Source organism: Macaca fascicularis, chromosome 6, assembly GCF_037993035.2.
Source record: "Macaca fascicularis isolate 582-1 chromosome 6, T2T-MFA8v1.1".
In the NCBI taxonomy this organism is placed as follows: Eukaryota; Metazoa; Chordata; class Mammalia; order Primates; family Cercopithecidae; genus Macaca; species Macaca fascicularis.
In genome coordinates this window covers 59,297,821-59,874,536 of record NC_088380.1, presented here as the reverse complement: position 1 = coordinate 59,874,536, position 576,716 = coordinate 59,297,821, and the positions used below count along the sequence as shown (strand labels likewise).

At 38.9% G+C, this 576,716-nt stretch overlaps 1 protein-coding gene, 1 long non-coding RNA gene, 1 other non-coding gene and 1 pseudogene across 12 annotated transcripts; 2 read left to right on the top strand and 2 right to left on the bottom strand.

Annotated features, from left to right (window-relative positions):
• Positions 1-10,638: 10,638 nt before the first annotated feature.
• Positions 10,639-24,468, bottom strand: LOC123573954 (uncharacterized). The gene is made up of 4 exons (XR_006698704.2): positions 24,251-24,468; positions 22,322-22,587; positions 17,567-17,633; positions 10,639-10,726 (listed from the first exon to the last, which is right to left on the bottom strand). It is a non-coding gene; the product is annotated as an uncharacterized lncRNA (long non-coding RNA).
• An 87,097-nt stretch (positions 24,469-111,565) lies between these two features.
• Positions 111,566-551,998, top strand: ARL15 (ARF like GTPase 15). 10 transcript variants are annotated; one of them, XM_045394756.2, is made up of 9 exons: positions 111,566-111,709; positions 137,158-137,175; positions 140,226-140,282; positions 222,266-222,334; positions 251,922-252,066; positions 269,022-269,081; positions 314,333-314,541; positions 518,308-518,368; positions 549,202-549,396. In XM_045394756.2, the coding sequence occupies exons 3-8, from the start codon at positions 140,229-140,231 to the stop codon at positions 518,332-518,334; spliced, it is 564 nt and encodes a 187-aa protein (XP_045250691.1). In that variant the 5' UTR covers positions 111,566-111,709; positions 137,158-137,175; positions 140,226-140,228; the 3' UTR covers positions 518,335-518,368; positions 549,202-549,396. The 10 variants fall into 10 exon arrangements, with proteins under 10 accessions (XP_045250691.1, XP_045250689.1, XP_073849545.1 ...); XM_045394754.2 differs by lacking the exon at positions 518,308-518,368 and having other exon boundaries at positions 549,202-551,998; XM_073993444.1 differs by lacking the exons at positions 518,308-518,368; positions 549,202-549,396 and adding an exon at positions 314,870-316,290.
• On the top strand, positions 522,903-523,006 carry LOC123574234 (U6 spliceosomal RNA). Its single transcript, XR_006699123.2, has one exon. It is a non-coding gene; the product is annotated as a U6 spliceosomal RNA (small nuclear RNA).
• Positions 551,999-575,557: 23,559 nt separating the features above from the next.
• LOC102137766 (argininosuccinate synthase pseudogene) lies at positions 575,558-576,612 on the bottom strand (annotated as a pseudogene).
• Between the last annotated feature and the right edge of the window lie 104 nt (positions 576,613-576,716).

Here is a 576,716-nt window from a genome sequence, read left to right as displayed (position 1 = left end):
GCTGTCTAGTTTGTCTTTAGCCCCGCTTTGCCAGATTATTGGCCCCCACCTACCCATAGGTGACTTGAGTCTTGAGCAAACCAAAGACCCCTTAGGCTCTGGCTCTCCCAGAAATAACCCTGGACATGCAGGGTGGTGGCAGGCAGGTTTTCTCTTGATGTTATCCTCTGCTCTTCCTGCTGATGTCTGCTGCTCCTAGCTCTTCAGCGAGGCTGCCCCCACTGCCTGAGCACTCCCGGGTTCCACAGCTGCAAATCCCTCCACATGCTAAAGGGGCCATGCAACTTCCGGCCTTATTTCTCCCCAAACACTATATACATGGCACACCACAGAAACAGAGAAAACAGCTCTCCAGCTGCCCAGGGGTCACATTTGGCCCTATAAAACTGGAGAAGGCACTGCTTTGTGCCCCAGAGTCTCCACAGCTCTTTCCACCGCTGCCTAACACCCCTACATCCAGAAACAAGACCTAGTTTCTGACGTTGAACCGGAAAATAGGGAAATGAAGAAGGCAGTGGTCTTACCACCATCTTTCCCCTCCAGAGAAATGTCTTCTTTCCCTTTCTCCATGCAAATCACCTATATAATTTGAAGCTATGGGGCCAGCAATAACACAACCAGAAGCATAGTGGAGGAATTATACCCCCGCCCACGTGGTTCAAAATCAATTTCTTCTCAATGGAAAGAAAAATAAATTTTTTTCTTTCTTTTTTTTTTTTTGAGATGGAGTCTAGCTCTATTGGCCAGGCTGGAGTGCAGTGGCATGACCTCAGCTCGCTGCAACCTCTACCTCCTGAGTTCAAGCCATTCTCCCATTCTCCTGCCTCAGCTTCTTGAGTAGCTGGGATTACAGGTGTGTGCCACCACGTCCACCTAATTTTTGTATTTTTAGTATAAACGGGGTTTCACCATGTTGGCCAGGCTGGTCTCCAACTCCTGACCTCAAGTGATCTGCCCACCTTGGCCTCCCAAAGTGCTGGTATTACAGGCATGAACCACCGTGTCTGGTCCCCAAGTTTTTTTTGCTTTTGAAGACTCAAAGAGGCTGCTTCGAATAGTTTTTGGAGAATGAGTGGCTTTTTTGTGGGCACATCGGCCTGATTTTTCTGTTGATGCCATCCTGCTGCAGTCTGTTGATTCAAAACATTGGAAATTCTGTGGCTGATGAGCCAAGTGCTCAGTGTGAAGGAGAAGATGATAAACTCATATACAGTGACAGCAACTCAGGATTCTCTTATCATAACTTCCCTTCCTATCAAATAAACCATGAGAAGTGGCTTATGGGAAAAGCGAGCAGTAAAAACACAATTTAATTTTCAAAGCTTCAAAAGATTAACATGCTACATGTTTTTAAAATCCACAACATTAGAAAAGGATACCTGCTTATGCTTATTGGAAAGAAGATAGTAACTAATGCTGACAGTGCCCAGCCTAGAAGTCAGCTGCAGGCAATTCTCTCAAACACTGACCGCTTCTCACTTCTCTCTGGGCATGGGAGCACCATAGGCTGGCGATATATAGCAGCTTATAAGAAAGGGGTGGTTTTGTTTTAGCTCATCCAATATATGGGCATGGATAGAAAATACCTGGGAAGAAAAGCATGATGGAAAAGAAATAGATACTAATAACTCATTAAATCCTTTCTAGTGGTATCTGAAGTGAGGGGAGGCCAAAAAGAGAAACATGACATAAGGGGAAGTCCCTTTGCTGAGCCTCTTTCCTAGGATTCTTAGGAAGAGAAGCTTATTAACAGTGTCAGATATCCCAGCTGTAGCTTCTAGACATGAGCGTCCTCCAACACTGAAAGGTTAAAGGTAAGCAGCCCAATCACTTGTTATCTTGCAATGTCTGTAAACAGAAGCTGATTTTTCTAAAACTTAATGCTAGTTTCTACCAAGAAGACAGGAAATATAACTGACCTTCCAAATCTGAAGCTTTCCATCTTGCCGTTTCTTACTATGTCTTGTATTATGGCTTCCTGTTTCTTTTACACTTCAGTTGGAACTCTGTGAGAGAATGATGTCTTCTGAGTGACTAAAAAGAATTTTGTAGAAATAATAACAGTAGCTAACTTCTAAGTGCTTAATGTGTTGCTAGCCATATACGAAACTCTTCAATTGCTGCTCTTAGGCTTTACGGCGACCCTGTGATATATGTACCAGGACCAAGCCTCTTTTCCAGATCAGAAAATGGAGGCACAGAAGGTTTAAATAGCTTGCTCGCAGGGAGGAAACATGCAGGGATAGGAAGAGTGAAGCCCTAGAGTCCATGCTCCTAACCACTGGGCTACACGGAGAAGTGGCTATTTACCCCCAATCCTCAACTACTCCATATAAGATTAGAGAACTCAGCTGGGCACAGTGGCTCACACCTGTAATCCCAGCATTTTGGGAGGCCAAGGCGGGTGGATCGCTTGAGGTCAGGAGTTCGAGACCAGTCTGGCCAACATGGTGAAACCCCATCTCTACTAAAAATACAAAAATTAGCAGGGCATGGTGGCGGGCACCTGTAATCTCAGCTACTCAGGAGGCTGAGGTGGGAGAACCGGTTGAATCTGGGAGGCAGAGGTTGCAGTGAGCCAAGATCACGCCACTGCACTCCAGGCTGGGTGACACAGCAAGACTCCATCTCAAAAAAAAAAAAAAAAAAAAGATTAGAAGACTATGCCTGGAAGTGCCATGAAAATGGAGGAAAATGCCAGGCAGTTGGCACATGCATTTCATGAAAATGTCTAGAAATAAAATAAGGGGGACTGTATGTTTAAAATACACACACAAAACCAATTTTCATATGGTAAGAGCTGGCTTGAAGTAATCAGTTCTGAGTGTGTATTTTAAACTCATATTCTACCCACGCCACCCATTTTATTTCCAGAAGTTCCCATGAAATGTGTGCGCCAACTGCACTATCACGGTACTTCTAGGCATAGTCCCCTACTCTTACATGGGGTGGGTGGGGACGTGGAAGCACAAACAGTGCATCAGGAAAAGCAAAGCCCACTGGAGCAAATGCCATCTAGAACTCGTTACTTCCATTTTAGATGTATTTGAATGTCATTACATATTTTTTGTCTTGAACAAAATATATTTATTACCTTATAGTCTAGGATGCAATATGGTCCATTAACCAAGTAATTAAAACCAGTTGTGATGAGTTAAGTAAATGGGAATCACTGAAAATGCTTAAGACTGTGGTATGACCAGAAGTGAGCTGTGAGGTATAGTGAACAAATTAAAAACTTATTTTTTTCTCCAATCCTCCTTTTTTGAATTTGAGGAAAAAAAATGCTAGAAGGAATAAGAAATGGACCATAGATAATTTGTGCAGGTGAAAATATAATTTACCTCAAATCATTATTATTAGGAGTAAACACTTCATTGGGGCAACAATATTGTTTTCTCAGAATTAAGTGCAAAATTGAAAATAGCTTTTTCTTCTAATTGTGGCAGAAGAGAGAAAGGGTGACTGCCAAGTGTGTTGATATTTCTGAAATTCAACCCTAACCTGTCATTTTCTTTCTTTAATTTCCTAGACTCAGTATTCCCCTCCACCCATCCCCTAATTCCCTTCCACCTTATATACTCTGTCTCTCCCTAAAGGGTGTGAAAATGGAATGAGTGCATTCTTCTTTCCATCTCATTCATATTAAATAATGAAGCAAGGAATTTTACAATAAATCATTTATAAAGAAGAAATAGAAACCATATTAATAGCATTTTTACCATAAATCTTAATCAGAATGTTAACACCCAGCAAATATAGATCGCATCTAAACTAGTAAGAAAAACCATATAAGTTTTCCTGATTATTTACATAGAAGCAACAAGAATATTACTTTATGATATGGGTCTTCTGAAGTTTACTTTTCTGGAAGTTACCATAGGGATCTCAGATGGAGTTTTAAAAGCCTTTGTTATTTGCTATTCCAAGGCTTCGGTTCTTAGCCAAGCTGAAGAATTTCTCTCTACCAGATTTTACCAGTAGCATCTATAATCAGCAAATTCCTCTGTCCTTGAGTTCCCTAAAATACCCTGCCCTTCCTGTCCTTCCCAGCATTGATCTTCCTTACTTACCTGTAGAGAGCCTACAAGCCAGGTACCACATCAGCTTCCCTGGGAGAATTTTCCAAGTGCTGGTTCTTTAGTTCCTCAAAATTGTCTGATCATATCTGATTAAATGAACATCTTTCCCAAATACGACATTCCAGGCAACGCCTTAATTACATAAACAATTTTTCCAATTATGGTCTGGTAAACAAAGGACAGATTCTTATTGAATATTTGCTAATCAGTATATTGCCATGAAAAGTAAGAATACTTGATAATAGTTTGTGAATTCAAGCGGTAGGTGGGAGGGGTCAGTGAGAAAAATATATCATTTAAAAATATTTTATTACTGTTTACAAAAGCAAATGGATATGGGGTTATGGGGTTACAGATAGCTTAAGAAAGAATTTCCTTATATATCTAGAAAAGACAGCATTAAAATAGTATCAACAATATTCCAAACACATAACTACAATCATCCCTCCATTCATTCACTGCTATGTAATTAATTCTTGTTCTGTGGTAGCTTGGGTTAGCAGTTTTATGAAGCCTTCTGTTTCTCCGTTAGAGTTCTGAAAATCCTGATTCAATCCTCAGGGACAGACTAAAAGTTGCTACACAGAAGCCTATACGAAAGAGTCTATTTTTAGAAGTGTCAATAGTTTAAAGTATGTGGTACAGTTCTTTTCCATCAGTTTCTGAGATAGCCATTATTTCAAGGCAGCAAGTCTGGAGGGTAGCTGATTGCAGAGCCTTCAGGAAAGCATTAGAAGAAAACACACCCTATCTGTAGATGATAAAGTCTTAAAACAACTGTGGTAAATTGATTACTGATTATTTTCAGAGTGAAAGGCCTGATGAGAGTTCATAGCAAGAATAATGCAACTGACAAGAAAGTTTGGTTGTTTCTGCGGTGTGCAAAATAAAAGTTTTAAACAAAATGTCTATAGGGACGATAGCCAATTTTCAATGTCTATAAAGACTATGATTAGCCAGTTTTCCATGTCAGTATGTGTTACATTTGATTAAAAAGAATGAACATAATTTTTACATGTAATAATCTTGAGATACAGTGTACCAAGAGTATGTTAAGACTATGCCAATATGAATATTTCAAGAATATCAAGTAAGGAGATTCAGCAAGTCTAGAGTGAGTCCCAAACATCTACAGTTTAGTAAAACTTCACAGCTAAGTCTAACATGCATCCCCAGTTAAAAACCACTGGCCAATAAGTTGCTAGTTTCGAATTAAATAAGTAATTTTGTGACCAAGTTTCACATAATAAAATGATGATTGATTACCCTATAGGGTTTTTTACTGACATCATCAGACAACTACAACTGATAAGTATAGGAAACTTCATCAGAATTATTTCATATTATTTCAGTGTTTTCCTTGAGGTTCAAACATATTAAAAATAAAGGCATCGGCAAATCTCTAGGGACTTTTCATGAAGCACAGAATTTCTAAAGCGTTATATTGAGAACATTTTACCTATGCAAATGTACAAGATTTAACCACCTAAAGCAAACAGCATGATCTTTTCCTGGTAGGTAATGAATGAATAATACAATTTTAAAGTTAATAATTACTCGTATTGCTTAGTAACAAAAACAAAATCCAATTTATGTTTTGTTAATATATTGAAAAATAAATACAAAGTTAATTAATGTTCAACACAAAAAAAGTGAGTTATGCATTAGATCTCTGCAGAGCTGCCACTAGAGGGCACTATAAACAGATTACAGAATAAAACCCCTGGACCTTGTCTTTTTTGGTACAGAGCTTGACTGTTGAATCTTAAACTGTTAGTAACAGCAAGAAGGTACGTATCTTTGAGACTTGGTGAATGTGTAACCTCATATCTGGTTGCCACACCAGCTCCATGGATATTATTTAGGGGATTTCTGCCAGGGATGGAGGTGCAGAAAGTCATATTGGAGGACTCCCTCTTGTGCAACGTTAAACTAGACCCTTCACCTCAGGATTCAATTACTTTAATAGGTTTTCAAATATTATACTATATGTATAATATAGTATATCATATCTATATCTATATCTCCTTATTAAACCTTAGGCTAAGTACCTAAATGTATGTTATTGTCTAATTTGTTTTTGCATCATATATGTATATTATATATGTATATATTATACACATATATGTGTATATTATACATGTATATGTATATATAATATATGTATATGTATATTATGTATAATACAATAGAAAATTAGAGAATAATATACTTATTCTCTAATTTATGTACTTACTTATTCTCTATTTATGTACTTATTCTCTAATTTATGTACTTACCCTAAGGTTTAATAAGGAGATATAGATATTTGCTTCAGATACAATCATGGGTTGCTTAACGACAGAAATTTATTCTGAGAAATGCATCATTAGATGATTTCCTCATTGTGTGAACATCATAGAGTATACTTATACAAACCAAGATGGTAGAGCCTACGACACACCTTAGGCTATATGGTGTAGCCCATTGCTCCTAGACTACAATCCAGCACAGCATGTTTCTGTGCTGAATACTGTAGGCAATTTAACAGTGGCATTTGTGTATGTAAATATATCTAAACATAGAAAAGGTACAGTAAAAAGACAGTACTATAATCTTATGGGACCATGTCATATGTGTAGTCCATTGGCCAAAATGTTATTATGTGGTACATAATTGTATTTTTAAGAAATAAAATACTTTACAGATACAACAAAAGGCTTTTGAACTCTCAGTTCTATTGCTTCCCTCCCTCTCTGTTTAACAATTTCAGATTAAACCACTATTTTGAAATTGATATGTGTACTTCTCACCCTATGTTTAATACCTACATTACATATAAGGAGATACTGTTCATATTATATCATGTTGTTATGTTCCAAGAGACATTGTTCTTTCCTTCCATTTCGATTGTTTTCTTGATGCTTGCTCCTGATTTGGAAATTTTGTTTTCTTTCTACTTGTTTAGTATGTATTTTTGGGCTAGTAAACACATTATATCATTTAATGACCTCAGAATCTTAAATATGGTCTTCCCTATTCCCATTCTTCATGTCATCTATCATTTGTTCTTTTGTTTTTTCATCATTGCTCATCACCTGTAAATATTTTTGCCTTACGTTTGAGTGTTGGTAGTGGGAGGACCATCTCTCTCCATCAGCTCAGTTCATTGGGTTGTTGGAATTCCACAAATAACCTTCTAATTGGTCTTCTCTCCAACCCACTGAACACCATCAGATTAATTTTTGTGAAGTACAGATTTTCTCATTATACCTCTTTACCACCTGTGAACATTATACTACTTTCCAGCTCAAGTGCTCATCTATTATGTTTGGAACCATATAATATGTCCCATCATATCCTTTCTAACTTGTCTCACTGTTTCCAACATGAATCCCCTAATCTAGATCATGATTCTTCCTCACTGGTCTACAGTACCCTCTGTGTTGATTGATTCACTTGTGCTTTTTATTGTGCCTATAGGCAATTCTTTCTCTTCTTTTTCTCTATCCCAATCCTATATTTCCTCCTAAATCAATTTAAGGTCCAGTTTGTGAGAGAGTCTTATTCTAGTTACTCCATATCTATCCATCTTTATCTCTTTTCTCATCTCTTAAGACTCTAAAAGAGGTCGGGCGCGGTGGCTCAAGCCTGTAATCCCAGCACTTTGGGAGGCCAAGACGGGCGGATCACGAGGTCAGGAGATCGAGAAGACCATCCTGGCTAACACGGTGAAACCCCATCTCTACTAAAAAATACAAAAAAAAAAACTAGCTGGGCGAGGTGGCGGGCGCCTGTAGTCCCAGCTACTCGGGAGGCTGAGGCAGGAGAATGGCGTGAACCCGGGAGGCGGAGCTTGCAGTGAGCTGAGATCCGGCCACTGCACTCCAGCCTGGGCGACAGAGCGAGACTCCCTCTCAAAAAAAAAAAAAAAAAAAAAAAAAAGACTCTAAAAGTCTATGATCCAGTTTTACATTGATCATGTCTTCCCTTAAACTATTTTTTTTTAAAGGATCAGTCCCTCTTGATTAGAAAACAGAGTTGGTTGTTTATTGGCTCTTTCGTTTAACTGACAGATGCAATAAGTATTTATTGATTTGAGTTCAATTTTAAAACACTTTAGCAATTAAATACAAAACACTTGTATTCTGTTTGTAGAAAGTTTACTAGGCTAGTTCTGTCAATGATTTCCAATTAAATCAGGGCTATCTCCCTTCCTTGTTAATTTACATCACTGTTACAGTCATTCAGATATCAAGTGAGAATGTATGCACAAGTCTCTGTGCTGTGAATCATGAGGAAAGGCAGAGACACTGGTCACAAAAGCCCACTTATCCACTAGATATCACACACAAGAGGTGGTAGAATTTGGACTCAGACTGTCTCAGTTCGAATCTCAGTTCAACCACTTCCTGGCTATATGACCTTAGCAAGTTCTTACTCTCCATGCCTTAGTTTGATGTATAGATAAGGACAAATGGCCAACCTCCTGGTGCAGCGTTCACTGGAAACCACTAATGGAGACAGGAAAATATAGTAGTGCCACCCCCCAATCTGAGTTTTCACTTGCCACGAACAACCAGAGTCCAAAAATATTACATACAATAGGATATTTTGAGACCGACAATGTTCACATAAATTTATTATAGTATGTTATAATTCTATTTTATTATTAGCAATTGTTATTAATCTCTGCCTAATCTATTATATAAATTAAATTTTATCATAGGTATTACATATATATATATATATATATATATATGAAAAAACATAGCATTTGTAAGGTTTGGTATTATTTATAGTTTCAGGCATCCACTGGGGGTCTTGGAATGTATCCCCCTCAGATAAGGGGGCACTAGTGTAGGTGTGTGCGTCTCCCAGTAAGTCAAAGACAGCACATAGCAATCTGGTCTTCCTGGATGTCAGACTTCAGGAGAGCGGACTCCCCCGCTTGCCTTGTGTTGCTTTTAAGCTGCATGATTAGGAAAGTCCAGGCCCTTCCTTGGTGTGACCAATACCAGGGTGGAATACACTAGCAACATGATGGGGTAGGATTTTGCCTCCAGTCCTATCCTTCCAGCTCAGCCCTGGCAGTTGAGGTTAGCACCAGGGAGCTGGTGTGCAAAGCAGTGGCAGGATCTACCACCTGAACCATCATGCTTGGGGAAGCCCCAGCCCCTGTCTGGCAGGAAAAGGACTCAGGCTGCCTGGATTCTATTTTCTGTTCAACCACGTACTGGCAAGACTTGTGGGCAAGCCTTGCTTTGGACTACAAGCTGGAGTTTAAGGCAATTCATTCTGACTGGTTTCCAGGGGATCCTGGGGTAAGTCACCTAATTTTTCTGGAAGGCCAGCTTGTAGGGGATCATGAGACCAATTAACTCCTACTTCTCACTTTCCTCATCTGTAACAGGGATAATAATAGTACCTACCCCCAGGGGGTTGGTGTGAGTTTAAATGGTTTAAACATATAGTATGCATAAGAGTGGGTAGTACCTGCTAAGTGCTCAATAAGCTTTATTTCTTATGTGTGCATTTAATTACAACACAAGTGCCTTTGAAGAGATACTATCCTATGTGAGTTCAGTGAATCACTAACTAGAATTACCAGAAATGTTTATCTACATCAGTCCGAAGTTGGTGTCTCCTCAAATCTGCTTATGCAGAATCGCATACCTTGTTGGGAGCCTCTCTGTCTGGATTCTACACTCTGCCTTTTCTATCTGTTTGCTTTGATCTCTAGAGCCTGAGGCCCATCCACATTCTCTGAACTTCACTTCTGCTGGCTTGTCTGAATGACTAAGCCTCACTGTTCCTCACAGACATCCCAGATCTCCTGGGGACCTTAGCTTCACCCAATGCTCTGCTACTGAGACTATTCTTTGCCTTAGTGACCCTAGAATCTTTTATTAACCCTAGACTGAACTTTACTGTGGATAAACATCATATATATATAAACATATATATATATATGTTTTTGTTTGTTTGTTTGTTTTTGTTTTGAGACAGGATCTCGTCACCAAGGCTAGAGTGCAGTGGAGCAATCATGGGTCACTGCAGCCTAACCAACTTCCTAGGCCTAACCAATCCTCCCACCTCTGCCTCCCAAGCAGCTGGGACTACAGGTGTGTATAACCACACCTGGCTAATTTTTGTTTTTGTTTTTGTCTTTTGGTAGAGATAGGGTTTCTCCATGTTGCCCAGGCTGGTCTTGAACTCCTAGGCTCAAGCAGTCCTTCTGCCTCAGGCTTTCAAAGTGTTGGTATTTTAGGCATGAGCCACCACACCCAGCTAAATCAGCTATTTAATCAAACTGTGTTTATCCTCTCTCTCTCTAAAGCCCTGCCCTTAACCTTCCCTTCTTTTATCTTTGACCCTTAAACCAAGCTCTACCACCTGATGTAACTTGTTTTTATGCTTTCTAGCCTCTCCATTTTTCACCTCTTATAGCATCGTTTTGTGAATAATAAAACCAAATCATAGCATATTTTATGAAACATTATAAGGTACACAGTAGTTGTTAAAGGATGAGTAAGACAGAATTCTTGCTATGTAGGAATTTACAACTTATAGGAGAACTCCTTTATTATCCTTTCAATATCCATGGGAACTCCAGTGATGCCTCTCCTCGTCTACTTCTGATATTAGTACAGTCAGCCTTCCATCTTCATGGGTTCCCCTTTCATAAAATCAACCAACCATGGATTAAAAGTATTTTTTGAAAAGCAAAAATAAAAATAGAATAAAATAATACAAATTTTTTAAAAGTACATTGTAACAATTATTTACATAGCATTTAAATTGTGTTAGGTATCAAAAGTAATCTAGAGATGATTTAAAGCAGGAGAGAAGATGTGTGTAGGCTATTTGTAAATACTGTGCCATTTTATGTAAGAGATTTGAGCATCCATAAATTTTGGTATCCATGGAGAGTCCTGGAACAATTCCCCAGGGTTTTCATGGGACAACTCTAATTTGCGTCTTCTCCTTTTTTCTTGGCCTAGAGAGTAACCAATTTGAATGATCTTTTAAAATAACTAGCTTTTGATTTTGTCTATTAATTTTCTACTTTCCATTTCCCTGATTTCTGCTCTAATTTTTCATTTTCTTTTCTTCTGCTTATTTGGCATTTGGTTTGCTCTTCTTTTTAAGTTTTCTAAAATAGAAGTTTAGATTATTATAGATCTTGGCCGGGCGCGGTGGCTCAAGCCTGTAATCCCAGCACTTTGGGAGGCCGAGACGGGCGGATCACAAGGTCAGGAGATCGAGACCATCCTGGCTAACACGGCGAAACCCCGTCTCTACTAAAAACACAAAAAATTAGCCGGGCGAGGTGGCGGCGCCTGTGGTCCCAGCTACTCGGGAGGCTGAGGCAGGAGAATGGCGTGAACCCGGGAGGCGGAGCTTGCAGTGAGCTGAGATCTGGCCACTGCACTCCAGCGTGGGCGACAGAGCGAGACTCCGTCTCAAAAAAAAAAAAAAAAAAAAAAAGATTATTATAGATCTTTCTTCCTTTCTAGTTTATGTATTCAATGCTATAGATTTCCTTCTAAGTACTGTTTTTGCTGCATTATGCAAATTTTAATGAGTTGTATTATCATTTTCATTTAGTTCGAAACATTTTTTACGTCCTCTTGAGATTATTTTTCTTATCCATATATTGTTTAGGAGAGTGTTTCTTAATCTCCAAGTATTTGGGATTTTCTAGCTATCCTTCTGTTATTATTTTTTCATAAGCAGGAGCTGAGGTCTCTATCTTTCTGTTATTGATTTGTAGTTTAATTACATCATGGTCTGAAAGCAGATGTATGATTTCTATTCTTTTAAATTGTTTAGGTGCATTTTATGGCCTGAAATGTGGTGTATTATGGTGAATGTTCCATGTGAGCTTGAGAAGAATGTGTAAGGTCCTGCTGTTGGATGAAGCAGTCTACAGATATCAATCATATCCAGTTGATTGGCACTGCTACTGAGTTCAGCTTTGTCCTCACTGATTTCCTGCCTGCTGGATCTGTCCATTTCTGATCAAAGAGTGTTGGAGTTTCCAGCTATGATACTGGATTTATCTATTTCTCCTTGCACTTTTATCTGTTTCTGCCTCATTTATTTTTATGCTCTTTTGTTAACCACATACACGCTAAGGATGATTAAGTCTTCTTGCACTGTTTACACCTTTATCATTAGTTAATCCCCCTCTTTCACCCTGATAATTTTTCTTGCGGTGAAAAAATATAACAATATGATAAATTTCTTTATAATAGAAGTGTTATGGGGCAGTCAAGAAGTATAATTTCCTCTGAAAAAGGGATGCACGGGTCAGAACTTATTTTTTATCATTTATCATGTGCCAGGTACTGGGTCTAAGAAACGGGGGCAAGGATTGTTTCTTTAGGCATGACGTGATTGGAGGCTGGATGCATGAAGTTGGTAGCAATAAATAAGAAAAAAAGCTTGTGTCTATATATGCTTTGTGTATCTAGTCTATCTACCTACTTATCTATCTGTCTATCTATCTTGCTGAATCAGTTCAGAATGAGACATTATGATATTTATTCCTTAATAGTTCAATGTACATCTAAAAATAACTGCTAAGAGCATTATCTGATCTCACAAGACAACTATTACATCTAACAATTAACAGTTCTACTCTGTACTAGTTGTGCTTTATTCTCCCTTTGCCTCCCACCTCCAGATGCATTCTCCACTTTTCTCAGTTTTGCTCTGACCTGTGAAAGGCTGATTTCTGCAGACTGCCATGGGTGGCCAGTTAGGGTCAGCCAACGGGAGGCACCTACAAGACATCAGAGGCCAATGGGGAGCACTGGCAAGAGATCGGAGGGTGGGAGAGAGGCTGGGATACTCTTTCTCTGCTCTTCCCTGCTGAGTTCCTGGTCTGGTATTGGCTGCAGCTGCCACTGTATCCCTTGTGAAGCCACACTCTGTTCAGCAGCTCCAGCTGTGACTGGACCCTCATAACTGCCCCCATGCCTGCTCCTTCAGGTCTACGAGTGCTTCCCTGCTGCATCCTGAGTGCCTCAGCACCCCCTGTTGATTCCATTAGCTCTGCCCACATCCCTCAATAGTCCCTTCTTTAACTGATTGATGATTAAGTTCTTTTGAGTTTGCCATTGGTTTCCTGCAAGGACCCTGCCTGATATTTGAATATTCCATATTCAAAATTCACCATTAACCCAAAGTGTTTTTAAAGCTTGTTTTAAAAACCAAAATCCACTCAAGAATCCCATGTTGAATTGGTTTTGCATGTTTAGTCCCTCAACCTAGCACCTCTTCCTTTTTTCCTTGTCATTAGCTTTTTTTTTTTTTTGAGACCATAACAGTTGTCTTATTCTGTCCCATATTCTGAATGTGTTCAAGTTTCCCTTAATTTGTTCTTCTCTGCTTTGTATTTCCTTTAACTTGAATCTAATCCAGCCTTTAGGTTCCATTTCCATTTTAAACATTATCTCTTAAACTTTATTGACAGGTGCTGTCATATAATTTATAAAGCATTATCTCAGAAGTCACACAGCGTCATTAATAGTGGGACAATCAGGTAGTAAGTTACCTAGTGATAATAGCCATATCTCTCCACGGTAAAGGGTACTTTTTCCTCCATTTGCTATTAACAAGTAATAGCAAATTACTTGTTATTTTAAGGGTGATACTTTGGTGCTTTTTGAATATCTAGTTCTCTGTTCACTGTTCAACTAACAGTTTTAGCATTCATTATTGATCCTTGTTTGGATTATTTCATAATGTCTTGCAAAAATATTTTCTATTTCCATGATTATTTCTACATTTATTATCTAGCATTCTTTTGTATACGAAAGCTTTAGTTTAATAACAGGAGCTATTTATTTTTCCTGACTACAGGTGTTATGTAAAAGCAGAATAATCCCTAATTTGTCCCCCTTTAATTCCTTACTCTGAAATTAGATAATCAATGTAATGCCATTACTAATATAAACTGTCTACATTGTGTTTCATTAACGAGGTCTCATAATTCTGTGCAATTAAGCTTGGTTATCAGGGAAATTGAATGTTGTATCTTCTCAAACACAATAAATTCAGCTTTGTCTGCATCTTCTTACCATTTATTATTGCTGCAGAGATGTCTGGACCAGCCCTCATCATCCATACATTACTAGCACTAATAGATACAGACCTCTGGTACTGTGGTAACACAAACCAGATGAACAAAACCCACTATCAATAGCTGATATTTACACCACAATTAGATTGTACATCTCATAAGAGTGCTCAGAAGGCATTCAAAAGGGCCATCATCTCTTTCCTGTGTAAGCTATTAGTGTCACAAATCTTTGATCAGGAGACCCTCAAAGTTTAGTTGTACTGTTACGTTGCTTTCTCATGCTGAAATCAGCCATTGTGCTTCCCTAAGTGCTTCTGTCTGAAAAAAATAATGGATTTTTTTCAAGCTCAGTGAGATTTCTGGGTTCTGTTGGATTTTCCTGAGTGATCATGTGGAGGCTGGCCATTTGTTATCCTCAAGCGCACTTTGGACTGTCTCCTTCACTCCCTATATGCAGTCACAGGTATCTGCTACATGTAATAATAGCCTTTTGCCAAGTTCTCTTTCAAATACTCAGTGCTGGTCAGAGTTCCTAGCCTCATCTGGGCTTTTCTCTGCAGCTGCCACCTCTTAGTAGCTGTTCCTCAATTGCGAACACCACAGCAGAAGGGAGAGAATCAGACAGAAAGAAAAGGCTCGCATGGCCATTAATCGATTAACAAAGTCTTTCTCCAATAAAACTAACAATAATGAGCCGAAATCCCTAACGTATCAGTGATCATCACAAATAAATCTCTCTACTCATTGAGCCAACAGAGAATGAGCTGTATATGCCAAAAACATCTAGGCTGAAGGACGTACAAAACAAAGTTGTGATAAGGTCTGTGTGGCCATTGGCTTATTTGCTCCCAGATCCATTCATTGTCTTTCCCCTGTCTGTTCCATGTTACAGGGGTTATCCTCTGCAAACTACAATTCCCAGTTTATTAATTTTCTATTACTCTATAACAAATTACTGCAAACTCTGCAGCTTAAAGTAACTCCCATTTACTATCTCATAGGTCTATACTTCAGAAATCGGGGTTAATTTGGCCGGTTCTCTGCTTAGAAAGCCCAAGTCAAGGTGTGAGCTGGACTCTTATTTTGAGACTCTGGGGAAGAATGCACTTTGTAGTGCATTCTGGTTGTTGGCAGAATGTCGTTCCTTACAGCTATAGGACTCAGGTTGCTTTTCCTTGCTGGCTGTTGGCAGGAGACTAGGCCTTGCTCCTGGGATCAAGTGATTGACTGGGAGAGGTGGGATGGATTTAGAGGAAGAGCAAGGTGGTTTGAGGAGTGGGCCATGATGAAACTAATTGCTGGGGGCTGTTAGATAATACTCCTCCTCTCAGCTGGGCAGTAAGTCCTTTCTGGTAGGAGTATCTAAGCCAGGGGTTGGTAACTGTATATAACCTGCTGCCTATTTTGGTACAGCTCCCCAACCTAAAAGTAGATTTTTACATCTTTAATGGTTACATTTTATTTTTATTTATTTATTTATTTTTTGAGATAGGGTCTTACTTTGTTGCCCAGACTGGAATACAATAGCATGATCATGGCTCACTGAAGCCTCAACCTCCTAGGCTGAAGTGATCCTCCTGCCTTAGCCTCCTGAGTAGCTGGTACTATAGGTACAAGCCACTATATCTATATCTATATCTATCTATATATATATATATATTTTTTTTTTAGAGAAAGAGACGGTGTTTCACTATGTTGCTCAGGCTAGTCTCAAACTCCTGAGCTCAAGAAATCCTCTGGCCTCAGCCTCCCAAAGTGCTGGGAATATAGGAGTGAGCTACCATACTCTTAGCACCTACATAATATCTTGATTTTGCTGCTTAGCTCTCACGGGTTGAAATATTTACTATCTGGCCCTTTACAGAGAATAATTCATGGGCCCCTGAATTTTATGCTGGGCATCTTTGTGTTTGCTCAACCCTGGCAGGTCAGAATAGAGGGCATGGTGAGGGGGACTCTGATACTGTAATTGAGGAAGGGAGAAAATGGGAGACACATCAAGTAGAAAAAAACCCAAAACCGAGAAATATGATAGCAGGGCATGCATAAAAAGTGAGACTGTCATTTAAAACTTCCTGGAATGGAGTATAATTTTTTAGGTCTTTGCTAATTTGTTGTAATAAAAATATTCTTGTTTTAATTTGCATATCATTTGGTTACTAATAAAGTTGGAATTGGATCTCTTTTCATATGTTAATTTAAAGGATTGCAAATGACAGCCACAAATAAAATGAACAGATTTCTGAACCAAGGATAGAAACAAAATAGTTAATATCCATATACCAAAAATAATCTACAAAATGGCAAACATTAAGTTTGCAACCAAAAAATGAACAAATGTTTATGCTTTTAAATTTGTTAATATTTGAAAACAGAAACAAATTTTGAAGCGTAGCTTCTGAGTCCAAAACCTCATATTTGAGCATTTTGAAATACCTAGGGTATTCCCTAGTACTTGCTACCAGTTCACTTCTCTAACTGATTTGGCTAAACTAAATAGTTTTATTTCTAAAGAATACTTATGTTATTAAAGAAGCAGAAAAAAAATTTTCCTAAGGAAAAATGGAGTCAAGAATACCAAGTTTTATATTTGTAATAACGATATTTTCTCTCAAAGAAATTGCAGGAAAAAAATTTATAACTATTAGTGCACAGCTAGAAAATTGAAATGGCACCAAGAAAAACCTATGTGATTGCAATCAGCTCTTGTTCAAGAGTAAAATCCCCTTTAGTGCTTGAATTGTGATTTTTAAATATCATTCTCCACTAAAAGAAATTCCTTTTGAGAAACAGTTGATTTTAGGTCCACATCAGGACATTTACAAGATGAGTAGACATATTTTCCTGCCAGAAAGCAAGGAAATAATCAAACTTTAAAGAGGTCATGTCAAAAGTACACAGGACCTAAACTGAAAAGGCTTCTGCTGGCAAAGTTGTGACAATTCGAGCCAAAAGGAACAATGTAAGTGCTTGAAACATAAATATATAAAATTCAGTAGTTCACGACAATACTCAGGGACCAACTCACTGGTCACCATCTGAGTTGGCTAGGGCACCAACTCTACTCTCAATTGTTTTTGTGTTTGTTTTGAGATGAAGTCTCCCTCTGTTGCACAGGTTAGAGTGCAGTAGTGTGATCTCAGCTCACTGCAACCTCTGCTTCCTAGGTTCAAGCGATTCTCCTGCCTCAGCCTCCTGAATAGCTGGGATTACAGGTGTGTGCCACCACGCCCAGCTAATTTTGTATTTTTGGTAGAGATGGGGTTTCACCATGTCGGCCAGTCTGGTCTCAAACTCCTGATCTCAAGTGATCCACCTGCCTCGGCCTCCCAAAGTGCTGGGATTACAGGTGGAAGCCACTGTTCCTGGCCTACTCTCAAAATTGATAAAAAAGAAAGAATCAAGATTTTACTTTTCTTTAATAAGCTGCATTTCCATTTATCCAAAGACTTGAGGTCATGTACTTCACAGAATTCTAGCTAACAAGTGCAGAAGAAATGATGGGCTTAGAAAATCATGATCTTTCAATTTCAGTGAGATACTATGGATCTAGGATAATCAATGGTTGACAAATATTATAATGGAGGGATCCAGCTGCCACTTCCTAATGCACTGATCAATTTTAGCATCACTCAAGTTAGATAGGCCTTGACACTGTATTTCAAGATACAATGCCATAGGAACTATAAAGCTCCGCTTACAAAGTATTCGTACTAATCAAATTGAACGTGTTTTGAGCTCTAACAATAAGTTTATAGGAAATATGAGGAATAGAGGAACTACTCTTTAAAACCATCATGAGACAGCAATCAGCCAAATTCAAATATGGAATACTCTGTGGTAGGAAGGTTGGGCTTCTCCAACAAATCAACTGTATTAAAAAACAGCAGAAGGGTATGGAATAAAATACATAGCAGATAGAATAATCAAATGCAATATTTAGGCCATATTTGGATCCTAATTTGAACAAACCAGCTGTAAAAAGCATTTGAGACTATCATAAAATCTTAATATAGTCTCAGGATTACATGAAATGAAAAAACTACTGTACATTTCACTGAGTAGCATCATGCCATGGCGGTTGCGTGGGGAGGAAAAATAGTCTTTATCAGTTAGCAAAGCTCCAGGCAGTCTAAACTTCCCTTAAGGCCAATGAGGACTCTTTAGAACACAAAAGAAATCACGTGGGCTCTAAAACAGGCTGGTTCTATCTGAAGCAGCATTTCTTTCCTTTCATGAAACAGTATCTCATAAGTGACAGGCAAACTGGGGAGTGAAGATCATGATGCAAAAGTTGTGGTGGTGAATATGCGATTTTTGCCAACACATCATTTGAGGTGATCAGGGTAAATTTTCTTACAGGGAGGGAGAAAGTCTAAGAAATACATGAGTACTTTAGGGAAAAACCTGTATATCCATACAGTGAAGACCTTCAATGAGGTAGTGATTCTTGAAGCCATTAAACCAGCCACTAAGTTTTCTGTTACATCTGGCGAAGCTATGAGTGCAGGTGAAGACGCTTTGAGGAGACATCCGTCTGTATTGAAACCCTAGATCAGAATTCTAATGTTGATGCCTATGTTCTCCATTGAGAGTTAATGCCCCAAGGACCTACAAGAAGCCTGAGTCCCAGGACATAAGGCTGCAAAGGGCTGTCTTTGATGCTAAAGGCAAATGTTTACAGAGATTCAGCCATGCTAGTATTTCTATTTGTATCACACTCTTGCGTTTTTTACTTCCTAATTCTAACACTAACCCCATTTTTCTCATAAGCCCTATTATTTTAAGTATAGTATATTGCTAACTGAAAAGTGTGACTTTTTTTTTTTTTTTTTAAGGAATGCATATGATGTCATAGCAAAGATAACTCTGTACCAAAGTTAAAATGTTGGTCACTTACTAGAAGCCTAACATTGAACAAACCACTAATCTTCTCTGGACTATCTAGCTTTCTAAAATTTGACAAATGGGAATATCATCTCTCTTAAAGGATTGCTAAAGTTGTATACAAAAAGCACCTAATATGTCATCTAGCACATGGGAGGACTGAATAAATAGTAGCTATTATTATCCAAGGGTAAGTGTTGGTCCTCGACCCGCTGCTGCTGAGCTAGGGAGCTCAACAGCAACCAAGGTGAGCAGTCTGCAGATATTTTGACATGAGCACTCAGTGATTTATCCTGCGCTCTCTTCACCTCCTCTGCCAGACCACATAAACATAACTAGTCTTTCATTGTTCCCTCCCTCTGGTCTGTAGGTTAAACCCCAAATGGAGCCACCCCTGAAACTTCAGCCTGGTTGTTACAGACAAACTGAGCCAAGCTCAGAAAACTGTAAGTTCCTGCTTCGCTCAGTGTTAATGCAGGTTAACACATGGTGTGTTGAGAAGCAGTCCCGGCAGCCGCCCAGAGGCTTTTCCAGACATCCCATTGCTGGTTTGATAAACCAGGGCCTAGCATATCACCTCAGAGGAACTCCTACTTCAGAGTACTGTGACCAGGGCCTCAGGGTCAGTCCTATCACCCCAGTGCCCTCCTCAGTGCTTCTGGCTGCAGAAGCTTGGTCAAAGGGAACCCCAGATGGAATCCTACCCATAGCAGACACTTCCGCTAGTGAAAAGAGATACAAAAGGAACCTGGTGAGAAACTCCTAGAGCCCTTTAGTTCCTCTCCAATGTGGCCACCCATATACATTTAGTCAGACATGAGGAGAGTTTAAAAACACAACACTGAAAGGAAAGTGGAGCCTTGGATCTAACTCTCCTCATGGGAGCTCTCCTGAGGCTCAAGGCAAACTGCTGGGACCCAGGGCTTGGGGCTTCCCTGGTGAGGCTCCTCAGATTCCTACCCTGTCTTTCCTCCCTGGTTGCCTGGGAACTGACCAGCCTGCTTATGGCCACTTTTCCTTTCCACTCACCCTCTTCTGACAAAGGGCACCCCCTAGACTGCATCCAGCATGAGATCCCAAGGAGATTCCTTTACGGCATCATGGCGTGATTCAGAAAAGGGAAATGGAGAAACAGAGAAGCAGGTGAAGAAAGTGCGAAAAAGAAAATAAAGGGAGGAATGAGGCTAAAGTCAAAAGAAAGGCCAAGAACTTATTCATGGCTGGGGTGTCACATGTGGTCATCACCATCATATATTTCCTGATTCAAAAATTATCTAAAAGGGCTGGGTGCAGTGGCTCACACCTGTAATCCCACTACTTTGGGAGGCCAAGGCAGGCAGATCACCTGAGTTCCAGAGTTCGAAACCAGCCTGGCCAACATGGTGAAAACCCGTCTCTACTAAAAATACAAAAATTAGGCAGGTGTGGTGGCACATGCCTGTAATTCCAGCTACTCGGGAAGCTGAGGCAGGAGAATCACTTGAACCCAGGAGGCGGAGGTTGCAGTGAGCTAAGATCCAAGATCGGGCCATTGCATTGCAGCCTGGGCAACAAGAGTGAAACTCCATCTCAAAAAAAAAAAAAAAAAAAAAAAAAAAATTATCTAAATGTACTCAGGAAAGAATTGAAGGATTATATCCTGAAAGGATTCACTGTTTTGTTGTGGAAATTTGGCCCTTAAGGGCTTTTGTTTCCTGTGAAAATACATGAGCTATAAGAGTGGAAAGTTGGCCGGGCGCGGTGGCTCAAGCCTGTAATCCCAGCACTTTGGGAGGCCGAGACGGGCGGATCACGAGGTCAGGAGATCGAGACCATCCTGGCTAACACGGTGAAACCCCGTCTCTACTAAAAAATACAAAAAACTAGCCGGGCGAGGTGGCGGGCGCCTGTAGTCCCAGCTACTAGGGAGGCTGAGGCAGGAGAATGGCGTAAACCCGGGAGGCGGAGCTTGCAGTGAGCTGAGATCCGGCCACTGCACTCCAGCCTGGGCGGCAGAGCGAGACTCCGTCTCAAAAAAAAAAAAAAAAAAAAAAAAAGTAGAAAGTTTACAGACCAAGTAAGAGATCTTCAGAGTTATTTAGGTTTTATTAAGCTTGCCTCACTCCGTATATATTTTTCCAAGGGCAGTCAGTTATCTAGACATGTAATGTTAATAAAATGAAGTGCCATTTGGTGCCATTTGTATTGTCTATGTAGAAGTGACTGTTGCCTACACAAAGCTTTCTTCCCAAACAGTGTAACATTCCCATGGAACGCACTAACAGGCAGACAGATCTTTTCATTGTTCTCAGAAAGTGCTTCCAGACTTGTAAACTCAGAGAGAGTGCCTTGCTTACAAGTAGTCTGAGAACAAGTTCTTACATGTTCTAGAAAGGAAGACTCTGAAAACATAGAAGCAGCCTGTTTTCAAAAAAGGGGGAAGAAAAACAGATGTCCAGTTGATTGGACAAATTAGTCCTAGGTAGAAAAAAGAATGTGAAATGCACAATAACTTGAGGAGTGAAAGGCAGTTGTGAGATGGAGAAGGTAACAATGAATGATGATTACTGTGTATTTACTTTGTGGAAGGAGAATGTAGGAAATGTTAGAGTTGAATCATTTAAAAATTCATTGGTTTTTCACCACTATTCTTGACAAAATAAAACGTCAAAATTCACACAATAGCACAGAAAAATAGATGAAACATAGGCAGAGAGAAGTTGTGAGTGACTCGTTCTATCTTGAATTTCTAGAGGCATCTGGGTGTTTTAAAGATACCTTTACAAAAAAGTAAAACTTAAAGGAACTAACTAGACTCCTTTTTTCAGAAAAAAATAAAGGGGATTGCGTAGAAGATTATTGCTTAGAGATTTGGAAGAATTCCAAGAACATTCATATTCCTAAAATAAAAGCCAGCCCAATTTAAAAGTTTTATGAAGAGCTTAACTGGGGTTGTTTCTAAATTAAATCCAAGAACACTCTCAAGTTGATTTTGTCTATTTAGAATTGCCTAAAATAAAGGAAAAGTGTGAAAAACATATATTAGGAACACTGCCAGACTTAAGTTTTTGCTTCTATCGAAAGGATTATACTGAAGGAAAGAGTCTCTGCTTCTTTATGCATGAAGAATATGTTCTGAAAATAAAGATATCGACTACCCAAGCAAGCTTTAAAATTGCTCTTTTGTGAGATCCCATGGTATGTGGTCTAAGTACAAATACATTAGAGGTGTGTATTAATTATTGATGGCTGCGTTAAAAAATTACCCCCAAATTTAAGAGCTTAAAACAACATTTATTACCTCACACCATTTTGAGGGTCAGTGTCAGGGTCAGGAATCCAGGAGTGGCTTAGTTGGGTGATTCTGCCTTATGAGATTATCATCAAGCTGTCACCTAGGGCTGAAGCCTTCTGAGGCTTGACTGGGGCTGGAGAATCTGCTCCCAAGCTTATTCACATGGTTGACAACAGGTCTCAGGTCCTCATCACCTGAGATTCTCATTGCATGATTGTTGGCTTCCCTTTGAGTGAGTGATGACAGATGGTAGCCACAATGTCTTTTATAACCTAATGTCGGAAGTGACATATCATTACTTCTGCCATATTCTGTCACACAGATAAATTCTAGTACGTTGTGGGAGGGGAATTTTACAAGGGTATGAATACCAGGAGGAGACAATCTTGGGGGCTGGCTACCCTAGTCTGCTTTCTAGGCTCAAATGAATCAAGTCCCTCCAACATACAAAACACATCCACTCCATCCCAACACTTCTAAAATTCTTGTCTCATTACAGCATCAACTCAAAGTCTATAGTCTTGTCATTTAAATCAGGACCAGGTACACAGAGGTTCATTAGGTATAATTTCTTAACTCTAGTTCCGTGGGTATAGTTCCTCTCAATCTGAAACTAACACGCACACACATAGAGACACACACACACACACACACACACACACACACCCCAAACACACAATGGTGGAACAGGAATAAACACTATGCATTAATATTCAAAAAGGGAAGGTACTGGACATACTACTATGTCCCCATAGCAGCTCTGAAATCCAGCCAGGCAAATGTTGGAAGCGCCTTAGGATTTAGTCCTATTTCTACGCATGAGTTATTCTCTGAGGCTCTTAGCTTCCCCTTCTGAGTCATCCTTTTTTTTAAAGAGACAGAGTCTTGCTATGTTGCCCAGGCTGATTCAAACTCCTGGGCTCAAGTGGTCTTCCCACCTTGTCCTCCCAAAGTGCTGGGGTTACAGGAGTGAGTCACCATGCTTGGCTATTCTTTCTTTTTCATGCAAGTTAGTACATGTATGCAGCTGAAATTTTTTCTTAACCTGCAATGAAACAGGGGCAAAGTGAGTACAAAAGCCTTTTTTCATTTTATACTGTCTCTGTCCCTTGAGTTCTAGTTGGCATGTTTCTACTAATATAATTCTTTTTAAAAATTTGTGAATCTTCTACGAATTTTTAGGGGTACATTCCATTAGACAAAAGTCACACCCAAAAATCTCTTTGAGATAATCCCTTTCCCACCTTGTGATTCTGCTGAAAAACTATGCTCTTAAGCTTCTTAGGAGCCCTGTTTTTGAAAGAATCTATGAGTCATAGCCTTAAAAACTTTAGAGGGCCTTTGTGTGACTAAACTTGTACTCTGAGGATCCACTTTTGATCTTCCTGAGGTCATAACAAAGGATTTATAGTCACACCTCAGCTTCATCTTTGGATTCTGTTTCCATGATGGTGCCCAGGATTTGACCTCTGTCCTTCAGCCATTTCTTAATTTTAGCATTTTTCACCTTCTGTAAAAGCTGAGAGTCTTTATGTCTTTATGAATAGCAAATTAGATCACCCAGTTTACCAGGTACATTTCCACCACATACATTACTGCAGACAACAATATTACTAAGATTTATGCCACTCCATAGTAAGGATTCCCTGTCCTGTTTTCAACAAGATTTTTCTCACTTTCTTTTAAACCTCCACCAGCAGCCTGGTCAAAGTCCAAATTTTTTCCAATGTTTTGTTCAAGACTCTTGAGACTTTTACTACTATGCTTCTTCAATTCTTTCCAGCTACCTTCACTGTCTAGTTTCCTAGCTGTGCCTACATTTTAGGTATTTATTATGGTAGCACCTTACTTCTAGGTATTAAAAAATATATTAGGATAACAAATTATCCCAAAACTTGGTAGCTAAAAAAAACAAACTTTTTTTTCATCTCATACAGTTTTTGAGGACCAGGAAGAGGTTAGCTGAGTTGTTCGAGCTGAGGGTCTCTCACGAGGTTGCTGTTAAGCTGTCAGCCAGGGCTGCAGTCTTCTAAAGGCTTGACTGGAGCTGCAGGTTTCACTTCCAGTGTCACTCACAAGGCTACTACTGTCACTTGGGCCTCTCCATAGGACTGCTCATTACATGCCAGTGGGCTGCCCCCAGAATGAGTGATCTATGAGAGACAGAGAGACCTAATGTCTAATGACATATTGCATTGATCACACAAACTAACTCTGGAACCACAAGGGAGGGTGGGAGTACCTGAATTGGGATTATTAGGGGGTAATTGTGGAGGCTATCACAGAGCATAATTTTTAAAAGAACTCCTTTTCTCTCCCTTGCCAGAACCAATTGAAAAGTAGATGCAATGCAAGGATCAAGCAAAGAGATGAAAGTATTAACTTTATTATTGATAGAAGCTAAATTGGAGGAGGTGGCTTAGACATGTGGCTACAATGAGCTTTAATACTTGGCCTCCAAATTAGACTTACCTACCCAGTTACAGAAAGAACAGGACTTCTCACTTATCAGATTAGCTTATAGAGCAAAACCAAAAGCACCTCTTGTGTGTTCTTTTTTCTGTATTTTTGTGGGGTCTTTTTGTGCACAGTTGCCTGCCTCTTGTGTAATACATCTAACAAAATCTGTCCTGTCTTCTTCATCAGATCCTAGAAAGTTCTCAAGCTTAGTATGCTGATTGCTGGGCCTGGAGAATGTCCATTCCTTTATAAATTCCCAGATAATCTTGATACAGCTGGTCTGAGAACAATACTTCGAGAACCACTGGCCAAGTACCTATGAGGCACTGATGCTTATGGGCGTCTCATTTTCATTCCCACTCTCATTAGTGTCCATAAAAATGTAAGATAGATTTCACTAACCCTTCCCCTGCACTTGACAGACAAGGAGAACAAGGCTCAGAAGTGAAGTCGGTGGGCCAAGCTTGCATCCTGCTAGGCATGCAAAGCCAATCTTCAAACCCAGGTCCAACTCCACAGCCTGTGGTCTTCCCTCTCCACCGGGTTGCGACTAGTTACTAAGGACTGAACATCAGTGCATAGTTTGAGTCTTAACAGTAATCTGCTAGAACTGTTTTCTATTAACTCTGCTTTGCATCTTGTTTTTTATTTCTATTTTGTAAAACTAGAACATTTAGTTGCATGATGAATTGTTGACGTTCTGAAGATAAACTGGATGCTGCAACAGTTGCCTTTTTGGGTTTAGGCGTTGTTCCTTCACAGAATTCATGCCTGAATCTGGGGTGTACAATTATTATTATTATTATTTTTGAGACAGAGTCTCGCTCTGTTGCACAGGCTGGAGTGCAGTGGCACAATCTCGGCTCATTGTAACCTCTGCTTCCAAGGTTCAAGCAATTCTCATGCCTCAGCCTCATGAGTGGCAGGGATTACAGGTGCGCACAATGACACCCAGCTAATTGTTTTGTATTTTTAGTACAGACTGGGTTTTACCGTATTGGCCAGGCTAGTCTCAAACTCCTGACCTCAGGTGATCCACCTGCCTCAGCCTCCCAAAGTGCTGGGATTATAGGCATAAGCCACTTTGCCCAGCCGCAGTGTACAATTTTTAAGTGCCTCATTTGACCAGTCCTGGTGGCATTTCCTCTTTCAGCCTTGGTACTCTAGTTATACTTTCTCTTGTGCTTGTCAGGGTGGCTGCATTTGACACAGATCAACCTCTGAAGTTGGTAGGCCTTAGCGCCACAGCGGCAGCATGTTTACTCCTTATTGCAATGATTTTCAAATGATGACTTTCTGTTCATCGCCCTGTGTCTGTGGCCAAGACAAGACACTTCTCATCTTCTTGACTTGTAGTCTCAAGCACAATTTGCTCCATTTTCATTTGTCAAACATAATTGTATACTATGCACAATACATTCAACTGGGTCATGTCCATGCATGTTAAAAGTAGGTAAATGTGTTTACCTTAAGGGGCAAGGTTAAGACTACCAATTCACAATGTGCTACCATTCCAGAAGTTCCATAAAAGAAGTTAGAAAACGTCCAGCACAGCAGATACTTGGCTGCTTTCCCTCCAGGTTCACTGTGCACCTTCTCCCCCACTGCCCAGGAGGTGGACCTCCATGACCTACATCAACAGTCTTCCTTGCCTTCTAGATTCCCATTGGCTTTCTCCTCTCCAATAGAACAGAGGGAGGAAGGAGAGTTCCCCAACTCCCTTCATGTAGGGTCACCTTGGACTAACTGCATTTTTCCATAAAGTACATGAGTCCTCTGAAGGCAGCTGCTCTGCTCTGAGTGATTTTTTTTTTTTTTTTTAAAGACAGAGTTTCACTTTGTCTCCCAGGTGGGAGTGCAGAGGTACGATCTAGGCTCACTGCAAGCTCCACCTCCGTGTTCAAGCGACTCTCGTGCCTCAGCCACCCAAGTAGCTGGGATTACAGGCGCACACCACCCTGCCCAGCTAATTTTTGTATTTTTAGTAGAGGCAGGGTTTCACCATGTTGGCCAGGCTGGTCTCAAACTCCTGACCTCAGGTGATCTGCCCATCTCAAACTCCCAAAGTGTTGGGATTATAGGCGTGAGCCACCGCACCCAGCCATGAGTGCTGTTTTTTTTTTTTTTTTAAAGAGGTTTCAGGAACTCCTCCCTCCCCTATCCCTTCAGGCTCAGGGGACAGTAATATCGCTGTGGTTTCCCTCACCCTAACCATAGCTTTCTAAACAACCCCCTTATTATTACCTCCTTGAATTATCCTAACTTGAGTGTGCTATTTCCCTTGGGGCCCTGAATGAATACCTATTTCAGTACAGTTTACAGTTTGGCAGTCTCAGAGCCAGCCCAGGTGCCTTAGCTTAAGGTCCATGTCATCTTCCTAGAAGTCAGTAACTTCCTGCTGCTGCCCAGATGGTCATTAGTTTAAAGGTATGAAAAACCGCCTTCTGGGCCTCACATGTGCTTTGTAGGTAAAACAAATGGCAAGAGGTGACTTGGAAGGTTCTGCAGGCAAAATTCTTATTATCAAAATTGCTGCTAAATTTTAGAATTCTATAATTTTCTACCTTATATTAGGCATTTATTCTAGCAAGAGGTAAATTATCCCTGGAAGAAAGAGATAAAGTTGTCAAAGACACTTGTGTTAAATGAGTTTCAGATGTTTCTATTTTGACTGCTAGCTGCAAGCCTGGTTTGAGAAAGAGGAAGATAAAATCCATCTAGATTCTAGAATAATAGTTCTCAAGGTGTGTGGGGAAGATGGTTTTCACTGTCTTCTGGAAGGCATTTTGGAAATTGTGGGGAGTCTTTGTGAGCCAAGGGCCAGAGATGCTAGTCTGCCTGTGGTGAAAGGGATGGTTCCACACAACGGAGAATGGCTCTATGGGAACTGTAATGTTCTAAGAGCATTCACGTTGCTGAGAAACCTGTTTATGATTACCCAGGCAAAGGGCTTATGTTTTCTTTTATGGAAAGAAAGAAGGGAAGAAGGGAAAGATGGAAGAGAGGAAGGAAGGAAGGAAGGAAGGAAGGAAGGAAGGAAGGAAGGAAGGAAGGAAGGAAGGAAGGAAGGAAAGAAGGAAGGAAGGAAGGAAGGGAGGGAGGGAGGGAGGGAGGAGGAAAGTAGGGAGGGAGGAAAAGAAGAAAAGGAAAGAAGGAAGAAGGGAAGGTAGAAGAGAAGGAAGGGAGGAAGAAGGAGAGAGAAAGAAAAGAAAAAGAGAAAAAGAAAGAAAAAAGGGAAAGAAAGAAAAGAAAAGACAAAAAGAAAAGAAAGAAAGAATTTGTGTATGACTTTAATACTTACTGAAATTTCCAGGACTGCAACTGCCATATAAATGGAGGGACTATCATACATTGTTTTGTTTGAATTTTACCAAGGTGGTTACAATGAGAGAAAACCACAACCGTCAGTCTGCATTTGTAGCTGTAGCATTCAAGGTGAGTCTACAAACATATTAAAGTTCTATAACTTCATTGTATCTTAATCTAGTGGGGTTTTATTCTACCACACATACTGACATTTATAAAGAAAATGTATAAAGAAAAATTAATGTAATACACCAATGGAAATCTAATAGATACATACAAAGAAAGTAGGTATAATTATTTCATTTCCAGATAGTAAAAGGTGTATATAGCAAAGTACCTACCACAGAAATGGGCATTGGATTTGATGAAATTTGGGATGCACAGATCTAAAGCGAGGTGTTCTGACGGCTGAAGGTACCACTGGGGAGGAGGTCCACTGTAGGGAAATCCCTCTTGGGAGAAAATTGCCACAAAAGAAGCTATGTGGAAAGAATGAGAAGGAAGTGATGACAATAATGCCTAGTGTGTATCGGAGGCCTTCTAGTATGTGTAAAGCCTCGGAGTGGGCCTTATTCCTTATTGATAACACAACTTTTTAAAAAATTACTGACTTCTTTCAAGACCCTGTGGCATTAGTTTCTCTCTCAGTATCATCTGGCATGGAGTGGATGTTCAATGAATGTCAAAGAAAATCATTCAACAAAACTCTCCTTGAATAAATTAAAGATACTACCACTCATTACTGGAAACATTGATCAAAAAAGCAACCATGATTTGTAACTTCTTTACAAAGATATCCTGTAATTTTTTTTTATCACATATGGTGACTTTGGTGGGTGTAATTTCCTATGTAACTTCAAATCTAAAATTTAGTGTTCACAGCCAGGTGAAAGGTTATTTGGCCAAACTGAAGGCCTCAAGGGCCCAAATAAATCAGGAGCTGACTTGTTTTGTTATGTTTATTATATTTCACTTCTTAACAAGTTAGGAAATGTCTTGGGTATTTTTAAATGTCCGGTGTGCAATGACAGAGATTAATAAATCATCTGGAAACAGAGCTTCTTTATTAAGAAAGAAAACTCAGTGAGCCCCACCCTCTTCACCTGACAGCTGCTCGTGCTTTAGGTCTCAAGCCCTTCCCTGAACCCCACGTCTGGGTTATGGGTCTTTCATCTGGCTTTCCCAGGATCCGATACACTGACACAGGAGCTACAAGGGTAACTGCTTGATTACTTACCTGTTTCTCCCAGTAGACTCTTGAGGTCCATCCATGTTTCTCTTGTATTTGGCACACAGGTTGTCAGTGATTAGTCAATCATTCAACAAATTATGCATTTGCGTATTGCAAATGGCAACATTGGCTTCAACACTGTTCTGCTGAGCAACCAAGGATAGGTGTGCCTTCACACATGGTTCCCACTGAACACCATCTAACACAACTTCTGTGCTTTCTGCATTTTCTCCTCCAGCCCCAAAGTTCCTCTGCTTTATCTATTAGCTTTTATCTCCAATCAAGTTGGGACTAGGAAGCATGAGAGGGCTGGGAGGTAGAAGAGATACTATTCCTATCTGTTTCTTTGACTGTTCAGTTTAATTTTAATGAAGATCAACTTCTTTTCCGTTTCAAGTCCCTCTTCAGGCTTCAGTCAGTTGTGAGAAAGAGAAAACTCTTTGGTTTGGTTTGAGAAAATGTTAGTTTGATTGTTCAGATGTTCCCAAATTTTAGAAGGCTGGGCCTCCAGGGTTTCTCATTAGGGAGGCCTGAGGTGGAGCCCAAGAATTTGCATTTCTAACAAGTCCCCAGGTGATGCTGGTGTTGTTGGTCTAGGGATCACACTTGGAAAATCACTGGCTGAGTGAGAATAAGTTTTAGCAAATGTTATCTCCTCACCAGGTACTTGTCTTTAAAGATATCTCCAATTGTGAATAACAAAAAAGAAATTAGTCTCCTGTCGTAAAAGATATGCAGATACCAAAAAGTAGATAGAATCTAAAGTACCAAGAGGGGCCTGAATATATGCCAAACTCCTTAAGACAAACCTGGTTCTATTCTTCAGGTTTGGCTGAGGAGGCAGAAGGGCACTTCTTACAAAGCAGCCAAGTTGGGACCTGGCAAGAAATAGAAGAACTTTCTAAGGCCCAGAGCCTCATTCATCCTCAAGTAGGTCTGCTCACAGCATTACCCACTTCTTAATCCTGTCTGAATGGGAAAACTATTCTGGCTGAATCTGAAGACCATCCAATGCATCTGCCTATTTTCCAGAACATTTGTTTTTGAGTTCACATTTAATAGTTACCATGTATTACCTGCTAGGAACAAAGTTTTGGAAAAGATAAGGAGTTGAAATGTAATATGTTTTAGCTATCTTGCATGTGTGCTTTTTCTTTTTTAAAAAAAAGTCAGCGCTTTTAAAAATTATTGATCTGCTAACTTTTGCTGTATTTTCCTAAGCAGCTACTTTTTTTCCCCCATATATCCTTTTTCTTTCTAAACTCCCTCATATGGCAGAGTCATATTTTTTAAATAGCAGCAAATGTGTACTACCCTACCTCTGCCCAGACAGTCAAGGCCAGGGCAGACATTCTCACAGAAGCATTTCTGCTCCCAAAGTATGGCTAGGAAAGAACATAGAGAGCCCTTCAAATGGTCAGGGCATGGCTTGTGACAACCAACAACAGAAAACCAGTCAGGCCGGCCAGGAGAGTAGAGCCAGAGGTGTTCACCAGGATAGGTCACACTTCAAACCAAACAGTTTCCTCTTTCTTACAACTGACTGAAGCCTGAATAGGGACTTGAAACAGGAAAGAGGTCGATCTTTATTATAAATAAAAATTATTTCCTGAAAGCAAAATCAGGAATGCAATCCCATTCATAATTGCCACAAAAATAATAAGATACCCAGGAATACAGCTAACCAGGGAGGTAAAAGATCTCTACAGTGAGAATTACAAAACACTGCTCAAAGAAATCAGACATGACACAAACAAATGGAAAAACATTCCGTACTCATGGATAGGAAGAATCAATATTGTTAAAATGGCCATACTGCCCAAAGCAATTTAAAGATTCAATGCTATTCCTATCAAACTACCAATGACATTCTTCACAGAACTAGAAAAAAACTATCCTAAAATTCATATGGAACCAAAAGAGAACTTAAATAGCCAAGGCAACCCTAAGCAAAAAGAACAAAGATGGAGGAATTATATTGCCTGACTTCAAACTGTACTTCAAGGCTACAGTAACCAAAACAGCATGTTGCTACAAAAACAGACACCAGACCAATGAAATAGATACAGAGCCCAGAAATAAAGCTACACACCTCTGACCTTTGACAAACTGATAAAAATAAGCAATGGGGAAAGGACTCCCTATTTAATAAATGGTCCTGGGATAACTGGCTAGTCACGTGCAGAAGATTGACACTGAACCCCTTCCTTACACCATATACAAAGATCAACTCAAGATGAATTAAAGACTTAAATGTAAAACCTGTAACTATAAAAACCTTGGAAGATAACCTAAGGGATACCATTTTGGACATAGGAGCTGGCAAAGATTTCACTACAAAAATGCCAAAAACAATTGCAACAAAAGCAAAAATTAACAAATGAGACCCAATTAAACTAAGGTGCTTCTGCACAGCAAAAGGAACTATCAATAGAGTAAACAGAAAATCTGCAGAATGGGAAAAAATATTTGTAAACAATGCATCTGACAAAGGTCTAATATCCAAAATCTATAAGGATCTTAAACAAACATACTAGCAAAAAACAATCCCATTAAAAAGTGGGCAAAGGACATAAACAGATACTTTCCAAAGGAAAACACATGCAGCCAATAAACATATGAAAAAATACTCAATATCACTAATCATTAGAGAAATAAAAATCAAAACCACAGTGAGACACCATCTCACACTAGTCAGAATGGCTATTGTTTAAAAGTAAAAAAATAACAGATGCTGGCAAGGTTGCAGAGAAAAAGGAATGCCTATACACTGCTGATGGGAGTGTAAATTAGTTCAATCATTGTGGAAAGCAGTGTGGCAATTCCTCAAAGAACTAAAAGCAGAACTACCATTCAACCCAGCATTCCCACTACTGGTTATATACCCAAAGAAATAGAAATCATTCTACCATAAAGACATATGCATGTGTATGTTTATTGCAGCACTATTCATAATAGCAAAGACATGGAATCAACCTAAATGCCCATCAAAGGTAGACTGGATAAATAAAATGTGGTACATCTATACCATGGAATACTATGCAGTCGTGAAAAAACAAAATCATGTCCTTTGCAAGAACATGGTTGGAGCTGGAGGCCTTTATCCTTAGCAAACTAACGGAGCAACAGAAAACAAAACACTGCATGGTCTCACTTATAAGTCGAGCTAAATAATGAGAACACATGGACAGAAGCAGGGGAACAACAGACACTGTGGCCTTCTTGAGGGAGGAGGCTGGGAAGAGGGAGAGTTTCTAGAAAAAAAACTGTTGGGTACTATGCTTAGCACCTGTGTAACAAAATAATCTGTACACCAAACTCCCGAGTCATGAGTTTACCTGTGTAACAAACCTGTACATTTACACTTAAACCTTAAATAAAAGTTAAAATATTTTTCTAAAAAAGAATTATTTCCTGCATACCTGAATTTTGGGCAGAAGTTCACATCTACTACACATATAAGCTCAATAACTATGTTGTGTTGTCTAGTATCGTACACTTTCTTAAGCTGTGAGTTTGTGGTGTTCTTTCCTTAATCACCAAAATCTTATCATTGATTATTCTTTGGGAGATGGTCTACCTGCAGCTATTTTTTATTTTTAGTTTTAGTTTTTTGGAGACAGACCCTTGCTCTATCACCCAGGCTGGAGTTCAGTGGCGTGATCTCGGCTCACTGCAACCTCTGCCTTCTGGGTTCAAGTGATTCTCATGCCTCAGCATTCCGAGTAGCTGGGCACCTGCCACCATGCCTGGCTCATTTTTCTATTTGTGGTAGAGATGGGGTTTCGCCATGTTGGCTTGGCTGGTCTTGAACTCCTGACTTTGGTTGATCCACCCACCTCGGCCTCCCAAAGTGCTGGGATTACAGGCATGAGCCACTGCACCCAGCCTGCTGTTTATTTTTTGGTGAAGCACTTTAACATTTAAGCTATATATAGTGAAGACCTGTGAACTTACCACGCCACTTGATTAAAAAAAAAAAAAAATTTTTAGAGGTATTTGAAACCCTCTGTGTTTTCCCCTAATCTCATCCCCTTTCCCCAAAGTGAATGCAACCATGAATGTTTTTATACTACATACATATCTAAGCCCTGTAAACAATAAATAGTATAATTTTGCTTGTTTTCAGGTTTATATAAATAGCATTTTGTTTGTCCTATAACTAGTTTTCACTCAACATTATGTTGAGACACATCCATATTGATACACACAGTTGTAATTCACTAATTTGTAGGATTATACCATATCTTGCTTAGCATTTTTCCAATTGATAGCAATTTTCCTTTCAATATTTTGCTTTTATAAGGAATAATTTAATGAGTAGTTACATAAATGTCACCTTGCACACAAGTGCAAAATTTTCTGCAGGATACATGCTACAAAAATATTGTTGGATTATAGCTATTACATACCTTCAACTTTTCCTGATATTGTTAAATTTCTAAAGTGGCTGTGCCAATTTCACTCCAAACAGCAGTGTTTCAGAGTTCCCATTATTCCACATCCTTACCAAGTCTTGATATTGTCAGTTTTTATTCTTGTTGCCAATCTGGTAAGTTTGAAATTATATATTATTTAAAAATTGAATTTACCTGGTTACTAAAGAGGTTGTACATCTTATTCACATTTACTGGCAAATATCATACCCTCTTGTGTGACTCAATTGACCATTTTTCTTTTGATCTTATTACTTTTTCTTTGCAAGAGCCTTCAATTTTTATCAACTATGGGTTGCAAGCATATTTTCCCAGTCTCTGTGTGTGTGTGTGTGTTTATTTTGTTTTTGCTACCTTACTGTATAGAAGTTTTAAGTTTTGTGTAGGCAAATTTCAGTCTTTTTCATTGATATTTTTGTCTTATCTGTATGACCTAAGAGTTGGAGAATAATTTACATCCACAATTTGCCTAAAGGTTTTGCTCTTCACATTTATATTCTTAATCTTCCTGGAATTGATTTATGTATTGGTGTGAGGTAGGAATCTAATTTTATTTTATTTCACTTTTTCTGTAGAGATAAGCATTTTCTCAGTGAGCTTTACCCAGTATTCCTTTCCCCCACTGATTTATAATAGCACACTTGTCATTCAGATGTGTAAACCCATATGGAGTCTGGTTCCAGATTCTGTTCTGTTACACTGGTCCATTCTCTGCTCTTTTATTGTAAAGTGATAGTAAATAAAGCAGTTTGTTAAAGCGTGTGTTAGTCCGTTTTCATGCTGCTGATAAAGACATACCTGACACTGGGAAGAAAAAGAGGTTTAATGAACTTACAGTTCCACATGGCTGGGAAGGCCTCACAATCAAGGAGGAAGTCAAGGAGGAGCAAGTCCCATCTCACATCGTTGCCAGCAAGCAAATTTGTGCAGGGAAATTCCCGTTTTTTAAAACCATCAGATCTTGTGAGACTCATTCACTATCACAAGAACAGCACAGGGAACACCCATCCCCATAATTAAATCACCCCCCACTGGGTTCCTCCCCATGACATGTAGGAATTGTGGGAATTACAGTTTAAGATAAGATTAGGGTGGGGACACAGCCAAACCAAAGTGATTCCCCCAACACCTAATCTCCAATATTTGCCCTATATGTAGTCCTCTATTCTCTCATAAAGAAATATTATATCAATTAGTCAAGGTCCATAGACAAAATAAAACAAAACAAAACAAAATCTTGTTATGAGTCAAACTAACTCTTAAAACCAAATAGTTTTTTGTTTTTGTTTTTGTTTTGTTTTGTTTTTAGAGAAAACTGAGTACTTGTACCTACTATTTCACTCATTATTTGAGGAGTTTATTAGCTAGAAGAAATATACATTTGTTTCAGGCCTTAAAAATCCTGGGAACGACTGTCCTGATACCTTCTGGAACCATTTGTATAGTAGCTTTGAGAGAATGACTTGCCAAAAACTTTATTTTTCTAATCCCAGGGAAGATACAAACTCAGCAGTTGCTGTGTGGTGCTCTAAATGATTAGCCCAAAGACCTCCTACTGAGATCTCCATAAACTGGCAGCTTGGATTACTCAGTGATGTCACCCCATGCAGGTTTATGGGCAGATGGCCAAACCTTGACACAAGGCTGCAGTCAGATCCCAAACAAGTACATACACATAGACTCTTCCTTGTCTATAGCCTAAGCCATGGTCTGAGAAAGTCAGAAAAAACCCCAAAGAGGAATAGACCGCAATAACATGGCTTATTGGTTTTCTATCATTAAATTTTAGAAATATTTTAGGAAAAACAGCCTTCATAAAAAGCCAGCATCTATATGTAGTTTTCTATTGCAACAGCTTTAGTAATAAGTGTCCTATTTGCCTTATAGAATTCTAAATTTAGTATAATTTGCAGCTAAATCTATAGAATTGTACTATAGAACTGAAAGAGAACCCAAAGGTAATCTAGTTCAGTGATGGTTCCCAACCTTAGTTGTACTTTAGAATTACCTGAGTGGCTTTAGAAAATCTCAATACCTAGACTCTGACTAACTAAACAATATTGGGCAGGTGATATGGTTTGGCTGTGTCCCCACCCAAATCTCATCTTGACTTGTAGCTCCCATAATTCCCACATGTTGCGTGAGGGACTCACACAACATGTGGGAGATAATTGAATCATGGGGGCAGTTTCCCCCATGCTGTTCTTGTGGTAGTGAATAAGTCTCACGAGATCTGATGATTTTATAAGGGGCTTTCCCTTCACTTTGCTCTCAGCCTCTCTTGTCTCTCACCATGTAAGACATGCCTTTTGCCTTCCACCATGATTGTGAGGCCTCCCCAGCCATGTGGAACTGTGAGTCCATTAAACCTCTTTTTCTTTATAAATTATCCAGTCTTGGGTATGTCTTTATCAGCAGCGTGAAAATAGTCTAATACAGCAGGAGGCCCAAGTATCAGTATTCTTTTAACGTTCTTTGAGTGATTTCATTGTACTGCCAAGATTGAGAGAACCATTGGCCTAATTCACACCTGTTGCATACTAAGAAAATGAGACTTAGAGAGGTTAGGTGACTTTTCATTATATTCTAAACTTACACTATCCAATATGGTAACCATTAGCCACATCTGGCTATTTAAATTCAAATGTATTACAATTAAATAAAATTACAAATTGAGTTCCTCAGTTATGCTACTTTCAAGTACTCGACACCCACATGTGGCTACTGGCTACCATATTATACAGCACAGGATAGACATTTTCATCATCACGGAAAGTTCTCTTAGACAAGTAATTTTACATATGTTTTTATAAGTCTTTTGGGTTTGATTTCTATCCTGGCATTTAGTAACTTCAGAAACATTTTAAACCCTTATTCCACAATGATTAATATAATAAAATATTTTTAAGCAAGAATAGCTTAATAGTAGCATGACATCTGTAAAGTTCCTAATACCATAATAAAAGCAACGGCTCCCTAGGGAAATGTAGATGTGACTCAAATTCACCCACACTCCACCCTTACCTCCAAAGCAATAGATAATAATCCAGAAGGCCGTTTCCCCCACTTGATTGGTAAGGATAGCACACTGGGGGAAGGCGAGGAGGAGCTACAATTTCCCAGTGACTGGTTCGTCACTTTAAGCGCCAACCCACAAGCATGGCCAAGCACAGTCTTGGCTCAAGAAAAGCGTAAAGGAAATTGGTAGAGGACAATCTCCTCCTTCTTATGGAAAAACAAGACACAGTACAAGAACCAAGTTGAAGTAGATTTTTCCATTCTCACAGGATGTATCACCACTGTTGTCTTTTTTAAAATTATAGGACAGAATTTATCATCTAAAGCTTCTCGACCTCTTAAAGAAAACATGCCATGGAACATATTTCATAAAGCAGGTGTTAGTGCTAGAGAGATTCAAATCTGTTGTGTTGGTTATATTTTTGTCACTGCAACCACCTAGAAAAATGTCAAGATTTTTAAACTTTGTTTTTTCAGTTGTGTTATGAAATTGAAACTTGATATAACTGTACCGGAATATATTGTTCCTTGTCACGTAGCTCAGCATTTCCATTCCCAAGTGCATTATATCAAGCCATGTGATAGCTATGCCTTACTTTAAACAAAAGAAAGCCAGAAAGCCAATAGTGCAACAATAAGCCAATTTCAGTGATTACAGAGTACTAGGCACTGTTCTAAGCATTTTACATGGATTACATCATTTAATTCTCACAACTTACAATGAGGTCAGTGCTATTATTATTTTCATTTTACAAATCAATAACCCAAGAGACCTACAGCTGAGTAATTTGCTTAAGGTCACACAGCTAGGAAGTGGTAGAATTGAACTTCCAACCCTGGCAGTCTAACTGCAGAAAATAGCATTTGAATTGCTCCACTCTGTTTTCCACATGTACATACTTCATCAAAAGGTCATCCATGACTTATTAAGGTCAAGATAAGAGACACTGGAATAGACTGGTCTATTTGAGCAGGAAAAGGGACCCCATGTGGCAGCAAGGTGTGGACGTGGATATATGCAGCCCTAACCCCAGGTTTCCCAAGATTGCTTTATTGGGGAGACGCCTCATTCTCACTTTGACTTTTATATCATCTACTCTCTGGCACAACACACACCCCTTGTTTTCAAGGGCCACAGTAGTAGTTGCAACAAAAATGGTTACCAGAGACTAGGAAAAAGCAGGGGAGCAAAACAAAACAGCAGTAGCTGCAGGAGCTGCTCAAGTGGTTACACAATATTCCCTAGTGTCTGGGCCCTGGATAGACATGGAGGAGTAAGGTTTCCTGGCTCAAGGCAGGGGGCTGAGATGGATAGATGTCTGCATTAATTAGATCATTATATAAAACATCACCTTTCTTAAGGCCATATTCTCTCATTCATAACCTTTACAAATCTCAGCATGTTTCCACATTTCATCCACAAATTTCATCCACAAGAAAGACAGTCTGTTCCAGTGTTACTGGTTTTCCAGCCTGAGCAAGCCAAATTATTTTCTCCCCCAGACAGCAAGCAGCCTGATGTTCTTATCAGCATCAGAGTGTTCTTTGGGTCTTTCATACCCACGGTTTCTTTGCTTATTGTGCTACAGACTAATACAACTTTTCCATGCAGCCTGGCTTTGAGCCCTTTGGACTTGTCCCCTTCTCTCCCAGCCCCAAGGATGTCCATTGTTTTAAAACAGACTTTTTTTTAAGTGGTTTTAAGTTCACAGCAAGCATGAGCAGAAGGTACAGAGAGTTTTCATATATGCCCCCCACCCCACAACACATACACAGCCTCCCCAACTATGAACATCTCATACCAGAATGGTGTATTTCTCATAGGTGATGAACCTACATTGACACATCATTATTCCTCAAAGTCTGTAGTTTACATTAGGGTTCACTCTTGGTGGTATAGATTCTTATGGATTTTGACAAATAATAATGACATGTATCGACCATTATAGTATCATTCCATTGTTTAAAGGGTATTGTCTTCGTTTTGTGCTGCTGTGACAGACTACCACAGATTGGGTAATTTATAAAGAACAGAAATTTACTTCTCATGGTTATGGAAGCTGGGAAGTTCAAGAGCAAGGTGCTGGCAGGTTCAGTCTGTGGTTCCAACATGGCAGCTTGTTGCTGCATCCTCTGGAGAGAAGGAACTCTGTGTTCTCACATGGCATGAGAGCAGAACAGAGAGCACACTCCCTCAAGCCCTTTTTATAGTGGCTTTAATTCATTCATGAACACTCTGTCCTCATGCCTTAAACACCTCCCCCAAGGCCCCACCATTTAACGCTGTTGCATTGGGGATTAAGTTTCTAACATGTGTGTTTTGAAAGGAACGAAAACATTCAAACCATAGCAGGTACCATGTGTATACTTTGTCCTGAGAGTCCTCACTTGCTTTTCAGAATTCAAAAATAGTCTAATTGTTTCTGTGAATTCACTACCAAGTCCTTTGCACTTGGTCTGACAGTGAGTGACAGCAGAGGCGTCTGAGGCTCTGAGATACTCCTCACACAGCCAGCTTAAGAGCCAGAACTCTGCAGTTGCCTTGGCAACAGCTGAAGTTTCCTGTCCCGGGCTAAAAAGCGTGATATCTCTTCATTTGTAAAAAGTCTATTTTATTCTCTCAATCTGCCTGGGGCATAAATATGCCAGGAATGGAACCCTCAGGGTTGGATTCCCTGTTCTTGATTTTGAAATAGAAGGTAAAATACTCATAGGACGAGGTAAAAAGCAGGCCTGCACTTGTTCCTGATAACAGACTCAAATATTCGAATATAGCCAGAATCTGAGCTGGTCAAAGTCTTAAACTTGCAGACAATTTGATTTTAGACCTAGCGTTTTTTTTTCAGTTCATCACAGAGAGAAATAATTCAATGGTCTTCATTTTGCAGAAATGAAGAAACTCCCTAACCCAGTTCTTGCATTTTAAAACTCTAATAGAATTTTGAAAGGGAAAAAAAAGTGAAACATCTTTAAATGACTACATATTTCATTATGCCTAATATAGCTTAAATATTACTAAAGAGCTCAGAATATTCTCCAAATGTGAGCTCATTCTAGCCTAAAACACTTAGGAAGCCCATCAGCCTTGAATTAGACAACAGAAATTCTCTCCATTTCAACTCTCTTCTCTAATTGAAGCTTCCGTTTAAGCCCAAAGGATTGCAATTTCCTTGATTGTCTCTCCCTCCAGGTTCTCCAGACCATTGCTTATCCCAAAGCCTACATTTCTGACTATCCGGGACACAGGTATATAAATAATATTTAATCTTTCTTCCCTCCCTTGAAGTGTTGACTGAAGGCTCAAATAAAAGGCATTATAACATTAAAAATTTTAAGTTAATTTCACCTTAGCCAAGTTTGAGGACAAATAGCCCCTGAAAACACTGACTTAGCACAACCTGAGAATGAGTCTCAGAGTGGGTTACATGAGGCATGGTATTTATGCGTTCCATTACATAGAAAATGAAGGAAAGGGGTAATGAAGCAAAGGTGACATTCTCACAATTCTGATCGGTGCTCAGAGACATTGTACCTAAGATAAAGCATACAATGGTTTATCTTACCATTGTATATATTCTTTACTGGTTAAAGTATATAGGGTAAAAGGTTAACAAGTGTGTGGGCGTCTTAGGGTCTGGAGAGGGATGATTGATTCTATTCCTGCCTTTGTGCTGTATCTGATAGGTAGGGTTGTGTTATAATTGGTACATGTCAGTGAAATATTTGACAGACTGCAGTCTTGCCGTTGAGGGTTCAGCTTTAATTCATAGGCCTAGTTTCTATTGTCTATGTCCAATATGCAGCCATCTTAGGCCACTTTTAAATATATTTTTCTTTCAGATTTTCCTTTTTCTGAAGAGTTAAGTACCTAGCTTCTAACAAACATCCACCAGATTTTATTTTAGAACTTGGAGAATAACTGAATTTCTTGAAGCAACATGATTCACATATTTCTACTGTCCTATGAGTTCATATCACTGGGGGTGGTTACCGCCCAGGTGGTTATATGCACCTAGGCTTAGCAGGAAGTCAGGCAAAAGAGAGCATTTGGCACTAAGTAAATCCAGCAGCCTCAACCCAATTGCAACATCCACATCAGGAGGTCAGACATGCTCCTGCCCATCCTTGAGGGAGGCAAAGTACAAAGACTAAAAAAAGTAAATTGCATGCTTTTTCATCTTTCCCCTAGCAGAGGACGGCGGGAGGTTCTGGCACGGTGGAGAATAACCTCAGAAGTGCACCAGTGGGCGGTAACAATGGCTGCACTGAAGCAAGTTAAGTACTTTGAGAAAAGTGATAACATCTAGAGCAGGCTCTGCTCCCTGGCCTCACACCTCCATCCTACTCTGAGATAAAGAAACTCCTCATCAGTTATCTTTTGGGGCTTTATACATAATAGATATTCAATAAATAATTCAATGACATGAAGGATCCCACATTGAGGAAAGAGCAGAGAAAACATGGCTGTAGTCTTTGTGAAATTAAATAATTCAAACTTCAAATAATTCAAACTTAAAGCTGTTAGAACTAAGTTATCCTGAGACTTGAGAGGAATGTGGCTATGCAGCTTAAGTCACGTGGCATGCAGCTGCAACTTCTGCCTTTTTTATTTTCTGTAAATAATTAAGAACAAAGTTCCCCAGAGATAAGACTCCCTCAGCTCACTGCTCTTCCTCTTTGAGTAATAAAGCAATCTTCCTTAGAATGTAGCAGTTTGTAACCAATCAAATCACTGTGACCACGTGTGTGTGCACTGGTCTTGTATGGAAAACGTTGCCATGCTCTGAAATTTAGCTTCTCCACTTTGGAATGCTTGTCGCATTCATTTGGAGTCAATGTTTCTGGGTGGCTATCCTCAGACTTTGCACTGGAATAAACTCTATACTTAGTTATATTTTTTGAATCTCATTATTTAAGGTTGACACCTTTAAGGAACTTCTAAGTTTGTTTCTGGCTTATTTCTCAACACATACAAACCATGGTTGGAGTACCGGCAAGGAGCTATTGGGAGGGAGGTTTGACTAATTCTAGGGAGTAGAAAGGACAGACTCAGTGAGAAAAGCTTCACAGAGGTGATGTGCAAATTGAGATTTCCGGGAGGAGTACAAAATGGTCAGGTTGGACAAATGAACAGGAGAGGCATTCTACCCAAAAGAAACTAACAAACCTGCACGTTGTGCACATGCACCCTAGAACTTAAAGTATAAAAAAAATCATCCACTGTCATATTAACAAAAAAGTCAATAAAATAGTTGATAAGGCAAAAAAAAAAAAAAAAAAAAAAGAAAGAAAGAAAAAAGAAAAAAAAAGAAACAGACCTAGTAAAGACACAGAGCCCTTGGGTTATTCCTCAAGGAATATCAACTATCAAGCTGGTAATAGGGAAGGACTTTAGGTATCGACAGGCCTAGAAAGAAAGATTCAGCTGGACTGGGAAAGCTTTGATTACCAAAAAGCCAAGATGAAGAACTCAAATGTCTCAGGAAACACAGCAGAAAACAAAGTGGTGCTGTTGCATAACATGTGGAGAACATTAGCACCTTGTTTAAGGACAATGAATTTAAATTAAGAATACCAAACTAGTCAGTCAAATACTTCTGCAGACCATACAGCTTGCTTTCCTTCTCCATTCATATAGGGGTGCAGGCCCAGGAGATCAGGGGACCCTGACTTCTAGGATACCGACGGGGCATCAAGAGATACCATATCCGGGCCAGGCACAGTGGCTTACACCTGTAATCCCAGCACTTTGGGAGGCTGAGGTGGGTGAAGCATTTGAGGTCAGGAGTTCAAGACCATCCTGGCCAACATGGTGAAACCTTGTCTCTACTAAAAATACAAAATTAGCCCAGGCGTAATGGTGCATGCCTATAATCCCAGCTACCCGGGAAGCTGAGGTGGGAGAATCAAACCCAGGAAGCGGAGGCTGCAGTGAGCTGAGATTTTGCCACCGAGTAACAGACTAAGTAACAGACTGAGTAACAGACTAAGACTCTGTCTCAAAATAAAAGAGATACCATATCAAAGTTAACAAAAATATATCTGAATAGGGAAAATCATTCAGGCACCAACACAACCTATGCTGAGACTGGCAGGCAACCAGCAGACTAAGGACCTCAGCAACTTTCAGATTCCATACACCAAGCAACTGTGAAATCTAACATTCCTTATTCTTGAAAATCATAGCACACCAGGTGTATCACAGGGTGATGACCCATGTTCCCAAATCAAACAGGAGGAGAGATTTAACCTGTCATTTTTTATCGTAAACTTCAGATCCTTCCCCATGATAGCTTTTTAAATTTTCTTTAAGATCAATGGTACAAGTTAAGAAAACTATTTGAGTTCTATTCCTTATTCCTTAAACTATATGCTATACACTTATATTTAGATATGGATAAATTAGGGTTTCTAAGAGATTTTTTCCAACTACCTACGTTGTCTGCAAGAAGTCTGTGAATGTGACAGTCACTTTCTGTCAGGCTGCCAGAGGCCCAGGATTCACACTTTGAGAAGCACAAGTCTTGGGTGAGATTTTAATCACTTGAATGTAAATCCTGTAGGCTTCTGTGGATGCACATGTGTTTTCAGAGGGCAGGAACTACGACTTGGACACTGTTGTGTCCTCCACAGTGTTTGACACCATACATGCCTCATACATTTGCTGGACTGAATACCAACCCTGTCCAGGGAACAGCATGCCAGGCCTAGCTGGACTTGAGCACCCTGACTGGCTTATTAAGTACATGCCTGTGTGGGTGGCTGCCCTGGGTTTTATGACTTGATTACAAACCCCTTAATCTCATCTAGGAAGAGGAAAAAGATGAAGAGCTTACTGCGAGCGGTACTAACTGTGCTAGATACTTTATGTACTGTATTACATGTATTGCTCATAATCTTACAATGTATTTTTTTTTTCTAGTTTACTGGGGAGGAAATTGAAGTTCAAGTAGCTTCTCTAAGATTAGAAGCTATTGTACCTTTGCATGTTTGACTCCAAAGCCCAGAATCCTAAGAGGAAAAAATCCCAACCCACTACCTATCAATAAGGAAATGTGTTAACACGGCCTACCTGATAGGTGCTGTTTGGTGGAAATTCTAAGGTGGACCCTTTATACAAATCAGGCTCTTTCGAGTTTGGCAAATAAACAAACCATGTTATGCACCTCTGATAAAATCAAGTTTCTAAACCTGCAAAATAAAGTGTGATGGAAAGAAATATTACCCTGCCCCCTGGTGACTCTGCCAGAGCACATCCTCCCTGGGAGGCTCAGCCCCAAACAGGTGGTCAATCTTACCTGTACAGCACACAAACAAACCAGAGAATGAAATTTCAGAAAAACCTCTTTGAAACCTCTTCTGCACCCACAGGAATGGTCCTGAATCCACTCCTCTCGAGCTCCATCTGCGTTCCCAGGGAGCCAGCCTGCTAGGATGCCTCTGTCCGCCAGGATAACCCTTATCACCGCAAGGAGGCTTCTCAAGGCTCTATTAGCATTTTTTACTTCTAACCCACAGATTGCACATCGGCAATACAAATGCGCCCATAGTGAGCCTACAAATGGTGTAAGGCTCTAAACAGCACTGAGTGACACTTTATTGGTAATAAAATCTCAAGCTAACTGGAGAGAAAGCATGAAAGCTTCTCAATCTGCTAGAGAAGGGGAAAAAACAAATCAAATGAGGGAAATTTTTCCTGTACCCCACTCCACTCATGTTTTTTTGAAGCTTGATTTTTGTAAAGAGAAAGGCTCTTAAATTCTACAATTAAAATCATGAAAGAGACAAAGGGAAAGAGTGAGACAAAGAAATAGAGACACAGAGAGACAGAGAGAGAAGAGATGCCCAAAAGAGATGTATCCTTTTTAAAGTTAAATACTATTCCATTATCTGTATATTCCACATTTTGTTTATCCATTCATCCATAGATGGACACTTGGTTGTTTCTAATTTTGGCCATTGTGAATAATGCTACTCAAACATGGGTGTACAAATATATCTTTGAGTTCCTGCTTTTAATTCTTTGGGGTATATACCTAGAAGTGGAATTACTGGTGCATGTAGTAATTCTGTTTAATTTTTGAGGAACTGTCATACTGTTTTTCACGACAGCTTCTATATTCATATTCTTTAACTATTTGTAAAGCACAGAAAAAGAGAGAACATTTTACATACAAAATGTTAACAGTAATTTCTGGGCTATGAAATTATGGGTTAATTTCCCCCTAAGTATTAGTTGTCTATTGATATATAACATATTGCCCCCAAATGTAGTAGCTTAAAGCTACAAACATTTATTATCTCATAGAGTTTCTGAGAAGCAATTAAGTTGATTGGCTCTGATTCAGGATCTCTAGTAAGGCTGTAGTTTAGGTGGCAGCTGAGGCTAGAGGATCCTCTTCAAAGTTTGGTCTTATGGCTGCTGGCAAGAGGCTTTAGTTCCTTACCACAGAAACCTCTCCATAAGGCTGCTGATGACATGGTTTCCTCCAGAGCCAGTGATCCAAGAGAGATAGATTGAGAGAAAGAGAGACCAAGACAGAAGCTGCAATGCCTCTCTTCTTCTTCTTCTTTTTTTTTTTTTTTTTGCTTTTTTGTTTGTTTGTTTTTGTAGTCAGGATCTTGCTGTGACACCCAGGCTGGAATCCAGTGGTACAATCATGGCTCATTGCAGCCTTGAACTCCTGGGCTCAAATAATCCTCCCACCTCAGCTTCCTGAGTAGCTAGGACTACTGGTACATGCCACCATGCCAAACTAATTTCTATTTTTTTTTTTTTTTTTTGTAGAGACAGGGTCCAGCTATGTTGCCTAGGCTGATCTCAAACTCCTGGCCTCAAGCGGATCTCTCACCTTGGCCTCCCTTAAAGTGCTGGAATTATAACTATGAGCCACCATTCCCAGCCTGCTGTATCTTTTATAACCTAGTTGCCAGCAGTAACACATTACTTTTCGATATTCCATTGTATATACAAGACAACTTAGGTATAATATAGTAAGAGACTGTCTAAGAGTATGAATATCTGGAGATGGGGGCCATCTTGGAGTCTGGCTACCATACCACATTGATCTATATTTTCAACTTTAACTAAAATGCATATCTTTAGTGACACAACACATATAAAAAGAGAGGATTCTGAGGAAGTGACAAAGTAGGAAGCACCAGGAATCTGTCACCCCACCTAGACAACAATTTTACTGGCAAAATATGTCTGATGTAGCTATTCTGAAGCTCTGGAGTCTATTTTGAAGGCTTGAAGCTCCAGAGGAAGCTTAGACAGTAAAGGATATTTAATTCTGATCAATTTTAGTTCTTAGCACAGTAGCAGCTACCCATCTCTCACCTTCAGCCCCATGGCAGGTAGTCATGCCTGTAACATTACACACATGTCCTTGAAGCAGCTTGCAGAAAACTTGCAGGAGCTAGGGTGAACATAAAGGGCTATGTCATCCAAACATCAGAGATTTCCATTCTAATCACTGATTGCTGCTTCTGATCACAGAGGTGCAGAAAAAGAGAGGGGCCACTGTTGTTCTACCTCCTACCCCACCACCATTGTTGCCAACCCCTCCATCTCTGGCTGAAGTAACTTCCAGGGAATTTAAAAGGCAATTGTCCTTTCTTCCCCTTCCTTTCATGTTTTTTCCCCCACTTTCAGGGGATAGACATTAAAGACTAGAACATTCAAAAGCAACTGCAAATACAAGGAAAATTAGAAAGAGACCACACATGCCCAGGGAAAGGTGCAGGCTCAGAAAAGACCTAAGAAGACCTTAATTTTATACCTCAGGCTGATCCTTGGCAGAGAGAACCTACAAATATTTAAAAAACTAAAACCAAAAAACAACAAAGGAAACAATAGCAAACCACAGGGAAAGAGGAGAATCTGATTACCAGAATTATTACATTATTAGATTCGAATGTCCGGTTAAAAATATTACAAGGTCAAACAAAGAAACAGGAAAGTGTGACCATTTCAAAGGAAAAAAAATAAATCAACAGAAACTTCCCTCCAAAAAAGACCTGATGGCAGATTTACTAAATGAAGACTTTAAAACAGCTGTCTTAAGGATGCTCAAAGGACTAATGGGAGATGTGGAGAAAGTCTAGAAGGCATGGCTGGGTGCAGTGGCTCACACCTGTAATCTCAGCAGTTTGGGAGGCCAAGGCAGGTGGATCACTTGAGCTTAGGAGTTTGAGAAAAGCCTGGGCAACATGGCAAAACCCCGTTTCTACAAAAAAAAAAAAAAAAAAAAAAAAAAAAAGCTGAGTGCAGTTGCCACACCTGTAGCTCCAGCTACTTGGGGGGCTGAGACAGGAGAATTGCTTGAGCCTGGGAGGCAGAAGTTGCAGTGGTCTGAGATCATGCCACTGTACTCCAGCCTGAGCGACAAAGTGAGCAGTCCCTGTATCAAACCAACCAACCAACCAAAAAAAGAAGTCAAGAAAGCAGAAGAAAGCAACATATGGACAAAATGAAAGTATCAAAAAGATATTAAAAACCTAAAAGGAAACCAAAAAGAAATTCTGGAGCCAAAATATATAACTAAAATTAAACATTTATTAGAGGGATTCAAAGTTAGATTTAAGCAAGCAAAAGAAAGAACCAGTGAACTTGAAGATAAGATGATAGAAAATATCAAGTCTGAGGAACAGAAAGAAAAAGATTGAAAAAAAAAGCAGTGTCTAAAGGACCTGTGGGACACCACCAAGTGGACCAACAAACATATTGTGGGAGTCCAAGAAGCAGAAGAGAGAGAGAAAGAGGCAGAGAGAATACGTGAAAAAATAATGGCTGAAAACTTTCCAAATTTGTTGAAAACCATGAATATAAACATTCAAGAAGATTAACAAACTACAAGTAAGATGAACTCAAAGAGAACGACACCAAGACACATTATAATTAAACTTTCAAAAGTCAAAGAGAATCTTGAGGGCAGCAAGAGACAAAGAACTCTTTAAATACAGTTGACCCTCAATTATATTGTCAGCAAATTCCAAATCAGAAACTTTGGAGGTAAGAAGGCAGTGGGCTAATACATTCAATGTGCTAAAAGAAAAAAAAACAACTGTGAACCAAGAATCCCATATCTGGCAAAACTGTCCTTCAAAAGTGAGGGAGAAATTAAGGTGTTCTCAAATACACAAAAGCTGAAGGAGTCTGTTACTAGTAGACCTGCCCTGTGAGAAATGCTCAAGGAATTCTACAGGGTGAAATTATGGCACAGCAGACAGTAACTCAAAGCTGTATAATGGAACAAAGATATCAATAAAGGTAAATACATGAGCAATGATAAAAGCTAATATATTGTAACAATGCTTTATAATTCCACTTTTTGTTTTCCACATGATTTAAGAGATTAATACATTTTAAAAAACAATTATTAGTCTAACAATTAGAATTATTGTAATGTTGGTTTGTAACTTCACACTATTTTCTACATAATTTAAGAGATTGGTGCATTTAGAAGAATTGTCAGTTTATGTTTTGGGGTACACAATGTACAAGGATGTAATTTTGTGACATCACTAAGGAGATAAAAGCAAAGCTGTAAAGGAGCAGACTTTATGTATGTTATTGAAGTTAAACTTTTATAAAATCAAATTAGAGTGTCATAACTTTAGGATGTTAAATGTAATCCCCATGGTAACCACAAAGAAAATAGCTATAGGATATACACAAAAGGAAATGAGAAAGGAATGTAAACATTTCACTATAAAAATAAACTAAACATAAAATAAGACAGTAATGCATAAAATAAAGATCAAAAAGCTATAAGGCAGATAATAAATAACATTATGACAGAAGTAAGTCCTTCCTCATCACTAACCACTTTAAGTACAAATGGCTTAAACTTTCTAGTGAAAAGACAGAGATTAGCAGAAGGGATTAAAAACACATGATCTAACTATTTGCTACCTACAAGAGACTCATTTTAGATCCAAAGACACAAATAGATTGAAAGTAAAAGAATGGAAAAAGATATTCCATGAAAATAGTAGCTGAAAGAGAGCAGAGGTGGTTATACTAACATCAGACAATAAGCTTACAAGAGTTAAAGGACATTATATATTAATAAAAGATTTAATACATCAAGAATACACAATCATTATAAACATTTATGCACCTAATGACAGACTATCAAAATCTATGAGCATAAACAGACAGAATTCAAGGGAGAAATAGTTCTACGATAATAGTTGAACACTTCAGTAGCCCACTCTCAATAATGAATAGGTCACCAGAGAAAAGAAAAGTAGGGAAATAGAAGACAAACATCACAATAAATGAATTAGAGCTAGCAGACATATACAGAACACTCTACCCAACAACAACAGCATGAACATTTCTCTCAAGGGCATGTGGGGCATTTTCCAAAATAGACTATATGTTAGGCCACAAATTAAGTCTCAATAGATTTAAAAGAATAACTATCAAAAAAAGTATTTTCTGACTGGGCGTGGTGGCTCACACCTGTAATCCTAGCACTTTGGAAGGCCGAGGCAGGCAGATCACAGGATCAGGAGATTAAGACCATCCTGGCTAACACGGTGAAACTCCATTTCTACTAAAAATACAAAAAACTAGCCAGGCGTCATAGCACGTGCCTGTAGTCCCAGCTACTCAGGAGGCTGAGGCAGGAGAATCGCTTGAACCCACTAGACAGAGGCTGCAGTGAGCCAAGATTGTGCCACTGCACTCCAGCCTTGGCAACAGAGTGAGATTCAGTCTGAAAACAAAAAAGTATTTTCTCTGACACAAGGAGATGACATTAGAAATTGATAAAGAAGTAAAACTGGAAAATTAAAAATTTGTGGAAACTAAAAAATGCATTATTAAACAACCAATGGAACAAAGAGGAAATCACAGGAACATTTGAAAATACTTAGATATAAATTTTAGAAAGACACCATTCCAAAAACTTAAGGGATGAAGGGAAAGTAATGCTAAGAAGTAAATTTATAGCTATAAATACTTACATTAAAAACAAGAAAGATCTCAAATCAAAAACCTAACTTTACAACTAAACCCAAAGCTAGTAGAAGAAAGAAAAAATAATACTAGAGCGGAGATAAATAGAAAATAGAAAACAATAAAGAAAATCAGTGAAACCAAAAGTTGGGTCTTTGAAAAGAGAAAAATTGAAATACTTTTAGCTTGATGGATTAAAAAAAAGAGAAAAGACTCAAATTACTAAAATTAAAAATAAAAGGAGAACTTACTACTGATTCAGTATTATCTTTTTAAGAAATTAAAATGATTATTAGAGAGTACTATGAACAATTGTACACCAACAAACTGAATAATCTAAATGAAATGAGGAAATTCTCAGAAACTCAAAAACTACCAGGTCTAAATCAGAAAGAAATAGAAAATCTGAATAGACCTATAACTAGTAAGGAGATTGAGTCAGTAATAAAAAAAACTTCCTAAACAAAGAAAAGGCCTGGACCTGATGGCCTCACTGGGGAATTCTAGCAAACAACTAAAGAAGAACTAATACCAGTATTTCTCAAATTTTCCCAAAAAACTGAAAAGTAGGGAACACTTTCTAACTAATTCAGTGAGGCCAGCATTACTCTGATACCAAAGCCAGACAAAGAGACAACAAAAACTACAGAGTAATATTCCTTAAGAACATTGATGCAAAAATTCTCAACAAAATACTAGCAAACCAAATTTAGCAGCATATTAAAAAGATTATGTACCAAGTGGGATTAATTTCTGGAATGCAAGGATGTTTCAACATATAATAATCAATCAAAGTAATATATCATGCTAAAATAATAAAGAAAAAATACCACAATTATCTCAACAAATGCAGAAAAAGCATTTGACAAAAATCAACCCTTTTCGTAATAAAAACATTCTAATGAACTAGGAATAGAAGGATATTCCTATTACCTATTACCCCAACATAATAAAAACCGTATATGAAAAATTTAAAACAAACGTCATACTCAATGGTAGAAGACAAAAACCTTTCCTCGAAGATCAGAAACAAGGCAAGGATGCCTACCTTCGCCATTTCTACTTAACATAGTACTGGACGTTCTAGCCTGAAACATTAGTCAAGAAAAAAAAAATAAAAATCATTCAAACTAAAAAGGAAGAATAAAATCATTTCTGTTCAAAGATAATATGATATGCAGAAAACCCTAAACATTTCACAAAAAGCTTTTAGAGCTAATAGAGGAATTCTTCACAGTAGTAGGATACAAAGTCAACATACAAACATCAGTTGGAAGTCTATATACTGACAATGAACAATCTGCAAAGCAAATTACAAAAACAATTCCATGTATGATAACATCAAAAATAATAAAATACTTAGGAAATAACCAAGGAGGTGAAAGACTTGTACAATGAAAACGACAAAATATTACTGAAAGAAATTAAAGACCTAAACAAGTTGAAACACATCCCATGTTCAAGGAATGGAGGATAATACTGTTAAGATGTCAATATAAATCCAGAGCAATCTACAGATTCAATGCAATCTCTATCAGTATACCAATGACTTTTCTTTTTTTGCAGAAATAGAAGAACCCATTCTAAAATTCATATGGAGTCTCAAGGGACCCCAAATAGCCAAACATTCTTGAAAAATTACAAACCCGGAGGACTCATGCTTCCTGATTTCAAAACTTACTGCTATGTTATTGGCATAAAGACAGACAAACAGACCAATGGAATAGAATACAGAGCACAAAAATAAACCCTCATATATATCATCAAATGATTTTTGACAAGGCTGCTAAGACCATTCAATGGGGAAAGAACAGTCATTTCAACAAATGATGCTAAGAAAACTGAATATCCATATGCAAAAGAATGGAGTTGAACGCTTACCCAATATCATATGAAAAAATTAACTCAAAATGGACCAAGGACCTAAATGTAAGAACTCAACTATAAAATTCTTAGAAGAAAACATAGGGCAAAAGTTCTGCAACATTGGTTTGGCAATGATTTCTTGAATATAATACCAAAGGCACAGGTGACAAAAGAAAAACACACAATTGGATTTTAAGAAAATTTTAAAATTTTATAAATCAAAAGACAATATCAACAGAGAAAAAAGGCAAAGCACAAATAGAAGAAAATATCTGCAAATCATATATCTGAAAAGGGATTAATGTCCAGAATATATAGAGAACTCTTAAAACTCAACAACAACAAAAAAACTAATTCAAAAATGGGCAAAGGACTTGAATAGACATTTCTCCAAAGAGAATAATCAAATGGCCAATAAGCACATGAAAAGATGCTCAACATCACTAATCATTAGAAAAATACAAATCTTAATTGTAATAAGATACCACTTTGCACTTGCTAGAAAGGCTACTGTCAAAAAACAGAAAATAAATGTTGGTGAGGATGCGGAGGAAGTGGAAAATTGGAACCCTTGAGCGCTGCTAGTGGGAATGTAAAGTGGTATAGCTACTGTTGAAAACAGTATGGCAGTTCATCAACAAATTAAAAACAGATAACCATACAATCCAGCAATTTCACTTCTTGGTATATGTCCAAATAATTGAAAACAAAGTCTCAAAGAGAAATCTATCACCCATGTTCAGAGCAGCACTATTCACAGTCGCTAAAACATGGAGCAGCCCGTGTCCATTCAACAGATGAATGGATAAGCAAATTGTGGTATATACATACAATGGAATATTATTCAGGCTGACAAAGGAAGGAAATTCTGACATATGCTATAACATGGATGAACTATGAGCATGCTATGCTAAGTGAAATAAACCATTCACAAAAAGAAATACTGCCTGATCTCATTTTTATGAGGTATTTAGAGTTGTCAGAATCATAGAAACATATAGACTGGTTGCCAGGGGCTGGGGAGTGGGAGAAATAAGGAGTTACTTTTCAATATGTGTAGAGTTTCAGCTTTATAAGATGAAAATCAGTTATGGAACCAGATGGTGGTGATTATTAAACATTATGAATACGTTTCATACCACTGAATTGTACAGTTAAAACTGGCCAAGATGGTAAATTTTACATTAGGTGTGTTTTAAGATGATTAAAAATATATAAAGAGTAACTGCTGTTAAGACCCACAGAAAAACGCCTATACTCAGTAAAACATTTCCAAGCATTGAAAAACAAACAAGTAAAAATATCAGGATTTAGTCAACTTTTGTCTGACTTCATAAAAGACAGATTGATCAGAAAAAGTTTTCATTGAGGAAGACTTTATTCCTATCACTCAGCTTGTTCTGGCCTCATCTTTAACCTTCAGCTTCAAACAGAAGCCCTGGATGTCTTATGATTCCAGGAGGACCCTGAGCAGTTCTACGGCAGTGCTAGCACAGAGTCCAGAAGGCTGCAGCAGAGGTAAACCTGCAAGGCGTCTCTGGGGTAGCTAGCCTGCTACCATGGTCCCTGCCTTTGGTTGATCTTTTGTTGAGGGCTGAAATGTGACAGCTTTACTGAAGGAATAAAGCTAACACTTTATCTACAAAATCTGACTATCCCTGGAAGAGGTAACACATCATAGCTTTATTGGTCACAATTTAAAGATACTTAAACACTTCTAACAAAATTTTAAATTATAAAATATATATCATAAGATGTATAGAAACAAAAGTATAAAGGACAAAATTCATCACCTAATTCTAGCGATAAACAGAGCGATTGGGTTTTGGAGTTGGGTAAGCTTGGATCCAAACCCTGGCTCTGACACTGAGTAGCTGTGCAATCTGGGGAGAGTCACGGACCTTCTTGGAGGCCACAGTTGCTTCATCTAAGAAATGGTATATATTTATAATATCCCCAAACTGTAAACAACTGAAATGTCCATCATCTGGTGAACGGATAGACAAAAGCTGGTATATTCACTATACTGGGAGATTTGCTCAGTAATAAAAAGGAATAAACTGCTGCTGTGCTATGAAATAGACAAAACTCAAAACCATTATACTAAGTGAAAGAAGCCAGGTGCAGAAGACCAAGGGACCACATAATGTATAATTCCATTTACATAAAATGTCCAGAAAAGGCAATATAGAGACAGAAATGAAATTAGTGGTTGTCTGGGGCTGGGAGTAGAAATGGGGATTAACTGTAAAGAGACACAAAGGAGCTTAGTAGGGAAATAAAAATGTTATAAAACTGGACTATGGCCGGGCGCGGTGGCTCAAGCCTGTAATCCCAGCACTTTGGGAGGCCGAGGCGGGCGGATCACAAGGTCAGGAGATCGAGACCACAGTGAAAACCCGTCTCTACTAAAAATACAAAAAATTAGCCGGGCGCGGTGGCGGGCGCCTGTAGTCCTAGCTACTCAGGAGGCTGAGGCAGGAGAATGGCGTGAACCCAGGAGGCGGAGCTTGCAGTGAGCCGAGATCGCGCCACTGCACTCCAGCCTGGGCAACAGCGTGAGACTCCGTCTCAAAAAAAAAAAAAAAAAAAAAAAAAACTGGACTATGGTGATGACTGCACTTCTTGGTAAGGTTACTAGAAATCACTGAATTGTATTGAAATAGATGAATTCTGTGATATGTAAAATATGCCACATTAAAGCTGTTTAAATAAAAAGGATGAAAACTGGTCATCCACTTACAATAGTCTGTGCTAAAAAAATAAAATTATTCATGGTAATGGTTTAAAAAAAGATATAATCTCATCCTATGGTTAATGTTTAAATAAGGATATCTGTAAAATACTAAATGCAGGGTCTTGCACATGTAAACACACAAGCCATTGACTGTTACAAGAATAGGGAAATATCAGCCACTGGGAACACAAAAGGAAACACAATAAAAGGAAACATAATAAAAGGAAATACAATACAAGGTATTTTTTCTAATGCATGCATATTTCCTGTAGGCCAGAGCATCTTGTATGATATTAGTCCTAGCTTGCCTTTATTCTATTTACCACAATTTCTGTATTATTACGTTTTTCTTTTCTTTTCTTTTTCCTTTTTTTTTCTGAGACAGAGTCTTACTCTGTCACCCAGGCTGGTGTGCAGTGGCGTGATCTCAGCTCACTGCAACCTCTGCCTCCCAGGTTCAAGTGATTCTCCTGCCTCAGCCTCCTGAGTAGCTGGGATTACAGGCATGCGCCACCACACCTGGCTAATTTTTGTATTTTTAGTAGAGGCGAGGTTTTGCCATATCGGCCAGGCTGGTCTCAAACACCTGACCTCGGGTGATCTGCCCACCATGGCCTCCCTAAGTGTTAGGATTACAGGCGTAAGCCACCATGCCTGGCCTATTATGTTTTTCTTAAGCACTCCATAATGACATAGAGCATGATAGGGCTAAGCATAATTTAAACATTTACTGGTGGGTACTTAGTTTTTACAATTTTGCTAGCTTTTATTTATTTATTTATTTTTATTTTTATTTAATTTATTATTTTTTAATTGTTGTTTTACTTTAAGTTCTGGGATACATGTGCAGAATGCGCAGATTTTTTACATAGGTATACACATGCTGTGGTGGTTTGCTGCACCCATCAACTCGTCATCTACATTAGGTATTTCTCCTAATGCTATCCCTCCCCTAGCCCCCCACCCTCTGACAGGCCCTGGTGTGTGATGTTCCCCTCCCTGTGTCCATGTGTTCTCATTGTTCACCTCCCACTTATGAGTGAGAACATGTGGTGTTTGGTTTTCTGTTCCTGTGCTAGTTTGCTGAGAATAATAGTTTCCAGCTTCATGCGTGATCCTGCAAAGGACATGAACTTATCCTTTTGTATGGCTGCACAGTATTCCACGGTGTCTATGTGCCACTTTTTCTTTATCTGGTCTGCCATTGATGGGCATGTGGGTTAGTTCCAAGTCTTTGCTATTGTCAACATTGCTGCAATAAACATATATGTGCATGTGTCTTTATAGTAGAAAGATTTATAATCCTTTGGGTATATACCTAGTAATGGGATTGCTGGGTCAAATGGTATTTCTGGTTCTAGATCCTTGAGGAATTGCTGCACTGTCTTCTACAATGGTTGAACTAATTTACACTCCCACCAACAGTGTAAAAGCATGCCTATTTCTCCACATCCGCTCCAGCGTCTGTTGTTTCCTGACTTTTTAAATGATCATTCTAACTGGTGTGAGATGGTATCTCATTATGGTTTTGATTTGCATTTCTCTAATGACCAGTGATGATGAGCTTTTTTCCAAATGCTTGTTGGCTGTATAAATGTCTTCTTTTGAGAAGTGTCTGTTCATATCCTTCACCCACTTTTTGATGTTTTTTTTTTTTTTTTCTTATAATTTTGTTTAAGTTCTTTGTAGATTCTGGATATTAGCCCTTTGTTAGATGGATAGATTGCAAAAATTTTCTCCCATTCTGTCGGTTGCCTGTTCACTCTGATGATAGTTTCTTTTGCTGTGCAGAAGCTCATTAGTTTAATTAGATCCCATTTGTCAATTTTGGCTTTTGTCGCCATTGCTTTTGGTATTTTAGTCATGAAGTCTTTGATCATGCCTATGTCCTGAATGGTATTGCCTAGGTTTTCTTCTAGGGTTTTTATGGTTTTAGGTCTTACCTTTAAGTCTTTAATCCATCTTGAGTTAATTTTTGTATAAGGTATAAGGAAGGGGTCCAATTTCAGTTTTCTGCATATGGCTAGCCAGTTTTCCCAACACCATTTATTAAATAGGGAATCCTTCCCCCATTGCTTGTTTTTGTCAGGTTTGTCAAAGATCAGATGGTTGTAGATGTGTGGTATTATTTCTGAGGCCTCTGTTCTGCTCCATTGGTCTATATATCTGTTTTGGTACCAGTACCATGCTGTTTTGGTTACTGCAGCCTGGTAGTATAGTTTGAAGTCAGATAGCATGATGCCTCCAGCTTTGGTCTTTTTGCTTAGGATTATCTTGGCTATAGGGGCTCTTTTTTGGGTCCATATGAAATTTAAAGTAGCTTTTTCTAATTCTGTGAAGAAAGTCAATGGTATCTTGATGAGCATAGCATTGAATCTATAAATTACTTTGGGCAGTATGACCATTTGTTACTCTGGATCAACCTACATGGGGAAGTGTTGGATAATCACTATGCCATTTGTCAAGTGGATATATCCAATAAGTGTAAACCCAGAGGGTTATCATCATTCGTTATGAAACATCCATACTTGCACTAATTCCTATTGTAGGTAAGAATTCTCTACTCTAGACTTTTGTTCTCTGAAAACTAAATTTTGAGAACCTCTTCCTAAAAATTATTTATCAACATGGAGGGAAAATGTTCATTTTTTAAAAATCGGTGTCAGTAAAAAGTAGATATATTTGAGAAAGTTCTTAAATATGCAATGTGTTAAGTTAAAATAATTGAAAAACTGATCTTCAAAGATGACACTAGTTGTGTAACTTTGGGAAAGTTATTTTACTTGAGTCTGTTTCCTCATCTCTAAAACAGAAAAAAAATTGCATCTTTACCCCAGACCTATGTGACAGCTATAAGAAATTGTAAGTCACCAAGCCCATCAAAAATACTCAGAGATTCTTTCATTCTTAGGACAAGGAAACTAAATGGTAGGTCAAGGGACTTAATTTTCTGTAGATTCTACTCAGGCAGGAAAATGTAAAAATAGTAAGTAATGAATAATATTATTTACTGTTTATTCCTCAAAAAAATTGTGCTAGGTCCTTTTATCTTATCAAACCTTCACAACACTGGTTGTTACTCCCATTTCAATGATGAGGAAATTGAGGTTTGAAGAAATTATCCTGCTTTTCACACAGCGAGTCAGATGCTTCCCCGTGACTCATTTCTGGTGTTTCTTCCATGCAACTAAATGCCCAATTTGTTAGCTTGTTATCCAACGACCTGCTTGACATGTCCACTTAGATGACTAATGGGCATCTCACACAAGATGAAAAGCAAGGTTCTGGCCTTACCTCCAAATCCTGATGTTCCTATAATCTTCCAGACTCCATCATTCTAGGTGCTTAAATCAAAAACCTTGGAGTCATCCTCAACTTCCTCAAACCCCACTATTATATTTAATAGATCCTGCCAACTCTGTCTTCAGCTATATCCAGATTCTGGACAACTTCTTACCTTTCCAAGCTACCACTCTGGCTGAAGCTGCCAATGACTCTCACCTATATTAAATATCCTCCTATGTGGTTCATTTCTGTCCTTGTGCCTCTTCAGCCTGCTGGCACAAAGCTGTTAGAAAGATCCTGCTAAGATGAAGATTTGTCCACATCTCTCTGCCCAAAACCTTCCCCTGGATTCCTGTGTGACTCAGAGTAAGAGCCACAGTGCTTTCGAGGGTTCGCACAACTGACATGGCTCTGAATACCACTAATCACAATTTCCACTCCTCCCTCATGGCTCACTCCATTCCAGCCACACCAGCCTCCTCACTGTCTCCTCTGAGACGGCTGCTCTGACTCCAGATTCCACCATGGCTCACTTCCTCACTTCCTTCAGGCTTTCTGCAAAAGCTGCCTTCTTCAGGAGGACATCCTTCACTACCCTACCTAAAATCTCAATGCCCTAATTCATTCACATCCCCATTTCTGCTTCATTGGTTTCTTTTGCACTTATCACCAATATACTGCATGTTGTACTTATTTCTCTTGTTTCACCTTGCTAGAATGTAACTACCATGGCACCCAGGAATTTTGGTCTGTTTTGTTCTCTGATATGTTTCCAGTGCCTAACACATGGGCACACCATAAATATATGTTGGATCAGTGCAAGAGTTTGTAACTGATTTGTGCTTTGCTCCACCCCTGCTGTCTTCCGTCTTACTTCATTGCACATTGAGAGTGTCCTTTGCAAACACTTAAACTTTTCTGCACATTACCACCTGTGACTTTCATCAGGTATAACAGGACTATCCTTAGAGTTTTCTACAACCCATTTCAGGCTTTCCTCCAGATTTTATTGAGGAGTCTGGGTCACGTGAAAATATCTAGTCCAACCACTGGCAAAAGGGCATGGGACTACCATAGCTGTAGTGGTTTAGTCATGATTTATTCCCTGCAGCTGGGCAGATTGCTGCAAGCAATTAGAAAGAAGAGGGTGAATTTTATGTAGGAAAATAAGCATCTGCCAAATCCACTGAATCATGATTTCCTGTCTGTAATCACATTTGAACTTCAATATCTTTATGTGGAAAGATAGACAGGAATTCTAACCATTTTACAGAGAAGGGAACAAAATTACAGAGAGATTCCCCAGCATGCCAAGGTCATGTTGTAAATCAGAGGAGGTCCAGTGTATTCTACCCAAGTTCCGGGTACCAGAGAAGAAGAGTAGAGCAGGAGTCAGAGACCCAGAGATTCTTTCTCAATCTGCACAGAAAAATTATATGACCCTAAAGGGGTTCTGACTGCTCACAGCCTCAGTTTCCCCATCTATAAAATGAAAATAAAGTCTCTTTCTTGCTCCAGAACCATGCTGGGGCTGATTAATCATTAAGAATCTTTTCTTATCTGTTGAATTTCAGCTCAGGCTGAAGTGTGTTGGTGGACTTCGCACTTTACAGAGCCAGAAGAGAAGAATTAGATTTATTTCTCCTTTCGTTCCGAAAGTAAATACAAAAGGATGGTCTTTTTAAACCTTTGTGTGTTTCTGAGGCTTTCCTCTGGGTTGTGTCTCTAAACCCTTCTAGATCCAGAGCATAGGTGTTCCTTGGCAGGTTGTCTGTTCCTCATTTAGAGATCAATTTCCTTTTGCCTCCACAGCTGGAAGCTTCCATTGCACAGCCCAGTTGTAGAGCCCACTGTAGTGTTCTTCATAGCTTGAGAGCTCACCTATCCTGAGGCCTTACTGGCCAGGGTCCCGGTACACACAGTTGCCAGGCTACATTCATTCTAAATTCTGCTGTTGCGTTTCTCACTCCTATGCACAGTTCCCAATATGTTGCCTAAGAGAGTCGAGTTTCTCTGTTGAAGGAGTGGCTTTATGGGGACAACGGGAAGAAAAAGGTTGTTTAATAATTTAGAGTACATTGCATTCTAAGTTCTATACCCATATGATGCATCTCCAACCTTCTAACCCCATAGATTCAGATCTTTCCCCCTTCTAAAATGTAAAAATTAATATTCAATAATCCTTCACTTCTGGATTATTTTGGATAGAAATTTAGGGCGCTTCACATACTCTTTCATGTGATTTTACAACTGAGAATAGATTAGGTAACTTGCACAAGGTCATTAAACTGGTAAACAACAAAATTGAGATTAGATCCCAGGGCTATCAGGCTGCCTCTGACGTGTTATACGAGGTACTATAATTTTCATGCATTCAAAATAGACATTTATTTGTACTTCAAGTTACCAACTGTTAGGATCTCAGGTTATATCCTTTCTGAAAAATCTGGAGAGGGAATTTTACTTGAAGAGAGCTGCTTACAAATTTTATTACTTAAACCAGGGGTTGCCAAACTTTTTCTGTTAAGGGCCAGGTAGTAAATATTTTAAGCTTTGTGGGCCAGATAATCTTTGTTGCAACTACTCAGCTCTGTAGTGGTAGTGAGAAAGCAGCCATAGACAATATGTAAACAGATGAGCATGGCTCTGTTTCAATAAAAGTTAACTTACAAAAACAAGCAGCAGGCTGGATTTGACTTATAGGCCATTGTTTGCCAACTCCTGAACTAGGCTGGGCTTCTATTAGAACCATGCACTCTTTTACACAATGCTTTCAAAGGTATTAGTGAAAATGTTTGTCTCTCATTCTCTTAGTCAAATGAGGAGGTAAATTTTGTTTCACAATATATCCACCCAGTACTTCAAAAAGATCTCTATACATTTTCCTTACCAATCAATATACTCCACAAACTTGACTGAAACAGGGAATGTTTCATATCCCTTATTAGTATACAAAAGATACTTGAGATCATCTAGTTTAAGCCTCTCATAAGATAAACAACTGGGGATGGGGAAACAAAGGAAGTTTTTCAACCTCCCATCCAAAAGAAGTACAAGGTACACTTTGGAAGACCAAGAAGTTATGAATGTTAAGCTTAATGTGTGATTGGAATCTTGATATTTCTTAGCTAAAGAATAAACTATAACATGTGAAATACATCCTGATAACTTTCTTTTTTAACTTAGTAATATTATAAAGAGTTTGTTTTTCCTAAAAGGTATTGTAAAGCCTTAACAAAAACCAGGCAGAAAGATAGGAAAAGCTGCTTTATTTTCCTAGACTTGAGCAAATCTCTTTTTAAAATGTTGCTCTCCTGTGTCCTTTAGTTACTGGCGGAGACACTAAGCCCTCTTGTTTTAATATAGCCTCCCACAAGATGCCAGGGGACCAACTCTCAGTCTGAGTCACAGTGGAATGCAGACAGCACCCTCAGATCAAGATTATTCACAGGGGAGGGCAGAGTGTTAGGGAATCACAAGGGATAGGGCATTCACCCAAGGAAGCTTTACCACTCCTAACATCTGAAAAGGGACATCTCAGGCCCAAAAGCATGAGCCGAGGCAAACCCCAGAACTTGCAGTGGTGAAAATGAGGCTTCCTTAAAGCAACGTGGCCCTCAGTCATGGTACACATTGCCCTATGCGAGACTGTTGTCAGCTTGATACCTCTGCTCCTGTCTGAGTCTGGAAAGTCAGTTTCCTGAATGCCCTTCCCAGTATAGTTCCAGGTTAGGGTTTGCCAAGGAGAAGAATTCACGTGAAATTTGGAAGGTGAACTTGAGGGAAAAACCATTACTTTTGGGAGGTCATGTTGGCCAGACACAGTGACAGAGAGATGCCATGTTCCTGGCAGGCCCCCCTCCACTGGCCCTCTCTCTTCTTGCTCTGAATATAGCATGTTTCTCTGAGGGTTGACACTGTTCACCCAATCAGCCTCAAGCCTACCCTACTTGGCGGCAGCTTCCACAGACTTCTTGACAACCTCCCCTTTCTGGGTCCCACTCAATAACCAAACATGCATTGCTTTGTAGACTCTTCTATGAGCTCTATTGTACTGGGAAGCCCTGATGCCAGCACACTGGCTAGAGTGACTATGATTATTTCTCTGACCCTCTGAATCTCTCATCCAGACCTTCTCATCCTAGTGCCCTCCATCTTTTGCCTAAACTCTTCTTTCTATATTAAATCCTTTCTTCCTGGCTTATTTGCAGTCATCCTCTTTTTCTGACACCTCTGGATGCTCAGCACCAGGTGACCTTGCAGGAGGGAACCAAGTGAGTAGACACTCTGACCCTGCTCCCCTCCCTCCTTGACTCTCTGGCCAAAACTCTCCATTAGCTGAACAGAACTAAAAGTCAAAGATGAGAGGCTTCTGATACAGACCACCCAAGTCAGTCTCCAGGGCAGAGAGACGGGTGTAGGGGAAGGAGACGGGTCTAGGGTGGGTGGAGGGGAGGAAGAACATCTGTGGCACAGGACACTCAATAGTTTTTGCTAGACCAAACTTACGATAAAACTTCAGAACATCTTACAATTTCAGCTCTACATATATATGAAACAGCAAGGTGAGTGGCCTTCTCTGTACTCTCCCTCCAAGTAAAAAAAAAAAAAAGAAAAAGAAAAAAAGTTGAAGACTTCAAGTTGAATGTCTATGAAAACCTAAGAAACTGAAAAGCAACATGTTTGTGGAATGGCTCCCTTTGTTTTAAGGAAACTGAATTTCATGTAACCACATTTTATAAAAAAGACTTTGCATAGAATAATGGTCTCTCTGAACCATCTGTGCTGTGCCTTTATGGAAGAGAGGAAAAAATGATACTGAATTTGTATAAAGAAATTTAAATCAGACACTAAGATAAAAGAAAAAAATCAATTTTTTCCAAGATCAATTAAAGTAAAAATTTATTCTAGAGAATTCCAGCAGAGTTTGGTAATTCTTCACCTCTTTCTAGTAAGAACCCTGTTAGGAATCAGAGGACTCTTTAGAGCAGGGTTGTTCAACAGCAATACAATGCAAGCTACAAATGCAAGCCACATATGTAATTAAAAATGTTCTAGAAACAACATTTTAAAAAGCAAAACTGGGTAAAATTACTTTTAATAATATATTTGTGTTTAACCCAAGATATCAAATATTATCATTTTAACATGTACTCAATATTTTAAAATCATTAGTGAACTATTTTATGGTTTTTTTTCATGCTAAGTCTTCAAAATCTGAGATTTGTTTTATACTTACCACACATCTCGATTGAGATTTGACACATTTCTAGTGTTTAGTAGCCACATGCGACTGATGGCTAGTGTATTGGACAGCATAGCTGTAGAGCATGTATTATTGTCCAATAAAAGTTTCCTTCTCGTACAAAAGAATGCAGCATAATGTAAAAGAACACGGGTTACTCTCGGCCTGTGTTTTTCGGGTGTTCACCAGTGTTTCCAGCTCTCCTTTGCTTTTCTTTTTTTGAGACCGAGTCTTGCTCTGTCACCCAGGCTGAAGTGCAATGGTGCAATCTCAGTTCACTGCAACCTCCACCTCCCAGGTTCAAGCAATTCTGCTGCCTCAGCCTCCTGAGTAGTTGGGATTACAGGCACTCATGCCCAGCTAATTTTTTGTTTTTAGTAGAGACGGAGTTTCACCATGTTGACCAGGCTGGTGTTGAACTCCTGACCTGAGGTGATCTGACCGATTTGGCCTCCCAAAGTGCTAGGATTACAGGCATGAGCCACAGCGCCTGGCCCTCTCCTTTGCTTTTGAGTAGATAAGAAGACTGTCTTCCCCACTCCCTTGAAGTTGGGTGGGCAATGTCAAATAATTTGCTTTGGCCAATGGAATGTGAGCAGAAGTGATGCACCACTTCCAATTAGCAGCATTTAAGAGCTGGCATGTTCTTATCCAGGCTCTTCTCCTGCCATGATGATTGTGGAAGTTTGTGTTGATATGGAGCTGTCCTGAGATTGAAGCTGCCTGAAAGGCTGAGCCAAAACATGGAGGACAGCTGTCCTACATGACCAGGATAATAACTTTTGTTCTATGAAATCACTGCTTCTCTTGGGTGGCCCTTTCAGGGTTCTGATAATACGTCCTCCCTCTTGCTCTTTCAACCCAGGCAGGCTGGTCACTCTCTGATGTTGCCAGCCTAGGCATTCGGTTTTTCTGGAGCTCTGCCCTCATCTTTGTAAACTGTCCCTTTATCAAACTCTCCTCAATTATCCTGTTGACTGTGCCATCTGTTTCCTGTTAGAATTCTGACTGATACAGTATGTTTGCCAAATATAAAATGAGCCTAAAGACAGAATAAGATGAGTACATTCAAGGAATAATTCCTTGAATGACTGTAAATCAATTTTCAAAGCAATTTCCAAGATAGTTCCCTCACCAACCACTCTTATTATACAAAAGATCCTCTTTATCCTCCTTCTATAAAAACGTGCAGTTATTGCTCACAGTGATTGGTGTTTATGTGTTTAAGGAAATCTCTTTCTTTCTTTTTCTTTTCTTTTTTTTTTTTTTTTTGAGATGGAGTCTCACTCTGTCACCCATGCTGGAATGCAGTGGCGCAATCTCGCTCACTGCAACCTCCGCCTCCTGGGTTCAAGAGATTCTCTCACCTCAGTCTCCCAAGTAGCTGGGATTACAGGCACCTGCCACCATGCCTGTCTAATTTTTGTATTTTTAGTAGAGACGGGGTTTCACCATGTTGGTCAGACTGGTCTCAAACTCCTAACCTCAAGTGATCTGCCTGCCTTGGTCTCCCAAATTGCTGGGATTACAGGCACAAACCACCATGCCCAGCTGGAAATCTGCTTCTTGAACCTGATTGGTCTTCATTTTTACTTTAAATACATGTTAAACATTTACTTACAAATTTGTGTTTGGCAAAATTAGCAACAAATAAAATAACTAGGAATTATGGTTAAAGATCAAACTCAAATGGGATTGTATATACAGGCTTGAGCTCCTATCAAGAAGCCTGGGGCTTGTAAGAGTTATTGCTGTATTATTTGTTTCTTGTAAAAAGATCAGAAAGTTACAAATAAGCACAAAGAAGGTACAGATAACTCATCTCACAAAGATAATCACTACTAGTGCATCCAATTTCACATTTTTAGAAATCAAAAATTATTGTTTGAATACAATCTTAATTTGTTAATTTTTGATTAAAGTTTGAACTTATTTCCATATAAAGAAACATTTTTATACAATTTTTTTTTAACTTAAGTTCAAGGGTAATGTGCAGGTTTGTTACATAGGTAAACGTGTGTCATAAGGGTTCATTGTACAGATTATTGCATCACTGAGGTATTAAGCCTAGTACCCATTAGTTGGTTTTCCTGACCCTCTCCCTTGTCTCACCCTCCACCCTGCAGTAGGTCCCGGTGTGTGTTGTTCCCCTCTATGTGTCCATGTGTTCTCATCATTTAGCTCCAACTTATAAGTGAGACTTGCAGTGTTTGGTTTTCTGTGCCTGTGTTAGTTTGCTAAGGATAATGGCCTCCAGCTCCATTCGTGTTCCTGCAAAGGACATGATCTCATTCCTTTTTATAGCTGCATAGTATTCCATGGTGTATACGTAACACATTTTCTATATCCAGTCTATAATTGGTGGGCATTTGAGTTGATTCCATGTCTTAGCTATTGTGAATAGTGCCACAATGAACATATGTGTGTATGTGTCTTTATAATAGAAAGTCTCAGAATACAAAATCAATATGTAAATATCATTATCATTCCTATACACCAACAACAATCAAGCTGAGCACCAAATCATGAATGAATTTCCATTCACAATTGCCACACAAAGAATAAAATACCTGGGGATACAGTTAACAAGGGAGGTGAAAGATCTCTAAAACGGGAACTACTAACCACTGTTCAAAGAAATCAGAGATGACACAAACAAATAGAAAAACATTCCATGCTCATGGATAGGAAGAATTGATATCATTAAAATGGCCATACTTCCCAAAGCAATTTACAGATTCAGTGCTACTCCTATTAAACTACCATTGAAATTTTTCACAGAACTAGAGAAAACTATCTTAAAATTCATATAAAACCAAAAAAAGAGACCTAAAGCCAAAGCAATACTAAGCAAAAAGAACAAAGCTGGAGGCATCACACTACCTGACTTCAAACTATACTACAGGGCTACAGTAACCAAAACAGCATGGTACTTGTACAAGAACAGACACATAGACCAATGGAACAGAATAGAAAACCCAGAAATAAGACTACACACCCACAACTATCTGATCTTTGACCAACCTGACAAAAACAAGCAATAGGGTAAGGACTTTCTGTTCAATAAATGGTGCTGGGATAACTGGCTGCGAATATGCAGAAAGCTGAAACTGAACCCTTTGCTTACACCACATACAAAATCAACTCAAGATGGATTGAAGACTTATATTAGTCTGTTCTCAAACTGCTAATAAAGATGTACCTGACACTGAGTAATTTAAAAAGAAATAGAAGTTTAATGGACTCAGTTCCACATGGCTGGAGAGGCCTCACAATCATGAAAGAAGGAGAAGGAGAAGCAAAGCCGTGACTTACATGGTGGCAGGCAAAGGGCATTTGCAGGGGAACTCCCCTTTATAAAACCATCAGATCTGGTGAGACTTATTCACTATCACGAGAATGGCATGGGAAAGACCCCCTCCATGATTCAATTGAGTCCCTTCCAGAAATATGGGAATTATGGGAGCTATGATTCAAGATGAGATTTGAGTGGGGACACAGGCACACCATATCATACCACACTTGACCCCTCCCAAATCTCATATCCTCACATTTCAAAACCAATTATGCCTTTCCAACAGTACCCTGAAGTCTTAACTCATTTCAACATTAACTCAAAAGTCCACCATCCAAAGTCTCATCTGAGATAAGGAAAGTCCTTTCTGTCTAGGAGCCTGTAAAATCAAAAGCAAGTTAGTTACTTCACACATACAATGGGGATACAGCAATTGGGTAAATATGCCTGTTCCAAATGGGAGAAATTGGCCAAAACAAAGAGGCTACAGGCCCCATGCAAGTCTGAAATCCAATAGAGCAGTCATTAAACTATAAAGTTCCAAAATGATTTCCTTTGACTCTATGCCTCACTTCCAGGTCACACTGATGTGTGAGAGCAAGAGGTAGGCTCTCACAGCCTTGAGCAACTCTACCCCTGTGGCTTTGCAGGGTACAGCCTACCTCCTGGCTGCTTTCATGGGCTGGCATTGAGTGTCTGCAGTTCTTCTAGAAGCATGGTGCAAGCTGTCAGTGGATCTACCATTGTGGGGTATGGAGGACAGTGGCCCCCTTCTCACTCCTTCACTAGACAGTGCCCCAGTGGGGACTCTGTGTGGGGGTTGCAACCCCACATTTCCCTTCTGCACTGCTCTAGCAGAGTTTTTCCATGAGGGCTCTACCACTGCAGCAAACTTCTGCCTGGACATCCAGGTGTTTCCGTACATCCTCTGAAATACAGATGGAGGTTCCCAAACCTCAATTCTTGACTTCTGTGCATGCACAGGCCCAACACCTCGTGTAAGCCACCAAGGCTTGGGGCTTGTACCTTCTGAAGCAATGGCCTGAGCTGTGTGTTGGCCCCTTTTAGCCATGGCTGGAGCTGAAGCAGCTGGGATTTAGGACACCATATCCCAGGCTGCATAGAGCAAGGGGACCCTGGGCCTAGCCCATGAAACCATTTTTCCCTTTTAGGCCTCCAGGCCTGTGATGGGAGGGGCTGCCATAAAAGTCTCTGACATGCCTTGGAGACATTTTTATTGTCTTGGTGATTAACATTTGGCTTCTGGTTACTTATGCAAATTTCTGCAGCCAGCTTGAATGTCTCACCAAAAACTGGGGTTTTCTTTTCTACTGCATTGTCAGGCTGCAGTTTTCCAAACTTTTCTGCTCTGCTTCTTTTTGAATGCTTTGCTGCTTAGAAATTTCTTCTGCCAAATACCCTAAATCATCCTTCTCAAGTTCAAAGTTCTACAGATCTCTAGGGCACAGGCAAAATGCCACCAGTCTCTTTGCATAGCAAGGGTGGCATTTACTCCAGTTCTCAACAAGTTCCTCATCTCCATCTGAGACCACCTCAGCCTGGATTTATTGTCCATATCACTGTCAGCATTTTGGTCAAAGCCATTCAACAAGTTTCTAGGAAGTTCCAAGCTTTCCAATATTTTCCTGTCTTTGAGCCCTCCAAACAGTTCCAACCTTTGCCTGTTACCCAGTTCCAAAGTTGCTTCCACATTTTCAGGTATCTTTACTGCAGCGCCCCACTACCCAGTACCAATTTACTGTATTAGTCTGTTCTCATGCTGCTAATAAAGACATACCTGAGACTGGGCAATTTATTAAGAAACAGAGGTTTAATGGACTCACAGTTCCATATGGCTGGGAAGGCCACACAATCATGGTGGAAGGTGAAGGAGGAGCAAAGTCACAACTTACATGGAAGCAGACAAACAGAACATTTGCAGGGTAACTCCCCTTTACAAAACCATCAGATCTCATGAGACTCATTCACTATCATGAGAACAGCGTGGGATTCAATGCTGAATTCCCATGATTCAATTACCATCCACCAAGTCCCTCCAGACATTTGGGAATTATGGGAGCTACAATTCAAGATGAGATTTGGGTGGGGACACAGCCAAACCATATGAAGACTTAAATGTAAAACACAAAGCTGTAGTATGTTCATTACAGCATTATTCACATTAGCAGTTATTGTTTATAGTAACTCTGGAAGATAACCTAGGCAATACCATTCAAGACATAGGAACAGGCAACGAATTCATGACGAAGCACCAAAAGCAATTGAAATAAAAGGAAAAATTGACAAACGGGTCTAATTAAACTAAAGAGCTTCTGCAAAGCAAAATAAACTATCAACAGAGTAAACAGAAAATCTACAGAATGGGAGAAAATTTTTGCAAACTATACATCTGACAAAGGTCTAATATCCAGCATCTATAAGGAATTTAAATTTACAAGAAAAAACAGCAACCCCATGAAAAAGTGGGCAAAGGACATGAACAGACACTTCCCAAAAGAAGACATACACATGGCCAACAATCATGAAAAAAAAAAGCACAATATCACTGATCTTTAGAGAAATGCAAATCAAACCCACAATGAGATACTATCTCACACCAGTCAGAATGACTATTATTAAAAAGTCATACAATAGCAGATACTGGCAGGGTTGTGGAGAAAAAGGAATGCTTATGTACTGTTGGTGGGAGTGTAAGTTAGTTCAGCTATCGTGGAAGATGGTGTGGTGATTCTTCAAAGACCTAAACACAGAAATACCATTCAACCCAGCAATCCCATTACTGGGTATACACCCAGAGGAATATAAATCATTCTATTATAAAGACATGCATGTGTATGTTCATTACAGCATTATTCCCATTAGCAATTATTGTTTATAGTAACTTCCTTGTCATCATTATGCCTTTCCATCTTGTTGGCTCTTTTGTTCAATGCCAATTTTTCAACACTCAAATAATACTATAAGCTTCTTTGTATCTTTAAGTATCCGGTCAAATTTTCCACAGATAAATTCTTGGAAGTGAGAATATCCAGGTTAGAAGGGTTTGCATGTTTTAAAAGGTTCAGATAGATTTCCAATTCACCCTCCAGAAAACAACTGATTAATTTATATCTTTCATAGGAATGTAGGAGATTGCTCTGTATTTCCACATGGACACCTTGGCAACACTGAGCATTATCTTTGATTTTGTATCTTTAACAGGAAATAAATGGTAACACATTTGAAGTTTGCAGTGAAAGAATAAACAGTTCTCTATTTTGGACAATTGTATGTCTTCACTTGTATAGTAGCAGTCTTTCTCATTTTCCCACTTTGCTATTAGTGAATATTTATGCTCATAATACTCTCTAAATGCAAACATTTGAGCGCTTTCGTTAGGCTATGTTTCTGACAGAAAACATTTTTTGTGATTTCTCTTACACCCCTATAGCATCTATACAATTTTTCTCATAAATGAGAAAACAAAAGCTTTAAAGAGTTAATTAACTTAATCAGGATGACTAAATTATTGTAGAAGATACTACTAGTACTATCCCTAAATCACCTAGTCCATCTAGCACTGCCATCCTCCAGGGTCTAAGATTGTTTGTGACTAACAACTCAATTTTCCATCCTTCTCTGGAAAATTATCCCCAAAGGGAGCTCAAATGCCAAGATGGCCAATAGCCAGTGACTGACTTGTGAAAAGGGACACCCCAACCCTGGTAAATTAAAAACTTCAGCTGAATTAAAGTTAAATGAATGTAATTGAACAATGAATGATTCCCAAATTGGGCAGCCCCCAGAATCACAGCAGATTCACAGAGACTCCAGTGCAGCCATGTGGTGGAAGAAGATTTACAGACAAAAAAAAGGGAGAAATGATGTACAGAAATGAGTAGCGAGGTACAGAAACAGCTGGATTGGTTACAGGTTGACGTTTGCCTTATTTGAACACAGTTTGAACACTTAGCGGTCTATGAGTGGTTGAAGCATGGCCACTGGGATTGGCCAAGACTCAGTTATGGTTACGGGTGCATACTCCTAAGTTTGGTTTTCCATCTTGTCTGACTGTTAAGGTAGGTTACAGTTCATCCACAAGGACTCAAATGTAGAAGTACAGACTCCTTCTCAGGCCGTATTTAGTTTGCGTTAACAGTTCCCCCTTTTTGGTCATTTTCTCAATTTTGAGAGATTGACGGAAACTTTAGTCATTGATGTTACTATCATTTCGTAAATGTACTTATACGGTCTTGAAACCCATTGGGGAACAGTAGAACAGTGGGTATTGCAAGGAGGGAACAGGGACTGAGTAGAGAGGGTACCTCCTTATATTGGAATGGCCTGTAGACAGGAAAAAAACAAAGTCTTGTCTGTTCTAGGATTTATGTGTTTCCTTAAAGTCTTGGATTATGCCACATTTAGCATGAGTGACTCCATTTTAGTTTGGTCTGTTGGGGCCTAGTCCATGAGCTCAGTCAAAAATAATGGCTGTCCATAATTTTGTGTTTTAAAAAAATGCCCCCTTTTTGGCCAGGTTCTTACTTAGGCAACAGTGTGACCAAAACTTAGGGCCTTAGTACCACTCTCAGCTATCACCATTTTGGGTTTCCAGGCTTGGCATGTCATTCACAGGTTACGTTGTCCTCATGGTCACACATTTCTTTCAACTTTTGTCATTCCAGTTGAAGACAGAGCATTTGACATTCTAGAGATTGCTGCATGCAAACATTTAAAACCTTTGAGAGAATACAGTGCACTGGGGAGACTATTATTATGACTGTGAGAAGGATAATATCAAGAGTTTGCAATATGCTCCTTACCCAGGGTCCCCATAAACCAAACCACCTAGAAGTAAATAGATTAAAGAATAAGCTAAAGAGTCTACTTACTTGACTAAGTGGTCTTTTCATTAATCCCCTACAACTGAAGTTTTATAATCTACATTTCTCCATAGGCCACAAGTGTCAGCAGCTGCACAGGTACTTTTCTGTTTAGCTAATCCTATTATTTAACACAACTTTCACAAGAGAGTTTAAAGTCTATTGTGTAATGATAGCCTTTAAAGTAGAAATTGCTATAGAGCCTATTAAGAGGGAGATATTTTAAATTATTGCCTCTTTTATTCTAAATCATGGAAAAAGGACCTAACAAATGATGTCCTTCTAGAAGAGTGAAGGACTCCTGGCAATATTCTCTTTAATCCATGATGTAGGTTAACATGAGTTTTGACTGATTATGAGGCAACATATGCACTATTAAAGTTTCTTACCTATATTGGGCCTTCATCTTTTATCTATTAAAGGTTATTCACATATAAGGCTGGCTGCAAAATCCTTCACAAAAAAAGGTACACCCTATAAGTGCATATAATAGACCCTCTTTTCACTTCTATTGTTCATAGAGGCATAAGAAATGAAAAAAAAAAATCAAGAGTTTCATGATAGTAGAGAAGTCTTGATCTGTGATTCTGGGAAAACTGTTCACATTAAGGATGCCATCTTCTTCTGGGAAGAAACTATCCTGGTTAGCTTTACCTTCAGGGTTACAATAAGTGTACAGTTCCAAGAGTGTGGAGGGACCCTTCTCAGTTGTGAGATTATGAACCCAAAGTTTAAGGTCCCAAAGTTTTGCTGTAGTGTGAATGGCAAGGACGGTCTTTTTCTGATGTTCTCTTTGGGTGTCCAAATCTTTGGGCATCTGATGTCCAATCTTTGGGTTCTAGATTGTGAAGAGGTTGTCCTCAGTGAACCATGAAAAGCTTTCTTTACTCAGTGAAAATACACTGTGGCTTAATAATCTACTGTTATAACATCAGCCCTCTTACATGGGAAAGCTTTTATATAACCAGAAAACATGCACTGAAAATGGCAATTGAATAAAATTCCTTTATAAATGTTTAAATGGCCCATCAAGTAGCCAAATGTACCTGAAACTTTGATTGTCTTCCCATGAATGTGGAACCAAACATTGGCTTTCAACTATTTCTGCAATTTATAAATCACCACATCAATATATTCAGTTTGGATCATTTTATCTTTTCCATGACAAGTCATGGAATGCAGAACCTTTAATAACAAAAGCTTTAAGGACTCAGGAAGGACAAGACAGCCATCCCGGTTCTTCATGAGTCCATGTTTAACACTGAATGAATACCAGTTGTTTCACCAATTTAGGTGCATAGCACTGATAACGAATGGATTATCATAGGTAATTTGACTTAGACTATGGAGTTCATTCAAATTGTATATCCAGTATTGGCTGATTTAGCATGATAATTGGGCTAAGTATTTTCTTGGTATTTACTTAATTTTTGTTCTACTTAAGTTGGCAGTTTTATAAATCAGTCAGTCTTTTTATTAAGGTTTCAGGAATTCTTATCCAGACCAATTCTTGGGGAATTCATGGGGAATTCTTACCCATGATATAATTTTAAAGTTATTAGAAACTTTTATTCAAGAGCGCTTTTCAGGGTTCTTTCCATCCTTTCATGAGCCTCTTACAAGACACCGTGTTCTACGATTTTGCATACTTATGAAGTTTAGAAACTGCATTAGCATTAAGCACTTAAGTGTGGAAATGAGTTTAAGTAATGACAGTTAAAAACACAATTGATAGGCCAGGCGCGGTGGCTCAAGCCTGTAATCCCAGCACTTTGGGAGGCCGAGACGGGTGGATCACGAGGTCAGGAGATCGAGACCATCCTGGCTAACACAGTGAAACCCCGTCTCTACTAAAAAATACAAAAAAACTAGCCGGGCGAGGTGGCGGGCGCCTGTAGTCCCAGCTACTCGGGAGGCTGAGGCAGGAGAATGGGCTGAACCCGGGAGGCGGAGCTTGCAGTGAGCTGAGATCTGGCCACTGCACTCCAGCAAGGGGGACAGAGTGAGACTCCGTCTCAAAAAAAAAAAAAAAAAAACAAAAAAAAACACACAATTGACAAGGAAATGTTGTTATCTCTGTAGTCTACAATAACTTAATATTATAACTTTAATTATGATTGATATCATATACTCAGACATAGAATTTTGGAAATCCCAAATATTTTGGAAAATACATTAAATATCATTCACTAAAATATAACCTGAAGATTAAACATTATTTTTATTTTGATAACGCTTCCCACGATTTTTATACCAAATAAGCCAAATGTCACTGTTGTATTAGTGCATTATTGATGTCAATCCCAAGTCTTAATAAAACTTTACAGACAAATGTATTCAATCTTAGTTTGACCATAAAGTAAGAATTTTATAAACCTTTTATAACCCTTTACTATTTTTGTTAAAGAACAGATTAGTACTCTAAGAAAAACCTGTTGTGCTTTTATTTTGATGTTCAATTTATGGAAAAACCGAATAATACCGCTTTAAATTTAGTCAGTATTTTCACACGTAGAGTTTTTTGCAAGGTTAATTTTTATAAACCTTCCGCAACTTGTTTAAACCTTTAGCTTTATTTAATTTTAAACAATCCTTTAACTATTTAATCTAGGCATAAAGTTCAAATTCCCATTACTTCTAATAATCTTTTACCAAAAGTATATTCTACTTTCCTTACACACCTTGCATGCAAACCGCTTTTTTCAATAGTCTCAAATACATGTTATACTGTTAACCCTTAGTGACTTTTACCTTTGCTGAAAAGCCTGGTTAGCAAGTGATTTTAATTATGTACCAACGTGGAACCTAGGACCCAGACAGAAATGCAGATAAGGTCTGACTCTTTCCAGCATCTAACTCCACGTGTCACAGGCTTTACATAGCTGTTAAGCAGGCAAGTTTTACAGTTAAGAGTCATAGCAGCATTTTATGAAGCATTTAGGAGGTCTAATCACCTTTAAGTTATACATTTCTTGGATAAATGCCTTTCATAAATTATTTCACAACCTATGCAGACAATCTTTGATATGCTTGGACTTTCTGACTTGTCCTAAACATCCCTCTTTTTAAACAACCAGTCATTTTACTTTAGGACAAGAATTTACCATACAAGATACTTTCTTATATAAAATCTCTTTTCTTTACAACCTACTTTGCATAGCTAGGGGTGCAAAGCTAATTCCACATGTCCTCAGGCCTTATCTAGAATCTATTATATCCAAGGTAAGTAAATTGAACAATTTTCAAAAGTCAAAAAGCTGATTATGACCTCAAAGCATTTAGTAAACTTAATATCTGACCTGCATAATTTGGACCAAATATTTTAATTTTGCCAATAATCTTTAAAGCTGTTTTCATTTCCCAAAGATTAGTAAAGTTATGTAAACTAAAAGACATTACAGTTTTTATTTTTCTTTCAAAATATTTGATTTAAGCACTTTTTTTTGTTTAAGCCAATTAATTAGAGCTCTTTAGATAACCATCACACACACAACACATATATAACTACACAGACAGAAGATTACTACAGTAGTTGTAAGAGTTTTCATTTGCCAGTTTTTAAGTTTCTTAATTGGTTATGGGCTTTATGGTGGAGTCCTTAGAAGAACAGGGCCAGAAAAGGGTTTCTAATGCCTCCTGTTTTTCCCAAGAAGTCCAGGCCATTAGAGCTTGAATACCACTTTTAATTAAGCTGACTTTTAACCATAATCATATCCTTTTAAAGTCCTTTTAAAATTTCTTAATACCTGACTTTAGCCAAGCCAAATGGCCAATATTTCTGGCTTTTGAACTTTACCAAAGTTAACCACCGAGGTGCTTCGAGAAATAAAAATTTAAGACAGTCCATAGAAGAGAAGAGAATCAACAAGTTCATGCAAATATCAAATCAGAAAGGACTCATTTCCTAAGCCAGGAATCAATCCCAGACGGCCACTGTGAAAGGACAAAACCTTAGCTACTGCGCTATAACACAGGGCAGTCTCCATTTCCCTTCCCAGAAGAAGTCGAGAGTAGTCATTTTGAGCTTGCAAAGACTTTTAACTACTCAAGATAGTTTTTAGAGCTAACTATGACATGAACCCTAAAATTCCTGTTCCCTGGAAAACAGAGGCCAAGAGAAAGTACTGCCACGTGGTTACAAGGTCAAGCTCCCAAGGGTATAAAACAAGATGGAGATCCCATCCAGTTTTTTGTTTGTTTCAGGGACCTGCAGCCAAGTTTGTTACTGACCAGCTTGCTGGACCATCTTGAACAGTGAGCTTATGGGGTCCTAAGCCCAGGTTTTATCCTGAGGTACCCCTCAACACAGAAAAATAAATTCATAGCACAAAATACACCAGATTCACTACAGCTTAAGACTAGCCTCAGAATTCTTTTTTGCATTAATCAAAACTTTACAGAGGAGAATAAACAGTGGTTTTTACCATTCATTCAACTGGTTTGCTCAGAGAGGGGGAAGACAGAAATCTGAATGGTAAGAATTTTTTTTTTTTTTTTTGCTAGTATGCTCGGCTGTAGCCCTGGGGGCCAGGTCACAACACAAAAGATCAGATCTGTTCCTGGACCCAGTCCTATTTCTGTCACGACTTCCAAACCCAGTTTGGATCAGAAATTTGCTGAAACAAATTCTGAGAGCTCAAAACACAAATCCATGGAGCTCCAAAATATGAGCGGGACCTTACCCATGATCCCCAGTCGCTCTGAGAGATCAATGGACACAAGTGGGTCCTGCAGGTACCTTGTGTGTTCACTCAGTGCTCCTGGGGGTCGCTAGAAGCTCTACTTTGGATCCCGCTTCTGATGCCGTCTGATAAAAGAAAAACTTCAGCTGAATTAATTTTAAAGGCATTTAATTGAGCAATGAACAATTCACGAAACCAGCAGCCCCCAGAATCACAGCAGATTCACAGAGACTCCAACACAACCACGTGGTGGAAGAAGATTTACAGGAGAAAACGGGAAATGATGTACACAAATCAGCAGTGAGGTACAAAACAAAACAGGTGGATTGGTTACAGGTTGGTGTTTGCCTTGTTGGAACACAGTTAGAACACTTAGCGGTCTATGAGTGGTTGAAGAATGGCAGCTGGGATAAGCCAAAACTCAGTTATTGTTACAGCCACATACTCCTAAGTTCGGTTTTCGATCTTGTCTGACTATTAAGCTAGGTTACAGTTCATCTACAAGACTCAAATATAGAAGTATGGAGTCCTTCTCAGGCCATATTTAGTTTGCTTTGACACCCCCAAAGTGGTACCATGTTTGCCCCTAATCTTTCATTAAGATTAGACTGGGGCTAGACTTCAGCTTGTGAAAATAAATTAAATTTGGCCTAAAGTTGCCTTTATATCTTGAGAGTCCCTAAATGGCAAACTGCAATCTAACTTACAAACTGTAACCTAGCTTAAGAGTATATTCTTGGAACAAATAGCTGTGTCTCAGCCAATCACCAGAGCTGAGCTTCAGCCAATCATAGGCTGCCAACTGATCAAACCATGTACATATAAGGCCTTATCACACCATGCTCAAATAAGGCAAACCCACAGCTGGCTGTAATCAATCAAGCTGTTTCTGTATGTCACTTTCTTTCTCTGTCTATAAATACTACCTGTCCAAGTTGCTGGGTGAAGCTCTCTGAACTTCTGATTCTGAGTGCTACCCAATTCATGAAGTAGTTTTTTGCTCAAATAAACTTGGCTAAATGTTTTTATTTTTTTTTGTTTTTTTGAGACAGGGTCTCTCTCTGTTGCCCAGGCTGGAGTGCAGTGGTGGGATTATGGCTCACTACAACCTCAAACTCCTGGACTCAAGCAATCCTCCCACCTCAGCCTCCAGAGTAGCTGGGACTACAGGCATGCACTACCACGGCTGGCTAATTTTTGTGTTTTTGTATTGATAAGGTTTTGCTATGTTGCCCAGGCCGGCTTCTGACTCCTGGGCCCAAACAATCCTACTGCTTTGCCTCCCAGAGTGCTGGGACTACAGGTATAAGTCACTGTGCCTGGCCCTTACATTTAACTTGTCTGAAGTTTGGTTTTATTTTTTCCTCACCTTTAACTTCTATAGGACTTGAAGTGTTTGTTTTTGTGGTTTTTTGTTTGTTTGTTTTGTTTTTGTAGCTAACTGAACCTTTACCTTTGCCTAGTTTATTCTCCTGTCCTGTCCTGCTTCCCTCACTTCTCTAGGTTTTACTAGAGAGGAATTTCTCAATAAGTCACTTGTATAAGAATCTTTCTCTCATCCAATGCTCCTAGGAAACCCAACCTAAGACAGCTGGTAAGTGGGAATTCATATTTAAACCCTTGCCATCTGACTCTATATGCAAGCAAAGGACTCTACCCTATCCCTATCAAAGACACCAGCTCAAACATCAAGATAACAAACACTTTCTCCTAGTTTACCATTTTTCTTTTAACTTTATGATATTTGTCATAAAGAAGTATTAAATGTATGTAGATAAATTTATTGATCTTTTCCATTGTGACTTCTGTTTTTGATGTCATGGCTATTCATCCTGAGTTTTAAACTGCATGTTATTCTAGTTCTTTTCTGGTTTTGTTTATTTACATTCATTTTTTAAATTCATGCGTTCAGTGGGATACTTATGTCAGTCATTCTAACACCATTTTAAAAATCCATTAACTCACTAATTTGAAATGCTGCATTTATCACACTTATATATGCACTCTAGAGCTTGATTTTAGGGTTATTATTCTTTTATGCTGATTTCCATAGTACAGTGCTAGTTAAAACATTGTAAAGTTCCTTTCTATTGAAATTTTATGGGATATTCCTCTCCATTTTTATTTCAGATAAACTTAAGAGCTGCACACTTAACATATATGTACTTTTTGTATGTATATTATACTTCAATAAACATTTTACAAAAAGTACCTTAGGCAATTTATATGGAATTTCACTGTTTCATTTCTAAACAGTGGCTTATAAAACAATTTAGAGAGAATTGTCATCTTACAATACTGAATCATTTCTTCATTTTATTTTATTTTATTTTTAGAGACAGGGTCTAGCTCTGTCATCCAGGCTGGAGTACAGTGGTACAATCATGGCTCACTGCAGCCTGGAACTTCTGGGCTCAAGCAATTCTCTCACCTTAGCCTCCCAAGTATCTGGGATTACAGGTAGGCACCACTACACTGGCTAATTTTTTTGTTTACTTGTAGAGACAGGGTCTCGCTATGTTGCCCAGGCTGATCTCAAACTCCTGGCCTCAAGCAATGCTCCCATCCTGGCCTCCTAAAGCACTGAGATTACAGGCATGAGCCAACAAACCTGGCCTTGAATAATTTCTTAAAAGCACATGCTATCTCTCCATTTATTCAAGTATTTTTATGATTCTCAGTAAAGTTGCAATTTGCATATGCTTCAAATACCTTAAATTTATTCTTAGATTTCATTATGATTTATATTATTGGAAATATTATTTTTAAATGTTTATTGCTAAAATTTAGAAGAGTTATTGACTTGTTTTTGTGAGACTTTATCTGAAATTTTCTGGTGTATACATTTGTTTTCTTGTTATCTGTAACAAATTTCAAGTAATAGAATACCCAGCTGAAAGTTACATAAATTTGAATTTATTATCTCACTTAATAAAAGTGTTCAGAAGTAGGTAGTTTCACAGCCAGTTAAGTAGTTCAACAATGTGATCAAGAACCTGGAATTAGGTCAGGAGCAGTGACTCATGCCTATAATCCCAGCACTTCGGGAGTTTGAGATCAGCCTGGAGAACAAAGTGAGACCCTGTCTCTACAAAAATAGAAAAAAATTAGCCAGGCATGGTGGTGTGCGCCTGTAGTCCCAGCTACTCTGGAGGTTGAGGTAGGAGGATACCTTAAGCCTGGGAGGTCAAGGCTGCAATAAGCTGTGATCACACTACTGCACTCCAGCCTGTGTGACAGAATAAGACCTTGTCCCAAATAATAATAATAATAATTTAAAAAGAAAAAGAAGAACCTAGAGTTAGGTCTTTTTGCTCTACCATCTTCAGATTGTTATCCGTGTGGTCTCTCATGATGTCAAGACAGCTGCAGAAGCTTATGCATGTCCCAAAGTGAATAGAAACTGTGGGAACTTGTGCATTTAAGGAAGAAAAAACTTTTCAAGAAGCCATCCTCATACTTTCACTGAAATTTCAACAGCCAGAATTTGATTGTATATCCAAACCTTAGATACAGGAGGGGCTGAGAAAGTATATGCAGTCGTCCTTCTGTATCTGTGGGGGATTGGTTCCAGGACTTCCTGTGGATCCTCAAATCCACAGATGCTCAAGTCCCTGATATTAAATGATATAGTATTTGCATATAACCTATGCAAATCCTCCTGTATACTTTAAGTCATCTCTGGATTACTTACAATACCTAATACAATATAAATGCTATGTGAATAGTTGTTATCCTTTATTGTCTAGGAAGTAATGACAAGAAAAAAGTCTGTGCATGTTCAGTACAGATGACTTTTTTTATTTTTTTGAGATGGAGTCACACCCTGTCACTCAGGCTGGAGGGCAATGGGGTGATCTCGGTTCACTGCAACCTCCGCTTCCCAGGTTCAAGTGATTCTCCTGCCTCAGCCTCCTGAGTAGCTGGGATTACAGGCACATGCCACCATGCCTGGCTAATTTTTTGCATCTTTAGTAGAGACGGAGTTTCACCATGTTGGCCAGGCTGGTCTTGAACTCCTGACCTCGTGATCCACCCGCCTTGGCCTCCTAAAGTGCTGGGACTACAGGCGTGAACCACCGTACCCGGCCCAGATGACTTTTTTCTGCATATTTTTTATTAGAGTTGGTTGAATCCTTAAATGTGGAACCCACAGATACAGAATCCATGGATACAGAGGGCCAATTGCATCTGGCACTTTCAGTCCCCATTCATTATGGAAATGACCTCTGACAGTTAGGTAGACACAGAGGGCCGCAGCTACTGTGAAGGTAAAAAGCAAAGGCTATTACATGACCTATCTCTGTGTATTTGTAGAATGAAAGTTTCCTAAGAGTGGGCACCTGGATGGCTGAAAGCCAGCCCATGGGGCACAGTGCCAGGGGCCTACAAGCCCATGCAAATAATTTTTACTTTAATTTATCTTAAAATTGGAGGAAAAATAATAATGAGAGTATGATAATAAGTCATGTTTGGCTTATATCTATTTTTATCCCAATGCAGTTGTAAAATGTAATTTTAAATATTTTTTTTGCGAGGAAGGGCCCCCCTCCAGGGTGTCTATGGACTCCTAAAGTTATAATGTAGCTCTGCTAACACAAATTTTGATTATATTATAAAATTATTGTATTAGGAAGTCAATAAAGGACACTTTGGAGGGAGAAGGGTATAAAGATATTTTGATAGTAGAAAGAAATATAAGGAAAGAGTCATGTGAGATGAGATGCTTTTTTCAGAAACACAGACCAAGCCAGAATATTCTAATGGGGAGATGTGAAAACCGAAGGACGAGCGAGATGATACGGGGAACCTAGAGGGTGGGAAATAATGGAAATGTAGGAAGATGAGCCAAAAAAGGAAGGGAAAAGAAGGGATGAAAATGAGAATGGGCAAAAACGATTAAATATAAATAATTTCTGTCTGTCAGCAATAACCTTGGTTGCAAGTTTGACAAGGACATTTTAGCTGGGGGCTATGACTGCTATTCTAGGATCCCAACATTTTTCCCACTTTTGAAAAAAGCTCTCAGGCCTGTGCTTTCAGAAATGAGTCTGCCACCAACATCTGGGTTAGATTGTTTTGTATTGTTAAGTCACTGTGTCCTGTGTCCTTATTAAAATGTCAGGGTCAACATGTGGTAAATTAAAGAAGAAAGAAAGAAAAAAAAGAAATCCCACCAGATTAGAGATTTCTACCCCTGCTTTTGTTATTCCCAGTAGCATCTGGTTACTCAAAATAAAGCAAAAGAAAAATGTCTTAAGACTTCACTCATTTTAATTTTAGAATGTGTGCGGCAGCTGTGGGAAGCACAGGACATTGGAAGAAGACCTGGACTGTGGCAGACCCAGCTTCCTCTGCTGCATCACCTTGAACAGGCTTCTTGATTCTGTAACTGGACATAGAGTTTGAATAGATAATCTCTAGGGTCCCTTCTAGCTACAAAATTTTACTAATTTGGGGGTGGGGCCATGCAGCAAAAGGGTAGTTTTGGAGGATTAAACCAAAACCAAGACAGTTGTAGCTCTGAAAATGCTAGAACCTCCGCAACGCACAGCAGTTCCTTTAGCATTGCCCTGTTGCAGGCTGCCCTCCATTGAGACCAGCCTATGAAATCAAGTGATACTGTGTCCACCAGCAGCACTGGAAAATGGCTGGATGTGGTGAGTATCTGGTGTCCTAGCCTTCCCATTCAGTACAAAAAGCAGCATGTGCAGCAGGTGAGGAGTTATTCTGCCCCAGCTGCGGCAATTGAGTCTTAGGAAAAACAAAGCTCCAGCATTAGGTTCTCTGCCCATGCATAGCTTATCAAAAGTTCTCTGCTGCATCAATCCATCCAAAAAGAGATATCAGACTTGAGCTCCTGTGTCCTAATTTTACTCTTTAAAAATCGATGATTCTTCTGGAAATGGATAGTGGTGATGGTTGTAGAACACTGAATATACTTAATGCCACTGACTTATACACTTAAAAATGATTATAGTAACAAAAAATCAATGACTTAAAAATCAATGATTCATTCTTTTTTTTTTTTTAAACTTTCTCAGTTCATTTACTATCAAAATATGTGGTGTTTTATTGCATGTTTTTCTAAGAAGCTGGGTTGACCGTATCTCCCAGGAGTATTAAAAAATGCAATGCAGGGGCCAGGTACGGTGGCTCACGCCTGTAATCCCAGCACTTTGGGAGGCTGAGGCAGGTGGATTGCTTGAGGCCAGGAGCTCGAGACCAGCCTGGTCAACATGGCTAAATCCCTTCTCTACTAAAATTACAAAAATTACCCAGACGTGGTGGTGTGCACCTATAATCCCAGCTACTTGGGAGGCTATGGCAGAAGACTTGCTGGAGCCCAGTGGGTGGAGGCTGCCTTGAACTGAGATCATGCCACTGCACTCCAGCTTGGGCAACAGAGCAAGACTATGTCTCAATAATAATAATAATAATAATAAAATTTAAAATTATTTAAAAATGCAATGTGGGTATATCTTTTGCCTTCATATTAGGCAATAATGCTTTTGACAATGACTACTCTGTGTGGCAGTGAGATACTGGCAAAGACTGCTCTCATAGCACTGATGTTACAGCAATCTCCATGTTTTAATCTGCAGGCATTTTAGAACATTCGTCCCCAGGCTTCTTTGCTCTATGTTACATGCACTGCCCACTGAGCCTGATAGTCTGCCCCAGTCTACAAAATACTTTTTTTTACTTTTCCCAGCCTTCAAAATGGAAACCAAATTTTAGTCTGCGTTACCTTTATTTCACTCTGTTGTTTGTTTACTTTGCTGTGAAAAAGACCTTTAGTTTAACATAGCCTCACGGGTCTATTTTTGCTTTGGTTGCTTGTGCTTTTGAGGTCTTAACACAAAAAATCTTTGACCAGAACACTGTTCTGGAGCATTTCTCAAATATTTTCTTCTTAAAGTTTCATAGTTTCAGGTCTTAGATTTGAGTCTTTAACCCACGTTGATTTGATTTTTTGTGTATGGTGAAAGATCAAAGTCTAGTTTCAGTCTTCTGCACATAATTATACAGTTTTCCCAGTGCCATTTATTGAAGAAACTGTCCTTTATCCATTGTATGTTCTTGGTACATTTGTTGAAATCAGTGGAGTGCAAATACATGGACTTATTTCTTGGTTCTTTAATCTGCTTTATTGATGTGTGTATCTATTTTCATATCAATACTGTGATGTTTTGGTTACTATAGCTCGGTGGCATATTCTGAAGTCAGGTTCTGTGATGCCTGCAGCTTTGTTCTTTTTGCCCAATATTGTTTTGGTTATTTTTGGCTCCATACTAATTTGGCTCGATCATTTTTGGCTCCATACTAATTTCAGGATTATTTTTTCTATTTCTGTGAAAACGGTTGTTAGTACTTTGGTAGGGATTGCACTGAATTTGTAAATTCCTTTGGGTAATATGGTCATTTTAACAGTATTAATACTCCAATCTATGAGCATTGGATGTCTTTCCATTTGTTTGTGTCCTCTTCAATTTATTTTATCAATGTTTTATAGTTTTTATTCCTTCCTCTTTTGCAATTTGGATGCCTTTTATTTCTTTATCTTACCTGATTGCTGTGGCTAGGACTTCCAGTATCATGTTGAATATGAGTGGTAAAAATAGTCATCCTTGTCTTATACTAGTTCTTAGAGGAAAGACTTTCGGCTTTTCCCCATTGAGTATGATGCTAGCTGTAAGTTTGTCATATATGGCCCTTATTATGCTGATTTATATTCCATCTATGCTTAATTTGTTGACAGTTTTCATAATGAAAGGATGTTAAATTTTATCAAGTGATTTTTCTGCACCTATTGATATGATCATATGGTTTTGTCCTTCATTCTGTTGATGTAATGTATCACATTTATAGATTTGCATATGTTGAACCACCCTTGCATCCCTGTAATAAATCGCTCTTAATCATTGTATAATATCTTTTTGATGTGTTGGTGTATTCAGTTTGCTAGAATTTATTAAGGATTTTTGCATCTATGTTCATCAGGAATATTGGCCTGCAATTTTCTTTTTATTGTTGTGTCTTTGTATAGTTTAGGTATTAGGATAATGCTAGCCTCATACAATGAGTTAAAAAAACTTTTCCTCTTCAATTTTTGGAATAGCTTGAGGAGAATTCATGTTAGTTATTTTTTATAAGTTTAATAGAATTCTTGAGTGAATCCATCTCATTCTGGGCTTTTCTTTTTTTGCAAGATTTTTTATTGCTAGTTCAATCTCATTACTCATTACTGATTTGTTTATATTTTCTACTTCCTCTGGTTCAATTTTGATAGGTTGCATGTGTCCAGAAATTTATCCATGTCCTGGTTTTACAATTTGTACAGAATAGTTGTTCATAATAGTCTCTCATGATCATTTGTATTTCTGTGGTATCAATTATAATGTATTCTTTATCATTTCTGATTGCATTTTTTTATCTTCTTTCTTTCTTCTTCGTTAGTCTAGCTAGCGGTTTATTGATTTTGCTCATTTTTAAAAAAACTTTTCATTTTGTAGATTCTCTGTGATGATTTTTTAGTCTCTATTTCATTTACTCTTGCTCTGATCTTTCTTATTTCCTTCTAGTAATTTAGAATTTGGTTTGTTGTTGCTTTTCTAGTTCTTGGGGTGTAGCATTACATTGTTTATTTTAAATCTTTCTGCTTTATTGATGTAGGCATTTATTGCTATAAACTTCTCTCCAGGGCTATTTTTGCTGCATTCTGTAGGTTTTGGTATGCTGTATTTCCATTTTCATTTCTTTCAAAAAATTTTTAAGTTTCTTTTTACTTTTCTCTTTAACCCAATAGATGTTCAGAAGCATGTTATTTAATTTCCATGTGTTTGTACAGTTTCCAAAGTTCTTCTTGTTATTAATTTCTAGTTCTAATCCATTATAGTCTTAAAAGATATTTGATATGATTTTGATTTTTAAAAATTTGTTAGGACTTGTTTTGTGTCCTAACATATGGTCTATACTGGAGAATGTTCCACGTGCTGATGAGAAGAATATGTATTCTGCAGCTGTTGGATGAAATGTCATGTAAATGTCTGCCAGGTCTATAGTGCAGAGTAACTCTGATGTGTCTTTGTAGATTTCCTGTCTAGATGATCTGTCCACTGCTGAAAGTGGGCTGTTGAAATCCCCAGGTTTTATTATATTGGGGTCTGTCTTTCTTTAGCTATGATAATATTTATTATCATATATATTTACAATTATATATCCTGTTGCTGAATTGATCTCTTTATCATTATATAATTACCTTTTTTTTTGTCACTTTTTGTTTTTTGACTTAAAGTCTAGTTTTTCTGATATAAATATAGCTAATCCTGCATGCATTTTGTTTGTGTGGTATATTTTTTCCAACCCTTCACTTTCAGTCTCTGTGTGTCTTTACAAATGAAGTGAATTTCCTGTAGGCAGCTATAGTTGGTTTAAAAAAAAAATTCAGCCAGTCTGTTTCTTTTAACTAGGAAATTTAAACTGTTTACATTCAAGGTTGTTATAGATAGGTGAGGACTTACTCCTGTTATTTTGTTAATTGTTTTCTGATTGTTTTGTATATCCTCCATTCTTTTCTTCTCATTTTATTGTTTTCCTTTATGATTTGGTAGTTTTTTGTCATGAGAGTATTTGACTCTTTTCTCTTTCTCATTTGTGTATCTGCAATACCAGTGATTTCTATACTTTGGTGGGTTTCTATGATGGTAGATGTCATCCTTTCACCTCCAGATGTAGAACTCCCTTAAGCATTTCTTGTAAGTCTGGCCTAGTGGCAATGAATTCCCTCGGTCTTTGCTTGCATGGGAAAGAATGTTTCACCTTCAGTTTTGAAAGATGGCTTTGTTGGGAATAGTATTCTTGCTTGACAGTAATTTTTCTTTTAGCACTTTGAATATATTATCTCATTCTCCTCTAGCCTATAAGGCTTCTACTGAGAAATCCACAGTTACTCTGATACAGATAGTCATATTTTTGATTTGATGCTTTTGTATTAATGTTTTTAAAGTTCTCTTTTTGTCTTTGCTTTTGACTATTTGACTATAATATGACTTGGGGAAGGCCTTTTGGGATTGAATCCATTTAGAGATTTTAGAGCTTCCAGTATCTGGATGTCTATATCTCTTGCAAGACTTGGGATGTTTTCAGCAATTGTTTCATCAAATAGATTTTCTATGCCTTTGCCCATCTCTTCTCCTTCTGGAACTACCAAAATTCAAATATTTAAATGCTTTATGGTATGTCAAAAGCTTTCCTCACTCTTATTCTTTTTTTTTCTTTTCTTCTTTCTTTTTTTTTTTTTTTGGCTGACTATGCTATTTCAAAAGACCTGCCTCCAAGTTCAGAAATTTCTTCTGCCTGAGCTAGCCTATTGTTGGGAGTTCTCAATTGTATTTTTTATTTTATTCATTGAATTCTTCAGTTTCAGAAATTCTTTTTGATTCTGTTTAATATCTGTCTTTTTGTTGAATTTCTCATTCAAATCATGAATTGTTTTTCTGATTTTGTTGTGTTGTTTATCTGTGTTTTCTTTTATCTCATTTAATTTCTTTAATATTATTATTTGAATTCTTTTCCAGGCATGTCATAGATTTTCTTTTTGCTGTTATCTGTTACTGGAGAATAATTGTGTTCCTTTGAAGGTGCCATGTTTGCTTGCTTTTTAACATCTCTTGGGTCTTTACATTAATATCTGCAACTTTGGTATAACAGTCACTTCTTCTGATTTTATGGATTGGCTTTTGTAGGGAATGACTTTTTCCTATAGATTTATCTACAGTGTTACTTGGGTAGGGTGGTTTGGATTTGATTCTGAATAGATGCAGTAGTGTATTCTCCACATGATTTCTTCAGCTGTAATCAGCATCAGCATGGTATCTGAGAGTTCCTCAGATACTGGCTTATCCAGTGGTTGTTAGTGGAGGCTGTGGCAAGGCTTTGCTGAGAATGGGGATGTCAGGTGGGCTGTGCAGACAGGTAGGTCTTCAGCCCCCTTGGTGGCATATGTGGTTCAGTGGTGTCAATAGCAGTGGCAGGCCAACCTTTGGGCCCCGGAACAGTGCACATGGATACCAGCAGTGGTAACAGTGGACTACATGGGCCCATCTCCAGGCCCCCAAGTTGTTTAGGCAGGTAGGTGCTGGCAGCAGCAGTGGCAGGCTAAGTGGCTGAGTCCAAGGACCCTGGGAGACATGTGTGGGCATCAGTGGCAGGTGGCATGGGTTCTTTCTTATGCCCTTAGATTGTTCATATGTGTGTTGGTAGCAGTGGGCATGGCAGGGGTATCCCCAGGCCCCTGGACACTGCACATTGGTGCAGGTAAGTGGGGGCGGGTTGATCCCCAGGCCTCTCGATAACATGCGTGGACACTGGCAGTGGTGGTGGTGGGTGCAGAAGAAATGTCCTTAGGCCCCTGGATGGTGAGTGTGGACAACAATGGGAGCAGGCAGTATGGATCGATCCCCAAGCCCCAAGACAATGTGTGCAGGCACTGGAAGCAGTGGCAGCGAGCAGGGCATGCCTGTCATCCGGTCCCCCCTAAAGTTGTGCATGGGTGCTGGCTGCTGTGGCCAGGGTGGATCAATTCCCAGGCCTCCAGACAGAGTGCATGCGTGCCAGTGGTGCAAAGGGTGCATGGGTGCAAGTAGGATAGGTCAGTCCTCAGGCCACTGACAACGTATGTGGGCACCGCTGGTGGAGGTTACAGGTAGAGCAGGTCTGTCCTCCGACTCCCAGTGGTGCTTGTGGGTACTGGTTGTGGTGGGTTAGGTAAGTCCTGTGTCTGTTACTGTGACACTTGTCACTCTGTACTTTATATGTCCATTGTGCAACTGTACACCCAAAAAGCACAGAAGTATTGAGAGGCCAGGATCTGGGTTTGATTTCACCTGTGAGTTCTCAGAAGGCATATTTCATAGAAAGTTTTAAATAAGTATTTTGTGTTAAGTCCCAATTCTATTATGCCATCCCTGACTACTCTGATTTATTCTTTTTTTTTTTTCTCCTGAAATTCCCTATCAGTCACTTGGTTTTTAATCATACACTTTCTCTTAACTCTTTTATTCTTTTAGATTGAATATATTTGAAATTTTAAATGCATAATCTTATTTTATAAGCAAGACAATATATATTTTCTCCAGAAATCTTGTACCTGTCCACAATATCAGACCCGGGACTTCAGGACATGCTCTATGTTTATGGAATTAATGGTTGGTGCTGTACTATGAGACCGTGACTCCATCAGCTAAAAGGACGTGGAACACTGCTACCATTCTATGTGATTTAAGCTAGGGGGCGTACTTTTTTTTTTTTTTTTTTTTTTCAAATTTCAGGGTTTAGCAGTGTGACCCTCTAGCCCCATCAGTCTGGGCAGTGGAAGTGTTATCATACTAATGATGTTCTTGAGGTGGGAGTGGAAGTTTTTTTCATTAGCAGAACTCAAAAGACTTTCAGCTCTAAGTAGAAAAAAGACATTATCAGAAGTTCTGGGTTTTCCTTTGTGTAGGAAGGTAGAATACATCTCACTTTTCAGGCTTATCATGATTCCTAGCACTGCCCTGACCAAAAGTCCCAGCAGCTTTTGGGTATCTGGGAGGCCATTAAAAAGTTGATCAGTCTGATGAGGCAGCTGGATGTCTGTTCCATCCAAGTGCTAGACTATTTATGCTAATTAAAAACAGAAACCTATAAACTGACCCCAGCTGTACTGCTTCTAACGACTTCAAGCTGGGCTCTCAAGTATTTTGCTATTTTTAAAGTCAGTTGTTTTTCCATGCCTGCATTTTGTTTTGCCATAACACATATGCAACAAGAATTTTTCCATAAGCTTTAAAAATAGAAGAAATATACCTTTAAGCTAGTTCTCGTAAAAAAAAAAAAAAGACTGTGGTGACAACTTCAGTCTATGAGATTTTTAGTTAGTCCCTCTCATTATGTCTCAAGTCTTTTTTTTCTGCTAAAAATTCTGGGGTTAGAGATATGGTCAAGATGTTTAATCAAAGTGAATGGAATTAGGAAGTAAGCCATCCCTGTTTTTCCTAGGATTGTATTATTTAGGCTTAGCTTGCTCTGCTTTTAAAGACACCTTGGTTCTAAAACATACAGGATATCAGAAACTAGAATTTAATATGGAAACAACCATCCTATGATAAAACAAACTAGGTTTGCTATACACCAATCAAGGGCTTGGGGAGAAATCAGAACTTCGAGTGGGTGGAAGCAATGAATATGGAGTACCATTTCCTAGTCCAACTCAAGAAAACTAGGCCACGAGTGTTTGATGCCAAGAAGCTGATTGTTACTTAAACCCTACCTTCCTGGAGAACTTAGAAAAGTAGTATGTTTTAATTGCAGACAATTTGGAAGATACTAACAAGCTTAAATTTTTTTAAATTAAGAATCACACCCAAATATAACCATCATGTTTATGTTGTCAGTTCGAAGTACCAGTCCCTTTTAAAGGTTTTTCACAGAAAACTGTGCAATAGAGATGGAGACTATCTTAGCAGATCTAAGCAGAATGGAGATTGGGCAGGAAGGTTTCAGGGTCCATGAACTATGTGATAGTGACTCTTCTACAATCCATGGACTCTTTGGAGCAGGTCCTGATAGTGACCCAATGGTGGGGCCATCTCACATGCAGACCTGCCTCAATAGCCTTGTGCTCTAATTCCATACCTTGCAAATCTGGGGCCCTGCATTTTGGCATCTTATGGCAGACAAATGATGCTAGTAGGAGATAGTAGAAATCCCAGCTCTTCCTTGTCTCTACCTTCTCCAGACCAGGCAATACTTTGGCAGTGAGTCCTACCAAACTCAGTATAAGCATCTAAGATGCCAAAGAAAAACAGCACCGACTTTCCATTCAGTGGTCATTCACTGTCCATTCAGCCAACACCCCAGCCATTGGCCAGACCCAAGGGCCTCCTACAGGCCTGATGCATGTAAAGCTGAGATAGAATCTACAGCAGACAGAAGAAATCGTGATTCCACATGAGGTATGTTGGGAAGGGCAAATGACGGTGTTACTACATCTGAAGGACAAACTAACACTAAGAGATGTCACCATGATGTGGCCCCAACCTCCCTTAGGAAGGAGAAAGGGAGCAGAGCATGTCAGAATCTATACAGTTACAGAATGAGACCACTGGAGCGCCTCACCCACAATACCTTTACTCTGACAAAGAGTGACTGAGAAGTTCTTCCACTAGTTGCTCCAGTAGAATTCTACTCCCAATGACTGAGGCATAGGTGGGGAGAAGTGAAAAGTAGGCAGAGTTACGTTGGTGGTGGGGTGTGTGTGTGGTGGGGGGGAGGCTCTAAATGATAGCAGGGCTTTAGAAGTAGGGTAGAGCAGTGGCTAACACATTCCTTGCCCCTTCTAGGAGGCAAGTAGCTAGAAATGGTAACCTTAGAAATTCAGCCTAAAGACTCCTGACATTCCCCAGGTGTCCCCATTCCCTAGCTCAAGACAAGACTCCTTAGTCATCAGTGATGCTGAAGACACAAGTAAGTTGCATGAACAAGTAGCTCAGATGTCTATGACTGCAGCATAGCCTCCTTCCTCTTAACCTGCATCTAAAGCTTCCTGAGGATTGTCTATGGCTAGTTGACCAAAGAAGAAAAAAAATTAGAAAATTCTGCATGATTTGCCACCAACACCCAAAAGTAGTGGACTGCAGCACTACAGCCCTATCCCAGGGTGGCTCTGAAAGATAGTATTTAAAGAAAATCTTCCTCCCAGTGGGCAGAAGTTTGAGCAGTATGTCTGGTTGCCCATTTCATCCAGAAAAAGGGATGGCTAGAGGTCCACATTCATCATGAGCAATAACTAATGGTTTAGGTGCATAGTCAGGGACTGAAAAGGAACACAATTAGAAAATTTCTGACAAAAGAGGTCTGGGAGGGTAGTATGTGACTAAACAGCATTCACACAGAGTGTGAAGATATTTCTGTCTCATGTCAATGCTCCCTGAAAAGCAAGCTCAGAAAAAGAGTATTTTAATAATCAGGTGGACAAGCTGACCTGTTCTGTGGGTGTCAGTCAGTCTTTTCCATCAGCCATTCTTTGCCTTGCCCAGTGAGTGCTGACTCATGATAGGAATGAAGTTTCTGTATGGGCTCATAACATGACTTTTCTTCTACCAAGGCTGATCCAGCTATAGCTGCTGTTGAATGCTCAATCTCCCAATGGCAAAGTCCAACAGTGAACCCCTGATATGGCACCATTCCTAGGCCAGGTGTGGAGATGGAGAGAACCAGCTAGCCACCTGGTGGCAGATTGATTACACTGGACCACTTCCATTATAGAAGTGGCAGCTATTTGTTCCCAGTGGAATAGATACTCACCCTGGATAGGGATTTGCCTTCCCTGCCTACAATGCTTTTATCAAAACTGCCATCTGTAGACTTATGAAATGCCTTACTCACCTTCATGGTATTCAACACGGCATTGCTTCTGACCAAGAAATTTGTTTTATAGCACATAATGTATGCTAATATGCTCATGGTCTTGGAATTCATTGGTCTTATCATGTTTCCCATCATCCTGAAGCAAGTGGCCTGAAAGAATGATTGAATGGCCACTGAAGACTCGGTTATGGCACTAGCTGCATGGCAGCACCTTGTAGCGCTGCAGGAATATCCTCCAGGATGCAGTATGTAGTCTAGACCAGATTGTGCTATTTCTTCCTTAGCCAGAACTTGTGGAATCAAGGGTTGGAAATAGGAATGGCTCATCTTATCTTTGGTGATTCACTGGCAAAAATTTGCTTCCTGACTTCATAACTTTATACTATGCTAATCTAGGGTTCTTAATTCCCAAGGGGGGATGTTTCTACCAAGAACACAGAAAATGTTCCATTAAATTAGAAGTTGTGACTACAGCTTGGTGACTTTGTATTCCTCATGCCAGTTAATCATCAGGCAAAAGAGGAGTTTTTTTTTACTGACTAGGATGATTGATCCTGACTATCCGGTGGAATTAAGTCATTCACAACTACAGAATGGAGAGAGGGAAGAGTATGTCAGAAATGCAGATTTCCTGTAGCATATTTTGGTATTCCATATTGTTATGGTTGAACTATTTTTTTTCCAAAGAGATACATTGAAGTCCTAACCCCTGGTACCTGTGCATGTAACCTTATATGGAAATAGGGTCTTTGCTGATATAAGCAAGATGAGGTCATACTTAATGAGGGTGAGACCTAATCCAATATGACTGATGTCTTTATAAGAAGAGAAGAAATCAGGCGCAGTGGCTCCAGCCTGTAATCCCAGCACATTGGGAGGCTGAGGCAGGCGGATCACTTGAGGCCAGGAGTTTGAGACCAGCCTGGTGATTATGATGAAACCCTGTCTGTACTAAAAATACAAAAATCAGCCAGATATGGTGGTGTGCACTGTGGTCCCAGCTACTTGAGAGGCTGAGGCATGGGAATCGCTTGAACTCAGGAGGTGGAAGTTGCAGTGAGCTGAGATTGTTCCACTGCACTCCAGCCTGGGTGACAGAATGAGACTCTGTCTCAAAATAAAAAAATAAGAAAAAAGAAGAGAAGAGATGAAGAGACACAGAAGGAAGACAGAAGATGTCCATGTGACAGCAGAGGCAGAGTGGAGTTTTGCTACCACAAGCCAAGGAATGCTGAGCATTCTCGGCATCCACTAGAAACCAGGAGAGAGGGAGAACAGATTTTTTTCCCTTTTGAGCCCCCAGGAAAGAACCAACCCTACTGACATTTTTATTTCAAACATATATCCTCCTAAACCGTGAAAGAATAAATTTCTGTTGCATTAAGCCACCCAGTTTGTGGTAATTTGTGTGGCACCCCAAGGAAAGTAATAGATATATCCTGAGATTAATATTCATAGGAAATTCCAAAACCCAATCTAGCTAGGGCAGCAAGTGGCTCAGACCCTTCAGGAATGTGAAGGGATTGGGTCACCCCAATAGGCAAAGATCTAGGACAAGATTAAACGTTGTCAAGGGAAAAGAGAATATAGAGTAGATATAGTCAAAAAACAAAACCACATAATGGCTGCAGAAACAAGGACAATAATAGTTACGAGTATTTCTACCTAATTTTGGTATGAATGTGTCTATATATGTAGTACATTTTTCTTCCCTTCTCCCATTCCCCTACTTCTGATATAATAGTCATTACTTTTATATCTCAGCATAAGTTACAGGATATCAATGGGGAGTATGACTCAGCTAAAAGAAGAATGAACAAATTTGCTGTCCTAGAAAAATAGGAAATTCCAGAATTCCCATATCTTTATGCTTCTGAGTTAGCACTGACCATAGGATAAATTTGTGGAAGGTTTATAATGCAGAAGGGAGGCTGCAGCCCTATTGTTTTATACTGTGAAAGTCAATGTAGGAGGCCAGGCGCGGTGGCTCACGCCTGTAATCCAGCACTTTGGGAGGCTGAGGTGTGCGGATCACCTGAGGTCAGGAGTTCAAGACCAGCCTGGCCAACATGGTGAAACCTCCATCTCTACAAAAATACAAAAATTAGCCGGGCATGATGGCGGGTGCCTGTAATCCCAGTTACTCAGGAGGCTGAGGCGGGAGAATCGCTTGAACCCGGGAGGTGGGGTTGCGGTGAGCCAAGATTGCACCATTGCACTCCAGCCTGGGCAACTGAGTGAGACTCTGTCTCAAAAAAGAAAAAGAAAGCCAATGGAGGGTGCCAGGCATCCTGTACACACTGTGGTGACAAGCTGCTCACCTTGTCTACCTAAGGCAGCACTTGGGCCCATACTTCTGGTACCAGAATTCCTTCAGCTTCACAAATCCTAGGCCAAAAGCATGTGTTATTCTATGGCAAAAGGTGCCAACTTCTTCTGCAAGTGACCTGCAGCATCAAAGGTAGAGACAGTCTGAGACTGATGTGGATTCCAGTTCATCCTCACAGTTCCAGCTCATTCTCAGGAGTTTTCAGTTCATCTTTACTTTTCTTCCCACCTGTTCTGGCTGACTTAGAGCAACTTCAGTCTCAACACCAGATGCAGAGAGAGCAGCCTTGCATAGACCCTTCCACCGGTTCCCCCAACTATGTAAGGTCTTAGCCCTATAATAAATCCCTTTTTCTATGTACTTGTAACAATGTTTAGCCTGTTTAGGAATGTTTGATACACTTATTCAAGTCTGTAATTTGCAAATTCTTAAAATAAAAATGAATTTGACTTATGGTTTCCCTTTAAAAACTAAGTTGTTTTATGATGTCTCACACCATTTTAAAATATCCCTTCTTAACAAAAGTTTCAGGCATAAAGTTACATACCTAAACCCTTAGGAAAAAAATGTACCCAGGTAAAATAAAGCTCCGTGATATTACATGTTCATGTGGGACATCTGATTATATCAGCTTGCTTTCATCACTGTACACTCCTCAAAGAATGGGTTTTGGTAGGAAAGAGAAGACCATTTAGCTGGGGTTTTGGAAGAGAATTTAATAAAGGGACTATTTACATTGGTGTGAACAGGGGTCAGGGAATCAACAACCAAGAACTAGTTCCAGAGGGAGCCCTTACCACTTCCATGCATGAAGACACGAAGGACAGAAACAATGTTATCACAGTCTACTGAGAGCTAGAGCCATGAAAGGGGCCGCCAACAAGGGCTGTGGATGTAGAGGGATGCGGCTATTGCCACACTATGCCATAGCAGGACAGGCGTGCCAGGAGTGAATACTCCAGCCCCTCTTCAACTCCCGCCTCCTTGTCTCCAGCTGATGTTTCCCACTGACAAGAGAGCCTGGGGAATGCAGCTAGTAGGGTGGGTCAGAAAATGGAGAAACGGGGTGTGGAAGAGAGCGAACTGAGGATGTCAGCTACATGTGGGACAAAAGGCATTTAGGGCTCATTGGGAACAAGGGACCTAGAGCAATTCCTACTGTGCCGTGGGAATCAGAGGGAGAACATGGGAGAGTAAATCATTTTTTTAGCCTATACCTAGCTGGAGCAGTTCATTTGCAGAACCAATAACAAGAATCCCTTCAGAGGCTCTCCCCAGCCAAGGAAGACAAGGTGCTGAAAATTCCACATTGGTAAAACATCCAACTCTCACGTCTTTTAATAAACTGGAACCCAGATCAGTTAAGCAGGTTAGTGGGAAGAGAATTTAGGTTGCTTAGTCTGGGCTTTGCCTAGTCTATGAGGATCTTTCTAGAATTGAGGAGAATAGGCAGTACTTCTAAATACTTTCAAAGTACTTGAACATTGAATTACCTTTTGTGAAATATATAACATGATACTCAATCCAATCATTAAGGTAAAATAGGCAGCAAAGTCCACACTAATGAAAGAGCTGTTAAATGACTTCAACTTTTTTTATTCTGACCCCAGAAGGCTTATTTGCAGCTCTTGTTCTGCCTTAGTATCAGCCCTTGTGAGCTGTTAATCCTTCAGGTGGTTCTAATCACAAACAGCTGTGCTGAGTGGAGCTCTGCTGCCCAGGAAATGTTCTTGTAATACTTACGAGTCTTGACCCTTTCTTTCTCATTCTCACTTTCACAAATGATGATTTATAACCTTCAAATACAAAGGGTGAGGCCAGCTCCTAAAGTCCCTTCGCTTTCGACCGTCTACCAACTACTACCTTATCTCATTTAAGTAAAATATTAGCCAGTAGAGGCATCCTCAAGATCCTAGAGACATTTTTGCTTTCTCTCTGCTTTGATCCAAATATCTAATTATTTCAAGGCTTCCTATTTTTTCTTTTCTTTTTTTTTTTTTTTTTTTTTGAGACAGAGTCTCGCTCTGCCGCCCAGGCTGGAGTGCAGTGGCCGGATCTCAGCTCACTGCAAGCTCCGCCTCCCGGGTTCAGGCCATTCTCCTGCCTCAGCCTCCCGAGTAGCTGGGACTACAGGCGCCCGCCACCTCGCCCGGCTAGTTTTTTGTATTTTTTAGTAGAGACGGGGTTTCACCGGGTTAGCCAGGATGGTCTCGATCTCCTGACCTTGTGATCCGCCCGTCTCGGCCTCCCAAAGTGCTGGGATTACAGGCTTGAGCCACCGCGCCCGGCTCCTATTTTTTCTTCAGCAGTTGCTTTCCTCCTCCAGTTATGCTTATCACACTGGTCCAGAACCTCACCCTGGGCATTATTAGATAAGCCTTTTAACTGAAATATCTGCTTCTAGACTCTTCCCCTACATTCTACCATGTTTTCTAGGAGTTAGTACTATTTTTAGAACATTACCTGAAGAGACTACAGTGGGTTCCTGTCAGAGCCTGATCTCTTCAACCATAACATTCAAGCCCTCCATCAACTGGACACATCTCACAACCTGATTTTGCCACTCCAGTCAGGCTGTTTAATAAAAGGTCATGCTTAATTCTGCCTTTTTCAGTCCCTTAGAATTTGCCATCCCCTCCCCTAAATAAACCAAGTTCTTTAGCTCATGTCCTTCTATATCCTACCTCTTTCCCAGGGTTTGAATTATAGGCCCCAGTAGTACTTTATTTTTATTGCACAATCTAGCCCTTAATTTCCCTTCTGCGAGGATCCAGGTAATCCTTAACAATTATGGGTAAGAAAAAAAAATTACTTTGATGGCTTACTATATGCCAGGTGCCATTCTAAGTGGTTTACAGCTTTGCATGTATTAAATAGTTTAATCCAAACAATTTGTGTGGAGGTGGGTTCTGTTATCAGCACTTTCCAGGTAAGAAAATTCAGGCATCAAAAAGTTAAATAACTTTCCCAAATAAAAGGTGGAATGTGAGTTGGAAATTGCATGGAATTCATCTCCAGAATTCACATTGTTAATTGCCATGTAATTCTGCATCCCACTAGGAACAGAGGGCAGGATTTTTGTGACCCTTTTGCATTGCACGACACCTATTACACAGGACAGCTTCATAGTTAACGGTCGTTTTCTCCCAATTAGTTGATGCTATGAATCTGATGCAAATTTATGCACAAAGTGTTAAACTACCCTATTTGATGAGGCATGCGATTGAAAACTGTTACAAATGCACATAAATTTCACACCTATGGTTCTTTCAATAGAAGCCTTTTCTGAGCAGAAGTCTATTCAGGTAGCATAAGCAGTTCGCCCACTGGAGGGACTACCCCAGCTTTCAGTCATCTGATGGGTTGCCTACACAGCCTTTTTTCTTTGGAGCTGATTTAACTTGTTTAATTTTGAACTTGTCAAGCACAATGAACATGATGAATCCCTCCTAGGTACCAATTTATTAAAAACATCTATTAATTTTTAAAATGTGCCACAGCTTGAATTATTTTCACAAAATGACCTTTGATATCCTAAGAACAAAGTATTTTACTATTGATTTGTTTTGTGAAATGCCCTATGAACAATACCACTCATAACTGTGATATTCCTGTATCTACACAGTAATTGTAGCCTTTTCCTGAGAAGTTTGAGCAAATAGAGCTCCACTGCTTCCCTGACCGGGCATAATAACCACACCTCTAATGACTGTTAATAACTTCTCATAAGAATGTTGAGGCTGAGATAATCAATGCAATAGCGAGTTTCTTAATTTTGAATAGGAGCTGCACATGGTCTTAATATTGCTGTAATTTCCTTTTCTTAGCATAAATAGTTAACTTATTGAAGTGTCCCTTTGTGGTAAAAACTAATTGTTTATTCTCTGACAAAACAAAATTGTTAATCCTGCTATGACATGACTGAGTTATCTGAGCTTCTGGCCTTCATACTGAAGAGTTTGACATCTGAGATGTAATACTTTTTAAAGGGTGTAAACTGAATTCCCACTTAATATTAGTAAATAACATTCTGTACTAGTATGGACCAGGCAACATTTTTTTTTTCTTTTTGTTTCTTCTAAATATATCCTAAAAGTTGAGGACCGGTGAGGATTATTGGCATGAGACAAAGCTGATATTTTTCCTTGGTAATTCAAAGCATCACTTTCATCTGGATACTTTGTGTGTGGTGTGAAACTTTTAGTCTAGTCGTCTAGACATTATCAAAGTAATATGTTGAATGGAAAACATTTATGAAAATAAGTGACTGGGAGTTTGAGATTCAAAGTATTTCTTCCAACACAGCTATTTTATATAATAATTTATCTGTTATTTTACTTAAAAGTACCGAGAGCTCTACCTATTTGTATGATCCCTACAGATATTTCTGCTACCAAAGAGAAGTGCAGTGACTCTCCATTTATGTGCACTGCCATCTGTCACATAGCGACATAGTGTTGTGTCCACAACGTAACATACAACTAAAGCTTGTACATTACATACCTACCATACAACCAGGCTGGAGGGCAGGCATGGTTTATATCAATGGAAGTGGGCAAATGAACCAAGCAGCCTGTTGAAACGTTTGAGAAATTTAATGATTGATCACTCACTTTAGCTGCAGCAGAGGTCTCCTATGGATGCATCTTATGGCTTCCATATAGGTAACACAAAATATAGAGCTTAGTGGCACACAAAGCCAGCTTACTATTCCTGACTTGCCCATCTTACCATTTATTTTGATTCTGAATTACGCTGCAAAGAAGAATCAACAAAGCCATCATCTCTCTATTGCTCTTTATTTTTCCCTTTTGCTTACTTTCCTTTATTTCATCAACATTTTGAAGATGATACTGTAACTCCAAAGTGGAGTAATTTTCCTGAGATCCTTAAAAGTCCATGGCAGAAGCAGGATTCTTCTACTTCTCCAGACTAAGTCAAAAGCACTGTCTATAAAAACATAATTCCTCCAACAAGGCTTTCAGTACAGAGGATAGCCAGCACTTCAGTGTTCAGTATATTTGTTTTCGTTTTATTATTTTTTAAAAAATTATTTAGTTAATTTATTTTTTTGAGATGGAGTCTAGCTCTGTCACCCAGGCTGGAGTACAGTGGTGCAATCTTGGTTCACTGCAACCTCTGCCTCCCAGGTTCAAGCGATTCTCCTGCCTCAGCCTCCCCAGTAACTGGGATTACAAGTGAGCCACCATGCCCAGCGAATTTTGTATTTTTAGTAGAGATGGGGTTTCACCATGTTGGCCAGGCTGGTCTGGAACTCCTGACCTCAAGTGATCCACCCACCTCGGCCTCCCAGAGTGTTGGGATTACAGGCATGAGCCACCTCACCCGGCCATATTTGTTTTTAATCCTTACAACCTTGAAGAAATTACCTATACTGTTGTTAATTTCCATTTTAAAGATGAGATAACTGAGTTTCAGGGGTTAAGTATCCTTCTCAAGGTCACACAGCTAATAAAGCACCTGGGATTGAAATCTAGATCTGTCTTCTGCCAAAGCTTGATCCTAACCATTGAGCTAACTGGATCAGAATTATATGAAATAGCTGTGCCACCACATGTGATTATGGTGTGGTAAGTTAGCCATTACTCTTTAGTCACATGCCTTGGCCCATTGCTTCTTTCAGTTCCTATTAAAAAAACTAGCCAAACCTCTTAGTCTGTAATATTATGATGCCCTTTATAATGCCAGAATGATTTCTACCAATTCCAAATTGCTTCTGTTCTCTGAACTATTCCCCTGGAGGCAGCCTGAGAAGTAGAAAGATATGGTATAATATCTAGCATGCTGTTCTTCCTTGATGTCTTCCAGCAGGTCTAATAGTACCACGGGCACACCATCATTCAGCCATAACGTGTACCAGAACATACATTTGCACAAAGGGAATAAAGAGAAGCCTCGGAGGAATAAGCACGTCCAGAACACATCCATTGACTGAGTGTTTATAAAGAGTGATTCACTGATGTACGTTGGCTGCAAGCATACAGTACTGTCTTCTCTAGCTCTCATTCGCCCAGAGAATTCAACACCACTTAGGTACATGAAAAACCACAATTATGTTAGAGACTCCTGTTTGAAGAAAAGCTTCTCAAGGACAAAGCATTATAATGAATCAGTCTGTATGGCATGGCATTAAACACAAGATGCAGGCAAAGACTTCAAGGTCATGGCAAGGAGACAGGGAAAGCACTGGAAAAGCTTGGCTCTCATGAATGTGTTAGTATCTTTCATGAACCCATTAGTTAATTAATTATTAAGATACTTAATAGTTAATTCTTATGTATTTTTTTTTTCTTAATCCTCTTTCTTCTAAGAAGAGATAACGTCAGGTTTAAGCAATTGATATAAAAGTAAACTGTCTCTGGGCCAGGACCGGTGGCTCATGCCTATAATTTCAGCACTTTGGGAAGCTGAGGCAGGAGGATCGCTTGGGGCCAAGAGTTCCAGACTAGCCTAGGCAACATAGCGAGATCCTGTATTAACAAAAAAGTTAAACATTACGTGGTTCCAGCTACTTATGAGGCTGAAGTGCGAGGCCCAGGAGATCAAGGTTAAGTGAGCCGTGATCACACCACTGCACTCCAGCCTGGGTGACAAAGTGAGACCCTGTGTCAAAAATAAATAAATAAAATAAATAAATAAATAAGTAAAACTGCTTCTGGAGTATTAAACTTTAAAATAATTTATTTTGAAAGCAAAATTAAACCACAAGGATTTCCTCCTTTGTTTAATTATAGGCCTTGCAGACTAGTACTGAATGGAAAGGCACATTTGAAGGGAAGAGCAGAAAGGAGACCAGTAGTATGCCATGATCAATGCATTCAGGAAGGAACGTATTTACTGGTGTGGGTGTGCACAGACTCCCCTAGTCTCCTGCCAAAGAGAACCCTGAACTTAGAATCTCAGTGCTCTGCCTTTCGCTTCCAAAAATGCTTTCTTGCAGTATTGAGAATGAAGCCAATATACATAAAAGGAATTGTGGTAAGGTTCGAGAGAAAAGAAAAAAACAGAGTGATGTGTTCTGTATTGTCACAGAATAAACAGATCAATAAAACACAGGAGAGCTCAGAGGTAGAGTCATGTATGGAAGGCATTTTATGTAGGTTAAGGGTTGGCATCACCTCACTGGAGAAAAGAATGAATTGTTTAGCAGATGGTTTTGGAAACCTGGTTAAACAGATGGACATAATCTCAATTTAACCCCACATACAAAAAATAGACTAAAAATGGATCAAAGACCCAAACGTGAAAGGGAATGCTATAAAGTTTACTGAAGCTGTGGCCTCTTGATTTTGTGGTAGGAAAGGACTTTTTAAACTTCAGCAGCATCAGCCATTAAGTTCAAAGTTGGTGAAGAGATTACATCAAATGGATTTTGTTCAACTATGGACATCATGGACAATGTTGACAGGTAACAAAGTAGGAAAAGCACATCAGGCATATTGGGATGATTTCCTGTTAGAGGAAGGAAAAGGAAGTAGTTAAGAGGGATTAAAAGAAATAATTAAAGAGAGAGAGGAACCCTGTAGTGGACCAATAATGATAATACAGGGTACTGTGAGCTGAGGTGTCAGGTCCATTCAAGCCTTCGTACCTTGAGTACCATGATAATATGTTGGGAGAATCTCAGGCATTTGGTGAAAAAAAGCTTCTAAACAGCTAAGAAGTGAAGGACAAATAATTATACGGGTACTTTTACAAGTGCTATGGGTCATGCTTTGGACATTTAATATTCAAAATAAGTAGAAAATGGACTCCCTTTTCAAATACTTTATGCCACTGAATAAGGCTTCTTTAAATATGACACTTCAGGACAGTGGCTCATCCCCAGCCCCCACTGCCAATGTATGTTATGTAACAGGCACTGAAGTAGGCTCCAAAGGGGCACAATCCAATGAGACACTGTTTCCTTCCTTCAAGGAACTCCAACTAGTGGGAGAGAGAACAAAAACAGCAGCAGCAGCAGCAGCAGCAGCCAACACTTACATAATGCTTACTATGTGCCCAGCACTGTTCTAATGTACGACATTAACTACTAATCTCAATAATCCAGTAGGTTGATGATGTAGCTATTTGTTTCCTTACCTATAAAATGGGGTAAATAAGTTACAGAGATATTAAGTAGCATGCCTGAGGTCACAGAACTAGAAAGAGGGAAAGCCAAGAGTCAAGCCCAGGCAGACTGGCATCTGTGCTCTTAACCACTATACACAAAACAGTATGGTAAATGCCAACAGAAATATGCAGAAGACTGGCACTTCACTCACAAAAAGGAGGGCACTCCCCTCAAATTAAGAACAGTTAAGAAATGTTTCTATACAGTGTGCTCCATGATTTCAAACATTATTGTTTTAAATCTATAAGTTAAGTTGGGGAGAATTCACATCTCTACAAACAGTCTTTCCATCCATGAACAGCATATCTCTGTATTTTTCTAGGTTTTTAACTTCTCTCAAAATCTTAAAGTTATAACAATTATTCTTAGGTGCTTTTAAAGTTTCTACTTTAAAAGTCATTAAGAAAACATATTTAAAAACACATTTCCTAACTTTGTTGCTATGTAACTAGAAATATAATTCATTTTATATTGATTTTTAAGAAGTAACAGATTTAATTTTAACTTTAATAATTGATTTGTGTTTTACATACACAACCACAATCTTCTGATGAATTGTCTCTTTCTTTCCATTCTTTATTGTTTATATTTCTTCTCTGGTTATGCTGTCTGGGTTCTCCAGCATAATGTAGAATAGAAGCTGTGATAGCTGACACCCTTGTCTTGTTTCTGACCTTAAAGCACATTTAAAGTTTCACAACTGAATATGTTTGCTTTAAGTGTTTTTGTAGATATCCTTCATCAATTTGAATAAATTCCCTTTTACTCTTAGATTGCCAACCATAAATGGTGTTATGAACTGAATTATGTCTCTCCCAAATTTATATGTTGAAGCCCTAACATCCAGTACCTTAGAATGTGGCCAAATTTGGAGATAGATCCTTTAAAGAGGTAGTTAAAATGAGGCTGTTAGAGTAGGCCCTAATCCAATATGGCTAGTGTCCTAAGAAGAGGCAATTTGGACATACAGAGAGACACCAGGGGTACATGACTACAGAGAAAAGACACAGCAAGGAGGCGCCCATCTGCAAGCCAAGGAGAGAGAGGCTTCAGGAGAAACCAAACCTGCTGAAACCTTGATCGCGGACTTCTAGCCTCCAGAACTGTGAGAAAATAAACGTCTGTTGTTTGAACTACCCAGTGGATGGTATTTTGTTACGGCAGCTCTAAAAAACAAATACCAATGGATATTTCATTTCTAATGGTTTCTTTTTTGTATGTGTTGAGGTGATTCTGATTTTTCTTCCTTAATCTGATAATGTGGAGAGTTAGCTGATTTTCTAATGTTAAGAACATCTGGCATTCCTAGGATAAGCCTGGCTTAGTCACAATGTGTTTTTTTTTTTTTTTTCTACTTTTCTTGGATGTTTTACAATATTTTTCTATCTGTGTTTGTGAGTGAGACTGATATATAATTGTTGATGTCCTTGATCAGGTATCAAGATTAGTCCAGTTGTTTGAGATTACCTGGCAAGCACTCCCTCCTTCTCTACCCTGGAATAGTTTCAAGTTGGAACATTTTGTTTAGGGAATGTTTGGTAGAACTTGATGATAAACTTGTCTGGCACAGTGCTTCCACATGATGGCTTTTAAATAGTTGTATATTTAATGGTAATGGAACTTTTATTTTTTTCATTTATTGTTCTGAGCGCTTGTGTGTCTTTTCACTCTAGAAATGCATGGTCTTCAGTTCTGGAATGTTTACTAGAATTTTTGGTAGCTTCCTCCCATCAATGCCTTTGTTTTTGTTTGCTTTTCTTAAAACATCTAATTGGGTATCAAACCTTCCAATTGATATTTTAATTTTCTTTGCTTCACTGTTCCATATTTTTGGGAGAGCGATTCCCTTAGCTTTCTTCCAACTTTACGAAGTTTCTCTTTGCCTTTAAGTTTTATCCGGTGTTTCCGAGTTCAAGCCCTCTCCAGTTTAACCTCAGGAGTAAATTTTCACTCTGGTCTGCATTGGGGCGGTGACCTGGGTTCACGGAGAGAGGCAGATCAGTGGCTCAACTACTCCTTTTAAAGGTTCACAAGCTGTTTTGTGTTTTCAGTCTTTCCCCCCTCAGAGACCCAGGTGGTGCTTATTATTGAACTGATGAGAGTTCTGCAGCAGGAATCAGCTTGTTTCTGGCTGGCTTCCCCTGCCTCTTGAACTTAGCCTTCAGCTTTCTCTGTTCTGCTGCATCAGTTGCTACTTCTCTACCCACTTTCTGTTTTCCTAAGTGGTTGACCTCTTATATGCTGGTGTCTCGTCTTTAATTCTCTGTCTTGGTAGGTCTCTTTTTATTCCTTTACTGGCCTGTCGGGGTGAGGGTGGGGGAGATAAGCAAGTATATTTAATATGTCATGTTTAAGTGGAAGACCTCCATTCATATTTTTACTGCACACCTTCATTGTTCAATACAGTATCCACTACCTGCATTTCTAGTTCTCAATAGCTATGTATAGCTAATGGCTACCATACTGGGCAGTACAAGCATAGATCATTTCCATCATTACAGAAAGTTCTATTGGACTGTATCACTTAGCACAACCCAGAGATGCCATCCATGACTATCTGTCTAGAGTATGCTTCCCTGTTACTCACCAGCACATCTCTTTAATTCCATATAGCACTTATCACTAGTTGATATCTTTACTGTCTCCAATCACTAGAGACTTAGCTTTATGTGAACAGGGATAATATTTCTCTAGCATCCCCAATATATAGTAGGTGTTAAATAGGTATGTAGAGTGAATGAATCCATATTAGCCTGTGCAGAGTACATACATGCCTGTCTTTCTCAATTTAAACAACATAGATTCAGAATCACAGTCCTGGATGAGATAGGAAGCATTATTATCTAGATGGTACATGATAGCCACTTTTTTCATTGGCCTTATTTTATAGTTTCTTGTTTCTGAGTTTCTCATTTCCTTGCAAGCTGCTTTGAATCAAGTGCCAGCTTGGATTAAGGCTTCCTTATATGTAAGCCTTAAAAGAAGAGATCAAAATTATAAATCAGGAACATTCAAGACATTTCCAACTGTCAGTGGAATACCTACAAGAAAGCAATTTGAACAGTTTCTATATTATCCCAATGGCTGATGATCTCATAAGAAGCAGGCAAGAAGCCGGGCGCGGTGGCTCACGCCTGTAATCCCAGCACTTTGGGAGGCCGAGGTGGGCGGATCGCGAGGTCAGGAGACCGAGACCATCCTGGCTAACACGGTGAAACCCCATCTCTACTAAAAATACAAAAACTTAGCCAGGCACGGTGGCAGGCGTCTGTAGTCCCAGCTACTTGGGAGGCTGAGGCAGGAGAATGGTTTGAACCCGGGAGGCAGAGCTTGCAGTGAGCCGAGATCGAGCCACGGCACTCCAACCTGGGCGACAGAATGAGACTGTCTGAAAGAAAAAAAAAAAAAAAAAAAGCAGGCAAGAAAGCAAGTGCCCAAACACTTTTTTGGGATTTGCTTCCCTCTGTAGTTGGCACATCTTTATGCTAGTCTTAGGGACCAGAATGAGGGAGCAATTACACTGGATGGAGCTGCAAATCAACTTCTACCAACACCACATGGTGAGTTGGGAGGCAATAATCTGCAGAGAAGCTCCTAGGTGAACCCTGACTTGCACCAGTTAGACTTCTCCAAATTAAACCATCTATACCTCCTATACCTTGAGCTCAAACACTCATCTTCTTTTAAGTAAATAATGCCTTGTCCCTAATTTGTGACTATTGATTTTTATATGCTGTTTTCCCATCTGGAAAGTTCCCCTCACAAATCCTCCAAGAGAAATTTTTTCTTTCTTGGAGAGTTCTATTAGAATTCCAGAAACTTTGGCAAACCCTCACTGAGTTTTCATCCCTTAAACACTTTAGTAACTCCTCTGGCACCAGGTTGACTGTGTGCACATTTGTATCGGGAAGGCCTTTGTCTATTCGCCTTTCTTTGTCCTGTTATTTCTAATAATTGGAAGTTTCTCCATGGTAGACTCTAGGCCTGCTTTACTTTCTTGTCACATTGATCCCAAGATCTTGTCACTTCCACAGTAGTATAGGTGAAAAATAGATATTCCAGGGTTATGGAAGGAAAATCCTTAACTCTTGTTACTTAGTGTGTGATCTTGGGAAGCTTATTTTATCTGTGATTTTTGCTGTGAGATTTCAGTATGGTGATCACGAGGCCTAATGGATTTGTTGATTTTTCTCCCTCACTTGGAGCTGACCGTGTCAGGAAGTATTAACAAGTATGCTCAGGCAGTGACACATTGACACAATGAGGTTGGCTGTAAATAGTGAGGTCTATGCTCTAAGCAACCAATCAGTCTTTAATGGTGCCAGGGCTACATGCAAGGTGTCAAGCCAGGCTGTCGAGGGAGATTCAGACACACGTGTGTGGCAGAAAAGGAGATTCACCATTCAAGAAAGGACCTGCTGCCCAATTGCAATGAGTGTGATTCACTAATGGCCTCTATCTATCTATTAACTCTTTTAGCCCTTCTAACCCCTTTATTTTAGTCCCATAAGGCTCATAACTGGCTTGCAGAATAGGATATTAATACAATCAGCAATGTGGAAATGTATCTACGAGATTAAATGAACTCGCTGGGGTTGGTATTGAGAGGGATTTACATAGCTTCTTGATACTTGGTGCTTGAATGGTGGTTGCTTGTGAGGTCTAGTTACATTTCCCTTGTATGATTATTTACCATTTTCAGTGGATGTCTTATCTTGCTTTAAAACCCCAAGACCCAGCAAAGCCTTTTTGGAAAAGTTGAGTGATCCTTAATCATGGTAGTAATTAGTTGAACTGTATCCCCTGGCTGAGTAAACAGGAGCCTGGAAGGAACAGGTGACCTGCCCAAGTTCATCTAATTAAGTAGTAACAAATCTTCATCATGACTGCCAGAACTGATCTTTGAAAAATAGACATATAAGATCTACTTGCATGAGAGAAAACAAGTTTAAACTGACATGGAGATATTTTAGGTTAAAAACTTCAGAGTTAGCCATTTCACTGAGGGTTTTCCTCTAGTTTGAGTTGCAAGTAGGTCACCATGCTAACAGAAGAAAACCCTATTCTAATTCCAACCTCTGACCTCATTCAATAATCATTGGCTTGATTCCACTTATGAATCAAGTTCTGTTAGCAGCTTCATGTGGGGACACCCTGTACTGATGAAGATCATCTTCTGGGACACAGTGATACTTCGTTTAGGTTTAGGAAGCAGAGAAGAGGACTGGGGTAAATCAGAGGTGGGTGTCAAGACATCCACTGGAGAGAAAGGGAAAAAGGACTCAGGAGAAAATTTTAAAGTCACAGGAGTTATTGGATATGGTAAGTGATAAAAAGTGCCTGATGACCTCTGCAGATCTGACCACTTTTTCTGAAAAAGAAGTGTCCATGATTTAAGAGTCATTATAATGAAAGATACCATCTTTCGGCTATTGAGGAATAATATTAAGGCAAAGATGAGACAAGATAATCATTCCCTACTTTGGCGTTGTGGGGTAGAAGGAAGAAGACTATATAAACTAGGTCAAAACTGAGTATTAAAAGTGCTCGGCTGCCTGTAATCCCAGCACTTTGGGAGGCTGAGGCAGGCAGATCACGAAGTCAGGATACGGAGACCATCCTGGCTAACACGGTGAAACCCCATCTCTACTGAAAATACAAAAAATTAGCCGGGCACAGTGGCGGGTGCCTGTAGTCCCAGCTACTTGGGAGGCTGAGGCAGCAGAATGGCGTGAACCCAGGAGGCGGAGCTTGCAGTAAGCCGAGATCGCACCACTGCACTCCAGCCGGGTCGACAGAGCAAGACTCCATCTCAGAAAAGAAAAAAGAAAAAAGAAAAAAAAGTGCTCAGCTGGGCGTGGTAGCTCACGCCTGTAATCCCAGCAGTTTGGGAGGTTGAGGCGGGCAGATCACGAGGTCAGGAGATCAAGACCATCCTGGCCAACATGGAGAAACCCCATCTCTACTAAAAAAATATATAAAATTAGCTGGGTGTGGTCATGCGTGCCTGCAGTCCCAGCTACTTGGGAGGCTGAGGCAGGGGAATCACTTGAACCCGGAAGGCAGAAGTTGCAGTGAGCCAAGATTGTGCCACTGCACTCCAGCCTGGCAACAGAGCGAGACTCCGTCTCAAAAAATAAAAATAAAAAAATAAATTAAAAAAAAAAGTGCTCATACTCTTTGTACTAGTAAGTCTATTACTAGAAATTATTCTTAGGATAGTAAGATGTGGACAGTTTTACAAGCAAACGTTCACTGTAATATTTATAATAGTAGTAACTAATAAAGGATTTGTTAACACAGTAGTACATTTTTACAATAGTTTTATGTATCCTTTAAACATTTATGAAAAGTTTCAGTGAGATAGTGTATGCGTGATACAAAATTAGTGAAGGCAGTATTCTCCTTGGAAACAACAAAAGAATAGCTGGAAATAACAACTAATATGTTGAATTTTCTGGAAAGTTGGGGACCAAGTTGCAAAAATGCATTTCTGTTTTCATTTCTTGCAAGTTGACAGTTTAACAAAAAAATTTCATCCAAATTTGGCTAGCCAGCAGCCTTTATGGAATTTTAGAGTATGGACTGTCAAAATAATTTCTCTTTGCTTTTGACAAGCAACAGTGATGGCCTCTGTATTAGTCTGTTTTCATGCTGTTGATAAAGACATACCTGAGACTGGGCAACTTAGAAAAGAAAGAGGTTTAACGGACTTACAGTTCCACATGACTGGGGATGCCTCACGATCATGGCAGAAGGTGAAGCAGTAGCAGAGACATGTCTTACATGGCGACAGGCAAGACAGAATGAGAGCTCATGCTGGGAAATTCCTCCTTATAAAACCATCAGATCTCATGAGACTTACCACTATTATAAGCACAGCACAGGAAAGACTCGCCCCCATGACGCAACTTCCTCCCACCGGTCCCTCCCACAATACGTGGGAATTCAAGATGAGATTTGGGTGGGGTCACAGTCAAACCATATCAGCCTCTTTCCTCAAAACCTATGCAGTAAGGCAATTGCCTCATGAGTTTACATGTTTCTTATGCATCTGGAAGAGGGTGATTCTTTTTACTGACAGCAAGGGCAGAACTAGGTTAATGAGATCATGTCTTGTTCTGGATGGCAGTCTTATTTGGCATACAGTATGGTAGGTTGATTAAATGCATTCTAACTTCTCTACACTCTTTCAAAAAGCAGGTATTGAGGCGATTGCTTCTGTTGCTACCAACCCTATCAGCTATGACTGCAGCTTCATGTAGTGGGTAGTGTATTATCTGTTCATACCAATTCAGTCAAGTTAGCCTCTTTCCTCTGTAGAGGCAGACTCATTGACACCTCAGAAAACATATAATTGGAAAAATGTGCTCCGTATGGAGTTCAAAATCTACAGGTTGTCGTTGTTGTTGCTGTTATTTTATAAGGACTCTTTCCTAAAATGCAATATGTGATTTTTTAATACATTACATTGACTACAAGGTTTTCATTGATGCCAGTCATAATGAATGTGCAAATTGTGTGAAATAAAGTGAATATTATGGTGCAGTCTTTGGAACTTTTCCTTGAACATATTCTTTCATCTCCCTGCTTTGGCGCCATATACTAATTCTTAGAGGCAGCAAGAACCACATTGACCCTAATGACCTGTTCAGGACTATCTTTCCCTAAGCTTAACTTTTAAAGGAAAGGCAGAAGTCACCTGCTCCTGAGTGGCTATCCTCCTCCGCAGGGAGACTGACAGGCCTCTCAAAAGCCTGATTGGGCTGTAGCCAACACACCATTTATCACTAAGACAATGGACCAAAAGGTGTCTCTTTGCTAACTCAAGCCCTTTATCTTAAAGTGTCCTTATTCACCAGGAAAAGCAAAACAAAGCAAAACAAACAAAAAATGTTCCATGACTATTTCTGCTCATTGAGAGGTTTTGTTTTCCAAATTTGTTTCAAACAAATTGTGCTGAAGAGTATAGGTTTATGGACGTCCATCTCCTCCAAAATCTAGGTGAAAATCTCTTCTAAACCTATATGTGTTTGAATTAAGAGAATACCAGGGAAAATCAAAATTGGAACTAATGGCACTTTGGGAGACCGAGGCGGGCGGATTGCTTGAGTCCAGGAGTTAGAAACAGGCCTGGGCAACATAGTGAGACCTCGTCTCTACCCCCAAAATACAACAAATTAGACCAGCGTAATGGTGGACACCTGTGGTCCCAGCGACTCTGCGGGCTGAGGTGGGAGGATGCTTGAGCCGGGGAGGCGGAGGTTGCAGTGAGCGGAGATCGCACCACTGCACTCCAGCCTGGGCAACAGAGAGAGTCCCTGTCTCAAAAAAACAAAAACAACCTCCCCAACCCTTCCCGCCCCCCGCCCAAACACTCACAACTCTCTGGTGGTAGGAATTCTCGTTTTGCAGCTGAGCAAACAGGTTAGGAAATTAGACAGCATACGTAAAATCACTTGGCTCACCAACCTACAGCTCCCTCTAGGGGGCTGCTTCGCTCTTATTGGTTATATACACATTTAGGGTTAATGCCACGGTTATCTAACAGAACTGTTTTGGTAGTCTCAGGTAAACTTACGGTACGGAAATTTGTTTCTTGAGGATACAAAAAAAGAAAAGTGTCAAGTTAGGGGGAAAGTAAAAATTCAACTCCTAAAACATGTGTACAGTCAGGCAGTCACTTCATAAAGAGTCCAGTTGATGAAGTTTCACTCTTGAAATTTCACTGTATATATGCAAACCCTAACTATTAATACAGGTGAGAGCATCCACCTTATCTTCCATTCTCCCTAAGCCCTGAGGGTGGGAATGGGGGGGCACTCCAATCACCTGAGCCTAAGTACATAGCTGTGTCTGGCATGGTCTAGTTATTTATAGCCTCAAAAAAACAAAAAAAAGAAAAGAAAAGAAAAAAAAAAAAACCCCAGTTTCTTGTCCGATTCAGGCTTTCCCTGCCTAACCCCACTAGCTTAATGCGATGTTGACATTACCAGGAAATGCACAAGTCCCAAATGCATCTTACAGATGTTTTTACCTCTTGAAATAATATCGGGTCACAAATATTGTTACTTGTGTGTTTTTTTTTTTTTTTTTTTTTGCAGAGATTCTATTGCTCATTTGACTCGGGGGCGTTGGATTTGTGCTGAGTGTAATTTCACTCCAAGCATGCAAACTGATCACTTCTTCCCGTGTGTTTGGGGAGTACAAGTGACTACTGCGAGTCCTCACATGTTTTTCTTTTCCTTTTCACGTGGAGGAAAGCGAATTCTCCTAGGACTGTTTGGCATTCTACGCAGGGGTTCGAAGATGGGTTCCTCAGTCAACTCTGGCTGCGCGGGGGGGCCTGTGTGTACTCAGGGACACCAGGCTGGAATCGTCCGCCTTAGTTTCAAATGATAAAAGTGCGGAGGGTCTTTCTGCCCCTAAGTCGCGTACAGGACTGCCTGTTTACGGGGTACACTTCCACACACTTCTTTCCCGGTGGTGCCGTCTCGTGGCGGCAAAGCCTTTAGGAAGGCTCTCTGGGGAGAGAGATGATCAGTGGCGACCACGCCTCCCACGTTACAGCGCTCGCTTCCTACTGGGGGTAGGCGGGGACACCAAGGCTCTCCAGCCCGGGAACACGGAGTTCAGCTTCGCTGTACCCAACTGGGAAGCTGTAGAAACACAAAACTCGGGCGGCGACAGCACCAGTCGCTTTTCCGCTCTCTTGGCTCTTTCTTCCGCTTGCACCACCCCCACCCCAGCCGCACCGCCCCAACCCCGGCTCCTCCGCTCACCGCACACAAACCCACACCCCCCGCCGCTCCCGCGTTTCTCTCTTACCACCGACTGGGGCCTGCCTTTTATAGGCGCCGCAGCCAATGAGCGCGCCTCTTTCCTTCTGCCCTCCCGCCTGGCCAATCGCCGCGCCCCTTGTGTAATCTCCGGCTAGTCGGCTGCTTTCGGCTATTTTCGCTGTTGCTGGCTTTTTCAGCAGCTGCTTGTTCGCACCCAGAGACGCTGCTTTTTTTTCCGGGTTCGGAGCCGTTCCGGATGCTTTAGGCTGCCGGATGTCTGATCTCCGGATAACTGAGGCGTTTCTGTACATGGATTATCTGGTAGGTGCATGGCAGGGGTGGCATGTCGCCTCTCGGATCTCGGCGTGCCCGATGGCCCCCTGCCTTGAGGAGCAGCCTTTTTGCTTTCTTTCTTTGGGATAGGATGCCTCTGGGGTTCTTTCTCCCGCAGCCGGCTCGGAAGCCGTGCCCTGGACTCGGAGGGGCAGCCTCCAGGGCGGCGGGTGGTGGAGCTGACAGGTAAAGGTGCGGCCTGGGCCAGCACGGCTGCGGGGCGAGGGTCGCGCTGGGGCTGCTTGAGAGATGGGGCGGCCGCGGCGGCGCGTCCCCTGCCCGCGATCGGTTTCCTGGCTTCCCTCTGCGCTCTCCGCAGAGGACTTTCTTTCCGGGGGAGCGGGAGTTTTCCGCTCTCCCTGGAGCAGAACTCCAGGTGCTATTAAAGAGCCATAACCAGAATGGCTCACTAAGTGCCCAGCAGCCCTGGTCATTTGATTGTTATTAAATCTCTAAAGCTATGACCTCGGTCGTGGCGGGGTTTTAAAAGCACATTACCATAAAGCAGACGGGTCTAAACTACCTCGCAGGCTGGTCCGAACAGGACTGAGTAGGGACAGGTATTGCCCCACCATTCCGGTCTTGGGTGCGTGCTGCTGTTCCACTGTGCACGGACTGGAACCCGGCTGTTTAGGCCAGGCTTGTGCTGAGAAGTTTAGGTGGGAAAAGTGTCAGCACAGTGCTGGGACCGAACATCATTTTAAAAATGGACTTCTGTGTGTGTCTTAGTGGAATTATGCGAGCGGAAATTATGTTTCCCCAGAGCTGCTTGTTTGCGTTTAAGGGAATCCTCATTTACAGGGACTGTGTTCGATCCTATATGATTACTTTGTTTACCATGTTGGGCAGAACCGCTATTGCCATGCAGAGTTGAAGTAGACGGTTAGAAACATTGACCCTCCTGTCATCTTGTTGAGCACATGCACTCGGTTTTCGACTGCAGAGTCTCTGCCTGGCAGAGATTTGCCAGTGCCTTCTAGGAATTACACTTAAGGCTGTACAGAGAAAGTCTGTGCATGCTTTGATGGCCAAGAAACGCCGGACCGGCTTTGTACTGTCATCTGTGTATTGGGCTTATTTTAGTGTCCATAAAGAAAATGTTTCTCCTAATGCTTCAGAGCTTGATGGTCTTGGTGGGAAAGGATGGTGATTGCAGTTAATGCATGGCCTTGTGAATGGAGCTGAATCTAAAATTCTGAGTTCAAGTTCTGTTTTGTTGTTCATTTGTTGATGGCAGTAACTTCCTTTATCTTTGTGATAAAGGGATATTATTCACTCAGTACTGTTGCTGGTTAAGGGGGTTGTCTGATTATGAACACTCTTCACAATACAAGGTGCCCTGTAAGTTAAGAGAGCTGCCAAAGTGTCCAGAAGATTGTTTTCTAAGTTAAATAACAGATTTAATTTGTAACTTATCTTATATATTACAATACATGGTTTTTGTCTTGCAGTCTGCGTAAATTAAAGCCAAACTTTGTTGGGATAATTACCAAGTAGGAAAGGGTGACATTCTGTACTACTAAAAGCTAATTTTGAATACTTAAATAGTTCTTAAAAAAGAAAATCAGGTGGTTCTGACATTTTATTATTTTCTTTATTTACTGGATGTGTTTTAAATTTATAAATTGCATCACAAAGCCGTCTTTGAGGTATCAAACCTATCAAAATGATTAGTGAAAACAAAATTGATAACTCTGGTTAATTACTCAGGCTAACCTCTAGATAGGCATAGTCTTAAGGTGAGTGGATGAATGTTTGTGGCCTCAAGGTTACCTTAAAAGCAGATTAATTTATTTGCCAATTTACTAACAGCTTTGTGTCAAATCAACAGGTCACAACTTTGACTTGGCTTTTTTATTTTCCCTGGGCTCAAGGTTACCCTAAAAGCAGATTCATTTCTTTGCCAATTTACTAACAGCTTTGTGTCAAAATCAGCAGGCCCCAAATTTGACTTGGCTTTTTAGAAAGTTTTACCTGCCATACATCTTAGTTTTACTTTTATATTTTAAAAAAATCATTATTTTGCCACTTTATCCGTCTAAAATTCACAAGTGCAGTGACCAACCCCATAAAAGCCACTGGCTACTCTTTGGAGGTGAGAAAAGAAATCTTAAAGGAAACAGTTTAGTTTTTGTGAGTGTGCTAAGTGTCCCCTGTGAAAAGATTTAAGAAAATTCTTTAGCATTAAACTGGATGGAAACAAACAGAAAAACCATCTCAAAACAAAAAATTAGCCCTCCCGAGATGGCCTTTTTGTGTTCACTTTTGCTTATCGACTTTGAGAGAAAATGATGTGCCACACATTATTCTTCTCTTCCTGTCTTTCGGGTTGATTTGCTTGCTTATGCATACTCTGTGTGGTGTTTATTAAAAGCCTTATTTCTGAGGAATAATAATTTATTTGCATCTGGTATCTTATTAAAAAAAATTCCTGAGTTCTTTTACTTACCTTGCAGGAAAAAAAAAAAAAATGCATCTTTCATTCCAAGTTTGACTCCAGACTTTGCTGAATGGATTAGAGTAAGTTCCCTTTCCATGCACTTGACAAGAATAATGGTTTTTTCAGCAGTATTTGACAGTCTTGTGTTGTTCCTGTTGGAAACTGGAAGAGAGAGCTCTGTGTGTGTATGTATTGTTCATTGTTCTTTGGGCTGGATGTCATCACTTAACCTTTTTATTTGGAGGAGAGTGGAAAGGAAGAGGGGAGAGAAAGGTGGAGGTGCTATTTTTTTTTTTTAACAGGATTAATCTTTTTAATAGGATTGAGTTATTAAAACAGATGAAGAAGCTCTACTGATCTTCGAGGTCGCTGTTCATTTCTTAAAACAAATGTTCCCAGAAGTGACAGTCAAGGTGAGGGACAGGGTTAGTACTTTAATATTTAAGACAGGGTTTTATTGATTTCAGTCCAGGGAAAGAATAGAAATTTGCTAATCCTAATCAATTAGATGTATCACCTGGTGCGGTGCCTGACTTGGTTGTTGGCTTGTATTAATAGTTAGGGCCCGATATTTTATTTGTTGAATCAGATGCATATGAAATGGAAAGGGAAATTCTGCTTTTTTCCACCAGTTTTTAAACAGAGACAAGATAAAATCTGTTTGGATTAGGTGTTTTGTTCTGGGGAATGCAGGATGTATCCTTTACTCTTAACTTGAAGATGATCAAGATATAATCCGTTTAGCCGGGGTGACAATTTAAACATAAAAATCTGTTTTCCGGTTGATGAGTGATTCTTCCTTGAAGGGCACACAACTTTTCCCCTTTCATGATGGGGTTTAAAGGCCTTGTTTACATCTGCCAGGTTTTTTGGGTAAACATTTAGCTGCTGTCCCAACAGGCAGTATCAGCATCTTACTCTTTCTTCTCATAGGTATAACTAGTAACACAATGTGCAAAGGTTTTTGAATAAGGTAGGAGAAAATAGTCAGGTTAAAATGAAAGAGCAAAACACATTTCTCGAGTTTTCCTGGGAGGTTGGACAAGATCAACTTCTAGATTCCATTCAGTTCAGAATTTTCTGTCTTGACTCATGTGATGGTTGATGTGGAATTAACCTTTTTCCCTTTGTGCCATCAAAACAACAGTGGTAGAATTGGTTGTACTCTGTGTAATACCTGTGATGATTAAATGAGATAGTGGAGGGAAAGCCATTTGTAAACAGTATGTTGCTTTTCAAATATAAAATGTTAATAATTGTGTGACTGGGCAAGGTGGCTCATGCCTGTAATCCCAGCACTTTGCGGGGGCGAGACAGGTGGATCACTTGAGGTCAGGAGTTCAAGACCAGCCTGGCTAACATGGAGAAACCTCATCTCTACTTAAAATACAAAAATTAGCTGGGCGTGGTGGCGCATGCCTGTAATCACAGCAACTTGGGAGGCTGAGGCAGGAGAATTGCTTGAACCCGGGAGGCAGAGGTTGCAGTGAGCCGAGATCACACCACTGCACTCCAACCTGGGCGACAGAGTGAGATTTGGTCTCAAGACATACAAAAAAAGACGTTAATGTATTGTGATTATGTTGCTGATGTTACTTTTATACGTCCTGTAGAATGACTGTTACTGCTTAGTGGTATTGACATACCTTTTAAACTAGTCTCAATTTATGGAAATACTGGGAGTTGTAAGCAACAGTCAGGAAGTCACAAGACTCTTTTAAGATTCTTTTAAAAGCTATGAAAATAAAACCCATTTGAATAATTTATCTATTCAACAAATATTTATGGAGCCCCAACTTTGTGCATGGCCCTGAAAGTCATGGAGGATGAGCCCTCAGCTATAATATCCTCCTTGGCTGCAGGACTGGCAGGTGTTTGGCTCTAGAGGAACCTGTGGCAGGACAGGTTAAGTAAGGCACATAGGGGAGGGGTAGCTTCTGATGTGCTTCTTTGCTTTTTGTACATTTCTCTCATTTTATGTGTTTTATTGTGAACTAAAATATAAACTTAGACTTGAAAATGTGACAAGTAAAAATGGTTGATAAGTCTTGGATGCTAATTGTCAATTAATATTCATTGCATTTGTATATAGTAGCCCCCACCCTCCTATCCAGTTTTACTTTTCAAAATTTCAGCTAACCATGGTCCACCGAGGTCTCAAAATAGGTGAGTACAGTACAATAATATATTTTAAGAGAGAGAGAGAGATCACATTCACACAACTTTTATTATAGTATATTGTTATAATTGTTCACTTTTATTATTAGTTATTAATCACTTACTGTTCCTAATTTACACATTAAACTTCATCATAGGTGTGTGTGTATAGGAAAAAATATAGTGTGCTATTTGCTATGTTAGTTAGTTCTATGACAGCTCAGTACTATCTGTGGTTTTAGGTATCCACTGGGACTTGGAATATATCCCCCATGGATGAGGGGAAACTACTGTACCATGTTGGGGATTTTTTTTTTTTTTTTTTTGAGACAGAGTTTATCTCTTGTCACCCAGGGTGGAGTGCAGTGGGGTGATTTCGGCTCATTGCAACCTCTGCCTCCTGGGTTCAAGCAATTCTCCTGTCTCAGCCTCCTAAGTAACTGGGATTACAGATACTCACTACCATGCCCAGCTAATTTTTATATGTTTAGTAGAGATGGGGTTTCACCATGTTGGCCAGGCTGGTCTCAAACTCCTGACTTCAGGTGATCTACCTGCCTCGGCCTCCCAAAGTGCTGGGATTACAGGCATGAGCCACCGCGCCTGGCCAGTGTTTGGCATTTAATAAGATTAGATTTGATAAGGTTAGTTTAATAAGATTTCTTTGTAAAGACTGGTAGACCTGACCTATTTAGTTTCTTGGTTATAGGCTGTATCTGCCATCATAAAAATTTATGTGTCAGTGGGGAAGATGTTGCAGAGAATCGGGTCGATTCAACAAATCTCTCATCATTTGCAGATAAAAACCAGCTAACTAACCAACAATAGAAACCCATAATGTACTACAAAGGGCAGAGCCCACAGGCACTATGAAATTGTCAAGGATCCTCCTTGAAAAGAGGAGTGAAGGTACATTTGTGATTTCATATTATGTTCAGTTATCTGTGAACTGAACTTCTTTATTGATAAAAAAGTACATTGTTTTAAACTCTGAATATCTATGAACATTGTAAGTTGTATTTATTTTGACTAACTGTAAAGTGATAATGTAGGTCAAACACTTTTTAGTCTAAATGTCGACTGGATTAGGCAGTCACATTAAATATTCCTTTCTTAATAATTTATAAGATAAAAATTATCTGAGCACAATAAACAGATCTACCATATATGGAGTTCACATAGCAAAAATGTTTTGAGCAAATCCATACCATTAGGTAGGAACTTTTCTCCAAAGGTGTTAGGTCTGGTTCCCAGACTTCTGTGGCTCTAGTCTAACAGCATGAGCCCTTGGAGAGGACACATAGAGACCTTGATTCATGCCCTCCAGGGACTTGCATTCTGAAAGATGTCAAAGCCACATGCTTGTTGGCATGTGGGCAGTGCTGGGGTGGGGGGTGAGAGGAGATAAGCATATGAGTTATAATTAGGAGGGCAAAATCTGTTAACATTTGTTGAACACTTACTCTGTGTCAGTGTTCTAAGTGCTTTGCATGTGTCTTAGCATTAAACTGAGACTCAGGGAGGTTGTGTCATTTCCTCAAGTTCACACAGCTAGCAAGTAGTTGAACTGCGCTTGTGGCCCCAGGGCCCTCCCTCTTCATTGCCTTCTACCTACAAGTAGTTCCTTTGTGTTGGGCAGAGGCTCAGGCAGCTTGGTGTTAAAGCAGTTGGGATGCACTCAAAATTTTTAGTATATTGCTTCTTAAGTAAACAGGTACAGAAAAGTGGTACTTGACCACTGCTATGTTAAAGAAAGCAGTGGCCATGAGCAGGCTGGCTGATGCGCCCTTGTTCCCAAGGACTGTGGCAGGTGATTGTTACAGAGAAGGCTGGCCAGGAAGAGAACTATGTTGTGTGCTGGGAACTCCTGCCTTACAGTCTCCTTACCCTGGTCCGTCACTGAGGTGATCTTCAGTATCTAATGTTCCATCAGGTGACCACATATAGATTTTCAGGCAACCTCCTTACTCAGCCCCCTAGTGTCACTTTCAGGGCACATTCCTACCTGCCCCAAGCCCCAGTTTTGTTTCGTTTCGTTTTTCTCCCCTCCCCACCACCCTCTCCTCCCCTCCTCTCCCCTCTCCTCCTCATTCTTCTTTTTTTCCTCTCCTCTTCTTCTTTTTTTTTTTTTTGACAGGGTCTCACTCTGTCATCCAGGCTGGAGTGCAGTGGTGCAATCTCCTTACTCAGTCCCCTAGTGTCACTTTCAGGGGTACATTCCTACCTGCCCCAAGCCCCAGTTTGTTTGTTTGTTTCTTGCTTGCTTGGTTTCTCTTGCTTTCTTGCTTGGTTGCTTGCTTGCTTGACAGGGTCTCACTCTGTCATCCAGGCTAGAGTTCTGTGGCTTGATCTCAGCTCATTACAACCTCTGCCTCCCAGGTTCAAGCAATTATCCCACCTAAGCCTCCTGAGTAGCTGGGACTATAGGCATGTGGTTAATTTTTGTATGTTTTGGTAGAGACGGGGTTTCACCATGTTGCCCAGGCTGGTCTCGATCTCCTGACCTCAAGCGATCCACCTATCTCAGCTTCCCAAAGTGCTGGGATCACAGGTGTGAGCCGTCGTGCTCAGCCCCGTTTCTTTTGAAGGGGTACTGAGACTGCTATGTTCCTTTGCCACGTGCTGCCTGGGAAGTCAGCTGTTCCCAGCAGACACTAGGCCATAAGCAGCCTGTTGCTTTTGGACTTCAGCCGGGCAAAATCTCCTGATGGTATTAACTTGATAAAGGATTTATTTCTAAGGTAGACTAAAGAGAAGGAAAGCTTGTTAGGGAAGGTCTTGTAACTGTTGTAGGTGACAAGAAATGGGAATATCCTCTGATACCTCCCACAAATTAAATTATTGAGGGGCTTTTATTTTGGATCCTGCAGCCCCCTGTGTTATGACGTGGCTCTCCCCTGTTGTCTCTCCGAATGCCCCAGGTGTTTGGATGAGTCTAAGAAGCCCAGTTCTGGTTGACCCTCATTTTCTGAGTGTCTGTAAAGTACCTAGGCACATCTACTTTTAGCAGGGCTGGCTTCCCAGCCGTGCAACCACTGGGTTCAGAAGAGCCCCGTGCTTGGTTTACTGCTCTTTGGTCACTATCCTGAAAAAAAAAAATCTTAATTTTAGAACAGGGCTTTGCGTTTTCATTTTGCACTGGGCCCCACAATTTATAAGGCCAGTTCAGATTTCTAGCACTAAATACATAACTGGCATCTTTGTCTGTAACCTGCATCATTGCTGGTTCCCTGACCATCTGAATCACCATTTTATCACTGGAATCTAGTCTGGTGTCTGGTAAATACAGGACTGTGTACCATTTACAGTGCAGAGTGTTTTACTTGGATCACCAAATTTAATCCTCCCAATAGTCCTGTTAACCAGGTATTGCTGACTTACAAAGACATGGCAACTTAGAAAAGAGGAAACTTGAGACTCTGAAAGGTTGAGTGTTGCCCAGAATTGCATAACCAGGGGAGGATCAGGGTCAGGGTGTGGGCTTGTCTGATTCTAAGCCCATGGCCGTGAGCATTCTTTGGTGCTGCTTACCTATTATAATTAATAATTATTGGAAGGATGAGTGAGAGAGACTGTGCGAACCATAGATAACAATTCTGGAAACTGAGGCATCACTCGATTGTTTCTGTCACCTGGTTGCCTGTGAGAGGCCCTCTGGGAACTCAGTGACAGTGCAGCTCCCACTGGGAAAGTTGTGTGGGTTTGTGTTTGAGGTGGGAGTCTGCTCACTGATTTTATTTTCACTGATTACCCACTCTCTGCTTCACTGTGCATAAAGGTAGGTGTTCTGCCCTGTGGCTCATAGAGCCAAACACTCCTACATGATTTTGATAGTAACTCACCATCTGAAAAGTTGCATTTGCAAGCCACTCTCATTTATCAAGTTCCTCTGTACCTAGAGTTGCAAGCCACTCTCATTTATCAAGTTCCTCTGTACCTAGACCTCTGGACTGCTGCTTTCAGAGTTGAGGACTTATCCCACTAATTGTATCCATGTCTCTCCGAAAGGGATTCCCCTGCGTTCTTTTTTCAACAGGAGAGCTGCTGCTCTGACCTCTTTCTCGGGGAAGGGAATGACAATCTGGAGGCACTCCAGGACCGTTGATTGAGGCATTGGAGGTCTATACCCGTTCCTAATCAGTGTAGACATGGAGTCAGGAGCTAAACAGAGATACAATTCTTTCAGAGTTTTATTTCTAATTATGAATTATTTTAAGCACTCAGAAAAGTACAGAAAATAATACAACAGACTTCTGTGTACCTGCCTTCCTGATTGAACAGGTGTTAACATTTTGCCATTTTGATTTCAAAACTCTGGTGATCTTTAAATGAAACTAAAGACTCCTGTTCCCTGCATGCTTCCTCCTCCACCCTTCTCAGTGGTGACCACTATCCCGAGGTTAGTAACAGTCTCATGCATGTTTTTGGCTTTTTATCATATATGCATGTGGGTGTAAACCATATATAGTATCTTTTTGTGTGCTTTAAGAATTTTATCAAAATTGGAACATAATGTCCTGTCTTTTTAAATTTGCTTTTTTCCCTTTAAAAAATAGTTGAGTGAATAAGACGTTGGTCTGCCCTCAAGGTGCTTATGCTCCTGTAGGATGAAAAATAAACAGTTACATTTTGGGGTAGCATAGTCTATCTGGAGGGAAATAAAGACGACTAGGGTAGCACATGAAAGGGAACCTAACCTAGATTCCAGGGCCGAAGAGAACTTCCCAGGGGAGTCTTTTAACGTCTGCAACATTGAAGCTGAGTAAAGTTGGCCCAGTGACAGGCAGGTCCAGAGCCAGGCAAAAGGAATAGCTGTGCGGAGATTTGGGGGTGAGTAACCCCATGACTTCAAGGAACTCCAGGGGTTCTGTGTTTTTGGAGCAGGGTTTGGAGCAGTGCTAGACATGAAGCTGCAGAGCCCAGCTAGGGTCATGTAAACCCTAAATGTTTGCCTGCAATGATATGGTCAGATCTGTCTGCAGTGCAGAGAAGGATTGGAAAGGGAGGGCAGACTGGAGCAAGACTAGTTAGGAAGATGTCCTGATCCAGAAATGAGATGATGGTGTTCACAACCAGGAAGGGGCAGGAGGGATGCAGAAATGTAGATGGATTCAGGCAACATTTAAGAATCGCCAGAATTTTGTAATTGGATGTGGAAGATGACAACAGAATAGATCTCAGGGATAATTCTTAGGTTTTTGGTTTGAGCATTGTTCTGGTTATCTAATACTGAGTAATGAACCACCTTAAAACAGTAGTTTAACACAATAACAATGTATTTTACTCGTGAATCGGGGGTTGACTGGGTTCAACTAGGCAGTTCTTGTCCAGGATCCCTCATGAAGTTGTAAACAGATGGAGGGTGGGGTCACCTCAAGGCTTCATACACATGCCTGGCATCTGGGCTAAGTACATTTCAACAGCTGGGTGCTGGACAAGGGTGGCCCCCGGGGCATCTCTCTTCATGTGGTCTTTCTGTGTGATGGCCTCAAGATAGCTGGACTTTTCATATTGAGGCTGAAGGCTCACAGAGCAAATGTACCAAGAGAAACTGGCAGAAACTGCCTGGTCTTTTCTACCCAATCCTCAACAGTGATGCAGTGTCACTTTTACTGTGTTCTTTTCATCAAGATAGTCAGAAAGGCATTGCTAGGGTCAAGGGCAGAAGAGAGATATCTCTTAGTGGGAGGAAGGTTGAAGAATTTTTGGACATGTTTTAAAACCACTGTAGGTATTGAGGTGGGTAATGGGGTCATGCACTGTGATCTGTAATTCCGAAGAAATAGCAGGTTGGGTGGGAAGGAGAAGTTTGATTTCAGAGTGCCTGAGTTTGAACTGCTTGTGCAGTAATTCAACTTGAGATTTCACGTAGGTAAATGGAAACTCAGAGGTGAGATTTGGAGATGTAGTTAAAACTAATACCTAGGGCCGGGTGCGGTGGCTCATGCCTGTAATCCCAGCACTTTGGGAGGCCGAGGCGTGTGGATCATGAGGTCAGGAAATCGAGACCATCCTGGCCAACATGGTGAAACCCCGTCTCTACTAAAATACAAAAAATTAGCCAGGCGTGGTGGTGCGCGCCTTTAGTTCCAGCTACTCGGGAGGCTGAGGCAGGAGAATTGCTTGAACCCAGGAGGCAAAGATTGCAGTGAGCTGAGATCGCGCTACTGCACTCTAGCCTGGCGACAGAGCGAGACTCCGTCTCAAAAAAACAAAACAAAAAAAAGCTAATAGCTAACATTTATTGTTACATACTCTAACTATATTATTAATATTTTATGGGAGGCACAGTGCTCAGTGTTATTTATATGATATACATTTACTATTATCATTTTAGAGATTAGAAAACTGAAGCTTAGAGAAATTCAGTGTTGTGCCTAAGATGTGGTGGAGCCAGAATTTGAACCTAGGTCTGGTTAACGTCTGAGCTTACGTTTGCAACCACTTAGATGGTAGCTGAAGCCGTAGCCGTGCATGAGGGCTCAGTTGTGTGGGAAGGGAAAAGACTTGAGGATGCATATGGCCTCAGCCACTGCTGGCATGTAGTACACATGCAGCTTTTATGGGATCACCAAAAGAAAAGGAACCAAAGAGGAGCTTGGCAGCCAGGCATGGTGGCTTGTGTCTGTAATCTCAGCACTTTTGGAGGCCAAGGTGGGAGGATCACTTGGGACCAGGTGTTTGAGACTATACTGGACAACATAGTGAGACCCCTGTCTCTACAAAAAAATAAGATAGCCAGTCATGGTGGCATTCACCTGTGGCCCCAGCTACCTGGGAGGCTGAGGCAGGAGGATCACCTGAGTCTGGGATGTTGAGGCTTCAGTGAGCCACGATCATGCCATGGCACTCCAGCCTGGGTGACAGAACAAGACCCCATCTCGAAACAAAAAATGAAAAGAAAGAAAGAAAAAAAAATACCAACAACAACCAGAAAGAGGAGCCTGGGAGAAAGAGAACTGAGAGGCTGGAAGGAAACCTGGAGAGTGTAATGTCAAGCAGGCTGAGGATAGAGACTTTCCAAAAGGAGAAAGTGGCCAATTTTGGTAAACGTTGACCAGAGATCATGGAAGATAATGACTGGAAAATGACCACTGAATTCATGTCAGTGGTGACCTTGGCCAGAGGGCTGTCATCGGCCTTCTCGGGGTGCCGATTAGTGGAGGAGTGGGAAATGAGGAAATGATGCTGCTCCAATGAATGTTTTGTGAGACATTCACCAGGAAAGAGAAGAGAAAGGGCTGGAACCGGAGGGGCAGGAAGGTTGGGGGGTGGCTTTCCTTCAATGGGACTAGAGATGGTGCAGTGCTGGTGAAGTAGCATGTGAGGTCACTTTGCCAAGAGTGACTGAAATGTGGTCAGGTAGGGGCTTTAGCTGAGGAGGATTGAAGACTACTGAGGGCCGAGGATGGCCAGGGACACAGAGGGTTGGTAGTTGTGTGGTGCTGAAGTCACAGACCATGACTTGGTACACATTTAGATGGTTGTGTGATTTCTTTTTTCTTTCCTTGTAGCCTTTGTAGCTGTCTAGATGTAGTTTTAAGAAGGTGGGCAATTAGATTGGTAAGGGTTAGGGTTTTTCCTAATCTAAGGTGAATCCATAGGTAGACAATGGGGTGCGGAAACTTAGTACACTGGTAAGAGAATGTTTGAAATGATAGACTGAGATCTGAGTTATTGGAAAGGAAGGAAGGAACAGCAAATAGAAAGTAGAAGATGGAAGGGACTTGTTATCTTGATAAGGCTGAACCATAAATGTTGTAAGGAGTAACAAGTCAGAAAACTGGAGGGAAAGAAAGTTCAATGTGGTTAGATAATAGGGGTGTGAACTGAAGACTGCAGAGGTAGACTCTCCAAGGGGAGGCCCCAGGGTGCGGCTATGGCTGGCAGCAGGTAAAAGATGGGGAGATCATGAGGCAGCAGAGGAAATACAGCCAAAGTGTCAGATGGATCATCCTCATGGAAGAAGTCACCAGGACCATAGCAGGGCTTGTGTTCGAGTGAAAGACTGAGCCAGATATCAGAAATCCTTAGTGAATGAGGCAGGGTTGGTTGACATCATTAACAAGTAGCAGTAGAGGACACTGGATAGAGTGTATTGTCCTGAGTCTTGAAAGGAGTGGGACGGTTGTGGCCCAAGAGTGGGGGAGGGTGGTTTCAAGGGATTGAGTTAGGCCACAAGATAGAGGGTACATTTAACAGAGCTTTTGTGGATGTAGAGGAGTTTGTTTCATGGTTGAGTGCTGCAGGCTTTGGGTTGAACTCCTTGGCTTCACCAACTATTCTGTGTAACTTTGGCAAGTTAGTTGCCTTTTCAGTGCCTCACTTTTCTCATTAGTAGAGTGAGGACAGTAAGAGGAACCTCCTCTTGGATTTGCTGTGAAGAGTAACTGAAATAATACACATACTCTTAGGTTACTGCTTGTTACTTCCTCCTTTCCTGCCTCTTCTTGTTCTTCATAATAGCAAAAAAGCAATCACAGTATTTATATTGGTAGATACTTTCTAGGGGCTTTACTTATTGAATCCTTAAACCAACTCTGTGAGGTAGGTGCTAGCAGTATCATCTCAATTTTTCCGATGTCAAAACTGAGATGTAGAAAGAATAAGGACCTTGATTAAGGAAATACAGCAAGTTAAGAGGCAGAGCTGGGACTTAAACCCAAGAAGTCTGGCTCCAAAGCCCTCCTTCCTAACGAGTACTGCAGAGTTAATGCACCACCAGCACTGTGGCAGAGGGTTCTATGGAAAGGCTGGGGAGGGCGGGTACTAGTGTGAGATGGGCTTATTGGAAGGGAGGCACAGAGTAGTGTACAGTAAGGATGACCTTAACATGAAAGATGTTATTTCATCTAGCAGTTCCCTGGTTTAGGGAGCTGGGAGAAGATTAGGCCCAGGTTAATTGTGCTACAGAGGGTCCTCGTTCAGATTACCAAACCCACAGCTCAATTACTGGATTCTTAAGACTCTCGGCCTATTTTTTTCTACTAAGAGGGGTTGCACTTCCGGGGGAGTTCTGGTTCCTGGTGAATGGGCAGACTGGATCCCCTCAGGGGACTCAGTTGCTGTCTGGATCTATCACAGGGCTGGATTTCTTTGGAGGGGTCCCTGGGTTTGAGTCCTGCCAGTTTCAGGTTCCCAAGGCAGAGAACTCACAGTTTGAAGTGCTGAGTCCAGAAGCTAATGAAGATGGCCCAGGCCAAGTCCTTTCCAACAGGACTGAAATCTGGTCGCAGGCAGTTGTTGGAGCCTGGAGTTTGTTTTTTTGTGGGCAGCCTGCTTAGGGCTGTTTTGTTAGGGCAGTTTGTGAGGTTAGCCCTCATATGTTATGTCTGGAACAATTGTATAGTAATCTGGATGCATTGTTAGTAAAGCTAAAATGGGCTCTGTGATCCTGACTTCTACCTAATTAAAATGATCAGAAGCATAGTATTGTGGAAATCATTTTTAGTTTTCTCTCCTCCCATTATTTAAACTTCTCTTCTCCCAACCTTTCACTACCAAAACAGAATTCAGGGTCCTTCCAGGGCCACTGCAGGGCTGCCTTAGACAGTGAGGCCTATTAGATGCTGCACAGAAGTGCCTGGCCAAGGGGGCAAGTGGGGCTGAAATCCAGCCCCTGCTTGGCTTGCCCAGATACCCATTGTGAACTGGCACAGAGGTGCCTAATGTGCTAGCCATGACGCTGCCTCGGGCCTTTGGTGCTGTCTGTGTTATAGGACAGAGCACATTGTGGCATAGTGCAGGGCTGGGTTGCAGGCCTCTTAATATGCGCAGAACCTAGCACAAGTACACATGACAGGTGCCAAGTAAATATTTGTTTGGACTGAGATGCTGCACATAATAATGGTTAGGGGCACAGCCAGACTGCCTGCCTTTGCATTACAGCCTTGTGACTTACCTGCTCTGCAGCCTCTGTGCCTGTTTCCTTCTATGCAAAGTGGGTGTAATGATAGTATTAAATACCTACCTCACAGAACTGAGTTAATGTATATATAAAGCATTTAAAAGAGAGCCTAATTCTGTAAGTACTAGAAAAGTGTTTGTTTGTATGTAAAACAAAGACTTATGGTACTGTTGTCACCAAAAAGATTTAACTCCATTTTGATTCATTTTCTCCATACCAGCCTTTCAAAAATCTCCCTGCCTCTGCTTAATAAGCATAGTGTAGGGTAACTGGGTTAAAGACACTGCAGCTGCTTGCTGGTGTTTTAAGTGGTGGCTATTTCTGATTCACAGGGTGAAAGGCCCTGGCAGGGAAGAGGGTGGCCCACATCTCTCCTCAGGCCAGTTCTGCTTACAGCTGTTATCTGTGTTTGGCCACACGAGCCGACTCACTTTGAACTGACTAGACGAGTTTTCTGAGGTGCTACTCTGGAATTCTGTTACTGTTTGGAGCCTTCAGTTCCTATTTCGTTGGAGTCCAACAATTTGAAAGTCAAGTTTCTGCTTTTGAGAAGCAGAGCATGTGATTTATTGGCCAGCTCTTTTATCCCTTCTTCCTGTATGAATGTTTCCTGAGAGGCAGGGTATGGTAGAGGAAGGAGCATTGAGACGATTTATTGGGTAATGTTGCTGTTCTTGGTCATTTTGAATGTTTCCTGAATGAGACTGGTTCTTTTTTCAAGTTACTGGGCTAAAGTAGAAAACCTCTTGGGATTATTGGATTCCTCTCTTTGTTTCATTTTGTATAGAAATGTATATTTTATATTGTTCACCAGTAATTTTTTTCAGTGTAACATACTTTTTGCTATGATTTCTTGGGATTTCTATGTGTATTTTAAAGGTTGGGTCATTTAGATGGGATCACTCAATTGCTCCTAGGTTTCCTTTGCACTTCCAGACTCTCAGGGTCCCTACTGACCTGGCCGTGGGCTGTGGGTAGCATTACTTTTTGAGCCTGGAGTGCAGCCCCTCCTTACTATTTCTGTGGATGCAGGCTGCAATTTTTGTACATTCTGAGATTCCTGTGCTAGTGATGTTTTAGTTTAATTATGTCATTATTTGGGCAGAATACCTAACTAACCTTGGGATCTTTGTTAATACCCTTAGGTGAATATTTTCCATTTCATGTCTTCTGAGTTCTTCCGGTTTTATCATAAATAATTAATTATGTGAGCTTAACATTCACTTGGAATAGTTTCATAAAATGGACTCAGTAAAAATTTTGATTCTATGTTGAGAAAGATCTTGCGTTGCTAATTCTTACTTCACATCAGATTCTTTGTAAGAGAACACAAGTATAATGAAACAAGTTGCTTAAAAAGTTGAAATTATAAAAGCTATGCAAGATGTGATGCATATTTTAATACTTTCTACAAAGGTTGTCTTGAATAAACCATCGTAAAAATGAGTGATTATTAAAACATGAAGGAGATGAAGAATCAAGAGTTATAGTAAGCTCACTGATGATTCAGTCTTTTCCTCATCTGTCTTAAAGCAGTTCTTTTCTGTTTCCCCAAATCCAGAGTGCATAAGAGTTCATCTGAGGGAAAGATTATTTATCCCAATTGCTTTATATAATTGCAGTGAGTGATATTAAGACAATAAGCAGTAGCAACAATAACAAATACATATGCTTCTAACACTGAGTGTGAGTAGTATTTTCCCGTGCATTCAAAATTAACCAGGACTTTTGTTTTATTAAATGATATTTTAATCAGTGTTTAGTTGCCTGAAATGAAACATAGTCACTTTAGGTCCTCGATTTTAATTCTGCTGTGTAGCACTGTGTTAAAAGATGTTGCAGCAAGACAGGGATCTGTCAGGTTTTAAAGTATTCTATAAGGCTGGATTTCAGTTAGTTTTGGGAGAAGAAAAGCCCTACCTTCCCTTCTTCCTAACCATCCTCTTTCCTTTTCTGACTTTCCTTACTCAGCAAATACTTCTTGGGAGCTTAATGGTTGGCAGGCATTTGGGCATCCTAAATAATGCAGGGATGACCCTTGTAACTACTGAGACTGTAGCCTATAACACTGAACGTAAAATACATACATCTTTCTTTCAACTACTGAACTCTGACTTAGTAGTTTGAAAGCAGCTGTAGATAATAGACAGGCAGATGGATGTGGTTGTGTTTCAACAAAACTTTGTTGCCAAAACCAGGCAGTGGACTGGATTTTCCCACAGATTGTAATTTGCCAGCCACTGGGTTATTGCATGATATTTTTCATTGGCATTGGAGTTTTGGCTTTTGGACTTGGGGAGAACCTTTAAAGAAGAGCAAGACAGTTTGGGAGGCCGAGGCAGGAGTTCAAGAACAGCCTGGCCAACATGGTGAAACTAAAATACAAAAATTACCTGGGTATGGGTGACACTCGCCTGTAGTCCCAGCTACTTGGGAAGCTGAGGCAGAATTGCTTGAACCCAGGAGGTGGAGGTTGCAGTGAGCTGAGATCGTGCCACTACATTCCAGCCTGGTGACAGAGTGAGACTTCATCTCAAAAAATAATAATAATAATAATAATTTTAAAAGGATGATCTAATCAGTGGCTTTAGTTGTTTGAAGGGTATAATGTCTTCTATGAGTCTGAGCAGGTCAAGATCACAGGAAGGCCAGGTATTGGTTCAGGTAAAGAAGAATTCTCTTAAGATTTGTTCATCTTCCTTGAGTAGGAAATGACAGAACCGAAGCTGGCTCCCTGCTTGTTAGGGACATCATAGAAAGGAGTTCATGTACTGAGTGAGAGGTTCAAGTAGATGCAAAGTTCCTTTCAACTTTTTCCTTCTAGGTTGGTCCTAATGTATCAGCCAATCTCTCTTCACTTTAGTATGAGTTATTTAAGAAAACATTGTGGTATAGGGGAGGAACTAACATGTTTCTTTTCATTTAGGCAGTGGAGTTTTTTCCAATTAATTTTATGCAGAACTATTAAACAAGTGATATTTTAATGTATTTGACTTTTTACAAGCCTATGTTTATGATATTTACTTACATGTTTATTATTATATATTATCAGTGAGGACAATGAAGCTGTTTTGATGAACACAAAAACTGCATTTAGACATGGTTGAGAACTGAAGGCTTATCAAATAGTTTATTTGGTTCTGCATTTTGTTCTCTTTTTGGTGTAGCATCAAGGAAGAACAGGATTCCAACAGAATCATAGTTGCAAATGTTACAGATTGGAAAGTAGCTCACTGTGCAATGCTGAGCTGATCTTCAGTCAGAACGCAGAACATAGGTTTTATCACGAGGCTTGATGTCTCCCCCCCACTCCAAGTTACTCTGGCGGCATGAATTATGCGTGGGTGGTTTCCAGTGTGTTAAAATTTTATATACAGTACGTTTGAATATGTTGTTTCTCATTTCAGTCTCTGATTAAAATTCGATTTCTACTTAAAAGTATTTCTTGAATATCCAACTGTCTCTTTGCAACACCGTGTGGGGTTGCAGAGTTGGAAAAGGACTGGCTTAGAATTAGACCTAGGCAGTAGTCTACATTCTGCCACTTACTAGCCTCAGGCTAGTATCCTTTAGTTTTTTTTCATGTGACAGACAGGTCTGGAAATACCTACATTGCTCTAATTGTGAACGCTGAGTGAGATGACAGTATAAAAATACCTAGTGCGTAGTAGAACCTTAGTAAATGCCTTTTTTTGCTTCTCTTGTGACTTGTAAGATAAGGCTGTCCTTTTAAATTGAATTGTGTGTGATTCTACTCAATTTCTATAGGTATAGTTACTAGACATTATTCACCATGTTAATGAAATGCTTGAATAGAAACTCTGCCCTCAGAAATGCAAACTGCTCATCTGAAAGGAGTGGACTTACGAGGGGCTATAGCTCACCTGGTTCATGGGTTGTGATTCAACCTTCTGGTTTGAGAGTGAAGGGAGGGCTTTGGAGAGATCCGCTTGCTGATAACAGGTGGAGGGCAGGTGTTTCAGTGGCTTGTTTATCCACACGTCACGTCAGAAACATAGGCAATGACTATACTGCCTTTAGTTGTTAGATTTTTATATCACCCTCCACATATCTGTTCCTTTTAGTCCTTAGCACTAAAACCCATTCATAAAGAAGGGCCATGTGCACACCTTTGGAGAAGCAAGAACATAACAGCAAGGAAGGGAGGGAGGGCTTGTGCCACTTGGCAGCCAGGCTTTAGGGATAGCGGTAAGGAGAAAATCTACAAGACTTAGGAAAAAGTGGAATCCCTTGAAAAACAAAAGGGAAATAGGGTGGGTCCCTGGGGACAAAAGTAGGTAGATACTACCACCTGAGTTGGGCACAGGGATCCCTGGGACTTACAGAAAATGCCGGGTAGTTCCCTGAGCGTATTGACTGGGGCTATTTGCCTTCAGCAAGTATGAGACAGTGGTATAGCTGCTCATAGGAATCTCAGAGGTTGGGGTATCAGATACTAAGAGGGCTCAATGAAATTGGCTCTGAACCCAAGCCCCAGGGGAGCCCAGTTAAGATCCGTAGGGCCTGGCGGTTGTGACTGGGAGTTGGGTTTCTGTTAAGATTGCTCTTAAACTATGAGATTAAGCAGGAGGTGATAACACCAGATTTACATGTTGAAAACTTGCTCTGGCTGTTGAGTGGAAGATGGATTATACAGGGATCGGATGGGAACTAGTGGGGCCTGTTCAGGAGACTCATCCACATTCCAGTAGTAGATGTGGGTGGCTTGGCTTTGGATTCACTAGGTGTGAGAAATTATCTTCCCTCTGCTAAGCACCTGATGCTTGCTTATTTAATTCAATAGAGTTAGCAGCTTTAGTATTATTATAGTGAACCCTCTGTATCTGCAGGTTCTAGATCTGCAGATTCAATGAACTGCAAATTGTAAATATTTGAACAAAAAAATGTAAAAAATAATACAAAGTAAAAAATACAGTCTAATAATTACACAACTTTGTCATTGTATTAGGATATGTGTAGGTTATATGCAAATATTACAGCATTTTATATAGGAACTTGAGCATCCACAGATTTTAGTATCTGCAGAGGGTCCTGGAGCCAATCCCCCATGGAAACCAAGGACTATCTGTCCTTGGATGGATGAGTTTTCTAAAGTGACTTCTTGAATGGTTCAAACTCAGGTTTGTCTAACCTCAAAGCTTACCTTTCTTTTCCCTCCACAGTCAGAAAAACAAGAGGAAAAGTTGAGATTGTCTAATTAATAAGCAAATAGAAATCTTTTGGAACCTTTAAATGGTTGTTTAAATGAGTACACATTCTCCTGTAGTCAGCCTTTTCTTGGCAGTACAATAATTTTTGTGAGTTAATATAGATGTACTGATTCAGTAAAAGGACTTGGCCATTTGAATATTTTGAGGACTTTAAATATAGATTTGACAATGTAGGTATCATGGCCAAAGATGTGACTTAAAAAGATAAATCAATGGAAGAATTCTTAAACAATGATTTCTAAGGTTTTAGTAGAAGGACAGTGCTGAAAAGTTGTGTTCATTTAATTATATTAAAAAGGAATGGGACATAGGGAATGGAAGATGAATTCATACTCGATAATTGAATAAATGTAATTTTCCTTATGATTCTAATTAATTTTGCTCCTAAGTGCCTAATGGACAATGCATGGCAAAGTAGATACCTATCATTATAATAGCATTAAAAATATTAAATATTATTGAATATTAAAATGTTGAGTGAGGCCGGACACAGTGGCTCATGCCTGTAATCCCAGCACTTTGGGAGGCCAAGGAGGGCGGATCATGAGATCAGGATATTGAGACCATTCTGGCCAACATGGTGAAACCCCATCTCTACTAAAAATAGAAAAATTAGCTGGATGTGGTGGTACTCACCTGTAATCCCAGCTACTCGGGAGGCTGAGGCAGGAGAATCGCTTGAACCCAGGAGGTGGGCGGAGGTTGCAATGAGCCGAGATCACGCCACTGCACTCCAGCCTCGTGACAGAGCAAGACTCTATCTCAAAAAAAAAAAAAAAAAAAAAAATGTTGAGTGGTAGTTAATATAATTTTATATAATGTAGACTAAAACTTTGTCAGTTTAAACATCGTGCATTGCCAATCTGGACAATATTGTGAGGCCTGGCTAAAAATGGATGTTGTTTATTGTTTTGCTTCAGTTGCTGGCTCTGTTGAGACAGAGTGGTAAGAGAGAAACTTGGATTTGTAATGTTTACTCCTTTAAGGAATCTCAGAGTTACCATTCTGGGTTACAGTATTTGCAGTAAGAAGTTGCAGGAGTTAGTCCTGGTAATGCAGGTGACAGCAGGTGGAGACACCAAGAGTACAGACAAGGCCTGAATGCAAGGCATCTGTAGAAGCTCATGGCAGAGTGCAGCCCCTGGGGCTTCCTGGTGTCTGGAGCCCCTTTATGCGAATGCTTAGAGGAAGTTGTGTGCCTGGAACATAGTAGATATTCAATTAAAATATATATTATGTGTCAATTACAAAGTACATAAAACAAAATACAAATCTGGAGCTCACTGTGTTTCCTTTTATAACTCATTGAATCCTCTTAGTACCCAATGAAATAGGTACTACTGTGATCCTTACTTTACAAATGACAAATTAAGATACACAGAGGTTAAGCAACTTGCCCAAGCTCCTACAAATAGTAAGTTGTATGGATGGGATTTGATTCCAGAGAGTCTAACACCCAAAGCTGTTAGATTTGCTCTTAATGTCTCCCAGAACTGCTTCTCAATAAATATTTGTGGATTATTGAATTGAGTGTCTAATGCTGTGACTTTTTATGGTAGAATACTGTGTTTGCCTACGCAAGGGGTTTGGGAAGCAAAGCTGTTGAAAGCTTTTTTGGCATCTCTTTTATTGTCTATAATATTGTTAGAATGACCACATCTGCTCTTAAAAATAGCAGTGCCTGAAATCCACCCTCTCCTGCACATTCTCTTATTATTATTATTTTTTTCTTCATAGAACTTGTCACCATCTAAGTTGATTTTATTTGTTGTTTTGTGTGCTACTACCACTGGAGTGTAGGCTCCATAAGAGCAGGGACTTTGCTCACTGTTCAGTCCCCAGGATAGGACATGGCTGGGCACAAAGTAGGCGGTCAATGCAAATATGAAATTGTTTAATTAATGAAGAGAATTAATACCAAGTTCATTGGTGCTTCATCTTGGGCATCTAAAATCCTTGAGCCTTTCAAAGGAATTGCCGATCTATGCTACACTTGCCACACTGGGGCATCAGTGGTTTAGGGAGTTACAATGCCCAGGCTGAGTTCTTCTAGTTGTTAATGACGTATGGAAAATTATTTTGCTTGAAGTTAATGAGAAAGGCCTCTGACTTCCTTACAAAATGTGCTGCAGGCTTTCCAGAATCCTGTGTGCTCTTGAAAATCTCCTCTACTCATTATAAATCTGAATTTGATAGGTTTCTGCCATCCATGAGAAGCTGGTGCCTATATTCAGTTTTTATTGCCCATATACCTTATTGTAGGTACTTGTGTTCGGGGAAAAACCTTATATGTCCAGGTAGGCTACAGAGTCAAAGAGGCTTGTCCAAAGTGTTATTTGTGGTAGGTGAGTGACACTGCATCAGCATGTTTTTCTTTTTTATTGGCCTTTGGCAGTCAGACTTTTATGATTTATTGAATCATAAAATATATGTAAACTGTAAACCTGCTTTACTCAGTTTGTTTGACTTTATTTGGTAGCACTTGCTCATGATGATTAAGTTTGGCCCCCAAGTCCAAAAGACTTGAGTTCAAATTGTGGTTCTGTCACATTCTCTCAACCACTGTATCAATTAGGACTGGAATTGGTTGGAATATAGTGGCTTTGACAATTTCATTTTTTGCTCAGGCAAGTAAGTCCAGAAATCACTAGGGCCCCAAGAAGCGTGCAGACTTTAAGCTTATGGTCCAAAATTAGTGCCAGAGCTCCTGCCATCACTTCTGCATTCCAGATAGCTGGATGGAGAAAGGGCAGAAGAAGAGTGTGCTTCCTTCCTGGAAGACTTGTAAGACTTACTGATTATATCTCATTTACTAGAATTTGATCATACCGCCATTCCTAGCTGCAAAGGAAACTGAGGAATATAATTTTTTAACTAAGAAACAGACTTGTCTGCAACTACACTCAGTCATTCTTCACATACCGATTGCTCTCTGGGTCTACTTCTCTTGGGGTTATTAGCAGGGTTGTTATTCTCCTCTGCTTTGCATAGCTTTTCTTTTTCGTATAGTTTCTTTTTTTTCATACTCGTGGCTTTGTAAATTTAGATTGCCGTGATTCTTCATGGTTATGAAGTTATTTAATAGCTTTGTTTTTGTATTCCCTCAGTTTTATTTTGCACTATGAACTGCTTCATCTTTTCAGTATTTTTCAACTCAAATTTAGGAGAAAGAGAATATGATTAGGTTAGCCTGGCCCTTCCTGCTAGGCCACACCATGGTTGTTGGTCAGCTACTAAGGCTAAACTGCCTGCTAGTTCAGTCAGCTGTGGCATCTTGCTTGTGGGCCTTTGCATCTAAAAGGGTGGGGAGGCAAAACAGACTCTATAATGTGACCATGCTAAGTCCCTGACAAATGGAAATTCCTTTGGCAGGGAGTTAGAGATAAATCTTAAAATGAGGATGTTTTGTATATTGATATGAATACATTTTAAGTAGTATGTAGATTGTCAGTTAATAGTTATCAATAATTGATATTGGACCGAGAAGCAATTATTTGCAAAGACTAGGAAGGTGTCTAGGGCATGCATTAGCAACCCTCAGGTGCTTGCACATTATGGGATGTTTCTTGCTTTCACTTTTATCTGGAATGCTGTTTTCTTCTTTGCTCCTTTGAACTTGGATAACTCTCAATCTTTTGAGACTCAAAATTCAGGAGATGCTTCCAAGTCTTTCCTGACATGCCTCTAAGAATGAGTTCGATGCCTCTACTCTGTTTGCCTAAAGCCCATTGTGCATACCCCTGATTGTGCTGAACACATTTACCTTGCACTTGTCGGGCACAGGTATGTTTAATTACTGCTTTCTCCTGAACTGGAAGATCACTGATGCTAGGGTTTGGTCTTCTTTATCTTTGTATACTTAACACTTACCTAGAAGTGCTTGCCACATTAAGGATGCTCTGGGCCAGGTACAGTGGCTCATTCCTGCAATCCCAGCACTTTGGGAGGCCGAGGTGGGAGAATCGCTGGAACCCAGGAGTTTGAGACCAGCCTGGCCAACGTAGTGAGAACTCATCTCTACAAAAAAAATTAGCTGGGTATGGTGGCATGCACCTGTAATCCTAGCTATTTGGGAGGCTGAGGTGGGAGGACTGCTTGAGTACAGGAGGTCCAGGCAGCAGCAAGCCAAGATTGTACCACTGCACTCCAGCTTGGGTGACACAGTGAGACCCTGTCTTATAAAAAAAAAAAAAAAAGCCCTGCAATTTTTTTTTTTCGTTTTCTTTCTTTGGACTGAGTTTTAAAATTCCCAGTGCCTGGTCAAAAGTGAAGGAATAAATTCTCTAAGGTAAGTGGTACTCATTATTTTACTCTGATAAGTTAGAAGGGGATTTCTCTCCCTCCATACTTTTGAATCAGAATTTTCAGAACGAGAACTATTCTTACCTTCAGCATTTCAGCCAAAATCTGCCTGGATATTACATATGATTTTTTAGTGATGTTTTGTAGAAGATGGGCTAACATTTTGCTGGATGAAATCTATAACTTCTGATATGATGATTTATGCTTTCATTTGGTTATTTTTGCTAGATGACTTTTCAAATCTCAGGTTATTTCTGCTAGATGGCTTTTCAAATCTTTGTGATTGAATTTCACAAAGAGATCATGTTCTAATGATGATGATTGTTATTTTTTAATAGGGAGAGGAATGATTCCTTTTTGAATACTGGTTGAACTCTTACATATTCCATGCATGGACATTTGTGGATTGCTTGGAAGTATAGATGCTCTTGGGATGCTGTTGGCACTGTTACCACTGAGAACATTTTTAGAAAATGTTGAGAAGCTTTAGCTTTGCTTTAGATTGCAAATGTTTCTCTTTGGGTAGATTATCATCATCCTTTTTCCTAATTTGAAAAAGCTATAAAATATATGCTGAGGAGCAAAATGCTCTACATTTTGTAAACAAATCCTCATTTTATTTTGTAATTAGTTAAAAAAAATTACTTTTTTCCCATTTGGGGAAAATTACTTTCGAGTATACTAAGGGAGTTGTTAAATAATGCCCTGTTAATGTTTTCAGTGACGATATTAACAGAAGGAGATGCCAGTTCTGAAGTAGGTGGCATTTCCAAGTGTTTATTTCCAATCTGGAGGAGTGACTAAAGCATAATTGACAGACATGACCTTTACTCGGAGAGGATTCCACCCACGCGGCACTTTAGCGTTCCCATGTACCTTGGAATGGGTCATCACTCTCTGTATTCCCCATTTATTGCATCTTTGCCTTCAGCCCATTTGTCTGCTATTGAGAGGAAATGCTGGATCTTTGATAACCTCGTTTGGAAATAGATGATCCAAGCTAGGGCCTCATTCGAAGGGGTTTTACTGCTCCCCTATGCCCTTTCTTGTTTTACCAGTTTTAACATACTACTTGCAGGACTCTGAAGAATTGGCTTGGCTGTCTTAACTTTTTAATTTTCATCAAGCAGAATTATAGAGGAGAAGATAATATAACTGTCATCTTGCTTTGCATCAGGATGAGGGATTGCACAGGACATCAAAATTAGAACTGTCAACTATATTGAGTATAAAAAATAGCTCTCTAAAAGAAAATTGTGTTTTTAACCCTCTGATGGAACTCAAATTATACCTTGATATCATTTTTTTGGACTGCATAGTAAATAACATTCATTTTCTGCCATCTTGTTGAAGTTTTGTTTTCTCCTTTATTTTCATGCTTACCTTTGAAATTTCTTAGGGGAAACAACAATAAACTGTAAGTAATCACATTAATTTCAAATTTAGTGTTCTTTTTCTTTTTTCTGTCTTAGGCATTCTTTTTCTATAGACCTCTCTTAAACAGATTGTAACCAATCTGTCTTGTTTTTGACATCTTTTTTGCTATTTTATTACATGAGGCAGCAAAGAAGATGAGATTTGTTTTTGAAATAATATTCTTTACTTCTTCCTCAGGCAAGACTAGATGTAGATTTGTGAATATCACTGTAGAGGCTACTGGGCCAGAGTTTATCTGGGATAGAAAGTCATTCTTTTATTGGGAATAGTTAACTACTTATCCTTCATTCCAAGTTATGCCTTATGTCTCATGGGTTTACAGTTAAAATAGTTTCTTGCAAATACAGCATCTATACAGGGAAATAATATAATTATTTAAAATTTATTACCAGTTTATATACTGTGATCAAAGGAAGTTTGGTTATGTTTTTAAATATCTCTATGTATCCGACTCCTAGTAATTAGAGGGAAGAGGCCGTTGTTGAGAACATTATTGTTAGAATGAATTTACAAGCTGGCGCAATAGACATGCCACCTGGCCTGAGGTTGGATGTTCAAGGATAAGGCAGTATTTGTAAGGATTAGAGGTTAGAGAGAATGAGGTAATATGGTTAGTCAGAAAAAAAGTTACACAAAATAAATTGAGGGTTTTCAGGGTAATAATTTTAGCAATCCCAACAACAATACTTGTACTTTTTGAGAATATGAGAAGGAGTGGAAAGTAGGTTTTTAGTAACTGAAGAGTAAATATTTCTCCCTCTTTAAAAGATAAAGCTCATAAGAAGAGTTATTCTCTCATGATAGGTGCTAGAGCCCTTTCATATGGCAATGGGGATACCTACTTTTTAAAAACAAATGTTGCTCTCTACTGCATAGGATTAGATTAGGCCGTGAGAGACACACAACAATTTTTAAATAAGTTAGAGGGCTGAGCGCGGTGCTCATGCCTATAATCCCAGCATTTTGGGAGGCCGAGGCAGGTGGATCACTTGAGCCCAGGAGTTTGAGACCAGCCTGGGAAACATGGCAAAACCCTGTCTCTACAAAAAATTAAAATATTAACTGGGCACAGTGGCATGAGCCTGTAATCCCAGCTACTTGGGAGGCTCAGGTGGGAGGATCACTTGAGCCCAGAATGGTGAGGGTACAGTGAGTCCAGATTGTACCACTGTACTCCAGCCTGGGCAACCAAGTGAGACCCTGTCTCAGGAAACAAAAAGTTACAGGTTGATTTCTATTTCATGTACAAAGTCTGGAAGAGGAGGGAATGGCAACTCCACAGTCATTTGCATCTTTGGGTTCTCTTATCTGTATGCTCTACTTCATGTGTCCACTGTTCTCATTGTGCCCTCACAATCCAAGATTGTCACTGGAGCTACATTAAGTCTCTGTTACAGCCTGGAAAAGAAGTAGGAAAGGCAGAAGAGCAAAAAGGGGCCCTTCTCAGAGTCAGTTCCCTATAAGCATCTTTCAGTTACATCTCATTTTGAAGAACTTAGTCACAGGACAACACTTAACTCCAAGAAAAGCTGGTAAATCTTTTATTCCAGGTGGCATAAAATACGACAGTAATCTTTCAGTTGGGGAAAATAACTTTTCCAGCTTACTCAGAGTTGTTCAGTCATTCACTATTATGTTAAACGGTACAATTTGGGGTAATTTCCAAAGGTAGGTGGGAAGAATGATCTTGGACAAGGTAATGAGCGTTCTTAGTCTTGGGCTCTGAGGACGCCAGGACATGGCCTTGGTTTGTTTTCAGTAGTGTATTTCATTCAAAATAAAACCAATAGTGTTACAGTCATGATAGTAGTAACTTCATAATAGATGTGATCATGATCCCTAGTATGAAATCATCAGCTATTTGTTTAACAATAGCACCATTGAATGTTTGGAATTATTTGAAGGTTTAGATTGAGTTTAAGTGCTTCAGGTAACAGATTGTCTTTTTAGTTTGATTTTCCATTGCTTAATTTTTATTTTTAATATCCATGTATATAGCCTTTGGCTTTCCAATCTTTTCTTTATCAAATTCCTTCAATTATACAGAGTTCAGTTTCTTGTGGATATTGTCTGAAGAGGCAAGAGCCTTTGGCAGAATGGGTCTGATGCGACTTGTTGGTCTTCCTCAAGGACTGCATCTTTGGAAGTCTTTTGGCTCCCACAGAAAGCCAAGGATCCTGTATCTCTGCCTCCTTGCCACAATGGATAAAACCATGATTGCTGAGATTTATGACATTATAAACTTTAGGGAGAAGCTTTAACTTGTCAACAATAAACCATAATAACAGTGTTCGACTGTATAAAGTTAGGGTTATTTTGACTACATACTAATTTAATGTGCTAAAAATATTTCTCTCAGTTGGGGAAAATAACTTTTTCTAAAGAAAGGAAAAGAAACCAGTAGTCATGTTTGGTATGCATGGTTTTGTGAGTGGGCATGTGTTTTAGGAATCTGAATTTGATTTTGGAGTTAGAAGTTGTGAATTCTAAGTTGAGTACTGCCATTGATATTCTGAGACCAAGGACCTCAGTCCTCTGTCAAAATTTAGCCCATTCATAACTTTCAGCATTTAACTATGAGTGTTTCCTTTTTACAGAGTTTTTTTCCTATTATAATGATTGTAGACATTTATGATCTAATAAGAATTGAACTGAAAAAGAAGTGCTTAAAAAGCTACTTATAGCAGCCAAATATTTATCATTAAAATGGGATATTAGAGCCAGATTTGAAAGAAATGAAATGAAACCGTTACAGTAAGTTACACTCCTTAAATGATGCTCTTGTATTAGAGGTCAAAGTATCTGCCTTATAGTCCCAAGATAAAGCCACATGCCCCAGACTTTATTATCCCTGTCTTATTTGAGTTAGCCTAGAAAACAGACGGAAGAAATTCAGCCACTTGCTCATAAAACAGATGTTGGAATATAGCAGATTGTCTTTAAAGAGGGAAACAAGAGCAAGGGGAATGAAGACAGTTCTTTGGTACAAACATTTTGTTGTAATCTCTTATTCTTATTTTAATCTTATAGAAAATGTCTGAATGTATCCAGATCTCATTTGCTGTTTGTAGAGTTGGGATTTACACGGTAAGCAATGTATATTCTTGTGGTACCACATGTTGTGAAAAATAAGTGAAGACCCTAGTGTTGGAAATCATGTGGAGTGATGGCAATTACCCTCTGCTGCTGATGGGGGTATAAATTTATACAACCACTTTGGAAAGTAATAAAGCTGAACATGAGCATATCTTGTGACTGAGCAATTCTACTCCTATGTATATAGCTCAGAGAAATTGTTGTGTAATTACCAGAAGACCTGTGTAGGAAAGGTTCCTAGTAGAAATATTCATAAAAGCAAAATGTTAGATGTAATATGAATGTCCATCAATAATAGATTGGATTAAATAATTATGGAGTCACGGATTACAATACAGCAGCAAAAATATATGAAAAAATGACTGTATGAATTACAGCTTGTAATAACACACCGTGGATGTATCTCACAAACAATGTTGAATGTAAGAAACAAGTCACGGGAAAACACATGGAGTACAATTTCATTTCTATGAAGTTCAAATGCAGTAGAACTAAGCGACACATTGTTTTAGGGTTACATATGTTGATAAACTATAAATAAAAGCAAAAATTCAGATTATGATTACCTCTAGGGTGGTAGTTCTCAACAAAGGGTGACTTTGCCCTCCAGGGGGATATATGGAGACATTTTTGGTTGTCACAGCTGGTGGTGATGGTGGTGGTATACTACTGTCATCTTGTGGGTTGAGGCCAGGGGTGTTGCTAAGCATCCAAAATGTTCTGGTTAAGAATTATCTGCCCAAAATGTCAATAGCGTGAGGTTGAGAAACTGTTCTAAAGCAGTGGAGGGAAGAAAAAGTGCTTTAAAAGTTATAGTGGGCCAGGCCCGGTGGCTCACGCCTGTAATCCCAGCACTTTGGGAGGCCAAGGTGGGCAGATCACCTGAGGTCGAGAGTTTGAGACCAGCCTGGCCAACATGGTGAAACCCTGTCTCTACCAAAAATACAAAAATTAGCTGGGCGTGGTGGTGTGCACCTGTAATCCCAGCTGCTTGGGAGGCTGAGGCAGGAGAATCGCTTGAACCCAAGAAGTGGAGGTTGCAGTGAGCCAAGATCGTACCACTGCACTCCAGCCTGGGCGACAAGAGCGAAACTCAGTCTAAAAAAAAAAAAAGTTATAGTAATATTTTGGTTTTTAACTTGAATTGTGAGCACACAGTGTTTTTTTATGTTGTTCTTTAAACTATATATTTGCTTTATATACTTTTTGTATGTAGATATTTTACAATACAACAACAAAAATGAATGTTTTAAGATGTTTGGGGATTTTTAATTTTTTTTTCCACCAGCCTGTGTCAGTTGACCCAAATGCCTTGAGCTCATTTCTTAACTTGGGATTTTGGAGATGTATCTATGTAGATGAGCATGAAGGACTTTTCTAATCAGATTAAGTGATAAAATGTCTTGACATTTTCCCTTTAGAGGCCTAGGGAGGGGATTTGGAGACTGTAGATGGGAAATATAGTAACACTTACTTTTAAAGACCAAATTATTTTCTAAGTAAGGACTTAAAAATATTTACATGAATAATCTTGTTTACTCATCTACTTTGTACAGAAGAACATATATATATGTGCACAAAATGCTTAAGGAATTTGTTTAAAATGAATGATGTAAAAATTCTGAGTAAAAGATAGGAGTGCAGCTTGTAAGTTCCTTGAGGGCAGGGAGTCTATCTTGTGTTTGTCTTTATAGCCTTTACAATACCTTGCACAACATCTGGCCCTTGGCAAATGCTCAATAGCTGTATGTCCAATTATATTAAGTTGTAGGGAGAATAATTTTCTGTTTTGCCTTTGTTTGAATATAAGAAAAAGGAGATTTTCTTATGTCTCCTATCACCTTTTGTTTTAGCTGTCTCAGATGAGTATTTGTCCCCAGTTAGATGAATAGGTTGCTTGAAAGCTAAACACATTTTTTAGTTATTTTATGTGAAGTTAATTCCTGAGTCTGTTTTCCCAGATCCTCTGAGAAGCAGGTGCCAGGTTGGGATTTGCACCCAAGTTAGGGGGATGTTCATGAAGTGGAAAGAGGGAGGAAACCACAAAAGGTAGAGAGAGCCTTCAGACCATGCTGTAGGTCTGACATCTGTGAAGGAAGAGTGGGAAGGAAGGAGGGATGGGGAAGAATTTTACAATGTCATGTATTCCTGAGAAGTCTTGGCTGGACGGATAGGGCTTCCCTAAGCAACGGTGCCTGTTGCTGGAGTTTTGCAACAACAGCAGTGATTCTAGTACCTCTGTACACTTGGGTGCTGGCTGGCAGCCCAACAGAAACACAATGTCTGCATGAATACCATAGTAGACCTGATGCTGTGACAGCAAGAGGCCGTCAGTTAGTTGTGCTTCTCTAGAAAGGGAGCTCTGACTGGCATATTTCCATGGCTGCCGCAGTAAGCCAGCACAATAAGGTATTTCCATCTAGAACTTGGGAATATTAGAACTGCTGATATCAGAAATTGTATGTATGCCTCTTTGAATACCTAGCACTGAGCCTGGGCTTGAGACCTCACAGGTGTTCAGTCTCTGTTCCTGCTTATTTAATGAAGAAAGGCTGGTCATGGATTCATTCCAAGGCAGATAAAAATCGGCCCTAAAAGGAGAGAGTGTGACAATCTTAATTGTGTCCCACACAAAATTCATATGTTGAAGCCCCGACTCCTAATGTGATGATGTTTGGGGATGGGGCCTTTGGGAGATAATTAGGTTTAGAGGAGGTCATGAGGATGGGGCCCTCCTGATGGGATTAGCGCTTTTATAAGAGGAGACACCAAAGGGCTTTCTTTCTCTCTCTCTCTGCCTGCCATGTGAGGACGTAGGAAGGTGGCCGTCTTTAAGCCAGGAAGAGAGCCCTTAACAGAAACTGACGAGGCTGGCACCCTGCTCTGGGACTTCCAGATTCTAGACCTGTGAGAAAATAAATTTCTGTTGTTTAAGCCACCCAGTCTAAGGTATTTTGTTTTGGCAGATTAACACAGGGAGGAGAAAAAAAAAATTCTTGTAAATTACAGCTAACATAAACAAACCAGAAAACAAAAACAAAAACAAACTCTTATTAGCTCCTGTTGGAAATAAATGCTGAGTTACAAGTAAAACAAAAAGTAGAAGAGGAAACCTAAAAAGATTATGGGTTGGTTTATGGGATGAGAAATAGTGTTAGATTGTTGAGCTGAGTTGTTTTTCTAGGTGCTTTTAATGTTATTGCCAAATAGCAGCTAGTTAAATACTTAGAAGTTAAGGAGCAAAAAGCAATATATTTTACATATTAGGAATCCATATCTGAAGTGAACAAGACCAAATTGGAACATATATAGGACAGAGACACTGAAAGCGTCCTAGGTTAAGCGTGTGATATACAGGTGAATGTATGCTACCATTAAAAAGTTTAATAAAGATCATTACTCAGAGACAACAAAGGATATCCAGTGCATGCCGTCCACCTTTCCCACTGAGGTTTGGAGTAGACAGACCTTTCTCCAGACCCTGAAAAGCAGTGATGCTTATTTAAAGGGCCTTAACTCAGGAAGATGTGGCAGGAAACTTAAGGTATAGGTAGAAAAACTTAGACATTATCAGTGGTGGAGATATGAAGGCTTCCAAAGCCCAGAACAAATTGAGACAGAGGGAAGCAGATAAAAAGCAACAAACAAACAAACAAACAAAACAATCTTTAAAACCAAGCATCTGCTCCAAGGAGATAACTCTGTACTTACAGCACAGGAGATAGTGTTATTATCCTAATGTAATGTAGGGATGTTTCACAAAGAAGTAATTTAGTTTCTGAAACAAAAGGAGTCCTGTTATATGGATCTGTTTTGGGTCTTAAGCAACATTCATTTGGTTCTGTTCAGGAGGAAGGAGGGGACGTAAATTTAGGCCAAGAGTTTATACTACAATTGTGGTTCTATGATTTTATGAAATCCTGGCAATGAAAACAGGCCATGCTTAAGAATGTGATCTTGAAGTGAACCGTCTACAGTCAGGCATAGATGAGCTCCAGGCCAGAGGGACGCATAAGGGCATTGCTTTGGAATTCTCTTAGGAATGTCAGGGTAAGCATTTTCCAAAGGTGTTTCGCCGAGACTTCTCTGAGTTGGGAGCTATAATACAACCATCATGGAGCAGAAGCACAATGGTGGGCAATTAGCTGGTGCCGACAAGAAGCAGGTTAAGGGAGCAGTGATAATTTTTGCTTCTAGTGACCTTTCTGTGGGTTGTGGACCCTTTTGGCCAACATTGAATGGACCAGATGAATGAAGCTAAGGCCAGTGAATCTTGCCCTTCTCCAGGAATGGTACTGTTTGAAGCACACCAAAGCCACAAGGGTGACTGGTTTTCTGTACCCAACAGCTGCATGAACTAAAATTGAAACAAGTGATGGAGGTTTGAACTACATAATACCAGGAGAATATCCTGCATGGTTACAGATTTTGGTTATCAATAAGAGCTTTAAAAACTCTTTAAATTCTTCTTTGGTCTTTGCAGAAATTATTGAATGTGTTTTACTAGCAGAGAAAGCATTCATCCTTCAAAACAATAACAGTAAAAATGGCATTCAGTTTCATCTTGAGATGAAGAGTCATTTGCTAGTGGGTATAAATCATCCTTTTTATCTAGTTACAAGATTTGCTTGTACCTACTCATATTCAATTTCTGTGACTTCTTTTTTGCTGGGGGAGGGAGGCAGGGGAGTTAACTTTGTGATTACAATAAAAAGACAAAACAATTGTATGTTATTATTAGTATTACTACTGATAATGTTAGTAACAACATTATTAATAAGATTGTATATTATTAAAATTGCTTATTTCCATTTAGCTCTTTAGGTCTGGACAAATCCTACCCTAATTCCGTTGGGTTATTACAATATACAGTGCTATATGTAAGGACACTGTATTAGTTTCCTATGGATGTTGTAACAAATTATCACAAACTTTGTGGCTTAAAACAACATAGATTCTCTTATAATTCTGGAGGTCAGAAGGCTGAAGTGGGTTTCACTGGGCTAAAATCAAGGTGTTGGCTGAGCTGTGTTCTTTCTGGATGTTCTCGGGAGGAATCCTTTTTTTGCCCCTTTGAGCTTTTAGCAGCTATCTGCATTCCTCAGCTCATGGCCCCTCCTGGCAATGCCATACTTCTAACTTTTGCTTCCATTATCACATCTCCTCTATGACTCTGACACTCATGTCTCCCTCTTTATAAGGACGCTTGTGATGAAGGTGGGCCTACATGAATAATCCAGAAGAATCTCCCATCTCATGATCCTTAATCATATCTGCAAAGTTCCTTTTGCCATGTAAAATAACATATTTACAGTTTCCCGGGATTAGGAAATGAACGTCTTGGGGTTGTGATGGTAATTGACTCTATGGGGGACATTATTCTGCCTACCATCAGCATCAAAGAGGAAAGTATACTTTCCTCTTAGTACAATCTGTCTTAGTACAATCTGTACTTAGTACGATCTTAGGACTTAGTACAATCTGTCCTCTCCTAGAGAAAAAAGAAAACCAGCATAGCCTAGTTCTAATGCTGGGTGTAGAATGTTGTCATCATATATAACACCAAGGTTAAAAATTTGTCAGATAGATCGGAAGTCTTGCACTCTGCAAATACTGGTTCTAGCAACAAATTAAAGAGCAGATTTAATATATGACCATTTGGTGGGGAGTGGTATTAACTGTACCTGTTTATTATGCCCCTTGGAGATTCCAGCATAAGCATTTATTGTAAACTGTGTGGAATGCTGAGATGTCTGCAGTCATTATAAAGGAATGAAAAACTCTAAAACAAAGTGATCCACACCTTAATTACATAAATTCTGCATAATCATACATTTTAATGATTTGAATGGAAGTGAATTAAGATGTTGGCTTGGCTGTTTTTATAAAGACCAAAATAATAGTAGCTTAAGTAGAATAAGTTTGTCATATAAAAATCCAAGCTGGCCTGGCATGATGGTGTGTGCCAGTAGTCTCAGCTACTCAGGAGGCTGAGCCCAGGAGTTCAAGTCCAGCCTGGGCAACATAGCAAGAACTTGTCTCTAAAAATAGTAATAAAATAATACAAAATTTTAAATTTAAACCAGGAGTCACTTTGGAATCTAGCTCTTTGCTTCATGAGTCAGGAGCTCAGGCTCCTTCTAGCTCGTTGTTCTTCCATTGCCTCAGTGGTCCTGCTCATGTGCAGGCTGCGGGTGGTTCACCACTCCTGTATGTTTGTTTATTCTGCGGGAAAGAGAAAGTGGAGACCAACTAATTCCCTTCTGTGGGCATGATCTGGAAATCACAGACGTCACGTCCCCTCACATCCCAGTTGCCAGAACTTAAGGCATATGATGATACACGACTACCAAAGAAGCTTGGAAAGGTGAACTCTAGTAAGCATCCAAGACTCTGGGGGTTCTACTGCTAAGGGGGCATATAGAATGGATATTGGGGACAGTCAGTCATCTTTTTCACAAGGAAATGAGCGAAGGCAGTTTGATCTGAGATTCAGCCAACAGACGGTGCAGTGTACCTCAAAGACAGTGTGTAGGCAGAGAGTCATTGTTGCCTGTAGCCATTGTCAGGCACACACTGAATGAGCACATAGTGTGGCAGCAAGACTGGTTTTGTGTTATGTGGCAAATCTAGCTTCTGGTTGGATTGATAATTGAGACTCTATGGGCCAAGACTGAATCTAGTGTTTTCTTTATATCAATATAGTATATGTGTTTTTGCCCACAGGCACATGAACACACATAGTTAGAGTTGTTCCTGGCAGTTTTATTTCGGTGGGTATAAGTGAGGGGTTATATGTTTTATAACCTAGGAAATGAGAGTTTATAAAGGTCTTTTTTTTTTTTTTTTTGAAATGGAGTCTCGCTCTGTCACCCGGACTGGAGTGCAGTGGGGCAATCTGGGCTCACAGCAACCCCTGCCTCCTGGGTTCAAGCAGTTCTCTTGCCTCAGCCTCCTGAGTAGCTGGAATTACAGGTGTGCGCCACCATGCCTGGCTGATTTTTGTATTGTTAGTAGAGACGGGTTTCACCATGTTGTTCAGGCTGGTCTGGAACTCCTGACCTTGTGATCTACCCGCCTCGGTCTCCCAAAGTGCTGGGGATTACAGGCATGAGCCACCATGCCTGGCCTAAATGTTTTCTTTCTTACCTTTAGTAAGCAAAATAATGTTCTCAAGTAGAGTGAGAACATCTGGCTAGCATACCACCTTTCTAGCAGGGGAATTTAAAATTTTAGGTTTAATGCACCTATCGAGAGCCACAAATATCCCTCCTAATTTCTATTTTTACAGTAAAATAGTTACACTGTGAAATACATAAGATTGATAGGACTGCTGTATTTTTCTTTATCATGTTTTGAAATTAGAGTCCAGGCAAGAACAAGATAAAATCTGTTTGGTTTAGGTGTTTTATTCTGGGGAATGCAGAATGTATCCTTTTCTCTCAAGATCAGGGCTTCTCTGCCACATGCCTTTGTTATTCCAGCACAAGTCCCCTTGGGTGGCCCTTCGGTTGAGTCTGACCCAGCATGAGCCCACTCTCTTTCTGCCCCTTAACCTGCTCATGCCCTGGGCTCCTTTTTCTCAGTGACTGGCACCACAGCCCATTCAGCTGCCAAGCCAGGAACTAGACTCAATCCATAGTACTCCCCTGCCTCATCATCCTAGCAGTCCCCAAGTTTGATCTCTCCTACCCTAGTTGCCGCGCCTCTCTGTCATTACCTGGATTCCAGTGCCAGCATTCCTTGCTTAGAAAGACCTAACGGCCTCCTTTGAACTCTAGAGCCTTTCATCAGCCAAAGTACATCTATTGCACTGTCTTAGAATTGCCTGGTCATTTTTCTGTAACTCACGTCTCATTGTAAGCACAGTAAGGACAGTGACGATGTTAGTCAGTTTCTCTGTTCCCCTCCCCCAGCATCTGGTGGCTCTTCACCATCATCATGGTCATGATCACCACTGACATTTGCCGAGCTTTGCCGAGCACTTCTTAAGGGTTAAGCTGTGTCTGTGCTAAGGCTTTTATAGACAAACTCACTGAACTAGGTATAACCTTTTGAAGAAGGTACTGTAATATTATTATCTTCATTTTACTGAGAGGACATGGCGTGGTTAGATGTCTTTTCCACCTGGTAGAGATAGGATTTTGAGGCAGAATTTGATACATTCTTAGCCACCACACACTGTTGTTATCCGGATAGTAGGTATTCAATATGAATTTATTGAATTTAATCTGGAATAACTTCTCAACATTTTTTGTCTTTTATTCCTTGACATTTTTGAAGAGGCCCAGGCCGGTTGTTTTACAGAATTTCTTTCAGTTTAGATTTGTCTAATTGTTTCTTCATGATTAGGTTAAGATTAAACATTTTGGACAGGAATATTCCATAGGTGACATTGTATACTTCTCAGTGCATCTCAGCAGGAGCACAGGGTGCCAGTTTATCCCATCGTTGGTGTTGATTTTTTAAGTTCATAATCAACCGAAATTTCAGAGGCTGGTAATTTCTGGCTTTACCCCAAATTTATGGACTGTACCCTATTTAGAACCTACTATATCTCTTATTTGTTCACTACACAATCTATTTTTTATTGTATCTTTATAGCATGTTTAGAGTTTGGATATGGGACTATGTAAGTTTAGTATGGTTTGCTGAACTTTGGAATGTTTTTATAATCATAATATTTTGATCAAGATGGAACCTTAGAATTTTCCTCTCATTTGGATTAGAATGTTAATTCTATACTAGGTAGTTCTTGTGGCTAGACTGTTGCACTTTTGAAGGCAGATTTAAGAGTTCCACTTCCATGTGGTCCAGCCAGCATTCTTCTGTGTCACTCTCAGAGGTCTCCTTACTCTGCTAGCTGCCTTTACTTTCAGGGATTAATGGTATGAAATAGTGGCTATCGAATTGCAAGCATATTACCACAAGTGGAAAATAAGTTCTAATTATGTATTCTATATTAACTTCATATAGGAAAAACTGATTTTTACCTTCCGACTGTAGATGTCCTAATGATAATTTAAAAAGGCACCACAGAAGAGGGAGTGGGAAATTGACTAGCTACGTGAGGATCATCCTTTACAAAGCGCCATTGTGAGGTTTCTTTTGGTAATTATAAATTGTAGCTGTGTGTTTAGGTGGAGAGGCTTTTTTCTTGATAAGAAACATTTGGGGTTATTTAACTTAGGAACTTAAAATACTTTTAATTTTGCAATTTAAATGACATGGTGGCCTTTGATTTTCACCAAGAGTATATCTGATTGATGGAAATTTCCACCCTAGGAATCGTACATTTTTGTGCACTTTCTTTTCATGGATGGTTGACTTTGTTTTCTTGACAAACCTTTAGTGTTTTATCCTCTGAACTAGTACTTTTTTTCTTGATAGGAAGAATAATTTGTTTTTGTCAATGATTAAAAATTATCCTAGAATGCAGTCACTGCCAAGGATGTGGTTTACTCCTATGCATAGTTTGGGGACAAAATTATGTTTTAAACTTTAAGGCTGGGCACGCTGGCTCACGCCTGTAATCTCAGAACTTTGGGAAGCCAAGGCAGGAGGATCGCTTAAGGCCAGGAGTTTGAGACCAGCCTGGGGAACATAGCAAAACCTGGTTTTCAAAAAATTAACAACAACAACAACACAACAACAACAAAAGCCAAGAGTGGTGGCACACACCTATAGTCCTAGCTATTCAGGAAGCTGAGACAGAAGGATCTCTTGAGCCAGGAGTTTGAGGCTGTGGCAAGTTACGATTACACCACTGCATTCCAGCCGGAGCAACAGAGAAAGGCCCTGTGTCTTAAAAAAAATTAAAATACATAAATAAATAAATAAATAAATAAATAAAGAAATAAATGTTAAGCATAGCCAGTAGATTAATATTACATATGCAGAGGAGAATCTGCTTGACCCTGGTGATGATTTGATCTTTGCTTTGTAGAACTTAAACTTATTTAAACAGTGACTTAACATATTGCATAAGGTAAATCTGAATGAGAGGCTTTATGCTTATTGTATAGTGTGTAGGATCAGTCTGCATCCTCTCTATTCTTTTGGGTTTAGCTAAGGTTCTGGCATGTAGTAAGCACTTCCTAGCTCTTTGTAGACTAAGTTGACATAATAGAGTTCTCCAGAGAGAATCAAAAGGATATATATATATATATATATATATGGTGAGTAGATTCTGTATCCATGAATTCAACCAACCACCATTGAAAATATTTGAAAACAAATTTGCATTCGTACCCAACATGTGTAGACATTTTTCCTTGTCATTCCCTAAACAATGTTTCCCAAACAGGGTAACTATGTACATAGCGTTTGTATTGTATCGGGTACTCTAAGTTATCTAGAGATGATTTAAAGTATGTAGGAGGATGTGCACAGGTTATATGCAAATATGATACCATTTTATATCTAGATTTGAGCATCTGTGGATTTTGATATCTGAAGGAGGTCTTGGAACCAATTCCCCATGGATACTGAGGGACAACTGTACCACTGTTTAGATATGTAAGAGGGGATTTATTAGGGGAATTAGCTTATGTGATTATAGAGTCTGAGAAGTTCCACAACAGGCCATCTGCAAGCTGGAGACTGTGGGATGCTGGTAGTGTGGCTCAGTTCAAGTCCCCAGGGCCTCAGAACCAGGAAAGCCAATGTTGTAACTTTCAGTCCAAGGCTGAAGGCCAGGCAAGCCAGGGAGCCACTGATGTAAACCTTGGAGTCCAAAGGCCTAGGACCCTGGAGTTCTGTTGTCCAAGGCAGGGGACGAGATAGAATGACACAGTCACCTTTTTCCTGTTTCTGTACTGTCTTCACCACCATCCACCAGATTGGATGGTGCCTGCCCACATTGAGGGTGGATCTTCCCCACCTAGTCCACTCAGACTCACATGCCAGTCTCCTCTGGAAACACCATCCCAGGCACATCCCAAAACAATGCCTTATAGGTTTCCAGATATTCCTTAATCCAGTCTCATTGGCATTTCAAATTAAGTATTACAGTGGGAATACAGTTCTTTGCAGTAGAGAGAACAGCAGGCCACAGGAGGCTCCGGCAGGTGGCTGTAGCACCCAACACAGACCTAACAGATTGTGTGCTTCCTTTAGAAGGGCCGTGAGGGTAGGGGATTTCTTGTTTTGTTCACTGCTGTATCTCCAGTGCCTAGATAAGTGTCTGGCATGTTGCAAGTGCTTAATACATGTTTGTGGAATGAACAGAGCCCCAGTTAGTGTGTCGAAACCAGGATACACATGCCCCTGGGGATACATGGGCATTCTAAGTTATGGTAGGTAAGCAGTGATAGAAGTCTAAGAAAATCAGTGTTCATTTGTGTGGATTCTACTTTATCACCATCCCTTTCATGACTACTCTATTTTCAGTTAGGAGAGAAAGGCACTACTCTCTCATCCTAAATCTTGGTGCATTGGCCTTGGATATAAAAACCTCCAGGGCATAAGCCAAAGGAAAAACTCAAAATATGGTATTGGTGTTGAGAAAGTGAGTGACTCTAATATTACCAGATAACAAACCATTTTCAGTTCTTTGCTTTCGATAAAATAAAATATACTCAAATTGTCAGCTGATCTTTAAAAATATTGATAATTCATATGTAATTTTTTGTTATATAACTAGGAAGAAGTCCAAAGAATTGAATGATTTCACAGTCGCTAAACTTCTATTCCTATTTTATTTATGAGAGCAGGTTTCTTATATTTTATATCTACATTAAAAAATATGACAAATAGGAATAGAACTGATGCTGAACTATATGTCATTCTAGTGATAAATAATAATCCTCAGGCTGGGTGCTGTGGCTCACGCCTGTAATCCCAGCACTTTGGGAGACCGAGGCAGGTGGATCACGAGGTCAGGCGTTGGAGACCAGCCTGGCCAACACAGTAAAACCCCGTCTCTATTAAAAATACAAAAAATTAGCTGGGCGTGGTGGTGGGCGCCTGTAATCCCAGCCACTCAGGAGGCTGAGGCAGGAGAATCGTTTGAACCTGGGAGGTGGAGGTTGCAGTGAGCCGAGATTGCACCACTGCACTCCAGCCCAGGTGACAGTGTGAGACTCCATCTCAAAATAAATTTTTAAAAAATCCTCTATGTTATGTAAATAAAAACATAACCTACCCATCTCATTAAGAGATGTATTACTGAAAAGTTTTACTTTTTATACTATAATGGATTTATCAACATTTATTGTATATCAATTGTGGACCAATAATAATTTTAGGAACTTAGTCCATAAGAGAAAATTTAAAAATATTTAAAACTTATGGTCACAGGAAATGTAAGTTGTAAGATTTCCATTATATACACAGTTCATTTGTGGGGGAGCATGATAGAGTGATCAGTAAAAGATTTACAAGCATAAAAATATGTGATTGAAGTTCTGCTGGTGTATGGAAAAGATGTGTGAATTCAAGAAAAAATTAAAAAAGGATAGACGACTGAAGAGGAGCTTGTTCTTTTTTTTAAAAAAAATAAGTAATGTTTTTCAAATCTCTGTGATACTTAGCTTTTTATCCATGTAAGGGAATGATTAACAGTTTTATTTATAAATCTGGATATTTATAACAGGTTGGAAATTATGTCCTTATGCAACTTGTCAAACTAGATGTCATCTTAAAAATGGATAAGTGAGTATAAGTATATAGCTTCAGAATATTAGTGCAGAGGATGCTGGAACAATCAATTTCGAGGTGCACTGCTTTAAAACACAGCTCCAGCCAGGCGCGGTGGCTCATGCCTGTAATCCCAGCACTTTGGGAGGCTGAGGCGGGCAGATCACGAGGTCGGGAGATCGAGACCATCCTGGCTAACAGTGTGAAACCCCGTCTCTACTAAAAATACAAAAAATTAGCCGGGTGTGGTGGTGGGCTAGTCCCCGCTACTCAGGAGGCTGAGGCAGGGGAATCGCTTGAACCCGGGAGGCAGAGGTTGCAGTGAGCTGAGATTGCACCACTGCACTCCAGCCTGGGAGACAGAGCGAGACCCCATCTCAAAACAAACAAACAAAAACAAAAACACAGTTCCATTCCCAGGGAGTGATTCTCTAGCTCTGTGTTGGGATACAGGAATCCACCATTTAATACATATTCAGATGATTCTGCTGCCTAAAATCTTTGAACACAGATACAGGGAATATATGGAAATTACTTTTTGTCTGCCTGAAAATAGAGCCAGTTATATTTTGCTTCTCACGTGTGTGTGCATTTTATTGTTAGTAATGTGATGGCAAGAAGCTTGTTTTTTTGGGTCATCTTCTATTGCTGCTGCTCGTTGTGTTTTAGTATCTCACATGGTTTTCCTGTAAGTTCATTTCATCTTCTAACTCTTCAAGATAAAAGCATTTTCCTGATGTCTTGAGACTATCACAATTTTGTTATTTTAAAGAAGATTTGTTCTTTAGGTTAATTGACTATATTTCTAAATACTGACATTTCAAATCCTTTTATGTTCTGTTTTCTTTTTGCTCAGTGAAGGTTATATGGTTTTCAGCCCCATGTATAAACCGAGATCTGAATATTGAATAACCAAACTTTTAGTTGAAGTAACAGGAACCCACTTAAACCACTAAATACAGACAGAGAATAGATTTTTCCGGTTTCTGGGATTTCTCATGAAATCCAAAAGCAAGGACATACCCATACTCAGGAAGATTTGAAACCAAAACCAGGAGGTCTTAGTGACATACTCTGGGATTTTTGTCTCTACTTTGTGATTTTTCTCCACACATCTACTTCTTTCTCAACAAACTGACATTTTTCCTGCTACTTTGCCTACAAAGCAGGCGGAAGCTGGTCCCAAGGTCATCTATTATGTACAGCCATGGGGAGAGGTCTGCTCTCATTTCCAACTCTGAATTCCCAAGAGGTGGATTTTCCTAACCCTGTTCTAATCAGTTGAGGTGGGATTCTGTTATTCAAATATGGCTGCTATGACTCTGGGACTAGTTAAGATGCTTAGGTTCAAAAGGTGTTGCTGCAGCTGGTAGTTAATGAAGTTAGTCTGTCTCTCTTTCATACATTTTAAGTTCGAGGCAAAGCAGTAAGCCTGACATGGAGCGGTTTAGAACAGGAGATCTGAAATGAAAACTGGATGTATTTAGTAGTTCTGTGACTTTGGGTAAGTCACTTAACATCTCTGAACCTCTGCATTCTCATCTGTAAATAAGAATAGTAATAGTTCCAACCTCATAGGGTTGTGGTGGAGGTTCAACGAGACTTAATATGGAACCTGATATATAGTAACTCTTTCGTAAGTGTCAGCCATCATTCTAAAACTCATACACAAAGTCAGTTTGTAGTGTTTTATAAAATGTGTTAAGGAGCTTTCTTTAAGTATGTCTGTCTAAATACAAATGTTTCTAAATATATGGAATAGATGTGCTTGTAAACATAAACAGAAAATCTGACTATAAAAACTTTTGTTTCATTGACATTTTCTTGGCAAACTTAGCTACAATAGTTACATTTTTTATATAAATTTGAAAGAGCATGATAGAAAGTACCATAAAAGTGCAAAATCTGAAATAATTCAGAGTCCCTCTTCAATTTAAAAAGAATCACTGTGATACATTCAATTGCAAAGTGCCGGAATAGAGCTCATAGATGTTGCCATCGGCTGAACCTGATCGCTGGCAGAATTTTTGAAAGTGTACCGTGCTCTTACTTTAATATTTATGATTATTTCAGATTGTTTTTACGTCCCCTAAAATGTCCTGTAAGTGGTCTTTAAAGTGGCAGCACTCGTGCTCAAAAAGATTTTCTTTTAAAGTCAATAACTTTCTAAAGGAAACTAGGTGAGTTAAAACGTCGTGCAGAAGGCTAGACAACCACTACATTCCAGGAAGAGTATTTTGTAAAATACAACGATTGTACTAAAAACATTCAAAGTGGTATTAAAGCAAAAATGTTGAAAGGAATCAGCAAAAAGAGTTGGATTTTTTTAAGGGGAAGTCTGATTTATATTTTTATTTAAAAAAAATTACAGCAGGGAGTTGATGTCATGAGCCATGCTTGAAAAAGATGACCTTGGGGCAAAGATCCTGCAACCAGGGTGATCAGTCGGTTCATTCAGTCAGTATTGAACATTTAACTATGGCATGGTACTTGAGGCAGTTGGCATAAAACCCTGAACAAAGAGAAAATCTGTCCCCTTGTAGAGTTTACATTCTAATGGGGAGAGACATACTAAACAATAAAGATGCTAAGTAAACTACATATCGTATGTTAGATGATAATTGCTTTGGGGAAAAAATAGCACATGATAAAGGGGTTGTGAGTACAGAGGAGGAAGTTGCATTATGAAATAGGTGGTCAAGGTAGGCTTCATGGAGAAGGTGAGATTTGAGAGAAGTCTTGAAGGAGTGAGGGAGTTAGCCATGTGGATATATAGGGAAGAATGCCCCTGGCAGAAGGAACAGCCTATGCAAAGGTCCTAAGACAGGAGCACTTCTGTGTTTGAGGAATTTGTAGGAGCCAATGGCTGGAGCTGAAAGAGTAGGGTGAGTGATTGAGAGAATAGGGGAGATGGAGGTTAGGAAATAAGAGGCCAGATCATCTAGGGCTTTGAGGCCTTTTTAAGGACTTTGGCTTTTGCTCTGAGTGACTGGGGGTGTCTCACAGGGTTTTCAGTAGGGAACAATATTGACTAACTTGCATTTTTAAAGGATCACTCTGGCTGCTGTTTTGAGAATAGACTAACCTAGGGTAAGATTTAAGCTGGGAGGCCAGTGAGGTATTATAGCTATTGTAGAGTTGAATTTAGTTTGAACCAGTGTGGTAGGGGTGGAGGTGACAAGTGGTCAGAATATGGATATATTTTGGAGCCTGAATCAATAGAATTTCCTAGTGGATTGGATGTGGGGAAGAATGAAGAGAGGAGTCAAGGATTCATATGGGGGCTTTTTAGCGGGGAGAAAGGATGTGATTTTCATCAACTGAAATGGAGGATGTATTGAGCAGCTTTCAGAGGGAAGACCTAAAATCCTCAGGAGGCTTGTGCAGTAATCTAGGCAAAAGATGATTAGGTCCTTAATGGTGGAGGGAATGAAAAGGTGGAGACAGAGTCAAGAAACTTTGTAGATGTTCATTAATCAGGTATTCTGTGATATATTGAAGGAGTTGGTAGAGGTAAAAATGGAGAGGTTGGAGTTTAACATGACTTAACAATTTGGTGGTCAGAAGAAATGAGTGGATGCTAATGCTTTTAACTGCGACAGGGGACACATAGAAGGAGTAATTTGGGGAGCAAAGAAGATGATCTTGCAACTAAGTGTGTGAGTTGGAGGTGCCATGTTGGAAATACATTTTTGCAGCCTAAAAGCAGTATTAGAAATGGGGGGTTGTATGGGTGGGGTTGCTGTCTGTTTGGTTCACTGCTCTATCCCTGTTGCTCAGAATATTGCCTCATCCAAAGTAAGCATTCAATGATCATTTTTCAGATGGATGGATGCAATTTTGGAAGTCATCCAAATGGAGAGGGTGGCTGTTTTACCCTTTTGGCCTCATTGGTTCAATAGATGGCTTGCTCCTGCTTCCTGTTTCCTTTCTTCGTGGAAACATAGGTTTATAGACAATAATGGGCTAGGAAGCATACATACATGCATCTTCCTTATTATTTTACACTCTATGATTAAAACGCTCCCTTTCCCCTTCAGCCCTTATCTTTTTAAATTGTGTGACTCCCTTTTGTTTTTCTGTCTACACCGTAGGGGGAGAAAAATCTTTAAACAAAAGTTGCTTCATTGTGTCTTACTTTTATCTACTCTTTTTTTATTTGTTAACAGTGACAGTGGTTAAAGGGAGATTCGAACTGCCATTTGACTTCAGGTTTATCTGCACAGGTTCAAAATGCAAATTATTAATTACAGTTGTGTTATTACAAAACCACTAGTGATATTAGAATTCCTTTTTTGCATTTCTAGTTTTTATAAATGAGTAATTCACTTCAGCCTGTGATTAATACTTTAAAAAAAACCTCTAAAATACTGTACTATGCTACAGGGCCTGCAGTCTCTGCCTTAACATTTTCCCACCAATGGTGGCAGCAAAGTGGAAAATTTGCCATATTGTTATCCTACTTTCCCACCCCATCCAAATGAATTCAACCTGGATGAGAAGATAAGCCAGAAGTTTTACTGCCCAGTGACTCCCTTTGTGCCTATTATGTTCCCAAATACTTTTTGTTGCTAGTGCCTGGCAAACAGAATTAAAGTGCTGTTCATTCCACTGAATTTCATTATCTGGTTTCCTGTTTAAACCTTTAATACAAAAGAAATACAAATGGAAATTTTTTTGTGGGGAAAAAATAAGTGAATTTAGAAATTAGATAAAACTTTTAAAAGTTTGGAACATGAAAAGTATTTATTTTAATGAGATCATATGAGGAGTACAAGAAGGGGCTCTCAGCTCTGCTTGGCAAAAGGATCAATACACTTTGCCATTATTTCACTTAATAGAGATAGGAGAAAATAATTATTAGCTACAACAAGAAGAAATAACAGAACTAGCAACCTCTAGCCATAGCATATGAAGTAGAAATATAGTTATTAACAAAGGAATGAAAATAGGTAACTGGAGTTTGATCAGTTTTTTAGGGAAGAGGCAGTTTTTCAGTAATAGGTTCTTTGAGAGTCTCAAAATCAATTCCATAAAGGCAGACAGTTTTGTGGATCACAAAGGCAGATTCTGATTCAGGCCCTGCTGTTTAATTGAATGACCTTGGGTAAAGTATTTTATAATCTGGGCCTTCTCTTCTGAAAAACATTGAGTTTGAATGAAATTCTCACTAAAATAACTCCCAGTTGTGCTTCTTAAGAGTCCAGTCTTGGCTATAAAGCAGCATTGAAACCAGAGGTTTACATGGTGGCTTGGATCTTGGGGATGAAAATGTTGTTAAGAGACAGGAATATACATTTTAATCTAAGATTGTGTGTGGGAGGTGGATGGTTTATATACCGAAAGGTTTATTAGGAAAATAGACTTCTTAAATGAGAGAGGTTGAAATACCAGATCCTTCAGAGAAATGGCCCTTTACTTACATGTGAGTATTTATTTCAAATGTTCATATTTTTCCATTGATTTAATGATTTTTAGAAAAGATCTTATATTGAAAACATACATTAACCCAGATAAACTTAGTCTACTAACTAAATAATTGGATGATTAATTTAACTTAGCACATTATCCTCTGGAACACATTAATGTGAAACTTCAAATTGATGAGAACCAAGTTTACCAGCATGTCATTGGAATTTTTGCTTGTTCATTCCTGGATGATATGAGCAAATGACCCCCACCCTCCCGAAAAAACGGTGTGGTCATGGGGGTGGGGGGGAGTGTGTGTAAGATCTGATTCAGTAACCCATATAACAGGTAAGTATGGAAACATTCACTTATCTGTCCTGAGCCTCAATTTTCTGCTGTATAAATATAAAGGACTTGACTAGATATTCTCTGAGGATATTTTCAGTACATATGCTATATCATTACAAATCATAATAATAATAAAACCTAGACTTCTGAAGTTCTCTGGGTTTTTTTTTTTTTTTGCATATTTAGTCTCAATATTAACATACCCAACATATGTCCAGTTCAGTATGACAAATAACTATTGAATATCTACTATATGTCATTTAAAGTGGTTGGCCCTGAAAGCAGGACAGCATCTTGACCCTTCAGGAATCTACCGATGATTTTAGAAGACCTTTCTGAGTTAGCTTAATATATTTGAGCAGGGTGAGATACCTTATCAAAAATCCTACCTAGTGAATTCCCATGGTTCGTGAAATGTAAGTACTAGATCACTTAAAAACAAACTGTGGTCTATTAATGGGTGCAGCTGGCAAGGAAGAAAGTGTTAATACCTATAGAATATCATAGTCCTGGTGTCTTCCCATAGGATGGATGTGGCAGGCAATGCTGTGTTGCTGTGATGTTAGTGACCAGTTGTGCCATGTCTCTCCTACTGGGTCTATAAGGAAACTCATGGTGAAGTTACCCTCTGTCATTCTCATACTTCCCCATGACATTCTCACATTTCCCCACTTGCAGCCCCTCATTCCTCACAAATGAGAGCAGGACCTGCTACCTACTGGCCTGTCTTCTAGTTTAGATCAGAAGCAGGGGGAACTAATTTTTTTTTCTTTGGCTCATACTGTTAAAGCCTATCCAGAAAATCATGGAATTTACTCATTATCCAGGCTACATTCCAAGTTCTGAGATTGGGATACCTGGGGGATTGGTGGTGTCAATTAATGATTGAGTATAGGAATGTAAGTGCCAACAGATAGTCATATGACTTTGGACACATTTGTCACTCGTCCTAATCTGCTTCTGTAAAACAAGAGGGCTGGACTGCAGCGTAGAAGATGTCTGTGATTCTGTGTTCAGAAGAATGCTCCTTGAGTCACTGTAGAGAGTTTCATCCTGTTTAGAGCACTCTGCCCTCTTGAGATAGGAAAAATATGCATTTTATAAAGAATTTTTTCAAATCAGGGTTGAAACCAGTAGGACTTTTATTTCTTTGTTAAGTGGTAAGTCAGCCTAACTAGAGCCCTATGGTCTCTTGGCATTTATGTCTACGTGGAGCATAGTGATCTTTGAGTTGGGTTAATATGAATGGAGCTTCTAGGACTTGGTCAACTCTTAAATTAGTTCCTGAGGTACCAAAAGTGACAGACCAGACTCTGAACAGCATAGACATGTCAAAAGAAAACAATTTGGAATTATGGAATTCATTTTAATGAATCTGTAATGTCAAATAGAGTGGTGACTTAGTACCTGTGTAATTGTTACGATAATGGTTGAAGGAATCATACTTTCATCCTATCTACCCTGGTTCTTCCTTTTCTGCTAGTACAGAGAATCTGGTTTGCATTGAAGCTCAGAGTGGCTCTGAGTAGGAGTAGGACAAAGAAAGAAAGAAGAGTGCAGAGCACAGGATGTCCATTCCAGAGTGGCACTGTTAGAGATGCGCATGCTGATTACCTCACGGTAGCATGGCCAGGGGAACATTAACGTGCTTTAATAAATGTGCTTTCCTCTGAGACTATGGGCTTGGACAGTGGTTTGCATCACTCTTGAAATCTGACACATTCAGGGTTTATTTGGGGAAATTATTTCAGGTTGACGAATGAATTCTAGCATTTCCTGCATTCCTGTTTGTCTGTATTAACCGAATCAGTTGTAACAGTAAAAGGGGTGGAAATTCTAAGTGTTTTGGGTAGACATCCTTTTCCATGATTTTTTAAATATTGGGTATCTGTATAACAGTCAAGTTGCTGACCAGGAATGAAAAGGATTTTTGCTCATTGTAAAGCAGTGTTACAATTTTGCTATGATGTTGTAAGACCGTGTGATAATGTTATATACTACTGATTGTCCTATTTGTCAGATAGCACATTACTTGGCCATTCGTTATGCCTGTATGTTGTCTGAGATACAGAAGAGTTGTTGTAGTCATTTACCTCCCCTGCAGTGTAGGGGTCTATAGATATGGTTGATTTTTGGATGTCTGAATTTTGATGACCTCCCAACCATGAAAATCTGTTAAAATCCTGGACTGTTTCTTTTTTCCACTCATCTCTAACCTGTTTCTTTCACTTGCCATCACTTCAGGGAATTTCAACTAGTTTCAGTATTGGGAAGGAGAAGATGTGTGAGATAAATAAGCTAATAGAAATATTGAGTTGCTGCAAAATCACATCCTCATTCCTGGAAAGAAATGATTTAGGGATGATTTGTAGTTTTCCAGTTTCCTTATATATCTATTCCTCTGGCATGAATCATCAGGAATGGATGACAGAACTGTTTGACAGCAGCCAACCCCAAGGTTAAGTTTATGTGTGTGTGCATATGTGAGTATGTATGTGTGTGTGGGGTGAGTGAGTCCTGCCTATTCAAATGAGTGACTGCCCACGGTTCACCCCAGGCTATTCTGTTCTTTGTTTAGAGGCCTGATGAATGCTGGGTCCAAGATGAATGATCATAGGTGCACCGTGTTAGGCTCTCTAATCATCCAATCACTTGTAGGCCTCTCTGTCCTAAATTGAGAGCCAAGAGGATAGTTTGGCTGGATTGAGAGTGTCTCCACTGGACAATGAGGGTTGAAATAGCTGTCTAGACTGAATACAGTCTTGCCCCTTTCTTTGAATTGGTCTACATGGCTGTTCGTGTTTCAAAACATGTGTTTTCCTTACAGAGCCTGAGGCAACCACTTCTGGTGTCATGTTCTTCCCTTTCCATGACACTGCCCTTGTCTCCCCACCTCAGCTTAGCCTGGAGGGGCTCAGGGTGGGTGCTTTGGGCCTGTAATCTTCGTGTTTCTTGGCAGCTTTGGCTTGATCACTGAATCTTAAGGAGAATCTTAAGTTTTTCATTTCATGCCCCTCTCCTTCCATTCCACTTCTGTTCTAGGTGGCTTTCCATTATTCCAGAGGACGTTGAGCTGCACTGGGGACTTTTTGCCCCAGCAAGAATTAAGTGCCCTGGGGAATTTGTATATTCTGGAGCTATTCTAGGGACAGTATGGGAATTATATTTGAATTAGGATCAGCTTGTGATCTAGGACTTCCTCCCAAGAGAAGGTGGACTGTAGTGTAGTTCTTTAAGGATTAGTAATTGCTCTTTTCCCAGCACCTTGATTTTCTCTATGATTATAAGCTGCCTCAAATCCCTTAAAAAAATGGGGTTAGACAGACATAGCACATGAATAATGTAAAAACTCGACGTCCCTCCATGAGTATCCATCTGTAACGGGAGGATGGGTTGATTTCTTTTTGAGACAGGGTCTCACTCCATTGCCTAGGCTGGAGTGCAGTGGCATAATCACAGCTTGGCCTCCCAGGCTGAAGCGATCCCGCTACCTCAGGCTTCCGGAGTAGCTTGGGCTTCAGGCACACACCACCATGCCTCACTCATAATTTTTTTCTTTTTTTTGTAGAAACAACGTCTTAACTATGTTGCCCAGGCTGGTCTCAAACTCCCAGACTCAAGCGATCCTCCTGCCTCTCTGCCTCCCTCAGTGTTGGGATTACAGTCGTGAGCCACTGCTCCTGGCCAGGATGGGTTGATTTCTAAAGTGCTTTGAGCACAGCAGCCCGTGTGGTTCTATGACTGTGTGTCTGACTTAGCCAGTGTCTACAAAACAGTTCCCATACCTCCACTTAAGTATGTTTTGCAAATACAAGGTGTTTTTGTTATGGCAGTAATAAGTCAATACTCCTGTGTTTATATGCAGCTTTGAAAAAAACCAACAGGAAAGCAGAAACCAATAATTGTGGTCTGAAAACAAGTACCTATCCCTGTTTTGCCTCCAGCACTTTCTTTGTGTGGGCTTGGAATAGACGCAGGTGGTATTCACCGACAGGAAACTAGTATCCTCTTCTCTGACATGTAATCAGATACTTGGGTTATTTCTTACCAAACGTTTTTGCATTTGCTTTTAATTTTGAAAGTAATATATGATTAAAATAAAAATACATCAAACAACGTATCTGCTTATTTATGTTGAAATTGGCTCCACATTCCACATGATCACTGGTCCTGACCCTGATTCATAGTGCCTCAGATCCAGAGCCTACAAGCACGACTTGGCTTCCAAATAGGAATTCCTAATAGAGAGAAATTTGGCCCAGTTTATCTTTGCAGCTCAGGTCAGAAGTCAAACGTTGGCTTCCTTAGGAGTGTGTTCCTCTTTGGTGAACTGTTGACTTTGATCCGTCTGCTGAGCTTGGATTTTGGGGAAGAGAGATATATATATCTCCTTGCAGAGATCTTTCATCTCCTTGGTTAAGTGTATTTCTAGGTATTTTATTTTTTGTAGTTACTGCAAAACGGGTTGAGGTCTCGATTTGACTTTCAGCTTGGTCGCTTTTTGTGTATAGCAGTGCTACTGATTTGTGTAAACTGATTTGGTAAATTGAGACTTTACTGAATTCACTTATCATTGGCAGAGATAGTCTGATATCCTCTTTTCTAACTTGGGTTCCCTTTATTTCTTTCATTTGCTTGATTGCCCTGGCTAGGACTTCCAGTACTATGTTTAGCAGAAGTGGTGAAAGTGAGCTTCCTTGTCTTGTTCCAGTTCTTAGGAGGGATTCTTTCAACTTTTCCCCATTCAGTATGATGTTGGCTGTGGGTTTGTCATATATGGATGGATTTTATTATTTTGAGGTATGTTCCATCTATGCCTAGTTTGTTGAGGGTTTTTATCATAAAGGGATGCCGGATTTTATTGAATGCTTTTTCTGTGTCTGTTGAGATGATCATATGTTTTTTTAAAAACTATGTTTATGTGATGAATTAAATTTATTGACTTGAATATGTTGAACCATTCCTGCATCCCTGGGATGAACCCTGCCTTGATCATGGTGAATTGTCTGTTTGATGTGCTGTTGGATTTTGTTTGCTAGTATTTTGTTGAGGTTTTTTGTATCTATATTCATCAGGGAAATTGATCTGTAGTTTTCTTTTTTTTTTTAACATCCTTTCCTGCTTTTGCTGTTAGGGTAATACTGGCTTCACAGACTGAGTTAGAGAGGATTCCGTCTTTCTCAGTCTTTTGGAATAGTTTCAGTAGGGTTGGCACCAATTTTTCTTGAATGTCTGGTAGAATTCAGCTGTGAATCTGCCTGATCCTGTGATTATTTTGTTGGCTTTTTTTTTTTTTAATAACTGATTTGATCTTACTGTGCATATTGTTCTGTTCAGGGTTTCCATTTCTTCCTGATTCAAGCTAGGAGGGTCATATGTTTCCAGGAATCTATCCATTACTTCTAAATTTTCTAGTGTGTATGCATGGGGTGTTCATAGCAGTCTCAAACGATCTCTTGTATTTCTGTGGTGTCAGTGGTAATGTCTCTGTTTTCATTTCTAATTGAACTAATTTGAACCTTCTCTCTTCTTTTTCTTGGTTTGTGTGGCTATTGGTCTATCAGTTTTATCTTTTAAGAGAACCAACTTTTTGTTTTATTAATCTTTTGTGTTTCAGTTTCATTTAGGTCTGCTCTGATCTTTGTTATTTTTTTTTCCCTTCTGCTAGCTTTGGGTTTGGTTTTTTGTTTTTTCTCTAGTTCCTTGAAGTGTGATGTTAGGTTGTCAATTTGTGAACTTTCAGACTTGTTGATGTTGGCATTTAGTGCTATAAACTTTCCTCTTAGCACTTTCCTCTTGCTGTATCCCAGAGGTTTTGAAAACTTGTGTCACTATTATTTATCTTGAAGAATTTTTAAATTTCCATCTTGATTTGTTAACCCCAAAATCATTCAGGAGGATATTAATTTCCATGTATTTGTGTAGTTTTGAGGGTTTGGAAGTAATTTTATACAATATTTTAAAATATTTCATTCATGAAACAAAGTTTTGACTGTTTTAGACTACAGCCCATCACATGAGTTCAACTGTGGAATTTTCCACGTGTGGTATCATGTTAGCGCTCAAAAAGTTTTGGATTTTGGAGCATTTCAGATTTTGGATTTTCCAATTAGGTGTGCTCAATCTGTTGTTTATACTTCCACCAGCTTAGTATGAGAGAGACTATCCTTTTCTTCACCTCCTTATCTCAACTCTAGATGTTATAATTTAAAGTGAGACGAAACAAAATCTTCACTACCTAAGATAAAGTATCTTGTGGATTTATTGAGTTAATAGTAAGTAATTGTTAATTTGCATCTTTTACTACCAGTGAATTAAAATTTTTTATGTTTATAGGGTGATTTGTATGTTTTAAACATTCTCCTTTGTTTCTGGCACTTTCCTTTTAAACTTCCCTTTCCAGCCTTTAAAACAAAGAGTAATTGCAAGATTAAAAAAAAAAAATGACGTGGAGTAGAGTTTGGAACATTCTCTAAACTAATTATATGTGTGTTCATTTCAGTAACTAGCTTTTCCTGGGAACATAAGTTCCTGGAATTGAAGGATTGGAGTAATGAAAAAACAAGGTTACAAGGTCATGCCTATAATTGGCCAAGGTGGTTAGCTGTACTCTGTCCCATGTTTCCAGATCTTGTCTCTAAACAGGCATGATAGAAAAACATTCAGATCACAACGGGACTGGAGTGAGGATTTAAAAGCGCAGCACGGAGCTGTGAAAGACAGGAAACCAATTTAGAGTTGCTAGTGTCCAAAGCAGAAAGGAGAGCACAGTTGCTCTAATGCAAAAATCAACCTTCACTAATATGATTTGCAAATCCTAAGTTCCTATTAAACTTTATGTAAACAATTTTGTGATAACATTTATCCCCTGCCCCTCTCCCCTGTTGATCTTTTCTGGATGAGGAAAGCAAGGCTGTGCCAGCCACATAACTCGTGTAAGCACACACTTAACAGTGCTTATGTCTCCATCTTCAGGTCAAACCACTTTACGAAGGGCCTACTACATGCCAGACACTAGACAAGGTGCTAGGGAATTGAAAGGACCCTTTTCATAAAAGCATCATGAGGGTCTTTGTGATTTAGAACTCTTGTACTAAAAGAAACTATGCCTTTACTCCTGTCAAATTCTTTATGACTTATGTATTAAGATTAGTCATAAAAGAAAATACAGACCACAGACTATTGCTCTGGTTGGTCCTCAAATTCATTTAGTGGTGACAGAGCCCCTAGAAGTTTTAGCATTCTTCCTGTGATACCTCAAAATGTTAAAAAAATAAGCTTCAAATAGCTAATGTATAATTTTGTCATAAGTCAGACTCCTTATATAATAAAGGGTTGTGTAGACAAGCTATATAGCAAGTACCCAAGGTTACAAAATGTGAGTGCATCATGAAATTGACAACAATCTTTTTAACTATTCTCCTGTGTTAGCTGACAAAGGATCTTCATTATCTGATTTTGGGTAGTGGAATGACTGTTCAAGTCACAGAGAATCAGTGATCCACGGAAACAGTTTGAAGATCCTTCTTTTAATGTGCAAAAGATTTTCTTAATTTTGAAAGAAAATTTGTGCAGAATAGAGTCCAGTTTTTCTGGCTCTATTTCATCACCCCCCAGCTCCTATCTTAAAGTGCTCCCATGTCTTAAGAAACTTGTTAGTGATCTTCAAAGATTGCCAAAATTGGTGGAAGTTCTTTTAGTTTAGGAAAATAATCTCACTGGTTTCTTAACCTTATGTAAGTACTTATAATGTATCATCTGGGCTGGGCATGGTGGCTAATGCCTGTTATCCCAGCACTTTGGGAGGCCAGGGCGGGAGGGTTGCTTGAGCGCAGGAGTTTGAGACCAGCCTGGGCAAGATGGCAAATCCAATCTCTTTTAAAAATAGGAAAATTAGCTGGGCCTGGTGGTGTGCACCTGTAGTCCCAACTACTTGGGAGGCTGAGGTGGGAGGATCACCTGAGCTCCGAGGTCGATGCTGCAGGGATCTGTGATCATGCCATTGCACTCCAGCCTGGGTGACAGAGTGAGACCCTGTCTCAAAAAAAAATCTGATCCCTTAAGTCAATTACATAAGTAACTGTAACTTTAAAATTAACCTATTTCCAGTTTTCTCTTGAGGCTTGGTAGGGAACCCATTTGTGTTTGAATTCAGTGAGTGTAGATTTTCATTTGGTGGTACTTTGTTTTTATCAGTTCTTCAATCTTCCTAACCTCTACTCCCAGCTCCCTGGGCTGGTGTTGATTACATGGGGTTACATGTTGATTACTTGGGCTACTCTTGGTGCCCTGTGGAAGTGGTATGACCCAGCTTCATAATCCATTATTTGAAGAACATGAGCCCCTTTAAATTTTCAGGCCCAAGAGAGGCATTGGAATGAAATAGCAGTCACGCCACTCCTCTTGAAGCCACTTGCTATTTGACCGCTATGCTGACTGCTGCCAAGAAGCCATAAAATGCCATATACCCTATAGTTCAACAATGTTTAGCCAATAATCAATGTTATTTTTGTAAGACAATGAGAATTCCTGGTGAACAATGATTGTAATTGTCCCCTCTCCTGCTTCTTGCTTTTTAAAAAATACTTGACCTCTCAGTCAGGCATAGTGGCTTATGCCCGTAATCCCAGCACTTTGGGAGGCTGAGGCGGGTGGATTGCCTAAGCGCAGGAGTTTGCAACCAGCCTGGGCAACACGGCAAAACCCTGTCTCTACAAAAAATAAAAAAAATTAGCCAGGCATGGTGGTGCGCGCCTTTGTGGTCCCAGCTACTCAGAAGGCTGAGGTGAAAGGATTGCTTGAGCCCAGGAGGCAGAGGTTGCAGTGAGCCGAGATTGGGCCACTGCACTGCGGCCTGGGTGACAGGGTGAGACCTTGTCTCCAAAAAAACAAAACAAAACAAACTTGTTCTCTCTTGTTTTCTCTGGAGCCACCCCCAAGGCAACTTGGAAGTGTCCCTGGCTGCAGTCTTCAGCCTTGGCCCAAATAAACTCTATATGTTAATTTTGCCTCAGCTTCTTCCTTTTAGACATCATTTTGACCAATCCTGATGGACCCTCATCCTGTGACATGAACCCTGCTGGTGGTTAAAGTGGTGAGAGAAATCTTGTCCTTTGTTAAATGCATGGTATCTTTATTAAAGACTTGTTCGCTGAAACTTCAGAACGTCCAGGGAGCAAAAGCATAGATGAACTTCTAAGCAGCAAGTGTTTTCCTTTTAAAAAGAACAAAATAAGTACTAAAACCTGGACTTCAGAACTTTCTTGATGCTGTTTTGCAACAGAAAGGTTTGAAGAAATGAACTGGATTGCACAAGGTGACTTAATGCGGCAGTCTCTTCCATAAAGAAAATTTACCTTAGATCCACATTCCTTTTACCTGGAGTGATGTTGAGATCCTTTTACTAAATGTTAAATGCATTCAGGAGTTTCCTAACACATTGCCACCTGCTTAGTTTGGTTTCTGATGTCTGCCTGATGACTCATAGACAGTCTCTCCGGTTACTGTAAGGTCTGTAGCCCTTTGATCCTATCTGCGTGTTGCTGATAGTGTGGAGTATCATTTCTTGTGTTCAATAGGGAAAAATTGAGAGAATTACAAATTAGTCTTTTTCATTTATTCATTAAACAGTTGCTTGAGGTGGTCCTCTGCTTCACTGGTTGTCAACTTTGATTGACTATGGGAATCCTATGGGCAGCAAAAGGCCAATATCTAGGTCTCACCCCAGGGATTCTGATGTGCTAATTGGTTTGTGGTGTGGCCTAGCATTGGGATTTTTTAATGTCCTCCAGGGTGATTCTATTGTGCAGATAAGGCTTGAGAACCACTGCTGTAAAGCTGATGGTGCTCTTAATTGGGGACATTTCATGCTTACCTTATTAAACTACAGGTGTTCTTAAACAGGACAGTGTGGTAGATACTGAGGAAGATAAAATCTACTTGTTGGAGCCTTATTCTTGGAGATTCTGAATCAGTAGGTTTGAGGTCTTTAGGAATAGCTCCTTAGGTGGCAGTTCTGATGACATCCCTTTGTGAGACACAGATACAGAATAACCATTTAAATAAACTTTAGAAATCTAGTAAGGGTACAGATAAGATGCCAGTACAGTTTATCAGCAGCTTCCGTTTTCTGCCATCTCTGGGTGCTGCAGTGGAAATACCATATTACAAACTGTTGCTGTTGACTAATGCTAATATTCAATTACTTTTTTAAAAGCCTAGCTTTCCTTAATTTAATTGTTTGTGGAAAAACATACTCAACAAACAAGAGTAGGAAAATTAAATGAAAATACCTAGATGTTTGTCAAAAGCCTACAGACGTATCTCTCTCTTTGCATTAAAGTTCAGAGCATGCTTAAGAGTTGTTTGGCCTCCTTAGAATTTTGCAGTGTGTGTTTTATCATAAAAAGTGTTAGCCAGTAATTAAAGCTTTACATCATTGTTTCCTTCTCTTCTTCCTTCTTACCTAAATTAGGGGAGGGGCTTTCAAGTGAATCACTTTCTAAGCCTCTGTGCAAATTAGCAGTGTTGTGTTTTCTTCAGCTTTTCCAAGCCATGCTTAATAATGAGGAAGATAGGCTGATTTAATTTAATATAAAATTTGATTGAAAGCATTTGAAGGTAGATTACTAAATATAGTAAAACTATATTTAGTTAAATAAGGTTAACCTGTCACTGTTAGGAGGTGGACCTTTCTTTTTATAACTTCTTTCAGAGAGTGAATTGTGTTTCAGATAGACTAAAATGGTGACCCTAGTGACCTTCGTTGTGCCTACTTGTAAGTCTAGATCTCTCCAGAGCTGGGTTGTTCTGGGATCAGAAGATGTGGGATTTCCAGTTCATTTCACAGCCAACATGGTTCTCCCTCCAGGCTGCCCCCAGGACCTGTGGACTCTGCTCGTCTTCAACAGCCCTTTGTTATCAGCTCTTGGTGTTCTTTTTGATCCCGTCCCTACTACCCATGTCCCTGTATTTCTCCCTCTTTCCACTGTCATGTCTCTCATCAAGACCACCAAAATCATAGACCTTCATCTCTTAGCGACCTTCATTTCTCCTCCTCAGAACTTACTGAACCTTGTTCTTCCCACTTCAGAGACTGCAAAATCAGGTATTTGCTTCTCCAACTTTAACTCAACTTGCTTCTCATCATCATGCTGATTTTGAAAATCTGATCTCTTCCCTGTTCTCCAATTCTGTCAGCCTCACCCACACCTGCTGCTTTTATTTCCCTGCTCAGCCAGAAGCCCTGTGATATGGTTTGGATGTTTGTCCCCCCAATCTCATGTTGAAGTGTGGTTCCTGGTGCCGAAGGTGGGGCCTGGTAGGGGTGATTGGATCGTAGGGGTGGATTTCTCATGGTTGATTTGGTGCTATCCTCTTGGTGCCGTCCTCATGATAGTGAGTTCTCAGGAGTTCTGGTTGTTTAAAGGTGTGTGGTGCCTCCCTCGACCCCCACCTCTTGCTTCCACTCCCACCATGTGACAGGCCTGCTCCCTACTAGCCTTCTGCCATGATTGTAAACTTCCTAAGACCTCACCAGAAACAGATACCAGTGCCGTGCTTCCTGTACAGCCTGCAGAACCGTACAGGAAGAAAACTCTTTGCTTATAAATTACCCAAACTCAGGTATTTCTTGATAGCAATGCAAAAATGGCCTGACACACCCTGTGACCAGTCATTGAATATATTCTCCACAGGACTCTTGAAATGCAATCCCAGGCACAGCCACTCTAACTCAGTTTTTCTCCTGGCAGGCTGCCAATTGCTGTGTGACAGAAACCACTAAAGCCCTGTTGGCTGGCTTTGATACTGATTAATGACTTACAAGCTCTCCTGGCTCCTCTGTCGTGCCTTAGGAATTCTGTGTATTCCTTAGACAACTAGGAATTGATTTCCTTCTTTTCTCCTACAGCTGTTAAAGATTTTTTTTTTCATCTTAACCACAGCCACACTTCTCCTTTCTTACTCTCAGAAATGACCTCATGAACTCCTTCACCCAGAAACTAGAGACAGGAATTCTTGCACTTTTCCTCTCCTTCCAGTTTTTCTGTATGTTGTTACCTCTCTCTCTCCTTCCTTATTCCCAAGGTTAATTGGTTACCTCTGCTCTTCCCGTTCCCTTCTGAACTTTTTTCTGTTACGTTCACTTCCTCTTATATCTTCTTTTGTCTTTTCCTTCTTCATTGACTCAAGTGTCTTCTGTTCTGAAAAATACCTTCTCTGCTCTATTTCCCTGCCATTGCACATTTGACTCTTCCTTCTCTTTACTGATGGACTTTCTAAAAGAGAAGTACATCGCCAGTTCTACCTCCACTTCTTTTTTTTAGCCAACTGCAACTGGGTCATAGTTGGATTGTACTACCTCAGCTCAACTAATTTTATATGCATCCACTTCTTCTCAGCCCCCATCCTGTCTACCAAGTTATGACACTACTGATGTTTTTCCTTTGGCTTCCACAATACGCTATCCTAATTTTTCTTCTGATTTTTGGGTTGCTTTTCTGTTGCTCTTCTTCTGTCTCCTCCACTGGCTTCTTTTCCGTCACTGATTCTTTTTTAAAATTTATTATTATTATTATTTTTTTAGAGACAGGATCTCATGGCATTGCCCATGTTGATCTCGAACTTCTGGGCTCAAGTTCTCCCTCCTCGGCTTCCCAAAGTGCTGGGATTACAGACGTGAGCTACCACACCTAGCCGTCAGTCTCATTTTTTAAGTATTACCAGTCTCCCAGTGTGGCCTTTTTCTCTTCTTCTGACTTGAGGACTGAATTCATCTATTCTCATGACTTGCTTCCTTTGAATACTCATTCGTTCAACATATATACAGCTAGCACCAGGCACTAGCAATTCAGAGATGAGCAAGACAAACTCATTCAGCAAATATTTAAAGAACACCTAGTATGTCTAAGACATTGCTCTGATGAGCTAGACAAAATTCTTGCCTTCATGGAACTTACGTTCTAGTAGAGAAGACCTACTATTAGCAAATAAGTAAATGAAAGGATGTCAGATGATGGTAAGGGCTCTGGTGATTAATAAGGCAGTGAGAAAAAAGAGTGTATGGGATGGGAGTCAGAGAAATTTATTTCCCTGTAAGAGAAGAAGCTATAGGAGTAAGCCATGCAGACAGTGGAGGGAAGTCCTTTCTAGGCAGAGGAGACAGTATTGTAAAGATCCTGAATCAGAGCAACCTTGGTTAGTCAGTGAACAGTCAGGAGGCCAAGAATGGTTGCAGGAGAGTGAGCCTGAGAAAGAGAAGATGGAGATGGGTAAGGTTGGTGGTGGGTGGGATAGGATGGTGAAGAGAGATGGTCTTGTTGGTCATGGTAAAAGACAGTTTTGTTGGTTTGACTTTGATTCTGAGTGAGACAACCCTCATGACCTCTCAAAACCCAATTATTTCCCAAATGCTCCATCTTCAGAAACCATCACTCTGGGGGTTGGAGCTTCAACATATACATTTGGGGGGAGATACAATTTAGTTCATAGCAGGTTACTAGAAGCCCTCCATTTTTGATGGTGTATTAAGAATCTGGTCTTTACCATCAGCTTGCTTCCCTTTATTGTTTTTATCTTTTTTTTTTTTTTTTTTTTAATCAAATGTGCCCTCATGTTTCAGAGACCTTCCAAAGCTAGGAATTTTTGTCTTCCGTGCTGTAAAAAGCTCCATCATCTTTTTCTCCTTCACATTCACCAAGTCTCCCCATTCATGGAAGTTGCTCTGCTGTTGTTGGGTTTTTATTATTTCATTTTTTTTTTCTGTGACTTGAGGTTTTCATTTTTATAACTGCCCAACCTGACAAGCATTTGTCCATAAATTAATATGTTATATTGAGTAAGGATGTTCTATACACATCAAAAATATGCTGCTAATGTGATATTTGTTTCTCTCATAGACTCACCTGTTTCATTTTTCAGATTTTGAAGGGGAATTTTTGGCCGAATTTAAAAAAATAGGAGAGGACTCTTAATGGTACCTCACAATGTGCCTTTGTTTCTAAACATGTTCAGTTTTTTTTTTTTTTCTCTCTTTCTTTCCTCCCATTCTTTGTGTTTTGGAGTTTGAAAACAGGGTTTGCAGAGGAAATGGGACAGTGACATTTTGGTTTTTGTTTTGAAGTTGTTGAGTTTAGCAGAGTATGCGTTCATAGGGTGTGAATTGCAGGATGTAGTTCTGGGGTCCTCCCTACCAGCCGACCCCACATCAAGGTTATTCTGGGAAGCCTTATCCAAAGCCGACTATAAAATATGGAGCTGAACATTGTCAAAAGGCTAAACAGGAAACAGATATAAATAACTATTCAATCTTAATTCAGTCCTACCTACTTTCTCACACATATTTTATAATGTGTTTTAAAAAACAATTTCCTTCAAAAAAAAAAAAAAAAACAACTTTAACTCCTTATTTCTAGGTTACTTTTAATAGGAAATTCTTCACCTTCATGACTATCCAGTGGCATCATCCCTTTGGCAGGGGGAAAATTACACTTAATATCCAAGATACAAAAGAAATTTTTGGAGAAAACAAAAATGCAAATTATTTTAATTTGAATTATTTATCTTAGAGCTTTTATCAGGTGCATTTATACAGTCTTTGCTGATAAGGAGCTATAAATCTAATAACTGTAGTATTTCTCAACCTTTTCATCATTATACTTCCCTGACCATCCTGGCCTTTTTAGACATTTTTTTCTTAATCGTCCTCTCCCTTATGATATTTTAATACCACAGAGATACTGTATATATGTTTTATGTACTGTGTGTATATACGCTTTGTATATAAAAAGAGGTTTTGCCTCCCAAGCAGGAGGTGGTAAGTACCTAAGCTTGATGGAAACATGTGAATAAAAGAAAAGTTACCTGAACTTGGTGATGGTCGCAGGGATAGAGAGAGAGAAGGGGGCAGTTTCAAAACATATGTAAGAGATAAAAGCCTTGTCTGTGTATCATGTATGTTGAGTCAGAGAGAAGAAGGAGTGGTGAGGTAGATTCCTGACTCTGGCTGGGTGCTGGGGATGGTGGTGGGCATGAGGTGCTGTGAAGTGGGATAGAGAATTTGGGAGGAGGAACATGTTTGGGGGAGGTTAGTTTTGGACATGTTGAGTTTGAGGCATCCATGGGATGTCCATGTGGCTTTGTACAACACATAGCTTCTATGAGAGTCTAAAGCTTGGGGGATAGGTTGGGGCTATAGAGCAAGAGCTTTGGGAGTGTCTTCTGAAATGTAGGGAGTGGGCAAGTTCGTCGGAGGGATCGTGTAGATGAGAATAGCTTCATGTTAATGAAAAGAAAACCCAGAATAAGGGAGCATAGAAGAGATTGTAGACCCTTATTTGTGAAGTTCACCTTGAGGGAAATATTTTAATTTGACAGAGAAAAAGAAAAAGAGGAAGAAGGGAAGGCAGTTTTGTTTAAAAAAAAAAAAAAGTGAGTGAAGATATTTATAGACTTTCTAGGACACACCTAATGTTTCTGGGACATTGTTATGATTTAAAGGATTAAGTCTTGGAAATCTATCAATGACACTTCCCCTGAGTGGATATACAATGAAGAGCTGACAAAGGGGTGCAGTGTTGATAACTCTTTGACCTATTTTAATTATCACATCAAATGGATTCAATATTATCAGAAAGGGGCTTATCATAGAATTATGATGGACTTTAGAAGTCCACACCCTAGGCCAGGCGCAGTGGCTCGTGCCCGTAATCTCAGCACTCTGGAAGGCCGAGGTGGGTGGATCACTTGAGGCCAGGAGTTTGAGACCAGCCTGGCCAATGTGGTGAAACCTCGGCTCTACTATAAATACAAAAATTAGCTGGACATGGTGGCGAATGTCTGTAATCCCAGCTACTTGGGAGGCTGAGGCAGGAGAATCACTTGAACTCAGGAGGCGGAGGTTGCAGTAAGCTGAGATTGCTCCAGTGCATGCTAGCCTGGACAACAGAGCAAAACTCCATCTCAAAAAAAAAAAAAAAAAAAAAAAAAAAGTCCACATCCTCATTTCACAGAGCAAGAGTGCTCAGGACCCAGGGAGCATTTTTGAACTTGCCTGAAGTTACATCATAGCCAGTTAGCAGTAGCACCAGTTGGTACCTGATTCCAGATCACCAGGCTTCTGTTTTGTTCTTTTGTTAATACATCAGATTGTCTCTTTTAAGAGATTTTAAAAATTAGAATTCTGTTAATTCAAAAAGTGTCTGCTCATTTAACCTGAAAGGAGTTTTTAAAATTTTTCACTTAGTCTGATTTCTGCCCAGTTGAATAAGGCAAGCAAGGTGTGACTATTTGTTTGACACATACTATTCCATAGATTTTCTTTTGCATAATTCCTGCTAAGATTCAGTGGTTATTAGTTACAAATCCAGAATTACTAATTTCTTGTGAATATTATAAAACATTCTTAAAGATTTCTTTTAGAGCTTATCTTAGAGAAGTAAGATAAAGGAATAGAACACTATCATAAAATTAAATTTATAAAGATAGTGGGAGGGAAGATTGAAGTTAATGTAGGCAGTCCCAAACATAATTATACCCAGACAGAAGAATATTCCTCTCCTGCTGAGTTGATTCTGGTTCCATAAAGAAAATTTACTTGGGATCATTATTAGAGTATTTTCTTCATTTTAGAAATAGCACACATTGAAAATTAATATTGATATTAATAACATTAAAATTATACTTTTAATATCAAAATTTTCAAATTTAAAAATGCTGAAAAAAACAGCAGTGCTATAATTTTTAATAAATGCTGATGATTAACCTTCTTTTTTTTTATGGTTACCTTTTTCTTTGTTTACTTGATGTGCAGAATTAGGGAAATCATTAATGGTAATAATGATGGGGAGGGACAGTGCTGGAGAGAGGCAGATAGTGTCCGCCTTGGACTCAATTTCCAGAGCCTGGTAGAATGGCCTTTCTATCAAATTGCATTTCTGACTTGAAAGCCCATTACTTTATATTTAAAACAGGAAGTTACGATATTGCTGCCTGTCTAGATGATTCTTTAGCTTGACCTTTATTGTGTTTGATTTTGTGATTTCACCTTTTTTCCCCCTTTTTCAGAAAAACTTTTGGGTGTATATAGGAGAGAATTCCTTCCCGTGTTTTAGGGAGTGGTATTAAAATACATTTATTTTGTTCAGTAGTTCCGTTCCATATTTCCTACAGATAAAGACCCTTTCTGTGTGATTGTGAGATTTTGAGTTTGAGTGTGCTTTCTCTAATGGTATTTGACATGAAAAACTTCATAAAATTCATGAAGCTACTTAATACACAGGTCTGTGAAGCACATTAGTCTGTCAGTTATTTTATACACTCGTTTACTAGTATGAACAGGTAGTGGGTGTTTCTCCTTTGTAAACTATTTTGTACATTATTAGATATGGATGAAATCTAGAATTTTTGCTTATAGGGATGCTGTTTTAGGGACTTCTTATAGAATGATAAAATTGTATTGCTGAAGGAAATGTTCATATTATTACTTAATCTGGTTTTGTCATTTTATGGAAACAGGCCCAGAGAGGGAAGATGACTTGTCTAAGATCTAAGAATTAGAGATTTGTGCATAACTGCTGGGATACTTGCTCTTTGATCTTTGCTCAAATTCCAGCCCATACTTGCTCAGTCCTAACTTTGAGCTTCTTTAGAGATTAGGTCCGAATCTCTCATCCTTACATCTTGGACAAGGCGGCAACAGTCACTTACAAAACTTTGTGTGAAATCTCTAGATCTTAAATGTCTGTGACAAATTTTAAGAAATTGTGTGTCAAGCAAAATACTTTAGAGGCCAATGGGCCACATGTTTTGGATATCAAGATATTTCACACAAAATTTGTTTTCTAGCTTCTTTTCAAAAATCAGAATTGGGAGGATGTATTCATGAGTGACTGCTGCCCCCTTTGGTTTGGACTCGTTCCTTCAGGTTCATTACATGGTCATCAATAACCACTTCCTTGGTTCCTACTTTGTTTTGTCTGGACTGTAAGCATTTGAATTTTTAGTGTTATAAGAAAACTTAATACTTTGCTATCAGTCACCACCTACATGTGTTTCTATCTGTGCTACAACTTATTAAAAGCCTTTTTTCCATAGCCTCCATTTTGGAGGGGGGGATTTCAACTGGTGCCTAGACTAGCAAGGATTTGTTTATAACACAGTCTGTGCAGATGAGGAGAATACAAAGGGTGGATAATTTCAGCTTGTCAGCTTGAATATGTTACATTTATACAAATAACAGGCTTTTGAGTTTTCCTAGATTACATCTATTTACAAAAGGCTGTAATCAAGGTTTAGCAGCATATTTTCAGGAATTCTTTGGTGCATATTTTCCCAAAAGATATTACCAGGACAGTTTCATGACACTAATAATAGTTTTATAGAAATGATTTGTCATATTGTTTTTAATGGCCTGCCGCCTGCTTTTAAAATCTTTTTGAATCTGCCTATTCCTAAGCAGGTAATAATATTCTATTATTGTTGATACTTGGAGATGTAATCTTCAAATAATTAAATGATTCAAACATTGTTGTAGCGATGTTTACAGGAGGATGTTTTTCATACTGTGACAGGCAGTCACACTTTTAGGTTAGTAAGATTGTGTACATCTAGGGATTGGTATTCAGAGCTTGATTTATATTCTCTATATTGAAAAGGTATGAGCAAAGAGTTTTTTTTTCCTTTGTGAATTTTGCAATTTTTATTTCATTTGGAATGCTCTAGGGAGGTGTGTTCATTATAATTTTTGGTTGCAGCCCCAAACTGCAAACTGACCTAGGAAAAAAAGGGGTAAGTGCAGCTTTAGGCAGTTCTGACACGAGTGACATCATTTAGCTGACTTGCTTACCTTACTCCCTTTTCAGGTCCGCCTCATTCTATGCTGTCTCCATCTTCAGACAAGGCTTCCCTTCCTGGTGGCAAGATGGCTGCCGAGAGCTCTGCGTTTGCATTCTGGCCTCTCGGCAACACCTCCAAGAAAATATATTTGTTCCCAGTAGTTTCAACAGAAGCCTTATTTTAGACCCTCATTTCCTCTGATTGCCTTGGCTTAGGTTATGTGTCCTATTCATGAACAGACCCTGTGACCAGGAGGGTGTATGAGACCATAATTGGCCAGGCCCACACCCATGCTCATCTTCGGAGTTTGAGGTTGCTCATCCCGGCCCAAACCACGTGGGCTGAGTGGGAGCAATTGGTCCCCTAGGACCAATCAAGGCACTGTTGAAGAAGAAGGGTATAGAAGGCCTTTACCTGTACAGGATTGTAAAAATACTTCCCTATATATTCCCTAAATACTTGTTATTATTGCTGTTACCATTATTAGTTTACCATTTAGTCCTTCAAACCATCTGGATTTAACATGTAAATTATAACTTAATTTTGTGTGTGTGTGTGTGTGTGTGTGTGTGTGTGTGTGTGTGTGTGTACAGGTTAAAAGTAATGCAGGAGAAGAGGAGGGGCACATAGGTCCCTCAGGAGGCATTGCTGGGCCCTCTTGCTAATTGGGATAGGTAAGGACATCCGGAATTGGGGTATTTACCTAGACTATGTGCAGTGTTTGACTAGGCCATTCAGCCCGATTTCTGTCTTTGTATGTGGCTCAGGCTATAGGTGAGGCTATTCCTTTATACTTCTGTCAAGTCCTTTATGACTTAGATATTAAGATTAGTCTTAAAAGAAATACAGATTCAAAATTATTGTTCTAGTTGGTCCTCAAACTCAGTGGATGACAGAACCCCCAGAAGTTACGGCATTCTTTCTGCAACATCCTGAAATCTTGAAAGAGGAGAACATTTAATATGACTTTTTGTCAATTTCAAGATGTGCTCATGTTTTTTAAACCTTAGGTGGTTGCTACATATCTTGTCTACACATGCCTATTATATAAGGAATTGGATTTAACATGGAATTATATAATTAGTTATTTTAAGATGACCCACTCTAATGAGTCATAACAAAAAATTGAATTATGTTTAATTTATTCTACTTAAGAAGGCAGCAAATTATTTAATAAACACTATTATTTTACCTTTCATTGAGAGAGTATTATTTGAGAAGCACATTAAAAATCGTGTGGTCTTGGAAAAAAAGAACCTATGAAGTGACTATAATTATCTTCATTCTATAGGTAAAGAAATAAAAGACAAAAAGGCTGAGTATATTACATTTTAGAAAGAATATTCTTATGTAGAGTGGTTTATTTCCTTATGATTCTGAATAATAATGACATACAGGGTGATCTTTTTACTACCACAACCATTGGATGAATTATATTTAGATTACTCTGGTAATCTAGATTAGGGATTTTTTAGATATTAGGTTTTTTTAGGTAATCTAGGTTACCAGGGTAATCTAAATATAATTCTGGTACTGGTTGTTCTCCTGGCTTATTATTTTTTCTTTTTTTTAATGGACAGAACAGTATAAACATATGCAGGCTTATTTTTAGTAAAAGAGTTAAGAATTGGGACTTTGATTAAGTGTCATTATATAGTATTAAGCGTCATTAATAATTCAGAAATTTGGAGACTTTGTTAAAATGATTATTTATTGTCAGATTACTGATGGGATGTGAGTAATTTCAGAACTCATTTGGTACCATATCTAACTAGTACCAATTGAGTGTTTTTTATCTGAAGTGCGTGGGATCAGAAGTATTTTGGCTTTTGGATTTTTGCAGATACTTTAACTGTTTGAGCATCCCCAATTCAAAAATTGGAAATCTGAAAACCTTCAACGCTTTCTTTGAGCATCATGTTGATGCTCACAAAATTTTGGATTTTGGAGCATTTCAGATTTCAGAGCATTGTGGATTTTGGATTAGGGATCTTCAACCTGTACTTTGAGAGGATTTCAAATCATGAGAAGGGTCCTTATTGTGAAGGCCAGTCTTTCACATGTTCACCCAGTTTTTTGACTGCCTGGCACAATGCTAGGCATTGAGGATTTGATGGTGAACCAGAAACTTCCTAGTCTAGATGGCAGGGAGTGGGAATGGTGTTGGTAAACTCATAAATGAACACTTGCAATACAGTATGTTAGGCAACACAATCTTTTAGGTGTTGTGAAAAGGACCTAAGTAGGTTTCTGTGCAAGCGTGGATCAAGGATACTTGATGTACCTCACAGTGGGACTTTTGATCCTTTTTAATTTTGCAAGTGTCCCCACTCTACCTGCATGTATGCTCAGACATGTGCTTGTGGAAAATATTTTATAATTTGAAGTAAATTAAAATTTTGATGATTTAATGACACCTTCTGAGCTAATTGATAACTTGAATATTACAAAGCAAAAAAAATTATTGGTGATTTTTTTTTTTTTTTTGAGATGGAGTCTCGCTCTGTTGCCCACACTGTAGTGCAGTGGTGCGATCTTGGCTCACTGCAAGCTCTGCCTCCCGGGTTCACGCCATTCTCCTGCCTCAGCCTCCCGAGTAGCTGGGACTACAAGCCACCTCGCCCGGCTAGTTTTTTGTATTTTTAGTAGAGACGGGGTTTCACCGTGTTAGCCAGGATGATTTCCATCTCCTGACTGTGTGATCCGCCTGCCTTGGCCTCCCAAAGTGCTGGGATTACAGGCGTGAAACAGCGCGCCAGGCCTGTGATATGTTAGAATTAAGTTCTACTCTCCAGAGAACAACAGCTCAAACAAGTTGGAAAGTTATTTCTGTCTCAGGGAAACATACTTGCAGGTAAATAGTCTAGGGCTAATGTGGGGATTCCTAACCTTCCAGGACCCAGCCTCCTATCTTGTCGCTTCACCATCTGCAACTGTAGCTTAAACATCATTGTCCAAAATGGTTATTTGAGCTAAAGCCATCACTTCCACATTTTAGACAGTAGAAAGGAAGAAGAGCAAAAAATATGCCCCCATTCTTTAAGGAAACATTCTAGAATTTAACCTCTTTTTGTCCTCATATTTCAGAACATAGACATGTGGTCACACTTAACTACAAGTGAGGCTGGAAAACACATAAGCCTATGTACCCAGTTCTCTTACTACAAAGGAGAGGAGAATATATATTGGGGAACCCCTGGAAGCCTCTTCTACAGGGACACAGACTCCCTTATGCCAATCCAGAGAAACCAAAGATTTTTTGAGCATTTCTTTCAGGTGATTCTTTACTCACATAAATCTGAAGTGTATCATCTTAGCTACACTAACATTTGGGGGGTGGAAAAGAGTCCTTTCCAACTGATTCATACCATTATTTTACTGTGGAAGAGATACCTGAACTATATACTTCAGATGCCATTTTTAAAATCTGATGCCTAGGATAATAGGGTTAGTTACTTTTCCAGAAAAAAAAAAAAAAAAAAAAAAAAGGCATTCATAAAAGGCTTTTCTCTTGTCATTGCCCCAAGGTAAGTCAATTTCCTATCTGTTAATAGTTGTACAGCTAGTCTGTCTTTTTCAGATGTTATAAATTGACCTAAATGTTGTTTCCACCATGGAGGGTGCTAGAGGATGGAGTCAAACACCTTTGATTGTAGAGTCAGAGGGCCTCATCTGAGTCTTGATTCTGTCATTTACCAACTGCTGTATTACTTAGAAGAGTCATTGATGGTTTCGTTCCCCATCAATGACTATAAAAGTGGCACCTTGGTATTTTACCTCAGGATGATTGCTATGGATTAGATTAGAAAACTGTAACTTGAATGTCAAAATGAGTTAGTTCATTTCATCTCTCTCTTTGCCAGTCAAAACATCAGGCCCCAAACCTTTGACAGAGTCAGTCTACCCTGGGTCAAGCGTTCCTGTTTCTGAGGATACCTTTTTAGCTCATGAAATGTGTTGATTACATTCTTTATTACAACAACCTGATCTGTTTCCTTGGCGAGTGATTTGAAAAACACTTTTCATTTAACCTTTACTCAAGGTTTTTCTTGTTCTTTGAAGTGACAGTTGGTCTGTGAAGTTGGCTTAATGTCAAGGTCAGGTTATTCAATCAGAGCTGCTGAAGAATATGAACTTAAGATGGCTTTAGAGATAACCACTCATTCTAGTGCTCTATGTTCCTAAAAAATGGTCTCTGGCAGAGTGATATGGGAAGAAGGGGGCATCCTGCGAGACTCAAGTTCACAGACTTGACTTGGAGCTGGTTTTAGAAGTCAGGAAGGGGTCACTCACTGTTGGCTTACTCAGGGTTTCAGCAGTTGCTGGGTTTTTTTGTTATTGTTTTTTGTGATTCTTGTGTGTGTTAGGGCCAGGTTTAGGGTAAAGAGTATTTCAGGCTCAGAAACTGGAGCTAGTAGTGCTGGGGTCACGTGCAGTGCTGCGCGGGCACAAAGTGTCAACCCCTGAATCTGGGCTTATAAAAAATTGAGTGAGTTTGGCATGAAAAATTAAGTGACCGGGTTGCTCCCTCTTTTTCCACTCCCATTTTGTTTTTTAACTTTGTTAAACTCAGGGGTGGGGTAACCATAATGCCAGGAAGGATGTTGGGGAGTTAGTGATATGGAAAGAATGGTCAGATGCTTTCCTTCATCCTTTGAATGCTCTTCCCCGCCCCTAAAAATATAAAGATTTAAAAATTATTATTATAGTAAACATCCTCTGGTACTCTTGTGTGTTTGTTTTTTATATTTGAAATTCAAATCCCTGTGGAATTATTTTAGAGTAAGTAGTGAAGTAGGGATGCAACTTTGCTTTTTCCCCCCATATGGTTAGTTGGTTGCCCAGCCCCATTTGGTGAGTCATCCATCTGTTTCCCGCTTTTTGACATGCTACGTTAACCATAGATACATCATTTTTGGCTAAAAAATTAGTTTTGAAGGTTTGGCAAATTCAAGACAAATTCTACAAAGGATCACCCTCATTTCTTCTAGTCAGCTGAAGTGGTGCCCTCAGGTAGTAACAGTCTTAAAAACACAGTTTACATTCGCTGTACCAGGTTTCAGATTGTGTTATTCTTGATGAGTTTTTACTGACTTTATTAATAGTCTTCTTTCCTTTTAAATAGACAATACTAATTTACATAAAATGCTCCTGCTTTTTAGTTATTCCACGTATATACTTAGATGTATTCCCCCTTTTTGGTGTGTATATTCATCTACCTGTCTAATCATGCATTGTCAGCACACTGTTTCTATTAAGATAATTGTATAATGTTCTAATAGTTCAGGGTACTGCTCTACCAATAGGGAAGTTGTATTAGGTCATCTCATGCTCCTATTAAAGACATACCAGAGACTGGGTAATTTATAAAGACAAAGAGGTTTAATGGACTCACAGTTCCACATGGCAGGTGAGGCCTCTGGAAACTTACAATCATGGCAGAATGGGAAGGAGTAGCAAAGGCATGCCTTACATGGCGGCAGGCAAGAGAGCATTTGCAGGGGAACTCCCCTTTATAAAACCATCAAATCTCGTGACACTTATTCACTATCACGAGAATGGCAGGGGAAAAACCCACTCCCATGATTCAATTACCTCCCACCAGGTCCCTCCCACAACACCTGGGGATTATGGGAGCTACATTTCAAGATGAGATTTGGGTGGGGACAGAACCAAACCGATCAGAAGTAAAAAGAGTGGAAAAGGAGAGCAAACAATTCCTTTGTACACATCATTTTCACTCATGTTCCAATGATGTCATATGGCCATACCTGGCTGCAAAGGAGTCTGGAAACTGCATTCCCTAGTTGTGTGGCTATGTGTCCAGCTAAATTCTGTTCACAAGGAAGATACCAAGGTTCAACATACTCTGGTGGGACACTTTTCACTTTAGACAAATGTCTAAATACAAATATTAATTGAAGTAGGCTTGAAAAATAGATAAAAGATTAAAGAGTTTTAATTACTTGAAGAAAATAAGGGTTTTGTTTAAATGCAAACATTTATGCGCTGGGCAATATATGATTAGAGAGTGAAACACTGGCACATTATAAGGGACCAGTAGAATTTCATAGAAGTGTTGACAATAGAAATTTATTTTTGCCCAGTCTGCTCCATCTAAGTTGTTGACTTGAAGATATTGTGTGTTCAGATTAGAATGACAGACGAAGCTTACATATTGTTTCTGTCTTTTCGTGTCTGATGCTCAAATTAAAATTGGGTGAGTGCGCTCCTTAGTGGTTGTAGTTTGGTAATACCACTGATTTGTGTGTGTGTGTGTGTGTGTCTGTGTCTGTCTGTGTGTGTGTGTGTCTGTGTCTGTGTCTGTGTTTAGTTTTAGTTCAACTCGGCCACTTCCAGTTGAGATTAATAAGGCCAGTTATTCACTTAAAGTACCTGTATCCATCAGGCTGTGTGGCTAAGGCTAGATCTGTCAAAACGTAAAGCTAGAATATGCTTCCATAACTCTGACAGTATCTCAGCACTTCAGAAATTATAGAATTTGAGAGTTTGAAAAGGAAAATAGTTATCTGGTCAGACACTATCAGTTGGAAGGAGTAGCTGTCTCTGCCAGAGTTTAAAAATGGCAGAGAGGATTTTATATACCACTTCAGCTTGCATTATCATCAGAGGAGTCAGACATTGTGTTCTGGTGATAAAGGCATTTCAAAAGTTTTCTTTTCCAAATACCAGTCTCGTGATTTAAAAACTAAATAGCTACATCAAATTTCATATTGTTACTCAAACCTTTTAATGTCCTAGTTGGTGAAATAACAATTCCGTTTCATACAATTGAATTAATTATAACTGTGATTTCTTGAATAATTCCGTATTTGATTATTTTGAATTAAAAATGCTCACAGCATCTTAACAGTATAGAAGTATAGTCAAATGCCCTTCTATTATTTTTGCTACTAATGCATATTCCTTGCCAGAAATAACAAATGTTAATACTTTACTGTAGCCTGGGGTGGTGGCTCACACCTGTAATCCCAGCACTTTGGGAAGCCAAGGCAGGCAGATCACTTGAACCCTGGAATTCGAGACCAGCCTGGGCAGCATGTTGAAGCCCTGTCTCTACAAAAATTATACAAATTAGCTGGGCGTGGTGGCACATGCCTATATTCCCAGCTACTTGGGAGGCTGAGCCCAGGAGGTCAAGGCAGTGAGGCATGAGCGAGCCACTGGGTTCCAGCTTGGGTGACAGAGCGAGACCTTTTAAAAAAAAAAATAGTTTATAGAATTAACATGCATATGTGCTCACAAACATGGGTACACATGTGTACATTTTTTAAAACATAAATTAGATCATGCCACCCATTATTCTGTGACTACATTTTTTAGTTTAACCATATATTTCAGACTTCTTTCCATGTCATTACATTATTTTATCTGATAAGGTTGTGTGTATTTTTACACCGTTTTTCTTATGTCATCCTGGAGAAAGATGCATAGAATTAAATCCTTTTAATATTAACATACAGAGTTAAAAGTATACCCCAAGTATTGGTTCTCATCCTTTTCCTTTGAAAAAGGACAAAGGTCCTTTTTCAGATTTTTTGTGAAGGCCATTGGAATGCCTAGCTCGTAAGTTGAGTGTAGTTTGAATATTTGGAAATTGAACTAATAATAATCCCAACTTTATCAGTGTTAATGCTTCTACATATTTGAAGTTATAATTAGTTAATAAGACATAATTTGAACAGATTATTTTGGATAGCTGATATATAATCAATTCATAGGAATTTAAGAAAGAAGTTTTTTGTGTATGACCTCAGGTTCACTTTTCCTTTTAGTTATGAACTACATTCAAACTAGATTTGGTTTCACATTTTCTTAGCTTTTTTAAAAACATTATCAAAAAATTAAGATTAATTTCCCTATGCTCATATATTATTACTTTATAATCTGAATTTTCTGGGACGGAGTTGTAATTCTTCTGACAATCCAATAAATTTCTGTTGTGTTCTGTGAGCTTACAAGTCCACTAGAGGGTGCATTTTACTCTTTTTTGACACAGACAGAAATTTAAGTCCATAATTTTGTTTCACTTTCACAGAGCTAGTTGGGTTAACAACTTTGGAAAGCAAAGTCCCTTAAATTCTTAAACATGGACACCAGGAAACTATCATACAAAAACACAATTCACTGATATAAAGCAATCATATGCCTATTAAAATAGTGGCCTTACCAGTGAATGTTATAGTAGGATGCAGAAGAGAGTACGGTGGGGTGGGGATGTCTAGGGAAACTTCAAGGGCAAGATGGGATCTGTAATGTTCAAACACCTGGTGAAGTCAAACATTTTGGTCTCAGGACCCCTTTACACCATTAATAATTATTAAGCCTCCCAAATAGCTTTTACTAATGTGGTTATTGATATTTAATGTTCTAGCAATTAAAAGAGTGACCCCTTTGAAAATATTTTTTGTTACTAATGCATTTAAAAATAACAATAATAACAGGCCAGCCATGGTGGCTCACACCTGTAATCCCAGCACTTTGGGAGGCAGAGACGGGCGGATCACCTGATGCCAGGAGTTCGAGACCTGGCCAACATGGAGAAACCCCATCTCTACAAAAATAAAAAAATTAGCTGGGCTTGGTGGCATGTGCCTATAATCCCAGCTACTTGGGAAGCTGAGGCAGGACAATCGCTTGAACCAGCGAAGCGGAGGTTGCAGTGAGCTGAGATCTCGCCATTGTACCAGCCTGGCACAGAGTGAGACTGTCTCAAAAAAATAAAAAATAAAAAATAAATAAACCCATTACATGTTAATATGAATAACATTTAAATGAAAAATAACTATTTTCCAAAATAAAAAAAAATAATGAGAAAATGGCATTGTTTTACCTCTTTGCAGATCTTTTTAATAGAGGGCAGCTAGAGTCTCTTATTTGCCTCTGCATTTAATCTGTTGTATGTTTTGGTTAAAGTATGTGAAGAAAATTCAACCCTACGCAGCTATGAAGTTGGAAAAGAATATATTAATAGCCTTCTCTGATAATTGTGAATAGTCTTCTGTGATTCTATATCTAAACAATCAAATGGTAGTTCCTTAGGAGCTAGTTGCAGTGTGGAACCTGAAACCGTATCAGTGAACTTATTCTAGTTAGTTATGTTAAAATTCAGTAGTCTCTCTTGGACCTTGAAAGACTCTTTTGCTCAGGCATGACTTTGTAATATTATGCATTGGTCTTGGAAAATATTGGTTCATCTAGTTAGGTAAATCTTCCAAATGTTGACACAATATCAGCCTTGTAAATATGTCAAGTTCATGGTGGCAGATACAAGTTTTCTAAGAATTTAATTTTCATTTGAAAGCTTGAATTTTATCACTGGCAACAAATACTAACAGTTGTTTTCCTTGAATTGACATGCCTACTTCATTTATTTTTAGAAAATATCTGTGAAATACCCAAGTTTGAATAATTATAGTTTGCCTGTAAGTCATTTTTTCAAGTAAAAATGGTGTTCCACGAAAAGGGAAGTTAGGTTCACGAGTACTTTTCCTTGAGACAACCCTTAGAGTTTTACATAGAGCAGAAATGCTTTGTATGTATTTAATCACACAGAATAGTAAGGTGTCAAGATTTAATAAAATTGATAGTTTACTGCTTCATCAAGGCCATTTTTATGTAAAACGCAATGGCAGCTGGTAGAGTTCGGTGCCACCAGCATGATTTGTACTAAAGGGCCAGCAGTTTCACTCACTCACTCTCCATCAGTGTTAATGCAAACACAATGCAAGAAGTAAATAATGTCTTAGTACGAGGACATTAGTTTTGACCCTGCAGATCCTCTGAAAGGGTCTTAGGGACCCTCAGGAGTCCATGCGTCCATGCACACATTGAAAACGACTGGACTAGGAGAAGCATAGGACTGGGTGTCGTGAAGCCATTGCAAACAAGGATGGTGTATGAGGGCAGGTGTGAACATGAATGTCAGCCGAACAAGGGACTGAGGGTAGGCTCCAGTTCCTGGCTCTTGTGGGAGCAGAGGAAATCAGAAGAGAAAAGAATATGTCTTGAAGGCGGAGCAGACCTGAGAGGTCCCTGAACACAAGTTCTGAGAAGCTCTTTTGTGGCTTTCCTGGTAGGTGGGCATGCATCTTTAATTAAGCACCCCTGCCCTTCTCACTCTGCCCTGTTTCTCCCATAGTTCTACCTATTGGTTCTATTTTTACCCTCAAAGGCAGCATAAGATCCTGCTTTCTCCTGTGTAGCCTTTCAAATATGAACTTAGGGTCTTGAGGTCCAGTGGAAGGGAGCTTCTAATGTCAGAACAACTGGAAACTTTTTTCCATAGATAGTAAGGAGCCATTGCTTACTCTGCCTCTCCTTCTCTTCCTGTTTTTCTGCCTACCTTTTTGAGAATGGCATTTGACAATGATATTTATTGAAAGAGCACTGTGTATTAATAGTACTCTTGGGATATGTTAGGGATGCAGCTGTGAACAGACAGCCTGAGTACCTGCTTTCAAAGAGCCAAGAATCTAGCAAAGGATACAGGCAAATGTGATCAGGATCATGGGAACATTTGGTGAGGGCCTCTAATCCCAGAGGGGAAAGGGCTTGCAAGTGAGATTGCAGGACTTTCTGGAGGAACTAAGACTATGGAGGCTGAGACTTAAAGAATGAGGGGTTAGTTAAGCAAACGGTACAGGGAGCCTAAGGAAAAGGAGAGGGTTCTGGAGAGGGCTCCACGAGGGTTTGGAGGTAGACAGCACAGTGAGCAGTGTGGCCACAGTGTAGACTGCTAAGCGGTCAAGTCTTCACTTGAGATTGGAGAGTGAGTATGGACTGAATTGTGTCTCCCTAAGTTCATATGTTGAGGTTCTGTCCCCCAGTGTGACTGCATTTGGAGATAGGTCTATATGGAGGGAATTAGGGTTAAATGAGGTCTTAAAGGTGGGGCCCTAATCTGATACTACTAGTGTCCCTATTTTAAAAACACCAGAAAGCTCCCTCACTCTCCACACTCATGCTCCAAGGAAAGGCCATGTGAGGACAAAGTGATCGTTTGCTAGCCAGAAATAGAGCCCTCATCAGAACCTGAACCCTCTCAAACCTTGATCTTAGACTTTCCGACCTGCAGATCTGTGAGAAAATACATTTCTGTTGTTGAAGCCACCCAGGGTTTTGTTACTTTGTCATGGTAGCCTAAGCTAAGATAAGGAGTTACCACCCAGAGAAGCTGATGAGCTCTGTCAGCCTTGTTAAGGAGCTTGGCTTTTATTTTGAGGGTTTTGGGGAGACATCAAAATGTTGTAAGAAGCAGAAAGATTATTCAAGGTGAAGTGTGAGGGATGGATTGACTGGGGCTGTGCAGATAAGAGTGTTATGAGAGAGACAGAGAAGTGGACGTTATAGGCTGGATGAGGGTAGCAGAAGTGGGCAGTGGGGATTGAGAGAAACTTGGTTTCAAGAAACAGTTTAATAGTTTTGTATACTATTGAAAATTGGTGACTGGGTGGGTCAGTGAAGGAGAATGAGGAGTCAGGATTTCCAGGTTTCTAAGTGGGTGACCTTTGTTCACTGAACTAGAGAAGAGCAGAGCAGCAAGTTGAGAGGAGCCAAGGATGCATTTGGTTTCGGACATGATGAGTTTAATGTGTTTTGGGGATATCCAGGTGGAAACATTCCCCAAGCAACTGGCTTATACAGTGCTGGAGATCAGAAAGAGCAGGGGAAAGAGGGAGAGAGAGAAAGAGGAACAGAGAAAGGGAGAGAGAAATGGGCCACTGATCTAGGTAAAAATGTTATTAGTAAGATTTTCTAGTGGCAATGGCCAAATCGGTTAATTCCTCTCAATATTTCTTTCATCTCCTTTTTTTTTTTTTTTTTTTTTTTGCTCACCTACCAAGCTGTTATATCACTCAAAAATAAAACTAAAATAGAAAATACTGCAAAAGCACGTTGTAACTGCAAAGGACTGCACACATTTGAGTAATTTATTATACTGGGATCTAAGGGAAAATACTGGATGCATAGGAACAAGAAAAAGGCCCTAGGGGGTGAGGGCCTGGATGAGGGCGCACAGAGGAAGAAGACAGGATTACAGGGAAGACTTGCTCATACCTCACAGGGGAGGAGAGGGTCCAGATGACACCTTTTCCAAGTCCAGCTGGCTGGGAAAGTGATCATTTCCTTGAGAGAAATGGGAAAATCAAGAGCAGGAGCTGGTTCATTCGAAAGATATATATATTTTTTTGACGTAGCCCCATGGCATTTGAGGAAACTGTATTGAGGCATCTGGGTGTACGTCTTTGGTGGTTGGGAAAAGCCATTCAGGGCATTCTCTTCTTGCTTCTTTGTGCTTTTTTGGTTTTCTTTCTTTCTTTCTTTTTTTTTTTTTTTTTTTTTGAGGTGGAATCTTGCTCTGTCTCCAGGCTGGAGTGCAATGGTACGATCTGGGCTCCCTGCAACCTCTGCTTCCCGGTTCAAGTGATTCTCCTGCCTCAGCCTCCTAAGTATCTGGGACTACAGGCACCAGCCACCATGCCCAGCTGATTTTTGTATTTTTGGTAGAGACGGGGGTTTCATATTGGCCAGGCTGGTCTTGAACCTCTGACCTTGTGATCCACCTGCCTCAGCCTCCCAAAGTGCTGGGATTACAGGGGTGAGCACAGCACTGCTCTAGAAATGTGTTTTGGGCAACGTAAAGTTAATTTTAAACAATGGAGTTTGAATGCCTTTAGGAAGCCATGTTCCTAGTCACCACAGGTCGCGTTGTTCCTCAGTCTCCTTTACTCCCTCTTATTGCTACCTCATAGGCTTAGATTTTTGCCTGCCCTGAAGGCATTTGAGTTTATGAGTCCAGGTTTAAAGTCACTGTGGACAATTTGGCCTCAAAGGGGAGAACGGGAAGTAAGATTGCAGGTGGGGATCAGAATCAGCCAGAGCCAGTTGAGACCAAGTCCCAGAGGGAGCCCTGATAGTGTGGAGCCATGACCACGATTAAAATGTGTTTCATTTTCCAAGATCTTAGCTTGAGATACACTAACCTAGACTCCTTCTGCCGAATGACAATAATCTTAAGATTATAATTGAATTGGAAGAAGCTAGGACAACAACAGGTGCACATCTTAGCACAATAGTTGCTCATAATCTGGCAGAAGGAGCCTAGGTTAGTGTATCTCAAGCTAAGATCTTGGTGACTTGTCTCTAAAACTGTTTCTTAGTAATGTTTTCCTCTTTTAAACTCTATTTTATTTCATTTTATACCAGATCTTCTTAATACTCCAATACAGCAAATTCTGATTTGTGTGCTTGCTTCCATCTCTCTTGTGTCTGATTCTGATGCAGGTACCCGAAGGATTTCTATGGTGTGTCCTTCACCCCACCAGCCACCAGGGGGCAGGCACATTCAGTCAATTCTTTGACTATTACCATCTCAAGGTGCATGTTGTAACTGCTAGAGAAGAAAACAAAAATTAAAAAGAAAGACATACTTGAGATCCTATTATGACTTGATGTCGTTAGCCGACCCAGCAGACTTTTGCTACTGCCCAAGCATTGTTTTCTAGGAAGGCTATAGTTCAGTAATCTAGTGTAAAGGATAGGTCACCATGGTTGAAGTCTTGCCCATAGCTCAGAGAATGTTTAATGAATTGAGACAACTCAGTCAAGCAATGAGTAGTAAGAAAACCTGTGTGACTAGTGACAACCAAAGTGGAGAGAGGGGCCCTTGTATTCCTAGAGTGTCCCAGATGTCCCCCAGAAACACGGGTCAGAATAAACCCCAGAAGTCTCTTGCAGACACCTTAACATGCTTCTCCCCACAGGAAACATGTTATTTTCAGGGATGCTATGTTTGGTGCTTTTAAAGTAATACCATGATATCTCCTTTTAAAAATGCACAGCTTGTTTAAAGGAGATTGGGGAATAAGGAAAACAGATCTCTTAAGTGAAGAATTCTTCGAATCCTTAAAATGAGATCCATGAGACTAGAGCAGTTTTCTTCCTGATTCCTGAAATTCATTAAAGGGAATATTTTTCTTACCATGAAAGTAAAGGTTGTGTTGGTATTTACACGGGCTGGAGGAAAAGGATGAACAAATAAGCAAACTACTTGTGGAAGAGGTTAGAACTATTTCAGATAGCTATACATTTTCATTGTAAAACTTCTATCTTGTCTTCCTCTTGGTTTGAGAAGATGTTGTGGTTTTTTTCCAACCCATCCTCTTATCTCCTGCTTCTGCCAGTCCAGTCTCTTCTCAGAAAAGATGTTACTCTGCAGAAAATGTTACCTCCTTCTGCACACGTAGAGACCACTTACTATTTGTACCTACAGCTCTGAAATGATGATTCTGTCACTTTTGATTTCTGTAGACTCTGGGTTTTCTTGTCTTCTCATGAATTGTGAGCACACTGACAATTGTTCAGTGTGCTCAGATGTGGAAAACTTGTCTTTTCCTTCAGTTGCAACTGAAGTAGCCCTAAGGAATACCTGTTGATGCTGCTTACGTTGCCTTATGTTTTAGCTGCCCTGTGTGACTTTGAGAATGACCCCAAAGTATTCAGGCCTTTCTGAACTGTGCTGTCTCCTGTGCATCTGGCCCTTACAGTGATTCAGTTGGTGGGATTTAGTGGAAAGGGCTAAATTCTGGAGTGGGAGGGCCTTGGTTTCTGCCAGACTCAGTGACTTTGAGCAAGTCTTCTGGCCCAGAAGTCTCTATTTTTTCATTGACAAAAAGCTGCTCATAGTAATACCTGCCTCCCAGAGAGCCTGTGAGGATTAAGAGAGGTGATGGATATGAAAGAGCTGTGTAAAGGCAATGAGGTTAGGTCTTGTGTTAGTCATGCCACCTTGCTTGCTGCAGGAGGATGTGCTGTGGCTCACCTGTGCTTGAGCAAGCTGTGGAGGGATCCTGTCACCAGGCCTCCTCCTTCCCCAGTGTATCAAGGCAGCTCAGACAACTTGGCCTCAGTGCTTACAGGAGCAGTGTTCTTTCCTTCTGTTGTTACCAGTTACTTTGCCATGTTGTTTGAATTAGTGTATTAGTCTGTTCTCATGCTGCTAATAAAGATATACCCAAGGCTGGGTGATTTATAAAGGAAAAGGTTTAATTGACTCCCAGTTCCACATGGCTAGGGAGGCCACACAATTGTGGTGGAAAAGCAAGGGATGTCTTACACAGTGGCAGGCAAGAGAGAACTGAGAGACAAGTGAAAGGGGAAATCCCTTATAAAACCATCAGATCTCATGAGACTTACTCACTACCATGAGAAAAGAATGGGGGAACCACCCCTATGATTCAGTTATCTCCCACTGGGCCCCTCCCACAACACTTGGGAATTATGGGAGCTACAATTATTCAAGATGAGATTTGGGTGGAGACAAAGCCAAAACATATCAGATATGTTCAGTTGAAGAACAAAGAGTCGATCCTTGATTTTTGCCTCAGTTGAAGACATATAAATAGTGGAATGGCTTTTTCTGCTGGGGATTTTAAAGGTTTTATTCGTTTGATTTTAATAAGACTTAGACTAAAAGCAAGGCATTATTTGTAATGAAAGATTAGTTTTAGCAGTCTTTGAAATTAATCTATTCAGAAAGTTATATTTTTTCTGTTTCCCCCATTTTCTCCTCGTTTGGATCTCTTCCTTTTTGTCTAGCTTGGTCTTCTGATATTATCATAGGTAACCACGGCTTCCAGTGTCATGAATGGCTGGAGGTCTGGCCTTTTGATTTCAGGAATTTCTGCATTCCCTTCAATCAGCCAGCTTCAACCCTTTGCATGGCCTGGAATTGCCTCATTTCCAAGGATTCAAGCTTGGAGCTGTCTTCCAGTCACAGCCTTCTGTTCTTTCAGTTACTCATTCCTTCACTTCTTCTAAACCTGCTTGTTCCTCATCTTAAATCCAATTAACGGCCATTTTCCACCTGCCACTTTTCTTCTGTCACTCAGTCTCATCCTTCCTTCTCTGCTCAACCTTCAGGCCTTGACCTCCCCAGTCCACCGTGTCAGCTGTTTGCTCACTGGCATCCTTAGAATTCCTTGCCCTTTTAACTTCTGCTTTGCCCACTATTCTGACTGCCTTCCCACTCCCTCCATGTCTATATCCTAGGCCACTGAAAATCACTGGAGGAAATCACATTAGCCCAATCGCATTGGGCTAAATGCTTAGTATTGATGTGTGCCACCTGCCTGTGCTGGAACCTCACTGCTCCTGGGAAGTCCTTTTAGTTTTCGATCCTTCTTCACCCTGGGGTCCCATTTCCATCAGCTTTCCTTATTTTGCTGGTAATCTTGCTTCCTTTTTCAACGAGAAGGTAGATGGTAATCCAATTGAATTTCTTCAACTCTCCTTTACACCTGAACCTTTGTCTGTATTTCCAGGCTACTTCTCACACTTGCTTTCCGATGCGGTGGTGTGTCCTTACTCTTCCCAAGGTCAGCCTCCTCACTTTGGGCACCCACTCGTCAACTTCAGGGCCTTACACTGTGAATGAACTCTGCCATCTCCTCCCTGCCATCACTCTCTCCCTTTCCACAGACTCTCCTCCTTTTATCCTGTGAGCTACTTAACTTTCCTGAGACCTTCGCTTCACAAGAGCCTCTCGTTCCCTTAGTTACAAATTTCCCAAAGAACTGCCACTTCTTTCTACTGTCACTCTTCACCACCCAGTCATTCCTTAGCCCTCTGCTCAAGTAGTATCTTCTCCTGCTGTTCTGCTGGGACTGTTCTTACAAGTTGGCAAGGACCTCTTTCCTAGTTGTCAGATAATCTACTTCTCACCATCTCCACCTCCTTTGAATAGTTATCCACTCCAGCAGGTCTTAATGCTTAGTACATTTATGCTGAGTGGATGGATAAAGGCACTTTGCTTCTCTCCCCCGGTTCCCATGACCTGGTGCCATCTTTTTTTTCTGCTACAGTCTCTCTGACCACTTCTTTTCAGGCTCTTTTTTATACCTGACTGAAAATTTGAGTTTCCCCATCTTGGCAGAAGGATGAAAAATCAAGGAATCTTAATTGAGTACCTACTGTGTGCCAGATGCTGCCCTTTAGGGGCTTTAATTACGTTAACTTGTCTCATCTTTAAAATAACCCTATGAGGTATTTTTTGCCTCATTTTTAGAGAAGAACATTTAAACTTGAGGGAATTTAAGAATTCACCTATGTAACTATTAGTGGGAGAGGAGTTTGAATCCTGTTTGACCCCGGTGACTGTATTTTCCCATTAGATTCACACAGGACTCGGGTTGAAATCACCTTTGTGTTTCTCAGTGCCCACCTGAGTGCTTGTGTATATTGACTGCACATATTTGAGAAGTCAGTTTGTGATACTGCCTATTCCTATGGCTTCAGTCCCTTTGCTTTTTTTTTTTTTTTTTTAAACCACTGGCTTTTAAAAGATCACAAAAAGTAGTATGTGCTGTTGATAAAAATTCAAACAATAGAAGTTTGTTATAAAGTAAAAAAATGAATATTCTCTCCCTTCCCTTCCCACCACTCCCACTCTCAAGGGGTGGTGACAACTATCATTTTTACACTAATGATGTCCAAGTTTTCAAAAAGTTTCAGTCTCTAGATCCCTCTTGAGTTTCACAATCCAATCTCTGAATGTTGAGCCCAGATGCTGATTTATAGTTATTTATATTTTTCCATATAATTTTCTGGACTCACATAGTTGGGCCATTGAAATTCTTTTGGATAGTGGATGTGAAATGCATCAATCAATCAACTAATTAATCTGTAATTCCACCCATGCATGTGTCTGTCCTGCTGGCCTTGCAAACTTGGATTCTTCAAGATTAAATCCTTCTCCTTCTTCCTTCCATCAGTTCCATTTCCTGTGCCTTATCTCAGTTGTGATGCCATCTGCCTTGTCATCCTTGTCTCATCCCCCTTCTTCACATTGCCATGCAGTCAGATGTTATCTCCTTTCAGTTGCGTGAGGGTCACCACGATGCATTCCCACTGCTGCCGTTGGAGTTCAGCCCACGTATCCTCTGGCTTGGACAGTTACCCCGGCCTCCTTGTGATTGCCTTCGCTCCTCCTCACTCCGCTCCGCTGAGTCTTAACTTTCTAAAACCTAACTTTCATTGTGTCCCTATGTTGTATCGCCACAAGCACACATCATCCTAATATGATGTAAGCTCTGGCTTGTCTGTTTGTGGATGATGCCCTGAATTTTTATTCTCTTGCTTATACTGATACATACGTCTCGCTCAGAATGCAGCCAACATTCAGGGTGCTGCTTAAATGCCACAGCATTCTTATAACCTGTTCCTGATGTGCTTCCAGTACTCAAGTCAAGGAAGCTCTTCCCAACCCCAGCACTCTCATAATTGCCATTTGTTCTCAGTATTCAGTCCATTCTGCCTTGTGTTAAGTTTGTTGTTCAGACCAACCATGGAGGTAGATTGTAAATTTTTCAAAATGACCGTGTTGCAAGTATTTTTATGCCATTTGATTAGTACATAGTAAGTTCTTAGTCATATGCTGTTTGGATCTATTTTCTTAAAGCTCTGATTTGAGAATCTTAAAATTGATTGTTATTTTCATATTTAGATAATGCTGTTACCAAGTTTATCTGTGAAAGCCCAATAATCTAATAGAAGTTTATGCCTAGTGGGCCAAATAGTTTGTCAGTTGTCAATCAACCTGTAGCCCCTTTTCTGTCTCTGAAGTGGCCTATTTAAAGAGACTCTGCAATTGCAAGTTTCACTCCTAAACCACGGCCTGCTGTGTGTGAGCTCTGAACGCCGCAAGAAAGCCACCGTTACATTATTGAAAATATTCTTTCATAAAGAATTTTAGTTCTTTAAATCTCTACATTTTAACAAATCTGAACGCAGACATCTCCTAGGTAGTCTTTTTTAACCAAGCCATTTTGGACATAATTTTTTTATGTGACGTAAGTTTTAATAAAAAATATAAGTAGTTTATTTATTTATATTTTTGTACATGGTGGCAGGATGGTTTAGTGTTCTCGTGAAAGGAGGAGGGAGGACATTTACCCTTCCAACAGTCACTGCCTTTTGATAACATGATGCGTGATAATTTTAAGGCCCAGTTTGACTGTCAAGTAACTTGTCTCCTTGCCCAGGTGGGCGGATCGTGAGGTGGGGAGTTCTAGACCAGCCTGGCCAATATGGTGAAACCCTGTCTCTTAAAAAAAAAAAAAAAAAAAAAATTAGCCAGGCATGGTGGCGCGTGCCTGTAGTCCCAGCTACTTGGGAGGCTGAGGCAGAACAATCACTTGAACCCGGGAGACGGAGGTTGCAGTGAGCCAAGATTACGCCACTGCACTCCGGCTTGGGTGACAGAGTGAGACTCCGTCTCAAAAAAAAAAAAAAAAAAAGAAAGTATTAAGCCAAGGCTTGAGATAAAGGTGCGGGGAAGAGTTTTCCCATTTTTCACTAGGGCCCTCCCTCCAGTTTTTTCCCACAGTAGCTGGGTGGGTGAACAGTTTCCTGCTGCTCCTCCACCCTGGGAAGATCAAGAGAACCCGAGAGTGGAATGGGAAAGAAGGAATCCTCATCCCTGCTCCTCCCCTCACCCCATTCCCTACCTTCCAACAGCACAAATACTTTCATACCATTTAAGGTGATGATTTTACGTACTTGTGTGACGAGCATAGCTTTGATTTATTGCTGACCAGCAGTGTCAGGTTAACCTAGACGAGAAGCTCCTAGAACACTCTGATGACTTCTGTGGAACAAGTACCACAATGTCCAAACAGGCTGCTCAAGTGTGTTTGTTTGTTTGTTTTGGTTGTGTTTTGTTTTTTATGTGGTGAGTCCTAGCCAAATCATTGACTAAATAGAATCTCAGCTTTGAAGCTTTTGGGGGTTTCCTTTTGAAACACAGTGCCACTTTGTTGCCACACTATTCCTAGATGTTTTGGGGAAAATAATCAGTATCACTTTTTTGAATAAAATCCCAGGTAGCTAACTTAATTATACTGTCTCTTTAAGTTTAAATTTTTGTTCAAAGGACAACTCACATAACTGAATTGTGCTTCTTAGAAATGTGAGATTCATTGGGGTTCCAGAGAAACTTGCTTTCTGATTCTTTTAGGATTGATATTTCCACTCCAGCTTGGCTAATTTTTACTTTCCATCCTCTAGTATTTAAAATTTGCTTTTAGAATTTATTTTGTTTATGCTTATTTGGCACAGAAAGAGTATTTCCCAAGACACTTAAATTTCTCTTGCCTTTTCATTGTTCAAAAATGTGCCAAACGAAAAGCTGTGTATGTGTGCACACACACCGTGCATGCACACATGTGCATGTGGTGTGTGTGTGTGCGTGTGCGTGCGTGTGCATGTTTCTGGCCAAATGATCTAAAAGTTATTTCTCTGGCCCCCATGACTTCTTTTTTTTTTTGGTCCTGTTGTAAGCTTGACAGAGATTTTATTTATCCTTCTTAAATGTGGCTTGTTTATATCTAGTTCTTTGTGTGAAGTTTATGCTTAAGAAGAGTGGGATTGTTTTGGATATATTATCTCAGAGACAACTGGACTCTTATTAGCCCTTGTCTGAAAATGGGTGTGTGTGTACATGTACAGATGTATGTATGAAGTATGTGTGTGTGTATACACACCCCATCTTCTTGAGTGGTTTCTCAGTTGTAGGATTTGAAAGAAATAAAGGAAAGAAAGGAAAAAGAAAATTCCCTTAAGTGAGAGGACAAAGGAATGCTGTCATAACTGGGCTGGAATTGGAGTTTGTGTTTCATTTAAAATGACAAATCAGCAAATCCCTCTTCAACTATGTTACATCAAGGTGAATTTTCCCTTCATTCTGGGCTTTGGACACAATTTGCCTGGACATCTTCCCAGGAAAGCCCCTGTGTAAAACCCCTATTAAAGCAAAGTCATCATAAAATCATTTCATTTCCATAATGCTTGTCTTCTGACCTGTGTGAAATGTACCACAACTCTTGAGGTACATATTTTGAGTCCTAACATACAAGAAAGTTGTTAGTTGTTCTTAACTAGCAAGAAAATTAAAAGTGAACACAAAATTCTTGTATATGCCCAAACTGTGATACAGATTGAAGATAAAAGGTGGAGATTCTTTCCTTCCATATGGTGAAGCAATTTGGGGAAAGAGAAATTAGACTTTCGGCAGAAAGAAAATGTCAGATTTTTTTGGCGGGGGTTGGGGGAAGTGTTTTTCACTCCCTAAATTCTGGAATTTTATTCAGAATTAAAGGGAAAAAAAAAGGACACATGTCTACTGATTTCACTCTTAGGACTTATCTATCTTAGTGCCAGGACTAGAGTCGGCTCTGTGGATCTCACTACGGCAAAGAGGGTGCTTCAGGCGGACTGCATAATTTATTGGTCACCATGAGTTAGTTCCCAGTAAATTATATGACACGCATTGTCTCTTATCTCTTGCAGGGGAACACTGCTGATTTCAGAGATAAATTAAATGGGATTGACTGTTTAATTTCACTAGTAAACAAACTTGTAGGAAAGTGGAACTAGCACGCAGCGGTCCGAAGGTCTCTTAGTACCATGAAACGTGGGATGAGTGTGAAGGTGCTTATTATATTAAAAAATTAAGGTGATTATTATATTTAAAAAATCCAGCAAGAAGAATGTTTCTAACTTAAGACCAGTAATAGGTGCATTTTATGCCAGAATTTTCCAAGGAAATGAAACATGTCAAACAGAAACTTCAGTGAAGACGTGCTCTGGGGAGAAACCAGCTGAGTAAAGTTCAGTAGCTGACTCCACTTAGATAAACCATTGACTCTGAAAAGCTGTGTATCTCTTTAGAAGCTTCTATTTTTCCTTCTTTCATCCACAGGAAAAGCAAACAAAACAGAGGTGGGGGAGGGGAGTGGACATAAATAAATCACATTCATATGCTAAGTCAATTTTTAAGCCAAATCTGATCTTTATGGTGAAGTATTTTCCACATCTGCCAACCACAAATGTCTACATAAGGTAACAGGTAACTTTCTTTAGTGCTATATAATCTGTGAGACATACATAACTAGGCGTTGTAATTGTATGGCAGTTACCATACAGTTGGAATAGTTACATGATTATTAGTAACCCATAAAATAAGGTGGTAGTGTTTTTTTTCTAATAATCTGTTGTAGGAATTTCTTGTTTCCATACTTTTTTAAAGACCATAAAGAATCTTGTTAGGCTCTGACATTCAGCAAGTCATTGCAAAGAAATACGTTTATTCTTCAAGATGCCAATAGATTATCCACTTCATGAAGAAATGAATATTAAATATGGAAGGACACATTATGTCCTTTTCATTTTAGTTCTAGATTTTGCCATATGGTTGCCCGTGGCTTTTAAAGAACAGTTAGTTTGAGGAATGAACTTTTTAGCCACAGTATTTCTGTGATTTTTGGAAATGTGATTTTTAGAAATTCTTAACCACATTTTGAAATATTGGTAGTTACTGTTGTCATTCTGTTTCTTTTCTTTTTCCCCCTTTCTTTCTCCCTCTCTCTTTTTTGTGACCGGTGCCTCTTCTCACAGATAAACCAGTACGATACAGACTTTTTGTGTTTAAAAACAAAACCTAGACTTACAAAAAAAGTCCCCAAATAACTTGTATTTAATTAGTTTGTAATTTATTTAATTAGTTCCCTGTCTCTTTCTTTGCAGTGATTGTCTTGATTTCTAGTTCCAGTTTTAAAACAAGGAAAATTTTAGGCCTTTCTTGATTCAACTCATGTTGTCCATAGCACACCTCACTGTCCCTACCAAAGAAAGGCATTGAATTTGAGATTTGATGCATTTTAGTCTTTTTTTTTCTTCCACCCTGATCTTCTATATATGGCTGCTTTGCAAAACAGTTTTGTGCAAGCAGACATGACTTAACTCCATTCCCTACATAGAGAACTATTCAACTTTACTTTTATGTGTTTTGAATACTGCCTCATGTGAGACTGTGACAGCAATAAAGTATGCATGGCCAACCTTATTTTAATAGCGAAAGAGAGCTGCTTTTAATTAATAAGTGGATCTCTTTATGTCTGGGGTTTTCGGTTTATTTTGTGGTTCCTTGGAGTTCTTCAATTATGTGGCCTAAAAGGGCTATGTTAGTGCCGACTAAATCCTTTTTAAAATCTGTCATTTACATGTTTTCTGTCTGTAACCTGTTTTCAGATTACTGTCTTAAAAAAAAAAAGCAGTAGCAGTTTTTCCATAAAATGTTAAAATCCATAGACAAAAATTATATATATTTTACATTATTAATGGGATGCAGCATCCATGTACACAATTAGAAGACTAGCTGTCCTCTTCAGCTGCTCCATCATATAGGTTAAGGAGTCTTTATGTTGCATATTTCCCCACTCAACATCTACTTTTAAATTACAAAATCGATAGAACTTGTGTAAAGCATCTACTTGGTATCTTCTTGAGCATTATAGAAGGCTCTTCCCGCTGGTGATGCCATTGCCGTCTTTGGTATGCATGGATTTTTACTGAGTTCCGTCAAATCTGGGATGTCAGTGTGCTCCATGACTTCCCCACCAAGCTAACCCCTAAGGGGTTTTTATGCTACCACAGGAATCCAGTGCCAGACTTGGACCCACAGTGACCCCAAATAAAGTGATTCCTGGGTGGTAATGTGGATATTTTATGATTGACATATAAATAAATACATCCAGTCTTGCTTATGAAGTTTTGTGATCTGCTTTTGTCATTAGAGGATGTAGTGAATCTAATTCTGCATCAGGGATACGGGATACAGTGTATTACTGCTTTGAAGGAGATTTGTTGTAGGAGCATGAGCATTCTGTAGCAATAGGCATAGCCGTCGTCTTGGCTGGATGTTAGTAGGAAGTCTTCATTGTGTGGGTCACTATATTTTAACAACTCAAAAATTTTTTTAAAAAACCATACTCTTTTTGAAAAGAAAGAGAGAAGATATTAACTCTTTAAAAGTCAGAGGTAAAACCGTGGCCAATCTGAATGTTACTTCTTTCTGGTTACTTGCACAGTGTCTCTGAAGTCTTCCTTGGGGCAGACACAAATAAATGGGAGGTTGCTCTTGGTAACACTCCCTAGGCACTGGTAAAAGTTGTCGGTAGATGGCAGTACTGTTCTACTACAACATTTTTTAATCCCTGCAAATACTGCCTAACATTACATTCCCAGTCTTAATTTTGAAAATGCTTGATTAGTTACATTAAGTAATGTTTGGGTGATTTTTTTTTCTCCCTTTTAAACTTAACAGAATTATAGCCACAGCCTGAAAGAAAGCCATTACTGGTAGACAACATATTCTTAGTCGTAATTTAGTCCAACATAGAGAATGACATATAGAGTTTTAATTATATTTGTAAAATGGCTGTGTAAATATATGAAATAGTTAACAATAATGATTATAATTTCTCACTTACTTTGCATCCGCGTTTTTTCCCCTAATTCTACCGAGGGTAACATCTGATCATTATGGTGAATCATCTGAGATGTACATTTGTATGAACATGTTTATTTCTTTTTATTCCTACAGGTCTACATGTTTGCCTTGCAAATGGAATACTTTTGAATTCTGCTACAATATCTTGGCATATACAACTAACTTGTAGATGAAGAAAGCTAATATCTTTACAGTTTTTATTTGGAAAGTCAGGAGTAATGCTATCCTTAGGGAAGGGTGGTTTACCTTCTTATATTAGTTTTTTGTAGGTCCCTTAGGAAACATGCATTACAGAAAAATAGGCTGCTCTTCTGTTTGTCTTTGTGATTCAGATTATAATAACTAATTTTCTAGGTTAAATATAACTAACAATCTATGATCACCATTTAAAATGGAATCTTTTACAGTAGATTTGCAATTGGCATGTTTCCTGGACTTCTCTTATTTTAAGATACTTTTAGGGAAGATTTCATATAGGATGGGAGGTGAAATTGGTAGTGTTTTCTCCCTTTTTTTTTTTTTAAAAAAAAAAAAGAAACAAGCATTGTCCTAAAATTCCATTGGAAAAGATAAATATATTTTGTTTTACAAAATACTTTGGGAAGAGAAATCTTCCTTTTAAATCGAACTGAATTTTAAGAAAACTGTGGCTTAACTGTTTATCTCTTGTTTTCTAATTTCTTTACCTTATTTCTATCTAGAATTGTAAAATGATTATTTAGAGACTTAATACAGCTTTTGTTTTTACCTTAAATTGTTTAAAAAACTAAAATGTAATATTAATGTTTTTTCTTCTCTATTACCTTTAAAGGCATTAGCAGGTAGAATAGAAAGAGATGAAACATCTGGGTGCTCTGAGTAGAAGGGTTCTGTTTCAGTTATCATTTTATGCTTAGCTTGTATGGGTCTAAGGTATATACATTCTCTTAACTACTGTATAAACTAGAAATTTTCAGCATAAGCCACAACCTGTGCTAGCTGAAGCATTTAGTTACCGCATGTAATTCCCAACAGATTTTTCTGTTATCTTTTTTACTCACCCTCCATGGAATGATTAGTGCATTTTGGCAATTTAATTAGTTGTGTGTGTGTGTACACATACATATACATATATCCATAATATAGCGACAACTATTTTAACTGCTATAATGTAAAATTTGCTGGTGGGAATTTGCACATAGCTATGCTAAGAATGTGGAAATTTGGGACATAACATATGCAGTGTCTCTCAGCAAACAGAGATAAGTGTAGTAATAACAAATTTATAAGATATTTGTTAGTTATGTTCTTCTATCAGATGCTGATAGACAATATAAGCCAGCCAAGAAGCACATGAGTCAAAGTTACTTTGGAAGTACACAGTGGAATAAAACCCCCGTGTAGTGAGAACTTTCTATTTCCTTGAGAAGTTTGGATCACAGGGTGGTGAGGATGAAACCACTGCTTCTGTGGTTTGCAGTTGAAGTGGTGCTGTTGAGTGATACTTTTTGAAAGAGTAGCTTAACGTTTCGAAGGAGTAACATATTTACTGAAAATTTTCTGTCAAAGTGAAATCCTGGAGACTAGTATTCATTTATGCCTTGTTAAATATTTGGGAGACATAAAGTTTCTTCCTGTTTGACTTACAATAGATTTCTCAAGCAATGTTTCTCTCCAGCCAGCTATAGGATGAGGGTGGACAAAAAAAATTGGCTTTGTTTCTATCTTATGCACAGCCAGACTTGCTCTTATGTTTGTAATATTTAAAGGAGTTCAATAGGAGGCCCTTGATTCTTTGATCTAATGCCACAGTGCAGTTTAATGAGAAAGGTTTTTAATATTGTATGCAATATTGAAAATTTCTACCAGCTCAGACCAATATAATGTAATGTTAGATTTACACCTTGGAACCATTCTTTTATTTCTTGTGATGAATCCACTCCCCCAGTCCCCCACCCCTGACTGAAACAGGTAATTACAAAGGTCTTCAGATCAATTTTTGTAAAGGGGCACCCTGACGGGTACCATGACTGAAGTGTGACATGAGCCTTTTCCAATACAATGGGTGGCCTAACATTCCTCTGGAAGCCCAAGCTCATTAAATATTCAGTTCCTTTTTTCCCCCCTCTCCCCCCTTCGCACACTTAGCTTGAGTCGCACTAAGTCTGGGGTTTCTTCACTGAAGACTTAGGAAAATTGCTTCGAGTTCTCAGATTGAATTTTTTATGTGTATGACTTCATGATAGCATTAGCATGTGCTTTGATCCATGTGTGAATGGCGCTGGGTCGGCGCTTATTGCCATATCCAGATGGTGTTACAGGGAACAAACAGTTGTGTTTTAGGATTTCTCAATAGACTGTCTAGACTGGCCGTGCAGCAGACAGATACAGCCACCCATCAAATTAGCGTTTGTCAGATTTATGGTAATGGTTCACCAAAGCCTTCCTGTCATTGACATTAAGATTTACGCCTCCAAAGTTATTTTGTCTTCCACAGAATATAGCTTGTGATTGCTTGGATTTAAAAAAAAAAAAAAGTTTAAGACAGAAAAGTCTTACTGAATGTGAGCTGTTTCTGAATGAAAAGAAAAATATAAAAGGCATTAAACAGTGGCTGCGGCTTAGGAGCTGTATTGATTAGGGAAAGGCCTCCTCCCCACCCCCAAGCCCCCTCAAGTGATAAGAAGGATGTTCTGCTCTGGCTGGTGTCTCCCATTTGCCCTTGTTGGAAAGAAAAACACGTATGTGGGTGACTATGGCCAGATTTTGCCCTTTCATGTTGTTACTCTGTAGTAACGTGATCTGCTGCCCCAACGCGGTGGGAATAACCTTTTGACAGGCAGTATGTCCATTCTCAGTGGAAATGTTTTCCCAAGTCTGGCCAGGCTGCCTTTGATCATACCTCCTTCCAATGTGGGGTCACAGCTACTATGCTATGCAAGAGTCACAAGTTCCTGCGAGGAAAGTGAGAGACATGAGGGTTTAAAATAAATAAATAAATATGACCCAAACCTTCTTAAGTTCTCAATCATTGATATTATGAAGCCAGAAGAATGGAAATGGCCACGGGAAGCGTTCAGGACGTTTCATGTTAAATGTGGTGTGCGTCTTTTTGTGTAAGTGGGTCAAGCGGTGCATTTCACACATTTTCATGTAATGCGGCTTAGTAGTGAGGGTGCATCTCATTCTGGACATGCTGAGGCACGTCTGAAAATGTGTTTTCCTATTGTATGTTGGTGCAAATGACAAATAGTGAAGAGGCTGGGAGCTGATGAAAACGCTGAGATGGCCACGGAGGACAATATGTAAGGAAACAGGCTTTGCGGAGGTGAAAAGCTCCAGCATTTTTCAAAGGAAGTTCTTTCATCTGTCTGAGAATGGGCATTTGGGGGAAACTCCTGCTAACCCCTTTGGTATGTCAGGATTGAGAACTGCTGCCTGTTCTATTACAGGGCAGAATCCTTGCAGAATTTTTACTGGAAGGATATCCCTTATCTACTCCAGTGGCTGTAGCAAAGTTATGTCAGTTACTGAATAAAGTATTCTCTATGAAATGTGCTGGAGCTGAAGGCTTCTTGTCAACCTGCAACAGCCCCTGCATCTCTGTGTGGTAGTCCCTCTATCACCCCCGCTTCCTTCCTTCTCTCCTTTTTCCCTCCTTCTGTCTCTTCCTCCTTTCCTTCCTTTCTTTTTTGCTCTTGCCATGCAGGAATCATTTGATTACTCTATTTGAGACTGCTATTTTGGCCTGTTTTAAAAGACTTCTCTCTCATATATGTGTTCAAATTTAGTTGTAAGTATATCTTATAAGTTGTAGCAAAAACAACTGTTGCTCAACTAAATTAAATCTCAAAAGATTACATTCTTTCCAAGCAATAAACTGATGGATTTTTTCAGTTTTGTCCATCTTCAGATCTTTGAATATCAAGTTAATGGTACTAAATTAAAATATTTTTCTGCAATAATTTCTTAGAGTGTTAGAGCTTTCACTTAGTTTGTGGTTTTTTTTAAATAAATTATGACCCATTTATAGAAGATTTTGATTATCTCTGTTATATGGATATAAAACTAGAAGATTTCTCAGAAAAATATGGGAACATTTTTGCTAAACAAAATTTTCCTCCAAAACGTTCTCTCCCTCTCCCTTCCTGCCTCTCTTCTTGTCTTCCTTCTTTATTCCGGTTTTTCTCAAACTGCTAAAAGAGTTATTCATTTGGATTCCTTTTGAAAAGCCTGTTTCTTAAGGAAACTCAATGGTCCTGACTGTCTTTTGATTAATTTCCAGTGCATTGTTAAAAGGGCGGTTATTTGAGAGAGCATCTCAAAAGTAAACCTAATTCCTGCCACCTTATATTTTGCAATGCTTATTTGGGGTTGTGGCAGTGGAGGGGGTGACTCGAGCATCCTCAGTTAGTCATCTAGCTAGAACAGTTACCATTTTGGACTTGAGAACTATTTTAAGTTTGTTGTAAGAAACAGTATAATTTTTATAAGACACATTTATAGTGTTTTAAAAAAGTTAACTACCCTTCTTACACGTGTGTTTTCTTAGAAATTGGAAGGGTTGAATGGAATGCCAGTGTTTTAGCAATGTGTGAAAAGTTATTTGAATAAAATCCTTTTTCTTCTTTGGTTTAAAACTTTATTCCGCCTGGGAATCCTCCACGTTTGTGATTTGAGCTTTACTATTTTTAGAAGGAAATTTTAACTGGATACATTATGCTATGTTTGCTTGATCAGACAACATATTTAAAGGAGATATAGGATGTTAGTGTGTCAAGGGACCTTAGAGACATCTAATTTAACAACTTTATTTTTCCAGTTGGAGAAACAGAGGCATGGGTAGCTTAAGTGTTTTGGCTAAGGTCATAAAACTGGGCTGGCAGGACTGCCATTCGGGTTTCTCACTCCTCATCTCCCCACCATTAAATCACTATTTTTAGGTAGCTAATGGTTGATTCACTCTTATTTCTTCCCCACCCCCACCACGAAACAAGCTTAATCTTTCTCAATCTCCATTTGACTAATTAGTTCAAAGCTAAGAAAGCATATTTTCTTTGAGCAGATTATACCAATAGAGAAAACAGAAAAAATAAAGTCCAATAGGACAAACACTGTTCATTGTACACCCAATAACCATTTATCCTTCTTGCTAAAATACCCTGGTCTGAGGCAGCAATGTGTCTAGCCCTAGGCAGTGAATGAACTGTGATTGGTCTAAGCCACTTAGACTCCTGTGTTCTCTGTTTTCTCGACTTCTCTTACAACTAGATGTGGCTGTGTTGTTTGGTTCGGACTAGTGATCTTATGGGGGAGGGGGTCTGCTTGAGGTGCTTTGGGGAAATTTTTTGCTTTCTTGTGAAAAGGGACAGATGTGGCCGAGTCCCCTCTACCTTCCTTTTCCCTTTTCCTCTTCTTAAACAGAAATGTGACAGCTGGAGCTGATGTGCCCTTCTTACTACCTTACAGAAAAGGCCAGCTTCTTTTTAATTAAGTCTCATTTGTTTAAACCAGGGATTGACATTTTGGTTAAACCACTGGTTGGCAAATTATGACCCATTGGCTGATTGCCTATTTTTGTAAGGAAAGTGTTACTGAAACACAGCCATGTATTGACTGTGGCTGCCTTCATGCTATGACAGAGTTGAGTAATTGCGACGGAGACTATATGGCCCTCAGGTCTTAAATATTTACTCTCTGGCCCTTTAGGTTTGGCAATGCCTGTTTAAAGCACCTAACATGAATTTTCTGTTACTTGTAGCCAGACACATTCCTAATGGAATCAACCAATAACCGAGATCCTTAAACCAATTAGTGACTTGGCATTTCTTCCTACTCAAAGTACTCTTTCCTGGTTAAGTAGGTGTGCTCCAGATGAGCATATTCCTCATTTTGGACTTTATCTACTCCTCTTTATTTCCTTCCTGGACTCTCTGATTATCTTTATCATATTCTTTTTAAAAGTAAGATGAGAACATAAACGTGTTTCATTTGGCTGGGTGCAGTGGCTCATGCCTGTAATCCCAGCACTTTGGGAGACTGAGGCGGTCGGATCACCTGAGGTCAGGAGTTCGAGACCAGCCTGACCAACATGGCAAAACCCTGTCTCTACTAAAAATACAAAAAATTAGCCAAGTGTGATGGCGGGCACCTGTAATCCCAGCTACTCATGAGGCTGAGGCAGGAAAATCGCTTGAACCTGGGAGGCAGAGGTTGCAGTGAGCCAAGATCGCAGTACTGCACTCCAGCCTGGGTGACAAAAGCCAAACTCTGTCTCCAAAAAAAAAAAAAAAAAAAAAAAAGTGTTTCATTTAAGTGCTACCTAAAACTAACATCAGCTCTTTGATATTCCAATCTTTTAACTGTCCAAGGAATTATTTTCTGGAGCTCAGATAAAATTGCCAGGGCTTTCACTCAGTGAGTAGGTTTATTCATGGATCTTAAAACCTGAACCAATAGAACAGCTCTCTAGCTCCTTGTATTCTGCTCCCAACCTTCCTGTCCCCTCCAAACTTGTTGCCTTTTGTGGTCTGGTGGGAGCAGGAGAAAACCCTGCAATAGCCCCCACTCTGTGACATTTTGTAATACTTTGTCCACACGAAACAAACCACTAACTTGATTTGGGAAGATAAACTGAAAATATATTTCTAGTTCAGTAATAGCTATAATTGGACAGTCTGTCTTTTGAACAGTAAAGATAATCCTAGTTTCATTTTGTGTAAAAGATATAACATCCTCTTATGTGTGACTACAAAAATAAGCAAAAACTACTTATTAAAATATGTGTATTTTCATTTTGTTTGCTGACAGTATCAGGTAGTAATTGCACTGGTTTTGCAGACTATGTAATGTGTTATTGCAGAAAGAGCACTAGATTGGGTTCTAGGAGACTGAATTAACCATGAGTTGTTTATCAACTGAATTAACTTCTCTGTGCCACAGTTTTGCATCTCAAGGAAAAGAGATTGAACTATATGGCATATAAGGTCTCTTTTAATTCTAATATGTTTATACTTGTAAATATTCTTCAGGGTGGCTAGAAGCCACTTGAAGATTAGTCAATTCAAATAATAGCAACAGCAGCAACAACAGCAACAAAACTTCCTTTGGAAAATCAACGTACTTTAGTCAGAATGGCCCTTTAATTTTTAAAGCCCAGATGCCTCAAAGGGTTTGTCATGCACAGTTATCCTTTGCTGTCAGAGGACTATTCTGGGGGATAGAATATTATGGGTTAATTTGGGTTCTGTGATGGCCATTTGCAATGCTTTAGCTTGATAATCAAATATAATATATTTCACAATACATTTATCATTTCGTAGAAATAACATTAGAGTTAAGCCACTGTCTTGAAGTACAAGTTTCCAAGAGAATATTCGAAGCAAATTGGTTGGAAAGTGAATGGATTACGGTAAAATAATAGATAATATGCATCATTTTTATTTAAATGTTCTTGCCTTGCTTAAGAAATATAGTTCATGAAAAAGAAAATTATAATTTGATTGGGAGAATTTTATGGTGATGATGCCTGTGTCACAGAATCTTACAGTATATTTTGAAGTGGGTACATTAAAAAATGTCTTGCTTTAACCGAATCCAGCAGCACATCAAAAAGCTTATCTACCATGATCAAGTGGACTTCATCCCTGGGATGCATGGCTGGTTCAACATACGCAAGTCAATAAACGTAATCCAGCATATAAACAGAACCAAAAACAAAAACCACATGATTATCTCAATAGATGCAGAAAAGGCCTTTGACAAAATTCAATAGCCCTTCATGCTAAAAACTCTCAATAAATTCGGTACTGATGGAACATATCTCAAATTAATAAAAGCTATTTATGACAAACCCACAACCAATATCATACTGAATGGGCAAAAACTGGAAGCATTCCCCTTGAAAACTGGCACAAGACAGGGATGCCCTCTCTCACCACTCCTATTCAACATAGTGTTGGAAGTTCTGGCTAGGGCAATCAGGCAAGAGAAAGAAATAAAGGGTATTCAGTTAGGAAAAGAGGAAGTTAAATTGTCCCTGTTTGCGGATGACATGATTATATATTTAGAAAACCCCATTGTCTCAGCCCAAAATCTCCTTAAGCTGATAAACAACTTCAGCAAAGTCTCAGGATACAAAATCAATGTGCAGAAATCACAAGCATTCTTATACACCAATAACAGACAAACAGAGAGCCAAATCACAAATGAACTCCCATTCACAATTGCTTCAAAGAGAATAAAATACCTAGGAATCCAACTTACAAGGGATGTGAAGGACCTCTTCAAGGAGAAATACAAACCACTGCTCAGTGAAATAAAAGAGGACACAAACAAATGGAAGAACATTCCATGCTCATGGATAGGAAGAATCAATATTGTGAAAATGGCCATACTGCCCAAGGTAATTTATAGATTCAATGTCATCAGCATTAAGCTACCAATGACTTTCTTCACAGAATTGGAAAAAGCTACTTTAAAGTTCATATGGAACCAAAAAAGAGCCCACATTGCCAAGACAATCCTAAGCCAAAAGAACAAAGCTGGAGGCATCATGCTACCTGACTTCAAACTATACTACAAGGCTACAGTAACCAAAACAGCATGGTACTGGTACCAAAACAGAGATATAGACCAATGGAACAGAGCAGAGCCCTCAGAAATAATACCACAGATCTGCGACCATCTGATATTTGACAAACCTGACAAAAACACGAAATGGGGAAAGGATTCCCTATTTAGTAAATTGTGTGGGGAAAACTGGCTAGCCATAAGTAGAAAGCTGAAACTGGGTCCCTTCCTTACACCTTATACAAAAATTAATTCAAGATGGATTAGAGACTTAAATGTTAGACCTAAAACCATAAAAACCCTAGAAGAAAACCTAGGTAATACCATTCAGGACATACGCATGGGCAAGGACTTCATGTCTAAAACACCAAAAGCAATGGCAACAAAAGCCAAAATTGACAAATGGGATCTGATTAAACTAAAGAGCTTCTGCACAGCAAAAGAAACTATCATCAGAGTGAACAGGCAACCTACAGAATGGGAGAAAATTTTTGCAATCTACTCATCTGACAAAGGGCTAATATCCAGAACCTACAAAGAACTCAAACAAATTTACAAGGGAAAAACAACCCCATCGAAAAGTGGGCAAAGGATATGAACAGACACTTCTCAAAAGAAGACATTTGTGCAGGCAACACACACATGAAAAAATGCTCATCATCACTAGCCATCAGAGAAATGCAAAACAAAACCACAATAAGATACCATCTCACACCAGTTAGAATGGCCATCATTAAAAAGTCAGGAAACAACAGGTGCTGGAGAGGATGTGGAGAAATAGGAACACTTTTACACTGTTGGTGGAACTGTAAACTGGTTCAACCATTGTGGAAGACAATGTGGTGATTCCTCAAGGGTCTAGAACTAGAAATACCGTTTGACCCAGCCATCCCATTACTGGGATTTATATACCCAAAGGGTTATAAATCATGCTGCTATAAAGATACATGCACATGTATGTTTATTGTGGCACTATTCACAATAGCAAAGACTTGGAACCAACCCAAATGTCCATTGATGACAGACTGGATTAAGAAAATGTGGCACATATACACCATGGAATACTATGCAGCCGTATAAAGGACTTTGTGTCCTTTATAGGGACATGGCTGCAGCTGGACACCATCATTCTCAGCAAACTATCACAAGAACAGAAAACCAAACCCCGCATGTTCTCACTCATAGGTGGGAATTGAACAATGAGAACACTTGGACACAGGAAGGGGAACATCATACACTGGGGCCTATTGTGGGGAGGGGGGAGGGAGAGGGATAGCATTAGGAGATATACCTAATGTAAATGACGAGTTAATGGGTGCAGCACACCAACATGGCTCATGTATACATATGTAACAAACCTGTGCGTTGTGCACATGTACCCTAGAACATAAAGTATAATTTCAAAAAAAAATTTTTTAAATAAATTTACCACTAAAAAAAAAAAAGTCTTGCTTTTCGAGACTCTGTCTCAAAAAAACTCTTGCTTTTTAGAAGAACTACTTAGTAACAAAGAAAAAGCATATTTTTCTTAATTTTACCTGTTATGCCTCTTTGCCTTTTCAGCTTTCATGGAAGACGCTAAGGAAAATAATTTTGATATTGTATTCACGCCAAATATTAGGACACAAAGAATAAATTAATGTTATTTCTACCATTTAATCCCTTTTTGTCCTTTCTCAAAGAACTCCTTAACTATTCTGTCTTATTAGCATTCTATAATCCTCGAAGTCACTGTGTATCTTTATATTTTGAAGAGAATGTTGCCATGTAAGAAAAAGATAGCTGTCTTACTTCTTTGAGAGAGAAGGTAGGCTGTGAATAAATAAAAGATAAAAAATAAGAAAGGCTGTCAGTTTCAAACACTCTGAAGAATGTTGACTTTGCAAGTAACTGTTCAAAAATTAGCCTCTTTATACAGCATGTCTGGCCAATGTCTAGGTACAAGAAATGACCTGAAGCGAATGATTTTTTTTTTTTTCATTATATGGCTTTAAGCTAAAGAAGACCTCAGAATAGTCTTTTAAAAAGAATGATACTACTTGTGCTATGAAATACAGGTATACGTATTTTTCTAATAGTATAAGGGAGACAGAAGTGAATATTCAATTCTAGTCCATATTTCTTGGCTTTTTATTATTTTGTCGTTGTTGTTGTTTTTTTTTTTTTTTTTTTTTATCAGGGTTATACATGAATATTTTCTAAAAGATCAAATAATCTTATAGAGCCTATTATGTGAAAACCAGTGGTCAATGGTCAACTTCTTCTTCTTTCCCTCCCTTCAAATGCCCTCTCTAACTTCTCTTTCTCTAGCTTTCTCCATTTCAGCTACTGTATTTAGCCTCTCTCTCTCTTTCTCTCTTTATATTTACCTCCATCATTCTAGTTAACATACTTATATAGCTACTTCTTGATTTTTCAGGTTTAGGCATTGTCTATTGGCTTCTGCTTTGGAAATTGAGGGTTTTGCTCTTTTCTCTCCCCATTCACCCCAACACACATCTTTACCTCCCCCCACTCCTTCATTCTGCCCATGTGGTTAATGTTCTCATTTTGGGTAAATCCATGTGTTTATATTATTATGCCTTTATAAATGCCATTTATTGCTATCATATTAAGATTTCTCCTTTATTCAACTCCACTTTCTCTTGAGTTAGTCATTGTCATATTTTGTCATTTTCTTAGTTTGCTATGTCCTCATCATTCAGTCAATATTCAGTCTCTCTTGAGTTATATAAATCTCCTCTTAATAATTTCAAATAGGTATGCTATAAAATTCTATCTAGTTCATCTTCTTGGTGACATTCTCTCAGAGCTTCTGATCTACTCTAATCTGGACTGGTTGTTGACCAGCCCTGCTGCATGGCTGTCGTCTCTGGGGGGCCCCCTGAATTATCATGCTGAGGGGACCCTTTCTTCTGTAAGATGCTTGCTGGCTTCCAGGTCTTTGTGTTCTTTAGCTTACTCCAAAGTTCATTGGAAGTCGGTTTTCTTGAGATTTTGCTTATTGGACTCATGACTGATGGTTTAGTTGATATAGAACTCTAGCTTGGAAATAATTGTCCATCATAGTTTTGAAGTCATGAAGCCATTTATTTCTAAGCTTCTAGCTGTTGCGATCCAGAGCAACATCGTTGTTTTGATCCTGAACTTTCGTATCTGAAGTACTTTTTCTGGTGGTGGTGATGATTTTGTTTTTAATCCTGTTTGGCAATTCCAGTCTTCTGAAATTTCATGGTGTGCTTTGGTGTATGAATATATATGTGTGTGTGTGTGTGTGTGTGCATGTGCATGTATGTATGTATTAGGTTTTCATCTCATTGTATGGGGTAACTGCATACCCCAAGTTAAAAAAAAATTTTTTTCCTGTGTTAGGTTTCTGTCTTTCATATTAGTGACTTTTGTTAGATGCTTGGCAATTCTTGTCTATTTATATTTAAAAGTGGGGCATATGAAGCTAATTCAGAGTTCTGTGTGCAAGAGTGAAATTTACCTACTGTGTGTTTCTCCCATGGGTATTTGGCTGTTTTATCAGAGAGCTCCCAATAAACATACCTTTAGGTTTTCTCTCTTGGGGTGGTTAGATATTCCAAAGAAGAATCTTTCAGGCTCCCACCTGGAGAATGTAAGCCTGGGCCTCCGTGGTGGGGGAAATAAGGGGAAAAAGGGCGTTGGGCTCTCAATATTCACTATGCTAAAGTTTCACTTAATTCTCCTTTTCTGTACATTCCTCCTGCTGTAATATGTGCCTGGTGGTCTTCAGTACAGAAAATAAAAGGTGTAGCCTTCTACCAGGGTGGCAGGGCCAGTTGCCCAGCTCTGTGAAATCAGAGAGAGGATCTAGAACTCTTAAGTCCTTAAAGGCATCTGAACCAATCCTCTTGTTTTTAGTCCTTCCTTCATCCCCATTTATAAGGGATCTTGGATTCCACCCATTCCTGAGCTTCTTGGGAATCCTAGGGAGCAAACTGTCTTGTGGCTTCCCTTTTTGTCACTGCCTGTTTAGAGTCAGCTTCTGGTGTGCTGGACCAGTTACCACTTGTTCTTCTGCTTTCTAGTTTCCAAAATGTTGTGGTTATTTTTTATATCCAAGTATGTTTGTCTTTTCTTAAAAAATGTCTTTTAAAATCATTTTAGTGCAATTTTAGGAGAAAGTGGAACTAAATGACTGTGTTCAACCTGCCACTTTAATCAGAAGTCTTTTCTCATTTGTGTAACTACAGATTGTCTTCTCAACAGGCAGTTTGGTCAGAAAGTGTAGGTGCAGTGTGAACAATTCTGTAGAACAGGAATAGGACTCCATAGAAGTACGCTGTGTCTGTGTGTAGATGCTTATGACTGTCATGTTTTTTTTTTTCTTTTTTTTTTTTTTATTATACTTTAAGTTCTAGGGTACATGTGGATAATGTGCAGGTTTGTTACATATGTATACTTGTGCCATGTTGGCGTGCTGCACCCATCAACTCGTCAGCACCCATCAACTCGTCATTTACATCAAGTATAACTCCCAATGCAATCCTTCCCCCCTCCCCCCTCCCCGTGATAGGCCCCGGTGTGTGATGTATCCCTACCCGAGTCCAAGTGATCTCATTGTTCAGTTCCCACCTATGAGTGAGAACATGCGGTGTTTGGTTTTCTGTTCTTGCGATAGTTTGCTGAGAATGATGGTTTCCAGCTGCATCCATGTCCCTACAAAGGACACAAACTCATCCTTTTTTATGGCTGCATAGTATTCCATGGTGTATATGTGCCACATTTTCTTAATCCAGTCTGTCACTGATGGACATTTGGGTTGGTTCCAAGTCTTTGCTATTGTGAATAGTGCCGCAATCAACATACGTGAGCATGTGTCTTTATAGCAGCATGATTTGTAATCCTTTGGGTATATACCCAGTAATGGGATGGCTGGGTCATATGGTACTTCTAGTTCTAGATCCTTGAGGAATTGCCATACTGTTTTCCATAATGGTTGAACTAGTTTACAATCCCACCAACAGTGTAAAAGTGTTCCTATTTCTCCACATCCTCTCCAGCACCTGTTGTTTCCTGACTTTTTAATGATTGCCATTCTAACTGGTGTGAGATGGTATCTCATTGTGGTTTTGATTTGCATTTCTCTGATGGCCAGTGATGATGAGCATTTTTTCATGTGTCTGTTGGCTGTATGAATGTCTTCTTTTGAGAAGTGTCTGTTCATATCCTTTGCCCACTTTTCAATGGGGTTGTTTGTTTTTTTCCTGTAAATTTGTTTGAGTTCTTTGTAGGTTCTGGATATTAGCCCTTTGTCAGATGAGTAGATTGCAAAAATTTTCTCCCATTCTGTAGGTTGCCTGTTCACTCTGATGATAGTTTCTTTTGCTGTGCAGAAGCTCTTTAGTTTAATCAGATCCCATTTGTCAATTTTGGCTTTTGTTGCCATTGCTTTTGGTGTTTTAGACATGAAGTCCTTGCCCATGCGTATGTCCTGAATGGTATTACCTAGGTTTTCTTCTAGGGTTTTTATGGTTTTAGGTCTAACATTTAAGTCTCTAATCCATCTTGAATTAATTTTCGTATAAGGAGTAAGGAAGGGATCCAGTTTCAGCTTTCTACTTATGGCTAGCCAATTTTCCCAGCAGCATTTATTAAATAGGGAATCCTTTCCCCATTTCTTGTTTTTCTGAGGTTTGTCAAAGATCAGATGGCTGTAGATGTGTGGTATTATTTTTGAGGACTCTGTTCTGTTCCATTGGTCTATATCTCTGTTTTGGTATCAGTACCATGCTGTTTTGGTTACTGTAGCCTTGTAGTATAGTTTGAAGACAGGTAGCATGATGCCTCTAGCTTTGTTCTTTTGACTTAGGATTGTCTTGGCAATGCGGGCTCTTTTTTGGTTCCATATGAACTTTAAAGCAGTTTTTTCCAATTCTGTGAAGAAATTCATTGGTAGCTTGATGGGGATGGCATTGAATCTACAAATTACCTTGGGCAGTATGGCCATTTTCACAATATTGATTCTTGCTATCCATGAGCATGGAATGTTCTTCCATTTGTTTGTGTCCTCTTTTATTTCACTGAGCAGTGGCTTGTAGTTCTCCTTGAAGAGGTCCTTTACATCCCTAGTAAGTTGGATTCCTAGGTATTTCATTCTCTTTGAAGCAATTGTGAATGGAAGTTCATTCATGATTTGGCTCTCTGTTTGTCTGTTACTGGTGTATAAGAATGCTTGTGATTTTTGCACATTGATTTTGTATCCTGAGACTTTGCTGAAGTTGCTTATCAGCTTAAGGAGATTTTGGGCTGAGACAATGGGGTTTTCTAAATATACAATCATGTCATCTGCAAACAGGGACAATTTAACTTCTTCTTTTCCTAACTGAATACCCTTTATTTCTTTCTCTTGCCTGATTGCCCTAGCCAGAACTTCCAACACTATGTTGAAGAGGAATGGTGAGAGAGGGCATCCCTGTCTTGTGCCAGTTTTCAAAGGGAATTTTTCCAGTTTTTGCCCATTCAGTATGATATTGGCTATGGGTTTGTCATAAATAGCTCTTATGATTTTGAGATACGTTCCATCAATACCGAATTTATTGAGCGTTTTGAGCATGAAGCGCTGTTGAATTTTGTCAAAGGCCTTTTCTGCATCTATTGAGATAATCACGTGTTTTTTGTCTTTGGTTCTGTTTATATGCTGGATTACGTTTATTGACTTGCGTATGTTGAACCAGCCTTGTATCCCAGGGATGAAGCCCACTTGATCATGGTGGATAAGCTTTTGGATGTGCTGCTGGATCTGGTTTGCCAGTATTTTATTGAGGATTTTTGCATCGATGTTCATCAGGGATATTGGTCTAAAATTCTCTTTTTTTGTTGTGTCTCTGCCAGGCTTTGGTATCAGGATGATGTTGGCCTCATAAAATGAGTTAGGGAGGATTCCCTCTTTTTCTATTGATTGGAATAGTTTCAGAAGGAATGGTACCAGCTCCTCCTTGTACCTCTGGTAGAATTCAGCTGTGAATCCATCTGCTCCTGGACTTTTTTTGGTTTGTAGGCTATTAATTATTGCCTCAATTTCAGAGCCTGCTATTGGTCTATTCAGGAATTCAGCTTCTTCCTGGTTTAGTCTTGGGAGAGTGTAAGTGTCCAGGAAATTATCCATTTCTTCTAGATTTTCCAGTTTATTTGCGTAGAGGTGTTTATAGTATTCTCTGATGGTAGTTTGTATTTCTGTGGGGTCGGTGGTGATAACCCCTTTATCATTTTTTATTGCATCTATTTGATTCTTCTCTCTTTTCTTCTTTATTAGTCTTGCTAGCAGTCTATCAATTTTGCTGATCTTTTCAAAAAACCAGCTCCTGGATTCATTGATTTTTTGGAGGGTTTTTTGTGTCTCTATCTCCTTCAGTTCTGCTCTGATCTTAGTTATTTCTTGCCTTCTGCTAGCTTTTGAATGTGTTTGCTCTTGCTTCTCTAGTTCTTTTAATTGTGATGTTAGAGTGTCAATTTTAGATCTTTCCTGCTTTCTCTTGTGGGCATTTAGTGCTATAAATTTCCCTCTACACACTGCTTTAAATGTGTCCCAGAGATTCTGGTATGTTGTATCTTTGTTCTCATTGGTTTCAAAGAACATCTTTATTTCTGCCTTCATTTCGTTATGTACCCAGTAGTCATTCAGGAGCAGGTTATTCAGTTTCCATGTAGTTGAGCAGTTTTGATTGAGTTTCTTTGTCCTGAGTTCTAGTTTGATTGCACTACTGTGGTCTGAGAGACAGTTTGTTATAATTTCTGTTCTTGTACATTTGCTGAGGAGTGCTTTACTCCCAATTATGTGGTCAATTTTGGAATAAGTGCGATGTGGTGCTGAGTAGAATGTATGTTCTGTTGATTTGGGGTGGAGAGTTCTGTAGATGTCTATTAGGTCTGCTTGCTGCAGAGATGAGTTCAATTCCTGGATATCCTTGTTAATTTTCTGTCTCGTTGATCTATCTAATGTTGATAGTGGGGTGTTGAAGTCTCCCATTATTATTGTATGGGAGTCTAAGTCTCTTTGTAAGTCTTTAAGGACTTGCTTTATGAATCTGGGTGCTCCTGTATTGGGTGCATATATATTTAGGATAGTTGGCTCTTCCTGTTGAATTGGTCCCTTTACCATTATGTAATGGCCTTCTTTGTCTCTTTTGATCTTTGATGGTTTAAAGTCTGTTTTATCAGAGACTAGTATTGCAACCCCTGCTTTTTTTGGTTCTCCATTTGCTTGGTAGACCTTCCTCCATCCCTTTATTTTGAGTCTATGTATGTCTCTGCATGTGAGATGGGTCTCCTGAATACAGCAGACTGATGGGTCTTGACTCTTTATCCAGTTTGCCAGTCTGTGTCTTTTAATTGGAGCATTTAGTCCATTTACATTTAAGGTTAATATTGTTATGTGTGAACTTGATCCTCCCATTACGATATTAACTGGTTATTTTGCTCGTTAGTTGATGCAGTTTCTTCCTAGCCTCGATGGTCTTTACATTTTGGCATGTTTTTGCAATGGCTGGTGCCGGTTGTTCCTTTCCATGTTTAGTGCTTCCTTCAGGGTCTCTTGTAAGGCAGGCCTGGTGGTGACAAAATCTCTAAGCATTTGCTTATCTGTAAAGGATTTTATTTCTCCTTCACTTATGAAACTTAGTTTGGCTGAATATGAAATTCTGGGTTTAAAATTCTTTTCTTTAAGAATGTTGAATATTGGCCCCCACTCTCTTCTGGCTTGTAGAGTTTCTGCCGAGAGAGCTGCTGTTAGTCTGATGGGCTTCTCTTTGTGGGTAACCCGACCTTTCTCTCTGGCTGCCCTTAAGATTTTTTCCTTCAACTTTGGTGAATCTGGCAATGATGTGTCTTGGAGTTGCTCTTCTCGAGGAGTATCTTTGTGGCATTCTCTGTATTTCCTGAATTTGAATGTTGGCCTGCCCTACTAGGTTGGGGAAGTTCTCCTGGATGATATCCTGAAGAGTGTTTTCCAACTTGGTTCCATTTTCCCCCTCACTTTCAGGCACCCCAATCAGACGTAGATTTGGTCTTTTTACATAATCCCATACTTCTTGCAGGCTTTGTTCATTTCTTTTTCTTCTTTTTTCTTTTGGTTTCTCTTCTCGCTTCATTTCATTCATTTGATCCTCAATCGCTGATACTCTTTCTTCCAGTTGATCGAGTCGGTTACTGAAGCTTGTGCATTTGTCACGTATTTCTCATGTCATGGTTTTCATCTCTGTCAGTTCATTTATGGCCTTCTCTGCATTAATTATTCTAGTTATCAGTTCTTCCACTTTGTTTTCAAGATTTTTAGTTTCTTTGCGCTGGGTACGTAATTCCTCCTTTAGCTCTGAGAAGTTTGATGGACTGGAGGCTTCTTCTCTCATCTCGTCAAAGTCATTCTCCGTCCAGCTTTGATCCGTTGCTGGCGATGAGCCGCGTTCCTTTGTAGGGGGCGATGCGCTCTTATTTTTTGAATTTCCAGCTTTTCTGCCCTGCTTTTTCCCCATCTTTGTGGTTTTATCTGCCTCTGGTCTTTGATGATGGTGACGTACTGATGGGGTTTTGGTGTGGGTGTCCTTCCTGTTTGTTAGTTTTCCTTCTAACAGTCAGGACCCTCAGCTGTAGGTCTGTTGGAGATCACTTGAGGTCCAGTCCAGACCCTGTTTGCCTGGTTATCAGCAGCAGAGGCTGCAGAAGATAGAATATTTCTGAACAGCTATTGTACCTGTCTGATTCTTGCTCTGGAAGCTTCCTCTCAGGGGTGTACTCCACAGTGTGAGGTGTGGGGTGTTGGTCTGCCCCTAGTGGGGGATGTCTCCCAGTTAGGCTACTCAGGGGTCAGGGACCCACTTGAGCAGGCAGTCTGTCCGTTCTTAGATCTCAACCTCCGTGTTCGGAGATCCACTGCTCACTTCAAAGCTGTCAGACAGAGTCGTTTGCGTCTGCAGAGGTTTCAGCTGCTTTTTGTTGTTGTTGTTTAGCTGTGCCCTGTCCCTGGAGGTGGAGTCTACAGAGACAGGCAGGACTCCTTGAGCTGCTGTGAGCTCCACCCAGTTCGAGCTTCCCAGCTGCTTTGTTTATCTACTTAAGCCTCAGCAATGGTGGGCGCCCCTCCCCCAGCCTCGCTGCTGCCTTGCCCCGAGATCGCAGACCGCTGTGCTAGCAATGAGGGAGGCTCTGTGGGCGGGCGTGGGACCCTCCCGGCCAGGTGTGGGATATAGTCTCCTGGTGTGCCTGTTTGCTAAGATCCTTGGTAGAGTGCAGTATTGGGGTGGGAGTTACCCGATTTTCCAGGTGTTGTGTGTCTGAGTTCCCCTGGCTAGGAAAAGGGATTCCCTTCCCCCTTGGGCTTCCTAGGTGAGGCGATGCCTCGCCCTGCTTCAGTTCTCGCTGGTTGGGCTGCAGCAGCTGACCAGCACCGATTGTCCGGCACTCCGGAGTGAGATATACCCAGTGCCCCAGTTGAAAATGCAGAAATCACCTGTCTTCTGTGTCGCTTGCGCTGGGAGTTGGAGACTGGAGCTGTTCCTATTAGGCCATCTTGCTCCGCCCCGTTTTTTTTTTTTTTTTTTTTTTTGAGTCTTGCTCTGTCCTCCAGGCTGGAGTGCAGTGCTGCAATCTCCGCTCACTGCAAGCTCCGCCTCCCGGGTTCACACCATTCTCCTGCCTCAGCCTCCCGAGTAGCTGGGACTACAGGCGCCGGCGACCGCACCCGGCTAATTTTTTGTATTTTTAGTAGAGATGGGGTTTCACCATGTTAGCTAGGATGGTCTCGATCTCCTGACCTCGTGATCCACCCGTCTCGGCCTCGCAAAGTGCTGGGATTACAGGTGTGAGCCCCCGCACCCAGCGACTGTCGTGTTTTTAAGAAGAGGAAACATTGGGGGTGAAGTAAAATGTCTCTTTTGGAGGGATTTTAAGTGCAGTTTGGCCTCTTTTTAAAATTCTCTTAGTCTCCCTGTGCAGACAGATACCTACATACATTTGCATATTGAAAGGGGCCATGGGAGTTAGTATCATGCCACATCCTGTGCACCTACCGTCCAGTGGCTTCTGTGTCCCTTTTGTATAGGATATTGTCATCATGTGGTGTAGAACAACCCTTCAGGACAAACAAGACTCCTCTCTCTGCTAGAGGAACTTGGGTGCTTTGAGAAAGGAGATTCAGAGAGGATGACAGCATCTCATGCATGGGCATGGGGTTTCCTTTCTTATTTGAAAGATGTAGGGCTCATTGGACTAAATGAGCCTTTCTAGTTACAAATCTTGGTCACTTGAGAATTTTGAAAATGTATTGTATTTTAATTGCTTACTTTTTTACATATGGGCTTTCAATATTCATTATTATTTTGTATCAGAGACATTATTGGAAGTCATTTGAAGACTTCTGGTTTAGGTGTGTTCATATCGTTGGCTGCCCTTACATTTTCTTGTGTTTTTTTGTTCTCCTCTTTCCCTGATGGCTACTTCTTGACCATGCTAGCTTTTTCAGTTTCCATGACAAATCAAGTTCTTTTTCCCCTCAGGGCTTACATAACTATAGTTCCTTCTTTATGAAACGTTGTTCTCCTCATTTTTTGTCTGGCTAACTCCTAATTATTTCAGCTAAGATATTTTTTGTTTTCTTATCCCCCACAGAGGGTTTTCCTAACTCTTCATCTAAATATGATCACTTACCTCTTAGATTTCTTTCCCTGTCAGCTTTTTGAAGTATCACGGTATACAATCTGGTAAACTTTTAAGAGACACCCTGTTCTTTCCCTTCACAGTGCTTCTCATTGACAGTATTTCAACATGCATTTCTGACTCTGTTTAATATTGACTTTCCTTCTAGACTATACCTTCCATGAGGGCTGTGGGAATATCTTCCTTGTTCACTATAAATATCTACCTCTTGGTACTGGTGAGTACTCAGTCAATATTGGTTGAATGAATGAAGAGTACCAACTCAGAAAGTTGATCCTACTGGCACCCTTTTCAAGCTTCGAGAAGTCCTAATTATAGTATTTGAGGTGCTGGGATTAGTTTTTTACCCCCTTGCAACTGTACATAAACTATGTAACGACTAGGATTAAACAGACATAGACTTTGGGCCAGATCAATATAATATATTTATTACTCCCACTGTTTGGTTTGTTTTGTTTTTCCTGTCCAGTTCTCTTAATTTGATATCACTAATCTAGATTAGCCAAAGAAAAAATACAGATTCTGGGGTTAGAGGAGAAAAGGCCAAACCAGAGGAAGAATAAGGGGGAAGGAGGACAATTTAGTCTGTTCCAGTAGATATTTTTTAAGTATTAAACAGTGTTCATGTCTTCCTTCTCCATTCCCCAGAAAATTATGAATTTGAGGAAAAGGACAAGGAAGTTAGAAGTGGTCATCATGTAACTTTAGTTACTGTTTCTGGAGCAGTCTTTGTTTTTACTGTGCCTTTGACCAGTAGTTCCTAGAGGCCAGGAACATGGCTTTCACATATTTAGTCCTCCACAGCAGAATTTCAATTACTTAACAGTTACTTAATTATGGTGGTGCTCAAATAAAATTTGTTGAATGATTAATCATGAACATGGTATCAGGTTTCAGTTGCTGGTTGGAATTCTAGCGTAATAGTTTAACTAACAGAGCCCTCAGCTTCTGGAAGGTTATACTCTAAAGGCAAAGAACTGCTCTTCAGTAAGTGTCAAATGGGCCAGCCAGTAAGGAGAGGCAATTATTCTGGGACATTGGTATTTTGCCAAGGGTAGTCCCTAAACTTTTGTTCTGTTTGGAACAAAGTAACTCGAATACCTTTTTATTCCCTGATGGGTTTTCCCTAACAGGCAGTGCAATGCAGTGGTTATTTATTTATTTATTTTTTGAAAGCAGGTTAGACCTGTGTTCAAATCCCAAATCTTGTTAGCTGTGTCATCTTGGGCAAGCGATCTCTGAGCAGATGACTTTAAGTCACAGGGGCCTGATATAAAGCGTATACCTCCCAGGGGAGTTACGAGGATTAAATGCAATAATCCTTCCAAAGTGCTTGGAAAGTACTTCACCCAAAGTGAGAGCTCTTCATGCCATAGCAGTTGTTGGGATTTTTGAGGAGTGTGCAACCAAGGGAGTTAGAAAAGTTCAAGGGAGGCTGGGCGTGGTGGCTCACATGTGTAAATCCCAACTACTTGGGAGGCTGAGGTAGGAGAATCGCTTGAACCCGGGAGGCGGAGGTTGCAGTGAGCCAAGATTGTGCCACTGCACTTCAGCCTGGGCAAAAAGAGTCAGACTCCATCTCAGAAATAAATAAATAAACAAATAAATAAAAATAAAAGCAAGGGAATTGATAGCAAAGATGATTCTTAGTAAATGACTATACATTCCTCCAGGTACTGCCATGAAAAACAGTGCACAAGCTACACAAATACCTGGATTGGATTCTGAGTGATAACTACTAAATGAGCTTTGTTTGCTCCAAAATCAGTACAATGTTCAGAACTGATCCTTTGATTATGGCCCTTGATCCAAAATACCTAGGGTGTGTTTTTAAGCATCAGCTCCTTTACGTTTTAAACACTTATTCATCTGCACTGAAATGTAAAGAGGTTGAGAAAAAAGTGCAAGATGTGACTGGAAACTTTAGAGAGTTGTGTGCATTATCTTTAGTTTCTAGAAAGAAGTCTGGGCATTGGGTAATTTGTCTGGATTTTAAGAAGGCCACCGTCTGGAGTTAATGTAATTGCCAAGGGGATAATGGAGATTCATATTTAGGCAATATAGGTACAGATGAGCAATTCAAAGCAGTGTATGTCTGCCAAAAGTCTTACCTTATTTATGACAGTTTAAGACTGGGTTCTCAGCAGAAACTTGGAGAGGGAAGGAAAAGTCAAAGTCCTAATTCCTGAAAACATGGGCAGTGCAGAATTCCTGCACGTCTCCTGTGGGAATTACAGCAAATAGAATGGAGTCTGGCATATGTAATAGTTATATGTGATTTGTTTTTCATCATGTGTCTTCATGGATGGAAAAGTTCAGTCTTGTCTTCACCCTCACTGTTATTAATATAATTATCACAAAAAGATATTTTGTGGTTTGGTTAACATTTTATAAACACAGATGTTGATTTCCTCTCTCGAAAAGAAAATTGTATGTAACTTACCACTATGTCCTTTACCACTCAAATTTTCAAAGTTGTTTAGGTGGCAGCTTCCAGATTTTTGGATTTTATAGAACCATAATATTAAAAATAAATAAAAAAAACTTTGGCGGGTGGGCAAAGGTGGGACTTAGTTTGCCAATAAGGACATTAGAAAAACAACCCTCAGGGACTATTACTAAGTTCAGTTCATGACTTTAATACCCTCCTGCCCCTGCCTGTAGGAAGATTATAATCTTTGAATAAATAAGTCCTTTTAAATTGAAAAAAAGGTAGTTTTATGGGAAACAAACCAACCAACCCTTTTTGTTCTTGGTTTTCCTCAGTTCACTATGGATTACTGAAAACGTTATTGACCAACAGTGGTTCCTTACATGGAATGGTACTAGCTGATGGCTCCACACATACATAAAAATGTTGTCATGATTAAAATTATCTTCAAGAATCTCAAAACCAGTGTTACTGAGGGGAAGTAGAAGCTTGTGTGTGTGACATGGAGATCCCCTAAAATATAATTTTATAGAATTGACTTTAGTCATTGGATAGTTTCTCATACTTTCACAGACTTTATAGAAGGAAATAAAAACAAGAGATTATTATTTTTATTTAATTTGTGCTTATAAAAAGACATCAAATAGTGTTAAATATAAAATAGTTGATTATCCAGAATCTATTCCAATGGATGAGAAAGGGGAGTTGTGATGCTGCGAAATATTTTGTTTTTACAGAAGTTGATATTCTTGGCTATATGCTGTATAGTTAAGGTTAATGGTGAGTGACCAAGAGAAGTTAAATGTTGCTCAGTTTGGTTTTGAAATATATTAAAACTCTTTGTATCTAATTGATTAGGGATAATTATATTTTCTGTTGGTATTAAAGCTGATTTGTGTCCCCTGAGGTTTACACCAAGAAATGTGTATTTAACAGTGAAGCGGGGAGTGCGGAGCTGAGTATGGTAAGGGTGGAGTGGGATGGGACTTACTTGATTCAGGAGAGTAAAATGAGGCCAAGTTGTGAGGAGAAAACAAGCTAGGATTATTTTAAAGATAATTTGGGAGCTTTATGTAAGTACTTGGAAAATAGGGAACCCCCTGAAATCATGGCATAGAATGGGGAATAATGACATTAACTTTTTCCATCCTTATAATAGAAAAACGGTGCTTCCCTAGGACTTCTGGTATATATTGCTTATGTATTGGATATATTCTGGCACATCAGAAATCTATGAAGACTTTTTTCCATTGATTTTATTCATGAAAGGTGATATTTCAGATAATAATTTGACTTTAGAAAACCTTGTAAATAGGTACAAAGAAAACAACACCCTCCCTTCCAAATACTTTAAGGATAATTACGTATGAAATGACCTTTTATATAACTGGAAAGAGCTAGGTCTTTATTATTCACTGTTTGGCATCCCACTTGTATTAGTTTTGTATTGCTGATATAACATATTACCACATACTAAGTAGCTTAAAACAACACCATTTTATTACTTTACAGTTCTGGCAGTGAGAAGTTCAAAATGGTCTCACCAGGATGAAACTAAAATGTCAGCCAGGCTGCATTCCTTTTTGCAGGCTCTAGAGGAGATTCCCTTTTCTTGCCTTTTTCAGCTTCTAGGGGTCGCCTGAATTCCTTTTCATTTTCAAAGCCAGTGGTGATTAGTCAGTCTTTCTTACAATGCCATCTCCCTGATTCTGACTCTTCTGACTTCTCCTTTCTGCTTAAGGACAATTGTGATTACATTGAGCCTACCTGGATTAATTCAGGATAATATTTGTAAGGTCAGCTGATTAGTAACCTTAATGCCCCCGGCCATGTAACAGTCACAGGTTCCAGGGGTTAGGATATGGATATCTTTTAGAGGAGCCATTATTCTGCCTACCATATACTGTATCACACAAATTATACAAATATAATTTTTCTATCTTGATTATTCTACAATATGGGTGGTTGTTTCTTAATTACACTTGCCTAAGAAATAAATAAGAAACTTCTTAAAGGGACAGGAGTCATTAAACTTGAGCTAAAGAGAGAGCTCATTCATATGACTTTAAAAATGTCAAATTTTGAATTTATTTGTGCCATATACTCTAGTTGGTACCCATGTTTTTGGGCTGTGAGGGAATTCCTTCTTGCTTTGAATTTCCTGCCAGTTACATAGCTTGGTCACTTGATTTTTGTCCCTATATAATTTTAAATTCTGACTTGAGGTTTTCTAAGAGGCCCTAGTTACTAAAGTTAGGAGGTCAAGGAGATGGTCCACTGTGACTTTGGGTTACATGTTAAAGAAAAATTATTCAATGATGCTCAGTAAAGGCCGGGAAGACTATTCAGGACCATCACCATAGGTATAGGGACCACTGCAATGGGTTCTTGCAGTGCAAGAGGAAAGATTGAGTTCAGTTTCAAATATAGCATGGGGAGGTAGGAATTTATAGCCAAAGAGCAGGGTAGGGGTCAGTGGATGGAAAATTACTAAGAAGAAACATAAGGGGTAAGGGGGACTCTGGCTAAACCAACCTAACAGGATTCTTGCAGAAGACTGGCTGAGGTGATCAGACATCACCTGGGGGATGGTGGAGAAGGATGATCAAATTAGATATGGGGGTTCTCGCTGAACTGACTTAGCCAGGCTCTTTGCTAAAATGGGATTTCACAAAGAAGTGCACAGATGGGTTTAGGAGAAGGTTCGGAAGCCTGACTGAAGTTTGACCAAGCAAAGAATCTTTTTCATATCTCAGACTCTGAAAACACAAAAGCTTATTCCTTTCATGGTGATGTGGTGGGTATGGGGTAGTTGGTGAGGTGTAGAGTGAGGTGGGTGTGGGGTAGTTGGTGAAGTATAGAGTGAAGGAATTGAGAAGGATGGGAAGAGGTGCACCTGGGAAAAGAAACTCAAAGTCATTCATTATGGAGTCAGGACTAAGGCCATGGAGATATTGTGCTTTGGTCTTCTCTCTGGTCAGCCATAGATTTGAACTGAGGGTAAAACCAAGGAAAGCTATTGAGATAAATAGAATCACTCAACTTTTTTTTTTTTTTCTAACCCACTGAATATGAGGGATTTAATTGGAGACAAAGGGCATAGGTGTTATATGTATCGTGATCATCCGACTGAGCTGCAAAAAAGTGGTGAAAGTAAATCCGATTAGTTGAGAAGGTAGGCTTTTTGTTGTTATAACAAGTGACGTTTCAATAAAGTGTGAGAAGAAGCGTTGCAGAAGAAGTATAATTGTGGTTCAGTTTATTGAGTTGTTGTTTTCGCCTATGTGTGATAGAGTATGGAAAGATGAATAAAATTGTATATAAAAAGTTTGTCATCAACAGCTGAAGTGCTTATTGCCAGGTGAAATGTATTTTCTGTGACCTAAGTGAAGATATTCCCTGTATTTTCTCTCAGTCATACCATGAATGTGAGGACAGAGCAACACTGACCTCTGCCTAACTCTTGTACAGGTAACCCTTTTAGGGTATTGTTTATGATTATATCAACTAATTTTTTAGATAATTCTTTTATCATCCTTCCTCGGGTAACGTAAGTACCTCAATTGGTTTGTAAACACTTGTTGTTTCTATAGCCTGTTTCTTAATGCAAGTCATGGCATAAGTTTTTCCTTCTCTAGAGTTTTCATATCTTGGCTGTTTTTCAAAGCTTGAGGTAAGCAAATTTGGATGCAGTGCCTCCAATGAGGACTTGTCATTATGATACACCATTATGCTCTGTGTTTTCTAAGCCTTTTAAAATAGCTGAATGTTTTAAATAAGTGAATGAGCTGCTGTTGTTTGGACTTGCATTTCCCCCCCAAATGTTGAAGTACTGATTGAATCTTGGTATAAAACATGCAGACCTTTTTTATGTACTGTACTGAACAGAGTGCTTGTAAAAAATGTAGGCAGGTAAAAGGATTAGTTTTAATTATGTTCAGAGCTAGTGTGATCATGAAGCAGGGGCACCCCCTCCCGCTCAGGTGCTTTTCTGTGACACTGGCCTTAAGACATTTGCCTGAAAGGTGTGTTAAAAGAGCAGTCATTTAAAGTTCTTTCCCTGGCATTCATGAGATATTTCTCATTACCTGGAGAATACCCAGACAAGTTCATGCTGCTTTTTTACAATGAATTGCCTGATAATGTTGTGTTCTTGCAGCTGAAAGATGTTCAAACAATTTGGACTCTGCTACTACACTTCAGTCTAGTGTGTTCAAGTAAAAAAATTAAAAAAAAATCTGAAAACAAATACCACGAATGTGAAAGGAAGTACAAATCTATATGTTGTGAAGAGCTGAAATGAACATATCTGTTTCCCAAAAATATCTCAGGTGTTTTTACTACTGAAGAATCAATATATATTGACTAGTATATTCTTCAGAGTTTAAAGTTTTCATCCTTTATTGTGAAACTCATATGAATGAAAATGCAGTAGGACTGATGGTTTTTATTTTCTTGTTTTCTTCCATTTCTCATTTGAAGGAGGCTTCTATAGGTAACAAACAATTCTAGCAGAAATATATGTTCACATTTCTGTTTGGAATCCTATTTCAGTTTAATATACTCAAATCCTTTATTATTCAGTATATCCCACTGCAGCTGTTTAATCACAGTTTTGTATTTTAATAATGAAAGAATAATGAAGAAATAGCATTGAATATGTAAATGCCAAAATCTCAAGTAACAACCAAAAGTTTGTGTTTTCTGTTCTACCCACACCAAGAACAGAAATTTTAATAATTTTTTAAAGTAAGCTTGAACTAGTATGGCATAAATAATAATAATTATTATTATTAGCACTTACTGCTTTATTTCTAAGTCAATACTCTAAGTACTTTATGTTGTAACTAATTTAATCCTGACAACAACTGTGTATTAGTCCATTACTGGGATGAGAAAACAGGACCAAATAACTTAGGTGATTTAGCAAAGGTGGCCCAGTTTTTTAGGTGATTTGGCAAAGGTGGCTGAGTAAGTGTTGGAGTGGGAATCAAACTCAGAAATCTGGCCTCGAATTTGAGCACTCAACTTCTAAATAGTGGAAAAAGCTGCAGCCTACCATCTCCTGTCTGCTACCAAGGAAACCTGTGATCTTTTTGATGAATATGCTTCAAGATTTGGGGCTTTAGTATGTTCGTCTATCTTGAGAACTTTTGATTCCGTAAAACATATTTTTTAAGGCATTTTCTAGCTCTAAAAATCTAAATTCTATATAGTTTAAAATTAACCATGTATTTAGCCACCAAATGGAGACTGATAAATTTCGGGGTAGGCATACAATATAATTCTATGCTGACATTAAAAAGAATCAGGTAGGCTCCTCTTCTGTTTTGATGAATATGTGCTAGCATGTTCATCAGAATAGCACAGGTTTGCTTGGTAGCACACAGGAGAAGATGGGCTACAGCTTTTCCGCTGTTTGGAAGGGGAGCAGTCAAACTCTACAGTCAGATTTCTGGTCTTGATTCCCACTCCATCACTTATTAGCTGAGTCACCTTTGCCAAATCACCTATTCTTTGGGTCTGTTTTCTTATCCTAAAATGGGACTAATACATAGTTGTCAGAAAAATAATGAGCTAGTTGTATAACTGTATGCATATTATGATTCCATTTTTGTACTAAAAAAAGAAAAGAGAAAGGCATATATATTAGCATATGCATAGAAAAGTTGAAGGACTGAACACTGATCATCTATCTCTAAGAGGGTTGAATATGACAGGACATTTCTTTTTTCCTTTGCACATTTCTGATTGATCAACTTATTCATTCCAAGTATTACTTTAGACATGAGAAAAAAACAGAGAAAAACAAATTAAGTGTGTGTCCTCATACATGCTTATAAGTGGACTAGAGATAACAGAAAAAAGATCTCCTGAACTATCAGAGGTTGGGCCAACTGTCAGATTAGTGGAAAGAGCAAATTATTTCCTTCTTTAGCTTGTGAAATGACTGTGGGGCCTTCAGTTGTTGTTGTAGCTATTTACACTATTACCATGTTTTGTAACCTTTTAAAATTCTTATGTGAGCTTTTTGCATGATTCCTAATGAATAAAGGATGAATACAGTAAAGTCTGGATTGATTTTTTTCTGTATTTGCATTGATGATAGTCTGAATATAGGATCTATCTTGAACCTTGCTGTCCAGGTATATATTGACCACAGGTGGCTTAATTTGGCTTGTACGTAGTTAAGTACGTAGCACATTAGCAACATTAATTATTTTGAGAATACAGAGTGTAGTGTAAACCTTAAGTGGGGAGAAGTAGTTACGGACCTTGGGCCTTGAGAAATAAGAATAATATTGCCTGTTGGACAAAAGGAACATAGATTTACTTTCTGAGTAAATAAACATCCTGAGTGTCTCGCGATATCTCCATGTCATTTCCATCTACTAGTAGAGGAGGACTGGGGCACCCTACTCTTTGTGGGATACCTCACTACACAGACCTTTGGGATTTTAAGGAACATGAGTAGAAGTCCTCTTGGGAAGTTGGTAAAGCTAAAGGTAAAATTCTCCCGTGGTACAAGTTAGATGAAACAGGGTTCATTTTGTGCCTGTGCTGTATCAGGTATCTGAAGTAGATTCTTTCCAAGCTTAACCTTTCAGACAGTTTTTAATCTATAAATATTGGTGTTTAAAAGTCAAAACCCTGTAAAGTCATTCTACCATTTCTGTTACCTCCCTCCTCTCCTCACTTTACCACAAAGGTATATGTTTCTTTTTTTGCCAGGTCAAAGATTTTTATTAGAGTGAGATTAGATTTTTCATTTTAGGTGGCTGGAAAGTACAGCCAGCTGAAAACTATCAACCATTTAGACTACATGCTTCATTTGAATTGTGTTTCTGGATGCAAGTCAAGTATGACAACTGTGAGTTTCATAACTTTCTCTAGCTTGATTCAAAAATGTTTTAGGGCCAAAATAATTCTGAGGTCTTTTCTATCCTTTCTTGGTGAGGCCCTATGGAGGTTATTGGGGTTAAGACTATGTTGTGGGTCTCATAAAAATGATGGAGAGGTGAGGAGCCTTGCATATTAGGCTTGAATAATCTCTTATCCTTGCCTGTGTTCTCCCAGGAATGACTTATCTCTTCTTGTTCAAAATGAACATCTCAGTGGGCCCATGCCTCTGATAATAATTTATGTCATGTATTTTGTTTGCTTTAAAAATGCTTAGGTTCTTCGATTGAAGTTACAGCTTTTAGACAGTATAGAGCTAAATTATGAAGGGGAAACATGTTGTCAAAGAAGACTGGGTGGATAAGAAGGGACTAAAGAAAGTAATAGTCAGAATAATTCCAATGCATGGCGATTAGGATTTTAGTGTTCGCTACCATAGTCTCCCAGGGGACACCCACGTCCAACAGAACTTTCTGTTTTGGTATGTTTTTATTTACAGTTATTATCATTCATGATATCCCAGCCCCCAATTATTCAGTTTGTTTTTTTAAAAGTTCAACCAAGCTTTCTAAGGGACAGCATTAATTTTATAAACCTAGATCTGAGTAATTTATAACAGAGCCATATGAGCTATTTCAGGAAATCAACAAATATTTATTGAGCTAGGTAGAATACATAAGTTGAAGTAGTTATAGTTCTGGCATAAAAATAATGAAGGCTTTATTGTAAAACAATAGGAATAGATTAGAGCACAGGCTCCCAAGCTTTTTGATACCAGGGACCAGTTTTGTGGAAGACAGTTTTTCCATCGACTGGGGTAGAGGGGATAGATTCAGGATGACACTGTTACACCTCACGTCATCAGGCATTAGATTCTCATAAGCAATCTAGGTCCTTCACATGTGCAGTTCACAGTAGGGTTCCTGCTTCTATGAGAATCTAATGCTGTAGCTGATCTGATAGGAAGCGGAGCTCAAGCCACAGTGCTCCTTTGCCCTCCTGCTGCTGTCCTTCTGCTGTGAGGCCTGGTTCCTAACAGGCCATGGACCAGTACCAGTTCATTGCCTGGGGGTTGAGGTCCCCTGGATTAGAGTATTACAGAAACATTTAAGAGGTGAAATCAATACAAATAGGAGACTTGCATCAATTTTGGACATTGTGAGACACAGGATTGAGGATAAGCTTTGGGTGATGGATTGGATGATGCCGCAATTTACTGAAACAGGAAATATAGAAAAAAGGAGGAAGTTTCTTTCGTGGGTGGTAGGATTGATACTGAGTTTGGATTTTTATTAGTTTGAGAGTACCGAAGGGATATCTAGATAGAGATGTTTAACAGAAAGTTTAAAAACTCTAGTTTGGCTCTGCAGAATGAGACGTTGAAGCAGATATGGGATTCAGAAGTCATCAGAATAGTTGAAGCCCTGGGAATGGAAGGAATATCCTATGTGAAACATGTCAAATGAAGAGTGTCACTGGACCTAAATACATACCCTTGATTTCTGTCTTTACCACCCCAGAAAAATGGTGCTGGTGAAGATCACCGATATCCTCCATATTCCCAGATACAATGGTTATCTGTGTGTTCTGATCTAACTACTCAGAAGCATTCATCTTAGTGGCTTACCTCCCCCCTCTTGAAACACTTAAGTTTTCTTACTTCCGTGACACTTACGTTTTCTGTTTTTTCTCTCAAAAGACTGGTTTCTCCTCTTGTGTCTTCTTATAAAGATTAGAAAGTAAAACTCTGTCTAGACCCACCCCCACCCCAACTCTTTGTCATTAGCATGACCTTAGTGTTACAATTCTAGAGGAAGACAAAACGCAGGAGTCACATAAAAGTATAAGATTTGCCAAATTTAATAGAATGTGATTGAAAAGGATGTATGTTCCTTCCATTCAAGAAAAATGTGGCTAGAATACAGAATTCCATCAACCTCTGTCGGATGTAAAAGGTTAGGAAATAATTCAATAAAACAATTGTAAAAAATCTTGCCATCAAGGGACTTACGTTCTAGTGAGGGGAGACTGACAATAAACAAATAAATAAGTAAATTACTGAGTAACTAAGAAGACAGTAAGTTCTGTGGGAAAACATAAGGGGGATAGAACATGTTGTGGTGGGAAAGGTTGCACTTTTTTTTTTTTTCCTGACTTTTTTTTTTTTGAGACGGAGTCTCGCTCTGTCACCCAGGCTGGAGTACAGTGGTGCGATCTTGGCTCACTGCAAGATCCACCTCCCAGGTTCACGCCATTCTCCTGCCTCAGCCTCCCGAGTAGCTGGGACTACAGGCACCTGCCACCACGCCTGGCTAATTTTTTGTATTTTTGGTAGAGACGGGGTTTCATTGTGTTAGCCAGGATGGTCTCGATTTCCTGACCTTGTGATCTGCCCGCCTCGGCCTCCCAAAGTGCTGGGATTACAGGTATGAGACACGGCGCCTGGCCCTTTTTAAAAAAAAAAAAAAAAATTATACTTTTAAGTTCTAGGGTACATGTGCAATTTTTAAAAGTGATCAGGGCAGGTCTCACTGAAAAGGTGATATGTGAGTAGAGACCCAAACAACATAAAGGAGTGACTATGAATCTTGTGTATTCTAGGGCAAGAGATTTCTAGGCAGAGGGAATGGCAAGTACCAAGGTCCTGAAGTTGGATGTTACCGAGCGTGGGCCAGGAACTGCAAGAAGGCCAGTTTGCTTGGAGCAACTGACTGAGGGAAGAAATAGTAGATGTTGTCATAGAAATAATTAGGAGTCAGGGAGGAAGGAGGAAAGAGGCAGATTTTTATAGGACCTTTCAGTCTGCTATAAGGGCTTCCATTTTTAGCCTGAGTGAGATGGGAGCCTTTGGAGTATTCTGAGTGGAAAAGAGACTTGGTCTGACATATGTTAACAGGATAACTCTGGCTACTGTGCTGTAAATAGACTATAGGGAGGTTTGAGTGAAAGCAGGAAGCCAGTGTGAGGCTTTTGGAATAATCAAAGCAACAGACGATGGTGGCTTAGATTGGGGTGGTAAGGGTAGAGGTGGTGAGAAGTAGTTGGAGTCTGGATATATATTGAAGCTATTGCTGACAGAATTTTCTGATTGATTGGATGTGTGGTTTGAGAGAAAAAGAGGTGCCAAGGATTATTCTAGAGTTTTTGGCCTGAGCAACTGAGAAAATGGAGCTGTTGTTAACTAAGGAGGAAAGTTTCAGGAGGAATAGGTTTGGGATGAGTTATAAATCGTTGTGGGATTTTTTTTTCAAAAAATTTTTTTTAGTTTTGTAAAATACATATAAAATTCACCATCTTAACTATTTTTAAGTATGCAGCTCAGTGGTATTAAATACATTTATAATATTATATCACCACCATCACCACCATACATCTTCATGACTCGTTTTCATCTTGTAACACCGAAATTCTATACCCATTGAACAATAACTCTCTGTATCCCCCTCCTTGTTTCCTGGTAACTACCATTCTACATTTGGTCTTTATGACTTTGACTAATTCTGTCTTATGTAAGTAGAGTCAAATTGTGTTTGTCTTTTTTATGGCTGGCTGGCTTATTTAACTTAGTCTTATGTCCTCAGGGTTGAAACATGCTGTAACATGTGTCAGAACTTCCTTCTTTTTTATGGCTAAATAATAATCCATTATATGTCTATATCACATTTTGCTTATCTGTTTATTTGTTGATGGACATATAGGGTACTTCCGTGCTTTAGCTGTTATGAATGATGTTGCTATGAACATGAGTGTACAAATAACTCTTCCAGATCCTGCTTTCAGTTCTTTTGGGTATATACCCAGATATGGCATTATTGGATCAGATGATAATTCTACTTTTAATTTTTTGAGGTACTGCCATATTGTTTTTCACAGTTGCTGTATCATTTTACATTCTCCCCAGCAGTGTACAGGGTTCTAATTTCTCCATATCCTTGTCAACACTTGTTATTTTCCATTATTCTGATAGTAGCTGTTATGATTTGAATGTGCATGTCCTCCCCAAAATTCATATGTTGGAACCTAAGACCCAATGTGATGGTATTAAAAGGTGAGGCCTTCAGGAAGCTATTAAGTCTGGGGGCTATGGCCTTATGAATGGGATTAATACCTTTATCCAGTGCTTCCAGAAAACTAGCTAGGCCCTTTTCACCCTTCTGTCTTCTGCCATGTGAAGATGTAGCAGAAGGCCCTCACTAGACACAAACTGCCAGTGCTTTGATCTTGGACTTCCCAGCCTCCAGAACTGTGAGAAAATAAGCTTCTGTTCTTTGTAAATTACGTATTTTGTTATGGCAACAGGAACAGACCAAGATAGTGGCCATCCTAATGGATGTGTTAATAAATGATATCTCACCATAATTTTTTTTTTTTTTTTTGAGACAGCGTCTTACTCTGTCACCCAGACTGGAGTGCAGTGGGGTGATCTTGGCTCGCTGCAACCTCCTCCTCCTGGGTTCAAGCAATTCTCCTGCCTCAGCCTCCTGAGTAGCTGGGATTACAGGTATGCACTACCACGCCTGGCTAATTTTTTTGTATCTTTAGTAGAAATGGGGTTTCACCGTGTTGGTCAGGCTGTTCTCAAACTCCTGACCTCAAGTGATCCACCTGCCTTGCCTCCCAAAGTGCTGGAATTACAGGTGTGAGCCACCACACCTGGCCCTCACTGTAGTTTTGATTTGCATTTTCCTGATGATTAGTGATATTGAACATCTTTTCATATACTTAATTAGCCTTTTGTATGTCTTCTTTGGAGGAATGTCTTTTCAAATTCTTTGTCCATTTTTGAAAAGAGGTTTTTTTTTTTTTATTGTTCAGTGTTAGGTGTTCTCTACATATTCTGGACATTGATCTCTTATTACAGATATGATTTACAAATATTTTTTCCCATTCTATGGACTGCCTTTTTACACTATTGACATTTTCTTTTGTTGTACCAAATGTTTTAGTTTTGATAAAGTCCAGTTTGCCTATTGTTTCTTTTTTCATCTGTGTCTGTGGTATCATGTCCAACAAATTATTGCCAAATTCAGTCATGAAGCATTTGCCCTATGTTTTTTTTAAGAAAAAACTTTCTATGTTTCTATGTTTTTTATACTTTTAGGTCTTACATTTAGTGCTTTTATTCATTTGGAGTTAACTTTTGTATATGGCATTAGGTAAGGGTCCAACTTTATTCTTTTGCATGTGCATATCCAGTTTTCCTAGCACCATTTGTTGAAAAGACCATTCTTTCCCATTGAATGGTCTTGTCACCCTTGCCCAAAATCATTTGACCATACATGCAAAGGTTTATTTTGGGGATCTCTATTCTATTTCATTGGTCTATATGTCTGCGTTTATGCTAATAACATGCTCTTTTTGTTACCGTATGTTTGTTTTGAAATCTGGATGTGTGAGTCTAGCTCCAGTTTTGTTCTTTGTTTTCAAGATTGTTTTGTCATTTGTGATTCCATATGAATTTAGGATGGGTTTTTCTATTTCCATAAAAAATTATTTGGATTTTGCTAGGATTGCATTGAATCCCTTTTGTTAGTGTTGACAGATTAACATTATTGTGTTTTGTCCGTGAACATAGGATGTATTTCCGTTTATTTGTATCTTTTTAAATTTCTTTCAGCAATGTTTTGTGGCTTTTATTGTACAAGCTTTTCACCTTCTTGGTTAAGTTAGTTCTTAAATGTCTTATTCTTTTACATGCTATTATAAATGGAATTATTTTCATAATTTCCTTTTCAGGTTGTTAATTATCAGTGTACAGATATGCAACTGACTTTTGGACATTGACTTTGCCAGTGATATGAACCTATACATAGAAAACCTTAAAGATTGCACAAAAAAATGGCTAGCTTGAGACATAACCCTTAGGCAAAGAGAAGTTTGCAATTTGTCAGAAATGTAAAATTAATAGGATTAAAAAGAGAGCTGTGGGGTCCTTGTTATGTATTTGCTTTGGAAGCCCTCTAAGAAAATTTCAGGGCAATTGTTTATTCTCACCCTACCGGAATGCCCCCAGATTATGTGACGATGAGGTCTTATTTTAGTATGTGCAGAATTTGTTAAGACTGACATTCTTTGTTTAAGATTTTTACATATCAGAGAATTCTTGCATTTTTCTGGTGACGTCTTATTCCGCTTGTGTAGGTCCCAAGTGAGCCCTGATCCTCTCAGATACATTTTATGTACTCTGTTGGTGATGAATATTTTATCTCTGGCAAATATTGTCTCTAATTTGTCCATGAATAATTCCCTTGAGGACCTTGGTATCCAATATTATTGTAATTATAAAATCAATGTTAACACTAAAGTCAAAGAGTCATGAGCATGCCCTTTCTTGCTTATGAAGAGCCATGGGGAGATAAGCAGTCTGTTCAGGATGGAGTCATAATTCCTTGTATAGAATATCATAAATTATTTCCACAGATTCACCAAGCAAATGAGGCCTAATGTCCTTTTCTATAAAACACATACCTTTACCTAATCCTTTACCTCCCACTCCCATTCCCCAACTGCTTTTTCTTAACATGATAGTTTACTGTGAACTTTCAGGTTTTTTTTCCTTTTGGGAAAGCTGAGTTTGTTAGCCAAGGACCTTTAGTTATTTATTGCTAACCATAAATATGATTGCTCTATTTTTTGTTGCATGTTCCAGATGAGTAGTTTTTTTGTTCTTGTTGTAACAGTTGCTTTACAATTATGGTGTGATTTGCAAATTGGAAAAGGGAGACTTGAAGGATTGTACCTTACTTAGACAAACGTGTTGAAAACCGGAATGGTTTTATTTTAAAAAGAAAGAAATAAAAGAATGGCTAGTCACACATCCTTAAGGAGTTTATATCTATCTACACTGCTAGTGACAAACAATAGCTCAGACTGTCCCACTGAGTTTTTGTGTTTAATTAACAAAAGCTAGGTGCTACACATGGCTTCAAGTATGTCCTGTCCCATTTTCTCCCATATAAGATATTGAAGGTGAAAGGAAAGCAAAAATATGCAAGTATGAACTTAAGAACTGCCAGGCATTTGCCTCCTCTACATTCACAGCCAGCCTCATCTTCTTACATGTAATAATTTATCAGTAGGAAAATATAAAGGGAGAAGGGAGTACACGTAGAATAGGAGAGCTGAGTATTAAATAACAAGTGGGACACTGAGAGGGCAAAATGTGTTTGCTCAGGAAAATTCACTCCAGGTTTTCTACCAGCCCTCATCCTGTCCCCTGCCTTGGTTCAGACTGACTCTTAGCCATTCCCAAGACTCTGGCACATTCTGTCAGAATCAGTCTGTGGAATTGGAAGATGAATAAATATGTTCTGTTTTATGTCCTTCAGTTGTAGTATTAGATAAGTTCTGCTGTCTGTTGGGCCAGTGGACCAAATGTATAGTTGATACTGGTTTTGGCTGCCCTGCTTTGGACAAAATCCCACAAGAACTTGGAATCAGGGTTCCCTCCTTCCATTGCTGATGGTAGGGGGCAGCAGTTTTTTCCTCAACAACTTGGTAGCCAGGGCCCCAGCATGAGACCCAGCAAGGCTTGGCTGGTTAGATACTCCAGCTCAGTGGCACACCGCACGGGGTTGGAGCCTTCTCATGTCATTCTGGTGGCTGCAGTGGAGTTTGGTGCAGGGTGGCAAGCAGTTAGCATAAGTGGCAACTCCTAAACTTACAATAATGTTACCTTGGGATGCCTTGGTTCTTGCCGTTCTTTAGCCTTCTCATCAATTCTGTGAATTATCAGTATACTTCCAATGAATTACTTTTCTGTTATTTGCAATCTGAACCCTGTTTTGTACAAAAGGAAAATGAGGATATCTCTTTTTAAGAAACACTTGGGATGTTCAAGTATCATATTTTCCTGGTAGTTTGAGAACTCCTTTGATAGAGTGAGTGCTTTGTTTGACAAAAAAATAAGAAATAAAAAATAAAAGTCAATGCTACTGAGACTATTCTAGTAAAGCTCTAGTTAAATGTATAAGGCCCATGGAGCCTGTCTAATATCTTCATGAATCTGTATATGGTACTTGTATAATCTATATAATTCAGGCTATAAATTCAAGAAACATAATTTAAGGCATTTGTGCCCATGCTAATTTCAGGGAATAATATAAAGCAAATACTAAAAGCATTAGTAATGTAAATTAAGTCCACATGCTACATTTAATCTTGAAGGGAAACTTTTTTTTTGGTATTTCATTTTCAATAAGTGATTTGTGGGTGCTGAAAGAGATCAGTTGACATCTAATAGGTGACCCCACATAGATCTGCCTTTATCTATGTGTTCAGCTTTTGCTCGTGAAGTTTGACAGTAGTCAGAAAGTACCTCTTTAATAAAGCACACCTTTAAATAACTCTCACAGATTCATTCCAGCTTTTCAAGTGAGAAGATGACTTGAACTCCCACTGCTGCCAGCTCAGCTGTGGATCTGAAATATCCAGCTGTGCCCTCTCTGCCTCTCTCATCACCAATAACAGACTTTGCAATCAGAACCTGTCTGGCACGTGTGCTGATGTGTGAGGCGAGATAGCATTTCGCTCACTGTATTGGCTTCTCCGCGCTAGACCATAGTAAACATTTGTCTTTGTCAGCAGTTAAAGCAATGTGACTTGAAGATGTACAGGGATTATGGACACTTCTGCTCTATTATGCTTTTGTCTAGGTCTACATAGAAATTTATATTCAAAGAGAGTTGATTTAACTGGTAGGATAGACCAGTAATCCTTGAAAGTGTGTTTTTAGGGGTTTTCACCTTTAGAGGAAGAAAAAAATCCAATGATTGTCCCACTATATGTCATACTATGACCCTTTAATTGTTGTTATTATTGCAAACCAAAAGGGCTACCTGTATGTCATTAGCCACCATTAGGATTTGGCATATCATATCAGATCTTTGACCAAATTGATGTTAAAATAAGCCCAAATCCTGAATCATCTTTAATTATCTACTGTGAGAAGAATTCCCTAATGTGTGGTCATAAAAATAAGTTTTCTTTGGGAAAACACTATTGTAAGTGAAAAATCTAATATTAGCACTCATGATGATAATAATACCTCTTGATTATTGAGTACTGTGCTGAGCATTTTGTATACAGTACCTTATTTGCTACTCCCAGCAATCCTGTGAGATGATCCTTATTTTCTAGATTAGCTGTCAGTGAAGTAACTTGTCCTAATTGCCATAGGGTTTGATTTCAGGCTTGTCTAACTATGCTTTTAATCATAGCCACGTACATCACTGAGGAGCACATCCGGCCACATGGCTTGGTCAGATACTCATGGTCCAAAGTTGAATTAAAAGTAGTGCCTGCATTCAAGTGCTCTAAGTCCAGCGGGGGAAGATGGATGGCAAATCAACTGTACTTGACAGAATGATGAGTGTTATGACAGTGAAATAGAAAAGGTACTCAGGGAGTTTGGAGAAGGTCATCTAAATCAGTCTGAGGGTCACAGAAGTTGTCTTGCAAGAAATAATCATTGAGCTGAATTTTGAAGGATAACTAAGAGCTAGCCAGAGGAAAATACTGAGGAAGGATGTGTAAGCAGAGGGTCAGCCCCTTTGCTGACATAGAGCAGGAAAGAGAATGGATCAGAAACTGCATGGAGGTGCATATGATTGCCTTGAGGGCCATGTGTATGGTGGGAAAAATAATGATTAATATTATTATCAATTAAGTTTTGTGTGTCAAACCATGTTTTAGCTGTTATAGACATTATTTCACGTGGTCCGCATAATAACTATTGGACACCAGAAAGGAAGGCAAAGGTCAGATCATAAAGCTCCTTGTCTGCCTGGATAAGGAGTCTGTACTTTATCCCAACAGCTGTGGGTGGCTATAGAAAAGTTTTAAGTCAGGGGAAAAACATAGTATTCTGGAGACTGAATTGAAATAGGATAAGACCTGAGCTAATGACACCAGTTAGGAGAAAAGATAGTGTGGTTATCCAAAGGACTGTGGTGATGTCCTGAACAAAGAAAGGCACTGGGGTCCGGGAGGAACGGGGAAATAGTAGAGGCAAAGTTGGACAGATCCATAGGAACTGGTGACTAGTAGAATATGTGGGACTGAGCTCCATCTTTATGGAGCCTAAAAGATTGTTAAGTGAAGAATAGAATAGGATTTCCACTTTTAGAGATTACAAGAAAAATGATTTTGATTTGTTTTCCTTTTTTTTTTTTTTTTTTTTTTTTTGTTATAAGCCTTTCTAGCTTCAGTTCCAAAAGCACAAAGAATGGAAAGAATCTACTTTATTGAGATCTTTCCTCCTAGGGATTTTTGTGGTGATATTTAAATCCATTTGAGGGTCTACTTATGGAACCTAGCGCGCTCTCTCTCTCTCTTTTTTTTTTTTTTTTAAGACATTGTTACTGTTGCCTAGGCTGGAGTGCAGTGGCACAATCATAGCTCCCTGCAGCCTTGAACTCCTGGGCTCAAGCAATCCTCCTGCCTCACCCTCCCCAGGATCTGGGACTACAGGTGCACACCATCACACTTGGCTAATTTTAAAATTTTTCTTTTGAAGAGATGGAGTCTCGCTATGTTGATCAGGATGGTTTCAAACTCCTGGCCTCAAGTGATCATCCTCCCTTGACCTCCCAAAGTGCTGGGATTACCAGCATGAGCCACTGTGCCCGGCCACCTAGCTCCTTTTAAATGTTTTCATGTCCTGACCCTTCTCAAGTGTATAAAATATAGAAAATGCCCTTGGTAAGGAATGTTAAAAGTGTTTGTGTATTTTTATGCCCTACTTCCTGTTTAGAAATGTTCTGTTCAGGTAATCACCAAAAAAAGAGATTTGCTGTAAAATGCATTAGTTTCTCATTCACTTTCTTTTAAATTGTATTACTTTGCTCTTTAGGAAAAAGTAGTACATGGTCTGAAACTGACCTAGGTGAGGCCCTGATTTGGAGATGTTTGTGAATGTGGCATATAAAGCTTAGGTCTCGTTACAGACATTCACGCCTGGGTATTTTATTGCTGGTTTTATTGCTTAATTCTGTTATTATACAAATTGATTTTTTCCCATCAAACCATTACAATATGAGAATTAGATTTTTTTTTAAAAGAAACATTTATTTTTTTACTTAGTTTCCTTTCCTAGTAAAAGAAAAAAATCCTATTCCTATGATCTATTTCCAGTGTGAGAAGATGTGAAATTATGCATAGCTGGGAATTATATGAGAATCTTGAATTCATTTCTTTAAATCTAATCATCAGATACATGCCCTAACTTTTAAAACCTCCCTTTTGGTTCATCTTGAATTCCACATACCGAGACTCTTGAAAGCCACTGATCGGGATTGACTGATGCAGACTGGGAGCCACGTGGGCCCCGGGTCTGGTTCAGTGCAGCGGCACTCTCTTCCATTCAAAGTCTCAGATGTCTGCCCCTCTGCAAAGCCGTGAGGCCAATGTCTATAGCTGCTAAGCATGAAATCCCCTGCTTCTGTTTGTTTCTTTTGTTGCCACGAGTTAATAGGGACAGAGACAGGAGACAGCCCAGAACAAAGCAGAAATAATGGAGTATTTCACCCCAAAAAGGAATGTGGATTGAGAAATACAAAGGGTAAGGCAAAGACAGACTTAGTGTCCTGAGGCAGTGTGATGTATTGGCCAGAAGCCTCAGCCCTGGGACAATTCCAGTCCAAAGCCTTCATCTGTGTGCTCCCAGCAGCCCACATGGCTGAAAGGTTTGACCCACCTTCTGTAAAAACAATTTGTTGTTTTTTTTCCCACTAGGGTCTTAAAGGATGACAGGATTTCCACCTCAAAACATAGGTTGCTCTTGGAACATGGAGAAGTCTTCCGTCTGGCAGCCAGGGGCCTCTTCACAGCACTCCCTTGCCCTGTTTATTATTTCTCTTGCTATAGATGCCATTTTGAACTTGTTTGCAAGAACCAGTAGTCACCCTAAGACATCGAAGCATATTTGATTTTTGTTTCTCTTCTTACAACTAGAAAGATAGGATTAGCTGAGAGATTGCATGCTCATTATAGACCTTCTCCTTCACATGCCTTTCTGCACAACCTAGTTTATTCATATATTTTCTCCTATACTCTCCTCCAACATATTTTATTTAGTATTTGCTTATTTATTTTACTTTATTGAGATATAATTTATATACACATATATTTTAAGGTATAACTTATATATGCATATAATTTGAGGCTGTTTCAAAAGAGATTTTTTCCTTACTGCTATGCTTAGGATTGGAAATCTCTGCAGCTCACATGGGCTTCTCTTTTTTTTCTTTTTTCTTTTTTCTCAAGACAGTCTCGCTGTGTCGCCCAGGCTGGAGAGCAGTGGCATGATCTCATCTCACTACAACCTTAGTCCCCCAGGTTTAAGCAATTCTCCTGCCTCAGCCTCCTGAGTAGCTGGGACTACAGGCACATACCACCATGCCTGGCTAATTTTTGTATTTTTAGTAGAGACAGGGTCTCACCACGTTGGTCAAGCTGGTCTCGAACTCCTGACCTCAAATGATCCACCTACCTTGGCCTCCCAAAGTGCAGGGATTACGGGCGTGAGCCACCGCACCTGACTGGCTTCTCTTAATACATAAGTTTTGTCCTTTCCAGAGGACAGAAAAGGGTTAAATGAAAGAAGCAAACAGTGTGAGAGAGAGAAGCCAGCAGGACTTTGGTACCCGCTTTTCTTCCATCCCAGTCAATCTCCTCTCCTCTTCCTCCCCTGCTCTCTAATTCAGCAGGGCAAGAACCTTAATGATGCTATTTCTCACCCAGCTCCTCTAACTCCAAGAGAGCTGCAGGTCCCTTTTGCCTGGAATGAGAGATACTTTAGCCATAAACCTGCTGGTACAAGTAAAGAAGCAATACAAAGACTTGTATCTTCGACTTCCTTTGCCCGGTGTTTTTCTCTTCAGTTACACAGGCAAACTTACTTAAAGCACTCTTTCACCCCCTCAAAAGAACAGAACACCCCACTTTTGATGCTCTGATCCCTGACTTGAGGGCATGAACCAGGGCTCTGGAGTGGAATAACCCTGACTCAAACCCTAGCTCTGCCATGAACCCCAGCTCTGCCACTTAATAGCTCTCTGGTACATTTTCTTATCTCTGTGTTGCCCTCTATCTACACAGAATGGATCTAAAGTTTCCTTTGCGTGACATGCCCTTGGAAATTAGAGGCTTATCATTGCAGAAGTTTGGAAAACAGCTCAGGAGCCAGACTGCCAGGGTTTGAATCCTGTTCCACATAGGCAAGTTACTTAACTTCTTTGAGCCTCAGTTTCCTCCTCTTTAAATTGAAATCATATAGTACTTTTTAGGGAATGGATACATTAATACCCATAAGTCACTTATATCTGGTGTTCAATATGGTTTTATTTTTAATTTATGAGGACACCTGTCCCCAGTGTCTCCTACAGAGCTCAAGCAACTCTGACAAATCTTGTAACACATTTTGTAGCGTGTTGTATTTTGTATGGGGTTTACATTTTCAAAAGACAGATCCATATCTGACAGTTACTGACCTGGAAAATATTTTGTTCTAAATCAAGTCATTTTAGATATTTAAGCACTTCTTAATGTTTTACTCATTGAACAATGCTTAGTGTTAGAAAACACGTCTAGAAATTGACTTATTTTTAGAAGCTTTTTTTTCTTCATTATGAGAGTTGGAGAAGGGTCAGAATGAATAGCTGCCTCTTTTTGGTTTGGAAGCCAACTATGTGAGAAATATATCCACTTAAAATTATGGGTGATTTTTCTCTTCCCTTTAGGTACCAACTCATGGATGTTTTGTTAATCTAACAAGTATTTATTGAGTGCAGTGCTTGGCCCCACCCGTGGGCCACATAGAAAAAGACCTGGTGAGCTGTCACAGGAGAGCTTGTGTTTCTGTCTGGCGAGACCAGTATTGAAATGAGAAGGAAACAGTGTGGGGCTTGGGTAGTGTGGCTGTGGGGAGGTCCCGAAGCCGACTGAAGAAAAGTTTCCAGCAACTATACAGAGCTTCAATCAAATTGAAATCATGCTCAGAATAAAATCATGTATTCATGATGAAAAACAGAGCATCAATTGAAACAAATGCCATGTCCCAAAGGGCTGGGAATTTAGCGAAACATGATGGTAGGAAATACTGGCAATGCAGGGGCCAGTGCCAAAGTGGGAGGATTTTGAGCTAGATTCTCATCTAGGAACACATATTTGTAGGACAACTTTGCTGCTCTGTTTTGGTGCCTGGCCACCCCTTGGTAGCTGTAAAATTAAGCTTTTTGAACCTATAATAGGACCAAGAATGGATATGCCTTTGCGTCTATGTGCATATTTCTATCAGCCAGTGAATCTTAGAAAAGAATACATGTGGCTGGTATTAACTGTAGTGCTAGTGTGTGTACAGGACCAAGAAGTGGAAGAAAGGGTTATTTCTCTCTGAGAAAATTGAAGACTTCTCAGAGGAGGTGCCCTTTAAACAGAACTTTGAGTAGGAGTTTGCCAAGTAGGAAAATAGGGAGGAACTTTTATTCTGTGTGCACAGGAACAGGGTGGCATAGAAACGTTAAGTGCTCAGATCATATGAAGGAATAGTGGTGATTTGGAGGGTAGCTGGAGTCATTAAGGTAGAAATATAGAGGAAAATGAAATGTACAATTAAATGCTTAATTAGTGCTTTGCAATGTTGACATGAGGGGTTATTCATCAAGTACCAATTGTGTACAGTGCTCTGCTAGACCTACCAAATGTCTGGCACTCTTCGGGAAATAAATACCTTCTTTCTGTTCCCAACACAAATGGGGACATTTTAAGATCATCTTGCTGTCTTAGTGCTAGGTCATCAGACTGAAATGCCAGTCCTTATTTTACTCTAGTAATTTTATCGTTTGCTTTCATTTCTTTCCAATATTTGTAGTCACCTTCCTTTTTAAGCACATATTTCTAAGGGGTTTGCCTCTGCTTTTAAGCTAATCTAGTATTTTGGCTGTTGACTATATGATTATATGATTTGTCCAAAGTCTACGATATAGTCACTTATTACTGGTGATTCTGGTCTTTGCCCTCTCTCAAGACCTAGGCACACCGTTTCTACAAATACAGCACTAGAAGTTTGTGGGTACACAGAATGGGGAAACATCCTGTGTCCTGACATAATATGGTAGATACACTGGGTTCTTTTAAAAAAGACCGAGTCATGACTGTCCCCGTGTGAAAAGGCCTGTGAGCTGAAGCAGTCTAGGCAATGGAGACCATGACCTTGGTCGGTCCCCCAGAGGGTATACTTATATTCAGACTGGCTCTGTTCTCTATTTGCTGCTACCAGGGGATTGGGGACGGGTGGTGTGTGTTTAGTGTCTTGGGCTGAACTGGGATAGAATGGAGCATGTGGAGGCTGCTGTGGGCTATTGGAAGTACTACAGTCTGGGCTGTATATTGGGCGGCCAGGCCCTTGTCTAAGGAAGCTAACTGTCACCTAAGATACCTTGGGAAAATGAACATCGTGATGAGCAGTTATTTACCCATATAGTGCCTTTCTTAGTAGCATAATGTATTGCACCCAGGCCTCATAACATCCTCCTGAAGAAAGGAAGTAGCAGAGAGTGTTAAAACGTTACTGGTTAATCATGGGGAAACTGAAGCATGGATAGGTTTATGAGGCTTGAGCAGAGTTACACAATGCCTTAGTGTCTGGCCTGGGAATGAGGCCTGAGTTTGCCGCTTGCTGTCAGGGCTGCCGACAGCATTGTGTTTTGCATTGTATGACAGTGAAAAGGGCTTACTCTTAACAATGCAAGAGCTGCTGTAGGAGACACATACAATGAACTTTGGTACAGTATAGTCTAGAGGCCAAAATGAGTAATTTTAAGTAAATTGACTATAGGATCCAAAGCTTCATTAAGTTTTAAAACAAAAAACAAATGAAAACTCTTTACAGTTTTTAGGAACTGACTCAGAAAACATGACCATTCCTTCCCCATTGGAAGTAGCATACTCTTAAAAGTTTTATCTTGTTGACTCAAAATCTGACACTATTCCTGTTACCCATAGGATGATTTATTCCGTCATTTCAAATACATGTTGATTTCTAAGAGTCTGTGATTTATTTAGAAGATTTTGCCTTGTAATAACTATCAATCTAGATTTTAAGTTCCATAGCCTGTGGTTTTGTGGAGAGGCTTTTGTTTTATTCAGTTTTGGTTTGGGTTCTTATAGAACAACTGAAACTACAGAGCCTGGACTTTGAGAAAGAGCTTGGGGAGGTGCAGGGGGAGATGTCACGTTGGATGTCTTTATGTCATTCAGTTATATGATTGAAACCATGGGACTGGAGATGACATCACTGGTGAGAATATAAAAAGGGAAGAGAAGCCAGACTCAGTGGCTCACGCCTGTAATCTCAGCACTTTGGGAAGCTGAAGTGAGTGGATCGCCTGAGCTCAGGAGTTGGAGAGCAGCCTGAGCAACATGGTGAAACCCCATCTCTACAAATACAAAAATTAGCTGGGTGCAGTGGTGCACACTTGTAATCCCAGCTACTCAGGAGGCTGAGGTGGGAGGATTGCTTGAGCCTGGGATTTGGAGGTTGCAGTGACTGGAGATTGCTCCACTGCACTCCGTCCTGGCCGACAGAGAGAGATCGTTTTGAGAAAAAGAGAAGAGAAGGCTGGGCGTGGTGGCTCACGCCTGTAATCCCAGCACTTTAGGAGGCTTAGGTGGGTGGATCCCCTGAGGTCGGGAGTTTGAGACCAGCCTGGCCAACATGGTGAAACCCCGTCTCTACTAAAAATACAAAAATTAGCCAGGCGTCGTGGCGCATACCTGTAATCCCAGCTACTCAGGAAGCTGAGGCATGAGAATCAGTTGAACCCGGGAGGTGGAGGTTGCTGTGAGCTGAGATTGTGCCATTGCACTCCAGCCCAGGTACCGGTCAACAAGAGCAAAACTCCATCTGGAGAAAAGAAAAAAAGAGAAGAGAAAAGACAGTGGAGTAGAATATCACTGCTATCATTATGAAATCATCTTTTATGTCAGAAGTGCCTTAGGTGATCTAGAATAAACAGGTGAAATAGAATGGAGTTGGCTACAAAGTTTTTATACTCTGGATTTTAAAAAGAACATGAAGATGAAATTCTGGAGTGTTTGGCAAAAATATGAGTGATAATGTCATGAATAATTTAAGCAGGATGCTCTAGCAATCAGTTACATACAGTTTCATTCGATATTTTAAGATTTATGATAGTCAGGCCAGCCCTCCTCCAGGAGATAGTCCAGAGGAAGGAGCTGAGTGAGAATGAGGGCCTCTAGAGCAGGAATGGTATCTCTTCTCCTTGAACCCCAAACAAGACCAAAGCAGCCCAGTAAAAGAAACTGTGTGACTAGTTTTATTGTTTGTCCTAATTGAATGTGGAAGACCTTTTCGAAGTCTGAACAGCTGCTAGCCAGTGGCCATCTTTGAGGGAATAGATACATACATAAATAAACCTATCTCTGAGAAAAACTCTCATTCTGAGTCTGGGAGACAGACTTTATAAAAAAGCTTGTAAAAGTCAGACAGTATCAGCCAGCCTTCATATGAATCCACAACACGATGTGTTGGCGTCTAGAATGCTCTTAGTAGTTATGGTCATTAATCTTGTGGGAGAGGGTGTGCTGGAACTAAAGGAAGGTCAGAGAAGAACATCTCATAGGATGAAGACAGACTGAAATAAGTAGGACTCCTCAGGCTTGAAAAGACTGAGAGGAAATACAATTAACGTGAATAAACCCACGAAGAATATGGGTCATAGAATTGTTTACCAGAAGCAGGCAGAACCTCTTGAAAATGGAGGAAAAGTGAATCTAGGACAAAAAGAAGCTCTAATTTACCAAGAAAGTTGATCGTGTACACCAAAACCACTATTTAGGGAACTAGGCTAACTAATGGCATTGAAGTAAAGTGAAAAAGTCAAGGGTTTCTAATTTTGACATTATTTTCTTGAAGCGGGGAGGGCCCATAGATCAAGCATCCTATTAGTCTCTATGTTTTCTTTTTTCTTTGCTTAGGTAAAATTTAAGTGTCGTTCATTCTTCATTCAACAATTATCTGCTGAGGGTAGATTCTATGCCATGTTCTCTGCTAGACACTGGGGGTACTGAGATGAAGGGGGACAGACATGGTTCTTACAGGCTGGTGACTAATAAGAAACTACAATTGTCTGTGTAATGAATTTACAAAAGCCCTGTGGAGCTTGACGTGAATTGCTAACACAATCTTAGGATTGGAGGAGACTGCCCTGAGGACTGGATGATTAAGTTGAAACCTAAAATTGATGAGGTGTTGGCTAAGTCCAGAATAGGGGAAAGAGGGAACCGCATATTAGATGCCTCAATTGAGGTAAGAGAGGGAATGGCTGGAGGATCTAGGGGAGTGAGGGCAATGAGGCTTGTGAGCTTGGCTGGAGCATATCATGGAGTGTGGGGTAGACCATGGTAAGGGTTTGGGCTGGAGAGCTGGGCAAAGTCACTGGGATGGCTTAAGCACGTATGGTCAGATTTTCTGTTTATAAGCAATCCAGTGGCTGCAGTGTGGAGAATAGGGGGCACAAGCGCAAATATACTGGACCTAGTGGGAGGATATTGATGTTGTCCAGGTGATGATGGCCTGGGCTGGACAGAAGTGGACAGATCCTAGAGCTACTTCAAAGGTCATATGAACTGGATTTGTTGATTAGATGTGAGAAATGAGGGAGAGAGATAATCAAGCTTCATTTACGAGAGTATGACAGCCAATTAGGATTCAGATTTTATCTAAGTGAGATGAATCAACAGACTTTTTTATAGGTCTCTTCTCTCATGATCTCCAGATGACCCAGAAGTGAGTAGATCTGCCTTCTTTCCTCCCTGTTTTCCCCTTTCCCTCTTTCTCTCATGAATCATTCAGGGTCTAAATGTTTTGGGCTCTATAAGCTGGCACATCGTTGGCCCTTATGGATAAGTAGAAAGATCAAAAGCTGCACAAATGATACCCTGTCTCCCAAATCCTCTTGCCTGCCTCCCTTCCCTTCCCTTCCCTTCCCTTCCCTTCCCTCCCCTCCCCTCCCCTCCCCTCCCCTCCCCTCCCCTCCCCTCCCCTCCCCTCCCCTCCCCTCCCCTCCCCTCCCCTTCCCTTCCCTTCCCTTCCCTTCCCTTCCCTTTCCTTGCTTTCCTTTGTTTCTTTCCTTGCTTTCCTTGCTTTTTCTGAGATGGAGTCTCACTCTTGTTGCCCATGCTGGAGTGCAGTGGTGTGACCTTGGTTCACTGCAACCTCTGCCACCCAGATTCAAGTGATTCTCCTGCCTCAGTCCCCTGAGTAGCTGGGATTACAGGCGCCTGCCACCATGCCTGGCTAATTTTTTTTTTTTTGTATTTTTAGTACAGACGCGGTTTCACCACATTGGCCAGACTGGTCCCAAAGTGCTGGTATTACAGGCGTGAGCCACCGTGCCTGGCCCAGATCCCCTTGTCTTTAACTCTTGCAGAGCAAACAGGTTTGTGCAGTGAGCAAACAGGTTTGTGCAGTGCACAAACTATACTACAGTTCATAGTACCCTGGTTGGTTGACCTGAAACAGAATTTAACAAAGGCCAGAAAGGCAATGGTATATACAGAGACTGTATTTAATGACTTTAAAAATCTTTGTATTTTGAAATAATAGCAGTGGTAAGACCAGAATAAGGAATTTTCCTCTATTCTCTTCACTCAGCATCACTAGTCATTAACATTTTGCCATGTTGACTTTATCACTGTCCTCACCAGATAAAGATGGAGTTGGAGATTTAGAATTTTTCTGAGCCAGTTAATTTTGGACATCAAGACCCTTCACCTCTAAATACTTAGAGGTATTATAAATAATTAGAATATTTTCTCAGAACAATGATTTTTCTTACATAACCACAGTACATTGATTAAATTCAGGAAATTTAACCTTATACAGTACTCTTATCTAATATGCAGTCTATATTCAGTGTTCACTTATTGTCTCAATAATGTCATTTATGGCTTTTTTTTTTTTCCTTCTTGATCTAGGATCCAGTCCAAGATGTACTGCATTTTTATTATGTCTTTTTAGTCTTCTTTAACGTGGAACAGTTCCTCAGTCTTTCTTTGACTTTTAAGAAGTTGGTATTTTGGAGGAGAACAGCCCAGTTGCCTTATGGAATACTCCTTAGATTGGCTTTATCTGGTTTCCTCATGCTTAGATTCAGATTGTGTGGTTTTGGCAGGAAAGCTGTGGGATGATGTCATGCTTTTTGCAATGCACCTGCCATAGCAGGAAGGCAGCCATGAAGTAGAAAAACATTTCATAACTAAGGATGTTAACTTTGATCACTTGGTTAGAGTGGTGTCTCTAGGTTTCACTGTTCTAAAGTTACCATTTTCTTCCTTATAGGTAATAGTTTATTCAATTACTTTTTAATACTTAGTCAGTCATTGTAAATGTGACTAAGGTTTATTTCCACACTCTCATTTAAAGGAACATTTTCCCCCCTTCTTTTGGCAGTGTTTTAGAGCACTTTGCTGCAAGGGACCACCACCTGCACGACCAGAATATGACCTGGTTTGCATAGGCCTCACAGGCTCTGGCAAAACCAGTCTGTTGTCCAAACTCTGCAGTGAAAGCCCCGAGAACGTCGTGTCGACCACAGGTGGGTACTGTGCTGGGGTTCTGTCCCTTCTTCTTTCTCATCCCAAGATGTCCTGGTTTCCTGTGCAATTTATGTGGTTCCTCCCCTCCCTTCTACTTATAGTTTAATGCTTTAGTCAATTTATTAATTTTGAACACTGTCTCTTTTTCAAAAAAGATTTGAAATGGATTTAATAGCATTAAACTGCTGTATCCTGCATCCCTCTAGCAGGTCATTTCAGTGGCACTAAATAAATGAAGCTTGGGAAAATATTAATACAAATGAATCCTGAAATCTGGAACTCTTATATATGACAAAATGGATTCATCTTGGGTCCGTGGAGTACTTTCCTTCCTTGAAGTGTCACTTCAGCCTATGTTTCTTGGCCACACACTCCCTGAACAGTAAACTGATGTAGTCTGAATTTTCTTCCCTCGTCATTTTTCACCTGGAGGAAAGTCAGTGCAAGAGATTATCCATCAGCCTTTCCCTATTGCTTCCTGATGGAGCCAAGCAAAGTCAGTCTAGGGCACTGGTTCTCAATCAGGGGAGATTATGCCTCTGAGGGGGACATTTTGGAGACATTTGTGGGCAGGGGTATTACTGGCTTCTGGTGGATAGAGGCCAGTGGTGCTACTAAACATCCTACAATGCACAGGGTAGCCCCCAAAGAAAAGAGTTATCAGGCCCAAAATGTTTTCGGTGTCAAGTTATTAGTGAGAAATCCTGGCTAGGGTTTTTTTTTTTTTTTTCTCACTTTCCAAGTGTGTCCTCTTTCTCTTCTGACAATGAAGAAGGAAAGAAGAGTATAAGTTAGAGGAAATAATGGAAGAACAGTTGTAAGAGATGGAGAACAGAGCTGCTGTGCAGAGAGAGCTGATAAGGAAGGAGAAGGGTGAGACGTTGTCTGGAAAGTTGAAAAGATTGTGCATCAGCCAGCTTATTTTGAGCATCTACTATGTGCTAGGTTCAGTGTTAGACATGAGATAAACAATGATTTCAGCATTCCAGGAGTCTCAGTGTACTGGCTGCATAAACATTAAGTTCATATCCAGAAATCGACGGGGCATGGAAGGAAGGGGCATGACAGTGTTGCCTGGACCTGGGGAAGGGAAGGATGCATGATGTGGTTTGCTACGTTAGATTTGAAGTTGATAAGTAGGTCTGGTACAAGAAACAAGGTGAGGGGGTGGAAAAGAAAGAGGACTTAGGAGCAGAGGGGCAGAGTGAAGACAAGGAGTGTGAAACAGATTGGCAACCCCTAGAAACTGCATTTCTGTGTGGCTGCAGTGTATGTTTAATAGAGTGCCAGGAGACAAATTGTATTCAATGGTGGCTGACTCTTAGCAGACCTTTCGTACTCTGCTCAGGAGTTTGGGCTTTTTGTGTAGATAGTGCAGAGACATCAGACTGTTTTAAGCAAGGAAACTACATGATCAGATGTCCATTTGAGAAGAATCAAACTGGCCATGATGTGGAGGCTAAATTGTGAGTAGTACGGTTAGAGGTGGAGTCAGAAGATTACTGAGATGGTGCGTCTGAGATGATGAAGGCCTTGGCTGAGGCAGTTACAGGGGGAGGAAGAGGAAGGAATAGGTAGGATACATATTTGAGGGCTAGAATTGACAAAGCCTAGTGCAGTTGAGTTCAGAGAGTGAGAGTGAGAAAGCCATGGCTGTCTCAGTTCCTGGCTTAGGTGATGATTGGATGATGGAATTATTAATTAGGATTTCCTACAAAAAGTAGAAAGGATATTGTTGATCAAGAACCTTACTTCAGTTCAGGTCAGCCTTTGCCAGCAAGTAAGCTAGAAAAAAAGTGCAGGTTTTGAGAACTTTTCCGATTTTAGAATTGAGATGAGAAACTGTGGAGCTGTTAAAGGAATGAGACATCGCTTGGTTTTAGGATGAGGGAAAGAATAAGGGGATTGTAATGAGTAGAGAGATCCCAGAGAGGATTAGCAGAGCTCATGTATAGCCTCTTTGCAGGAAGCTGTTTCTGACTACCTTCTTTTCTCCTTGGACAGAACTGAGTACTCCTTCCTCTCCCCACTAGGCATTGCCTGTATTTCTCCCAGTTAGTGCCTGTAGCACTGCTTTGTGTACATGCCCATCTCCCCATCTTGGGTTAGAATCTCCTAAGGGCGGATAGAGCATTGTATGTGGTATTGTATACCCAGAGTCTGGCACAAGGTTTGAGCATGGATACAGATGTCTGTTAAATTAATAAGCAAATGAAAGTAAATTGAATCTATATAGTCCTCTGTCAGCCTTATAACAGCGCTTATATGACAGGTAGGAATCTTTTGCCATATTCTGTTTCTAAATTACCTGAAGATCAAAGGTATGATGACATGGCTATTGTTATACAGCTAGAGATAGGATGCCAGTTCAGGTGTTCACGTGAAGTTTAGTGGTATCCAAGGTTTAGGATTTCTGATGGAAGTATGTACTTTATTGGTTGTTTGTAAAACTGTGAATATCTTTTGACTAATGTGCAATGAAGTTATATAAACTTTATTAGCTTAATTCTTTTCAAGGAAAATAGCTTCTAAAATATGTGTAAGAGTAACGCAAAGTATGCTTTTCTTCACTTACCAGAGTTATCTTTCAGCACTATGGCTGGAGGAGCAGTTTCGAATTACAGTGTAAAAGATTGTCTGTATATAATTTTATTACTTGTAAGTTATGTTTTGTATTTGTTTTTATTACATTTTTTAATAATATGTTTTACCAGAATCATTGTGTGCTAGTTGATTTTCTGATTAATTAATTATTAGATTGGCTAATTTTTTAGATATCAAGCTTCTTTGAGTGGTCATTGTTCTGAACCTGGCATAATGCCTTTTTGGAGGCCTCCTTGGAGGAAGCTGCCATCAAGAAGTTTACACCCAGGTTAGGTAGATAAGTTGTGTATTGATAAAAACAGTTCACATATATTGCTTATTTAATATACGCCAGGCTCTGTGCTAAGACAGAATGTGATATATGGTATACTTAATGGTGTAAATATGAAAGTTAAAAGAGGAGAGTGATCATTTCTAATCTGAAGGGTCAAAAAAAGCTCATAGTTAAGGTTACATTTGAGTAGGGTCTCATATGATGGGTAAGATCTAAGCAGAGAGGAATGGGGTGAGGAGAGTTGGGGATAGAAAGCATAGGTGTATTCAGAGAAAGATTAGTGGTCTTACTGAGTTAAGGCACAGCATGCAGAGATTTAGGGTATGTTGGGATCTAAGGCCAGAGACTAGAGAAGCTGTTGGGGGAGACCCGTTAGATGTAGAGGTGATCCAGCAGGGACAATACTTGTGGGGATGTTACTGCTACTGTAAAAGTGACAGTTATGCTGGATATTCGAGAGGAAAGGAAGATAAAACAATCAAATATGAGTCAAGTTTATAGCTTTGTGTTTTGGTGAATTGTTAAAAAAAAAAAAGTAGGGAGAACATGACAGAGAGTTTTAAGATAAAAATAATGAGTTTAGTTTGGGGCATGCTAATTTTGAGGTTTGACAGGACATCTAGCAATGATCCAAATGCTAAAAGACAAGCAGACTAGAGAGATTTTGGAGATAGAGAGATTTGAGAGACAACTCAGTCGTGGATTTGGATGAGATTGTCCAGGGGTAATGGGTAGAAAGCGGAAGAAAGGTGCTAAGCGCCAATTATATTTTGTTAATTCATTCCACATTTCACTGAATGCCTGTTATGTGACTGACACTGATTTAAGGACTGAGGATATATCAGTTAACAAAATATACAAACAACCCTGCTGTTTGGAGCTTACATTACAGCATCTGCTTTTGATAAGGAATATAAGTCAGACAGTTCTATATAATATCCTTTAAGTCAAATATGGGCAAGAAATCAAAAGAACCAGTCAAATAAGGTAAACATAAGTCTAAAGTCTGAGAAAGGTCATTGGATGTGGTGACAATGTGCTAATTAATAACCAATGGTAGAAACAGCTTCATTGGAGTATTGAAGTGGAAACCAACCTGAGAAACGAGGGGATGAAGAGCAAGCAAAGGAATTGAAGGGTAGACCATGATTTTCACTCCTTAACTCTTTGGAATATAGACAGTTCTTTCAAGAAGGTGGACATAAAAAGAGAAAATAGTGCTAAGAGAATTTATTTCTATAAGAAAAGGTCTCACGAGCATGCTAGTAGTCAAGAGGTTTAGAGTGGTCATCAGGGGAAAAGGCGAGACTGAAGATGCTCAAGAGAGGGCAGTGAGCCCAAGAATGCGTGAGGACTTGTTGTTCTGGTAAGACAGAATAACTGGAACTGGTTTACTCTCCATCTAAAAGAAGAAGAAGAAGAACAACAACCAGCTCATGAAATATACAAAACAACAATTTTCAAGCCAGTAAATACAGTTATCCTTGAGAGATGAGAAACAAATGAGATGTGCGCTGTGATTGTCCCAGCTTAATGCCTTGAGAGTTTCCAGGCTGTGGCACAGTTCCAGAGGGAACTGAGGTGGTGCTCAGTGAACTCCCTGCATTGAAGAGATGAAGCTGAGAGCAAGGGGAGACCAAGATGGCTAAGGTCCATAGAATCGAGTACTAGAGAAAAGAGTTGTAGAGAGAGAGAACACTAGAGATTTTCAGAGGGTCTCCTTGAGTATCCAGCAAAATATTCAATCCATGCATTTGAGGAAACTTCCCAAGGCCAGGGCAAGAACCATCTTAAAGGACTAGAGGAAACAGTGGTTGGTGTTCACACAGGGCTGAAAACTATGCCTGTAATCACCAGATGGACTGGAAAACTTATAACTCGCCAGGAACTGGGTAGAGTACTTGGCAAGGTCAGCCGTAAGTGGTGTTCTACTCTGGACTCACATGACAGATAATATTAGTAAGTCCCAAAACCTCAGATGGTTGTCTAGTAATGGTAATGCATCTCAGTACAAAGCTGTATAGGATTTAAAGAAAAAATATTCATCACTCAACAAGGTAAAATTCACAATGTGTGACAGTCAGTCAAAGATTATCAGGCATGGGAAGAGGCCAGAAATCATGATTCATAATGAGAATAATCATCGAATTGGAACTGACCCAGAACTGGTATAAATATTAGAAGTAGCAAAGGGGGTCGTTAAAACTGTTATTATCACTGCATTGTATATGTTCGTAGAGACAATCTGAGAGAGAAAAAAATGCAAAGAGCATCCAGTGAGCTGTGGGACAACTTTAAACCTAAGCTAGGGTAATTTGAGTCCATAAGGGTGAGTGGAAAGGGACAGAAAAATATTTGAAGAAATAATAGCTGAAACGTTGTCAAACATGGAGAAAACTCTACACCTACAGATGCAAGAAGCTCGTTGAACCCCAAACAAAAGGAACATGAGCAAGGCTGGGCACAGTGACTCATACTTGTAATTCCAATACTTTGGGAAGCTGAGGTGGAAGGATCACTTGAGGCCAGGAATTTGACACCAGCTTGGGCAACATAGTAAGACCCCCATCTCTACAAAAAAATAAATAAATAAATTAGTTGCACATGTTGTTGTTCGCCTGTAGTCCCAGCTACTTGCGAGGCAGAAGTAGGAGGACTGCTTGAGCCCAGGAGTTTGAGGCTGCAATGAGCTGTGATCACGCTGCTTTACTCCAGCCTGTGTGACAGAGAGAGAGACCCCATCTCTGGGGGGAAAAGAAGAGAGAGAGAGAAAGAAACATGAATATAACTATACCAAGGCACATCATAATAAAATTGTTCCAAATCAGTGATAAAGAATATGGATGTTTAATTTTATGTGTAATTGGCTAGGTCCCAGTGCCCAAATATGTAGTCAAACATTAGACTGGATGTTTCTATAAGGGTAGTTTGGGATGAAATTAATACTTAAATCTGCGGATTTTGACAGATTGTCCTCCATAATGTGGTTTGGCCTCATCCAGCTAGTTGAAGGCCTGAATAGAATAAAAGACTTGCCTCCCTGGAACAAGAGGGAATTCTTTAGTAAATGACCTTTGGACTTGAACTGCATATTGATTCTTTCCTGGATCTCCAGCCTGCAAACCCAAGCTTCAGATTTTGGATTTACAGCAACTGTAATTGTGTGAGCCAATTTCTTAAAGTATTTCTCTGTCTCTCTCTCTCTCTCTCTATGTATATATATGTGTATATATTATGTATATATTATATATTATATATAGATAGATAGATATGTCTATATATGATATATATTTATCTCTATAAATCTCTCTATACAGAATATCTATATATAAATATATCATATATAGATATAGAGATATAAATATACATAAATATATATCTATATATCTATATATGATATATATTTATATCTATACATGCACCTATATGTACATGTAAATATACATATAAACACACATCCTTTTGGTTTTTTTTTCCTCTTGAGAACAAAGTAGTACAAAGAAAATACCTTAAAAGCAGATAAAAGATGTTACATGAGTAAGAATAAAAAAAAGCTATAAGGAAAGTTTATACCACTAAATGGAAAAATGCAGGTAAGAAGACATTGGAGCAGCATCTGAAAGGGAAAAAACTGTCAACTAATATCCAGCAAAAGTCTCTTTTAAAAAGAAAGTAAAAATAAAGACTTTTTCAGATATACAAAATCTGAAGGAATTTATTGCTAGCAGATAAGCATTATAAGAAATGTTAAAGGAAGTCCTTGAGTCAGGGAAAAAATGATACCAGATGGAAATCTGGATCTATATAAAAGAATAAAGAGTGGCAGAAATGCAAATTATATGGATAATTATATAAGATTTACTTCTTATTATTTAAATATCTTTAAGTGGTATCTCTTTAAACAACGGTAATAACCACATATTATGGGGTGAACAACATGTAAAAGTAAAATGCCTGAGAAAAATAGCATAGAGGCCATGGGGACAAAGGGAAGTACAATATTGGAAGATTCTTATACTATATGTGAAGTTGTATACTAACACTTGAAGGTAGACTGATTAAAGATGTACTATAAACCCCAAAGTAACCACTAAAATAGCAAAACAAAGAATGAGAACGAAAAAAGCAACAAATGAGATGAAATAGAAGTATTGAAAACAATCCAAAAGAAGGCAGAAAAATAAGAAAAGGGGAATAAGAATAGATGAAACAAATAGGAAACAAGTGGAAAGGTGATACAGTCAAACCTAAACATCAATAATAGTATTAAATATAAATGATCTAGACTCCTTAATTAAGAGACAGAGATTGATATAATAGATTTTATTTTAAAAACCAAGCTGCAACCAAATATTGACTTTAAGAATCAAACTTTAAGTATAAAGACACAAATAGGGTAAATATAAAAAGGTGGAAAAAGATACATCATGCTAATACTAGTCAGAAAAAAGCTGGGGTAGCTGTGTTAATATTAGACAATGTAGATTTCAGAGCAATGAATGAGGCTGGGGATAAAGAAGTTCATGATGAAGGGATCATTTAATCAAGAGACTGTAATAGTATTATACATTTATGTACTTAACAGAGCTTAAAAATATGTGAAACAAAAAAAAGATAGAACTGCAGAAAGAAATGGACAAGGCCACAATTACAATCAGTGACTTCAATTTCTCTCAATAATTTATAGATCATGTGGGAAGAAAATCAGCCAGTACATAGTAGACTTCAACAACACTAACAGCTAACTTGACTTGATTAGCATTTTATAAAGTACTCCACCCAGCAACAGAAGACATTCTTTTCAAGTACACATAGACTATTTGCCAAATCAGGCCATAACCTGGTTTATGAAAACAAGTCTAAATAAGTTTAAGTGGCTTCAAGTTATGTCCAATATGTTCTCAGACCACAATAGAATTGCATTAAAAATCAATAACAAGAAGAAAAAAAATTCTCCAGTATTTGGAAACTCACTTACTTCTAAATGACCCATGAATCAAAGAAGGTATCAAAAGAGAAATTATAAAGGATTTTGCACTGAATGACAATGCAACATATTAGAATTTGTGGTGCCTATAAAATGGGACTTTAAGGAATGTTTATACCACTAAATGTCTGTTCAGAAAAGAAGGGCCTCAAATCAATGACCTCAGCTGTCACCTTAGGGAACTAAAAGAAAAATGAATTAAACCCAAATAAGCAGAAGAAAATAAAGATCAAAGTGGAAATCAATGAAATAGAAGAGCCATAGAGAAAATTAGTAAAACCAACAGCTGGTTCTTTGAGAAGGTCAGTAAAATTGATAAAACTCTAGCCAAACTGATCAGAAAAAATAAAAAAGACACAAGTAACCAATATCAGGAATAAGAAAGGTGACATTAATGTAGATTCTATAAATAGTAAGAGGTTAATAAGGGAATATCATGAACAACCTTATGCCAATAAATCTGACAACTTAGAGAAAATGGACAATTTCCTTGAAGGACAAACCATCAAGTCTAACTCAAGAAGAAATAGAAAACCTGGATAGACCTATATCTGTTTAAGAAATTGATACCTTTTCTTTCTTTTTTTTTTTTTTTTTTTTAAGTCTAGTTGGTTTCACTAGTGAATCCTACCAAACATTTTAAGGGGGAAATAGTGCCAATTCTTTACAATCTCTTCCAGAAAATTGAAGAGGAGGGAAAAATGCCCCAACTCCTAAGACCAGCATGAAGCTGATACCAAAACCACACAAAGACATTGCAAAAAAAGAAAACTGCATACCAATAACCCTCATGGACACAGATACAAAAATTTTAAGCAAAATCTACCAAATCAAATTCAGCAATAATATTTTAATAGGATAATATGTCATGACCATGTGACATTTATTCTAGGAATGCAGAGTTGGTTGCACATTCAAAAATCAACTTAGTTCACAATATCAATAAACCAAAAGATGAAACTGATCCTGTGAAGATATGCAAAAAACAAAAACAACAAAATCTCAGCATCAATTTTTGACAAAAACTCTTAACAAAGTAGGAATGGAAAGGAATTACCTCAACTGTTAAAGGGCATCTGTGAAAACCCTACAGCTGTTGTCACAGTTAATGGAGAAAGACTGAATTGTTTCCTGATCAGATCAGGAATAAGACATGGCTATCTGTTCTCACCACATCTATTCAACATTGTGGTAGAGATTCTAGCCAGTAAATCAGGCAAGAAAAATAAATAAAATGGTTTCATTTTGGGAAAGAATAAATAAAAACTTACTTGCTGATGACATGATTGTTAAAGTAGAAAATTTAATTGAAACTACAACTCTTTGCTATAAACTGGAGATGGTTGATGTGAATTAGAACTGATGGTTTCAGAGATCTGAAAAACTGTCAGAAACTTAGAGGATAGCTTTGGCTATTAGTTTTAAGAATGTTGCCCATAAGAATAGAAGCAGATAGGGTGTGGTGGACAACTGTTAGCCAAATATTGACTTCATTCAGATAGATGAACAAACTCCCTGAAAATTGGTAGGTCGGAATGCAGAGGTCCACATATAAGTAAACGTCGTAACTCAGGTAGGATGTTATTAACAAGTGGCTACGATGAAGTGTTCTAAAAGCATAGAAGGAAGCAAAGTTTGTGCTGAGAGGCGCTGATAAGAGAAGGAAAAGCTCTGTTTGCTAGTGTATGGAGGAAGAAAAAGTGTGCAGGGAAATGCTGGAGCATGAAGACTTCTTAACAAAGGTAAGGTTCCATATGATTTACTGAGAGGGCTCTGTAGTGATAAAGGTAAGGCTGAGTTGGCCATGGGAGGCAGGAAGTAATGATGTAGGAGAAAAGGGGTAGATGCTTGTTCTTTGGGCCTGTGTGTTCGTTATAGTGAAAGAAGGAGGGCAAGATGTTGGAGAAACAAGTTGCCGATGGTAGAGAAGGGTTCGCGGATAGGCAGCAGAGGAGGTCCCACAGGCTGACTTTAGTTATCAGGGGATCCACAACTGTTCAGTGCTGGAGTTTGAGATAGACATTGCTGACATCTTCAAACTTACTGCCCAGGTCCAGAGTTCTTTTTATTGTTCATAGCAGGTGCGTGCGTGTGTGTGTGTGTGTGTGTGTGTGTGTGTGTGTGTGTGTGTGTGTGTATAAAAGTAAAGAAGAACAAAGGGGATGGAAGGAGGATACTGAAATAAACAGCAAATTCCAATAGTAATAAAGGTAACTTGGAAAAGAATTGAGGAAGTCAGAAATCCACATGTGTATGTAGATACTCAGTGTGGAAGATGGCAGAATAGCTGGACTAGGCCTCCAATGAATCATTCACAAGGAAAAGATCAAGGAACTTAACTATATAAAAATTTAAAACCATTGGAAAGCTAAAATTAAGATAAATATAAAAAAATACTGTTGGAAATATTTGCATCAGATATTACAGACAAGTATATGGCTGACCCTCTTAGGTAATTCAACCACCCTTACAAATAACATCTAGAATCTAATAGACACACTATGCCAAGTCTATAAAGAGATAATTCATAAAAAGAATAAATGGCAAACAAATTAATGGAAAAGTTTCAACTTTACCAGAAGTTTAACTTTACTAGAGAATAAATAAGTAAACATTAGTTTTATACTTAAATTTATAAAATCTGTTTCTTTATGAGATGAGTCAGTGCTGGTAAGACTGTAGTGGCATTGGTATGCACATGTATTACAGGTGACATTATGGTTGTTACATTATGACTGTTATGATATCCCTTTTCTTGGAAAGCATTTTTCTTGGAAAGCAGTTTTTCATATTAAATCAAAAGTTATGAAAATGAAAATGTTCACAGACGTAGTAATTATGCCACTGGCAATTTATTTTAAGTAAGTAACTTAAGGGAAACTATATGCATAAAGCACTTTCTTGCAACATTTTGTATTGTAACTAAAACTTTAAGATAGTTTAAATGCCATACAACAAGGGAGTTGTTAATTACATTATGGTAACTTGATCAAAATAATTATAGGTTAGAATAATATATTCAGTTTTCTATTTAAAAATTAAAAATTAGATTTACATTTATTTTTGAAATTAAACCATGAAAAACTATGCATTTGAATAAAAAAACTGGAGAAAAACTATAAGAGTAACAGTGTACTTTATTGATGTGATTGAATTATGGATAAAACTTCTATTCTTTTAAATTATTTCTCTATGATGTTTTGAAAATATAAAGCCAATTGAAAATGAAATATTTATTGAAGAGTTTTGAACATTCGAAAAGAGAATCTAATTTCAGAGTTGGTTTCATAAAATGAAAACACATGAGAAGGATGTTTAATTTCAGCAAGGCGAGAATGTCTGCCTTTTCTTCAGAAAGAGAATTCAAACTTTATTAGTTTATTAACTTCAGCAATTTTTCACCTCTGACATGACATAATTTTTAAAAGATACTTAAATTGTCAAAACTCAAAGAGCCAAGAAATCCTCCAGAGAGCAGGACCTGTTGGTGAGGAGAGAAAAATTGAGTAATTTGCACCTTGGTCTGGAAAGAAAAGTGAACTCTATCCAGACTGAATTCCTTTACTGTATATATGAGGAATTTGTTGATAAGAGGGGTTGTTAAACTGTAGATGACATAAATGTTCACTATTTTTTTTTTTAAAGCAGAGGAATGGAATCTAAAGGCTTAGGATAATATATTGATGCTACATGGAGAATAACCTAGAGAAAACTGAACACTTTGAATTGAAAAAGGTTGAAAACATCTTCTAGGGATATATACCATATTTGAAAAATATTGAAAATGTTCATGAAAATTTGAAGAAGACATTTAAGTGACTTCAGTATTAGCTTCCAATGTGTTAAGCCAACAAGAGAAACAAGTTAGAGAGTCAGATTTTGATATCTTTGAAAGGATTGTGTTTTATAAATGCCAGTAGATTAAATTTCCTTTTATGATGTTGAAATCATAGTTAGAAGAATTTCGTTAGTCTATTGTCCAAACATCACAAAACTGCTGTGGCATAAATCATGCCCTTGGTCCAGGTCAAAGCCACCAGGTCTGTAGAATGTCTTTCCCTTCAGCAATTCTTAGAGTGACCCAGGAATTTCAGAAGCACACAAGTATCTGTGTGTGTGCACTCAGATTGCAGGGAAGGGGAGGAGGGTTCAGTCTGTAGGTCCAAGTGAAATACTTGTGTGTTCCACACAATGAATAAAAATAGACTAACCTTCCTCCCAAAACTAATTTTGTTACAATTCCAGGAATGCTTTCAGTGCATGAAAAACTTCAAATTCATCTTTCTTGTCTCACAGGTTTTGTTGGATTTAAGGATTGCAAAACAAAGACTGAAAGGCTATGCAAACAATTATTTCCCCAAAGAGTTACTAAGTCATATATTTATTAAAAATTTGTGGGGTTAAATCTTAGGGGAGGTTTCAGTCTTACTAATGTAGCTTAGACAGGCCAGGAAAAAATGACTGCGTAACTTAGGTTTCAGCCATCAAATTGTTTGAATGGAGCCTGGGGAGACTTACCCATGAAGCCTTCAGCCAAATACTACAGGCCATTGATGATTGACTCAGTGGTTACTTTTATTTCCTCCTCCTTGTTTAATATAAATAATGGAATCCTAATTTTAGAGGAAATCTCAAAGAGCCAATTTAGTCTTCATTTTGCAGATGAGGAATTCAAGGCCAAGGCAAGACAAAAACATGGCTGGTGAGTCTAAGAGCTGTGGCTCGGACTTCTAGGATAGTCCCTTGTCATGTTAGCACACTGACACCCTGAAGATAGCATCGTAGGACACTTCTTGTTTGAATAAGCAAGAGAATAGTTACATTGTCATGGATGAGTCAGTTGAACATTTTCCCTCCCTCCTAAGTTGTTGATTTTATTATTTCTATAAAATGTACATTCTAAACTCATGCTATTATTATTATTTCATTAAGAAAGCAATGTCATATGGACCTGAAAACCCTTATTTGGGTTTCTTGTGTTGGGTTATTTATAAACAGGGAGGACAGTAAATTAGTGGGTTTATTAGGCCCATGTGTATTTGGCAAGTTGACTTCACCAGTATTTAGGCTCAAAATTGGACAAAATGGTGTGAATCTCTCAGTTTGTTGGTATATGGAGGAGACACTACTGTGTAGGGCTCGGTGATGAGACCTGGTTTTAAGTTTTGAATATAGCAGTTAGTACTTTTTTTTTTTTGAGACAGAGTCTCACTCTGTTGCCCAGGCTAGACTGCAGTGGCCTGATCTCAGCTCACTGTAACCTCTGCTTCCCGGGTACAAGCGATTCTCCTGCCTCAGCCTCCCGAGTAGCTGAGATTATAGGCACCTGCCACCGCACCCAGCTAATTTTTGTATTTTTAGTAGAGATGGGGTTTCACCATCTTGGCCAGGCTGGTCTCGAACTCCTGACCTCGTGATCCACCCCCTCGGCCTCCCAAAGTGCTGGGATTACAGATATGAGCCACCGCACCCGGCCAGCACTTAGTACTTTTGGCAAAGCACTTAATGCTTGTAAGCTTCACTTTCTTCTTAGGACGGTAGTACTGACACTAACTTTAGGATTGTTATAGCAGCTAAATTAGGAAATAGATATTAATACTTAGCGTATTGAGATCCTATTGTGTGCCAGGCACTGACCTACAGGATACACTAGCTTGTTTCTTCATTATGGATGCTTGCAGTCTAGCCAGAGAGCAAATATAAAACAAATCAACCCATATGTAGTTATAACTGTGAAAATCACTGAGGAGGGGACTGAATACTGAAAGAACACGGACTCAGAAAAATCAGTCTAGTTCGAGGACACCAGAGAAAGCTTCCCTGACAAAGTAGCTTGCTCAAAGTCAAACAGTTAATCAATGGAAGAGGAAGAATTTGAACCCAGACTTTCTTCCTCTAGAGCGAATGCTGTCTGGTAGCTTTTATTCCTCAAAGCAACTCTTTGAGAAAGGTATTTTGATGCTTTGACCTTTGGTATCCCTCCTAAGTATTATATTAATTCTCCCCTTTGGCCTCATCCAACCTGATGTAAAGGAAAAAAAAATAGTCTAATAATTTCCCTTCTTGATTGTCCTTCTGGTGAATTGAAAGTGTGACTTCAGATTTTTAGTTCCATTTAATCCTTTCAAATGTTTAGAATGACAAAAATAGAAAAAAACATTGTTTCTGTTCTATAAATAGTACATTTTCTTATTTTCTGGACTAGTCAGTCTATCTAGACTTGGTCTTTTGAACATTAATTACTGAAGCTAAACCATAAAAATAATACGGAGACAGCAACATGGATGACTGTGTATACCTTTGCCGTATAAATCTAACTACACGAGTTCTATTTGGTTAGAAAACATTTATGAGTATTTTGTCGGGACATTTATATGCCTATAAATAACATTGCTGGGATACTTTGCTTAGCGTGAAGTTTTGAAGGCGTTTTAGTAGTCACCTTATTATGAAGACTTAATCTGCCTGTTGGGTTAATAAACTTCAAAAGTTGTATTTTGCACATAGGTGCAACAATTTCTGGAAGGATATTACTTCCCTTTGAGAGCCTGCATATTGTCAGCTTTTAAGAATCAAAGCAGATTAAACATTGGTGGTGTACTCCATACCGTTTTCTTTTCAAAGTTGAGGCCTGTGCCTGTCCTACTTCTCTAGAAAATCTACACTTGAGTTGTCCTGAGCATATCCGCTAATAGACTGCTTAATATTTGCAGAGAGCTTTTCATTTTGAGGATTTCACAATCATTGCCTTTTAATCCATATAACACCCATGTGAGGTAGGTAGATCCATTCAAGTATCCAACTCTCCTGCAGGCGAATTTCTGTGCCAGCAGGAATATTATGATTGGCGCTGACTTTCCTTAATTTCCCAGAGGCCAGACACCTGGAGAGGCTTTCCTGCAGGCTCAGGTACATGCCAGTGTTCCAGCCACATGGGACTGCCTCCTCTTTCCTCCTGCTCATTTACTAAGATTCAGTGACTTCATGCACCATTAACCATAATGCTGTGCTGACCGTGTCAATCTGCGTTAAGCCCACAAAGGAAGGGGTGTGTTTTCGAAGATTATTAGAGGACCCAATGAACATTTTCCGTACTTTCTGTGCAGCAAACTTCAGCTGTTGACAACTTCATCACTTCAACAAAAGTACTTTTCCTTCAAGGGTAACTTTTACATCTCCAGCTACATACTTAGATTAATAAGTGAGCACCCAGAATCGAGTTTATAATTATATTCAGGCAGGCAGAAAATATGTATACCTAATGATTAAATCATCGATGAAAAAGCATCAATGGAAACATAATGAAAGCAATCATATATTAGGTGCTTATGGTGCACCAGGCACTGTGATAAACACAACACATATATTATCTCATCCTTATAACACCCCTATGAAGTAGATATTATCATCCCTGTTTTATAGATGAGAAAGCCAAGCAGGGCTAGTAGGTTGCCCACATTCATAGATCTAATAAATAACAGAGCTAGAATTTCAACCTAGTTCTGTCTGACTCCAAAGTCAGTTCTTCACACATTATATACTATGTACTACCTTAGGTGGAAGGTAATGTACAGATTATTAAAGTACTGGGATAACATGCAGCAAAGAAGTGCAAAAGATAGGCTGGACTAAGAAGGTGTGTAATGATTCCCTGCTTTGTAAAGCAAAACAAAGCCATTTAAAAGAATTGTTTTTATCCATATAATACTTTATATATTTTTTCATAACTTACCTCAAATGAAAGACTCATAATTTGTCTTCTTTGTTGATAAGTTATTGAAAACCTGTTTTTTAATATTAAAATTATACATATTAAATAATGCTTAAAACCTTAAGTAGAATGGTTGCTCAGAAACTATTGATAAATTAACTTCTAGAAATTCATAGGGCTTTTAATTCAAAAAAGAAATATAAGTACATGGCAAAACATTCAAATGAAACAAAAGAATGTTCCTCCTATTTAAAATTTCCAGATTCCCAGTTTTTCTGAGAGTCATTATTAGCTCTGGTTTCTTGTGGATCCTTCAGAAAGAATCATTGTATATATTTGTGTGTGTGTGTGCGGGTGAATAGGTATATGCACACTTGCATATGTCACAGCTGAATTTATTGTCTTGAATGGTAGTAAAGTTGTAAATATATGATTAATCATAGAACTATATACTCTGAATATATTTTCATAATACAAATCTTGTATTACATGTATTATAAAATGATTGTGTGTAAGTGGATAATTATTGTTGTACTTTTAAGAAAAATAGATATATGACATATTAACCATATCCTTTAAAGAAGATACTAACATAAATACTATGTAATTCTAATATGAAATGGTTATAATTTAAGTACCTTAATTTCTAGGGTTGCTGAGTTATATGTGAGAAAGAATTATAAGACATTAACTTTAAGAATTAAAGTTAGATGCAGAGGTCCTCACAGATTTAATATTTTCTTTGAAATTTCTCTATACTTTCAAATGCCTTTCTTACATCTGATAAAAGTTGCAGAGTGACATTACATATTAAAGAATAAGGCAATATTTTGAAGTAAAGGGGATAGTATTGTATATTGCCGTAGTACACAACTATGTTTTTTGTTTGTTTGTTTGTTTTTAAGATGGAGTGTCACTGTGTCTCCAGGCTGGAGTGCAGTGGCCCGATCTCAGCTCACTGCAACCTCTGCCTTCTGGTTCAAGTGATTCTTCTGACTCAGCCTCCCAAGTAGCTGGGATTACAGGCATGTGCCACCAGGACCAGCTAATTTTTGTATTTTTAGTAGAAATGGGGTTTCACCATGTTGGCCAGGATGGTCTCTATCTCTTGACCTCATGATCTACCCTCCTTGGCCTCCCAAAGTGCTGGGATTACAGGCGTGAGCCACCGCACCCAGCCCCAACTATGTTTTCATAATGGTAGAAGATAATATTCAGTTATCAGTTTGCCTTGGAAATTATGTGTTTCTAGTATAAATATCAGCTACAAAAAGTAAATCTTAACCAGCCTAAAAAGAGAAGATTTGAGCATCGTAAGTATTTTAATTTAAAAGTTAAGTTGCTAATTCTTTTTTATGTTTTTGTTTTCTAATTTTAGGTTTTAGTATTAAAGCAGTGCCATTCCAGAATGCCATCTTGAATGTAAAAGAACTTGGAGGTATAACATTTCAAATCATTTCTATGTCCTTAATGTTTATTAATTTGGTAATAATGTATTATATGTAATTCAAACATAATGATAACTTATTCTAGTAGGTGGTTCATTTTTATATTGATTATATATTTCCTAGAAATATTTCCTTCTCTTTGTATACATTTTAAAAATTGTTGAAGAGTTCTAAGTAACATAAACTTTGGGTTTTTTTAATGAATCAAAGAATTACACGATTATTGGCAATTTATGCAGCGTACGCATTTCTTTTACTTGTTCAAAAAATTCTTGAATAAAACATATGAAGAGAATTTTAATATCATCGAAAGATCAACTATACGGGGAAATGATTTGTATTTTAGAGTAATTTGTGTTTATACTGCAGGTTTTATTGTATTAGGTCTTTTTAGATTGTATTGGTTCCGATAATCTTTGCCAATAGGTTATTTGCTGGCCAAGCACATTTATCGGATAGGCTGTGCCCCAAACCATACATCAGTCAGTCTTTCATTACAGTCTCTATCTCGCATATTTTGGTTGTGTTTTATGTTAGTCAGGGTCTTAACCCATGTAAATAGATTAACAAAGAAATCAATCAATTCAGTGAACCCACTAAATTCTCTAATGGCACGTGAAAATACTAAGTGCTCTGGAGTTCAGTATGGTATCGGTGAGTTTAATGACTTAGAAGAGAGTTATCTTCCATCTCTTTAATCGCTTTGTGATATTGGCCTTACCCTCTTTTGTTTTGTTTTGTTTTGTTTATTTTCCCTTAAAGTCATTCTTACTGTAACCTATTTTTAGCTTGATGAAATTGTAACACCAACTTTATGCCATTTTAATAGTGTTTGGTACCTTCTTATTTTTATCTAATAAAGTATTGGCTGATCTTTTCAGGTGTCTGTTTTTCAGTTCGCTATATGTAGGACAGGTTCACTTCTGCCAGTCAGTTTCATATTCACTTTTAGCTTTTATAGCATTGATATATAAAATAACCATGATCAATACATTCCAATTTTTCTTTAAGACATTTGGTTTTGTCATTTTGACTCCAAAAATTATAAAACATGAATGTTCTTGTAATAATTTTTCTATGCAAAGTTTTTTAAAAGACTGTGTTCTATTAGGTTGAATATTTTAAATTATAATTGTACTTTTAAGGAAAATAAATGTATGGCATATTAACCATGCCATAGGCTTAAAACCTTAAATACAATGGTTGCTCAGAAACTATTGATAAATTAACTTCTAGAAGTTAGTATAATTTAATTCAAAAAAGAAATACAAATACCTGGCAGAACATTCAAATGAAACAAAATAATCTTTCTCCTATTTAAAATTTCCAGATCCCTGGTTTATAAAAAAATGCTTTTTTGCTTTGTGGCTTCTGGTGGTTTATTCCTTGGTGACAATAATATTACCTATGGATATTTAAAAATCAGAGAACACATTGTAAAAGTCCATGGAATCAAAATGTATGGTTTGAGAATTGTATGGATTTTAAATATGGATGTTACTAAGTATTTTATTTTTAGGTTGGACACAATGCTTTTATTGAACACCTTCCAGGTATAAGAAACTATTGGTTGGTTAATAAGGCATTTATTATATATGATTGAAACAAACAGTAACTGTATGTGGACAGTTTTTATAAAAGTGAACACCAAGGAATTTGTAAGCTTGGCTCTGTGCCATCAAAATTCAGTACAATGAAAGATCAAGTTAGGAGACTAGAGGTGGAAATAGGTCTGTTCTCAGGCAAGGTTTAATTTTGCTGAAAGAGCTGTGCCCTGACAGTTGCTGAAATGGAAATTACAATGGAGAGGAGACCATAGGATTTGGTGGTTATGTTTTAGTTGGTACCTATTCTGTAATGAGGTTAAGAGATGCAGGTAAAAGGCAGAGCCTCAGGGATCAGAGCAGATACAGTCATTCCAGGCTAGTGATACATAAGTTTTTAGCATGTGTTAGTATTGAAGAGCAAATTTCTAGCTTAAGCATAGATTCTTTTACCTCCTCAACTTTAATAGCTCTGTTTCCAGTTGACAGAGTGTCTGAAAGAAGAGGGGACTTTCTGAGTAGAAGCTAATTGTGTATCCTGTGTCACATGCTTGGGGGCAAGCACTTAAGGGAATGACTTCTTGACAGCCCATTCACTAAGTCATTTCCTCAAATATTTTTTGAGACTAGGTACTAGGTTATGTCTCAACCAGGAACACAGGAAAAGCTAGGCTAACCCATGTAAAGTGTAGCTTTCCTAGGAGTTAAAGTGTATCCTAGATATGAAGGGGATCATCCCAAAATAAGGTGTATGTGTGTTTAGGGGGAATTATGACTGACTGAAATCAAGTTGTCTGAGAGGGAGCTGCTTGACTGAGAATTTCTGGGAGGATAGAATTAAATGTTTTAGGATCAATGTGTGAAGATATGAAGTTTTATTCACCAGTGGAGGGTTGCTCAGAAGACGGGTTAATCAGAGTTCAATCATATTGTCAATCAGAGAAAAATTCTGAATTCAGGGGAGTATCTCAAGAAGATAGGTGGTAAAGATAGAGATTGAGAGCCAGGACAGTGATGAATTCTTAGTGAGGAATGCCCAGGTAGTTCTCCTTATCCTGGGGTTAATTCAGGAGAACAGCATGGCCCCTGTTCTCCCTGTTAATGTCCTTCCTCTGCCCCTTTCAGATAGTTCCAAGGCTCTTCTTCACTCTCCTTCCCAATCTTAAGTTAAATTTCTCACTTCTTCAAAATAGGGAAGCGCATAAACCTGTGTTCATTATCTATTTAGAAGAATGGTATGGGGTGAAGAAACAATGAATAATGGAGTTACACTCAGTGAAAGTCACTTTGGGGAATCTTAATGACAAACTGTATGTTTGCACTCACAAATATATGTTTATGTGTGAATATATTATATATGTGTTGAATATATATTACTTACATAAATTATTATTTCCTCTTACCAATTTTCTGTTTTGTGAAAGTGTTTTTATATCTTTTTCCTGAAAAATTCTTAAAATTCTCATTCACATCAGTTTCTTTTCATGTAGTGTTTTCTTACTGTTCACTTGATCATTTTACCACAATTAATTATGGGTCTAGCATGGTCCTAGGGGCAGAGAATGAAAGATCTAAGCACAGCCTTCATCTTCAGGGAACTCATCATTCAGTGATGGAGACATTCATGAAAAGAGAAATAGGAAATTAGTGAAAATTTTGAAAATAAAGAAATGAAAGGGAAAATTAAATTAAGTGCAGAAGTACGAGGTAAATTATGACACAGTGATAGTCTAGCCCAGTGTTTTGGTGGGCCATTTCTGTTTTATTATTTTACGAATGCCTTGTTCTGAACTACCTGTCACACCCTCCAGGCTGCAGTGATTATGCCTATCCTTTTGTGAAACTGGAGCTCTAAATCGTCTTCTTCTATTTTGCCCTTATTCCTTACTTTTCAAAACCCCTACCAGTCTCAATCTTTGCAACTTCAGGCCTAGAGAGTAGATGCTATTATTATCTCACAGATAAGATGATACTGTACATGATGATTTGACCACAGTCATTTGGAGCAGGAGGTGGGAATCAATCTGAGCTCTTGTGCCTAACCAGTGCACGCTATAACTACAGCACTTCACCCAGGGCCTGGCACAAGAGAAGTGCTCCCACCTGTTATTTGCTGCTGTTTGTATCATTATTATTTGCAAGATTTAAAGTCTTCACATGCTGGTTTTTTGTTTGTTTGTTTGTTTGTTTGTTTTGTTAACAGTGTGTTGATAAAACACCATTTTTTATTTTTTGAGGTGGAGTCTCGCTCTGTCGCCCAGGCTGGAGTGCAGTGGTGCAATCTCGGCTCACTGCAACCTCTGCCTCCCGGGTTCAGGTAATTCTTCTACCTCAGCCTCCCGAGTAGCTGGGAATACAGGCATGAGCCACCACACCTGGCTAATTTTTGCATTTTTAGTAGAGACAGGGTTTCACCATGTTGGCCAGGCTGGTCTTGAACTCCTGACCTCAAATGATGTGCCCTCTTTGGCCTCCCAAAGTGCTGGGATTACAGACATAAGCCACTGTGCCTGGCCCTAAAATACCGTATTGACAAAACATGAATACCTTTCTCTCTGCTCAAAAACATTTATAGGACTTAATCTCTAATTATTGCTGTTGCTTTTATCATTCATTTTCTCTCTCACACTCTCTTATTTAGAGATCTTTCAAGTCAAACTCTTGCTCAGTTATGGTTCTTACTTCTGGTTCTGTAATCCTGCTCCCCTCCTTTGATTTCTTCAAGACTACCTTCTGAATCAAAGTCTTACCTGTGCTTTCCAAACTATCTAAAACTTTCCACAAACATTTCACTGTTATATTCGTTTATTCTTTGTAATTCATTCATTCAGCAAATATTTACTGAGCATGTATTACATGCCAGGCTCAGTTCTAAAAAGTTGTGGTGGTTATAGTGTCAAAACAAGCACTGTTCCTGCATAAACCAGGTAAAAGGTGCCAGGGGAAGCTCTTGGATACTTGACTTCTCCTTAAAGTCAGCTATTACTTCTTAGAAGCCTAGAACAGATATCCATTTAGTCCCTTTCACACCTGAAGGGGTTTTCTAATACCATCCAAGCTATTAGCAAGGCTGGGTATTAGTTCTGATTCCTACGTAGGACATTTTATAGTATTACTTCGTGAACTTTTTGTTTTCCTATATAGTCTTTTATCCAGGAGGTTTTTGGTGAAGCTAATCTCAATCCCTTCTCTTTTAGTTTTAATTAGTTACTCTACTTGTCTTGCTCTAGATTATTTTATTTTTCTGGATATTGTACGAGATACCTAACAAGAATGCTGAATGGACAGATGGATTAATCTTTAAAGAATTTGCCTTCTTTCTAATGACTTGTTTCAAAGCACAGGCATTCTGTGTGATTCTAGGCAAGTCTACCACCTTCTTGTATCTCTATTCTCTTATCTGTAAAGTGAGATAATAATAGTTCCTATATCATATAATCCTTGTGAGGGCTAAATTAGTAAATGCAGGTCAAGCACTGAGAGTTTGCCTGGTCTATAGCTAACATTATGGAAGATTTACTTTTGTAATGATCATACTCTGACTTTGTCACCTCTCAATTCTGTGCAATAAAGGACACCTTTCAATAAAGCCTTTTTTTCCAAGGTCAGAGATAACGCAAATCATGTATTGATTTTTTTTTTTTTCCTCTTTGTGGTCCTACCTCTCTTCCACTTAAACAAGGTGTTACACCTGTTTAAACTGAGAAGCAACTGGAAAAGGCCCTTATTGGAGTCTCTGTTTAGCTACCTAGCATAGTTTTGGCACTCTACATGGGTTAATATCAACTGATCTTGTCCTGCTCTGCCTCATCACCTTTTCTTCTGTTTTCACATTTCACCTGGAAAATCTCTTCTATCGTTTCCTCTTAATTGCTTTCATTTTGCATTTGGCTTATGTACTTTAAGCACATTATGAAAGTAAGTGAAGCATCTGGCATTTAGCTAAGTCGAAAGCAGTTGTCCACACTGCAGTGATGTCACAGCTCTGATAATGTTGCATTTTAGAAATGTCCAGTACTTAAATTTACAAACAGATTTCTGTGCAGTCATGAATGTTTTTCTCTTGATTTTGAAATTGTATATGTGAATTGATAGAATCCAGAGATGGAAATTTTTAGTTCTTAACATGTTTGGTTTGTTATTATTTATTGATAAGGACCCAGACATCATAATACTCCCTAACTGAATTCTGGAACCAGGATTGGGTTTGTCAAATGACTTGTTTTCTTCCCCTAATATTCTAATGTGTTATGTCTGAATTGTCTCCCCATGCCCCATCCCAGCCACCATCCTTACCCAGTGTTCTGTTTGGAAGTGATGTCTTCACAATTGACATCGAGAAAGGCAAAGACAAGCTGAAAAGCAGCTAGCTGTCCTTTATGATTTAGTATTCATTGCTGCCTGTTGTCAATCAAAAGGGGAAAGTTCATGAAGATTTTTGTTTGCATTTCATTTTAATTTTTTCTTCCTATAAAGAAAAGACAACTTTTTAAGGGTAATATAGAAAGTGCAAGCTGTGTTCATTTACTCATTTGCTTCGGCCCGTGCAATAGTGATTGAATGATTTTTGTGGATTGTCAGCTAAACCTTTTTTTTTTTTTTAAGGTTTCTTCTGTCAGCAGCCAAGCTGTTATATGAAACAGATGTTGACTCTGTCCTATTTCTTTGTTTGCCTGGAGGAATACGCCTCCTCATAGTGAAAGGTGCTGTTTGTTTGTATCCTGCTAGTTATCTTCGGGTGCTGTTCATCTGCCCAGGTTATTTGCATTTCTTAATTTCTCCAGAAACTATACAGGACAGGCAACCCAGGGGGCACTGCTGCCTGTTTCTTTTAGTTTCTGTCTTTTGTACACAGGCCATTTGATGTCTTTCACCAAAATAAAACTTTCTTTCTTCAGAGTCTCATTTTATTAAATCTTACTTTAGAGGGAAGAAGGCTTCTTTAATTTTTATCTTATACATTTTCACAGTCCCATGTATATTATGCATCATCCCCCTCCAGATCCCCACTACCGTCTCTCATTTTTTAAAACTCCAGCTAAATACTTATGAATGTAATGTAATCATTGGCTCAGAGAGTCATGCCACACTGCAAAGCCAGAGGAGATGTAAAGACGATATAAACCAATAAATTGGTTGGGTATTAGAAAAATAAACAATGTAGGCAGACAGACTTGCAGACGTTATTGTGGCCACATTGCTTTGAGGGACAGGTGGAGTTGCAAAAATTTCTTGCTGGTATAGGAGAAAGCAACTTACCATTCGAAAAGTGTTTTAGACATTTCCAGACATGGGTGTCCATGGGAGGGATGGTGAGAAACCATGTCCCTGGCAAAGGAAAATGACAGCACAGAAGAAGGGCTCAAGGAAAACCATGTCCATAGAATGCCTTTGACCTTACTATAGGTAAATCACAGGAGCTACACACAAGTAAATATATATATATTCTGTATTTGTTATATAATTCTAAGGAAGAAATGTGGTTCAGCAAGTAGAGGATACCCTCAAGATCCTCTGCCACTCTCTGCAATTGAATTTCTTGTTTTTATTTTCTTATATGTAAAATGTAAGCTGTAATACAGCACCTCTATTTATTTCCCAAGGGATTGAGCTGAAAGAGAAAATTTTAAATTATCTAAAGCTCCTTGGAGAGATGCTTTAAGAATAGATGGTGGTATTTCCACTAATTCTCTTTTTGTAGTCATGGATCTAGTGTGATATGTAATATTGAATGACTGCAACTTCTTGATATAGTATTGTTTCCTTATCAAGGAAAAGAACCAGGCAGGCCTTTTGGGAATGGGAACAGCCAGTTAACTCCTGGCTCCCTGAGCTGTGTACTTTCTCACTTAGGCTTAGGCTATACTAGGGGAAATGATATTGGTATAAAGCCAAGTCACTTGGATGTGAGTTAAAAGGCCACAGCTATCTGAATTGGTTGAATAGGATCCCAGAGTGGTGGTGTTTAAGCGTCTTTTACACTTGCTAAGGGAAAACTGAGCCAAACAGTCAGCAGAGCCAAATAAATGAATCTAGGGGCCCAGAAGTCTGTTACTGGCTGAGGTAGACCTGACCTTAATTTTTGTTTTCTTCTGGAGAAGTGCCCTAGGAAATTTTTAAAAATTTATCTTCCCAGCCATAGTCTAGTATAGCACTTAAGGATCCACTTTTTCTAAGACTGTATATACATGTAGAATGTTCTAGAAATGATTTTTCCGGCCTTTTGACCCCCCCGGCAATGGGGATCTCATGTGCCTCTGAAGGTTGCTGCTGCACCACTGTTTCCTCTTCAGGGGCCATCAGGCCATTTCGTATCTTCCAACTCTACTAAACTGCCTCACAGAACATTTGTGTTGGGTTCTTAGTTTAGCTTCCTATCCCTCACAAGGGAATAAGTATTTCTGTTTCTCCCAGGGATTGCCATAATAGCAACTAATTTTCATTGTGTATTTAGTTTCAGTGTGGTATTGCAGCAACAGCACTGGAAGTCAAGAGACCAGTATTTTCCTCTTTAACAAAACAAGCCATGGGATATTGGGCAGGGCACACTTAACTTTTCCAAGGCTACTTTTTTTTTTTTCCAGCAGCCGAAGATGCTGATAACACTTCTCTTATCTAAGTATAGCATAACTACTTTATTTTTATCTTGAAAGTCATAGTATCTATCTCGCTTTGGCCCCTACAAATCGTAGATCCCACCTCTAACCTCTGTACAGGATTATGTAGCATTGTTCACTCTATTTTTCTTTTATTCTGCCTTCTTCAATTATTATTATTGTTATTTTTTGTACAGTAAACATTTGGATAAGTCTCAAAGCTTTTTGTGTGTATGGTGTGAGGCAGGGTATATACATAAAATAAAAAATAACTAATACTAACTTGACAAAGTTCCTGTGATTCTGGTGTTTTCCTTGAGAAGCATTACAGTTTGGTGTGGTAAGTCCTGTAACAAGACTGAGTATAAGATGCAGTTAGGATTATATAGGAAGGAGAAAGGAGACTTCACAGAGGAAAAGAGTCTAGGAAAAGGGACAGATGAGACAAAAGTCATGGAGATACAGTAAGTTTAGTTTACAGATGAAACAAGACTGGAGAGTTATGAATCATTGAAAAACAAACCATAATCTTAAGGATTCACTGTACTGTAGTATAAAATATCTCAGCAGTTTCAAGCTGGAGGGAAATTTGCCAAATTATGACCCAAGAGGCAAGAGTAATGCTAGACCCTTCACACGCAAAAGATTGTTTTGTTATTGTTACTTAATTCATTTCAGTGGATATTTAATGAACACCAACTCCATGCCAGGCCCTGAGGATGCAATCCCTGCCATGCCCAGGTGTGGGTGAACACACACACACACACACACAGAACACACACACACACACCATCCTCTGAGCCTGTTTCTTTGTATACTTTGGTGGTATAGTGATATTGGCTATAATGATTATGGAAGTTCTCAGAAAAACATAAACTTCACTAGATTCCTATAAATGCAATGGCAACTCGACAACTGTTGTAGAGGTAATATGCTTATAGCTATTTATCACTTAACAAACTAGGTTGATTCTCTGACACGTTCAAAGCTGATTAAAATAGATCTGAGTAGCATTCTTTTGAGGAATCAAAAATTTGTTGCATTTAATTTCTTGCGGTCCAAAGTATCGTTGAAAGATTCTACTGAAGATGCTTGATTATTCTAATCTTGAAATTCCCTGGTATTTATGGCATCACTGTGAGCAGCAATAATGAGAAGAATTTATGTAAGGTTAATTATCACTGTTAGTACAAGTATGTGAAGCCCTTAAATTTAAGCAGCACACATGATTGAAAATCGGAAGTTGATTTTTTAAATGTCTTTTTTTATATGTCTTTATATTTTTCCTCCATAGCCAAAATTGTATTTTATGACAAAAATGGTAAGAAAACAAACAAATAACAAATTAAGTCAATAACAAAAATAGATTTAAAACCTCAACAAAGAAAGAAAAGCAAGACAAAGCTTAAGGTACAGACAATGGAAACATGAAATAAAAGAGGAATTCGTCAGGATTATTAATCAAAGGGCTCATCAGAGTTATTAATTGGAGCTCCACATTTGGAGCTGTGCCTTTATTTTTCTTTTCTCCTTGTGTTAACTAGTGGATAGCAGCTGTGTTTACCCACAAACTAAATCCTTGAGTGTGGGTGCTAGACCCAGAGAGGTAGGGCAGTGCCTCAGTAATGTGCTGAATGCCAGGTGGGTTAGAACGCCCACCCACACAGGAGACAAGCCACTTGTCTGTCCCTATTAATCACTGGAAACAGACAATGGTAAACAAAAGAGCTGGCACACAGAGATTCTCAAACAAAAGATGAGCATATAATTATGACACACCACAATGTGAAGAAAATCAGTACCATGAAAGAAAGATGTCAAATGAAAAATGAGAAGAAAAAATATTCCAGGACCTAGAGGTAACAGAGTGATCAGAAGAAGACATTCAGAGAGATGTATTCATGAAAAACACTCAAGCACAGATATTAAGAATTTAAAGTTTGACTTTAAAATGAAAATGTTCATTAATACAACTCACATATAAATTAGGGAAATGAAAGATTGAACTAGGGAATTTTTTTCAGAATGATATACAAAAAGAATACTTCAGAAATGTGGGAAAAAATTCAAGAGACATAGAGAATAGTTACAGAAGTTCTAGCATCCCTGTAATTCTCTTAGAGAAAAGAGAAACTGGAAAGGACAAAATTATCAAAGAAATAGTAGGGGAAAAAGCATCAAATATGAAAAAACAATATTCAGATGTAATGAGCCCTGTCAATTCCAAATATAATTAATAAGAAAAGAACCATTCTTAGAAATATTATAAACAAAAAGAAACTATTAATTACGATTTCTCTCTCTTTCTCTCTCTCACACACACACACATACACACACACACACACACACACACATGCACGCATGTACACATAAAATAGCTTTATTTCTGATTTTAACATGGAAGATGGCAGGGTCAGGTAAAGAGAAAGAAGCATAAAAGTATACTATGTTCCTTTCTTATTTAGGTTATAGATTATAATTTAAAAAAGAAAAAAATTGAAGTTTATGTGTCTTGAAGGCAATTAAGAATAAACATGATAATAAGAATAGGATGATATATTCATAAATGAATTTTTAAGAAAGTTTTGAAAATTTACATATTCAGCTCATATAAGAAATTTTCTTAGGGAATGGAGTAAGAGTTCACTGGGATCAAATACAAATTTTGCTTTATCTATATTGCATGAATTTTTTTCCATAACTTTTTTTTAAAAGCATAAAGATTTTTTAAGAAAGGAAATATACTATAAGGAGAAAAAGCAAAAAATATTTGATACATTTAGCAAAGTTCAAGAAAGACAGAAATAAAACAATCAAAAAAGTTGTGATAAATAGGAAACACCTATATCTGTATCAATAACCACAATAAATGTAAGTAGATTAAATTTCCCTTTTCAAATATGGATAGCATAAAATATTACATGTTCAACTATATATGGTGACAAAAGGCACTTATACAAAAAAAAAGATATGTTAAGGTAAAAATACAGAGATAGAAATGATACCCTTAAAAAAGGCCATAAAAAAGAAAGTACTTAAAGTAATATGAGATGAAATAGAATTCAAGGAAAGATCATTAAATAGATTAAAGAAAAAGATTTCATATTGATATACTAAGATGACTAAGTAATCATGAACCTTTAAATATTTAACTACATAATCCTGAACCATGTAAAACTAAAACTAAGAGAAATGTAAAAAAAAGTCAACAGATCCATAATTAGTAGGGAAATTTAGCCCTCCTTATTTGAGCAGACAACAGATCAGATAAAAATATATAAAGGATTTAAATAGCCAATTAACAGACTTGATCTAATTGATAATTGTATATTTTTATGCTCAAATGGAAAATATATGTTCTTTTGAATTATCCATAAAATGTTTACACATGTGACCATATTTTATGTGTTTTCTGGTTAATATCCAGTAAAATTAGAAATTAATAGCAAATAGACAAAAATAATGGCACAGCCAACAAAATTTAAAAGAACTCCAGTCTTGTGTCATGAATCAAAATGGATCCAAGGTCTAAATTTAAAAACCTAAAACGATAAAACTTCTAGTAGAAAACATGTAAGAAAATCTTTGTGACTTTGGGCTAAGCAAAGATTTCCTAGACAGCAAAGCATGATCCATAAAACGAAAATTGGTAAATTGGATTTTTTTTTTCCACTTCCAGTAGACTCATTTATTGTCAGATGCTTGCTTCCTTTGTTTAGTTTTAATCCCCACACTATTAACATCGGAGCATGGAACATGTTGGCCTCCTAACAACTCCTGGAACCACAGTCATTTAGGATAGAAAGTAAACAGCATCTTGTCCTTATGGGGGGTGATGGGAGGTCAGTGGAGAGGGAGGCCACAGGCATGAATGGACCAGCAAGGTGAGTCCAGGAGAGCATGGGCTTTCACTGATCAGCCCTCGTGGCTCAGTTTGGTCCCCTCTTCTGAGATGTTCTTTCTGACTGATCTTTACTTTGTCTCCATCATCTAGGTTAGCTCCAGGTACCAATGAGATAGTAATTACTCAGTTCCCCAGGCTGTGAGCATCTTTTATTTTTGCCATTAGACTAACTCCCCCATGTTGCTCCCTAAATTCCTATCTCCTATAATCCAAATTCCCCCATGCCACTCTTTAAATTTCCATCTCCTATAATCCAAATTCTGGCCAAAGCTAATGTCTAATTTAGAAAAAAATGCAGCCGACAGAAGATAGGATCTGGAATCTGGCCAAGCTGTCTTCACACCCTAACTCCTCCACTTACTGTAGCTGTAGAGCTGGTGAAAGTGTAAAATGGCACAACTGCTTTTGAAAACAGTTTAATAGTCTCTGAAAAAGGTAAATGTACACAAATTTGATAATCCAGCCATTCCACTCTTAGGAGAAGTGAAAACTTACATCGACACAAAATCTTATACACAGATGTTCATAGCAACTGTATTTGTAGTAACACAATACTGGAAACAACCCAAATGTCATCAGTTGGTGAATGGATAAACAAATTGTAGTACATCCATATAATAGAATACTATTTAGTAATCAAAATGAATGAACTATTGATACATGCAACAACATGGATGAATCTCAAAATAATTATGTGCAGTGAAAGAAGCCAGACAAAATAGAATAGTGTTCTCCTACTGGGATAAATTTGTATTCTATTTATATAAAATTTTAGAAAATGCAAACTCATGTTTAGTGACAGAAAGACCAGTGATTGCCTGGGAGTGGGAGAAGGAAAATATGGCAGTAAGTGAAAGAGAGAGATTAAAAGGGTCATGAGAAAACTTTGAGGTGCTGAATATACTTATTATCTTGATTGTGGTGATGGTTTCATCATGTATACATATGTCAAAACTTGTCCAATTGTACATGTTAAATATCTGCAGTTTATTGTGTGTCAGTTATACCAACTAAAACTATTAAAAATATTTCTATAACTTGCAAAATTAAAAGATACTCTTAATTATCTTCAGTTAAAAATCATTGAAATTGTGTTTTGTGGAGACTTTGGGCCCTTTTCTTGGATTGCTTTCCAATGAAAAGTTATTTTAGACCGATTAAGGTAAAAAAAGCTTGGAAAAAAAAATGAAAGTGACTGGGAAAGCACTCGGAAAGAAAAGGTGTCAGTTTCTAGATAATCATATATAGCTGAATTGTTAAGATTGAATATGTAAGCACTTCAAACTCTAAGATAAAGAAATTATCAAATCAATCAACTTAATGTGTAGACTTTTAAAGTCTCAGTGCTAATAAGAGAAGACAGATTGATCTGTTTGTGTATAGCAGCACTCAGTTAATCATAAAAAAAAAGACAGATTCATTATATAAAGAGTGAGAGATTTCTCAGTATAACCCAGTTGTGGTTCATGCCATAGTGATACTCAAAACCATAGTGATATAACATTTTCTTCCCAACCATTTTGGTTATATTTATAATAACAATTATTCACGTTGGTGATTCTGCATTTGGCAAAGTGCGGATCTTATAGAAAGTAGCAGGTTGGGGAAAAATCGGTAATGACATTAAGGTGAAGAAATATATTAGAAAGCATCTGCTTCCAATATACATTAGGACTCAGTTAATAAAAAAAAATACATATGACAGATTCATTATATAAAAAGTAATAGATTTCTCAGTATAACACAGTTGTGGTTCATGCCATGGTGATACTCAAAACCATAGTGATATAACATTTTCTTCCCAACCATTTTGGTTATATTTATAATAATTATTCACATTGGTGATTCTGCATTTGGCAAAGTGCAGATCTTATAGAAAGTAGCAGGTTGGAAAAAAAAACGGTAATGATATTGAGGTGAAAAAATATATTAGAAAGCATCTGCTTCCGAAATACATTAGCATAATTCCTAACTAGACAGTTTGTTGTTTGTGTATGTGTAGTGAAATACCATTTTTTGTTGTTCAAGAATCTTTGCAATTTCAAATCATATTCTTCGGCTGATCTTCTACAAGTCTTACCATATCCAGACCATATCTTTGGTTAAAGTTTTCCATCCAGACCTTATATTGGCATAAAAAGTAATTCTATTTTTCATTTGCGTTATGCCTCATTTCATTTTTCCAAGTCTTGGCACAATGCCTGGTTGAGATTGTTCTATTTATAATATGCCAAGCGGGTAAAACATAAATATGTTTTCCCGCTCTGTACTTTGCCATCAGTGATCTCCATGGAGTGGGAGCCAGCACTATCATGTTCTTTTTCTTTAAGATAATGGTAGATTTTAAATGTGGGCTCTGTAAGTATATCTATATCTATTTATCTGTCTGTCTATCTGTCTATCTATCTACACACACACACACACACGCACACACATATTTAAACCCTTTATTTCAAAATCATAGTTGGTGGTACAACCAGAACTGGTAGTGAGATTATCATATTATTATAAACAAGTCATACTTTAGGAAGAAGGGACAGAGCACTTGCTGCCTTGTTTTGGTTTTCTTTTTTTTTTTTCTTTCAAAATCTTCTAAATTTATTTAGATATCAATTAATCACCCTTTTACTGATTAGACTGAATCCCAGTAAGTAAAGAGAGGCCTACTATAATCTAGGAAGTTAAAAACGCAGAGGAAACTTCTTGGACACTTAGTTGTCAGACTACTGTGGACTTTAAGAATGGAGAGTAGTCAGAACACTGATAGATTTTAAATGTGGGCTTTCTTTGCTGCTACTCTTGTATATGTAGTTGTCTATTTTGCAAACATTTATCAAGTTGTAGGGCTAAATTATCTCTACTGGAGCAGATGAAAACTTGTTTAAATGGTGATTGGTTAAGATCCAAAATGATTATGCTTTCAATTTAGAAAAGTAGAAAAGATGCTTAAAGTCCTTAGGTATATCTCTGAACATTCTTAAAATACTTTTAAAAGTCTTTTTTTTTTTTTTTTTTTTTTTTTTTGAGACAGGGTCTCACTCAGTTGCCCAGGCTAGAGTGCAGTGGCATGATCTCAGCTCACTGCAACCTCCACCTCCTGGGCTCAGCCTTCCAAGTAGCTGAGACTACAAGTGGATGTCACCATGCTCAGCTAATTTTTAATTTTTATTATTTCAGTAGCTTTTGAGGTACAAGCGGTTTTTGGTTACATGGATGAATTGTTTACTGGTGAAGTCTGAGATTTTAGTGCACCCATTACCTAAGTAGTGTATATTATAACCAATACGTAGTTTTTTATCCCTCACCCACTTCCCAGGCTCCCATTTTTAGGTCTCCAAAGTTCATTGTACCACTCTGTCTCCCTTTGCGTACCCATAGCTTAGTTCCCACTTATAACTGAGAACATATAGTATTTGGTTTGTCATTTCTGAGTTACTTCACTTAGAATCATGACCTCCAGCTTCGTGCAAGTTGCTGCAAAAGTCATTATTCTGTTCTTTTTTAATGGCTGAGTAGTATTCTATATGTATATGTACCACATTTTCTTTATCTACTCATTGATTGATGGGCACTTATGTTGGTTCCATATCTTTGCAGTTGTGAATTGTGATAAATGTGTGTGTACAGGTGTCTTCTTGCTATAATGACTTCTTTTCTTTTGGGTAGTTACCTAGTAGTGGGACTGCTGGATCGAATGGTAGATATACCTTTAGCTCTTTGCGAAATCTCCATACTGTTTTCCATAGAGGTTGAACTAATTTACATTCCCACCAGCAGTGTATAAGCATTCCTTTTTGACTTCATCTACACCAACATCTATTTTTCTTGACTTTTTAATAATGGCCATTCTTGCTGGGGTAAGGCAATATCTTATGACTTTAATTTGCATTTTCCTAATGATTACTGATATTGGGCATTTTTTCACATGTTTGTTGACCGTTTGTATATCTTCTTTTGAAAAATATCTATTCATGTCATTTGCCCATTTTTTTGATGGGATTGTTCTTTTTCTTGCTGATTTGAGTTCCTTGTGGATTCTGGATATTAGTCCTTTGTTGGATGCATAGTTTGCAGATATTTTCTCCCATTCTGTGGGCTGTTTACTCTGATGATTATTTCTTCGGCTGTGCAGAAGCTTTTTAGTTTAATTAGGTCCCATTTATTTATTTTTGTTTTTGCTGCATTTGCTTTTGGGGTCTTAGTCATAAATTCTTTGCCTAGACCAATGTCCAGAAGTGTTTTTCCTAGGTTTTCTTCTAGAATTCTTACAGATTCCGGTCTTAGATTTAAGTCTGGATCCATCTTGGGTTGATTTTTATATAAATGGAGAGGTAGGGATCCAGTTTTGTTCTTCTACATCTGGTTATCCTGTTTTCCAGCACCATTTATTGAATAAGATTTCCTTTTCTCAATTTATATTTTTGTATGCTTTGTCAAAGATCAGTTGGTTGTATTTAGCTTTATTTCTGCGTTCTCTATCCTGTTCCATTGATAATTTCTATTTTTATTTTTTTAGAGATGGGGTCTCACTATGTTGCCCAAGCTGGCCTCGAACTCCTGGCCTCAAGTGATTCTCCTATCTTGGCCTCCTGTTGGGATTACAGGCATGAGCCACAGTACCTGGATCGAGATCCTCCTATTTTAAAATGTGTGGTGGTACTCTTCTGGAAGAAAATCCTTAATATAATAATAGAGATTTATACATTAGTAAGTCTTATTAAGTAATTTATAGCATTACAAAAGAATTAGTGGTTTTATAAAAGGTTTCACTCCAAATTTTCTGTAAACATTGAAGTCTCAATACATATTAAGTTAATTGATTTAGCTACATATTTTCCAGACCATTTCTAAGGCATACTTTGATTCTAAGATTCTCTTTTGTAAGTGATTAGTCACTACAATGTTCTGCTCATATTATTTCCTCATCCTACTTTCCTTTAAAAAAACAAAAACAAAAAACTTTCTCTCTTAAAATCCATGTTATGGGATTCAAAGCTTCTGAAACCCACCATGCACAACTATAATATACAATTTAAAGTTCACATTAAATTTCATTGGGAATATTCTTTATAGGCTGTGATGAAATTAAAATCTTACATACTCCTCCATTTATCATCTGGAACAATATCTCTGTGAACAAGGAACAAAAGAACAAAGAAATGATGGTTATAAGATAATGAAATCTAGTAGGTAAGAGCCTGCACAATTTTGAGATAAAGTTCTTAATATTTACTTTTCTTGTTTTTATATATTGTATCATGATGTCTACCCCAGGTTTATTAGAGAAGCTGAAATATTAACCTTGATTGGCAGAGTCGCTATTATCGTTTTTGTGTAGTAGGCTAGGGCTAGGCCGCCAGTTTAAAGAGGTGTCAACTGAGGAGTGGAGGAAAAGGTTGTGGCATGTCAAGTTATATCCTAAAAGTGTAAAGTCTCATGACAATCCAATGTGAGCCCTAATGCAGAAAATACTCTCAGAGGAACATGTCCTCTTTGCATAGCATCACTGGGAATCTCGTCCAGGGAGTTCAATGGGGCAGGTCACCAGAGGAGGACACAAGGGGCAAGTGCAGGACAGCCATGTGCATCATTTGGCCCATGTGCTGACCATATGAAACCTGCTTTGGGACTGGAAAATGCCTGACATGGCTAACCTAGAATATATCACTTTGCTGGTTCCTGGCACCATCCTTGTTTTTAATGTGCAGTGGCTGCTATTGCGCTGTTTGAACATTACTATGCCTTGCTGACTTAGGGGAGCCTGAAGCAAAAAACAAAAAACAAAAAACAAAACAGTTATCTGCTGCAGTTCTAAATCAAATTTTAAAACAACAAAACATTTTAATATCTGTAGCTGGAAGGAAAATGTTTGGAGCTGTGCAACTGGCAGGCAGGAGTGTAGTGACTGAAGAAGAGATGATTCTTGGGCCAGTTTTGGACACAAACTGAACTAAACTTAAAAAAAAAAAAAAAAAAAAAAAGAAAGAAACCCAGGCAGACTGTCCTGTCTAGCTTCCCAGTAAAGTCAGAGGGGACAGTCCTGGCAGTACTATGGATTTGTATGCTGGGATAGATATAAACAGCAAAACTGTCAGCCCTGTAGCTATAAAAAGAATTATTTTTTATGATGTGTTCGTTGTTTAAGAGCAGGCTGTGAGTTTTGTTTAACATTTAATTCCCATGCAGTTCAAAAACCAGAATTCTATCTTGTGTGCTTAAGCTCTTTCAGATGTTTTTATTGTGTAACATTTTCTCCAGATTCTTCTTTTAATGTATGTTTTTTTTTTTTTCCTCACAATCTGTTAAAAGATCAATTTGTGTGAATCTTGACACTGTGCTGCTATTTCATGGTTTTAATTTGAATGTGAGCTGTTGCAGCTGGAAGCATATGATTAATGGTACAGACTTGTTTGTCACAAAAACAGATGATATTTTACATTTAGTCAAGATGCATTGAAAAATTGACTTGCTTATATTTTACTGGTTGTAAGTCACATTTTAACTCACTTTTGAATTCTCCTTATAATTTGAATTAATCTTAAACACACAGATATATCTCCCATGATGTAGCTGGCTATTGAAGGTATTTGAAGGATGATTAGAAAAACTGCATATTAAATATACATTATCCAGTAGTTAAGTAGGCATTTTAAAAATTTTTTTGCTGATAAAATTGTACTAAATGAGTCAATGAATCTGGGAGTCAGTATACAAAGAGAGTGGGAATAAAGCGTAGAAATTCATTCTTCTTGATGGCTTATGTATTTTTATATACTTTTACAGTTTACCTGAATAACAGGGTGACGTTCCTGATCTCTCTTGCCTCCTGCTGTCTTGAAACTCTGCCCCACATGAGATGCGGCAGTGTCTTCCAGACCCTCTACCATAACTCTGGAACCCAGAGTGGGCTATGGGTGCATTTGCTGCAGTTGGCAGTGGTCTAACCTGTCCTTCTCACAAGCAGTGTCAGGAAAGTTGGGTATGCAGTCTCCTTCAGAAATGAGACTTACAAGTTATTTGAGGCCTATTATAGCATTCTACCTTCCAGCAGTTTTATCTCATAAAAGAAAGTGAAACCATATTTGTTAAATCAGACATTTCTTGCTCAAACCTGTTACACCAAATAAGAATTTGCTGTTTTCAAATCTCTGGCATGTGACTGGACTGCACAGTCCCAAACTGAGTACTTGGATGGTGAGGAAGTCAGTCTCAGAAAGCATGTATGTATGCCATGTTTGCAGAGTTTTCATTATTATCATTCATTATAATTTACTAAAATGGAGCTTTCTGCTTCTTTGTTAAAATAATCTTAGCTCTTCAAAGAAGATATTTTTTCAATATCTTCTTTGGATATTGAAGGATAATTTTTCAATCTAATTATCTTCAATTTCTTCAACTATTTTTCCTATGATGTCGTCTCCAGGTCTACCACTATCCTCCTTGTCTCCTGGAGAAGTGTTAAATTGTGGTGGTCCCTTGTAAAATATGTGCCTAGAAGAATGATGCTATAGATGTGGTCTGACGAGTGATGCTCATCTCTTTTTAGGTTCTCTTTTTCTTTTCATTCCAACAACACAAGCCATAGCACCCTACTGGCCCATGTTGGATAAGCTGTCAAAACATTCAGCTGATTTTAGTCATGTCTTTCCCATTGTGTTCTTCAGTTGATTTTTTTTTTATTCCAAGTACCAGACATTACTTATATCTCTATTAAATTTCATTGTGTAAGCGCTGGCTCATTGTTCCAGCTTGTCAAGAACTTTTCGGCTTTTTTCTTTTATCATCCAACATATTAGCAATTCCTTTCAGCGTTGAGACATCTGTAAATATTAAAATAATGTCTTCAGCTTTTTAATTCAATTAAAATATATAAACATGTATCAAACTGTCTACTCTGTGCTATTCTCATGCTCCCTGCTAGAAATAACAAGATGAATAAAATGTAATCATTCTGGCTGGGCACAGTGGCTCATGCCTGTAATCCCAGCACTTTGGGAGGCTGAGGCGGGCAGATCATCATGTCAAGAGATCGAGACCATCCTGGCCAACATGGTGAAACCCCGTCTCTACTAAAAACAAAAACATTAGCTGGGCGTGGTGGCACGTGGCTGTAGTCCGAGCTACTTTGGAGGCTGAGGCAGGAGAATCGCTTGAACCTGGGAGGCAGAGGTTGCCGTGAGCTGAGATTGCGCCACTGCACTCCAGCCTGGCGAGAGAGCGAGACTCTGTCTCAGAAAAAAGAAAAAAAAAGTAATCATTCCTTCAGGGAGCTCACAGGCTATAGGGAATAATAGACATGTAATTATAAAACTGTAATGGAGTGATAATTGCTGTAATAGAGTTATGTGTGAAGTGCTGTGAAAACCAAGGTTGGTTGCAAATCATAGAAGACCTAGCCCCTTTCATGTTGGCACAAATCCATGAATTTGGGGGCATGTCAGTTAAATCAGCTACAAAGCTACCTAACTACTGCCAGCTGATTTCTTTCTTTCTTGCCCAAGGATACTGTAAGAGACTTGTCAAATACTTTCCTGAAATGATCCTGTACTATGGTATTCCCCAAATTGTACCAACCTGGCAAGTCAGTCCAAAAGGAGCTGAGAATTATTTAGAAACACTTATTCTTAGTGAACCCATGGTGGTTCACAATGATCCCAGTTTTTAAATCTGGGGCAATATTTGCCTATCACCAATCATCTGGTAGCTTTCCCATTCTCCGGGGTTATATAACATTGCTCAGAGCAGTTTTGCAGTTACATCTGAGTTTTTCTGCTGTCTTATATGTAATCTGTCTGGATCTGGAGACTTGAGTTAACTTAAAGAAGTTTGATATACTCTCTCCTTCTCCTATCTGCAAATTTACTTTCCTCTTAACTCTTTCCAAAGTTATTCTTTTTATGCCCTCTCTATTTTTTTTTTTTTTTTTTTTTTTTGCTTATCTGGTCTTAACATGTTTGCAAGTATAACTTCATTTTAGCCTTTAATTTTTGCCTTTCTGAGAGCTTCATCCTCCTTTAACTGTCTTCCTCTTTAGGAGGACCATTCATGGTCTCCACCTTCTCATCTTCTTCCAATTATTAGGTCGAAATCCTTTCTACAGTCTAGGGTAAATGATCATTTTTGGTAGTATAGTCTCTAGAATAACATAGCAACCGTTTCTTCTTTGATGGTCACAATTAAGTTTGGAGACTTAGATTTGTCATTGTTTTCTTATCCTTCTTTGCTATGAAATTGTCAGCTGAATAAGGTATACATTTCTCAGAACTGAGGACCTTATAGCAGCCACATGTCTAGTGGCATCTGGCTCTGATAGTGTGTCTGTTAATAGCAATATGCCTGCAACCAAGACTGGACAAGTCACTTATTTGGCCATGAACAATACTTGTGTGGGGTACTGCCAGCACTTGCCACTTTGTCTCTCCTCGGGGTTTATTGCTGATCTACCCTCCTCCTTATCGATTCATTTTTATCAGTACATCTGTCAGTACTCCTAACTGAATCTGACTTGTGTGGAACTTTGACTCTTTAATATGGTTTGGCAATTTCTAATGATTAATGATAAAATAATTTAACCTGCAGTATCTATGTCCTTGTTAGGCACTTCCAAGATCTTTTATATGCCTATGTTGTCCTGTGTAATTTGGTATAGATCTGACACTTAGTATTTATCTGATTTTCTTTTAAAAGTGTATGTTTGAATTGAGTTTCTAAGTATTTCCTTAGACAGAAGATTCAGGATTAAAACATTATAAGACTCTTGATACATAATACAAAACCGCTTATTAGAAAATTTATGTAGATTTACATTCCTATTAGAAATACATTCTATTATCTTTGTTATTGGATCTTTCCTGTTGTTGCAGATCATCGTTTAGATTTTTTTAGGCAGTTGGATAAGTGAAAAATGGTACTATGCTGCAAGATACAGGTCATAAAGACCTTGATGATAAAAACAGGTTGCAGTAAAGAAGCCGGCTAAAACCCACCAAAACCAAGATGGCCATGAGAGTTACCTCTGGTCGTCTTCACTGCTACACTCCCACCAGCGCCATGACAGTTTACAAATGCCGTGGCAACATCAGAAAGTTACCCTGTATGTTCTAAAAAGGGGAGGCATGAATAATCCACCCCTTGTTTAGCATCTAATCAAGAAATAACCATAAAAATGGGCAACCAGCATCCCTCGGGGCTGCTTTATCTATGGAGTAGCCATTCTTTTATTCCTCTACTTTCTTAATAAACTGCTTTCACTTAAAAAAAAAAAAGTACCATGTAATTATAATTTGTATTTTTTAAATAACAAATTAAAATTCTTTGTGTTTGTATCTCCTTTGTGTCTATTGATTATTTTTCTCTTAAAAATATGACTAATTTTAGTGAAATTTTGGATCAGAGATTTTGGGCTAATGATTTCCGGGTGAAATTTTGGGTTAAAGATTTCCTTGAGATTTTGATTAGTAATGTTTTAAACTCACTACTAAATTTGGAAAGATTAAAATTTTTATTATATTAAACGTATAAATATATTTAATAAACATTCATTAAATTTGGAAAGAATTAAAATATTTCTTACACTATATTGGAAATATATAATTTCCTATATATATATAAGAATTAAAAAAAATAATTCTTGGAAAGAATTAAAATATACTATATTTAGTATATTTCTTATACTAAATATTTCTTATACCAGGATGGTCTAGATCTCTTGGTAGTATAAGAAATATTTTGTGTGTGTGCCTGCATGCATATGTGTTTGTGTGTTCATCCATATACATATTGGGATATTTTTCCACGTACATATTGGTATATTAAAATATTTGTTAAAATGGCTGGATTTTTAAATGTTTTTTAATGTATTATAAAAATCTTTGAAAACATTTAAATTTTGTTTCTTATCACCTTATGGAACCATACTTTTCTCGTTAATTATTTTGGGTTTATATCTGTAAATAATCGTACATTTTCCCCTTGCCAGTGGCAGTACCTCTTACATTAGTTTTCTGCCTTATGATGTTGACTAGAATTTTAAAAACAATACTCAATAATTCTGGTGATAGTGTAGCCACACTAATTTTTATATCCTCTACACCTACTATAGTACTTGGCACATAAAAGTTTCTCAGAAAATGCTGGAGTAAATTTACTTGAATTAAGCAATCAAAGAGCTTTGCCTCTAGTTGGTAAACTAAAAGCATTTTACATAAGTAACAATGGTACAAAATAGAAAGTTATGCATGACATTAAAAACTATAGATAATCGACTACTCTGGTTCCTTAGTGGGGGAAAAAAGATTATATACAAATACAGTAAAAGGGTTTTGTGATACAGGTGGCATTTAATGCAGGCTTAGGAATCGATTATACTTGCAAATATAAAGATAGGAAAAAAGTAGATTCCCAGAAGAAGGAGAAATTCAAACTGGAGGCAACAGCAGTTGAGAAGCATAAAAGGTATAAGGGGAAAACACGAGCAGTTCATTTTGGCCAGTGTAAAGGTTTCATAAATGGTGTGAAAAGATTCAAGGTTAGAAAGGTCATTTGGGTCAAGTCATCAAGAGCCTTGAATGACAGGCTAATAAGCTCTTTGGACTAATGCTTTGCAAGGTTTTTCACATTATCAGACATTGAAAATGATGATATTTTAATGGTATATTAGGATAAACAGAAACTGCTTACTGCTAGAGGTGATGACAAGAGATGGGGAGAGCATGCCCCAGGTCCCACTGGATACCCCAAGAGTTGCAGAGATCTCAGCACTTCTGTAATCCTTCCAAGGCACATCTAAGTTAGGAAGAAGATAAGATTTGTAGTTTCAGATTTTATCTAAACATTTCTCTCTCAAATTCAATTTAAAGCTGTTTTGTGTTCTGCCCATCTTCTCCCCTCCACACATACATACACATCCTTCCTTAGATGTGCCAAATAGGTTTCTAGTTTCCAATTGAACTACCTAGAGTCCCATTCATTTAAGTTTCCTTCAAACCACAGCTTTTAATTGAAAGAAGAGATGATTATGTACTTGTGTCCCCAGTTCTTTAATTTTCTACCTAAGTTTTAGCTACCCAAGACCAATTCTTTATTTCCCAGGTGTATATCATTGTATTTGTTTTGCCCTACTTGTTTTCGATTTTATGATCCTTTTGAAGAATAATTACATCTCAGTACTAATGCAACTAATTTTGACATGAAGTTTTCTCAAGATAGCCTGTGATCTCCTAATAAGTTAATAATATATTGTTTCTGATACTTTCAGGGAATTAGTCTATGACCGTCAAATAATAATAAATCAAATTGTTACCTTTTAAAACTGAAAGAGCTACTGTAGACTAAACAAAATTTCTTTAATGATTTTCTATAAAAGGATTTTCCTTAATTAAAGAATTAAGTTTCAATATCATAATTTAATGATGTCACATCTTCACTGGGTGTTGCATTAGCAAAGAGAGTGCTTCCCAGAACATTTTTAAAAAATCTCTCTTGACGTTTAATCAATTACATTGAGAATATAAAAATATATTTTGATTTAATATTTTAAAACATTTTATGGTTTTGTTTGTTTGTTTGTTTTGTTTTGAGATAGACTAGAGTACAGTGGTACAATCATGGCTCCTCCATCTCAGGCTCAAGCAATTCTTTTGCTTCAGCCTCCCAATTATTTGGGACTACAGGCATGTGCCACCATGTCCGGCTGATTTTTTTACTTTTTGTAGAGATGAGGTCTCCCTGTGTTGCCCAGGCTAGTCTTGAACTCCTGGGCTCAAGCAGTCTTCCCACCTTGGTCTCCCCAAGTTCTGGAATTACAGGTATGAGCCACCATGGTCCAGCCAATATTTTAAGATATTTTAATGCTGAAAATGGACTACAAACTTTACAATTGATTTTAATTTCTTTTACATATATTGATGGTACTTTGGTTATGTTTTAAAGAAGAATTCTTATCTTTTAGATATGTACCAAAATATTTACAGATGAAAGTATGTAATATTAACGGTTTGCTTTAAAATAATAGAAAGGAGGAAGTGAGTTGAAGCTGGATTAGACAGGATTGTTGGTAATGGCATTCATCAGACTTTCCTCGTTACATTTATATGTTCAAATGATAATAAATGAAAATGCCAGGAATATAATTCATCATTTATTTGATGGACATCAGAAACCCTACAATACTATTGGGAAAGTGGGTGGCTATTGCATGCTACATTAAATCTGAACTGCTGTGCTTTTAATTTCTGTTCTGTGCCTTATTTTCTTTCATAGTTATTATCTCTTCTTGTTTAATTTCTTAATTTCTTGATTTAGTCTCTGTTGTAGCTATCTCTTCTTGCTACTGTCTCTGTGCCTGTTTCTGGCAGATTCTCTCTCTCTTACCTCACCCACATAATGATTTACTACTTCTAATATGCTCTGAATAGGGAGCCAAGAAATTAAGTGTGATCACTTTTTTTTCTATGCCAGATTTCTGTGCGGTCCTGAGGGACTTTTAGAATGTTAAGCATGTGAGCTTTAGATTATTAATTTGGAGACATTTCTGTTGGCTGCCTCATGGTTCCTAATTTTTAGCTGTGTTTTGGATAGTTGAGGCATCCTATCAGTGTTCAGATTTAGATATTAAATATTTAGGTTTAGGTATTATACAAACAGTCATGTATGTTGAAAGATATCAGGAGAGGATTGGTTTTTTTGTTATTTTTAATGCAGTGCTAATGATGGTAATAAAATTTACTTATAACTCATTAAAAAGAAATTTAATTTTCCAGTTTTTATTTAAGAATCAAAATAGTAAGGCCAAGTGCAGTGGCCCACACCTGTAATCCAGCACTTTGAGAGGCCAAGGTGGGCAGATCATGGGGTTGGGAAATTGAGACCATCCTGGTAAAACCCCATCTCTACTAAAAACACAATAAAATTAGCCGGGCATGGTGGCACACATCCCAACTACTCGGGAGGGTGAGGCAGGAGAATCACTTGAACATGGAAGGCAGAGGTTGCAGTGAGCCAAGATTGCGCCACTGCACTCCTGTCTGGGCGACAGAGCAAGACTGCATCTCAAAAAAAAAACAAAAAAAAACAAAAAAAAACAAAAAAAACCAAAAAACAAAAGAATCACAATAATAAATATAGGAAATACTTGTGTTGCTCAGAGATAGGCTGAAGCCTAAATGACATAGTGTCATAAATGTATTATCAATTCAGTGACCTGCGAGACTATGAGCTCATGAGTCAGGCAGGGAGTCATGTCTATTTGGTTTGCCACCATATTCCTTATGCCTAGTGTTACGTCTGATACATAGAAGCTACTCAATACATACTTGTTAGTTGATTAAGTGAATTATAATATAAATCAGATGGCTATTTTAAATTCAGCACGTATGAATTGAGTGAAGATTATATGTTGATTCCTATATTAGCTACCTAAAATATCCAGAAAAAATGGCCTCAAAACATAAGTGCAGAAATAAAAGAACTAGGCATGTAAAAACTGATGCTTTGTTATATGTCTAGCTTTTGAAATTGAAGAGATAATCAGTTTGCTCCAGGATCAAAATGGATAGAGAAAGTAGTCTTATAAAAAATAAAATTAAGGAAGGCTTCACAAGGACATAATATTTGGGGTCAGGCTTGAAATACGCATAGGAATTGTCTAGATAAGCCATAAGTGTAGCAGAGGAAAAACAGCCAGAGGAACATCTTAGTCCATTTGTGCTATAGTAACAAAATACCTGAGACTGAATAATTTATAAGGACCAGAAATTTATTAGCTCAAGGTCTGGAGGCTGGGAAGTTTGGCATTGGCACTTGGCAAGGGCCTTCTTACCGTGTTATCCTGTGGCAGAAGGCAGAAGAGTAAGAGATTGAACTCACAGCCTGAAGCCTTTTTATAATCAGCATTAATCCATTTGTGCTGGTGAATCCCTCATGACCTAAGCAGCTTCCATTAGGCCCTACCTCCCAACACTGTTGGATTGGGGACCAACTTCCCAATACACGCTTTTTGGGGGACACATTCAAATCATAGCAGAGAAATTTTAAAAGTGTCAAAGAGCTTGGCAGTTACACAGGGTTATAGAGGAGAGGTAAGTTGGGCAGTTGACGATTGACAATTAGGAATAAAGGATAAGGGATAAAGAATGACTTAAGATTCACAGTTTCAATCTTGGCTGCTAAGTCTGATAGGGAATTCAAGAGGTTGGGCTGGAAAAGAGTGTGTAGCAAGAATTAGTTTATTTGGGGACAAGTTGAGTTTAAAATATCTGGGGAATATCTAGAAGGGAATATATGGTAGAAGAAGTAAGAGTATGGGTGCTCAGGAGAAAATTAGATGAGAGCGTTTGAACTGAGTGTTTTCATGATATTAGAGGGGGATGAAACAATGTGAGTACAGACTTTCCCAAAGAGGATGTACAACAAGAGAAGAAATAAACTGATGAACAGAATTCTGGAGAATATCAGCAGAAGTAATTCTTAAGTGGAAATCTGTGCACTCTGAGGGTGGAGACTGTGCCCTTTTCTTTTCTAAAAAAAAAAACTCTGCAATACAGCACAGCGCAACACATGGCGCCCGGCAAAGCCTCATAGCAATTTTTTTAATGTTGCTTTTGAAAGAAGTATTTTGAGAATGCAGTAAATACTATTGACTGGGGGAATCATGAGTTGCCAATCAGACGAATTGTAAATTATTATTTTTTTCTCCCTGTAGTTCATTAATTCACATTTGGGAATTTCTACCTAGCTGCAAATTCATTTTAAACTTTACATTAATTATCTATTACTGTGTAACAATTCACTACAAATTTAGGGACTTAAACAACACACGTTTTATCAGCAAGTTAAACATAGAATTACCATTTGACCAGCAGTTCCACTTGTAGATAATATATACAAAAGAATTGAAAACAGATGTTCAAACAAAAACTTGTGCACCAATATTCACGGCCACACTATTCGCAATAACCAAAAGATGGAAGCAACGCACATGCTCATCAGCAGATGAATAAACAGTGTGATATATCCATGCAATGGAATATTATTCATCCATAAAAGGATCTCTTTCTAATTCTTGTTTTTGTTGGCAGATTTCATTTCCTTGTGGGGGCAGTGTTAGACTGAGGGTCTCAGTTCCTAGCAGCCTCAGTTCCTAGGTGAGAGAATGCACTCAATTCCTTGCCATGTATGACTCTCTAGTGTGGCAGTTTGCTTCATAAAAACTTGTATACTGGGGCCGGGCGCAGTGCCTCATGCCTGTAATCTCAACACTTTGGGAGGCCAAGGCGGGCAGATCACCTGAGGTCAGGAGTTCAAGACTAGCCTGGCCAACATGGTGAAACCCCGTCTCTACTAAAAATACAAAAATTAGCTGGGTGTGGTGGTACGTGCCTATAATCCCAGCTACTCAGGAGGCTGAGGCAGGAGAATTGCACTCCAGTCTTGGCAACAGGGTGAGACTCTGTCTCAAAAAATAAAATAAAACAAAACAAACAAAACAAACTTGCTTACTGGGAAGGCAATAGAGAGAATCTGACAGCAAGACAGAAGATACCTATTCAAGGAAGTGACATCCCATCACCTTGCCACATTCTCTTGGTTAGAAGCAAGGCACTAGCCAAGTAAACACTCAAGGGGAGATTACACAAGGTGTCAATATCAAAAAGTGGGGATCACTGGAGGTCATCTTAGAGTCTACCTGCCACAAACATGAAGGGGTAGCCTTCACCATGTAACATTTCTGTGGGGTCAGCTTGGGATGACTTTTTGCTGTTCCTAACCTTATTTAAATCCAAAATCACTGAGCACCTATGACTCCATTATGGCAAGTATAAAGAAAGAAAATATGTGGTTTCTGGCTTTATGAAAATACAAAATATGGGTCATTCTAAAGTTTTCTTATGTATTGATTATTAACAAGGATGCATGACCTTAGATTGATTTTTGCTAAGACTATGTTTGTGTGTGTGTTGAATAGAATGATCTGATTTTTGAGGTTTGTAGCAAAATCATCATTTTTCTAGTTAAGGAAGAGACAAAATCTTGAAGGATACAAACCAAAGGATGGAGGTGTGATGGATAATGCGTTTTTTTCTTTGCTATTTTTTTCTGTGGTCAGTCATTTGTATATAAGAAAAAATATTCAGAACAGCAGCAAGCCTATGATAAATGTGTTTAAAACACATTTTTAAAAAATGGACGTTGATCCTATGTCTGAATTACAAGCTTAAGCAGATTAACATACTTTTATACATGTTGCCCTATAACCGTTTCAACCTGTCTAGAATAAGAAGAACATGAAAAAGTGATATCTTCTTATCAGTCAACTATGAAAATAAGTCCTAATCTATTATCAGAATTGTAAGAAAATTCAGCATTGTGGAACCTTACTGGATACCCAATAAATGTGTCTTCTCATGTAGCCTATTCTCTGTCCTCAGGCAAATATAGTTTTTAACTATCCTAATCTAAATAAAATTTAGACAGTAGGTGTAACATCATTCAAATTACACTGTCTCTCTCCGTTTTCTCCTGAGTGTGTTCTTCATGGAAACTGTATTTGGAAGTGAAGTGCTTAACCTCAGGCAATGTTTCAAAGTCATTTGTCTTCTTTTTGGCTAGTGCATTGATCCCTACTCCTTTAATGCAGTGACACTGTCTTTCGTATAACCTTTTCTTTCCAAGTGCTGTATGACACATTCACATTTATATTTTCAAGTTAATTAAAATTAATTTCGTTTTGAGAGTTCCACTTGCCTCTTGAGACAGTAAGATGCATTCCAGAGCATAAGATAGAAGAAACGTGCTTGATGGTATACGTGATGGAGTGGGCTAGTCTTGTTTTCATATATAGTAATTGTGTAAAGAGGGAAGTCTGATCACCTTAAGACATGATTTTAATGGTTCATTCATCCAGCTTCACTGATAGAAAGTATTCATTTAGAATTGTCTGAAATAGGATGATCATGTTACTAGCATCCTCTTTAAAATGGCAATTTCAAGCACAAAGGGGAAGCTTGCTTCTGAGAATAGAAAAAAAGGGACTGTACCACGTTAGAAAGAAGCTCACAGATAAGCAACAGTATTTCAGATAAGAAATATAAAAGAAGCCAGGCGCGGTGGCTCACGCCTGTAATCCCAGCACTTAGGGAGGCCGAGGCAGGCAGATCACGAGGTCAAGAGATCGAGACCATTCTGGCCAACATGGTGAAACCCTGTCTCTACTAAAAATACAAAAAATTAGCTGGGCGTGGTGGCAGGCACCTGTAATCCCAGCTACTTGGGAGGCTGAGGCAGAAGAATCACTTGAACCCGGGAGACAGAGGTTGTAGTGAGCTGAGATCGCACCATTGCACTCCAGCCTGGGCAAAAAGAGTGAAACTCCGTCTCAGAAAAAAAAAAAAAAAAAAGAAGAAATATAAAAGGAAGAGAGGGTATAAGAGTTTATTTTAGACTATGTAAAAATGAGACTTCTTATCCTTGAATTGATGGGTAAATAGTTTACATAATCACTTTCCATTCGTTCATTAATTAACTTAATCAATAAATATAGATGGCCTGCTCTGTGCCAGATTCTGTATAGATACGGGAGACACAGTGATGAACAGGACAAACGAGAATCTTGGGGTGTTTTATGAAAGTTGATTAGTAGAGCTATGGAGACAGGTAACTGGTGAAATTAGAATGCTTAAGCAAAAGCTGTGAAAAGGCTAAAAAAGTGGGTTATAAACAGTTACAAGAATTATTAAGAAAAAGCCCATTTTGTGCTTAGATTTGTGTTTGCTTTTCTTGTATTCACAAGCCAATTATATTTTATTTAAAAATCTACTTGACAGAAAAAAAGAAGAGTACTTGCCTACAAATGGCACCCCCTGCCTTAACCCATGCTGCCTGAGCTCTTATTCGTGCAACTATGTATAAACCACTGAAAAAAAATGGTACCAATTTTTGGTTATCTGTGCTTTATAACAAAAGAAAGAGAAACGTCATAAAGTGTAATAATAGCTTTATATGTATGTGTACGTATACTGTATGTCAGCCTTGTAGGTAATATCAACTCTCAAATGTATGCGTACACGCACACACATGCGTGCACACATGCGGACAAAACCAGTTTGTATTAGTGATCTGTTTTGGCTTTCATAAGAGTGTCACCTGAATATTAACATGAATAAACATGCTGTTTGTGTTCAAGTCTAGTTGAAGACACCTGTACTGAAGGAACATGCGTTTTCATCTGAAGGGGAGAAATTTCTTATTTGGTGTTAGTCAAGGGAAGAAATCTAGACAGCAATGAGAGAGGAAGAAATTGGAGATTATAAAATACTGAGGCTGAAGGTGATACAGGACATAAGAGAAAGTTACTTGAACAGAAAAAAAAGGGTCTGTCCCAGATAAAAACTTTGGTTTATTTTTTATAATATTGGTTATCTCAGGAATTGCAGAAAACCTATTCTTTGCCTTTTTTGGTCAGCATCTGGTAGACTTTTACTTCCAGGTACTGAGCTAACTTGAGTTAGTTCTTAGTTCAGTAGTTCTGTGAGTTATAGGCTTAAATGGCGGCCAAATAATAATAGTAACGTCCATAACAAAATGACAGTAAACACTTATGAGCAGTTAGCATATTCTATGTACTGTGTGAAAAAAGTTAATTAATCCTCACAATCCTATGAGGTAACTAAGTATTATTATTTTCTTCTCTTTTATTGAGAAGGAAACTGAGGCTTGGAACAATTAAGCTGAGTTTTCATGTTAGATGATATGTGGCAGAGCCAGGCTTTGAACTCAGTAAGCCTGACATCAGAGTCCATGCTGTTAATCACTCTACCATCATTCTGTCTTTCAGGGCTGAATCTCACTCCTGAGATTCACTGCTTTGTTTTCAAGGAAAATTGTGTACTGAATTCTGAAAAAAATTAGAAGCTTTGGAAAGTTTTGGAACATACTTGATCCCTAAACTTAGAGCTGCCCAAATTTATTTATGATTTGTAAAGTGCATTGGCTTATCTAATTACAGAATTCAAATTATAATGTATATTAGCTTATGCACATTACAAAATTAAACATTGATGTCACCTCCCTAAAATCCAGACTGTTCCTTTGCCATTCACTATTTTATGCTTGAGCCTGAACATGATGCTGGGTGACCTTCTGTCATCAACAGGGTGACAACAACTAGAACAAAGGGAATGGGGCAAGTGGAGAAGTGGAACTCTCATTTTAGGAGCTCTGATAAGCATTTCCAACAAGAATGTCATAGAGACAGTTAAAAGATGAAAGAACAAATGTGAATGCAATCGTATGTTGTAGAGCAAATATACTTCTCTCAAGGTTTTGTTATGTGAGTAAATATGGTAATAACTTGTTTTGAAGTCTGATTAGTCACAGAAGAAAAAACACTCAAAGTGAGGGATACATTTAATATTCTACTTTTGAGCATCAAGGCTTATAGTATGTGACTCTAATTATACTTCACGCTATGTAGGATGAGACATTAGATGGTTTTTAACTTTTTCCATGAGTTTGTCTTAATCTAGAACCTCTTGCATCTTTGTCAGTTTTGTCACAGGATTGTAAGTTAAAGTTTCTGATAAAAAAGAAAAAATACTGGTTGGGGAAATTGGCAAGTTGTGCTAGAACGCAGTAGCATTTCCGCAGTATTAAAAGATCTTATTTCACCCTGGGTATGCAACACATATCTTTCTATCAGCCACAACGTCTCCATTTTGGCTCTTCCTAATTTATTGCTTTGGTCAGTGTCAATTGCCGCAAAGCTGTTCTCACTAGCTTTTCTAGTCTGGCCACCAGATTTTCTAGAATACCGCAGAAGTATTTTGCTTTTGGGTCATGCCAGTAGCTCAAGAATTAGCCGCTTAGGGCGGGGCGCAGTGGCTCATGCCTATAATCCCAGCACTTTGGGAGGCCAAGGCGGGTGGATCACAAGGTCAGGAGATCGAGACCATCCTGGCTAACATAGTGAAACCCCGTCTCTATTGAAAATACAAAAAATTAGCCAGGCGTGGTGGCGGCCACCTGTAGTCCCAGCTACTCGGGAGGCTGAGGCAGGAGAATGGCATGAACCTGGGAGGCGGAGCTTGCAGTGAGCGGAGACCGTGCCACTGCACTCCAGCCTGGGTGACAGAGTGAGACTCTGTCTTAAAAAAAAAAAAAAAAATAGCTGCTTAGTAAACATTTGTAACTATGCAAGTTGTGATCACCTTGGCATCTGTGGGTCTTCTAAGGAGTCAGCTGTTGGCTTTTGCAGTAGTATGGAAGGGAACATTTCCCCAGAACTGTTCCCACAGCTTTTTCTTTCTATGCTTTCAGTTTCTCTTGGGTACTGATTCTGTTGGGTATCAGAACAGTATAAAGGTTCATAAATAGGATAGAATCAAAAAGTATCCCAAAGAACATAGGTTAATGTACTTTGTGTTTTTAGTACAGTGCTTAGCACAGGCTGTATTATGGCTGTGTATTTTCAAATACTACTAAAGGACTCTGAGAAAGGCTTAACTATGAGTAGAGTGAAGTTTCACTGTAAATATGTTTAAGGAATTCTTAATATCAGATGTTGAATAAGAGATTCCTTGCAGAACTGGGTATGTACCAGAAACATAAAAATTAGTTGCTAATAACTGTACTCAAGCCACCACCATCAACCAAAAAGGTAGATTCTTTGTAGAGCAAAGAATGATTTGCTTGGTAAATTCTACATTCTACGTTTGAGAAATCAGAATAAGTATTCTATAAAAGATTAATTCATTAAAAACTATTGAATTTCCATTATGGGTAATACTGTTAGCTGTGGTCAGAGTATGGTGATGAATCAGACACGAAAATGCACAAAACTCCCATGTGGTTCTTCCAATGTAATCAGGAAGATGAAATATGCATTTAGATTACTACGCTACAGGGTAGAAAGTGTTACAAGGAGAACCAAGAGAAACAGACCAGAAGGTTTTTAGAAATTATTATCAGCTGCAAGATCAGGTAAAGCTTGGTGGAGTAGGCAACATTTGATCTGGCCCTTGAAGTGCATGTAGTGGTTTGAATGTACAAGAACTAAGGGGACAACTCACATGGTAGGAACTCCAGGCAAAGGAGCTAACAAAACCAAATTCATAAGGGTGGAAACCTTCGGTCCAGTCCAGGAGAGCAAAACGTTTTGCTCATTTGTGGAGTATCTAAGGAGATCAACAGAGGAACGTGGCAGCAATGGCAAAGTGGCGTCAGATTATGGAGAACTATAAATGCTAAATCAAGTCATTTGAGAACTTCAAGTTATAAGCACTTAATATTTTTGAGCAGAGTAGTGATATAATTTGACCGAGTTTTCTGGTCAAGTGTTAGTATATTAGTGATAATTTGTGCCAGTTTTCTAGATAAGTATCTTAGTTCATTAGAGACTGGGTAATTTATAAACAATAGAAATTTATTTGGCTCGGTGGGGCTGGGAAATCCAAGTTCAAGGGATCACATCTGGCAAGGGTCTTCTTGCTGCATCATAACATGCAGAAGGCATCACATGGTGACAGAACATGCAAGAGAGAGAGGAGAAAAGGAGAAAACTCCTGAAATGAACCTATTTCCAAAAGAACAGCATTAATCCATTTTTGAAAGTGAAGCCCTTGTGACTTAATCACCTCTTAAAGGTTCTACCTCTTAATTTTTGAAGGGGCATTCAAACCATAGCCACAAGTATGAGTAATTTAACTGAAGCTGTGCAAAGACCAGTGGGAAGGCCATCCTACTGATCCAGCTGGAAGGTGATGAGGGCATGAACCATAGTGAGAACATAAAGGAGGGGCCAATGTCAGAATGCAGGCATGGTCCCCAATACGATTGTTAGGAATTGACATAGAAGATAATGATGTAAAATTGTGTTTGGAGTCACATAGACATCTAGAATATGTGTTGAGGGAGGATAAGGTGAGGAGAAGGCAACTGGCATATCAGCTTGTATGGTATGTAGAACTTTGTTTTCTAAAAGGTAGGCTGAGGACCACCTGCCTTGGAATCTCCTGGAAGGCATGCCATTTAAAGTTCCTGGGCAACACACAATTCAGTAATCTTTCTAGGCCTTAAAGTGTGTGATCACTGGGTTAGAATTCCAATATAATGGTACCGAGGAGATTAGGATGCTTCCAAAGTGGACCTCTTAGTTTTGAGATTGCCCTCCCAATTCCAGCTCTTCTATCTTGGGACTTGAGTCAGCCAAAGTTAGAATAAAGACAGTTTAAAGAAAGACTTTTATTCCTGCTAGAAAATAACTCTAAATTTATGCATAAATTTCAGTAGATCTTAAATGTCTCTTTCTCATATTAAAGACAATGGGTATATGTGCCATGTCAGAAATTAAAGCCATGTTAAACATTTTTATAAAAGAATAATAAACTCATAACATATTAATATAAATAACATTTTTAATGAAAATAAACAATTTTGAAAACAAAAAAATGAGAAAATTGGGAAATCTTTTTAATCTGGTTAATAGAAGAGGGCTGGATTCTCGTATCTGCTTCTACAGTTAATCTGTTGTTAATATGTTGTTTGGGTTGAAGTACATGAAGAAAGTCTAGTCTCACATAGATAACTCAATAAGGGAGGCATGTTTTAATAACCTTTTTAGGTAACTGTTGATTGTCTTCTTTGATACTACACTGAAATTCTTCAACAGGTGGTTGTTTCTTAATCAGTTGTAATGTGGAATCTGAAAACCGTATCAGCAAACTTTTTGTACTCAGTTAATTAACTTGCATGGGTCTCTCTTATACTTTGAATGTGTTTTTTATCTATGCATGGCTTTGAAACATCATGCATTGGTCATTTTGAAAATATTGGTTCACTGAGTAGAGCTTCCAAGTGTTTACAGATTACTTTATGAATATCTGTCTGTTAATATCACCACCAGTCTCATCACTGAAAAGCTGTCGAACTCACTCAAAACTTAGCAGAAACAAGTTTTCTAAAACTCTAGCTTTTGCTTGAAAACAAATTTTATCATTGACAACAAATACTATCATTTGTTTTCCTTGAAATGACAGGCTTGCACATCTATTTTTGAGAAAATGTCTATCAAATACTCAAATCTGAATAATCGTAGTTTGTCCGTTGAAATTTTAAGTAAAAATGGAGTTGTGTGAAGTAGCTTACAGCTCAAACAGTTGTACAGGTGCTTATTGTCAAATCAACTGTCTACTTTGGTATGTAGCAAAAATGTATTTTGCTTACTTCTCATTTAGTCACAGAATATTTTAAAAGGTGTGTTTAAGAACTAATTTAATAATATAATAATTTACTGCCGTACTAAGGGAATTCTTGGGTGAAACTGGCCTTTTCTGCCCCTGCAAGTATGTGATTAGTCAAGAATACAGTGACTACTTGTTTGTTGCCAGTACCTCTGTCAGTGCTGAGTACCTTCGCTCACCACTGCTTTCGTACCGTAAGTGAAAATAGCAAATAATGTCTTAGTATAATTATTACCATAGTTTTGATCGCCTGTGCCATCTGAAGGGGTCTTGAAGACTACCTTTTGAGAACCGCTGCTTAACGTTGAAGACTTATTGGCTGTCTTCTGCTAAGTATACGGATGTTACATAAACCGAGTCTTAGTTTTTACTTCCAGTAATAAGGATTGTATTTTTTGTGTCTCTGCTATAGAGCCACCAGCAGCGAAACAGCCTAAAGTGACACTTAAATGCTTTTCTTTGGGTAGCTGAGGGAGGCCCTATTGGTGTCCCAGCCATAACTCCATTTCCATGGGTATCAGAAGCCTTCTCATAGCCTTTGCCTTCAGGGTGAGAGTGGGGGCTCTCTGACTACTGCAGTTTGCTTTGCTTGGGTGCTTTGGGCAAACCAGAAGTGCTGGGAAATTAAAGCCTGCCCTCCTCAACAGCCCTGAAGCCACCACTGATAGGCAAGGGGGCAGAGTCGGGAGAGGTGGCTAAGACCCAGTCCCTTCACCCCTAGCATCTATTCTGTGCTATAGCTCCCAGCGTTCCAGCAAGATTAAACTCTTGTTACCCACAGCGGTCTCTGGCTCCTTTTGTGCGTTGTTATCTCTTTCTCTGTTTTACGTCCAACTCTGCCACTGGTGTTTCTTATAGTCACCTCTCAAAGTGTTCGTACTGGGGGAATTCAAAATAAGGCAAAATAAGGTTCCTTTGCTGACTATCTTCTAGCTTTTGGAGGAAGGAAGAACTTTTTTTTCTTCTTTTCTCACATTTTCTTATGGTAGATTTCTAATAAATATAAAAATACCTTACTAAACTAATCTTTCAGGTTTTGCAGTTCACCATACATCCAGGAGCGTGGCAGGTATTTGTTTGTGCTTGGCAGGTTGGACTTGGAGGAAGTGCAGGTATGGGTGGGTGGTACTGTTCAACTTAAGTATTAACAGGCAGTGAGTGGGAGACAGGGTCCTTAAGCAACACAAAACCACCTCAGGTAGTTTTCCTCAGGACTCTATAATAATTATTAATTTCTGAATCCAATCTAGACACTCTGCCTGACTTACAAAGCCATCCATATTCTGTTTTCACACTAGCCATTTACTTGTCACTAACTCAGATTTTCTGTTTCACATTCATACTTCTCACTGTGCCCCATAATCCACCTGTTCCTAATTTCCTCCAAGGTTATGCTCTGCTGCCCCCTACTAAACTCGTTGGATGCCTTGTCTTCCCCTTCTCTACAATATCCATCTTAACCATTCTTTACAGCCTATGGCTCTTAAACATGCATGCTCATTTGAATAGAACATTCTGTCCCTTCCCGTTTCACTGGAGCCTCTGACATTTTCTGGGAAGCAGCACCATGTAGTGGAAAAGAGCACATGGTCTTTGGAGTCAGATAATCCAGAGTCTGAATCCTGGATCCGCCACTTATTTGCTGGACTTCAAGCAAAATGCTTGTCTCAATTTTTTCTTCCATTAAATGAGGATAAGAAAGCCTAAAGGGTTAAATGAGATGATGTATATAAATACCTTACAAGGTTAGCTGCAATGTGGTATGTAGGTGTGGTAGGGGTTGGCGATGACTATATGTTGATCATCTTTTATTTCCTATGTGGATATTCACAGCAGATCTCACTGTAGTCTGGGGACTTTGGTTTTCTTCAGCTTAACAGTAACCATTGTCTTTTTGACACTTAGTTTTTTGACTGTTTGAAAAGTGAAATAGGAAAGTACATCTCCCTTTAGATTTCAATCTTTATATCATCTTCCTGATTACGCTGGAAGAACCATATGGGAGTTTTGTGCATTTTCGTGTCTGATTCATCACCATACTCTGACCACAGCTAACAGTATTACCCATAATGGAAATTCAATAGTTTTTAATGAATTAATCTTTTATAGAATACTTATTCTGATTTCTCAAACGTAGAATGTAGAATTTACCAAGCAAATCATTCTTTGCTCTACAAAGAATCTATCTTTTTGGTTGATGGTGGTGGCTTGAGTACAGTTATTAGCAACTAATTTTTATGTTTCTGGTACATACCCAGTTCTGCAAGGAATCTCTCATTCAACCTCTGATATTAAGAATTCCTTAAATATATTTACAATGAAACTTCACCCTACTCATAGTTAGGCCTTTCTCAGAGTTCTTTCGTAGTATTTGAAAACATGCAGCTATAATACAGCCATAATACAGCCTGTGCTAAGCACTGTACTAAAAACACAAAGTACATTAACCTATGTTCTTTGGGATACTTTTTGACTCTATCCTGTTTGTGAACCTTTATACTGTTCTGATACCCAACAGAATCAGTACCCAATACAAAGTTTGTATTGACTATTTAGTGGGAGGGCTTAACTTACTTTCCTATATTTTGACTTGTTTTGTTGTGTGGGTGGGAAAGTCCATAATAAAAGTTTGAGTTTAGATATGTATGTCTTAGTCCTGCCTGAATTATTAGTTGTTTATTTAAAAAAAAAAAAAAAAAAAGATTGAGTCTGTTTAAAAGATGAAAAAAAGTCCAAAGAATCACCAATCTAAAAGACCGAGGTTTTGCAGATGGGAGGAGTTTAAAAAGAATTTAAAAGTATTGCGTTTCTCCTCCTTCTCCTTTTCATCTCCCATGCTGGGAAGCATTCCTCTGAAAGTATTAACAATACTGCTGAGGTAACCTGTGTTCTAAGGCTACAACATTCACTAAGATTCGAATACCCATTTACAATTCAAGTTCTCCCAAACTGGCTTGTTTATGGGTCTCCAGTCCCATTCAATTTTCCAGAAGGAATTTATTCTTACTTACTTTTATTTTTTAAGACTGTGGTAAGATGATGGAAAGAGGAGAACAGCTGAACTTCTCACCCTGACTCTTCCGCCACCACAGTGTGGCTGGCAGCAGTCTTGGTTGGCCTGTTGCAGAGTCCTTCAGCAACTGCCCTCTGGGGAACCACAGTTGGATAGGGGTGACAGCAGCCCCTCCTATACCAGCAAGGCCTTGTGCTCTTCCTTTCAAAGACAGAATGAGCTCTCTGTATCTGCTCCTGTCTTAGTGGTTTCTTGTGGTCTTTTATGTCAGCAGTCACTGATGGAAATGTCTAGAGCGGCACTGTCCAATGTGGTGTTTTAACTTTAAATAGATGAAACAAACGATTCAGTTTCTCAGTGACACTAGCCACATTTCAGGTGCTCAATAGCCATGTGCGGCTAGTGCCTACCGTACTGGAAAGCACAGATGTAGAATATTTTCATCACTGCAAAAATTTTAACTGGATAGCAGTGGTCTAGAGATCAGATTTTCCACAGGGATAACTTTGAGTACCTGTTTTTATTGTTGATTCCTGAATATCCCTATTTTAAAACTCATTGGTTACATCTTTCAAAGAACTACTGTTTTAAGGAACCTATTCATAGCCTTTTAATTTAATATGAGGGAACCTGGCATCTTTTTGGTTGCAAATTGTCCTAAAATTGGCTTGAGTAATAGGCATTTATTGTGCTGACATAATAAGGAGTCCTTATAATGTATGTAGGTGGTTTGTTCTGCTGCTCAGGGATGTGCTTGAGGACCCAGGCTCTTTCTGTTTTCCTATTCTGACATCCTCAGTGTGTAGATATGTCTCCTTCAAGGTTGCTAGAAGGCTGATGCTGTTCAAAGATTCAGCATATCACTCAATGATATCTAAAAACTGTAAGAGAGGTGGCTCTCTTTGGGCATCTCTTTTTAATGAAAAGCTAAGTCTTTTTCAGAGGTTCTCCACAGACCTTTGCAGACCTTTGTTAGGTCTCAGTTGGCCAGATGAGTACTTGGGATTTTTAACCTCTATGATGATAGGCTGGCTTCGCTGTGAGCAGTATAAAGACTGAAATTTTTCTCTGTTTTGTTTCCTGCTGTTTCCTCAGCACCTAGAATGGTGCCAGGTGCTCAGTAAATATCTGTTGGATGGATGTATTAATGAATAATGAGAGGATGTTGTTAACATCTATAGTGTGCCACAGAAATGAATTTACACAGTGAGGACTTGTTATGCTCCTGTGGCCTCCCTCTACTCTTATTGTGGTACCCTGAGCCAGACTCTCCTGGTTGGCCCTCCTGATGAGCTTAGATTCCCAAGTGTTTATTCCAACTTTTAGTGAGGCAACATTGGATGTATAATTAGGACATTTGGCACCACCCTCACCCAGCCCCACTACTGTTAGGACTAACCCCTTTGCTTTTTAATCTAACTGTACAAACCATAGACGAGGTTTGAGTTTGCTCTTTAACCACGTTATGTTGCAATTGTAATTTAAGTGACACAGAGCATGGCATTTTCAGTCATTTTACTAAGAGTGGCCTTAGGCTGCTGTAAGACGTCACTTCCTGTGTTTGTTACTTCTTTTGGATTTGGTTTGAGGATTGAGAATGTGGGCATCAGACAGGTGTCCCTAACCTTCCCAGTTAGGCTCACTCCTCAAAACAGCCGGCAGCTGGGTTGATGACACAGCCAATTTTTATTTTAATCTGGTGACTATAAACCATGGCCCACTAAGCTGGACTGAATAACTGCATACCACTCTTCACCTCGTTGCTGGTGAAGTGCCCTGGTCTCAGTATGGGTTAGGTTGCTGCTGACCAAAGCCATGTGCAGAAGACAAAAATGGGAATTTAGAATTCCAAGTTCAGTGTTGATGATGAAAGGAATGCTAAGACTGGGCACGAGACTGGGCAGGAGATTAAAGAAAAGGGCCTTTTCACTATTAACATATTATTCATACATTATGTCATATAAGGGACATTTTTTAAAGTTACGGTATTTCTCTTTGGGTTTGTGTGTGTGTGTGTGTTTGTGTGTGTCTCACTATTTTCAGGTACCATATGTACTCATAAATGTGACAAATGAAAACATAGTTTCTCATTGAAAGAGTTGACTGCAGAAGTTGAATTTCCAGGTGTCCTGTGTTTCCAAGGGACAAGCTCTATTAAAACATGCAACCAAATTCTCTTTATATCTGACTCACTGGACACCATCTAATGTGTGGACATATTTGCTCTGCCTGCTGTATTTGCAGGCCTCATTGTAATTTGTATTACTTTACAGGATTTGATGGTTTCAGTTAAGAGGAATAATGGCTTTCTAAATATCTCTTTAGGTCCTAGCTCAGAGACTTGTATGGATGGAATAGGTACTTAATAACTATCCATTGAATTAACCAGTTGGGAAATGTTTTTGGACATATTTCCATTAATGTATGTAGGCATTTACTTACCTTTTGTTCCAATAGGGTTCCATTTCTTTTCTCCTCGTTTATGTGGTAATATAGTTCTTTATTTAGCCTCATTGCCTTTTTAGTCCATGACCTCTATTTCGAGCACATTAGACCTAAATGCATTTATTAGGTGTGTAATCTTGGACAAGTTACATAATCTTTTTGTGTTTTGGTTTCCTTGTTGATAAAATGAAATTGATAACAGTATTTACCTCATGAGAGTCATTAGACTGTCATGGGTAAGTGATTTAATATACATAAAGCACTTTGAGCAGCCACCATTCATGTCAGAACTACACTAGTTGGTCAGTTGCAGCCATTAGTTGGCTATGGATGCAAACTCAATAAAGCATTCTGTGGGCATTCGTTGGCTATGTGGAATTTACAATAAAGCATGCTGCATTGATTCTTATTATGAAAACTGTGCGCTGCACATCCTTTGTGTTAGTGAAATTTATAACAAGCTTGTGTACAGATACACATGCACACTATTTTTGTTGTTTTAAACACTTACCAGCAGGTAACACTGCCTCCAGTTTTGTCCCTCCAGCTTATGGATGGTTCTCGAGCATATGGGTAGTGTCTGGATGTAGCCTGTACCAGATGCTATTGGTTTCCTACCCAGACCTCCTTTACTGGGCCAGTGCATCCATCTCCCAGCTGCTGCGAGTATTGGCTGGTAATGACTCACACCTGTACCCTTCTCCAGAGGCCTGCCCTTGGCTGACAATAATTGCCCCAACCAAATGTGTTTGGGAGATTATAAGATCATGCCCCATCCCCCTCCTGTTCCCCAGGGGTGGCTAATGACTATACAAGGGTGTAATAGCCCAGCCCCCTTGCCTTTGGACTAGACAACTTCTGTGGTTCAATCCTTGCTGTAGAGTTCCTCATCGCATCAAGCTGAGGCTAGATTTCTGAAACAATGTCTCTGCCTAGCTTCTTCTCCCATTCTAGCCTACTTCTTTCACTTCTAGTTTCTCCTGACAGCACTCCCTCTAAATCAGGTGTACAAGAAATGCCATCTCAGGCTCTGTGTCTAGGGAACCTGACCTAAGATGTTGCTTATCTCAGTACCCCTGCTGTTTTCTTAGTTCCACCCCCACCTAAGCCACTAATTCCCTACACTAAATGATCTCTGGCTTACATTCCCTCTTTATTTTTGTTTTGTTTTCTTAGTTGGACCCTGCTTGATATGCATCAACCCTGCTCATATCCCATGTCTTCACATATTTAACATTGCTCAACATCAAATATCCTTGATCCTCTTATTAAATATATACCTAGTTATTTTTGTGTAGTATAATGGTGAAATCACGGATTTTAGGACCTGAAAATTGGTTTCAAAGCCTTAGTCAATTATACTTCCCTCCTTAGATTGTTGTAAGAATTGTATGAGCTTTTCTTTTTAAAACACTTAGTACCTGGAAGATAGGAAGTGCTTAATAAATGGGAGCTGTTTGGCTACTGATATTATTCTTTCAAGACATTTGCCCCTCTGGGCACCGTGGTGTGTGCCTTTAGTCCCAGCTACCCAAGAGGCTGATGCAGGAGAATCACTTGAGTCTTGAGTCCAGCCTAGGCAACATAGTGAGAACCCATCTCAAATTTAAAAAATGAAATTAAAAAAGAATTGCTCCATTTTGGGTGAAATGCCTATCTCTTGCTCCCAGAAGACCTAATGAGTGCCTCTATGACAGCACTTCATTGTACTCTATTATAATCTTAGAGTTTTCTTTTCTATTTCTCCCAGAAAATATAAGCTGCTCAGTGTCACCAGTGGTGTGTTAGCTCTCTGGGAGAGGAACAGACTTGATATGTAGGATTTGCTGATTTCCATAGTGACAGTACTTTCACCCTGATTGATTTCAAGCTACCAACAGGATGTCACTGAGCACAGAGTTGGGAAGAGAAGCAAACAGGTGACCCTTGCCAGCCAGGCCACACCAACTCCAGTCCCCACTGTTTCCCTAACACATAACATAGTATGTCAAACATAGGAGCTAGATGTTCAGTGAATGACTAAAATATAGTTATTAACTGGTTAGGACTTGATCATATGCAATAAATTGGTGAAATTCTGTGAAATCTAATTGTCGTTATGTAACCAGTAGCACCCCTTTTCTACACATGCACACATATTGCCCCTCCTATTCTTGAATGAAAGTAATGAAAGCAGTCACCGTGATGTAATGGGAAGTGCCTGTGCCTTCCCTGGGCAGATTGTCTACCAACTCATGCAAATCCCAATTTTGTGATTTATTAGATACATGACAAGGGATCACTTACTTTACCTCTCTCTGCCTCAGTTTCCTCAGAGAGTTGGACTAAATAATCTCTAGAGTTCTAGTCTCAAATTTGTAAAGCTTAATTAGTATATACTTTTACTCCCTCATTCCCTCAATTTTCATCATTCCAGTACTGAAGTTTGAGTTAGGTGTTGTGCTATATAATGGAAATACAAAGAGGAATAATACATGACATGCCTTGGCAGACGAGATTCTCCATGTTTTTTTTTTTTATTTTTTTAATTTTTTTCTTGAGATGGTGCCTCGCTGTGTTGCCCAGGCTCAAGTGCAGTGGCACGATCTTGGCTCACTGCAGCCTCCACCTCCCAGGTTCAAACGATTCTCCTGCCTCAGCCTTAGCCTCCCAAGTAGCTGGGATTACAGGTGCCCAAGGCCACGCCCAGCTAATTTTTGTATTTTTAAGAGAGAAGGGATTTCACCATGTTGGCCAGGCTGGTCTTGAACTTCTTACCTCAGGTGATTCACCTGCCTCAGCCTCCCAAAGTGCTGAGATTACAGGTGTGAACCACCACACCCGGCCTCTCCATATATATATATATTTTTTAATAAACATCTTATCGTATTGAGACCATAAGTGCACTCTTGTCGTCTGTTATTTTTCCTCATGAGTTATGAAGCCAGATTCATACAAATGTATCAAAGGCCATGATTTTAGTTTTTCACAACCTTTAGCACTTTGACACATAGAGCTATTGTGCTAATAGCTCTCTAGGTGAAATTAAACAAGGCTGTCCTGATCAGCAAGCAGTTCTGTTAAAAAATATCACCAAGGTAATGTTAATGGTTTGGAAAGAAGCCTTGTTGGATGTCTAGGTCATGCAGCTCTCTGGGTCAGATTCAGTCTCAATTTGTAGAGATTATAGTTCATTTGAGACTATTAAAGTCTGAAAATTTTTTTTTTTTTGAGTTTAAGTCTAGGAGGTTTTATCCTGGTTCTCTCACACATATTTTTATATAAAAGTCATTAAGAATGGCTTAGATACTGTGTCTTCGTTCAAGGCCAAATCTGCCTATTGGCTCTACTGCCTTCTTTGTTCCTATCCACTGTGATCTCTGACTTTTCTAAATTCCTGTTTTAATCCATACCACAGAGTTTAGCACTTAATTTTTAAAAGATACATTGGTTTCCAGTAGAAATTACTGTTGGGAACGTTGCTGAAAAGCTCTTTTTAAAACGAAAATTTGTTTTGTTTTTGACAGGGGCTGATAATATCCGGAAATACTGGAGCCGCTACTACCAAGGATCTCAAGGGGTAATATTTGTATTAGACAGTGCCTCTTCAGAGGATGATTTAGAAGCTGCTAGAAATGAGCTGCACTCAGCTCTTCAGCATCCACAGTTATGCACTTTACCCTTTTTAATATTGGCCAATCATCAAGACAAGCCAGCAGCTCGCTCAGTACAAGAGGTATGTCTCATTAATATGACAACTCTTCGTCTTCCTTACTTGTACTTTTGCTGCCACATTGCAACCTGGAAAAATGCATATAATTAGGAATGTGCTGGTTATGCTGTTTTCAACGTGAAATCTTAGTTTTCGTAGGAAGCAGAAAGCCTGTATCAATCTGTTAGCACTTGTTTACATACCTAACCCTACTTGGAGAGCACAGTTTTCTAGCTATTTAGCAATGGTTAGAAGATGTTTCTGGTTATATTTTTCATCTATTCTGAGAGGCTAAAGGCCTGGTTATTTACTGTTGTTTTAACTTGTGGACTTAGTTCATTCTCTTCTTCAGCTTTTCTAGGAACACATCATGAGCATTCCCATGCATTACTTGCCCTCAGATGTCATGTTCTTGTTCCTCTGAAGTGTTCAACGTTGACTAGGATTCATGGATCCTATTCTGTAATCTGCTAGGCTGAAAATTGATGTCTTGTCTTGCAAATTCCATGCCATCAAATACATTTCAACATGGAACCAATGTTTATCTTCCTCATTTAATTTTATTTCTTAGCTTATATTTCTCCTATAAAAGCATGAGACTAATTGTGGGCAAATAGTGTCTCAGTCAACAGAGCCTCTGATTCATGGTACTAAAGTAATGAGATATGTGAATAGTTTTTAAAACTTAAATTGTAGTGAATTATAATGTAAGTACAGTGAAATCAAAACTCTTGATGTATTCCTTTATACTTGTAACTTTCAGGATATGTTTTCCCCTCTGCTTCAGAAAATTGCGTGCTTCCTCAAGTGATTTTGGAATAAGATGATTAATACGAACAATCTTGCCCTTCAGCCAAGAACATAACATGTTCTAACTCCAGACCTCCCTCACACTTAGCGTGTGACCCACGGCAGATAGCCTTATTCCTTGTGCCTGGCTTCTCACCTATAAAATGAGAATAATGCAATTTATTATGATAAGTTAATAAGATTAATTCGGATAATTTACTTTGAAGTTTAAACACTTAAGTAGAAGAACCATATAAACCAAGTAAATAGAGTTTTCATTCAAATTTTAGAAGCATAGTTAAAAAAAAAAAAGGCAAGGACCTATTATTCAACAGACGGAGCTTGTGTCTCACTTTAGTTGCCTCATTCAGCGTTAAGTACATAGCATCTTTTAAAGAATAGAGTTTGCAAAATACCTTATAGATAATATTAAGTAATTAAATAAAAAATAGCAATGAAAATCTATTCAGAAAGTCATGAATGTGAAGATCTTCAGCATTATAATGATGGTGTCTCCTAATGTGCTTTTAAGACCTTCGGTAAATCTTTTAACTTCTCAGCATCAGTTTTTCTACCTATAGAGTAGATGTAATAGTATGTTATGATGGGTAGTTTATTATTATAAGGTTGTTTGCTGAGGATGCATTGTTATTCCGCTATTCATTCTGAAAAATCTGGTAATATGTATGTGTGCACTACTACATGTAGACAGTATAATGTGTGTGTGTAATATATACATAATTCATATACATATTGATAAAACATAGATACAAGTTTAACTTCAGATAACTTTATTCAAGTTATTTGCAATATCTGAAAAAAGATTTTCTTTTTGCTTGCAAAGTTATGAACCTGTTTATCTGTTTTCCTTAGACATCATATAATTGAAACTAATGTATCTTTAAACCTAACATATGACTTATGGTTACCCTCCATAGGAATGAAAGATGATCACATTGAATAAAGGAAACTTTTAGCAATTAATTACTTCTGAGTATTCCTTGTGTATGTTGGCTGGCTATCTTTCCTAGGTGAAGAGCAAATATCTTTTTCCCTCTTTTTGTAATTCATCTTTCAGTAAGACTGATAGCTATAAATGTAGTGTTGTCATAGATATGGTCTGAAAATGATTCTAAACTTGTGTATACTGGAGCATATGTGACTTTGAGTTTCCTTTTTATTTGTATCCATTTTAAATTTGCTTTTCTCAAAACTTTTGCTTGTAATGGAATTTGCATAATACAAATATGGGGACTGCTTTAAGTAAAGCATTTTTCCCCATGATTAAATAAACATATACCAAACAGGTGCATGTCTACACTTTAGACTGCTTTAATGGGATACATGGGCAAATTCCATTATAGGTCTTGAAGTTTATGGAAGCACAGTGACATGGTTATACTCACTTTGGGTCTGGCCTAAAAAGAAAGGGATATGTCCTAGATTTTTCCCATTTCTTGATGACAAAGAAGTTTCTCTGTGTAGTGTATTAAAATGCCTTATTGAAGTGCTCTCAGGAATGTTTTAAGAATTAAATCAATACCTTATTGTTAGCATAAAAATGGAGTTGTGGAACTGAATCTTAAACATTTTGTAAACAGTAACCTTAAAGTGGTTGGGAGCAGGCATTGGTATTATAGAAGAGGCAGTGAAAGATTGAAAAGTGAGCAAAGTCACGTGTTACTAGAAATATATTTAGATAATGGTCGTCTTTTTATTCTCTCTTTCATAAAGGTGTTGCACATCCTGTGCCCTATTGCTGATAAGCATTTTTATTCATTTGCACCTGCTAATTTGTGTATGTTTTATAGAATTTCCCAATGCTGAAAAGATGATGTTTTACTCTGCAAAATACTTGTGAATTTTAGGCAAAATTCTGATTTCTCAGAATCAAGGAAGATGCATTCAACTTACCAAAAAGCACTAAACTCTGATTCAGTTAGAAAAGATAATCAGTCATAAAGGCTATTGATTCTTCTTCTCACTCCATTGAAATTATTACGTTTTATGTTTAATGCAGAAAATGTGCAATAATTTATCCTGTCACTGGAGTGAATCTTTACAAACACACTATTGCTTGATGAGCTTATCAGGATACTGTTGACTTTAGAAGTGGGGAGAAGGCAGTGAAATTCAAAAGAGAAAGTTGAATTATCAGTGGGACTCCAAAGAGAATAAAAATCATAAGGAAGTTATATATGTAGTCCCCTCCCTTACTATGAGTTTTGCTATGTGTGGAGCACTGAGTTAAGAAATGAAGACAATAGTTAAAATTACTATATAACCCACAGACAGAGGGCAACATGCCCAATTATTTTCTTGCCCTTTCAGAAGCAAGTGGAGTCTTGTACATTACATATTTTTTCTTTCTGTAAGATACCTGGTAATGACCTGTGTTTAACTTACCAGAATTTTAAGATTTTATGACTTGAGAGCTGATAGTGAAAACATGTATTTTTAAACAAGCTTAAAAAAAACACAACAAAACACTAGGAAAAAGAACACCCTTTACATACTGTCTGAAAGCCAAGCAGTTCTTGCAGCAGATGTTTGTTGTATTCACTTTGGGGAGGTGTAGTTACCACAGTTTTCCAGAATTTACTCATATCAACTATTTTTCTCTATAGAAAGCATTCGAGAAAAATTTATAATTTTGTCAAGAGGCCCACTTGATACATTAGGGAAAATTCGGATCTAATTTAAGCGATAAAGCTATAAAATGAGAGAAGTCTTAAGGGTAAATAGGTTGGTTTCTCATTTGTATTGAATTGTAATTGTATCTAATTTGTTTTACAACTCCCATAGGAGAGCATACTTCAGTTCTGAAGTTATTTAATAGATCAGGAGGATTTTATGAGAAGTTAAGTTGATATAGTAGCCAATAAATATAATCCTATTTTCCTTCTACACAGTTGCTGATTATGATTCTTTTACCTCCTGTTTTTTAAAATCTTATTTTCATTTTATTGGACATTGTTGTGTCTTATAAAAGGACACGTTTTGTTAACATGAAACAGTCTTTATTTTCTAGCAGCGTCATCTGATGTGATGTTTGTCTATATCCTTAATCCAAAAGTATTTAACTTTTTCAGAAATAGTATATCAAAAGTACAGTGTTAACTATTTGTTGAATATTTTCTATTAAAGTGAATACTAACTGAGAAATAAGAAGACTGTGAAACAGAGTTTTGAAGCAGAATTATAAGGTTGAATGACTCTATTGGTGCCAGGGCCCATTAACACAGGAAAATACAGCCTCTAAATTAGGGTGTCAATATTAAAGTTAAAATTTGTGATCAGGCCATTTCTCAATTTTTATGCAATTTTAATTCAGTTTGTTATTGTGATGTGCATCGACCTTGGTGTTATGTTTGAAAAACAAAATATGCAAGAAAAGTATTTGCAAGTATTTTTGTAATGATATAAACATTACTGGTTTTTTAGACCATGTTTTATTTTGGTTATAAATATTCAGATTTTTTTGAACAATGCATTCATTACTCTGTGTCATGAATAGTTTGTTTATTCAATTTTCACTTTTTAGTATTAGACATCTTCTGGAAGAGGGTGCTAGTATGTTTCTATGGTATTTAACTATCACGTTTAATTACAACTACTTATTTATAGGTGATTAGTTCTCCATTGTGTACTTTTTTTTTCTCCTTTCTATGAGGGATCAGAGTTTTGAAAGACTGAAGTTCTTGGGCAATCTGTGTCCCTAGATAATAAACTATACTTTAAATTATTTTATATTTATATTGCTTGATAACAGATCATTTCTTTTTTGGTAATTTTATGGAGTACTATCTTCTCTGACTTCATGTGACAAATCTTTTATTAAAAAATGCAAAGCAGTGTTTAAATCATGTAAAATACTTAGCTTAATTTAATACTACTTTCTGTATATGTAGAGAAATATGTTTGTAAAATACTCATTGGAAAGTGTCATATACTTTAAATCTTAAGAGTTTTCCAAGTGCCTTGACCTGCCTCTTGGCAGCATTTTAGAATACTGATTTGATTTCACATGGAACAGTGTACATACCTATGGTGTGAGCAGTTTGAAAATTCCCCTATGGGACATATACTTATTCTAAAATGATATGAGAGATACAAACTGTTTTTTGCTCATTCCTTACAGATGTACTGCACGCTGTTAAAATAAAATCTTGAGGAAACAATGAGAGGGTTTGGAAGTCAATTTTCCACTGAATGACTCAGCTATCTCTTGAAAATATTTATTTCAAGAGAAGTAAATATTTCTGAATTAGCAATCATTTCATTAGGTACAAAAATGTCATTATTTTAAGTGAATTTTGAAGAGTAACTTTTAAGCTGAAAGTACTAAAACAGCCAGAATATTTTATTTATTATACATTCATTCATTTTTTTCTATATGCATTCTTTGAGAAAATTAATTTTGTATACCTGATTTTCTTGATTCTATGTCTAGCCACCTCGATCTCACTATTTTTTCCTTTGTATACCTGTGTTTCTTGTATCCACCAAGCAATGTGATTAAAATGTGCCTTGTCCACCAAAAGCAAAATTTCCATGAATAAATACATTATGTAAGAAAGGTCCATTTTATCAAGCAAATTATTTAGGTGAGGGTAACAAAGTAATACATCTCAAAATATGACAATGTATAATAATAAAAGGAATTTTTTTATCTTCTCTTTTAAAACCCTCATTCCTTTCCACTATCTTCGTTTCTTCAGTCACATACATATCTTCATTTTATGTAAAGGGAACATTTTGAAGCCTCTTTCAATTCTTACTCTTTTTTATTCTCCACATCTAGACTTTTCACTGTCTCATTCTCCCACTTCTTCCTCTGCAGTGCTTCTCAGAGTTTCCTAATAGTTTACACCCCCGTAGCTCCTCATTTCTCACTATTTTTCAACACAGAGCAGAAAAAGCAAACTTCCTATCAATTTTTCATGATACCCATATTTTAAAACCTTCTAATATTAAAAATCTTTTAATTCCTTCTGGAATCGAATGAAATTCCATGGATCTTATATGTTAATGTGCATTGAATTCCTTTTTCTTCACTCACTTATGCTTATCTACCACTCACTATTCCTAATTTACTAGGAAAACCCCTGATATGGTTTGGCTGTGCCCCTGTCTAAATCTCGACTTGAATTGTATCTCCTAGAATTCTCACGTGTTGTGGGAGGGACTCAGGAGGAGGTAATTGAATCATGGGGGCCAGTCTTTCCTGTGCTATTCTCGTGATAGTAAGTCTCACGAAATCTGATGGATTTGTTAGGGGGTTCCGCTTTTGCTCCTTCTTCATTTTTCTCTTGCCACCACCATGGACGAAGTGCCTTTCGCCTCCCACCGTGATTCTGAGGCCTCTCCAGCCATGTGGAACTGTAAGTCCAATTAAACCTCTCTTTCTTCCCTGTCTTGAGTATGTCTTTTTCAGCAGTGTAAAAATTGAGTAATACAACCCCCTCAAGATTATGTATCACATCAGGAAGTCTTCTTGAATGCCCATGCCTGAGTTGGGCTCTCTCATCTGATTTCCCTTGGCAACCTGGGCTAATCCAAATCGTAATATTGGAATTTTGCCTATAACTTTTCTGTCTACTCCTTAAGGTTGTAAGTTTGTTGAAGGACAGGAATTATGGCTTGTTTATGTCTCTATGCTCAATAAACAGTCAACCCTCCATATCTGTGAGTTTTGCATTCATGTATTCAACCAACCACCGATCGAAAATATTCAGGAAAAAGCACCGTTCTCTGAATTCAACATGTACAGTCTATTTGTCAATATTCCCTAAATAATACAGTATAACAACTATGTAAGTAGCATTTACATTATTAGGTATTATAAGTAATCTAAAGATGATTTAAAGTGTATGGGAGGATGTGCATAGGTTATATGATAATATTGCTTCGTTTGCTATCAGGGATTTGTGCATCTCAGATTTTGGTATCTATGGGAGGTTCTGGAACCCATCCTCGAAAGATACCAAGGGATGACTGTATTTTGTTTGAAAGAGTGACTACCTCAGATTCTTACCACACATCCTTTCTTACTGGCTTCATATCATCAACTTTATCCAGATTTCCTTACTCTCTCTTTACTCAAGCCAATGAATCTATTTTTATCCTTGAATATAAAAATTTTTATTTTCCTGAAACACCAAACCTGACCTTTTAATATTGCTTACAAACCACATCTTCCTCGAATCCTCACCACTCTGACCATGTTAATACATAGTTTTAAAAAGATTCAACTTGTTAATTATCATATTTACAAATGTTTGATTTTATGTTTCTACATTTGCGTTTGTCTATTTGTGGACTTTGTTTAACACCATATCAGGGTACTATTCCCTTTCCAAAATCCCTCATAGAAATTGGCAAGACATATTGACCAAATAATATTCTTTTAATATATTTTTAAATAATTGCCTATATTTATGTTATAGAGCTTATTTTGTTTGCTAGCATCAAAATCTATTTTTGCCTGTTTAGATTTATCACATAGAGACTGGTAACATAATGAAGCTCTAAAGGGAACATAATGACATGGTTTTAAAGTAATGAATTCAATTTATTAAAAACAAATGAGGCCGAGGCAGGCAAATCACTTGAGGTCAGGAGTTTGAGAACAGCCTGACTAACATAGTGAAACCCCGTCTCTACTAAAAATAGAAAAATTAGCTGGGCATGGTGGCGCGCCCCTGTAGTCCCAGCTACTTGGGAGTCTGAGGCAGGAGAATTCTTGAACTCGGGAGGTGGAGACTCAGTGAGCTGAGATCACGCAACTGCATTCTAGCCTGGGTGACAGTGTATGGCTCTGTCTCAAAAAACAAACAAATAAAAACAAGGTAGCCTTTTATTATTACATTAGTGAAACTTAGAAGGATTTTTTAAAATTCTTATATTTAATACGTTTTCTTTGTATACATATTTAAATATTTTATAATAATGAATCATAACTAGTAAAGTTAGAGACTGATTTTATCCAAACAATATTATTTGGCTACTTTCTGATCCTTTTGAAGTAGTATGTATTTGTGTTGTAGTGGTGATCTTCACACTTTATATCTGTATGTTAATATTATATTTTATAAAAATTAGCATTTCATTAATCCTCATTCCACAAAGACAGTGACTGATTTGAGGCAAAAGTTTAAGGTACCCTTTCCTTGTCCTGTAGTTCCTTTCATTTATTTTTTTATTTGCAAAAGAGGACTCAGTCAGTACACATTCCACAGCTTACAAAGTTAATAAAACATTTGTCGAGGTAAATTAATTTGAAAATAGACACATAGTTAATGTCAGTAAGGTGCTTTGAAGATAAAAAGCACAATAAGCGTTAGTTATTATCATTATGATAATTATTATCATTATTATTATTACATAGTGTCTGCTTTAAAATACCCTTGGTTGCTCTGGGATGGCTGAGACTAATGAGAAGGGTTAATCTGTTGGAGTTTATCCAGAACTAAGGATTTGAGACATAATGCACAAATGATTTACTTTTTTTCTTAATAGATCAAGAGATATATTTGTTTATTCCTTCCCCTGAAAAAACAGAAACAAAACTTCCTGTTGATTTTGTAATGCAGAAGCATTGGCACTCATTTTGAATAGTTTTAATGTTTTCTTATATAATCTCTAAAAATATGTCTGAGGAGTAAATACAGGTCTTCTTAAAAGGTTCTGAAAACATAGCCGTTGATTTCTACTTCACTATCTCTGAGTCGTGTGGAGCTTAAAATTATATTTTTATATATTAAAAAAGAGAATAGAGCATAATATGGGAAGAAAATATGAAATCTTAGTTCTTATTATAAAAAAATGAGAAGTTATGTCTTTGGGAAGTTATACAAATAACTATAACTAATTATATAAATTAACCCCAATTAGAATATCTTAAGGAGGAGTCTTGAGATTATTCTTTAGAGAGAAGACTTCAGCATTAAGCAAACTTCTTTGCAAGGCACTGCAAATATTGGCATCACAAGTCACAGGGATGAAGGAAATACTGAAACATTTTGACAGGCGAATGTATGAAAGTCAAATGTACCCCCAGCCTCATAATCAGTAAGGCATTAGTGACATGTCTGAAGAAGACATTCCCTAATATTATTGCAAATTAAGTAATAAAAGACCTCAAGAGAATGAAAAGAGAAAAGGTGGCTGAAGCCAATGAATTACAATTGACAACCTAAAGGCAGTTGAAGAACCAATTGCTAGAGTGATTGCAAAGCTATTCATAATGTGCAGCAGACAGAGCACACCAGAAAGCTGGAACAATGCCTTCAGTTCAGCAATATTGCTTCAAAAGAATGGAAAGAGGGGAACGGGAAGAGCCACTGACCCTGAGACCAATTTCCAGGCAGCTGCACAAACTATATACTGTAATTAAAGGTTTTGACCAGTAATCACAGCAAAGCCAGACTACAGAAGTCTGGGGGAACCAGCAACGTTCATAATGCGGCAGACATCCGTAACTTAAAGCATGGAAAAAACAGGTAAGAAAGCTGGTCCATTTCTGGCAGTGACTTTGAAAAGTTCTGCTGTGTTAGCACAAGTACGAAAATCACATATTTTTGGCCTTGTTCCTCTGAGAACAAAAACATGTAATAAGAGATACCTGCTTTTATCTTTTGCGATGAATAGAATACTCTCCTACTTAGAAACAGGCTTTTTCTCCTTGCCAGTTTATTTATTTTTTTCCTTACCTATGAATTACATGTGCCTTTGATGAAAACAAAGAACTGGACATGTGCAATGGTACATATAATAGACTGAATGCAACTTAGAAGTGGCCACTCTTCCAGTGTACATAGGCTCGGAAATGAACTAATCCACACCTGAGTAATTCGTTTATAGCACCTCTTTTCACTTTTGTTTATTGGTACTTACCATCTCTCATTCTTTTTCTTTAATAATACCTCTTTATATAGAATTTTATATTCAGCCAGGATTGTATTATTTCAATAGTCACATAACCATTTCGAGGATTTATATCATGAAAAAAGGTTATCTTAGTAGTTTTGAGTGAAGATTTGATACACACTTTCAATACCAATAAGAAGGTATACTACAAAGGTCTAATGAAGAAAAATATCTTATTTTGAAGGTACCACATAGCTTTCAACTGACTGGGCCTGTTATGGTCTTTGCTGTGTTTGATATCACAGTATCTAACAGTGAAGTGGTAATTACCTTCTTTAGTAGAAATTCCAAGATCTAAATTGGTACACATATAAATCTTTGACAACAAAAGAAATTTACAAGTTTTTTTACTAGGTTACAAAGGAGAAGAGTCAAGTAGGGTTTAACTTTGTTTTATTTACGCTTATATCTTAATATGTTCAGGTATCTGGATTCAGTTGCCCTAAACACAGTATAAATAGAGTTATAGTTCATGCTACACCTGACATAAGATTATGGGGTTTTATAAGAATGATCTATAATGTTTAGATGGTAACTAACTCCATAAAATAACTGGGATTGTTTTCATAAATGAGAATTTAAACCAATGGAGCCTTATGGGAAGAAGGTTCTACATATGAGCTGTGAAATAATTTAGAAGTCACATAGAACAATATAATTTTAGCATGTAGAATTTGTAATGTTTATTTTTGATACTGGTTAGGACTAATTATTTGTCAAGCCAAAGCAATTCTTTTTTGAAAGGGGCCAGAGTGGAAAATCTGGGTAACTTGTGTACAGTTTAGACAAGGAGAACAAAGAAATAATGCAATGAAAATAAGAGCTTGTCAGGGGAATCCTTAGAGAACAGCTGGTTGAAGAATTACAGTTGTTAACTGTGCTATAAAAGAAAAATACTCTCTCATCAGGTGTTAGCATATTTCATTGAAGACAATACTGAATAATCCTTAGAGGGATCCTGAAAAATAGGCCAAAAAGAATCTTGAGATGGAGGTGTAATGTATATGCACTAAATAGTATTTTTATTACTGTTGTTATTATTATTATGGGAAAGCAAATCATTGTGTCCAGATAAATGCTCCGATTTTCCAAAACATGGCACAAATTGTTTAGAAAGAACACTTTCTTTCTTGTTATATATAAATATTTACATTTTACTCAGTTTTCATATAGTTTCATTTAAAGTGGTATTTATTGGGCCAGGCATGCTGGCTCACACCTGTAATCCCAGCAGTTTAGGAGGCCGAGGCTGGTGGAGCACATGAAGCCAGGAGCTCTAGACAAGCCTGGCCAACATGGTGAAAACCATTCTCTACTAAAATACAAAAATTAACCAGACGTGGTGGTGCACACCTGTAATCCCAGCTACTCGGAAGGCTGAGGCACGAGAATTACTTGAACCCAGGAAGCAGAGGTTGCAGTGAGTCAAGATCACATCGCTGCAGTCCAGTCTAAGTGACAGAGTGACACTCTGTCTCAAAAAATAAAATAGTATTTGTCAAATTTATTGGAGTTAAGTGTAAATATTTGAATTATTTAAATGTTTATTTAATATGTGAATTATTTAAATAAACAGCCATAAATATGGAAGTATATGTTTCTGCATATTTTGAATACTAATTTTGCATATTAACTTTGATGTTTTTCTTTAAATATAAGTTGGGACATCTTTCTGTTTTCTTAACCCTGGCTTTTTAATGACTTTTATGTTAATAAGCAAATTAAGTCCATTTTTTAAGTGAAAAAAAAAAAAAAACAGATTTTAAGGCAAAGCATGAAGTCACCAGGCTACTTGAGTAATGAATGGCCTGTTACTGTTAATGGAAATGTTTTTGAGCACTATCGCTATCTTTTTTTCTTTACCAGAGAAGCTCCTTGTTTTCTTTCAATATTAATAAATCTTTTAAACTGTATTAGCACAGTTTTCTGCTCTAGGGAAATACAGTCTTCTTTAATTATTCTGAATATTGTAGTAGCCCTTCGATTAGAACATTAGTTCTAGCAGTGTAGATGCAGAAAATATATTTTGTTGAAGCAATGATTGACTTTTAGGTTCTAGACATTGCTTTTTTATAAAACACTCAATATGAATCTGTGATTTTGTAATTTCATCTGTTAAAAATGGAATACAAAAATTATAATTCTTTCATTACTTGTTTTTATTTGTACTCTAGTTAGTCAAAATTTTGTCATATGTTTCTTTAGCCATGGTAATGCTGAACTGAAAAAATATACATTCAAAGTTATATCATATTTTTAAGATGTTAAAGGAAGAGATGTGGCTGTAATTTGTGGATTTACTTTCACCACAATTATTTTTATAATAACAACTCTTCTCTCACTCATTTTGTTTACAAATATGCATACATTTGTAAAGAATTGTAGATGAGGTTACTTGATCCATCCTCTGTCAGTTAAGATTGTATGCCTAAGGTTCTATAGAAAATGTGTTTCTGGGCCGGGCGCAGTGGCTCACGCCAGCCGATAATCCCAGCACTTTGGGAGACCGAGGCGGGCAGATTACTTGAGGTCGGGAGTTCGAGACCAGCCTGACCAACATGGAGAAACCCCGTCTCTACTAAAAATACAAAATTAGCCGGGCGTGGTGGCGCATGCCTGTAATCCCAGCTACTCTGAAGGCTGAGGCAGGAGAATCACTTGAACCTGGGAGGCCGAGGTTGCGGTGAGCCGAGATCGTGCCATTGCAGTCCAGCCTGCACAACCAGAGCGAAATTCCATCTCATAAAAAAAAGAAAATGTATTTCTGTCATTTTCATTTGGATCCCCATGTGATATTACGTAATTTTTAAATCTTTAATCTTATTTTAATAATCAGCATGAATGATTAATAAAGCCATGTGGTGCCATTTTACAAAAAGGTATACAGTGAAAAGTCATTCACTTTTCTACTCAAGTGCCCTGTTCAGCTCTAATTTACAACTCTCAGTCTGAAACCAGGCTGCTTTATGACTCAACTTTGAATGTCAAAAGGTTAGAAATGCCAACTTAATGAATTTTCTTTAGCAGCAAAATGAAACGTGGACTATTTATTAATATAGTCCATATTTGAATTCATTAAATTCCTTCAAATTTAGTGATTTTCTTAAAGATGGTACTTCTAAAACACTTTCAAGAAAATTAATTTTAATAGTTTAAGCTCTAACTTGTTACCAAGGTATGAATTTTTAGCAGTTTACTGAGTCAAATGAGGAAGAAGACTTAGAATAACCATGTACAGTAATTTCACAATTTATTTGTGATTCCATGAGGTAAACATCTAAGCAGTCATACTGTGTTTATTAATTATTATTATTAATTATGAAAAATTTCAAACATATAGATAAGTATAGAAAATATCAGACAAACCCATCCAATTCATTACCCATTAACATGTTAACATTTTATCATAGTTGTTTCAGATCTTTTCTTTAAACAAACAAATCATGAAAGCTGCATTTAAAGCTCCTTCCTTTCCCTTCCTCATCATTTTTGCATCCTTTCTCCTTCAGAAGCAAGGAATATCTTTAATTGACTACATATGCATGTGTCTCTAAATAATATACAATAATGGTTTGTGTGATAAAAATTTATGTAAGTGATGCCTTACAACATTTTAAAAAAATGTTCTGCTGTTATATTTAAGTTCTTTCTGGATTTTTGTGATTATAAACAAAGCTGTTGATAAATATCTTTGTACATGTTTCCTTGTATATGCAAGCATTTCTCAAGTGAATACATGGAAAATTGGAGTTATGGGGTCACATGATATACCCAAGTTTAACTTGATTAATATTTAACTTGGCACTTTGGTTTGGAGATGACAAACAGTAAGACTCGGAAGTCAGAACTTCTGGATTGCAGTCCTTCTTACTGTTGACCATCTAAATTATATTGGGCAAAAACTTAAAAGTCTGTTTTCTCATCTGGAAAATGGGGCTAATCCTAGAACCTACCTCGTAGTGAATGGTGAGGATTAAAGGAGGGTATAGCACATAGAGAGTCTTACTCAGTGTTAACAGTTGCTCCCTACTTTCTTCCCCCTCCTCCTGACAGGGTTGTTATGAGGGTTGAAGGAGTTAATGTTCCATAAGGCAATTATATCAGTGTCTGGTATAGAGTAAATGTCATGGGAGTGCTTTTTAAATACACAAAAGTCAAACAAAAAAAATTTAATTTCGTCGCAAAGGAATATATTTATATCCCTTTGAGGGTACTTGAAGAATAAACTCCAAATGTAAAAAAGAAAACACTGCAAAGCTATAAAGCCCTTACACAACCCTTACAACTTTTGTTAGGTTAAATTATAAACAGTTAACTTATTTTACTTCCATTCATATGTGCAGTATTCCGGGCAGAAGTGTTTTTTTTTAATCATTAGCCAATAAAATGTGCTTTTCTCTCTAGTTATGAGGAAACCAGGAAAAACAAATCTTTTGATTTTCACTTGTGACATTTGATACCAAGTCTTGTTCTTTAAGATGTTCCAGATATATCATTCTGCCCTCATTTTTAATATGTCAAGTGTGCAGTACTGTTATATTAGTAGTGTTGTTTTTTCAAAAAGTACAAATGCAAATATAGAATGTTATACTTTGAATAGCGTAGAAGAAATGAGGGAGATGATTAAACAAGGTATAAGCCTACCTGCATATCTTTGCAGCCTCACCAAAACCCAGAAATCTGCCTTTTTATAGCATGTCACTTGTGTGTGCTCCTAACGTGATTGACAGATTGTTGTTTCCCTTCTTTGAAGGCTCAAGAGGTTGCTCGGATTATTTTAAAGTGTATGTCACACCAACTCTTACTCTCAGATTTAAATAGGATCTTGTCAAGCATTAAAGATGGATTACTTTGTATTACTTTTATTGCTTTTCAAGTGTTTTTGGAAACATTTAAAAGTCCTCCTTAAAACTGGATTTCCTAGAATGGGTTTTCTTTGGGGGAAATTTTAAGGATTAGTTGTAGACTTTCCAAAGTCTGAAGTTTAACAACCAACAGGACCTGATTAAAACAAATTGCTTAGTTAAAAAATGAAAACAGGGCAGAAGAGGAGAAAACCCCATCGTATCTCTGTATTCCTTATAATAAATCAGTGTGTTTTTAACAAAAACGAGGGTATGCTTTTTTCCCCCTTCATTCTCAGTTTCTTTTGATCATTGATCTGGGTGACCCCATGCTCAGGGTTTTTTTTCTTCATTTGACATGGACAGATTTTTGAAGTATAGCTCTCCTTTGGGAACCCCGGGCAGTTCCACTTGACTAACCTGTGATCTAATGAGCAGTGATGCAGGGTTACAGTGGCCATTTTGTGTGCTTTGACGGAGGATGGCTAGACAGAGAGTGGGAGAAAGGCGATGTCTGCGGAGAAAAGAGAAGCAGGGGGATCGAACAGTGTGAAAAAGACTTGTTAGCCCACATTAGTTTGCCTGATTTACTTCACAACAGGTCAGAAAAGGCCAACAGCAGGGTTGTCATTAAATTGCAGCGTTGAAAATCCTGGTATTAGAAAGCTTTCAGATCTCTGAAAGCTATTAATTCCAAAGTTGGTTTTCACTTACCTTTGAATTGCAGCAAACAGAGGAGCATCCAGCTTTCCTCAGTCTTACATATATTTATGAAATAATTATATGACCCTAGATTATTTTTTAATGCTATAAGTTTTAAACATCCTTTCATGGTTGGCCTATTTTACAAGGAACTTGGATGTGAAAGCAAAACCAAACCCAGCAAGGTTGTTGTACTTTTTTATGCCCTATGTTCGACCCTTGATGAGGTGCCCATGCTTTCCATTTGGAAATGCCGTAAGAGTGTGTTTGTGAATGTATGTCCTCATAATGGGAGGTAGCTCTGAAATTTGTCCCTGCACATCAGCACCGATCTCTGTGTGTGCATGTATACACCTCGTGGGCTCTCCCTGTAGAGCACAATCGGAATGTTAATTGGTCAAACCAAATTAGATTTTAGAGTTCTCCCTTCTTCCGCCTTAAGCTTAAATGAGTATATTTTACATCTTATTCTTCTTTTAGTCCTTTTAGATGAAAAAGATGGCTTACCAAAAAATAACCAGGTTCTGGTAGCATGTTACCGAGCTTAAATGTTATTATAGGAACCTAAAAGTGATCTACTTGAATGTAAAATTTTCTCTTCTTCACATTCAAAAGAATTTTGTAACTTACATACTATAGTTTTACAGTTATTGATCACAATTATGCTTTTATTTGACTACCATTTTTGTAAGACTAGCCAATTAAAAGTCATCTCCCTATAGATTTAGATAACATTTGGTAGTGCCAGCTTCTTGATTTTAGTTAAGATAGAGAATCTAAAACCTTGTGTTTGAGATAAAAATGGAAGCCTAAACAAATGGCAATGTTATTGGCTGATTGTGGCAGACATAAGTTTGTTGTTTGTTTGTTTGTTCATTTGTTTGTTTTTTGAGACGGAGTTTCACTCTGTCATGAGACTGGAGTGCAGGGACATGATCTCGGCTCACTGCAGCCTCCACCTCCCAGCTTCAAGCGATTCTCCTGCCTCAGCCTCCCGAGTAGCTGGGATTACAGACGTGCGCCATCACACCCAGTTAATTTTTTTCTATTTTTAGTAGAGACGGGATTTCACCATGTTGGCTAGGATGGTCTCAATCTCTTGACCTTGTGAGCCACTGTGCCTGGCTTGTGTTAGACATAAGTTACTCCGTGGGTAGTTGTTGCCTTAGAGCTATAAAATGTATGTAACTTCTTTTCTTTGTGCAATAAGGGTGGACAAAGATGGACTGGCTACTCCTATAGTCTTGATTCAGATACTCTGGCTGTGTTAAGAATAATTTTGTTCAACAGGATAAAGAATTTTGTTCAACATTAAATAGACCAAATTTAAGCCTTACATAGTAACCAATATATGAAGACTTAGCTATAGAAAACTGTCCTGTTTGTAGATAGGCCTGCCTATCTACGAATTGGCAAAAGCAACTTTTTCAAAGATGAGAAATACCTTGGTTCAGAATTTTAAGCATACTTCCATGTTTTTAAAATATTATTAGGCTGGGCATGGTGGCTCACACCTGTAATCCCAGCACATGGGAGGCCAAGGCGGATGAATCACTTGAGGTCAGGAGTTTGAGACCAGCCTGGCCAACATGGTGAAACCCCATCTCTACTAAAAATACAAAAATTAGCCGGGCATGGTGGCGAGTGCCTGTAATTCCAGCTACTCAGGAGGCTGAGGCAGGAAAATCACTTGAACCCAGGAGTTGGCGGTTGCAGTGAGCCAAGATGGCACCAGTACACTCCAGCCTGGGTGACGGGACGAGACTCTGTCTCTAAAACATAAATAAAAAATAAAATAAAATGAAATGTCATTATTCATTTAACAAAACAACTTGTGTTCATTCTCTTCAAACAATATTTTTTGCACACTTATTGTGTGCCACCATTGTGTAAGGAGGTAGAAAAATGAATAACAGAATGATAGGTACAAAGATTAATAACCTACATATAACAGATAATCACAATATATTGTAAAAGCCACTGGAAATATGTAAAGAGTACTAAGGGAGTTCAGAGGAGGAACTGAAATTAATATGAACTAACGTGAACAGTGGTAAGTGTGTTTCACATACATTGTATCAGGCACTTCTCTTGATTGTCCTGGGAAATGTGGTATTATCTCCTTATCTATTGTATAAATGAAAGACTTAAGGTCCACAAGAATGAAGTAATAAATTATGCAAGATCCAACTTCTAATACTGACCTAAACCCAACTCTTTGGACTTTGTATCATATGCTCTTTCATTCTACCATAACAATCTCCTGTCACTAAATTTTTTTTAAAAAATGAAAACATTTTATTTGATTTTTAAAATGTAATCTAATTTTCTTTTTTTCTTTTTTTTCTTTTTTTTTACTTTGAAGTCTTGTTCAAGTTTTTTTCTCTTTGGATGTTTTTTGCTACTTGGACAGACCCCAGTTGCTAATTTGCAGATGGGCCCTTTTTACAAATGAGCTCAATTGAAATGAGAGTAATATATTGAAGAAACTAAGCCAAGTGTGTTTTTATATATTTGTGAAACAGAGTGGCTATTGTATTCTAGTACTTGGGGGAGAAAGCCTGCTGATTTGGGCTTAACTTACTGCTCTGTCTATCTTTGTTTTCAGAAATAACACAGGACTTCGTTACAGAACTAATGACACCTAAAGCCATTTCTGTAAACATCCAGCTTCCTCCCTAAGCTTTCCTGGCTGTAACCAGCCTTTACCAGCTCTCAACATCCATTCATTCATGTGCTTTTTCATTCATCAGTTTAACAAACAAGAGATGAGAAGGGAAAAGGACAGTAGAAAAGGGTCTTTGGGGAAAAAGGGAACAGTTTAAGAAAAGGCGTGAGGCTACAAAACATGTCATATTCTGGTCACTGTTAGCCATTCTAAAAAGAACTATAAATTTTCTAAATATGCATCTTCCTATGCATAAATGGGAAACAACTATTACACAGTTTAAAAGGCAACCTTGTTATTAGATAGTAGTTCCTTTTTTTTAATACCTCTTATTAAATTCATGCCCTCTATGACCCAGGTAACATATGATGGAGGAAAGATGAACTGAGATTTTAGATCGACTCATATGACCTCAAAGTGACAGTGAATTCCTAAATCCTTTTCCCTGTGCTATGCAATGCTGCAGGTCCACTGAAGGACAGAGGCATTAGAAAATATATCTTGGTTCTCAGAAGAATTTCAAGTCTTGATTTCACACTGTCTTCTTCTTTCATTCTTATAGTTGTGCCACATCTCTATGTCAGAAGTAGCTGATATTCAAAGAAGGCTACTGATCTAACTTTTATCATGTCAGCAAATATCCATTGGGCAGGTATCTTTGTGTTGATTATTGTTGTATTTATAGGTGCCTAGAACAGCTCCTTAAACATAGATGCTTATAAATACTTGTCAGATGAACAAATTTATTCAGTGCTTATGATGGGAAAAACAGTGCATTGTGTCCTGGGTGTAGAGTATTGAGCAGTACAGACCCAGGCCTGGTCATTGTGCAGTGTTCCAAGTGGGCAGTTTTCAGAACTGTTTGCTTTATAGCAAAGTGATAATAATTCTCTTTTAAAGGTAGATTAAAATGAACCATGTAGATAATGGTAATGAATTATTATTAAGGTATTATAGTATTTCTTTAAATGCTTTATTTTATTAGGGCATTTAAGAGAAAATGGTAATAGTTACTTAAAATACATATATGAATTATATACCCCCGTATCTTTTTTGTTACTGTTATTTTACCTTCATGTGGTCTCTATATCATTACTGTTTATTTTTGTGCTATATTAGATCTTAGTTGGGAATTTCCATGTTTTATTCCTAATTAAAAATCTTTAATATTGTTGTTTTAAAATAGAATTCATGTACATCTGACAGGATTTAATCAGCAAAATTATTCTTTTTTTCCTCTATATTTTAAGAAATTGAAGTCCTATTAGGTATTGGGAAAATATGGCAATTTTTAAGACAATCCAAATAAAAGACTTTCAAGACTCGACATGGTCTGGTCTAGGAAGTCACAAATTTGGTGAATATCAAAATGAACTGGTATGACATTTGCCAAACAGGTGGTAAATGTCAAAAATGTATCTACTAGCCCAGTATGGCATATATGCATCAAGACTTGAGAACCACTGTGTCTCTAGGGTAATCATCTGAAATGCCTTTCATCTGTTTCCCGAATTGTTTCTCAGACTAAACCCTGTATAGAAACCTTCACTCTGAGACCACACCGAAAACACATCTGCACTTAAGGATGTGGATTTTAAACACTGTGTGTGTTGCATCCACATAAATTATATTTAAGATAATCTGTTTTTATAGCAGACCCTTGATATTCATCAGGATGCATTCTAAACTTCCCAGCAATAGTAAAATCACTTAAATATTGTGTAATAATGGCATTTAAGTAAGAAAAGAGTAAAAGTCATTTTTGCACATTTCAGAAATCACTTTCGTATTTAAAAAGTTTAATAACCCAAATCAGTTTTTTTTTCTTTTTTTTACTTTAAATATTTATATTATACTTAAATTATTAAATTGCCTCCAGCATTCGATCTTTGCAAGAAATCCAAATCAGTCATTTAATGGGTAGACTATGTGCAGGAAGCATAGTGTTACTGGAGACCTGCACACATACCTTCTGTCTCTGCATTATGAGAATCAGAACATCCACTAAAAGCCTAGCTCTCTATTAGGGAAAGATAAGAATCAAATAGAGCATTGCTGAATGTGTGCCAAAGTGTGTGCAGGGAGAGTGAGCAGGCTCTGTCACATCCTTACCCTGGGGCCAAATGCTGCCCAAGTTTTCTCGGTTCATGTCAGGCCAGGTTTGGGGTGCTTGCTTTGGTCTTTCAGTGACCCCAGCAGGATCCAGAGAACACCCTGGCCTAGGCATTTGGCTCAATGCCAGGACGCCTTTCATGTTTGAGTTGAGCTATGGAGAATTCACCTTAGAACAGAGCAAACTCCCTAGACAAGACTTCTGTGAGCACTCTACATTCAACAATAGACACCATTCTCAGTAATTACCAAGAATTCAATTACACATCCTTCTCAACAGTGAAGGACTGCATCTTTAACATCAAAGCATGGCTTTGTGTTTGTTCATCACCCATCCTTTATGAATACTTCCTTTATATGTCCACATGTAAATGTGCCTATAATATGTATGTGTATGGGATGTAGCTATGAAGCAATAAGACTCTTTAAAAGCTATCCCAGAAATGTATGAATGCTGCCTTCTTCTAAGCACAGAGACTTTTAAAATTTATGATATGTTGTTTTACAGGAAAAAATAAGGTAAGTTGAAATGATGTAATTTGGGTCTTCTTTTCCTATTTAACATACATCTAGGTTTGAAAATTAGTATCAGTGTAGGATTTAATAAAGATCAGCCTAAAGATCCTCTGGATGTGAGTTATCTCTAAGATCTGGTCAGAGGTATCTTAGAAACCCAGCCCAGTAAGGGAGAGAGCAGCCTCTTGAGGCTTGGTGCCCTGGTGATTTCAGGACTAGAGGATAGGAGAAGACAAGGAGAAAATGGACCTAAACCCTTTCAGGAATAATGCAAAGATTAAAAGGTGAATAGTCTCTACATCCAGGATCACCTTGAGTGGTTCTCTGGTTATTTCAGTGGTCTCTTTTCTTCTACTGAAATGGTCTTCTGGGTTCGACCATATGAGCCATACAAGAAAATCTCTATTTTTTATTTTTTGTTTGTTTTTTTTTTAAATTAAAACATTGTACATTCCATGCTTGGTCACCCATTTAATTAGGAATTTGTCTAAGAACTATCGGTATGTGTTTGTTTCACCCATCTATTTATTCTTATATTCAGTATGGATTGATGGAGCATCTAATTCCATAGGCCTGGTAAATAAAGTGTACTCTTTAGAACAAAACATCTTTTGTCACTGAGGGTATTGACAAGAATATGCCAAGGATTCTAAAGCCAGATGCCAAAAGAATTCCAAAAAGATTTTGGACATCGCTTGGAATAAATACATAGCACAGAGCTTCACCAGGAGACTATATTTGTATGTGTATTTTCAACCTAAACATTCTGGAATGAACGTGTATAGATTCCATATCCTGGTGGTGGTGGTGGCGTGTGTGTATGTTTTCAGTCTGAGCAGTCTGTCTATTAACCACATGTAAGTAGCGAGAGGCAGGAGAGGGAGAGGAATGTGCGGAAATGCGTTTGACTTGGGATGTCTCGTTTTCCAGAATCCCTGCCAAGGGCTGGCAAGCCCAGAAAGGCAGAGGCTGGCACCATTCCCTGCCAGTCTCCGCCCTCTATGGCATACCCCGTCAGACGCCTGTTCTAGGCGTGACCTAGATTCCCTAGCTGATGCCTGGGACCAGCAGGGCCCATTGCATTTTTTTTTTTTTTTCTGTGTTTCCTCATCTCTTCATCTCAAGTCCTGCTCAGCCATTAAGTTAAAGAAACGCTCCAAAGTCCTGTGCCAAAATGTGTCTGCCCTTATTCTCAGTGGCACAAGCCCAACTGTCAGTTGACAGGTGGGCACACCACCTGGGGAACAGTTAGCTTCCCATACCAGATGGAGTTTTACTGGTCCAGGAGAAGGCCCACAACTGGGTTGCTGGAACAGATGCTCTGCATACAGTCTCTGGATCTGTTTTCTTCCTCCTCCCCATGCCCCACCTTTGCTTGCTGCATGTGAGCAGTGCCCTGTAGTACTGCTACAGACTGCAGCTCTGTAGCATTATAGGAAATTTCTAAGCTTAAAATTTCTTTACTGACCTTATGTTTGAGTAACATTCTCCAGCCCTTCAAAACCTGAGAAATAAAGTCTCTGAAAAGAGAGATATGTATAACTATGGAATTTGAATAGTGACCTTAAAAATCATAGGTTATGAAAACATTTATATTAGCATTTGCCAAAAGGTTGTTTGGCTGGCCTTGGGAGTGTTGACACTTTAATTGCCTTTTTCACCTCTCCATAGCACAATTTAGATTAAATTTAATTATGGTAGATGGTAGTACATAAAAGTAGTACCTTTTAGATTTCCAAAGTATGGGAGAAAAAGATTTTCCCCATGGTCTGATAGATATTCTTGTTTTATTGCGAATAATTGAAGAAAAGTGAAAGTAGATTCCTCTGGTTTTCAACCTAGTACTTAAAAATTTTAGAGGAAATTTAATCTAGAGAAACTCTTGTTTTTTACATAAGAAAATACCAGTGTTTTCAGTCATTCCTTTCAGCCATAAAACATCTGTATTATGACAAATGACTCATCAATTTTAGTGAAAGGAGTCTAATCTCAGCCCTAAGTGTGCTGTGTTGTTATAGCCTCTTGCGGTTGTGTTGCACATATTTCTTGCCACAGTAGTGTTTGTAGAAGTATGTGTACTTTCATTTAAAAGAGTCCCATGGCAAGCTTACTTCTTTTCCTTAGCATTCCAAGGATTTTATAATTATCCTTTTTTATCTTTCCTTTTTCTATCTCCCTCTCTCTCTCCTCCTTTCCTTCTTTCCCTTTCCTTTCTTCTTTCTTTTCTGTGATATATAAAAGAGGTAAAATGTTTGTAGTTTAAAGAGTAGTATTAGAGCAAATCGCAATGTCTCCACTACCCACATTAAGAAACAGAAATAGAAAACTCCCTGTGCTGATTATTCTCTGAGTCCCTCATTTCCATGAATCCTCTGCCTCCCCACCTAGAAGTAACTACTGTCTTGAATTTTGTGTTGCCAGTTTTTTTGTTTCGCTTTTCAATACTTCTGCCACCCATGTATACATCTCCAAATAATATATGTAATAGCCGTCTTATATTTTTAACTTTATATAAATTGGGAATCATATTAAATACATTCTTCTGTGGTTTTCTATTTTTGTTCGTTATTATTTTGAGATTCATCCATACTCATCTCTGAGGCTATGGTTTATTCATCTTTATTGCTGTGTAATATTCCATCATATTTAGTGTATCACAACTGATTTATTCATTTTGTTGATGGACATTTGGGTTGTTTTCATTGTTTGGATATTACAAACACTGATGCTATGAATGTTAATGAATGTAACATTTGTATATGTGCAACCATTTCTCAATGGTATGTACCTAAGAATAGAAAGAGTTGTAGGATATATGCATATCCAACCTTATTCGGTACTACCAAGAAGTTTCCCAGAGTAGATAAGAATTTCCATTTGTGGCCGGGCGCGGTGGCTCACGCCTGTAATCCCAGCACTTTGGGAGGCTGAGACGGGCGGATCACGAGGTCAGGAGATCGAGACCATCCTGGCTAACACGGTGAAACCCCGTCTCTACTAAAAAAGACAAAAAACTAGCTGGGCGAGGTGGCGGGCGCCTATAGTCCCAGCTACTCGGGAGGCTGAGGCAGGAGAATGGCGTGAACCCGGGAGGCGGAGCTTGCAGTGAGCTGAGATCCGGCCACCGCACTCCAGCCTGGGTGACAGAGCGAGACTCCGTCTCAAAAAAAAAAAAAAGAATTTCCATTTGTTTATATCCTTGTCAGTATATGGTAATATCTGGGTTTTAAAATTTTGCAAATCTTTGTGCATAAAGTGACATTTTCTAATTGTTGCTGTAAAATACAAGAAATGTACATTTGTTTTTGTTTTTGTTTTTGTTTTTTTGAGATGGAGTCTCGCTCCGTCACCCAGGCTGGAGTGCAGTGGCGCGATCTCGGCTCGCTGCAAGCTCCGCCTCCCGGGTTCACACCATTCTCTTGCCTCAGCCTCCCGAGTAGCTGGGACTACAGGCACCAACCACCATGCCCTGCTAATTTTAGTAGAGACGGGATTTCACTGTGTTAGCCAGGATGGTCTCGATCTCCTGACCTCGTGATCCACCCGCCTCGGCCTCCCAAAGTGCTGGGGTTACAGGCATGAGCCAATACACCTGGCCAAGAGATGCACGTTTTTATGTTGGTTTATATAGACAGAAAACTTAGACTTTTAATCCTTATGATTCATTTGAATATTATATTAATACATGTCTGCACATATTCATTAGCAGATGAAAATTTCTTTCTTCCTTTTCACGTCTTATTTTGATTACTTTTTCTTGTCTACCTACATTGACTGGTATCTCCCGAACAATTTTGAACAGGATTGGTGACAGAAAGTGTTCCTGACTTCCTCTGGCTTACAAAAGGAATGCTTTCAACAATTTTCCTTTAAGTGTGATGTTTTCTGTGGGATATTTACTTATTTAAATAGATAAATGCCTTTAATCTGGTAGTAGGTAAAAGACATTTTTATAAAAGATATCCTTTTCTATTGTGAAGTGAATTTTATTATGAATGGATGAGGACATTTATCAAATGCTTTTCCATAATTATGGGGAAGATTATGTGATTTTTTTCCTATTAATAGTAACTATTAATGTGGTAAATTACCTAAATTTATTATTTAATATTAAATCACCCTTGTATAGTGTTAGATGTGATGGCTACAGAAGAAATGTCTGAAACTCTTTACCCTTAATTAACTTACAGTCTAATTGGAGAGACAAAACATGATTAAAGAAAAGTTAATAGATGCCACAAGGGTAGATTGTAATTATTTTCTGCATTAATGGGGCTTTGAGTTCAGTTGGCAAAAACCGTTATGGACTGCAGTGGGCTGAGCCAGCTTCCTGGGGGTGGGGGGGTGGTACTGGAGCTGAAACTAGAAGAATGCCTGCTTATCTTTTTACAGCGCTTTGAATAGCATTACTTTGCACTACCAAATTACTTCTTTTTGAGATTCTATCACTGATTTCAAGTAATCATTCATGTGGGACAAGACTCCATATGAATGCTGCTCTTCAGTGAGATTTGTCGCACTTTGTCTGACAAAACCACCTTTAGGATCTACTTTGTTCCCAGCCAATATTTTGCTGCAGCTCAATTTGTAGGTCATTGGTCCCATCCTGAATTTGCTGCTACAAAATTCACTTCCAAAATACTTGGACTTTTTTTTTTTTTTAATAAACTACTTGATTGCTAAGGCTGATTAGAAAAGAGAGCTACTTAAGTAGAAGTTAATTCAACAAACATTCATAGAACACTTACAGTATGAAAAGGACTCTGCTAGGCCTCCATGTAAACAACAAATTATAGCTGCCCTCAGGAAGCTTCCTGTCTGCTAGGAGTTTATGCTTCACTGGGGTTGCGCTGCCCACTGTTGTCCTCGGACACGAACTGATTAAAATACTCATTACTTTTCACATTGAGAATGGGTTTTGCCTTGATTGTTTCATCAGGTTACTCTACCTCTGACCAAGCTCAGAAAATCATTTTCATGCTAACAATGGCAAGGATGGGAAAATGCTTATTTTCAATGGTCAAATAGATGATTTTTTTTTTTACAGTTTTGTTTTAAAGTACTATGTGTATATACTATGTGTCTTTGTTCTGTTTAATTTCATTTTGCAGGTTTTCTTTTACTTCACATTTTCTGCCATTTTAGTCACATATGTCTAGCCCAGTTTTGACAATCCCATATGACCTCTTCAGTCAGCACTGCATACTTCACATTCCTTTATCTTAATTTATACATATCTTTGTCCTGACAGTTCCCCAATTATAGAATTAATTGTTTTCTTCTCTTGGTCTTTTTGTGTTTTGCTCTATTATTTGCCCCTTCTTTATCACCTTCCCATATGCTTTCTGGAAACAGCCATGTTAGTTGACAGTATATCTTGCTATCTTAACAGGAAAATTTTAATGGAGAGTTCCTAGGATGCATCATATTTTTGTAACTGTACAATCAATCAGCTAATATCCAAAATACAGTACCCTGATTATGCTTATTAATATTTGGAGTCGACTGGGCACAGTAGCTCACACCTATATAATCCCAGCACTTTGGGAGGCCAACATGGGCAAATCACTTGAGGTCAGGAGTTCAAGACCAGTCTGGCCAACATGGTGAAGCCTCATCTCTACTAAAAATACAAAAATTAGTCAGGCGTGGTGGCATGTGACTGTAATCCTAGCTACTTAGGAGGTTGAGGCAGGAGAATCACTTGAACCCAAGAGACGGAGGTTCCAATGAGCCAAGATCGTGCCACTGCACTCCAGCCTGGGCAAGAAAGCAAGACTCTGTCTCAAATATATATATATATTTGGAGCCATTTAGTTTCATTTTTGTTGTCTGTAGATGTAGCAGTGTTAATGGCTTCTTCCATTGTTGTCTTTGTGAAAGTGGTGAATACCAATGGAAATGAGTCACATGTTTATATTTTAACAGTCACATGTTTGTATTTTAAAAGACTGGAATATTTGTGGTAAGTGCAGTTGTGGCTTAATACCTCTGCTATTCCTTTTAGCTATCCAAACCAGAGGTGCTACTTCCTGAAAGTGGCAGAATTCAAAGGGTCTAACCATAACATGCTTTTATTAAGGAGATCTAGGGCTGGAAATTGCTGAAGTAGCATAATAATACAGCTTAGTATAGAAACCAGGAGCTGCAGCCCAAGATCTCAGCAGTACCATGTATAGGTTATATGACTCTGAGTTTTTTTTTTTTTTTCCTTGAGACGGAGTCTCTCTCTGTCGCCCAGGCTGCAGTGTAGTGGCACGATCTCGGTTCACTGCAAGCTCTGCCTCCCGGGTTCACGCCATTCTCCTGCCTCAGCCTCCTGAGTAGCTGGGACTACAGGCACCCACCACCACGCCTGGCTAATTTTTTTTTGTATTTTTATTTTTAGTAGAGACGGGGTTTCACCGTGTTAGCCAGGATGGTCTTGATTTCCTGACCTCGTGATTCGCCTGCCTTGCCTTCCCAAAGTGCTGGGATTACCGGCGTGAGCCACCGCACCCAGCGACTCTGAGTTCTTAAACACCTTACTTCTGCTTACCCAGTTTTAACATGAAAATATTAATTCAGCTTTGAACATTTTTTAAATTATTAAAACCACGAAAATTATTTAGCCATAAAGTATGTGTTGACTTTGCATATATAAATTCCTCATCTCTCCCATATGGCTTCATGTTTTGTTTGTCCTACTGTTTTCAAATCATTAAGTCAACTGCCTACAGGAACTTGATTGCAGTTTTTGTGAAAAGCAAACCCAGAGCCTAGAAAAATGAAGGCCAAATTCATTGTACTTATCATTAGGCTGGTTGCCTTGTTTTTTTAACCCATTCTGATTTCTTTTGCTCCTAGTATAGTGGGCCAGTGTGTATTTTTTGGCTGTAGCATGTATGTTTCATAGAGTATTTGTTAGGATTAACTAATAGCAAGTAGAGGAAGGGTTAATACTCTCATTTTTCCCTCCTGTTCTATCTGGAGAGACCATAAAATACACTGCAGTTAGAGTCAACAATCACCACTTGAAGAAATCTCTTCAACACAAAGCCTGATAAAATTTACATCTGGTAAATGTCTATTTAAGCTACTGCGAAACACATACTTAAAAAAAAAAAAAAATGGCCTTTTCATTGCCTCAATGTCTTGAAGGCTTGAGATTGTAAAACACTTCCCTAAAGTTCCTATAAGCAGGATGAGGCTATTTGCCTTTATAAAACTATAGAACTAATAAGCAATTAAAGGGGATTTTGAAAAAAGCCTGTAACTTCCAAAGTGATAAACTATGGAAATATTCATTGGACCTGTCCCAGATTAGCCGAAGTATCCATATGCTAAGCTTATGTGTAGAGGTCAGGTACAGTGGCTCATGGCTATAATCCCAGCACTTTGGAAGGCCGAGGCGGGCGGATCACCTGAGGTCGAGAGGTTGAGACCACTCTGACCAACATGGAGAAACCCTGTCTCTACTAAAAATACAAAATTAGACAGGCGTGGTGGCGCATGCCTGTAATCTCAGCTACTCAGGAGGCTGAGGTGGGAGAATTGCTTGAAACCGGGAGAGGGAGGTTGTGGTGAGGCGAGATAGCGCCATTGCACTCCAGCCTGGGTAACAAGAGTGAAACTCCGTCAAAAAAAGGAAAAAAAAAAAGCTCATGTGTGGTGCCCGGAGCCATGGGACGCTTAAGAGAGAATATAGGTATTTTAGTCTGCCTGTCCTGGGACCCATCTACCTCTTCTCTTTTCTTCTAAGCCATGGTTACCACCTATGGCACTGACCATTCTCCTAGTGAAAACCTGCCAAAGACAGTGGAAGCAACTGCAATGTTCCAGATATCAAGAACATCTTTATTCTGTATCTAAGAGTACAAGTTAGAAAGTGTTAGCCTAATAAATTTTGCAATAATTTACATATTGATAGCTGAAGGGAATTTTAAAATATTTTATGCACAACTGCCAGATGTTATAAACCACTACTAATAAAAATATTTGTGGTGAAGGACCCCTGTTTCCTCCCTAATTCATCGCCAACTGGTAATTTTAGTCTGTACGTTCAATGACATGAAACCACTGATTATATATTTGGGGGTCACAGCTAAGTCACACTGCAACAAAAATTTCTTAAAAACTTATTCTCAGTTCTGGATTTATTACATTTTGTCCTCGGATAATATTTTGATTTGCTATTTCAAATTGCTTTGCTGTAAACTATAGGAAAGGAGACGGAAATGAGGCCATTGGGAGTAAAATAAAGGACTAATAGGTAAGATAAATAGAATTATAAGACCTGTTCAATACTGTCAAGTAAAGCCAAAGATTGTTCTGCAGTGTCTTTTGATTCACAGTAGCTTGCTAAGCGTTCTGAAGATCACAGGGTTAAACAATTCATTTGTTCTTATTGTCGTTCTTTCCCTGTTCTGTAGAGAAAAGACATGGTAGCAGTGTCATTTCAGTTCACCCAAAGTGAATGATTTCAGCCTTACCCAAAATGTAGTATTGAAGATATATTTGTTCTATAAATTCAGTGAAATGGATTCTCAAATTTCATGGTTGTTTTTATTAAAATCTGTGTATACATATACTCAGACATTAGCCAAAGCAATAATATCTGAACCATAAAACAGCCTCACTAAGGATTCATAAATAGGACCTCTCCCGCCCAATCATTTTCATATCATGTTTGTCCCTTTAGTAGCTTCCAAGATGATGTTTTTCAACTCCCATTACACCCTAAGAATTTGTTTGGATGAGTGAAATCAGTTGCAGTTTTTTTTTGCCAGAACATGGTGCCACACCCTTGGCAGGTAGGCAATGTTGTCTTCATATGTTTGCAGAATTACTGAGCATTAGCACTTTGTCCTCCAGAGAGTATCCAACCCTACCCCTCAGCTTTCAGTGCACTAATGCCACAGACAAACCTAGCTCTGGAGGGGAGAGGGCAATGTGAAGGCTCCCCACAACTTTGTGCATCCTGGGGATCGTACAAAAACAATGGCAGTCTTACAGCTTCTCCCAGGGAGATGTCGAGGGGCAGTGCTGACGAGGAAGGGTAGACTGATTGTTCTTTCTGTTGTGCTTTTTCCCTTAAAAATGAATAAATTTAGATCACTTTAAGTTATAGCCTCTCAATTTTTTTTTTTTTTTAAGAAAGTCAGTACCACTGTAGTGGCCCCAAAAGTATCCTACTCCTCCACCCCTCTGGGAGTCTCCAGATCTCTAAGATTAGATGAGCCCAAGAATAGTCTTACCCCACCCAGCCACTCTATCAAGAACCATCTGTGGACTGAGAATCTGCTCCTATTCTGAAGCATACGGTGTCCTGAAAGGCCTTCTAGACCCCTTGTGGGTTTGGTTCCACAGGCTGAGAGTGCCAGGCCCACTGGCTAAGCTAATTGTACAAGAGCACTCCAGGGGCCTGCAGTGCCCCTGCCCTTCACCCCTAGCCTGGCTAATGTCCAGTGGTCCTCCTGGAAGACTTCCTGGTTTCCTCTGAGATGAGACTCCTCCCAAAGACTGGGCGACTTAGCTCCTTGGTTCCCGTGGCACCCTGGCTATGGAATAAACACTGGCAGTGTGGGGATTACTACCCCTGTATAGATCACTCAGTCATCTTCTCTTCTGTGTGATTAATTCCTCAGCCTCCTCCCTACTCCATTTAATTTTAGCATATGTATGATAAATCTTCGTTGAATAATGAACAACTGATCAGTGATAAACCTTTTCTGAAGTATTGTTGTCCTTTGAAACAGAAAAACTCCCAGATTAAATGGTACTCAAAACGTATTAGATGTTGTGCAGAAATCACAGTTCTACATTATTATAGTCATGTATTATAGTCATCGATTTACTTTAGGAAGTTTGAGTTGAAAGTTTGACAGCTCAGAGAACCAACATTTACATCTATTACTAATAAAGACAGGTACTGCACTGATAAATATAGTGAATGTATTCCTAAAAGAATCTAAATGAGGAGAAAATGGCATTTTCTCTTTGATTTTAGTTAATTGGTGATATTTTCTCATAAAAAACTTTTGACCCAAAACAACAGTATATATCACATTTAAGTATATTCAGATTCATTTCATTGTCAATATCCAGCCAAGGCACATTTAATTCTTGCACAACCACCCCGCGGTAAGTTAGTCAAATGAGTACTCAATCCCTATTGCATAGAATATTTAAGAAAAACACTTAAAAATTAAAGTGTACCATTGAATCAATCTCAGTTGCATTAGAAGTTCTCCTTAATTCCATTGGCCTCAATTGTTTAAATAGCCACAGTGGTACTATGTATTTGCTACACACTCAATGGAATATATGAGCTTTTCTCTTTCCTTTATTCTTTTTTAATTGGAAGGCATCGCTCAAGAAATACAATTCTTTGATTTGTTCTCTAGACAGTAGAAAGACATCATGGTTATTTCTTCCTTGGTAAATTAAGCCCCATTGTCAAACATAACTAGTGAGAAAAATAAATGCATTGTGTGAAATCCTAACCTTTAAACATACCACATTTGCTTACATATTTTTCTTTATGTTTCTCGTATTTTTATTCTAAAATGTGAAGATATGTTGGCCTCGTCTGTCTTTTCATTTTCCCATTATTTTCAACAAAGGTCGCCACTCCTCCAGAGTCAGAAATAAAATGACAAAATTAGTTCAAATCTAGGTCTTTTACTATGCCCAATTCTTCAGCAGCCCCTATTTCCTTAATATCCCATTTAATGGAAAATTTGACAAATTTGCATATAATCAAAAGGTGATTTTGCACCTGATTTTCCCCCATCTAAATATTGGGCTTGAGAAGGAAAAAGTAGGCCTTAGCTGAAGCTTCATCTTCCTTCTGAGCATTAAAGGTACAAGAGAAATATGCACTCAGAAACAAACAGGAGAAAAACAGAGAAAAAGGAGAGCCAAGGGACTGGTGTGAGGGCTTCTTCCTGTTTTAGCTTGGTAATAGTTGATTAGATGATGTGTCTTTAGTGTATCTCTGGAAAGTAGAATGTATTCAGCTTGCAGCCACAAGAGATACTTTTTCATGATGATAATTTAAAAATGTTACCAGGACTTTTTCCTTCCAAATGTGAGTGTCTGTCTATACACACATATGCATATGTGGTTTTTGAAGGGGCAAAACTTCTAAAACCACAGTGAATATTATGGTGGTTAAAAAAAAAGTCAGCCTATAAGGATAAAAATTATAAAAAGTTAAAATTTCCTTTGAAAATCTTTTAGAACTTTCATGCTATAGTTTTCTTCCAACAGTGGAGCATTTTCCTGTTTCTCTTGTTATGCACAAGATGTAGTATTTGATTTGCATTCAAGGGCAGGATGAAAAAGAAATATTCGTTTTTAAATACTAGAATCACACACTGTGGTGGAGGTGTTCTCATCATGAGAAGCCCCCGAGAACTGAGACCTATTGTGGGGATTTGTATTTGTCTCCCTCCCTTTCTCCCTCCCTTCCTTCTTTCCTTCCTTCCCTTTTTTTTTTTTTTTTTTTTTTTTTTTTTTGGTCACCCAGACTGGAACTCAGTGGCTCAATCTTGGCTCACTACAACCTCCGCCTCCTGGGTTCAAGCAGTTCTCGTTCCTCAGCTTCCCGAGTAGCCAGGACGGGATTACAGGTGCCCGCCATCACTCCCAACTAATTTTGTATTTTTAGTAGAGATGGGGTTTCGCCATGTTAGCCAGACTGATCTCAAACTCCTGATCTCAAGTGGTCTGCCCACTTTGACCTACCAAAGTGCTGGGATTACAGGCATGAACCACCATGCCCAGGCTGTTTTCATACCGCTATAAAGAACTGCCTAAGACTGGGTAATTTATAAAGGAAAGAGGTTTAATTGACTCACAATGCAGCATAGTTGGGGAGGCCTCCGGAAACTTACATTTGTGGCAGAAGGCAAAGAGGAAACAAGGCACCTCCTTCACAAGGCAGCAAGCAGGAAGGAGAAGTGCTGAGCAAAGGGGGAAAAGCAACTTATAACACCATCAGATCTCATGAGAATTCACTCACTATTACCAGAAAAGCATGGGGGAAACCACCTTCATGATCCAGTTACCTCCACCTGGTCTCTCCCTTGACACGTGGGGATTATGGGGATTACAATTCAAGATGAGATTTGGGTGGGGACACAGCAAAACATATCAGGATTCGTGTCTTCCATTTTCAGAACATAAGTTCAGATGGAGTGGTGGTAAGGGACTGTTTCAGTTCTTTCTTTCTCGAGTTTAATATGCTTATGATACAATTCCATCTTTAGATTAGTACCCATAGAAGAATTTATTCCAAACAAATAGATTGAATACTTTTAACTGCTTTGTTAAAAATTTTCAAACTAGGCTAAATGGGCATCACACAAGAACTAATAACTAGACACAACAATCCTTTATATAATGCATGCTTTCATGAATGACATAGGACATAATTTTCTTTTTAAGTTATGGACCAACTTGTGCCCTTCCCCCAGTCCATATGTTGAAGTCCTAACCCCCAATATGACTATATTTGGAGATAGGGTTTTTAGGAAGTAAATTAAGGCTAAATGAGGTCATAAGGGTAAGATCCTCATTTGATAGAGTTGGTGGCCTTGAAAGAAGAGGAAGAAGGAGTAAAAGAGCTCTCTTTTTCCCTATGTGAAGACACAGCTAGGAGGTGGCCATCTGCATGCCAGGAGAGGTCTCACCAGAAACTGACCATTTGGCATCTTGATCGTGGACTTCCTAGAAAACTAAGATACTTATAGACTTGAAATTTAGAAAACGTTTGGGTCCCCATCTTCTTCTGATGAATGAAGAGAATTGTCCTCACTCCTCTGTTGTGACATTTAAAGGAGAGGGGAGTTTCACGGCACTCAGCTGAATTTGCTCTGATGAGTAGACTTCTCAGGGTTTTGTGTACTCCCTGTTTGATATTTATATTTTGTGAATTTTGAACTACTTTGAATATGAATATTATTAGAATTTTATTAATACTCAAATACTTGGTTTTAACATGTTTCTATTATTATTTCAGATGAAGTTAAGAAAATCTAAAAACGCAAAACTTTAGGCCTTTTTCTTCTTGGGGACGATGGGGTTTTTCTTGGGGATGATGAGAACATGATACAAGCAAAAATGATTTTATAGCCGTACCTAAATGCTTATGTAAAAAATAATTCACTGGCTGAAATTGTCCAGCCCCAAAGGCATCTTTGAAGAAATTATGCATAAAAATGAAAAGCTTGAAAAAGTGACTTGAATACCACATCATTTGTAACCAGCAACACTGAATGAATTATGTGCTTAGCAGCGATGGCTTTTGCTTCTGTCTCTAATCCTTTCAACTCTTCACCTCTCTCTTGTGCAGTATTTAAAAATTGTTAATCTTCAAGAATATTCCTATTTAACACAATACCCAAAGCTGTTTCAACTTTAGAATTCCTATGTCCTATGTTTTATTGAAAATGATTACACTACCTTGGAAGTACATGGTGATTCAGATATACCTAATATTGGGCCTTGTTCATAGAAAGTGCTCATAGCGTTCATAGAAGGTTATTTCCTAAAGGACTAAGTGATTAAATTAATATACATCCATGGGTGTGTGTGTGTATGTGTGTGTGTGAGTGTGTGAGTGACAGAGTCTCACCCTTGTCACCCAGGCTGGAGTGCAATGGCTCATTATCTCAGCTCACTGCAACCTCTGCCTCCTGGGTTCAAGCAATTCTCTGGCCCCAGCCTCCCAAGTAGCTGGGATTAGAGGCATGTGCCACCAGGCCTGGCTAATTTTTGTATTTTTAGAAGAGATAGAGTTTCACCATGTTGGCCAGGCTGGTCTGGAACTCCTGACCTCAGGTGATCTGTGCACCTCAGCTTCCCAAAGTGCTGGGATTACAGGTGTGAGCCACCACACCTGGCCTTAATATGCATCTTTAAATTTGTTTTTATTTTGAATTTTTGGTGTTCTAATACAGTTATATCACTGCCTGTACTCACTGCCCAATTTTCTACAGGTATCTACCTATCTTGTTCATTTGAAAAGAACATTTAGAAAGGGGGATGATAGAATTTTTTTTCTCATCAATGTGTCTTAATTTTCCTATACTTGAAAATAAGAGGAGTTATTCAAAATAAGTTTCAGAAAATGTTGACAGTATGTAAGTTTGCAAGTGAAAAGAAGGCAATGGAATTTTGCATTAGCACTTAATATTGGGCGCTATTTGCTTGTTACTTGTTTCTGTTAAGATCCATGGTTATATCCAATTTTATTTCAGTTCTTTCTTCTGTGGTTATTGGGTTGGGTGATTTTGATTCTGTTCAACAATGGATGCTTTGAGTAATGAACTTCAGTGCATAATTATCCAGCGAAATCATAGCAAAAGGATGAGATGACAAAAAGCCAACTTATTTTCAGGAACTAAAAATAATGGTATAATATAGGCATTAATACATGCATGACTATTCCAGCATCTGACTTTATTCTGATCATTTATTTTTATATAAATTGTAATTTAAAATTGTAAAATTTTAAATACTTGCTATTAATCTGTAAATCTTGTTTACTTTTTTAAAATAACAGTAAATTAAATCTGATGTTTTAGCGAAATGCACAAATCACTGAATTCTTTTGAATTAAATAAGGTATTGATAATAATTCATTTAAATAGTTATTTTCCCCTTTTTATCACTTTAGTTAAGCGATACTTTACTACTAAAACAAGCATATTATTTATAATAGCACTTAATCATAATAAAATTTAATAGTTATGTTCAGCTGATTTTTATGCTATCAAGGTTCACTAAGATAGTGAGTTAACTTATATGTGATTATTTTTATTTATGATTTAATATTTTACACCTATTAAGATGTTTTTGGTATTTGGGAATGATGCTCATTGTAATTGTTTTGTTTAGGAAATGTTCGGTCAATGTTACTTTAGCGAGAATAGTCATTTTAGCTATTAATGTTAGGGAGGTCAGAAATTTTGGAGGATACTCCTGTCTTATACCATCCCATGAAGTAAGGATAGGGTTGAATATTTGCCATGGGCCAGTGCTTTTAAAACTAGTATGTGGAGTACTAGTATGCCTTCTTATATGTGTCTAAATAGAAGTTTAAAATAAAATTTACCCCTGAAGGAGTTACTGAGCTTCCTTGTGTATCATTTAGTGACTTGAAGGTTCTGTGTGTGGTCATTCGTGTTGTTTCTTCACTCATATGGTGTTGGTCAATGAATTATATGCAGAGAGTGTAGTACTGCTACTGTCTGACTTGTCATGGGTTCTACACTTTGCTGTTATTCAGACCAGCCCGTGGAGTAAGCACAGGCTATTCTGAGGATTTTCAACTGATAACAATGTAAGCATGCTTAGGAGCAGATGCGATTCAGTAATGAGAAAACCCCGTCAATTTGGGTGTTAGGAATAACTCATTGTGCTTGCTTTTTGTTAAACTTTAGACGGTATTATAATAGACAAATTAAATTAAATTCAGAAGACTCTTGTGGGGACAGTCCTTTAAGTACTGGAAATGCTGTTATTTGGAAGAAATTATTACTTTAGAATTTTCTTAGATTTATTGTAATCAAATTAGCATAACTCAAGAAAGACATTGTCTTCACACATCTTTCCCACAATACTTTATTAATTACATATTTTCAAATGAATGGTGTCTTAAGGTCCCAGAATCCACCAACGTGTTCACAAACACATCATAAGATATCCCTTGAAAGGTAGTTAAAAATCAGGTCATGATAGAACTGCCCTACATACCTACCCTTTCTTGAGGTGAAAAACCTCACATCTTTGCCAAATGACAGACAGCTTACCTGGATTAAGGTTCACAATTTAAAATAGAATATTAGAAAAAGAGGCTGAAGCGACTTACCCATTATTAAGGCTAGCTGTTGTTGTACACACTCCAGACTTTATGTGTGCATGTTAATTAAGTAATGAGAACCCCAGGGCAACATTTAGTATAAATGTTTGAACATTTTTCTCCTTAGAACAGTGAGCATCATGTTTCCCCATATAATGACTGACATAGACAACCAAATTCCTTCAGACCTTTTCAACACTTGTTTGGAAGATTGCTTCCTTTAGAGTTCTTTACATTTATGGCTCCGTGTCTGCATTCATTTTCTAGGGGAATGCTTCCATAAATTTCATAGCCAATGCTATAATCTCTCTAGTGATTAATCTCTGAAAAGTTTAATGAACTGTCTAAAGAGGGTGATTTTCTACTTGGGCCTGGTAAGACACTTTTTACATTGCTTCTCTGGAGCTATGTTTTCTGTGTTATTTTCATGATATTCCTACCACATTTATTTTCTTCCTTTGAGTGGTAGATATCCTTAAATAAACATCACAGTTTGAGAAAGTATCATCCTTCATCCTGTTGCATTTCAGCCAAAAGGAGGTCAGAGTTTGAAGAACTTGAGTAAATGAATGACAATATGTTAACAGACATAAAAAAAATTTATCAGTACTCTTAGTTTCTCCCTGTTAAGTCTTCATTTATGATGATGAAGCACAACTAAATATCTTCGGAGTTACTTGAAACATCCTGGATAGCACAGAATATGTAATCATACGGGAATCTAATAAGAAGTCACCACTCCTTCAGCAACTGCTGAGAGGAAGAATCTGCTTCAGACAGATTATGTGGCAACTACAGTGGTCTAGTGGTTGGAGGCCTCTGGTGATGAGCACAGGAGCCTTTTTAGGAATTACGCTGATGTCTTCCTCCACGGATGTTTTGTACATAGTCTAGGGGATTAAAAAAAAAAGCACTCCTACATTGGACTCTATTAACACTATGAATTTTATTTTTCATTTAGTTTCATCTTTTAAGTGTTGTAATTATACACCTCCACGATCTGTTAGAACTTAGTACCTTTGTAACAAGAGATGTCAGCTAAAAATGTAAGTTTTGGCCTTGGGAAGGTGATTTTTATAGGATTCTTACTTTCATTGTGATTTAATTCTGCAGTGAGGAATACCATCTCAAAGAGTTTCTGTATGTTCTTTGTCACTGTTTCAAATAGTTTATCAGAAAGGCTTTAATATTAATGTATATTATGATATGCAACCATAATTTTTCATCACACTACCTGCTATACTATCCTGATTTCTTAGTTTGCTGTTGAGTGTCTGCCAAGCATTGTGCTGGGTACTCATTTAATCCTCATACCAACTCTGTGGTGTGTGTGTATGTATCATTTCCACATGTACACACGTATATTCAGATACAAATTTATTATGAATACATATAAGATAGTATAATGTGTTAAAAGACAAACTTCAGAGTCAGTGAATAAATCCAGGTCTTTCTGATTCTAGATCTCATCCTCTTACCTAGTCCGTACTCTTCATTTTACTACATTTAATATGGTATTTATTAAGGTTATAGCTTAAATACAAGATTACTACAATTAAAACCCCACATGAACTATATAGTAGTTGATTGAAAAGTAAATATATGACTGGGTGCAGTGGCTCACGCCTGTAATCTCAGCACTTTGGAAGGCCAAGGCGGGCAGATTACTTGAGGCCAGGAGTTTGAGACCAGCTTAGCCAACATGACAAAACCCTGTTTCTACTAAAAATACAAAAATTATCCAGGTGTGGTGGTGCACACCTGTTGTCTCTGCTACTCAGGAGGCTGAGGCATGAGAATCACTTGAACCCAGGAGGTGGAGCAGGTGGAGGTTGCAGTGAGCCAAGATCATGCCACTGCACTCCAGCCTGGGGGACAAAGCGAGACCCTGTCTCAAAAAAGAAAAAAAAAAAAAAAAGAGGAATATATATTATTAACCCAAAGACTGTTTTGTTCTAGCTTCTGTTTTTGCTTTTTTCCTTTGGCTGCTTTGTGAATAAAATCTTAAATGAACATGATAGAAAAATTATGGAAATTAGTATTTGCTAAAACTTCACATCTATAATTCAATATGAAGAAGCTTCACGTCTACCTGGGGAAAGTATATCAGTTTTTTCTCAAGTCTACCTTGTGTGTCTAGTGACAATAACAGATTCCTAGGGTTGAAAGAACCCCCTGTATTTATTCTCCTGAACTTGGCAAAGATCATGAACATTCATTTAACCATCTAAATTGTAAATTCTCTTATAATAGCTTATTTGGACCAGGAGACTTTAACTCATTTAAAGTAGTACAGTATAATGATAGGCCAGGACTTTTTTTTTTTCTGTATTCAGTGCTAAGAATCATTCTGTCAGATCTGCTTTGGGTTTTTCTGTAAGTGTTTCTCTTAATTTGTATTTCTAGAGTTTTTGTGTTTTGTGGGGATATAAAATTCCTCAGGAGTCTAGGGAGTAAAAGACTAAAGGACATGAATAGTATGTGAAGACTGCTACCACTGAGGCCTAGGGAAGTGAAATACGGGCAAATGGACTCATTTAATTTAAAAATCTTTTTACTCTTTTACCTTCTTGTTTGTGTCTTTTATTTGAGCATTTTTTAATGTGACATAACTTAAAAATTAACCTTCATAGTCAAATAGAAAATATCAAAATTAAGAAAGAGATGTATTTTTCACTGTGCCTCTAATACTATTAAATTAAAATCTCTCTGACTTGATGAATGATAGAAACTGACAATTCTGAAAACATGTGCCTTTTCTTAATAACACAGGCAATTGTCTTTTATTTATTTCATCAGGGAAAGACACTTAAGCTTACGTAGATTTCAGTAGCTTTATTCATCAAACTTTACAAAAGCAGAAAAGCAGACACAAATTAAAAGTTAAATATCTTTTCCTCTTAGGATCTTATCCTCTTTATTATTCTTCCTTCTTCTCAGTTGTTTATTAGCTTACTCTTGGATTTACAACATTTTATTGGCAATCTGTGGTTTGTGGAGTTTATTAGTCCCAGTCTGTCACTTTAAGAAGGAGGAAAGGAACAGAAATGGATTATAGCCAATATTTTTGAATGTTCTCTAGGTTTTAGGTGCTTAGTTCTCACAAGCACAACGTGAAGTAGGTGCTTGATAATCATGCTCTTTAGATGAGGCTCGGGTTGTAAGCAGTGGACCTGGTGTTTGAATACCAATCTGTACGATTTAGAGACACAGGGTTTCCCACCGCACACACCATTTGAACATGTTATAATCTAGATCTGGTATGTAGTAAAGATGCTAGTCAACAGTAAAATTACCAAATTGGTGAGCTAAAAGAAAGGCTGGCACAGAGTGTGAATATTCAGCTATCACTCCGTAAATAAAATAGTTCCACTCTGGTTTTTCTCTGCTGCCAACACAAATGAGACTGGAAGGCAACACCTGGAATGACGGGACCCCACCCAGTCTCCATGACATATCTTGGCGTTCCTACTGAAGCTGTTAAGAAGCTTGGAATGCTAGAAAAACTAGGAAGCGGCATAATAGTCAAGATGAGTTTTGTGCTTACAGGTACTGCTACATTCCCACCTGGCTGCTGTTCATACATCCCATTGTAAAGTTTCTTGTTACTGCTAGTTTGAGAGCCACCTTCATGTCTCTTGGCTTTTCTTTTAATCAAGGGGACTGGAAGTAGGAAAACATTTCTTTGGGGCTTAAATGATGTCAGTAATTGGCAGTGGAAAAAAGGAAACTTAATCTGAGGTGATCACAGAGACACTGGTCTTTTCCTTTTATAAGGAGACACCACCAGACTATTTCCATTTGCTTTCCCCAGAGTGTTATATTGTTTACTACTCCATGTAAGCCAGCCATATCTTTAAATGAAAGCATTTTCTAACCAACTTCTAAAGTGAAATGGTAACACTCTCACTTGAAACCTGTGTGTCAGTACATCCCACAACACATGAGTTTGTTTCAGACTTTGAGTCTTCTTATACATGTGGTGAGAAGTTCAAAATTACCCCTTATTTATACAGCCTTTGGCAGTTTGGGCAATGTGTTTTGTCACCTGTTTGCTGTCTTACGAAGAGCTGGAAAGTTTATGAAGAAATAGAAAATATGACTTTGAGCCCTTGACATTTTAAAATAAATGTACATATTGTTAGTGACAGATTGCTAAACTTGGCTTTAGACACTTAGCTGTGTTTCTTGCCAAAAGTAATCCAGATGTGCATAATTTATCCGACTGCCATATGTGCACTGACATGTCGTTCTATAATCAACTGTTCAGTATGGTTACAGTTACATGTTCTTTTTTATCAACAATCTTTTGAAATATCACTGACTTGATAACTTATTTTAAGTTTTAACAACTTCTCAAAAAGTAATGCATAACCAATTTGGCTTTAAACCTGAGTGACCAGACATGTTGAGTGTCTAGAGAAGACATTGACAATCCACATTTCCCGGGGGCCATATGTATTTCAAGGGGGAAAATCTAGGATACCATCTTCAGTGTGATTCTCTTTTGATAAGTGTCTTAGGGGTATAGAATAGAAGATGTATGTACCAAATTAAATTTTGTTGAAACAAAAACAAAGTAAAGTCTCTAACCAAGTAATTTGTTTTGGAAAGGGAGTGGGAAAAGGAAATTTTGATACATATGAAATAAATATGTGGAAACAGGATATTTCATTTTTACCCTAATGCAATATCTTCTATGTTGTATGCAGGCCATGCTTGTGACATTCACATGCAGTATGGCACTGTGTTGATTCCCAGGCTGTATCTTTTTGTTTAAGAAAGGCATTTTTTTCCCTTGAGAATTTGAGAGAACGTATGTATGATAGGAAATATTACTTGTCTACTACCATTTCGTAAATTGATACTTAAATATCTCGGAGACATTTAGACCACACGATGATAGCATTTGTACTATCCCTGAGAGATAGTTACCTTGAAACTATGTCCTTGTTTTTTGTGCTTAGTGACACTGAGCCACCATCAAGTCTAGACAGGGGTATTGCCAACCATGTGTGTCCTTGTTTGTGTTTATCCACAGCTGCAATTAGGTTTTTCACACTGTCCCCATCTGTGGAGGCTAGCTGTGCAGTGACCTTGGCCAGTTCAAAATCTGTTCAACCAAGCCCGTGTATGGAGAAAACTGGGAGGACAGATGGTAGGATTGATGACGGGGAGCTGTTTTGTTAGTGATCGTGTCTGATAGTAACCAACCTGTCTTGTACACAGTATGATTTTTAAAGACATATCCTGAAACCTCTTATAGTTAAACAAAAATTGGCCCAGTGTCAGTGCAAATGTCCTGACAACAATAAGAGTAATACAATGGCAGGTTTATGGGTGTGGGATGTCTATTTCATTATTATTATTATAGCAAATGTGTAGCTCTTATTTTCTTTTCCTTTTTTTTTTTTTTTTTTCTTTTTTTTGAGATGGAGTCTCTGTCGCCAGGCTGGAGTACAGTGGTGCGATCTCGGCTCACTGCAGCCTCCACCTCCTGGGTTCAAGCGATTCTTCTGCCTCAGCCTTCTGAGTAGCTGGGAATACAGGCGCCCGCCACCAAGCCCAGCTAATTTTTTTGTATCTTTTAGTAGAGATGGGATTTCACCGTGCTACCCAGGATGGTCTTGATCTCCTGACCTCATAATCCGCCTGCCTCGGCCTCCCACGGTGTTGGGATTAGAGGCGTGAGCTACCGCGCCCGGCCGGGAGCTCTTATTTTCTAATCAGCTTCCACTTTCCCTGACATAGTTCAGTAGGAGGTTTTGAACATTAATGTACCAAAAAGCACTTCTGAACACTAGTGTACCAAAACTTCCTTTGGGACTTCCAAGTTTCCTACTTGAATGCTGAGGTTGGGTCTGGCTTTAGGGGGGGGGGAAAATCTGATTTAGACTGAACTGTAACTGTTATTTATCTTGCCTGTGATTCCCTGTCACTTTGAAGTCTTATGAGAATGATCAGCTCTTCTTCTTTGAAATTTGAGATGTTCGATATGTATATTTTCAGGCTTCCCATCATTTCTTTCTGATTAAAAACATTTATTTATTGGTATATCTAAAGATACCATTTTAAGCAGACACACACACACACATAATCATACTTAGTCCACTTTCTGTTGCTATAATCAAATACCTGAGACGGGGTAATTTATAAACAAAAGAAATGTATTTCTTTCTTTCTTTTTTTTTTTTTTTTGAAACAGGGTCTCACTTTGTCATCCAGGCTAGAGTGCAGTGGCATGAGTATGGCTCAATGCAGCCTTGACCTCCCTTGCCTCAAGAAATCCTCCCACCTCAGCCTCCCAAGTAGCTGAGACTGCAGACATGTGCCACTATACCTGGCTAATTTTTGTTTTTTTCTTAGAGACAGAATTTCACCATGTTGCCCAGGCTGGTCTCAAACTCTTGAGCTCAGGAAATCCTCCCTCTTTGACCTCCCAAAGTGCTGCGATTACAGACATAAGCCATTGTGCCTGGCCAAGAAAAGAAACGTATTTCTTTCTTTTTTTCTTTTTTTTAAATTTTTTAAATTTTTTTATTTTTTTTATTTTAAGACGAAGTCTCAATCTGTCACCCAAGCTGGAGTGCAGTGGCTCCACGATCTTGGCTCACTGCAACCTCCACCTCCTGGGTTCATGCGATTCTCATGCCTCAGCCTCCCAAGTAGCTGGGACTACAGGCGCTCACCACCACATTTGGCTAATTTTTTTTGTATTTTTAGTAGAGACAGGGTTTCACCATGTTGGCCAAACTGGTGTTGAACTCCTGACCTCAGGTGATTTACCCACCTCAGCCTCCCAAAGTGCTGGGATTACAGATATGAGCCACCAGACCAAGCCAAGAAATGTATTTCTTATAGTTCTGGAGACTGGGAAGCCCAAGGTCGAGGAGCCACATCTAGTGAGGGCCTTTTGCTGGGAGGACACTTTTCAGAGTCCTGAGGTGACCTAAGGCATCACATGGCAAGGGGGCTGAACCCAGAGCCAAACTAACTTTTATAACAGACCTTCCCTTGATAACTAAACCACTCCCATGATAATCCATTAATCCATGAATGGGCTACTCCATTCATAAAGGCAAAACCCTTCATGACCAATCACCTCTTCTCACGCCTGTAATCCCAGCACTTCAGGAGGCGGAGGTGAGTGGATCACTTGAGGTCAGGAGTTTCAGACCAGCCTCGCCAAGATGGCGAAACCTCATCTCTACTAAAAATACCAAAAATTAGCCGGATGTGGTGGCGAGTGCCTGTAATTTCAGCTACTCGGGAGGCTGAGGCAGGAGAATTGCTTGAATCCAGGAGGCAGAGGTTGCAGTGAGCCGTGAGTGAGCCCCCGTACTCCAGCCTGGGCGACTGAGTGAAACTCCGTCTCAGAAAAAATAAAAAATAAAAAAAGCCCTCCCTGTCTCTTAATACTGTTATATTTGAGATTAAGTTTTGTTTTTTTCAGTTTTTCTTTTTTTTTTTTGAGACGGAGCTTTGCTGTTGTCACTCAGGCTAGAGTGCAATGGCGTGATCTGGGCTCACTGCAACCTCTGCCTCTCAAGTTCAAGTGATTCTCCTGCCTAAGCCTCCCGAGTAGCTGGAACTACTGCTCACCATTTCTCCCAGCTAATTTTTGTATTTTTAGTAGAGATGGGGTTTCGCCATGTTAGCCAGGCTGGTCTCCAACTCCTGACCTCAGGTGATCCACCCTCCTTGACCTCCCAAAGTGCTAGGATTGTAGGCGTGAGCTGCTAAGCCCAGCCAGGATTAAATTTTAACATGAATTTTGGAGGGGACAAAGATTCAAACCCTAGTACATACAATTATGTTTTAGAAGAATTACTACTATTATCATCATTATTACCCTCATCATCCATATTTGTTTGGCTTCACTTCATTAATTTTGAATTAATGAAAATGTTCCAGATTTCTAGATTTATCCAAATATTAACAAATATGTATTTTCACTTTCAGTAATTTTAGAATGTCATATTGAAGTCCCATGATTCTTTAAAAATTTATGTGTTAATATAACATTTTGAAAATGACAGTGCAATTAACAGCAAACATTTATTAAGCATGTGTATTATACTAGGTACTATTTTGCTTTGCATAGCTCTCATTTAATCTACTAACAAGTGGCACTATTAAGTTACCTAAAGTCAGATAGCTAGGAAATGGCAGAGCTGAGCTAAAAACTCAAGCAGTGAAGTGAGCTCCAGAACTCATTTTCCTAATTACTCTGTCATTTTGTCTCTAACAAATAAAACCAATATTAACATATTGTACTTACTAAGAGCCTGTTCAGGGTATCATTACATTGAGATGGCATGACCCTGATAAGCATTTCAATTTTTTGTACTTGGAAAATTCCAATTAGGTTAAATTTACTGCAGAATCTCTTGTCTGCTTTGTTTTGGTTAATTTTCCAGTCTGATAATTTGCTGCCTATTAATAGGATTTATCTCACCTCTTTCATCTGTTGGTCACTCTACAGGACTGCGATCTCTTTCACTAGGGTTATGTCATATAGTCTTTCATTCTTCCAACAAATTATAAATTAGAGATAAAGAAACAGAAAAGAGATTCAGTTCTTCCCCTCTAAAAGTTCACCTAGATTGGTCCAAATGATTGTGGTTGATTTTCCATAAATGTTAGATACATTGACTTTCTAGAGACTATTTCTGAGGTCTCTGCAGTTGTCCATATCGATTTCTTGAATTGCGCTTTCTGTTCCTCGGTGTTGATGCAATAGAACCCACTGATTGGGTCTTACTTAGCTTCTAAAACTTCTTTGTTCTGCTTTATCTTAATTCACACTCTTCTCATCCCACACTCTGCCTTCACTCTCATTTTCTCTACAGTCTGGTAAAATGGAAAGAAGACAGTTTGTAGTGAGCCATCCTCAGTTCAAATCATAGCCCTACCACTTTTAAATTATGAGACTGTAGGCAAGTTCTCTGAACCATTATTTTCCTTTCCTCAGCTCTTTATTGAAGATTAAATCAGAGAACAAAGTGTCAAGACATGGTCTCTGTCTTTGAGGTGCTGACACTTTAGTGAGAGAGATAGACATACAAACCATTAAAACAGCAAGTGATAAATAGCATAAAGGTGGTACGTGTGACATGCTATCAAAGCTTACAGGTGGGTAGTAAGGTTTTGATGAGTGAATGAATGTGTGAATGAAACTTAGGAGAAAGGGAACTGAAATATGACTTCTTGTCAGGAGATTTGGCACAACTCTGGATAGAACATGGTATGATTTTATAAATGTTCATTCATTCACCTAACGTTTATTGAGTGCTTACTATGTGCCAGGCAGTGTGCTGTTTACTGGAGATTACAAAGACGACGGTTAGTTCTGAGAGGAAAAAACTAAATTGTTCATTGCTCTGGCTATATTGAGTAAAAGAGCTCTTGAGTTTTCTGTGGTCAAATGATGCAGCGCAAGCATTTCATAGACTGTGATTAGGCCTTCCTTATAGCATCAATAAACCTATTTAAATAGGTTCTTCCTGTAGATATTTTTATTCTGAAATTCCCTTTTTGATGTAACTGAATGAATGAACAAAAAGATGAGTATTTAAACAGCTTTCAGATTTCCTTTCTTTCATGCCTGCAAGCATGGCATGTATACTTACTTTTGTGTAATCTTTAATCAGGTAATCTGTTAGTACAAGTAGTTAAGCTCACAAAATGAGTAGTTTTTAAACAGAATTTATACAAGTGTGAGTTTTAAGCTTCTGGTTTTTATCATAATGATGCAGATACTGAAGAAAACTGTCAGAAAAATTCTCTCTTCCCATCTCTTCCTAAATGCAGTGTAAATAGCAGCATATATTGTCAATCTCAGTAATAATAACACCCATGTGAAGCCCTACTTGCTCAAAGGAGTGAGAAAAAATATTTTGATGTTTAGCAAATGCTATCCCAACAGTGAAAGGAGTGCCAATTTCCTGTTAGATGTTGAAACCGTCATTCCAATGGCAAGTAGTGATTGAAGAAACACAGCCAAATTTTAATCTATGTGTAATTGCAGATATCCTTTTCAGATGTCGTTTTTAGTGAATCTAAGAAATATTTAGAAGGAATTTGCTACTATATTAAGAGACCCTCCTCTCTTACTTAGCGTCTACCCCCATATATAAAATAACCTTCTATGTTGGCGATTATGCTTTAGTTTCTGTTGCTTTTTTAGTAATAATTTTTTATATTTTTTTAATTTCGTTTTTTGTATAGTAAGACAATTTAACATTATCGAATGTGGAAAGCAGAGGAGGAAATTATGACACCATTACCCTATTACAGGATTTTGTAATCTCAGCAATTTGAGGAGTAGTTTTGTATGTTATAGGATGTTTAGAAGAATCCCTGGCCTCAGTCCACTAGATGCCAGTAGTACCCCCTGAGTTGTGTCCATCAAAAGTATCTCCCAATGTTACCAAATGTCCCCTGAGGATCAAAGTCCCCACCCCACCTGCTCATTTTTGAATTGCCTTAATTCAAAGATATTATCAATTTTGAATGTTCCTGTCAGTCTTCTTTCATGATACATAGATCCTTTTACAGAGCTGAGGTAAGTGTATGCATAGTGTTGTATTCTGATTGTTCGTGTCATACAACATCTAAGCATTTTCTGCTGTTAACTAGGTATCAGATTTAGCACTTTTAAATTAATTCTGTATTGAAATTTTTATGAAAACATGGCAAATGGCCTCCTTATGTATATACTTTTTCTAATTTACATTTTTGCTTTTCATATGTGCACTATGTCGCTTGTGAATTATTTTCCTACCTTTTCTGTTGGCAAGTGGGGGCTTAGGCCTTTCTAGTTCCTTGTGGTCTCTGTTATAGGAGAAAGCACCAGCCTTTGCACTCAGACAGATGTGGATTCATTCCTCCCCTGACACTAGTAGCTTTGTGATTTGGGGCAATATACACCCTGAGAACATCTCATCTTATAAAAGGAGAGAAAATATAGGGGTATCGTGAAGCTAGAAATAATGTATTTCGAACATCTAGCAGAGTAAGAACTCAATAACTGTCAGTTTGAAGTAGTGGTAATAATAGTGCGGTTTATATTCCTTATTGATCCAAATATAATGCAGACCACAAAAGTGAGCCACGTACATAATCTAAATTTTCTAGTAGCCGTGTTAAAATAAATAAAATAAGTGAAATTATGTTCAACATTGCATTTTATTTAACTCATTTTATAACTTTTGCTTGTAATCAGCATTATTAATGAGAGGTTTTACATTATTTTTCTCATGCTAGGTCTTTGAAATGTAATGTACGTTTTATGCATATAGCACATCTCAATTTGTTTTTTGTAGTTGTTGTCGTTTTTTGGTTGTTTCCTTTTGTTTGTTTGTTTGTTTGTTTGTTTGTTTGTTTTTGAGACAGAGTCTCGCTCTGTTGCCCAGGCTACAGTGCAGTGTTGCGATCTCGGCTCACTGAAACCACCCTGCCTCCTGGATTCAAGTGATTCTCCTGCCTCAGCCTCCTGAGTAGCTGGGACTACAGGTGCATGCCACCACACCCGGCTAATTTTTGTATTTTTAGTAGAGACAGGGTTTCATTATGTTGGCCAGCCTCATTTCGATCTCCTGACCTGAGGTGATCTGCCCACCTTGGCCTCCCAAAGTGCTGGGATTATAGGCATTAGCCACTGTGCCCAGCCAAGACATCTCAGTTTGGACCAGCCATGCTTTAAGCTGTCAATAGCCAGATGTAGCTAGTGGCTGTTATATTTGTCAGCATAGCTCTAAGCAATATGTGAAAGATGCCAGATTAATATATGTGCATTAATGACAAATTATTACTAAACATGATGGGAATACCTACCTTAAAGATTAGTTTAATTAATCTTAATCTTCCCTTTTTTAATAGCAGAAAACTATTAAAACTCCTTTATTTTGCATTTTACTTCTCAAATTTATTTAATTCTATGATTGTAGCTAGAAATAGCTTACAGATCCTGTCATTTTAATGTACATTATATCTTATTTGCTATTCAGTTTAATGTTTGACTTAGTTTGTCCAAACCCTTCCATTCAGCAAATGTTTATGGAGTAGAGTTGACCCTTGGTATACTCAGGGCATTGGTTCTGGGACTACCCCCACCCCATTCCAAATCCACACATGCTTGTTCCTGTGGAACTCAAGTATACAAAAAGTCGACTATCCATCTATGAGGGTTTTGTAACCCACTAATACTATATTTCTTTATCTACGTGTAAGTGGACTCAAACAGTTCAAAGCCCTGTTATTTGAGGATCGACTATACTTAATATGTGCCAGGCACTATTCTAAGTAAATGTTTTGTTTTTTGGTTTGTTTTTTTTTTTTTTTAGATTTTTTAGTGCTCATAAAACCTCAGGGAGAACAGTACAAATATTATCCCTATCTTCCAAATGAAGAAATTAAGGCACAGAGTGGGCCAATCACATGCCTGAGGTCACATATCCAGAAAATGGAAGACTTGGGAGAAATATTCAGGAAAACTGGCTGTATAGCTTCATACTCTCAAAGACTACTGCAACACTGCCTTTTTCTCAATCCTCGTTTCTCTAAGCACAATTCAATTATTTTTACTTGTTCCGTTGTTATATGTGGTTAGCCTCAGGACCTATTATTCCCACTGGATGGTCACATTTCCTCTTTGGTCTTCTTTAGCTGCCCTACTATGCTGAAAGCACTGGTGGGTTTTTTTGTTTGTTTAAGGTTGGGGGAACTGACGGGGGAGTGCAGAGGGAGTCATAGGCCACATTATTTCGTATGGATCATGTCCTTTGCATCCTTTCTTCGTTTTGAGAGAGAATCTCATCATTGTATTTCAGTGTCATATTAGAACACTCGTGACAATGTTCTTGCTTGCCCAGTCTGAGTCCAGGCTGGAGAAGGGAAACAGAGGCGGAATAGTGCTTAGTTGTTACACGGCACCCATGCACTTCCGTGGGAGAAAGTGCTGCCTCTGGATTTCTGAAGAAAATCAGAGAAAGAAATGTATTATGTAAGTCTGACTCACTAAGCAGAATGGGTAAGATAAATGGTAGGAAAACCCAAACCAACTTTTCTGTGACCCTGTGTGAAATTCCTCTGTGTGCCCTAAGAAAAATGCTAAAAATGATGTGGTCAGAGTGGGAATGCTGCAGCTCAGAATCAGTATTGGAAGGAGAATTTCTAAGTTTTAGAAAGAAGCTTGCTCACATCATAGGCACTGCTAATGGCCATATAAATATTAATAAAGCTTTAAACACCTCCAAAATTAGCTTTATTTTTACATCAAAAGTGCAAGACATGGAAGTGGTAATTTGTGTTAGTCCAGCAGACACAAAATTAATTGAGATAAAAACAAGATGTAACAGGCAAACCCTTTGGGTGAAAAAAAAAATGAGTTATTCTAACTCATTTAGACAGCTTCAAGTGAAACATAATAACAAGAAATGAGTTCACAGTATTGAATTATGAGTTTGTCATACATATCCGTGCTCCTCAACACCAAAGTCAAAGTAGTAAAAGCAATTAAATTCAGGTGCTGTGCCATCAAGGTACCGTTGTGCTGTGTGAGAAAGCTGTACCTCATTTAAAGCTTTGGGTTTACTGTTCATCTTACTATATCAGGTAAGCATGCTGCTTTATGTCTGCCCATAAGCTGGACTGAGGGATTGCAGAATGAGTGTGGCTCTGGTGGACACAGGGAAGCATGGGGATAAAGAAGTTCATTAGTTTCTCTAAATCTGTTTTTCCCACAACAGTTTGGCAGCATGGTGAAAACCACCTGCAGAATCCTCATTTCCTAGGAAATGTCTATCAAGCCACAGACCCCTTAACTTGTCACCAGCCCATAGTCTGTCAAGGCATAAGGCAGTTGTACTTGGAAGACATGCTGTATCCTCGTGATGCCTTGCCTTGTACGGGATTTATTATCAACTGTTACCCATTGTTTAGGGGTTTTTTCCCCTCTCTCTTCCTGACATCCTATGCCTCATGTACGAAGAATTTCTTTTTGAAGTTAAGTAAAATGATTCTACTGTGAAAGGATTATTGTGAGAGCTAAGGAAATTAGATTGCATAACTGGGAATTTAAACATAAAAGAAGAAAACAAGCAACTCCAGAGGAACTACTTCTTGAAACTACCATTCTACAAGTCCTGGATATCTCTATCTTTAGCGTCTACTAAAATTCACATCTTCCACTGGCCATTTATTTCCTGGCTGTTTCTTTTTGTGGGATTCCTGATGAGGAATGCCATTCACCATTTTTTCATTCCTGGGCTCAGCTCATGTTTTCTGTTAACCTCTCCTGTTAACCTTTAACTTTCTTGCCAGGTTTTCTTATGGTATATATATATTAGTCCATTTTCATGCTGCTGATAAAGACATACCTAAGACTGGGCAATTTATAAAAGAAAGAAGCTTAATTAGACTTACAGTTCCACGTGCCTGGGGAGGCCTCACAATCATGGCAGAAGGCAAGGAGGAGTAAGTCACATCTTACGTGGATGGCAGCAGGGAAAAAGAGAATTTGTGCAAGGAAGCTCCTGGTTTTTTTTTTTTTAAACCATCAAATCTCATGAGTCTCATTCACTATCATGAGAACAGTGCAGGAAAGACTGGCCCCCATAATCCAATCGCCTTCCACCGGGTCTCTCCCACAACACATGGGAATTCAACATGAGATTTGGGTGGGGACATAGCCAAACCATATCATTCTGCCCTGGGCCCCTCCCAAATCTCATGTCTTCACATTTCAAAACCAATCATGCCTTTCCAACAGCCCCCCAAAGTCTTAACTCATTTCAGTATTAACTCAAAAGTCCACAGTCCAAAGCCTCATCTGAGACAAGGCAAGCCCCTTCTACCTATGAGCCTGTAAAATCAAAAGCAAGTTAGTTACTTCCTAGGTACAACGGGGGTACAAGCATTGGGTAAATACAGCCATTCCAAATGGGAGAAATTGGCCAGAACAAAAGGGCTACAGGCCCCTTGTAAGTCTGAAATCCAGTGGGGCAGTCAAATCTTAAAGCTCCAAAATTATTTCCTTTGACTCCATGTGTCATATCCAGGTCACGCTGATGCAAGAGGTAGGTTCCCATAGTCTTGGGCAGCCCTGACCCTGTGGCTTTGCAGGGTACAGCCTCCCTCCTGGCTGCTTTCATGGGCTGGCATTGAGTGTCTGTGGCTTTTCCAGGCGTGTGGTGCAAGCTGTCAGAGGATCTACCATTCTGGGGTCTGGAGGATGGTGGCCCTTTTCTCATAGCTCCACTAGGCGGTGCCCCAGTAGGGACTCTGTGTGGGGACTCCAACCCCACATTTCCCTTCTGCACTGCCCTAGCAGAAGTTCTCCATGAGAGCCCTGCCCCTGCAGCAAACTTCTATCTGGGCATCCAGGCATTTTCATACATCCTCTGAAATCTAGGTGAAGATTCCCAAACATCAATTCTTCTTCTTTTTTTTTTTTTTTTTGAGATGGAGTTTCGCTCTTGTTGCCCAGGCTGGAGTGCAATGGCGCAATCTAGGATCACTGCAACCTCCACCTCCTGAGTTCAAGCAATTCTCCTGCCTCAGCCTCCCAAGTAGCTGGGATTACAGGCATATACCACCATGTCCGGGTAGTTTTGTATTGTTTAGTAGAAATGGGTTTTCACTATGGTGGTCAGGCTTGTCTCGAACTCCTGACCTCAGGGGATCTACCCACCTTGGCTTCCCAAAGTGCTGGGATTACAGGTGTGAGCCACCATGCCCAGCCCCAAACTTCAATTCTTGACTTCTTTGCACCCACAAGCTCAACACCACGTGGAAGTTGTCAACGGTTGGGGCTTGCACCATCTGAAGCCACAGCCTGAGATCTACGTTGGCCCCTTTCCACCACAGCTGGAGTGGCTGGGACACAGGGCACAAAGTCCCTAGGCTGCACACAGCTGGGACACCCTGGGCCTGGCCCACGAAACCACTTTTTCCTCCTCGACCTCTGGGCCTGTGATGGGAGGGACTGTCGTGAAGACCTCCAACATGCCCTGGGGACATTTTTCCCATTGTCTTGGGGATTAACATTTGGCTCCTCATTAGGCTTGAATCTCTCCTCAGAAAATGGGATTTTCTTTTCTATCACATTGTCAGGCTGCAAATTTTTCAGACTTTTTTGCTATTTCCCTTTTAAAACTGAATGCTTTTAACAGCACCCAAGTCTCCTCTTGAATGCTTTGCTGCTCGGAAATTTCTTCCACCAGACACTCTAAATCATCTCTCTCAAGTTCAGAGTTCCACAAATCTCTAGGGCAGAGGCAAAATGCCGCCAGTCTCTTTGCTAAAACATAACAAGAGTCACCTTCCACATTTTCAGGTATCTTTTCAGCAATGCCCCACTCTACTGATACCAATTTGCTGTATTATTAGTCTGTTTTCACTCTGCTGATAAAGACACACCTGAGACTGGGTAGAAAATGAGGTTTAATTGAACTTACAATTCCACATGGCTGGGGAGTCCTCAATCATGTCAGAAGGCAAAGAGGAGCAAGTCACATTTTACATGGATGGCAGTCGGCAAAAAGGGAGTTTGTCCAGGGAAACCCCATTGGGAAACTCCCATGGTTTTTGTTTGATTGTTTTTGTTTGTTTGTTTGTTTTGAGACACTGTCTCGCTCTGTAGCACAGGCTACAGTGCAGTGGCAGGATCTGGGCTCACTGCAACCTGCGCCTCCTGGATCCCAGTTCAAGCAAGTCTCCTACCTCAGCCTCCTGAGTAGCTGGGATTACAGGAATGCGCCACCATGCCCATCTAATTTTTTTATTTTTAATAGACAGGGGTTTCACCATGTTGGCCAGGCTGGTCTTGAACTCCTGACCTCGTGATCCTCCCACCTCAGCCTCCTAAAGTGCTGGGATTATAGGCGTGAGCCACTGCACCTGGGCTTGTTTTTGTTTGTTTGTTTTGTTTTGTTTAATCATCAGATCTCAGGAGACTCATTCACTGTAATGAGAACAGCACAGGAAAGACCAGTGCCCATAATTCAATCACCTCCCACTGGGTGCCTCCCACAGCATGTGGGAATTCAGGATGAGATTTGGGTGGGAACACAGCCAAACCATATCAGTATAGAACGTTATAGAGGGTATCAGTTATTAAGAAAATTTATATTCATTATCACCAATGGTCCAAAATGTTGTGAGTAGCCAGTGTTCCTTTCATGAATCTAAATATCAGCTTGGAAAGGAACTTTTTAACTATTTCCAATATTTTGTTATAAGTAGAATATGAAATACAAGCATTAATGCTCAATAAAACTTTTTTTTTTTTTTACACATTATGGAATTCCATCTACCTCAATCGTGCTGTAGGAGCCAAATAACTAAAATGGACCCTTTCAAACGTTAACTACACAATAAGAATAATTTATTCTCAAAAGTAGGTTGTACATTACTATCAAGCAAAGTGTCCTTCAATCACCCTGCTTTCTCATCCTGGTTCCAACTGCCACTCGGTAGAGGTAACCATTGAAACTTTTGTGTATATCTTTCCAGACCTTTCTGTATTCTTTCTCACATTTTCTCAAATATTGTTTTCTGTCTCTGTAGTTTTTGTATAAATGCCATAATGCCAATGCATCCTGGTCTTCTAACCAAGTGATGAACAGGTTCATGCCATTATTTAAATACAACTGGTTAAGCTGTCACTTGAACATCGAAGTCCATGCACTATGTTGAATGAAAAATTGGAAAAACACCAGAGGACCCACAAGATGAGTTCTGATCACTTTGTATTCTCCAGGTTGTCTCACTTCACAGTGAAGATCTTGTTGGAATGGAGGCCCTAATCAGACAAGAGTGTTCTAGACTGATGAGCCTTTTAAGCCTACTCCACTGTCATTTCTTAGGAAGTAGCCATGTTATATCACTTGGCTGACTTAATTCATGTGTTTCTATTAGGCGAAGACACCAATGACCTTTAGTCTATACAAGAAAAAAAGCAATTTGCAGGTACGGATTAAGGAAAAATAGGAGGGTTTATATAAGTGGCTTGGAGACCATTAGGTTATTTAAAGCCTTTCTTGGAGAAGGTGGCTTTTAGACTGCAATTTAAAAAGGGAACATGTTGTGACCAATGGAACAAGGGTGTGCAATTAAAATTATCCTTTCAAACTGTATTCAGAACCTAATGACGTCTCACCAGCCCCAGTGCTTCCATCATCACTCCTCATGTGCAACAGCAATGGTCTTGAAAGTTCTCCCTGCTTCCCCCTCGCTCCTCTATATGCTATTCTCTCACGGTAACCCGAGGGAGCCTTGAAACTGTAGTTAGATGATATCACTCCTCTGTTCAAGACTCTCCTATGGCTCCCATGGGGAAAAGCAAAAGCTCTATCTGATCTGGATTCCACCACTTCCTGGACTTCATCTCCCAGCTCTCTCCCTGTCGCTCCCTCAGCTCCAGCCACACTGTCCCTCTTCTGCTCCTTGAACCTGACAAGGGTAATCTTACCTCGGAGCTTTTGTGCTTTTCCCTCTGCCCAGATTTCCCCAGAGCTCACTCTCTTGCTGTTTTCAAGACTTTTTCTTCATAGCATGTATTTCCTTCTCACATATTACATATTCATTTGTTTGTTTGCTGTTTATCACAGTTCATGAGAACACAAGCTCCTGGAGAGGAGGATCTCCATTTATTTTGGTCCCAGTTGCTAAAACAATGACTGGTATAAAGTAAGATTCAACAAATACTTGTTTATTTAATACTTAATTCATGTAAAACAGCCAAGCTACAAATTGGGAGGAAAAAAAAGAAGTGTGAGGGATCTTTTAAAAAATCAGACTTGGCCAGGCACGGCGGCTCACACCTGTAATCCCAGCACTTTGGGAGGCCGAGGCGGGCAGATCATCTGAGGTCAGGAATTCGAGACCAGCCTGGCCAACATGGTGAAACCTCATCTCTACTGAAAATACAAAAATTAACTGGGCATGGTGGCAGGTGCCTGTAATTCCAGCTACTCAGGAGGCTGAGGCAGGACAATCGCTTGAACCTGAGAGGCAGAGGTTGCAGTGAGCCCAGATTGTGCCATTGCACTCCAGCCTGGGGGATAAGAGCAAGACTTTGTCTCAAAAAAAAAAAAAAAAGTAGTCTGAAATAGGAAAAAAAAAAAAAAAAGGAACTAGTAAATTAGTGGAGACAGAGGTAAAATGCCACTGTGATTTCTTCACAGTTTCTTGAGATCTTTATATATTATCAAATTTTGGGATCATTTATTTATTTGTGGGCCCATACTGTTTTACTTTACTTTATTCTTTAGGCAGGGACAGAGTCTCACTCTGTTGTCCAGTCTGCAGTGAAGTGCAGAGGTGCAACCATGGCTCACTGCAGCCTCAACCTCCCAGATTCAGGCCATCCTCCCACGTCAGCCTCCAGAGTAGCTGGAGGTAACCTCAGGTGCATACCACCTTGCCTAGCTAATTTTTACATATTTTTTTGTGGAGACTAGGTCTCATTATGTTGCCCAGACTGCTCTTGGGCTCAAACAATCCTCCCACCTCAGTTTCCCAAAGTGCTGACATTACAGGCATGAGCTACTTATGCCCCATCCATAGTATGCTTTAAATGGTGCTGTACAACTTCTGTGGGTTATTACAATTTGACTATGCTACTACATTTATAATGTTTAGTGAATGGACAAATACATCCTAAGGAAAAGAACGTGATGGTACTTTTTAAACAATGGCACAGTTGTGTGTTAAAACCTGCCCCATCACCTCTAAATATGTTACCAGTCTTATGGTTTTCATTTTTGAAGGAAAATCATGTTGATGGACTATTTTTAGAGGCTTCAGAAAGAACATTTATTTCTTCAGCTCTGCTCCAGGAATATCAGACAGAAAATACTAGAAAGTTTAAAATAAGCCAGTTCGGAGAGAGAGCAAGATGAACAATGATTAATTTTATAAACATCTTTTATTCCTAAAGATCCCACATTATTTTACCCACTGATATTTATAAGATGCTGTTCCTACTGCAGGCTGACTATAAATCACTTTTCCCAAAATTTAATCTTCCTTTTAAGGTGATTTCTATCCTCTTTTTTCATTAGACTATATATTTTTCTTCCTAAAACTTTTCTTTCTTCCAGTTTATTAATTTGTTATTGCATTATTCTGTTTGTATGTGTGTGTTCATGTATTTTTGTGCACATGTGTGTATGTTTGTGTTCTTGACTATTACCAAAAGCCTACTACGTAAGCAGTTTCTCATTTATTTCACGAAGCTGATCTGTGAGCTAGGTATTTGTACTCCCCCATATACTCAGGAGGGAATTGATGTTTGGAAAACAGTGATTTGCCCAAGGATATGCAGTTATTAAAAGGCAGAGCTATGATTCAAAAATCAGCTATGTTGTGCTACATGGTATGTGATTATTCCATTACACCATGCTCCCTCCTTAAGTGGCCTCCAGCATCCCCCCTAACCCCACAAGGTGTTGGTTTCTTTATTTGTAAAATTAAGAATTTGAATCAGACTTCTTTTTTTTTTTTTTTTATTAGACAGAGTTTTACTCTGTAACCCAGACTGGAGTGCAGTGGCACGATCTCGGCTCACTGCAACCTCTGCCTCCTGGGTTCAAGTGATTCTCCTGCCTCAGCCTCCCGAGTAGCTGGTACCACAGGGGCACGCCACCACACCCAGTTAATTTTTTATTTTTAGTAAAGACAAGGTTTCACCATGTTGGCCAGGCTGGTTTCAAATTCCTCATCTCAGGTGATCCACCCGCCTCGACCTCCCAAAGTGCTGGGATTACAGGTGTGAGCCGCTGTGTCCGGCCTGGATCAGACTTCTTAAAGGTCTCCACCCCTTCCCCAACCCTTCTGTTAATGGCTTTTATTGTTGGTGATAATAATGGCTACCACGATTGGGTTAAACTCTTTACAAACATAACTTATTAAATTCAGTAACCGCCGGGCGCGGTGGCTCAAGCCTGTAATCCCAGCACTTTGGGAGGCCGAGACGGGCGGATCACGAGGTCAGGAGTTCGAGACCATCCTGGCTAACACGGTGAAACCCCGTCTCTACTAAAAAATACAAAAAACTAGCCGGGCGAGGTGGCGGGCGCCTGTAGTCCCGGCTACTCGGGAGGCTGAGGCAGGAGAATGGCGTAAAAACCCAGGAGGCAGAGCTTGCAGTGAGCTGAGATCCGGCCACTGCACTCCAGCCTGGGCGACACAGCGAGACTCCGTCTCAAAAAAAATAAATAAATAAAAAAAAATAAATTCAGTAACCATATGAGTGTGATATTATCCCCATGTTTCAGATGGAACTTAGACTGATTAAGCAGCTTACCCAAGACCACTGAGTTATCAAAAGCAGAACTCATATGTGAGCCCAGATTTGAGACCATAGTAACCCTGCACTATTGCACACACTTTCTACACTATGCATACTCCTTTTGTATAATAAGTGTGAAATTGACAAATGTGAGAAAACCTACTCGTTCACTAATTCAATAAACATTTGTTGAGTAGATATAGTTGGTCAAATTCTGATAACTGCCATGAACCCAAAGATGCCCAAAGCTTTGTGCCCGCACCTGGGGAGCCCACAGTTCACTAGTGGGTGGAGGAGGAGAAATACACATGGTAATTATAATACAATGTGACAAGTGTAATAATATGTCAATAGAGGGCCATGGGAGTTAGGGAAGTAATCTCTGATCTGGGCATTGAAGGGTAAATAGGAACTTGACAAACGGAGAGCAAGAAAAAACTGCCAGTGACAGAAGAAACTGGATGTACAAAGGCAAGTGAGTATAATCATACAATGGCATGTTATTTGGCAATAAAAAGGAATGATAGGCCAGGTGTGGTGGCTCATGCCTATAATCCCAGCACTTTGGGAGGCCAAGGCGGGAAGATCACCTGAGTTCAGGAGTTTGAGACCAGCCTAGCCAACATGGTGAAACCTCATCTCTACTAAAAATACAAAAATTAGCTGGGCATGTTGACATATGACTGTAATCCCAGCTACTTGGGAGGCTGAGACAGGAGAATCGCTTGAACCCAGGAGATGGAGGTTGCATTGAGCCGAGATCATGCCACTGCACTCCAGCCTGGGCAATAGAGCAAGAATCATCTCAAAAAAAAAAAAAAAAAAAAAAAAAAAAGAATGATGCAACTGATACATGTTACAACATGGATGAACCTTGGAAACATTATGCTAAGTGAAGAAAGTCTATCATACTATGCCGTTTACTGTAGATGAAATGTCCAGAAAAGGAAAATCCATAGACATGAAAAGTAAATTGGTGGTTGCCTAAGGCCAGGGAGAGGGTAGGGATTGGCAAGAAATGGGATTTGACTGCCAATGATTATGATGTTTCTTTGTAGTGTGATAAAAATATTCTAAAATTGATTATGGTGATCGTCACAAAACTCTGAATGTACTAAGAGGCACTGAACTGTGTTCTTTAAATGCATAAATTGTGTGGTATATGAATTGTATCACAACATGCCTTCTTAAAAAAATAAAAGCTAAGTGGGTGTCCAAGAGCGTGGAATGTTTAGGTCACAGGGAGAAGTTTCGTGTGGCTGGATATAGATTTGGTGAAGTGAGATAGATGAGGTAGGTTGTGGCCATTTGGCAAAGGGCCTTTTGCATCAGACTAAAACCTTTACCTTTTCTCTGGCCGGGTGCCATGGCTCATGCCTCTAATCTTAGCACTTTGGGAGGCTGAGGCAGGTGGATCACCTGAGGTCAGGAGTTTGAAACCAGCCTGACCAACGTGGAGAATCTCCATCTCTACTAAAAATACAAAATTAGCCAAGCGTGGTGATGAATGCCTGTAATCCCAGCTACTCGGGAGGCTGAGGCAGGAGAATGGCTTGAACCCGGGAGGTGGAGGTTGTGGTGAGCTGAGATCACGCCATTGCACTCTAGCCTGGGCAACAAGAGTGAAACTCCATCTCAAAAAAATAAAATAAAATAAAAAATTAAGTAAAAAAAACCTTTACCTTTTCTCGTCTAGTATTCTTTCTCTAAAGCTCATCCACTTTGTTGAATGTAGTTTATATTTTTCACTTTTGTGTAATATTTCATTGTGCAACTATACCACTACTTATTTGTCTGGGATATTTGCTTTGTTTCCAGATTTTTCTTTCATAAAGAGTGCCACAATAAATTTTCTTATAAATAATCCACTGGTGCAAGTCTCAGAAGATAGTACAGTACCATTTTTATAAAGCTCAAAAATAAGCAAATTCTCTAAAGGTATATATGCATACATGTGTAATAAAACTGTGCTAAAACGAGGAACGATATTAAGTACAACATTCAGGATAGTGATTTATTTAAGTGGGGGAGGGGTACAGGAAGTAGGGGGGAAGAAGGAGCACAGAGGATGAGTGTAGGTTACAGGTAATATTCTGGTTTGTAATTGGGTGGTACATTCATAGCTAGTTATTTATTATTAAATAAACTCTATTTTAGAATGACTTTAGATATACAGAATTATTTTTTTTTTTTTTTTTTTTTTTTTTTTTTGAGACGGAGTCTTGCTCTGTAGCCCGGGCTGGAGTGCAGTGGCCGGAACTCAGCTCACTGCAAGCTCCGCCTCCCGGGTTTACGCCATTCTCTTGCCTCAGCCTCCGGAGTAGCTGGGACTACAGGCGCCCGCCACCTCGCCCGGCTAGTTTTTTGTATTTTTAGTAGAGACGGGGTTTCACGGTGTTAGCCAGGATGGTCTCGATCTCCTGACCTCGTGATCCGCCCGTCTCGGCCTCCCAAAGTGCTGGGATTACAGGCTTGAGCCACCGCGCCCGGCCAGATATACAGAATTATTACAAAGATAGTACAGACTGTTTTGTATATCCCATACCCATTTTCCTCTGTTAAGAGTTGGGGGCCATTTATTACAATTAATGAACCAATATTGATACATTGCTTATAACTAAAGTTCATATGTTATTCAGATTTCCTTAGTTTTTATGTATGCTTTTCTCTGTTCCAGGATCCCATACAGGATACCACATTACACTTAGTTTTCACATCTCCTTAGGCCTCACTTAGCTATGACAGCTTCTCAAACTTTCCTTGTCTTTGATGACCTTGACAGTTTTGAGGCGCACTGGTCAGGTATTTTATAGAATGCCTCTCAATAGGAATTTGTCTGATGTTTTTCTCATGATTACACTTAGAAGGAAGATCCCAGAGGTACAGTGCCACATCATATCATATCAAGGGTATATACTATCAACATGACTTATCACTGTTGATATAAACTTTGATCACCTGCTTGAGGTAATGTTTGACAAGTTTCTCCACTCTAGAGCCACTCTTTTTTTTTTTTTTTTTTTTTTCCTTTATCATACTCTACTGTTTGGAAACAGGTCAATATGTACAGCCATACTTAGACAGTAGTTATGCTTTACTTCCTTTTGGGTAGAATATCTACATAAATTATTTGGAATTATTTGGAATTTTTCTACATAGTAGGTTTATCTCTTCTACCTCATTTATTTGTTGATTTATTCAATTATTTACTTATGTCAGTAGAGACTCATGGACATTTATTTTATACTTTGTTTTTTGTTTGTTTTGTTTTGGGGTTTTGTTTGTTTGTTTGTTTGTTTTTGAGATGCAGTTTTGCTATATTGCTCCTAGTCTCAAACTCCCGGTTTCCAGGGATCCTCCTGCCTCAGCCTGCCAAGTAGCTAGGATTATAGATGTGTGCCATCAAGCCTGGTTTATACTTTGGATTATAATTCAGTACTGTTATTTTATTGCTCAGATTGTTCCATTTTTGGCATGGGATGTTCTTTTAGTTAGCTCCTACGTCCCTTTGACGTAGCCTCATCATTGTGTGGTTGTAGTTGATTTTTTTTCTTTTGACTCTTCCTAACTCTGGCACTGTAAGAGGCTCCACACTCATCTTGGGTATTTCTTGCTGCAGACACAGGATCAGCCTTTTATTGAAAAAGCCCTGGTTCCTTTCATTGGAAAATGGAATCAGAAACCAAGATCTGCGTGCCCTGTGTGCTACTGGGGTATTATTGCTTCTAGACCTCAGCTGATAGAGCAAGCTCTGTGTGTGTGCGTGTGTGTGTGTGTGTGTGTGCGCGCATGTGTGTGTGCTGGCCCATGTATATACATATAAAAACATTTTTATATGTAATCCTCTGTATATTAAACTAAATATGAGTTCATACTGAGGTCTTCAGCTCTAATTCATTCCCATAAGGATCTTTCTAGCATTTTTACCCTTGCTTATCTGCAATCTCTCAGTAAGAAAGATACTTTCTTACAGTAAGAAACCTGGCTCACACTATCCACCATCCATTTACTCAATTGTTTAATTTTAGTATACATATATAATGGTTTCAAAATTAATCCATACCCCTGTGGGAAATAATTCTTATGTACAGTTCCCTTTGCCGTTAGTCTTCCAGACTTCACTTTCTTCCAGAGTTACTTACTTTGCACTTTATACCCCAATACTTTTCAGGGAAGTTGTATATAATGTAATATAGTTAGATTATTTATAATATATTTAGATTGCATTTCATCTTAGGCTCCCCCAACTTTCTAGTTAATTTTTTTTAATTTGCATACATTAAGATTTATTCTTTGTGCTATAAAGTTCTTTGGGTTTTGGCAAATGCTTAATGTCTTACATCTGCTTTTAGAGTCCCAGACATAATAGTTTCACCTCTGTAAAAAATCCCCTGTGTTTTACACATTTGTCTCTCCCACCCTGAAGCCATGGCATCCACAGATCTTGACTTCTATATTTTTGCTTTTTCTAGAATGTCATATAATTGGAATCATACAGTATATAGCTTTTTCAGACTGACTTCTTTTACTTAGCAATATACATTCAAAATTCATCTTTTTGTGGTTTGATAGCTCATTCTTTTTATCACTGAATAATATCCCATCATATAGCTGTACTACAGTTTGTGTAGTCAGTTCTTCTCTTGGAAGACATCTTGATTACTTCTAGTTTTGTAGCAATATAAGGTTGCTACAAACATTTGCATATCGGCTTTGTGTGAACGTAAGTTTTAAAATCAATTGAGTAAATACCTAGTAGCATGATTGCTGGGTCATATTTGTAAGAAATTGCCAAACTGTCTTCCAATATGGTTGTACCATTTTGCATTCTCACCATCAATGAATGAGAATTCCATTTGCTTTGCACCCAATAGTTGTTGGTGGTACTGTTTTGAATTTTAACTGTTTTAGCAAACGTGTAGTGGTATTCTTTGTTTAAATTTGCAATTCCCTAATGTCAGATGATGTTGAGCATCATTTACTTGCTTACTTGCCTGTTTGGTGAGTTGTCATTTATCTTTTGCTCACTTTTAAAAACTGAGATACTTATTATTTATTTTTAGGCTCTACAATTTATGTTTGTTACATGTATTCTTTTGTATATATCAAGTAGTATGTTAAACTATTAAAAGAAAGGAACAGGAAAAAAAAGTTTGAGCTGCATGTTGTAAGTGTGAGGGGTGATTAAGAATTCAGACTTAACTTCAAACTCCAGCTTTGCTATTTATTAGTCTTGTGATTTTGAGAAAGTTATATAATCTCTTAGGGCCTCAGTTTCTTCATACTTAAAATGAGAGTAATACCTGCCTCATCTGTTTCTTTGTGAGAAAATCATTAAAACAACAGGGTTAGCTAAAGATCAAGCAAGTGCTGGAGACTTGATGCATACGCCACAAAGGAGATGCTCAATAAATGTTGGCTTCTCATAAGCCCAACAATGGAAAGCTTACTAATTCATTAAGCAAATATTTCTCAAGTGCCTATTCTGTGCCAGGCACCGTGGATACATTCATGGGTCTCTGTGTAGTAGTATTAATATCTTATATCTACCTTTACAGTATCATCAAACTAGTTATATGACTTACAGTTTAAATTACTTTATAGTTAAAAATCACATTTAAGCCAAATTGTGATATTATATTCATAATTTAGAAAGTTAACATAGGGAAAGGACCAGAAGCAGAGGATTAAATTAGTAGACTCTTCTAAAAATTCAGACAAGAGATAATAGGACCTAAAAGATAAAATTGGGAATAGAGAGAAGGGAACAGCTGAAGAGATATTTCAGAGGTAGAATTTCATAGACACGGAGATTACTAAGTGATCACAGGTAAGAGAATGGTGTTAAAGATTACTTTTTCTGGTCATGAAATTTTAAAATACTGGTTTATAAAGCCTTATATTCACTTAGCATGTGTTGATAATCCCCAGTTTTAGACACACTCACATAATATCCCTGGCCAAATTTTCTTTTGCAAAATTCTTTAATTCAGAAATGCTCCTTCCCTAGCAGAAAGCATCTGAAGAGAAAGTCAGACATTCAGACATTCAAGTCAAGTGGGAAACTTTCAAGATTAATTTCCGGTACTCCCTAGCCACCAAAAATTTTCTGTGTTGATTCTAATAGTTATACTGCAGAGCATTTTAAGAGACAGCACAGTATTCTTGCTTGTCTAGTACAATAGGAAGGTAAGTTTTTGCTCAATGGAGTGATTGGCTCAGCAGCAACAAGAACTGCACAATTTCATCTCTAATTCTAAGCTAAACAGAGCTGAGAGATGATTCCCTTGTGTATTTATAAGTAAGAGTTAAATCCCTCCCATTGTAATGTAGCACCAGATCAAAGTAAACAGACAGTGATTTCAGTGCTAGACACAGCCTTAAGGCAGAAGAAATTACACTGTCATGCAGAGGATATGTAGCTGCTGCTATTTTGGTGCTTGAGTTCTTTGTTGTCACATAGTTGAAGGCAATCCAGATGAGGAAGAGTGTTAACCAACAAAAAGAGAAAATTCCCTGCACATGGCTAGGAGGATGGAGGGGAAGAGGAAGGCTAGTACAGTACCATCTGAACATACCAATAAATGATCTGTGCCAATAAATAGTGGCTTCAACTTGTCTGCCCGTTCTTATTGAAAACAAGTTGTTTAGAAGAACAAAATGCAAGCTGAAGATTACAATTTATATTTCAGGCTAGGAGTGGTGGCTCATGCCTATAATCCCAGCACTTTGGGAGGCTTTGGTGGGAAGATCACTTGAGTTCAGGAGCTTGAGACCAGCCTGGGCAATATGGCGAAACCACATCTCTACAAAAAAATCAAAACAATTAGTGAGGTGTGGTGGTGGTAGGAGGATTGCTTGAGTCTGGGAGGCAGAGGTTGCCGTGAGCCAAGATTGTGTCGCTGCACTCCAGCCTGGGCAACAGGGTGAGACCCTATCTCAAACAACAACAACAAAAACAAAATTTCTGTGTCACCAAATGGTTTGCCTGTCATTGATTAATTTAATTGGATTAGCTTTCAGTTGCTTATAAAATAAGTTAGGGAAAAAATTAGAGTATTTACTTTCTTGATACCTCCAAACCATAGGATATATCCTTTAAGATATATCCTTTAAAATGTATATTTAAGATAAATATAGATAATATGGATTTAAGATACGTATATATAGTGCTGAGCATGGTGGCTCATGCCTGTAGTTCTAGCTGAGGGACTTACTGGGAGGCTGAGGTGGAAAGATTGCTTGAGTCACAGATTTTGAGGCTGTGGTGAGCTATGATCATGCCACTGCACTCCAGCCTGGGTGACAGAGAAAGACCCTGTCTTTAAAACAAAAAATAAGTAATTTAAGAGGCATTATAGTATTTGCTTCTCTATGTCCATATCTTAGGTACACATGTAGACATTATAGGCAGTTACTTTTGAAATCAAAGGACTAATTTTGAACACACTAGATATTTGTTTTACTACCCAAAATGGAAGGTAGAGAAGATTCTAATATAAGAAACATTCTATATTCCCCACCCATGTAGGGATTCTGCTAGTTTCTCAGTAGCTTTTTTCCAATTATACATTTTGGAACTGGGGAAATAACCACAGGATGGGTTCAGGGACCCACTGCACCCACTATGGGACTGACCTGAGCTAAAACTCCTTGATCACCTGACCTCCACTAGCCCCTGCTCTGACTGGTGGCCACAGTGATGTTTCGGATCTCCTGGAATGTGTCAGTTCAGGGCCAGTAATCCCCAAATATCTGCTTCTTGTTGTTGTCGTTGTTTGTTTGTTTTTTGGTTTTTGGTTTTTTTTCTATAGCATAGTCAACCTGGTAACAGGCAAATGGTTCCTTTGGGGAAGGCTGAGAGAAAGAAATATATAGTATCATAAAATATAGAATTTTGGCCAGGCCCAGTGGTTCACACCTGTAATCCCAGCACTTTGGGAGGTCGAGGTGGGTAGATACTTGAGGTCAGTAGTTCGAGACCAGCCTGGCCAACATGGTGAAACCTCATCTCTACTAAAAGTACAAAAATTAGCCAGGTGTGGTGGCAGGTGCCTGTCGTCCCAGCTACTTGAGAAGCCTAGGCAGGAGAATTGCTTGAACCCAGGAGGCAGAGGTTGCAGTGAGCTGAGATAGTGGCATTGCACTCTACCCTGGGCAACAGAGTGAGACCCCATCTCAAATATATATATATATGTATGTATGTATATAATTTTGATGAAAGGTAATTGAGTATGAAAGTAGCATATTTTAAAAACAAATAAGTCCGATGAGGTGGCATGCGCCAATAGTCCTAGCTACTCTTGAGGCTGAGGCAGGAGGATTACTTGAGCCCAGGAGTTCTGGCCTGTAGTGCATCATGCACATTGGGTGTCCACGGAGGGGTGACCACCAGGTTGCCTAAGGAGAGGGGAACTGGCCCAGGTTGGAAATAGAGCAAGTTAAAACTTCTGTGCTGAACAGCCGTGGGATTACTCCTGTGAATAGCTACTGCACTCTAGCCTGGGCAACATAACTTTACCCCCTTTCAAAACAAAAACAGAAACAAAACAAAGGGAGACAAAACTGAAATCATCTTTCCTAAAGTAATTTCTAAAAACAAGACGTGAACCAGTAGAGGAGAAAGATATAGGATATATTTGGAAATCATCATATCATTAGAATGACACACAATGCTCATATAACTTTAATATATCTGTGAATAAAAACGCAAGCTCCATTATGTGATAACGAATTAACTCAGGATAACATAATTAAATGCATGACCCATGCCATGTTTATGGTCTTCAATCATGGAAGAATTTATTCTGCCTTGGTAATTCAGTGTGCCTTCAGTGCGTACTGGTTATAGTGAGTAACTGTTGTCTTTCCATCCATTCTTTCAATGTCTCCTGAGAAGATCATTCTATATTCTTTTAGTCTGCAACTCTCTCCACAATTTTTTAATTCAGCTGTGCTGTCACTGTCAGTACTCTACCTCCAGGCCACAGCGATGGTCTAGCGGAGTCCTTTACTAAGGTTTTATATGAAGATGTTATAATAGGGGTTATCTCTTTTTCTGCTGTGGCTAAGATGATTACTTTCTTCTCTGCCCACCCCCAGCCCCACATCCACCATGTTGCGGGGAGACACGAAACATGCAGTAGGAGAGAATGAGACCAACACAGAGAGACTAGCATGACCGAGCTATTGATTGATTTGTTTTGGCATGCTAGTATCAGTCTAGCTCCACTGATCTCTTTTACATGAACAAGTCAATCTCCCTTACATTTTGAACCTTTCAGTGGAACTACTTCTGACTTGTTTTGTTTAATGCAGTCCCTCAGTACCAGCTGGCTAGAGTATACCTCCTAGAATACTAAATTTTTGATTTCACCCCCTTACTCAAGAAATTCCCATATCCCCACCAGCAAGACCACTGACTTTGTGAGCCAGAGAGTCTGAGGTTGAATTTTGGCTCTTTCACTAACAAGCAAGTCTCTTCAACTCACTGACCCTCCTGATCCAAAGTCCCAGTTCCCGGGATTACTGAGAGATTGCAGCATGACAGTGTAAATGTAAAGCCCTTGATAAAGACTGAGCATGTTGAGCATTCAGTGGGAATGTTGAGACTCCTGAGCACAGCTGTCCAGGCCTTCCCCATCAGGCCCTGGCCTGCCGTACCATGCTAACCATCCACTCCCTTCCTGACCGAACTCTGTTGCCCCAATCTGGCTTACTTGCTGTCCCCAATAAGCCCTGCATTTTCCCACCATGTGGCTCCCCTTCTGCCCTTCATCTACCTATCTGAATTTAGCCATTCCTTTAAAAATCAATAAAGTCAATTCCATTGCTCTACAGCAATTGTTGACCCATCATTCTAACATGATCATCTCCCTCTCCAAATCCCTAGGACATTCTGTTGCCTCTAGCATTAATCTAGCAGTTAATCATAGAATGTCCTGGTCTTTCCTTTTTTTCATTCAAACTGGTTTGTATTTTGCATGATTTTTTAATTTTTCAAACACTTTCATTCTATTTTTATTCTCTCTCTCTCTCTCTCTCTGCTTATATATTTTGAGACAGAGTCTCCCTCTGTTGCCCAGGCTGGAGTGCAGTGGCATGATCTTGGCTCACTGCAACCTCTGCCTCCTGGGTTCAAGTGATTCTCCCACCTCAGCCTCCCAAGTAGCTGGGATTACAGGCACATGCCACCATGCCTGGCTAATTTTTGTATTTTTAGTAGAGACAGGGTTTTACCATGTTGGCCCGGCTGGTCTCAAACTCCTGACCTCATGTGATCCATCCACCTTGGCCTTCCAAAGTGCTGGGATTACAGGCGTAAGCCACCACACCCAACCCATTCTATTTTTAATCCAATTGTATGTTCCTTATGGTCAAGAACTATTAATACTTTTATTTCTTTTCTCCTTTCTAGGACTTACTACATACTAGTTCAATCAAAAAGAATATATAATTTAGTCAATTTTTATAGATCTGTTTATAACCAGTCTGCATGAGAACACTGAACTATGTGAAAATTTAGATATTTTGAACTATTCTTTTTATTACAGATATAATCTTATTCTAATAAGTACCCTTCCACGAAGAAAGAAAGCAGTCATAGGTAATGCAGGAAATACCAATCAAGTAGGACAGAAAGAGAAAGCTAAGAGTAATTGATGGTGACTATTCTTTTATTCTGTTTTTAGCATTTCCTTCAAGTGAGTTGGCTCTTTGTAGTCCACTGAGGAATTGTACAGAGAAATGGTGACTGGAATTCATTGCCTTCTGTTGACTGAGAGGTAGATGCTAAGTCATTTCTGAACCTACAACCTTGGCAAGCTCTGCCCCACTCTCATTCTATGACCTAAAGATTAGACAGCCAAAAATGAAATGATAGCCATGTTAAGGTGGCTTTTTTTTTTCCTTCTTGATTTCTAACTTGTTTGCTCTAAGGTAAATGATTGCCTGATTACCAAAAATCTCTGTTTGACACATAATAGAATTGCCGTCACATGTTGTTTAAACAATCTGTATCTGATATGACGTGCATCTAGTCACACTTTAACATCTACAATAAATGAATAGGAGACAGAACTAGAATCTTTAGGAGAATTTTGGAGTTCAGTTTGACAAATTTAGCTAAAGGTTATGAAGAAAATACAGTTCTTAGCTCCAGTGTTCTTGTAGTCAAGCCTTCCAAGCAATCAGCATGATTTAGTCCATCATTTAAAGCAATCAGCTTTGTTATGCAACTATACTTAGAACAAATGGCGGCCCAATTGTGTGTGTGTGTGTGTGTGTGTGTGTGTGTGTGTGTGTGTCCCCCAATTATTAAAGGTATGCTTTGTGTTTTCTGACCAGGGAACTACTTTATAATACTGGTATTGGGGGTAGGAATGCCATATTTGGTACAGGTAAGGTACAGTGAACCAAGTTTTGACTGTTTCTCAGCAGTTACATTTCTGGGAACATTATATAACTTGTGGTATAGCCAAATCCTTGAGCTAAGACGTAGTGATATAACTAGGATTACTGCAATTGTTCTGAGTTGAAGAAACTTCTAAAATGTGTAGTGTGAAATTTGGCTTGCTGAAATCATGGCCAGAGAGGTGCATTTTAAAACAAAACCAATAGGGAAATCTTAAATCCAAAATCACCTTACATTTGTTAAATTAGTTTAAAATAAAATTTTGTCAAAAGGAATAAAATTGTGAAATTGTCAAAGTTTTGTTATATGATATTGGCTAATGTTTGTAGAGATTTAATGGTCACAATTTTGCAAACAAGATATAGACCAATATTTAAAGGCACACAAAAAACTGTTATTTAAACTAGCTCAAGAAAATGATCTGAATATAAAACCTCCTATCTTGGGCACATTATAATTTATAAATATTATGTATGAGGGATACAATGTTTTTTCCCCTAAAAATTGCATATTTACCTTTTTTTAAATTCAAAATGTGTCTTTAAATAATGGCCTGTTTTGGCCGGGTGCAGTGGGTCACACCTGTAATCCCAGCACTTTGGGAGGCCAAGGCGGATGGATCACCTGAGGTCAGCTTGGCCAACATGGCAAAACCCCATCTGTACTAAAAACACAAAAAATTAGCCAGGCATGGTGGTGAGAGCCTGTAATCCTAGCTACTTGGGAGACGGAGGCAGGAGAATTGCTTCAATTCGGGAGGTGGAGGTTGCAGTGAGCCAAGATCGCACCATTGCACTACAGCCTGGGTGACAGAGTGAGACTCTGTCTCAAAAAAAAAAATTAAATAATGGCCTGTTTCTAGATTTCAAAGCAGCTTGGACCTGGAAATTGAATATTTGGAATCTATCCAAGTTATGTACTTACAAGAAACTTTTGTATGTTAAAGGCACATCTAATGTGCTTAATAAATTTCATAATCAATAAATGGACTGAGTGAATTAATGAGTGAGTAAACTAGTAGTCATGATGCAATAGGAGTGATGAGATAGAATTTTCTGAGTTTTTTGTTTGTTTGTTTTGAGATAGACTCTCTGTCTCTGTCACCCTGACTGGAGTGCAGTGGCACGAACATGGCTCACTGCAGCCTCAAACTCCTGGTTCAAGCGATACTCCCACCTCAACCTCCTGAGTAGCTGGGATCATGGACCACAGCATACCACTAGGCCTGGCTAATTTTTTTTTTTTTTTTAAGAGATGGGGTCTTGCCATGTTTCCGAGGCTAGAATTTTCTCTTATTAAGAGCCTGAATTATTTTAATATTTCCAAGTTTCATGGTCATTGTTTATAAAGTAAAATAATAGAGCAAATTTGTTTTCAGTGTTGTATTAAATGAAATGATATATACAATATGCTTGATGGTGCTCAGCCCGTGGTGGTAAATGTTTTCTTTCCCTATGATGGAAATGTGGTCTGATACTTGGAGAGACAAATCTAATTTCCATGACTTCTATCATCATGTATCTGGAGATCACTTCCTAAAGGAAATTTCCAGCCTTTACCCATCTCATTGACCACAAGCCCATATTTCCAATTCAAGGGTTGTGAAAAATGTTGCTGGAAAATATCGGGACAGTATTACCATGGTTATTATTACATAATTATCTCAATCTTTAGCAGATTCTAATCCTAGAATGTCAAAGATTACAGGTTGAAAACCAGTGACTACCATTTACTCAGACCCTTATTGAGAGCCTGCTACATCCAAAACACTGTGCAAAGTGTGCTGATAAAAAGATAAGTAAGGCATACCTCTAGCTCTGGGAAGGTAATTGTATATGGGAAAGATGAGCTTGTTTAATACTATTTTAAAAAGTATAAAGTACTGAAAAGAGAGGCATGTATAGAATGGGAGAAGAGAAAGAGCAAATAATTCAGCCTCGGGAATTGAAGAAACAGAGAAGGTTGTGCTTGTTTTAGAGCTCCAAAATATGAACAGGCATTTGCCAGGAAGGGATGAGGTGAAAATAGTGTCTAAAGGCAGGAAGGCATGTAGTTAGTACTTAATTGTACTATTAGAGGTGCCATGATGCCTTGGTGTATCTGAAGCAGTGGTTTTCTAAAGCTATGCCGTTTTAAAAAAATGAATATAGGTTCTTTTTTTAATGAACCTATATACATGAAACGTATATACATGATCTATATATATTAGAAAGAGATAAAAGCAAAGCTGCCTTCTCCAAGCAGGGAGGAAGGCCTAGTGTCACAGCTGCTAGCCGTGTTACACCTTCCCACCCCCGCTTGGTTACACCTGAGGCACTCTCAGGAAAGTTAGAGAAGTGTGGTAGAAGACCATGTAAATTCAGGTGTGTAGACCAGAATATGTCACTTTAGACAGATTGGGCTTTGTCCTATGACGACTTAAAAGTTATCAAATATTTTTAATCAAGTTAATAGCATCAGCTGTATTAGATAACCCTACGTGTTAAGGTCAGTCAGAGTAGAAAATTTGGGGTAGAGACCTGTCAGTCAGATGTTCCAAGAGTGCAGTTATTAAAGGAAGGGCAGAGAGCTAATCTGCATAGATCTGAGTTCTGATTTTGTCTCCTTCTCTGCCAGACTCCATGACCTGTAATTACAGAAGCTTAGATTTCAAGATCTTCCATGTATCATTTCACTGCCTTCCAAATTTAGGTACCCCTCTGATAATGATACCAACAAGATAGGCTGTCACATTACCTAGAACGTTTTCATGATATGACGTATACTTCTTATATTAGGAAAAATCCCATTATTTGATGGTAGCCCTAATTACATTTAGAAACAACAAAATGAAAAAAAACAAAAACAAAAACAAAACACTCTTTTCTTTCATTCCCCACTAGAATAAATGATCTATTGGAGGATCCTTTTTACCAAACAATCCTTTGGATATTTATACACAGTCCTCAACTCCTTGCTCTGCCTTTTCTTCTCTCTGCAACTCAGAGTTCCCTGATTCAGAGTTCATGGGTGTCAATTTCAGATTGCTTGCTTTTCTCATTGCCATCTATGGATGCTCTCAATTCCAACTATGAAATGTTGAAAGATGCCATCCAACGCTAAAATAAAGTTCCTCAGAGTTGGGCTGAAAAGTGTACTATCCAATAGTGGAACTGGTAACTTCTTTGATTTGGAAGTACTACTCTTTAAAGAAGCATGTGATTGTATTAATAGTTTAATAGCCAGGTCATACTTGTGGCTCATGTAGAGCCTGTAGTCAACTCAGACCCTGGAGCTTGAGCAAGTCTATTAACCTATCCTGTCCTTGGTCCCTCTAGCTTAACCATAAGGGTCACACCTGCCTCCTGTTCATCATAATTATGGATAATATGATGTTAAATTAAATTTATAGGGCAATCTTGTACTTGAAATACAAGGTGACCTAGTTGTTGTGCAGCTGTAGTTTCCAGAAAGACAAAAGAACCATTGTCAATAAAGTAATCTATATCAAAGGCATATTAAACAACCTTTGGAAAAAAATTGTGTTTCCTAGGATTTTGCATTCTTTGACCCTTACTACTTCTGTTTTAGCAATAAGAGATTTAGCCTGACTACTCTATAAATAGATTTTCAATTTATATTGCCAGATAATACACAATTTGATGAGACTGAGGATGGTTTTCCTGAGAGGCTAATTGGTTTATATGTTATTGTCTTGTATGTATCTCATTTTTTCCTTTGGCTTCCAAGTCTTTGAGGCGTATGTTACTTTGTCTAATAGAATATTTTCTTGGCTGACTTCAGCAAAGGAGTGACCAAGTCTGCTCTACACTTACTGGCAGGGATATTGCAGTAATCACAATAAAATAAGGTCCTGAGGAGAATCTGGCTCAGACAATAGGAGTTACAAAGTAAAAACAAAGACAGATCCTTACTGTTAGCCTTCTACATGCTGGGAGCCGAACAATATTTGATAATCACATTTCCGTATATTTTATAGATGCACTATAAAAACTACACCATAAAAAATTTATAAAAACTGTTATAGAGCAATTTCCCTGCATGATTTAGACAAGACCCTCCCCTTTTTTTTTATTATGTCAATAGCACCTACAAGTTTTTAGAAGATACTTTATATCCTTCACAGGTAGTTTAAAGGAATTACTAAACTTCATTATAACACTGAAGCTCTGTTGGACATGGTGGTAAAAACTGTATTTGGCTTTGAGGATTTAAAAACATAATGAATGCAGTTAGCAGCTCTACTGTGATCAGTCTTATTCATTACTGTTTGTCATGCCTTATTTATACTTTGTGGCAACAATGAATATAGAATCCAAGCTTTTAGGTGCTGCTATTTCATGATAAAACTAAGAGAAATATGACTTTCTGCAAAAATTTTAGATGTTCTTTCTGAAAATTATGGTTGTATTTTCAAGATCCTATTGTTGCTCTTATTAACAAATACCTTGTTAGACCTGATATTTGATTTTCTCTTCCCACTGGAACTTTAGGTATGTGATAGTTCACCTGTTTAAGTATGAACTTTCTTTTTTTTAAAAGAGGGACAAAGTGCATTGCTGATATGCCCTTGACCACTTTTTTTTTTTTTTTTTTTTTATACTTTAAGTTCTAGGGTACATGTGCATAACGTGCAGGTTTGTTACATATGTATACTTGTGCCATGTTGGTGTGCTGCACTCATCAACTCGTCAGCACCCATCAACTCGTCATTTACATCAGGTATAACTCCCAATGCAATCCCTCCCCGCCCCCCTCCCCATGATAGGCCGCGATGTGTGATGTTCCCCTTCCTGAGTCCAAGTGATCTCATTGTTCAGTTCCCACCTATGAGTGAGAACATGCGGTGTTTGGTTTTCTGTTCTTGCGATAGTTTGCTGAGAATGATGGTTTCCAGCTGCATCCATGTCCCTACAAAGGACACAAACTCATCCTTTTTTATGGCTGCATAGTATTCCATGGTGTATATGTGCCACATTTTCTTAATCCAGTCTGTCACTGATGGACATTTGGGTTGATTCCAAGTCTTTTCTATTGTGAATAGTGCCGCAATCAACATACGTGTGCATGTGTCTTTATAGCAGCATGATTTATAATCCTTTGGGTATATACCCAGTAATGGGATGGCTGGGTCATATGGTAACTTCTAGTTCTAGATCCTTGAGGAATCGCCATACTGTTTTCCATAATGGTTGAACTAGTTTACAATCTCACCAACAGTGTAAAAGTGTTCCCATTTCTCCACATCCTCTCCAGCACCTGTTGTTTCCTGACTTTTTAATGATTGCCATTCTAACTGGTGTGAGATGGTATCTCATTGTGGTTTTGATTTGCATTTCTCTGATGGCCAGTGATGATGAGCATTTTTTCATGTGTCTGTTGGCTATATGAATGTCCTCTTTTGAGAAATGTCTGTTCATATCCTTTGCCCACTTTTTGATGGGGTTGTTTGTTTTTTTCTTGTCAATTTGTTTGAGTCTCTTTGTAGGTTCTAGATATTAGCCCTTTGTCAGATGAGTAGATTGCAAAAATTTTCTCCCATTCAACACGATTAATATCTGCAAAATGCTGTTAGCCAGGAAGAATGTGCCATCGGTGCCAGACAAGTCCAAAGACGATTTTAATGCATGACAAAATGTAAAGATAAGAAATATTGAAGAACAAAAAATTAGAATTTGGTCAGAGCTCTTCTGTGAATTACAGGAGAATAAATCCAAAGACAACTAAAGGTGATGCTTGTCAAATGAGTCAAATGTCTAATCTGCCCTTTCTTGTTTAAAATTGGAATAAATGCATTACCATTTCAACCACACAATTTTATAATTTTGCATTCACACTGTATATGATCTTTTGTGGCTTCTTTTCCAGTGGACCGGACAAAAGTTCAAAAGTAAATACATTTTTCAAAATAAATTTCTCTCCATTTCTAACTGCATTTATTAATTTATTTGCCTATTTATTTATTTATTTATTTATTTATTTATTTTGAGTCAGTCTTGCCCGTTGCCCGGGCTGGAGTTCAGTGGCACAATCTCGGCTCGCTGCAACCTCTGCCTCCTAGGTTCAAGTGATTCTCCTGCCTCAGCCTCCCAAGTAGCTGGGATGATAGGCACCTGCCACCACACCCAGCTAATTTTTGTATTTTTTTAGCAGAGACGGGGTTTCACCATGTTGGTCAGGCTGGTCTTGAACTCCTGACCTCAGGTGAACCGCCTGCCTCGGCCTCCTAAAGTGCTGGGATTACAGGCGTGAGCCACTGCGCCTGGCACTATTTGCCTTTCAAAGAACTTTACAGTTCTCCTGACGTCATCATATTCTTTAACATGTCATTTTATATTATGTTCCGTAGAAAACTCATTATCTAAGAGATAAGTGAGTGATAGAAATGTAACAAGTAAGAATGATTATCTTGTTTTACAAGATGTATATAACCTATTCTACACTTTTTATTTTTCTCTACTATGGTCTTAATTTTCCTCTTTTCTGTCTTCATTTTCATCGGCCTATTTTTTGGGTCCTTTTTCCTTTCTTAAAAGTGTGAACTTCTAAAGACGTGGGCAGCCTTACTATCCCAACCATGTGTCACAAAATACGGCAAACATTGGGTGTATTTAGTTGAGTAGGTGGATGCCTAGGTACATGGGTGGATAGGTGAGTAGATACATAGGTGAGTAGGTAGATATATGAATAGAAGAGTGGACAAGTGGCAACTCTTCCCTGTCACCATGATTGCTGGAATCCCAGAGACCTAGTGGTTGGTCTCCTGTAATCTCTGGCAATCTCAGTGCTTCATTTTGATCACTAAGAACTTTATTGCATCTTAGAGTACGTTGTGAAATTACAAGGCATGGAGGAAGAGCTTGGTGCATCTAACACCTTAAAAAGAATTGTAAAGGCACAGATCCACTCTGTTAACTTTTGTGTCAATATGATGCAAGTTTTTGATTTTTCCAAATGAATTTATAATTTGGAAATGGGGTATGAATATATGGCAATGATGATAATTTCTCCAAAGACAGCAAATGTCTTAGTATCTGATTGTCCCTTATTTTATATCTGTGAATGTTTTATATATATATATATAATCTGTGAATGTTGTGTGTATATATATATATGCACAAATAAGACCAGTCTGTTTTATTAAGCTAAAAATTATATTTATAAGTATTAGTTTATCACTTCATCTTATATATAAATTCACAGAGTGAGATGGAAACAAATGGAAGTCTTACTTATATCATTCTAATTTTGATTTATTTCATTGTTCAATAATTCAGTTGCCTTTAAGGTATTCATTGTTTTCAATGTCTTACATGAGGTTTACACTTGGGTTTTGATAGAACTTAGTTCTCTGTTATTTTTGGAATGCCGGTGTTTGGGATTTTATATATGTTTTAACAATTTATCATTATAATTGAGTAAACTTAAGTTCATCTTGTGACCATCACAAGAGTATTGGTAAAGATGCACTTTAAAATAAATCTCCTTATATTTAGTCTAGACTGCTAAGTACTAACTACATCTGCTCTGCAGAGAATCAGATTAGGCCAGGAGAGTCTTCTGTCTTCATTATGCCATTATTGCAGTGCATAATGTTTGGATAAAATATAATTTTCCTGTTAACTCTAAGCAAGGTATAAATAAGCAAAAACTTTTTAGAAATTACAGCAATTTCATTACATTCACTTGTACATGCTCTCATTAAAATATACGTTGCTATAATCAGCTATAAATTACTGGGTATTAAATTAATTACATAGGTCATATATATTCAGTTGGCAATTAAAGTATGATTTTCAATTCCAGGTATAGATTAGACAATTAAAATGGATTACTAAATAAAAAATTATTTCTAAGATATGTAATAGTTTGGAGATTAGGATAGATAATCTAATACCTTGATGAAAGGTCCATAATGTTTGCAGAATTTGGAAAGCCTCAAATTAAAATCATTATATTGCTGCCAAGAAACAGTGGAAATAAATGATAGGTATGTTTTAGCTTGTTAGCATACTATGATGTCCCCTTGAGTTGCAAATATATTATTTTTAGGACTATAACGACTCGAATGAAATGGAGGTAAAAACAAATGAAGTTTTAAAAGCGTCTATCATCCACTTTCAGGTGTACTTAAACATTTCATTATTAAATACCATAATCATCCCTGAAGTTCACAATGGTTGTCAATAGTCCTGGGTCAAGCATACTAAAACCTTTGAAATATTTTCTAGAGTGTCTGTTTTTACTCGGCAGGTAAAACCTAATGATAATTAGGGTGGAGGCATTAGACATCACATAAACTTTTTCTAGCTATTGCTTTTTTAGTTCAGTGGCTAGTTTTCAGTGGAGATTAACTTAATCTGTGCAAATAAAAAATGAATTATTACTTTCTTACATTTCATTCATGTATTTACTAAATTTTCTGTATTGGTCATCATTTTTCATAGAAAACTATGTAAACTTTTTCTTTACCTTGGACATATTTCTAAGTTCAGTGTAGTCCAACTAGAAAAATAAACGGTGGAAAGCATAAGGACAGAATATTTCCTGGAAACGTAATAAATATATTCTTTAAAATGTTTGTTAACTTTTTTAAGTGTTTAAGAAATACGCATTTAGTACTTGGAGACGACTTTGCTTATAGTTGAAACAGTAGTGTGTTTTCTTTCAAGGGTAAAAGTTTTAAATATTGTGGGGATTTAGAAAAAAATTTATGGCTTGGTAGGCTCAATATCATTTAAAATCTAAGAATTTCTGTAACCTAATAATAGACTAATTTCTGGCAAATAAAAACCTTTATAACACATTTATATTCCCCACAGTTTTACTTCTCAGGTTTAATTATAAAAGATATAAAACAAGAAAATATATTCTTCCTTATATATGATGAATCGCCTTTATGTAAATTACCATTTAAAAACAAAATCATCCCTTTGAACTTTGTGTCTTTGGATTTATTAAGATGTCCTAAATTGCTTATCTTTACAACCCCAGCTAAAGCCATTTTTGATATGTAATCTAGTATAGGAAACAAAACACTAAATCTATTTAATTTGGGGACTCAAATTTCTCATGGCAAAATACCATTACATTTTTTACATTTTTGGACTTTAAAAAGTTAGTCATAAATATAATTGATTCTGAAATAATTATGTTTGTATTAGTCTGAAAATAGAGCTCATCTCAGCCCTTTTATTCATCTGCCACATTAAGTATCTGACAATCTTTACAGGTGCTTCTCATTCAGCTTATACAAAGTATAGATTTTTTTTGTCCCCCCCCAAGTGAGTTCACAGGAACAAGTATGGATTTGAAGGAAAACAGAGTCCTACTCTTGGTATACCCTCAGAGCTCTTATCATATCCGGGTAAACACTGAAGAAAGTGAGGTGTTTGCCTTCAGTCAGTATTGGAATATGTAGAAATGTGGAAGTAGAAATTGGATGGACTATATCTTTTAAATCTTATTTTAAATAAAAAGCATTTTTATTTAACATATTGATATTATTACTGGTGTCAAAAATAAGACTATAAAGTCATTTATTGGATAAATTTTATTTGAAATTTTAAAAACATTGCAAATAATGTGCAGTCACTTTTAAAACTTGTAATTTACTTGAGGGATATTTCATTTTGAATAATTTGATATTTTTCTTTGATTCCCAGAATGTTTCTTATATCTGATCAAAATCCTTTTTTTTTTTTTTTTTTCTTTTTTAAGAGGCAGGATCTCACTCTGTTGCCCAGACTGGAGTGCATTGGTGTGATCATAGCTCCATGCAACTTTTAATCCCTGGGCTCAAGTGTTCCTCCCACATCAGCCTCCTGAATAGCTGGGACTCTGTAGGCATACACCACCATGCTGGGTTTATTTTTTCTTTTTTTAGAAATGGGATCTTGCTATGTCGCCTAGGCTGATCTCAGACTCCTAGCTTCAAGTGATCCTCTCACCTCAGGCTAATATTAATTTTATTTTTCTCACTTTGTAAGTAAGTAGGGGAGACTTTAGCTAATTTTTTCAAGTAATTTTTCTTAACACACTGTTTAATGGACTTGCATTTTAAAAAACTCATCAATTTCTATTGAAAGAAACATAGTTCAAATATGACTCTATTAAAACAAAAAAATGTATTGGAAATAGACACTGTATTGGAAATAGTTCTCATATTTAAAAGTGGACTTTATCATTACATTATCTTAAGATATTTTTTAAAGATTTGCTAATTTAGTAATTATGTCTAGTTCCTGAATATTCCTTTATTTGGAAAATTTGTGCAAATTTCATTTGACTCATCTTGATTTGGAAAAGATGAGGTATACTCTTCAAAAGAGTTATGTTTTCCCTTTCTGTTACATTTCTGATGACCAAGTATTAATATATCATGAATACATTTAATTAATTTTGACACTGCCTAAGGAAACCTATAAAGATATGTGTTTTATTCTAAAATAATCAAAGTTTTTTTAAATTAATTTTAAAATAAGATGAATCATCTTTTGGCTTACATGTCATTCATTAATCCTGTATGAGAATTTGATTACTGTGTCTGTACATTTCTTCCTCCAGACAGTTCCTTTATTTGATATCATAACTATTCATCAGGATTGAGTTCTTAATGTGAGTTTAACAAACTTGTGAGCTGATTTCATAAAGCTATCAAAAGCGCTTGCGGATAACTGAGGAGTATGATTCAGTATGTATCTGAACTTAAAATGTATTTTAAAAATTTAATTAGCTAACAGGTTTTTTTTTTTTTAATTAACCTATTTCATTTGCTATATTTGTCTTGCCTCTGTTCTCAGCCAGAAGTCATTTTCTTTTAAAGGGTGCATGTGTTTTGACTTTTTAGAATTTTAATATTTTAGATTAAGTCATTCAAAAAGTATATTTCTTAGGCCAGGTGTGGTGGCTCATACCTGTAATCCCAGCACTTCGAGAGTCCAAGGCAGGTAGACTGCTTGAGGCTAGGAGTTCAAGACTGGCCTGTCAACACAATCAGACACCCCTGTCTCTAAAAAAAAAAAAAAAAAAAATTAATTAACTGGGTATGGTGGCATATGCTTTTGTAGTCTGAGCTACTCAGGAGGCTGAGGTGAGAAGATTGCTTGAGCCCAGGAGGTTGAGGTTATAATGAGCTATGATTGTGCTGCTGTGCTCCAGCCTGGGCAACAGAGCAAGACCCTGTCTCTTTTTTTGTTTTTTTAAAGTGTATTTCTTTTTTTTTTTTTTTGAGATGAAGTCTCGCTGTGTCTCCCAGACTGGAGTGCAGTGGCGTGATCTCGGCTCACTGCAAGCTCCACCTCCCGGGTTCACGCCATTCTCCTGCCTCAGCCTCCCGAGTAGCTGGGACTACAGGCGCCCGCCACCACGCCCGGCTAATTTTTTGTATTTTTAGTAGAGAAAGGGTTTCACCGTGTTAGCCAGGATGGTCTCAATCTCCTGACCTTGTGATCCACCTGCCTCGGCCTCCCAAAGTGCTGGGATTATAGGCATGAGCCACCACACCCGGCCAAGTGTATTTCTTTATTAGTTGATGTTTACAAAGTATGTCTTCATACCCACCAAATTATATTTTACTTCAGAAATTTATGTTATGCCTGCCTACAGTGTAGAAATATTTCCAGAAGTAGTTACATAGCAATTTGGTAGGGTGACCACCTTTACTTTAACAAATAGCTATCATATGTTTTGAATGCATTTTATTCACAGTAGTAGATGGGAGTGACTGTAAACAGTTTACTGTTTGTTCTCTCTTGCTGTATTGTCAATTTCAACATTCATGTGCTTGAAGCTTAGAGGATAAGAATGTTAGTGTCCATAGTGTGGATATTATTTTTGTAAGCTATTTATTTACTTCAGTAAGAGCTGAACAGGCAGTATCTATGAGTCCTGCCTTACATTCTTATCCTAGGAGTCAAATTAATCCACAACAAAATGGATTAATTTTTCAATTTTAGTGAAAATAATGGGAATGCCTTTATGCTTAAGAAAACACTAGTTACACCTTCTCTTCCTTTTTCAAAATATTCTGGGGGAATAATGACAAGACAACCTAAGACAGACCTTATAAATATTTGTCAGTAAAATTTTAATGATGCCTAAAGTACCATTTCAAACTATTATTTCTGTGGTATTTTCTTAACAAAATATTCAACAACTCTAAAGGATTTCAAAGTAATTTTTTTTTTTTTTTTTTTTTTTGAGACGGAGTCTTGCTCTGTCGCCTAGGCTAGAATGTGGTGGCTCGATCTCGGATCACTGCAACCTCCACCTCCCAGGTTCAAGCAGTTCTCCTGCCTCAGCCTCGTGAGTAGCTAGGATTATAGGGCAGCGCCACCAGGCCCAGTTAACTTTTGTATTTTTTTTAGTAGAGACGGGGTTTCACCACGTTGGTCAGGCTGGTCGAACTCTTGACCTCATGATCCGCCCACCTCAGCTTCCCAAAGTGCTGGGATCACAGGCATGAGCCACCACACCCAACTAAAGTGATTTCTTTTGATTGACTAAGCAAAAATTTTCTAAGCACTATTTGGTACAGTCTGTACAGTCTTTTTTTTTTTTTCTTCTTTGAGACACAGTCTTGCTCTGTCGCCCAGGCTGGAGTGCAATGGCGCAATCTCGGCTCACTGCAATTCCAACTCTCAGGTTCAAGCGATTCTCCTGCCTCAGTCTCCCCAGTAGGTGGGATTACGGGCATGTGCCACCACGCCCAGCGAATTTTTTTTACTTAGTAGAGATGGTGTTTCACCATGTTAGGTTGACCTTGGGTGATCCACCCGCCTCAGCCTCCCAAAGTGCTGGGAGTACAGTCGTGTGCCACCACGCCCAGCCAGTCTTTTTTTTTTTTTTAACCTTATATAACTGTAGATTCCAACTTCCACAGGCATGAAAAATACATGCTTATGTACATATATACAGACATACCTACCTGACTCCAAATATGGGGATCAAGTAAAACATTGACCAACATTTTCAGTTCAAGGTGGCCCGTTAATCCAGGAAATAGAGTACAATTAAAATAGAAGAAGAATAGAAAACTTGGGCCATCAGAAAATGTCAGGAACCAGAACTTTATGTTTAATTCTAATTTACAATAAGAGTCAAGAGGTTGAGTAGCTTTATGTATGATTAAAATAATAATATCAAACATTTCTACCCTTAAGTTTTACTTTTGTGCAACAATAATTCCCAAGGTTAAGCAGTCTCTTCTCTTATCCTATGGTCTTATAGTCTTATTTGCATTGTGAGAAATTTCTTCTCTTGCCTGTCCGGTTTTTTTTTGTTTGTTTGTTTGTTTGTTTTTTTCTGGTCATTGTACCTGGCACCTAGTATATTCTCAACATAGATGTACCAAAAGAAATCATGAATAAACAAGCCAGGTGCAATGGCTCACACCTGTAATCCCAGCACTTTGGGAAGCCAAGCCAAGACGGGTGGATCATTTGAGGTCAGGAGTTCTAGACCAGGCCAATATGATGAAACCCTGTCTTTGCTAAAAATACAAAAATTAGCCAGGCAGGATAGTGGGTGCATGTAATCCCAGCTATTCAGGAGGTTAAGGCAGGAGAATCGCTTGAACCCAAGAGGCAGAGGTTGCAGTGAGCCTCGATGGTGCCACTGCACTCCAGCCTGGTCAACAGAGTGAGACTGTCTCAAAAAAAAAAAAAAAAAAAAGCCAGAAGAGTCTTCTAAATTTTCTCTTTTGAGGATGAAGTCCTCACATGCTCCATTCTCAGCCTTGAGAGGGATAGAGTAGGAGTTTCTAGAGCTTGATTGTCTATCCATGTAGCTAGTATGAGGTGGAAAATGTATTTTCTGCTAATAAGTAGAAAGGCTGCTCTACCTTAATCATGCCAATTATATATTATTTAATCATATCCGACCAGTGATTTGAATGATGATGATGCACATGTTTTTCTTAGGAATTAGGTGTTTCACAAAATTTCCAAACATCCTTTTTCCTTTCTGTATAACTAGCCCAAGAAAAACTTTGTCATTGATATCACAAATCTAGTATGTGTGTGTTGGGGATTGTGGAAGGGTATAGATGATCTGTGTCATGGGGAAACTGCATTTAGTTCTTGCATTTTGTGAAGCCTCGGGAGAAGGACAATTATTTTTTAGACAACAAAGACAACAAGAGCATGTCAAGCACTCTCTCCATGAATGGTGGTATATTTTGGAATTTGTTTTTTGGTGGAATGGGGCGCATTCAGTTGGGCCTTTATATGTTGCAGCTCTGAATAAACTTTCCATAACATAGCTTTATTTCTCAAGTGAATTATATCACTGAAGCAACAGGTCGCATGGTCTGTTCCCTCCAGGGTGGTACCTCTGCAGCTGGGCAAATGTTATCTAGAATAGGACAATCCTCTTTTCTCATAAGTGCCGTGTGTTCTATCTACACTGCTTCTGCACAAGATAAAACTTGAATGTTTCTTTTAAGACCTCTTCCAAAATCTTCCCATCATGAAATAGAATGTCGTCTATTCATCTACTTTGAGTGGCCAAGATGACATTTGAGCTGGTAGTTCCAGGAACTAGATGGCGTTACTTTAATGGTCTGAGCATCGGGTTATCTTTCCCAAAGTGGTGCATAAGAGTGGCTTAAAGGTATTAATTTTTGTCTAGATAGTCTTAAATGTCTGTTTTAGTATTAAAAAATGCTTTGTCGGCACAAAACCTTTTTCTCATTTTGAGTGCCTCGATAATAAAGCTTAAATCTGTTAGTCTTCTAACCATGATCTTAGACTTCGCCTGGTTTGGGGGAGTTTATCTTATCCCAACCTGTACACATGTACCACCTGTACATAGTGGCTTCCACATGTATAGATATAAGCAGGCTCTCAGTATGTGCTACTTGTGTTTAAAGTGTTTCCAGGTAGCTCCTTGCTTGTGTCACATTCTCTTCTTAAATTTAACATGTTGACCTAAATCATCCTAATCCTTTTAACCATCATCACTTCCTAGTTTTCTCATTAGCTTGAACGGTACTTTCAACGTTAATGTAGCTCTAATATTAGAGCTGATTTTCCTTCCATTTTAGTGCTCTTTGCCCTTTAGCAGGTAGGAGATTCCTTCTCATTCTCGTCTTGATATCATGTCACATCTCTGCTTAAACCCATCAAACCCAACTTAAGAGTTTATGTAATCTTGTTTCTGCTTGTTTGTCTGCTTTATTTTATCCCACTGGTTCCCTCTCTGTTCTTGGCACAAGCCAAACTCACTGCTGCCTCGGGACCTTTGAATTAGCTGATGATGCTTCTCAGAATTACCTTGCTTCAGATCTTTGTATATCTGGCTTCAGCTCTCAGCTCAGGTAGCTTTCTCACATTCCTCAGTCACTCCCTATCACATGTCTCTGTTTCAGTGTTGAAAATGTAAAAAACCAAAGACATAAAATTGGAAAGACTTCTAAATTCTGATCTTATGTCCTTCCAACATTTTCGTTAATGTCCTTTCTCTTAAGAAATGATAGTTATAATATGTAGTCATGTGTTATTTCTATGGAGCAGTCCACAACCTTTTATTTATTTTTTAAAACATTATCCCCCCTCCAAAAACTCTGTGTTGAAGCCCTTATGTGTCTTATACATAACTGCTGCTTTGGCTTTGCTTGTCGTATAGGAAGTATTTTTCCACTTATATCCTGACTCACTTTCAGAAGTCCTTTTTTAAAACAGGGTCTTGCTCTATTGCCCAGACTGGAATACAGTGGCACAATCATAGCTCATGGCAGCCTCAAACTGCTGGGTTCAAGTGATCCTCCCACCTTAACCTCCCAAGTAGCTGAGACTACAGACACACACTACCACACCTGGCTAATTCTTTTTATTTATTTTATTTTATTTTATTTTATTTTATTTTATTTTGAGACAGAGTCTGGCTCTGTCACCCAGAATGGAGTGCAGTGGCACTATCTTGGCTCGCTGCAAGCCCCACCTCCCGGGTTCACGTCATTCTCCTGCCTCAGCCTCCCGAGTAGCTGGGACTGCAGGCGCCCACCACCACGCCTGGCTAATTTTGTTTTTGTATTTTTAGTAGAGGCGGGGTTTCACCATGTTAATCAGGATGGTCTCGATCTCCTGACTTCATGATCTGCCCGCCTTGGCCTCCCAAAGTGCTGGGATTACAGTCATGACCCACTGCACCTGGCCATTCTTTTTATTTTTTATAGAGACAGGGTCTCTCTGTGTTACACAGGCTAGTCTCAAACTCCTGGCCTCAAGAGATCCTGCAACGTTGGCCTCCCAAAGTTCTAGGATTACAGGCAGGAGTCACCATGCCCAGCCTACTTTCAGAAGCCGTTTGAATATGAATACTTTATTATTTATATTTCACTGAAGGTATGATATGTGTGTATTTATTGCATATGTTGTATATGTTTAATATGTCTACCATATTTTTAGAGAATGGGGGTTTTTAATACTTCCAAATTGAGATTGTAAACTCTTTGAGAGCTGTATTGTGTCTTCTGTTTAGCATGCTTCTCTAGGTGTAGTAGTGGTGGTGGTGGTGGTGGTAACTGTTTTTATAAATTAACCATTTTCCAGACATTGTGAGAGGCACTTAACAAACATTATCTCGTGTACTTCTGACAACCCGAGGAAGTAGTTACTATAATTATCCCCATTTTACATCTGAGAAAATTCCTTAAGGAAGTTGCCCAAGGTTATAGGACAAGTAAAAAACAGAGCTGAGATTCGAACCCAGAGAGTCTGACTCAGGAGCCTGCAATGTAAAACAACTATTCGCTGCCTTCTGAATTACACCTCGAATTCTTTGTAATTTTGTTTTGTTTTGTTTTAGACAGAGTCTTACTCTGTTGCCCAGGCTTGGGTGCAATGGAGTCCTCATAGCTTACCACCGCCTTGAGCCTTGACCTCCTAGGCTAAGGCTATCCTCCCATCTCAGCTTCCCAAGTAGCTGGGACTATAGGTGCATACCACCATACCTGGCTAATTATTATTATTATTTGTAGAAATGGGGTATTGCTATGTTGACCATGCTGGTCTCAAACTCCTGGTCTTAAACGATCCTCCCACTTTGGCCTCCCAAAATGCTGGGATTACAGGCATGAGCCACCATGCCTGGCCAATTCTTAGTAATTCTGATTGACTACACTTAGTGTATTCAGAGAGAGACATTCATTTCTGCTCTTTGCCTTCAATAGATAGACTGCCAATTAAGTGTTGGGTAGAACACATTATTAAAAATCAACTTTTGACATATTGGTAAAAGTCTGAGGAAACTAACACTTTGCGAGAAACTTAGAAAATGTTAATGCATTCTTTTTCTTTTTTTTTTCTTTTTTTTTTTTTTTTTACTAAAGAGAAGATTCCCCTCAACCTGGTCCATCCCCTTGATGGTGAGTTAAGAAGGTGAATTTTGAATGGGAAAAGAGAAAATTTACTCAAATTAGTGAAAGAGCTTTTGAGGCCCTGAGGTTGTTATGGCACTTAGTATTAGGAAAGGAGTGTAAAATTGTAACACATATGGCCGTGGGTCAGATTGCAAATACTTTAATCTTTTGACCGATTTTGGTTATGGAACTTGGAATGATTCATCATTTATATAAATTATCATTGCTACCCCAAAACAGAAATACTGTTGCGGGGCGTGGTGGCTCATGCCCGTAATCCCAGCACTTTCGGAGGCTAAGGCAGGTGGATCACGAGTGCAGGAGATCGAGACCATCCTGGCTAACACAGTGAAATCCCGTCTCTACTAAAAATACAAAAAATAAGCCAGGCGTGGTGGCCGGTGCTTGTAGTCCCAGCTACTAGGGAGGCTGAGGCAGAAAGACGGCATGAACCCAGGAGGCGGAGCTTGCAATGAGCCGAGATCGCGCCACTGCACTCCAGCCTGGGTGATGGAGCAAGACTCCGTCGCAAAAAAAAAAAAAAAAAAAAAGAAAAGAAAGAAATACTGTCTATTACTAACTGGTTGATATTGGCATAAGTACACTTTAATATGCATATTAATAATGACTCTTTTCTGGGAATGTTCATCCCAAAACACAGGGAATGAGTTTGTTCTCATTGTTTGACCTGAGGGCTAGTATTTGGTTCTTTGATTAAATAAGAGGTCCCATGGAATACTGGGGAGGGGAGGGTATAAGAAAAGGTCCCATGTGCTGCAGATGGCCAGGTTGGATGTGGCAGTTGGTGCAAGCATAAATCAAAATGGTAAAAGTAAAAATGAAACAAAATCAAAAATATTCAACCAGATGATGGGTCATGATTGTGAGGTTGGTGGAATTTTATATAATGTAAAATTCTAGCTTATCCCTTAACTTTTCTACTATTCAGCACATATTTAGGCTTGTTGGTATTCATAGTATACGTCTCTTAACATAATTAATTCCCCTTTGGCAAATACGATGTTCTGCACTTCATTTAACTGTGCTGGGCTGCAGAGCCTTAGGGATCACACCTGAATTTCATTATGGAAGTTTAAGTAATTAATAAAGAGAGGAATCTTACCATTCACAATTGCCTTCCGACTGGTTAAGACAAGATTTGATGTAATTTTTTTCAAAAACTTTCTATAAGCACAGCTTTATTGCTTGTCTTGTGTGGCAGAGGGGGTGTGCAAAATATTTGGTCATACTTACTTTCAACAGGATCCTACTGTCTAGAAATCCTGGATAATTCATTTTCTATTCCCAGTTTCACCTGTTTACACTTTAGAGTATTACAAGCCAAAGGCACTCAATTAAAATTTTAGAAACACCACAAACCCACTCATTTAAAATGAATAGTAAGGGAAGAATAATAACAAAATGCACTTTAGTTAGTCACAAGTGAGGCCTCATATCCAGAAAGAAAATCTTAAGGTTTTCCTTTCTGTACCTTCCATAGCTATGGTTCATGTGGGTTATATCTTTAAGAAGAGAACTTTGCATCAAGTGTTCACACACATCTGTCAGTAGGAACTAGAGAAGATTCCTCCTAGTAACCTTCTGGCAACTCGGTTTACATGTTTCTCACAACCCTCAAATGCCCAGTCCTGCCCCCTAATGTGTAATGTGGCTTATTCATTGGTGTCTCTCCATGTCATTCTTCAGGAACAGGTGTTGTTCCAAAAATAATGGCATAATGGCTGAGGCAATATTTATGATGATGGTAGGCCTCAGCTCTACCCATGTCTCCTGCAGTCCCACTTAGCTTCTGTAACTGGATTACGAAGTTTACTCCTTACAATCTCAAGAAAATTTCCCTTGCCTGTCTTGAATGTTCAGACTCAGAATTATAAATTGAAAGGTATAGGCCAGGCACACTGGCTCACGCCTGTAATCCCACTACTTTGGGAGGCTAAGCTGGGAGGATTACTTGAGCCCAGGAGTTCAAGACCAGCCTGGTCAACAGTGAAACCCCGTCTCTACAAAAAATGCAAACATCAGCCGGGCGTCGTGGCGCGCACCTGTAATTCCCAGCTACTCAGGAGGCTGAGGTGGGAGGATCACCTGAGCCTGAGAGGTCAAGGCTGCAGTGAGCTACGATTATGCCACTGCACTCTAGCCTGGGTGACAGAGTGAGACCCTGTCTCAAAAAATAAAGAAAGAAAATACATTGAAAGCTATAATTTTGGTATGTGACAGATTATAAGATAGACTTTGATTTTTAGTATGTGATTTTTAGTATATGATTTTTATTCACTTAACAATTATTTCTTGAACACTTAATATGTATCAAAGTTGAAACAAGCTAGTAAGTCTAAAAATTCAGCATAAACTCAGTTACTAATGAAAAACTATAAGGAAATGATTTAACACATGAAATTATTTACTTCTCTGATAAATGGCCATCACCTTGGTACTAAAAATGTATTTAGGTTTTCATGGTTTGTTTTTAGAAATTATCCCATCAAGCCCTCTGCTTCTTGGTAGAGGCTATTATAGGAAGCTGGTTTTTCTAATATTCCTCCCAAAGAGGCACCTTAAGAAATAATAATAGCTATGATTTGAAAAGTTCTATAAATATTTCTAAGAAAAAGTTCCAAGAAGATACACACTATCCCAGGCGAGTAAAATCCTCCCGGAAATTATTACTCTTATACGATGATGCTCTAATAGCTTAAAATATTCAAAATCCCTTCCTGGTCAATTTATCCCTGGGAAATAGCTTTCTCACTAATATGATCAGATTGTAACTACCGAAACAAACAAACAAATAACTTGCCAGTAGCATAGGATCTTTCCCACTAAACTGAGGAAAGAAAAGCAGTGATTATCACTTATCACCTTGTATTGCTTTTGTTCAGAAAGAAACACATGTCTTTTGGTTATGGCACTTTCCAATTTTTAAATTCTTGTTCATGAAATGTGATTATGATGTACTAGAAATTCGCCTCAGGTTCTTTATCAGTCCAGCATCTTATATTCAAGGTTTCAATTAATTTTAAGAAATTGAGTTAAATTCTCTGTTTCCTTACAGAATCGCCTTCACAAGCCATGCTCTTTTAGGTTTGCTGTTCTTGGCATGGGGAGTGCTTTCACTATGTGACTCTTGTTTGCTTTTTTTTTTTTTTTGGTCCCTTTGTCTCTCTATAATCATATCATATGTGTGTATTCAACTAGCAGATATAAGAAAACTCAGGTGAGGGTAAACTTAAGTTTTTGGTCGCTATCCTCACTTTCCATTTGCTCCACAAAGAAAGGATTGTTTCATTTCCATTTAGTGGCAGGAAAGTGCTCTCATGTTTTTCTGTAGATATCAAATCAGCCTGGGATTTGGCCCTACTTTTCCTTTATCTTTATTGGTTTTAAGTGAAAGTGTAGAAAATTTATGTTAAAAAATGTGTATATATAACATAAACACACACATACTACAAATACACATATAAAACCTACCTTTATCATTGTTTGTATCACTTTATGTTGAACCCTTCATGAAATGTTTATTCAACATTAACTTATTTGGTAAATGCATATAAAAATGTTTTTTTCTTCTTGAATTGCCTTTTCAAAAGCCTCTGGATTTTATATGTTATACTTTACTCTGTATTTATATTAACTATATATATACATATGTGTTTGTATCTATCTCTTTTCTTGACACTACAAATTCTTTATTCAGATTATTGAGTAATAGGTTGTTATTGTTAGCTGTTCTAGTTGAATATGAGTAACCATATGTTGTTTAGATATGGGGAAATAGGGTTATGTGTTATGATGAACATAAATACATTCTTCTTGAATATTTGCAAAGTAACTCATAGGCTTGCTTAGGCATCTTCATTATACATGTCATTCCTGGAGACATAATAATTATTTGAATTGAGTTAGTACCATGTCGACTGTAAAATAACAAGAAAAATTATGTCAGATATTAATTTTAAAATTTTGTCTTTTTACTAAGTTTTTATACAATACAAAGTATTAAAAATTATGGATAAATCTAACATCACAGTACATGTTACCCATGAATTCGATTTTCTTCATAAATCTACAGAAGTACCATTACCTGCAGGTAACTTCATGTTACGTAACTGCCATTGATTTTTATTTTGGAATAATTATAGAGTCACAAGAAGTTACAAAGATAGCTCAGAAAGGTCCTGTGTACTCGTCACCGAGTTTTCTCCATGGTTGCATTTTATAAAACCATATAGTACAACATCCAAGTCAGGAAACTGGTATTGTAGGGGCCAAGGGCAAGCTTCCCCCTTTGCCTTCTGAAGGTTCACTGAAAATCAACTGACAAAAGGCAGATTAATAGGAGAAAAGACATACACATGTATTAACACACACAGGGAAGAATCCCAGAGTGATTAACCTACCATATAGTGGGTACCGATGGTTATATATCCTTCTTCTCAGGGGAAAGGGTGATGGGGAAGTAGGGATGGAAGTAGGGATGATTTTATGAGAGTAGTAAATGATTTTTAGGGGAATTCAGTGGCCTTGAAGAACATGCAGTGGCCTAGGACAAAGTCTGTTGGGCCAGCAGAGCAGACAATGGTTCGTGACAAAAATCTGCTCAGGTGTGTTGACAGACTTCAGTCTCTTCCTGTGATATGAGTTCAGTTAATGAAAATTCAGGGAAGGGACCAGAGGTGATTGTTTTCTTCTTTGGCAAGTCCAGACTTTCAGCAGATAAGGGAACTTCAGAGAGTAACTTCATCTTGTGCTTTGGGAGACACAGAGGATCGAGAGAGGGAAGGGAAGAGGAAGGTCAGAGAGACCTAAAGCTTCTTCTTCAGTTAAGCACATCAAAGTGCCATATTTTGGGGTATCAGTTTCTGAGCCCCAACAGTATAATGTGTACATATAGTTCTGTGTCTTTTTTTTTTCACATATGTAGATTTGGGTAATCACTGCTACCATGATCAAGATAAAGTCCTACCCCTTTAGAGTCAACCTGTATTTGCCATCTTCGAAAGGCTAGAGCTTAAGTCTGCCATTTCATTTTTCGCTTTTTAGACTTAACCTTTCACTGTTTTGTCTCTTTACCTTTCACTGTTTTGTTTTTCCTGCCTTCCTGAGGGTTATTTGAACTTTGTTTATAATTGCATGTCCATATATCTGTAATATTTTTAAATGTGTCTGTTTAGTTTTTTAGTGTCGTTTTAGGTATTACACTGTATTATAACAACCAATTTGTGTCAACATTTTACTAATTCAAGTCCAATGTAAAAATTATTATCTCTCTATACATCCCTTTACCCTCCTCATTTATAATATAATTGTCTTAAATACTTTTTTATTTTTTCAGTCTAGTTTCTTTCGGTTGTTCAGATTGGGTAATTCCTGTTTTACAGTCTGCAAGTTCACTGACCTGACTTCTCCATCCTGCTGTCGAGCCTATCCATTGAGTTTTTAATTTCATTATTACATTTTTCAGTTCAACGATTTCTACTTATTCTTCTTTACAGCTCCTCTTTGAGAATGTTGAGAACCACATCAGGCAGTTTTAATTTTTTCTTCAACCATCAAACATAATATATCTCAAGAGGAGAAGGGCACAGGGGTGAAGGGAACTTTCCCTCCATTCTTCAAAGGTTCAATAATATGAGTCTCTGGAATAAAGTTGACAATGTACAGATTAAAAGGAGAAAAGGCATACACATTTATTACATGCATATACATGGGAGCCCCACAAAATATGAGACTCAAAAAAAGGCCTGATGGTCGAAGCTTAAATAGCATTTTGAGCTACAGAAAGAAAGAAGGGGTTGGGATTTCTGGTGGGAGGTGGTAACAGGTTATGGGGGTTTGAGGGGAGAAAAATGTATGATGAACAAAGGCTGTCTTGTTATACGGATAAAGTCTCTCAGCCAGCAATCCTCAGAATCGGTGGTTTTGACCTTTAGTCTCCTTTCCTGTGAGCTTATCTTCTCTGTTTGATAAGATTATAGAGAGGGGGGCTCAAAGCAATTGCATTTCTTCTGGAGGAACTTCCCTTAGTCAGATAAGGGAACTTCAGAGAAAGCACCTTCCTCCACTTTGGGAAGGAAAGGGGGCAAGAGATGAGAGACAGGGGCAGCAGGGGACTGGAGGAAGGCGAGGAGGTCAGAGAAACCTTGATTCAAAGCACTCAGGATGCCAAAGCACCATACTTTGGGATGTTTTCTGAGCCCCAATAATACTTACCCATATTTTTGCTCTTTTCAGTTTTCTTGATTCCCAGTGTTCCAGAATTTCTTCTTTTGTCATTTCTGTTCCATTTTGAGAACTTTCTTTAGCCATTTCTTTAGGGTAGGTCTGCCAGTGACAGATTCTCTGAGTTTCCCTTCATCTGAGTATGTCTCGATTTCCCCTGCATTTCTGAAGGATATTTTCGCTAAGAATCAGATTCTGCCTTGACAGATCTTTTCTTTCAGCACTTGAAAATGTTGCATCATTTCCTTCTGGCTCCCATGGTTTCTGGGGAGGAATCTGCTGTCATTTTAATTTTTATTCTTCTTTAGATAGGTATCCCTTTCTGTCTTGCTGCTTTGAAGCTTTTTCTTTGTCTTTATTTTTCAGAAATTTCATTATGTTTTATCTTGGCATGGATTTCCATGTTTTTTTCAAATGTTTGAGGTTCTCTAAACTTCTTCAATCTGTAAACTTCTTCAATCATTATGTCTTTTTGACAAATTTGGGATATTTTCAGCCGTTGTTTCTTAGAAGAAATTTTCAGCCACACCCTCTTTCTTTTTTCCCTCTGAAACTTCAGTGACACAAACAAAATCTTCAATTATGGTCCCACGGGTTCCTGAGGCTCTGTCCATTGTTTTTAGCCTTTTTCTCTTTGTTGTTCAGGTTGAGTAATTTCTCTTGTTCTGCTGAAGAAATTCAGGTACACTGATTCTTTTGTGTTCGCTTTTCTGTTATTGAGTCCATCACTGAGCTTTTGTATTGTTCAGTTATTGTATTGGTTAGTTCTGAAGTTTATATTTGATTCTTTACATCTTCTACTTACTGGTGTTTTATATTTTTTCTTTTGTTTTATGCTTCTTTATCATTGCTTGTTAAAGCTTTTTTTTTTTTTTTTTTTTTGGAGATAGAGTTTCACTCTTTTTGCCCAGGCTGGAGTGCAATGGCGTGATCTCAGCTCAACACAACCTCCGCCTCCCAGGTTCAAGCAATTCTCCTGCCTCAGCCTCCTGAGTAGCTGGGATTAAAGGCATGCGCCACCACACCCGGCTAATTTTGTATTTTTAGTAGAGACGGGGTTTCTCCATGTTGGTCAGGCTGGTCTCGAACTCCCAACCTCAGGTTATCTGCCTGCCTCGGCCTCCCAAAGTGCTGGGAGCCACCACACCTGGCCCTAAGCCATTTTTATGATGGCCGATTTTAAATCCTTGTCAGAAAATTCTGATATGTGTGTCTTGGTGTTAGTGTCTCTTGACTGTCTTCTTTTTTTTTGAGACGAAATCTCACTCTGTCACACAGGCTGGAGTGCAATGGCGCTATCTCGGCCCACTGCAACCTCTGCTTCCCGGGTTTAAGCGATTCTCCTGCCTCAGCCTCTTGAGTAGCTAGGACTACAGGTGCCCGCCATCATGGCTAGCTAATTTTTGTCTTTTTAATTTTTATTAGAGACAAGGTTTCACCATGTTGGCCAGGCTGGTCTTGAATTCCTGACCTCCCGGCCACCTAAGCCTCCCAAAGTGCTGGGATTACAGACGTGAGCCACCAAGTCCGGCTGACTATCTTTTCTTATTCAAGTTGAGATACTTCTGGTTCTTGGTATAACAAGTCATTTTCGATCACATTTTAGACAGTTTGGCTATTATTTCTTGAAATTCTGGATGTATCTTTTTAAGACCTTCGGTTTAGTAGATGTCCTCTGATACTGCTCTACCTCTTTACTTGTTGGATGGGGTTGGATGTCTGGATTACCCACTAGGTCTTTGTTGGCATCTGGTGGGTAGGGATACCTCATTGTTGCTTGGCAGAGGCAGGAGTTCAGGCTCCTTACCAGCCTTCCCATGATACCCCCACTCTGGGAGAGGTAGGGATTCTTACTGCTCTGAGTATAGTCTCTGCTGACACTGCAGGGGGGTGGCCTTGGTACTGCAAGGTGTTGGTGAAAGTCCTAACTAGTAGGCCTCCTCTAACACTGCCCTTGTAAGGAGGGACAAGGACACATCATTACCCCAGTGCCAGTCTCGGTTCCCCACACAGTCTCCACAGACAGTATGAGAGGGAGAGGCTCACCACTGATTTCTAAAATCTCATTTTAATATTTCAGATATTTCCATTTATAAGTAACTTTAATACTTCATATGTTTACTTTTTTGGTTTTATTTCTTTTAGATCTACAGATATATTTAGTTTTTGTCAGACTAGTTTTAACAAAGCTCAGAGCTTACATTTTTGACTGGTGTTGTAGCATCACATTTGAGAACTGCTAATTTGCTTTTCAGATGTGAGAAGAAGAGAAAAATTGCAAAGTGTGCTGTAGATGAAAGAGTTTAATGCTTTTGTAGATATGTTGTGAAAAGCAGTGAAAGTATAAGTCTGGTTTTTTTAAAAATGGAAATAGATGGTGCTTAAATTCCTACTTGATTCTTCAATTTATAACAACCGAATTATAATTATTACTTTTTATTCTAGATTTTTTACAGAATCAAGTGTATGTTTGTATAAGGCTACATTGGCATGAGCATTAGAATGTCATAATATTCACACTTTCTTTTCAAATTTAGGATGTAATTTATTACATTTCTGGAATTATGCATATGCAGAAGATCTAAATTTGAAATTTGAAAATTTGTAAATACATCAGAGATTGAAATAATTCAGTGACTTCATGGCCCCAATGTACTCAACTGTTGTACAATATGATATTAATTGAAGACTTAAGAAATGCTTCCAACAAATAATAGATTTCTAGGTGTAGTCCTCTGTAGTTTTACCAAGCGCTACATTAAGTAGATATGAAGATTCTCAGATCATTTGTTAAGATAAAGCTTCCAAGATAATAATGTAGACCCTCTTAAAAATAAAAACTACCAGAGAATTAATTACTTTAGCCTAATCTCCAAGCAAATGTAAACCTACTTAAACAATATGTCATTTACTTACCTTTGACATATATGGATAAGGGCATAAATAAAATCACTTGGAAAAACCTTCACAGTTAGATGACAAACTTAGATACTTCTCAACTGGGTTAGGAACATTATAACATAAAAAGAAAAAAAAAAAAAACCTGTTTATCTTTTTCAGGCTGTTTCAGAAAGTCTTATACTTTATAATAATAAATTCATCAATTTTATAAATACATTAACATGCATATTTTTCATTAAATTTAGTAGTTAAGATGCCAACGCATTTCACTGACAAAAAACTGTTTAAGAATAAAGAACTCAATAGTACCAAGTTAGTAAAGAATCTGATCTTGTTCCTTAATTTAGCTTACATGCATTATCTTAAATTGTGCAGATCATAGGAAAAAAACAACAGCATTGGGAACTAGAATAGATTAATCACTCCGGGTGTTTAGTTCTGTTTTGTTGAAGAAAAGGGAGAAACTTTCTTACATGTTTGTTACTTCTCTTCCCCAAGTTAAGGCTAGACTTTACGGTTTGTTTAGCTGTGAAGGGATGACAGACTTGGGGGATGGTGAAGGGAGCTTAGTTTTGGAATGTAAATACATGTAGAGCTTGCCTCCTTTTGTTTAGCATCTCTTTAAACTAAGACAAAAAAAATCAGTGAATGAATGAATAGCAGCATGGTGAAATACCTAAATGTTTGAGTTAAAATTTTTGGATGTTTGAAATCCTATTTGGATCCTTTTCCCAGATCACGGTGCATTCATATGCACTCAGCAGGAAACTTCATGGAGATGCACATTTGGGCAGAAGGTCTTTGACGGTGCCTTTTTCTTAACTTGTGCCTTTTCTTCTTTAGAAAAAAAGTAATGGCTTAAGTCTGACTGAAGAACAATCTTTTTTGTATGTTCCTTATAAGAATTTACTTATGGTTCACAGATTTTTACCCACCATCTATGTCTGCAATCTGTGGATTTAAAATAGCATATATCCTACTGCAGACTACAGGAAACGCCAAATTAAAGACTTAATGACATACTGTTGAAAAAGACAAAAGGCACCAAATTATAAATCAATCCACTAAACCTTTAAAGTGAAATTCACAGAAAAAAAATATATATGTGCATTTGAGCTAATGGTTTTGTAAAGCATTAGAGTTTTTGTGCTTATGTAAACCAAAACACAGGTAAACTTAGTGGTACAGTTGGATTTGAATCCAGATATTTTTATAAAACTATGATGAACATGTGGAATGTGCTTCTTCAGTAGGCACAAACCTAGTGATTGTATGGATATTTCGGTACTTCTAAATGCTGCACATTAAAAAAAATGTTTACCCTTTTTTCTTATTTTAGAATTATTCTGCAAATCCTAATTGTTCATGGTATCTATCTAGTAATGTGGTGGTTTACTAATTTTCCTCCTCAGATTTGCCTTAGTCATACTCAAGTCCATTCCGATTTTCTTGACGTGTAAGGAAGTGAGAGTGTCTTTTGTCTATTGCTTAAGTTCTGGGGAAGAGAGCAAGAACAAGAGACTCTGGGGGTTAATGGAAGGGTTAGAGAACAGATGGAATGGGAAGGAAAAGGAGGCCTTTTAAAAACTAGTTTTCAAAAGACCCTGGTTACTGCCTCTGGCTCATTTTTCTAGCCTTCCCTTTGGGAGGGTTTGTTGTGAGTTTTTGTTGTTGTTGTTGTTGTTGTTTCGGTTTGGTTTGGGTTGGGTTTTGTTTTGTTTTTTGGGTTTTTTTTTTTTCCACAGAGGCACTGATTCCCCCAGAAACTCTTGACAGAACATGCTCCTTCTGGGTGGTGTGGGAATGTCAACCTGAGCTGGTAACAATGCAGCTAGTAGTGAAGTTATCATCACAATAGCCTAGAGAATCCTGGCTGCAGAGCCCCTGATAAGTCTGTGGAGCTGTATTTGGGACTGGAGGTGAGACAGCTCTGTGCCAATGCCTTAGAACCAGGAGAGCCTGGCAGATGCATACCAAGCTGAAAACACCAAAGCACATTCAGACCTCACTGCACTTCATGACAGTTCATTTGAAGTTAATAAAAATGACCGGCTGGGGTGCACATGTTTGCATGTGAGTGAACACACACACCATTTTAGGAAAATATGTCAAGCCTAAGCTCTCTCTTGTGCTCAAGGGTGTGATTCTAAGGTCACATATACTGATGAAGATTCCATACACACTATTATCCTCATTGTTATGATGTTTCAGTTTCAACAGAGAGCTGGATGCAACACAGGGCAGAGGTGACAAAGACAGAGCAAATCCAATGCCAGAACTTGAGAAAAAAGTAGAGGACGCACCAGGATTAACATGCTGACAAATTCACTTTCTTTGCTGTTGTCTTTGCTTTTCTTTGGCCTATCATCATTTAGGGAGTTGGTCTTTCCAACCATGAAATCGATCTCTCCATTCTCAGAAATTTGTTTTAAACAAGAGGGAGGGAAATAGATGACAGTATATGCATAACATGGTAGAATATATTTTGAGAAGATATTTTAGAAGATATTATAAGGCATTTGACTCCTCAGAAAAGTCGGAGGGAATGTTCTATATGTAAAGTGTAGCATGAGGAGGTTAACATAGACAGTACTGAGCTGGGAAAATAAGGTTGTATTTGAACAAGGTCTGTAGCACGCTGTGATGAGCTTCTCAGCACGCATCAATAAGTGGAGTCCTGAGGAAGGACATGGAGCCCAATTTTACTGTTTGCAGCTCTTCTAGAGGTTCATTAATTGTCATGCGGCGGGGAGCAGAAAGGCTACATAACTTATGGTCCTAAAGCAACATGAAAATGTGGGGCTTCTTATTTAAAAATAAAGAATTTCAAGGTAGTGACAGCAGAGTGTTAAAGCAAGCGTGGGCCCTTATGAGTCCTGTGGCCGGTGACTGCAAGGTGGCACACCCATGAAGCTGGCCTGCAAGAGGAACCTGTCCCACACTCATTCCATGGCCGGAAGCGTCAATGACTGCCCCTTTTTCACTCTCTACTTACTGTCTCTTTCACAGGGATTTCATGAAGATTACTTGACAGGGAACGACAAACACTTGGAAAAAACTCAAAGAAAGCAAATTATGTATTATACACTGTAGGGGAGAGAGAACTTTCTCTCTACCCTCTGAAGTTTCAACAACCGAGCCTAAGAAATGAACTGACAGACGACAGATTAACAGGAAAAAACCACTTTAATTACCTGTATCCGAAAGGGAGTTCCACAAAATATGAGACAAGGGAAAGGTCAGATGATTTAAGTTTATAGAACATCCTGAGCTACAGAAAGGAAAAGGGCTCAGGCCTTCTGGGTGGTGGTGACACAAGTTACAGGAGGATGAGGAATGGAGTTGTATGGTGAATAAAAGTTGTATTATTATGCAGATAAAGTCTGTCTGGTAATAGAGCAGCCCTCTTCCTGATACAGTTACTTTACTAATGTAGATTTATTTTAGAGATAGAAATTTCCTTTATGAAAGTATAGGTTTTCAGAACCAGCTCAAAAGATGCCAAAGAGGTGTATTTTGGGGTTGCACATTCTGGTCTCTCACAGTTATATTTTGGGATGGTGTGTCCTGAGCATCAGCAACACACCCATACACACACCCACACCTCAAACTATGTTTTCTAATATACATAATTATTTAATAAAATAAAGATTGACATAATTAAGGGACAACTAAATGTGTTGTGACCATCTAAAATGTTTGGCATGTCAATAGTGAAATGATTAAGGTAACATTATTAAAAAGTGTCTCAACTCTAAAGTTCTGTGAGTCTAATATCCATAATCATTTTATGAAGATTTATAATGTAAAAGCCTACCTGATGTTCAGCTTAATAAAAGAGTAACTTATGTATGGATGTTAGGGAGATATTTAAACTGAACATCTGATACAGGTTGAGCATCCCTTATCCAAAATGCTTGGGACTAGAAGTGTTTCACATTTTGGATTTTTTTCAGGTTTGGGAATATTTGTTTTGTTTTGTTTTGGTTTGGTTTTTTACGGAGTTTCACTCTTGTTGCCCAGGCTGGACTGCAATGGCATGATCTCGGCTCACCGCAACCTCCGCCTCCCAGGTTCAAGCGATTCTCCTGCCTCAGCCTCCCAAGTAGCTGGGATTATAGGCATGTGCCACCATGCCCAGCTAATTTTGTATTTTTAGTAGAGACGGACTTTCTCCATGTTGGTCAGGCTGGTCTCAAACTCCCCACCTCAGATGATCCGCCTGCCTCGGCCTCCCAAAGTGCTGGAATTACAGGCGTGAGCCACCGCGCCCGGCCCTGTTTTGTTTTTTTCGAGATGGAGTTTCACTCTTGTTACCCAGACTGGAGTGCAGTGGCACGATCTCGGCTCACCGCAACCTCCGCCTCCTGGGTTCAAGCGATTCTCCTTCCTTAGCCTCCTGAGTAGCTATTACAGGCACCAACCACCACGCCCAGCTAGTTTTTTGTATTTTTAGTAGAGATGGGGTTTCACTATGTTGGACAGGCTGGTCTCGAACTCCTAACCTCAGGTGATCCGCCCTCCTCGGCCTCCCAAAGTGCTGGGATTATAGGCGTGAGCCACCACACCCGGCCTGGGTTTAGGAATATTTGTATTTCACTTATATAGGGGCAAAGGGAAAACTTTCTCTTCACCCTTGGAAGTTTCACTGAGAAATCAATTCAAAAAGGCAGATCAAGAGAAAAGGCACACAAATATATTAACTTTCTCACAGGGCAGAACCACAGAGTGATTATGTAGACCCTAAAGCGGTTCAGAAGCTCAGAAGCTTATATACCATTTTGAGGTTAAAAAAGAATGGGAGGCCAAGGCAGGTGGATCACCTGAGGTCAGGAGTTTGACACCAGACTGGCCAACATGGCAAAACCCCGTCTCTATTAAAAATAAGAAAATAAAAAATAAAATTTAAAAAAGCTAGCTAGGCATGGTGGCATGTGCCTGTAATCCCAGCTACTTAGGAGACTGAGACAGGAGAATTGCTTGAACCCAGGAGATGGAGGTTGCAATGAGCTGAGATCGTGCCACTTCATTCCAACCTGGGCGACAGACCAAGACTCCATCTCACAAAAAAAATAAAAATAAAAATAAAAAGAATGGGGACTTGGGTCCTGGCAAAACAGGTTATGGGACGGGGGACAAGAGGAATTCTATTGAAGGGCAATAAATGATTACTTGGGAGAATGAATGGATGAAGAACAGAGATTAACCTGTAAATAGTTCTCTTTGGGTCTGCTCAGGTGTCCTTACATTTTTGGTCTTCTTTTCTGCAATAGGTACACAATAATAGGGAGGAGAAGAAAAATAGTTCTCATTGTAGGTCCCTTGGGTCTTTAGGTAGAGTGGAAAAAAGTCTCTTCCAGTGTCTGTTGTTCTCCAAGGGCCTTTAATTCAAAATACTCATTATACCAGGGAGCAGTGTTTTGGGGTGAAGTTCCCTATGATCATTCACTTGTTTGTTAAACATCTCTAATCTGAGAATTTGAAATCCAAAATGCTCCAATAACCATTAACTTTAAGCATGATCTTTGAGTGTCGTATCAGCACTCAAAAAGTTTCAGATTTTGAAACATTTCAGATGTTGTAATCACCTAACGGGTTCTTCTTACCCACTGTGCAGATGAAGCCAATTCACTGAGACATCATTATTACATTAGAGAAAGAGTTCAATTATTGCAAGGCAGCCTAGTGGAAGGACGGGAGTTATTACTCAAGTCTGTCTCTCAGAGTTTCAGAGATTAGAGCTTTTCAAGGATAGTTTGTTGGGTGGTGGGGGACAAGGGAATGGGTGCTGCTGATTGATTAGAAGTGAAATCATAAGGGTGTGGAGAACAGTCCTTGTGTGCTGAGTCAGCCTGTGGGTGGGGGCCACAGAACCTGTTGAGTCATGAGTCACAGATCTAGATGGAGTCAGTCAGTTGCCAGGATGCAGGATAAAGAAATATCTCAAAGGACCAATCTTGAGTTCTACAATAGTGCTGTTATTTATAGTAGCAAATGGGGAAGTCACAAATCTTGTGACCTCTGGTGCATTATAGAAAGGTAAGCTATGCCTACATCTTACCAGAATTCAGGCCCCTCCCATGATTCTAATCTTGTGACTTTTCAAAATTAATCTTACAGAGGCAGTTTCAGTTCCTGAACAAGGAAAGTGTCAATTTTAGGGAGCGACTAGTATCGTCATTGTTTCAAAGTTAAAATTTAAACTAAATTCCTCCAATGGTTAGCTTGGCCTGTGCCCAGGAATGAGTGAGGACAGCCAGCCTGTGAGGTTAGAAGCAAGATGGAATCAGTCATGCTAGACTTCTCTCACTGTCATAATCTTTGAGAAGGTGGTTTCAGATTTTTCAGATTTTCTGACTAGGGATGCTTACCCTATATGAAATAAAACTTTCCAACTTAAATTCATCAGCTTGCCTATTTTTAACTTGTAAAGTGAAATTAGCTTTCTATAGTCAATTTTCAAAACTAATAGAGATGCCTTAAAACTGAATAAAAAAATGTAGGATAAAGAAAGAAGGCCAGGTGTGGTGGCTCACGCCTGTAATCCCAACACTTTGGGAGGCCGAGGTGGGTGGATCACCTGAGATCAGGAGTTCAAGACCACCCTGGCCAACATGGTGAAACCCCGTCTCTACTAAAAATACGAAAATTAGCTGAGTGTGGTGGTGCATGCCTGTAGTCCCAGCTACTCAAGAGGCTGAGGCAGGAGGTGGAGGTTGCAGTGAGCCGAGATTGCATCACTGCACTCCAGCCTTGGCGACAGAACGAGAGAGACTCCATCTAAAAAAAAAAAAAGCTGGCATGGTGGCTCACACCCATAATCCCAGCACTTTGGGAGGCCGAGGTGGGCGGATCACCTGAGGTCAGGAGTTTGAGACCAGCCTGACCAACATGGAGAAACCCCATCTCTACTAAAATACAAAATTAGCTGGGTATGGTGGTTCATGCCTGTAATCCCAGGTAGTTGGGAGGCTGAGGCAGGAGAATTGCTTGAAGCTGGGAGGTGGAGGTTGCGGTGAGCTGAGATCTACATTGCACTCCAACCTGGGCAACAAGCGCAAAACCTCGTCTCAAAAAAAAAAAAAAAAAAAAAAAGAAAAGAAAAGAAATAATCTTTTTTATTTTTTGTTTTCAACTTGCATAGCCTGGGTTAAATGCAGCCAGTGAGTAATAATGCAAGGCCTCAATCATTCAAGACAAAACTTAATTATTGTCTTTAGTGATATGAAGGAGAATGACCAAGTAAGAGCCAGGGAACTGAGAGACTTCATGGGATGCATACAAGCATGGAACCCACAAAACAATAACAACCATGTAGAGGGCTATCAGCCAGTTATATTTCTGGAAGATTTCAGTATTTGCTTATCTAAAGGGATGGACAGTATTTTCTCTCATCTCTTTCAGAGCTATTATTTGATCTGAAATGTTACAAGGCTATAAAAGGATTTTATAATGTTTGCATGCCATTTTAAGAACACATATAAACAGTGTATTTAAAATCTGTGGTTATTTTTTATACAAAGTGTTGGTAATTTGTTAGATATCACTAGAAATGCTACCTTAAATTTACAATATTTGGTTTGTCTATTAAACACTTATGCTGGTTTTTTTTTTTTTTTTTTTTTTGAGAACTAGTCTTGCTCTGTTGCCAGGCTAGGGTGCAGTGGCGTGATCTCAGCTCACACTGCAACTTGCGTCTCCCGGTTTCAAGCGATTCTCTTGCCTCAGCCTCCCCAGTAGCTGGGACTACAGGTGCGCGCCACCACACCGAGCTAATTTTTGTATTTTTAGTAGAGACAGGATTTCACCATGTTGGCCAGGATTGTCTTGATCTCTTGCCCTCGAGATCCACCCGCCTCGGCCTCCCACCACCGTGCCCGTCCCTTATGCTCTTTTAAGACCATAGTTTACCAGCATTTCCTCCACTGCCTTTGGTTAGAGTACCTGCATTCAAGCTTCCCCTCCTGAATTTTCTAACTTAGCAAGCCTTTTAACTTCTGTGTCTTAGGTTGTCTTAGGTTAAATGTTCTAGGAAAGAAGTTAAAAATGGAACTCATTTGATTTTTCACCCTAACTACCTATGTAATCACTATCAAGTTTCTACCCATGAAGAATAGTATTTCCAAATACTGACACCTTTTTCTGTTATTTATTTAAAAACAAAACAAAAAACAACAACAACAACCAGCCTCTTCTGATAACAGGAGAAATGTGCTCATTTTAAGAGAAGCACATATTACTGAAACGGGTCATATGGAAAGTTGAAGTTCTATATAATACAACTTTTTGAGGTAATAATGGTGGAAGTTTGGTGAAACACTTAAATTTTACAGTTTTATAATCTACAAAGCCATAATGTATAGAACTCTGGATATTGAAATCACAGTATATATTTCTAAAGATAGAATTCCTTATATGCCAACTTCTGTGAAACCACACTTATTTTCACCCTAGAGACTTGACCTTGAATCATGAAATCTGCTCACGGAGGGCTTTGTCCACTCCTGACAGAGGCTAGACATCTGTCTTAGAATTTGGCCTTTTATCACTTCACTAGGACTTCTTCCACAGTCTTTGTGAGAGCTGATTTTTTTATTATTATTGTTTTACTGATTTGATGGAGTCGTTGTTGGGATCAATAAAATAATGAGATAATTTCTTCAGAGACCAATGTCATCTTTAGATGTCCTTGGTGTTGGACAGTCTTGGGCTTTGTATTGCAGGTTATTATTATTTTTTATTTAGCTGGCAGTTATTCAGAGCCAAGTCTGGTGAATATTTTGAATCATGTTGGTTCCCTTCCAGATTTGGTCAAAGATGAGGTGATATCTACCAGGCATTGAGACTAGTTGTCTTGAGTGTCTTGTGAACTGACTCTCTAAATAATTCCAATGGAAATAATACTGTTTAGCAGTGACAGTATCCATTGGAATATTGCCTTTCTTGACAATTTTTTTTAGACCAGTGTTTTTGAAGTCTTAAATTTGTAGCTCATTTATTGAAAAATCAATCTACTTGTTTTACTTCACTGTCATTGCTTTGACACTCACAAAGTAATTATTAAATGTAAGGTGAATGTTACTACTATGCATGGATTGTTTAGCAAATCTCCTGTTCGAGGAGATTTTTAGTCCTGTTGAGTCTGCCCTTCAGGAAGAAATGAAGTGAGTGGGGCAGTGTTTTTGTGTTTTTCCTTTCACTCAGGTCTGCTAAAAGAATGCAAATCACTTCAAAACAGTCATCATTCTCCCTTTCTTTGTGGCCTCATGTGTTGGTCTTAATCTCCTCCTCTCTGTCTTTGTTTTTGTGTTTTTCCTCAGTAAAGAGAGTCAGGAGCCTGCCCCTTCCTCCCTTTCTCTAACCTCACCTCCAGGGTGGCCTGAGAATTGAGGAAGAACCTTAAATTTTGCCCTTTGTTAAGAGCTCCGATAACTGGAACTGTTGGACTATTGCTAAAATGGGTTTTGGAGATGCTCCCTGCCTGCCATTTCCATAGATTACTGAGGATTGGCTCTGTTGCCAAATGAGGCTGATATTGAGCCTCAAATTTTGACCCATTTTTCATCAAGTTTGTCTTAAAGAAGTTGCAAGATTTAGTAGTGCAGCAATTATTGTTCTTATAGAAAAAGTCAACTGCATGTTTGCTGAATTCCATCTCTTGGGCTGAAGACAAAAGAGTTTGTGCACAATATTCGCAGTCCATAGGGTTGTAAGCAGGAATGCCTGCAGCAGCCAGAGAGTTCAGGGTAATGTTTTTTGACCTGAAACAGTTACCCTCCTAGCAAATGTAATACAAAGAGCCTAAGTATTACTTTCTATAGAATGTGGGGTGTTTCATAACTAAACAAGTCAGTGATGCTGGAATAATATGATTTTTTTTTTAAAACCTGCAAATCTATATTTGAGTGAATGAAATGAATGTTAGAAAGTTTACAATTTTTGTGGAAAGCTGGTAATTTTAGGTTGTTGGGTGGAGGAAAAGGAGGGCAACAAACTTTGCTAAGTTACTTGGACTGAAGTTCTTGCCAGTACCTCTGCCTTCTCCCAAATGATTAAAAAGTCGAAAGCAAGTTCGTGGCAATTTAACAATGATGGCAAATACACAGAAATGCAGGGAGATCTTTCATTTAGGCTGTCAAAGATCAGTGGGAATTAAGGCACCTTTGTATTTACATATATAATATGAAGCACATTTTGTTTTATATTTCACGAATTCTAATAGACATTTTATTTATAATGAAACATGAATGCTACTGCCAGGATATTCTAATAAAAATGATCAGCTCACTTTCAAAACCTTAAAATAATGAATATAGAAATAATTTCTAGTGTCTAGTTCTGTAATCTTACATTAAAATAAATTGTTTCTCGGACCTCCAATCAGCCACAATACGGAAATGATAATGCCAAAATATATAATGGAGATGCAAAATGATTTCCAATTAATGAATTTTATTTTATTAACATAAGCATTAACATTTCAATCTAGCAGAGGAAAGAAGATTAAAATATTAAAAGAAGAATTCTCTGGAGCAGTTTACAAATATTTGGGGAAAACAAGGATGAAGCCCAGGGACTGGGAAAAAGTTTCAATGTTTCTCTTGTTCACATGACAGAGTAGCAGTCAAAATACACCCCTGTGATTTGTCACATCTGTTAGAAATGCTGCAGTAGCTAAAGGGATGTTCCCTGGCTTTGGTGAAGAAATAAGTAAACAAGCCAGTGTAAAGAGAAAACCCTGGTTAGTGATCAGAGGCCACATTCTCCAAACCCTACAAGTTCTAGCTTCATGTAATGCCAGAAAGAGAGAGGTCAAAAGTCTGAGAGAACTTTTGTTATGAAAAGTGTTTGTTTGTATTTTTAAAATTTTGGATAACATAATCCAGTGCTTTGGGTAGAAAGGTTTGGGCAATCGGCACCATTTTAATAATGCATTTAGTAGTAGCAACGCATTAACACCTAAAGAGATAGAGTCTAAAATGCAGTTCGTATACACATTTCACAGTCTGCCTGATATTTATTAAGACACATCTTCTTTTCCCTTGATACTTTTTCTCACTATTTCTGTCTCAGGTGGTTACTCATCTCTCCTCACTCTTACATGTAGTGTTTTAAAATGTCATATATGTGCCCAGAGGACTTTTGGCATTTAAACAAGTTTCTCGACATTAAAAACAAAAAATCTCTTTCTGAGTTATAGAAGTTATTTAGCTCCTCTGACACATAATGCTATATCAGCTTCAGGACAATCAAATATAGCTGCTTTTAGAGACTGCAGAACTAGAGCAGGAGCCGGTCTCTGCATTTTTCCATGACTCACTGATGTACCGAAGGTCTGCGTCTCCTGCAGAATTTAACCCTCTCTCTCCTGAGACTGATGATGTTTTCATAGAATCTACACTTCCTCTTTCAAATGGTGAAGGCAGACAAGACCCCCTAACATTGGGAGCTGCTTTTGATTTGAAAGAATGTAAGTGATAGAGGACTCAGGACATCCTCTTTTGGCTCAAGTATGCATTTCTCAAAAAGAAGGTCTGTAAGGAAAGTGGCAGCAATGATCAGTCTGTTAACATGTCAATAGTTTGCTCCTATGCTACCTTCTGGTTTCCCTTTTCATTGCAAAACTGGCCAAGTTTTTGTATTTTAGTCGAGATGGGGTCTCATGTGGCCCAGACTGGTCTTGAACTCCTGAGCTCATGCAGTCCACCCACCTGAGCCTCCTGAAGTGCTAGGATTACAGGCATGACCACCGCACCTGGCCCCTCTTTCTTTTACGATTTAAAGATAAAAATATTTTATCCAAGGCCAGGATCACATGCCATTTTAGAGGGGACAAAAACTGAAGATGCTATAGGGAGAAAATCTGTTGAAATACTATTTGAATAAGATGAATATATTTAAATCTAGAAGTCCAGTTACTTGCATTTTAGGGTAGTAAAGAAATTGACCAAGTTTATCAAAACACCATTGGCTATCCATTTTGAAAACACAAAGAGGATTATAAAAGTGCGTTAGGGCCGGGTGCGGTGGCTCAAGCCTGTAATCCCAGCACTTTGGGAGGCGGAGACGGGTGGATCACGAGGTCAGGAGATCGAGACCATCCTGGCTAACACGGTGAAACCCCGTCTCTACTAAGAAATACAAAAAACTAGCTGGGCGAGGTGGCGGGCGCCTGTAGTCCCAGCTACTCGGGAGGCTGAGGCCGGAGAATGGCGTGAACCCGGGAGGTGGAGCTTGCAGTGAGCTGAGATCTGGCCACTGCACTCTAGCCTGGGCTACAGAGCGAGACTCCGTCTCAGAAAAAAAAAAAAAAAAAAAAAAAAAAGGGCGTTAGATTGAAAAAGAGTCCCAAGGTGGATCAATATTTTTAGAAAATGGAGAATTATGCTCTAGAAACCACAGAACCGAAGTTTCGCTACTCTTCTTTCAAAAACCGTTTTCCAGAAATGAGTCTTAAAGCACTCAGAACAAAATGAAATCAAGCAAGGCAGAACCAGCCCCAATTAAAAATTTGACTTTCAGAAGAGTAAAAATTTTGTTTTACCTAACTTTCAAATGGACAATTCACTAAAGCTGGTACAAAATTCAAAAGAGAAAAGGGAACCTATCTATTCCCCCCACCTCATGGACAATGACAGCCTCATTTTAAGTACATTTAGACCAAATAAATGAAAGGAAATCAATAAATGTTACTTTTTTTGTCTGAACAAGACTTTTTTTATTCCATTCTGTGCAAAATATTAATTAAAATTGTAACAATATGTTCTCCATCCCTGTTTGTCAAACTGTTGGTTGCAGCGTGATTAGGGAGTCATGTAAAGACTTTTGTGGATTTCATGTTAAAAAAAAAATTAAAAATAACTCAATTGTTATAAGAGAACACACTGTTTTGTAAAAAAAAAAAAATCTTCTTTTTGTTGTGCATATGTATTTACACACATATATCCATGTGTACTTGGTCTCAATATCAAAATATTTCTTACAGTGATTTATGGTCAAACTGTTTGAAATTCTTGTGTTTTAATTTTTCTGGTGTGGCTTTTCAGACACTCTGGAAAGCAGAGCTAAGAAATTATTTCTGGTGGCTGGGCGCAGTGACTCACGCCTGTAATCTCAGCACTTTGGGAGGCCGAGGTGGGCAGATCACGAAGTCAGGCGATCCAGACCATCCTGGCTAACATGGTGAAACCCCGTCTCTACTAAAAATACAAAAAATTAGCCGGGCGTGGTGGTGGGCACCTGTAGTCCCAGTTACTTGGGAGGCTGAGGCAGGAGAATGGCGTGAACCCGGGAGGTGGAGCTTGCAGTGAGCCAAGATTGCACCACTGCACTCCAGCCTGGGCAACAGAGCAAGACTCCGTCTCAAAAAAGAAAATTATTTCTGGGGTATACCTAGGAAATGTCACCTCAGTTATAGCCCAGAAACAACTGTGGCCACAATTATGAAGACAGTGTTTACACTAAGACCATGAATGGAACCAGGCTTCTGGATTCAGTAGCCTCTAAATTTAAAGGGGTTTGCCAGTACTTCGGAGATATAAACAAAAACAGTCAATAAAATATTCTTTTCTTTTTTTTTTTTTTTTTTTTTTTTTTTGAGATGGAATTTCACTCTTGTTGCCCAGGCTGGAGTGCAATGACATGATCTCAGCTCATTGCAACCTCCACCTCCCGGGTTCAAGCAATTCTCGTGCCTCCTCCTAGCTACAGCCTCCTGAGTAGCTGGGATTACAGGCATGTGCCACCACACCTGACTATTTTTGTATTTTTAGTAGAGACGGAGTTTCACCACCTTGGCCAGGTTGATCTTGAACTCCTGATCTCCTGAGCTCAGGTGATCCACCCACCTTGGCCTCCCAAAGTGCTGGGATTACAGGGGTGAGCCACCACACCTGGCCCAATAAAGCATTCTTTTTTTTTTTTTTTTTTTCAGTATTTTTAGTAGAGACGGGGTTTCACCATGTTAGCCAGGATGGTCTCGATCTCCTGACCTCGTGATCCGCCCGCCTCGGCCTCCCAAAGTGCTGGGATTACAGGCGTGAGCCACCGCACCCGGCCAATAAAGCATTCTTAAAAGTGTTAAAATATGAGACAAATATTATCTGCTTTACCATTAGAAGTACAACCACCTGGGGGACAGACTGGATCCTGCGAACAATTGAGCTCTCTGGGTCTTTGGGAACTAAAAAAGAGAACAGAAGGGCAAATAGTATATGACACCAGAAGGTATGTTTGGAGCCGGGGTATCTTGTTTTCTGCCATCTACTACCTGTGTGACATTAATTTAATAGTTTGCTTAACCTCACTAAGCCTCAGTTCCCATATCTGTTTAAAACACAAACATGGGCTGGGCATGGTGGCTCATGCTTGTAATCCTAGCACTTTGGTAGGCTGAGACAGGAGGATCACTTGAGCTCAGGAGTGTGAGAGCAGCCTGGACAACATAATGAGACCTCGTCCTATTTAAAATAATAATAATAATAATTCAAAAGAAAAAATAAGAAGAAAACACACATTAGAATTTAAAAACTAGAAAGAGAACACTTACTTTGCAGGATTGTTTTGATGATTAAGTTAGCAGAAAACGTAATATGCTGACTAGCACATTGTAGGCCCTCAACAAAATGTACATTTCTTTTCTTCTGTGTGTGAACTCATTGAAACAAACTTCAGCTATAACCCATCATACACACACACACACACACGCACACACACACACAATCACATGTAATCGCAGATGCACGTACCCCTACCTACAGATTTGTAACCATCCAGCCGTATTTATCGAATGTCCTCTAAATATAGCTCTACCAAACTCTAAAATAATTTACCAGTAAGTGCAAATGGCTCTGTGATAAAGAGGCAGCAATTAATACATAAGTGGGTAAGAGTGTGTACTCGAGATCTGCCACCGAAGCCACTGGGCAAGTTATTCAACCTCACTGTTCTATAGCTTCCTCATCTGTAACGTGGTGAAAAAAAATTTTTTTTTTTTTTTTTGAGACAGAGTCTTACTCTGTCACCAGGCTAGAGTGCAGTGGTGCGGCGATCTCAGCTCACTGCAACCTCCACCTCCCAGGTTCAAGTGATTCTCCTGCCTCAGCCTCCCGAGTAGCTGGGACTACAGGCATGCGCCACCACGCCCAGCTAATTTTTGTATTTTTAATAGAGACGAGGTTTCACCATGTTGGCCAGGATGGTCTCGATCTCTTGACCTCGTGATCCGCCTGCCTTGGCCTCCCAAAGTGCTGGGATTACAGGTGTGAGTCACTACGTCTGGCCGAGAATATTTGACCTTACTGGTTTTTGTGTGTGTGAATTTGAAATTATTATACATAAAGTGCTGGGAATGTTGTCTAGTAGTAAACAAAGTTCTTCCTGTCACCTAAGTGGCAAAGCGATGGCAAGGAAATTGATTACTGAAGGAAGGTTTTCTATGGAAGTATAAAAGTAGCTTTTGTGAGATTTTAAGGTGGAGTTAGTGAGAAACTAGCAGAAAAGATGGAGAGATTTTTATTCACACTTGTGTGACATTGTTAATAGATTCATGTTAATACTCTTCATGTTTAGTTTGGGAAGTCTGTAAGCTTCTTGTATTTAAAGTTGCTGACTGATACACTTGTTTCTAACAGTTTTTTTTTTTTTTTTGTATTTCTTTTGTTTCTAATGAAATATGCTCATTAGCTGTATTTTTTGGTGTTTGTTTTTCGTTTTTAAAAGGAGGTGGCACAAGAAAGATGTGTCCAAATTTCTCAAGTTTAATTCCAGGCCAAAGGAGATATATATATATATCTATATTTTATATATATATATCTATATATATATATATATATTTTTTTTTTTTTTTTTTCTGACTGACATTCTGACATTCCATTCCAGTCCTTTAGACGTTAGACTACAAAAAATTACAGGTGAATTCTTTGGCAGCTTAAGCCTGTTTTCATAGCTCAGGCATTGTTTGGGGAAAAACAGTTTGATTTCGAAGGGAATTTTCAAAATTCTCATGAAAGACCTTCAGCAGAATTGTGGATCTTTAGTGTGCATGTACTTTTCATAACTCCTGTCTATAACAATCCACATTTGTGAGGAATGGCTGGCTGATAAATGTCACCAGTTTGAGGATGTAGGGGACTGTGGTATGTAGCCATGATATTCCCAGCTCATGTGTGGTTGTTGGCCAAATTTGAAGCAAAGAGATATAGCTTCATTCATACTTACATGTCGTTATTCCATTATTCCATTCTCACTGTCACTGTCAGATAAATCTTCGACTGTGAATATCACATTTCCCCGCTGTGGTACATTGTATTTGCAACTTCCAAAATGAACTAGTTCATAAACTACATTCTAAGTTGCTCATTCCGAATATATTTTGAAGTCCAGGCCCTCCACCACAGTGCTTCAGGTACAGCCCAGAGTGTTTACACATTTAGTCTCCAGACTAAAGCAGGGCTTTTTCCATTGACTACTACTAATGGCCAATCGTTTTTGCTCAATTTGCATTGAGCTCAGAAAATTATTAACTGTCAAGGCCTGGTTAAAGCCTACTTTTGGGCTTTCTCACAATGCAGAATTTGACTGGTCAATAGAAACCAGTCGGGGTATCTCTGAAATGACAGAGATACTCAGAATCATGAGCAATGAGAGCACAGTTAGAAATTCAGGAACATATATTCCAGGGCAGCAAGAAGAGACCTGTGATACAGAGCTTGTCAACTTTGTTGAAGAAATTTGCAAATATATGCATCTGTTAGCGATCAGTGTCCTGACTTAATAGGCAAGTTTAAAATTACTGATTACGCTGATGTGCTTCTGATTTCTTTTTGCAAAACAGATGAGTAGTTTTTATTCCAAAATTTGTTCCAAATCCTATTTTTTGGCAGTGTGCTAGGTTTAGTCACAGTGTGAATAAAGTATGCTCTCTATGTCTTGATTACTCTGCCTAAAATATCTCAACACAGTGTACATTTGGTCCCTCTTAGATTATTACAACTAATATTAAACATCAACAACTTTTTCTTTTAAGCTAGTGAAAAAGTTGCAATTGACACTCTTATTACCCTTATGACACTTCCCCAAACCCAAGTTCCTCTTCTCAATTCTCCACTATTTTGACTACTGAATACCCATGCTGTTACTCTCTCTAGGTCACTTCCTTTGCCTCTCAACCATTGCCTTTTGGTTTCGTGTCCCTCCATTAATGTTTAGAGGACAACTGATGTCTTTCATTCATCTTTGGATAAAGGGCACCATTATTAAATTGGCTTTGCTTTATTCCATGTGTGTCCTGGATCTGCCTCCCCTCTTAGTAGCCAAGGACACATTTCTGAGTTCTCTATCTCTATGCTTGCCAAAATGGGAAAAAGAAAACTGTTGAACCTGAAGTCTTGTAAGATACATAACCAATTCAATCTGTATTTTTCATATAAGTGATTTTTTAGCGTCCAGTGACTCCAACCGTGGAAGCTGTGGAGTAGATGAAGAGTTGTTTGCGCCTTGTGGCATTTATCTTGGGTATGGTCCATCTGTAATGAATTTGAGTCATGAGATAGAAATCATATCATTATAAAGAGCTTAAAATGGGCCAACACGAGAATCTAGCAATAGTACAAGGTGTAATGGTGCTGAGAATTTAAGACAGAACTTGACCTCAGTTATTTTCCTTTGGATCGCCAGAGGCCAGTAGCTACTTTTGCCCCTTTTGAGATAAGCATTTAAGGATGTTCCCTCAGCCATTGTTGACTCAAATTAAGCATTGCATGAAGCAGCATTCGACCCTTAGGAAAAGTTAGTTGAGTTGCCATCTTTAGGGATCTAAGATGCTGTAACAGTAAACTTTCAAAAAATGCTTTGATGCTCAGATTTAACAAAAAGTTAAAAGAAAATAAAGCCCTAAAAAACAAACCTAATACACTTATTATTGTTGTATTAGTATGAAGTGTTGTTTTTTTACAAGCCTATAAGGAGAGGTAATTATTTTTGTAGCTTTCCATAGAATAAAAAGATTGATACTTTATAGTATTCTGGGAACCAGATAGATTTTGAAGTTTTGAAAAGATTCAATTGTGGTCATCATGGAGTAGTTGAGAATTGTCTAACTATATTGGAGTATTGACTTTACAAATATTTATCAAGTACCTTCTGCATCCTTAGCACTCTGTTAGGCACTAGGATATGGGGAGCTTGTGATAGAGATGGAAAAGAGAGTGGCTTTCCCCTCAACTATCATATATAATGTAGGTACATAATGCAAGGAAATGAATAAAAGGGAGGGTGGATTAGTAAGTCTAGTACCTAAGCACACACAACCCATTTCTGGGGGAGAGGGTTGCAGGCGGGGCTGGCTACATAATTTGCAGGGCATAGTGCAAAATAAAAATCCCATTGTTCAAAGTCGGGCAAAAAGTACCATTAAAAGTACTAAAATATAAAGCTTTAACTTCTGCTCATCTGACTTCACTTACAAAACACAAATTCAAAGATAAAATTATTAAGAATTTCAAGATAGTAACAGCAGAGTACTAATCTAAGCCCAGAGCCCTTCTGAGCCTGGGCCCCTTTTGAAAGTGGGGCCTCAGGAGACTGCACAGTGGATCACACACTCATGAGGCCAGCCCTGGTACAAGGTGATTCCTATGAAATCTAATATGTCAGCACTAAACCATTTTTCAAGGAAGGGTTTATATAGAGAAATTTGAACAAGTTTGTGCAGATCAAAATGGATACGTTTTGTTAGGTGTATGTTTTATTCGTTTCCCTTTTTTTGGTTCAGAATTAGGGACAGGGCTTATTTCTTATAAGGGAAGACAGAGACTAGGGTATGAAAAACTCAGAGGAAGTAGCAGACTTGGAGAAATATAGTGATTACTATATGTACCACAGAGACAGGCTGGGTCATTTGTTAAATTTTAGTGCAGGATTTGCCATCCAGGGTTTTGGGACACAGAAATATGGGCAGCCCTTCTCAGGAGGCTTTTTCTAATGGATTGATGTATTTTTAAAATGGAAAATGAGCTGGGCACGGTGGCTCACACCTGCAATCCCAGTACTTTGGGAGGCCGAGAACGGTGGATCACTTGAGGTCACGAGCTCAAGACCAGCCTGGCCAACCTGTTGAAACCCCATCACTACTGAAAATACAAAAAATTAGCCAGGTGTAGTGGTGCATGCCTGTAATCCCAGCTACTCTGGAGGCTGAGGCAGGACAATTGCTTGAACCCGGAGGCAGAGGTTGCAGTGAGCCAAGATCACGCCATTGTACTCCAGCCTGGGCGACAGAATGAGACCCTATCTCAAAAACAAAAAAAAAGAGAGAGAAAGAGAGAGAGAGGAGAGAGAGAGAGAGGGGAGAGAGAGAGAGGGGGGAGAGAGAGAGAGAGGGGAGAAGAAAAGAAAGGAAAGGAAAGGAAAGGAAAGGAAAGGAAAAGAAGGAAGGAAGGAAGGAAGGAAGGAAGGAAGGAAGGAAGGAAGGAAGGAAGGAAGGAAGGAAGGAAGGAAGGAAGGAATGTTATCTTTGATTTTGCTTTAGAGGAACACTAAGGAAAGGGAATAAATTATCGATCAATCAGAACTCAACTTAATCTCTCCCAGGTAGGATTTAGACTGTCAAAGTCCTGACACAGCACAGACTTAGGACTTGGGTAGAACTGCTGTTCTGCTTTTTAGCTGGATGATGTCTTATTAGCTGGGAATTATTTAACCTATGTGGGACCCTCACTTTCTATGTAAAATAAGAATGATAATTGGACTAGTCTCCTAGAACTAGGAGGAATAAATGAATTCATGTATGCAAAATGAATCAGTGCATGTAAAATGAATTAGTATATACAGTTTGTATATATATTTACATGCACATAGGGCCGGGCACAGTGGCTCACGCCTGTAATCCCAGCACTTTGGGAGGCTGAGGCGGGCAGATCACAAGGTCAGGAGATCGAGACCATCCTGGCTAATGTGGTGAAATCGCATCTCTACTAAAAATACAAAACAGTAGCCGAGCATGGTGGCGGGCACTTGTAGTTCCAGCTACTTGGGAGACTGAGGCGGGAGAGTGGTGTGAACCTGGGAGGCAGAGCTTGCAGTGAGCCAAGATCGCACCACTGCACTCCAGCCTGGGCGACAGCAGGAGACTCTGTCTCAAAAAAACAAAATAAAATAAATGTATATTTACATGTACATATTCATTTATGTATACATACTCATATGTGTGTGTCTTAACATAGTGCAGATTCTGGAAATAATATTGATTCTGTTGGCTTACTGCTACTGTCCCTTCTAGCTGGCCTTCCCAGCATTACTTAGGAGAAACAATATTCATCTTGAAAGAAACACCTGCATCTGTGCACTATATAACCTGTTACCTTGAGTTGCTCATGTGAGAGGCAGCTTAATCACCTATTACCTGTCACTGCAATTGAGACTTGGATTTGAGGCATGCATTTGACACCCTTTTGCTTATTTTTTCTACCCAAGGTGTCTTAATATTTATGACACATCTTTCTACATCAGTTGTGACATCAGTCTCTCCTTTTTCCTCAGTTTCAACCCTTTTGGAGGGTGGCTGTTTGCCTCACTCAGTATAATTTCACTGATTATTCCAGATGTACTCCAGTTGTGGTGAGAGTCTATCCAGGCCATATTGCAGGCAGACGCAATGTCCATTTATTTATGTAGATTACCACCCCCACATGCAGCTAGTGACCAGAAGAAAGGTTTTCAAAAAATTGAAAACTTCTAACATAGAGTTGGTGTTTTTGTTTTTTGTTGGACAATAGGCAGGGGAGAGAATTTGTAGCAGATTCATTTCTTTTCCTTCGCCTAAAAACCTTGCTCAAGCCTCCTCCAAACTTAAAAAAAAAAAAAAACTAGAGGAAAAGAAAAGAGTGTTCTTTGAATCTATAATACATCAGTCTGCAGTGTAGCTTTTCTTTTTTGCCAATTTTTTTCTAAGGAAGACCTTCATGGACTCAATATATATATGAGTGAAACTGCTGTCTCTCAAAGGCCTTTTATTAACTAGCTGCTAAATTTTATGACATTTTTTTTCTCCCTACTGTGCCCCACCCTTCTCTGCTTCCATTTATTTTATTTTTATTTGTATTTTATTTTATTTTGTTTTATTTTTGAGACGGAGTTTTACTCTTATTGCCCAGGCTGGAGTGCAATGGCGCAATCTCGGCTCACCACAACCTCTGCCTCCCAGTTCAAGAGATTCTCCTGCCTCAGCCTCCCAAGTAGCGGAGATTACAGGCATGTGCCACCGCGCCCAGCTAATTTTGTATTTTTAGTAGAGATGGGGGTTTCTTCGTGTTGGTCAGGCTGGTCTCGAACTCTCAACCTCAGGTGATCCACCTGCCTCGGCCTTCCAAAGTGCTGGGATTACAGGCGTGAGCCACCGTGCCCAGCCTGCCTGCCTTTCTTTCTTTCTTTCTTTTCTTTTCTTTTCTTTTCTCTTTCTTTCTTTCTTTCTTTCTTTCTTTCTTTCTTTCTTTCTCTCTCTCTCTCTCTCTTTTTTTTTCTTTCTTTCTTTCACAGGCATGAGCCACCGTGCCCAGGCTTCCCTTCTTTCTTTCTTTCTTCTTTCTTTCTTTCTTTCTTTCTTTCTTTCTTTTCTTTCTTTCTTTCTTTCTTTCTTTCTTTCTTTCTTTTTCTTTCTTTCTTTCTTTCTTTTCTTTCTTTCTCTCTCTCTCTCTCTTTCTCTCTCTCTCTTTCTTTCCCTTTTTTGGAAATGAAGTTTCACTCTTGTTGCCCAGGTTGGAGTGCAGTGGCACGATCTTGGCTCACTGCAACCTCCAACTCCCGGTCAAGCGATTCCCCTGCTTCAGCCTCCCGAGTGACTGAGATTACAGGCCCACACCACCATACCTGGCTAATTTTTTGTATTTTTAGTAGGAACGGGGTTTCACCATGTTAGCCAAGCTGGTCTTGAACTCCCGACCTCAGGTGATCCACCCACCTCAGCCTCCCAAAGTGCTGGGATTACAGGCGTGACCCACTGCGCCCAGCCTTCCACTTATTTTTGAACACTTCTTTTCATCTGAAGTTTCCTTCTTCCTGAGCTTATTTTAGCATTGCACATTCCTGCTTGTTTTACTACATTTCCTTTCACTGTCTTCTTCACTCAGTTTTCTTTTCCTCTCTACTCCTTGAGTATAGACACATACCTAGTGTTGGTCCTACAGCCTTCTCTTCATTCTCTGTTCTTTCTACCTAGGAGATTTCTTCCACTTCATGGCCCCACTCTTGACAACATCTCAGTGTTGATGTCTCTGGCTCTCTTCTGACTCCAGATCCAGATGTTCCCCTGAGTGTGCTTAATGTGAATGCACCAGTGCCCCACTAGCCCCACATCCCTTCAGCATCGTCATATTAAATAAATTCATTATTCCAGTGGGAGTGTACTTACTCCATCTCCTCCCACTCATGTCTGCCCTTTGGGACATCCCTCTTCTGGTTGGTGCTGCCCTGGTTCTCGTTGGCACCGAACCCAATTCCCATGTCTGTCTCTCCTTTTAGACCATAAGCAGGGCCCAGGCCTTTTCATTTTGTAACTGCTGCATGTAGTACAGTGCCTGGAACACAGCTCAGTAAGTAACAAGCTGATTGACTCACTGAATTAATATTGAACGGCTTCTCTCTCACCTCCCAGTTAGTTCTCAAATACTTTTCATGCCCTCATCTCTTATGTAAATATTCCACTTTTATTCTTTTGCGTCTCTAACCTTTCCTTTATGTTTCTGCCAGAGTTGTCCTCCTTACAGAAGTCCCTTTCTGTGCAGGGCTGTGCCTTATTCATCTTATATAACCCAAGTGCTGAACCACAGTGCCTTGCATACAGTAGCCACTTAAAGGTATGCTAAATTTGAGTAGAGCTAAGAAGGAAGGAAAGAGATGTGAGGGGTGACAGATTGAAAGGAGGATTAGAAAGATAAAAGGGGAGAAACTAAAGGGCTGAGGCCAGCTAGTCTGTCTGTAAACATTCCATTAGTCCTGGTGTTAGACTGGATGAAAGCTTGTGTTTCTTTTTTTTTTTTTTTTTTTTTTTTCTTTCCTGATGTCCCTGGACACTTCTCCTTTGGAAAAGAATGATACATTATTCAAGAGATGGGAAAAGCCAGAGAAATAGGGCTCAGTCCCCCTCACAAAATTCTGGTTCATAGAACCCAGAATTTTGGGGCCAGAAAATGCTTGAGTAGAGCCCAGCTGTCATTCTGCAGACAAGGAAACTGAGGCATGAGGAGGTTAAGTGGCTTAGCAGCTAGCTAATGGGAAAATCAGCAGTCAAACATGAGTCTCTTTCTTCCTCTCCCAGTATATCCAACAATAAATCACATTTTCTCTCTTCCTGGTGGTGCAGGCCAGTATTTAAGGTGAGGGATTATGATTGCTAAGAGACTAGGCATTTTAAAGACCCTTTGTTAATCACAAATTTTTGCAAAGTTTACATCAGGCTCTTTTTAAAGGACTCAGCATGGTTGGAAATAGATTAGTGGTTTTACATTTCTTTTTTTTAAGTGGAGATTTCCATACCAGCATCCCTCTTTTTATTTTCTTTTTAAAATAAAATTGCACTTAGCATAATTAGAAAAACAGATTAAAGTGGAATTGTTCTGGCTAAATTGGAGGTGAGGACCATAAATTCTGCCTGCTGCCCCCTTCCCTATCCACCTCCTTCATCCTGCTCCTAGATGCCCACTGAAGAATCTGAAAAGCTTCTCAGAGAACACTTGTTATCCTGTTAATCAAATGACCTCCAAGGTCCCTTTCATTCTCTCATGCTATGGTGCTGAGATGAGGTAGTCTGTTGCCATTTGGATCGTTACTGAAAACTATCAGGTGATGAGGATTTAGGGAGAGTGAAACAAGAAGTGGTGTGGGAAGGCCTGCTGGTAACCTGGAAATAAAAGGCACCCTGCATTTGCTTTTTAAGAAACAGGAAAAGAGATTGATAGGGCAGCAGAGAGACTTTCCACTGCTTGGAGATTTTGAATGCTGTGGCTAGAGTGATAAACAAAGACGACTCTTAGCAATGGGCACATATCAAGAAATGAAGAATGAGGAGACCAGAGTTGAGGAGCTCAGATTAGGGAACTCTTCTGAGCTCAGGACATAAAGAAAGAAGACAGACTATTTGGAGAAAAACGTTTGAAAGGTTTTTATGAACTGGATTTATAATGTAAAGGGCAGAACTTTGTTGAGTTGTTTTCCAAGGTTCAGCAAACTAATTGCATTTCAGCATTAATTTGTCAAATGGTAGATGAGATATGTGTTGTTCACCCTATTGAGGTAGTAATGTTGGAAAGAGATCTTGCTGGACGATACAGGAGAAGGAAGGTTTATTAAACGCACAGAATGTCTGCAAGTCATCCAACATCTCTGAACTCTTTCTTCCCATCTGTAAAAATAGGAAGATTATAATTTTAGATATGTTGGCCCTGTGTCCATCCCAGGGCTCCTGCTGCCTTTTGCCTTCCGGTGTAAGGTACAGGTGTAAAGTGTAAGCCTACCATTATTCTTTTTTTATCTAGGGTCTGTTTGGGTCAGTAGTCTCTAACTAGAGACAGTCCCATTCCTACCTGGGGGACTTTCACCTAACTAGCCTCAGAAACCTATTTTTAGGTAGCAAAAGAAAAACATTTGCCATATAGACCTAGATGTTAGCTGCCTGTCACAAGCTGAAGAGGTGTTCTTTTTTTTTTTTTTTTTTTTGAGACAGTCTCACCCTGTCACCCAGGCTGGAGTGTAGTGGCACTATCTCAGCGCACTGCAACCTTTGTTCAAGCAATTCTCGTGCCTCAGCCTCCCAAGTAGCTGGGATTACAGATGTGCACCACCACGCCCAGCTAATTTTTGTATTTTTAGTAGAGATGTGGTTTCGCCATGCTGGCCAAGCTGGTCTTGAACTCCAGACCTCAGGTGATCCAGCTGCCTCGGCCTCCCAAAGTGCTGGGATTACAGGCCTGAGCCTCCGCACCCGCCCTGAAGGGGTGTTCTAATGTTGGGTATGACCACACATGCATCAGCTCTGTTCTGGTACTTACATTTCTTCAACCAGAAGCTCCCCTCGTAAATGTCAGATTAGTCCCAGGAGACACTAGTCTCCAGTGTGATTTCCCTTGCCATCGTCCCCAGCTAGGAGGCAGAGCTGAGTTTAACTAAAGTATAAGAAAACAGGTTTTTTGCTCACCCATGTAGCTGAACATCCTCCTGAACATCTGCCTGAACATCCTTCTCTGAAGAAGCCAATTAGAATTATTGATAATATATGAACCCCCAGGAGACAAACCTTTTACAAATAAACTGAAAGACAAGGAAGTAAAGTTATATACAGTTATTAAGGAACACTCAACCACTCCTGCTTTTTAAAATCACATAATAAAGCTTTAGCACATTTCATCCTTATTCTGTTTTTATTTCTGTTTTAAGCTAGAGACTCTTTGGGTCAGTGGTTTCCGACTGGAGAAAGTATTGTTCCTGCCTAGGGGACTTTGGGGAACGTATGGGAATATTCTGATTATCACTATAACTAGGGTCACTGCTAGCATTTTGTGGGCAGGGGCCAGAAATGCCAGGACAAGGCCAACCCCAGAAAAGGGAGAATTATATCTTAAATGCCAGCAGCATCCTCGTTGAAACACTGAGCATTTTAATGAAAATGTACTCTTCCTTTGCCAAAGGTTCTTACTGAAAAACTATGATAAACTACTCTTGAAGATGAGTAACCTGTAGCTATCTGGCTTATTTGGACCTTACTAGTGTAACTCTGTTTTCTGACATTGGACACTCAATAAGTATCTGCCAAAATGCTGAGAATTATGAGTAGTGAGTCATCAAATATTTAAAACATATCTCTGTTTTATACATAAGCAGTATAATCATTTTTAAAATCGTTTATTGCACACCCTAATGTAGACAGATATTTATAAAATATTATTTGAATTAAATGCAACTGAACATGCACATCATTTTTAAAATATCCCCAGTTACTTTTTTTTTCCCCTCTTCTTTTTTTTTTTTTTTTTTTTTTGAGACGAATTCTCGCTCTGTCGCCCAGGCTGGAGTGCAGTGGTGCAATCTCGGCTCACTGCAACCTCCGTCTCCCGGGTTTAAGCAATTTTCTGCCTCAGTCTCCTGAGTAGCTGGGATTATAGGCACCCACCACCACACCCAGCTAATTTTTGTATTTTTAGTAAAGATGGGTTTTCACCATCTTGGCCAGGCTGGTCTTGAATTCCTGACCTCGTGATCCACCTGCCTCAGCCTCCCAAAGTGCTGGGATTACAGGTGTGAGCCACAGGCCCGCCCTCCCAGTTACTTTTAAAGAATGTCTTGGCACCCATTAAGAAAAGTAGATGTTTAGACCAGATACAGTGGCTTATGCCTGTAATTCCAGTAGTTTGGGAGACTGAGATGGGAGGATCACTTGAAGACAGGAGTTTGAGACCAGCCATGGCAACATAGTGAGACCCCTGTCTCATATAAAAAGAAATAAAAATAGGTGTTTGATTTGGTGTTTGTGTGTTTTCATTTAAATGGCTCTAATATTAATATTAATGGCATAGGACTTTTAAAATAATTTTTTTAAAATTTTAAGGCAAGGAAGCTGATATATGGCCTACATTTAGATTTGAGTTGCAGTTTTTAAATGCATCTTCACTGTTGGTGGTCTCAGCAAAGTCAGTTCAGACATGGCAGGAGTGAGGGATTGGGAGGAAGAAAACACAATTTCATTTTCCTCATGTTAAATGTACATTATCAAGGATCCAGTTTAAATGTGTCTAAGTTAATTGGAGCCCCTAGGAGCCACTTTGCTAAGCAGCTAATTCAGCCTCTCTTCCCCAGAGAGGATAATTGTTGTTAAAAAACAAAAAAGTAAAATGTGTTGTTTTCTCATGTAATTATGTAACTGACATCTTTATATAATAATACATTTGGGTGGTCTGTCCCTGAAACACTCGGTTTGTTAGGAAACATTACAGTTTCCACAAGTAATCACTTACTCTTAAATATTATGAAAGAATTTGGTATTATTACATTGCATCATTGCATTAGTCAGAAGCTAAACTTTCTAAATGAGTTTGGCACTGGAAAAGGCTTCTAGGTTTTTTGCTATTTTTTTCTCAAATGTCATTATATGAGCTAAAATATTCTTGAGGTGGAATACTATATGACAGAATGTTAAAAAGTAACAAAATACAAATCTGTTAGAGAAGAGAGCAAGGGTCCCAAAGCGGCATCTTTTCAGTAATTACATTGTGATATGCTTATCAGTGTGGGTATTCTAGTCTCTTTCAGCTCATTCATTTACCCCCGCCGGATTGGGTTAGGACCCGTGAACTTACTTGCCATAGTGAACCACAAATATCTTGACAATGGACACACTGCCATTAAAATGGAGTTCATTTTAATCCATGTTGGTAATAAGGTTCTGTGACTTGCTGATTTAAAAATGCCACACTTAATGAAACTGGAATTTTCCCTTTAATTCTATTCTTCTGAGACTGTAGACTGCCTTGGTCCTGAGGAGACTCCCATCCCTAATCCCAGATTCAGCCAGGACCTGACTCGAACTAATCATGATGGCTGATTATTCCACCCGAGGGCATTTTGTTAAATTGCTATTACCTAGAATTGTGTGGGAGGCTTTTGCAAAGTAGCAGAGAGAGGAAAGAAAGTGCACAGACAGATAAAACTCTAAGGAGGGAGGAGAACCCCAGGGCAAAAGCAATATGAGGTAAACACGCAGAAAGTTGAAATAGGCAAGGTAAAAGGTGCAGAAAGTTGAAATAGGCAATGTAAGGACAGAGTTTGATTTCAAAGATAGAAAAGCAAATTGTGAGATGATTGCAAAACTGTCATCATCATCATCATTATCTTCATCATTCCTTCTTTGTTTTTTAGAGACAGGGTCTCCTATGTTGCCCAGGCTGGTCTTGAACTCCTGGGCCGAAGGGATCTTCCTGCCTCAGCTTCCCAAAGGCTAGGATTACAAGCATGAGCTACCGTGCCCAGCCCAAAACTACATTCTGTGACTCAATCAGTGGTTTATCCTCAACAGCAAATAGAAATAAATAGGCTATGTTCAAAGGAAAGAAGGGATTTAACAGTTTGGTTCCAAGGCTAATGACTAGGAGTGGGATTATTCTATCATTAACAATCTGCACTGTGTTTCCTAGAGGAAAATGTGTATCAGGTGAAATGATACATTTCTACTTAACATCCTCCTAAATTAGTGTATTTAGTATCTTTTATTCCACAAAGAAATTGCCACATTTTTTAAACTTTTTTTTTTTTGAGAGGGAGTTTCACTCTTGTTGCGCAGGCTGGAGTGCAATGGCGCCATCTCGGCTCACAGCAACTTCCACCTCCTGGGTTCAAGGGATTCTCTTGCCTCAGCCTCCCGAGTAGCTGGGATTACAGTCATGTGCCACCACACCCAGCTAATTTTATATTTTTAGTAGAGACAGGGTTTCTCCATGTTGGTCTGGCTGGTCTCAAACTCCCGACCTCAAGTGACCCACCCACCTCGGCCTCCCAAAGTGCTGAGATTACAGGCGTGAGCCACCGCGCCCATCCTGTGTCCTTTTCATGCAATGTACCAATACTGTACAGCCGTTGTGCCTGAGTATGTGATACCTTACACATTTGAGATGGATGGGCATCTAAAATGGTAGAGTCAATGACATTGTTGGTACTAGATATTAGGTTTTATTACAACACAAAACTTTAGTTATCTGAGAAAATAATTTTTTTTTCCTAGTATAACCTAAATGGAATCACATGCTAGATACAAATTTGTGAAAGCAAAGGTGAAATTTAATGGAATACAGTTTAAAAATGTATTTGGATAGGTACTGCCATAAAAGTATTGCCTTTAAAATTATAACCTAACCTGGAATGACAGTGCTTTTAACTAGGTATAAGATGTGTGTAGAAGCAAGTATAGATTTCCTCCGTGTGTGTTATGTGTATACTGAGCAGGTATTGAAGTCTTATGACCTTGTTCAGTCATTCAGGAAAATGGAAAGTCTACTTGTCTTTAAACTTGTAGTTCCCAAACTCTGTACCAGGGCACCCAAGAGTACCACAGTCAACTCACAGGGGATGTTTTAAATTTTAGAGGAAAACACAGCAATGTTTGATATCTGTCAAGTACCCAGTGAATTACTAGATTGAGGTAGTTTACAGCTTCAACATTAGATGGCGCTACATTCCTTTTGATGATGTCATATCTTTCTAAGGTTGAGTTTTTGGAGGTTAACATGATAAAAAGCAAGTACTGCATGGCAACAATTTGGTATGGGAAATGAAGGCAACTCTATCCAATCTGATTCCAAGATTTGAGAAGTTGTGCATACCTGAAAGGTATACACATACTTTTTAGTAAGTAATTGCGGTTAAGAATGAAATAAAAATATAAAAAGTTGGGGAACATCTGCTTGACTCTGAAACTTAACTCGGTGTCTTGGAATTGAATCAAACACATCTATAGAAGATTTTGTGAACAGAAGCATACTGCTGATTTTGCTTTGTTCTTCCCCACCTGATAGGGTCAGCTACAGAGCCAAGAGCCAAGGTGTTTACACTCATTGCTTCAATTCCCTTTTTTTTTTTTTTTTTTTTTTTTTTTGAGATGGAGCTTCGCTCTTGTTGCCCAGGCTATAGTGCAATGGCGCAATCTCAGCTCACTGCAACCTCCGCCTCCCAGGTTCAAGCGATTCTCCTATATCAGCCTCCTGAGTAGCTGGGATTATAGGAACATGGCAACCACACCTGGCTAATTTTTGTATTTTTAGTAGAGACAGGGTTTCATCATATTGGTCAGGCTGGTCTTGAACTCCTTATCTCAGGTGATCTGCCTGCCTCGGCCTCCCAAAGTGCTGGGATTACAGGCGTGAGCCACCGCACACGGCCTGCTTCAATTCTTTTTATATCAGCTATCCAACAGCAAACAGACATCATGCCCCGGTTCCCTTTCATTCTGCTTAGATCTAATAGAATCTATATTCCCTACCAAATGTAACAGATGCGTTCCTAAAATTTGACCACAAAATAAGTTCCAGTACATTCAGTTCAGTTATCTCATTGGCTTCCATTTCAAAAATGGAATTATACCCATGTGGTGGGGGTAGGGAGTGAGGGGAATTAGAGTATATGAAAAGACTACATTAAAAGCAAGCATTTCGAAATCAAGCATTCAAAGAGAAAAAAAATGGTGGGTTTTTTTGTTAAATTATTCAGAATAAGCCAAAAAAGGCAAGCACATAATTCGTACATTATTTCAAATTTTTAAATTTTTTTTGAATTTTGAAAACAAAATTCAAAACAATTAATGCAGCAAATAAATTAGAGGTGCTTTTTCAATTCATAAAATAATTCTTCTCTTGCAAAACATTCATAACCGGGTTCCCTATGATATAAGCATCCCCAGGGCATTTGAAATATGATTCAATTTTTAAAAATTCTATTTGTACCCAGCATTTTTCAGAAACACAACTTTGGTTTTAAACAAGGTGCATCTAGAAAATGCATCTAGAAAACAAGGTGTTTCTAGAAAATGCTTTCCCATAGATCTGTGTGTAGAAAGGTTGTATTGCATCTGGAGATCACACTCAGCTCAAATCAAGATTCTCTTTGAACGCACCAAGCTTAGGAGCTAAAATGTCTTGGCTGTGTGCTTGTGTTTAATCCTGTTGGGAATGAAGCTAATTGTTTAAGAATTTAAATCCTGGTACGGCTGTTAGCACTTTAAATTGATTTGGTATTTTTAAAAATGTATTTAAGATCTACTTATACTGAGGAACCTGGCTTTCCCTGAACTAAAAAAAAGAAATTGTATTTCCAGATTTTACCTGGCTTATCGTCTGCACAAAATCTACTCTAGGAGCATTCTTTTATATAACAATTGCATTGGGTTTTACATATTGTCTTTGTAGCAGGGTACATCTATGTCTGTGCTTTCTTTTTTTTTTTTTAACTATTATTATTTTTTTTTTAGAGACAGGGTCTGGCTCTGCTGCCCAGGCTGGAGGGCAGTGGTGTGATTATGGCTCACTACAGACGATCTGGGCTCAAGCAATCCTCCTGCCTCAGCCTCCCAAGTATTTGGAACCACAGGCATGTGCCACCATGCCCAGCAAATTCTTAAAATTTTTGTAGAGACTGGGTTTCACTGCATTGCCCAGGCTGGTTTTGAACTCCTGGACTCAAGTGATCCTCTTGCCTTAGCCTCCCAAAGTACTGGAATTACAGGCGTGAGCCACAGTGCCCAGCCTGTGCTTTCTTTAAAATTTTTTCTTGCCTTCCAAAGTGCTAATTACTGCCCTGTTCTTAATCTAGTCTTACACAACAAAGTGCCCTTAAAACTGTTTACGTTCCAAGTGCCTTTTGCATAATGGTATCAAAATTCTTTATAAACACTAATTAATTCACACTATTCTGTGGAAGGAGTCGCTCTCATTTTTCTTTTCAAAATAAGGCTTTTGGTTCCTTGGCATTGTGTACCTATCTTCCTACAGAGACAAGTTATTGTCAGTTTATCCAGAGCAGAGAATCAAACCTCGTAGAACTTTATAAACCTCACTTACCATCGAGCTTTACAAACAAGGGGACACACACACACACACACACACACACACACACCCCTCCCTGAAGAGTTTGAATGAAGGTATCACACTTCATATTCAACAGTGGGTAGATATATCTAAATATCCTAGAAGTCTATCTCATGCTCAGGGTGATTATTGACTCAAATTCTAAGAGGAGCCTGAGATAAATCTTTTTTGTAAAGCAAGGAATGTTTTTGAAATCTGAAGAATCACCATTTAGTCAGTTACCGGATAACTAGACTTTAAATTGATAACTACACTTTAAATTTGGCCATAGGTGCATTTAACACACAATCATAGAATAACATGATTGTTCCCTTCATTGAGTTGTCTATTATTAATAAACGCCAGATAATTTTGAAATGTTATCTTTTATCCTTCGATAGCTATACAATGTATATTTTATTTTCTCCATTTTGCAGAGGAGAAAATGGGACCCAGGGATGTTAAGTACTTTGGCTGGTGGGTGGTAGAACCAGAATTCCAGCATGGGTCTGACTGACTGCATAGTCTGGACTCTTTCAGTTATCCATTCTCCTCCCCAAATCCTGTTAGATCTGCAAGAGCCATTTAGAGGTTATCTAGCCCATCAGCCTTGCAGATAAGTAAACGAAAACTCAGAGAGACACATAACTTGCCCAAGGTCACCTGGTGTTTAGTTCTTGATGCCTCTGAATAACCTTGAAATATTCTCAATAGATGTTCCATATTTATCTCAGCTGATTGCAGCCTTTCAGAAATTCACCACTCCTCCCCAAAGTTTATACACTAACCATTATGCTTGGTAGTACTTCTAGAATTCTAGGGAACTCATCTATCAGCAGCACCTCTGGACTGGTATTGAGGTTCTCTCTCATCCTCTGTATCCTTACAGGCTTATCTTCTTCAACTGACCTACTTCATGTTCTTGCTACAGTCTAACATTACAATTCAGATAGACAATATGCTGTGAAATTGTCTTCTGGAGAGTATCCTGCTCATTTTAGGCACTCAAAATGTATTCAATAATAAATTAAAGATCTTGATTCAATACTAAGTGTAAGTTACCACCCTAAAAATATTAAATGTCAACTCATTCTTTTTTTTCCCTATTCCTAAATGATGTGTATTCTTAACCCTTTAGAAGCTAACATTTATTGGGTAGCTGTTATGCGTGAAGAACTATAATAAAGCAACTTATAACTCAATTCACTTAATTCTTCTAAGAACTTAGGTGGTGGCTATTGTCCATGTAGTTTTTTTCAACTATGAAGTTGAAAATATCTTAGGCTCAGAAAAGCTTTTTTTTTTTTTTTTCTTTTTTTCTTTTTGAGACAGGGTCTCACTTGGTTGCCCAGGCTGGAGTGCAGTGGCACAATCATGGCTCACTGCAGCCTAGCTAGACCTCCTGGGCCTAAGCGATTCCCCCATCTCAGCCTCCTGAGGAACTAAGACCACAGGTGTGCACCAACACATCCAAATTATTTTTTAACTTTTTTTTTTTTTTGTAGAGATGAGGTCTCCCTATGTTGCCCAGGCTATTCTTGAGCTCCTAGGCTCAAGTGATCCTCCCAGCTTGGCCTCCCAAACTGCTGGGATTACAGATGTGAGCCATCACACCCAGCCTCAGAGAAGTTTATTTCTGAAAGGACCCAAAGCTCTATTCTAAATGGAAAGAAACTTGAGCTTCCCTTCTTTTTTAAGAATCATTAGCCACATAATCTGTAATCTCTCTTTCTCACTCTCGTTAAAGATGATAAGATACCCAAGATAATTCAGAATGTGTGAGTTGGTTCTCCAAAAAAAAAAAAAAAAAAAAAAAAAAAAAAAAAAAAGTGAAAGGGGTCTGGGGATTAAAGCCCAATTAAAAGCTTAAAAGGATTGGGCCTGGAAAAAAGATGGGGCGTGTGCATGTGCATGTGCATGTGTGAGCCTTTTCCGCAAATTATATGGAAGGACGAGGCTAGATCTAGATGAAGGGAAAAATGAATACAAGACACCCCCTCCACTCGACTCCATCCAGATGGACTTAATTAAAAGTTTGTCAGCCTGGCTACATAGTTCTGGAAGCAGTTCAATATTCATTTCTACATTTACACAAAATCTCTAGTATACTTCATTGTTAATGTACCTTCTAGGAAAAAGATGACCTTTTCAAAACATAACTTGGACCTCTTGGGCCATATCTTGAAATTATATCATGTTCCTGCCTAGACACCATGGAGGGCTTTCTACTGCCCTTGGGATAACTGCTGACTTCCTTTCAGTCATCTCCACTGCCCAGTTTCCGTCCTCAGTCTCTGTCATTGAAGCCTTAGCCATTCGAGCTCGACTAACTTCTTTTGTACCACCCTACCCCTTCTAGTCTTTCTTTGACTAATCTGGTTCTTTCTGCTTTCTCCCTCTTACTATGTGCATTCCCTTCACTGTGAAAGATGCCCAAACTATAGACCCATGGTTTCTTAGTTTGTTGTTTTTTGGGTTTGGGGGTTTTCTTTTTGTCTTTATACTCTGACAGGTCTTCCATTTTTATGGGCAAAGGTTATTGTTTCTACATTCTTAACTCACATCAATACTATCAGCCCTGGCCTTTCAACCATACCCCCAAATCCTGCTTTTACTATGTGTAGCCCATCTCAATTTGGACGTCTATACACAGTACTTTTCAAGCTTGAATTGCATGCGAATTATATGGTGATCTCATTAAAAAGGTCCTGCCTCAGGAGATCTAAAAGGGCCTGAAATTCTGCATTTCTAACACAATAGTATTGCCAGGCAATGCCAATGCTGTTGATCCAAGAACCACACCTTGAGTAGCAAGATAGCACTTCTACATCTGAAAATGACAACAGCACTGGCTCCCCTCTAAAATTCTCTATTGGCATCCCAGAATTCCAGGGTCTGCCTTTCCATGAAGCCCTACTAAATTACACTAGCCCGAATACTAAATTCATATACTTTTGCTATTTAAATCCATAGCCCACAATTAAGATTAAAGTTATATACTTTATTATTCATTATTGGTTCTCATGTCTCATGTAAAGTCTTACCTTTGTCTTAATGTGTCAGTTTAGGCACTGGTACAAGTCTTTCCAAAGCAAGTCAGCATATAATTATTGAAGTAGTTCCTTACATAAGGCATAAATTATATCATGTTCCTGCCTAGACACCATGGAGGGCTTTCTACTGCCCTTGGGATAACTGCTGACTTCCTTTCAGCCATCTCCACTGCACAGTTTCCATCCTCAGTCTCTGTCATTGAAGCCTTAGCCATTCCAGCTCTACTAACTTCTTTTGTACCACCCTACCCCTTCTAGTCTTAGATATAAATGTATATTTATTTCTTTTGGGTTCTCAACATTACCGAACATTGTACTGGATATTCCTTAATCCCATCCCCTCTTTGTTTATGATGGTTCCTCTGTTTGCTCCTGAAATCCTGCTCTTGTAGACTCTCAGCCTCATTAGCAAAAGACTCTGTCAGACTTCTTCATTATTGTAGCTCCAGTATGGAACGTGATACATAGCAGATGCCTAATAATTTCTTTTCAGTGACTAAATGAATGAAAACTACAAAGTCCAAATCCTGTCTCTGTGAAGCTGTCCCCTCATTACCCCAAGTTTAAAAATTACTTTCTCTTCAGAATTCTTACAACAATTCCATGTTCCTCATCTGTTTCTTCAGTGTTTGCCAAAGCATAGTCAGAGACCACCTGCATTGGAACCCTCTGGAGTGTTTGATAAAATGCAGATTCCTAGACTATACCCCAAACCTGTATAATCAGATCTCTGGAGTGGGGACTGGCAGTCTACATTTTAACACAGATTGTAGCTCACATTAAAATTAGAGGTATCTGATCTGAACTCTTAGGTCTGTTAGAAGTGCTAATGAAAGCAAAATAACAAAAGATGGTCAAAATTGAAAAATAAATTATTTCTCCCAAAATAATTATCAATTGCCTTTTTGGTTTATTTTTGCTGGTTTTTATTTTCTCCCTAGCAGTATATTGTTTGTTCTAAAATCTTGCCTGAAACCATTTGAAAGTTGAAATCGTGACCACTTGAAAGAATTACAGAACATAGGTAGAAACATGACATTCAGGGTAAACTATATGTTTGAGAGTTGGAGTTGAAAGACGGTGGATAGGTACTCTATTCTTTTATTTAGAACTTCTGGCAGAATTATAAATGAGAGGAGAGGAAAAATAAAACACTAATTGGATGTGGACATGTGTTCTCTTAGTTCCGTGGTTACAGGGAATTAGTGGTGATCAGATCCAAAGACTAGTGACACTAGGTGTCATCCCCAAGCCCCACTGGAAAATTCCTACAGTGAGACATCAGGCAGTGAAGGCTGTCTTTTGAGTGTCTGAAAACAAGAAAATCAAATCTGGGGACCTTTGGATTTGTTGATGTTAAAGTCGAGTATATGGGGGTTAATTTTGTCTGTTGCTCTACTTTTGTGTATATTTGAAAATGCCATAAAAAAGAATGATCTGTTGTATACTCATGTTCATAGCAGCATTATTCACTGTAGCTAAAACATAGAGGCAACCCATGTTTCACTATGTTGGCCAGGCTGGTCTTGAACTCCTGACCTCATGATCCACCCACCTCGGCCTCCCAAAGTGCTGGGATTACAGGCATGAGCCACCTTTGGATTTGGGGATGTTAAAGTTGAGTATATGGGGGTTAATTTTGTCTGTTACTCTACTTTTGTGTATATTTGAAAATACCATAAAAAAGAATGATCTGTTGTATACTCATGTTCATAGCAGCATTATTCACTGTAGCTAAAACATAGAGGCAACCCAAGTATCCATCAGCAGATGAATAGGTAAGCAAAATGTACTATATATACACATGCAATGGAATGTTATTAAGCCTTAAAAAGGAAGGGAATTCTGACATATGCCACAACATGGATGAATTCTGAGGACATTATTCTAAATGAAATAAGGCAGTCATTAAAAGAGAAATACCTTGTGGTTCTCTTGTATCAAGTACACAGAGTAGTCAAAATCACAGAGATAGAAAGGATAATGGTGGTTACCAGGGTTTGGGCAGAGAAATAAATGAGGAATTATTGTTTAATGCCTAAGAGTTTCAGTTTTAAAAGATGAAAAGAGTAATGGTGATGGATGGTGGTGATGGTTGCACAACATTATGAATGTATTTAATAGTGCTGAACTTTACACTTAAAAATGGTTAAGACGGTAAATTTTATGTTGTGTATTTTACCACAGTTTTTAAAAAAAATCTGAGCCCAACCAAATAGGGAGTGAAGATGTGGGAAGAAAGACCTGCTGTTCTTGGAGGAGGGGAGTGGTGGAAAAGGTTGATTATGTAGAATTAGGAGCACCCTTGGTATTGTGAGTACAACATTTGCATGTACTCACTCTCTATGTAAACACATGGGCTAGAATCTGGCTACGTAGTTGTTCCATTCTTGTCAATAATTTAGATAGTAAGCTTTTTACGTAGATAAGTAGAAAGTTCAATATTTAAAAAGTGACCCCCTTAACTAGGTCCTGCTATAATAATGAAGCTGGATTTTACATATGTGAGGGTAAATTGGCAGGATAATTGAAGGTCAAAGGAAGTGCCTAGCTACAGGTTCAGTCCTTTTTAGTTCTCAGTCCTACAAAGATTGCAGGAATCACTTTGACAATGAAGAAATAAGTGGGGGAGTTGGGCTGAATGTATAAATAAGGGTTTTCTCAGTAAATTGAAGGCAGAATAATCTGACCTTAGCAAAGAAAAAAATATAAATTAACACAAGGGGAAAATAAATAGTCCGAAGGTAAGTAAAATAATGTATTTGGCTGGAAATGAAATTATTATGGTAAGTAATAATTACTACCATGTAATACATTGACCTTGAAAAAAGATGGAGGTGGTTATTGTTGATGATGATGTTAATTGTAGAACAGTGGGAAATGGAAATCCTAAAAGGCATCACTCTATCAACTAAATAGGTGTTGGGGCCTCAAAAGAGATTTTTGTCATTACCATTATTCTCAAGCCCATAGAACTGAATTGAGTAACTCTCCAGAACATAATTTCGAAAACAGAGCTTATAGATTGAAAGCAAAGAAAAAAGCAAAAGAAAGGGAAAAGCAAGCAGGATAAGAGAGATGAAGGGAAAACAAGAGCCAGGGTTTATCTGCATCAAATAAGACCACACCAAGAATAGAGTGTTCAGCTATGAGCAACTCAACTCCAGATGTGGAACAGCTGGAGAGAGTTCAGAGGAACGCAGCAAGAAAAGAATTAGACCAAACAAAGAACTGGAGAGCATATAAAAGACAGCAGCCTTTGAGAATGAGTCCATGATATGAGTCCTTTTCTAGTTTTTATGGCAAGGGTTAAAAGGTATAAGAAGTTCTTTTATATATAGTTCAGTTTTCCCTTAATATCCAGGGCAGTCACTCTCCAAGTATGTGAGTGCTTGCAAACAGACCAGAAGAAAAGTTTGTGCACATAGCCTGGGTGGACCTTGAGCTCTGTAGTGGGATGGGGCGCGGTGAGGATAAGGAGAGCATAAATGGAAGCTCGGGAAGACAACTGTGGGAGTGCAGGCTGTCCAAATGACCTGACGGCCTGTGGTGGGAGGGTTAGCAGTTCCATCCTTGGAGGAACATTAAAAGTATGCTGAACTGGTCCTAGAAATTTTATTGTTGGGAATCATCCGGAGTCTGGCAGACGGCTGCGTGAGATTACCCTAATGGGTTTCTTCCGTCTATTTTCTGTGATTCATCCACCCTAGCCTACGGCAGTACATGGTTGAGTCACTGTCGAATGCAGATATCTCATTATAAGGGGGAATTAAAGTCTATTAAAAATGATTTGCTGCTAGTCCCAGATTAAAGAAAGTAGACCAATTTACGGTTACAGTAGCCCTGGTCCAAAATAAAATGCAAATTGTCAAAATGTAGCAGTTACAGGGAAACAGGAGTGAACCAGAGTGCACCTTCTCTGGCATTCTTTTTAGAGACTGGAAGGCTGAAAGTGAAATTGCTGAGATAGTGCGATTTAAGCAGCCTTCCCTCACATGCTTTGGAGACCAGAGTCCCCAACTGAAAATTTCAGAAGTTTCTTATAAGGGGCTAACATAAATTTGGAGAGCAGATCCAACATTGAATGCTCTTTTCCTTTAAGATGCAAAAGGATTGAGTCAATTAAAGAAAATGTATTTTTAAAATATACTTATGTACAGCAAAGCACCCTGATAACTCAAAGCAGGTGTACAAGTTTCTTCAGTAAAAATCTAGAAATTGGCTAAACAACACTAAATTACCAAATGATTATACAGTCTCTATCTTAACAAAATACTGCTGTTTATTGTCTACATAATACTATACTCCATCCTAAAAAGACTAGGAATCGACTGATTCCATGACTGGCAGTTTACATAAGAAAAACCGCTGGATGCAGTTTACAAGAAAAAAACAAACAACTGCATCAAAAAGGGGGCAAAGGATATGATCAGACACTTCTCAAAAGAAGACATTTATGCAGCCAACAAACATATGAAAAAAAAACTCATCATCACTGGTCATTAAAGAAATGCAAATCAAAACCACAGTGATACCATCTCACACTATTTAGAATGGCAATCATTAAAAAGTCAGGAAACAACAGATGCTGGAGAGGATGTGGAGAAATAGGAACACTTTTACACTGTTGGCGGGAATGTAAATCAGTTGAACCATTGTGGAAAACAGTGTGGGAATTCCTCAAGGATCTAGAACCAGAAATACCATTTGACCCAGCAATCCTATTACTGGGTATATACCCAAAGGATTATAAATCATTCTACTATAAAGACACATGCACATGTATGTTTATTGTGGCACTGTTCACAATAGCAAAGACATGGAACCAACCCAAATGCCCACCAGTGATAGACTGGATAGGCTGGGCGTGGTGGCTCATGCCTGTAATCCCAGCACTTTGGGAGGCCAAGGTGAGTGGATCAGGAGCTCAGGAGTTCAAGACCAGCCTGGCCAACATAGTGAAACCCCATCTCTACTAAAAATACAAAAATTAGCCAGGCGTGGTGGTGCTCGCCTGTAGTCCCAGCCACTCGGGAGGCTGAGGCAGAAGAATCGCTTGAACCCAGGAGGTGGAGGCTGCAGTGAGCTGAGATTGCCCTACCGCACACCAGCCCAGGTGACAGTGTGAGACTTCATCTCAAAATTAAAAAAATGATAGACTGGATAAAGAAAACATGGCACATAGACACAATGGAATTGTATGTAGCCATAAAAAAGGATGAGTTGATGTCCTCTGCAGGGATGTGGATGAAGTTGGAAACCATCATTCTCAACAAACTAACACAGGAACAAAAAACCAAACACCTCATGTTCTCACCCATAGGTGGGAGTTGAACAGTGAGAACACATGGACATAGGAAGGGGAACATCACATACTGGTCAGGGGATGGGGGGCTAGGGGAGGTATAGCATTAGGAGAAATACCTAATGTAGATGACGGGTTGATGGGTGCAGCAAACCACCATGGCACATGTATACCTATGTAACAAACCTGCATGTTCTGCACATGTATGTATCCCAGAACTTAAAGTATTAAAAAAAAAAAAAAAAAAGAATATTTAAAAGCCTGGAGATATCAAGCAATGGGAAAACTTGGAAGTGTTCAGTCCTGAGCTAGCTTTCATTCCATTTCTGAGGCTTTCAAAGTCATCCAGGTTCTCCTTACTTCCTCCTTACTGTTCTCTCCTGGTTCCAAGATTCCCCTCTTGAAACCTTGCCCTACTCATAAGCCTCAGGTAGCTTCTTCTTGCCTATAAGAAAAGTGTAAGCTCCTTCCCTAGCTTTGAAAATCTTCCATTATTTCTTTTCTTTCTTTTTTTTTTTTTTTTTTTTTTTTTGAGACAGAGTTTCACTCTTGTTGCCCAGGCTGGAATGCAATGTCACGATCTCAGCTCACCGAAACCTCCACCTGCTGGATTCAAAGCAATTCTCCTACCTCAGCCTCCCAAGTAGCTGGGATTACGGACATGCACTACCACGCCTGGCTGATTTTTTTTGTATTTTTAGTAGAGATGGGGTTTCTCCATGTTGGTCAGGCTGGTCTCGGACTCCCAACCTCAGGAGATCCTCCCGCCTTGGCCTCCCAAAGTTCTGGGATTACAGGAGTGAGCTACAGCGCCCAGCATGATTTCTTTCAAGAGTTCTTACAGATATCACAAATAAATGTTTTTCGAGTTTTTAAACTAGGAATCCTTATGAGTGATTGTTTTTATAATTGTACTGAAATATATGCATCACTGCTCACAGAGTATCAGTTGCTTGCAGACTGTTCTCTGAATCCTGTGTGCTCCTAGAAAGACTCAGCACTAGAGTTTCCACTCTTTCTCACTCTTATTCAATGACTGACCTTCAGGGTGCCTTCTGGCTTACCCTGTATCCAGCATTGCCCTGGGATAAAATTTAATACAACCTAAGGATGATTGTCCTAAGGCAATAATTAATACCATTCTCACATATTCTTTAATTGATGTTTACTAATATTTATTTTCTCATTTTTCACTAACATATTTAAAGTTAAATAATAATGATTAGGAAATTCTGTAGGATTTTTTTTCTGAATCTAGTTATTATATCTTCAGTTTCTTGATATATGGGATTCTCCTCTGCCACTGTGACTAAACCGGGGTTGGCTCTGAAGTAACTGAAGTTCATTTGAATCTAGACCACTCCCCTGTGCAGTCAGGTTCCTTCAGTAATTCCCTCTAGCCAAGGGTGCAGGGCAGTTTTTTTATTGTGTTGTTTTGTTTTTTTGAAACTGGGTCTCACTCTGTCACCCAGGCTGGAGTGCAGTAGCAGGATTATAGCTCACTGCAGCCTTGAACTCCTTGGCCCAAGTGACCCTACGGCCTCAGCCTCCCAAGTAGCTGGGACTACAAGCATGAACCACCATGCCTTGCTACAGGGCAGTTTGAGAGAAGCCTTTGGGTGTATTAGTATGGTGCTTTGATTTGGAGTTTTCTTTTCCTTAAACATTTGAGATGAACTATCTTCATTTTAGGAAACAAGATTCAATGCTGTAATCTTAGCCCCTTGTAACTCTTCCCTCTTAAATCTGAGGGCTTTTTGAATAACTCACAGTCCTCAGTTGTTAGCTCTGTGGGATTAAAAGTAAATTAAAGTGAACAAATGGAGTTAAGCAGATATGGAGAATTAAATTCTGATAATTTCTCACATGTCTCCATCCAGCTCTTTTAATTTAACCATTAGTGTCTTCTGATGAGAAGAACTGTCTATTCTGGGTAGGTATAGTTTAATGCTTAAAATTGGAGCCTAAAGTCAGGGCTTAAGCATCCATCAGACCTCTGTGTAAATTCTATGTTTGCCACTTGTTGGCTGTGTGTGAATTCTTTCCTCATCTATGAAATAGAGGCCTAACACCAACTTAATTAAAGACTAAAAAAGGTAATGCAAATTAAGTGTTTAGCACAAAGCTGGCACTGCTTTGATGCTACTTTAAAGAATGACTGCAGATTGCTTTTTAAACTAGTACTAACAAATGGGAAAATGGAAGATAGAGATGATGAAATATGTCTTTGAGTTGCTTTGGTATTTTTGCAAAATAGGTGTTGGAGAAGATAAATAAGGAAATGCAAAAAGTATAATTTAGGAATCATGAGTTTATTAGCCAATGAAATCAATAGCACTCAAAGAAATAAATAAACTGTACATTCAAAACAGTAGTTGAAGAAAGAAACTAGAGTCAAGACTTCAGGCCAGGTACAGTGGCTCACGCCTATAATCCCAGCACTTTGGGAGACCAAGGTAGGTGGACCATTTGAGGCCAAGAATTTGAGACCAGTCTGGCCAACATGGTGAAACCCCATCTCTATGAAAAATACAAAAAAAAAAAAAAAAGACTTTAAAGACTTTAAACTGGGACTGAGGCAGAGTTGCCAAGCAGATACTGAACAAATTATTTTGGCATCACTTGCTGGGGAAAATTATCCCAACTTTATGTGTCAGTCACTTAATGGGAGGCCGCGTTGGTATAGTGAAGGAGTGGGGTTTTAGAATCAGGCCAGCCAGAATTCTCTCCAGCCCTATGACTGCTTCTGGCACCTCTGCAAAAATAAAGAATAAAAGAGGTTGCTACAGTGTGAGGTTTTTGTTGTTGTTGTTGTTTTGGTTTTGGTTTTGTTTTGAGACACGGCATCATTCTGTTGCCCAGGCTGGAGTGCCATGGTATGATCTTGGCACACTGAAACCTAGACCTCCTAGGCGCAAGCGATCCTCCCACTTCAGCCTCCCAAGTATGTGGGACTACAGGCACATACCACCATACCCGGCGAATTTTTTTGTTAATTTTTTTTTTTGTAGAGATGAGGTCTCATTATGTTGCCCAGGCTAGTCTCAAATTCCTGAGCTCAAGCAGTCCATTTACCTTGGCCTCTCAAAGTGCTGGGATTACAGGCGTGAGCCACGATGCCCCAGCCCATGAGCTTTAATGAGATATACATATATAAAGACCTGGTACCTAGGCAGTGATAAATAGATGGTAGGTATTGTAACGTATAATAATCTATGTTTGCTTCCCCTGTTGACAGAGCAAGTTCACTCACTTCTAGATGGGCCGTTCTGAAAGCATAGACTCAGAACAAGTAGTGCTCAGGAGTAACCTGACCCACAGAGTAAAGTGAGAATACTGACTCCCTTGATAAAGACACAACATCTCTTAAGGTAGCCATGCCTGTGTGGTTCTGGAAGTTAATATTCTACCCTTACAAATTTGAACCACTTACTATATGATAATGCTTTATATTTTACACAATGTATTTACAAAGGAGATTCTCGATATATTTTATAAATACACTTTTCTTTTTTTTTTTTTTTTTTTTTTTGAGACGGAGTCTCGCTCTGTCGCCCAGGCTGGAGTGCAGTGGCCGGATCTCAGCTCACTGCAAGCTGCGCCTCCCAGGTTCACGCCATTCTCCTGCCTCAGCCTCCCGAGTAGCTGGGACTACAGACGCCCGCCACCTCCCCCGGCTAGTTTTTTGTATTTTTTTAGTAGAGACAGGGTTTCACCGTGTTAGCCAGGATGGTCTCGATCTCCTGACCTCGTGATCCGCCCGTCTTGGCCTCCCAAAGTGCTGGGATTACAGGCGTGAGCCACCGCACCCGGCCTTTTTTTTTTTTTTTTTTTTTTTTTGTAGAGACAGGGTCTCCTTGTGTTGCTCAGGCTGGTCTCGAACTCCTGACCTCAAACTCCTGGCCTCAAGTGATTCTCCCATCTTGGCCTCCCAAAGTTCTAGGACTACAGGTGTTGAGCCATCATGCTTGGCCTGGGATATTTCTTTTATTGCTGTGATAAATGGATGACTCAGGGAGTAGATAGTAAAACAAGTTTTGGGGAAGCTAAAGAGAGATTTTGACATTCAGTCTTTAGAATATCAAGGTGGGCATTAAGATTTGATATCAGGAGGTCTCTTATTCTCTTTGCAAACCAAGTGGTTGCCTGTGACTGAGGAGTTATATCCCATACATACGGATACCATTATTTCAAATATAGATGAGAATATATGTGAATACCATGTGATTATTAAAAATACAAATTTATCCATAAACATTCCTGAATTGGCAGTGACTTAAGCATTATATATTTTCTCAGGGTATGGATACTAAGCAATATACCACTTGTAGGATTTGATTCTTCCCTAGGTTCCATTTTTTCCCCCTTTCTTTACATTGAAATGTTTGGGAACACATGACCTAGACCTTTTTGGATTTAGGTGTTAGCTGGAGACTAAAACCACGAAATAAAGTTTTTGTCTCTTAGATGGTTTTATGCTCGTGAGTCTTTCCTCCTGTTATAGGCAAAAAGCCTCAGACCTTCCACTTAAGTGGTGTGCTTTGTATCTTTCATCTAAAGAACATAAAATACTTCATAAAACTCCACAGTGATAGAAAGGAGGAAAATTGGTAGCAAGGGGTAGGGAGGCCCGGGGGACTTGCCCAGGGTCATACAGGGCACCAGTGGAAGCATTGCATAGAGAGCACCAGATTCTGCTGACTTGAATTCATTGTTCTCAGCCCTTGTTTCCAGAGACTTGATAAGACTTTTCTGCTCTAATTTCATCATCAAAAAGCTTGGTTTGAAATACTTATATTTTGTGCTGGTATCTTTCAAAATACGATATCTTCTATCAGCAGGGTCAATCACTTGGGTTAGTTTGTTTTGGCAAAATTGCATGGACTTAAATTCTGAGGTAATATTGATCTATATTCCATAAAAACTCAGACCAGGTATTCATGACACAGATTTGATGGGAAAACTTACAGATTAAACAGGAATCATCTCAGAAGTGCAGTTATTACTGACAGCCTTTTAGTTCCCCAAGTGGGAAAAATTACTATGCAAAAGACTACTGTGCTACATTAAAACAAAACAAAACACTCTTAGTGGGATATTTTTCTAACCTATGCCTCGAATTTCCTAGTTTTCACATTATAATTTGGAGATAAAAGTTAACAAAACTATTTTGTTAGTCTCTTGGTAATTAATTTATATTTGTTATAAAAACAAGAACAAATGAAATATTAACTATAGTCCAGAGACAAATCACTACTGGGTATAAATGCTCCAGCAGAAAAATTCATGAAGTTCGTTACTGTTCAAAGATACCATCCTTTGAAGGGGCTGTCCGTCTTCTTCAGGACTAAACAATACCCACATGCTGCCGGCTCCCCACACTTGCCTCCCTTGATCTACGTATAGAACTTTCCTTCTAACTACTGACATTTCTGAACCACCAGCACCACCACCTCAAACTCGACATACCAAAAATTGAACTCATCTGCTCTCAAATGCATTTCTCTTCCTGTTTGTCCCATTTCAGTGAATGATGCCTCCATCGAGTAGTCACTTGGGGCAATCTTCTAGACTACGGTTTGGGGCTGCTTGCCAGCCTTGCCCCTCCACATTTGCCCAAGTCATTTTTTTCCGTGCTGGAAATCTACTCATCTCAGTCCCCTGCTTAAAGTTAAGTGGCTCCCCATATTCATTAGTATAAAAGTTCAAGTTCTTTGGCACAGCATAGAAGCCCCTCCTCACTTATTTTGAGCCATCTGGCTCATGTGACAGCCCAGTGAAATGTAGTTTCCTAAATGGGTGGTGTCACTACCCTGTTCTTGGAGCATGTGCAAATATTATTCCTCCTACCTGCATGTACTTCCTTTCTACTCTAGACTCAGCCCTAGTGCGTCTTTGACCTGCCGCTTACTCAGCTATTTTGGTACTCGTGTGGTTGCCTCTCTCCCCTGCTACCCTACCCCACTAGACCCTCAGTTCAGGGATTATGTCTTATTTGTGTTTTTGCTGCCTGTACGGCCTAGTATCTGGGACCTTGACGGTGCCTAAATAATGTTTATTAATAGATGAATGAACTAAGGAATCAGGAAATCAATTTCTTTCCTTCCGATAAACAGAACATTGATGGCACACAGGCTAAATCCAGGAAGTATGAATCTTTAATCCTAAAGGTATCATGAGTCTGTGACAATGGGTAGCTTTCCTTGATGGAAAGGTATGGCCACTTAATATCCTTTTTGCCATCTTTATTATTATAGCTACACAGCCAGATGACATATGCAGAGCCAGGGATCCTGGCCAAGCAGCTGTACTGATATTCCTAGACCTATCAGCAGCCTTAGTCAGGTCAGGTCAACATGTTCTACTCACTCACCCACCTGCAAGCCTTGTGGATGGTTGTGCCTCAACTGGCTTTGGTCCTTCCCCAGAAGAATCATATGACACTTTTTTCTTTTAATTTCTTCAGTTTCAGATTCTTTCTCAATAGGACCCTTGGCATTGCCATGCCTCATGGGCCTCGATGCTCCTAGTGTCTTTCCAATGTCAAATAAAGTCAGCAAGTATTGCCAAGAGAGGGAACAGAATTAGATCTGAACATTCCAGTCCTTAGCATGCTGCTGCTTACTGCCCTACATCATGTCCATGTCAAACATTAACCAAGGATTTAGGGTGCCCATAAAGGCCAGGATCCTTGAGAACTTCTTAGAGGAGTAGTGTAACAGTAGAGGACCCTTTGTAAGTTATTTGTAGGCAAGCTCTCTTCGAATACAGTGCTTAGATTAATGAAACTGAGCTATTTCCAACAATGGACAGTCACCAAATCAAGTCCCAGCTTGCTGTGACTGGAGGTGTTCTTAGTGACAAAGCTAATTGGAAGCTGCTGGGAGATCCCTCAGACATCATTTCTGCCCACTTATTTCTTGTCCTTCTCTTATGAATTGATATGGGAGAAAGGTTACAGAAAAAGATGGAAATACTTAGAATGGGAAGGAGGAAAGACTGAGGTTGTAGGAGTAAGAAAAAAAAAGGTTAGATTTTCAGGCTGGAGTAGAGGATATTGGTTTCCTGGTAATCAGGTCCACACAACCACCGCTCTCAGCCCTGCTCATACACCAGGGTTCCCCTCATGCCTCCTTCACAGCACCTTTGTTTATATCTCCCTGAGGTGCACATAACCAGATGCTTTTCTGTACTGTTGCCGCCCACCTTCTTATAACTGATTACCACCTCACAGACAGAAGTGGAATGGGGAAGTTCAGTAAAGAAGCCAGAAGATTTTTTCTCTCCTAGGTCTTGGATACATCCCCAATGATTATCAAGGACTCTCTCAAGATTCAACCAGATTTTAATTAATTCTAGAATTAGAGTTGCCTCAAATTCTGTGTGCAGCAAAGCAGAAGTTAAGTCATTAATCCGTTAATAAATTGGACATTTAAGATCTATAAGGACATAGCTTTTTGTTCTTTATTTTATTAACTATTAGAACAGTGTCATGTTTATTAAATATTTGTTGAGTGATTGAAGTACACAAATGATGTTAGACAAGAAGGTAGGCTAAAATTATCTAATATAGTGACCTTAAGAATTCTGCCATTATTTCCAATATCTATGCTTTTGATCTTTGCTCACAGATACATGATTTCCAAGCAGAAAACTATGAGTACAGAGAAACTTTTGTTTGCTTTAAAAATAATTAATGTCTCCCTATATATGGGAGAAATTTCTCAAAGGGGCAGGCTGTGTTTTATAGATTACATTTAAGGTCAGATTATTGAGAGGAAAAAAAAAAATCACCTAGTAACCTCATAAAAATGTCATTTTCCAGATTAAGTCGCAAGTAAAGGAGACTTAATTGACACTCCCAGGCACTTAAGCCACTTAGCTGCCCAGGCACTGCCTGTGCTCACTTTCTTCTCCAGCCAGATCAACCTGGTCAGTGTGATCCAGGTCTAAGGCAACTTGCCAAGAGGTGGGTACATGACAGTAGCTCGCTAAAGGGTAGGCTGTACCCAATTTAAAAATCAGTTGAAAAGTTAACGTGGGATTTGTTTCTGTGGGAAAACAGCGTCTAGCTTATATGAAATGTTATTTATGTGGAATCAGTTTCCCAGACAGACCCAAAACTCTGTTATTAGTCTCTTGTTTTCTTTTTTCTTCTTTTTTTAATGACAGGGCCTTGCTCAAAGTCAACATAAAAATTTAAAGACTTTATAATATGCCCACAAATACAAAAGGGAGAAATAGTTGAAAATAGCATTATTTATGCATAATATAAATAAAGCATTTATATTTATATATATAAAAATATATACATCATTTCAGCTTATACCTTTTAAAAATGCCCGCTCACAGAAACTAAAACATCATTTAACCTCAGTTAACTTAAGTCCGTGTATTTTTGTTTGTTTGTTTGTTTTTAATACAGGGTCTTGTTCTACCATGCAGGCTGGAGTACAGCGGCGCAATCATGGCTCACCACAGCCTGCTGAGGCTCAAGTGATCCTCCCACCTCAGCCTCCCAAGTAGCGAAGACTGACTGTAGGTGTGTGCCACCACACCTAATTTTTTTTTTTTTTTTTTGAGATGAAGTTTTGCTCTTGTTGCCCAGGCTGGAACGCAATGGCTCGATCTCGGCTCACTGCAACCTCTGCCTCCTGGGTTCAAGCAATTCTCCTGCCTCAGCCTCCCGAGTAGCTGGAATTACAGGTGCCTGCTACCATGCCTGGCTAATATTTGTATATTTAGTAGAGACAGGGTTTTACCATGTTGACCAGGCTGGTCTTGAACTTCTGACCCAGGTGATCCACCTGCATCAGCCTTCCAAAGTGCTGGGATTACAGGTGTGAGCCGCCATGCCCAGCCTGATTTTTTATATTTATTTATAGAGACAGGACTTCACTATTTTGCCAAGGCTTGTATTTTTTGATGTTAAAAAACTTTAAATGAAGTTTCTATCTGCTGTAAATTTCTGTTTTCTGTTTATTTCTTGGACCTTTATACTTAGATTTCTCATACTCGGCTGTGCTTATAAATTGCAGTCCCTTAGCCATCACTATCATTGTCATCACTAGTAAATAATACTCATTTAGTGCACTCATGCTTTTTCTATAGTGGTTGCTCCAAATAACATCACAGTTGCACAAACAAGCTGGATACGATAGAGTAAAAAGTATTTAATATTTTTAGAAATTTGTCTTCAAGTATCTTTAGGTCCTCTCAAACACAATAATAAGGAAACTCTGCTAGTATGGAACTTGAAATCACTTCCAGTACATAACAGAAGGGAAGAGACAGACCATCAAATAGCTTTTATTCCTATATGCTCCTTGACGTTGAAATCTTAGTACAATGCTAATATTGGAGGGTGAGACTAATTCTCATTTGTGATTTAACTGTTTAAACAGGTTCATATTTTATGTTCCACGGAAAATGCCTTGACCTGTGATGTTGGTAAGCCTGTATAATAATAAGACAATGATTTCTGGCTCAAAGTCTCTAAAAGAAAGTCATAATTATAATGTTTTATATTAGTTTGGATGCGTATGAAACTGACACAATTCAACTGTTTTTGACGTACAAAAAAAGAAACAAATGTTACCTGGTACAACCTAATATTTGCTTTGTAAAGCAAGCATAGGAGATATCTGTACTAAGAGCCAGAAAGATTAAATGACTTATTCAAGATAACAAGGTTAACAAATAGCACTACTGGAATTTTAAAACCCAAGTTTTCGGACTCAAAGTCTAGCGTATCTTCTACTATAATATACTGTGCTTCTGGGGAACAAACTAAAATCATCAAAATAATTGTGGTATTGAAAATATGATCCAAAATAAGGGAACTGTATTTTTTTAGGGAGGAAGAATGACTGTCAGTATGGGCAGGTGATTAATCATCTGGGAAATTTAAAAGTATGAAGAAAGCTTTGCTTTGCCTAATTATTTACATTCATGATCCAAGAGATTTTTTTTTTTTAATTTCCACTTTTTTCTTTTAACTTTTTCCACATTTATTAGGAAATTCCAAGCCTTTACAAAAGTTGAGAGAATAGTGTAATGAACCCCATATATCCATCACCAATTCAACAGTCAAAAACTTATGGATAATCTTTTAAAATCTATATTCACACAAACTTCCCTATTCCACACTGGATTATTTTAAAGCCAATCCCAAGTATCATGCTATTTCATCCATAAATATTTCAGTATGCATAATAGATGATTCCTAATCCATCTTTTAGGCTTATTTGGGAAAATGAACGTTGCAATTGTTGAGAAGCAAACAATTAAAAACCTTTAAGAAATTCAGCAAAGCATATGCAAGGGCTGTTTAGAGCTAAAAAATTGCATCACATCAGCAAGAATTCAGTTACCAAATCTTCCCTTTCTGGCCTCTCAGCATCAGATACTAGCTGTAGGTATGCCAAGGCATGCATAAGGAGATTTGTTATTGAGCACGTTATTTAGAGTGTGTGTGCACCAAATATGAAATTTAACTTGTCATCCAACTCAAGTAATGAAAGGCCCTCCTTTTTTTTTTAATCACTTCATGTGGTGTTTGTGTGTGGATGCCTTTTTAAGAAATAGCTGTGTATAAATGAATGAGGATAATGTACTCAATAATTTCTAGTCATATAACCTGAATGTTAGTGCTGCAGAGACAGCATTAGTCACTTCTGAGTATTTTTGTTATTATTCTTTAAATGCTTTTGTTGTCTAATTGGAAAACTGGTAAAATACTATCATTTTCCAGATAAAGTTCTTGGCAAGTTTTCTCTCTTTCAAACCCCCTAGGACAGTCCACAGCTCCATGAAAACATGAGTCAAATACATTACAAATGTCCCAAGGAGAATCAACATCTTTTCCAGCTGTTTGGATAGTCTGTCTAACATCTGACCACAGCCCTCATCCCCCGGTATTGTTCTGGGCTTTTATACTTTAACTTTGATTTGTTCAATGTTATAATTTAAAAATCGAGCCAATAGTTTGAGTCTTCACTTTTTTCTTTAAGACTTATAACTCTTATCATTTATTACTTTTAACAATTATAATTTTTTAAAAATGCTAGCCACAGAAGATACTGTCTCCTTAGGCACTTCTCTTTGACAGTGCAAAAATTCCTTCTTAATGCTATCAAACTTTTCTCTCTCTTTTTTTCTCCCTAGGTATTTTTCTATTATTGATAAAGTGAAATGTCTCCTAACTATAACATCAAAAAGAGCTAAACTTGATCTGATTGATTAGTTTCAGGTTTTCTATTTTAAATGTCTCTTGGCACTAGCCAGAGTGTTTTCATTTATTCAGAAGGAATGCATTTGTGATCATTCCGATTAATCCCTTGTCTGTTTTGTCTGGCATCTGTGTGAAACTCGTTATAATAACTTTAAAGTTTGGCAAGCTGTACAGTCATCTGCCCAAGGTGGGATGGAAAACTTTCAGGGCCCAATAAGTCAACTTGTCCTCCAGCCTATCTACACAAAATCGTCTGTTGCTTTGAGTTGTCTTTGTAACCGTTAATAACATTTGATGAGTAGTTCAGGGCAAGAAGGTAAAACCAAGCATCTGTGTCATTAAGAACGGATTCCAGAGTTTTGAGGACCAAATATCAGCAAATAAATATAGAGTTCTCTCTTTCTCTTTCTCACCCACTCATTCTTACTCTCTGCCATAGTGTTTAGGATGAGAGAATGGAAGACAAGTAAGCTATTAAAATACCTGGAACTTTGTTTAAGCTTTATTCAAAGAAAACGTGATTTTGGTTTCAAATATATGGTAGAAGCTGAGTGATATTTTATGGATTTTTTTTGTACCCTCCTGGAGTTGGCACAACCAGAAGACCAGTACACCATTCAAAAAATAATTATTGAAACAATTCAGGAACTGTTATGCACTAAACTCGTTGAATTATGTTTAACAGTTTTTATTTTCTGTTTTCATTGGCTATCTTTTATCTTTTTTTAACTAAAAAATGGAAATTTATTTCAAATTTTTTTGCAGCCATATTTGATATCATTTGGGGAGAGTTTGCTCTCAAACTTCATCTATAGCCTGTGAGATATTAAACTAGATGCCTACTTGTACATGCACCACACTTTGGACACTTCTTCCGAGGTTCTCCCTTTTATCCAGCATGCAACCACCTTTACAGTATGCCAAGAGACATACTAGGTTTGGGGATGTTAAACCACATTTTCATTTACATATGCTCATGCAATAAATGCAAAGTTCATCTTAATTTATGGTATTTTAAGTGCCCCAGCTCATGTTCCTATCACAACTTCTCGATTAAACATGGGATTTTTTTCTTTTTTTAACAATAAATAGTTTTAGCCACTTACATTTTTATTATTGAAACAAAGTTTCTCGTAACCTTCTTATTCCAGAATATTCTAGGCACTTAAGGAAAATTTTCAACTCACAAAATTCAGAGATCACTATCCCATTGCATGCTTTGTAGTGGGTTTTGTTGAGACCATAAAGCAGAAATAAATTTTTTTTAAATATTAAGCATCGAAAATAGGAACAGACCTGGTTTTATCTGTTTGATAATTCTCTGTGATTCACCAGAACATGTTTCTAAATTATTTAATCTTTCTCTTTGTTCACTCTGCATTTTGCTCCTGGCAAAATGTGCTGAAGTCACTGTTGTCACATGTTTTTAATTTTTGAGAATCCATCTTTCTAAGATAGACACAGAAAGAAAAACTAACTGCACAGAACACCACATTAAGAGGGAAGTAGTTGAAGTTCTGCCATGAATAGTTACCAAAAAGAAAAAAGTATGATACTATTTGGCCCCATCTTCCTAACTAGGGAATTCAAATTGTTGAATACCTAATAGTACTTTTGCAAATATTTCAGTTTTTAAAAAATATGCTGTGGTGGACAAAGCATGTCTGTTATGTAAACATACAGTTACTAAAGACACTAGCACGTATGTGCCTTTTCTTGTTGTTGTTGTTGTTGTTATTTGTTTGTTTTTTGAGATGGACTCTAGCTCTGTTGCCCAGGTTGCAGTGTAGTGGTGCCATCTCGGCTCACTGCAACCTCCACCTAGCAAGTTCAAGCAATTCTCCTGCCTCAGCCTCCCAAGTAGCTGATATTACAGGCACCCGCTATCACGCCTGGCTAATTTTTTGTATTTTTTAGTAGAGACGGATTTTCACCATGTTGTCCAGGCTGGTCTCGAACTCCTAACCTCAGGTGATCCACCCACCTCAGCCTCCCAGAGTGCAGGGATTACAGATGTGAGCCACCACCCCCAGCCTGCATATTTTAAAAGATATAAGATGTGCCCAGGTAGCAAAAAATGTGTTTAAATGCCTGCCCTATATTGGGCCAGGAGCGATGGCTCAATCCTGTAATCCCAGCACTTTGGGAGGCCGAGGCAGGTGGATCACAAGGTCAGAAGTTCGAGAGCAGCCTGGCCAACATGGTGAAACCTCATCTCCACTAAAAATATTAAATGAATGAATGAATGAGTGAATGAATGAATGCTCTATATCAAGAGATAAGCCCCTCCAAAGACTGCAGTCCCTGAGATCACTAGGATGCTGCTAATTGTGTAGGACACAGCAGCTTACAGTAAATATTGCTTTCTGGCTACTTTCTTACAATAGTTGAAGTTACATCTAATTTATCAAGAAAATGAGTGTGTATTTGATCTGGCTATTAAATGATGCTGCTCAGTTTTAAGATATCTTCATGAACCCAGTCTCAGTGAAGATGTTTCTGTATTTTAGGGTTTGTTTGGGTTTTTTGGCCTCACCCTCCCACAAATGTTCAAAACTAGCTTGGCATTTTAAATATCTGTGCTTTTATGTTAAGTCTTAGATAATTATAAAATAGAAGAAAAATTAAGAGCAAAAAATTAGACATGCCAGGTTTCGCTATCTTGTTGAAAGTGATCGATCATCTGAAAGCTATATTAATTTATTCAGACAACCAGTTTTGTAGAGTATCATTTTACATCATGGTGCATATAATTTCACTTCAGCGTACTAACTCCTATATTAAAGAGACGAAACCAGAACCCTAAGGTCAACTTAATGCCCCCAAGTTGCCACTCACTTCTCTCATTTCTCTAGTCACAGCCAGGCTTCTTGAAAACACTGTCTATGTCTAACCTCCCATTTTGTCCTAATTCTCTAGCCCTGGAATCTGGCTTTTCACCCTACACCCATCACAACCAGTGAACAATAACGGTTTTTTTACAGGACTACTTCTTTGGTATCACATTTGGTCCTCACTTCTCTATTTCCCTCCTTCATAGCTTCTTTGGCCCCACATTCGATTGTCTAGTTACTTGTCGCGGGCCTCCTCTGTGGATTGCTCTTCCTCCACTGCTTCTTACATGTTGATGTTCCCCAGGATTCATCCCCTGGCTTCTGATCACTGGGCAAATCTCCCAGCATGACCACATGTCCTACCCTGGTTTCAGCCTCACTCCCATGCAAATGATTCCCAGACCTGTCTCCTGAAGGCAGCTCTGTGTGTCCAGCACCCTACTGGACACCTCACAAGTCTTAGGTTAAATGTCCAAAACTGGATCCATTTTTATCTATTGTTTTTCTTCCTACTGTTCCTATTTTCCCAGAGGCAGTGAATAGCAGCACCAACACCGATTCTTATTTTCTTTGTGATCCCTTTGCCTCCTCCCATATCCAGTTTCTAAATTTTATCAAGTTCACTATAGCCTTCATATCCTCAGACTAACCACTTTTCTCTCCATCTACATCACTGAAATCTCTCATCTGCTTTTGCCTTCTCCCATTTGGCTTGATCTTATCACTCAATACTTTTACATGCTTTTATTGTCATTCTAGCGAAATTTTGGAGAGAGAAGAGATAACTTGTGTGATGAATTCATTGTGTGTACACGGAAGTCTAAGCCAGCTTTAAATTAAAACATTAATGTTTTGGAAAAGTTAGAAAATACAAATAAACAAAAATTTTTAACTAAAAAAACCTCAAATTATAATATACTGAAGACTGACTCTTCACTAATATTTGTCTATATTATTGCAGATTTTTCCATTCCAATATGTATGACTATTTTTAAGGGGGATTATAATATGTGAACTGACTTATATTCCAGTTTAGCATGTACCTACTTCTTTGTTGATAATTATACACCTGCAGTATCATTTTTTCATGACATTATTATATGGCTGCAACACAGCTTATTGAACTAGTGCCCTAAAGGTGGATATATAGGATCTTTCCAACATTTCATTATTATAATCAAAGCCTTATTTGTACATCTGTCTGTACTTGTATATCTAGTTTCTGAGGACAGATTTCTGCATGTGGAATTTGTCTCACATATTTGGGGGGATGCATTGTTTTAGGGCTTTTAAAATAGATTGCCAAATAGCTATTGTTTGGGAAAAGCTCTCAAACCACCTTTTGTCTCTTCTCTTACATCACCACAGTAACAGTCGTCAACACGGAATAAGACTTCTGTGACCAAATGTGTGGGTTGCTTTCCAACACCAAGTGAGCAATTAATTCTGCAGTGGCCTCCAATTCAATCCCACCACTATCCACCTGGAGATAGTGTCAGATCCCACATGCTGGGGTTCAGTCCCCATGATTGTCCCGACAGCACACCAGTTGCAAGTCCAGGTCTCCAGAACTTCTGAATTACCAGCTCAAGTTGGGGTTCCCACGACTCCCACTTTTGGTTCTGTTAATTTGCTGGAGCAGCACACAGAACTCAGGGAAACACCTACTTACATTTACTGTTTTATTATAAAGGACATTACGAAGGATACGGATGAAGAGATGCATAGGGCGAGGTATGAGGGAAGGGGCGTGGAGTCTCAATGTCTTCCCTGGGGTACCACCCTCTAGGAGCCTCCACATGTCGAGCCATCCAGAAGCTCTTCGAACCCTGTTCTCTTGGGTTTTTCTGGAGGCTTCATTACGGAGGCATGATTGTTTAAACCATTGCCACTGGTGATCAACTTGCTCTTCAGTCCCTTTCCCCTTCCCTGAGGTTGGAGCATGGGGCTGCACATTCCAGTCCTCTAATCCTGCCTTTGTCTTTCTGGTGACCAGCCCCATCCTAAAGCTAGCAGTCAGCGTTAGTATACCAAAAAGGCAGCCCTTTGGAGATTCCAAAGATTTTAGAAATTGTATTTCAGGAAATAGGGATGAAAACCAAATATATATTTTACAATATCACAGCTATCCAAAGTATTAATACCTTTTAATACACTGTCTGTAGCAGAACAAGAGTTTGTCTATGTTCCCTATTCCCACGATAGTAGTAATTATTTTACATTTTTATCCAACTGGATAGATGAAAAATGGTATCTCAGTCCATTTACTTCAATCTCAGAAAAGTTTCTAAAATGTTTGGTTATGTGCTTGTCAAACCCACAGTAGATCAGAAGCAGGAAATTTGGAAGAAGAAAGATTCACTGATATAGTCAAGTCCACTGGCAGCAGTGTGAAATAATAACAGACAGACCAACAGTGAGCAAGGATACAAGAAACCCCTGCCCCCCCAAAAGAAAAGAAAAATGGAAATAGAATCCCAAAATGCACACACAGTCCATGGCCTACTTAATTCAAGGCCCAAAAACCCAACTCTCTTCTGTGGCCTCTAAGACTTCCACTGCATCTCAACACAAGTCCCCTAACCTCAGGATTTTGAAATCTTACAAAGAGCAAAACCTTGGCTCATAAAAATAGTAATTAATTAAATGTTAACTGTTGTCAATCAGTTGCAGATTGCTAAAATAATATTCTTTGTTTAACCTTTTACTAAAATAAAGCCTTTAAAATGCTTACACTATGAGTTGCAGAACTTCAACCTTCCACTTATCTTCTTCCACCAAAATACCATGAATAAATGTTGTCCTATTAACCACTATATCATTTGATACAAGAAATGTATTCTAAGGCCTCTGCGAGGTCTGGAAGAAAGAATGCTTCTGGCAGGTGTGATGCCTAGCTTTCAGTTGAGTGAAAATCTACTTGTTTGAATCTCTCCAGAGTCAAGATTAGAGGGCCTGGGCAGAAGTTAGAGGAGGCAGATTTCTAACAATTAGGACTTTCTGACAAAGATTTTCTTACGAAATGTTTTGCAAACTGGCAGGCCTCCAAGGCATCTTAGTGACCGATAAATAACAACTATGTTTTAGAGGAAAGAAAAACAAGGTGTACATGGAGTAAGTGGCTTACCTTCAGGAGTGGGGTAGGAGTATAACCCCAGCTATCCCAACATTTCATCCACTGCTCTTTTACTTGTAACAAGGTACTCCTCAGCCAGTTCTACATGGCTAGAGTGTTAGCTCTGGAATTCAGTGTCTAATCATCAAGGATGTTGTAGAAAGGATTTCTACATTAGGAAGAAGTAAGATTAGAAGGATATGAAAATCCCTACTATCTCAAGGAGGCTATCAATTTTGGTGTAAGTAACTAAGTGTTTAAAACCAGTATAGAAATACCTTCAGGCATCTTTCTCAGGGGAGAAGATACTAATCTTTTTTTTTTAAAGGAAAAGTAGAAAGTGAAATGACAGTGGGATATTATACTAATTTATTTTAGTGAGCCCTTCCTGTAAAGTGAATATTCTGTAAAAGGGATGACAAATGAGTGTCACCTCCTGTCCAAGATGGGGGAGGGACAGGTAGCACTTGCTGAGAAGCACTCTGTGGCCACAGCCAGGCTCCTTGGGGAAAAAGGCTTCAGTCTTCTGCACAGTTGGCCTCAGCTGTGGGAATAGGTGGCCCATGTAGTTACCATCTCTCTTCTGCAATCTTCAGATAAAAAGAGAAATTACAAGCTCAATCTTCGTATTGAGAGCATTTAAAAATAAGGCAAATTTATTGCTGAGAAGAAATAACTATTTCCAGAATTCTTGTGGCAATCAATTATCAAGGAATGTAAAATATTCAAGTTACTCTGTGTGTGTGTGTGTGTGTGTGTGTGTGTGTGTGTGTGTGTGTGTGTGTGATGGAGTTTCGCTCTTGTTACCCAGGCTAGAGTGCAATGGCGCAATTTTGGCTCATTGCAACGTCTGCCTCCCAGGTTCAAGCGATTTTCCTGCCTCAGTCTCCTGAGAAGCATTGTGTCTACCACCATGCCCAGCTAATTTTTGTATTTTTAGTAGAGGCATAGTTTCACCATGTTGGCCAGGCTGGTCTCGAACTCCTGACCTCAGGTGATGCACCCGTCTTGGCCTCCCAAAGTGCGGGAATTACAGGCTTGAGCCACTGCGCCCAGCCTCCAGTTACATTTTAGAGTCAATTTTATATTCTTGAATTTTCATTTGGTATGAATTTCTTTTTTATGAAATTCATAAAATTGGGTCAAGAAATAAAGCCGAACCTTGCCTTTCATGTCAGAAGACCCTATGAGTTTCTGTGCTGGATCCTACTGGGAAACACTGTTTTTCACCCAAAGCAGACTAACTTAAATTCTTCAGTTCCAGAATAAGGCTTTCAAGATGTATTTTTGCCATGCCAAAGTCTGCAAAAGTTTTGGAAAGCCACAATCATAATGTGGAAATCTGACAGTCTTGCACTGTGATCTGCTTCTTTGGAGATAACATGTTCATTGTTCACTTGAGAAAGGGGATAAATGTGCTAATTAGGTAGTAAACATCTACTGTCAAATTCTTCTCATCCCTTATTACCTTTTTGTCTATATCCTAGGAGACATTCTTTTCTATTTTTTCAGACCTACTGTTAATACTGGGGTAATAGTGGCTATAGATTAATAGCAGTTCACATTCATGTGGTACTATCTAGGTGCCAGGTACTGGGCTAAATGTTTTCTTTTCATTACTTCATTTAAAGCCTAGAGAGTTAAGTAATTTCTCTGAAGTCAAATAACTTGGAAATGAAGAAGCTGAGATTAGCTTTATAGGCCTCACTTAAAAAAAAAAAAAACTTATTTTGATAACTCTCTTTTAACCACTGCCTTCTGTCTCCTTTCTTCTGATATCCATAGGACAATTGTCTTCATAATTTAAAATTCAAAATTTTCATATATCCTTCAGACCTTTGATCCAGTTTAAATGAACCAAAGTTAAATGATGAAATCTGTTCACATCATTTAACTAGAACACTACTATGAATTATTTCTCATTACTTTTGAGGAAAATAGAATATACATTTACTATATATTTCTGATCAATCCTTGCATAGAGATGATGAACAAATATTTTGTTTTTGAGATTTCACAAGCTGATTCAGATAGATTTCAAAATGAAACTTGCTGTTCAAAAAGTGACACACACAACACTCTTGTATGGTTCCAATTATTGATACCGGGCTGGCTTCCAACTCCCAGGATCATTCTTATGGAAGATTCTATAGCAATGACTGTGAATTGTTTTCTCAGTGAATTAATGTTGTTTGGTAACATAAAGTTCCAGATGTATTATATTATACTTAATGGTAATTACTTGTGTAAATCATGATAGCCCCAGAGATGGAGTACATGGGATAGCATACACAAGTGTAGTTTATATTTACATCATACTTTTAATTTTATCTGCCTGTTGATTAAAAGTATTATGGATATTATGGTCTCCAACTGTTTGCTAGAGTACAAGTTGTCCAAGGATGTTAGGGAACAATTTGGTAATACCTGTCAAAATTGTAAACGCACATTCCCTTTGATCCTATACTCTTCCTATCAGTAGTTTTCCCTAAGAATATCCTTGTGAAAGTACACTAAGCTGTGTGTACAAAGATATTCATTAAAGTGTTGCTAATGATAGTAACAAACTGGAATAACCTAAATGCCTATCAGTAGGGAACTGGTTGAATTAATTACATTACATCTGTAGTATAGAACTCCACATGCTCCCTGAAAAAATATGTGCTGCTATCGAAAGACCTTCAGGATAAAATAGTCAAAAAACACAAGCTATAGAAGTCTGAACAATATGCGTTGTTTTGTGTATGTTTTTCTGCAAATAGGCATACATTAAATTAATACATGCCAACACGGACTTCTGTAACATAAAAGATATTTTGTTCTGGAAGGAAACACAGAAATATAATACATACAATTAAGAATAATTAATTTGTCAAGTGAGACTGGGATGGTAGATGATCATGAGGCTTTTATCTTGTGTTTCATGCCTTTCTCTACTGTTGGAATTTTGTAAACCTATGTGTGTATTTCTCACCGTTTTGAAAATTTAATTTTCACTTCGACCATTTGGATGATGGGATTAGGTACAGCTTCTTTCTTTTAAAAGTGGTTTTTGCATCACAAACAGCTGGTAACTTTTAAAATATAAAATCAATGGAAATGATTTTTTTTTTTTTTTTTTTTTGAGACAGAGTCTCTCTGGCACCCAGACTGGAGTGCAATAGCATGATCTTGGCTCACTGCAACCTCCGCCTCCCAGGCTCAAGCAATTCTCCTGCGTCAGCCTCCCAAGTAGCTGGGACTATAGGCATGTGCCACCACACCTTGCTAATTTTTTTAATTTTTAGTAGAGACGGGGTTTCACCATATTGGCCAGGCTGATCTCGAACTCCTGACCTCAGGTGATCTGCCCCCCTTGGCCCCCCAAGGGAATAATTTTTTGTTGTTTTTAAGATCACATGCTTGATCCTTGTGGATATAATTATTTCTAAAGTCTGTGACTCTACTTATTATTAATGTTTTTCCTAATCCAAACAGCGATTTAAAAAATTTCAAGCCTAGGCCGGGCGCGGTGGCTCAAGCCTGTAATCCCAGCACTTTGGGAGGCCGAGACGGGCGGATCACGAGGTCAGGAGATCGAGACCATCCTGGCTAACACGGTGAAACCCCGTCTCTACTAAAAAAAAATACAAAAAACTAGCCGGGCGAGGTGGCGGGCGCCTGTAGTCCCAGCTACTCGGGAGGCTGAGGCAGGAGAATGGCGTAAACCCGGGAGGTGGAGCTTGCAGTGAGCTGAGATCCGGCCACTGCACTCCAGCCTGGGCGACAGAGCAGACTCCGTCTCAAAAAAAAAAAAAAAAAAAAAAAAAAAATTTCAAGCCTAACCATAACATTTCATATAGAAGCAGTTATCCTAATCCCTATTTATCTTTGGTATTCCCCAGTCCATGACTGGATGTAGATAGAGAAGTTGTAAAGGGAAGGGCAGATGCCTAGAGCCCTAACATTTGGACCATGCGATACAAGGACAAGATACAAGAAACCCTGACAAAAACAAGCCTCTTCTGTTTCCTGCAATGATAGGTGCTTTAGAGAAGGTTACAGATAAAGACAGCCTCAGGATCCCACCCACAGTGTTCCAGAAATGTGACCTGATATCTTTTATTATGTGAGTATAAAAGGCACAGATGATTGAAAGTGGAATACTCTCTGAGCTGGGAGTTCAGAGACCGGAGGTCAAGCCCCATCTCTGCCACTCGCTGTGACATTGGAAGAGTCACTTAACCGTCACCTCTGCAAAGAGGTGAAGTGGCTACTTATCTGGCAAGAAAACAAGTCAGACATATTGATATTTATGTGATGAAATTTCAGTCTTGCAACTTGGGCACCTATTTTACAACACATCTTGATCTCTGTTCACTTAGCAATACAAAATAACCACAAGAGAGGTCAACCTTGAACTGAATGCTCCTGTCACAGCAGAATAGAAAGGAGGATAGACTATCTCTGTGTCATTAGGTATTCTGAAATCTATCCTTAGATTAAGTTAGAGCCCAGGAAATCTTTGTACCCTAGCCTCATTGGTTTGGGCCGTAAGATTCTTTCATTGAAGTACATTTACTTTTGTATTGACCTGAGTTGTCATCAAGGGTCACAATAAGAAATTCACTGTTAAAGATACGTTATTTCATTTTGTGTTTTAGTGTTCTTGTTTTTAAATGTCCAAATGTTAATATCCCTTTAGAATATGCACCAGGAAAATGTTTATCTCTTCTACCAGCTAGATTTGCTTCAGCTTGTGAGATAATGAGAAGATGATGTATCATTGTACATACTCATTTGCCTATCTGAACCAATTTCTACATCTTTATGTTGAAGAAAATAATATCCATTTTAATCTCTTTAACTTTCAAACCTATATCTTCCGGTCAAGCACTTTTGCCTGAACTGTAGACTTATATATCTATCTGTCTGCTTGACATCTCTACTCATTAATTCTTTCAACAAATATTTACCAAGCATCTACTATATGTCAGACACTGCTGTTCATGATCAGGACAAGCCATGTGCCTATCTTGGAACTTTCAGTACAGTAAAGGGAAAAAAATAGTAAACAAGATAACAAAGTAAAATGTGTCCTATGTTTGATAGTGGTAAGTGCTAAGTGGGGGGAGTTATAATGCAAGAAGAAAGGAAAGAGAGTTGCCAGTGGGGCAGGGAGTGAGGAGGGAGGAAGAATGCAATTTTGGATGATCATGAGCATGGAAGGCCTCACTGAGAAGGTGACAAATGATCAAAGACAGGAAGAGGTGCAAATCAGTGCAGAAAGTAGTAGGAATAATAAGTGTGTAGGTCCCAAGACAGGACTGCACCTCTATAGCTAGTGCCAGAGGAAAAGAGGCAGATTATCATTACCCCTTTTATCCTAGCAAAAGCAACCCTCCGGGTTACTCTCTCCCACAGTTACCTTAGCATATCTTCTACATAAAATGTATTAGAACCTGAAACTAGGCTCTTTGTTTCTTTATATATATTTATCTATATATATAGATATATAGATATAGATATAGATATAGATATAGATATAGATATAGATATAGATCATCTCCCACACCAAAATATGACCTCTATGAAGGCAAGGATTTTATGTTTGTTTTATTCTCTATTGTATCCCCACTGCCTAGCACATAGATAAAAACTGCCCTTGGGGGATTTTTGCTCCTTTCTCCGCCCATAAATTTGCATAGGTATTATCTTGGCAGTCATTTGGCTTAACTATGCATCTTTTATTAATATTATACATTTATTAGCCAATGCATTTGAAAATAAAACATAATTTTTTAAAAAACTTAAAATTGTAATGATTTTTACTGTACTTTAAATTTATTGAGACTTGTTTTGTGGCCTAACATACGATCTGCCTTAGAGAATGTGCCACATGCACTTGAGAAGACGCTGTATTCTGTTATTGGCTGGAGTGTTCTGTATATGTCTGTTAGGTCTAATTGGTTTATAATGGTGTTCAAGTCCTCTATTTCCTCACTGGTTTTTCATCTAGATATTCTTTTTATTATTGAAACTAAGGTATTGATGTCCCCAATTGTTACTGCAGAATTTTCTGTTTCTTCCTTCAATTTTGTAAATGTTGGCTTCATGCACTTTGGAGCTCTGATATTTGGTGCATATATGTTTATAATTGTTATATCTTCTTGATGAATTGACCTTTTTATCAATACATAATATCTTTTTTTCTCTTGTAAAACTTTTTGATCATTTTAGCTGATACTATTTTAGTCACACCAATTTTTTTTTTTTTTTTTTTTTTTTTTTTTTTTTTTTTTTTTTTTTTTGAGACGGAGTCTCGCTCTGTCACCCAGGCTGGAGTGCAGTGGCCGGATCTCAGCTCACTGCAAGCTCTGCCTCCCGGGTTTATGCCATTCTCCTGCCTCAGCCTCCCGAGTAGCTGGGACTACAGGCGCCTGCCACCTCGCCCGGCTAATTTTTTGTATTTTTTTTTTTTAGTAGAGATGGGGTTTCACCATGTTAGCCAGGATGGTCTCGATCTTCTGACCTCGTGATCCGCCCGTCTCGGCCTCCCAAAGTGCTGGGATTACAGGCTTGAGCCACCGCGCCCGGCTTCACACCAATTGTTTTTTGGTCACTATGTGCATACAATATCTTTTTCCATCCATACAGTTTAACCAATGTGTGTCTTTGGATCTAGAACGAGTTTCTTATAAACAGTATTTGGTTGGATCCTGATGATTTTTACTCTATTGTGCCAATCTCTGCCTTTATGTTGAAGAGTTTGATCCATTTATACGTCAAGTAACTACCAACAAGAATCTTAACCTTTTTGCTATTTGTTTTCTGTATGTCATTTTTGTCATTTCCTCCAGTACTGTCTTCTTTTGTGTTTTGTTGATGCTTTAGTGTAGTGTACTGTTTTGATTCTCTTTTCCTTTTGTAATTTTTTAAAGATGTTTTCTTAGTGGTTACTATGGGTATTACAATTAATGTCCTAAATTTATAACAGTCTACTTTTACTTGATACCAATGTAGTAGCATATACAAACTCTGCTCCCGTACAGCTTTGTTCTCCTCCTCTTTCTGTTTTACTCATAAATTATATTTATATATTTTGTGCCCGGTGACGTATGTTTAAAATTATTTAAATGTTTTTTGCATTTGTCTTTTTTTTTTTTTTTTTCTGAGACAGAGTCAGTGGCACAATCTTCACTCACTGCAACCTCCTCTTCCCAGGCTCAAGCAATTCTTCTGTCTCAGCCTCCCTAGTAGCTGGGATTATAGGCAGCCACCACCATGCCTGGCTAATTTTTGTATTTTTCATAGAGATGGGTTTTCACCATGTTGACCAGGCTGGTCTTGAACCCCTGACCTCAGGTGATCCACCCACCTTGGCCTCCAAAGGTGCTGGGGTTACAGGTGCGAGCCACCATGCCTAGCCACATTTGTCTTTTATATCATGTAGAAAATAAAAAGAGGAGTTACAAATTTAAAATACATACTAGCTTTTATATTTACCTGTTTGATTACTATTTTTCTTTTTTTGAGACAAGGTCTCACTCTGTTGCCCAGACTGGAATGCAGTGGTGTAGTCATGGCTCATTGCAGCCTTGATCTTCCAGGCTCAGTTGATTCTCTCACTTTATCCTCCTGAGTAACTGGGACTACAGGCATATACCACCATACCCAGTTAATTTTTGTATTTTTTGTAGAGACAAGCTTTTGCCATGTTACCCAAGCTGGTCTCAAACTCCTGGGCTCAAGCAATTCACCCAAAGTGCTGGGATTATAGGCATAAATCACCATGCCTGGCTCCATTTGGTTACTTTTAATGGCATTCTTTATGTCTTGGTTATAGCTTTGACTTACTATCTAGTGTCCTTTCATTTCAACCTAAAGAACTCTCTTTAGCCTTCTGGTAAGGGAGGTCCACTAGAAGCAGACCTCCTCAGTGTTTGTTTTTCTGGCAATGTTGTAATTTCTGCTTTATTTTTTAAGGATGGCTTAGTCATATATGAAATTTTGAGTCAACATTTTTTCTTCTTTCAGCACTTTAAAAATGTTCTCCCCCTCCTTTTTGGTCCCCATAGTGTCCAATGATAGATATTCTCTTAGTCTTATTGAAGCTTGCTTCTATGTGGTAAGTTCCTTCTCTCATGTGTTGCTTTAAAAATACCCTGTTTCAAAATTCCTTGGCTTTCAGTAATTTGATTATTAGATGTTTTGGTGCAGATCTCTTTGCATTGATTCTTGTTGGAGTTCACCAAGCTTCTTTGACTATACAGATTTGTCTCTTTTATTACATTTGGGGAGTTTTTAGCCATTATTTCTTCAAATTGTCTTTTTCTTTCTCTTCTCTTCTGGGCGTCCCATTATATGTAAGTTGGTACACTGTTACAATGTCCAGCAGGTCTTTTAGGCTCTGGTCGTTTTTCTTCATCCTTTTTTCTTTCTGCTCCTCAGGTTGGATAATTGCAGTGGACTTACCTTCATGTTCACTGGTTATTTTTTCTGCTTGCCCATATCTGCTGTTGAATCGCTCTAGCGAGCTTTTTATTTGAGTCATTGTAGTTTTCAGCTCCAGATTTTCTATTTGGTTCCTTTTTGTAATTTCTATCTCTTTATTGATAGTCTCTATTTGTTCATATGTCAGCTCCAGATTTTCTATTTGGTTCCTTTTTATAATTTCTATCTCTTTATTGATATTCTCTATTTGTTCATATGACATTCTCCTGATGTCCTTTGGTGCATTGTGTATGGTTTCCTTTAGTACTGTGGGCATATTTAAGACAACTGACCTAAAGTCTTTATCTAGTAAGTTTAGTGCCTTTTGTTCTCAGGGAACTTTCTATTAATTTCTTTTGTGAATGGACCATACTTCCTCTTTCTTTGCATGCCTTATACATTTTTTGTTTAAAATTGGACATTTTGACTTTTATAACATGGTAACCCTGATAATCAGTCTTTCTTTTCTTCAGGGTTTTGTTGTTGTTGTTTGCTGTAAGCTGCAGCTGTTTGTTTAGTGACTTTTCTAAACTATTAAAACAAGGCCTGTATTCTTTATCATATGTGGTCTCTGATAGCTCTAGTCCTTTAGCTTCTGTTCAGGTAGTGTTCTGAAAGAGATTTTCTTGAATGCCAGGAGCCACAAGCAAGAGAGAGGAAGTGGGATGGGGGAAAGAAAATCTCTCAGGTCTTTTTTGAACGTATATGATGCTGTGGGTATGTGCATGACTTTGTAAATTCTCCAGTGTGTACAGATACTTTTGAATGCCCTGTTTTCTGAAAAATAAAAAAGCTTTCCTTTCCATATTTTTGGGACTCATATGCCTCAACTTTAATCTTTTGTCCTAGGCAGCTGCAGAGTTTCCACCTTGAATGTATTTTGAGCTAGGTGAAACAAAGTTCTTCAGGTAGCCTCTAGATAGGTTAGAAATGACAAAAACAATTCTTTGCAAATAAGGTACATTGTGCAGCCTTCAGAACCAGGCACCAGGGTCCCACACTGGAAATCCAGACTGTTACCTTTAAGACTGTTGCTGAGCCAGGAAACAGATTTGGGCCAGAACATATGCAATTGTTATAGCGCTTTTCTACCATTTTTAAATTGCCTTTCTCTTGATTCAGCATTTGCTTGGTTGCTGTAAACCTTTGTCTGTTTTCTAGAGTTCTGACAGTGTTAATTCTGAAAGCTTTTTCTTGAATTTTGCATGTTTCCTTGGGAGATGGGGTGCTTGGAGGTGACTACTCTGCCAGTTTTGCTAACATCACTTTCCTGCTCTTCTTTAAAATGTAAGTTTTAGAAGTGTGTTTTATTTACCAAAACATTCTTTCTTAAACTGTAAAACCTATCCCAGTTTTGGAGTTTTAATTTCAGTTGTAATCCTAATAAAATACTGCTGTAAGCTCTCCCAAGGTATGCTTTGCAAAATATTTATATATTTATAAATCTCTGTAAAGAGGGAATGGTAAATCTGACTGTATTATCTTGGCAGAAAAGTGATTAGTTCGAAAATTTTATCCTTTTCTAAAATAACCTAATTGTTGTTGAAGGAAGAAGATTATTGGGGTATCAGGATTGAATGGAAAGGTGTAGAGTCTTCCAGCTGTGCTGCTATCTTTCTTTGTCTTACAATCCTTAGCTGGAGGGGCAGGTTCTTTAAGGTCTCCATCTAGTATGGCACATGAAATGTGCTCAATAAATGTTTGTTAGATGAACTTCAAGTTAACTAAGACATTGTTATAAAGTTAATCGAAAGCAGGAGATGTACATTTCAATGCTGGAAGGAGTATAGAGACTTTCACCCACAGAACTATTTCTTAGGCAGATTCCAGAAAGTGATGTTGGAGTATGGCACATATGTTACCCAAGAGCTAGTGCAACATGGAAACACGGGAGTGGAGGTCAGAAATTAGAGCGATGGCCGGGCGCGGTGGCTCAAGCCTGTAATCCCAGCACTTTGGGAGGCCGAGACGGGCGGATCACGAGGTCAGGAGATCGAGACCATCCTGGCTGACACGGTGAAACCCCGTCTCTACTTTAAAAATACAAAAAACTAGCCGGGCGAGGTGGCGGTGCCTGTAGTCCCAGCTACTCGGGAGGCTGAGGCAGGAGAATGGCGTGATCCCGGGAGGCGGAGCTTGCAGTGAGCTGAGATCCGGCCACTGCACTCCAGCCTGGGCGGCAGAGCGAGACTCCGTCTCAAAAAAAAAAAAAAAAAAAAAAAAAGAAATTAGAGCGATGCTCTTTTCATAAAATAGTTTCCACTTAAGAACTGTTTTTAAAAGGAATATGTTCTTTCCTATGCAAAGAGGCAGTGTGGTCCTAGTTAACAGTATGTTGGAAGCAAACTTCGGATAATGATGCCTAATTTTACTGACCGTTTGAGTATTAAATGAGGCTATCTATGTAAAATATTTGATCTAGAGGCCTAGCACTGTGTGGATTCTCAGTAACCTAACCTCTTTACATGAGTCCTTAAAATTGAATATAAGTTTCTACTCGCTTTCCAGGTTATCAAGCATTTGGTGTGAAAGGAAACTGTTCTGTGGTAGATATGAAATGGCTGGGAAGTGGAGACGGCAGGGACATTATGTTCAAGGAAGGTGATCCAGTGAGGAATTGGGCTATGGAACATGGAAATATTCTTAGAAAGTAATTACCTTATTATTCTCCTTTTGTTGTATTAACTGCTTAGCTTAATCACCTCCAAATATTGAGAAATCAGTATACAAATTCTACACCTTGGCAGAGGGCTTGGATCCCAAGACAGAGGAATGTATTTGAAGATGATGGATAGAGAGGATATATACAGCAGCCTTACTGAAGTAGCTGGGTCTTCCTTGCCTGTATGTCATACCATGATTCTTTAAATGTTTTATCCAGACTAAAGGATGCCAGGACTGATTCCCAAACATTAGGATAATTCTACCACCTAGAGGAATGCAGGAAAGCTCCCCTGTCTTTGGTGATTTTTTTTTTTTTTTTTTTTTTTTTTAAGTAGAAGATGAGAAATGGCTTATATGGAACAGAGAAGTCTTTGGACCAATACATATTCAACTAAAGATCTGAAAATCAATAATCTCAGGTTTTGAAAATGGAATGCTATTCTTACACCATATGTTTAATGTACATCTGCATAAGGTTAACAAAAATCCATTACCATCTCACTACTTAGTCTGAAATGGAAAACCTAGTGTTTTTAAGTGATCATAGATAATTCATTAAAGCATAAGGCTCCTATGTAATAATTATTGCTTGTCACTTTTGAATCAACAAATAGATATTATGATGGATCAGAGAACTTTTGATGTATCTGCATTAATTATGATTGCCTCATTAAATGTAGAAAATGTTTACTCTCACATTCCTTTGGCTGACACCTCCTCTTCCTTCAGGTGTCAGCATTACAAAATATATTTCCCACACCCCTGCCCCTGCCCCTACCCATCCCTACCACCTTTGCCCTCCACCCTCTTCATATGAAAAGGTGTTCCTGCTTCACACCCATAGCACACTGACCATCAGTAGCACTGATCACAACCACAGTTGGTTAAATTTTGTGTAATAAATTTTCTAATGAGGATTTACCTCAATATATTCTCTGCTTCAAGAAATAGTGATATTAGAAAAGGATGTATACAAACAACTCAATCTACTTTACTGTATAAAAAGTTCACTTATTTACAGAAAATTTATATGTAATATGTATTAAGATTATCTGAGCTCCCTACTAAATAATAATAACCCCTTACATTTGCATGGTGCCTTATACAAGACACCAGGTGTCTTGTATATGATCCTCCTTAATTCTTCAGAGGTAGATAGAATCTCAATTTATTTTATGGATAAGAAACTGAGACTCAGAAAGGTTAAGTAAGTTCCACAGGATCATGGAGCCTCATAATTTGCAAATTAAGGCCTCCAATCAAATCCTGGTTTTCTTTCTATACCCCAGCTGCAGCTTTTAGTAATGGTCTAGTTCAGCATACATATAAATATTTATAAACATTGTGTCACTGTTCTGAATGAGTATATCTTACTATTTTGACTATTTTATGACAGTGGAGCTGTGTAATAAAGTGGACATTTGCAGAAGTTTAATCTACAGCCGTTTTATATTCCCTCTCCCTCTGCTTTGAGATTTTATCCTTTGCTAGCAACAACATTCTTCTATAACAACAAATAAAGCAAACATTTTCCTATTTGTCTGCAAATAAAACAGGTTTAGGGATTATTTGCTCTTTTCACATACTGAAACACACCTTGAGTTTCTTTTTATAGACTTTACTTTCTACTGACACTGTGAAATCCCAGTGCTGTTTCTTATTTGAATGTTTTATCATCTGACACCTAATAATAAAAAGTCATTGGCACAATAATAGAGTTTCATCTTTCTTAACGTTTAAAAGTGTTTAGAAATTATTTCATTTCTTAAACTAAAATTGCAGTAGAATTAAGTATTTCCCTAGAGAGGTAAAGATTGAAATTTGAAAGTAAATTGCTACTAACTTTGAGCCAATAAAAAAACTTTCATGGAAATGATTTTTTGCACATGCATTTTTTTTTTTTTAAATGCAGTGCGAAAACCAAGGAGTATCATATAAAACAGGCCCAAGGCACATTTTGTACCTAAACTAAAAATTACTTTTGTGGCCTTTGACATATCAAGGAATTTTGCTATTATAATGCAAGCATAAGATGAAATCTATTCAACCTTTTGGAAGTTTAAACATAAAAAACAGTTATTGTCTGTGCAAGGACTCAGATTCTTTCACTCTTCTTTTTTGTTTGTTTGTTTGTTTTTGTTTTTTGAGACGGAGTCTCACTCTCTTGCCCAGGCTGAAGTGCAGTGGCACAATCTCAGCTCACTCCAACCTCCGCCTCCCAGGTTCAAGCAATTCTCTGCTTTAGCCTCCTGAGTAGCTGGGATTACAGGCACCCGCCACCACACCCGGCTATTTTTTTTTATTTTTAGTAGAGACAGGGTTTCACCATCTTGGCCAGGCTGGTCTTGAACTGACCTCGTGATCCACCCTCCTCAGCTTCCCAAAGTGTTGGGATTACAGGCGTTAGCCATCACGCCCGGCCACTCTCTTCTTTCACACACAATTTCCAAAATCACAGCACAGATTGTCCAAAAAACATTTGTACTAATAGTTTTGTTTATGAAATTTGAGTTATTCCCCAAAGTACAAAATGTAAAAAAAAAAATTTATTTTATTTAAAGTCTAAGAGAATAGTAAAAATATATAATGTGGCAGCTAGTAAGGAAGCAACAATGGTTATAATTTTAAAGCATAAAGCATAACACTCAAAAAAGATTCATGGAAAAACTATAATTTTATCTAGTTAATATATTTACAAAGCAATAACTGATATTTTTAGTGGTCATTATATAAAAAAATATATAGGGAAGGAATAAGTAAGGTTTTCCAAAAAGTTCTGTGAACGTATTCTTGTGTTCTGTAGATCAGTGCTTTTAGAAAATTTGTGTGATCTAGAGAACACAAAGAATACCTACACAGAACCATCTGCAGACTGGTGCCAGTCCACAAAATATGTTTGCGTATGCAAGAAGATAAATACAGAAATTGAGAGTAAGCATTTAGGAAATTTATAGCAATCTGACATCTCTGCAACATCCAAAGTATATGATTTTTGTATTCTACAAAAGCGTAGCTCAGATCTATGATGGGTTAGAAAACAAATACTCAGAACAAACCAGCTCCTTCACCACAGATGGTATTTGAAGTTCTCATCAAGCTCATGGTCTGCAAACCTTTTCTCTAAAGGGTCAGATTGTAAATATAGGCTTTGTAGGCCATACTCAAAGTCTCTGCTACTCAACTCTCCCATACCCAGCTGCAATAGACAATATGTAAACAAATGAGTCTGGCTGTGTTTCAGTGAAACTTTGTGGACATTGAAATTTGTATTTCATCGAATTTTTACGTTCTTAAAATGCTAATATTGTTTTGATTTTTTTTCCCCAACCATTTAAAACTGTGAAAACCATTCTTGGCTCTTGCAGGCCATATGAAAACTTAGGCAGTGGGCTGGATTTGGCCCTCAGGCCAAGTTTGCTGACCCCAAGCTAGATCAGCAGTCCAGCCATCGTCAGGAACAGATGCTGTTATTTCTTAGTCTCAGTGTTCCCGTCTGTCTCTGGGATTTTAATTGCCACTTGCTTTCACTCTGCAGTTTGGGTTATTATTCAAGAAATACCTTAGAGCACTCATAATGCTTAGAACATTATGTTTAATAAAATCCAGAAGGAAAATGTTCCAAGTATCTCACTGTGGGAATACATTTTAGGATTTACTATGACCTACTGGTTTACATGAACTTTGCTTAGGAAAAAAAAAAGGCATGGAGAAGCCTGGGATGGAAGATCTCTTTATCGTGTGCATAAAAGTAATAATAGGCTATTTTAATTTGTGGCCTGGAATGGGTAGTGATAGAGCATGAGTTGAAATTTTGCTTCACGATTACCCTCAAATGGAGAATTAATCTGTTTCAATGGTAATCAAATGACAAAAAGCTGTCAGTAGATTGTGTGAGCTTAGCCACCAAAATAGAGAATTTCTCAGATTCCCCCTCTGGCTCAGGTCCTTCTTTTCTCCTACTGTTAACAGAAACTCAAACCCCAGCTCCTCCCATAGTTAACCAGCCATCATGACATCATCATCTTTCTGTTCTTAGCAATTTCCATCTGGCTTAGTAGAAGTGGTTCCTCACTACCTTGAGCTCAGTCTTTTTTTTTTTTTTTAAATTTGTGTAGAAACAAGATTTTACTGTGTTGCCCTGGCTGGTCTTGAACCCCTGGCCTCAAGCACTTCTCCCACCGCAGCCTCTGAGAGTGCTGGGATTATAGGCATGAGCCACCATACCCAGGCCGCCATTTTAAACACTTGAGTACTACATACTTTCACTACTTGGTGGATCTTGCACATAATCATCAAATTACAACATTCATGTTTATGGTTTTACCTATTTATTTTTCACATTCATGTAGTGCCTTTTTTTTCTGCATCACTTAACATTCCAACAAATATCTTCACGTGAACTAAGCAAGTCATTCTGTTAGCACAGTGACCTTGAGCAAAGGCACTTTCCTTCTTCATATGCACTTGTTAGTCTTTAGTCCTAAGTTTTTGGTCATGTTTAGTTTGTTTGTTTTTTCACTCTTCACATATGGAGCAGTCTTTTGGAAAGAGTTACTTGTAGTATTTCAAACTCGGAGAAACCTTTCATCAAGTTGATAAGTTCAGTGTTCTGAGCTATTACGATAGACTCTCCTGTCAGAATATATGTTCCCTTTTTGTTCTATTTCAAAATATAAGAGGTTAACTCTTGCAGGCATGCCACGGTATTTTTGGATTAAGTCAAGCCCTCCAAAAAAGTTAGAACCATGAAACAAAACAGTGTTTAAGAAGACACATCCTTGGAATATGAGCAAGCCCATTAATGCTATATTTTGAGTAAAATGTGTTTGATCTTACGCATGCTGTCTTCCATGTCATCATTTCAAATGATGAAGAAACTACATCTCCTAATATTTGAGAACAAACTGCAAAAGTTGGTCCCTTGATTGTATTATAAATCCGTAAAAGATCCATTTTCAAACACAGCAACTTTTTAGGCAACTTCCTGTTTTCCACTTGACAATAGAAATCAAACTATTATAAGCACTGCTTTCATTATTCATATTTAATTACACAGTGGCTTATTCTTCATTATTTTAGTGTATTTGCAAACACTCTAGATATTGAGTAGAGTACTGGTTACAAAGCTAGTCTATAAACAACATGAAATGAAGAGCCCTGACTCAGAAATCTAGAGTCCTCCATAATACTATATCCAATGGGAATTAAATCATTGTATTGTCTTGTGAGTCTTGAGGCGTATTTATCTCACTGATGTTTATCAAGCACCTTCCATGTGGCAGGCAGTATGTGGCTCTTATTTTATTTAGCAGTATCTTTTTTAAGATTATAAATTTTTTTGTTGAATATTATTTGCAATCAGGGACACTTCTAAACTTAAGGGAAAACTTTACGACTAAAGTGCCAGCTCCCTTCAGAATGTCAGTGAAGGTAATGATTTGCGGTTCTGTGTGTATATGAGTTTGTTATAAAATCCTTCAGCTCTGGGCTATGTACATGTATGTTTCAGCAGCATGTCTCATTAAATCCTTTAGTCCAGTACTTCTCAGTGAAGTGAGTTCTGATCGATGTGAAGGAATACTGAGTGGGCACAATTTTGGCTCTTGTTCTGAATATTATCTGTGCTTCCAGAGAAGTATTTTAGCAAGTGTATGACCCCTGGTTAATGAAAAGTGTTAAAATATATCAAATAAACTGTCTTAATTGTTCTTTTAATAAAAATATATGTCCACGTGGAAATAATAATTTCACTATTTTAACAACTGTAGTTGTTTTGGAAATTTGTTAGATAAAGGCTCCAACGGCATAAACTAATAGTTTTATATTACCAGATTGCTTCCAGATTTCTCTTTTCTGTTCAGTGAATAAGAATAGTGTATAGGATCAAATTTCTAATGCTTTTCTCTAGGAGAACCACTGTTACACAAATACCGAATTTAACACTACAAAATAGACATCAGGGCAAATTTTACAAGACCTATCAGTTCATTTTTATTGTTTTCTTCTGTAGGTGGTCATATAGAAGACCAAAAGAACCATAAAACACTGTTTTTACATACATGATGGTGGGAGTTAGGTGGGGTAAAGTTTACTAATATTTGCTAAGGAACCTACTACTAAGTTCCAGCTTCATTTTGGACACTTACATTTGTTTGTCATTATCTGTCCTCCATTCCCAAATTGCCTTAATTTGTATATCATCGTCTTACATATTCACTGTCATTATCTCGAGTTTCCAGGGGTTTTTGCTATGTCACTATCTTTTACCTGTGCTTATTCTATTTCTTTTCTTTCTAATTTGTTTGTTATACAGTGTTATTGTTTTATTGATTGTTTCCTTCTGCAACCTCCCTTTTTATCTCATTGTTCTTTTACCGGTGTCTCATTTAATTTGTATTTTCTTTAATCCTATAGTGTAATGCACTCATGGAGATTTTTGTGGGGAGGTGGAGAGGGCTGTTTTCTTCTAAACTAGATTCTTGCTTCTTTCCCAGCCCTCCCCCTTTCTTTCATTTTTTTCTTTGCTTTGGGAGTCCTGCTTAGTTGTCATAGTCTTTTCTTTTTGTAAAACTTAAGTTGAATATGAACAACTCACTCAGGATCTTTTCTTCACTCTCTAATGTTGGTGAATTGTCCTTGTCTTGCTTTTTAACCTTTATTAGACCATGCGGTCTTGTCCCAGAGCTGCATTCAATTTGAGGAGTCGACCTGAAGACCCACATGCTGGAGATGAGGTAGAGTTAGTTGAACTGGGCTGTGTGCTGGGATCCTACAATCCCAGTTGTTAGTAGGATCTGGGCTTTGCTCTTCCTCAGTAATTGTATTAAATGCCCTGCCTCAGGGTTTGCTCTACATATTCACAGATATATCTCTGGAGGAGTGAGACATGGGGCTTTGGATTATTCCTCCAATTCAAAGAGGTGCTAGCAAGCCATTTGTTTGATTGGTTTTGGCTAAGAAGGTCAGCCCCAGGTGTCTCCTTCCCTTGCCACACCCTGTCTTACCCCCAGCAAGTGTTTTGTTGTTGTTGTTGTTTTTGAGACGGAGTCTGTCACCCAGGCTGGAGTGCAGTGGTGCGATCTCGGCTCACTGCAAGCTCCGCCTCCTGGGTTCACACCATTCCCCTGCCTCAGCCTCCCGAGTAGCTGGGACTACAGGCGCCCGCCACCTCGCCCGGCTAGTTTTTTGTCTTTTTTAGTGGAGACGGGGTTTCAGCGTGTTAGCCAGGATGGTCTCGATCTCCTGACCTCGTGATCCGCCCGTCTCGGCCTCCCAAAGTGCTGGGATTACAGGCTTGAGCCACCGCGCCCGGCCTCCAGCAAGTGTTTTTATCCCTTTCCAGCTAATGGAGAAAGGAGAAACCTGCATGCTTTTACCATGGCATTATAAATCCACAGACAGGGAAGGGAACCTCACCTGGGAATTTTCTGCCTTTAATTCTCCTTCTCTCCCAGCCCTCAACACACACACACACACACACACACACACACACACACACACACACACACACCCTTATTTATTGTTCTCGTTGGCTAGACTTTTGTTTACTGTTTAAGATCTACTAAACTCTGATACAGACTAGCGAACCTCATGTTAGCACCAACTCAGATTGAACACAAATGGCAATTGGCTATCTCCTTCCATTCATCCCAGCCCTTGTCCTTGTTTCATTAGCTCTGCAACAATAAGATCCCACATACATGATTGAATGTGTTAGACTCCTACATACAGTGTTATAATAGAGTTTGGCGCCGGGCGCGGTGGCTCACGCCTGTAATCCCAGCACTTTGGGAGGCCGAGGCGGGCGGATCACAAGGTCAGGAGATCGAGACCACGGTGAAACCCCGTCTCTACTAAAAATACAAAAAATTAGCCGGGCGCGGTTGTGGGCGCCTGTAGTCCCAGCTACTCGGGAGGCTGAGGCAGGAGAATGGCGTGAACCCGGGAGGCGGAGCTTGCAGTGAGCCGAGATCGCGCCACTGCACTCCAGCCTGGGCGACAGAGCGAGACTCCGTCTCAAAAAAAAAAAAAAAAAAAATAGAGTTTGGCTGTAATTAATTAGCTTTGCTTGATTATGACTTATCTCCCTTTTCTTTTCCTTTCCTCCCAGGCATAAAAAGCCAAAATGGTGAGTTGCGATTTGCTTTTCTGTGTCTGAGGAGATTCCTGTGATGGCGGGAAGAACTTTTACTATGGACAGATTTTTCCATCTCCTCCCTGGGCTGCCAAAATGCTAGCTTAGATCCATTTTCCCCAAATTGGGGGCTGTTTTCAGGAATTTGGCCACCTAACTTTCCCACCTCCAGTGCAATCCCTTTTTACCTAGGAATCTTCTATTCATGGGCACCCCTTATACAGATTATGGTATGATGTTCTCCTTAACTTAGGTGGTCTCTGGTAATATTTTTGACTTTTTTTTTTCTTTTAACAGTGATTTTAAGTTTATTCCATTAGGGGAACGATTCTATAATCTGGCTTTATTTATTATGTCTTTTTTTTTTTTTTTTTTCTCTCGAGACCGAGTCTTGCTCTGTCACCCAGGCTGGAGTACAGTGGTGCAATCTCAGCTCACTGCAACCTCCACCTTCCAAGTACAAGCAATTCTCCTCCCTCAGCCTCCCGAGTAGCTGGGATTGCACGTGCATGCCACTACGCCTGGGTAAATTTTTTGTATTTTTAGTACAGATGGGGCTTCAGCATGTTGGCCAGGCTGGTCTCAAACTCTTGACCTCAGGTGATCCACCCGCCTTGGCCTCCCAAAGTGCTGGAATTACAGGTGTGAGGTATGGTGCCCAGCCTATTATGTCATTTTAGCCCAAAAGTTCTGTGCTAGGCACTTCAGGTTTATGACTTTTAATCTTTACAGGCCTGCTCAATAAACCATAGCGATATGATCCCTCATTCATACATGAGGAAACTGAAGTTTGAAAGAGTGAGGGTTCCCAATACCACACAGCTAAAGGGTGGAATATCAGGGTCAAATGCAGATGGATCTGTCTCCAAAGCCTGTGGTGTCTCCACTTCAGTGCTGCCGGCTCGTGCTGCTGTCTGATGCTGGGTACCTCAGCAACCCTTCTAGGCTTTAGTTACTTCATCTACAAAATAAGGGGCCTGGTCTGCAAGGTCCTTCCCAGCTCTAAACTTCTATGTTTATGGTTAGTGGAATGAGAACACTACATTTTACTTTAACATAAATTTACTTGACTTTACATTTAATTGGAATGGCCATATATTTCAAGTTTAAATATATATTTACATATTTCTGCAGTCGGGAATTTTAGATTATATAAACCTTTTTGTTTTTGCAACTCATTTTTCAGGTGCTTTGGAATTTCACTGCTGTTCTTTTTAATGTATGGTGTTTGCAATTGTAAAGTTTGGAATTTTTATTCAAATGTGAATTTTTTTTTTTTGTTTTTTTTACATTATTCTGTCTTGGTTTAATACTTCTCAGTGTGCTGAGAATGCCTGAGTTGGAGGTAGTTTGAGAAAGTGGAGCAAAGCACAACTAAATAACTCATTTGGAGGTTAAACCTTCACCCTTGACCTAAACAAACTGAGTTAACGAAACAAAGATTACATTAAGGAGACTACAAACCCCTGCTTCTACAAGTTTATAATCTAAAAGATAAACTGTCTGATGTCAATGTACGTCTAAACTCACGTGTACATACTCAGTAAACAACAAATATGTCCGTGTTCACAGCTGCAACGTAATAGTGATGTAGAAGCTAGTACAGTGGAAATAGCGATTGTCTGTTAGATCAGGAAGTACAGAACATGAAAAGCCACTGTGGACAGAATGGATCATTTTAGGAATGAGGTCACATGAGGCCTTTGAAGATGGTTTAGTAGAGACAAGGGAGCTGACTCACATCTCTCTCAGCCACTCCAAGCTTACTCCTTAGTCAAGTGCTGTTTAGCCCTCTGCCCACAAGATTGCAGCCTCCTTGATCTGTTGCCCAGGAATCAGTATTTGTTTTTCACTGCTTCCTTTCTAAATGTCAATTCCATCCCAAAGATGGGATCCTTAGAAGTATTGAACCCATATCGGCCTGTCTCTGCATAAGGTAACTTAATTGGGCTACTTCTAACCATGCTTTTCTCTATTTTGTTTATTTGGTATTCTTTGAGGACATTGTATGTGCCAGACACTTTGCTAGGCCTTAGGTATATAGTGACGAGCAAAAGAAATAGTAGTTAAGCTGATAATATTTGTAGTGGATCAGAAAATTAGCAATTCTAGACAAGCAGACAAATAATTAGCAAAGAAATCAAGGAAAAGGGCTGGGCGTGGTGGCTCACGCCTGTAATCCCTGCACTTTGGGAGGCCGAGGCGGGCGGATCACGAGGTCAGGAGATCGAGACCGTCCTGGCCAATACGGTGAAACCCCGTCTCTACTAAAAATACAAAAAATTAGCCGGGCGCAGTGGTGGGCGCCTGTAATCCCAGCTACTCGGGAGGCTGAGGCAGGAGAATGGCGTAAACCCGGGAGGCGGAGCTTGCAGTGAGCCGAGATCGCGCCACTGCACTCCAGCGTGGGCGACAGAGCCAGACTCCGTCTCCAAAAAAAAAAAACGAAATCAAGAAAAAGGATAAGGTATTAGGATAGAAAATAGCTGAGAGTGCAGTCGGGAGCTACTCACTAGGTGATCATGTTTGTTGTTGTTCGTTTTTTGTTTTTTGTTTGTTTTTTGAGGCAGGGTCTCACTCTGTCGCAGGCTGGAATGCAGTGGCATGATCACAGCTTTCTGCAGCCTCAACCTCTCAGGCTCAGGTGATCCTCCCATCTCAGCCTCCCGCATTCTACCACACTCAGCTAATTTTTTGTATTTTTGGTAGTGATGAAATTTCACTGTGTTGCCCAGGATGGTCTCAAACTCCTGGGCTGAAACGATCCTCCTGCCTCGGCCTCCCACAGTGCTGGGATTACAGGTGTGAAAAACTGTGCCTGGCCAGGTCATTTCTTTATTTCATCCCTTTTCTCATATATTCCAAGTCTCTTTCTCAAGCTGTTTAACCACTCCCTTGTGGATTTTTCCTAAAGCCCCATATCCAGGCTGTTTGTCTACAGAGTTGACACTTTTAAACTCCTTTTAGTTAAAACCCAAGTATTTGTTCAAACTCTGTTGTGTTTTTGGCTCTGTGCCAGACATGGTGGTGTTTACCATATAGTTCTAAGGCCCTGTAAGATCCCTAGAAGTATCTTAATTCATTTGCTATCCTTCACTTGCTGTGATTTTTATCTCCCATACCCATATACCATGGGGTCCAGAGTTGAGATGAGTGTCTTTCTTGTTTCTTACTGCCACTTCCAGACCATTTATCTCGCAATTAAAAATTCCATTTCCTTTTCATTTTAAGCTGTTGTGGCTCTGTGCCAGACATGGTGGTGTTTACCATATAGTTCTAAGGCCCTGTAAGATCCCTTGAAGGATCTTAATTCATTTTCTATCCTCTACTTGCTGTGATTTTTATCCCCCATACCCATATACCATGGGGTCCAGAGTTGAGATGAGTGTCTTGTTCCTTACTGCCACTTCCAGACCATTTATCTTGAAATTAAAAATTCCATTTCCTTTTAATTTTAAGCCATTGCACTATTCTACCTGCTACCTTTCTGGACACATTTTGTACAGCTTCCCGTTGATTCTGCCCATCATTCATAGGAACTTTTGAGCACTGGTTTGAAACCCCTTCTTCCCATGGCTGTCTGTCATTCTTGGAAACTCCAGCTGTCAGGTAGAAAATTTTTCCAGCTTTGGTTCTCTTAGTTCCTTGAGCACTTTCCTTCCAACAATCTTTCACTCTACCTCAACCACCCACTCTCAACCAGACTTGGCCATTATAAGTAGCTGTACCACCTGTGAAACCTCATCTTTAAGCACTGTCTTTGACAATCCCTGTCTTTTCAACTCACTTACTCCATACCTGCATCAGAAAAACTGACCATGACAGGAGGAAAAGCCAGCAATACTACTCCTGACTGGCTTATTAAATTGATGACCATAAGGCTCAAGGGGCCCCGAATTTTCTAGTAATCTTAGCTGGTCACTTCTCTGGGAAGGACTCATTCATAGTTTCTCCTCCTCTCTCAAACCTCCAATATCCCTTCCACCTTCTCAATGGATGACCTCACTCTCTGTTTCCCTGAGAAAATAAAAATCATAAAAAAAAAAGAAAGAAAGAAAGAAAAGAAAATCTACTAGCCTTTTGCACACACTTTCTTACCATATCCTTTTTCCTTTCACCTACTGAAGTTACATTTTCTTTCTGGCATCATCAGTTTGTTCTTCTCTCTAGTGAATTATTCCAATCAGGATACAGAATGTTAAAATTATATACATAGCCCATAAAAGTCTTTTAAAAATCCCTTCTTATCTTCCCCAACACCCCTGCCCACTCCCCACTGACCAGCCCTCCTCCAGCAAATTTCTTTCTTGGCTCTGCAAGCACATACTTATAGTAAAGCTCCTGGAGAGAATATTTATTCTCTCTTTCTTGCCTCCATTTCCTCCCCTCCCATTTTCCCTCTTGAAGCCACGCCAATCAGTTCTCTCATGACTCAACTGCTACACAATCCACAGCAGATCCACCCCTCCTTCCTGAAGCACTTTCATCACTGGCGGCTACTTATCATACACATGTCCTGACTTCTAAATAGTGGAATACGGGCCTCATTTTTGTTTTTATATGTCTTCTCCACCTACACTCATATCCTAGGTCATCTCACCTTTCCCATGGTTGTTTTGTTTTGTTTTGTTTTGTTTTAGATGGAGTCTCGCTCTGTCACCCAGGCTGGAGTGCAGTGGCATGACCTTGGCTCACTGCAACCTCTGCTTCATGGGTTCAAGCAATTCTCCTGCCTCAGCCTCCTGAGTAGCTGGGACTACAGGCATGGGCCACCGTGCCCGGCTAATTTTTGTATTTTTAGTAGACACAGGGTTTCACCATGTTGGCCGGGATGGTCTCGATCTCTTGACCTCATGATCCACCCATGTCGGCCTCCCAAAATGCTGGGATTACAGGCATGAGCCACCGCACCTGGCCCTTGGTTCATGGTTTGGAATACACCAATGATGCCTATAAACTAATGAGTCCCACATTTAAATCTCTAGCCAAAGCTCTCGACCGATTTCTAGATTATTCCTGTGCTTCCACAGCTTCTAGTGCCACTGGTATGTCTGAAGCCATCTTACATTTAAGGTCAAAAGATTCATGAAGCCCCCACACAACTCAAACCCAACTTCTCCTCCAGTGTGTTTTCCATCTCAGTCAAAGTAGCATCCTTCCCTCCCTTCCCCACCCACCCCGCAATTTACCCAGTTCCCTGGCCCCCGTTTCTCTCAGGGCCTACATGAGCAAGACCAGTTGGCTTTACCTTCAAAATATATCCTGAACCTGTCTACAGTATTACCACCCTAGTCCAAGCAACCTGCAACCATTCCTATCTGGATTCTTGTAACTGCCTCCTACCTGGCATCTCTGCTTCCACTCTTGCCTCTGCCCGCCTCATAATCTTTTCATGGTTTTTTAAATAAGTAAATCAGACCATGCCACTTCCCTTCCCAGAGCCCTGAGGTGGTTTCTCATCATTAGAATAAATAGCTCTCCTGATCCAGGCCTTGCTTAGCTTTCTGACTTCCTTTTCTAATGCTGGAGACAGTTAGAGGTTAGCACCCTGTGGAAAGGTGGGCCCTCTATTAGGTGGAGGGGAGGGGAGGAAAGGGAAGAAGGGAGGGAAGAAAGCGAGAAAACACCAACAACTCGAAGAATCACCACATAAACAACTGTGCCCATCAAGAACATGCATCTTGCCTGCTATTATCTAATAGTTGAGATGTGAAGTGGACTGGCAAATTTGTGGGTTTTCTCACGGAGAATTGACCTAGGTTGATAGTCATTCTGCCAGAGCCACTAAAATTTGTAGTTTCTGAAAAGACTTGTTTTATTTGGCAAAACCAGAATTGGGCATCATTTATCTTCATGCACTTAGTCAAAGCCCTAGAAAAACTTTTTTGACTCTTAAGAAAATGATCTAAACCCAATAATCCAGGCCGGGCGCGGTGGCTCACGCTTGTAATCCCAGCACTTTGGGAGGCCGAGGCAGGTGGATCACCTGAGGTTGGGAGTTCAAGACCAGCCTGACCAACATGGAGAAACCCCGTCTCTACTAAAAATACAAAATTAGCCGGCGTGGTGGCACATGCCTGTAATCCCAGCTACTCGGGAGGCTGAGGCAGGAGAATCGCTCGAACCTGGGAGGCGGAGGTTGCGGTGAGCCAAGATCGCGCCATTGCACTCCAGCTTGGGCAAAAAAAAGTGAAACTCTGTCTCAAAAAAAAAAAAAAAAAAAAAAAAAAACAATAATCCTTGCTTCGTTTATTTTTAATGACAGGCCCATTCTGTAGAGTTTTTCTGTATGAACTTACCCAAACTCCTGTAAAAAGAAAGATCTACCTTGGATGTAGAAATTTATTTATTGTCTGTTTCATTCTGTTCTTTTCTGAGAACAGCAAGTTTCCCACGTAGTTTTGTATACATAATCCTTTTTTTAAAGGATTGCAGGCACATTTTATTGTGAATTTGGCCATGGTTTAATGATGCATAATGTTGGATTTCTTCATATCTTAAATATTAAAAAAAAAAAAACTTGTACAGAAGTAAAGGGAAAGGGGAAGAAGGAGAAAAGTAGAAGAAAAGAAAGACTAATGCTTTGGTTTAACAAATAACATTGTGAAATAAACCACTGATGTTTTGTAAGGTAAAAATCTTTCAAATCTACTCATTATTATAATAATAAGTAATAAAATATTCATTTCACAGGCAGTTCAAAGGAACCCCATTGACTAAACTTGGTAATTAATTGGTAAGCTTTAATGGACAATATAATAAATATTTTTCTTGTAAAAGCTTGACCTAGTACAATTTTCAGTGAAACAGTTTGCTTTTACAGAATAATAAAACTACAAAGACATTTTGAGAATTAAGTCAGGCTGCATGATGTGATCATTAAGCTATTTGCTATAAAATGTACATTCAAATTATTAGAAGTTCAAAAGAATTGATGACACATTAGAATTGTATTTTCTGTTTTTCATATGAAACATAAAAGCTCTAGAAGTTATGGACATAAGTGAAGTATGCATGTTTCCTTCTCTCCCTTCTTAAAAAAATCCTTAATTGTTCTCTGTTAAGCGTAGAAAAATACCATGTGACTTTTGTTTCTTCAGAAAATTAGGAATAACCTGTGGGCATTTAAGGTTATACTAGAACATGCATAATGAGTGAATTCCTATTAATTCCATGTTATATTGAGGAAAAATGCTTCAAATATATATAACTTCCACCAGAGTCGTTGGCTTTTTCTTAGCTATATTTGGAACTTTGATTACCACTCAATCTCTTTCAAAGTTTAATTTTATTAAATTGCTTAAAGGTAGAGAGAAAAGGTTATGGTGTTTTTCTTTTTTCTTTCAGCAAATTAAGAAAATACAAATTTGCTACATGCCTATGGGAATTAAGCAGTATCATAGCACTGGTCGGTCTAGTTTTAAAAGTTCAGGAATGCCCGGCGTGGTGGCTCACGCCTGTAATTCCAGCAATTTGGGAGGCCGAGGTGGGCGGATCACGAGGTCAGGAGGTGGAGACCATTCTGGCTAACACGGTGAAACCCCGTCTCTACTAAAAATATTAAAAGATTAGCTGAGCGTGGTGGCGGGTGCCTGTAGTCCCAGCTACTCGGGAGGCTAAGGCAGGAGAATGGTGTGAACCCGGGAGGCAGAGGTTGCAGTGAGCCGAGATCGCGCCACTGCCCTCCAGCCTGGGCGACAGAGCGAGATTCCGTCTCAAAAAAAAAAAAAAAAAAAAAAAAAAAAAAAAAAATTCAGGACTTTATTTTCAAGCAAAACTCAGAGTTTTTTGTTTGTTTGTTTGTTTGTTTGTTTTTGTCTGGGTAACACCTAAGTTGCAAATGTCTGCTCATATTTGCTTGAATCTGTATTTGATTTTAGTCTTTTATTAATCTACAGATTTCAAATGTAAGGAACATTGGAATAGTGAGTAATGTAGCATCTAACTTTCTTTTTCTTTCTTTTTTTTTTTTTTTTTTTTTTTTTTGAGATAGAGTCTTGCTTTATCTCCAGGCTGGAGTGCAGTAGCACGATCTCGGCTCACTGCAACCACTGCCTCCCGGGTTCAGGCAATTCTCCTGCCTCAACCTCCCGAGTAGGTGGGACTACAGGTGCACCCCACCACGCCCAGCTAACTTTTTTATTTTTAGTAGAGTCGGGATTTCATCATGTTGGCCAGCGTGGTGTTGATCTCCTGACCTCATGATCCGCCCGCCTCAGCCTCCCAAAGTGCTGGGATTACAGGGGTGAGCCACTGTAACCGGCCCAGCATCTAACTTGCTGTTTGCAAAACGGAAATGTTATGACTGAATATTTTCTTCAGTCCAAATATTTGTGAAGAGAAGAATTTTAGTAATATTGTAACAAACAGTAATGTCAGTAAAATGGAAACTGAAATGCATGTATTAGCATGAAATATAAGACTATGGGAAGAGACAGAAGATAGGTAACACTTTCATAAGAAAAATTATTAGAAAACATTCATTCCCAAGTGAAAGGAAAGGTGAAGGTACTTGAAGAAAATGAACAATAGCCTTTTCACTCATTCAGAGTGCCTTTGAACTCATTCAGAGCTCTTTGTAAACCTAATCAGTTAATGATGCTTGAAATATGTTTAATTTGTGTAGTTGAGGGAAGGATGTTCTAGAAGAAATGCAACCAAGATATCTTTTGGGTGAGAATCTAAGAGGAAGTGATGGATTGTTTGTTGATTTCACAGTAACTCAGTTAGAGGAAATCGATAATACCTTAAAGGATTTTAGTGTAATTTTATGATGCTAACAAATTTGTGTCATAAATTGACACTAATATGGCCAGACTGCCAAGTGATGCATACTGTAAACACCAATAAGAAATGCATTTTTATTTATTTATTTTTGAGACAGAGTGTCTCTCTGTCACCCAGGCTGGAGTCCAGTGGCTTGATCTCGGCTCACTGCAACCTCCGCCTCCCAGGTTCAAGCGATTCTCCTACCTCAGCCTCCCAAGTAACTGGAACTTACAAGTAACATGTGTCTACAGGCACATGCCACCACACCTGGCTAATTTTTGTATTTTTAGTAGAGACAGGGTTTTGCCATGTTGGCCAGGCTGGTCTCGAATTCCTGGTCTCAAGTGATCTACCTGTTTCAGCCTCCCAAGTGCTGGAATTATAGGCGTGAGCCACAGCACCCGGCCAGAATTGCATTTTAAATGTCAACCTGGTAAAGGAGATAGTTGGAAGATCTTGGACAGAAGATTGATGTATGCAAAATATTGAAAAGATTATTGGTAAGAAAATGAGCACAGAGTATTTTGGAAATGTGATTTGATTTGTTAATTCTTTGTACAAGAAAGTAAAAATATTTATCCATACATGTGGTAGGGAAGTTCCCTAAAGCAGGCATATAGTGCTATAGTTTAATTGCTCACTAAGTATTTCTGGGTGTCACAGGCATTATAAGCCAGTTTAAAATTTTGATTTTCTTTTTAGCAGAATGTTAACCAAGGAGAAATATGAATAAACTCCTTTTTTAACCACCCTCCCCCACAAAAGACTAGAAGAGCCACACAAGTAAAAGCAAAATAAAACATTTGCATGTTTGTACGTTCTTCTAAATGTTGAACCCCATATTAGTTGAGGGTGTTGATTTTAACAAGCCTCTGGATCAAGAGAAGACTAACTTAGCATTTTAGTGTGATGTATCTCTCATAATGAACACTGTTATTTCTACACTCATGAGAATGAATATGAACACAGATATGACGTTGACATGAATGACCACGGAAATTGTTTACCCCAGAGTAGTGACGATATTATGGTTAAACTGGCTGTGCACTGTTTGGCCTGGGAAGTTCCTTAAAGTGTTTCATACCCACTTCACCCCACCCCACTCCACCCCGTTTTTTGGTGTGTGTGTGTGTGTGTGTGTGTTTTTTTTTTTTTTTGCCATTTTATAGTCTACCCTGATCACATAGATTTGGCACATCATGGTTGGTGTTAGTATTATTTTGATACAGTTAGGTGGGTGACTTCATCATTGTGTGACCATCACAGAGTGTACTTACACATACCCAGGTGGTAAAGCCTGCCTGCTACACTCCTAAGCTATATGGTAAAGCCTGTTGTCCCTAGGCTGCAAACCTGTACAGCATATACTGAATACTGTAGGCAGTTGCAGCACAATAGGAAGTATTTGTGTATCTAAACATAGAAAAGCCATAGTAAAAACTATAGTATTATAATTCTGAATGCCCATTATCATATATGCAGCCTATCCTTGACTGAAATGTTGTTATGCTACACATGACTGTGCTTATTTGGCACGTCCACGTAGGGCTTTTTTCTCAAGTATTAAATGTTGTTTAAACTACTGACATAAGAGTTATGCTAGACAAAGAAAAACTAGTGTAAATATGATGAAAACCAAATGAGACTTTTTAAAACTCCACATCAGGCTGTGTGTGTGTGTGTGTGTGTGTGTGTGTGTGTGTGTACGCGCAGGCGTGCACATGTGTATTTTGTACTTATTCCCTGATAACCTTTTATCTCTCAGACACTTAATTTGTCATTTAGGACATCTGTGGTTAGGAATGGAAGGCCCATTTTGTAATTGGTCACCATGCCAGAGGTGAAAGCCATTGACACTGAGCCCCCAGGGATAGAGAATGCTTGGCAGGGCTCGCTACCAGTGGGTGTTTTTTCAGTTCTGTCAGGTCTGTGTTCCCTTGGGGGAATTTGTACCCAAAGAGTACTGAGTTTTTTCTGTTGATTTTTTCCAAAAGCGTGTGTTTTCTGCATTCCTATTTTATGGTTCCCTGCAAAGGAGGAACAGTTTCTTTCCTTATTTGGTTTGGATTTGATTAGCAGCATTTGGGATTAGTTTAGTCTTTTTAAAGTAAAACAAATGATAGGTAGCAGAGGGTGGTGGAAATCGCACTGGGCAAGGAAACAGGAGACCAGAATTCTGGTCTCAACTTTTCCCTCTAGCCAACCCCAGCAGAGGAACTCTCACTGCTTAACTGGCTCTTGTCCTCAGGTTATATGCAGATAAAATGCATGCAAAAAATGAGAAAACTGGATAGTCTCAAAAGAATTTCAAAATTCTACATTCCTTGTAATGATAATGACAGTAACAACAACCGCAAGAGCAGTTATCAGATACTTTAAACACATTGTTTCTAATTCCCACAGTAATCTTGGAAGTTTTGTTTGTTTGTTTGTTTTTCAGATAATGATGCAAAAGTTTGCTCAATATCATACCAATAGCAAGTGGCAAAGCCAGGATTGAAACTCAAGTTGGTCCAGCCCCAGCAATTACCCCAAGATTCTGATTATCTAAGCTAGACAGTAGTGTCATATATATGCATATGGGTTTTAGACTCAGACATCTGGGTTTAAAACTCAGGTTTACACTTTCTAGCCGTGTGACCTTGAGCAAATTGTTTAAACTCTTAGGATTGCTAAACTGTGAGGCAGGCAAAATCACAGCTACATCATAAAGTTGGTGAGGGTAAATGCACAAAAAACATAAAGTGCGAAATGTGAAAGTGTGAAACAAATGTAGCTTTGGCCTCTGCTGCTTATTTATAATCATTATTTCTAGGAAAACAGGCCTAATATGAAGATAGATAGATATAGTTTCATTGTGTCAATATATGTACCTCTCTCTGAAAACTAATTCTTTCATTAATGATTTCATTTTCTTTTTTTTCCTTTTTCTTCTCTGATATTACAAATAAACCTCAGAGGCAGGGCACGATGGCCCACGCCTGTAATCCCAGCACTTTGGGAGACTGAGGCTGGTGGATCACCTGAGGTTGGGAGTTCAAGACCAGCCTGGCCAACATGGTGAAACCCCATCTCTACTGAAAATGCAAAAACTAACTGGGTGTGGTGATGCACATCTGTAATCCCCGCTACTCAGGAGGCTGAGGCAGGAGAATTGCTTGAACCCAGGAGGCAGAGGTTGCCGAGATCACGCCACCGTACTACAGCCTGGGCAGCAGAGTGAGATTCAGTCTCAAACAAAACAAACAAACAAACAAACCTCAGAGATTATATGGATCTGTGGTTGTTGTTGTTTACTTTGGGGAAATATGGCTGTCAACATGCAAATCAGATGTGAATAAACTCCTCCCACTCCACACTTCCAAGTTTACCCAGGAATCCAGAAAACCTTGAAGTGCATTTCAAAGGATTCTTCTCAATAACTCATTGAGAGCTTACAATCTGCTGGGTACTATCCCAGGCACTGAGGTTTTGGATATTTCCAGTTGCCTCTCTGTAAGGAAATGTAAAAGTCCACCAACTCTACTGAAACAGAATAATGTGTGCAAGACACCTCTAAAGAGGACAGGCTTGCTATTATATGCTTTAGTCGGCTAGTAGCTGAATAGTATTCTGCTGTTTATTTTATTTTTTGTCAATAATTTAAACTTATTTAAGTCAAGAACTTATCATTACTTCCGTCCTGCACAAACATGTGTCTGCTGGTTGGCAGATACTGCTCCTGGATGAGGGTGGGTGTAAAGAAAGAGCTCCTTCACTAAGTGGGAAAGTAATCCAAGAAAAAGTGTTAGGCTGTGAGTATGTTTACCATGAAACAAGTAGCACCCAATTGGCTTGTAGTATTTGATAGATTTTTTTACATTCATTTATTGATTTCATTATTTACTCTGAGACTACTGTGTACCCAGCAAGTGCTAAAGGAGTCTTCATTTTGATCCTCCCTCCTCTTTTTATCCCTGTTTACTCTTCAGTTCCATGTCTGTCTTTATTAAGGACATTTCTGAAAAATGCCACCTCTGGGAGAGGGCTCTGGATTCACCCATATGAGAATGCTTTTCTGCATAATTAGCCGAATTTTATAAAATCGGATCATAGCAGTCATTGTACCAGTATGCTTTATCTCTGTGATGTTACCAGCTTGAATATTGAATTTGAGGCAGTCACCCTTCCTAAAGAAAGATGTATACTGTGCTTTATGCATCATCACTGAAAGAATTTTGCTTTGAAGCCCAGTGTGAACACTTAATTTTTATTTGCTATTATAAAAGAGTCTCTTTGAGCTGACAAATATGAAAATATGACTGTGATTTGGGCAAGAGTCCAAAAACTTTAGAGAGAATGATGCTTTTATCTTTTGAAAGTCTTTTGACTACTGCATTATTCTATTAATAGATGGAGAATGGGTAATAACATCCTTCAAGGCCTCCTTCTATTGCAACTGGTCTTCCTACACACTATAGGGAAAAGATGTATGTGTCTAGTGGTAAGAGTTTAATGTACATTTATTTAAATCTCCTGTCTTTGGGCAGCTGTCAAGTTTATTTAAGAGCTCTGCGTAGCCAGGTTTCTATTTTTTTTTCTCAATTTATATGCTGTCCTCCCTAGAATTTCAGTTAAACAATAAAAATTATGCTTTTAAGTTGATATGTGGTTACATACTTAAGATTTCTCATGAAATGACAGTAAGGAAGCCTTGAGCTAAATGGCAGCTTTCCCAGCATCCGGGAATTCTGCATTTATCTTTACAGAGTCTGTGGATATGTCTACCTCCAAGTACAGCAGGAATATAAACGCAGTTTATCTCATTATATTCTGTTGTAACAAATAATTAAAGATTTTATAAAGGGTTAACATTCCAAAGGGAATATTTTATAGACCAGCTGTATGCATGTACTGAGCATAGGAAACATTTCTATAAACATCTATCAAAAAGTCTTTTTTAAATAGCTATAATAATGTCAATATTTCAACAGAACCCCAGGTGAAATCTAATGGTATCCTTTTTATGAAAATTGTGAGAGTAAAAGAAAAATTATTTTACCAATAGTGACTGATTTTGAGTTAGAGCTTAAGAGATTCTGCCCACACAGCAGTCATTTACATAACCTTGGGAATCTTGAAAATCTGGATTCAGCCCTTGGTCATTGCTATTTAAGCCAGATTTTGCAAATAACCTGCAGGTGTCATTGTGAAAATATGTTATATCAGCTGTCATCTTCTAAAACTGAACTAAGCAACTTAGAAGAAAGCATAGATTCTCATTAGGAGAAATCCTTAAACCTAATGAATATTGAAGATAAGCTTTTTGAGTGTTCATTCTGATGTGTCTGAATGCTTTTTCTGAATCTTTTTTTTTTTTTTTTTTTTTTTTTGGAAACAGTCTCACGCCGTCACCCAGGCTGGAGTGCAGTGGCACAATCTTGGCTCACTGAAAGCTCCGTCTCCCAGGTTCATACCATGCTCCTGCCTCAGCCTCCTGGGACTACAGGCGCCCGCCACCCTGGCTTATTTTTTGTACTTGTAGTAGAGACGGGGTTTCACCGTGTTAGCCAGGACGGTCTGGATCTCCTGACCTTGTGAGATCTGCCCACCTCGGCCTCCCAAAGTGCTGGGATTACAGGCGTGAGCCAGAGCAGCTGGCCTTTTTCTTCATCTTTTATTTTTATTTTTATTTTTATTTTTATTTTTATTTATTTATTTATTTATTTTGAGACAGAGTCTAGCTTTGTTGCCAGGCTGGAGTACAGTGACACAATCTCAGCTCACTGCAACCTCCACCTCCTGGTTCAAGCGATTCTCCTGCCTCAGCCTCCCTAGTAGCTGGGATCACAGGCATGCGCCACCACACCCAGATAATTTTTGTTTTTTTGTGTTTTTTTTTGTTTGTTTGTTTTGTTTTGTTTTAGTAGAGACAGGGTTTCACTGTGTTACGCAGGATGGTCTCGATCTCCTGACCTTGTTATCTGCCCACCTTGGCCTCCCAAAGCTCTAGGATTACAGACATGAGCCACCGCGCCCAGCCCTCCATCTTTACTGATAATAGAAAACCTTTCTCCGGTGGTTGAGATCTGTGAAAGAACGCTATTCAAACTATACCTTCCCTATGTCCTGTGTCTTTTTTCCTTCGAGATTTGATTAATCTCTTCTCTTAGAGAGTAATGCTACCTATACCCCCTTGCCCTGACCTTGGAAGATTCTTGGAGAGCATGAAGCACAGTTGGGTAGGGTTGTTGTTTTGTGGGGAGGCTCTAAGGTTTGTCTCAAGAAATAATGTCATAAGAGAACTGCAGAGATGCTTTGTCCTATTCTAAATAAAAGCTTTTCATTTTATTTTTGTTATAAACTAAAGTGTTGACTCTGTGATAACTATGGTCTTATATTTTCATGCTTATATGATTTCTTTCAAATAAGCCCTATTGTGCCCAGTAAATTTGGAGACATTTGAGAGATGACGGGGATTACGAGAAAGGAGATTATTGGGGCTTTAATTGTCCTTTGCCCCAGCTCTTCTACATTTTCCCCTGCAATTCCTTGAGCGCCTTCGTCTTTGAGGATCTCACATTTAACCTCCATTTGCAAATCTCTGTTCCCTGTGGCCTGCTTTGCTAATGCCAGCCACTTGCTCAGATCTCAGAGGCTTCATTAACTTCACACTGACACTGTGTCCAGTGTTACCTATAACCAATATAGCAGTGAATGATAAAGACCACAAACATTGACTTTATCCTGCTTTCTGTTTCCAAATTTGGCTTTCACCCAGTACTCTTGATCAAGGCACGGAGTCTTCCAGAATGTTTATAATTTCATAGTACCAATTCATTGGCGTAAATTCATTCCTCAACCCAGATGGTGATCCGCTTAGAAGGTTTTTTTCTTCCTTGCTTATTTGTCATTTAGAAAGCCTGGGATTGGGAATAGTAGGTCCATTTTGTAACTGGTCTTTGTGCCAGAGGTAAAAAACCACTGGCAAGGCTCTCCTATGAAGGGGGAGCTGTTGGCAGGGCTAGGGGCTGGTGGGCGTTGCTCGGTTCCGTTTGGTTTACACTCCCTGGGGGGAATTTGTACCCAAAACTTTTTAAGTTTAGTTTTCTACTGCCTTCTCTCACCTTCCCCAAAAGCATATGTTTTCTGCATCCTTTATCCTGATTCTCTCTTAATAAGCGGAAGTTCCCTTCCTTATAAGGTTTAAATTTGTTTGAAAACACTTGCGGCTATGATTTTTCTGTAATATAGCAATATGTGGGCACTGAGGCTGTCCCTTCTTAGTTTATCGAGTTAATACAAATTGCCAGTTTACAATATTAAGTTTTCAGACCCAGCAAGGTGTGAACTAATTTCTAGAAACTGTGCATTATGTGAAATAATCATAAATGTGAGTGGCAGCCTAAGGCCAGTAACTGATTTAGGGTAGGCCTGGCCTATCCTCAAGTACTTTTTGAATTAAATAACTACTGTGCCGGATGGGCAGGGAATACAGATGATATATAGGTCCCTAGCCCAAACCTCTAGCCTACAGGCTTACTTGAAAGACCGTTATTGAAAAAAGCAAACACAAACAAAACCTACTTACTGGAGTTGAGACAAAGAGAGGCTTGTGGGCTAACATAAGAAGAAATGAAATATCTGACCCCTACTTATTCTCATTTTGTTTGGTTTTAGTTGAGTATTTGTGCTGTTGAGAAAGTAGCAATGTACTATGTGGGAAAAGGTACATAATTTTTTATATTATTCCTATGGTAAATGGTGAAAGAAAGTAAAGGTGCCAAAGATGAAAGAGGTAGGATTGGCACTAATAAAGGTGTTGACTTCTGTGGCTTCCTTTAGGAGGAAGATAACAATTTGGTCATGCCTGCCTAACACTGAGACTCTTCTTGAAGCTTAAATGTGATAGTAACAAAGAAAAGCCAGCTTTCTAACGATTTGTAAGGGACCGCATCAGGCACACCGTCTACCTTGATGGGATTAAATTACTTAATTTTTCCTTAAATCTTTCAGGAAAATAAAATGACAGTAATTAGCTTTTTTTTTTTGAGAAGGAGTCTGGCTCTGTCGCCCAGGCTGGAGTGCAGTGGCCGGATCTCAGCTCACTGCAAGCTCCGCCTCCCGGGTTCACGCCATTCTCCTGCCTCAGCCTTCCGAGTAGCTGGGACTACAGGCGCCCACCACCTCGCCCGGCTAGTTTTTTGTATTATTTAGTAGAGACGGGGTTTCACCGTGTTAGCCAGGATGGTCTCGATCTCCTGACCTCGTGATCCACCCATCTTGGCCTCCCAAAGTGCTGGGATTACAGGCTTGAGCCACCGCACCCAGCCCAGTAATTTGCTTTAAATGGTAACAAACTGGTTGTGTCCTATGTACATCTTTTCTAAGTGGTAAGAATATCATTTAGACAATAATTGGTATAAATAGCCCCTGTATCATGCAGCATGTGGCCTATTGGGCTAGGAGCAGCAACCCTGGTTGGAGGAAAGATGAAATTGAGGAGATTTTTTTTCCCTACATTTTTTCATAATAATACATATGCTGTTTGCTAACAGCATACATGAATACTATATAGCTATCGTTACTCTTTTCTTCCTCTTTGTAGACCAAATAAAGCTTACTTTATACATTTGTGTTGATAAGGATTTAATTCTGAGATTATTTATAACCACCATTTATGATTGATGAAGGCATTAATTTAACCTTTCCCTTGACTGAATTAAGAACATTATCATGTATTCTTAGGAATCCTTTATAGATAAAAAATAAATAAAATCATGGAAGGTGAATCCAGTGCCCAGAATTCCTCAGAGAATCTGTAACACAGTCTTTCCAGTTAGCTAAACTACTTCTATTTCAAACTGATTTCATGAAATTAAATTGGTATATATACAGCTTAATTCCCTCTACCAATCTGCATCTTTTCCCTAGGGAATCCACTTGAGTTAACAGTGTCCAGAGATCTGATGCTGGATAATGTAGAGGAAACAGTGGTTTCTTCCTTAGCTTCCTGTTCATAGGAATGTCCTCTCTAGTCAGCATGTGCATTAATCGACCTCTGAAAATATTTCCCCTGGAGCGTTAGGCAACCTAGAGTGTGTTCTGTACTGACTTCACTTTGAAATGATCTCTAATCCCAAAACAATACCTCTGCCCCTTTCTAATAAATCTCTCTCTTACACCTAGGAGAAGTGATGTCTATTTTTACAGAGTATTTATCAGGCTTATTGAAAGTTACATTATATGCAGAAAGGTTTATCCATGGATGGGAAATTTCATCTCTTTCAAGTGACCCTTTCCTTCTCAGACTATTTGGTGAGACCAAATTCAAGCTGCCCCGATGATACGCTCTCAGGTGACCAAGAAATGTTGGCAGGTTTTTAGTAACAGGAGGAGAAGCCATAGGCTGCTTGGTTAAGATGGAGGTCTTTAGGTAACATTTAAGAGATGAAATAATAAAAGGTGTGTCTGTCTCTTCAATTCCCCTCCCTGGTGGCCAATCACAGTATATATCGGATGGGAAGAAGCAACTTGTGTGGGTATGTGATTTTTAGATTTATTATGAAAATGTTTTATTGGTTATTATCATATAAAAATTTTACTTTGAGCATTGCTGGTAATCCATCTTTGTTTATGCAAGGCTCTCTGGGTATTTAATATCATTGAGCCTTAATATGAAACTCCCTATGAATTATTTGGCTTCTCATTAGTGTTTAATATAAAAAGAACCTTTAATAAATGATCAGCCCCTCCTAAGAAGAGAGCATAAGTAAAGCGAGCACTTCAGGTTAGCAGCAAGTGTGCCCACACTAAACTCTCATCCTTGGCTTTCTTTCCTTTTCTGCAATAGAAGAGTCCAAGCTTTCCTGTACCTTTATTTCCCATTTGCATTCTGGCACACCATTGCCTTGTAGGGGGGACTTTGAGGAGCCAGATTAGCAGGTATATCTACCCTGATGGTGTGACCCACATATTTATGGTAGTCCACTGGACCTTTCACCCTGTCCCCCATGACCAAGTTCCTCAACACTGCCATGCATGAAATACTTTGCTTTTATAATGCTGTCAGATAAGAGAATTATCTTTTTGGAACTAAATGTAATAGAAGGGCATTAATCTTGCACAATAGCAGAAAAGCTACTTTTAAAATTGTTACCTATTTCTGATTCAGTTCATTGGTAAAAATATTTATAATTATTATTTGCTAGCATACATGGGTAGTGGACAAGTGATAGGGTATTATAGTTTTCACTATGCTCATCTTTAAATAACAGTCTTGGAGTAGTGTAAAGGACACACAGTTATCGTGACTTCTGTTTGACCCATAAGAGAAATGCATATTCAGGTTGTACTTTTCTCAAGTAACTATAACCACCAATACTTCACATAACTCTTGACTTTTCAGGACAGGGCATTTAGCTTTAAAATACTCCCATTGAGGGAAAAATAATATTTACCCTCATTTCCTCCGTCTGTCCCTTTTCCCTTCTATCTAACCAATCTGCATGCTTTTATGTATTCTTTTTTTTTTTTGGAACTTATTTTCTATCTGGAATGCTTATCTAAACAAAGAGTTAGATGGCCTTGATAAGTGAAACTAATGGAATCATTTCCCTCTAACTTTGTAAAAACTTTAAGGATTATCTTTCTTTAGTTCTCTGTATTTCTGTTTTAGAAGAAAAGAACAAAATTTCAGAAACAAGATTATAGTGCTTTTGCTAAAGTATAAATACGTGGGCCCTATACAAACTGGCAAATTCATTAGTCTTAAAGCAGACCTCCAAGCTATTGTGGGTGTTTGGATGACACCATTTTCACAGTAGGAAATCATTTCATGCTGAATGTGGAATCGGCGTTGGTTAACGCAGTGAGTTTTATGTGGTATAAACACCTGGAAGTGAGAGAAGAGACAGCACAGAAGCTCTGTGGGAGCTCTGCTGAGCATTGTATAATATTCTTGAACCAATCACCCGACAGCCACTTCCTGGAATAACAATGTCCTTGTTAATTTTTTTTCAAGTTTATCCCATAAATATGTCCATATACTTGAGGGCGGGGGGATTCATATGAATGAACATTAGGGGAGGGGGAATGATTACGAATGAATATCAATATAATTAGTAGAATTTGGGTACCTGGCTCTATTTGTTTGTAAAAGTTCTCAGAATGGAGTCTCAATTTATGCCTCACACTTATAAAGGGTATTTGGCAAAGCCTCTTCCTCTCTTTAACCTGAAGCGATCTGCTGAATTTTAATCCTTTATCTACACTTCATAGCAAGGTTGGAGAATTGGAAGTAAAAAGAAAGATCTGAGGAGCTGAAGGATCCTTTTAGAAAGATCATGGCTAGAACAGTGACACTGATTTTCTACCAAAATGCCTACATTTACTTTGCAGTTAAAAAAAAAAATAATCCAAGTGCTAATCCTAAAATCCTACCCTCATTTAATATCTAAACTACCTAAGCAACCGTAAATCATACCCTTCTCCAGGAAACTTTTCTGGCATTCAAAGTCAGCTATCCAAATCTGAACTCTAATCAAAAGTCCATCTCAAATCCTATCTCCTCCATGAAGACTCCAGTAATGTTAGTTACCATCAGTCTGGCTCTGTGCTGAGAATGAGGGTGGAAGTCAATAATATTCACTGACATTTATGCAGTACCTCCTACCTGCCAGGCACTAAGCTAAATAAATTCCTTACCTCTCACCTAGTCCACACAATAGCCTTAAAGATACATGTTATTATTAGCACCATTTTACAGGTGGGGAAGATGAAGCTCAGGGTGGTTAAGGGAAAGGAACATCGAGGGTCACAGAGTTAGTAAAGGGCAAAGTCAGACTTTGAACCCAGCCTGTTGGGAGTTCAGAGACCACTTCCCTACAGACTGCCGTGAGTTGCTGCAGCCCTCGTTCAAATAATACATTTTTGATTCAGTGATGCTCAGTTTTCACCTCACTATACTTAATCCTTCATCCTCAATTTTTTATGTTATTTTTGAAGTCTCAAACACAGCTACCAAGACCCTAAGCTCCTTGTCCATACCATTTTTCAGAAAACAGAACATGGTCCTAGACATATACATAGTACGTGTGTGATCAGTACTTACAGGGCTGCACTGAGTTGATATGGACGGTGCCAAAAATTAGGGAAGGAAATTTGATGCAGACCTAGGGAAACTTTATTCCAAAGGCTTCAAGAGGTGATTGTAGAGGAGGTGAATTGGGACCCAGGGCAGGTGCTTAAGCAGGAAATAACAGAGCCAAATGAATAACCACTTATGAAAGAGAGTTTTTAGCTGAAGGGTGAAAAAGTAAGGGCAGTGCATGTGTGTGTGTGTGTGTGTGTGTGTGTGTGTGTGTGTGTGTATCTGTCCATCCTCATTTGTGACTTGGCAAGGCACAGAGCTGGGCAGGAGTCAGATGGACAGACATGCAATATAGGTAATGTCAAGGCTCCATTCTTCAGAAACATGAAGCTGATGAAGTTATCAAAAGAGAAGGATTTAGAAATTTGAGGAATTCTGACCATCTTTGCTGTGTTGAGTTCCTATTCACGCCCTTACTGCAAGTTAGAAAATTAACAATTAAATGCAGGGTGGAAATGGTTGCACAACAATGTGAGTGTACTTAATGCCACTGAATTTTACACCTACAAAATAGTTGAAATGGTCAATTTTATGTTATATATATTTTACCACAATAAAAATAAAATTAAAATGGAGGAAGATATTGGGGCTGGAGAGGCTTTTGGACTTTATTTTTTTTTAAAAAAAAGGTCTTGGTGACTGAAGGTATAACCAAATAGTTCAACTTGTGAGGTCTTTACCTTGAGGCATGTTGTATTCTCGTTCTGCTGAATTTTGTGGGGGGTTTTCCTGGCCCATTGAATAACTTCCTTTGGAAACCTATTCCATAGGTCCATACAGAATAGTATCTTCTAGTGAACCAAAGTAGAAGGAAAGAAGAGCATGGATGGCAGAGAATCATTCTCATGAAGCTAGGTGGCAGAAGGATTTCTGTAAGATTGGATATCGGTTTCAGCTGAATGGTTTTTTTGATTGGTGTAGAACAGTTTGAAGAAGGGGAAGCCAATCACTGTCAATTTGCTATCATGTCAATTCCTTTCCCTTCTCCCATCAACTGCATTGCCCAGGCTCCCTGACCATTGTGCTTCTGATTTGCTCTGGCCAGGGAGGCACAGACAGAATTTTGAGGGGAAGAAGGACAAGTATGGGAGAAATGAGAGATATTGTTACCTGTCTGTGCTTTGGATGAAGTGGCTGGAGTGGGGGACTTTTTCCCACTGTGGCTGCATGTCCTCCATGGTTTCATCTTCCCACTAGACAGCCCTTTCTTCCATGGTCCCAGATTCCACTGGGCATTTCTCATTTGAATGTAATTCCTTCCCTTTTCTGTAAATTTATAAATATTGATTGAGGTATTTGGGGCTCCCAAATTACCTTGTATTTGATAAGAACTGAAAGAAAGAGCAGCAGCTATCAAAAGGAAAGAGCCAAATGAATGCATATGCCTCCTCCTTGGGAGAGAACCAAAGTCCCTGTGCCATGGTCCCAGGTCTCACCAGAGGGCCCTGACTTCTATGATCTAGTAAAGACACCTCCTCCCCACATCCCTGCAGCCCTGTGGGCATTAGTGGCTTCCTGCAATCTCTAGATGACTTTATTATCTTGGTTGAGACTCTTAGTACTTCTGTCACCTGTGTAACCAGTTTTCTGTATTACATTCCTTAGCTTGGAATAACTGGAGTGGTTTCTGTTTGCCTGATACAGTAAGATACTTGGATTGTGATGATGTATCTTCTTTAGATGTTTTTAAAATGTCTTTCTTTATTTCAGTGTATAGTTAGCAAAAAAGAAAGAAGGAAGGAAGGAAGGAAGGAAGGGAAAGGAAAAAGGGAAAGAAAGAAAGAAAGAAAGAAAGAAAGAAAGAAAGAAAGAAAGAAAGAAAGAAAGAAAGAAAGAAAGAAAGAAAAGAGAAAGAAAGAAAAGAAAGAAAGAGAAAGAAGAAAGAAAGAAAGAAAGAAAGAAAGAAAGAAAGAAAGAAAGAAAGAAAGAAAGAAAGAAAGAAAGAAAGAAAGAAAGAAAGACTAGACAAGACAAGACAAGACAAAGGACATAGAGGTTCATAACAATATATAATTGGTAGACCCTAACCCTTGTTTCAGTCAGAGAATTCCTCCTATATTTACAACACATATTTAAATTCTTTGTAAGATATCATTTGAAAAACAGATTTCACTGCTTAAAAACAAAGGTTTTTTGGCTTTTATTTTTGTTTTTTTAAAGACAAGGTTTTTGTCTGTCACCCAGCCTGGAGTGCAGTGGTATGATCAGAGCTCACTGCAACCTCGAATTTCTCAGCTTCAGCAATCTTCATGCCTCAGCCTCCAGAGTAGCTAAGACTACAGGCACATGCCACCATGCCCAGTTAAAAATATATATATGTGTGTGTGTGTGTGTGTGTGTGTGTGTGTGTGTGTGTGTGTGTCTGTGTGTGTGTGTATAGTACAGATGAGTCTTGCTATATTGCCCAAGCAGGTCTCAAACTCCTGACCTCAAGCAATCCTCCCGCCTTGGCCTCCCAAAGCACTGAGATTACAGGCATGAGCCATTGTACCCTTCCCCAAACCTCACTTAATGTATGAAAGGCCAGGTACAGTGGCTCATGCCTATGATCCCAGCACTTTGGGACATCAAGGCAGTTCAGTCCAGGAGTTCAGGACCAGCTTGAGCAACATAGCAAGACCCCGTCTCTATAAATAATAAAAAAAGTAGCCAGGCATGGTGGCATGCAGCTGTGGTCCCAGCTACATGGGAGGCTAAGGTGAGAGGATCAGCTGAGCTTGGACATTGAGGCTGCAGTGAGCCATGATTGCACCACTGCACTCCAGCGTCGGTGACACAGCGAGACCCCATCTCAAAAAAAGTATATATATATAATAAAAATAGAATTATGAAACTGTAGGTTTTTAGATGTCCCAAGTTAGGAATTAGCATAAGAACAAACAAATTAAAATTCAAGAAAAATGTTGAAGTATCTGCAATATAGGACAAATAAAGAATTTTTTTTATCTTGAAAACTGAAGCTTGGGAGGAAACAGATTTTATTAAAGGCAGTAGAAGGAGACTTCTGTGAAAATGCTAAAAGACGCTTATAAGCACTTTTTGAAGGAGTTGAATTCTTTATTGTGTCTAATATGTGTAACTTAACAGTTTCTAATTTAATGTAATTCCTTACCTTCTCTGTAAATTTATAAATATTGATTGAGGTATTTGGGGCTCCCAAATTACATTGTATTTGATACGAATTGAAAGAAAGAGCAGGAGCTATAAAAAGGAGAGAGCCAAATGAATGCATATACCTCCTTCTTGGGAGAGAACCAAAGTCCCTGTGCACCCTTGTTAGGCCAAAGACAGTTTGGTTGCTGCCCAGAGTTGGGAGGAGGGACAGGGGGAGTTCCGGTGAGCAGCCTTTGAGTGAGAAGGAAAAATGAAAAACAGTGTGGAACTGGCACTGAGTAGAAAGAAAATTGGACTAAATGTTAGGAGTCTAGGTTCATGCCCTCAACCCTCCTAGCCAACTTTGGCTTTAGTCATTTTCAGTCTCCTTAGCTGTGAAATGAGAGGTTGAACTAGGTGATTTTTGAGCCCTTCTGGCTCAAAAATTCTGACTCTAAGATCTTTTCCATATCAGTTCTTTGGAATGAATCTTATTTTCAATTTATCTAAACAGTTTTCAAGTGCTGTTTAGAATAATTAAAGTAACACTAAGAAAGGCTTGAAAAGTAATCAACAAAATTGGGAATATCTCCCATAATGTGGCTTGTGTGACAATCTGCTAAAATTTGTTAAGCTAATAAAAGTAAAAGACAACACCAAATGAATGCTTTTTAAGAAAGCGAAGGAGACATAATGGCAACTTTCCAAAAGCTGCTAAAGCTCTCAGTCTGCTCCTCCCAGCTGTTACTTCTCAAGGTGCTCATGGGCCTTCGGAAATCTGACACAATGTGAGACAAATACCTTTCTCCCGACACTTTTATTACCTCCTTTTCCTGAAAGTCATAGTCTAACTCATAGTCTAACGCCAGGAAGAGAACTTATAGTCATGTCTCATTTATCTTCAACGTTCTGCTTTCTAATTGAAAATTTTCCTTCAGTGGTTTTTCAAATCAGATCTTAAGCTTTAATTACAAGTTGTTGTAAGTCTTTTAACTTTACAGTGTTTACCTGGTCTGAAAAATAATGAAGTTTTTAAAAATACATTGCTTAAAAATAAAACTTGATAAGTTTTTTAAATATTATGAGATTTTTATTTTGACATGCTCAAGAATATACCAGAACTGAAAGAATTTCATTTAGGTTGAAAAGAATCAGTTTAGGTTACTAGTAAAGGAGATGCCTTTAGGTAAATCATTCTTATTTGAGAAAGCTTTGTGCACTTGACAACCTACTATATTTGTGCATCCGATGACATCCAGCAATTATACAGGATGTATAATTCATCTCTAGTACTCAAAGATCATTTTACCAAGTAGCCTTTCACCAAGAAGGGGACAATGGGGTGAGGACAGGGAACAGCCTGCCCCTCAGAAGCAGCTGCATCATATTTTATGCAGATGTAAATAAAGTTTTATGGTCTTCAAAAATCAGACCACGAATACAAACTTGTGTTTCAAGTTGGAGAGGCAAAAGGTCCTTGTTTCAGGTGTGGGAGGTGATTGTTTGTTTTGAGTTTCAGGAGTTCCGTCCTGGCTGACCGTTACCAGTGGCAGCCGTCGAAGACCGGGGCCCGAATGATGAAGGGGCAGTCACTTTCCAAAACTTGCTTGCCCTGAGTTTGAAGTTCCCTGTCTCTTGAGAAGACTTCTTTAGGGTATATAGACTCGCCTCAAAAAGGCCACTTTTTAAAAATCATCAAAATAAATGAGAGCATGTATAGGTCACTGGTATTTTCTGTAGAAGTTTCTCAGAACATATTCTGTATACACTGGTTATTCAATAAATGTCAGTCAGTCAGTCAGCAGCATTTATGGAGTGTTGCTCTACTTGAAATGCTCATAAAGGGAAGTGAAAGTGCTCAAGGGAATAGACAGTTTTCAGATTGTTTTCCTCTTGTGTTTCTGGTTCAGGATCTACACAGCTCAGTTGTCAGCACAGATGGAAAAGTGGCTGTCCTTTTCCTATGGAGTTGGTGTTCACAAGTCAAGCAATATTCCATCAATGTGCATCACTACAGATGTACTACTTGTTAAGATATTGACGTACTAGCTAGCCCATCCATTTGAATGCCACCCGTTTCCTCCCCTCTGGGACCTCTTGGGCTGCTCCACAATTCCACAACCAAAGCAGTAACTCCTGGCTTGGTAGAGAGCCTCTAGAACTGCACTACAGCGCTGCCACCAACATTCATTCTGGTTTGTTAGTGTCCATAACATACCCCATCTTTAATATCTTAAATGTTCCCCTTGTACTAAACATTATCTACACAGAAAGTTAGGGGACATTCAAGAATGATGCCTCAAAGCTAATAGTCATTGTCATTTAAAAAATAAGACATGCAAGGACTATTTGAACTGGAACAGTGATCTTTTTATGGTGAACTATTGGATTCTTCTCCTGGTCCTAGGGCAGAGACCAGGCCTAAACCTCGTTTGTGTCCTCGTTACTAAACACAGGCAAGGGAACAGTGAATGTTAATTGAACTAAACAGAGCTGAATATAAACTTCAGACTTAAAGGAGAAAATGGAAGCTGAGATGGCCATACCAGAAATACAAACTAAGGCATACCAGAAGACAGTCTTTTCATTACCAAGTGGCTGCCAGCTGAAGGTCAATAATTAACTGACAAAACACATGGTGCTACTCTACAAGTTAAGTAAAACAGGAAGTAGTTTGATGAGCAGATATTGATGGATTTACCTTGTCGCTAAGGTACATACTGCTTTCAAGGTGTACATTAACTTTCGGTGTATAGCTCTGGTATGTCTGCAAAACTGAATTCTAGAACTGAATTAGACATTTTTTTTGTTTTAAAAAGGAAAGAAATCTGAATAGCTCAGGGTTGAGAAGCAATGTGATGGCACGTAGTGATTGTCAAACTGCTCATTCCTGGTAACTCCAGCCTTGCTTTAGTCAGAGCAGTCTTCTTTTAATGATTTTTTGTTTTGTTTTGTTTTGAGACAGGGTCTCTCTCGGTTGCCCAGGCTGGAGTGCAGTGGCGCAATCTCAGTTCACTGCAGTCTCTGCCTCCTGAGTTCAAGCAATCCCCCCACCTCAGCCTTCCAAGTAGCTGGGACTACTGGCACCCTCCACCACGCCCAGCTAATTTTTGTGTTTTTAGTAGAGACCGGTTTCGCCATGTTGGCCAGGCTGGTCTTGAACTCCTGACCTCAAGTGATCCGCCTGCCTTGTGCTTTTAGTATTTTATACGCATTATTCTGTCACTCACTGAGTGAAATCATCTACAAAAATTAGTTCTTGTTAATTTTTGCTACTCTTCATTATAATTAATGGGAAAATAAAATGTTTCTATTACTGAAACGTAAGTTCAAGGTTAAAAGGGGAAATGGCCATCACATAGGTTTTTGTACTTCCATAGTTACAGTAGCTACTGGGGGGACAGTAGACTACCATGAGTGAGAGCATGGGTCCTGAAGTTTCACTGAGCAAGCGCAGAGTGTCAGTTTCTTCACCTGTTAGCTGCTTGCTCTTGAACAAGTGACTTACCTTTCTGAGCCTCTGTTCCTATATGAGTTAAATACAGGTGAATACGTTACCTGACAGAGCCGTAATGAGAATTAAGTGACAAAACGTTTCTGTATTAGAGTAATACAGTTGCTATAAAGCCTACAATCTCGATGGCTTGCCACCGTAAGTCACCTCACAGTCCAATATGGTCAGTGGGGTCACTCTGCTCCTTGTAGTTATTCAAGGACCCTGATGTCTTCTATCTTGTTCTGCTCTCCTCTAGGTCCTTGGGGCTACTTTATTCAACCACTTATGAAAAGGGAGAGAAGGACTGTGCACACAAAAAGGGGACATCACAAAAGTTTAGTTTGAGCCAGGCCTGGAGGTTGTGCACATCAGTTGTGCCCCCACTCCCAGGACTCAGTCACCTGGCCACAGCCAACCCTGGCAGAAGCTGTGAAGTGTAGTGTAGCTTTTTGCTGTAGAAGAAGAGGAAGACATGGATATTGCTGTGCACTAGCAATTTCTACCACAGTTATCTAAGGCACTTACCACAGTGCCTGGCATGTCGTAAGTAGGCAGCTCCTTTTTTTTTTTTTTTTTTAAATAGAGACAGTCTTACTATGTTGCCCAGGCTGGTCTCAAACTCCTGGGCTCAAGGGATCCTCCCTCCTCAGCCTTCCCAAAGTGCTGTGATTGCAGGCATGAACCACCGCACCTGCTGGCAGATACATTTTTTAAAAAATTCCGGAAGCACCAGGCTTGGCAGTTGCTCAATGACTGTACAAATTATCCGGAACCCATAAAAGTACTCACTTTGTGTTGAAGAGCTATTTATTAACAAAATGACAAGAACATATATTATGAGAGGCAACCAAGAAAGATATACACCAAGTTGAAACCAAGAATGAAAAACATAGTGTGAGACCCTTTCATCATGTCTTCAATTACCTGCCAATCCTACATATATGGGGGGAAAGTTTCTAAAATTGTGCTACTCTACCAAAAATAAAATAATAATTTGGGTAACATAGACCCCCAAAAGTTATGAAGGTACTTATGGGAAGGAAGGATTGTTCAGGGCTTTAGCATGAGACTTTCATTTTTTAAAAAATGTTATTCACAAATTACAGCTTTCTATTAAGTAGTTATAAATTTTATTCATAAAACTACCAATTTTTGAGCACCTACTCTGGGCAGTCACCGTGCTAAATACTTTACCTACATTTGTGCCCAATCTATACCCAAACCCTTCAAAGACAGCTGTTATTCCCTTATTTTAAAAAAAAATTAGGAAGTTAAAGACATTTACTGTCTCATCAGTTGAAGATTACATGATTAGAAAATGGCAGGACAGTGATCTTTCTAGTTCAAGTTGCACAGCTCTGATAAAAGGAACAAAAGCGACAACTCAAACATCAGTGTCCCTGGTTGCCATGAGAAGCAAGTGGGCTGATCCAAACACATAGTATTCCAGGACCCAGCATGGAATAGTAGGTGCTCAATAAAGGTTAGCTCCGTCTGCCACCCCTTGTTCCCTCCCTGTTGCCATTCAATAGAAATAGACCATGGCAGCAGCTGCTGCAGGTCTTTCGCCTTAATCGGAGCTGTTTATTCCAAGTGCACACACAGGCATACTCAAACCTTTTTTTTCCTTTCCCATCCTGTTTTGTTTCCCTCAATCACTTTCTTCCCACTTGTATTATTGTTTATAGAAAGCACTACGTTGATCTTTTTTCTTGTCTTCATAAGAAAGGTAAATGTATTTATACTCCTCTGCACTCCACTGGAGTGTGAGTTCCCTTGGCAGGAGCACAGATAATTTTACAAGGGGTAGCTGGTGTTACATTTGTAGATTCTACCATGAATATTTACGGTTCTGCAAACAATTCTGCATTCATTTCAATGGCTTCCCTGATTCCTTCCAAGTTGAGAAAATCTGATGGGGAGGGCTTTGCTATTTACTACTCAGTATATTGGATAACACCTTTGGCACACACCTCTTAGACTTACGATGTAGTATTTGAATTTGTTAAGGAAAACTGTATGACTACTGATCTTTGCAATATGGTTCCTGTTTTCACAGAGATTGGCAGTGATCTATAACAAAAGCCTTGATAGGGAGGTGTTATGAGGGGTGTATTATGTCCTGTACAGTTGCCCAGTGAATGCTCACTTGCACCTGGTGTTTATAAGATAAACCACTGAATTTTTCCTTCCCAATGAAAGACAAAACCAGTGGAGGAAACAAAAAGTCCAGTAGAAAGCCAGAAGTTAAAAAATAATTGTATATCTCCTTGTACTAATTTTAATTGTGTAATTAGACTGTAGATTTGTGTTGTTACTTTTCAAGTTTAATGGACCTTCAAAAAGAATGCAGTTTTTTTTGTTTTTGTTTTTTTTTACTGTCAACCTCACCAAATTACAAGATATGTTTCAAAATGTCATCTCTTTTTCTTCCAGATCCTCAGACTCTTTTATTTCATTTACTAACTGTCAGACTCTTTCATTTCGTTTGCTAACTGTCAATGGTCTGTGTGGCATTACCTTAAAACTAGATTTTAGGAGCTTCATATTTATTAGTGTGCAGTCCCTATTTGTGTTTTTTAAGCCTGTCAATGTTGGATAATTGTTGAAATTCTGCTGAGTTTGAGAAGCTTTATTTTCCATGTCCCCCCAAATCTAAATCACTCTCATCTCTCATTATCACATTTATGTAAATATTTTTAGATTATTACCCAATTGCCAGATACCTTTATAATGTTTGATTTCCGGCTGGCAGCAGTGACTTACACCTGTAATCCTAGCACTTGGGGAAGCCAAGGTGGAAGGATCACTTAAGCCCAGGAGTGCATGACAGCTTAGGCAACATAGTGAGAACCCCCATCTCTACAAAAAATAAATAAATAAATAAATTAGCCAGGCATGGTGGTGCATATTTGTTGTCCCAGCTACTCAGGAGGCTGAGACAGGAGTATTGCTTCAGCCCAGGATGTCAAATTTGCAGTGAACTATCATCACATCACTGCGCTCCAGCCTGGGCAACAGAGTGAGACCCTGTCTAAATAAATAAATAAATAAAATCTGCTTTTTCTAAATTGGTTTTCTATATTTTCCTTCTCTCGACAACTTATCTGCATTATTTCTTAATTCATTAGTAGTTATACACTTGGGCATCTAGTGTTCTTGGCTGTGGTACAGATTGAAGCCTCAGCTATCTCATGGCCATATGCTCTTATTGCATATGTCATATGATTTCTAAGAATGGGAAATTCAGAGCCTCTTTGAGCCTGAGTGTAAGATAGATAACTCAGAATATGCAGTATGTGTAAGCACAATACTGCCTTGTGTCTATTTACAAAAAGTGTTTTGAGGAATGCAGCTTCAGTTTTGATTGCCAATGTATTCCTGGCAGACTCATAAATTAGGGAGCAAAAGAGCCCCCTTCACCCCCTCTGGTGAAGGAGTTTGATAAATGAGGGATTAGAGCAATGTTAAATCCTTCTAGAGGCAATGCAAAGAAGATATCCAGCAGCTTGAGTATCAGAAAAGGTTAATCTTAACTGCTCTTCTCAAGCCAGAGACTTGAAGAGCACTGTTTCCTGAATCAATAAGGATTTAAGGAAATAAACTGGTCGCATCTGTAAAAAGAGATCTGTTTTCTGATGTGTCGTCCCCAGAATGGGAGCAGGAGGTGGGGTTGTTTTCTTAAGTTGTCTGCTCTGTGAAGGCAGACACTTTAGATTTTATGTGTTTAGTTAGTGCCTACGGAGTATATGTAGATGCCTAATAAACTGTGATGATAGTGTGGAGGGATTGAGGGAATGTTCTCAATTTGAGCTTCTATTTCTGAAGAATGAAACCCTTGTCGAAAAGGTGTCTGTATCTTATCTCCACTAGGGGCCCATCCAGACTTGAGCCAATGGAGTAATTCTCCATCAAATCTTCTGTGTTCAAATTCCTAGGAGAATTTTTTGATGATTCAATCTATTGGTATGTTTCACTAACCTTCATATCTGAAGTGATATCAGAGACACACTTAATGAGTTGCAGCTCTCAAATAAGTTGCTACAATTGGACCTAAAAGGCTTTTCTCAGGCAAGTCCAGATATCCACTTTCCCTTATCTGCTTACTTTCAGGGGCCTTCCAGAGAACAAATGGCTGGTGCTTTTCCAAAAGGACAGATTTTCCTATCTGATGCTTTTGTTCTCCAGCAAGAAAAGAAAATGAAAACTGTTGTCTTTCCCTAGGATATTGAATCCAGAGTAAACTGAAGCTTTGTGTATTTCTTTTGTAGTGGTTTCCTTCATATAAATGTGAATAGAGTGATTACTGAATATCAGAGGTCTGGGCTAGAGGTAAGCCATCTCTTTGATATGCAGAGCAAAATGAAATGGTAAAACATCAAATGTTGGGATGTTTGAAAGAATTTCCTACATGACTTGTCAGGTCTTAATTTGCTCAGAGTAATGCCTTGGGCCTTCTTGTGTTGTTAATAGCCTTTAGGGGAAATTATGTTGGAAGCTGTATCAATCATCTGGCCTTTTTCTTGTTTCATATAAGATTCCCTGTACCCTTATCTTTCTCTCAGAATATTCTAGATTAGCTGTGTATTTGCTGGGCAGGCTTGGTAGTGATGCCTTAGAAGAACATGTTTCCTGCCCCTGTCTTAGTAGGCACTTTCCAAATAATAATAATAATACTTTGTGTTCTGAAACCTAATTTTCTTTCTTTCTTTCTTTTCCCCCAACTTTTATTTTAGGTTTAGGGGGTTACATGTGCAGGTTGTTTTCCTTGCAGCAAGTAAATTGTGTGTCGCTGGGCTTTGGTGTACAAATGATTTTGTCACCCAGGTAGTAAATATCATACCCAATTGGTACTTCAAGTCTCACCCTCCTCCCACCCTCCATCCTCAAGTAAGCCCTGGTGTCTATCGTGGAACCTAATTTTCTATTTCTTTTTTTTTTTTTTTTTTTTTGTATTACATTTTGACTCTTCACCTGGACACAGCCACATTGAGATTAAGGTATTCTCTGAATTAAATCTGGTCTGGTATTTTATGAGTAAGTTTTATAATTTCAGGCCAGGTGCAGTGCTTCACTCCTGTAATCTCAGCACTTTGGAAGGCTGAGACAGAAGGATCGCTTGAGCCCAGTCGTTCAAGACAGTCTCTCTGCAAAAAATAAAAATAAATTTAAAACCCAGGTGCAGTAGTTTGCGCCTACAGTCCCAGTTACTCAGGAGACTGAGATGAGAGGATCGCCTGAGGGCAGAAGGTCCGGGCTGCAGTGAGCCATGACCATGCCACTGCAATTCAGCCTGAGTGAAAGAGCAAGACCCTGTCTCAAAAAAAAAAAAAAAAAAGTTTTAGAATTTCTACCTTGGAATAGAAGCCAAGTTGGGAACCAAGAGGTTAATCACTTAAATTCACCTGACAAATCAAAAACCAACTTGAAATCAAGTCGTTTCTCTTTCTTGCTGCAATGAAATTTAAAATATATATTGCCCTGGTTAAGACTATTTGTCTTGGATCAACATCATTCTAAAGAAAAAGGGTAAATTTGACAGGGATGCTTATTTTACATTTCTTCCCTTCACTTTGAGGGCGGTATCAGGTCTTGTTTGTCTTTCTCTCTCACAGCACAGTGCCTTGTGTGGGATAAAGCCCCCAACAAACTGAATTAATAAAAACTATAGATCCTTCTGTCCAGCCTGTTTGAGGAAGTATTTGTGTATCTCCTCCCTCCAGTAGTTTGGTTTGGTCAGCTCTGTGCCCAGCATCTCTGCTCAGAAGGCAAGGACAAGGGAGGGAATGAGGGACTGAAATTTCTTTGGCTGACCTGCTGGACGCAGTGGCTCACGCCTGTAATCCCAGCATTTTGGGAGGCCAAGGTGGGTTGATCACTTGAGGTCAGGAGTTCGAGAACAGCCTGGCCAACATGGTGAAACCCTGTCTCTACTAAAAATACAAAAATTAGCTGGGCATGCTGGCATATGCCTGTAATTCCAGCTACTTGGGAGGCTGAGGCAGGAGAATTGCTTGAACCAGGAGATGGAGGTTGCAGTGAGCTGAGATCGCACCATTGCAATCCAGCCTGAGTGAAGTAGCAAGACTCTATCTCAAAAAAAAAAAGAAAGAAAGAAAGAAGGAAGAAAAAGAAGAAGAAGGAGGGAGGGAGGGAGGGAGGGAGGGAGGAAGGGAGGAAGGAAGGAAGGAAGGAAGGAAGGAAGGAAGGAAGGAAGGAAGGAAGGAAGGGAGGGAGGGAGGGAGGGAGGGAGGGAGGGAGGGAGAGAAAGAAAAGAAAGAAAAGAAATTCCTTTGTCTATTCTCATTAGCAGCTCATTCAGTTCCATTCAGTGAACACTCTGAGCATCTGCCCCACTTCAGGCCTTGCTCCAGATGCAGGATTTGCCAAGATGAGTGAGAGGGTCTGCTTTGGGCAAAGCTCTCTGAGCCTTGAGGTCTGTCTTCATCCCAAAGAATTTGCACTCTAGCAGGGAAGAGGGGAAACGAATGGATGAATGTTTATGTATCACTTGGGTTGAGGGAGCAGTCAATTATTCAGGGAAGGGAAAGTGAGGAAAGCAAACAAGAGAAGTGACAAGGGAAGGGAAGGAGGTTCCAGAATGGATCGGGTGGATAAGTAGCAGTCTTGAAGTGTGAAAATTAATACATGGTATATTTGGGGAGACAGCAAGCACTTTAAGGCATAGTTTCAAGTAGGGTTGGGGCTTAAGTTGTTTAAGTGAGAGGAATTTTTTTTTTCTTCCTTAAGGCTTTCTACACGATTTAGATTGTGAATCTTTGGAGGATAGACTGCTATACCACCAAAAACATTGGGAGATTTAAATGTAATGAACTAATACAGAACTATAAAGTGTGTGTGTGTGTGTGTGTGTGTGTGTGTGTGTGTGTGTGTGGGCCCGTGCACTTGCTAATTTCATTTCCCTTTCCTTTTCCTATCCACTCTCTGGCATATATAAATAATGAACTGATTAAAACACTCACAGAAGGGAAGAGGAGATAGGAAGAAGAAGAAAAGTTTATGTTCATTCTAAACTCTCAGATGCTGTGATTTCAGGAGGGAAGAGGCTGTTTATAAATATATACACACATAGAATAGTTGTACTTCACATATATATAATAATTGTAATTCAAGATAGCGTGAATACTTGCAATGATACAGGTTAAATGCCATTAGAGTGATAAAAGCAAGGGACTCCAGGATCTCAGAGAAGGAAAATCTCACCTTCAGCTATTGTGATTAGAGATTGAGAAGTAGCATTTGAATTGGGTCTTAAGCACAGATAGAAATTTAGTTGAGGTCATGGTAGTAGAAGTGCCAGGTACTATTCTGAGCACTTTAATATTCTAATTCAGTTGAGCCTCACAATGAACTTGTGATATAGGTATTATTGTTCTTGTCATTATTATTATACCCATTTTCCAGATTAGAAAACTATGGCCTAGAGAGCAGTTAAGGGACTTACCCAAAGTCAAGCAGTTAGTAAGTAATAAAGAGGGGATTGGAACATAGGTAGTTTTGGCTTCAGTCCAGTTAACTAACTAAACTACCACTCACATGACACAGGACAGAGGGCCTTCTAGGAGAAAGAAATGTCTTGGACAAAGAGCTCATATTTGGGAAGGGCAAAGTGAGTTGAAGGAGTGACTGAACTCAGTTTGGCTAGAAAGTTAAGGCGATAGGATCTGTGAGTATTGAGAGATGACAACCCTGCTTTGTTTTGTTTTGTTGAGATAGGATATCACTCTGTTGCCCATGGGGAAATGCAATGGTGCAGCCATGGCTCACTGCAACCTTGCCCTCTTGGGCGCAAGCAATCCTCCCACCTCAGCCTCCCAAGTAGCTAAGACTCCAGATGCATGCCACCATGCCTGGCTAATTTTTTAAAAAATTTTTTGTAGAGACGGGGTCTCACTGTTGCCTAGTCTGGCCTTGAAGTCCAGCCTCAAATGACCTTCCTGCGTCAGCCTCCAAAAGTGCTGGGATTACAGGCGTGAGCCAGCATGCCTGGCCTGACCACCCTGTTTTGAATTGTAGACTTCCCATGCATCTTCCTGCTTCATCTTCCTAGTACTTTATGCCATTATCACATTTATTTAGTCTCTCTTCACTAGAATGTAAGTAGCTAGAAGTTTGGGTTTATTCTGCTTTGTTCACCGCTCTATCTTTAGTCTGTAGAAGAGTATCTGGCACACAGTAGGTTCCTGTTGAGTATCTGTTGAATGAATGAATGGCTAAGTTGAATCCAGATCGCTGAGGGTTCCACAATACTCTACCAATCTTTAGCCTCTTGGGGACCCCACATGATATGTGGGAAGCCATCAGTCAACCTTGATCATATCAATGTGTCATGTGTCCGTTCATTCGGTGCTGCCCTTTGGAGGAGGGGTGCTGCAGGATTATAGTGGAGAAATATAAAAACATCGAAAGGATTCTGTGGTTTAAAATGCTTTGTTCTACTTGCAGTACTCTCAAGGAATGGCTGCTGATGTGGACTGAGTTGTAAGGGACTTCAGGAGGCATTGCAACAAATCTCATCCCAACCCTACTATAAATACCTAAAGTTACATACTGTTGGATTTCACTTCCTGTTATTAATCAGTGTTTTTCATTGAAACTCACTTTTTTGTTGTTAGCTCAGTATGCAGCATACTAGCTAACAAGCACATATTTCTACTGTATACAGGCTCTCGGACCAGACCACCACCATTGTGTCTTGCCTCCATAGGTTGGACATATTCTTTAACCTGTCTAAGCTTCGGTGTCCTAGCTTTGAAAAATGGAATAATAATAGTACTTTCCTCAATGGACTGACATGAGGATTAATGAGTTAATATATATATTTTTAATCTTAAAAGAGTGTGTGGTGCTCACTTTGGCAACACATATACTAAAATTGAAATGATACAGAGGTTAGTGTGGCTCCTGTAGAAGGATGACATGCAAATTCATAAAGTATTCCATTAAAAAAAAAAAAGTCTGACACATAGTAAGGTATATAGAGACTTCAGATTGCTGGAAGGAATTCTTGGAAAGGAAGGTGAAAAAGAAATAAAGGCAGATTTTATTTATCTCACAGTTTGGCCAGAATCCTATGGCTAAAGATACCTTAACTTTACTGTTTTTAGATTCCACCATCACTACCCTGAAAGATTATTTTGGAGAGTGTTGTTGGATTTGATCATGTGGCATTAAAAATGCCAGATGACCGTATGTTCTCACTCATATGTGGGAGCCAAGCTATGAGAACACAGAAGCATAAGAATGACATATTAGACTTTGGGGACTTGGAGGAAAGGGTGGTGGGTGGTAAGGGATAAAAGACTACACACTGGGTACAGTGTACACTGCTCAGGTGATGGGTGCACCGAAATCTCAGAAATCACCACTAGAGAACTTATTCATGTAACCAAACACCACCTGTTCCCCAAAAGCCTATTGAAAAAAAGAAAGTCAAAGGTACTTTGGAGAAACAAACAATTAAAAAAATGCCAGATGACATCTAACATCTGATCTATAAGACAGTAAGAACTGGACAGTCCAGTTCAAATCCTATCACCTGAAAATATCACAGTCATGGGGGGAAGGAATGAGGGAGAGAAGGAAAGAAGGAGAGAAGGACAAAGGAAAGAAAGAAGGAAGGAAGGAAAGATTCTGAAAAAATGATGTTGTAAGCATCATTCATTTTATATAATAAAACAATTGAACAGTCCCTTGGATTTTGCTGTAAGGGACTTGACCTACTGAAGAATTTTTTCTTACTGTGATATTCTTAAAGTTTTTTAAATGAGTGAACTTAAGTTGAAGCTTCTCATACCAAGACAATTCTGATAAAACTGGAGTCCACGCTCCATGGTAAAAGTAAGCAGCCCTCAAAATAGTAAGAATGATTGGAGATTGGTGGCTTTCAGCGAAACTTGGTGTATTCTGTTAAGCAATTATGCCAAGGGAAGAGATAATTGAATGTTATTGTTCAACTCCAGATGGAGATATTACTTTATTTTTATTTTGTCTGTATAGTCCACTGCTTCTGTCTACAAAGTATTTAAAGTGACTCACATGAAAATAGTAATAACAAAATATTGAAATACAAGAAGATCAGAACAAAGAGAAGGCAACTATAATAATGCTCAACCCTACTCCAGTTAGTGGAATCACTTTTCCAATTGAGTTTCCTATTTGTTGCTCTGGGTTTTTGAAAAATGAAAGGGCAGGGGAATCATGATCTGTGACATATTATTTCTCATTATGAAAAAGAAGGAGAGTGTGTTTTCCACAGGGAAAATAAAAGCTGTTCGAGCATAATTCTAAGAAGACATTTTCTGTAGAAGACATTGGGTGATCTGATGAGTAATTCACAACATTGTTATAGTAAGCGTAGTTTTGAATTTCTTGTGTCCTTTTCTTAAGGTAGCATTAAGTAAGGCTGAGACCCTAGTATTAAAATGCCATAAAGTGATTTGGTAGCCTTCAGCAGGATATACTTGAGCTTCATTCAAGGATATCATTAGACATCCTATAGAAGAAGATGGATGATCTGGCCCTTTCAATGATCTTCTCTAAAGATTACTTCTCCCAGGAGGTCTGATAAAGAGCAAGGAGTTGGAGATTTTATTTCCTGTCCAGGCCTGAAGAGCTGGTGCCACTAATTATGGAAAATCCACATATAAACATTGCAGCCCTGTGGGCAGTTGTTGGATTTTCATTGTGAAAGTTAAGAATCCTGCGGGTCTTCTGGCCTGCCTGAAAGGTTGCCCACCTTCCAGAAACAAACTCTTATAAATTATTATTGACTTAAAATTTAAATCCCCAAAGTGCTTAGATAAGATAAAAATCCATATTTCTTAACTATGATGGTTAAAAAGCAACTATATTTATCTGTGTCACATAAGTAGATACTATTATATGAGGAGAATGTTTATATTGTCAGCTATTGTGTGCTTCACATTCATACAACTCATGTTTATCAAGCTTCTACTGTGAGCCAGATTACCCTCTTGGATGTGTCTCTGAATACAGTGTATTTTTATTTCCTTAAATTCTCTTTCTGCTCTTTGTTGTGTTCGTGTGTATGTTTTTATGTTTTTATTTTATTTCACCTTTTTTTTTTTTTTTTTTTTTTTTTTTGAGGTGGAGTTTTGCTCTTGTTGCCCAGGCTGGAGTGTAATGGTGTGATTTTGGCTCATCACAGCCTCCGCCTATCAGGTTCAAGCGATTCTCCTGCCTCAGCCTCTCAAGTAGCTGGCATTACAGGCATGCACCACCACGCCCAGCTAATTTTGTATTTTCAGTAGAGACGGGGTTTCTCCATGTTGGTCAGGCTGGTCTCAAATTCCCGACCTCAGGTGATCCGCCCAACTAGGCCTTCCTAAGTGCTGGGATTACAGGCATGAGCCACTGTGCCCAGCCTGTATGTTTTTATTTTATTAGTTTTTTTAAAATACAAAAACTATAGTCACTTATTGTTTCAAGTCCAATTATTCAGAGATACATAAAGATATGTAAAGTTAATCATCTTTTTCCTCCTTAATCCCCAAGGTTATTATCCAGTGTTATCAGTTTGATGTGGCTTCTTCCACACCTTTTTCTGTGCTCAAATAATTTTCTTAATTGTTCAGAGCATGTGTCTAAAACTTCAATGTATAATATTAGTGATTTTTTCAATGGAGCCATATTTATTTTTGCTGGCAAGCAGGAGCAATTTTCCCCTAATTATAATTGATTTTCTATAGTGTACTTGTTTGTTTGTTTGCTCTGTCTTGAGGGAAGGGAGGGGAACATTGTTATTACTCTCCTGAATAATTTAGAAGCTGAAGACTCCACCTATGAATGGAACTTTTCCTGTTCTGAACAGGACCAAACTTGATGGGATATGATAAGCATGTATTTTTCAAATGATGTCATCTTCCATCCGATGTCAACTTTTGTGTATATAATACAAGTTTAGATGCGCTTATTTTGAGACTAGCTCCAGTGTCACAGTATCAAATCTGAATACATCCTACACACCCTTCTCAAAAGTCAACACTCGAATATCCTTTCATTGATCTTTTGTCAAATAGGGAAGTCATCTGGTTTATGGTATTGCTTCCTGTGCATTTAGTGAGTGTACAGAATCCCAGGAACAGCATGACCTAAAGTTGCAAAAAAGAAACATTTTGAAATCTGAATACAAGTGGATCCCCCCTTATTGACGGAGGATACATTCCAAGGCCCACTGTGGATGCCTGAAACTATAGATAGTACCAAACCCTTTACAGTTGTCCCTCAGTATCCATGGAGCATTTGTTCTGAGACCTTTCTCAAATAACAAAATCTGAGGATGATCAAGTCAGTGAAAGAAAATGGTGTAGTATTTGCATATTACCTATGCATCTCCTCCTATATACTTTAAATTATCTCTTGATTCCTTATAATACCTAATATAATGTAAATGCTACATAACTAGTTATGCTCTATTGTTTAGGGAATAATGATGAGGAAAAAAAAATTCATTACATGTTCAGTACATGTGCAATTTTTTTTCCAGTGTTTTCAATCCACAGTTCGTTGAATCCACAGATGTGGAAACCACAGACACAGAAGGCCTACTATACATATAGATACTTTATTTTTTTCTTATACATACATGCCTATGATAAAGTTTAATTTATAAACTAGGCACAGTAAGAGATTAACAATAGTAACTAATGATAAAATAATTGTAACCACATGCTGTAATGAAAACGAATGTGGTCTTTCTTTCTATTTTTCAAAATATCTTTTTATACTGTACTGAGGAAAATGAAACCGTGAAAAGCGAAACTGTATGTAAAGGGGGACTATTGTCTATAGTTATGACATCATTTTCATGCCTGTGATGATGCTTGAGGATGAGAAGTCTGAAACCAGATAGTTAACTGTTGAAAAAATAGGACTGCTTTATGTGGCAATCTTAAATAGCAATGGTATCTGAAACATTTCTAGATGCCCAAAGCAATATCTGAAATACTGTGTGTAGAGAGGGTCTCTTCCGTATTTGAACTATCGGGCATTGCTCACACAGAGAGTAAGAATATATTAAGGAACTGTAAGCCAACCTTTCAGCCTTCTTCTCCATGCCCATTCCCTCCAGTCTACCCCCACCCAAGAAAACCAGATACATACATGCTCACACACACACTTATCAAAATCTTGACTCTTAAACCTGAAGACCAGTAATTATAGATATGTGTCATGTATCAGTAGGACATCACTACAAGGTATGTCTAAGAAAGCCAACTTCAGTATTCCCATTTTACAGATGGGAAAATAGATGGAATGTGGGAGGAATAGTAACATGGAGAAAATAGTTTCAAGGTCTGGTGGCCATGTAGTAGTTAAATGAAAAGTAAGTTCCCTGCTAGGAAGCTGTACTTCTTGCTAGCCTCAATGAAACCGTGTAAGGATGGCCATCCTTGCATGGAAACTTAGAGTAACCTGAAGGAAGAGGCAGCAGCTTCATTGCATCCAGTTGGTTAATCCCCTCTCTGTCAATCACCTGCGTACAAGCTGAATAGACTATAAATTCACATTTCTGGAGCCACATGGTCAAAATAGCACTTTATATTCAGTGTGAAATTCTTAAAATGAAACCCAGCTGGCAGATGGGAAGGAGTGGGGTGGGGAGGAATATTGAGTGTGCAAGGGTTTCATGATTTTCCAGAGAGCTTTTTATGCTTTGTGCAGATATAGAAATATTTTTAAACATCTATGATGCAGCACAAATGAATTTCTTTAAACTATGAGTCTAATTTATAATAGTTCATAAAAACCATTAAGATAGCAAGCCATTGCAAATTGAGACTTGCCTATAAGGACAGAGTGATTTGCTCATTTAGGGAACTCTTTTAGATTCCTCCATGAGTATTAGTTAATATGTTATGTCTTTTCGTGCTTTGAATAAGTCCTTTGCTTAATAACATACTTTGTGAGAAAGGGAGAGGAACAAGAAAGAGAATAGTGAGTTCAGTTCACTTCCAATCCACCTCATGTGCAGAACTTCCCCCCATTATGTTGTACCTCTTAATTGCTTCCATTTCTTTCTCTTTCCTCAGGTTTTGTAGGAGGTAAACCATATCTTGGTGATTTACAGGGCCAGTGGTCATGCTGGAACCTGTCAAACCCCCATCCCATAGTACAATGCTTTTTGTTACTGATCCAAGCCCTGCAACCTACCAGATACATTTACAGATTTATCAAATCAGATTGGCAGAAGGTTGTCCCTTCTTATGGTACCAAACAGCAGTTCAACCCGTAAGTAGGTTACTACATATTTGGTGTCTGTGACTTCATATGTGAAGTCAGAATTCAGGTATTTCAGCGGCTGCAAGAGATTTCAGCATTTCCATATGTTTTATGAAAGCTATAATTGACTTGCTAAAAAGTGTGCAGGTTACATGTGTTGTATGGATAGATGAGAAGCTACAGTCAAATAGGCAAGGAAATCCTGATTTCTCTTAGAGCCACATCTTTTCCTTTTTTTCAGTGAAAGATTAGATGCTGTGACTAGGCACCTAAGATTTACAAACCCTATTTCAAGGACTCTGACGTATAAGTCCCCTTATGCTAAATGTGATGAAGACAGGGTATCAGGAACTAAAAGTAAGTTTGTGGACACATAGAGGCAAATGCCATTTACATGTATCATTTAGTATTATTTTGTTATTAACACATCTAGTTAAAGATAGATCATTGGTACAGGCTATCATTTGTCAGGCACTGGAATTATATGATTTTTGTTTTTAAGTGCTATTCTGGAATTGGCATTTTACCAAAGGAAAAATGAATTTGATAAGGATGGGAAAGAAACACATGATAATTTCAAGGTAAAATACGACTATTCTGCAAAGCACTAAGATTACCTGTTCTCTAAAGAAATGTAATGTGGAAGATTGTAATCAGGGCATTGGCTAAGAAAAGCACAGGACATTTTCTTGGTGGATATACTTCATAATATAATTCTGTTTCTGTTCTGGGTCTAGAAAATTGGAATAAGTTCTATTTAGAAAATATTTTACAAATACATTCAGAATAACATTATGTTTAATATTTTAACTAACATTATATTTAGTAACAAGGTTTTCAGTTATAACCATAATATGCTTTCATAGAGATGTATATTTCTATAGGAAACTGTAGGGGTGTGGGGGTGTGCACATGAGTGTGGATTTGAGTATTTTAATTTTATTTATTTATACTCGACTCACACAAAAAAGGATTTGAGGTGATAGACACTAGTATTGATTCTGACAGTGGACATGCTTTTATGTAACACTCTAAACTTCAGACTGAAAGTGGGTGTTAATGACTTCCCCTCTGAGAATGCTTTTGATTCAGACATGATGAAAAGTGTGACTGGAAATTTAGAGCAGAACGTGTAGTTAAAAGCCCACTCATCTGGCCTGATCTGAACTGGTAGTTGCACAGTTAATCAAGAACTGGCTAAAAGGCCAGGCACGGTGGTTCACACCTGTAATCCTAGCACTTTGGGAGGCCGAGGCAGTCGGATCATCTGAGGTCGGGAGTTTGAGACCAGGCTAGCCAACATGGCAAAACCCCATTTCTACTGAAAATACAAAAATTAGCTGGGCATGGTGGCAGGCACCTGTAATCCCAGCTACTCGGGAGGATGAGGCAGAGAATTTCTTGGACCCGGGAGGTGGAGGTTGCAGTGAGCCGAGATTGTGCCACAGCACTCCAGCCTGGGTGACAGAGTAAGACTCTGTCTCAAAAAAAAAGGAACCGGTTGAAGTGGGAAAGTCATTGAAAATAAATAAATAAATACATACACACACACACACACCCCCAAATTATTTATTTATTTGTTTATTTATTTTTATTTTAATTTAAACATACCAAAGGTACTAATCTTTTAATGTTGGGCCAAGGCCTTTTATCTGAATGTGTGGCCACTAATCAGAGTTGTGTGTTATATTTCTTTTATTAAGCAGCCATTACCTATGAGTTTTCAGCTTCTGTTTCTTTAAAATGGAACTATAAGTTAAAGATACTTGGGAAGCAATCTGCATCTTTCCCTCTCAGTCCTTTGTAGTTAGTTTATCTAAATCCAATCCAACAGCAGTTTGGTTTTAGTGACTCACCTTTATTAAGTTCTTTGGACCATTCCATTTAGTTTTTCATAGAAATAGAAATTCTCCAGTTCATATTTTATCTGTTGGTGTCACATTTAATTATACTACTTGATAATAAATATGATTGCCATCTTGAGAGCTGTGAAGCAACCTAGGAACGGAAATGAGCAGACATACTAAAAAGCAGCTCGCCAGTTGTCAACATCCATCGGCTAATTACCATCATGCTGGGTGGCGTGTCCACTGGTCACGAACATTCACTGTGTAGGCAACATCAATCATTTGTCTTGTACCAGGACAATGAAGAGTCAGTTGATCCGAGGTGATTAGATGGAGACTAATCAGTAGATCTTTTATCATAGCTCTATGCGCTGTTGTTTTGAACCCAACTATAGATTTGTCCTTATCTTTGGCTGCTTTATATTTAACCCATATATTGCCTTCTGTCCCTCCTTCAGATTAGTTATATAGCAAATGTTATTATTGCTGTGTTACTTTCTTTTCCTTCATGTCACTTATTCCTACCTGACTTTACTTAGTTACTTGATATCTGTCAATCTCGCCGACTACCATGTAAGCTCCATAAGGACCAGGACTTGTTATGTTCACCTTTGTATCCCCAGAGCCCAAAACAGTGACTGTGTAGACTGAGTGAAAGGTGGCTACTTCCTGGGCACACTTGTTTCAGCCCAATTTGGTGTACTGACTTGGCCCTCCAAGATCTGCTGATTATTCATTTTGAGCCAGAAAGAAGCACGGAGAATAAGAGCTGTCGACCTGTGATGCTCCTAGACGTAACTCCTGGTCTACCCTCTCAGTCCACTTTCTAAATCTCCTCCTGGTTCCAGGGAGTGAGTCTAATGGTTTGTTCTGCTAAACTGTGGATTGAATCATTAACAGGGATTTGTTCTTTGATTTTTGCCTTAGAAGATCAGTTCAGAGCAAGGTTTTTCAATCTTGGCATTATTGACCTTTCGGGCTAGATAATTTTTTGTTGAGGTGAGAGGGGAAGCTGCCCTATGCATTGGAGGATGTTAGCCACGTCTCCCTGGCCTCTACCCACTAGATACCGGTAGTAACCACCTGCTGTGTTTCCCCACGCCCTGTTGTGACAACCAAAACAATCTCCAAACATTACCAAATGTCCCCTGGGAAGGTACAGTTGCCTTTCCTTTCCCTGGTTTAGAACTAGTGTTTTAACTAGTCATGGATGACAATTACGACCCAAGGCCACACTCCCAATGCTGTGGTAAATCCCAGTCAATGGCTTTTTGAACCTTTATTTCTGGTGTTCTCTTTGTGTCTGATTAGAATGTTCTTGAGACATATCTTTCACAGGCTTTATACTGAGCTCAACTAGTCCTGTGTGGGATTTTTTGGCTAAAATTCCTCAGGACGGATTACCACTTAGCTTTTCTTTAGATGGCCTGCAAGTCTCTTTCCAAGCTCATATTTCCCAGTTGCCAGGATATTAGGCTCCTGACTGTATTGCCAGCAGGGAAAGAAATTCTCTTCCCGTTGACTAACATGGTACCTGCTTACAAGCCCATTTGTTACCTGTTGTCCTTGCTCAGATGTGCTATTGAGGCTTCTGTCAGCTTTTTCTGCCTCAGCTCCCTGCCCCTCTTTCCCCTAGTTCTACATGCCTTCCTGATTTTTCTTTTCCTTCTGGTGTTTCCATGGTGGCTTCTTGCTGTAGCCAGAGGACAAACTGCTGACAGGCACATCCCTTGAATATCTCTGCATCTGGACAGGGCCATTGGCACCCTCCATTGGTGGCAGAGCGACGCGTGGCTTGCCATATTTGTCTGTCTCCTGTTTATGGCCCAAGAATTTGAATCTGCTCCAGCATCTAAATGTTGTCGTTGTTAGGACAGAGTGCTGCCATAGTACCACAAGGCCAATATTAAACATGTTTATTTGGGTTCCATATATTAACATTTTGATTTGTTACTACTGCTGTTGTTTTTTCATACCCGACAGCTGCAAGATTGAGACAGGGGACATATATTCCATTACAAAAGCCAAATAACCTTGTGTATATAAACTGTTTTTAAAAGGTATTTGTGCCTTTAACAGTCTGTAACCATTGACAAAATATATTTCTCCCTAATATTTTGTCGAGTCAGAGAATCCCTTGAGTTGGCCAATTGACAGTAGTTTAATAAAGTGCACAAGGGGTGCCAATATTGGATAAGCAGGGAAAATAGCTAGACTCGACAAAATCAAATCACGTTCTCCTGGTTGTCTGATCAGGTAGCAATTGTTTGACGTGTGTTTGTGGCACGGAGCCTTGTATAACAGAAAAAGTTGAATATGAGGTGTGGCCAAAAACCCATTTTAAAATATACAGTAGATTTTTAAGAAAAGTCAGGAAGTGAAATAGAATCAGGAATTGTTCATTTGTCAGCTAATGTTAAGTTACCTCAAATGTTTTGTAAGGTCTTAGGGGGATGAAATTTGATGTTCACTCCGAGGAAAATGTTGGATTTGAAAAATACCAGGCTCAGGGGCTTCTTCCTCTCATGCTATTTTGCAGAATAAAAGGCTATGGTGGGAAAACATTGTTTTCTGTAACACAAAAGCATAAATTCTCAGCACTGGAATGTCCTCAGAGCACATCTAGCCATCCCAGTCTTCTAGCAAGGCAAAGGAGGAATAATCCAATTGTGTTGAAACATTTCAGTTACTGAGGCAGACACAATTGTTGGTAATGACAAGTTGTTTTTCTTTTTCATATACTCTTTAACCTCATAAAATATGGAACTCATATCTTCAACCTGCACTTTGTAACATCAGGATGTGCACCCACCCACCCACCCGCCTAGCCATTTCAATATGCACACTTAATGGGTATTAAGTTAAAAAAAAAAAAAAAAAAAAAAAAAAACTTAAAAGAATCAATTTCATGGTGAATGCATCTAGTTAAGCAAGCCATTTAAACAACATTTTACTCGTGTGTAGCAGACCATTTTATAAGATACTGATAGCTTTACAAGCCTGTGTTTCAGACAAGCTAATTGGTTGTCTCTGATATGTGTTTGGGGCTTTCACTCATTAACTCCCTTTCCTGTCTAGTACATACTTTGTTAGCTTGCAGACATATAGGTAGGACTCTTCAAACAACCTTATTCTGTTGCCAGGAGAAATGTTTTCATTGAAAAGGTTTCTTCCTACTTACAATATTTGCTTTCTTGAAATGAAGGCAAATTATAACCTCATATTACCCCAAAACAGAAGATACAAAATCAAGTAGAATACCCTAAAAGTACTTGATACCAAAAATGAATGCTCTTTTGCAAGAGTGGAATGGAAATGATTGACAGAAAGGAAGGAGAGGAGGAGAGGAGAAAAAGGAAGAGAACATGATGTGCTCTTGAACCTGGCTGCCTCTGTAATTAATGACTATATTATATATGGTATTGAGAAGTCTGCTGCTTGCACCTGCATGCAAAGACAAGTGTACTGATGCTTCTCTTTTTACATATGTCAGGGCTTTCCATTCTCTGAAATAAGAATTAGATGCTTTGTTTGGACACAGATTAAAGGAATAGCTCAAAACATAAGTGTCCTATGTGGGTCTTGAGATTTCTGGAGTGGTTCTCTTTTCCAGGATAGGTTGTTTACTTTTCTGTTTGCAACACGATTCATTGCAGCTGCCCGTAGGCATATGTGTAATCATTTGAACCAATTAGATCTACAGTTTTGAAACTCTTCATGTAAAATACCACCTCCTTCATGAAACCTTGGCTTGATTCATCGGGAAGACTGGTAACTTATCTCCAATCTTCAATTTTCGTCTTTTACTAACATTTTAACATGGAATGAAATATAGTACGTATTTTGTTGTCTTTTTCATCGTAGCTCAGCTCTTTAAATCTATTTTTTCAAATAAGTATCCTCTTTGTGTCTCACATTATATTGAGAATGCTAGAGAATACAATTTTTTTTTATTGTCTATGCCCTCAAGAAACTGAGGACTCATACACATGAAAAAAATAGGGATAATTATCCAAGTCTGGATTATGCTGTAACTGAAAATGAAGTTCACCAGAGACTTGTGGAGATGCTTCATCTGCATTGAGTCTTGATAGCCTAACCCATTAATTTATACAATAATTATTTATAATGCCTGTTATAAGGAGTGTATAATCGTTCCTATAACTAAAAAGCTCATGGATTGCAGGCCTTTGGCATAGCTTGATTCGGGGATTTGTGGTTCAGTCACACCTATTTTTCTGCAGTTTTCTTGGCTATTTCTTCATGTATCAGCTATCTTTCAGCATTTGTATCCTGCAGACACTACCTAGAAACTGAACCTCAGCTTTGATGACCTTATGAACTTCTGAATCCAGTGGGCCCACAGCAGCAGGGGATATTTCAGTTTTATAAACAAATAAATCCTCTTCATCTTTTTAGGCCGGTTTAAGTTTGGCATACTGTTTCTGTCAACCACGGGCCTCTTCAGTTACTGATAATTTGGTACTAGAAGGGGTTGCTGAATTAATTCTACCAAACATCAACATTCAGTTACTCATAATTTGGCACTAGAAGTGGTTGCTACAAGTGGACTCCAAAATGTAGAATTGGATAAATAGATGTAGGGAGGAAAAAAGTAAGGAGGACTCTTCTGTTGCTGATTTGTAAGGTTAGGAGTCCTATCCGCTGATTGAAAAACAGATCATTTACATTTTTTCTTGTTGTAACTTTTGGAATATGTCATTAACTCTTGTGAATATGCAAACAATCAAAATGTGAGAGAGACATAATCCAACTGGATTTTATTTTTAACACCTATAAGAGGTATAGCCCTGCCAGATAAGAAAACAAGGAAAATAATATAGAACTTCATTTGCTTGAATCAATCAAAAAAGCTAGAAATTGAAACATAATAATATATATGGGGGTGAGGTCTAACAGAATGCTCTTAAAATGCTATTAAAATTAAATGTTTGTTCAACCTTAGGAAAGTAGAGGAAAAAAGAGCAAAATAAACCAAAACAAACAGAAGAAAGAATATAATAAAGATTACACTAGAAATAAGTGAAATAGAAATTAGGAAAACAATAGAGAAAATCAATAATACCAAAAGTTAGCTTTTTTGAAAGATCAATGAAATCGACAAATCTTTTTTTGAGACAGACTTTTTTTTTTTTTTTTTTTTTTTTTTTTTTGACACAGAGTCTCGCTGTGTCTCCCAGACTGGAGTGCAGTGGCGCGATCTCGGCTCACTGCAAGCTCCACCTCCCGGGTTCACGACATTCTCCTGCCTCAGCCTCCGGAGTAGCTGGGACTACAGACGCCCGCCACCACGCCCGGTTAATTTTTTGTGTTTTTAGTAGAGACGGGGTTTCACCATGTTAGCCAGGATGGTCTCGATCTCCTGACCTCGTGATCCACCCGCCTTGGCCTCCAAAAGTGCTGGGATTACAGGCGTGAGCCACCACGTCCGGCCGAGACAGAGTTTTACTCTGTTACTCAGGCTGCAGTGCAGTGGCACGATCCCAGCTCACTACAATCTCTGCCTCCCAGGTTTAAGCGATTCTCCTGCCCCAGCCTCCCAAGTAGCTGAGATTACAGGCGTGCACTACCACACCTAGCTAATTTTTTGTATTTTTAGTAGAAATGGGGTTTCACCATGTTGGCCATGTCTCAAACTCCTGACCTCAGGCTATCCACCTGCCTCAGCCTCCCAAAGTGCTGGGATTACAGGTGTGAGCCACCACGCCCAGCCAATTTGACAAATCTTTAATCAACTAACAAAGCAAAAATGAAGGAAACTTAAATTACTAAAATTAGGAATGAAAGAAGAGACACAACTACCAACCTTGCAGAAATAAAAAGGGACTGGGTGCGGTGGCTCATGCCTATAATCCCAGCACTTTGGGAGGCCAAGAGGAGGAGAATTGCTTCAGCCCAGGAGTTCGAGACCAGCCTGGGCAACATGATGAAACTCTATCTCTACAAAAAAATACAAAAATTAGCCAGGCATGATGGTACACACCTGTGGTCCTCGCTACTCAGGAGGCTGAGGTGGGAGGATCACCGGAGCCTAGAAGATTGAGGCTGCAGTGAGCCATGATAGTGCCACTGTACTCCAGCCTGGGCAACAGAATGAGGTCTGTTGTCGGGGGGAGTGGGGGACGGGCAGAACCCAAACCAAAAAAAAGACATTTAAAGGACTATGAAAGCATACAATAAAAAAAAATTGTTTGCCAAATAATTAGGTAATCTAGATTAAATGTAGAAATTTCTAGAAGGGTACAAACTACTGAAATTGACTCAAGAAGTAATAGAAATCAAAATTAGACCTAAAACAAGTAAAAACATTGAATTACCCTTCCCATCAGAAAAGCCCAGGACGCTTGCTTCACTGCTGAATTCTACCAAATGTTTAAAGAATTTTTACCAATTCTCAAGCAGTTCCAAAAAATAGAAGAGGAGGGAACGCTTCCCAACTCATGCCACAAAATCAAGATTACTATATAAAAAAACCAGAGACATTACAAAAAAGTTAAAGACCAATATTCCTTGTGAATATAGATGCAAAACTCTCTCAACCAATACAGTTGACCCTTGAACAACATGGGTTTGAACTGTGTGGATCCACGTATATGCAGATTTTCTTCTGCCTCTGCCACCTGTGAGATAGCAAGACCAACCTCTCTTCTTCTTCCTCCCCTCAGCCTACTTAACATGAAGACAGTGAAGAAGTTTATAATGATCCCCTTTTACTAAATAAATAGCACATGTATTTTATCTTCCTTATTATTTTACTAATAACATTTTATTTTATCTAGCTTATCTTATAATAATATAATATACATATAATATACAAAATATGTGTAATTGGCAAGGCTTCCAGTCAACAGTAGGCTATTAGTAGTTAAGTTTTGGGTGACTTAAAAATTATACGTGGATTTTCGACTGTGTGGCTGTCAACACCCCAACCCCCATGTTGTTCAAGGATCAACTGTACTAACAAATGAATCCAGCAACATATAAAAGAGAATTATATATATGATAATCAGGCATAGTTTATTTCAAGATATAAAGTTGTTTCAACATACAAAAATCAGTGCAACACATTATATTATCAAATGCAGGAAAAGCATTTGACAACATAGATTTAACACATGACCCAGGAATTCCATCCCTAGATATATACCCAAAAGAAATGAAAACATGCGTTTATACAAAACTGCTCATAAAAAGCAGCATTATTTATAATAGCCAAAAAGTAGAACCAGCCTAAATGTTTGTCAACCAATAAGTGGATAAACAAAATGGGATATATCCACACAGGGGAATATTATTCAGCCATAAAAAGGGATGAAGTACTGATACATACTACAATGTGGATGAACATTGAAAACACTGTGTTAAGTGAAAGAAACTAGATACAAAAGACCACATATTACATGATTTGATCTATATGAAATGTCCAGAATAGGCAAATCCATAAAGAAACCAAGTAGAGTAGTGGTTGCTAAAGGCTGAAGGAAAGTGTAATTGGAGGATGACTATTAATGGTTTGGGTGTTTTTCTTTAAATGACAGAAATGTTCTGGAATTAGATGGTGATGATGGTTGCACAACCCTATGAATATACTAAAAACAACTGAATTGTATGCTTTAAAAGGATGAATTTTATAGTATGCAAATTATCAGTAAAAGAAAATGGAATATCTGTAGAGCAAGATGGAAAGATAGTAAAACGTGTGCTAAAGAAACATAAAGTCCAACCAAGTAGTGGAAGAAATTATCTAGAATCTTAGGCAGTAGTAACACTTCTGTGAGTAGACAGTGAAGTAGGTAATGATAACTTGTATCCAGCAGCAAACAACTCCCTTTGAAGACCGAAGTTTTCAAAGAGTTGTTACAACAACTATTTTTTGAAAGGCTTGTCAATGAGTATCCCCAAAAATTTTGATTGAAAACCAACCCAAGTTCAGGCTGGGCGCAGTGGCTCACGCCTGTAATCCCAGCACTTTGGGAGGCCTAGGCGGGCGGATCACGAGGTCAGGAGATGGAGACCATCCTGGCTAACACGGTGAAACCCCGTCTCTACTAAAAACACAAAAAATTAGCCGGGCGTGGCGGCGGGCGCCTGTAGTCCCAGCTATTCGGGAGGCTGAGGCAGGAGAATGGCGTGAACCCGGGAGGCAAAGCTTGCAGTGAGCCGAGATGGTGCCACTGCACTCAGACCTGGGCGACAGAGCTCCAGACTCCGTATCAAAAAAAAAAAAAAAAAAAAAAAAATTATCCGGGCGTGGTGGCAGGTACCTGTAGTCCCAGCTACTCCGGAGGCTGCGGCAGGAGAATGGCGTGAACCTGGGAGGCGGAGCTTGCAGTGAGCCGACATCACGCCATGGCAATCTAGCCTGGGCGACAGAGCGAGACTCCGTCTGAAAAAAAGGAAACCAATCCCAACCCAAGTTCAATTAGATGGGGACCTCAAGTTACATGGAATTATAACCCCTTTCATTTGGGATGGCAAATTGTTTCCTTAATGAAAAGGAAGATTTACCTTTTTACTGTAGAAGATTTAACATTAAGAGTATAAAAATGATTAAATAGGCTGGGCGTCATGACTCACGCCTGTAATCCCAGCACTTTGGGAGGCTGAGGCAGGCGGATCACTTGAGGTCAGGAGTTCAACACCAGCCTAGCCAACACTGCAAAAGCCTGTCTCTACTAAAGATACCAAAATTAGCGGGGGATGGCAGTGCACACGTATAAGCCCAGCTACTCGGTTGGCTGAGGCACGAGAATCACTTGAACCCGGGAGGCGGAGGTTGCAGCAAGCTGACATGGTGCTATGGCACTCCAGCCTGGGTGACAGAGCAAGACTCTTGTCTCAAAAAAAATAAAAATAAATAAAAATTAAAGTGATAAAATAACCCCACAGTATTAATACTTTCATTTAAAGTATATGTTACACATAGATCAAACTGGTAGATTCTCTTTGTGATTCTAATTTAGAATGTACCAGAACTTGAGAGTCATTGAATTTATAAAATTCATGGAAAAAAAATTTAAGATTCTCAACCACTTCGGGATGTTTTGATTGTTAAACAGTCGAAATGCTTAAAAAGAAAACTGACTATATTAAACTTACAAATGGAATTATAAAATGAAGTTAAAAATGAACTTAGTTTATAAACGGACCTAAAGAGTATTCAAAGTCACCATAAATGTAATTGTTAAAATTGAATAGCTATGTAGATAGAATATTAAATTTTTTTTTGTTGTTTTGTGTTTTGTTTGTTTGTTTGTTTGTTTTTGAGGCGGAGTCTTGCTCTGTCGCCCAGGCTGGAGTGCAGTGGCCGGATCTCAGCTCACTGCAAGCTCCGCCCCCCGGGTTTACGCCATTCTCCTGCCTCAGCCTCCGGGGTAGCTGGGACTATAGGCGCCCGCCACCTCGCCCGGCTAGTTTTTTGTATTTCTTAGTAGCGACGGGGTTTCACAGTGTTAGCCAGGATGGTCTCGATCTCCTGACCTCGTGATCCGCCCGTCTCGGCCTCCCAAAGTGCTGGGATTACAGGCTTGAGCCACCGCGCCTGGCAGAATATTAAAATTTTTAAGTGTAACATAAAAACTTGAGGAAAAGCTAGGCTTCAGATGTTGTAAATTTAACAAACTGTATATTCCTTTTCAAAACTGCAAAGTAACAATAACTAATTGCTGTACAGCAAAAGTCATCCTCAAGGGCACCAAAAGCCTCAAACTAACAGGTCACTGATCACATGCCTAATGGGGAGCAGTACTAGGGGAGTTGGTAAGAAAACTTCCTGTGCCCTGGCTTGTTCTTGTGGTCTTTAACAAGTCTCTACATACAGGAAAGAAACACAGGCTAAACACAGAGAGGAAATAAAATATGGCTTTCTTTAATGAGAGATGACCCTGCTGCCGGCTTGGCTACAATTCAAAGCATCTGAAGTCGTAACTGGAGCCCGGCCAAGTTGGAAAACCCAAATCCTCTGTCCCACTAAAGTGTGAACTAAAGCAGGGAAGAGGAAGTGTAGCAATTTGAGGTCAAACTGAGGCACAGAAAGCCTGATGCCCCAGGCTCCTCCCAAGCACTCCTTGGGCCTCCCTGCTAGAAAAAGCAGAAGGCTACAGAATGCTTTAGGCCAGGGGTTGACTTTTTATTTTCTGTAAAGGGCTAGGTAGTAAATATTCTAGGTCGTGTGGGATATACCATCTCTGTGGCAATTACTCAACTTTGCCACTGTAGCATGAAAGCAGCCATAGATAATACTTTAAGTAAAGGAGTATGCTGAGTTCTAATAAAACTTTATTTTCAGGGAATTTATGGTGCCTGGGTGATGGGGAGGCAGCCAACAATGGCCTCTGCGACTAAGACACCTTCTATATAATTCAAAAGTTGCTTCTATATAATAAGCGATCCCCTTGAGGTGATAGGAGGACGTCAGCTTGGTCTTAAAAGATGAGAGAGTATTTATAGGCTGATCCTTTCCACCTGTGGATGGAGGGGCCTTGGGTTGGAAGCAGTCATTGGAGCAAAGGGCTGGATGCACGAATCCCTCAGGCTGTAGAGGGCCTGATAGAATAACTGGAGTAGAGAAGGGTACAGATACGGGAATACTGGATGTCTTTCATTAGTCCCTGAAGGCAAGAAGCACCCATATATGACTGTGCCTTTCACAGTGGTTATCTACAAGTAAGCTTTTTGGATAGAAGAATAAAACAAGCCCCTAAGGTATACCAAAAATAATAATCAAAAGAAAAAAGACATGTTTGCTCTATACTTCCTGGTAGTCAGATTAAGCAAAAACGAGAATGTTTTCCAGATCCTAGGTCCTACCACCAAAGCTAATGGGATCATTTCGTTTGGCTATTCTGGGACATAGTGAGTTCTCCCACGCATTGGAAGACTGGGTTTCTACACAATTATCGTCACAACAAATAACATCCTATACATAGCAGAGGTTACTGACTGGGGAAGAAGATTTATAGTAAAAGCGAGGCTCCATTACAGGTGATTACCTGCAGTTATTTGTCTGGTTTTCAGTTATTCAGGTAGGCTGCACTGAACTTTAGTATCCTTAAGAAAGAAGCATCTTATGAGAACTATACTTTTATACTTACTGTCTTTTGGAAATAAATATGCACTCCCAAAGTAATATTGTGATATTAGTTAACATCAAGTCATCATTTTCAGGTCCTTATTAAGCACTCAGTAAAAAGTAAATAATATCCATTCTGTGTTATAATATTTGGGGGACTGTGGCAAATTGGTTTTTTATTTGTATCATTTATTTCTGCCTTGAATGACATATTTAGTACCTTTCTAAGGATTTCAAAATCCTGCAATGAAAAGAGGAACAGCTGGTGCTGCTCTCTAAACTAACCTTTCTTTGAACAAGCTGCCAAGAATGCACTCTGAAGAATCTTAATGATGCCCTGCCACTTTATCTTCAGACCCTGTCCTGAAGCCATGGCGTGGGCATGGCTTTCTCTGACTTTGTTGAAGGTTACTCAGTTAAGCTGGCTTCATGAGCCTCTGTAATGAAGGCAGCAAAGCTGGAGGGCCCTTTTGCAAATACACATACAAGATGTATACACTCAGTAGTGTGATGGTAAATGTAGCTTTTTTTTTTTTTTTTTTTTTTTTTTGAGATGGAGTCTGGCTTTGTTGCCCAGGCTGGAGTGCAGTGGTGCGATCTCGGCTCACTGCAAGCTCCGCCTCCCGGCTTCATGCCATTCTCCTGCCTCAGCCTCCCGAGTAGCTGGGACTACAGGCGCCCGCCACTGCACCCGGCTAATTTTTTTGTATTTTTAGTAGAGACAGGGTTTCACCATGTTAGCCAGGATGGTCTCGATCTCCTGACCTTGTGATCTGCCTGCCTCGGCCTCCCAAAGTGCTGAGATTACAGGCGTGAGCCACCATGCCCAGCCTAAATGTAATTCTTTAAAAAGAAAAACAGTCCTGATTTGTTGTACTCGCAGGTTTCTGTGGTATAAATACTCAAACCATGGCCACGTTCATGACTTGTACAATTTGACATCCGTGTACCTGGAGTTGGAAGGAGAATGCACACAATCAGCTATTGCCAGCCCTATATCAGTGGACCCCACCATACCACTGAGAAAAATTTCAATGCAAGTGTTTTCCCCCAATGTGACATGTTCACACAATAGGTCTATCTACTCTAGTGATTGAAGAAAGGTGCTAGGACATAGACAAGGAAAGTCCCATTCTCTTTGTAACAGTCATGGAAAAGGTCTTACAAAATTTTGCCTCCATTCAGTCTCTCTTGGCATACTATTAATTGGAGCAAGACCATACTTTTACCAGAGAGTTTAAAACCAGTATAGGCAGGGCACAGTAGCTCATACCTGTAATTCCAGCATTTTGGAACCCAAGGCAGGCGGATCACTTACAGCCAGGAGTTCAAGACCAGCCTGAAAAAAATGAGATAATGTCTCTACAAAAAATAAAAAATAAATTAGCTGGGCATGGTGGCACACTCCTGTAGTCCCAGCTACTTAGGAGACTCAGGTGGGAGGATTGCCTGAGCCCAGGGGTTCGAAGCTGAAGTGAGCTATGATTGTGCCACTGCACTCTAGCCTGGGCGACAGAGCAAGGACCTATTTCTTAAATTTAAAAAAAAAAAAGTAATAATAATAATAAATAACAGAGCAATGTGAATCCATCTCAAAACCATGATTCCTATAGATCTCTGAAAAATACAGGCTATGCAATGGACACTGTGTATTTAAACTTACAAGAAAGCAGTAATAGCTGCACGTGGTTCGCGACAGTTAACAGTCAGGTTCTCTTGTATCATCTTCCAGCTTTCCCTTCTCCCTGTCACATCCCACAATTGTACTTCTTTTTCCTGGCCTTTTGTATTTGGTTTGAGATCTCACTCAGTCATCTTCATTAGCTGACTTACCACTATCAGTTTGAAGGAGCTAAAGTTGTCAGCCTAGACTCCTTCATGAGACCTGGTTCCTTTTCCAGAGATGGAGAAAGAATGTGCCTTTATTTTTAAAGTTTATTTTAACAGTCTTCTATCCAGATACTTTTTATTCAAATTGAGTTCTGTGATTTAAGAACTAGTCTAAGTAATCATATCCCTCTTTACTGGAATCCATTGCTTTTCTGCCTTCCAGTGGAAGTAAGTCCAAGTGCTATAAATAAGTGAAAAAGCCCTTAGTAAACTGTGCAGTATTAAACAGTCTTTTATGATCACTAAAAAGCCCAGGGGGGAAAACCTTGTACTCTTATAATACAAATGATGAGGACAGTGCTCTTCTCAGGCCATTGCGGTTGTTGTTTTGTTTTCGGTTTGCAGCATCCTGTCCTCAGTGGAGCCCCATTTGTTGGCACCTGGGGTGCTGGCACCCGAGCTGCCTTCCCACACTCTCCACAGTCTCGTTCAGGACAGAGCAGCTGAGTGAATGAAGTTATGGGAAGCCAACTTTTAGGTCAAAACTTTCCAAAGCTCCTTAGATAGATCCCGACCCCACCACAACTGTCTCGCAGGCTTTAGAAGGGTCAGTTATAATCCACTAGTTTTTCACAGAGGGAACATAGGCATTGTGTGTAGCGGGGCATCTGGGGGAGAGTGAGAAAGCAGATATCCAGCTGCCATCTCCAGTGGTGACTATGCAGAAAAAATAAGCTAATGGCCCCATACAGGGTGAGAGGTACCTGTATTTCACATGGCAAGAGCAGCAGTTCCCAACGGGCAGGACCCCCCAGGGAATGTGTTGGGCTTGGGAGGGTGCAGGTTGTTTTCAGTTTTAGCAATGACTGGTTGTTGCCAATGGCATTTAACTCAGTAGAACTAGGGGTGGTGTATTCTATGATGCAGAGCAGAGTCCCACGCAGTAAGGAACCGTCACACACCCTGGCTCTCCATGTCTCGCAACACGTTCTTGTGGGTCAAAGCTCTATTTATAAATATCTGAGCTGAGAACCTGACTCTCTTTCACACACAAACACTAAGTAAACCCTTCCTGGTCTGCTCTGTCCCCCTGCTCCCCAGAGTGCTTACAGGAAAACTAGGTCAACTCTGGGCACACACTACTGGTTTAATAACAAACAGGAAAAACAAGCAGCCTACCATTAGAAATAAAATGAAGTTTGCAGGTTTTTAAAAAGGAAAGACCTGTTATTGAAGTTCAAAACTGTTCACATGCCTTCTAGACATTTAGTCACACCAAATTGGCAAGAACTGAAAGTCAAAATTTTGAATCTCAAGTGAGGGCATGATAGGGAAATCAGAGAGCATCGTTACCCCATTAGAGATCCTGGAACTAGGAAAGGATGATACTGTGATTTCACTACTCAAGGAAACAGAAAGGACATCTCCTACCCAACGAGTGGGTCTCCGGTGCTATGTAACGTCTCTCAGGTTTAACAGCTGCTACAAACATTAGCAGCAGTGAGATGGTGCCGAGTTGTCTCTGTTATATTGGGACTTTACAGTAAACGCGATGTGTGAATAATGGAATGCAGTCATGCCAATCAGCCGGCAGTGGCATGAGTGGAGAAAGGCTCTGGTGACAGGGCTAAAATAGGTTGGCTGCTGGTGGTAGCTTTGTTTTCCTATCTCTAGGGTGGACACATGGCTACTAATAAATGCCCACTCTCTGTGGCTATCCTGAAAATAGCTAAATGACCACAGGTTGTCAGACAGCTGTATTCTGATGTCATTCTCCCAAGTGCCGTCTCCAAAGGCCAATGTGAAACAATCACTATCTCCTTATTCAAGAAGTTTTCACTTAACCATGCTAGTTCAGCAACAGATAAAGTAGTCAAAAGACTTAGGTTCATGTTCTCTTCAGTCATTTTTAAAATGTTCATTTTGATAAGTAAATGACCTTAAAAAAATGTATGTCCATCATAAAAAATAGATCCTTGCATCACAGGCAGTTTTTTTTTTTAAACCTTAATAATAATGTCAGATGTTAAGTATATGACTTACGTTGTTCAAAGTTAAACACTATTCTTTAAAATGTATACATCAACATATATAAAGACAAAAAAGCAATGGTGAACAATTCAAATGTGACTGTAATTGTTACTGTAATAATATAGGGAAAGTAAAATTTGAAGTTCAGATCAGATCAATGTAAGATAACAAAATAAAAACGTTATCCTAGGCCAGGCATGGCGGCTCGAGCCTGTAATCCCAGCACTTTGGAAGGCCAAGGTGGGCAGATTGTCCTGAGGTCAGAGTTCGAGACCAGCCTGGCCAACATGGTAAAACCCCGTCTCTACTAAAAATACGGAAATTAGCTGGGCCTGGTGGCAGGCACCTGTAATCTCAGCTCCTTGGGAAACTGAGACAGGAGAATCATTTGAACCCAGGAGGCAGAGGTTGCATTGAGCCGAGACTGCTCCATTGCACTTCAGCCGGGGCAACAAGAGTGAAACTGTCAAAAAAAAAAAAAAAACAGTTATGCTAAAAAAAAGTCAGAATTAGAACATAAAGTCCTCATCTTCTCCTCTCTGTACCACAGTATTTGTTTTTAGAAACATGAAATTCCAAGTAATGAAAAGCTAATAGATGTTCCAGCAACAGTCACTCACTGTACTTAAATATTAGTGAAATGACAAACTTGTTTATAAATTGATATCATAAATGTAGAGTTGTGTGGAATCCTGTGGATGCCAGTGGAGTGAATATGGCAGCATTAGATACCCACTTAGGTTATGGATCTGAAAATCTCGAGTTACCCAGCCATATTTGCCAGCTTAACACCACCGGGCCCCTTTGTCTGATGACCACTCTGTCACTGTAACCTCCACTTCGTTCTCATGTTTAGTATTCAGCAGGAACAACTTCTGAAGCATGTCTACCTTTAGACATCTGTATTATCTTCCATGTGTGCCTGTGTGATAGACTATATTTTCAGTTGCCTAGAAACCAACCTTTAACAGACAGCTGAACTTCACTGTTTTATGTCTGGTAGGTATTGTAAAATATCACATGTTACTGATATACTTTGTGATTATTTTAATCCAACATTGTTTTCAAATTAACTGTAAATATGCTACCAGGATCAATTCTGTATGATTTTTAAATTAACCACTCAGAGGAAGTATTGTTAATGAGATGCCTTCCTGTTATTATTATCAATTATTATTTTAATATTATTGAATTTCTTGTGACCAGCCCTCTTCTCAGTCATTAGCAATACTTAAAATGCTGTCCTTTTGGATTTGGGTTTATAAAATGTAGCAAGGGCACAACTTCCTTTATGTAGTAGATTTTGGATGTTGCATACTTCAGCTGATGGGAAGCATTATTGATCAAATACTAGATTGCATCGTAAGCACAGTGGTCCCAATTTCTGAGCTCAGTGATACAACCTGCAGCCTTACTTTATGGCAGAAGCAACAAGATTGACAGCTCTGATTTTCAGTTCTTTGGAGCAGCCCCCACCTCCTTCTAAGGGTGGACTTAGCCAGGGTTCCCTACCAGTCCCTCCTCCCTACTCTTTTTTCTCCTGTTGGCCAATGGCCCCCTGTTCAGCTAACTGGCACTTCTTCCCTCTGCAGGGTTGGGTTGGTCCCTGATACTGGTCTTTGCACCAGAGAATTTCAGATTGTCTTGGATGTCAATTGTTTTCAGTGCCCTAAAGAAAATAAGCTAAAAGAATGGAGTTTGTGTTTTCAGTAAGCAAGAATTCTCTTAAAGCTGGGCATGGTAGCTCACACCTATAATCCCAACACTTTTGGAGGCTGAGGTGGCAGAAGCCCCTGAGCTTAGGAGTTCAAGACCACCCTAGGCAACACGGTTAGACCCCACCTCTACAGAAGATTTTTTAAAAATTATCCCGGTGTTGTGGCATGCACCTGTGGTCCCAGCTACTCGGGAGACTAAGGCGGGAGAATCGCCCAAGCCTGGGAGGTGCAGGCTGCAGTGAGCTGTGTTCATACCATTGCACCCCAGCCTGGGTGACAGAGTGAGACCCTATCTTAAAAAAAAAAAGAAAAAGAAAAGAAAAAGAAAAAAGAATCCTCTTAACATGATTTATAAAATACCTTGGGCAAAAAATTGTTCTGAAGTTGTGTTCCCATTTTCTGATCTGCAAATGAGATGCTTATAATCTTCAGAATCAGAATTAATGAGGATCTTGTAATTCTCACAGGTTTTTTTTGAAAATTAGTGTTTATTACGAACTTGCGGACATTGATAAGAAGGCTTTTTGGACACACTTGAACTATAAAATGTTAGCATATTTCTGGTTCCTAAATTAGCATAACAGCTTAGTATTTCTTATATAGAGAGATAGATGTCTTCTGGCTTATATGAAAAAATGTACAAACATATTAAACCAATTGGGATGGCATATCTCTACTGTCAACAAACAGTAGTCTGCACTGGTATTGGCAAAATAAAACCGTATTTGAGAATGGCATTTAAAGTGGAGATACTTTTTTTTCTAGGTCAAGTATTGACTAAGGTAAGACACTGGAATTTTTCATGACATATGAGATTGAATGAAATTTGCTAGCCAAGAGCATCTTTGAACAGTGTCTCTTTTGATGTTGCTACTGACTGTGTTTGATGTTATGTAAAATCTTGCTGGGCAATAAATATAATGTTCTAGTTTTGTATGATACAGTGTGTATGAGTGGGGAGCTTCCTGAATTTTGTGTTTTATGATACCTTTTGAGAGAAGATCATCAATACTTCTAGAAGCCATAATAATTTGCTATTTATTCACAGCCAGGAATTGGTAATACTAAATGCCATTAGTCAATATGCTGGCCAATATAGTAAGAGTGACTTGTGACTTTTTATTTTTTATTTTTTTATTTATTTTATTTTATTTTATTTTATTTTATTTTGAGACAGAGTCTCGCTCTGTTGCCCAGGCTGTAGTGCAGTGGCACAATCTCGGCTCACTGCAAGCTCCACCTCCCAGGTTCATGCCATTCTCCTGCCTCAGCCTCCCAAGTAGCTGGGACTACAGGCGCCCACCACCATGCCCGGCTAAATTTTTTGTATATTTTTTAGTAGAGATAGGGTTTCACCCTGTTAGCCAGGATGGTCTCGATCTTCTGACCTCGTGATCCACCTGCCTCGGCCTCCCAAAATGCTGGGATTACAGGCATGAGCCACCACACCCGGCCGACTGGTTATTAATTGAACAGGTTTTTAAGCACATACCTGTTATAAGTTCTTGCTTTTTCCGTCCCAGAAAATTCAGGACTGAAAAAGAAAAAAAAAAAAAAACTAGAAGATTGTATTCATATATGTAAATTTATGTAAGTTTGTATATACATATAAACATACATACACGCAGTTTCTATCCTTTCCTAGAAAACACGCTATCAAAAACTAGCCGGGCGAGGTGGCGGGCGCCTGTAGTCCCGGCTACTCGGGAGGCTGAGGCAGGAGAATGGCGGGAACCCGGGAGGCGGAGCTTGCAGTGAGCTGAGATCCGGCCACAGCACTCCAGCCTGGGTGACAGAGCGAGACTCCGTCTCAAAAAAAAAAAAGAAAAAAGAAAACACGCTATCATGTCCCAGAAACAGATACTAGAAATTTAAGAGAGAAAGAGAAAAAGATTATTTAAATTAGATTTTTGTTGTGTTATGTGCTTGATGGTCAAAATAATTGAGTCTTGAGTAATCAATATAGTACATACTGTAAGTCGTCACCAATTTAATAAGTCGGCAAGTGAGATAGTGAAAGCTACTCTGCTAATTATTTTGATTAAATTGAATCTTTTGGTATCTGCAGTGTATCTTACCTGGTGCCATAGTGCAAATAATTTTTTCTCCGACTTCATCAGACCTCCCATGCTGCTAAATGTATGGGTGGAATGGTGGCTTGCATGCAGATCATTCACCTCTAAAGAAAACACTCCCAGGTCACAATATCTAACCCACATTATAACAACAGCTGTGAACAGACATCCACACTGCAAAGTCGTAGGCATCACAGTTCGTATAAAATTCGCCTTAAAATTCCCCTACTTTATCCCTCAGAATTTTGATATGAGAAAGTTTCTGATATAATTAATAACCTATTTATCTTTATTTTTTCCTCTTAAGATCAAAAAATATTTTGAACTTGAACCACTTGCACGTGGAAAACGCTGGATTCTGCAGCCCTGCTCACTGGACGACATGGATGCACTGAAAGACAGCTTCTCTCAGCTGATTAATTTGTTAGAAGAAAAAGACCATGAAGCTATAAGAATGTGAAATCTGACAAAGAAAACAGGCTCCCAAAGGCCTTGAACCTACCATGTTAGTTTCTCATTTTAATTTTATTTTGGTATCAAGACTATATTGGCTTCAGTATCTGTTTTTCTCTGGTCATTTCAGACTCTCATCTCTCTATTAAAGTGAATATTCTGTAGATCAGATGAATTATCATCGGCATTAACGTCAAGTACACACTACTGAGAGAGAATGTATTCTCTGTTTACCACTAATTATCTTCACCGCATGTCTCTTCCTTCTGTTGTTCTAAGCATCTCTTCTATACTCTATGCTAAAAGGGATGGAATTCATGGCTTATGGAAATCAAATCCCTTTTGAAGAACTCAAAAAGACTCACAAGACCTTGATCATTTTCTCTGGGTTTGGGAGTGGAGTATTATGTGACTGGGACTCCACAAAATATGTATATTATTTTCAAGATCTCTTGGGGGTTTTGTTTTATTTTATCTTACTTTTATTATTATCATTATTATTTTTTGTATACTGAACTTATAGACTATGAGAGAAAAGTGAGCATCAAAAACTTAATTAATCCCCTTATCAGGAAGGAATATCCTGCCATAGTAAAATTAGCTCTGAAGAGCTTAAAGATAAGTTGCATAATGTTTTCTTGATTACATCTGAAGTCTCCTCTCTTTGAAGAGCAAAGACATTGTTTCGGTTTCTGAGAGCAGTTAGAGGAAACTTAGGTACAATGCATGCATCACAGACTGCATTTGACTGAGTGGAGTCTTCAAATATTTTTTAATGGATAAATGAGCCTGCATAAAGTCAAGCTGCAATGTAACATAGATATCTTTTTCTAAAAACTTCAAGTGTTTGATTAAAATAGAGAAAATAATTTTTAAAATAATAGATAAAAATTTTAAAAACAGCCAGAAAAAATATAATTTATACTGGTTAGGGTTTAAGCTGGCATGGATTTGACAAAGATAACAAAGACAGAATCATCTATATATTCATTCATTACATGCTACTATAGTTTGTTGGAGTCTGTTAATGCCTTCTAGTAGTTAAAGGTTTATCAGTATTTCTATTATAAACCTCTATTTTCAGGGGTTTCAATGTGCCCTTAAAATTGTGCTGGGGCTGCAGCAAGTAAATAATATTAGGACTCAGATTCAGTCTTTGGAACTAGCTTTTTTCCATTTAATTTAAATTATAAAATTGCATAGGGATAAATGTACAGTTTTGCTAAGGTTTAGCACCTTTGATCTTTTCTAAATCAGGAAAAAAATCTATGCATATTGAGGTTCATAGATGAAATATTCTTTGGCATACTTTGTAGACTTTGACCACTTAAAATACTAAGTGGCCAAATGATTTAAAAAAAAAAAAAAAAAAAAAAAAAAAACTGCTCCCTACACGAGTGATAAAAACATGTTTGTAACTTTTAAGTAAAATAGACTGATACCCAAATACCACAGACTCACACTATATTATAGAATGACATAATACCTGGTAATTCTCCAAAAGATAGACTTCAGACCCTTAATGCCATTTAAATATAGTTTTTGTGGTTTAATCTTGTGAGTAGATTGTAATGAAATCATTACCTTTGAAACATCAAACACTTCTTTAAGCTTTTTTTTTTAATGCCATGAATCAGGAAGGATCCATAGTGATTCATATACAATTTTGTCTGCAGCATCCTTGAATATTTTTAACACTGTGTAATCCGTGAGCAGCACAAAACTTTTATTCTGATGACCAGTTACACAATTCCTGTTTTTATTTTGTCCTGTTGTGCTCACCTTCTATGAGAAATAAATGATTATTAGGCCTTGCTTTTCCTGCAAGTTCATTAAATGTAGAATGTTGTCTTTTTAAGGCACCGTGGCTGAGTGCTCCTAAGCCATCTGTTAAATGACTTCCCGTGGTCTGTGTGTGTGTGTGTTCATGTGTGCGCCAGTGATGGGCCTCTCCTCAGACCCACGACTGTCTGCAGCGTCTCAGCCGTCAGAATGAAAACATTATCAATCAGTACCCAACAACAGCTGTTTTTGACAAGTTTCTGTCTGACGCCTAATGCTTTACAACTGTCAATAAGGCTCCCTCTTTGTCTAGCAGGTCGGAGCTCGCCGTCTTGCTGCTTCCGCGAGGCATCCTGTCCTTGTAACCCTAGAATTTGCCATGTTTTGGAAATCCACGTGGGGGTGGGGTGGGGCCTGAAAGGGTGGGGATGGGTGGGTAGGTGGTGGGGGGGGGTGGGATGGCTGGGGGTGGGAGTGTAAGTCCTATTCCTACTTTCATGTAAAGTGCCACAGGTGTCTTGGTTTGCATATTCAAATATTATACAGGAAAAACAGTCTGTTATGTATTTCTTCACCTAGCTTCTTGTTACATTTATGGACGTTTCCAGTTTTTGTACCTTCTTAGCTAAAGCAGTTGCCTTTTTGTAATGGCAATTAATTTATATGGTAAAACTTTGTATCCACTGTAGTTGACAGTATTGGTTGCTAATTAACTGCCATATTGCCCTGTCTTTCAATTTAAAAATACTGTACCTGTACTTAAAGGCTAACAGATTCATGTGGACATTTACCAGGCAAGACCAGCTTGTATTGTCCATGATTTCTATGATTTCCACTATCTTCAAATGAAAAATAAACGCTGAATAGAATTGATGTTTTCAGACTAACTCCTTTCAGCTTTAGCATTTGGGAGTCCCAGATTTCCGTTTACGTTTGTGTTGCCTGTTTGTCTCCAAAATAAGTTCTGCTGCTCTTGGGCCAAAACAAATGATTAATTCGCATTTCCTTTGAAGCCATTGTGAAAACCTTAAAAGAAAAAAACAAAACAAAACAAGAAGCAAGTATCTTTTCCAGTTGGTTTGTCTTCAGCAGCAATTTACTCTCATGGAAGCTGTTCCGTCGGACTGTGTGAACAGTCTCAAGATATTATTACAAAACATCATCCTTCAATCAAAGGATTATTTTATAATATTTGCTGTTAACTAGAGTAGCAAAGTTTGGTGCAATGAATTATTTCATTTAATGGTGATTGATGCTGTTGTTAAGAAATATTTTTAAGTGACTCAAGAGAAAATACTGTGCATTTACAGATCCGTCCTTAAGGATGAAAGTATAAAAAAAGACAGTAAGAAAGAAAAATCAAGTGGTAGATAGATGGAAGAAGAGAGAAAGAAAAAGAAAAAAAAATACATAATTGAAAATGAAAAACTTAAATCCCAGCTTTTGCTTGCTCCCGATTGCAACATTATCATCACTTAGTATTTGAGTACACAGAGAGTTTGCAACGTTTCACTTCCAAGCTGGGATCTAACCTTCATTCCTAGGTTTATTTCTAGGGTAGGCAATTAGCAGTTATCAACTTCCTAAGCATCTCAGTCCTATCCAAGTAAATGTGAACAGAACTGTAAGATTTTGAAGCAAATGGGGTTTTCTTCATCTCCAGATTGCATATTCAGACTTGAATGGAAATCTAATATTCGTGCCTGGCTTCATCCTCTTTATAACTTTAGAGAGCATTTTCATTAACCTCCTGACCTAATGGTGCAAACAGAAATGAAAAGGTATGTGGGGTGGTGGGGCTGGAAGTGAGAGTTGCCCTTTGGGATCCCTCATTTTCAATGCATTTGGAAGGGAGGGTCTGTCTTTGTTATGCAGAAACTTTAGAATGTAGAGTCCCTGTCTTGTTCCCCAGCCTGGGTCCTGGAGTTCATGCTGTAAAATGCATTACCACATCATGTTGGGAATTCCTGGCTCCCAAGGGCTCACAGCTTTTGGTCACCAGTGAATCAGCATGATTAAATTATGTGCATCTCAGGGTTAGATGTTTTTCAACTTAGATGCATGAAGTGACTGATGAGCCCAAGGTTTGGCACCCTACCCCACACCCCCTTGTACTAATTTAGGAACATGAAAAGGATCCCTTAGAAGCCTCAGATGGGTTGTCATTTTCCCCTCCCCTTTCCTATTCTCTTTGAATTAAAACTTTAAGTGAAAAACTTTTCTTCCACCCACTGTCTCATCGGATCTGGAAATTCTGACTTCCCTTCCTTGGGGTTCATCTGTTTGTAACAACTTCTCCATAATGTGACTTACTGTGAAACCAAGCAAAGAAGTTAAAAGTCATGAAGAAGAATCTCTCCAATATGCCCTGTCTAGCATCTTCCTTTCCTTACGAAACAAAGAGAAATTCAAAGCCCATGATTTTTCTATCAGATTTTTCTCTATAATCTCATCTCACATTCCAGCTCTGCTCTGCGAAGCATATTGTATTTGTCATGCGCGTCCGTGTGAAGAGACCACCAAACAGGCTTTGTGTGAGCAACATGGCTGTTTATTTCACCTGGGTGCAGGCGGGCTGAGTCCGAAAAGAGTCAGCGAAGGGAGATAAGAGTAGGGCCGTTTTATAGGATTGGGTAGGTAAAGGAAAATTACAGTCAAAGGGGGGTTGTTCTCTGGCGGGCTGGAGTGGGGGTCACAAGGTGCTCAGTGGGGGAGCTTTTTGAGCCAGGATGAGCCAGGAAAAGGAATTTCACAAGATAATATCATTGCTTAAGGCAAGGACCGGCCATTTTCACTTCTTTTGTGGTGGAATGTCATCGGTTAAGGAGAGGCAGGGCATTTGCACTTCTTTTGTGATTCTTCAGTTGCTTCAGGCCATCTGGGCATATACGTGCAAGTCACAGGGGATGCGATGGCTTGGCTTGGGTTTAGAGGCCTGACAGTATTCACTGGCTCCTGGTTTAGAAAGGCCAACTACGGTGTTCTTAGGCTTAGCCTGACCCTTCCCTTTCTTACTCTACTTCTCAAGTCCTGACTGCACACGGAATTCCCATAGGGCATTCTGGATGAATAATCACTTTCTACAAGGGAATAGTGTGGGCCTGGTAAACTTCACTTACCATATCTGCCTTGTAAGTCACTTGTACCATGCTTGGAGAATAAAGAAAGTGGTTTCTAGATGTAATGCCTTGCTAGACTTAGCCAGGTTTATAATCCAGTCCAACTCCTTATTCCCACTGCTCCAGCTAGACATAGACCAACGTGGGTACAGCCATTCCACTGCACTTTTAAAAAACGATCTTCTGCAAACTACTAGATAATGGTGAATTCCCTCTTTCCTTCCTTCTTTCTTTTTCAAAAATATCTTCCTTTTATCTGATGCTCTCAAAAAATCCTACATGAATGTTTCAGCCTGGTTTTTTTCTAGCAGCAACATTTCAACCATGGAGGTGAGTTGGCAATGTAGTCCCCAGAGATGCTAGCCTGGCTCAGACCCAAGGGAACAAATCAAAATAAGCCTTGAATAAGCACCAGGTTCCCCAGACTCTCTCATTTTCCTGTTTCTTCATGGAATATAGGGAGGCGGAGGGAGCTGGTTATTTCAAAAAGCCTAAGATCACTTCCATCACAGGCAAACCCCTCCTGAAAGTGTGAAATCCAGCCTACAATGGACTTTCACTGACAAGTGATTCATTGAGACAAAGGCTTGAGTTCCAGCATCAAACAGATGTCAGACAAAACACCAAACGCCTATAAATGATTGCTTTGCAAGCAAGGGAATGACTGGAAGACCTGGCCTAATGATGTACCCCATGTCTGGACAAGCTTACAGAAGATGGGGGTGGAGGGAGCTGGTTTTAAACGGAGTCTGTGAAGAAGGCTATTTCTGGAGAGAGAAGTAAGACCACAATTCTTACCTGAGAGGTTCATGTTGAAATGAATGATTTCTGGCCAGTCTGCATATAATTCGTGTAAAGGTAAATCAGAAAAATGCGTGTCCAGGGCACCTCGAAGGCCAGAGCGATGTGGTATGACATTAAATCATTAGACATATAAATATTAAAAATGAGAAGATTTTGTTAGAATGGAAACGGCTCACCAAAAGGCAGAGAAAAGAATGCAAACAGTAAGTCTGGCTGTCATTCTCTGTAATCTGGAGCAAGTCAGGTTTGTCTCTGGACCTTCTCCAGTTGTTTTACAACTTTCTAGACATGGAGTGCATCAACGCAACACTTTTATTAAGCAGCTTCAACAGGGTTTTTGAGATGACAGCTTGTCGGGATTCAACTTAGCATTGTACAGTTTTATTTCACAATTGGAACTTTTGGTTTTAATACTTTTAGGAATTTATTCATTAATGCAACACGCTTTTTGTTGAGCACCTACTATGTACCAGGGATTTATATCTGTAAATATGACATACTTAGTCTTTGTCTTTGTAGGACTTTAATTCCTATAACACCGGTTAAACTGGATTATTTTTATGACCATAGAGAATTAGATGGGGTGAGGGATTTTATTATATTAAAATTGCAATTTCAGTCTCTAGATTTAAAAAAGTTTGTTCTTGGTCCTATTTTCTGGTTTTTAGCCCTCCTAATTTAGAATTGTTTTTGAATGCTGTTTAGCTTCTGCGACCATTAATAAAACTAAAAATCTAACCATAGTGAAGATCTTGCCTCTTTTTAAGCATCTTTGTAAATAGAACCTTGTGAAGCTAGTACCTTTTCTTTTGCTATTTTTCTGCTACAACACTGAAGCATGTGTCTAGCACACAAAGGTGCTTCCAAAGTGCAAAACCAAACTCTTGTCAATTACCTACTGTTCTTTTCATCCTCTCTGTATTCAAAGGGCTTTGCCTCCTCTAGAACAGCCTTGTCTCATCCTGTCTGTTGATCAAACAAATGACTTATATTTGAAATGTTGAATGTTGAATCTGCAAGAGGAAAATTCTTATTCAGCAGTAGTCTCTTGTGTTTTATTCCACCTAACAGTTAAGGCTGCTGCATGTCTGCCACGATTCACATGCCCAGACAGAGGCAGTAACCTATAAGCATATAACCTGCTGGGTTTTTGTTGTTGTTGTTATTGTTCGACCTAGGAAGGTAGCAGTGAATTTTAACTGGGTTTCAAGAGGCTGCTTTGATTTTCTGTCATCGAGGACCGGGAACTTGGTGAGACCCCTTTACACCATGATTTTGAAAGGACACAAAGATAGATGTGTACCCGCCCCCCACCCGCTACACCCTTGTTCTGCTCTCTAATCTTTGCACATACCAGAGATTTCGTAAGTTCTGTGAGTACCTGGTTTTCTTTTTTTTTTTTTTTTTTTTTTTTTTTGAGACGGAGTCTCGCTGTGTCTCCCAGGCTGGAGTGCAGTGGCGTGATCTCGGCTCACTGCAAGCTCTGCCTCCCGGGTTCACGCCATTCTCCCGCCTCAGCCTCCCGAGTAGCTGAGACTACAGGCGCCCGCCACCACGCCCGGCTAGTTTTTTGTATTTTTAGTAGAGACGGGGTTTCACCGTGTTAGCCAGGATAGTCTCGATCTCCTGACCTCGTGATCCACCCGCCTTGGCCTCCCAAAGTGCTGGGATTACAGGCTTGAGCCACCGCGACCGGCGAGTACCTGGTTTTCTGCACGTACCAGAGATTTTGTTTTGCGCATACCAGAGATTTTGTAAGTTCTGAGGCAAGGTCACAAGACGTGTTTAAGTAAGATAAACTCTTGCTGCCATAAACCTGCTCTCCCGCCTCAAAGTTTGAACCAAAATATCAGAAATGGCGGGAACCAATCATAGTTAGCCAAATCGCCTTGTTCAAACACTAGCCAATCATATATCTGATTTGTATAATAACTCTATGCCCAGTTTTCTTAGACTATATAACACTGCTCGGAGCTCAGTGGGGGAGCTCTCCTGCCCGTCTCGTTTCACGAGCGAGGGAGAGTTCCAGGTTCGAACCTGTAATAAAGATCCTTGCTGCTTAGCTTTGACTCTGGACTCTGGTGGTCTTCGGGGAATAAACGGTCTGGGCATAACAATTTATTCCAAAATGGTACTTGGGCAAAGTCGTTCCTTTAGCAGGAGTTGACACATTTTGAATTTAGAACACTTTTACAAAATCTATACCAACACTGTTCACATTTCCTTGAACACCTAAAGGCCATATTTTTCCTGTTCACCAGTCTTAAGCCCCATGCTAGATGTGACCCTTAGAGAACCATGACACATCCCTTATGCTGTTTACTGGCCCAGATGTTCAGGTCAGATCACAAAAGTTAACTGAAATAGAAACCTCTCTATTTCCATTCCATTTGTTAATTTCAAACCACCCTATTTATTTATTTATTTATTTATTTATTTATTTATTGAGACAGAATCTCTCTCTGTCTCCCAGGCTGGAGCGCAGTGGCCCGATCTTGGCTCACTGCAAGCTCCACCTCCCGGGTTCAAGCAATTTTCCTGCCTCAGCCTCCCGAGTAGCTGGGACTACAGGCATCTGCCACCACGCCCAGCTAATTTTTGTCTTTTTAGTAGCGACAGGGTTTCACCATACTGGCCAGGCTGGTCTCGAACTTCCCACCTTGTGATCCACCTGCCTCAGCCTCCTAAACTGCTGGGATTACAGGCGTGAACCACCGCGCCCAGCCAGAGTCACCCAAATTTTTTATTTTTTAATTTAGGATTTATTTTTTAGAGATAAGGTCCTATGTTCCCCCAGGCTCGCCTCTAACTCCTAGGCTCTAGCAATTCTCCCCTGACGCGGCCTCCAGACCAATTTTCAAGTAAAACAGTAGGATCCAATGAAGTCATATAATATCAGCGATTAATCAAAATGTGTGGTTTGTAATTGGGTGTCTGCTCCTAATGAAATAAGGGGCAGTTGTCATCAGCATCTGCTAATGTCACAGAAGCAACCAGGCATAGTTACGTGCTTCCAGATAGAAGTGTAAAATACCACCGAGGAAGTATTCGTGCCAAAAAATTGAACCTGAGTCTGATCAACCCTCTGGATCTAACAATTTGTAGAAAATACAGAAACAGAGGAGTAGGTTAAATGACACATGGTGACACAATAATCAAAATCCAGACTATTGAAAATTTAACTGACAATGAGCTAGTTTACTAAATGGCAAGATGGAAAAAAAGAAATGGAGGAAATCTGTAGATTAAAAGGATATGAAGAGCTCCATCAACCAATTACAGACTATGGGGCTTATTTGGATTATGTTTCAAACAGGCAAAATGTAAAAGAATAAAATTTGAGACAATTGGAGAAATTTAAGCACTTGTTGAATATTTTATGAATTAAGGAATCCTTGATTACTAAGCTCTTTTAGGCATGATAATGAAATTGTGGTTGTGTATTTTTCTAAAGGAGTCCTTATTTATTAGGGGCACATACTGAGATCTTTATGGATGAAATATTATGATGCTCAAGATTTACTTTGAAATAATCTATTAGGTGGAGAAAGAAACAGAAGTAGGTGGGGATTAGATGAAATAAGATTGTTTGTGAGTGACAGCTGTTGAAGCCAAATCATGGTGAAGGAGGATAGTGATACCTTGTTTTCTGTCTCTAAATGTGAAACTGACATTCCCCTACCCTCTTTTATGCCTCTGAATATGTAATGACATTTTTCCCAAAAAGTTTTAAAAGAAAGAAAGAAAAGAGAAAATGAAGAGAGTGAAAAGACAAGCCACAGAATAGAAGATATTTTCAACACAAACCCAAGACTGGATATTTATTCAGAACTCTTGTAAATTGCTAAGAAAAAAAAAAAAAAAAAGGAAAAATTAGCAAGCAACTTGAACAGGCACTTCACAAAGGAAGAGGATATCCAATTGGTCAGTAAGTTGATTAGTAGTGAGGTGCAAATAAAAACTACCATGAACTGGCACTGCACACTCACCAGAATAGCTAAAATTAAAGATAACACCAAGAAAAAGAAAATAAGAGGAAAAAAAAAGAAATGTGTCCATCTGGCATGTTAATCAGCACTGAAAATTTGTGTCCTGACTCCAAGAATGAGGTTTGTAGCATGGTGACTAATCCCAGTGTTTGGAGTCACCTAGAATTGGCTTAGAGTTTGGCTGGACTCCTTGCTAGTTACATGACACTGGACATTTAAATGTTTGTGTTTCAGTTCTCTTGTCCACAGTGGAGATCACATGCCTTCTTCACAGGGTTATCATGAGGATTAAATAAAATCATGCACATAAAGTGCTTCTTATGGTGTCTGGCACACAGGAAGCATTCAATAAATGGTGACGATGATGATTCCAGTAATGTCTGTTTGAAAGCATCTTTACTTTGCATTTCCGAGGTAGAAAGCTCTGCAAGAGCTGAGGTAGATTGGGAGGTGCAAATGGTGAGGTTTTACAGCCAATGAATTTATATAATGGCTACAACAACATTGGTCTTGGAAACCCAGTCTCACTGGTCATGGAGCTTTTGTAGATCAAGTAAATACACCTCCTTCCAGTGGCCTCAGAACTTCCATTTTTCATCATTCAACTGCCCACACATTGATTTATTCGTTCAACAAACACTGATTGAATGTATATTATGTGCAAGGCATTGAGCTATATGTATTAAAGAAAGGTAAAACCAAGTAAATTTAATCTGATATAGTGCTCAGGACTAAATATTTGCTATTTAAATATGATTATTTCTTCAGAGGTCATTGGTTCTACTTTCTGTGTCATCATTCACTTATAGTCACAGAAGAACAATGCTTATGTCTCTTTGTTTTCTTTTAAAATCTACAGCACTCAATAACAGAAAATCTCATAAATATTTGTAGATAGCTAACCACCTCAAGTTGAAGACAAGGGTTCCAAGTCATACATTTTAAAATATTGGGCTGGGATTACAAAAAGGTGAGCTTTACCATCAATGATTATAAAAGAGATTCATGTTCATTATGGAAAAATACAAAGGAGAAAATAGAAAATGACTAATCCTAGAAAGAATCACATTAACATTGTGATGCATATCCTTTTAATTTTTTTATGTGCTTTTATACAATGGGGGTCATACTATGCATATTATTTTGGAACATGCTTTTTATTTACTAATATATTAGAAGCATTTTCCATGCTGTTGAATTTTTTCCTAAAACATGATTTTTAATGGCTGCCTAGCACTTAGCAGTACCATTATTGCACTGGCTCCATATTGTTGGATATTTGGATTTCTGTTTTAAACGTCTTTGTTTAAGAATATTTGTGCACATTCCTTGATGCTTTTTGTAGAATGGATACTTACAAGTGGAACTCCAGGGTCAAAAATTGTCAACACTTTGAAAGTTTTTAAAACATAGTTCTCAAGTTGCCCTCCTGAGCTGTAACAATTCATAATTCCTACCAGTGATTACAGGCTGGTTCCCCTATTTCTCTGTTACCTGTGACTTTGGGCTATGGAATTACTTTGATCTATCCTAATTTAATAGGTGAAAAATGAAATCTTGTTTTGGTTTGCTTTTCTGATAACCTACATTCTAGCTAGACTTTACACAAACAAAACAGCTTTGGTCATCATTTTCTGGGGAAGTGGGAGAACTGAAAAATATTTAATTCTTTTTATTTTTTGAGATGGAGTCTCACACTGTCAACTGGGGCTGGAGTGCAGTGGCATGATCTTGGCTCACTGAGACCTCCGCCTCCCAGGTTCAAGTGATTCTCCTTGCCTCAGCCTCCTAAGTAGCTGGGATTACAGGCACCCGCCACCACGCCTGGTTAATTTTTTTGTATTTTTAGTAGACATAGGGTTTCACTGTGTTGGCCAGGCTGACCTCAAACTCCTGACCTCGTGATCCGCCCACCTTGGCCTCCCAAAATGCTGGGATTACAGGTAGGAGCCACTGCACACAGCCAACAATATTTAATTCTGTGCACTAAATTGTTTTACTCAAACACCTCCCTTCCACCTTTACATGATGTTGACCACATGATAGTTATGCAATATATGTTATATATGTTTTTGTAGAGTGGAAAGACACAAATAAACACTATGTACTTGTGATGAATCCAGTGTAGAAAATAAATGTGAAAGGAGGGGGAGAAAGCAAAAAGAGTAGAGGTGCAAAAGAGGCAGAGATCTTACATAGTAGTCCCTTGCCCATAAGGAGAGAATGAAAACACAAAGGGGAGGGTAGGCTGAAATCAAATTGCAGAGAGCCTTGAATGCCAGGATGAGGAAATGGGATGAAATGTAGTGGGCAGTGGGGGCCCACTGAATGCTTTAAAGAAGAGCAGCATAATCAAAACATTTACTTAGGGAAAGCAGCCTGGGCAGAGAGTGGGTTGAAAGGAGAAGCTCTAGGGTGGTCACAGGTAACAGGAAGGCAAGGAAATGTGTTAATATAAGAGGTGTAGCAGGAGAGCATTTGTCAAAAGGAACAACAAAACGACTAAGGCCAAACTGAAGAGCTGAGGTAATGAAGAAAGAACATGAAAACCAGCCTCCTTGACCTTGTTACCAACCCATTGCTCCACAGCCCCTCAGTCCTGAACAACCAACACAGGCTTGGGATGCCTCTGGAGGTGATTGGGTGAACCACATGATACTGGCAGATGAGCAAAGGTTCTGCAGGGTGCTATTCCCACCCACTCATGGAAGAGTTCCAGAGGTCTGAGGAGCCCCACAAGCTTCCCAGAAAGTGCTTTGTTGAACACACTCTAGTTGCCTCAGATAATGAGATTTAATTATAAGCCAATGAATAAACCCACCAACAAATAAAGTGGGCAGGTATCCATTTCTGAGGCTGCATGACTGGGCTGCTGGGCTAACAGGAACTGCATATTTCAAGAGGCAGTAGGACTTTATATCATCCAACAACAGCTAGATGACAAAAACTTCTCTACTAGTCATTATCCCATTCAGGTGCACCTTCACAGGTGTGCAACCTAGTACAGGGGTCTCCAACCCCAGGGTCACAGATTCACCTGTAAGGAACCGGGCCTTACAGCAGGAGGTGGACAGCAGGAGACCATTACCCGTGAGCTCCACTTGCTGTCAGACCAGCCGTAGCATTAGATTATCACAGGAGCGTGAACCCTATTGTGAACTGTGCATTCTAGGATCTAGGTTGCATGCTCTTTATGAGAATCTAATGCCTGATGATCTGAGGTGGAACAGTTTCACCCTGAAACCATCACCCCTGACTCCTCTCTCCCACTGTCCATGGAAAAATTGTCTTCCACAAAACCAGTCCCTGATGCTAAAAAGGTTGGGGCCCACTGACCTAACGCATTCACACAATGTCCTGTGTTTAGAAGGGCCCTGTGTTTGGCTTAATGCTCTGCTGTCAACATCTTGGAATTCTTCGTAAGTTTATTATAGCACTTGTGTTGTATTATAAGTAAAGTCCACAGGGCAAAGGAGCCTTCATGCAAATAGAGGAGCTATTGCAATATGCATGTTCTTGTCTGCCTGTTCATCTACAGCATTTCCAATGTCCCCTGGGCACAGAATTTCGGTGAATGGGCCCGTGATGCGCAAGAGTTCAGCAAGACTCAAAACAGTACAAAGTAGTTGTGTTGAGTCTATCACCAGAAAGAGAGGACACTGGCATCCCTCAGAGGCCATGCTTTCCATCTGAACCTGAACTTGTTTCAAATGCAGAAAGAAGGCAATGGCATTCTAAGAAACACCAACAAGCAAGGCTGCCTATCACATCCCTTCTAATCTGTTTAACTTCCCTGTATTAACCAACCTCTTACACTGAAAATAATGCCATGGAAAGAAGGGGAAGACAGGACAACCCCTAGTTCCTGTTCTTTTCAGTTCCTTCCTTACTTGTCGGTAGCCAAAAGTAGAGTGTTGGTGTAATATGCATGTATCAAGAAGTCAAATAAAAACAGATGAGGCTGGGCACAGTGGCCCACGTGTGTAACCTCAGCACTTTGAGAGGCCCAGGTGGGTGGATCACTTGAGGTCAGGAGTTCAAGACCAGCCTGGCCAACACCGTCAAACCCTGTCTCTACTGAAAATACCAAAATTAGCCAGACATGGTGGCAGGCACCTGTAATCCCAGCTACTCAAGAGGCTGAGGCATGAGAATCACTTGAACCTTGGAGGCAAACGTTGCAATGAGCCAAGATTGTGCCACTGCACTCCAGCCTGGGCGATAGAGCGAGACTGTCTCAAAAAAAACCCAAAAAATAAAAAACAGATGAGTTAGTTTTGTGCAAAATACAAATGTACATATGAGCTATAAAATCTCAATTGTGCAATTTCAATGATTCTGCTTATGAGTTACAACTGCAACTGGCATTTAAAACTGACATTACACAGTATAAAGATGAATGGTAACATTTATGCTAATAATTTTAATGTGTCATTTTTCTTGATTTAGAATGACATTGGCTAGCAAATAGAAATAACCGTGACTAGGCAAGATCAAAACCTTGGAAGAAAAGAAAAAGCTTTATATCAATGTCACTTTTTCCCAGTTTTTTGAACAAGGAGTCCCACATTTCCATTTTGCACTTGTCTCTGCAAATTGTGTAGCCAGCCCTGTCCTCAATACACATATGAGCTCTGAAACAAGTTAACTGGGTTTGAATTTCAGCATTGAAATTACTTGCTGACCTTGGGCAAATTGTTAAGCTTGTCAAGGCTCAGTTTCCTCATCTGTAAAATGAGAATATTAACAATTTTTTTAAAACAGAGTCTCACTCTGTCACCCAAGCTGAAGTGCAGTGGCATGATCTTGGCTCACTGCAACCTCCACCTCCCAGGCTCAAATGATCCTCCCACCTCAGCCTCCTGAGTAGCTGGGATTACAGGTGTGCACCACCATGCCTGGCTAATTTTTTTTTTTTTTTTTTTTTTTTTTTTTTTTTTTTTTTTTTTTTTGTATTTTAGTAGAGACAGGGTTTCACCATGTTGCCCAGAGTGGTTTTGAACTCCTGAGCTCAGGCAATTCACCCGCCTTGACCACCCAAAGTGCTGCGATTACAGGCATGAGTCATCGCGCCCAGCTGGAATGTTAACAATTCATACCACATAACCATAAGGTCTTTATATGGGTTAAATGAAATACTCTAAGAAAAAAAAAAGAATAAAAAACAAAGAAGAAAGAAAGAAAGAGACAGAGAGAGGGAGGGAGGGAGGGAGGGAGGAAGGAGAGAGAGAGAAAGAAAGAAGAAAGAGAGAGAGAGAAAGAAAAGAAAGAAAGAAAGAGAAAGAAAGAAAGAAAGAGAAAGAAAGAAAGAAAAGAAAGAAAGAGAAAGAAAGAAAGAAAGAGAAAGAAAGAAAGAAAGAAAGAAAGAAAGAAAGAAAGAAAGAAAGAAAGAAAGAAAGAAAGAAAAGAAAGAACACTTAGCACCTTGTCTGCCCAGTAGTAGATACTTAATAAATACTAGCTCTTACAATGGCTATAGTATGGTAGCTCTTACACACTAAATTGCTAGTTACTGCAGTTGCTCATCCTGGTGTCCCACCATATGATGATGCTGATACAACATTGCTGTATACTCTACTTTGCCTGCTGACCTCCCCTTAGCTGACTTCCCCTTTCTGTGATGCATGCAAACTGAGAGGGAAGATATGCCAGTCATTCTCTAGTGCAGAGCACTCTTGTTGGACTGATCACTTATAAGTCTCTGCCATCTTATAGATGCAGGTTCCAGATAGAGCACCCATCCTTAGTCCCATCGACTATGACCAGGATAGCAGGGTCACATGGTACAAAGCATAAGAAACTCCTCGAGGGAGGCCACAGGGGCATGGCAATCCCTTTGATGCTTCCCAGCAAGGGGCAATGTAATGAGCAGATACCTTGCTCTGGTAACCCAGGACGAAGTCTGGCTGCCCTCTAAGATGGTTTTTGAAAGTTTTGGGAATTAAAAAAATAGGTCCTTTTAATGATTTTGTTGTCTATTGGGGATCAGGAAGATGCGTAAGTACACTTCCTTAAATACAACACAATCTTGAAATCATAACACTACCTTTTAAATGCACAGAAAAAAAAAACTACACATTGATATTGACATTATACTCTTGACATTGAAATAGCATTACTCCAGCAGACGTCCTGCAAGGCTTCCAAGGGCGTGGTTTCTAGACAACTGGCCAAAAAAAAAAAAAAAAAAAAAAAAAGCCTGAAATACTCTTAGTGTAGATTCCTGGGCCATGCTCCTAGATCTACGAAATCAGAGTCTCTGTGAATGGGAGGCCTTAGGAGTCTGTATTTTAACAGGCTCCCCAGGCAATTCTGACCATCACTATTTTTAATTGTTTGTGGGCAGCAGAAGGCAGAAAAGGGTGAACAATTATGAAGGAGAATTCAGAATAGGGAAATTTGTTTTTTCTAGGTGCTAATAAACTCAACCCGAGACAGGTGTGTTCTTCCTGAAGTTGCGGTTGAGCATTGCCTGGGAGTTGGAGTGTGTAGGTCTTCTGTAGTCTTGGGGCTCTGTGTGCCCTACTGCTGTGTTGCCCTTTGGAAAAACCCTTCTACAACTGGAATGAGGATTTGGATCTGAGGAATAGGAACAGGGTCATACTGAGGACTCTGAAGAAAAACAGTTTATGACTCAATGGAGAAGATTATAGTATGCTCTAAGCCAACAGACATGAAACTATGTTATACCTACCCTTGTGTTTTAGGAAGATGTTCCAGTGGGCACAAGACAGGAGAGTTTTATGGAAACCAATTTCTAGATCTTCAACTCACGTAGGTATTTGTTCCTACAATTGGTTTGCCAGAGATTGGGTCGGCGTTTTTCCCCTTTGCCTTTCCTTCTTCTTCACAACCCATCTTCTCCCACTTTGGAAAAGAAAGACCTTTTATCGTCCCTTGGAATTGATCAGGCCACCAGTGACCTGAGAGCTGAAAGACTGGCAGTGTTATGGAAGGAAAAGCAACTGGCAGAGTGACTCTCCTGAGAAGAAATTAATGCTTTAACCAAATGCCACTATGCACTACAACAACTTTCCATCCTTATCTTGTCTCAAAGACTCCTGATAACTTGCATTTTTGCGGTTACTCTGGCCAAATCATCCAAGTTATCTGAGTGTCAGATAAAAGCAAAGAACAAGGGATTCTCAAATTTTGAAATGCATTCAGATTAGAATGCATTCATGACCCCACCACCTCCTTGCAGTAGACAGGGGCTTGTCATCCTAAGCAGGAAGAGGGGACTTCCTCTCCCACTTCCATACAGTAGCTACAGTATGGGGCTGGAAAAGTCGTTAAAAGCATTAAAGGTATTAGGGGTGTTTACTCCACATTCCTATCTATCTACTGGCCAATTAACATGATTTGCAGCTGAGAAAATAATACGCTTCTCCATCAGAGATAAATAGGGTCCCCAAACTGTTAAACAAAGGGGAGGGGGCAATGATGTTTATAAAAGTTATTGCAAACAAATGAACTTCAAAAGGAGCTGTGGTGACAGATTCTGTTTCACAGGGTCCTCTCAATTCTTCTCAGCCTCTCAAGACCCTTCCTCAGACTCAGCTGGGTGTTTTCACCACTGGCCTGCTGCTTCGAGATGTAGTGCAATGTGTGGAATTAATCTAGTCCACAGCCTAGCCCTGCTCTGTCCAATACAGTAACTATTAAACACTGGAAAGGTGGCTAGCCCCGACAGAGGTGTGTGTGCATATAAAACACACATCAGATTGCAAAGACTTAGCACAAAAAATGTGAAATATCTCAGTTTTAATTTTTATATTGGTAACATGATAAAATGGAGCTATGTTGGATATGTTGCGTTAAATAAAATATATCATTAAAATTTATTTCACCTGTTTCTTTTTACTATTTTGCACTGTGGCTACTAGAAAATTTAAAATGACATGTGCCTCCCAGTGGTGGCTCACATTATATTTCTATTGGACTGTTTATCAGTCTGTACTATGGGTTGAATCTCAGGGACAGGTTGATGGGGATGTGGAAGTCCAGGCCTGATTGGTAAGTGGAGTTGGGGCTGGCAGTGACCCCTCTTGCTGAAAAGAGGTACATTTGTGACAATTGCAGCATGTGGGGCCCAGGCTAACAGATTGTAATCCTGCCTTCCTTCTGGTTCTAATACTTAACCTCAAAGGAACCTTAATATTTAAACCAAATGGCATGTGAGATTTCAGTAAGCTGATGGATTGCTCTCCACTCAGCCATTTGAGAAATCCTACTGAGGTCTCTGCACAGCTGAGTTCCAGTTGCTGCCATATCCCAATGAAAGTCTGGCACAGCACTGATGAGCTGATGAGATTTTTTTCTCACTTGTTTGATATTAAATAGGAAAGTCTTTTGAATTAAAGTTTACAGATAGTGTGAAAATTGGAAGTGTGAGTTTTAGCTGAGCCAACTACAGCAGATCGAAAGACTGCAGTTGCCTGCTGGTGAGAGAACAGTGCTTCTGGCTGCCATTGTTAGCTCCACCACCACTTTGGGGAAGTGGGAGCTGGTTGCCAGCTTACTGCTTTCCAGAGGTGAATCACTCATACACTGAGTCCACCAGGCTTATGCTATTGTGGGTACAGCTCTGTTCTAAATATCATTACCCATGACGGCAACAACTTACTGGCCTAAGCCAAGAATGTAGAGCTTTTGGATGATGAGGCTGAGCCCATTTCGAACTTGATGCCAGATATGATGCAAGGCCTCTGCATGGGTCCCTCAAATAATAATGACAACAACAATAACAATAACAGCATATACATATGGAGCACTTACTCTGTGCTTTAAATATGTTAACTCACTTCATCTTCAGCCCTAAAAGCAGAAAGAGTTTTTTAAAATATTATTCTGTTTTGTTGTTTTGATTTGTTTTTTAAGTTGCCTAAGGTGACATAGTAAGTGGTAGAGCCAGCTGCAAACCCAGGGTTTCTGACCAAAGCCCACACTCAGAACCACACTGCCATTCTTACAGAGGATAAATATTAAAATCTCAGCAGTGATTGTCAGAAACAGCAAAATGACAAATTAGAACTTCATCAGTCATTCAGGGGGACATTGATTCACATGTGTGTGAATCAGTGGCCCAAAGGTAAATGCTCTTTATTCCGATATGGCTTTTTGGACAAAAAGAACCAGATCAGGTCTCTAGTAAGGATACTAGTGACACAGACCTACCTGAGAATGGCTTCCAGAGTTTATCTTAGTAGAATCTTCCTAAAATCGGAGGTCACATGGCATAGACAAGGCAATCTTTATTTCACTATGAAACTTTCTTCAAATAAAATCATATCCTTAGATTAAATGTAGGTATAGAAAGGGGAGCTACTCAGACCTCCATGAGCGCATCTTTTTTTTTTTTTTTTTTAGACAGAGTCTCACTTGCTCTGTCACCCAGGCTGGAGTGCAGTGGCGCGATCTCGGCTCACTGCAACCTCCTCCTCCTGGGTTCAAGTGATTCTCCTGTCTCAGCCTCCCGAGCAGCTGTGATTACAGGTGCACACTACCATGCCCGACTAATTTTTTGTATTTTTAGTAGAGATGGGGTTTCACCATGTTGGCCAGGCTGGTCTTGAACTCCTGACCTCAGGTGAACTGCCCACCTCGGCCTCCCAAAGTGCTAGGATTACAGGCATGAGCCACCCCTCCTGGCCGAGCTCATCTATTTCAGCTGTGGTACGTACTGTGGTATGGCCTTAGGGAACCACACACAGCCCACTGGCCATGCCAAATAATGCAAAACTACCAGGGAACTGGATTAGGAGATCTAGAGTTGAATTCTACTTCTGCCACTTAACCACTCACGTGGGCCTCACTTAGCATTTGTTCAGTCATTCCTCCCATTAGGTAGCTAGATTCAACCACAATTCCTTAGAAAAATAAAGTTGATCAAATTGAGCTTTCCTAAAAAGAGTCTTCTCTCAGTCCATGTGTGAAAAAGGATGTGTCTTGTCTTACTGGTTTTTGTTTTGTTTTGTTTTGTTTTGTTTTACCAGACCTCTCTCTCTTGAATTGGAGTAAACAGCCAATCCCTAAATTGAACTTTCACCTCTGACAAAGTTCCTTGCCTTACCAACTCCCTGTGGAGGGTGAAGTACACCATGGCAAAGGTTCTCCAAATGACTCTTTCCTGAAAAGAAACACAGAGCAGTTGAAAAGAGCACGGGGAAATCAGAGATTGAGCAAGGATCGAAGAGGAACTGAGAGCTAAATGCACCGTGGAGCTGCCCCCACAGTCAGTAGACTTTTTAGAAAGGCAAAGGAATTTCTTTTGCACACCCCTTCCCCAGCCATAAACTTCCTTTTCTTTTCCAAAATTCCCAAGAGGACATATCAGGAAGGGGGTGCTGGGAACTTTTGGGCTCCATGGAGAAAACTTATTTTTTTAAATTAATATAAAGTGCATATGGATGGATGAACAGAAAGAACAACATTTGAGAAGGCTTTAGAATAAAAGAGAATCCTTCACTTAGCTGAGGAGCTTATAGAAGAACAAGATCAGAGCTACTGCAGGATTATCTTTCTACTTCCATTGTCCTTGTACCGGGCTGTCATATCTGATGCCAAATTGGAACAAGTGGAGTTTACTACATGGTGTCTTTCATGTGGCACCATGATCAAGACTGTCAAATCTACAAAAACAAATATATATATAAAGCCTTAAAGCATGGGTCCTGATTTGAGGGGTTGTCTGGGAATTTAGACATAGAAAACTGAAACAATGCAGGGTGATGAGAGGAGCTACGATAACTTTTTAGGGTACATGGGCTGTCATTCAGAAAGTGCACATGCTCAGTTCTCCAGAAGGATTTCAGACTATGATAAGATAGATGGAGAGTTGTGTGGTGTGTTAGGTGCTGGCCAAGAGGGATACCTAAAGCTTCTGTCCTCTTAGAGTGCACACACTTGTTCTTCACAGATCCCTTCTTGGCTTCCCATGAACTGGTCACCCTTTTTATGGATCTCATTAACCCTTCTGGGCCTGTCATGTCTTACTTTTCAAAGAATCACTGTCGGCTATAGTACATACAGAGTCTCTTCAATAACTTATCTAACCCTTGAATCTTTAACTTTTAAGTAACTTATTAGGTTTGATGCAAATAGAGGGAGAAACTGTGTTAGCCTGTTGTCAGTACGCTGTGCTGAGGACATTCCCCAACATGTGTTAATTCTGCAGCGCACTTAACTTTTCCAGATGTGGCTGGCTGGGCTGCCAAGTTGGTGACATCGCAGATGAATGGCCACAGCCTCACTGTAGGCAGATGAACATGGGTACCTTTGATGTGATGGGGTGACTCTTTTCATCTATTAGCCAGAAGGAAAAGCTATTTTCTTCTGTAGAGTTCTCAGTTCACTCCCACCTCAAGAAGACCGTATAATCCTCAGCATACTCTAGCACTCAGGACTGGAGTCTGGGGCTCTCATCCCTACCCACTGAGTGTGTAGCTAGTAGCTCCTGCCAAGTCAGAATAAAAATAATCCAAGGAGAGCTTTAAGAGAAGCTTCAGAGAAGGCTGTTGTCTTAAAGGGGGATGCTATTTCATATATGAAAATGGTTGCATTTTACCTGTTTAATCAAATGTCATCCTAAGCACACAAAACAAGGCACCCATGTCGTTTACACAGTACATATATTTTATATTCCCTATATCCATATCGTGCATACACAAATTTCAGAGTATAACGACTCTCCTATTCCAGGGAGGAAATCAGTGATGATCAAAATCTAAGGAAGAGAAAGAGTTCTTTAGTCTTCCATCTTCCTGGCAGATAGAGATAGTAAAAGAAGTTTCAGGTTTTCTTCTTCAACAGGATGGGAACCTTCTTCAACAAGAAGGAGAACATATACATTACAGCCTTGGTTTAAAATATGCTCCATTATTTGGTATGTAGGCAAATGATTGAACCTCTAGACACTTTGGTTTCCTCATCTGGAAAACTGGAGTAATACTCACTCTGCAGGAATATGGTGAGAGCAAAGATCACACATATAGAACCACACTATAATACTTGCCACATAATGGGTCCTCCATGTTTGTAGCCATTTGTAACAGTATAATGGAAATCCTTTTTCTGCTTCTAGTTCAGTACAAGATTCATGAGACTGGTCATTAATGAGCCTATAGAAGCTTGGATGTTTAGAACTTACATTTGGAGCTGGGCGCGGTGGCTCACGCCTGTAATCCCAGCACTTTGGGAGGCCGAGGCGGGCGGATCACAAGGTCAGGAGATCGAGACCACGGTGAAACCCCGTCTCTACTAAAAATACAAAAAAAAAAATTAGCCGGGCGCGGTTGTGGGCGCCTGTAGTCCCAGCTACTCGGGAGGCTGAGGCGGGAGAATGGCATGAACCCGGGAGGCGGAGCTTGCAGTGAGCTGAGATCCGGCCACTGCACTCCAGCCTGGGCGACAGAGCGAGACTCCGTCTCAAAAAAAAAAAAAAAAAAAAAAAGAACTTACATTTGGGCCGGGCACGGTGGCTCATGCCTGTAATCCCAGCACTTTGGGAGGCCAAGGCGGGCGGATCACCTGAGGTGTGGAGTTCAAGACCAGCCTGACCAACATGGAGAAATCTCGTCTCTACTAAAAATACAAAATTAGCCAGGTGTGGTGGTACACGCCTGTAATCCCAGCTACTCAGGAGGCTGAGGCAGGAGAATCACTTGAATCCGGGAGGTGGAGTTTGTGGTGAGTCAAGACAGCGCCACTGCACCCCAGCCTGGGCAACAACAGCAAAACTCCATCTCAAAAAAAAAAAAAAAAAAGGAAGCATCAAACATTTGAAGGCTGATGCAAGGCCCACAACACAGAATTTGGTAAGGCTAGTGACTATTTGAGGAGGATTATCTTATCCCAGCCTTTTTCTCAGATTGACAGTAAATTAAAAATTATATTTGCAGGCTGGGAGCAGTGGATCACACCTGTACTCCCAGCACTTTGGGAGGCCGAGGAGGGTGGATCACCAGGTCAGGAGTTCAAGACCAGCCTGGCCAAGATGGTGAAACCCCGACTCTACTAAAAATACAAAAATTAGCCAGGCCCAGTGGCAGGCACCCGTAATCCCAGCTACTTGGGAGGCTGAGGCAGGAGAATCACTTTAACACGGAAGGCGGAGGTTGCAGTGAGCCGAATTTGCACCACTGCACTCCAGCCTGGGCGACAGAGTAGAGTGAGACTCCATCTCAAGAAAAAAAAAACAAAAAACAAAAACAAAGCACTATGTTTGTAAGCATTCAATTTGGGAAGGTTAATTGTTAAAACACACACACACACACACACACATTGTTATACCTTATTAACAATTCACTCTGGAGTTGGTTCTTTTAAACTGAAAATTAAAATTGCACTGTGATTCTTGTATTTTATTTAGATAAACTCAGGGCCCTTGCAGTTAGGATACATATGTTATCTTTGAAAGCTTGTTTGGGTATAGTGAAGTTCATAAAGACCTAAGGAATCATAGTGGAAAAACAGTTTCAGAGTAATGTTTAGCAAAATTACTTTTGTACCTGTGTTTCCCTGCAAAAGAGTAATTGGGCTCAGTCAGGCACGGTGGCTTATGCCTGTAATCCCAGCACTTTGGGAGGCTGAGGCAGGCGGATCACTTGAGGTCTGGAGGCGGATCACTTGAGGTCTGGTCTTGACCAGCCTGGCCAACATGGTGAAACCACGTCCCTACTAAAAATACAAAAGTTAGCCGGGCATGGTGGTGGGCACCTGTAATCCCAGCTACTCAGGAGGCTGAGGCAGGAGAATTGTTTGAACCTGGGATGCAGAGGTTGCAGTGAGCCAAGATCATGACACTGTACTCCAGCTTTCGGGACAAGAGCAAGACTCCATCTCAAAACCAAAACAAAACAAAAAGAGTAATTGGGCTTATCAGATAATATAAAGTCTTTGTCCAAAATGTTTTGTGTTTAATGTGGAGTATGGGAGTGTGACTCAGCTCCTTCAATGGGTAACAATAATAAACAATGATACTTCTCTCTTCTCTATTAAATCAGAATTACCAAATAGAGAGTTGAAAGGCAATAGAGAAATCTAGCGCAACATCTTCACTTTATAAATAGGAAAACAAAGACAGTGGTAGATTGTGTTCTTTCTTCATAATTATTCGTTTCTTCTCACCCTCACCATGCTTCCCTACCCCATTGCCCATAAGCTTGGCCAACAGAACATGGGTGGATATGGCATTTGCTTCAGAGCAGAAACTTTAGATGCAATTGTGTGGCTTGGTTGGGTTCTCTTATTTCAGTCCTCCACCAGGAGAAGAGCATATCCTGTGTGCTCACCTTCAGTGTGGATTTTGGTATAAAGAAAAGCTACAACCAGTCCTCATCCTTTATGTAATATGACCAAGAAATAAATGCTTTTCTAACTTTTTGAGACATTAGGGTTGCTTGTTTTATTTATTTATTTTTCAATTTTTATTTATTTATTTATTTTTCCGAGATGGAGTCTCGCTCTGTCGCCCAGGCTGCATTGCAGTGGCGCAATCTTGGCTGACTGCAAGCTCCGCCTCCCAGGTTCAGGCCATTCTCCTGCCTCAGCCTCCCGAGTAGGTGGGACTACAGGCGTCCGCCACCACGCCGGCTAATTTTTTGTATTTTTAATAGAGACAGGATTTCACCATGTTAGCCAGGACGGTCTCGATCTCCTGACCTCGTGATCCGCCTACCTGAGCCTCCCAAAGTGCTGGGATTACAGGCGTGAGTCACTGCGCCCGGCCTGGGTTGCTTGTTTTATAACTTAACTTAGTGAAAACTGACTAATATGATGGCCCAGGAAGTTGAAATGACTCACTCAAAGTCACATAGGTACTGTTAAACCACCTGAGTCAGAACACAAATATCCTGATCAGAAGTTCTCTAATAGACTTCAGCTTAGCAGGCATGTCTCCCAAACCTGGTAGTGCTTGGCACAAAATAAGTACTCAATAATTATGTTGTATGAATGAATCAATGATGAATGAAATAGGAACTAAAGTTCCTATTGAGCTGCTTCTATATGTATGTAGTTTGGTACTTTGTCACATAGCTAGGAAGTGACAGAAACAGAAACACCTACACTCTTTTGAATTCCAAAGCCTGGGTGCTTTCCACTGCTCCACAGTTTCTTTGCTGGAGATAGAAATGACATTTTGGGCCATTTATGGGCAATTGAAATATATACAACAGTGTGACAGCAAGGCCCCTCAATAGCTTCCCACACCATAAGTGACAGCCACTGGCATGCTAGGATCAGGCCATACTTCTGAGATGCCAGTTCCTTCAGTCCTCAGAGTGTGGGAGTGCAGTCTGGGGCCAGTTCCCATGGATGGAGAGCAGCCTCATTACTCTGGTATGCCATGCAATTATTATCATTTTATATATGTGATGGAAAATGACATTAAAAAATTAGGGACACTGGGCCGGGCGCAGTGACTCACACCTGTAATCCCAGCTCTTTGGGAGGCTGAGGCAGGCAGATCACCTGAGGTCAAGCATTCGAGACCAGCCTAGCCAACATTGTGAAACCCTGTCTACTAAAAATACAAAAATTAGCTGGCCGTGGTGGCACATATCTGTAGTCCCAGCTACTTGGGAAGCTGAGGCAAGAGGATCCTTTGAACCTGGGAGGTGGAGGTTGCAGTGAGCCGAGATTGCACCACTGTACTCCAGCCTGGGCAACAGAGAGAGACTCCGTCAAAAAAAAAAAAAAAAAAAAAAGGAAATTTAGGGACACCCTCAGTGAGAATTAGTAGTTCTGGGTCAATCTAGCCACTTTGTGGATACATTACTTTTAGAAAACCTTTTCAGCCAAATTTTCACTGGATCCTGGCTTTACTGTTTTGTTATACACATTTTCCATTTGTCTTGAATCCTTCACTTACTACATTTTATTGGAGTTTCTGTAAATCACCTTAAATTTCTTGTAGAAAGTCAGAAGCAATTGAGGCAAGTTTCGACGGTAATTACAGATGAGTGTATTGAGTTTATTAAGCTGGGAGCACTGACATATGAACAAAGAAACAGAATGTAGTATATATACATAGCGGAATATCATTTAGCCTTAAAAAAGGTCCATGCTACAAGATGGATGAACCTTGATAACATTATGCTAAGTGAAATAAGCCACAAAAAGAGATATGCTACATAATTCCACTTATATGAGCTATCCAGAACAGTAAAACTCCTAGAAATAGAAAGTAGAATGGTGGTTGCCAGGGGCTGGGAAGAGTGGTGAAATGGGCAGTTTTTGTTTAATAGATAGAGAATTTTTGCAAGCTGAAAATGTTTTAGAGATTGCTTGCACAACAATGTGAATATACTTAACATTACTGAACTGTATACTTAAAGATTGTTAAGAGGGTAAATTTTATATTATGTGTATTCTATCTCAATTTTTTTTAAAAAAGAACATACAGTAAAATTGAGCTATTTACTTTAAACAGAGGCTTCAGTGAAGCTGTTGCAAGATGTGCTATTGCTGTGATGTTGGAAGCATAAAACATACTACCTGACTGCTACATTGTTTCTTACAGTGAATCACAAAGTCCTGTTGATTCTCCCAGCTGGGACTTGGCAATGCGGTGGCGGACAAATTCACACTCAGGGCTGTGCCAGAAACCGGTATACACCAGCTCAGCAAATTTCAAGCCCAGGCCTTGTTTGATTTTGTGCACTTCCTGGTCCATGGTGAAGGCCTTGGTGTCTAAATGAGCATGGTAAAGGATGGTGCCTGCTGGGGCCTGTTGGATACCTCGGGACTTCATTTCAATGAAGCAGTTCTCCACGATGTCAATATGGCCCACATCCTGCTTGCCTGCGACTTCATTCAGGTACATAAAGAGCTCCAAGGAGGTCTGGTGGATGGTGCCATCCTTGACGTTGGTCACCTTCACGGGGACCCCTTTTTTGAACTCGATCTCGAGAATGTCGGGAGTATTGGGGGCTTTGGCCGGGTCCTGGGTCTTTGTGTAGAGACCTGGAGGTGCTTGGTTCTTGGGGTTCTCCGGGATTCCAGCCTGGTAGCTGATGTGCATGAGGTTCTCGTCCATGCTCCACGGGCTCTGGGGAGTGACTGGGATGGGAATCCCATGTTGCTTTGCATATTCCATCAGGTTATTGTAGCCCTTGAGCTGGTTGTAGAATTCAGGCGTCTTCCAGGGAGCAATGACCTTTATCTGTGGGACCAGCCAGTAGCAGATGAGCTCAAACCGGACCTGAGTGTTCCCCTTTCCCGTGGTGCTGTGGGACACATACTTGGCCCCCTTCCACTGGGTGATTTCCATTTGTTTGCAGGTGATGCAGGGCCTGGTGAGAGAGGTGCCCAGAAGGTAACGGTCCTCATACAGTGCGCTGGACTGGATGGCCAGCCAGATGAACTCCTCCACAAACTCCCTGCTGACATCCTCAATGAACACCTTTTTAGCCCCAAACTTGAGTGCGTTCTTCCTGGCTTCCTCGAAGTCTTCCTTCTGGCCTATTTTGGCCAGGTAGGCAATGATGTCATAGCCTTGTTCCTTCAGCCACAGGAGGATGCAAGAGGTGTCCAGGCTGCCACCAGAACCACGGAGCCTTTGCTGGACATAGCGTCTGAGATTGGAGGCATGAGTTCCTGGCGTCTGGAATCTGTCTTCACCGTACAGTGAGCTACTCGGGTTTGGGCAGCAGTGGCAGGTGACAGAGCAGGCA

Excerpts from the sequence above, each read along its gene's own strand:
- ARL15 (XM_045394754.2), top strand. The coding sequence starts at position 140,229 with ATGTCTGAATGTATCCAGATCTCATTTGCTGTTTGTAGAGTTGGGATT. Across the intron at positions 222,335-251,921 it reads ATATCTACCTCTTGGTACTG|TGTTTTAGAGCACTTTGCTG; the intron begins GTGAGTACTCAG and ends TTCTTTTGGCAG. Across the intron at positions 314,542-549,201 it reads CAGCTCGCTCAGTACAAGAG|ATCAAAAAATATTTTGAACT; the intron begins GTATGTCTCATT and ends TTTCCTCTTAAG.